The following is a 495624-nucleotide window of genomic DNA, read 5'->3' on the forward strand; positions in this document are numbered from 1 at the left end:
AGATTGTACCTTCCAGATGGAAATGAAAACATAACAACACTTATGTGCAAATATAGGAGAAAAAAAGAAAGAAAAACATATTTTCCAGAGAAAACAAGTTCTTGTTCTCTTGAGGATCCTCCCTCAACTGCCAAAACTATGACAACAAAAACCACTTTGGAGAGAGATTTCAGTGATATTTTAAAAAGACATTTTGGTGGCATTTTTCACATTCTGCCTTTCCTTGTAAAGTCACGCAGCTTAATCAGCACAGGCCAAACACAACCAGGAGTATGACTCCCACTTATATTTCTTTGCTTCCTGATATCCCAGAGCTGCTCAAATTGAAGACACACTGACGGAGCATACTTATGGATTGCCCTGCAAATTTACACGGCATGTTTACTTCTGCCCTGCAAACTACCTAAAGTCCATGGGGCATGTGGAGAGTGCTATGCCTGTTGACATCTTGCTGGACTTGCCAGGTCTTACTGGAAGCTGAAGATCTCTCCTTCTCGCTAGAAAACAGCTTTTCCATCCTAACCTTTGGAAAGAGTCCCCTCAGCATTTCTGCAATTCCATGGCACAATGTTTTACATTGGGTTTCTCCTGAGATCACCAAGACATAGCTTTAAGTCGAGAAACTGGAAATACTCTGACAGTTTGGTTATTTTTTAATATCTGAAGTTCTGCAGCTGGTGAGTGGAAGGTGAAGTTGCTTAGTGCTTCGAACGCCAAAGCCAGATGGAAATACAACGGCGGACTGAGAACAAGTGAGCTTAGTAAAGGTGCTTAACAAATTCAGTTCTCACAGTTTTGTAAGCTGCCACATGAATCCCTCCTTAAATGACCATGATGTTTGTGCAACAGATCTCTCCCACAGTTTTACAATACATTATGCACCTTTAACTGCTTTCTTTGCCTCCCTCCACCCACTATTCGATCTCTGCCTTGACTACTTCTAACATTTCGAACATCTGAAGAGCTGCCAAATTTTTGAAGCAACCTATTTCCAGAAATGTTTCTTTACCTCCAGATACGTAATTTCTCCCAAAACACTCCTCTGGAGCAAAGCCTAGGACGGCAATATGTTACCCAGGATCAGTGAAAGGTTTACGTTTCAGTACCTATTGCACCTGTCATGATAATACCAGGCATTTTCCACCCACGATGTAGGAGAGAATCCAAACTTCCTGTGGGATGTGCAAAACTAGCACTCAGCCTTGGGAGCCATCCAGGCATGGTTATCAGGGAGAGAAAAGCTATTTCTGCTGGCTTGCAGGAATTGATGGCACCATTTAATGTCTTGTCTTTATATGCAACTGTGCATAACCCAGTTTTTCCACAGCTGCTGTGACGTAAATAAATTCCGTATTATCTCCATTTTACATTGTATGCTGTAATATAAATAGCACTGGAACTTACGCTGGGCATAATTCAATATTTAAGACATTTACCCTTTTCAAGTAGAAGGCACCCACAGAGCTGCCAAAAAAAAGACAAAATAGTTGACCTGCTTCAGGTCTGGTAAGGACAAAAATACTACGTATATTCTTAGATATATTTCCCTAAGTAGGATAGTATTTCTGGAAATAATGTCATTGAGTTCATCATTTTTTATCGTTGTAAACTGACAGTTCACTTCAAGGGCTCTTTTTGAACAGTACATCTATATTATACTGATTGATAAATATTAGTATACATGATACGTGAAGAATCCCTAAAATACCGCCACTTGCTTCTCAGTATTAGCTATACTTGCATATCTTGTCCCTATGTATAAAATCCTGAATTTCTGTACATTCTGTTACCTAATCAGACATCATCTGCTTCATTGAAATTTACCAGAGCAAAAATGTATCCCTTGGTACCTGTAATTTTCATTCAGGCTTTCTCTCTTAAGGTAGCAGTACTTCAGCTGCAGACTGCAGCAAAGCCCCATCATTCCCAGAAAAATGGAATCCACCCTTAGAAATAGCTAACACACAAAAGTAGATACAAACAGAGAGTTTTCTTCACAATAAATACAGCTATGGGCAGCAAAATTCCTTCTATTTTGTTTCAGTAATAAATCACTTCCCTGACTTGAGTCAGTAATGAGATTTTTAATCATGTGGATTGAACATCTCCTCAAGTAAATAAAAAAGTATAGCTTCCTCTTTATCTTTAATAAAAGATTTGTACACTGCTGAAAGGATTAGTATTACACTTTGAAGAACCTGAGATTGATGCTTTTCAATTCTCCTTCCTATTTTTCTACGTCTTTATAATTCAACGGTAATACAGGGAATAGTTAATAATTCATAAGGTAATTTTAAGGCTTTTATTCAGAAACCTTTTGCCTATTGACTTAAGGATGTGCCATAAAATATCCAGGTATTACTATCTTAGTAATTTGCAGATTATACAGATGAAATCTCTGAATTTATGCAAGTCAGGATTTGTGCTTAAGAATCAGAGCACATCATTACCACCTTGGAAGGGTACAGGGGGAGGAAAGAGCTTTGCAGGACTATTTAAACCAGTATATTTCATGTCTTCACACAGTTCTGCTTTTTCGCCCTTGTTTGCAGGTTTATTCTTGATGGAGTTATTTTTGCAGTTGCCTAAGAGACAAAGGAGCTAGCTGTATTTTTTAAAAAGGTAAACTCTGCCACACGTGTTCCATGCACCCCACCTGTACGAGGTCCAAGGCAAAACCATCGCTCCGGGAAAGCTCAGCTGGACAAAACCCAGATTCTCCTAGTCTCTTAAAACAAACCAAACCAAACAAACAAACAAACAAAAAACCAAAAAGGACTTGTTTGAGATGAAAACATCAAAACTGGCTACCAGTTCATATGGATTGAGTATATCCGATTTGAGTTGCTGATGGACACAAAGCTGACACCACGCGCTGGCAGGGCGCTTGCTGCCTTTGGGAGGGGACAGCAATAACCTCGCAGCCCCAACAGCATTGCAGCTGCCTCCGAGCACTCACCAGCCTCTTGCACATGGTGCTGCCTCCTCCAAATGGCTGTGAAATGAGCTGGCTGAAGAGTTTCCATCCACATATTGTTTAGAAAAATGATATTTTTGATTGAGCCCATAACTAGTTCACAAGGAACTTAAGTCAAAATTGGACTGGGGGTGTGTGTCAGTATTTGATTCTTGAAAATTATTTCTTTTAGTATTATTTTAACAACCACCCCACTTTAACTTGTTATTTCCCTCAAGTAAGAATTGAATCTTCTTCTCTCAGAGCTGCTCATCAGACTGAATTTTGCTACCTTCACAAAATACTCAATAGCAGTCAAGATTCAATAGATTTGGGTATAGCTTTGTTACCTACTTTAAAGAACCAAAGCATTTTTACCAGTGTGTGTCCTACTTTCACGTATGTGCACAGTAGCTGCTGCAAAGGCATCACCCATCTTGTGCAAGTTTCCAGGTACTGCGAAGGAACAACAGTGGAGGGTAATAAAAATTGATAGTAGTTATTAATTCCACATCTAACAAAGAAAATTGAGTTGAGCTGTGTACATAGCTGTTATTTATTGCTGTGACAAAGTTAATAGCACCACCTTTATTAGCATTTCCCTATATATAAACCTATGAGATCCTGCTGCCTGTTCATCTAAGCTTGCTGAATGTTAAATGCTTTAGATAAGGGATTTTGCTGTTAACTGATGGACGTAAGTTCTACCACCCCAAGGAAAAAGGTGTCTTTATGAAGTAATAGTAACACTAACTAGATTATATTTAATTTCAGGCCAGCTCTGAACACATCCTTTGAGCTCCATTTAATTACCGTGTCTGCTAGAGCAGCTCTGAACTCTTCTTGGTTTGACCTCCGAGTCCCAAAAACTCCTGACTAAAGTTTACTGTCTCTATTCGCCAGCTCCGAAAATGCAAAGTGCTGTCAGGTTCGTCAGTTCCTTCTGCAAGACAGGCAGCATATGTCATGTGCATTATTCAGAGCTTTACATAGATTCTTTTCCATGGAGGTTTAAAAACGAATAGCAAACTGTGTATCAAAATCAAACCCTTCGCAACAATACTGACAATCATGAAAACAAGTCGTCTAAAACTAGACTAGGGTTTTATTTCTAAAACAATGGGATGGTCACACAAGAAATTCACTACTTTTTAGACAGACAGGTGTGAAGGTACACTTTACACAGTCCCATACAACTGAGGTCTTTTGCAGACAAAAAATTTGACTCAGGAAATAGTCCATGAGGAACAACATGGAAAATGTAGTTTGCGTTACCTCGAGGAGCAGGAAAACCGTGGCAGCAAAGCACAATGAAAGGACTTTCCTTTGTACTCAGCTAAAACAATAAATGCATGTACTCTGTAACAAGTGCTCTTCACAACCCTGAGAACACCTCTAGGCTCACGCACTAGAGGGAGAATCAGAGAGTTCAGAGGAATATTGTGGTGGGCAAACAAAATTCGCTAGCTACTAGGCATTATTCCTCTTGGTCACCCATATGCATCTCTACCTTCCTTAAAGAAATACCCCAGGAAGACCCAGAGGTACAGAAACACCCCTAAAAAGATCCATCCTTACAGGGACCCTCACTGGAGTTTGTCTCTCCTGCATTTCCATGACAAAGATAAATATATTACTAAAACGTTATGCAAAGCCATGCTAATGATAATTCAGTGTACAACAGCAGCTAAACGAGCAAGCTGGCTAAGCAGTGTTAAGTATTAATGCTATGATACTTTTTATGTTCTGAGAGATGCAGACTCCATGCAAGTGTCAAACATTATTAGAAGCAGCCCAGCCAACTAAGCAACCCCCAAATCCTCCCCCAGCTAACGTTTGAGGAAAAAAAAAAAAAAAGCCCGAAACTTTGAATGACTCCTAGCACTCAGTCTAGTAGTGCCTGCCAGGAAAAAGGGAATTTTGGAGATGGCATACCATCAATTTTCTTCATTTGTGTCAGAATTTGAGCAGCTGTCTTCTTACCAGACTGAAGTGGAGCCAAAAGCCTTGTCAGGCAGCCGAAGAAAAAGCACTTTGGAGGAACTAATCTCAAAGACCCAAAAGTATGTGTCACATTTTTGAACAGGCATGTGTTAATATTACTACTACATTATCAATTGGCAATGTTTTGCAGAAGTAGTGTAAAAAAGACTGCTTTGTTTGTTTACACTGCTTGCAAAGGGAAAGCAAGATGCCACACATACTTGAACTCTGGTGCTTGTTTATTTATTTACTTATGGCCAGCAAAAGATTTTTAGTATTATCTTCCCCTAAGTTGGTGAGGGAAGTGAAATAAGATTCAATTCCACAGAAAGAAAGAAGATGCACCTGGGCTTTTGGTGGCAAACAGCTCCCAGTCTCAGCAAGCTCTGTTATTCCCCAGGCACTGCAGACACGTCGGCAAGGGATAAATAATCCCAGCGAGAGCCGCCTTTGAAACAGCTCACTGCTCCAGCAGTCACGGATTGTGACAGACTGGGAAAACCCAACTCGGAATTTGTTTCGTCTTTAGTGTGTGCTCCAGTAACTGTGTGCTGGGCTGGAGGATCCTTTAGGACACCCTAAGAGAGACTTCACAGGTACCAGCACCAAGGATGTGACGAAGAAAGCAATCAAATTACAGCAGCTACGGCACGAGGGGCTTTCCTAGGTGGAATCCATGGCCGTAAGGCACAGTTTGGTCAGAGCACTGCACTCACTGCTCTGAATTCAGCCCAGAGGGCAAGCCAGAGCCAGGGATGGCCTCCTCCCAATGGCGTGTCACCATCCAAGGCACTGGGATCCCAAACAACCACCAAGCACGCTCCATACTGCTGTCTGCCCTCTCACAAGGTGCATTTTGTGATCATTTTAACATAGAAAGTCACCAGTTGCCCCCCTGTACGTGAGAAGGCCACTCATGAAGTAGAGGCCCCTGGGCGCGGGGTGGGGGAAGGCTTGCTGCCAGGAGCAGGCCGCACCACCACGGGAGTTGCTGCTGCCTCTCAGGGAGATGGGGGCTTCTGCCGACCACGTTTTACAGCAAGAAGAGTTGGCATTTGCAGCCATAACAGTCTATTGTCTAATTATATCTTGATTCTGGTGAATGAACCTGTCATTTGCTAACCATACACATATCGGTGTCATATACAAGGACAGAATTAAAGCGAATAAACAAATTAATAAATAGACACTCAAGATCCTACTTGGCTAGCCATCTTCTTTGAGCCAGCTTTTCCCCGAAATGTTTATTTACTACACAGCCAGGCTTTTGGCAGCATTCCCACTGTGAAATGTGCTGCCCAGATATTACAAAGTGAACTCCAAATGAAAAAGACTGTTTTTTTCTTAGGTCTCCTTTCCTTCTACACAGATATCCCTTTACTTCAGAACTGTACCTTTAAGGCACAATTTCGCCTGAAATTTCTAGAATACTCAGCTTAAGAGAGACACATTTATAGACCATTGCTAAAAGTGAGATTTCCTATGTGGTGTTCAGCAAACTACTTTAAACAGACATTTTTGCTTCCTCCATTCACCAAAGGAAAGCTTCCTTATTTTTCACAGGTCTTTTTAATTATTTTTTTTAATTTGAAAAGATATTAATGTACATGAAAAATCACTGCTGCTGTATTTTTAACATGTTTATTTTTTTTTTTCAAAAATCATTTTTCTAATCGCCCAACAATTCTGGCATTCGGGGTATCACATGCTGGGGAATGAGGTTTCCATAGAACTAAACACAAAAAAGCAAAGAAAAGAAATTAATGATAATGCAAGTGGATGATGTTCCCCTGTTTCAGAATACATATATATATTCAGCTGCTTTTCACAATGAGGTTCCAGTCATGCTTAATAGCTCTGAAAAATCAAGAAATATAAATGCAAACCAGTAGGAAAATAGTGGGTCTTAGCTACTTTTACTATGGTCCAGCAGAGATCCTCAGATTAGCATTTGCAGACTGTACTAAGCATATCTAATATAAAGGCAATACATACTGCACAGCTCTCAACAAATATTATCAAGATGGAAATGCCTACTGACAAATTCACAAGCTGCAAATGTACAGTCATGAAATTCAATAGCCTCACAGCTGCGCACTTGTAACTTGTGAATGCAGAAAAATGTATGAATTGGCAGCAGGCTTTCTGGCAGATGATATCATTTTACAGATGACACTGTAGAGTCTGCCAGTTTGACGTTGAACTCTCCTCTTGCTTTTTTTTGTTGTTGTTGTTTTGTTTTTTTGTTGTTGTTATCGTCATTTCGTAGCTCTTTCTCCGAGATCTCCTAGGATCACAGTGGCTGCTCTCCTAAGAGCTTGCTAGTCACTTTTCTGATTCTGCAAAGCGCTGTAATTGCTCCGCTCAGTTCCCTCGGCTCTGCTTATGTACAGCTGACACTGAACAGTGTTTATTCTGGAAAAACTTTGCCTTTCTCTACAATACTTCAGATGCACAATGCGCACTATGCCATAGATGTGGCCTAGGTGTTTTCCCCTGTTCAGAATAGCTTGGGTTTCACTGCAAGTGCCTCCCCTTCATAAATAGTTGAAATGATTGTGCCTTGACTCTCGTAATCTGCATATTTTTAGACCACTTAGAGAGAAGGAAGCATTCCTTGGAAAAGAAAAAAGCCTCTGTGCGACCCGTGGTGATGTCCAGCCAGGGCACTAAGTGCCAAGCTGGCCTGGTGCCATCGAAAGCTTGATGACATAGGAGGCCCGTCCAAAAAAGCTTGGAAATAAATTGTAGTTGATTCATTATCATTTTTCCCCCTCTGAGCCCTGCGCGATCGTCACTGCAATGCTTGACTAGGATCTATGACCAGATTCAAGCAAGGCACAAAAGCAGGGCACCACTAAAATGAAGTGGTTCTTTGTACCTTGAGGTCACACCTACACGGCAAAGAAATTCCTAAAGAGCCAGTAAGATGACATCATGGTGACCTGGGCTGTCTGGGTGGATTTTAATGCAGTTCAACCCTGAGTTTTTGCCTGTTTGTGTGTGTGTGTGTGCTTCTCTTGCTGCCTCCATCCCACTGGCAGGGGCCATCTCTGCACCTGCAGGGTCAGCCCTCTGGGAAAGGTCACATCTTGAATTAACACCTTGAATCACCACAAAGTACAAATGTGAGTACTTCAGTGGGACTGCATCAAACTTGCTTTAGAAAGCCAAATTTTACGATGTTTTGCCAAAGGTTTGAACCTGCATGGTTCCATCACTGAACACAGAGGCTCTCCTTTCTGTAAACTTGTGCACTTAAAATAAAGTAGAGGAACCCGGGGGAAAAAACCCAGACCAAACAAGAGAAACATATATGTGTGGTTAATCTCCAAATAAGGTGAGAGAAAACTCAGCTTTATTTCTTATAGCTGTTTTTCTGCTACTGCTCCAAGAAGTATCTGAGATTTCCGACCAGGCTCTGCACCACAGTTATCAGGGCTAGCCATTTTTTTTTATCTGTTTTACTAGGTCCTTTTTCATATATTCTGAACCATAAAAGCCCATGAGCCTTTTTTTTCAACACAACTCTAAGAGCAGTTTTCCTGCTTTACACCTCAGCTATCCTCCTCTGAACTTCGTACAATGGTAGTAACTCTCTAGTAACCTATACACAGATGATCAAGTCATTATCCAGCGCCATACTGCCTGTGCTATTTTGCTTTAGATATTCATAGTCGGGAATCACTGCACAAAAATCTCCAGCCTGTCGTGGTGTATATAGCTAATGTATATATTCTGCCAGAAAAATACATTACTGGCATTTTAGCGAAGGTTGATTGTGATATTATCTGGTCTTCCTGTACAGATTTTTAATGTGAGAAATATCTCATACTTTTAAAGTTTTCTTTAATCACCAGACCTTGGGGCCACACTTCTTCAAGCATTCACAACCCAACAGCTTCCACTGTTCCACCTAGCAAAAAAAGTAGGTTTTTTCCTTGAAAAAATCAGACTCCTTATATGAAAAACAAACTATTATTTATATATTTTTTAATTTATTTATATTATTTATGTGTTCTTTGCAGGACAGACAACATCCCCTCGAAAAAAGTTCAGATTCTGGGAGCTTCTATGACCTCTTCAACAGTTAAAATCATCCACAAAATATTTTCGCGGGAAGCCTTCAGGTTATTGCCAGGGGTAAGAAATGGAGAGGAAGGAAAATTACCTGGACTGCCAAAATAACACTTTCTCTTTTGATGTCTCTGATTTTTGTGGGAGAACGCAAATTGCTCTCCAATACAAGAGCATGAATCACATCACCGAACGCACACTGAGAGCCACAATTAGGGGTGATCTCCTCCGCGCTGCTTGCTTGGCTGTGAGAGGGCAAAGTGACCTGCCTCCGTGAGCCTGCCGAGCGGGAGCTGCCGGGAGGAAACACAAGGAAACGTTCCCCCCTATGCCCTGCTTTCTGTGCCAGAAGGAAAACTAAGCCAGAAACAACATACAAATTGAAAAAGTTAATAACTAGCCTAACGTATTCTCAATTTTCCCTATTATTTTGAAAGGACAAGAATCATACTTCACAGCACCTTCCCCACCCTTCTTTTCTTGGATTTTGATGCTGTTGACGAGGATGGAAAAATTTTCCTTGAAAGTGGGCTGAAAATATACCCGATAAGCATTTGCTTGACAAGAGACTGCGGACAGAACTAGAGAACAGTTCATTCCCAGCCTATTTCTTAAGACAGCAAATACACAGAATCATTACTTATCTCCTTCCCGTTTTATCTTTTTTGAGAACTGTTGCACAATCTGCTCTTTCACAGGATTTCAGCAAGTATTCACCACTTTTAAGTCTTGGGTTTTATTCACCCAAAAAGCTTCAACTTTCCCTTCAAACTTTGTACATCAGCCTCAGCAAATCATACACAGAAATGTGCATTAAGTGTTTTGTTTACTCATAACTTGGCAGAGCCACATCAAAGAACAGAATGTAAAGAATGAACTCCTTTTGCAAAAGTCATTCACATCGAGACAAAAGCCTTTACCTTCCTGAAACAGATTTTCTAAGCAGGCCTCACTTATTTCTGAATTGCCCAGCATTACAGTGAGCTCTCAGACAACCAAGAAATATTTGAAAACCAGTCTGAAAACAGAAGGAATGAGAAAGTTCTCCCGGATCTGGTTTTTCATTAAAAAAGCATTAAGGAAATATGGGCATTTCAACACTGCAATCTGGACAAGCAACCACTTTTCATGTAACATGTAGAAACCTGCTGGATTCAGGCTGCTTCCAACTTCCCCTTGGCTGCAGCAGCTGGATAGATTTGTTTCCACCTGCTTTTACCGTTTGTCATTACTGAGGTATGTTTCAGAAAGCAAATTTAGTTCTAAACTCTCAGTTTGGCTGAAGCCACAACAATTCATTTTTATTATTTGCTCACATCCTTTGGAGTGTCTCATGTTGCTTTAATTCCCTGCTCCCCACACCTCCGCACCCGAAGAGAATATCGCTGGTGTTTGGGTTTTTTTCAACCAAAATGCCCTTTTCAAAAGCACCGGCAGTAAAACCGCAGGTTGTTGATGCTAGCCGCTGGTCCTTCCCCACCGCTTGCTCCAGGAGCTGCAAACTTCTGTGGTCACCAGAGACCAGAGCATCCAAATGTGGCTGCAGCAGAGAGCAAAAGGCTTCTGAAGAACATTAAAATCTCATTTTACAATGTTCAAAACCTCTCCCCCAAAATCCTTTCGAGGGCTGGCTGCCTCCATCGCCTCTGCCAGTGCTGGGAATGAGGCTGCCAGGTACATCTTCCACCATTCCTCCAGAATTTCAGGGTGATAGGAGAGAGTGGGTGTGGGGAGGGAAGGTATCTCAAGTACAAGAAAAGATGATTATCGAGTCTAAAGAGAGCACGTCATAAAATGAAGAAATATAAGGCTATTTTTAAAGCAATTATTTTGTTTTCGAGATTCAAACACGCTGCAGTATTCCCCTCTGCTTGGCATTCCAGAGGAGGTGTTGCATTTAGCTAGCAAAATTAATTCACTTGAATAAAAGAAAATTGAAACACTGGAAGCAAAATAGAAAAGCATAAGATGAGAATTTTGTTTGCTGTATTTCGAACAGGAAAGAAATTATGTTTTCACAACTTGATTAACTCCAAGGCCCCGTTCTGCAATAACCACCACAATGATTCACTGAGGCTGCTCATGTGCATAAACTCCCCCTGGTACGACTGCAGGAGCAGGACATAAATGTGTGAGCTGGGATGAATATCTTCACCATGCTATCTGCATAATTTATCTGTAGATATTTTGAAAATTCAGAAAACTCTCCAATTAGTTAGAAAGATTTAGGAACTTTTGAAAAATGTGACCGGTTACGTAAACCTGTATTTTAAGAAGTGAACTAGAGACAGGAGGAAGGATCACAGGGGTTGGACACATAACCAGCTGTCCCAATTTGGCTGAGCTGTTTTAGCTGTCAGTGTGTGAATTCTTAATGTGTGATGATTATAAAGTATGGAGAGATCGTTCAGCTCCCTCATTTGAATTATTTTGCTTTTGCCTCAGAGTAACAGCACATACATGGGTTGCTATCCCCCAAAGCGAATGTTGGTGGCTTCCACCCCTGAGACCCACATGTCTAAGCCACTTGCAAAGCTTAGACCTCAGAACACTTATTTATTAAGATCTAAAGTGATAAAATCGTGGTTATCCTAGGCTCAAATTTCCCTGACACCTTCACTAATTACACAATATAATGAAAACCCAGAAGCACTGGAACGATTGTTCCAGCAGGAACTCAGCCAGCGAAACACCTATGGAAGCTTCTTTCTATTCATCCATTGCTATGGGAAGTAATCTCACGGTTCTCTCCAAAACTCCCTTCAAACAGATGTCTTGCAGCATATAAAGACATTATCAAATTCAGACTTAGAGTGAGCATGTTCCAAAATCCAAAAGCCCTCTGAGGGAGTGTTTTGTCAGACACACCTTGTCATCCATAGAAGAGGGAGCGGGATCCAGGGTGGGTACCTTCAGCAAGATACGGCTGCATGGGGAAGAGCAGCTATTTCGCCTGTCCAAGGCCAGGCATGACCAAATAACACTTTAAACCTAAGTATTACCACCACCTCTCCCTGGAGGTGAAATACCAGGCAAGGTACAGCTCAGAAAGAGCTGCAGGGTGGCTTCTGTATGATCTCCACGCTGACATTATGGATGCTCCATGTTGCTACTCTCATTTGGCAGCCTGAGTTGGTCACTCAAAGGGCCCGTGCTGAGAGCATCCAGGACAGACCATCCCAGTCCTGGAGCAGGCATCTGGAGATGCGCATCATGAAAGTTCAGCACCGTCACCCACCGGGCACCCGTGTCCCCAGCAGCTCTGCTTGAGCACACGGCATGGGAGCCAGCAGCAGCGATATCCTTGCAAGGGCAATGCAGCGTGCTCCTACTGAATGGGTGCCCAGATCTATTACCAGGCAATACTAAGATAGGTTCTCAGCTTTCCCAAGAAAATATTTTCAACCGGGATTGATTTTTACTGTTTTAAAACTAACATTAGCAAATGTGATTGCACAGTGCATAGATCTGTCAAATTTGTTCTCAGCTGCAATCCTGAAACATATCATTATCGTGTACTGTGTGAGCAAAGCTGGGCTTGGCTTTCATGTGACTGAGCTCTAAATTAGTTTATGGATAATATTCCTTAACAATGTGTTCCATCTTTTGCTTCATCTTATCTTAATGAGTACATAACTTCTTAAAAATAGGTTACTGCCGTAAAGACTAAATACAGAGTACTAAAGTCTCTGAGAAAACCACAGGAATGAATGTCCCAGCTCAGGTAGCTCTGTCCTGCTTGAACACAACTTCTTTAGGGTGAAGTCTGCAGTTTTCAACTGCACTGGAAGAAATAATTTCCACTGCATTAATTCTAAAACTCATTTGTAATTACCAGGTAGTGCTATTTCTTACAAATACACGTGGAAAATGATAACCTGAAAAATGTACTTTTCTTCTGGAAAACTCCATGGTTCCTGCACTTGCAACCTCAGCATTTTAGGTTTGGATAGCTTTTAAAAATGTGCATGCTTAGAACCTTTTATAAATGAAAATGTTACTTTTTATAAAGTAGATAACTACTAAACCCTACATTGGCAGTTTTCTGGCTTTTGGTTAGTTTGCATGGACTGCATCCCACAGAATGGTTTTAGCACCTGACCGTGACTTTGGCACGGGATCGCTGCCTGAATCCTAGCTGTAACCCAGACTCACCCCTCTCTACCAACCACTTCTGAAAGGATATAAATCTCACAAAACATCATCCTGTTTGGCCTGAAAGTCCCCTCCAGGCACCGAGCAGAGCACACCCGAGCACGTCCAGAGGTGCTGCAGGTATTTCCCCAGCAGGCAGGGAGAGGGCCCTGGTACCTGCTGGGGTCCAGTGCAGTCGATGCCACAACTAACACAGGGCAATGAAAGCGGCTGCTCTCCAAACTGGAATGGAAGCAGCCTCCATTTTAAAATTCAGCCAGAGCCGCAGCACACATTATATAAAACAATTATATCATTTAATCCCCTCATATCCCTGGATAAGGCTCCTGTTTGAGAAGCCAAGGAGCAGGCTATGGACCAGACAGTTTATTGGATTTGTGCCACTCCAGCAACAACTTATAAAACTTTTGAGCAGAAGACAGCAAAACAAAACAAAACAAAACAAAACAGGTGCGTAATTCTGGCCTTCCCTTGTGAGGATACCCAGACAGGTGCTACGCCCAGACTGTGTGCATGTAATGTGAGTGTGTTGCTGGATTAGGGGATAAAAAAAAAAAAAGACATTCAAATTGCCTTTTAAAATCCCCTCTTTTTTCTGCTTCTCAGATGGCCTATAACTCATGTTGGGAATCGCAGCAAATGGGAGGTGGACATACTCTCCCCCACACCCTACCTCTTCAGGAAACTTACTGTCATGTGGAATTAATTACTTAGGGGGTTTTGGTGTGTTTTTTTTAAATACATAGAATTTCAAGTTCATAGTCCAGCATCTCTGATTCATAGCAATAAAGGTTGCACAACAGCAGCATTGTGTAGAACAAAGGTTAATTTGAGACTAAAATATCCTTCCTAATGAAACTCAACTGGAAACATATGCTGGTTTCAGAGACGGCACATACCTGCAGCACTATTGATCCTTAATTTCTGATTTCAAGAGTTAGAAATTTGATGTGTTTAGACATGAGCAAGAGGAGGCAGAGAGAGAAAGCAAAGAGCTCTTCCAGCCCTGCTGTTTCTGGCCTGTGATTCTCTTGAGATGTTCCAGGCTAGTTCTTCTGTGTCACATAACAGCTTTGTGACACCTACACCTTCTTCACTTCAACGTTAAAGAGTTTTTAGGTAATATCAAAAAACCCAAAGATCAGAACACAGGTCTCCATGCCAGCCCCAGATATTTAGAAAGCAGAGCTAGCTCTTCCTCTAATGCCAAAATTAGGAGGCAGCTTTAAAAGAACACTTCTTTATTGCTAAGTTTTTATATTCTCAGATTCTCTTTCAAACTGGCGAGGACTGGAAGTGTTGTTTCTCACTTCGGTTCAGATGGAGAGCCTGATGCACTCCCAGGGCTGCGGCTTTGGGAAGAACACCATCCATGACAAGGCTCCGAACAACATTATGAGACCTGGCAGCTGCCACAGCATGCTCAAAAACATACATGAAACAAGAAAAAGGTAACAGAGGGGGAGAGGAAAGGACGGAAAAGTGACAGGAGAGTAAAGAAATGGCATTTTCTAACCGTGAAGAATGATTACTGAGGTCAACACTAAAGCTGTTCCAGGAGTTTCTGATTAAATTCTGCTTTGTTCAAAAATGCTGACGTGCTAAAATCACAATTGTTTGGGGAACATATCAATCTGATAGGACTTGTTCCTGTCGGGTCATTTGCCTACTTGTTTTACTAGAAACCTTGGCTCCTAGACAGCTGCTCAGATGGGCTATTGGGAAAGCCAGATTCCCAGGCTCCCCAGAATGTCAGTATTAAAAGAAATTAATTATTGATACAAGTCTATGTTATGCATGTTTGCCTTATCAAATTATCTGTAGCTGTGCCTGTAGCATGGGAGTAGCACATCTGATATGCTTTAATGATGTAAAAATCTCATTCAAGTGGCAGGGAAGCCAAGCTGAGCAAGGCTTCTGCTTTGTGCTCTCTCGCTAAATACGTTAAAATAAGGAGAGAATTAAGAAGCACAGTGCTCCCCTCGAAACGTTATATAGAAGTTTTAAACAGTAAAGCTTCCCCGTTTCTATTAGGCAAATCATAACGAGCCAAGCACTATGTCTGCCGCTATGAATGGTTACTTTGTAGTATAATGCATTTACACGGTGAAATCATAATATCCTGGGCATTTGGGGCTGTATTATGCTATAAAAACGAAAGCCAACTCCCTCTAGCTATTACATTTTTGGACTGGTATTTGATCTATTAAGTTCTGCAGCTTTCTTCTGCTCGGAGCGATCCGCAGCCGAACAACTGGCAGCTGCTGCGTGGCGATGCGCGCTCTGCATTTTGCACCGAAGCCATTAGGTGGTGCTTGAAACAGAAGATTGCAAGAAAGAAAAGCAAGACCTTGTGTGTTGCCCAGGCAGTCTGCTTAATAAATATTTTGTTCGAGCCATTTGGGGGTGGGCAGTGGGGGGATAGAGAGGAGGGGGGAAGAGAGAGGCGGGGAGTAGGGGGAAAGTTTGCTTTAGGATTCAGTTTAACAATCTGATTCCTAGGCCTTGGCAAAGCTGAGTAATTAAATAAATAAATAGTCGACTCTTCCTCCTGCCTCAAGCATCTCTGCTGACACACACACATACTCCTTTAAAAAAGCCTCAGATACTTCAGTGCTCAGCCAAACTTCTGCTCATGATGTCCTAGATTTCTATCTCGCTCCTAGGTTGATAACTGGATTTCCAGTAAATTTTGAGACAGAGATTGAAATACTCGTTAATGCACCAGCTCCAACAGGGGTTTCCAGGAAAAACTGTCCAAGTGCAGAGCAGCATGAATACTTTTTACATAAAGGAGATCTCACTAGCAATTAGGAAAAAGCCCTGCTTCTGCATGGGGAAGCAACAGCTTTCTGCCTTTCCCCGTCTTAAGCAAACACCTACAGGCAGTCCTGGTTCATAAGATGCTCTCTTCAGATACATTTACAAAATTTCCTGGCTTCCCTTTAACATTACATTCATGGAAAATGCCCTGTGACAAGCACTGAGTAGAGGCCATCAATTAAATACTGGCATGCTACTAGAGACCTACGCAACCCACCTGTCTAACCTTGGGCTCCCACTGTCATTCTTCTTTTCTGCCTTAACCAACCCTTCCATCACTGGCATTCCCTTCTCTTGCAATGGCCTGTAAATATTTCACAGCACTCCACCCCCATCTTCCCAAGTTCAGAAAAAAAGATCGGCAAAAAATCCTCCCACACTTTTGGTGCAAAGCTTGGAAGACCCCACAATGGCTGTACTGGATATGATCACAGGTTTGGTCCAACCCTACGCCGTACCCCTCACGGTAAGAGATAAGGATGCTCAGGGAAGGTGCGGGGCACAGCGACTCCCTGCCCCTGTGCCCTTCCAGCGACTGCCAACAGGCAGTGCAGGGACCCCTGAGCAATCCGCTATACCCAGATCATCGTGTTTAGAAGCCACAGCTCCATCACTCCGATTTTGCCTAATCCTTTAGACAACTCCTGACTTCCAAAGCCACACTGTCACACCGAGATCCACAGTTCAATTATACCTTGTGAGAATAAGCACTCCTTTTAGTTCTTTTTAACCAGCTACCTTATAATTTCAATTCTTGCATTTTTGAATTATCATGAAATAATGAATAATCATTCTTTATTCACGTTCTCTGTGCCACTTTTGGGTTTATAGCAACTATATTTTAACAGCTCTCACAGCAAAAGACAAAATGGCTGAAGGTAAAAGAAAAAGAATTCTCTGGTAACTGTTTATGAAGCTATTTAGAAACCTACAATTTGCTTACGTACTGCATGGAATGATTAAAAATTAAACAGAAAGAAATCCAAAGTTGAATGTTGTGCTTAACAAAGGAAGAGCTGCTTGTTGCATTTGTAGGAGGACTCGGAGTTCATAAATCCCTGGAAGTGGACTAAGCAGCTTTCTCACCTCTTCAGAAGTTATCTTAAATACCAGGAGGTGGGCGGTAGTTGGACAAAAGATATAAAGGGAGGCAGCTGATGCATTAAAGCCTCTCTGATTCCTTTTAGGCTTTAGATTTCACATAAATATTTCTTTAAAGGCATACATCTATGTACCAAAACTAACATTTGAGAAGCTTCCAAAACTTGGCTTTTAATTAAACCCATGAAAGTATAATGCTCACACTGAATAAGTATCAAAAATAGAGACAAAACTGAGAAAATATGCAGGCATTTTTCTTGGGTTTTGCAAAGGCACTGCAAAGACAATTAAGTTTCTTTTCTTCACTATACATATAATACTCAGAAGTGAAAGCTTAATTAACTTGTCAGAAACTATGGCATCTCTTTTCTTCAGCTGCTGAACCCACCTTCCCAAAAGACTTGAAGGGAAAATAAAAAAAAACTAAAAGCTCTAGCTGAAATACCTGATCATGCATGACATTCCTGTCCTGTAACACAGTTTGTCTGTCATTACCAGAGGCTTTTTTATCCGTCTGGGTGAGCATACTCTTTTTTTTTCTATTTGTCTGGGAACGTCTCAGCACAGACTCACCGTTGCACCGAGACGACGGACATTGCATGATGTGCTGAAGGAGTAAGACACAGCGGCACTAATTACATCATACAGCACGTGCGTTTATCAGGCAAAACCCGAATGTTTCAGTAAAATATTGTTGATCACACAGCTTTTCATGGCAAGTAAAGGCCCCGAGCTCTCCTGTGAGGGGCAGATACAGCAGTTATGAAAGCAAAACTTTTTTTTTTTTTTTTTTTACCCTTAAACAATATGATATCCCCACTTTGCTGGGGAGAGCAAGCAGGTTTCGGGTCCACAAAGGCAGAGCCCAAGAAGCAAGGAGACATGCTGCAGTGGCCAGTGCAACAGGCCTGGGACTGCACAGTTCTCTGCTGGCTGGCCTATCTGTTTTTTGTAGATATTTTGCATTTCTTCTTGCTGAGTCCAGCGGCAGCTGTGGCCAATAAGTCCCTGTCAGCCAGCGCTGCCTGGAATTGTGCTCACAGCAGCTGGAGGAGCCACTGCAGCCCCAGGGTGACTCCTGACCCTGCCTCCAAGAACCCCGAGGGTTCTGAATGCAGGTTTTCACCAGGACCGTGGGCTCAGCCCGGGGAGCCTACAAGGCATCCAACACCTCGCAGCGAACACCTTTCCCCTGACCAACCGCCCCGCTCTAACAACTGAAAGAGAGACCTTAGTTTAACCAAGGTTCAGTTAACAAATCTAACATTAACACTTCAATTTGGCAAGCCAAAGAAGTGGCTTTCACATTTTTGGTTTTTTAATACAGCCTTTCAACCTGAGCTCACTTAAGTCTGAAAAATATTGTACTTTATCCTCCTGTAATCTCCCCTCCAAGATATGCATGTTTAAACAAAGTGCAAAGGTCCAGGTGCTTTACTGCATTAGTGATGACCCAACATCTCCTCGTTAATAATGCAACACAGAAGAGAGCATAGCAGTTTTTTCTTTCTCATTTTAAGAATGTATTAAAACTCTTCTCTGCGGATCCAGGTGACAGTACAAGGGAGGAGAAATTGTTGTTTTTTTCAAGGCAGAAAATGTTGCTGAGGCATTTTCCCCTCCCATTTAAATCACTATCCTTACAACTCTATCTTTTCTACTCTCCTTCCAGCGCTATGTCAGGTTTTAGTGAGCTCTGGGATTCAGCCCATGTAACTGCTCAACAGACCTGAAGCCTGTGCGAGTGATTCCGAGCCCATGCAATCCCACCTAACGCGTGATACCCAGAATCCCTCTTCTCTTCTGATAGATATTAAAAACAAACACACAATTCCTAACCACTCAACACGAATTCATGCTTCAGGTCTTCCTTGTTTCTTAAAAATATAAATTAAGGTTTCGCATTTTCTTGCTGACAGAGCACTCCGGAGACTCACACAGACCCAACCTGTGAGCTTTCCGAGCAATCTTCGTTATGATATTTCTCTTGGTACAAAAGGAAGCTTTTCTGTAAAACATCATTACATTACCAGGCCTCTTTGGGCACTCCAGGTGACAAAAGATATGATAGCCTAGCGGAGAATACACATTACAAGTCCCTGTCTCTGATTTCATCTCTACAATGCGCTTTGGTTAGATGCGCAGTAGCTCACCACCCTGGCTTTGAAGGTGCCCGATTCAGGTCTCCACACACCAGCCAGGGCAGAAGCACAAGCAGCTGATGAACGCCGGCAACACGTCTGCATTTATCAGCTTAAACCAAAACCAGTCAATGGGATGAACTTATCACTGGGAGAATCAGCAGCAATAAAACATACGGGGCAGACCCCCTGCAACTGGAGCTGCCATGTGAGCTGGGTTGAAGACGGGAGGTGTGCCTGGAGGTGGAAGGTCCTCCAGGGCAAGGGCAGCTCCTTCAACCCCCCTGCACGGGCTTCAGATGTAAAACCTGTAGTCATACCTTCGCTACGTATGCAGCAGGCCACACCTTCCCAAACCATCATTTTATCTGTTATCCACAAAATCCAAACAGAAAAATGAGCCGGTTTCCCAGATGAGCATAAACACTAAGCCCTGGATTTAGTAGGGAATCTTCCCCCGCACTTGTACATGCTAGCATAGGGCAATAATCCTTCTCCCCATAACAGATTTAGATTAGCAATGCCAGCAGTATTAAAAGGGGCCTTTTGAGCAGGGAAACATGTGCTGGTAGTCTGGGAAGGGTGTTTACAACATGTGTTTTGCAGGTATTAATGCTCACGAGGCACAGCGGTTTGTAAAGGCATAATATGTCCTGCCAGTTCCCTGGGGCCACCACTCGCCTCCCCACCTCTCTGTCCCTTCTCTCCCTCCAGAGGCACAGCTGAATTCATAATTGTTTTGCTACAGGTATAGGCAAAGCCATAAAATGCACCAGTTGGGACACAATTAGTGCTCTAAAAGACGGGAAAACCACATCTGGCAAACAAGTGTGAGAGCCCAGGGAGCGCTTTATTCAAAACTGAACTCTCCAAGGGGGGAGAAATAAGTTCTTAAGCATGTCTAAGCTTTCCCAGTTGTGCTTTGGGCTCTCACCCTCCCTTCCAGGCTGCTCTTGGTTTCTGATAAAATAAATGAACCTCTCCCTACCAAGATGCTGCATAAATCCTGGTCACATTAAGGTTGGCTCTCATCCCACGCAGACAAATGCCAATACCAGCAAGGCCGCTGTGGTCACCGCTGAGGCTTTTCCAAACAAGCCTAAAGGTGTTTGCTCATCAAAGCCGAAACCTCCAGCGAGGCCCTGCTGTAGCACTGGAAACACATGTTTCCTCATATTTAGCACACCCAAAACGTTGAAACTTAACCAAAGTAAACTTGGAAATGGAAAGGGAAAACGTTCAAGGTTTGATGCTGAAATGAACTGTCCTGAAGTTACTGCTTCATATTTTATGAAGACATAGATTGTCCTGTCTGTTGACAGTGCAATTATGCCACCGGTAGGTATATATATCTCATAAAACTCACCGGTTTCTATCTAGACCTTCCAGTACTTGCTCTAACCTCAAAGACAATGTATCTGACCTGAAAAAAAACCCCCATACATTAAGAAAAGAGGGTAGAATCAAATAGCTGAATATTGAAGTGGACTGACAGAAATGTATCAAAAAGAACTGCTATTCACCTGGCCCTGCTTCGGGCACCAAACTCCAGCCAATCAACCCCCAAGCACTAGAACTGAGGATTACTGCACTTGAGATCCATCATTTACTAACAATAAGAATATACGTACACCTTAAACAGCAGCTCGTTTGGCTGCATCCTTACACAGCGCAGAAAAAGATCTGTTGATGGAAATAATTGATAGCTATGTGCCCAGATCCAGCCGGGAATGGATTTTTTGCTTAGTGATTCAAAGGAGGAACAGGAAGGTATTCATGAGAATGATGCAAAACACCAAGGCAAAAAGAGCTTCACCAAGTTGTCTTTCAAGTTTCTGTGCTGTTACTTTTGAACCTTACATTTGCCGGTATCTACGCACCACCTGCAAGCAGAGTCAGCACCTCCTCGCCCAGCTGTAGCTCAGTGCCCCTCTCACATCGATATCGTGTAGAAAATACAATGCAAAGGGGATGGGTCTCACCTACAGTCTTCCACGGGTACTGTCACTAGCAGGCAGAATGCCTGTCGGGTGCCGTATAAAGAACAGAATCTCCCTCCATCTCACCAAGGGAAAAAAAAAAAAAAAAAAAAGTTTACGTTACACTCACACACGAACCTTGCCTGTCAGAATATTAAAACTATAGAGCCTATAGGACCCATGTTATACTGCAGGGGAAAAAACCAAAACCAACCAACCTTTAAACCTCACCGGTATTTTAAAGAATGTGTTTTTCATAAATAAATCATAATTTTAAATTAAATCATCCATTTTAATTACTCAGAACTACGGTTATTTATTGAGGGGAGCGGCACACTGGCCACATGAATGTGGTTGAGGATCACACAAAAAGCTGTAATGCAATTTACAGTTTTTGCTGTTGGTATTGACATCAGCGGAAAAGACCAAGGAGAGCCAAAAGTCTAGAAATTTCTTTTTTTCTACCATTCTTTAACAGATATGTCACTAAGATTCTCTCCTATGGCTCAGGCAGTTCCACTTTGGTTTTCTGTGGTTAATTACAGCGGCAGAAATCTTGCAAAATACACTGGCAAGTATCTAAAAATCTTGGTGACTCACAATGAACGTAAAAGTTTGACCAGTTCCCTTCACTTACTGATTCATTAAAAATAACAGTAAAGAATGGACATGGATCGTTCTGGGCAGCAAAAATAGTTTAAATATGACTTTGATTAAATGGTTAGAAGTGATGACTGCACCTAAGTACTCTGAAATACTGGTGATAAGATGTTTGACATTGCCTCCCACAGAACTGGTTACAAAACACGTACCAGCGAGATATACACAGAGTTAGTGCCAGCGGAGATTTATGATAAACAATTTATCTGCAGAGTTAAGGTTATAAAAGGACTCTCTGCATCGTTCCTTTCACTGGTAACAGGCAAGTCTTCAGCGTTCAGCAGTTCCACACTCCTTACTGCCATTATATACCCTTATAACCTGATAAATATTTGTTTATGTATATATAGATATATACACACCGTTTGTCTCTTACAATCAGTCTTGTCCAGCAGCTGTACAATGGTACTCAGTAGCATCAAGGTCCACCAGCCACAGTATTTACATCCAGCTTTTCAGTTATTTTTCTATCTTATAAATAAAGATATCTGAATAGGATGGCGCAAGACAATAAACCCACCTCTTTTGTAGAAAATTTATCTATTTTGCTTCAGCAGCTATTGTTGATAAAGCGCACTGGTTTTCCAGGGATTTTTTTTTAGCAGAGGAAAGCTATTTTTTGATGACAAGGGTTGATGCCTGTTTCTTTCCCCAGGTTATTAGCAGGCATGCAGAGTGGTCCTGGATGAGCTGTGTCGTGCAAGAGGGAAGGGCGATAAACTTGCAGAAATACCTTGTAGCAAAGAAATACTTGTGTAAACAGCGTATTTTCTCCACAGTTTTCTCTTGACCAAGTTGGTAGAAATAAGAATTTCAAACAGCGTACACTAGATAAATAAATAAGAGCATTGTTCACATTTGTCTGCAAAACGTGTTGCAAAATGCATTTAAAATGCAATTTCTCTGTTGAAGGAACACCAGCAGTTTATGTTTGTTATTTCAGAAAATTCTCAATGAAACTGTCAGTTCCAAGAGGGGGCTGAAGAAATCTGTTTCAGACTCACAAAAATGACTGAACCAACAGTTTTTAATTAAATCTCAAATGACTGTAACTGTGTTTCGCTCAGTAGTCAGCACCCCATTCCATGCAGATACAGTTGGTTATAGGTAATAAGATTACTTCTGGGTTACCGCCTGTAGCCTCTAAAATACTGCCAAGAGTGAATACGCAACATGTTCTAGGGTTAAGGAAGCCTAACACGGTGCCAACATCATACTGTGACATTGCCTGCAGAGTGTGAAAGGATTATATCCTGTCTTAACATACCATTTCACCCATGCCAGAAAATGGAAAAGACTCTAATCACCGAGTAAGTATGCAAGTCACTAAATATAAATCTAAACCGGTTTCTACTGCTATAATATCAAGTTTCCCTCAAGAGCAGCTCTCCTCTGAACAGTGGCTCTGAAAAGTTTGCGCTGTAGGTTTGCATATTTATGGCAGCTTGGTAATTTCCAGATGAAATCAAATCACACTAGAAGTAAAGAAGTAGAAGGCTGGTGTTGGTTCGTTCTTGGTTGTGGTTTTTTTTTAATAGAAGCCGTGCAAACTTACTCCAGTTCTGGATTCTTTCCAAGTCACGCATTACTAAACAACAAAGATTTGGCAGCCAGATTTTACCGCTAATTTTTTTCTTCTGGCTGAGTTCTGAGTCAGAACTGAATCCTACCTCGGCTCTCCTGGTAGAATCCTCAGCTCTCTGTAGAATTTACAGAGGGAAAAGTAGGTCATGAAAGATAAAAACAACCAAAACCAGGGCAAAACTGTGGCCCTACCAAAGTAAATGGCAAAGAGCTAATGTTACTGGGGCAAAGGATTCACTGGTCACATGCAAGGACTACATGGCCCAAGAGCAGCTCGAGTGACTCACAATGAGGCCATTTTTGTACATTACAGCACAGTCTTGTACTTACTATTAAAATTTTAAAATTCAGTATCTGAAGTCATGCAGGGCTGCCTTTTCCCTCTCCCTTCTCAAAGGGATGACTTGTAGCACTACAAAGACCTCATGACAAACCGTGCTTAATTGCGCTGCGGCCCAGGATGACTCCGGCAGATCCCGAAAGCTGTCCTAAGGAGCCAGGCAGCCGCGTACCCCCAGGCTAAAGAGATAAAGCCAGATCATTTAGGATCTTCTCACGAATGTGCAGGGTACGGGATAGTGGGTTCACCGCGGCAAAGGACAGAGCAATGGCAGTGCATCACACGGGCAACTGCAACGCCAGGGAAATACCGCAGCAACCAGCTTAGGGCTGCAGTCGCGCCTCGCGCAGAGCGATTCAGCAGAAGGGAACAACAGCTCTCTGGAGGACTGCTGAGGTTTACCGACCTCAGATCGTGTTAAAAAAAAAATAAATTATTATTACTAAAATAAGACAGAAAAGAGTAGATTTTGTATGCCTTTTTGTACTGGCAAAAATATTTGGATAGGGTACGTCACTCTCTGCATCTTGATTTACTTAAAGTGTAAATGTGGTGACCTTTAAAAACTTGAAAAAAATGTGCTAGAGAAGTTTTATTGTTAAATCATAAAATGATCAAAAATATGATTGGGAAGAAGAAAAGAGACATCTTTTTCTCTAAGTAACCATTAATGCTCATGCCCTTTAATTCTAGTTATAATTCTTAAAGTCTTTTAATTTTCTGCTTAAACCCATCTAATCAATGTTACAATGTTCTTCTGCATTTTTTTGATTTCAAGAATTAATCAAGTTAATGTTCCTCAAAAAGGTGCAAATTTGTACTCAGTTATACTGTAGCTGTTTCTGACAAAATCATTTCATTTTCTTCTGACCTCTGATCAGAAAAACAATTTTAAACAATGCCAAAGAATATATATTATAGCACACAAAAAAGCAATCATAATTAGAAACTAGAGATTTAAGACCTCCAAAATAAATCAGACATTTTTCCATTTAACAGTGAATCAAAATAGTGTTTCCCAATCAAACTTTAAAGTCGAGTTGAAATACCCGCAATAGTTTGTGCTTCTTCCCAGGAATATTTAAGATACCCACAAAAGAAACTAAAAAACCCAACAGCTGCAGCAGAACACAATGGCTGAAAAAGAAACCACAAGATCATGTCTGAATGGAAGAGGGAAAGGCAAACTAATGAATAGGCAGAATAAAGACAGAATAGATAGAATAAAGATTACTGGTAACCTGAAAAGATGAATATGCTAGAATATCTATTGACAGATGAAGCTTGCTAGTAAATTAAGATTGACAGTAAATGAAGATTGATAGTAAAGAAAGAAACCTCAATAAAGGTGTTTTCAGTCTTTGTGAAGTTTTCAAGGAGGCTATAGATTTTTCTCATGTGCAAATTCCACGTTTTCCCTACCCAACACTTAGAATCCAAATTCTGTTCTGATAATTAGCGAGGTACTTACAAGTATGAAGAAAAATTTACAATTGTTAATTTCAGAAAGATTAACCGAGATAGTGTTCCATGGGTTAGGTCCAAAATGGATTTTGGATCTTTCAGCACTAATCCAAAATGCTACTATTTTCTCACTTCAGAAGAGGTTTTCTGGGTGTGTCTCAGCTGATCTTTGAGTCCAGGTCAACCATAAAGGGACAGTCCTGCTCCCAGCCTCTTACTCCAGCTGCGTCTCCCCACTACTTTCCTCCAGCAGCTGTAACATTTCTCCAACCCCTTCCAAGAGCCAGTTAAGTTCACTAAACCAGCAGGAAACTAACACAGGGGAAAAAAAAAAAAAAAAAAAGAACCATTTGCTACCAGTTTCTGACCTCAAGTAGAATCAACTCATGAAGAGGAAAAGACGAGTTTTCACACCAGCTGGAGAAGAAGACGCTGTAGGGACAGGTCTCTGGTGGCCCCTCTGGCATAGAGTAGGGCAGAGGAGGGAGGCCGTCACCATGGCAATGCCCACCACACTGCTCGCCTCGGCCAGGCGAATATTGGATGTATGGGGAAGAACCTCTGCAGCAGGACACCACCGCCCTGACCCTGTACGTGAGTCTATCTCCATATCCTGCTCTCCATCTGGCTGTAGTGCAGGCTGGCACTCAGACACAAAAGAACTATAATTTAAGGACAATTTCACATGACACGTTCTTGGCGATACGTATTTCATCCTTGCGTTGTAGCAAATCTGCTTGATGTTTGGCAATTTTTTCCTTCTGTTTGCTTTTTTAACACAATGTAAAAACACAGTTGTTGGGCCAGCTCTTGCCACCCAAGGGAAACCTCCTCTCTGAAGCCATCCCTGAAACAGACTGTTTCTCACTTCAGAGATACAGGCAGCTGTTCTTTGACCTCAGTGAACCAAGAACTCAGGCACCAAAATACAGACAGGCCAAACGTAAACAATACATTTGGTATTAATTAAAATATCAATAGTCATAACCGTAACTTACAGTAACATTTATCATTTTCATGGTCTTTTTTTCATCTAAAGTTTTACAGCTCTTTATAGAAACTCTTAAAGACCATGAAGAACAGCCAGATCCTTGTGCAAACTATGGGAGCTCACAAACACACAGAATGCCACAAAATTCAAAATCTAATTTCAGATATGAGCTGTTAAGTGACTCCGGAACAAGTAAGAGACATGAGAAACGACACGGCTTGCAACCCAACACTCAGGCAAGTTATGCCAGTAAGAGGAGGAAGAACTGCATATTACTTGAGACTTTTCCCCTGTATGTCCACTATCACCACTGACAGGCGGTGCTCATATTTGGATTTTCTTTCTAGGTGAGGGTGACAGAGGAAGGAGTATGGCAGTGTGGCAGTAGTCAGGGATCCAGGAAATAGCAGGTGTTTGATCAGGGACAGCTTTGAGGTGGAAAAGGCAGACGTACCGAGTGGGGGGATGAGGGAAAGAAGTCATGCCTACGAGCAGGTGGTCCCCAGGGCCTGTCAAGTGACTGGATGGATGTGGACGTGATTGACAGCTTCTGTGCTGGCTGTCAGGGGGGCTTGCTTCAGCTTAAGGAAGTTGCCAGGGACATATGGCAGGAAAGGGATAGCCAAATTTTAGGAGCACGTTGACAATGTAGTCTATAAAAATACCTTCCCTGGAGCTTCTGGTGCCTGGAGGAGCCACAGGAGGGGAGCGGAGAGGGCAGAATACCTCCCACCTCAGCACCCTGAGCACAGCACGAGACCTAGGTGAGCTCCCAAGGGAGGGAAAACAAGCTGCTTGTTCCCAGCATCACAGCAGTGACTGTCCTGCTCGCAGGGCAGCCCACACACACCCACACCCCATGGCCACTGCAGTTGAGGTCTGCAAAAGATCCTCACCCTGTGATTAAAAGGCACCCGAGATAAGCCTGTTGCTAGCAGGAAGGCAGCCGGAGCAGAGGTTTCCTGCTCTCAGGGAGCCTTGAGAAACCAGCATCAGGGCTGAAAATCTCCATCTCAATGGGCAGGCAACTCTGGTAACGCTGCAGAAAATCTGGTGGGGCAGAGCACCTGTGTGGGGCACAGCCTTTGCATGAGATGCAACACTTGCATGGGACACAGTGCTTGCATTGGACGCAGTGCTTGCATGGGACGCAGCCCTTGCATGGGATGCAGCCCTTGCATGGGATGCAGCCCTTGCACGGCACACAGCGCTTGCACTGGATGCAGCCCTTGCATGGGACACAACCCTTGCATGAGACGCAGCCCCACACTCCCTCCAACCCGCATGGACATTAACAGTTGGACTGGATGATCTCAAAGGTCTTTTCCAACCTAAAGGATTTGATGATTCTATGATTGCATGACACAAAGCAGGCCCTGAGCTGGTGCCTTGCCACGGCTGCAAGCCGGCCTGGGGAAATGAAAGGCGTCCTGGCCTGCAGCCAACCTCAGAGCAGTCCTGCAAACAGCACAGCATCCACGCACGCTGCACTGAAACTCCCATGGAAGTAGAGACCCACAGAGTTTCCTATTTCTTTTAATTAATAGAATTTGCCTACAGGCATTTTGGAAGTATTGAGACAACCATTGTTGCTCGTGTTCCCACACTTTCCCTTCTGCTAATTCTCTGCTGTTGCAAAACTCAGAGGCAATGACACAAAACAATGTAAGTTTAAAAAACTTAAAGAATGTCATCGTTTGTCCCAGAAGCTGGCTCAGGCCTCTCTCAGCCTCTGTGCAGATAGCACCTCAAAGCTTGCAAATGTCTCCACAGAGGCCAGCACTGAACTGGCTGCTGACAGACAAAAATGCATGTTATTTCAATATATATTCTGCATAGATTTTGAATGTGTTATCAATCACACGGAAGATAACACCCAAACAAACAAGAAACAGGTTTAGTGATAAACCCTCTCAGAAGATATTATCTTCCAGATGTTAAATAAACATCTCAATGTTTGGCCAAACTTAATGAAGACATAGCTAAGACGTATATTTTGAAATGAAAAGAAATACTTACATTAGCTTGATTACTGTGATCTCAGTGGATGACTTCCATATGACTGTGACAATCCTGTGAATACAGAGATTATCTTGCAGGGATGGATTATATTACTACGGTCCATTAGGTTCATCTTCTAAGTCTCACCGTTTTAACGGCACATTTAACATCAAGCAAATATGGGGGGGAAATACCAGTTTTCTCACTCCTTTTTCAGCATTTTGGATCCCCAGCCTAAATTTATCCAAGACCAGTCTCAGAAAATTCATATTTAAGTTAAACGAGACTCAAGGATTAATTTCACTAGTGCAAAGAAAGCTATCGCATGGCCCTACCAATAAAACCTCTTAACACACATACTGGGATATTTCACCACCAAAGCACAGAAGCTGATGGAGGAGCAGTGGCTCAGACTGATAGATTTATTGTGATTCTGCTGTTGAAGAACTGAAGGGTCTTTCCACCCATAAATGCTGGTTAAAATATTAACTACAAATAAATGGAGAGAAGAGCCTCTGTAGAGCTGAGCACCACAGCAAAGAACCCCGCTGCCCTCCAAAGCTGCTGGCAGACAACGGGGGAGCAATCTACCAAGTTTCTCCCCTACAGGGTGTTGTAAAAATATTTTCTCCAGTTTCACTCCATGAGAAAGTCAGTTGAAGTCCCCAAGTCTCTCCTGGTTTCTTGCCAAAGCCATGTGAAAATACAATTGTTGCCTGATTTCAACATATAATATGGCACAGACTTGATAAATACCGGGCTCAAGTTCACAGGCTTTAGAAAACCGTTGCGTTGCATGTTTAAAGGGCTTGATCCTGTTCCAGCAAAAGTCAATGGACGTTCGCTCATCTACCACAGGATGAGGTCGCATAGCCTTGAAGGAATCCAGCCTTGCCATTATAAAACACTGTCTCTGTCTCTCACAGACAGAAATGTTACAGGCTTATGGAAAAGCCTGCCTGCTGGACAAAATGCAAATCAGTTACTCGGTGCAAGACCATTTTATAGCACAGTGAAAAATATCTAATTCCATTTTGATTTGGTTTGGGTTTGTCTGGTTTACCACTGCTTGGATTAAACATTCCCACCGTTTTCACTGTACTGGTTCTTAATGTCCTGCAGCTGGTTCTGCTGGGAAGGGCTGGCCAGCCCATGCACCCAAACATAAGGTAACAAAAGCAACTTCTGGAGACAGGCTCAGGTGCTAGCAACGTGGCCTCTGCCATTTGTGTTGGGCTGTACTTGCGAGGTTAGTTTTAAAAGTTTTAAAAAACAGATGCCATCTTGAACTGAAGCTAGTCTGAGCTCATGACAGGTTTTATTCTGTAATATAAACCCATCACACACAAAAAAATTAATGTTAGGCTAATATGTGTTGTGGAATTCCTTTATGAAGTTTCTCCTAATGGAATAGACAAAACTTCTCTTGGTCCTGAACATTTATGGCATCTATGTCAAGTTAGTCTGAATTCAAAGGTTACTGTGCTGTGTTCTCATAATTAAGAAATTAAGGCCAGGTCAGATGGGGCTTTGAGCCTGGTCTAGGGGAAGGTACGTTGCTTCCTAAAGGTGACGATATAAAAAATATGAAGATGGTTTTCCAGAGTCCAGAATACCCGAGTCGTGCATTACAAATGCAGTTCTCCAGGTGCCATGAAAGCAAGGGCAGCCTTTGCAAATACAGCAAGAGGGGCAAACAGCTTTATGTAACTAGGGGTGTGTGATGTGAATCTACTGAAAATAAACTTAAGTTCCAAACTCTGACATCTTACTTCTACATTATCTTGTAAGTCACAGCACAGAACCAAAGAACTGCTATCCAGTGAGTAACAGAGGTGTAATCTGGTCCTCAAAGAGAAAAAGAGAAGCGTGCAGATGCTGATAGGTCAGCATATTGCCACTTGGAAGTTACTCAGCAGATATCCCAATTCCTGTTCCTTCTTTAAACAGAAGTCCAACAAACCCCAAGTTTCCAATAACAAATGTCATCCTCTGGGAGAAATCTCTTCCTCCTACCACTGTACAATCCATAAATTTGACAGGAAATCAAACACTACCATGGCAAGAGCATTTTAAAGAAAATCCCTATTGAATTCTCTGAAAAACTAAAGAGAATACCACAAGAATCAAAAATCCCTAGCCTGAATTTCTTTTTAAAATGTGCAATCTTCTAATGGTTTCTTTCCAAAATCAGAAACATCTTTATTAATTAATCAGCTATTTCTCATCCATTAGCACTCCCCTCCCCCAGTAACAATGAGGACACCTAGCATTATGAGGATAAATTTTGCTTTCCAAAGTGCCCTGACTCTCCCACTGTGCAAGTCTGTCCAAACATCTCAGCCTGGGAGGTATCCTACAGGAACCACAGCTTTACAGATCTGACCATCCTGAGATTTTCTCCTCCTCTGAGAGTTGACACTTGACTCCTTGACACTTCAGACAAGAAGCAGTTGCAGAGATCTCAGCAGGACTATCCAACAGGTCACAACTGTAGCAGGCAGGTGCACAGCCCCGTCCTCAGGAAGAGCCAAGGGCTTTTTTACAATCCTGCAGATTCTCAGAGACCCAAAGGATGATACCAAGGACACAACTTCTGGCCACACCATTTAGGGAAGTAGCAAGAATCAACACTTTTTAAATAAAACCCAAGTCACCAGATCCTCTACACATGACGTAGGTGCCAATATCCCTCAAAGTCAGGGGGATCTCAGAGTCCCCTTCACAGCAAAGTGCCCAAGTCACTGTACCACCGACCTGGTGGTGAAAGGACTTTCTGTGTTTTTCCTTGTCTGTTGTGCTGCCATACAACAAGATCAGAAGAGTCATGGGACCAAAAAGAGAAAGGTTACAAAGAAAACTGACCCTGCAACAGCCTGTCTTCCACAGCAAGTCCTGGAGTCTGACCTTGCTGCCAAGACTTGATGCATTTAATATCAATTAACATCAAAAAGTTTTTAAACCTGAAGTTTGAAGTCCAGTCTGGACTCTCCTGTTGTGCCCACACATGGTACAGATTAAGCCACAGTCACTTTTTTCTTTTTTTTTTTTTTTTTAAGATCTCTGGTGCAATACATCTTGCATTAATTCCCACACAGTGGTAAACTTCCAACTAAAGCTCTATGGGATGAACCTACCCCATCTGGTCTACATCCCACTGCTCTGACCACTCATTCTGAAGATGCGCAACGTGGTGGTGACCTCCACAAAGACAAGAACAACCTGGGTTACCTGCTTCTTGGCCAAATTTCTCTAAAAGCCTGGCTATAGGGTATAGAGAAGGCAGCACCACAACCATCTCTTCTATCAGTAACATTTAAAAAAAAAAAAAAAAAAAAAAAAAGGAGAGTTACGGCAAGCAAATTCTGCAGGGACCAAGGCCTGCCAGCATGTGGGAGGATGTGCTCTGCGGATCTACGTGCCGTTCCTCTTCCTTTCTGGCTTCCAGCGAGAGCCAGACATCTCGCAGTCAGGCTGAGGCAGCTGGGCACACAGGGAAGCTGAAAAACAGTGCAATTTCTGAGCAAAGGGGGGATGGCCAGTACATTTTCATTACTTCCACAGTTGAGCTGGTATTTTGGTAGTGCAGGTTTGCATTTAGGCGCTGAAGTCTGCCTCACTGCTAAATCCCTTTTTGGATTTGGCCTTAAAACCTTATGTTCAGCAGCATTTATTTTATCTTCGAGACTTAGAACACAAGGAGAATTTGGCTTGACTATTTTCTTTCTTCATTCACACTAGGAATCCTGTGAATTCATGTGGATGGATATATGATAATAATCTCTCCTTTAGATTTACCATTATAGGACACTGAAGCTGCACAACCACACAGAGCACAAAGTAAGCGATTAGCAGTTAAGGATGTAAAATGTATCTCCAGATTTCTTGGTTTTCACTGTAATATTTAACTAGACTTTTGGTAGCAGAATGTAAGCTCTTTTAAAAATAGTTTAGACAAGCCATTTTGCAGAAAATTGTAAAGCATATTAGCTAGTGAATAAAAACTAACAGAAAAATGTCTTTTCTAAGCTATGTGCTTACTGAAGTCATGGCTGTGAGACCTGTAACTCGGTCTCAAAAGACTTAAGCAAATTATACGTGGGCCAGCAAATTCTGTCTAATAGGCATGTCTCTGTTCTGTTTCATACTTTTCTTTTTAATTCATTGCATAAGTGTAACAGAGCAGAAGTTAATGCTATATGCTTCCTTCATTTAAGTGCTCATTAAAGAGCAAGAAAAATTCAGACTAAAAATACATTTCTAAAACTAACTGGATAGTAAATATTTACTGGCAGAGCTTTATGCCATGGCTGTGGAAAAAACAGACATGAAATTAGGACCACCTTGTTGATTAGAATACCTTTTCTAAAAGCTTTTGAGTGAAATAAGTAATTATAAATCTGTAAGTATTTGCATTTAGTCACTGTATAAAAAACCATACCATTTTCTACAGCATGGAGCTGCAACTGGAGCATGCATCCAATTGTGGCTGTTATTCTGCAGGAATCTTTACATATTACAAGGACAGGCAAGAATATACATTTTTAGTGAATTTAAATGACTTTTGTTTTTAGAAAAACTGTCATAGATTTTCACCAAAGCGTAGTATGACAAAATAAATATAGTATGTTCAGCACTTTCAGAAAATACTGCAATTTAGTGTCCTCAAGACAGATAAAGAGTAAAGTAAAAGGTAATTAAGAGATGAGTGGACAAATACTGTAAGAGATGGGTAAAGATAAAACAAGTTTCTGAAGAGAGATGGAAAGTCTCTTCAGTGAAGTGATGTCGTTCAAGAAGAGAGTACCAGATGGCAAACTGGCAGAGTGTGCTCCTCTGCCAAAACGAGTGTGTCAGTAGAAGGAGAAAAGTAGAATTAGATGAACGGAAGGAGATAAGAAGTGATTTGATTTGGAACCACTAGAGCTGTCAGAAGATGAGGAGGAGTTTGGCTGAACTTTGTGAAAGTGAGAAGCATCCTGCAAAGCAGGGCAACGAGTTTACGCTCCTTCAGTAAAATCTAGTGCTGTGTGTGCTCCCAAGGTAATCAGAACGTGCTTAGCTGCCAGAGCTACGTCTAGTTGGAGGGGCATAGGAGAGTATGTCCTGCTTCGTAACGTGGCTGCTTAACTCGCATGTGCTCTGAATGAGCGTGGTGTAATTGCAGCTGCCGGTGCAGGTACCGTTCCCCATCCTTTCCTGTGCTATGTAAGCTAGGAAAGCCACAACAGGACGAAATGCTTCCCTACATGTGGCAGGAGATAGTGATGTGAAGAAAACAGCACTGAGGTCAGGGCAACACAGTGACAGACAGTTCTGCAAAAAGCCATCCGTATTCTTCAATTACAAACCGAGACCCTCGCACCAACGAATCAAAAATAACTGCAGCTATAAACTAGATCTTTCTTTGCCCTCATTGCTGATCTAAATACATAGGCTAAATCTGGTATAGAGAACATAGTCATTGAGCTCAACACAGAGGAGAACCGCATCAATGCAATTCAACCAACGTGATGCCACCCGTGCCAGTTAGTACAGGAGCCACTCAAGTCATACTCCAACACACACTGTCTTCCCTGTTCCTGAGCATCAACAGCCTATGAAACGTGTGGGTATGTGCCCTCCCACTTCATCTCACTTACTAATCTCTTGCCAATATTAGATAGCATTGGGCATTTAATAGGCATATTAATAGATGCAATGGACATTAATAGATATTAATAGACTGTGTATACATGAAGTTTATGAACTGGAACAAACAAAATCTTAATAAGGTTTCCTGGAAGAAAGTACAGACTAAGAATATTAAATATTAAAAAATAATTAAGTGATGGTCCAGTGCTACATTCTCAACTGCTTGAAATAAATATATATGCAACCTTTAGAAAACTGTATCATGTTTATATTTAGAAACATAGAATCACTTTGGTTGGAAAAGACCTTTATGATCACTGAGTCAAACAATTAACACAGCTCTGCTATAAGTCCACCACTAAGCCATGTCCCTGAGTGACACAAAATTTGAATTTTCTTATTCTTCTAAATGGTGATTGCTTATTCTAAATAAAAGGTAGTTCAAAGAATTTTTTAAAAGAAAAAAATTCCCTTTTGAGATGTCATAAGATTAATAAACTGCCTCATAAGAGTAATTTGATGAAAAAGATCTAGTTAGAAAGGGAGTAAGATCAATGGTGAAAGTGTAATATATAAATCTTAAAACAAATTTTAGTAGATGTTGATAGAAATTATGTTTGAAATATTACAAAATCTCCTTTCTGCTATACGTTGCTAGATATGCCTGACCTTACCCAAACTGCAGCCCTTACCAAAAGATCCCAATTTACATTTGTCTGATGATGCTGTTTATTTTAGCTTGGTTTACATTCTGTATTTTCTCCAGTCAGTCTTTACTTTGGCCTTCTGGCCTTTGCTAATGGGCTTTATTTTTGCTGCAGCCCTTTGCTAGGGTAACGCATCTCTCAGGAACCTCTTCATAGCTGTTCCTGTAAGTGGCTGATTGCTGCCTTCCCCCGCTGCAAAACGGCACATGGCTTGAAGGAAAGCTGTGTGCCTGGCTACTCTGCAGGCTTCAAGGAGGCCCTTTTCAACGTGAATAAAGTGAGAGAAATGGCAACGAGAAGAATGAAGGCAAATATTACTCAACAAAGGCTCGCACCAGAGCTCAGACAGCAAGGCCAGTCTCCTTCTGCCTCTAGAAATGCAAGAAAACCTCTACTCACCACTTGTACCTATGGCTAACACTCGGCATAGAGGCATGCAGTGTTTCAAACCTGCTTTTCTAAGGTTTATTGCTACAATCCCATTTACATAATGCTGCGCTGAAACTGATAATTACAGCTAGTTTAGAACAGCAGGATCAAATCCTCACTTGAAACCATCCCAGTTTTCATGTTGAAAGAAATAATGAACTCTCTAAAACATAAATTATTTTAATAAAAAAACCCACTCCACCTTACTTTTAGTTAGTATGAAACTCATGTATGTGTGTGCCATATTACAACTGATTTATAACCCAACAGTCTTTGGTTCATTTACTAATTCATTACTAATGTCAGAATGTTCCAAATTTCATTTCACCTGGAAAACAACACTGTGAGGCAACAAGCAATAAGCAGTTCAGCTCTTTGGGATAAATACCAGTATGTGCATGCTGTGGCTCCTGCTTCGCTGGTTATTACTGTCGCCAAGTTTGAATGTGGATCTTACTCAGAGCATTTTTTCAAAAAGTGAAAAACATACCTTCTCTCCCCTCAGGAAAACCTCAAGTCTTTTTCTTAGCTCTGTTTCAGACCATGCAAGTTCATACATAGTATGCATCTGAAAGATCTAGAAACAAAAGCCTTTAATCAGTATTATTGTAGATGACAGAGTAAAGATTTCTTTAATTAATAGTCCTTTCTGGCAACCTATGCCACTGTAAAATTAGCTCCAAATTTGATCTGCCATGTCTATGGGCTCCAGTTCAAAAATCTATGAAGTGTGGAGTATTTTACAAGCTCCTGCAGCAACACAGAAAAGCAGGTGGTTGGACACAGTATGAGAAGAAAATAAAGGCACCCATTTATCTAGAACAATTTGCAGCCCACCAGGAGAGCTCAGATACCAAAGGAGTGACAACTCCAGGATATCCATCTAGCAGCACAGCTATAGACTGATGTGATTTCCACAAGAAATCTGCAAAACAATTAGACCGCCAAGGAGAGAGAGATGTGCATGGCGTGCACACTCTACTGCATCCATTACTTCCAGGTCTGTATCCAATTCTGTATGAATTTTCGTTATCACATAACCTTCATTTTCTTGCCAGGTTTTCATCAAGCTCTCTGCTTTTGACATTGTTACTAAGTCTGTCAGCAACTCTGCAATAGTTAAGTTACTAATTAATTGCCTTACATGCCTGAGTAGCAAGGAAAGCATCACCCAGGCTGGCTTTGTTTATATTGTGGAAAATACAGCCGCGGTCTGAAAGAAGCGTTAGTGCTCAGCAGAAGCTGCTGTCCACATACGGACCAGGCACTGCTCTGGGAGGGAAAGCCTTCAGGAGGGCAAGCTGCTCCCTGTCTTCCCCAAATAATTTCCTATCCACAGAAGCCTGTTCAAAAAGTCCAGAGCCGCTGAAATCATTGAACTACTGGGTTGCTCCTTTGCGAGGCACAGTAAGGACAGAGATCTCTGGGGATGCCAAGGCTGTGGGGCAAGATGGGGTGTATTTGCCTGTTCCTGTTCCCCATCTCCTAGGCTGAGGACCAGATGCTGCCAGGCCATCCATCCCATTCTGGAGGTTTGTGGGTTTAGGTTTTTCTGTTTCAAACAACACAGCTGCCTGGGGTTTGTTCTGATGCTTTTCTCCAATATTACGTTTTCCCCCATGAAATAAAGCATTTTTCCTGCCTCAAATAGCACTTTGAAAAGCTAAATTTAGGCTGTCCCCAATACAGATTCACACATCACTATTACTCTTTTGCATGCTGTGCAGGTGTCTTCACAGGGATATTAGTCAACAAGATGGGACCTCAAAGCGGCTGTTTGAAATCTGTGACATCGTTCTCCAGAAATCACTAGGTACAGATGCAGGTGCAGATGCAAGTCCATCAGGCACAACTGAAAAGTCCTTCAAGGCTTATAAAACATGCAGTACATCTGTTCCTAACATGGCTTCGTGGCTTTGTTTCTGCATCTGTGTAAAACCACACAACAACAAGGCACAGATCTATTTTATTTTTCTAGGCACACTTTTTTGTTGTTGTTGTTGGCTTGGAATCTGTTGTAGGGCTGGGTTTTTTTGTCCTTTTCTTTTTCCTTTGCTTTTTTTTTTTTTTTTTTAAGTAGTTCTGAACACAAAATCAATCTACACTGATCTATCGTTTGGTCTTCTGAGCAACTTGGCTTGACAGTTCACCATTCGCCCGGTATAACTTATAACTTCGTAAGGGCAGATTGTTCTCAGACTACTTAAAATTCATTACATGAGACAGGGGGTCTACTCCACGCTTTGCTCCAATGCGAAACATCACATGGAAGTTGTGCTTTTGGGCTTCTGTATTTTCTTCTAATAACGGAACCTTGCAGGTGGAGTTGGGGCAGAAGAGTTACGTTATTTCTAGCCCCTCCATGAGATTGGCCATCCCTGCTTTGCTCTACTTCTGTGTCTCACTAGGTTCCTACTATTACAAGCTGCCACCTCTCTGCTGTACTATTTTTCCGTTTTAATGCAAGCAGTTTGTTTCAAGGCAGATAATGGGAGTAGGAAGTCAAAACACCACGTTTTGGCCTCACCACTTGTAAGATCTTGGATGTGTCTTTCACCTCTCTATCACTTATTTTACGTATCTGTAATAATGCAAGTAATGATGCTTTCATTGCTCTGCAAACGCAGCCAAGAAGCAGTGCAGAGGAAATAAAGGTTACTTCTAGGAGTTTCTGCCCGACGTGGAGAGCAATACTTCCCTGTCACTCCCAAGTCCCTCCCCAAGCTGCCTCTCAGCAGGAGGGACAGCAAATATCTTGTGTTATGGGACACGTTCCCTGAAGGATATGATCAAAAGTTCAGTGAACATAAACTTCAGCAGGTTCATTAATGATTAGTTAGTTTAATGTCCTTAATATGCTAAATGAACAAGTAGGTCATTGATACAGCCTCAAGTGACTGACTTGGCATAAGCAAACAACATTCATTTCAGCACAATGAAATTTAGGGGGTACTTCTACGAACAAAGAATGCAGTCCATATTTATAGGGTGGGGGATTCCTAGGAAACAGCGCCTCTGAGAACAGTCTGCCAGATACTGTGGGCGTAAAGCTGAATAGGAGCTCCCAGTTCAGTGCTCTCTCTGAAAAGACCATCCCTCTGGTTTTGAATGCATAAGAAGAGAACATCCTTTGTAAACCAGGACTCTTTCCCACCATCAGGTCTGACCTGGCCATGTCTCCTGAAGAAATTATACAGTGAAACAATTAGCAGAATAAATGCATCAAGAGCATGACTTGTGTTTGTTGTTTTTCTTTTTAAAAAACCCACCTTCTAGAGGCTATTCTTATCACAGTTTAAAAAAAATTGCTTTCTTAATATAAAAACCACTTATAAGACGAGAGTAGCACACAAAAGAAAAAATCATGGAAATGAAGCAATGATACAATTTATCTATAATTAGAAATACTTATGCTAACATTTTTTCATATATCTTGAAGAATAACAGAGATTGTAATCAACAATCTGGTTCAAATGAAGATAGCTTTATGCTATCTAGTAATTTTTCATACTCCATGAGATTAGCTTTATTTCTCCCTGTTCAAAACCTTGCTATAGGCTTAAGATAATTTCTTCACTTCAATAAACTCAGTTCATTTTTTTAATGAGGATTCCCATATAACTCTCTGCTTTTCCTACTACATATCAGAGGATGAAAAAAAGCATCTAGATCATACCTTGTGATTACTAATGTTTAGAAAGCTGAATATACATCCTTTGAGTTGATGAAAACCAGTTTTTTCTGCATTGCTAAATAGACCAAGACCTCAGTCATTAAAGTATAAGAAACCAAGGATTAAATACGTTCCTATATACAGATCCATCTATCAAACCTACCTGCCTACATACGTACACACACATACAATGGATTTCAGACTCGCATGCTAGTGCTAACAAGTTTTGTAGCCAAGCCACATTCCATCTAAAAGAGTTAGTTTTATAGATCACCATCCAGTGTCCCCTCTTAGGAATTTAGTTTTCAATTAAATCTAAGTACTTTGAAATTCCTTGGTTCTTTTAAAAAAGAGCAAACTTTCCTCAAAGACGGCTACCAGACTGGTTTACATTACTTATATGAAATGGCACATTTGGGACTTTTGTCATGGTGCTCTGAAACACAATATGCTGTTCTGTAAGGCCTTGGGTGCGGAAATAAGGGGTTGAGAGCCAAGATAATGTACTCGGGGAATTTGGCAGGATACAAAGATGTAGGAAAAACAAAGCAGATGTAGGGGATGCAGGATAATACTGGACGCAGGGTCTTGTCGTTTAAACTCGATATGATTTTCAAACAAAATTTGCCATCAGCTCTAAAGGGCCCAGGATGTGAGCAGACTTATTTTGAGCGTAACATGCCAGTGAAAAAGAAGACAAAAAAATAAAAGCACATATTCAGTACCCATTGATAACAAAGGCTTATATACTACTTTAGTTATTAATCACGTTTGGTACTTAAACAGAAGTTTGGATCACTTCCTTAATTGTGTTAATACCCAAGTTTTTGTAGTCTTATGTATTTATGTTTCATTTTGAGAGTAAAATATTGTAATAATAATAATAAAGAAATCACTTCAAAGGTTAGCAGGCATTGCTATCTTGGACTCACATGAGAGCACATCATTTTTCCAGTCCCTTATTAAAAATATTTTTAAAACAAAAAAAATCCCTTAAGAAAATGCATTGTTCAACATTCAGAAAATGAAAAATCTCTCTGGCATTAAAAAGCCAACATCTTTACTTGATGAAACTCCACTGTTTTCTCTGTTCCTCGGAACAAACTGATGCAATAAACTGCGCTGGATTGAGAGCATAAATATTACACAGACTTTCATTCACTTTCAACTTCTTGAGCTTCTCTTTTCCCCCGGGTCTAACGGAAAATTCTCCTTTCTTATGTGAGGAATTGCACAGGTAGCATCTCCCCCCTCTCCCTGGAAATGGTCCCTGCTCTTAGAAAGTTCTCGAATTAAATATTTGTCACAGCTGTTCAGCAGACACAGTATGTCTGCTGTCTACCCTGGAGTGAAAACAAATCGCAGCCAGTTTGCTGGTCACACGTTCCAACTGGGATTTTGCCATCTGTCATTGTGTTTGCAGAGCTATTTAGATTTCCAGTTCATACCAAACAAATTCCACCTCCAGTACCAGGAGGACTTCAAAAGGCGGCCGGAGAGATCATGTAGATGGGGAAACGTGCCCGAGAGTCGGGGGACCTGCATCTGTTCGCAGCTTTAAATATTGTTCGGCATAATTGCATTAAAGGCTCCTAGAGCGGGGTGGGATCATCATTACCAGATACAACAGTGCAATAAAAGTAAAAACACCCTCGCCCGATCGTTTCCTGGGCTATTAGCAGTCTATTCTCTGTTTAGGTATGTTAAATTGTGTTAGGCAAGATCACAGTTTTATGTGCAGTGTAAAATTCTAATAAAAACATACTGATCTTAAATGCTATTAGTTAAAGGTATTTTTAGTTAATTACGCTTGAATGTGGAGAAGCTCAAAACATTTTACAGACATCTAAAGTCTCTAAGGGTTTGAGTGTGAAAGAGATTAAAAACTGGGGTTTTTTCCTCATTCCTAGAGCTCTCTCAACGACACTTTGTGCTCTAGACAGCGCCTGTGGACCTGGGCAGAGGAGAATTTAGGGTTTTTTGACAAAAAGAAAAGAGTTTGATTTGATACCTATTTAATGTTACCAGCCCTCGCTGAAGAGGGAAATTCAGCCCTTGGTTGTTCCTCCTCCTCCCCCAAAAGCAAAGCCTGCACGGAGCTGCCAACTCTCATTCTTTCAGAATGAGGCACTCTCATTTATTGTCTCAATTTCAATCTGCCCGAGGCCGAAAATAAAGACAGAGACCATTGATTTCAAGCGGATATTTAGAAACACATTCGGATTCTTTCTAAGTCTATTAGATGATCATAAATTGGCAACTCAATAAATTTCCTGCTGGGGATTAGGTTGTTGCACCAAAACCTCACACTTCCTTCACCCAAACTTTCAAAATCTTTGACCAAACAGTATGTCAAAGGGGGTGGCAATGAGTGGCAAGTGGAATGAGGAAAGCTCCCTGCCCTTACAGCAAACTCCAAAACGTCCCATCAAGTAAAGGGAATGACCTCAAAAATGTAAAATGTTCCTAATTATATTTTGAAGCCACTTCCCCTGCAAAAAGCTTGGCCTTGAAACTCGTCAGGAAGCAAAAAGCAGAACAAAATAATAAATTTGGATACACCAGAGACAGAGCTTCTGACCATTTAAATACTTTGATGTGTACACAAACAAGTGGCATGCAGATGCTTGGCTTTTTCACTTGCCAGCTAGCTTGGAGCAGATGGGTTTGAAGGAGGATTCCAAAACTGCTGCACATAAGGACAGAGATCCCTAGAGGTGCTAATAATACTAATTTTCCTCCATAAGGTGCTGTGCTTCAGCCACAACAACTGCTCCCAAGGCTGTTTGATCAATAACTTTACATCTAAGAAACATTTAAAATCTAGGATGCAAAGCAGCTTCTGCGCGGGCAACTGGCCCATATTTAAAATGCACCCCAAAAAAATGCACCAGTACAACAGGCCTGGAGAAGGGAACTGCATTGTAAGACAAAGTATACTTTGAGATAGCATCATCTTAACAAACACAGAGTCAAAAAAAGCCACGAAAATGAAGAAACAAACAACAAAAACAACCAACAGAAAAAATACAAGCATTTTGAGTAGCAGCACCAAACCACCACACTCCATATTTTGTCAATCTATTAAGACTGCAAATATATATAATATATATTTTATTTATATATACAAATAGAATATATATTTTACATATAAACATGTATAATATATATCATATATTGATATATATAATATATTGATATATATTTATATAGTATATGATATATATATTGTATAAAATATATATAAAGTTTCTCTTTATATAGTGTGGCTGCTAAGAGAGAAGCACCAGCAAACGATTACGGAGCACCTTCAGCGACTACAGCCAATGGCACACTTGTGTTGTAAGAGAAGAAAGATAAGCAGTTTAACAACCAGTCATACTTACCTTTCTCTTGGCAACTCAATTCTAACAGTGTTTTCAAATCTGCAGCTGGGTGAGCGTCAAGTTGGAGGAGACCCCAGCATTATCACATCTATCCCCCCGGTGCAAGCAGAAGGCTCTTTGCAAGGCAGCACCTCCCCAGCTCCTCGCCTAAACCCATGAGGAGGCTGTGGGGAAAGATGCTACAGCCAGAGCAGGGTTTATAGCCAGCTGATACCCTGCTGCTTTGTAGGACACACGGTGACATCAGGTACCCAAACCGATCCAGCCCTGCTCTCGGTCCCAAGTACCAGCTGGGCATGTAAACCTGGACACAAACCACAAACCCGCATGTGGATACTTCATACATATCACACACAAAAGCAAGGAAATAAGAGGTATTTTACATGTTATTCAAGTACTACAAGCGTTTTTCTTTGCTATATTAATCATGTTTACTATAGCAATGCCAAAACAGCCGGCCACGTACAGACTCATTTGATTACATTGAGGCACAGATAGTCCCCTGCTTATTTGCTAAGCAGATGCAGCTCATGCTCTTCCTGTTCATATTTGATCATTTCTTCAAATAACAGTTATAACTGAGAAAAGAATGGAGAAAACATTGTGACACATTTTCGTGTTCTGGATTAACTGAAAAACATAATCTGATATTCAAGTTGTGCTGTCGAGGAGTGATTTGACACATAACTTGCATCTAAGTGTTTTACTTCCTGCCTGGATGAGTGAGCAAACATTTCTAAGTGGACATAATCACATACAAATGCAATCCACTGCTGTGCAAAGGCTATCAGGCACAAATCACATTGTACTGCCTTGTGGCACTGATGATTCCCACCCAAGGACGTACTTGAAATGCAGTATGTTTAAATAAATGCAAGTTAATTTTCCACCAAAATTTATGACTGTACATTTTGAAAGTATTAGTATGCACAGAAAGTGGTCAACAGAGTGCTCAGAGCCCACCACGAGAGCACCAGATAGGTTACGCATCAGATACATATCATCTGTATCTTTTTGGTATTTATTCAAACAAAACTACACTGATGACAGCAAGAGGGAAGATCTGATTTCAACAGATGACAAACCCATTCCAAAAGAGTTGATACCGTGATTAAAATAGCATTTAAAATAATATTAAAAAAAAAAAACCAAACCAAAAATCAGCTTAAGATTTATGTTACAGCTTACTCTGAGCTTTTTCCTTTCACACATTAATCAAGCTAAAAGCAGGGCAAGAATCATTGTTTGCATAAGCAGAGTCAAACAAATTTTAGTAGTTTCTGTTGAAAGCAAAAAAACATTTTGCAGGAACTGAAGCGAAAACATAATACATGCAAAAAAACCCCCCAGAACCAAACACCAAAAACCCCAACCAAAAAAACCCAATTAGATTCCTTTGTCCCTAGCATATGGTATAGGGGTATATGCTATGTACTAATGTCTTTTCAGTGCTATTTTAAGATCCTATGAGGCTGCAATCTGAGCAGAGTGGTGACAGATACACAGGCACAACTGGGTTACATTCATCATGTATGCGACTTGATAACTCCCAGCAGAAAGGAACTTCACAGACAGGATAATAAACTTCCCTCTCCAGCCCTAATGTCCGTGCTCCTAACATCTTCTGGAAAACAAGAGGGCAGAAGAAATGTTTAGTGGACACAAAAGTTCACAGTGAAAAACTGACCAGTTCATTGGCACTTCATAAACTGGGATGTGACAAAAGGACAAATGACGTTATGAGATGCCTCTTTACCTTTTTGCAGACTTTTTTCCTGTAATCAGTTTATGTATTCAGGTTTAAATATTCAGCTTTTTCAGGCATTAATATATATGCTTTAGTCTAAACTTAGTTTAAACTTTAATTGGCGGAGAAAATGTATCGAAGCCTCTTAGCACCAGCATTACTTCTAACTGTTCATAGCTCGCACCGGTTTGACAGTACAGCAATATAAATATCTGAGGTATGCCACTGCCACAAAAGAACACAGGACATTTTAAAGAAGCAACTTCAAAGCCTCGTAAAAACCTGCAAAGAAACCTGAGTTCCTCTGAAAACCACGGCAAAATTCCCAGGGATTTCAACAGGGATGGGATTTCATCGTGATTTTAGCAGATGAGCTCAGAGGCTGAGCTATATATTCTGTTGGCTAATAACCTGCTGGACAGACCTAATTTTGTTGTGGCAAATTTATCTTTGATAGAGAGAAGGAGAGGTCAGGTTCTCAGCAATGGCAAGAGGACTGCAAGTAGCAATGGGCTTGCTGGTCTTTTCTTTATGAGGGGTACACCACAGTGGGTTTTACCTCTTTCTACATTATTCCTTCTCCTGATTACCTTGGCAAAGACAAAACTTTCCCCTGCTCCCTTGTCACTTGCACAACCCATCGCAGGTCTCCATCTCTTTGGTAAGGAACACATTAGAAAGCAAAATAAATAGATCTTATTTCATCCTTAAACGTTTGGGTTTAAATACGTTTAGACCTCAGAGCACTGGAATGTCATCCAGCTTACAGGAGCTTACAGCAGAGGAGAGGGAGAGTATCTGCAGCTTGGGGATGATCAAGTAACAGAGGGAGCGGCAGAAGGGAGCCTCATTCTTCCATGCCCCTCGCAGGCTACCGACACGCTATCAGCTACCTGACTGCGCTGATGCATGGGGAACAAAATTCCAACCTTACTTCCCAAGGTCTGGCAGCATGTACCGTGTACGGAACAGGTTCTGTCCCTCCCAGAGCAGCAGCTGGGCTCTGACACATCGCGATGGGATTTCATGGTCCACAGACAAGGTTGTGGAGACGAACATAAGGAAGGATTGCACCCCGCCAGGTACTGAGCACTGCTGCTCCCATTGGGTTCAACACAGGATAAGAACATCAGCAGGACTGCGTGTAAAAGTTTAATAACATTCACAGATAAATTTGCATAATATTTCATATACAGTAAGAATGCATAAATCCCATTTGCTTCTATTAAACAACTTGATAATTATTCTGTCTGATACAAGCTTGAGAACATACTCCCCAGGGAACAGCTACTATCAGCCAGGATGCCCCTGTGCTGTGTACATGAGCCTTTTTTAGATTTGTAAGCAAATCTAAAAAAAAAGTCAAAATGTGAACTGATACTCAGTATACGAGTTCAGAGGAACAGAACTGCTCTTTTATTTGTAAATGCGAAACCCTGCTTTATCTGTTATTGATGCCAGCGAGTCGCTATCTGCGCATCCGTTTTATAAAAACATCACAACTTTAATTGCAAAATAATCTTTTAAAAGGCAGGGTTATTATGACTGCTGAGTTATCTCTCTCACTTCAGCTCCTTAGAGGGTACTTTCTGGAACAATTTGCATGGCAGTCAAAGCATGCAAAAATTTATAAATACCAACACAGATGCCAACATGTCGGGAGAAATGTAGTTACAACATTTGAAAGCTAGGAAGAAATTAATGTTGATCCTGATTGAAACAGTCACTGTATTTGCAGTGTCTAGTAATTAAAAAAAAACCCAACAACAATATAAATTTGGTTTGTAGACAATATTCCATCTCCCCAATTCTGTTTCTTGGCCCCAGCATGCCAGTGTTACAGGAAGAAAAGAACAGTTTATTTAAAACAGTTCCAGGATTTAAGGCTGAGCTGACATAACTAATTTTTCCATCCAAACATTGCAGGCTCCGTTGGAGGCATCAGCTCCAAATAAGACATCCTGGATGTTAGGCCCACGCTGTCTAGGAGCAGACAGCACTCCTGCTAGTACTGGTGATTGCACAAATAACCACACGCTGAAGGAAAGCAGATCCTCTCCCTAGGACGGAATGGTGCGGCTGCCTTGGTTGTTTTAGACTTTAAATAAGACACGCGGTACCTGAGGCTGTGGGAGCTCGCTGGTACATAAACAGACGTCTGTCAGGGTATGCAGGTGGAAGGCAAGGAAAATTTTCTGTGCAGCAATTCAGCCAAAATAATTCAAATACTTCATAGCTATTAATTAATTTCTGAAAAGAACACCAAGTGGTGGGAAAAGTGATGAATTGATGAAGTGACGAAGCTATGGGATTTACTTACAGAGCCCAAGGCAAACTTTGGTTAAGAGTCCCTTACAAGGCAGAGAAAAATCCAGCATCATGCAGAATCAAGCTGCTGTCCCAAAATAAGTGCAGCCCTGCCTGCCTAGCGCTCTCCTCCGTTTAACCAAGTTCTAGTTCTAAACCCTCCCACGTGAACTTAGAGAACTCTTTACCTTGCTTATGCGTCAAAGCCAAAGCAAGGACACTTAAGAGTCACACAGTCGCGCACCTGGGAAACGAATCGTGAGTCCTGACCCCTGTTTTCTTCCCAGACGGGTAAAGCACTCCCGCTGGCCATGGTCCGATATTCCTCCTCCTAGCTGAGCCAGTGGGAGCTTCGACGCTGGTCCCGCAGCCCCAAAGACCTATCACAATGATGGCAATGCTGTTCTGCCATAATGCAACACCACATGCTGGGTAAAGTTGGCCAGACCCTGCCTCCCACTACATCAAACACCAAAGCAGAACCAATAGTTTGCCTTTTTTCATTAATTCAGTCCTCATTGTCTGCAATGAGTGGTGGGCGTGGATAACAGCTGAGCCAGAGGAGTGTCAGGACACATTAAGACTACTTAGAATCCAAGCCTCCAGGACTTTGTTTTGCTGAGTGGATAGCAAAGGTTAAAACTTAGACTTGCTTCTAATTACGTATTATCCATCCAATAGAAGTCACCTGGGTTAAACAGAAAAAAAGAGTTGCCAAACACAGAAATTCAAACACAGAGTTCTTTTCCTCTATCCATTTCATTTTTGCTGTCCACACAGTCCCTCTCCAATCTTCAATGCAGCTTTCATGGCACGTGTTAAGAGGTGGTTCTGATTTATTGGATTAAAGCAAAAAAGCATCAAACCCTCTCTGCTTTGACAAATGGTTTTGTGTCTTTTGGAAAACCTGTAAGTTTAGGTGCAAATACTTTGAAAACATTCTGATGAACAGATTTAGATAACATACCATTCTGCATAGCAGGCTGAGATATAGTATCTATTTTCTCTCTTGCCTGTGAGAACTGTTAAGAAAGTTAAATTAAAAAAAACCAGCTGATAAACAGCTTAAATTAGATTTGCAATCTTAGCCACACTTGGAGCTCAGACCTTTGAAAACCTCACAAATGTAAATTGCTTTGATATTTTGCCCTGGCTGAGGGCAGGCAGGGACATCAGCTGGTGGCACCCTACAGCCTTGCTGGGACCCACAGCCCCAGACTGGGCTGAAAGGGGGTCCTGGGCCTTGGGCAGCAGCTGGAAGGAGGCTGCTCAGGGCCCTTAGGACCTATTAGCGTTAGTGATAGCATTATTTCCCTTTAAGAGATAAGGCCTTGAGCTGGCATACTTGTCAACTGGTTATCACACTGGCAGGAGAAGACAGATCAGAGGACAGTTCCACATGCCTAATGCCATGGTCCCTCTCACAATATTTCTTAATAGATTGCTTTGTAAAAAATAAAATGGAATGTCCATAGCTACTGCCAGACCACATGCACAAGTAGCTCTGTGCAGTTTTAGTCCCTCGTCACAGAGCCGTGCTACCAAGGAGTTTGTGCAGCAATTCAGTTTGTCCGGCAGCATGAAAATCTACAGACTACTTGGTAAATCAAACAAGCAACTAGAACACTGCACACAAAATAAAACCAGAGATTTCTGATAAATGGGGTCCAAAAGCCATTTGTAAAGATGATGACCTACACATTTTCATCGATACGTAAATTGCTGTGTTTAAATTTAAAAAGCACGCAAAGTAACAGACTCTGTATCTTACTTTGAAGATGCATGAAACAGAAATGAACTTCGGTATGTAATATCAAGGGTTTGCTATATTGATTTTGGAAGCCAATCTATATATACTTTGCTACAAACGTCACATATTTCACAAAGCAACTGCTTTATGCTATTTACACTGCATTAGAGACAGACAAATTGGTTTGGACAAAATGTGTCAAAGCTAAAACAAATCTAAGGTCTGAAAAAAGTTCAGTTAATTTTTACCTCACACATTTCTTGCCTGTCTCTGGTTCCAGGTACTATTCCGGAACACCAACATACCACGCAGGTCTGCATCTCCCTCCTGTTCAATGACCACAAGCAAGAAGCAGCAAGTCACAGAGTTCAGGTTTGGTACCGAGGCTGAGCTTCACAAAGTATTTGGGTCTAGGTCCATTTGGGGGTGAAAGCTCTGAAAATGTCATGAGAAAACACAACACACAAAATTCTCAGCCTCTTCTGGCTGCCCTGGGAAGTTTAGTAGCTTTGAAAAGGCAGCCAAATGTTTGGGGTCTTGTCCATGGCACAGGAGTCAGCAGAAACGACCGGTGGGATGGAGCCCATCTTTACGGTCACACGGTATTTCCCTTTAAAGAGCATCATCACATCACTAAGCCACTGAACATTTTCTAGCTGCCAAACAGTCAAAGCGATAAACTCAGACCCTAAAAAGGAATCGGAAAATCTCATACACGCACACCCCCCGGCTTCAGTTTTCCAAATTGGCATTTTTTGATAAAATCCTTTTAAGTTCAGCTTTTCCTCAGAAACTTCTCTGGTGCTTAGAGGACCAAGGCATGTCAAAACAGCACGTCCACGCATCTGATTGTCAGCCTTCTGCATCCTTGACTGCTCTGAACTCAGAACAGGTTTAAATGCCTCTGCACCTGCACGTGCCCCTGCCCAGCATGCCAGGGGCGATCCGGGCCACGGCGATGTCCCCCGCAGCGAGCCCAGCCGACACAGTACCCTGCTGTAAGGTTATTAACGAGCATCTACTGACTATGAGGAGACATGGCAGGGAAACTAAGATTTGTAGATCAGGTCAACCCAGCCAGTAAAGTTTATTTTTTAGCTAAGACCACGAAAACCCTGCTGTCCTCTAAATAGAAAGTTTTAAACTCAATAGTTTAAAACCATAGTGCCATATGCTAAACGACACAAATAGTGTGTTCGTCTTTATAATTAACAACCGCTCTCTTGGGTTGTCTGCTTGGTTGCGTTTGGCTGCTACACTTCAGCCTTGCGTGGTTAGTGCTGCGCAAACCTATTTTGAAATTTCACCTTCACCAAGGTCACCCACATCCACGATTAATCAGAAAAAAGGCCCATGGGACTGACCCCACTTGTTTCCCCTCCTCATTCTGAATTTTCTCACTCAGCAAAACCCTCGGTTTCACCTCCATCAGCTGGTTCATAATCCATTTCAATGGTTCATCTCCTCAGCTATTTTTAATCTTAAAAAGCCCCATCAGTCTGTTGTGTCACAGGGTGTCTAGCACTCCTTTGAAATAAGGACTGAAACAAGGCAGCACTTTCCCTCTTATCTAGATAGTTGTTGGTATTTTCAAAGACATTGGGGCAGGGGGGTGTTTAATTAATTATTTATGCTTTTTTTTATTATTATTCCTCCCTTTCACTCCAGTGAAGCCACACACAGATACTTAATTTATGCCTTTTCCTCTCTTTCATCTTCATGGTTTCTCTAAGCTGGTGGGAAAGCCCTAGTTCTCCCCAAGGCTCTGCCTTCAGCTCCTTCCTGGACCAGCACCAATCCTCTCAAAATTCATTGATACGGTTCCTAGTTTTAGCTGCTAAGCAACAGGGAGGTCCTCAGGACCAGGCAGTACCGTGCCCACTGCAAGCATCCCTCGCATTCCCCAAAACCACGGTCTGGACAAAGCAAGCACAGAAAACATGTTGGACTTCTTAGTATTTCCTCCCTGCCCTTCAGTCCCCTTAAAGATTTTGCAAAGCTTTTTCACTGAAAACGTTCATCTTCAAGACACAATCTTTCATTTTATTATTTACTTTGAAATACTGCATTTCAGGTTTTCTTCTTCTCTCTCCCCCTACTTTCCCTGAACTTTCTCCTCTTTGCAGTGACAAATAGGAGAAGAAGGAGGAAAAGAGGTGAAGTAGTGGCAAAACCAAACTTTTGTAATATATCCTCTTAAATTATATAAAAAAAGTGTTCTCCCCATTCAGCAAGAACAAAAGAAGGAAAAGCAATTGAAAATGTTCAAGAATTGTCACAATTTCCTCATTTTTAACCATCCCTAGAAAATAAACGAGAGCTATTCAACCATGAGTACATTTCACTGAAGTGACACTTAACAATCCAAAAATATGGCATTTAGTTTTGCATTTCCCTGAGTAGTAGATAATTTTATGGGTGGCTGCTGCAGCAGCTGCACTGGTCCACAAAAATTCATTGTTTGAGAGGAAAAAGGGGGTTAATCGTGCTGGATTCATCAGGTTTTATTTTTTTTTAAAGCCAGCCTTCCACATTTAAAAAATTAGGAAAATTAATTTTCATAGAGAAATGCTATCAAAATACAAATGCTATTTTCTTTTTACCTCTGTCACTGAAGAGGGATTATATTGACACAAAACTGGAATCTGTCACCTAACATGACTCTAAAATTGCTCGGTAAGTGCTGGACACTGATAATTTCTGCTGAGTATGCTTTTAGAGATTAAGATCCAAGTTCAATCAGCCTACTGAAAACAATGACTGGATCCAAGTTCAACTGCTGTTCTGCCAGGAGCATGAATAATTTTGCCTGTTCCACAGTCGATTTTACACAATATTAAATCCTCCTCTTTTGTTTCAGAGATTTTTGTGGGCAAAGAGGGGAAGGACGGGCAAAATCTCAAAGCAGGCATGGCATCCTGCTGGCACAGCAAAGGACTGATTTGCGGGCTGATGATACAGCACAGCAGCTAACTGGTGCTCTGCAGGGGAAACCCAAATTTTCCCCCAAACCAGCACGCAACATACCCCAGTTGGCCAACGGACCTAAAAAACTCTCACCACACAGTCACTGGCATCGGGGCTAAGCAGTGCTGGCAAACACAGGAGCCCCAATTCCTTTCACCTTCCCAGGATGGGACTGGAATCCAAGTGTTCCTGTGAAGATTTTTAGCTACATATTCAAAAAGTACATAAATATTGATATGGGGTGGGAGGGTGGAGGAAAGAATGGGGTCACGGTGACTGACGGCATGCAAGAATTACCCAGCCGTTCATATGAGCTGCCGCAGCTCTAACAAGGGAAATGAGAAAATCCCGGGCTAGAATAACCAGCACACTAGCTCTTTAGGTGGTTACCAACTCCATGGAGGACTGAACTTCTACTGTCTATTCTAAATAAAGTACGTTGGGAAACAAGGTTTCCTACGCCTCCTACGAATGCAGCCAGGTACACCATTCTGGATTTCTGATCCCATCCTAAAGTGTATTTTGTGTTTTTTCTGGCATCATTTCCTCCTGCAAAGGTCTCACACCAGCAATTTGAAAGCAAAAAGTACAAGGCAAAATTAAAATGGTTATTATTTTAACCCTATGGTGTTTTAATCTGAGGCCTGATTTATGGTGTTTGTATGGCTAAAATTTAAAAATGGGTCATGCTTTCTTATGGTTCTTGAATATAGAAGTGAGACGGAGAAGGGCAGCAGTGTTGAGCTAGTTTGCAGTCATCTGCAGAAAGACAACTCCACACCTCTGTCAGCCTGAATAACATGGTTCATCTCAAGGTCTTTTACAGGAAAAAAAAGTTGCATATTCAAGTAAAAACAAAAAACCAAAACCTAAGCAAAGCAGTAAATATTTTCTTTACCAATTTATTAAATTGTATGTAGCATAAATAACGTTCTTTGTGGCACGGAGCAGCAAGGTTAAACGGAATCTGTAGCCTGTAACTTTCTTGTGTGCTAAAAAATAACCCCCTTTAACTTTGGAAAATGTACTATCGATTAATAGCATGAAAGATCAGCCACAACGTTTTATTTTAACCTTGATCCCTTACCTATGAATTTTTATTTGCTTAGATAATATTAAATATTTGATGTCATAAAATGTATTCTTGATCTAATAGATCTTTAAAGCATCTCCCTTTCCTGACTGATATATGCATCCCAGTATATCGGACAAGTTCAAAGACAGTCTAAACAACTTCCTGGCTTTACCGCGCACTAAAACAGTTGCCAACCCTGTCCTTTTTTGCTCTATTTCACAGTTCCAACTGCTTCAAAAGCATTAAATTTCCAGTCATGTATGGTAGCTAGGATGTACATAGTAAAATGTTCCATAGTACAGAGATATATATATATTTTTTTTTGCCTTATTGTCTAAAATACTTTGCTAAACGGCACAACACATACAATTTCCAGCAGGGAGGCACATTATTTTTTAGTAAGAGTATATCTTTATGCGATATTTAAGCAAAGATGGCTGTGTGATTATTTCCTGGAAATCAATATTCCACCGGGGAGAGCTGATGGTCTCAGATACATCGGAGAATCATTGACTCCAGCTGTATATGACACAGAAAATAGTCTACATGGAGGCTGCCGGGTCTAAAAATAAAAGTATAGGCATATGGATTTTTATATGCATTATGCAGTTCACAATTGCAATACGTTGCATGAGAGAATACCAGAAAATTAATGTTCTATATATTACTCAAATTACTCAAAATCTATTCCATATCTACTATTTCCCAATCAGTTGTATTTCCATAAAATACTGATAATGTTTGCTGATATTATTTACACAAGATGAGAGCCTAAATTAGAGCAGGAGGTGTGAAGCAAACTATCGGGTCACTCTCCTCTGCACCGCTTGCATCACACACACAAAGAGAGCTGAGACAGTGACCAGGTCCCAGAGTCAGGAATAAGATGGAACGGCCCAAGGCCAACTCTAAATTACACGTTATTTTTTTTCTTTTTTTTTTTTTTTTTAATTACAAATGTTTCTGTATTGGGAAAGTGGGACACAGCATGTGTAATTAACTCGTTTGGGCAAGTTACAGGCCTTTGCTAAAAAACTCCACCTACTTTATCTGATGCGTACACACCCTTGTGTGCCTTCAACACGGCATGGGATGCGTGGGTTTTCTCTGATGGCAGGTTCCCAATTTTACATAATGTAAACAAAACAGCCGCATTCAGCAACTCTTTGGCTCCCCTTTAAAATTGGTTTAAAACCCAGAAGCGCAAGAAAAACCAAGCCATGGCCTATAAGCCAGAGAAAGAGAAATTAAATCACTTTTAAAAGAGAACATCTCTGGGGTTGAGGGCAACACCTAAGCAGAGTAAATTCCAAGAAAGAGATGTTGTGCCGTTTAAAAAGAACAACAACTTCATCCAGCTGAACGCAAAATTCCTCATCATCACGCGTGGTGCCTGGGAAGCCAGCCTGAAGCCACAGCTTGTTTAGTACGAGTGGAATAACGCTTGCTCGCCATCCCAGCAGGAAATCACACTTGGGCAATCACTCGGGAATTTGAAAATTTTTGAGATAGTTTCAAACTGCAGTTGGGTATTCTGAATACCCACCGCCAGCAAGGACCCTCCATCGCTTTTTTGCGATGTTTTTTTTTCTCTGTTTGCACAGGAGGCCACAGAAATCGGGATTTGCGAAGGCAGAAGTCCAGAAATGCTAAGCATGAAGCTAATTTCATCTCTGCGCCGCCACTCAGCAGCTCCGAGCAGAAGTAGAGGCAGGACAGCAAAAGCAATAAGGCAATTCCAGTGAGGATCGGTGCTGCTGAAGGGCTGAAAATTAGGCCCTTTGCAGGGATACTCCCTATGCAAAGCCAGGCTCGTTTTAATTAGTTAGGTGTTTAGGCACTCAAGTAGGAAATTCAGCCACATTTCTGGACTATTCTCAAAAGCAAAGCTGGGGGGTCTGCTCTCCTTCCCCCCTCCCCGTCTAACGAGTGAAAACCAGGTGAAGCAGCTCCTTCCTTATTAAACCAGCTAACAGCAGATGGCTTGACACCTGGCTGGAGTTGGCTTTGGTGACCTTCTGAGTGACAGCAGGTTGACATATTTAAAAGAGAGAGTCCTCAGGGGGCTGCAGTGGGACACAAAGGGGTTTGTGCAGCAGTTGGAGGTGGTTTGGTGGGGAAGACACGTTGTTTCTTGCAAACGGAAGCTGACTTGCTCTGCTAAATCTCTCCAAGCCAGCGTGTGCATGCTCATGCTGTTTAATCTTTACAGAACCACTAATAGGAGCTATGTGAAATCTATAAATGAGAAATGGATTAGGAAATGTCCGCAGCCGATTACTATTCTTATCGCACAGAATTGATCCCCCTAGTACTACTTCCATGTTTTTGTGCCACCGCTTTGGCACCCTTAACATTTGTCTTTGGCACTTCAGATATTTCTGACTGCTTTCTCAGCCTCTAGTGCTGGAAGAATTTTACCTAAAGAGTGGATAGAAATTCATTTTTTCTTTCCTTTTTTAACTTTCCATAGTCTTGGCAGCAAACTGTGTCATGATGATGTTGGCAACAACATATTTGTGGCAGAAGGAAGAAAGAGAATCATAAAATATATGAAAGAAAAAGTTGACATTTTAATGAAATACCTTGTAACTTCTTGGGAAAAAGTTATTAAAATGCATTCAGTTTATAGTTGTTTGCACAGATACGAGGAGTAGAACACTTTCTCCTGAAATCTTTAATAAAAATTGCTTGTTAACAAAAAGTAGTAGCAGCTAGAAATAGTTTTCAAAATTTGGTGCTGGAGTGAATTTTAGGTTTGGGACATTCTGGGCTTTTCTGAGCATACACGAAGATTGCTGGCACACGCCTGAGTTTCTGGGAGTGCAGCATGACTTGTTCACAAGAAGAGTGAGCAGAATGATGGAGCATCTAATCTTCCTTTCAACCAGCTACCAAAGCTGGCACTTCTCTACAGAGCTACAAATAAACGAATTGGTTTATCTTAAATGCTACTCTGTGAGATTATAGTGGCCAGTACTCCCAGCCCCTACAAAGGTTTTGTCTGCCTTTGGACAAGGAACAGTGGTTGTAGCTCTGTAAACACCCCCAGCCCAGGCCAGCAAGCCAGGATCCCAACAGCATCAGCAAAGCTGCAGCAAAGGTCCCTCCCAGCGCTGCGCAGCAGCGAGGGACCCACCCTTCAGCTAATTAGTGCCAAAGAAGTAAGAAATTAAAGGCACTCTTCCTGTTGCACACCGCCATCGCATCTAACCTCTGTAATTACATGTTCCGCTTTAATAGGACATAAATCTGAGGAAAAGCTTTTTACTCCAAAGCGCAGTAAAGCCAGTACCACTGGCATCAGCTGCACAACAGTGAGGGCAGCAGAGCAGCCACACCTGGGTGTTCCTCACAGGAGAGGAAAGCAGAGGGGGAAAACATCCGTAGCCAGCCCTAGGTTTATCAGGGTGTAAGAAGAAAGAGCTGAGGGCTGTGGAAGCTTTGCTGCCCTGTCTTCCAGCCCCCACCCCCCACCCCAAACTGGGCTGTTTTTTCCCCAACAATAAGGGCATAAGAAAAAACAAAGGGAAAATACCGATCGGCCAACTGTCAAATATGTTGGACAGTCACCAATTAACATTTCGCCACAAACAAACATGTTCAAAGCAGGAACTTAGGACAGGAATCTCAGACCTCTCTGTGTGATAAAGTGATATCTGGACCCAAATAAACCTGCCTGGTTCTGCACCTCCTGACTCACCTTTTCAAAATGTAAACTTGAATGACAGGTAAACCTTAGGAAAATCATACTTCCAGTTGGTTTCAGCTACAGCTGTAGGAAGGGTAGGTAGTGCATTTCTGGAAGGGTTCTGGCATTTTGGCTTAGTTCCAAACCCAATAAACCCTCCACCATTTAACCAGACTCCACGATGAAAAAAGAACCTTCTTTTTAGGAAGAGCTGAGGCATCTCTTACAGTTTAATATCATAAAGCAAAGAAGAATTTCAGACGGAAGAGTCATTTCAGGAGCAGGCCAGCAGGCACTACTGCAAAAAATTCTGTAGCAATACAGTGCTTTAACAGAGCTGAAATTTCCCTTCTCCAGAATCAGCCTTCAGTCTTGCAAGCGAAACAGCCTTCCCTTGCACTAGCACTCACATTTGCATAACATAGCTTGGAGAGTTGACCTACGTTAAACGCAAACCCTGCCAAAAATTAAGAGAGAAAAGTCAAGTAAAAGATGAGTCTGTGGCACGATCAGCTGCCTGGGCCATCCCACCGCAGACACCCAAGCAGCTCCTGGGCAGGCACGTGAGCCCGAGCCACAGCAGCTCTCACCGCCGCGTAACACCACTCTCATTATTTTTAATTAGCTTTAGTTTCAGTTCTGACAGAGGAATCATAACCTTGGCTGTGTCAGACAATAACTGGGTTCGTTGGGTCTCCCCAGCACTTTAGCACACGTGAAAGCCCGGGGGGGTTCCTCAGCCGTGAGTCACTGGGACGAGTGCTGCTGGTGAGGCTCCACCCGTGCTCTGGTGAGAGCGGGGCACAAGGCTCTGCTCGCTGCTGGGTGGTCAGAGGAGGAAGAAAAAGCTTCTGTCCTTTAGGGTATTATTTTTAAAACTCACTTTTTCTTGTTAACTAAAGAAGGGGCTCTGCAAGAGGTGATGCTGTAGAAAGTAACCTGCCCGCCCCCCTACAAAGCCCAGATGCAAAATTGTGGATTCAGTGGTTGTCCCTCATTGTCTGTTCACTCAGCAGGGAGGGGAAGAGGTCCCCACCCTCACCAGGGGTACCGCAACACCCCTGACGACACACGTACCCTGTCAGCTTCTGCCAACAAGCCTCTGAGGTAAAACTGTTTGTTCCTAATGGTCGTACGAGACAGTCATTCCAAAAATTATCATTCAAGATTTCAGGGATAATAATTCTTCTACGATTGGTGCAACTGAGAATATCAGACATACATCTACTATACACTAGAATAATATACGCTACACACTAGAATACCAAAGTGTTGACCAAGCACAGCTATACTTATGGGATTCTGTTGATAGTGTTCCCGATTCAAGTCATAAAACCAAAACAGAAATAGAGCGTAAAAAGTAGAAGACAACTCCGATCAGTTATTGGCCATGAAGAATACAGACTGTTTTGGCAGATCGTTTGAAAATTTCACAGCTTGGAAAAAAGCCTCGGTAACAAAATAAATTTTCTTTTATTGGCAACTGCTTATAAACATTTCTAACAGTGGACTGGATAGCAGTGAATTTAAATGCATATTGACAATCAAAACTGGGTCACAACCGCTGGGTAATAATGCCAATTGGGGAACATTTCAGTTATTTTCTTGTTATTTATGTTCTGTTTAAGTACTCTGTTATTAATTGTCATAAAACTTCAGTTAATAATCAAGTCATGCCATAATTATCATATCAGTTATATTGTCTAATTAAGAACTGGTGAGTGACTGGAATTCCAACGCAGTAATAGAGGCACAGGCTGCATTCCTAAACAAATACAACTGTGAAGTTACTGAACAAAAGACTAGCTAAGCTTTAATATCTACTGGCAAAACTCTTTCAATCTGGATCATTGGCTTCCAGTCCTATTATTACATACAAATGACCAATTTCTGCTAATTCCTAATGCTAATTCCTTTAAATCATTATTTTGTATACATTGTGTTAAGGCTTTTCACTTGTTCAAATTTGCATAATTATAGCAATTGTCTTCTGATCTTACTCTACTGAAATCGTTCTAAACTGGGATTTGGCATATTTTTAAAGATTAGCCAACTTCTATAGAGTTTCTGGCATTGGTTTTGCCTAGATGTCCTGTAATTCAGCCCAAGTACAAGGAGGCAGTTTGGAAGGGCCAGAGTGGAAGATCAACACATACAGTGCTCAGCAAAAGATACGTGGGTACAACATGAGGAACAAAGCATCTATAGAAGATCTTTCTTCTATGGATGTACTATCCCTGTGTCTATCATTAATGAAATACTGGACCAGAAGCTGCTTCCCAGCTATGAGCTCTGATGGAAAGGTAGCACACCTGCTCCTCTTTGGAGATCATTTGTTGTTTTGCCTCTCTCCTAAGAGTACGGGGAGAGGCTGGGTCACAACAAAGGTGGTAGTTCTTGCTTCCAGAGCTCTGGAGTGACCAGACCCAGGATCACAGGCTCTGGCTGCAGCTCAGGTGGGAAGAGGTCCCCAGAGTCTCTGCCCTGACCTCCTGCCCCGGCAGCTCCGAGCTCTTCAATCTGAGCCCGTTCCTGAAATGTGTCCCTCCTAAGGAGCAGCCTTAGCACGGAGCCGTCCCCAGCCTCCACCACAGAGAACAGCAGCACAAACTCATCTCGCTTCCCTCTGATGGCCTTATCTTCCTTTAATGCTCCTGTTATGCCTTGATCATCTATCAGTCTGACTGCTGCTCTGGCAAGCTTCCTGCTTCTGATGTGTTAAAAAAGTTTTGCTTATTAGCTTTTCCACATTCAGTAAGTGCTCAAAATCTGTTTGCCTTGCCTGTTACATTTAAATTGAGAGTTGACTGTTTTTCCTTTAAAAAAAAAAAACAACACCAAACCAAACCTAATAGTTCCTTTGTATGTTGGTTTATATTTTAATTTTGGCAGATCTTCTTTTAAAATTATGTGGCACATATTTGTGTTGAGTAGTAAAACGAGTTGTTGCCTTTAAAGAATCTAAGCCACCTACAAACAAATTCCTCTCTTAGCTGCTCGTTTAATTTCCTTTTAATTATCTTCCTCACTATTAGGCAGTTCCTCTGTAGGTGCATTGATTTTTTTCCCCTTCCTCCTCCTCCTACAAGGATGTTCAATGTTGTTATGACTATTCCGGATTGGCTTTTTCACACATACTGATTAAAGCAGATGAAGAACTGCAGTGCTCAGAAGTAACTGAAGAATTACTCTTCCTCATGCCAACTGTTTTATTGTCAAAAAGCATTTCTGGAAGGGGTCACTTCGCTGTAGCACCGTCAGTCTGAACAGGGATAAACCAACTGACTCTTACTGTGCGTTTTTATTAATCCTGTGGCTGTTTTATCACTGGGGCCATGTATTCTCCCACTGCTGGGGAACTTATGCCTTGTATCGTGGCAATTACCACCTTTCTGCGACACCTGCAGCAACATTTCCTGAGCTTTCAGACTTCGGCTGTTCATATAAAAGCACTCACACGGCTGGTTGTGATCTCATTGTCTACATCCCCAAGTTCGTCACAAACATTCCATGTGCTTTAGGATTTCCTACTGGAGGTTCATCTGACTTTCTTCCAGAATAAAATTTCCACGGCTTCATCTTTCCAGGGTGGTTTCTCCTGAACTTTGTCCACATCTCCTGGCTTCCTTTCACTTTACCCTCTTATCTGTCTAATGACTAGTGCCAGGAGAACAGAGCTCATCTCTGCTGTAGGTTATCTGTATTTCAAAAGCTTCTCATCCCAATACCTAACAGACCCTTTTCTCTGCCTTCTGCCTGCCTGGCTGGCCTTTGAAGCATCTCATCTCACTTTCATCTGCTGCCAATACAACTCACTCCTTCCATACCTATGTTCTGAAATATGCTGCTGTACACCTACAGATGAGATAACGTGCTACTTATTAAAACTCGAGCTATCCAAAGACAATCAGCGGCACTCCATAACACAAGGCAGAGTCCCCAAAATTTTATGCAAATGAGATATTAAGAAGTTCTTCCTTTGAGAAAAAGGATGAAGTACTGTTTGGGTTATGATCTGTTCTGTGTAGGATGCACTTAAAAAAACCAAACAAACAAACAAACAAAACCAACCAAAAAGCCCATAGAGTTATATATTAAGTATGAAAACCCATCTTCTTTTCTAATAATTCAGTCATGTAAAGAACCATTTTCTTCATAAACACCAGCAACAAGAAGTGTCATTTTCCCTTCACATACTGTAACAAATTGGAGCATGAAACTATGTTGTATTAGTCTCCTGACTCCGTTTTCTTTGCCGATTCCTTCTTTTTCAAAAGAAATGAAAAATTATTATTGCCTGTTTCTGTTACCTGTTTCTCACCAAAGCATCTGTCACATGCTAAAACAAACAGGCTATATCCACACATAGTTTATTTTAGCTTATTTCAGGCAGAGAAGGAAAAACGGAGATTTAACTCTTTGCTACCCATCTCTACAGTGAATAAAATCAAAAGAATGACTTTTCACAGCACAGATCAACCCACTCATGCACTGGGACATGTTCTCTCCATCTATTGTACCATCTTTTTAAGGAACTTTACAAGATTTAAACGTGGTACCTCCAATTACCACAATTTCAGTTATCTAGGACTGAGAGGCAAAAAACCTCTAGAGCTCTTCTTGCATACAAAAAGAGTCCTCAATATTTTTTTTCAAAACAAAACATCAAATAACTCGGATCCCTCAGATGTTGCAAATGAATGCAGCTTGTCACACTGCCAGCGTGGGAGTATCGCCTCCCCAAGCCTCTGTGCGAGCAGAGCACAGGAATTAGCCCTCTTCAGCCATTTTAAAACAACTTGGCTCTGTTGATGTCATACCAAGTTGATCAGAGGACCTGTCCCCTTCTGTCTGTCCCTGCAGGGCCATAGGATATCAGACTTTCAAAGCCACGATATTTGTCATTCATCCAGGACTTTTGCTTCTCTTCAGCTTCAGGCAGTGGCAATTTGTGTAGGTGAGGGAGGAAAAAAAACTCTAATGGGTTTCTGCAGTGGGTTAATTTTTTTAAATTAGTATCTTTTGAAAGTAAGTGGCTGGGAGAGATCGATAACGGGCAGAGGACAAGGAAATGCTCCAAGGTACGTGACAGGCACATGTCCTACACAGCCCTACAGCCTGTCATCATCTCCATATGAAAGAAGAAGTAAGCCAAATAATTTGTTCTTTTTGAGGTTTTCCACACGAATGAATAAAAGCAAAATTTTCTACCAAATACTGTCTTCGTCAAAAATTCCCACTTCAGCAGAGGTACATCATTTTAAAAATGAGACCTAATTTGGGGGTGGGGGAATTAGTATCACATTTTGTTTCTTTTTTACTTTCCTTGGCTATAAAGATGAGTTCTAGGAATTAGCTTTCTGATTCCACCAGAAATCTATTCTTCATGATCAGTAAATGATTTCTGAAAGAGCATATAATGATGCAAATGAATCAATTTGCAAAAGGTCTGCTCCGATATAGCATGTGCATGGCAGTAAAATATACATGAGGTACTCTGAATAGTAACTATGCAGTTAGCAAAGCAATAAGTGTAATTTCCATCCTGAATTACTTAAAATATAAATTGCAGTAAAATTCCAGTAGCCAATACAAGTATAATGACAATTTTGTTTAGACACAATACTTTTTTGCCTTTGAATGGAAGAGAACAAATAAATGCAAAATTCAAACTGTCCTAGTATCAACTAACTTCTAATTTAAATATCATATGTGGGAGTCCAGCTGATGTTGCTGTTAGACTTGGGAGTACCATTTACTTTCCTATTGCTTTTGTGGGAGAAGAGGAAGGCAAATGAATTCAGAATTAATTTGTATTGATTTTGTTAGAACTCTACTTTGACATTTATTTCTATAAAATATCTTAGAACAGCTAAAATAATTTCCAGGACAAGCAATTAAATAGAAAACCTAAAAGTATCATGATCCCCCACCCTTGCATTTGCCTAATATCCACAACTACCAGATTTTCAACAGAGAAAATAAGTAAAGCTGAGTGATACAACTTTTAAATTCAGTCTTAAACTGATGGTGTCATAGAATGTGCATATTAAAGAACAACTTAAGGATTTCTTTAATTAATCTCACTATTTTTAACAAGCAATGTCCTCTGCTTTAGCAAGTGTTGGCGAAGACAAGAGTAACCATGAAGTACTGAGCCCTGTCATTACCTTGTGAGGACTTAAGCTTTTCAGAAGGAGCTTCTGGACATCCAAACCAAAATACCTAGTGAGACTGAAGGATTCGCCTCCTTGCAAAAGGTGCATCTTAAGGTATTGACAAGGAAATGCTTGTTATGAAGAATCTTCTTGAAGATTCTTCATAATCTTGAATTTCAATTTCTTTTACCATCACATGCTCTTCTGTTGCAAAGATTGCTCTTCAGTTTTGGGGTTCAAGGGCCTCAACAGTCTCAGGGAAAGAGTTAATTTTGTTTCCCCAGGAAAACACAATGCCACAATTTCTGGTTAGATATCAAACATAGGAACGATGAAATGGATCAAAGGTGCTATAGAAAAACTGATCTGACATTAAAGTTGAATGGACCAGTACCACTCTACCAGGCAAAACTCTTAACTTTCTAGATCCCAGATATCTGCTGCTCACAGACCCTCATGTTTTCAATAGAAAACTCTACAGAGTTTACTTTAAAAAACCTTTTTTTTCTTTTTTTTTTTTTTTTTTACTTTATATCTAGTATATGCAACATGAAATTACTAGCTGCTTGGATTTAACAAAGCCACTTGAAACACATGCCAGAATTGCATTTGATCATTAATGACCTTTTGATTATGACGAGGTGGTTTAAGAGATTTCTCTTTTTCTCATGTATTTGGCTGATTTGGCATGAAAAGCCCTTGCAAAGATTACAAAGACATGCTTTAAATGTACTTCTATGGTTTATAATCTGAGACATTCCTAAACAATTTTTTTTCCTACTGATGGTTTAGTGTCACATAACAGCATATACTCTATGCTGTATTTCGTGTTTGGGAAAACAGAACTATTGTCAGTACAAATATTTATTTTGTTGTCTACATAAAAATGCAAAATCATTAACACACATTTTCATTTTTTAAAGTTAGTGGCCAAAATTTCCCCCAAAATGAGACAATTTAGCAATACATGTAATCTTTTTTTTCAATTGAAAAAAAAAAAAAAAAGGTTGATCACTGTCTTTAGTTATTAAAAAGTTAGCAGCTATTCAATATGCATCTGCAGGCTATACAGCCCCTTAAAAATATGTAATAAAAGGAGAAAAAATTAGAACAACAGAGTAATTCAGGTGAGAAGGGGTCATCAGGAGGTCTCTGGTCAGACCTCCTGCCCCAGCAGGGACAGCTCCAAGGTCCAACCCAGCTGATCTGGGCTTGGTCCTCTCAGGTCCTGCAAATCCCCAGGGATGGAGATGGCACAACTCCAGTACGGGCTGGACCTCTCTGCTCCCAGTGCAGGTCTGTTGTCATTTTTCCTTCCACCCCATGCTAAGCGCTGAGTAAAGCGGGATAACTGTGCCCCTCGACCTCCTGGCCCTGGCCATGCTCCGGCAGCCCAGGAGCTGCTAGCTCCAGCACCTGCCCCTTTTCCCCAAGGCTGCTCACCAGCCAGTTCTACAGACCCCAGCTACATTTCTGAAGCAGCCAAGCCCCATGTGCCGCCCTTGGCAATATGAAGCTTTCAGGGATGAGCCGGCTGCTAGGGCTCATGGCAGGGGCAGCGATGCTCCGTGACCACTCTTGATGTTCCTCATCAAGCCACTCATCCGCTTGCCACTGCAGTACAGTTTTAGCTATCATTAAATGAAGCTGTATTTTTAATTTACATACAGATTCAGAAGTCCTGCTAGTGTTTTTAGAATGATAAACAATAGCACTATATAATGATATGAGCATGAGTAGCGTTACTGCAACTGTGTGATTAAAGGCAATGCTGACGAGAGCAATTGCTGACTTGTAGCTGACATCTTCAAAACAGCCATCCACAGAAAGTAATGACCTGGCTAACATCAATAATTAACAGATAATAGAAAAGTATTAAAATGGCATGATAAAGCAGGTTTTGATCTGCAACATTCACATTTCAGATTCCAAAGGGAAGAAAGAGAAACAGCAGTAAGCTGTATCCTCCGAACGGCTATTGCCGTAGATAAATATTAAGATCCGTAATTATTATTTGTTGTACACAGCTACAGTTATAACATCTACCTAGCTTGCACTTCCATGTGATTTCACTGAGCTGAGGAGGAAATATTACTGCAACATTAATTACTTGCAAATCGTGCTATACAAATTGTACTGAGATAACACTTTACCTTCTAAACAGAATTCATATGTAACGCCACTGCTGGCTGCACCAAGATCCGGGTAGGATTTGTAATAGGAACCATGCACAGGTGCATAAAACAAAGCTGGAGAGTGTGATTTCTTGCCAATCCTTTTGCCAACTAACGAAACAACAAAGTCTATCTGACTGGAGGACTTCAGACCGAGTTACAATTTACAGGATCAGCCTTTATACAACATACTAAGGCTGGAACAGTTGCACAGATTTTTCAATCATCAGGCTGATCTCAATTTAGGAAAGTTCTGCCCCTCCCACTCAAAGTAAAATATGAGGAATCGCAGAATCTCAAAATGGGAAGGAGTTGAGATAGGTAATAGCAAGTCTAAAATTTCTAAAATGCATCAACACAAGCTTGTATTAACTGAGCCTTTTTTGAGACATGACAAAATTACCCCTATTTCACATAGTTGCAATTTCCTAGATATCAGCCTTAGGAATGACTGGCAAACTGGGCTGACACATCCCTGATGTGAACACTGGGTTATTAGTTTTAACCATAGACCTGCTCATAGGTCGCTCGGTAATCCCACGCACAGCACATCCATGTTGGGAATGTGCATGGAGCCCTTTCCAGCTGCACCGCGAAAAACCCCAGGTACCTCCAACCAGACCCACGTATGTAACTAAACTTCACAATGATCTATACAAAGATTACATTCCAGGTCCACAACAGCTCCAATCAAAATACAGAGTTTTGAGAGGATTAAATTTGGCACCAACTGACACCGCAGCACCAGGGTGGGAGGTGGCAGTCAGCTCTGCAGCTGAGCATCCCTCCAAGGGACGTTTTTGCCCTAGAAAGTAAATCCCTTCTTGGCACCACGGGCCACATGCGCTAGCTGTTTTAATTAGCTCTGCTCAGTTTAGGTTTTGAACAGTAAAGCAGTAGTTTGCTCCTTAGGTACACAAACAGAACCACCCCAGAATGCAAGATGATCATTTCTTAGGGATTTCTGCTGTTGTTCCTTCTGCTTGTGCCCATGTCTCAGCAATATTGAAAATCCAATGGGAAATGGAGAAATTCATTAAATGTCTTTTATAAACCATGTATTGTTTCGCTCCTTGGATGACTGAGTATGCCAAAGAAGTTAAAAAATAAATGAGTGTACTTTGACAAGACTGCATATGAGTATCACCTAGTTCTGAATAATATTTACATGATTTAAGAATAGGCCCTTCCATTGAACTGAAAATGTGAGCTTATTGTTGAATTAAAGAGGACTGAAAATAATTAACGCAGATATACTGAAATAACAGGATGAAGGCTAATCCTGTCATATTTGGAATTCTAAAAAAACGAAATAATTTCATGTAGCTGCCAAACTAGCTTACTCGGGAGACTGCAAAACATGCTGATTTTGTTGCAGTTCTATGCTTTTAATTTGAATATAGATCAGAGGTTTGAGTGCGTAATACCAGATGATTAGAAAACTGGTTGTTTAATACCAGATGATTAGAAAACTGGTTGTTTTTTTCTAAGTCAAAATTCAGGCAGTAGGAAAGATTACAAAACTATCCCTCATTGCTTATTCTGGACTTCAACATCTGGAATATGATAGCACAGAATAGCACAGAATTTGGATAATGGTTTTTTCAGTGTATGTTGTTCCTCTTCTCAATGTTAGCTCAAATATTATTTGGGTTTCTACTCCTTTCCAGGGCCTCCCAAGTGACTAGGAGAATGCATGGAGCATATTTCTTGCTCTTCTGACGCCAGCTCCCAAGTTCCCACCGATCTCTGGACCCTTGGGCAGTCCCTGTTGGCACTGATATTGCAAGTTCAGGCACGGAGATGATTCTTGCCATTAGAAGAGATATTTTCTACCAGCTACACAATGGCTTGGGTCATGATGATGTTATAATTGGCCTGAATGAGAATGACCTGTTAAATATATTTTTATTTAAAGAAAATAGAAAAAATAATCTTAGAAAACTAAAAGAAAACCTTTCATTTTGCATGAAATAGGGATTTTTCTGATTGGGCAGATAGTTCTAATTGCCAACTTGTTTATCTTGGGGGAAAAAAAAAAGTTTCAGCCACCACAAAGATACAAGGTTTTGTTCTCAGTCAAATAAGTCCTCTGCAGACTGCTGTCCTGCCGAGTCAGCTCTCAAACCTGTGCTCTACAGCCAAATGCTTTTGCAATCTGATAAAATTGTGCAAGGTAGAGACCTAAATGACCCACCGAATACGAAGCCAAAACTGAAGTCTTGCTTTGCAAAGGACAACGAAACATTTTGGATGAAGTATCAAATACTACAATCAAGTGGGATATTACTCATCCAGAAACATAAAATGCAATCTTATTATCCGTGTGTGGTGTGCCATCTGGCACCAAAGACAACACGCACTACAGCTGGGTAACATGGGGAGTGAGCCAATTGTCATCACCTGAGTTGCCAAATTTCAGCAAAAACTAGTCTTACTATTTCCTGCCAGCAGACATATTTGTACACTATAAGGAAGGAAAAACATAACAAGCAATCTCTGAGAAAAGTCTAAAACAGAAAAGCCCTTTAACTACGCACATGTATTGAAAAGAACGCAAGACCTGGCACATAAAAATCTTTCATGAAAACTAATACGTGCACATGACATAAAGAATAAATAAATACATTCCTCGTGTTGGTAATGGGAAAATGTAATAGGGAGCTATAACCCACGGAAAGTCTCGCCATGCAATAATTCAGGTGTTGCAGCTGCAGCTTGCGTCAAAAAAAAAAAAAAAAAAAAAAAAGTTAAGTAGTCACTAAAGGGGAGAAAGGTTTCATATTCGTACGGTAGCTGTTAGATATGTGAGCTGCTTTCTCAGTTTTATATTGTAACCTAAAAGATAAGCACCTGTTGCCTGAGGAAATACAACCCGTTTCTTAATGCAAGGACATTCCACACTTACTGAAATGAGAAGCAAAGAAGAAACAGGTAAATGAAAAATGAACGTGCTAGCTAGGGGCTTGTTGACTGGATGGTAAAAGACCTGGAAGATACCAGATTGTCTTTTGTGTAAATGAGGAAACTAAGACAAACACAGAAAATGATCCTACTTTTATATCATAAAAATAACCTACAGAAAGATGAAAAGAGATTGCTATAGAAGATATATTTTTTAAATGCTGTTTATGCTTCTGCCCATCTAAAATGATCACTCTTGATTTATTGGTGCAGAATATATTGCTGAAGCAACTGAAGTGATGATAATAGCCCAGGAAAAATGTTGATGCTGTTAGTTTGATGATTGATTGAAGCACTACTGAACCAGCAAGGGAATTTATCAATGTGCCTCCGAACTTTGTAAATGATGCTTCTGGAAGCCTGTAAACAAACTAAACTGGAAGACAACTGCCAGCACCTCCCACTCCAGAGATGCACAAGGACTCATTTAGAGTATTGTTTCAATTAGGGATGATTAACTGTAATAACGAACCATGCATCGCTACAAGGAGGCAGATGGGGCTGGTCGAACATGGGGGGAGAGCTAAAGCAAAAAAATGTCCACATGGGTTGGCGTGGCCAGTCTGTCTATGGCAGTCAGCAATGCTGGATGGACACAAACCTGAGGGGTTTGAAGAAGTTGATCTATCTGCCACCACAACCAGCCTGGCCATAAACACCACGCAACCTCATCATCACAATCCCCCCAGTTCCCAGCCTTTTATTTACCAATGCATTGCCATTATAGTGTGAGTTTTCTAGTCACTTTTTCTCCCAGTTTGCTGGATCTTATAAAACCATTTTGGGCCTTTGCATCTCCCAAAGCAAAGTTTCCCCGATCAGCACGACTACTTATTTTTTGTGCGCTAAATGTTGTGTGAAAGGAACCAAAAAGTTTCACCAAAATTAGTAAAGACAGACCACTGTCTTGCCACCCATTCATCCACTACACAGAACAGGACCTACATTTTTACCCCAGTATCCATAAAAAACTTCACACAATAGTAAAGCCCTTTAGTAGAGGTATAGAAATTAAAAAACAGAGACAAACCAGTGGGTTTACCAAGAGAAAGGTAAAAAATTGCAGCCAGGTGACGATCCTTGAGGACTTAGATGCCAAGGCACTTGTCAATCTGTATTTCTGAAACTTTCCCCCTTTCTTCTCAATTATAAACCAAGACTTTAAAATATACAGCCTTTTTATAAAAAAATTAAAATTTAATTTAATTTTTTAAAAAACTAAACAACCAGCCTTTGCTGCTGTTAATGGCAGACTACTCCCCTGAACACCATCACAGAGGAAGGGCTAACTCCCAGCATCTAGATTCATTTCAGAATGTATGAATCTCAGGATTTGGTTTTATTGATTCTGGCAGATAAAAGAATAAAAATAATCATCAGAAGTGCTAGAGCAAGACAATAAATAAAAGAATCCCAGAAATTTTATAATTGTGGGTAGACCTGTCAGATGATTGTTTGAGCTGACAGCAGGTGAAGGTTGCATCTCAGTACGCAGAGATCCTTTGCATGTTGTCAAACTTCATAACAATGCAGATTAAAACAAAGTAATGAGGCAACAGATCGGTGTTCCTAACTGCTCTTGTGGTGCTTTGCTTTAGATTTCTGTGTTCAAGCCAAAGGAAGACAAGATGGAGCACTGGGGTACCTGCTGGGTGTCAAGAGAGCTCCACCACTGACTCCTGCAAATGACCCTGCACCACACAAGGCAGCAAAATGGTTCACACAAGCTCAGGTCCCAGAAGTAACAAGCTGTAATTGCTCCTTCCTCAGCTAATGAGTCCTGCCATGATGTAAGAGCAAAGCTGATCTAGCAGATTCATGTGGCTGAAGCACAGAGCTCCCCAGTCCTCCTCCTCCTCCTCCTCCTCCTCCTCCTCCTTCCCTTACCTGCAGCCTCCTGGACATCTCCCATGAACCAGGTTAGTGCACAAGCTAGTGGAGAACTACAGAGGAAACAGTTCTTTGCCAGGTTAAAACCACACTGAAGGATCTGACAAGTGCTGGAGCAAGGAAGGTGGAGAAGAGAGAAGGGGAAGAAAACGGGACCTTTTCTTCCTGAGGGGACAAGCTGTAGGACTCACATCTCCTGAGCCCAGGCAGACCACGGGGCTGACCTGACCTGCTCCAACACATCTCAGCCAAAACTTGCTTGTTTGTTGCAGCTCAGGTATGTCTAAATAGCATCCAGTGCACAGTAAAGACACATCATCTGGTGGGGAAAAATTCAACTGACAGATCTTTATCTCAGCTTATGAGAAAGACAAATATATTTCACCTTCTTAAAAGGAGCAATCTTTATATTACCAGTAATTTTTAAGCAATGGTTGTGGTAGCCCCAAGTTGGATGAGCCAAACAGGTAGGAGAAAGCCCCATGATGAGTTGTTTGGAGTGAAGAGGAGTACTGGAGGATCAGCACTAAATATTTTATACACAAAAAAAACCCAAAAAAACACATTCAGATAACTGAAACAGAGCAATAAAGTTACGCTGTAAAAACCTGGAAGGAAATGCAGAGGCACGCTCTTTCAGATGAAAGTAGCATGGGAAACAACCTGTTCTGTGATTTTTGTTCCCCAAATGTATGTTCTTCCATTAGCAAAGGGAAAAGCATTCCAGCTTGTTGTAAAGTGTTCTGTCGGGTCACACTGCGCTGCACTCGGACACGTTCCATGAGACATGACAGGACAAATGCCATGACATAACACAAGTGAACAAAGCGCAGCACTTCAGCAACCAGACGCCTGCTCTCCTTCCCTGGCCACCACCGACTGTCACTCTGCATAGGAAATTTTAAAGTAGCATTGACTAGAAAGTGCTGGGAGGTTGTTTGGTGGAGCCACTGCCCCCAGAACGTCAGAAACCCCCTGGTGACTTCTGGTACCTAAAGGTACCAGCAAGAAGAAGAAGGACAAACTCTCAGGCGCTTGATCCAAAAAACCTATTTGCAGGCCTAAACTGCTATGGAGTTACTCTGAGATTTTCATAGTCACCGATAGCAATCTTTTGCTTCTATTTTAGAAAAATAAAATTAAAATAATGATGAATTAATTTGAAAGGAAAAGCAGCCACCATTTACATATTACCTGACATTCAGGAAATGGCTGTTTTTACTGCAGGGAGCTGAGAGCCTGAGGATAAATAAACAAATAGGCACTAGCAAAGAGACAAGATTAAACGCAGAGGGTTTTATATATATACATACAAATTATTTAAAGGAGGCGCCATGAGAGAAGTATGCTTTTGAGTTTGAGTCCACAGTGTGCAATTAACCCAGATGACTGGCACCTCAATTACACCACCAGGCTTACCCAAGGCGGGCACGAGGATCCTCACGGCTCCCGTCTCACTGCATCCGCCCGGCAGCATCTCGGAGGCATCTGCACTCTCTTTCTGTGCCAAACTGCCTTGGCATTCCTCTGCAAATCAATGGCAAGAAAAGGCTCGAAGAACAGAGCAGAGGGGGTGGAAGGAACCTGGGGTGAAGATGAAAGAAAAATGAGACTGAAGCACGGCTCAGATCAGAAAAAGTCTGGGAAAAACTTAAGAGGCTTCTCCAGGTGTCTTATGCAGCTTCTTCCACTGGCAGAAATCTCTGCTGGCTTGTCCCTAAAGATTTTTGTGTTAGTTTATGTAGGGTTTGGGATTTTTGAGGGTTTTTGGTTTTTATTTTTGGCCCAAGCTCATGGGCTAGAAGGTAGCAGAAAGGAAGACAACACTTTTTAAGATGCCCTTAAAGTAGGGGGCATCTATGGACTCAGTCTCAAGGGTGATGGAAATAGGTGTGGCCCAAGACGCTCCCCATATCTGTCACTTGACACAGCTTGGCTCCTTCACCCCTACCAAATCCCAGGCTTTTTGCCTTTAGGCCAGGGCCTGGCTCCTTAATGCTATTTAGGTTCCTTACAGACCACTTCATCTGCAAAGCAACAAAGGTATTTAGTTCTTTAAATGGGTTGTATCATTAAAAAATGTTGCATTTCTTAATGCACTGAACTCTAACTTTTAGACTTCTTCCTTCTAAGTAGAAAGCTCTTCACCACCTGGAGGTCAAGCTTTAACATACATGTTGGTACTTTGCAATCGATTTGCTTGAGAGCAATTAAAACTTTAAGCCTTGATATACATGAGAGTCAAGTCAGGCATCTAAGATTTTTTTAAGGATCTTCCCTGATTTCTTTGGGATGTGGGATTTCTATGTGTTCTTTCAGAGCCTATCCAGGCAGAACTTTAATCAACATTAAGACCTCCATATATTACATACAACAAGATATTATTGACAGAAACAGCAATTTCACTGGAAAAAAAATACTGTTGAATAAAGTGATACATTAAACTCAGATCTCCAGATTTTTGTATCATTTCAATTCAGAAATGTTAAAAGACTCCAGTAAATTCAAAATAACTGTCAGTAATCTACCATACTTCCCCTCCCTGACAACTTATAAGTTGAGTTGAAAAGTAGTGCGATTTTGCTATGCTGAACAAATTTCCCAACTTCAGAAGTTACAGAGCATATGTTTCAAAACTGGCACCTAGCGAGGCACACCAGGTTCTGCTATCTTTACCCTGCTGCACTGCGGCAAAGCCCACAAACACACACCGTGCGAAGGTGCTCAAGGGGTTAAAGTTAAAGGGTTGAACTTGTCAAGATATTTTTGCATTGTCTAGCGAAGTTGTTTGTTCTGTGGTAGATGCTGCAGGGTATCAGTCACTTTGAAGGAGAGGATGTCCAAGCAGTCCCACGGTTAGACAGTGACTGGCACTGTTAGTAAAGCATTTTGTCAAGGTTTCGTTTTGCAGCAACGCAAAGGAAGTTGTGTGATTGTTTGAAATGAACTGAAGCTGTTTGTATTTATCGGCATGCTGAGTCCACAATAAAATTAACAATTACCGCTTGTTGATAGCACTCAATAATAGTTTGGAAGTGAGCTTTCAGACTTGCTTTACTGCGGGTAGTTTCAGAGTACAGCAGGTCCTCCCTCATTTTTAAGTGGAACAGTGGTACCCTTTCTGCTCTGTGATATTTTCGGCACAAGGCAGCGAATTAAAATGGTTTTCCACATGCTTGTCTTCACTCAGCCCAAGCTAGCATCTTCTGTCACATAGCTCTACACACACAGGATAAGCAATTAATAAAAACAGCAGAGAGAAGAGTTGCAGTGGTTGTGGTTTTGTGATGCTGGCCAGGTCCAGTATCCAAAATAACCACAGGTAACAGGTGATTGATTTTAAAGCTTTTCAAGAGTATTGGGATCTTTGAATGTCAGTCTGCAAAGAAAGCGATTTTTTGGTGAAATAGAAAGATACCACATGTTTTGCTGGCCAGAGGTTGCACTTCTAAACTGTCACAGACATCCATTTACAACCAAATGTATCTGCCATCAGACACCAAAGTGTAAGTATAATCCAGATTAATCTGCAGAGCATTCACTCCTTAACTGTTGTTTCCCAATCAGTGTTGGTAAAAATTTTCCATACCACCTATAGCACTTATTTCTAATGTGCTGACTGACAAGACCCCTGGGACTTGAGGTATGCTAGAACCATGTGAGAAGCTGTGCTGAGTCCTACAATGAGTTGAATTCAGCTCTCCAGCTTCCCTCTGGTAAGGATGGGTAAAGCCCATGGAAAATAAGGAGTGGCTGAACAATGACAAAGAAATAATCAAGTTTTCTAATTGGATTTAGATAGGAGTAGGGTAACCTTTCTAGATCTCCCTGTAGGCAAAAAGGAGAAAGACAACTATTAGATCAAAAATCAGCTTAACAAGTAGAAGCTGGTGCTGCAGCTAATGCTGTACAATGGCAGTGAGTCAAAGTGTATTACAAGAGAGATTTCCACCTACTTTGAAATCTTACAGTGAAAGCCTTTACTCTTAGCCCATAAACGCTCCAAATGACAATCCACAGACAAGCCAGAAGATTATGAAAACAGAAGCGAGGATAATTATTTCAGATATACACCAAAGCTCTGCAAGAATTTAGAAAATTACGGTTATCAGTTCATGTTGATAACAAACGTGGCCTCCTTCCCTTGCTCTGGCTTTTCCAAAACTTAGGCATCAAACACACTTTCAGAAATAATTTTAACCAGCAAGCTACTGGCAAAGGAGGCATCACAAAAGAAAAGTAAAAGAAAAACATAGCAGGGGTTATAGAGGTGGATATGGGAGGAATAATTAGAAGCATTTCAATTAAATACATATAGTCAAGCCAAGCAATATCTATGGGCAATATATCTGTCAACACACACATGAAGGATGTAAACAGAAAGAATGGAAAGGAAAGATTTAGTGCAATTCACTGGGCATAGCTAGGAGTGATGTGATTAAATTAAGAAAGATAATTCAGGTTGAATCTGAAGAGCAACTTCCTGACAGTGAAATGTTTCAGCTTCAAACAATCTTCCAAGTAAGCAGTTAATCTCCATTCTTTAAAACATGACTGGGCAAGAGCCCTCGTACATGCAGAATGGGGAACACTGCTGCTTTTGCCAAAAGATGGATTGGAAAATGAAGTAAGCTTTTAATTTCTTTAATATCTGTGAATCTACCATCCCAGTGGGGATAGCATAATGGTGAGACTGAGGGAAAAAAAAAAAAAAAAAAAAAAAAAGATGGATGGGAGGCAGACCTGCCCTAAACTCATATTTTACTGGATTTCTTGGAGCAAATATTTTAAAATTAATAAATAAGAAAGAAAAAGTGATGCAAGGGTGAGGAGATGAAAATCATGGGTAGCAGCTCAGCACATCCTTAGTAATTTATTGTAGCAGCTTCCTCAAAGTTTCCAAATAGCTGTGCTTCAGTCTATGGCCTCACATCTCTACCTGGATCACACTCTCCTGGTCGCTGGTGTTTCACACCTTTTCTTCTTCCAGCTGCCCTTAAACACAGGGTCAAGCACCACAACTTAACAAAGACTAAGTCTGCATAACTCACTTTGCTAGAGTCGGCTCCTGCAGCAAAATGTGGAGCCCTTTTCCTGCCCTGCGCCCCTGTGGCGCACACTCCCATCTCCATCCTCCAGCCAGCCACCCCGCCAGCTTCTCCTGACCCCCTCTCCACCCTCTCTCCACAAACATCCCAGGAAAAAAAAAAAAAAAGAAAGAAAAGAAAAAAAGGATGAGACTAGCTAAGTTTCATTATCCTGCTACACAAATTAAATCAACTAAGGAGAGGCAAACTTAAGAGCTTTGCCCAAGGTTACAATCATATTCAGAGGCAAAGCCAAGACTAGATCTGGAATCCTGCTTTCTCCTGTAATGTTTAGACTACAGCTCCTGCAGCAAATGCTTTCACACTTTATAGTGTTTACTAACTTCATAATGTCTGCTAACATACTGCTCTGCCTGAGGAAGCTGCACAAGAAAGAATTTAATCAATGGAAAATAAATGTAGTTATTAGGAATGACACCAGACAGCACTTAACGCAACAGCTTAGGTAGTCCAACAATTTCTATTGTTTCGGGAGAAGGCCAACAGTTTCAGTATTGCTGTAAGGAAGAAAATCACAGGGATTATTCAAGCTTCACTTGGAAGGTACTAGAAGCGCAGAGCACCATCCATCATTTTTATGGTACATCGCATCACCTGAGGCATGAAGTAATCATCTAAAAATGCACTGCCTGACGTGACCATCGTGTATAATCAATAGCTTCTACGATCAGAGAATATTAAGAAAAATCTTTCATTCTATTGATGCCTTGTTTTCATACAAAGATGTCCATTATCAGAATGGCACAACCGGAGAAGTTACCTGACGTAGATGGAAAAGTACTCACTTTAGAACTAAAAGTGCATGGCTCAGTAAAGCTGTAAATCATCACTGAGAAACTCTGGTTGGTCCGTACATCAGAATTACCTCTCGGGGTAGAAAAGAGCCAGCTTCAAAAATCAGCCCTCTGTGTGTCTGTGTATAACATCTGCCAATTTTGTATTTATAGATATGCATTCAAAAATATATAGAAAAAGAAGAAACGCCGCATTCCTGCCCTGCAAGAACAGTGACCTCCAGCACCAGCGACCACACACTCGCAGATGATGCCAGCCAGACAACGCAGCCCAGAACGGACAGTCAGCTGCACTGGCTGAAACTGGGACTAATGCTGAAACTTGAGCATATTTTTCTGTCTCTGTAATTCAGTTCACACAAACCAGAAACTGCTTCTCAAACAGTCGCAGAAAGTGATAGTGTTGAAGGACCCGGAACACCACTTTAAGGACCCATTCAGGACAGGTTCTTGGGAGCATCACATGCAAATGTCCAGAGTTCCCCAGGTCCATGACTGCATTGACACCGACTGTAACTTACAGAGAAAAATGAAGTTTTTTGGAATCTAAAGAAAACTATTCTCCACATAGGCCTAACACACGTGCAATTGGACCCTATATTTAAGTTAAATACACTAAAAGCCTAATGTCTTTTCTAGCTGAAGTATATGCTGTGTATATATGGGTGTGTATGTGTGAGTGCTGAGTTTTTAACTGTCATTCTTAGACAAATGAGGCAGGGAGCAGAGGAGACGAGATGGCCTGGGGATGTGCTAAGGAACTGTACAGACAGACTGTGAAAATATACATTGGGTCTGGGGTGGGAGGCTGCGGGTCTCCTCTCATCTATTCCTCTTTCTGGTTTTTAAACTCAGAGTTGCTTCATAGTCGAGCTAATGAGCAATGCAGGATGACAAGCAAAGTTTCCTGGGTGGGACCGTTCAGCAGTTCATCTGCTGCTACAAAGATGCTAGCAGTCATTCAAAGTCCCACCCAATCTGGAAAACTCTTTTGCCCCTCTGAACTTCTTTACATACTGCTACAGCTCGCCAGAGAGCGTCCAAAAGCAGGTGACCTGGATTCAGGCTGCATATAAGCCCATCAGTCCAGAAATCTTATGTCAGCCAGCAGCCAGCATCACAGAATGGTGTCTCCCTGCTGTAACTTTTTTACACGTGATCAGACTCTCTCACTCTCCTTCTTTTTTCACTCTTGCAAAATACTCCCAGCTTAAATTGCAGTCTTTGGAGCCAACACGTCTGGCTGTAGCTGCTCTGTCATTCATAGGCTTATTATGCAAATAAAACATAGACAAGCTGTAAGTTCCAATTGAATCCAAACACCCTGGAGCATCCAATAAATGGAGACATCTAAAAAACATAACTCCATGGATGACACACATTTGTCATCCAGCTGAGAAATCTTAGATCGAAAGATGAATAAAAGTGAATTCACAAATGTCAAGAAGCTTCAGGATCCTCTTCCCCATTTCTATTGCTCCAGGGAAGAGTTGAGACCCGGGGTGGGGGGAAAAAAACACCCTCTCACGAAATGGCAAGCTGTGTTTGCACTTCTTACATTCCCTGAAAGTTGATCTAGGGAACAACAGGCTTAACTTGGGATTTATTATTTTTGCAAATATTTCATAGATTCCTAAATCAGAGACAAAGAACTTCAACAGACCTAATTCAAACTACACTTCATCTGCTTTTCAAAAGAAAACAAAAAAGATAACAAAAAAAAAGTTGACAAAAGTTGAATAAATAAGCATTTTCTTAATGTTTTGAAAGCATAACTATCATTATATCATGGACTGAGACCTGCACGTATGGAATACCTACGCAAGAATAACTAACATTTTAGTCAATGGATTTTGCTGATCACAAGCAAAATGGGAAAGACTGTGAGCCACAAAATATCAATTAATATTACTGGCCAGTGGAGGAGATTCTAATCGATATTCTTAATTTAGCAATAAATTATTGGCAATATTGGCAACATTAACAAGGAAACCACCATTTTCTAATCAGCAATATCAACAAGGTCACAAGGCCTTCAAAACCATAAAAGACCCTGATTAAGCATGTCGACATTCCTCCCAGCTTCTGGAAAGGTCATGCCAAACATCTGGATCTATTTGCCCTTTGTCCGGCATTTCAATTACGACAGCAGGGGTGAAATGAGTATTTAGAAGCCCAGTGAAACAACTGAAGGTTTGATATGCAACCTGTTCATATTGCAACATGTTTGGAAATTGCTGGGATGTCTTACTAGTACAGACTGGTCCATAAATACCATTGATTACAATCACTTAGACGTGATTTTCAGTGCTGCTTTAGATAACCAGAAGGTTTTAGAGTAGGTAAGGATGTAGTGCTGAGAAGTGATAGCGATGATGGCTGCCATGAAACGAGTGTTTATAGAGGTCTGCAATTGCTTTTGGATCAACGTCAATGGATCTATCAGTCACTTTCAAATGCAGCGGATGGAACATTTGTGTCTCGTAAGGAGGAAGAGTAGCAGCGGAGATGAGCACGCCAGGACTAACCCAAGAGTACTGAAAGATTTCATGCTAATTCAGGGATTCTTTTATTACACAAGTACTGGGACATATTCCCTGCAGTGTTGCTGTTGGGGTTAGCCCAACTGGAGGGTGAGTAGCCACCTCTGCCCAGCTGCTCCCATCCCAGGGGTGCGGAGCTGGCAGGGGCCCCCAGGATCCCGGGGCTCCTCACCTTCCTGGGCCCTCCCTTTCCCTGCCCCACAGATGAAAGCATCTTACTAAAAAACTCCTATATACTTGTTGCTGCCAGTCAGAGTAACATTATAAATGATTAAAAACATCAAGAATTACAATTTCCAGATCCTCAGCTGCTACCATAAATCAGCACAGCTCCAAATGCTTTAGTACCATCAGCTCAGCTTACACCCAGCGATAGCCTGGCTTTGTCTACATTTCGGTTAGTGCCTGTAAGGCTACTTACACTGGAAAAGTCACAGGTCAGCAATTAGCTGAAGGAATTTTTTACACATTTGTCGTTAGGCATACACTGTCACGCTTACACAAGTCGCTGTTAGCACTGCTTCCTATAAATACAAAATGAGGGCTATCATGTAAACACGGAGGTGAGATAAAATCAGATTATAAAGATTATTTACTGTCTCCAGTGGTTTACAGTGGGTTTACCACTGAAACAAGTCTGTTGATATCTACTGACCAGGGCTGGTGTACATTTCATTGGCAGGAGCGGTATCAGAAACAGGTGCACTCAGTAGCATTACTTAGAATAAGTATACGTAATAATCATTACAAAACGAGATTATTTTTTTTTTCCCCCAAGCATATTCCACCCTGTAAAGATGCAGGAAGGGCAGTTTCTCATATTTACTTTGACTGGAAAAGCATGATGGACTGGTCCTGACATCACTTTGTTTTGCAAAGGCTAATATAGATATAACCACAGTGACAAAGCTAGCCTCCCCTGGACAGGCTCCCGAGCACTGCCGGGGAACTTAGGGGTGCCCACCTCAGCCAACAGATTTTTGCAGCTGACAAGGTAGTCTGAGCCTGCACCCAGTGCAGCAGGGCTAACGCTGCCACCCACCTACCTATAAGAGCTAATGATGCCCGTAAGGTGTGAGCGCTGGTAAGTCCTTCAGATCATTGCTTGGAAAAGAGACCTAGAGATTTGTATTCCACAATACACCCCGAGAACAGGATGTCTGATCGCAGTCACTTATTTTCTGAAAGATAATTTAAACAATTGGTGATGGAGTAATTCTGTAGCAAAACTACAGTGCTTATAGCAGCAAGCCGCATCGCACTTAGTATAAATAGTTGGTTTAAATAATAGAATTTATAAGTAAATTTAATCAATTTCATAAAAGAAGGGACAGATTGAAGAAAGGGACTGAAGTGGGCACCTCTTGGAGCATCTCAGAGAAGACCACCCCTACCCCCCTCGAGAGAGGAGTGTACCTTCTCTTTCTCTCTTACATAGCATTAGCTTAGCAGCGCAAGAACCCCAGATGATATGTCCTGTGGCAGCACCAGAAAAGAAGGGTCCATTTTCTCCTCCTTCCCTTCATCTACTGCTCTTTTCCTTCTACTTAACCGATATTTTCGGTAATGATTTAGGACACAAAAACCATCTCGCTGTTGCTATCCCATTCTTCACTCCGCCTTTCTGCTGCCTCATCCCCATAAGCCATGTGTTTTTGCATGACAAGGATCATTTATTACTCCATGTTTGCACAGTCCCCAGCAAACAGGGACCTCCTTCTGGATAACCTGTAGGTTATCATAATAAAATGAACATTAAGAAATTACGACAGCATTAGGACTCAGCTGAGTGCTCACTGAGGTATGACTTCATGCTGTTACCATTATGTTTAGTATTAGATTATCTCATTATCTTCGCAGACTACCAAATAAGTTCCTTGCCAAAAAAATATACCAAAAGGCTGAAGAATAATGTGTAAAATACCAGATGAAAATAATTAAAAATGTGTTTTATTAAAAAAAAAAAATATCTTTTCTTTGATTTCATTACCATCTCACCTCATGAACTCGGAGCATCTCCTAATGCACTTGGTGAATCTTAGCTTCCTGAAATCCTTCAGCCTCAAAAAAACCCTACCTGTGATCGATGAAAAACTGAACTTCATTGTATCACAAATGGGGTCTATGAAGGTTTATTCTACTGTGTAGAGGAGTCTTGAGTTTTTAGGCTTTCTCTTTTTTTGTTGGTTTTTTTTTTTTATTTCTTTTGCCAAGAATGCTGACTTTCACTAATATTAAATCACATGTTCCAAAAGCAGCTATTTATTGAGTCTGTTTGCCCTTTATTACACGAAAAATAGAAAGCTTGTATTTTCCTTTGCTGGGTAAAGATGCTTCATAAGTAATCTAAGAAGCCACTTTCATGTTTGTTCAATAAGTATTTCAAGATGCTGCTATTTTGATAATGTGCTGACTGATACATAATTCACAGCAATGCAAAGTTTAATAATATCTTCAAACTGAAATATAAAATGAGCTCTCAATTCTGACATGCTAAATCTAGTTCTAAAGCATGCTATTTCTCATTTGTTTTGTAAAATGATACAGAACCGCTATTACTCAACATAATGCATGTGTTTCTTACACCAACACATTAAAAAAATAAATCACTTAATTCCTGAACCCATATATAAACATACCTCCTAGGAAGTGAAGCAGATGAAACGGTAATTACTCACGGAGAAGACCTCTGCCCATTTCACGGTGAACACTCACTGACGAATGACTCACACAAGGCACCATTCCTTCCCACGAATGCACTCACCGATTAATTCTCCCATCAGTAAGAATTTCGACAAGGAAGCCTGACCTGACCTCCACAAGGAAGTATGTTACAGGGCAGGAATCACAAATGACAACCTAATTGCCTGGGCTTCGTGGAGACCGTGCGCTCACTAGATATTTGCCTTTGGCCACCAGTTATGGTTCTTAAACCTGCTGGAAATTTTGTTTGCTTGTGAAAGATGGAAGTGATTTATCTACCTTTAAACAGCCACCATTAGATATAGCCTACTCAAAATACCTGAGGCACTGCACTGCTCCCCCTGCACACCCCCAACCCCCCCCCCCCCCCCCCCTTACTTCAGTTTCTGAGGTTCTCAGGGATTTTTGTGCATTTGTTCTCCCGGTACACTGTGCGGTAGGAAGCTATCCCTCTCCACATTTAATAGACAAAAAGCTGCAAGTTGGGAAATTTGCCACTTCCACAAAATCAGAACATTTTGCAGGCAAGGTTCAATTTTTGCCAAGTACAACCAGAACCCAGGAGGGTTTCTGAAGGAAACCTGCCTCCTTTCCAACCATCTTCTCCTCCTGGAGACTTGATAACTACCAGGGCAGGATGACAGAGGCTCCTTTACTCCGTACGTGAATAAAACACATTTCAGCATCTGACATTCTTCTGCAAGAGCAGAAAAATCCTAGCACAAAAAGGGTAAAAACTCGTCTAATGTTGACGATGCCTTGCCAGCCCCTTAGCCCCCGCTGCCCTCCTCCCCGCAACAGCCCTGCTGAAGTTGCACACTCGCTAGCGGAAATCACACAGGGGCACTGAGGATCAGCAACAGCCACAGGCATTACTTCATCATCTTCCTGACTTAGCCTTGCCCGAACACGTGTAACTGCGGCGTCGTTTCAGGGCTGGGAAGGATCTGGGAAAGACGAGATGTCCTAGGTTCGGCAATGTTGCTGCGCGTGGCTTTTGCCTCTCTGCTCAAGTCATGAAACCCCATCTGTGCCTCAGAGTCCCCATCTGTCAAGTGGAGACGATCCTTCCCTGCCTCACGCAGTGACGATTGCTTTATAAGCACTCTCAGATCCACGGGAAAGGCAGCATGGAGAAGCGAAAGGCATTACTAAGGCATTAAAAACATACCATGATCTTTCCACTTGGGAGATTTCTTTTGCAACTTGTGTTTGTAGAAAATATATTCACTTAGAAGGTGAGGGTGGGGGAAGCAACAAAAAAGCAGAACTAGAGTCCCACTGCTTTGCCTTGCTCTTACCCATAACTCATCTCATGGTGCTTTCAAGGGACTTTGATATCCTGTCATCTGCCCTCAGATCAAATATATTCATTTGTGGACAAAGGAGTAAATCTGAGTGGGGTTTACCTGAACACTGCAGCACTTTTCTCCTTATTCCACTTGCCTCCTCTCCAATCCCCGTATCCCGCCCCCCCCACCCCCACCCCACCCCCGCCTTTTATCAATCCCATTATAACATAGCTTAAATAAAACCAGAAGTTAGACAACCTCACAGCAGGGATTGCTTCCCTTACCTGACGAAGTACTATGGCATTTGTAGAGCTACAAAACTAAGTTCAACATACTGCATGAGTTTCCAGCCAGTACAAAATGCTGTAGCCAAGGGAAGTGTGGCAATTTACACAAGCAAAAAGGCCGCCCCATCAAATACAAAATTTTTCACATTTTAAACTCGTGGCATGTAATGGACCTTCCCATACATTCCTGATCACTCTATCACAACCTAAACACTACAGTCTCTAATACTCCACAAGTACTCCTCACCCGTGCGCCTTCAGAAAATATTTATATGGTATCAATCTCTCTCTCTAGCTTTACATTATGAATGAGCAAGATGTAAAAAATTATAGAATGTTTTAAGAAAATTAAAATGCCAAACATATTTTTCTTCTTTGAAAAATGCTAAACAAAAAATCTGGGTCTTCCGCCTCTCTGCATGCATCACTGCCAACAGCTACAACCTGATCTGTAACACCAGAAAATTACAAACAGTAGAACGGAAAAAAACCCAACAACCTGCCTTGAATGAGACCCACTCTCACTCTGCTCCTGCACAAATAAGCACATTAAAAATGTAAATAGGACTAGCATAAGGCCAGGGTTATGAGGAAAACAAATGATGACAGACTTCAATCATTCATATAACAAATAATTCAGTGTCACAACTACATGAAAGCTAGTTTTCCAGACATTTTGGTAATCATCTGCACCAAACTTTCATATTTTATACCTAAAAACCTGTAAAATTACCTAATTATCCTATTACAGGCAGGAGAACCTGTGTGTAGCAGGGCAGGCACAGGCGAGCCCTGCGTACCCTTACCAGACTGCACTTCGTTGGCAGTGTTGTGTGGGATAAATCTCTCCCCTTCGGATATCTCTCTCTGCTTCCTGTGCTTATCTTACGCAATAAACACTAAAATAAGCCTGCTTGCCCTTTCCCAGCTGTCTTTTGACAGAGACACTGAACTAGTGGGTAATATCTGCTTTCTCGTAAGCCTCATTAAAAGCCAAGAAATAAAAACAGGAAAGGTTTTTACCCCACTGTCAGGATCTGCTTGTACCGAGGGTTGTGTGCCCGGTGTGTGGCTCACAGCGGTGCGGCTCACCTGGCTCCGTGTGCTCCATCTGTTGGTGCAGATGGATGGTACTGGACAATGGCAAAGGTGTACCTGCTTCTGTACAACAAACAGAAATTCATAACCTGGTCCATAGGGGTTTCAGGCATGGGAAGCCCCCAGAGTCTTTATTGGACATGCGAGGTCAAAAACCGACAGTGGTTTGCCTGAAGCCGGAGAGGGAATCTGTGGCAAGAGCAGAAACAGAGCCAAACCGACCAGCATCCATCTGACCACTTTGTACCTTACTCAAAATGCAATGTAGATGTTTTTTACCTATTTCCATTAAAGTGCCACGTATATACAGGGCCGTTGTGCCTCCTCGACACGTTCCCAGGAGCAAGTAGAGACCCCCACAGAACAAGGAGGGCTTCTGCAGCTGTTGGGCATGGCCGCGGCCGTGGCAGCTGAAGCACAGTGCAGGCAGCTGCCTGCTCAGCAGTCAGTTCGATTACCAGACACAAAAAGGTCTAGACATCTTAGCTGAGCCAGCCATTCTTAATATTCCTGCATGGGTCTTTCAGACCGATTCCTGCCTCCAAGCGATTTCTCTCCTTACCTTTATCAAATATATAAAGCCAACCTGGAAATTAATGGCAAGGAAAATAGAGAAAACAAATTGGTTAGTCGACTCTTGAAAAATGCCAAAATAGCATTGTTATTTAAAATAACAAATGTTTGTTTATATTTAGGCTTGTTTCCCCTCTCTTTCAGGCTCTGTAGCTTCTGCTGCCAAAATAAAGCCCAGATGCTTCTTCCCTTTGTTACCACTGATGAATTTGCATTTGGAAATGCAAATTCCTGTACAACAAGAAGCATTTGCTGTTCCATTTATTGAAACAAAATGAACTTTTCCTGAGGGAGCAAGAAAACCAGTCACCTTGGGTAACATCTAGCGATGCTGAATTTCACAAATGAAAGGCGATCCCAGGAAGCCTGCCCTCCATCAGGTGTGCTGATGCTCCCCATCACTAGCCCTACCCAGAGCTTTCCCTGCCTTTCTCAGCCTATTCCAGAAGATCCCTGAGAGCCCATCCTGCTCCATCATAGTATGTATTTCTAAACCCCTGAAAGGATCTTAGAGGCAGTACGTTGATATAGCCACACTCTTCCCAAGCCAGGTGTATGGGGAACCTCCAGCTCGCCACGCAGCACTCCATCAGCTTATGTCCCCTTTGCCTTCCATAAAACAAAACACTGTTTCAGACCACGCAGCACCACGTACTTATGATTATCCGAACAAAGATACTGTAAGCGTATACCTTTCAGCATTTATTAACAGCAGGGTGAACAATTTTTGGCTAAATGAGGAAGAAAGCACTTTCAGTGCTGAGCAGCATCAAGCATGCCCACGACAGACTCCTATCACCGCTCGCTTCCAGGATTAACAAACAGCAACTTTCAGTAGAAAGCTGAGCGCTGTTGTTGCAAACTAATAATGATGTACTTTCAGGAGGGCAGCTGCTGCACATTTAAGTGCCTCATTCATAAACCCTCTTTTTATTTTGAAGACAGAACAACATACTTTGCAATACTACTGTACAGGCTAATGATAAACAGGACTTATTGCACATTTTGGTTCTCTGGAGCAATTGCTCTGTGTTAATGCTGCATCATGGTGCTCAGCACTTGCCTCTACAATTAGGTACCCTAGAGCCCCTGATAAATCTCATCCGCACAACTGAATGCTTTGAAATAGCATATTATACAAAGATCAGACCTGGATCTAAATCTTGAGGGCGCCTAGTGAATTGTGATAAAAATATGCTCCCTAGAGACCTGTGAATGCTTCAAGTAGGATGAGGGGGAGGATTTAGAAAAAAAAATCACTTTGTGTAGTGAATTTTCTGTCCTGTTTTCCTTTCCCATTTTTATTACTTAGTAAGCATTCAGGAAAAATGGATCTTTGCTTTTGAGATATTCTGCACCTGCTGTCTAGCCTATAAAAATGCTGTTTTCAATTCAAAGCAATAAAACACTGCAATTAATCTAAATCACATCATTACTGTTGGAGCTTAGACTCACAAAATTGGCTCCTTCTACCTCAGTTTATACCACTTATCTTATTTTCAAAAATATTTTCAAAATGTACTTTGTTATTCTTACCTCTTTTAACTTGATGTTATTGCTTTTTATTTTATTGTTTGTATTAGGGCTCACGGGCTCCATTTATGATTAGATGGCCCAAAGTGCTTAGCAAGCATGAAGGACAGGTCCCTACCACACAGGTTCAGATGGAGACTCACTCCTGCGCATAGCCAAGTATCAGCCAGCAGGAAAATTAAAAGCTGGAAGAAACACCATGTGCACCCAATTCCAACAAGGCTTGGCAAGAAAAAGGTTGTAACGGGGGTCTCCAGGCGCTCCTGGGCTCCCCACGCTGCTGAATGTCATGTGCCAAGCAGTGTGGAGCCGAGTGCTGTGCGGTGCTGTAAGAAATCCCTGCAGCAGTGAAGTGCAACAACTGCCACAAGCACTGAGAGGGGACAGCGCAGGAGCAGGGGGGATGTACTGGCAAAACAGGCTACAGTATTTCCAGCGCCACGCCTGAGCAGCCATGTATTCGCTCGACGTGTGAGTTACATGCAAAAAACCCAAAATGTAAGCAGCTGCGTCCAAATAGTAGATCCCATGGTGGTATTCTGCAAGAACATTACATCACATTTCATTTAAAAGCACACATGCCAAATAAAATGACCTTTTTTCAGCCACTCTCACTTGGTAATTACACACAAAAATCAAACCAGAGGTAGCTTTCACTTACATGTACTAACTCTGCAATTTCCTTCATAATAATTTTGATTTTTTTTTCAATAAATCAATTTATTAACTTCCACATTCCCCATTCTGCCAGCCATGCAACAACATTTACAAACTCTGGTTCCTGCTGTTATTGAGATACAAAAGTGTGGACAACCATCAACGCGTGGCTCCACAATGTGCGGGGCAGGAAAAGAAAAAATGAAAAGATTTATCACAGGAACTTCCATTTACCTTCATAAACAGGACTTCTCTCCAAGCATTTACGGTGCCAGAGCGCAGGACAATACACACAAAGTTATACAAATGAAAAGGTAACAAAGATGCCACTCGCGGTCACAGTGGAGGATGAATCACTCCTTTGATCAGATTTCCTATTCTTACTTCTAACAAAGCTTGCCAGATCATCTGGACTCAAATACACATACAAATTCTTATTCTGCACTTCCTGACATTAGCAGGAATGAAGAAGTTGGAAATTTGTATTAATAAGCTTAAAAGCAGAAGCAAGAGATAGACTATTCAGTGGAAGGTCAATCAAGTAACGTCCACAGAAAATAATTCAATCCCTCTTCTTTCCAGTACGTGGAGGACTAGGACATGGCTCTGCCCCAAAAGATGACTTTTATCAGTGGCTTAGCAGGTTGAACATTGAACTGTCCCTAACACCTAGACCACCCTACGCACACAAATAAGCAATGCCTTTCAGACTTCAATTTTAAAATATTGTTAAAAGCTTCTGAATTCTGCCTGTATTTCAGGTGGTACCTTCCACAAGCCGCAGGTGGTAGAACTCCATCTCCCAAGGCAATTTTACCGTGGTTTTGGACAGCCAGCCTAGGCCTTTGCTAAGTGATTTTAGAAGCTTGCTACACATCTTTCATCACTGTGACAAATCTGACACTTGCTTTTGCAAGTAACTTCTCAGGTCTCTTTTCTAGGTGTAGTACCTTTTTGCATTGTTTCTCCTGTAATGAGTAGAGGTATCAGGATGATTTCCAGTTTGGATATAAAATCCTCTCACTGATAAGGAAATTGCTTTATTTACATCGCCAAAATGGGGATAGAAATAAAGTGCTGAAGTGTATGAGGTGAGACGCCTCGCAGCGACGTAGAGAAAGTTGTTTCAGTTGCCCGTATCTTGCCTGATGGTCTACGTTGTCACCTTGTCATGAGACCACCACACTGTTCATAAGCATATTAAGTGATTATTCTCTCATTTTTCTCCCTGCTTTCTTATTTTAATGACAATAAGACTTCTACTTCCTGTGGTTTCCAAATTGACCTCTTTCCCCGTCTCTGAGATATGAATCCCGTTCACAGGAGAGCCATTGAAAATGTGAATCCCATTCACAGGAGAGCCCGTGACAGCCCAGAGGCAGCTGCCCAGACACCGGCACCACCACCATGGCATCTGCAAGATACTGGGGGAGAGCTTCTCATGGCACTTACAAGAGGAAGGCTGGAGTGCTGCCTAAAAGTCGGCTCTCCTGCTGGACAAAATCTGACGTGTAGTAGGATGTGTTTTGAACTATCAAGATGAAGCCAAAGCCCTTCGATGTCAAAAATCGGGACTTCAGCAAGCTGAGGTGAGCCAGTAGCAGTGTGGTTCCTCAAGGCAGTCACAAAAGAACAGAGCATTTAAACTGTAATTTTCCATGTTCAAGACAAGTCCTTTATTGGTCTACTGGCTGCACTAACAAACAGTATGCTGTATTATTTGGGGGGGAAATATGTTGTAGAAGCCAAAACTTGGGGAAAAAAAAAAAAAAAAAAAAAAAGCAAGCAAAAGCCTTTAACAGCATTCTTTATGGAGCTTGAAGATTTTCTAGAGTGAGATGCTGTGGAAGTGTAATCTGGGGATTTTCTTTGAAGAAATATCCTAGTCCTGTTTAATTTTTCTCTGGATCTTTACATCACCAAGAACAAAGAATGCTGGGGAGACACTTTTATTTACAAAATAATCAAGTTTCTTTTTACCATGGACTAAGAAGTTAGGAGAACTTATTACAAAAATTAAATCCATCTGAAGCACAAAGCCTAATGCATTTCTTTCCCATCATATCTGTACACTGCAGCTTAACTCAAAAGAATCCCAAACAGAATTTATACACATACTTCCTTCTGGTTGCTGAGATTTTTTTCTGGCTGAACTCTCCTTGGCATAAGATCAGAGGATGGGAGATTCAGATTAGGTGGCTTTAAGCTACCCATTTCTCTGCAGTCTCAGGAACACTAATGCACACTCGGTCCAGAGCGTGATGGACATCTGTACAGCTGCTGGCTACTGTGAGACAACAGAAAACACGACACAGCCTCCATGTTCTGGGGAATTGAGGACAAAATAGATTAAACTGCTATGCTGCATGTCAGTGACAATATAATAAACAAATGATAAGTTCTGTCCCACGTCTGAGCTCAACTCAGAACAAGCCAGAAGACAGTGAGAGAAGCAAGAACCGGCATCAAGTATTTTGTCATCAATGGTCCTTTTTTTTTTTTTTTTGTTAAAATGTAGACCAGAACAGGAGCAGAAATAGGAGCTGTGAGAAACTGAAATATTTTAGAAATTAAAAAAGAAGGAAAAAAAAGCCACAACAAGACATCATTCCCATATTCAATTTATAAAATCAGGACTGAGACTCTCATATAAGACAGGTAGGATTTTTTTTTTCTTTTCTGTTAAATCACAGCGCTGCAAAAGGGCTTTCCAGAAAGCCAAACTCTCATAAATAAAACTATGCCAGCTTGAGTTTCTTGGCATTTAGCAACACTAATTGTCCCTTTTTTCCTTGCTGCTCTTTGCCATATTTCTTGGAAAACAACAGCTGTGTTTATTCAAATAGCAGTATCCTGATGACTTGATGATAGGCTAATCTGCAGGAATTTCAAGTGTGACTGTCCTGTAGGAATCTTTGCAGAGCTCCACACAATTGCCTTTGGATGACACAAATCCTTCGAAAGACATTCATATTTGTGGCCGGTCTGGAAGGTTACCCTTATCCTGGTTCATTCACTGAATTTCTTGCAGCATGCACCATCTTTTTCAGGTTTTGTGGAATTATTTCCTCATGCATCAACGTCAGAAAGTAATTCCACAACATAAACAGTTTCCCTGCCATACACTTAAACCGGAGGGACGTAGGCAGTAGGTTGAATTAGAATTGAAACAAGCCTCAGCATTCGTCTGGAAACCAGGGCTATAAATCCAGCGGGACTGTCAGTGTTCTCCACGCAACAACTCAAGCTTCAGACTACATGATCTCTTAGTAAGCAGTTTACATAATATATCAAACAATCCAGAAGACAAGCAACCGTATGAGAGCAGCTGAATTAATCACATGTGTTCAAAGAAGCGGCTTTCAGACAAGCGTGCAGCCAGCCAGGCACGTGTCTGCTCTTTGGATCGGGAGGGGATGCCCCGCTGATAGCTGATCATAAAGTGTTGTTTACTCAGCGCTTTTACTAAGGAGGGAAAACTATGATAAAAGAAAATTTACTCCCTACCTAAGTCCTGTGTTAAAGGACTTCTATTTAAAAAATAAACTCTTAATACATACATTAATCTAACGGGAACGAGGAGCGAGGTGAATAAAGAACAGGGGTAGCAGGGCGAGGGGGCAGGATGGTCCCATCAGGCGCCGCAGCCGATGGGCACAGCAACGTGCAGAAGGACAGTAAGGGACATGGGATGTACACACAGTGGTCCTGATAGCCCCAGCTTCTCAGAAAAGCAGACAGTATTACATGCTCCAAAAACCTAATACAGCCTTTTGAAAAGACAGAACGCATTCAGACCCACTCCCAGACAGAAGGAATCTTAGCTTCATTAGCTGCGTTTCAGGAAATTTGGGAAAATGTTCATTTATTTATAATTTATTGTAGAGTTGTTCCCTGATATTTCCATCTGGATTACTGTTTTCTACAAAATTGCACCTGTCCAGCTGATACACTAAAAACCCTTTGGGGAACTCCAAGGGCTCCCTGAGCGCAGTGAGAAGGTAACTGCAAAAGCCTTTTGCAAACACAGTGAAGAAGGGAGGTTCACAGCCGTGCAACAGAGACCACGGTACCCCTTTAGCTTAACTTCCAGTATAACTTAGAGCAAAGCTGCACATTATATTTAATTCCATATAACCATCCTCAGTCACCAAGAGGTCACGCAGGCAGATCTACTGCTTTAAAACCAGACAGCAGTTAGATAAAAATCAGAAGTAATGTGGCATTACACCCAGAGACCACCAGAATAATGATTAATCACATCCATCTGTAAAAAGTGCCCCTTACATACAGTCAAGCTTGCCTAGTTTCATCTCCTGGTCCTGGATTGCACTATACCTTTGCCTGCTACTTAACAATTATACAACACATAGTTTATTATGGATGAGGTCACCGCACAATTTTTAGTTTGATAAGACCGATACATCAAATTCCCTGCATCAAAAGAATATATACTTTCTCTATAAATCCATTCACCAGCATTTCAGTGATGCTTTTAGTTCTTCTGAATTCTGATGAATAAGGAACACTAAGACCTAACAAAAGGAATACTAAGACCGAACTCACACAGAGAGTTGGTGTTAGGGCCAAAGACGAATCACGGAAGAACTGGGGTTGGAGTGGGCTTCTGGAGCCCCCTCTCCCACCTCCTGTCCCAGGCAGTGCTTGGTAGCTCAAGCTGCGCAGCCCCCTCCACACCCGCTGCTCCAGCCCCCCCAGCTCAGGGGTCTCCACTGGACCCACTCCAGCACAGCGGTGCCCGTCCTAAGCAGGGAACCAAACGGGATGCACCCAAGTCCAGTGTGGCCTCTTCACCATGTGTTCTGCCCCCAGTCTCCTTATTACACCCGTGTGAGACTGTAATACACACTTTGACACAGAATATCCCCGTGTCTATCACTCTATATGTATCAATACGTGTCTATCTCTCCATATGTATCAATACATACAATCAGTAATGATTTCTTGCCTCCTTCTAGGTCACCAATAGAAGCAGGCAACAGCAGTGAATCTGGAACAAACCTGGAAGCCTCTCTACTAGCAACTTCTCAGTTATTATCTCTTCAAGCTACCCTTTGAAGCCAGATAGCCAGCTCAGCTTATTTAACATGTGCCAGATAATGATTTATATTTCTTAATCAACATTTCAAATAAGACTTACTTCAAATGTTTTATTTCAGTTTAGGTTTATTACATTATCTTTTTCAGCCTAACCTTCAGTCTCAGAAAAACTAAAAACAGAATAAAAGATCAGGTTAGCTTGACCTTCTCTAATTCCAAAACACCCTATTGACTGGCCATTTATTGCTCCCATTTATTTCTTTATTCATACTATTTTATATTCTTTCCTATTATTTTTCTCTGAACCGAGGAAGCAATTTCATTTCTGCTTTTGTCTCTGAGTATGTATTTAATTACATAGCCCCAATCTGCACAGAAATAGTCACTTAATCATTTCCTTGCCCATCTTCAAGACATGATAATTCAGATTGGTTTCACAGGTACACTGAATCCCCAAACAACTGAGGTTTTTAAAACAAAGCTGGTGTTTTCCTTCTTGCTTTCCAGTATTATAGACCAGTCCTTATCTTACCTCTCCTAGAACAACACCACAAAATAAATCACAGATACCCTTAAAAAGCACAAATCTCCCCAAGTGGTGATTCAGGGGGAAAAAGGCTTGATTTACATGTAGTTGTACATAAATACTATCTCATCAATGCAGATGGCTCTCTACAAGTATATTATCAGTGCTGATGGACTGCATAAAATTGGTGTCATTTTCCTTCACATGACTGAGTTTCTTTTTGCTGGAAAATTAAGTACAATTTGAGCTTTCCAAATAGAAAAATAGGCAAGAGATTTCTTCCGCATTTAGAATATGCAGCCAAAAGAGTTCAAAAGCCTACAGAACCAGAGTATAAAACACCTTAGCTCTTAAAAATAAATAAGATGCCCTTAAATCAACTAGTAAATTTCTGTGCTCATGGTCCAGCCTTCCAGCATGTGTCTATCTTAAATACTCATTTCAAGAAAGTTATTAGTTTAATAGTTTTACCATTGATTGCCTTATATAAGATATAACCAGTATTGGTTATGTTAAGCTAAAAAAAATTACAAAGCACTTTTTTGGGTTTTTTGCCTTTTTTTTTTTTCCTCTCAGGTATTGTCTGCGCTGTCATCACGTAAGAAGCAACTGTCAGCAAAATAAATTGCTTTTAAGGGCAGGATAAGTACTTTTAATTATTATTAATGCACTGAATGTAGCTGAAGTTCTCAGAATCGTAAAAAAATGAAGATACATACTATGCATGTATTCATTCCTTACTTCTCTTCCCTTAGCAAGCTTGCTTACACAGTTCAAACAGCAATGGGCACTGAGCCTTCACCAGCGAAAGCACCAAGTGTCGCTGTATTGTAAGAACACAACAGCAGTGTATTCCCTTTCCCGGAGAATCTATTTCATGCAAATGGTTTTAAGTTGAGCCGCTGCCTGGCTTTGAATTATCTTGTGAGAGTATCAGCTTTAGTTCAGAGAGCAAATGCTCTAGACTGTCCTCTCAGCTTTTAAGCCAGGGTTCCCATGCCAGCCGCAGGATTTGGCTCACACCTCACAAAGGCGCAGAGGGCAAAATACACTTTGGAGCCCTCTAGGTACATCAATCAGCTGAAAAGTTTCAACTCAAAAGGGTTTAAAAACAGTTACAAATGTACAGTGCAACCAAGGCCACAGGAATGTGCACAAAGAAAAGCAGCGATCCCACGGTACCGTACCCTACAGCCCCCCGCAGCAAACCCTGTCCCGCTCTCCAGACCTGCTCCATGCATCCATCTCCAGGGGATGCCACAGCCCTGGGACTCCAGTGCCACTCCTGCACTGTGCTCACAAAGCTGATTGTGTCTGCATCTACCTTGTTTATTTCTGACCCAAAATCCACCAAGCATGGATTTCCAGGGGAGTAAGGGGGCTTTAGCAGCCCCATCGACACCCACCTCCCACGCCAGCCCCACGCCGAGGCCAGTGCCTCCACCAGCAGAAGGCTTCTCACTCGCTCTCTGAAAGAGTGAATGCAGATAATTAGATAATTTACAATCCACACTATAATTAAAATATGGAATGCCCTTAATGCCGCAGTTCATGTTCACAGTTCATTATTCATCAGGCATCACAGACAACGTCAGTAATCATTTTTTTGTATTTCCAGTCTATTCAGGAGCTCACACCAGGCACTCTGCAGGGTCTAAGGCTTCCAGCTGAACTGCTGCTTCTTCTGAATTAGGATCTTTCCCTATTCTCCAGATACCTTCCTAAGCAGGAAACCCTACAACTAGTCCAGCTGGATTTTTTTCCAAGGGAATTAATTGTTGCACAATTCTCAGGTGCTTGCCAACCATTTAAATAAACCAAGGCTCAGTGCTGCAGGAACTGCCTCAGTAGTTTTGCCTGTGGCAGAGTTTGCAACACCTTAATATGCTGAAGTGGTTACCTGAGAAGCCACACCAATACCGCAGCATCCAGCATCTCTCCTAACAAGGAGAGATGTGAGCAAGACTTCCAGTGCAGAGCTCCAGCATCTCTGCAGCCCAGTGACTGGACACAGTGCCAGCCTTTTGGGTCAAATAGCTAAGCTTGGAGGACATCACATGCATGTCAGAAATGTCACCAGACAGTATCTGGAAGGCAAGGAGGGTATATCCTTAAATAACTTTTGTATCTATTTTAAAATCGATCCACAACATCAATTGTGTATGATTAATTTTTGCTGCTGGGGTATTAATTTTTTCTTGCAGGTTTAACATTAATGACTCCTGAATTATTTTTTTCCTCCACCTTGGTATTAAATAACAACATAAAGTCATACCAAGTCAGAAGCAGACCAGCATGTAGTAAGATAGGATTCAAAAAGTACATATAAAACTCTTTCAGCATCAGATTCTAGAAGACAGTTAATGTTTCTTAATGTCATTGAGGTCTGGGTTTCTTACTGCTCCTGTATAAAGCCTCAGTTGTTACAGCCAAGATCTATGAAGGTTCCTCAGCAGTATTGTAATACAAATGAGAATAACAAGTAATACAATGTATATTTATGCTATAATCTGAATCATTAAATAAAACGTCACTGTATACACACAGCTGCTTTTTGGAGAGCAACAGTAATTTCCTGCTTTTCAATGTCTTTGAACAAATGTGGTAAGTTTTATTTAAAAGCCTTTTTGCTTGTTTCTTAATTGGTGAATTCTTGTGTCAAAGAACCCAAACAATTCACAGAATTGAAAAAAAAAAAAAGGGGAAAGAAAAAAAAAAAGCTTTGAAATCATTACTGGCAGAATACATCTATGAAAGTTGGAAAACACAAATACATGCAGTAATCTCCTGGTTTACTTATTGCTAGTAATCCTAGGCTGGGTTGAAAGGCATTGTTAGACTTTTGGCGTACCAGTTAACTAGAGCCAAGTTATCTGTGCGCTCTCTTTAAGATGATGTTACCAGACTGACAACACCAGAACAGAGTTTCCCACTGATATATTTTTATAATCCTAAAATACCTGTTTTCTTTGTAAAGAGAAAAAAATTATCCTTTATGGAAAAAAGACAACACTGAAAAGAACAAACATTTCCTAGCGATACTGCATTCATGAAATACGCAGGTGCAACATGGACTGGTTTCCATGAGAATGAGTTTCACATTTTCACTATTTAAACACTGTTCAGATTTTCTGTGAAAATATAAGAAAATAATTCCCAAATTGTAGTTTAAAGAGATCACAATCTGACCCCACAGCCATGAACAGACACATGGATACCTAGATGTTACCTGACAGATGGAACAGTTCTGTAATTCATGACCAAATGTTTTGAAGTACCTCAGTCATTTGCCCTTCTCCTCCTCAGATGAAATGGGGGTCATAAGACACATAAAGTCACCAAATTTTTGGAGCCAGAAGAGACCTCAAAGCCCACCCAGTTCCCACCCCTGCCCCGGGCAGGGACCCCCCCCAGCCCAGGCTGCTCGCAGCCCCATCCAGCCTGGCCTGGAGCACTGCCAGGGATGGGGCACCCACAGCTGCTCTGGGCAGCCTGGCCCACCGCCTCGCCGCCCTCACGGGGAGAGGTTCTTCCTGATCTCTGACCTGCATCTGCCCTCTCTGCGCTCAAAGCCACCCCCGTGCCCTGTCACACGTGCCCCTGTAAGAAGCCCCCCCCCCAGCTTTCCTGCCGGCCCCTTCAGGCGCTGGGAGCTGCTCTAAGGCCCCCCCGGAGCCTGCTCTTCTCCAGGCTGAACAGCCCCAGCTCTCCCAGCCCGGCTTCCCAGGAGAGGGGCTCCAGCCCCTGCCCATCTCCGTGGCCCCCACTGGGCTTCTGGAGGAACCAGCTGAACATCCACTCCAGGTCATTTAGACATGGTAACTTAAACCATCACCAACTGGTATGTAGAGCAGCAGCCTGGGCTGCTGAATACGCAGCTCTCTGTGGAACACAGTCCATGGTCCTCACCATCAGCAAGACAGCACATTTTAGCTGAGAGAAATGGGACAGAAAGGTGGGACCTTGCAGCCCTGCACCAGTATAGAATCCCCAGGGCTTATGGATGAAGCAGACATCAAAACTGTAGTGACTATACACTGTCTCTGGCCTCCACAGTCACTTGAAATTTATAAAAATCCTTGATGCAAGTTTACAAATCAGTCTGAATAAGACATGGGTATCTATTAATGTTCAAAAAAGGAACATTCATAATTAAATTATTATCCTTCGTTTGCTTGCCTTCTCCCTGTTTCATACTGAAGGCTTAGCTTCTACTTAATATCCATAGTAGGTAACTTTCATTCTCTACAGAGATTTACATTTGATCTCCAGAACAGTAGAAAGGATTTCACACAAATCTTCCTAATTTACTGTGCATACATCACTGCCACCACTCTTCAAAACTACTATTTTGTCTGCTACTTGCAGTACTCTTTAGATAACACGTACACACATATATATATATATATATGTATGTTAAATATGTGGAGTTCCTCACCAGCTTCCTAAAAATAAAGCTCCATCAAATAAAGCTGATCCTACAGAAAATATACAGATATTTGGAACAGGCAGAAAGAAGGGAAGATTTAATGACATTTTTTCTTTATGTAAGTAAAATTTGGACATGTGAGTTTTGTCCAATGCAGGTCAAAACTGGCAATGCATATGTTCATGGAAATTTCTTGGGTTTGTTCATTGATTTTGAAATTTCAAAATGCAGCATTTCAAATTCTGAAAGATTTCATATCCTTTGAGAATTAATTAATTTATTAGCCCAGCCAATGAAATGAGGTTTTAAGTCAAAAAGTAATCTTAGTGAATACTGACAAGAATGTTATGGATTTGTCCTGGCAAGGAGACCAGGGACTTGGAAAGAAAAATGCAGCTTTGAGAAAACCTGCACTACTTATTTCCTACGATATTTTGTTAGTGAGATCATTGGCAACAAAAAGGTTCAAATTAATTAAAGTCTGGTGCGTGCATTGAAACTTTAGTTTGAGGTTATCACAAAATACATCTGAGCAGGAAAATGAGCACCAAATGAAGAAAGAACTTGAGCCCTTTCCTCGGTGACAGACCAAATTCCTGCTGTCATTACCTCTGCCCATTGTGCTTCCTTATTCTGATTCCACAGTCAGCCAGTAAGACTCTGCATAAAATAAATTAACTTTATTAATTATGTACAGACAGTTTTTGTTGTTTCATTAATACGTATTGAACTCTGTGTCTCCACATAAAGTGAAAATGGAAAAGAGATTATTATCATTTCAGTTCTAGGAATTTGTCACAGTGATGTATGGAGCAGGAGATACGTATGAACATGCATATATATCCTCATACCCACACGTATTGGCATGCAACCACATGATGTTTTCAGCACCTGGCTAACAAAGCTCCCAAGTGTCAACAGGGAGCTCACGAATAACAAATGCCTTGTGGATAGGGATAGCAGTGCAGTTCCTGTCTGAGAAAAGGATGGTACTTAGCAGTAAACCCAAACAACGTGCTAATAAAACATTATTTTTTTATATGTGCCGGCAAACATTCTGTCCATAAATGAACAGATCAATATAAGCAACGGGATTTAATTTATCTACCTTTAATTGATGTTTTCAGTCATTCATAACAGAGGTGAAATCCTATCCCTGAAAAGCCGACAAAGTCCATGACTCTACCAAGGCCAGAATTTTACTCAAAGATGTCTCGTGACAGAGTCTACAACAAGTATACAGGTGGTGGTGACCGGCTGGGGCCTCTGCCAAAAAAACAGACATACTTTTGTTCTAGTTGGAATTTGCTTCTTTTCAGCCAACCTCAGCTTTAATTTCTGGGGGTTACAACTCACACCAGGTAAAGGTTGGACACGAGCCAGCGCGCCACACCTTGGCTACAATGGACAATGTGCCAATGGCGTGATGAGGATGCGAGGGCCCTGCCCTGCTGCGCACCGTCTACCTGTTGCTCAGGGGGAAAGATGCAACTGACAGGGATTAATTCATTAATTTGTGCCGATACATTCAGCATGGAATAAACACAATGAGTTTCTTTTCAGGTAGCAACGTGTGGTGAATTTCTTCTGTCTCAAGTACTTTTACGCAGAGAAGGGCAACCATGCCTGGCTGGAGAGCAGCTTCCCTGCTGCGCTTGGCCGTGCTGAGAGCAACGGCTCTTTGTACTGAAAGGCACTACTGCAACACACTCACAGCAACCATGTTTCTGACTGCTAGCCCGCTAAAATATGCGCTCCTTTCCATCGTTGTGGTTTGGGGAGGGGAGAGGAAGGCTAAGGGACAACCCACCCCTCTGAATTTTCTTTCTGTTTATTGACTTCAGACAGCTGTAATTTATTAAGTAAACTAGCTGGCACCAGTAGACAAACTCGAAGTCTATCCTTCCATTACCACTCAGAGGAGAAAGTATCTAAGATATATGCCAAGTGCACATAGGTAAAGTAATCAATACGGGGAGGAGGAGAGCAGATTAATCACAAGTTATGTAATGCTGTACTCCGAAAGCCATCTGATTTCATCTGCACCACTTGTAGCTATTTCTAATCTAGTACAGTACAGGTGTTCACAGTTTCGTGCTAGCCTCGTATGACCCGAGTCTGGTTTTAATTGCTTAACAAACGTAATTTTATTAGAGAGATAAAGATATAGCTAACACTAATAAGCTGACTTCAAAATATAAAGAGCCTTTCAAGATTGGATTTTTAGTTAGCTTGCTGCTCTTTCTTTAGTATCTAATTGATTTTCTTGACATCTCTTTAGCCTGGCATACTGCCTGCCTAAGTACTTTATCTGACCTTCAGGCTCTTTGCCAGGTATTGATCCAATCCCTACAATGGCTGTGTTGTAGCTGCTCTTCCAACTTTGATAAGGGCTAATGTACCAGCACCAGCAAGACGGGAAGTCAACGGTCACCAAATTTCTTTCATCCTGCTCTCCCTGTCTACTTATGCGAGTATTCTGAGCAACGCTGAAATAAGATCCTAAGCAGGCCATATGTGCTTGTATTCCAAATTTCTCTTCCAGGAAATATTAAAAAAAAAAACCAAACCAAAACACCAAAACCTTAAATAAAAGTGTTTAGATAGAATTTTTATCATGGAACTAAAATAAAGCTTTCCTGATTTGATGAGCAGAAATAGAAGAAAACTCAAGCTGTTAAATAAAATATCAAAACAATACAAAAAGAAGGGAAAAAAGGAAGTCAGATTTTTTAGTAGCATCTCATACACCCAAGCCAATGAAAATAGTTTGGACATTACAAGCCCTTAAACAAAAGTGAAAGTTCATTGTATCTTTAATAACCTTTCCAAGGCAGCAATTTATTATAAATTACTCACAATAAAAAAAAAAAAATAAAATGGGAAAGAAAAAAGAACATCAAATTTGCTAACATTTTGTAGTAGCAACAGTCAAGGCTAAGCTTTCCCAAATCCTGCTTCACTCATGCAAGGCTTTGTAGCCACATCATTAGAGCCATTAATCAATCTGAAGATAAGACTAATATAAGCTGTTTCCACCTGATGTTACACTGTATAAGGGGCTACAACATAAGGCAGAGGAAGCTAACGGATCATCTCCTCAGTGCAGACTCCTTAAACCACTGCATCTGATTAAAATGGCAGCATGCTATACAAGATTTTGCTTTGTTCAAAAAGCTTTACAGGGCAAATAAACACTTACACCATGTGAGAAAGAGCAATATTCCACAAGAGCAAGTAGCAAAGCCTCGAGATGGACAACAGAGTTTTCAGACACACTCCAAAGAACTGTTTAAGTTTTTCCAGTGCAGTCTTTTAAATGTTTTTTGGTTGGTTTGCTCATTTTATACACCCACAAAGATGCTGTGAGGAGCCATGGTTTCTCGATGAGAAACTGGGGAAGCATTGGTTGAATCCTAAAGCTGTTCAAACCACTCTTCACAACTATTGAATCTTTCAGTCTCCATAAAACATTGACAATGGATACACAAAGAATGCTGTCTGATAAATACATTAAAAATTGTATTCAAGGACGACTGTTATAAAGCAAGACAAATACCACAGACAGACAAGAGACCAAAACATGTTTAAAAGATACTGCTGCCCTGAGGCTCCTGCTGCTCCACCATGAAGTACAGCTTAGATATAATTGCCAGTTACTCTGGATTCAAAAAATGCACTTACATGTGGTCAAAACAGTTAAAATAGACCACATTTCAAAAGTTAGGCTTACCAGCCCCCACCCCACACACACACGGAAAGGTAGGGATTAGCAGGAGAGTAAATATAAGTACTTCAATCGCTATTCTTTCTTTCTCTTTAAAAGAATTTAAATCAGCTGAGGGAAAACTGCAGTAGGGAAAATGATGGATTTTTCATGTGACAAAGAAAACGTTACAAACAGAACATCATGTCAAGTGTCTTTTTCAGTATACAGGAAAATTCCCTGCGTAATACCTTGCCCTGAACTGTTCACTAAACATAACATCCCTCACCTGCTCTGCAAACTGTTGTGCCTCCCTACCTCATTGTTACCAGCCTGAAAAAAGTCCTATCGTTTTTGCAAGGACTCATCTGTTCCCCTTCCCGAGAAATAATTGAAGTTACAAATTAAGATTTTGTAGATTGATCCACTATTTAAATTTATTTGGCCTCCCATAAGTGCTGTGATGCTTCATATATAAGTAGAACAGGAAGACGCCTCCCAGACGGTCTGGCACAGCACCAGCAGACCATCAGCAGAGGCAGCTGAAAGATCTGCTCTTGCAAAGTGTATGTGGAAGGGCAGAGGAGCTCTGCTTTGACTGAGACTGGCTGAAGTCCTGGATCGTAAAATAAATGCATCTGACAGTGAAGTCAGCAACGACGCTAACAGAATCAGCATAACTGAAACACTGATGTATAGGGCTGTTCGTATAGGGCTGCTCATCTGCTTTCTGGTGCTAAAACAAAATGACCCAACAAAAGGCTCACCTCCCTGCTCCTGTTTCCCTATTGCTTGTGCTGCAGAAATTTCTTACCACAGGTTCTCAATTTCTGCTCAGATGAACAAGTTGAAAATAAGGAAGGTGAGGGAGGCTCCTCCTGCACCTAGAAAGGGCTGGTGAAGCGCCCGCTGCTCCAGCTGGAAGGGGAAAATGCTGCAGGAGTTGCGGTGGGGAAGGTCCCCAGGCGGGCGCCTCCAAGGGCTCCAGCCCCCCAGCCTCCCCCCGGAGTGGCCAAGGCGTGGGGAGGGGAGCCCTGGAGAGGGCTGCAGGAAAACTTACAGAAAGTTCTGAAAAGAGGGCAAACAGGGAATGGAACTCAGAATTAGGGAACATGATTAAGTGGGACATGGGGCCAGGGATGAGAGATACACACAGGATCTGGTTTCCTTATCTTTAGGGGAAGGACTAATTTGCTTTAGTTGCAATTAGCCTTTTTACCTTGTAAGTGCTGACATTTAGTCCAGATTTATATGTTTCTGCGCGTATATCTGGGAACAGTCTGTGTATTTGGAGCCAGTGATTTTTCATTATTATTATCACTAACGACACAAGCTGAACAAATGTGGCATGGGAATTACTAAATTCTACAGAAACTTTGCGAGGTCTGGAAAATTTTGTTATCATCAATGACCGTGATATTTAGTGGCAAACTTTCAGCTACAGAGATGTGGGCGGCACAAGGTCCTGGGTTGTGGGTTTTTTCTTTCAGGCAAGGAGCAGTCATGTTCAGGACAATGCAAATTGACTGATCATCAGAAAATGATGTAAGGCATACCTTTTTTCAAGCTTTTGCTAAATTGTTTCATTGAGAGGTTTGAGAACTTAGATATAGGAGGTTATTTTTTAAGCATATTTATATTTCTTAGTCACATTCTAGAGGGTTTTTTTTTTCCTCTCATAATTTTTACCTTTGGTTTAGTGAATTTTTTTAGGCTGAACATACTTTTAAACAGAAATATTACTTAAAAGAAGTTAATTTAAAATGGAAAATTTGGTCATTAACTCCACATCACACAAATGCAGAGTGAATATTCAAATGGAGAGATCAGTGACATTCTGTTCCCTAGACAATCTGCTCCTACTTCCAACTATTTATCTTCTCTTAGCAATTCCTGACTTTGCAGGTTTCTTTTATATTGAGATCCCATCCTTTCTCAATTCCATACTATCACCAGCCCCCTTAGAGTAACACTATTTCCTGACCTGATACATGAATACTTGCTTTTCTGTATCTACCATTCTTTGATTTCTCATCTCCTTTATTTCTCCTCTTTATTAACTTCTTTTACATAACCTGCTCTACTGATATTACCCATACCTTGGAATTTTTAACATATTTTATTTTCCATAAAGCTCACATCCTACACAGAAACTCTGTAACAGATGACTCGAAATACAATTGTCTAGCAATCACGGTCAAATGTAGCACAAGATTTTACATGAGCCTAATCCAGCTGAGTCTGTAATGATACCGTTCCTCTTGTATATACGGTAGGATAATGTGGTCCAGACAGCTTCAAAAGGAACAAAAATCATGGTTCGTTCTAACATAGACACTGTTTAAGGGAATTGGAAAGAATGAGACACAGAACACTTCTGGTACTATTCCTTTCTTTTCCTACTTCAGGAACTACCATATATTTGAGTACTATAATTTTTAGTAAAACAAAAAATATCTGTTGGATCAATACGGGGAGGGTTCTTATTACAAAGTATGAAAAAATATAGAGATCTGCAACAAGTGCCTCAGGTATGCAGGGTTTTGAAACCTAACAACACAAAACCATGCAAAACTTCATTACTTTTAATGAGTGCAGAAGTTTACTATACAGAAAATTGAGCAGCTTAATATCAACATGAGAATACACTTAATAACCTGATTACATCCTCACTTCCTTAGAATCTGGTTCAAATTGGGCTGAAGCCACATGGGTGAAATAAGTCTCTTCTCATGCAAGTGTCACGTTGTAAAGGCGCCACAGAATTTTTCCATGCTATCAGGTGTTGCCTGGAGGTGCTTTGGCCGCAGAGTCTCTAGAAGGGGGTCCCAGTTTAGATGCAATGGCAGAGATTTATTGAAAAGCCTACTCGGTCACTGCTTCTATTGCAGCATCCTCAAAAAATATATCTATATCTCTTTCACGATGACTAAATTTCTCCCAAAAGAGGGTTTGATCCATAAAAGTGTTGGTTTAATCATCATTGACTTAATGAGTCTTTTGCAATGTCAATTAAATGGTATGAAAAATTAAACCATTTACAGAACACGAGGACCTTTTAAATTGCACATTTCAAAAATATTATTTAAAATTCTACTTATATAATCCTTTTAGAACTGTCAAAGAATAATGCTGCTTTAACATTTGACTCATTACTCATGCCAATGCTTGTTGGAATTCACAGAGCTGGCAGATATTTAAATACCAAAGTCAGTAAAAATGAAGAAATTAGCAAAGTGTAACAGCAAAATTAGCTGGTGTGATGCAGAAGAGGGGCATACACACCATGCAGGTGATAAAGCCTGTTAAACGTTAAGTTTTACACTGCTAATGTCATGGTGCAGCTGCAATTATATAACCATGTGAAATTTCTATAAATTAAGTCATATAGCCAACGTGGGTTTCTACTTTTGTTCTTTGCAAACACATTGAGCCATTTTGCTGGGAACATTTATCTTCCTTTCAGCTGTTTTTACCCTTTCCATCTGTCCCTCCCCACACCCACGCCACAGCGCAGCCCTGAATGGCTGGTTTTACTCCTGGCTCGTTCATTTAATTCTCTCAGAAAGTTGCCTTGATGCCGCTAACTACCTCAAGCAGCTTTCTCAGGCTGTGTATTCAACTTCAACACACCGCGGAGCATTTATTTTAGCACCTGGCATTAGCACTGGCAGTCAGCAAGCGGGAAGCTGCTACAGCTCGCTCTTCAGGGACTAACTGCTGCTGCCTTCCCTGCCTCTGACGGGAGAGGGAATGAGAGGTTTTATCTGGGACCTGTATGAATGTGGGATTTCCCCTCAAGGGAAACACATTCAAATAAGCCCAAACACATACAAGAAAGACTTATTTTGCTGCTCCTAACCCAGCAGATACGCACTGCAGGTCACAGTGTTTGTCATGTGAGTATCAGGGGTAAGCATTATAATTAAGGAAACTAAATAAATGCTGACACTTACATTTGTAATAAAAGACACCATTCATGAAGCTGTCTGTTTTCCGAACAACCGTCATGCAATACCATACATAAATTAGCAAAAGACAGTAAAAGAATGGCAGGCAGCCAAATTACCATGATAATTTCTGACTTCAGTGTCCATCGCAGTCTCCAGTGATTTTTATCAGCATGTGAAGTCTCATGGTTGTTGTTGAGCATGCACTACCAAAACTCACTTCTCTTTCAGTCCTGCTAAATCATAAATACATTCTGGAAATGAGTCCGCCCCTTCTCTCACTCCACCTTTTATACATATATTGGTTTTACAAAAAAAAAAAAAAAAAAAAAAAGAAGAAGAAGAAGAACCAGAGAGGCTCAAGAAACATTAACAAAACCAAAACCACCTAGTCAAAAAACACTTTCAGGGGACGAACTTCCCTTTTAATATAGATTCCTTCAATGACCCCCACTAATAGGATTCTTGTAGCCAGTCTGTCACCACAGGCTCACTAGTTGTCGTGACTTTAGGACATTTCAGTATTTTAACAGCAGTTTGGACAGACATCCAGGAGATATTCAGGCCAATTAGGTTAAAAACCTTTGCTCAAATTACAAATCCCAAGTCAACCCACTTGTACACTTATTAATCACTGCTGACACAAGCAAACAGACTTCTGGCTTTTCTTCACACCGGTTCCCACACTGTGCAAATATGGTTAACCTTGCCCATACTGACACTGCTGTATTCACTATTCTTTACGCACAGGGACTTCAAACCATCCTGCCTCCTCCATGGAGGAGAAATAAGATTTGTGTGACAAGTCATACAGCACAGAGAGTCCGAGATTACAATCCTCAAACTGAAATGTTATTCTCTAAAATAAAATCAGCCAACCTCACACTGCAGACCACAACACTCCCTCTCCCTGATGACTAATTTCCTAATAGCCATTTGTACCAGTCTTCATTACACAATTGTAAATGTGGTCAAATGATACCACTGATAATGGTAAGAATATTCTGGAAACAACATTTTTTTAAAGGTCTATCCCTAACACAGATGAATTTTAATTGAAATTTCAAAGGTATGGGACATTTTTGTTTCCATGGGGTAATGAGTTATTTTGTAGCTGCCTGTGTTTCATATACTTCTGATAACCTGAAGCTAAGGCTGTGTAAATGGAGCATATCTGTCCTGTCCAGACCTCAGCAGTCATTAACATTTTACATTTGAAAGGTTACTCTCCAAATGACCCTATTCTGATTTCTGAAAAAGAATCTAATGGAAACTTCTATCATGTTAGAAACTTCCGTTATGCTTTCTCTTGGCAATGTCAATTGAAGGAAGAAAGTAGAAGCTGGGAAGCTTGGAGGTCTACACCAATTTTAATGTCATTTTGTGATCCTTCACCTCAATTTCCACACTTTCCACACCAGCATACCATTCAGTTAGATTAAGTAAACCACATCACTGAAATGTTGCAAAGCACAGAAGGATATAGAGATAATTTCTCTTTCATAGTTACAACCTAATACTCTGTGGATGCCTCCTAATAAAAACAAAAGGAAGCTGTCCGCTCTGATAAGTAATTATCATTTCTCCACTTGCAGCTCAAGATCACAACGGGAAGACAGTTGCTTGTGTCTTCATGATATCAAAAATACTGGCTACCAGGTTGCTTGTGGGGTGTCCCTGGAGTTTGTCTTCAGGCTTCTAATAATTTAGGACTTGATTACCTGAGATACCATCTCCTAATGATGTAGGCAGGTGCAACAGAAATACTTTGGAATTTGTTTCCGGCTTTATCTTCCCCGAACGAGACTTTCTTACCTTCAGAACTTACTGCAAAATTCCAGCAATGAGGACAGTGTTTCAAAGTTCTCAAGCTGGAGAAAAATTTTTGGTGCTGCTAGATGAACACTCAATATTTTGGGGCTGTTGGGACCAGAGGAGAGGTACCTCCCCCGTAGGATTTATTTTCATATGAAATTCCACCAAAGCAGAGTGTCTCTTCTTTACTCAGACACAAGGTTAACAAAACATTTTTGTTGATCAACTCAAAATACTGTAGTTTGATAATCCAACATTCAATAGCAACAACTAGAGTATACACTCTGACCATGACAGAGGAAAGAAGAAAGGGATGATCTGCATTAAACACAGATGATTTTTTGTTAGTCATTAAAACCTTTTTTTCCCTGCAATCACATTTTACAAGACAAGGTACTGGATTTTTATAATATCCTAAAAAGAGAAAAAAAATATATCTGCTCGATATTGCACACGTCTGCAAAACACTGGGAAGATGTACAAGAAGCAATTTAGCACAGGTAAGATATAACCTAGAATTTCCCACACATACGCACAAGCTGTTTTATTTGGGCTTTTTTCAGTAGACCCTGGAAGGTTAAATAAGGGGAAGCCTCCAAATAGTCCTGTAAATAATTTCAGAACTATCACAGGCGTATTTAAACAAAAGAATGGTAACAAGCGATTTCTCAGCAAAGAATGATAGCAATTTGTGATGTTATCACAATTATCATGCCATTATTATGAGATAAACAACCTAATATATTAGGCTAGGTTGCAGCTCAGCTCTGCACACGATCCTGCTGTGTAACACAGCTAGTTACTTATGGATTCTACACAAACAGTATTGGTAATTAGAAGCTCATTTTTTTTAAAATGCTCTGAAATCCTCTTACGTGCTGAGATCCCATCTGAGTAGCAACAGCCTAGGACCATTTTCTCAGGAAAATTCAGCGACTTATTCTGGAACTTTGGGACAGTATTCTCAACTATAATTACCATGTTTTAAGGAGAGAAAGAATAGAAAGAAAGATCATAACAATTATTTACTAGCCTAACTGTAGATTTTGCAGATGGTGGTTACTTGAAAGAAGGTATCTGGGAAACTTTGCAGTAGTGGTTACTGTTAGGACTTCCAGTCAGCCACCCTGCTGTCCTCTGTGAGGCACAACACCTCCAAAAGAGGCAAAAAAACCCAGAAGGTGCGTGATGTCTCAGCTAACCCTGTTCAGAGAGTGGCACCTCAGTTCTAATTGCTGACAAGAGTGGGTTTGAGCCGACTCCAGTTACAACAGAGCATGTTTTCCTTCCTACCAGCCCTGGCACGGGCTGATGAGCTCTGGCAGAAATACAGAGGAGGCTTCTGGAGCTCGGAGATCTAACCTCCTCAAAGCAAGATCAGTTGAAACTGGTTTGTCAAAGCTCTTGTGCACCACCAAATTGAAAGCCTTTACTCTAATGCCCTACTGTATGAAACAAAGCCAATTTAGAGGAACACCACCAAAATTTAACTCTTATCAGCATGGCATCAGAAATACATCACAACATTCACACCACGGGAGCTCCATCCTCCATCTAGGTAGATTTCTGGGCAGGTTTCCATAGCAGTTTGGGGGGTTATCATCCTTCTCCAACAGCTAAGGAAACCTGCTGAGGTACACTTGTAGTAAGGGATTTCTACAGTGTACTTCATGCTTTGGAGGAGGCAGGGAAGGAAGAGTGTGTTACAAGAAATAATTTCTTTTAGGAGCTTGGAGCAACCTGGTCTAGTGGGAGGTGTCCCTACCCATGACCGGGGGGTGGGAACGAGATGGTCTTTAGGGTCCCTTCCAACACAAACCATTCTGGAATTCGAATCACAGAATCCCACAATGGTTTGGGTTGGAAGGGACCCTAAAGAGGATGCACTGCCATCCAGCAAAGAACAAAGGAACCCAGTACAACATGTTTCAAGCTGCCTTACACCAGCTCTCAGATGGGTAACCCCGAAGACAGTCAGCCTGAAGATGCTTCCGCAGCGACGTCTCCTGAGAGAAGGGCTGGAGGGGAACTGGGTGCCCACAGGGATGTCCAGGTGAGGACACCAGGGCGACCGCAGCAAGAGAAGGAGGCGGCATGGGAAGCTTCGGACAGGCTGGGCAACAGAGCACACCGAGCAGCATCTGGGAGTTACTGAGTGAGATCGACTTTGCACTGCTAATCACTTCCTCCGTGTGCAGTTTATGCTCTGTAACACTAACCCAGATAGCCTGGATAATGAGACTAGAGAACTGCTTTCCAGGTCATTGATGATTAGAAGGGTAGAGTTAGCACTGATAACAAGCTGTTTCTCTATTTCATAAATGATTATCAGCGCTCGGGTATGACTAAATGGAACCCATCCTTTTCTCTGTGTATGAAACACTGGAATTTTTTTTCCCCATCTGTTTTAATTAATCTCATGATATATGAATTAACAGAATATTGCTTAAGGAAATTATATCTTCTTTTGGCAAATGGATGTTTTAGTTGTATTAAAACCTTTCTATTGTCTAGCATAATCTAATGCATTAAATGTTTCCAAACCAAATAACTGGTAGGTCAGGGTCTGTAATCCACCCCCTTCACATTGTCAATATATACACTACATTTGACCACAGTTAACAGAATTAATGTCACTTGTTTCAGTCAAGTTATATTGCAAAGCCCATGTCTGATCTGTGACGTATATAAACAGATTTACAAAGCAATAGCTTATATGACACCTTGTCTTTCAAGGTCACAGGTTACACTGCAAAGAAGCCAACTGCAAGATGCCCTTACATATATATGTACTTACCCTGAGCGTAACAGTATATACTAATCTATATATTCGTATAGCCTGTAGACAGGCTCAAAATATCAGGAAGGATAGCAATTTATTAAATTGCATTTGCTATAGATCTTCTCTATTTTAGCACACCTTTGCCTGTTATGGAGCACATCAAACAATCCCAACAGATACTAAAAAAAAAAAAAAAAGTTGTGCCTAAAGTTATCACCACTTCTTTTTCAAGAATTCCTAACAGAAGAAAACCAAATCAAATAGTCATTCTGTTAAGTAAATTAGGCTGCATCTAAAACATGTTTTATGGGAAACCACTGCTTCATATATCCGATTTCTTCCTGCATTGAACAAAAGAAGTTATTTCTTGCAGGTAACATGAACCTATATACTGAAATATACCACATGGACATATCATAACTACTGTCAGACGATACGCTGCTTCAGAATACATCAGCCGTCAATCAGTGAGCTGCTTACAAGGCACAAAAAATGTGATTAACAAATAACTATGAGATAATGTGAGTACCGCATCTTGGAAGACTCCTCCATCATTTGTATGCTAATGAACACCTGCCTGTAGAGCTGTATTTTTCCTGGACATTTGCAGCAACTTAAATTAACAGAAGAGAAACTAATTTTGTGACTATCTTCATATAGTGTCTTAGACCAAGGAGATACAACTCAATTTTCTAAACCAGTTTAAAAACTCTATTACAACAAATTTCCTTGTTAAAAATAAATAAATAAACCAGTATGTATAAGCTGAAGCCATTTTACAAGCTCTTGAAAACTGTGCTATGGGCTAGATCTTAGATTAATGTTTGTGATGCTCACTGAAAACCTGTACAGCATTTATGTAATTGCTAAGCAGTATTATTTTTATTACTGTAACAGATGGAACCAATCCATCTTCGTAGATAATATCTCATAAATGATTCATTACTATTCCTTTAACCTGAAGTCTTTTGTATTTTGCAGATCCATGAGAAATAACTATCAGGACTCTCCGTGCATAAAATAGGACACAAACTACCTAACGTCTTCCAAACGCAGTAGCCTTGCTAACATCTGAAACTTGCAATTTTTGCATTGTTCCTATTCCTCTCAGAATCTGTTACTTCTGCAAAATGCTCCACCTCATTTTCCATCACTGTTTTCCAGGTGTTGTAAAACACCACCGCAAACTACTGGTAATGTTTCTAGATTATATGCTTGGCATTAATTGCAAATACAGACCAGACAAATGCTTTACAAGAGATAGAAGTATCTCCCACAAACGCACGACTTAGTTTTATAATGCAGCAACCTTGGCTTCAATTGCTAATGAAAAAGGGTTATGTGATCACACTGTCCATCTTCCCTTTGTCCAGTAACTTTTTGACCCATTTTAATCAAATCAGAAAGCCAGGTAGACATCTCACAGATATGAGTTTCCATCAGGTTAATGAAAACTGATTGCTGGAAGAGAAAAGTAGTACACAAATTGGTTGTGTCATTGGTAAAAAGGCTTAAATGGGAGCTCATCAGTCATCCCCCATGCCCAGGCTGCCTCTGGCCATTCAGACACTGTGAGTCCAGAACCAGACAGAGCAGATGCCATCTCCTACGCACCTCACAGCTGACAGACAGACCACTGACGATACTGGGAATGAAAAAAGTTTGCCTAAAAGTGTATTGAAGGCTGACACAAGCAAAGTAATCGTAATGATATCAATGAACGATGAATACCCCATCATTCAAAGTGTGCAAAAATGCTCATTTACACACTAAAAATAAACCATTTATTTGATTGCTAGAAGCAAACACAGAGACAGAAGCTAAATCCACCACACCTAGGTTATTATTTGGATACTGACCTTGGGAGCATCACTAGCACAAAACAGTTCCCAGATCCCAGTCTGTTACCCACTGGGCTTGCTGGACCATGGGGAACACACAGGTCACCACTGTTTCTATGGCATTATTTAGGTTGTTCAATCTGCTCTCTACACACAGATCAGTCATTTTCAGTAGATTTCTATGTAATGGTAAAAGCTAATTGAAAGTGATGAGCCCTAATATGGTATCTAAAATCTTTGCGAGTTTTATGAATGAAAAAATAAATTTTGTTCTCCATGTAACCCTACAGACATTGTGATTTGAATATGAACAAATGGATCCACATTATTCCCCTTACATTGTGCACAATGTGATAAATTAAGGCTTCTCTTTTTTTTTTTTTTTCTTTTTTTTTTTTGGCTGAGTGGTTTTAGATTCAATTCTAACATCACTTCCTTATCTAGTCACATTATTTAAGGATTTGGAGCATTTGAGTAGGGATGCTATATACAGATTGATTTTCAAAATGTAGTCACTACCCATACACAGAAGATAAGCTTGTTAGAGGCGTGCTGGAAATCTCCTTAAACTTCATGAACAGCAAATACCAAGGGACCAGAAGTAAAAACTACTGTGAGCCTTGATGTCAGTTTATTTGAACTACAACAAACTACAACAATGAAAATTAACAAGTCTCTCCGAGACAAACAATACTCAATAGGTGAGATAAAGGTTCTTGCAGCGCGCAGCATCGGTGTGTGCAGAGAACAAGACACTAACAGTTTTTTATTTACCTCTGTAACTCCAGACCTTGAGGGCCTGGGGCAACTGGGGAAGTATTGGAGCAGCTGGGGAAGGCAGCGGCATGGTGAGGAGTCCTGAGTGCTCTCCAACCCAGCCTTTCCCTCCTTGACTCAGTTCGGCACTATATACTACAGCACGAGAAGTTTCCACAGGCAACATGCCACTTCTCCCTGCTAATGCTTCCCACCTCGCTAAGCTGCAGCCAGAGGAGGTTCTGGATGGGGAAAGAATTTGTAGATTACATTAAACTGCCAACCTTTCAAACCTCCTGCTCAACCTACTTCTTACAAAGGTGTTTTATTTATCACCAACACATATTTACTTTTGCTGGAGAATGTGCTTGGAGGTGGAAATAATGGAACTTTTCCACCAACCACTTTGACACTGGGTCTCTTCTAAATATTTCATAAGAAGCTACTATTTCCCTTGAGAAACCACATGAAAGCAGGTCTTGAACAAACGGAGCTATCTTTGACTTGAAAAGTCCCATGTGATCTCAGCCATTCTACTTGCAACTAGTTTCAAACTAATTTTGACTTACAAAACAGTAAGTTGCCTTGAAAGCTCTCCCTTAAGAATCTAAATTCATCTAAAATTTTCATGAAAATTCATGTAAAAACACAGTTTGCAATACCCAAAAAAGGAAAGTCAAAAGTAGAATAACATGTTTTCTAAGCAGCTTCAAACTCCACATCAAAATGAGAGAGTGTGGAGCCAGATTCTCCGTTGGTCGAGGATGACGAGCAGAACGGGCAGGCGGAGCGGCCACCCTCGCTGCCCAGGGTGGTGATGCCCTCCTAAAAGTTCTTCACGAAGGGGAACACTACAAAGTACAGGGCTGAGGCACCACAGTGAAAAGAAAAGACCTAAATCCTTCATCTCTTCTTGAGCTTTTCAACATTCGACTAGAAGGACTGGCATTTATAAACTGCCCTTTTGAAAATAATTTGTTTTCCATTCCTCTTATCACATAAAAGATACATTCCTTATAAAACCAGCTGCAGAATTGTTCCTTTAGCTAATACCTCAGTTGAATACAACGCACTATGTTTTACTCCACTGTGAAGTGGGTTCACTTAAATGAAATGACATTGCTGTAAGCAGAACAAAACGTGCTCTAATTCAAGCAAATACCGCTAATGCACGTAATTTTTTTTAAATCCCTTACAAGTGGTACCATATGACTTTTAACAACGTAGGTTTGGCAAGTTATTAAAATAAGTCATGCTTATGAGAACAACGTGCAAGCAAAACTCAATTTTTTTCCTAGACATATTTTCACTTGTACTCAGCTGTTCTGGCTAAGACACAAGTCGCTCTGTTACCACTCTGGCCCCTCAGTATACAGATTTTAACTTTGTTACTCATTTGCTTTTACATAAGGTGTTTAAATACAACTACCAGCTGTTCAACATAACGAGGTTTCATTTACAACTTTCTAATGACCACGAGGGTAGACAGAAGAAAAATCTCAGCTTTAAAATACACATTATTTTATACCAAGGGAGAGAACAGCAAGCATTCATCTGAAGTGACTGGTTCGGATGACAGTTTTGCAGTGAAATATATTTTCATTTCAAGATCCCCACAGCTACTTTGAATTTAATTGCATGAAGGATCACCAGGATTTCTTTCTCAAACACAAACGAAAAGCGTATCACCAGCGAAACAACTATGACGCGCAGGAAAACAATCTTTAGTTTCAAATATGTTGAAACGTTTTAAAAGGAACCAAAAGTCAAAAAATTACAGGAAGCGTGACTTTCAAGTGTGCGCCAAACTGGGGTTAGGTGCCCTAATGAAAGGAAAAGTTTGCAAATGAAGCTATTAGCAGGGCACAGGATTGTACGTGAATAATGTGCCCGAACCCAAATGGTAAGGGACAAATGAGCACAACAGGAAAACAGATCTGGGCTGCTCTTTTTGTATAGGTGGGGAGCAGAACCGAGATTTGAAAGCCTACGACACACAACTGAGTTGTGAAAGACCAGCATTGCCTTACCTTCTGGGAGCTGGGCGTGTGGAGACGGGGGTCCCTGGGCTTGAAGATGTGTTGCAACTGCCAACAGAGAAAGATGGTAATTCCATTCTGCAGGCAAATGAGGGTATGTTTTGAAACCAGAAAATACTCTCTATGTATAAAAGATCTGAGAGTGTAAATGAATCCTGCCACATTTAATACAGAATATTTTCCCCCTACTTGGTCACATTATGGGAAGCTGAATATTTTATAACCAGGTAGCAGAGAATGGTTGAAGAAATGGCAAAGCATCGGATACACACAGGTAATAATGGCTTTGTTCTGTAGTTAACCTGCTCCAGAGAAAACATGTCAAATTAGAGATGCTGAAGTAGGGGGAAGTAAACAAAAGTTACTAAATTGTGCTACTCTAATGCTTCCCATTCTGAAAGAGCCCATGAATCATAGATAAGGCTGAATATTTGTCACAGCTGTGATTTCAGCATCAAAAAGAAATAAATTTAGCCCAGATTTTAGGGGAGTTTCCAGAAAATGAGTTTCCAGAAAATTTGTCAGTTCAGCCAACCGGATACTAAACTTCTCCGTGATCTTCTGCAAGATTAGCTTTCTTTGGGCTTGAACCCGCAAAGCAACAAGCACTCACTTTTGAAACCGCTGGGATGACTAACATGGTTGAGTCCTGGTGTCGTCCTGGATGAGGCCAAAGCTCTCCGCACACTGAGAGACCCAGCTCTATGTTGATGGCTTTCGGTGCTTTTAAACTGATGTGTGCACTGAATATTTTTAATCTGAAAGATGAAGAAATGTCAGCAATACAAAAAAATGAAAATGCTGAACCACTGTTTTTCACTTTTTATGATAAAAAAATGATGCCCTGAAGTTTTCTGCTTTAGTAAAGCAGGGTGTTTTTATTCTTGGCAATGACAAAACTCAAGTTCCACCCGCAGCCCTGACTCACTGAGAGCGTATGGTAGGGGAAGTGGCCTAGCTTCACAAGAAGCTACGGCTGGCAGCAAAAATGCATAGTTTATATTAAAAAAATTATTCTGGAGTAAACAAAGTATTTGCAAGTTCAGATTGAATTTTATAGCAGAGCAGAGGAGATCTGAAACGGAAAGTATTTACAAGCTCAAACCAAAATATTTGATGTGAAACAAAATATTGCATTCAATTCTAAGTTAATTGTTTCTACGTTTTCAGTTTAAGCACTGAGCTGAAGAAAAAAAAAAACCCAACAGTTCTGATTTTATTTTTAAAAAAGAATGCCTGTATGTTGATGTTCTCACAAATCCTGCCAAAACACAGGTGCATGCATAAGTATATCCAAACTTTAACCCCCTCTAAGTTCAGCTAGACTTTCCATACTTATTGGAACAATTACCTGGTGAAGATATTTGTATTTTCACAGATTCATGCTATCCCCATTTTTTTTTTTTTTAATGGCTTTAACTCACTCTAAAAATTCTAAGAAGGAGATTTTGGATTAGAGTTAATTCAAACTAAAAGCTAGCCGCAGCTGAAAGGTGGTGTCCGCTGGCTCCCCTCCTGTGCTGTTCTGCCCACACTGCTGCTGCTCTCCTGGCTTTGCAGTTTGTCTCACTTGGTCATGAATCAGTGCAGAAAATGAGACAGCAAAGAACTAACTATACAAAAAACAGCAAGTAGTTTTCTGCCAATTTTGCTCCCTGAATCAGCTCACCACAGGGCAAACGAGACACAGAGCCCGCACGAGGATCACACAGTTGGGGGAAAGGAGAAAAAAAGATTACTCTACATGTATATGTAATTTTTTTTAACATCAGCTAATTTATGGATTGTCTTAGCTCTAATGTACGACCTCACAGCAAGTTCTAGCAGCCCTCTGTTTCATACCTTCTGGGCTGAGCTCTCTCCTTTCAGGTACAAATAATCTATTCTTAAGCCCCCTGACAGAAGGGGGAAAAAAAACCTATTTACGGTTTTAAAATTTCTCAGAAGAATAAAAAGCAATTACAAGGCAATTTATGCAGTTGTTAGATGAGAAATATAAAGGAGGCTAATACTATTCTCAAATCATTTTTTTCAGCAGCTCATAGTTCTTTCCCTGTCAGCCTCTTGTTATTGCACCTGTACTTATCGGGACCTGTGCATTCAGAGAAAAAAGCAGCATTTTGTTGACGAAGACATCTGCTGCCTCAGATACATGCCACGGGTTCCTCCTGGCCGGAGCAACTCGGTGGAGGCAGGGGCGAGCCTGCTTTGTGCTCCAGTCACACTGGGATCTCAACCGGCACCTCAGAAAGACACCCCCAGCTTTTGTCGTCAGGGCAAACTGCTCAGGGAACATGATACGCTTGGACCATCCAATATCCCGCAGGATGATGTTCAGGTATATTGTTGGGGATTGATCTGTCAGCTGCCTCACAGTTTGCATTTAGCAAATACATTTTTTTTCCTGCAGAAATCCTGCCTAACAGGTTTAAAGGGAGTTTTCCATTTTTCTGTATCAGCCCTACAAGTCAGCAGGAAAAGCCAAAGTACAATCACAGAGCCAGCTAAAGCTGACCTGAGACCCCCCAGCCCCATTGCCTCTAGTCCTTTCCATCTCCAGCTCCACATCCTCACCACCCTCCCTATGGCAGAGGGGGTTCCGCAGAAGACCTGAGAGCTCCGCGCTGGCAAGCTCAGCCTGAGGGTCAGAGAGAGACAAAATGACCCTTCCCTACCCTCCCGAGCTGATCCACCGTACGGCTGGGGACCCCGCGCCCCCTCCCCGGGGTGGTGCAGGAGGGGTGCTGAGCACAGGTGGGAGGGCAGGACTGGCCCTTGCCACAGTTTCCGACTGCAGCTCCAGGGTAGAGCTGGTCCGAGACAAGTACGTTCACAGGAAATCTTCCGCCTAAAATAAGCGTTGTTCTTCTACACCTCCTACTGAACAGTGGGTACAATTCATGAATATAGACTTTTGAAACTGATTCAGAAGAGATCTCAGGAATGTATCAAAAAGTCCATATGGTTTTGCCAAATCAAGTATGCAGAACTGGGTAAATTTAGCCATGCGCTTAAGATCTAAAATTTGTCTTGTTTGACCCAACTGGAAGGAACATAGTCATGAGGCACTTATACACACATCAATCTGACTAACTCTTCGTCTCAGTAAGGTCAAAAATTGATGAGTAACACATTATTTAATATGTGGAAACAATAAGACACCTCAGTTACCAAAAAATGCAGTGGAACATGAAAGCACGACCCAGACAGGTCTAAATAATGCCATTTTCTCTAACATATTTAGGTAGAGAAATTACAAATGACAAGCGGTTGGTGCTCTGACAGCTGGGCCTATGTTTCCAAGTTTTTCCCCTGTAACTCAGAAAAGTAAAAGCTTTGTTTTAAATTGAGGCTGAAATCCTTACAATAAGACAGGAGGTGGAAGCTCTAAGAAGTATTGCACGTTCTCCATTCTAATAATCACAGGTGTTCCTAAGGGTGAGGTGTCGGGCATATCAGGAAAGGCTTCCCCAGCCTCTCTGCACTGTCATATTTCCATTTGCATTGGAATCGCTCAGCCTAGCACCTTCAATGCCCTGCACCTGGAGCACTGTGGAGCTAGCTTCCAAACTGCCCTTCCACCACCAAAGGCTGCCTCTCTGAAGCCTTCAGAAGCCTCGCTCAAGGTCATACTCCAAGACCCCAAAGTCCAACTGGCTGAGCTTCTGCGTACACTTATAGGGGTAAATCTTGAACATAAGCCAGTTCTCCCCACTCCTCCCCCTCTGTTATCAAAGGCTTTAGCAATAGTTCCTTGGACCCCGCTAAAAAACTGGGGAATTAGGATGCCTACCAAACCCCCCTGTTCCCTGGCACACTTGCCACATCAAAAGAGCAGAGAGCAATCAAGCAGCACACGCAACGAGATACCCCAAATTTACACAGCAACACAAGGTGCAACTAGAAAAGGAAGGGTTCTTTAAGCACCAGTACTAATTTCAAGATAAGCACACAAAAGGTAATTATTTATAAATCTGAATATGAAATATTGAAATGCAATGCTTTTGTAATGGGAAATACATGTAATAATATATCTACATGCAAAGGAAACAAATGGAAGTCTTTTGGTGATTGAACTCGCAGATTTATCTAGAAAAATTTTAAAAGATTTATAGCTCATTTTTTAGTCACATTAACCCAGCCCTTTTAATATACACAGCCTGTATGATCCTTGTGGCTGAAATGTTCAGGATGTTATTCTGATAACAGTGAAATCCCAGAACCCAGGAACCTGCAGGTGAATCCTTGGCAGTGAACAAGAAGGTATTCTCACCTTCCAAACCTAAAATGTAACAAGTCCTCTACATATTAAAAAACATGATAATGCTTTTCAAAACTATCTGCCTGTGGTTATAAAACTCTCACCATCCTCTTTTCACCCTTGAACCTTTAATTAAGCCTCCACAATGCTTCAAAGCAGCAGCAGTCTAATGGGTTCAGAATATTTTCTTACAAATAAACTGTTCAAAACAGACTCGCTGTGAGTTGTAGTCTTTGAACACAAGCTTCTTAAATACTCCCCTTCGTTTCTAATTGTTTTTGAAAATAGCAGATTATATTCCTCTCTAACCAATGTACACTACCAGTAATAAAAAACCCCAAATGCGTAGCACACGGGAATTTTTTTCCTTTTTTGCCATTTTTGTGAAGAATACTCTGCAGGATTTCCCACATGAAAAGTGTTCACAGCCGCCAAAGAAAGCATGGAAATGGTTTTCATCAGCAGATCTTAAAATACTTTTACAAAGCACTATTCTTTAACAGATGGGGAACATGAGGCTCAGGCAGATACTGTAACTTGCCTGAAGTCACCCAACAAGGTATTACAAGTTGAGTGTCTGCTGTGCTAGTAGTTCAGTCTTGTGACTCTTTAGGACTACCTGGAGTAAATCCACTCTGTGTTATACTTTCAAGAATGGCTTTACGGCATCAGATTACAAGTTTTCTTTGACAGCAGCAATACACAGCCTCAAAAATTACACCTTGGGAAACTAAGAGGGATGGAGAGAGACCAGCATTGCGCTAAGGTGGAAGGGGTAAGACCACAGAAGCCTGGGTCCACCTGTCCTGGTGGCTACAGCACTCTCCCTACCAACGTGGTGTAAAAATAAAGTGCTGGTGAAGGAAGTGGACTACGGGTCTTTGCTTCACCAGCCTGATACTACGGTGTGAAAACTATAAATCTGCCACTACGGGTTTTAAATTGCATGTCTTGCACAATAAAACATCACCTCTTTCATTGGGGGTGCATGGAGTTTCTGCCTATTGGCCTGGAAAACCTATGTGAGATTTCTGGACAAAGCAGCTATTTCATCTAAAACCGGTATTAGACTGTTCATCCCAGCAGACCTTCACTGTGAGCTACGGTGTCACCCTGCAAAGAGGCCTCTACAGCGCAGTTCAGAGTGTTTAGCAACCAGAACAGCCATAATAGAACTATTTCTAGAATTTAGCGTCATATAGTTGTGCTAGCAATAAAATACCCGGACTGTGTATCTAGATGTTTTTATCACATCCCATGCAAAATACTAATTTCTACACCTGTATGAATCATCCTGTATTTTGCTGCTAAACAAACTGCAGAATGATCATTCTGCAGAAGAAATACATTTGGATGAGTATCTTTCACACCTTCCTAAGCAGACCTTATCTTCCCCTGTAGAGGTAAACTGTGGGTTTGAGAAGCTGAAGATTAATACACAAAGGTTGTATTTTTATTTACTGCTAGTGGAGTGATGCCTCTGGTAGTTTTCTATAAAGCTACACTTACTCTGCCTGTAGTGCCATGCTTACTTAAGATCCCCACGATACATTAATACAGCAGAGCACGCAGAGCCTGCTGTGAATGTTTTCCCACATAACTGTTTTAAATATAAATTCAGTGCTTAGTTGGCTAAACACTTGTTTTCTTCATATTTCGGTATTTGGAAAGAAAATAGATAGTTCATAATTAAGCAAACATTCATTGTGGAACAAAATCACCAACAGCCCCCTTAAACTGTTGTTCAGAAGTCTGCAGTAACTGTAACTCTGTAAATAAATTTCTGCTCGCTATTTCATATTTGTACTAGTGGCAAGAAATTCTCTACTCTAACAAAGACTTTAGCACTATATTCTTGTCTGAAGCAACACTAAAAGCCATTATTTTTTATTACTTTCCTGTTTAAACAAAAGAAGACAAAGTCCAAGATATTCAGATTTGCAATGTGAAAGTAAACTCTGCTACTTGACAGATATTTAATAAAGTATCACAAGTCATGCATGGAAAACATGAAGCCTACACTGCTGTAAACATTAGCTGGCATGCCTAATATTTCTTGGTGGTCTGAGTTCACAGTTTTATATTTCAAAGGCTATGAATGAAGACAGCTTTACAGTTGCACGTCTTCTTGCCTGAAAGAGCTCTTTAACAGTTCTGAAAGTAGTAACTTTAACGTTCTACCCACCTCATCTTACCAGAGACTAACGAGGAACATTTATAGTGGTACTTCGAATGGGAATAACCCAACGTTTTCCAGTCTGAACATACGCATCGCTCAGAGCTGCACAATTCTTTTTATATATCTTAGTGGGTTTTGTTCAGCTAGAAGTGTGGGGAGCATATATTCTAAATTACATGTCAGCTTGCAGCAATTATTAATTTGCAGCAGTGTAATAGCCTGTGAAAATGAAAGGTTTGAAATAATTGTCCACTTGCCTTTGACACAAAGAAATTCCACCGTTCAGGCATTTTCAAACGAAGTCCCAGTGACAGGCTGGAGCACAATACTTAAAAATTGCTATTTCAGCACATGGAAACCTATTTTAACTAGAAGTTAGGGAATGATCGTGGAAAACACAAAACCTTCAGCTTTGTGAGTTCAACAGAATAATCTGCTACTCAAGACCTGCTTGAACACCTCAGCAGAAGAACAAATATCAAATCAACAGATTTGGGAACTGACTTGCTAGTACTTTGTTGTTCAGAGGATGGGAAAACTTGACACTATTCACATATAAGTTCTGCATATGATTCAAAATAATTGGAGGAAAATTCTTAAAGCTTAATGAAGTAGATTGCTTTTTTTCAGCCTCTATAAAGCTTTTAACGTATCGGTGCCAAAACAAGGTAATAGAGTTGTGAAGGCCACATCATGTATGCATCACATATACATTGCGGTGTAGAAGAGAGGAATAAGGTTACACTGAGCATTTTACTCACACATAGCAAAGCCACAGGTCAGTCATGCACGTCCCCTCTAACTACTCCCCAAAAAACCCTGTACATCACAGCAGAGCATTACATGTGGAACAATTCAACTGGGTACTGCAGAAACTAAATAGGAAATTTTCAGCCATTTTTACAGGGACCCTGGTACTCTAGCAGTAGCAGCAGATGCTATATGCACTCATTTTGAGAAGTGTTGAACACCCAGAATATGAAGGGAAGTCAACAGCAGCTGTATGCACTCAGCACCTCTGAAAATAGCAGCCACAGAGCCTTGAGGTCTTAGGTGTTAGGGGTCCAATTAGAGGAAAACTAAAACAGTTCCATTATGAAGCTACTTTAAAAGCCATTTAGACAAAAGATATTTAACTTCGAATACTCACATTCTTAAATTCCTACAGACTTAGAAGTCAGAACTAGGGAGCACATTTTGATGTTACGTATTTCTACAATGTCAGTAATACAAACAATCAGTATGTCGCCTTGGCATTTAGGCACAAGGCATGTGTTTTCTTTTAAAAGGGTGGATTTAGGGGTCTGTGAACTCACACCACTACTAACCACCCAAGCGACTAATTGAGAGATAATTTCTGGGCTGTAGTAAACAGTACACGTTAATCCCACACATAACTCTGCATAAAGAATGCATGCCAATCTATATTATTTATATAAAATTACAACTCTAAAGGTGTAAAAAATCTTCAGACCTGAGATTTGGCTGTTGCCTAAGTAATTTGCTTTTTGGACTAATGACGTGCTAATATTTCGATCAAGCATTAGAGGTGATTCCCCATGGCCTGCCAAAGAGGTTTTAGTGGCTCCAGAAACCAAGGGCAGCCAAAAGCCCAGCAAAAGAAGTATCCAAACTACATTCTCCTCGATGCAAAGAGCTACATATGCTCGGAGCGCAGAGATGCTCACACTAAACCTCACACCAGTGAGGAGGGTATGGCATCCAGCATGCTTCTCCTGCCTAAGAACTGCAACACCAGACAGGTGCTAGGACTCAATTACCGTTCAGGCAATAAATAACCACAGGCAGCTAGTGAACCAGATTTACAAGGGATGACTTTTGGGATTTGACAGGTTTGAAAACACAGAGGAAACACAGAGGTTTCTTTTCTGTCTTCTCTGTCATGACAAACCTCCACAACTGCATTCATTTCTCTGAGATTTTGCAAAAAGTCTGATTCTCTTTTGTTTGTCAGATCAGGGTAAGGTAAAGGCACTTCAGTCCTTCAAAACAGCTATTCCTGACACAGGATGACGGAGCGCTGCAGCAATGCCGAGCGCCATAAGCTCACTGAGGTGCACAGCTCCTGCGCGGCTCAGCCGTCTGTGGAGCAAGCGGGAGGACTGTCTTGCAGAGAGTTTCATCAGCCAACTGATAAGATTTCTAGAAACTTTATTCATGTAGGACAAACACCTTCTGAATCCCCAGCAGTTTTGTAATATGTCACCTAAAAGAAAGTATCACACATCATAGATTTCAGAGCAATAATTTCAAGTTTTGGATTTTGTGAAAGACCGGAGAAAAAGGGAAGATCTCTCTTTCTTGCATTTTGATTTACATGATGACTATTTGAAGCTGAGAGGGCCAACACATTGGAACTAACACCATGACGCCTACCAAGGAGAGCAAGACTAAATGTCCATACCCAACCGTGCATTCAGTATCTCCACTTGTACACAAAATATGTTTCCAGAGCACCCTGAAAGATGATGCCATTTCCTATCAGTGTAATGCAGAGAAATAAACTGGAAAAAAAGGACACTGCCACACCTCCACCCCCTCTTCTGCATCCTGATCTCAGGCCACAGGGTGCGCATCGCTGTGACACACAGGTATCCTGAGCCGTGCCTACTCTGTGGCTCAGGGCAGACTTCCAAAGCCCCCTGCCAGGACTAAAGCATCATGAAGAAGGTTTCTTTCCAAAGCCTGAGATGAACCGACCTTTATCAACCTTAAGGATATCTACCTGAAAAAGCACTGGGTCTACCCCCCCATAACACTTTGGGCAGATTGGGATACAGCAAGAATATTCAGTGTAGTAGCAGAAGGGCACTTTGCAAACCAGCTCTGTGGCATTCGCCTGCAACACTAGGCAAGGAGGTGAAAGCAAACATCACAATCTGTGATGGAAAGCAGAACAAATTGCTTCAACGCAAAGCACAGCGAGGGTGGCTCAGCCTCGCACCGTTCAATCCCGCCGTCGGCAGGAGGCCATCCTCTGATCCCAGAAAGTGGCAACTCACAGTGGAAAAGCCGCATCTATCGGTACATGAATTTGTACAGTGCTTTAACTCAGCTTTCTGAGGAAAGCTCAAGTGGGAGTAGCAGTAGTTTCACACATATAAAAGAAGCCCTATTTTTAAAAAAGAAAAAAACAAGGGGGGGTGGGGGTGGGGAAGAAAAGGCTAAAGAACGAGGAAGTGGAGGAGTAAATAACAGTGGTGGAGAGAGGAGATGTCTCCTTCCATTTAGACAAGCAGACATGCTCTTGCAATTTAATGTATTATAAGGACTCAAAGATATTTACTGTCTAGCCATGTAAGTACATTCCAGCTCTTGATTTGCTTTTAGCATTGAAATCGGTCATATATTACATCAATGTGATTCTTGTTTGTTGAAATAAGTAAATAATTTGGGGAGTACATTCAATTCGCTGTTTTTACATTCCCTTGTTTCATCTGTTCTCAATTTCCACAGTATGCTGTTTGGAAAACTACAGCTGGAAGCACGTGGCCAGTTGGACAGATTGGTCAAGAACTCTGACTTCTTATTTGCTCCACTACATGTTAAATTAATAACACAGAAGCTAAGCTGTTTCAGACATGATATGACCACTTTTTGGTTTTTGGTATGCAGAGTTCAAGCAATTCGAGGATATAATTCAGTTAAGCCAATTTAATGGCTCACTTCTGCCAAACGGTACCACTGCATCCCCCCACAGCCACGTGCCTCCATTCCTTGCCTCACACTGCCAGTACTGGTTGACCTTCCAGATGAGCCAATTGGGGGAACTAAACTGGCAGAAATCATCTGCTTTTTTGGTAGTGTTGATTTTCTGCTGGTTTAGGGCTCTCAGCTGGCTCCCTGAAAGGTTAATAAGTCAGTACAGAAAAAAAAAAAAAAAAAGCAGAGGCATGCAGCCAGGGAAAAGAAGAAGGAACAGACATAAACTCAACCATCAAAGAGTACCTGGTGATGGTTTCATTCTTGTTCTTCCCATGTGGAAAAAAAAAAAGTTCCAAAGTAGGTAGACATCTTGTTTCTATTGCTAAAGCCTGTAACTGCTGAAGTTACCAGCTTCTGATGTTCTGCGGAATAACTGCTAAGGCAATTTCCCACAAAATCTCTTAAAACATAGTTTTTTTCTATTACAGGGCTTAAAATTCAGCCAGTCAGAGATAGCCAGTGAAAACAGAAACATCAGCCATTTAAATTCCCATAATATTGACTTGAAACAAAATACAACAATGTTTACTCTATTGCTTTGGCGTGGGTTGGTTTGTTTGCAGTCAAACCGTAATTTATACTGGCTCCTCACATATTGATATGTTGAGGAAATAAACAGTAAATACTATTTCCAATCCATCTGTTTAACTTGTTAGAAAAACAAGTCAGAGGCTTTTCAGAATTGTATTTTTCTGTACAAAACCAAATAGGGAACTAGGGGTTTGTTACACTTAAAGTACTTTGTGTGTGCGTTTGGATGAAGTATCATTCCAGCCTGACTTCCCAACTCTCACTCCAGCCCTGGTCCTGGCAGAGGGTTGCAGCAAGTCAGTGACCATTATCTGGAGGAGACTCACCACACCTGCGAGCGTGGCGAGAGCTGCCCTAAGCTGCAGCAGACTCTCATCCATCTCTCTGTCTGACACATGACTATGCATTTTAAAGAAGAAGTCCCCCCCTAACCAGGAGCTCTCTACGCACGGCGATGCGAGGAGGATCAGCTCAGCTCCTGCCTTGGTCACCTGCTGGCTGTGCCATGGAAGACCCTCAGCTGGTGCATACCAAAGAAGATTTTTGCCTTGTGACCTTCAATTCCTTACAAAGAGATGAAAGTAGTTATCTAACATTTATTCTCAATAACTCGCCAGGCACCCACAGCCGATGCAGGCTGCCTAACTGATGTCCTGCTGCAGGGGCTCAGCCCAGCCAGCCACACTGCTGCAGAACACAGCCTGGTCAACTCCAGTCAGCTCCAGCAGTGTCACTGGGTTGAAACAAGCGTGAAACTGAAGGGAAAACAGCCTCACAGGGTCTTACCTAGCTATCTTTCTGGCACTCAGCAGTATTGTCTTATAGTATGGACTACACGAAGGCCTATAACAAAAAGTTATGTTTAAATGCAGTTGAAAAGTTTTAGCAAGTTGTCTAGCAGGTCATAGACACTAAAGAGGGTGATGGGGCTTCTTTGGCCTGTTAAGAGCTAATCCAGTCACTAAGCCCAAAGAAAGTCTTACTTTAAAAACGGGAGAGAGAAAGGGAGAGAGAAAGGGAGAGAGAAAGGGAGAGAGAAAGGGAGAGAGAAAGGGAGAGAGAAAGGGAGAGAGAAAGGGAGAGAGAAAGGGAGAGAGAAAGGGAGAGAGAAAGGGAGAGAGAAAGGGAGAGAGAAAGGGAGAGAGAAAGGGAGAGAGAAAGGGAGAGAGAAAGGGAGAGAGAAAGGGAGAGAGAAAGGGAGAGAGAAAGGGAGAGAGAAAGGGAGAGAGAAAGGGAGAGAGAAAGGGAGAGAGAAAGGGAGAGAGAAAGGGAGAGAGAAAGGGAGAGAGAAAGGGAGAGAGAAAGGGAGAGAGAAAGGGAGAGAGAAAGGGAGAGAGAAAGGGAGAGAGAAAGGGAGAGAGAAAGGGAGAGAGAAAGGGAGAGAGAAAGGGAGAGAGAAAGGGAGAGAGAAAGGGAGAGAGAAAGGGAGAGAGAAAGGGAGAGAGAAAGGGAGAGAGAAAGGGAGAGAGAAAGGGAGAGAGAAAGGGAGAGAGAAAGGGAGAGAGAAAGGGAGAGAGAAAGGGAGAGAGAAAGGGAGAGAGAAAGGGAGAGAGAAAGGGAGAGAGAAAGGGAGAGAGAAAGGGAGAGAGAAAGGGAGAGAGAAAGGGAGAGAGAAAGGGAGAGAGAAAGGGAGAGAGAAAGGGAGAGAGAAAGGGAGAGAGAAAGGGAGAGAGAAAGGGAGAGAGAAAGGGAGAGAGAAAGGGAGAGAGAAAGGGAGAGAGAAAGGGAGAGAGAAAGACCTGGCTTACGATGGCTCAGGTGAATGCCAGAGCTGGTAGGAAGGAGCACCTGGTTACCACTGAGCAAACTGCAATTTTTCATTGGCCTCAGCCACCAAGCAGAGATGCCAGTGGAGTCCAACTGCATCTGTTAAGACTCACGTTCTGCTGAAAGATGGAATAATCAGGGTGGGGGGACGACACACCACATTCCTTCTTTTCAGACTGTCATTTTCTGAGTCTAAGTCATTTACTGCCAATGAACTAGACAGGGGAAAAAAAGTATTTGTTGACTCCTGTAAAATGAGATAGAACTAACAGCTTTTAAGGGTTCAGTTATGCTGCTTTCAAGATCTAGGCCAGCAAGTTAGTACATTTTTTTAAATATTAAAAATGTTGAAATGGATCCGAGTCTTACACTCAAACCCTGAGGTAGGTAATTTAAACCATCTAAACTGCAGAGCTGTTGCCGAAGCCACTAAAAATATTTCATAATTACTTTTCACTTCCTTTTTCAGCAGTGTCAAATACCATCATTGTTAAAGTTCAGAAACATGCCACTTTTCAACACTTTAGGAAAATGTGCTTACCTAACTAGCCAGATCAGTACTGAAACAGCTGTCAATAGCAGGAATATTCTCAGGTGCAAGTTCTGAGCTTTTGTTTCAGACTGTCACCAGATTTCTGATACCACGAGATATCTGAATGATTTTATTTTCATTCTGTGATTTTGAGTGTTTTCCTACAACACCCACTCAGAAGCATTTTTCAATGTATTTTAGGTGCATTCCATGTAAACCTAAAACTCTTGACAAATTTTGCATTTCTTTTTGTAGCCTGTCTTGGTCAACTGCAGATCTTTTTTACAAGGGATTTTTTTCAAAAAAAGGATTAAATATGCTCTTGGTAGGTTTTTTTGTTTAATTTCCAGTCCTCTAACAATGGATTAAAATACATAAACAGGCTGCAGCTGTTTAGCCTTCTAAATTCTGACACCTCCTTCCTCCATTTGGGACCGTAAGTCTCTTTCTTTTTGTCTTTGACTTTTTGTCGACTGAAATCCAATACTATTGTCTGCATCTGCTGCTAAAAGCCATTTCTCCCCAGTCACAGAGCATTCCCCTTGTGTCTCATTAAGCACATTTACATTTGGCTCTTAAAATCTTAAACAGAGCATTTCATGCCCAGCAATAGCGCACTGATGAAAGCAGCACTCTGCTCATGGCTTCTGTAATGACACATGGTAATGCCCCATTATTTGGGGTGACTCAAACAGAATCTTATTTTAAAAAGTGACTACCTTATTACAAGCTTTTTTTTAAAAAAAAAAAAAAAAAAACACTAGTAGTTTTCTATAGTATGCAACCATTAAATTTAATTAAAAGGCATATAGAAATTAAAATTTTGCACTGTGGATAAATTCAGTGGGGCAGCTATTTTGTGAAGCTCCTCCTAAAGTCAGTCAAGAAGAGTTGCCTCCTCACAAAGATTTTAGCGGCACTGAGTCCCAAGGTATGCGAGCCATGTGGTGCCATCAGCCTTCTCAAACTCACCTGATCCAACCGGGAATAGCAGGCCTACTAGATCACAACAATGTAATTCAATACAATTAATCAACTCCAAACCAATTCCTTCCAGAAGTGCCCACTGAACCCTTTCAAGTGGCAGGAATGTTAGGAATTTGTAATTCTGGCACACGCAGTAGGAAGTAATTCCAGGCTGGCTCCTACAAGTCATATTGGCTTCAGTTCAAGGCCTCTATTGATCACTCCTCTGGTAGCATAAAATAAACAAAACAAAAGGAAAAACCAAACAAAAAAAAAAAAGAAAAACAAACAAGAAGGAAGCAAGCATCAGGAACCCAGCCCTGAATCGCTTGGGACTTAGATGAACAGCATCTTGGATCATACTGCAGGCCAACAAGTAGAACCACCTGTAGGCCACAGGTGCAGTATGCTCACCACGAGAACCTACCTTTAACCACCTGCCTGTGCTGCATGAACTAACTGTACATTCTAAGCAGCTCCTACGTGTAGCTCCAAGAAAAATGAGGAGCATTAGACTAATCCAAAGCTAATGAAGGAAGGCAGGTCTGCCCCCAGAGTGAATTGTCACGTTTACCTTCGCAAGAGCAGATGGGAAAAGCAGGCTTTTGGATGCTTCTGTAGGAGTTTCCAGCCAACAGCTCAAGGTCTACTAGACCTTGAGCTTTCAAAACACGGCTTTCAAAGAATGGACAGCTATCATCGTCTCCAGCTGTCATAACTAAACAATGTTTTGATTTCTTCTTTAAACTTGCCAGCATTGTCAGTTTTAGCTGGATTACGCCTCAAGGCATGCCACCACCAGAAGACATTGTGTCAGCCACTCTAGTCGTCACAAAAGCACAATGGAGACCTCACCATTATAACATGGACAGTATCAGAACGGGCTCAAAGTCTTCTTCCATACTTCCGAGAACATCTCTAATCCAACAGCATTAGCACTGATTCAGCTTCAAAAGCATAATAAAATCAAGGAAGTATTAAGCACATTAAGGTTCCTTAGACAAAACCAACAATCTAACAATTAGCAGGTATGATCTATCATATCAAAAATGTGAGATCATTAAAAACCAGAGACCTTAAATTAATATGATCTCAAGAAAATCTGGCAAGTGAGTACCAACCAGCTCTCTGATGGCTGGTCCTTACAAGCCAACAGATGCAGGGAGGCTGTTATACAAGTAGTAGCTTGAAGTGCCCTCCTTCCTTTCAGTTGCAAGCCAGAAAAAGGCTCAGTTTAGCCCTTTGAAACATTCTTCTCCACCCACAGAAGCAGCAACTTTTATCTGAGAAATTCTGCCAATGGTACAACCAGCAAATTCCTCAGCTGGAAACAAAGGAGCATTGCTGTCATCCCGCAGTCGTGGGCTGAGGAACTTCCTGCCCCCAGCCAACAGAAGAACTCCCCTGTTAGTGCTGCAATCAGCATTTACCAACCTACTTCCCATTCTCTATTCTGTGGCCAAACTTGCCTCTAGCCAGCAGGAAAAACAGGCAGCCTTCTGCCTGCATTCCCCCTTTGCTGCCCTTACACAGCAGAAAGAACTCCAGAAGAATACACAAGCCATGTCAAATGTAAGAGCCAGCTGACCTCTTTTTCTTTCCAATCCTTACTCTGCTTTCATTTGTTTCTGTTGTCCCCATTCGCTATCACCTCTTCAGAATTCCTAGCATGAAGTCATTACCTATCACAGAAATCACCTTCAAAACCTCTGGCACCTATTATCCAGCTTTTTTCTTTTTTTCTGTAAGACAAGAGTTGGAAGCATCAACACCTCTCTCTGGAGGTTTCAAGAATGTCCTGTTCTAAAATACTCTGTAACCTTCATCACATGCACCCATATAGCTCTCGGTTAAAAGAAACTAGTCTATCCCTGCTACTTAAAGTAATAAAGATACTGCAATCTAGTATTTTCGGCTGGCTGTGCACATACAAGCAGAAGGGAAGCTTTTCCTTCCCTCTCTGACCCAGACATTCCTCCGACTGGAACAGGCATCTGAGCCTGTGTTACGCTTCCTGAGCACTGTCTCCCACCTGGGCCTAACCGATGTGAATAACAGTGTCTGGTAGACTGTTTTGAGTCATTTTTTTCCCTTCAAATGGCTTTACTTCTGAACTGCAAAATAGGAAGAAGCAAAAAAAGTGCTCTGAGGTATCATTCTAATAGAGTACTGAACAGAGCCAACCTCAGAACTCGGTCTGAGCTTCACTCAAGTTCCTCCTCACAATTTATTTCTTCTGTTGATGCATACAGAATTTGGGAAAAAAATTATGATCAGTAAAAGACTCAAAGATCTTGTAAGTATTCAGTTGTGTTTTCCCCTGATTGGTCCAAACATGACTCATCAGTTCCAATATAGCACTGGAGAGATCCAGATTCAAGTAAATTCACTGCTGCAGTGTCTTTAAAGTCCTTTTGGATAAACAGGAATATCAAAAGAATTTATAAACTTCCTCAGTTATTCCAGATTTTCCAGTGTTCACAGAAGTGCCACTGGCAAGGGTTCCACAGAAATGGATATAATTTAATTGTTTCAATTTAATATCCAGTTATCCTCTGTATATATAGGCTCTTCATTTGAGAAAGAGAATTCTTCCAAAAAGTTCAGAGGAATCAAAACTAGAGCTACACGTCTAAGGTAGGACTAAGTGTTGTAATCACTTTTCATGCATTTTTAAATGTTAATTTGTTTGAAATATTCAGGTGATTTCCTTACACCTATGAATAAATAATCCCATGCCTGTGTGTATATTATTTGTATGCACAGGAAAAAAATACAGTAATGAATCTTAATGCTTTTCTGCAACAACCAGCAGGCTACAGCCCCCCAAAAGATAGGAGAAAAAGAATGTGAAATGGGATAGACTTTAATTCTGAGAAACGACAATGTTTTGAAAAATCCAGATGACAGATATCTGATGCCACCACACAGTGTTTTATAGGCTGCTACTAAGTGGAATTTTACTCTCCTAGGGGGGCGTGATTCGACTTGTAAGAAAGTTACTTAAATTTTCACTTCAGAGACATATCAGAACCACAAGAAGCAGAAAAGCTTCTTATAGCAAGCAGGCAATGTGAATCATGGAAAAAGCCACTACTTGGACAGTGCAAGAAAAAGTAGGAACCATGTCATCTCAATACTCTAGAGCAATGAGCAAAAGGGCCAGGAAAAGCCTCTCATACAGCCCATGTTGATCAAAAAATTAGACATATTGAGCTATTTAAAAAAACATTACGTACTGTATAGAACAACGTTGCTTTTGACCAAAGCCAAGCATTGAAAATTAGAAGTTCCGTTTTCATGGTCATTCAAGATAAAAGACTGAGGAAGAAATTGGTAGACTGGATGCAGACTTGCTTATTCAAAAAAATTTACAACTGCCATTTCTCCTAAATATAGGAGGTGCCAAACAAGCATCATGTTCTTGCAATGCCTAAAAGGTATGTGACTGCAAGTTCTACTGCTATTGCCTTTCTCTGTCTCCTTTACTCAAGTCCATGCTCAGCAGCGCTTCAAGGTCTCTGGAGCCTCTCTGACAACTGCCTTGTCTGGGTAAGAGGTTAAATGACCAGAGAACACCTCCTCTTGCATGCACATCCTCACTTCTTTTTAAAAACTGCACTTAGCAATAGCATATACATAAAGTTTTGTGTGCTTTCACATGAGATGCAATCAGTGGCCCTGTAGTCTGCTGCACATGCGTATTAGGTGAGATTAATCTTTTTGTCCCTCAAATGACGTATTTCAGAAATAGACCACTGTGTCCAACCAGTTAGGAAGCCAGTCTTCTGTTAACAGCCTGTGCTTTGCTCATACACCCTCAAGCTTCTGCTCTTCCAAATAATAAAATTACTTAGCAACTCATAGCAATTCTTCATCTGATGAAATTCTACTGAAATCAGTGGGGACCCTTATACCAATTTTAATGGGCATCAAGTATATCAACTCATGTCTCATAATTTTGTTCTTGTAGCAATACAAGCTAGGCGTAGGTAAAAAACCACTCACAGTACAGCCTGCATAAAAACAGAACAGGAAAAAGAAGGGGGAAAAAAAAAAAAGATTCTGAGCTGTCTAGAGCCAAGCAAATGAGAAAAACAGTAACAGTTAGACTGCTGATGTCTCTGCTTAATCTCTCTCGTGCTAACCATTACTGCCTTACTCTTCCTGAAGGCATTGTTGGGAAAAGAACAAGTGACAATATTTATATAAGGCTCTTCTCAAGGGTGAGGGGGAGTATGAGAGAAGCACCGAATGTTGATTTACTGGGGGTGGAAGAGGCAGCCCTAACATCATCACTGATTTTATTAATATCACCTGGAGCTTCATGTGTCACAACATGTAGTCCCAGGTCCCACCACCTTTCAGATTGCAATGTGGGCTATGGCATGTGTTAAAAAAAATGTCATAGATATGTAGCACAGACCAGCTTAAAAAGCAAAAGTAAGACTATCATTAAGGATATGTTACTACTGTTTTCGGTCCAGGAAGCCAGGTCATTTTGGGTTCCCATAAATAGAAAGTGGCAAGCCAGTAAAAAAAGACTTAGAATCTTGTTGCACAATTTTTCTTCTCCTGTTCTTGATTTAATGCCAATGTAACCAAACAATTGACCTACGAGAGCTCAGATTTCCTTCCTGTTTCTTCCCTCCCATCTCCAAGTTTCAAACTAATAGTTGCATGTTATCTGTAAACCCTGCTACAGTTCTCTTCAACAAAGTTAAACACACTGTCAAATGAATCAGCAGTTGAAGTATGAGCTAACGCCATCCAAACACCATGAAAGGTTATATCAACATAGTGATGGCTTTTTAGCATGGTTTCCTAAGAAAACAAGGTTTATGTAAATACATTAGTTACCAGTCTGCCTATGACCCTGTTCTCCCACTCCACCAATGATTTTTGAACCACTGGCTCATTTCAACCCTATTTAATGAAATCTCAATGCCATTAAGGGGGACTGGAAGGGATACCAGAGATACTTGAAACTGTGCTCCTGCTGTGGGCATCAGACCCAGTGGGGGGTGCTAAGATTCCTAAATCTCATTTGAAATCAGTTCTAACTGAATTTGTTTCAGAGAAACTAGCAAGTTTGACCTTAGCTTGAAAAAGACCAAAAGCACTCAGACACTTGTCTAGTTTCATGACAAAGAGATGAGAGGCCACAGGGAACAACTTCTGCTCTAGTCTCAGAACTAAAATCTGTGCTTATTCCCCTTGCTGTCACAAGGAGAGTCACATGTAACTCTTCAGCTCTGGAGGGTTTTATTTAGCAGGGTGCTTCATTCACCTCAGGCTCCACAATATCTTGCAAGGGAGCATTTGCCATTAGTAAGACGCTGATCCTCAAGCAAAGAGTCGGCGCAATACCAATGCTCTCATACAGACGTGTCTGCAGCAAGGACAGTCCTGTCAGTCCGCATGAAGTTTCTTGACCAAGTCTGAGTTCCTGGACAAAATCATGACAAGCAGCCACCTACACTGGTACTAGCGCATCCCATAGTGCTCTCAGCCTAGCAGAGATAGTTTTACCCCGACACCCTAAAGATTACTTCTCGTTTAGCTCTTGACAAAACAGGGTTCCCTCTTTGCAGCCTTTACGGTCAGTATGATCTCTCTCCCTGCGCAGTAATCACACCCAGCTCGCTGACAGTAAAAGAGCCCATCTTGTCAGCCTCTCAGTGTGGCAATAGTGCTGCCTTTCGACTTCTTTCTGCAGAGTGGAAAGATACTGTGTTCTTAACTGCTAATGGCAAGCCCTCGCTGCATATTAATAAGCCAGCCAATGAACAGCATCTACTTTATTATTTGTATTACAGCTAGCACAACAAGCTGAGGTGACAGACAAGTACTGAAAAAAACCCATAAAAGGTATCAAAAAATGTACATATGCTCCAAATTGCTGAAAAACATGTTATATCCAGGGAGATATTTTTAGGTTTCCATAAACCAACAGGTGCCTACATTATGCTAGAAGTCTTTAATCTATAAAATTGGATTTACAGCCAGTGCTTCAAGAAGAATGAATGCACCGAACAGCCACAAAGACCTACATTCTCTGTACGTTTTAACTGGCAGAAATTTGTAGGGCTCACTTAGAACTGTAAAGAAGCGTACACGTGCTCTTTCTAAATTTTCAAGTTTTAATGGCCACAAAGTAGAAGGGGGGTTGTTTTGATTTTTTTTATTATTGTTTTGGGTGAGCTTTCACTTAATCAAAGCTTTAACAATATGTAACTTTTTCCTTGGAAAGCTGGCCTGCATTCAGCATATTTAAATAGCAAACAAACAGTTTATTATTAACTTCACAGAATTTAACAGCTATTGGCTCAAGCATGGGTTAAAGAAAACCATTACCAATGGCTTCCATAGTCAGTACATCTGTTTTGAGTGTAAAAACAAAAACTCACCAGCTGTACAGAAAGGATTTTTCCTCCAGTCTCCAAACAGAGCAGATTATTTCACCACAAATGCCGTCAAGACTTTGTCTGGCAGGCAGAATTCCTTTCCTGGTCAGATCTCTTCACCACTGCCCTGTTAACAGAAAGCATTTGAAAGGTTTTACTTCTTACAGATAGTACATATGCAAATCACTGGGAATAATTATTAAGTTTGTAAAACCCTGAACATTCAGTTACTGCATCAGGATGGCCATCAAAACCAACTCTGGAATTTAAGACTAGGTGTTTTGCTACCAGCTGCCTGTGTAATCCCAGCTACCAGGTATCCTTTATCATGTGGGCTTCTGCACATCCTCCTTCAGACCCCAAAACACACCGAGCAAAACAACTTTTCAACAGTGTGATAACCTTGTGTACTGTCTAGTTATGCATTTGTGAATCTTGTAAAGCCTAAAGAACAAATTCCTAGTACTTACGGTAAAACAAGAGTTACTGGAGTTGCAACACAGAATGAGTATTTTGAACATCATTGTACCGGTTATAAACCTAAGTAATCCTCAAATGACAAAATGCTTCTATTCACATGGTTCCACTGTTTCAAGCAATATTTATTTATTTAACCGCTACGAAAAGTTCCTTCCATTTAAAAGGAGTTAATGACCTTTCGACTCTGATGCTTCTACATGCGAAACTTGTAAATGTTACAAGCAAACGCTTAACTGCCTTCCCTCTGTTGGTGATCCAGTAGAGACACCGAGGCAGATACTGAAACAGCAGTCAGATCTCTAGCTGCCCATGACATGGGAAAAGGTGGTCACTGGTGATACTGTGCTTCTGAGAGCATCCTGAATTGACTAGTTTTACTGTTTTCCTTGATCAGCACATTCTGTCATTCTTATTTGCTCTGAGCACTACTGTCTTAGACCTTCAGCAATTTCATTTAAGTCAATTACATCCTTATGGACTTAGAAGTTATTTGAAGCAGGAAAATAACTATATTTAAAGCAGGATATGAGTAATATTTTTCTTTATATACCTTCAACAATGTAACTTGATTTCACATTAATAACATCTCGTTTTAATGTCTGTTAACTCCTCTTCAAAACAGGGAAGCTGAGTCACTGAAAAGTTGAATAGCTTGCCTAGATAAATTCAGCAGATTAGATTCCCTGCCTAGATACCAACCACTAGATTAGCCTGGACTCCAGTCGCTTCTCTAGGAAGATTCTCTCGCTATTATTGACTCTTCTTAATTTCTACATGTTTGTACTATACAAATGCCAATGGTGAACAAAGCAGAAATCACAAGTTCTGTAATAAACACTTGGCAATCTTCTCAATGGAAGATGTTGTCTCTGAACTAGAATGACAGCAGGATTTAGCAATCACAACAAAATTTTTAAATAATCTATGCTTTAAAGTTATTCTACCAAAAGCATTAATCCTTTCTGCCCTTTTGGGAACTGGTTACTTATTTTCCCTGAGCAACTGAGCAATAAATTGTGCAACTTTAAGCAATGGAAAGAAAATGTTACTCTGGTTTTAGTACGATATAGGCTATAGGAGTTACCATAAAAGCAAATCACTAAGACAGATCAGTTCCTTATTCCACAAATATGCAAAGAAAGGGATGCATCCTTCACCAGATTCATTTAAACACTAAAAAGGGGAAAAAAACCCCAGAGACAAAAAAAACAAACAAACCACACAGCCAAACAGCTCAAAAATCTCTGGGACAGAAATAGAGATTCCAGATACAGCAGAATCTGCAAGTGAGAATCAATACACAAATAACGTGCATCCAGCACACTCAAAATGTTTTTCTTAAAATTCTGAAGGACCACAAATGGAAACAACTAAGGAATCTCTGAAATCAAGGAAGTCTTCTGCTTCCACGCATCCTTCCAGAAACACAAGACAGTGTTCTTAAAAGCGAGAAGACAGCACTCAATCTGGTGTCAGAGGTCAGCCTCTGAGGAGGAGTAATTCACTGAAGAAGATGGTGATGTCAGCTCCAAACATGAGATGGAAAGGATCCAGGAAACTTGTTAGTTCTGCAACCATTCAGAAACAAATATTTAACTTGGGGATTAGCAAGGAGACCAACTTGGAACTGGCAAGGGATCTCTGTAGAGAAGCAAAGCAGGAATTATATAAGAAATGCAGGTCAGAGTCTGCAAAGAACAGGTCCTGTTCTGCTTGTTCCTCCAGCTGTTCCACCCAGACCGAAGCATTTGCATCAGTCAGGCATCTGTATTTTGCATCAGCTTTACTGAGACTGGAAGCATCCACGCTGCCTTACATCAGTGGCTGGAATGCCTTGAAAATGGAGAACCCCTGCCAGGTGGGGAAAAAGTAACTTCAACGAAATTTCTGTTCCTTGGAATAAAGCAGTCACCCTTTTTTGAACCTGCCCTGGTCTGATACTCTTTTCACACCAGTCTAAGGCTGGAAGAACCGGTTCTATATGTCCACTGATTTTCAGCTTCTGCTTTTGGAACATTTTATGCCCATACAAGCAAGGCTGAAAAGCCCTCCTGTAAGCAGGTAACGGCTGATACACGAGGTCGTAAACCACAGCTCAAGCTTGTTTCAGACAAGGAAACCTTCATCTATCCGAGCCTCATTTCTCTCTCATGCAACCTTCTCATAGCCGTCTTATTAATAGTTCTCTGGAATTTCTGCATCAACAATTATACAACCCTTTTTTTTTTTTTTCTTCAAATACCTAGGTATTTATTAAATATTTCTCCCTTCTCTGCAGTGCAAAGTGAAATAACCCCCTCCCTGCAGCAAGAGCCATTCTAGGCTCTGCTCTTGTCTCAGAGCCCACAAGCACGGGTACAAGGCTGGTCCCAGGCGCAGAGCAGGAACCGAGCCGGTGGTTTGGAGAGAATTAGCTTAAGTAAATGCGGTGTAATTCAAAGGATGGAGAGGGAGATTTGAGCCTTGATTTGAAGAGCTGAAAAGCAGAACAGGAAGGAACCACACCGGTGTGGGAAGCTGGAGCGCACGGTCTGGGAAGTCCAGAACTGCTGCTGCTGCCACCGCAGCCATAAAACCTGGGAACTCAAACATGCCACTGATCCCTCTGACTTTCCCTACAAATGTTCTCATCTGGTATTCACTGCCGTTTACTTCCTCTTTTCTATTCTTTATTCAGTGCACTGTTGTTTGTTCTACTGCCAATTATTTTCATGTTTTTCTTAAGCAGGTTATTATTTCTTGACCAAATTTTTTGATGTCTATGGAGCCACAAGTTTTTGATATCCCAGATGATACTTTTAGATAATTCCCAGTTTCCAATAGTATTCCCCACACTAAGTTACATTCCCAAATGCATTCTGTAACTGTAGGCATCAGTCTAACTTTGGAAGATTATTCTCATTGATGTGGCGTATATATGGGTGTGCAAGCACAGGGGTGCATCTGCACATACACTTGCGCACACAGGCCACAGATAAATAACTGGAGCCATGTCCTATTTACAGGAGAAAAGTGCAACCAGATTGTGATTAGTACACAAGGATACATCAGGAAGCACTCTGTTTTAGAGTGACAAAGAAGCATTCTGTTTGTCCCTCAGAATTACATTAGTCTATGCAGTAACACAAGCTTTCTGTGTTAAGAAAAAAACATTTATATTTTTAGATGACCGGCCTTCAATAGTTCATTACCTACATGCAACAATTTTCTAACCAGCAAATCTTTTCAAAGTTATGAAAAAGCATATTCGTGTAGGACTCCAAGAAGACTGGCCCAGAATTCACTCAACAGTGAACACCAATCTTAAATTTGAGGAGATAAGAGGACCTGGTAACAAGTTCTATTATGCTCAAGAGAAAACTGAATATAAAACTCATGTCTTAGCAATTTAAGTGAAAGTGTTGCCCTTCTGCATGGCTGAAAGCTTCACACTGTGCTGAGAATAAACTTGCAGACAGCAATGACAGCTGTGGGAATGATGCCACATATTAAAATGTTTAAACTTTCCTCACAGATGACAACAGGAGTAGTCACCCAACAGAGCATCGTTCTGCTCAGGTACAGGTCAGCTGAGACAAGGAGCAACACTCTGGGGAAGACTATAACTTGAAGAGAAAAATAAAGCCCAAATAATTTTTTTTAAAGATAACACTAAGGAAAAATGCTTAAAAACATAGATTAAAACTAAGAAACCATTAAATTCTACATCAAGCAAATTCATGCATTCCATAAGCAGACATACATCTTGCCAGAGAAAAATGGAAAGCTTCAAACTGACCTCTAGAAATTATGAAAAAAATGCATGAGAAGGTAAATAAATGTACGTTAGGCATCTCCTGCCCCCATCATCAATAAAAGGCAAATATCTACACTGAGCCAAGTCCATTTGCACCGAAAAAAAAAAAGTTGACATATAGCATACGTAACAATCTTTTCCTTAATTCACTTAAAATCATGTGGAAGATACTGCATTGTGACAGCCACTGGGATTCCTCCTCACCGTCAAATCTGGAAACTATAGGGTTTTAATAAGATTTGAGACAGACGAAGGGAAGGAGCCATAGTTTGGGATTCCTGATTTGCACATGGCTGCTTGTACCTATGTACTGGGAGTCAACCAGACACGAAATCGGGAATCGCACCTAGGATGTGCGTCAGGAAGCAGTGGCCTGCTGTAGTAGCAGGTTGCTTGTGAAAGGCCGAGGCTTTGCAGGATCACCAGGAGGAGGGTGCAAAGCCAAACCGCCAGCCGTTAGAACTGCGGTTCTCTGCGGCAGCGGTAGGAAGCCCTGCGGTGGCTTTCAGTAGCCAGCAAGCCCACCTGTCGTATGAACAGCACTGGGTGAAATGGCGTGACTTGGGAAACGCCTTTCCCGCTCTCCTGGGCCTGTGATACAGCCAGCTGGGAGATTTCTGCAGCATCCCAACCTTCTCTATCAAAAGCGACCCAGGGACAAAAGGTGCTGTCTTATCCCAGACTGCATTTTAGCCCCCTCTGCCTACACTGCCCAGCCAAGAGCAGAAAGAGGTTTGCATATGAAGCCAGGAATTCATTTTCTCCACCTGGTATGGAGCCAGCACTCGCAGCCCTCCTAGGCCTGAAGGCTGCTCCAGAGGCTAATTTGCAAAATGAGGATAAACATCCCCAGCTTCACAGAACAACACAAAGTGCACATTTGACAGCACGGTGTGTGCATTTGTTTACTTTTCGCTGCAAAAGCTGCCATGATGTAAGCTGCCCTGGCACTGGCTCTTCCCAGGTCTCCCCTTAACTCCAGGCAGGAGAACAGTGGGTGAAGGAATGGCTGGAATGTGTTTGGTGTCGCCCAGTTTTCTGCTCTGCAATCACTTGCCGTTTCCCCATCAGACTGCAGGGAAAAAAAACCAGGCTGCTTTTAATATCCCTCGTTCAAAATGTAGCTAATGCTCCATTTTCTTGGGATAAAAGAATGCTTTATTAATGGAAATCATGCAAATAAAAATATTCTTAATTAATTTTTTTCCATTAATTTGCTCCTTTTCATACCGAGACTCAAGCATGTAGGTCTCTGTATCTTATCCATTATCTATTCTTATGTACATATTTTGCAGAACAAAGACATTAAAATTGTGAATCCAGTTCTCCAATCTAGGCACTTCATACTGTCACAGCCACATGAAGAGGCGCTGAAGCTAGCAGAACAAGATTCACAAGGAATAACCTCAGGATGAGGGAGTTTCCCAGCTGTCATAGAGCCAATGGAGGAACTCGGCAAAGTTTCTCCCTGTGCCCTTGTAACAAGGGAAAAAAGTGCTCAAAGATACTTCTGCTATAACCAGCTGCAAGAATAAACCCTCCTGGGCTTTGCAGTGCAGCATCAACCTCCCTACACGAGATCCAAAAGCTCGTTTGTCCCCACAGCCTCACCAATGAGGTTGCAACAAGCAGAACAAACCCAGCTGGGGCTCTTTTGGTACCGCCAAAATCCTCACCAAATATACAAAATACTCACCCAAAACCTATATATGTTTCAAAATTGGGATTGTTGTTCTTTAAAAAGAAGGAGCATATTAACAAAATAAAAATAGAATGTTTTGTGTCTGCTACAATACGAGATTTTTCATGGCAGTAGTAAAATCTTTATATTTAGTATAATATCAGAGCAGCTGCCCTCAGCTGTTTAGATTTAAAAACTAGTTTCTTATTGCAAACTTTACAGTTGCTTCATATACAGCACTTTCATCTGTTAGACGACATCTGAAATTTGTTACTGGTTTACAAGACTCCAGTATGCATTTTTAGATATATTCCTTAAATGTCATTTACAGAGGTTAGTGCCTTTGAATATCTAAAAGCAACTGCAGCTGTATCTACCTAAAAAAAGAAAACTAGTTCCATTTATATTGTATTCATGATGCTAGAACCAAAAGCATCTATGGATTCCAAATTATTGAAGTATGTGTCTATTTTTGCTTCCACTATAATTGTGAGGAAAATAACCACCAAAAAATAGCAACATATTTCATAACAAGCAGTACGGTTTTAAAAACCCATCCTATTTCTTGTTGATATTTCATCTGGATTTTTCAAAACACAAAGATATGAATCTGTAGCTTTTTATTCTGGTGTGTTTGTACCATAAATTAAAAATCACAAGACTTACAAAGCACTACCCTCAAATATTCATACCCCAAATTGCTCTTTTCTGGGAAGTACTCAAAGGGGAGCAGGCATGAGGTTTAGCACATGCCTCTATCCCTGCTGGAATCTTCCCTTCAGAGTATTTTCATGAGATCACAAGAGAGAAAGGGAGAGATCCATGACTACATTATTCTGCTCATTTCCATACCGGCTTTTTCCTACAGCACAGTCCCCAGTTTTTGGTATGGTTTCATTTTAAAAAAATGAATGGCCACCAGTTCTCAAATGCTGCCACCCCTCACAGTGGTTTTCCACGTGCTCTCTGTGCACCTCCATGCCATTACTGCCAGCTAAGATCTCCTCTGCTGTTCACAAGCTTGAAATATTTGCAATGAGAAGGCAAATCTACACAAATTATAAAGAGAAAAATCAGCCAGAGGAAAGTGTTAAATAATGGCACTTTTAAGCTACAACAGCAACACAAGACACTTTCTCTTTCACAAGTACATTTTTGAAAGCAATAATATAGAGTGTTAGTTAAACAAAGATGTTGGCACCAAAGGGACTGCAAAATTATTCAAAAGGAGTGTTTGTAAAGCTAATGTATGGAGCGCACTTAGTAGTAAGCTTTGTTTTATTTAGAAGTTCAGTATCTTTAAACTAGAAGTTGATAAGAAGCGGAGTTTGTGCAGATAGCAGAGCGCTGGACCCAAATGCTTCCCAAATGCGTGCCCCCGAACTCCCACTGGTGCCAGCACGTTCCGCAAGGCATCAGGCCTGGGACTGCTGGCAGTTAAGGCTTCATGATGGAAGTGGAGAGCGAAAACCAAATATCCCACCACTGCAGATTGCATCAGGCCATCGCTCAACTAATGGAAACATGTTTCCTCCTCATAGTGACTGAATTCATGAAATCACACCATCAGAGCAGCTACAGTAACATTTTGCCTCTATAATTTGAAACTATTTTGCAAAATTTTGTATCAAAAATAGCTGAGTTTTAAACATTTATTTTGCAGAATAATTCAGTTTTGCATAATGAATTTTCTTTTAGCGGCCAATATTTTCATCTCTGGAAGCTCCCCTGTGTAAGCATGCTTAACTGCTCCCTGTGCAAAATAAACCTCCCCTTTTCCTTCTGGGGGTTTCTACCTTACCCACTTATCTTCAAGGCACGTAACATAATTAGACCCAGTACCGGTCCTGACACCATACTTCCATTTGCAGCAATGCTAAGCAGAGCACACCCTACTTATTTGCAGAAGGCTTCTCGATATGGACCAAGCTGATACTAGCGGGGAGCGCTCCGCAGAAGTACCCTCAGCTCTCAGGACGGAGGAGCACTACAGGGGACCGTCAGCTAGAAAGACTGGCTTTTCAGCAACAGCTTTTCTTTAAAACAGTAACAACATTCAACACTCCACCAGTGAAAACTGGGTTTCCTCCTCTACTGCGAGAGCAATCCAAACCCAAGGACAGTAGCCCCAGCACCTGGCACCCAGCTGTGTGCTTTCTGCATCAGTCACTTCTGGAGTTATAAAGATGTCAGCCCTTTATGAAAATGCTGGAGGACAGTAAGAGCACAACACTAAAGATGTGACAAGGTAAATAATATACCTTTATAGCTCCCCTATATGTATAAGGATATAAATCTTAGAACAATTTATATGAATAAAGGAAAAATATCTTAGCTGACTGGAAAGGATGCCTGGGGAGCAGTCCTGCCAGGCAAGGACGTGCAGGAGAGGGCATGCTGGTGAGCAAAAGTCACATTTCACACTCCTTCCACAAGATCACTGCGAGCAGCAGCAGACTTTTCCTTCTAAGATCCTCAGTGACAAAACTATTCTCATGTGAGTTGGTACCAACGTTGTCGTGAAGGCATCAAGGAAGAGAGATGTCCAGCACTGAACCACTGGCTGTTCCTCCCATCCCCATCCAGTGGTACTGTCTCTCCTAGAAGGAGGGTGAAGCAGATGAGTTCCCATTGCAGTTGTGTGCCTCTGTATCTCAGATTTAACATTAGCTGGGAACCTCCCAAAAAAAAGCAAGAAAGACTTCAGGGTTGTTGGTGGGCATTGTCCCACCACGTACTAACAATTTCCAACACCAAACAATTATATGAAATGAAGTAAAAGGGGATTAAATTGCAGAAAGTATGTGAGCCACTAATGCTACATGAAAAATGCATGGTACACTGAAGTGATGCTTTCCTTAAAATGTGCTAGTAATATGTTTTTCTTAAACAATACATCACTAATGCAATTCTATGAAAGCCTTGGGATAAATTCTTTACAATGTGGAATTAATGTAGGAAAAATATTTTGAGTTTAAAAAACCCTATAGATTCTCATATGAAACATGAACAGCAATTAGTTTAAGTAGGAAGCATTTGTTTATTCAAGAAACAAAAAAAATAATGTGTTAAACACTAATAATTGTATGACAACCAAAATAATTTCATGGTGGCCATCCCTGCTAGAGTACAACCATTAAATGCAGAGCCCTCTGATATGAGCTTTCTCCTATCGTCAGTTCACACCCTGCTCCAGTACTGCCTGGATCAGGCCAGCTGTCAGCTACAGCAGGTTTACTCGTCCTCTGCACTCCAGCAGACAAAAATTAAAGTAATCTCAAAGACAAAACTCTAATTAAAATGTTACCCTGATGGGCAGATAGAGGTTGCATCTAATTCAGAGTAAAGACAAAATAACTCAAATGACTCTAGGGCCACCACTTGAAATTTATGTCAGTATTCACCTCATTTCCCTTTGACAGAATCTCATCAGTTCAAAAAAAAGTTGTTCCAGAATATCACATTTCCTATTTTTTTGACATTCTGTAACAACCTGAGGGTTTTGTTTGGATTTTAAGGTTAAATTCAGTAATATTTAATACTTTTTATTCATTTTTGCCATTACTTATATCATAGAATCACAGAATGATTTGTGTTGGAAGGGACCTTAAAGGTATTTCAAAAGAGGCCATTCATAGCTAGAGGAAAAAAAAATAAAGCCTCTGTGTTCATAAAATATGTAAGCAAACATCTTTTAAAGCACCTATGTATTTCCAATTTATTTCAATGCAATTGAAAAAACACTGTGCAGGTAACTCTAGATTGGAATCCCACGGTAAGGGTTAGAAAAAAAATCAAATTTATCTACCAGATTACAAAAGTGCTTGAATGTCTCCAGAAAATTAGATATTCACATAGATCAGTGAACTGCTGTTGCAAATAATCATACCCATACACAGAATAAAAGAAAAAAGCTCTGCCTACGGTTTTAGGGCAAGTAAAGCTTCCAGTGTTCTTAGCATGCATATTTCCAAATTTTGCGTTTTCCTAAGTTGCACAGTAACTGTGGGGACTTAATGCTTTTATAGGTGTCCTACTGCTGCATCAGCATTCAACTGGTTAAGTTTTGACCTTCAGACTTCTCACCATCCGTAAAACAAAACAAATACTGCTTGCAAAACAGCGGGCTTTTCACATTTACAGGTGAGTAAATAACCAATACTGAACCAATAAGCAGAAGAGCTCATAAACAATTTAGATCCTTCACTTTGTCTTCCAGAGTCATTTTCTAGAGGATTTGAAGGAACTAAGACAACATCTGTGTGTTTAGGTGTGCTTCCTAGTATGCAATAACATTTTTGCTATTCGGGAAGTACATCCCAAAGATTCATTTTTACTCTTCAGCACTGGCAGTGGCACCGTCAGCACTGGCATCACTCCGAGAAAGCTTCACTGCATCTATCCAGCAGTTTATACACCACATTTATAGCCAGAAAATAACTTTTTCCCAAGATCATATCTGATGTCGACATTCAAGGATCTTTCTCATGCTAGTACCTGTCCAGTAAAGTGTTGAAATGTAATTTTAACCACAGTACAATACCCAGCTCCCATGTGCACGTTATTTGTAACAGCCATCCTTCCGTTTGGCCCAGGAAAGAAGCACAAACAGAAAAGTCACTATCTCAAAATTTAGGTGTTGAGGGAAAGTTCCTGGGAGAAGACTGAAATATAAGCATTTAAAATGGGCTTTATGCATCACTAACCCAACAATCTTTAAGATTCTGTAAGCACCCAGCAAAAGTACACAGTGATACACAGAAAATTAATCAGAATATTAACAGCTTGGGTGCTATGAGGGTAATGATTTTAGCATGTTTACAACAGCCACGGTCTCCAAATCCACAAATGCAGAACCTATATGTTAATTATATTGCCTTGACGTCAGATGTGGCTCTGACTATGGGACGTAGGGTGTATATTTCTGTTATAAGGACATTTGTGGGTTCCATTGGCCACTCTTGTTAGCTACTGAATGAAAAATAAGCTTCCTATGGTTAACTTTCTGGAGGTTAATTCTGAGATGAGACAGAGGGTAAAGTTCTACGCTCTTTGTGAATTTTACTGCAGATAGGGATGGGAAAGAAGGAAAGGAGTAAAAGAATAGGAGAATAAGGAATTCACAGACTACCTAACATTTCTAACACCTTGCGTTTGAACGCAAGAAACAGAGCTGCTCTGTTTCTTTGTGAGTGATACAGAAATCACTGTATCAGAGCAAAATATGCTGAGAAAGAAAGAACCAGGTTTGGCCTGAGCTTTTGTAAATAAACAGAAGAACTAAATTGTTTTGTGTTAAATTAGTTAATAGACAGATCCCTGGATATACAAGAACACCACCTACGGATGCATAGAGCATATGTAACTTGCTGTAGAAAGGAGATGCATTACCATCCTCCACAATGACAAAGTAGATAAGGGCTATAAATACTTACATTTTTGTAACATATTTGGGTTTTTGCTTTTTGTAATTCAGAAGGTGGTAGAATCTAAACAAGTATGGTACAACTTGGAAAGCCGATGTACATGCGACGTGTCTGAATTTTACTGCAAAATTATGCAGACGTGTTCACATATCTCCACGCTCGCGAGCCTGCACAGATTTTTGCGTATACCTACTGTCGTCCATGAACCCAGAATTGATACTATATATATTAGTACTATAAACCAAATGGCAAAGCATTCTCTTGCTGACTCTGCTGAAAATCCAGCTTCCCGGCTGGTCACAAACACCTTTTAATTGATGTTAAGTCCACATGCAAATACATAAGCTAATCCCTGCCATAAAGATAACAACCAAGAAAGTTGGTATTCTACAAAAAGCAAATTTCTGCCTTTGACATTTAAAGAGTATACTAATGATGTTAATAAGCTACCAGGAACTGTAGGCAGAGAAATATATAGGCTTTTATTTTTCTCTTGCAACTTCAACTCCTATCCAAAACAGGTGGCAGCTTTCCACTCCGCAGCTGATCAGCTCTTATTCACAGCTAAGTGCACATGTAAGCAGTTACTCAAAGATTCAGCTTTCCATGTAATTCTCTTTACACCACCCTTTTACGACAGCTAATGTTCTTTATGTACCTGCACTTGCTGGCACTGCACACTCCCTAAAACCTTATTCCTTCTTTTTTTTTTTTTTTTAAATCTATTTTGATGTAGTTTCTTACACAGATAAAAGGCTAAGATAGACCAGGCCCCATGCTTCATTTAGAAGAAGACTGCTTTACAAAACATTATTTTTACTATATATATATTTAATAAATTATGAGGAAAACAGAAAAATATAGTTTTTAGTGGGACTACTATTGACAATGCCAGACATAGTGATCATATTCCATAATACATGGCTCCTATAGCATCATTACACCAACATAGCATGAAAGTACTAAAGGGTATTTTCTTCCATAAATCCAATTAGTATTAATTGGAGCTACATCCACATTTTGAAAGAGAAACACACACTAAGAAGTGACTTATCATAGTAGGATTACTCACCTATATCAACAACCAAAATGTAAGGATGGTGATAAATACAAGTCAATCACAGTGAGATCATTATTCAAGCAAAACCACTACTGAACTCATGTGCACTCAAAGTTTCATGATTAGAGCCATCAGAAGTTGCTCTTGCCTTTGAAAGAATCTCTTTATATAAAATTTTTTTCCAGTCATCATCAGATTTTCTTATTTCTCTAATCAGCACATGCTGCTGGAAAACTAATTTGGGGAAAAATACATATATATACACACACTTAAATACACCTGCTCACTAAATACAGCTATACTTAACATTTCAAAGCAAACGATACAGAAACATAAAAGAATCTCCTCATGTATTTCATATCCTGTTTGCTATTATATCACTTATTCAGAAACTTTATTCATGAAAAGAAGAAGGGGAAAGAAAATTAATCTGGTTTATAGGAAATTTAAAGAAAAGTATGTAATAATTACTCTGGAACGCCTCCCTATCTTTCAAGAAGGATGCATTTCCATCTTTTTTGAAAATCAGACCAATAGTCTTAAAACAGTCAACTTTGCTTTGTGGTAGAGTGTCTGGTATGAACTAACATTATTTTTTTATATTTTAAGTTGATAGTTATTGCAAAACCATTCATAGGGCAGATAAATGTTCAACCAGGCTATCAGAACATTGGCTACTTTACATTTAAATACTGATAGGACAACACAGAATGAAAAAACCCAACAAAAATTCCTATATTGATATTCCTTCTTAAAACTGAGATTCAAGAACCAGTCCACAGACCTTGAGCAATGTTAAAAGCAAAGGAAGGCCACAGCCCAGTGGATCATAATGTCAGTTCATAGTGATAAGCTCATTGTAGGGTGTTGCATCCACACGAGTCACTGAATGATGGAGGTCATGATACTATCAATTCAAATAAACTATTCATCCTGAAAAAAAAATATTTCTGTTTAGTATATATATGTGTGTATATACATGCACATATGTGTACAGTTATATAATACAGATATATAAAGACAATACAAAGATGGAGAACAGAAAAACTGCACAAACCACAGAGTAAGAACAGAAAGCCTACGAAGACAACCTTGAGCAATCAATTCAAACTACAACCTACTCGTGGGTAATTCCTGAGCAGAGCAGAAAGCTAAAGTTGGCAGATGCCGATGCTTTGTGAATTACTCACTCACCCCTCACAGAGGTAACCTGAAAAGACTGTAAATGTAAGCGCTAAGTGAAATGTGTCAACCTCAGGTTACCAGGTAGTGGAACCGTAAGCACAGGAACTAGATTTTCACACCTGTTTTGAACCCCACATCCAAAGGTTACATGACAATGATGAAGCTCTGTAAAATTCCCCTTCCCTCTGTGTGGTGCCACAAACAAAAGTGATACAAAGAATATGGAAGAAATGGAAAGAAGCATAGCAGCATTTTTATTTCTCAAGAGAAAGTGTGTAACACTAACTACAAACTGATTGCATAAGCCTTGAGTTTTTTCAAGGCACAGGACTCTTTCCAAAGCTATTTGTCCAGTAGTAGAATCAGTAACTATTTCTAGTGGAGAAATAACTATTCACCCAGAGATACTGTTGAAGGAGGGCTAGGAAGAGAGAAAGAGAGGCATTTATTCTTTGAACTAAAACGTGATCCTACACACAGAGCATGTAGAGTATGTTTCAAATCCAGAACAGATTTTATAGCAGACTTAAATTAAAAATTATTGAAGTTTTATAATGGAAATGCTGACAGACCCTAAAATATAGCGACACTAGTGGGCGTCACTATAATAAAGTGGCATTTAAGATATTTTTTTTTTGCTAGACACTGATTTCTGCAAAGGTCACATTTGAATAAAACTCTATATCAGTAAACCTCATTAAAAGTATTATCTTTGCCAGAAAAGCCCCCCCCCCTTTTTTTTTTAACCTAACTTGCTAGTTTTAAAGAACAAATTACTGCTTATAACAAACCTTTGCTCATGGATCATTACTGATGGAAGTCCTCTAAAAGGTAAAAGGAGGAAGGACTCCACTCTGGAGCTGAATTCCTGCTGACAGAGCACTGGGACTGTGACACAGCAGCAAGGCAAACACTCTTGGCTCTTTCCCAAGCTTCTTTTCTCTTTGATTATATCCCCGTGGGGTGCTTAGGAAGCTTAAGTACTATACAGGATTTTAAAGCAAAAGAAGGGAGTGCAAGAGGTTCAGCAACAAAAATTCACAATTAGCTTTGCAGAAAAAGAAGCTGGACTTCAGGTCAAGCCTACATTTCATGGTATTTTAACTTGCTAGTGCTGGCTAGACCAGGCAAACCTTAGCTGTGGCAAAAATCCACTCATCCATTGCTTAAGGAATTCTTACTGTTTTGCTTCCTTTATACCAGTATTTGTTAATATCTAGCTTCATGGAAAAGTTATTAAAAGGTTGGTTTAATCATATAAACAACTGACTGTACTACCTACAGTTCGGTGTGATTAGCATTCGCAGCTGGAAAATTCAGCAAATTACTGAAGGCACACCCAGGTGCTAGGACCTCAGGCTCCATTTCCTAAGAGGGTTTCAACATTTTGCTGAACCACAGAGATTTAACTGTGGTGGTACGGGACTGCTAAAATGAACATCTATTTTAGGGTGAAATCCACAGCCCGGCATTACAGTCCTTAGCTCCCTTGCCATCCTAAGGACGAGAGAAACATTAGGGAATGGATGCCTAGGAAATGGTTTGCTGAACCTAGAGCCTCACAGGGCTCATACAGGGCTGCACTGGACTTCAAAAAACCCAAACAAAACCAGAAAAAAACCCACAAAACTGCACCATATAAAACTACTACAGAAATTCTGGTTTCCTTTTCTAAAGGAATTTAGTATCTAATACCAGTTTAGCAAAAAATTAACAGCGGCCATTACTGCTGATGAACTATAGAGCATTTTATTTTTTTTTTAAAAAAGTATAAGGAATAGAAGAAAGAACATATTTTTAATCCTGGTCTCATCTGCATGGAAGATGCATTTTACCTTCTAAACATTCTGCGCTGTTCATTTAGCCGGCCTATGGCATAGATATCCAACCGAATTAGTATAGCCAATGAATGAAAAATACCTTAGTTTCACACTGGGAACTATAGGCTACCTGATACACTGCAACGAGGAAATGCTCAAAAAGTGTTTCCTCCCATCGCTTCCACATGTGCTACTTCCACCATACATTCTCAAAAGTAGCAACGCCACAGCTATATGAGAGAAGGATTTACAAATGCAAAACCAGAGGATTTACAAGTCAGGTGTGAAAAAGACATCATATTTATGTATGTTGAATTCAAATTCACTGCATATAAAATTATTAGAAAGTGGAGTAGCGTAATTTGCCATCGTATAAATTACTTGAATCTGAACCCCTATGTCTGTCCTTAAGCAGTTCACAGCATTGCAGTTATCCCAGTCAGAGAAGTGCAATAAAAGACCATTTCACAATTTATCTTTGCACATGGAAGCTTCAGCTCAGCCACACTCCCATGTACAAATCCTGTTTTGCAAAGTGTGATGGGCTTACTGAAGCCTTACAAAAAGAGAAATAAGAAATCACAAGACTCCAAGATAAGTCAGAGGTCATGGGATTATCTGTTTGATTAATAAAGGCATACATAGAAGCTATCTTCTTCCCACATTAGTAAATCCTGATTGTTTTTCAGATTTTGTACAGTATGTATCCTTTCATGCTGTCCTAAAGCAGTAATTATATTGCTGTATGTTCTGCTGGTTTACTTGCTGTAAACAGCATTGCTCGGGTTTGATCCACTTCCTTTGCAAAAAGCTGTTTTTTTCACATGCCTCAGGGCAATTCTGCTGACCATATCAAAGCTACTTCATTAACTGTAAAGGGTCAACTTCCTTGTTACTTTCATTGGCCCTCGCCCACAGAGAGATGGAAGTTTGTAGCACTAATGGTTCTTGATGGTATCAAGAACAGCCGCAGATATCTCAATGGCCTCAGTGCCAGCAGACTTCAGTGATCCCAGACATAAGCATCCCACTGGATCATACTCAGAGTCTTCCAAAATACTTAGATATCACTAAGTCTAGAAATCCCATATAGAAAATTCTTCTCTGCTATGGATATAACTGCAAAAGGAGACTCTGCTATCTTACCCCTACCTCATCCTCTCCAATAGCAGGAGGCTAAAGATCTCCTACATCCCATTTATTATTGCTTTTTTTATTATTATTTAAACACGCACATTTATGTTTAAGTTCAACACCATTTCCATATTTCATCTGCATGATATATAAGTAATCTCAAAATAAAAATAATTAAGTGCTTCCAGAACATATATCCTTTGCTTCACATATAAAATTTTTGTGTATATTTTTTCTTTAACATTTTCACTTGAAACGTTCTCTTTTACAGCTAGATTTCATCTGTATTGGGCTGTTTTTTCTCTTTTTCTCCCCTTAATTAATAAACATTTGTCTACAATAGCTGAGTGACTTCATTTTGTTATTCTTGCTTTTCTTTTAATTTGTACAGTTTGCTACTTTATTTACATTATCTTCTCAATGTTATTAATTGCATAGAATATCTACTGAAAATAATTTCTCAGGGACAGTTACCGAAAGCCTGTTCCTGTCACATATTTGCTCCAACTTCCAGTACCTATTTGTGCAAAAGACAACGTGAGAGAAGTCCTTCTTTTTCCTTTCTACTCACCTTTATTCCTAAATAATACCGCACATTATTGCATAAAAGTCCAATGACTGAGTGCTGCAGTCACAAAAATCTCATTATTCACTTGGACCCCTTGCTAGAAGAAGGAATTGCAAATTGCTTCAATTAAGCAGCAACCAAACTAAAAGCCACAGGCCTGTTTCTCATGCAGTGCTACTTCGCCGTGTTGACACAGGCCGAGTTACAGCTAAGCTGGTGCAGCCTGAAGATGTCACTTAAAGCTCTGAGCATCCGTCCAGCGAACAGCCTAATGCAGAGCGATGCTCCGCTTGAGTGCATGCTAAGTAGCGCGCTGGCGGAAGCCTGCCAGCCCTCCAGCCCCCGCCGCTCTGCCACGTGGATGCTTTTAGCTGACAACTCAGATAAAGAGAAGATGAACAGCTAAAAAAGTAGTTTAGGAAATGGTTTGCCTCTCCTGCGCTAATTACCGGCTTATGAACGAGACCTGGTAACCAACTTTATAAGCAGCTCCAGGTCAGGACAAAGGAGGACGAGTCAGCTCACAGCGGTCCCAGGACTGGAGCCAGCCATGACTACCTGAGAGGAGGGGGTAGGATAAGATGTTCAGCCTTGCTCTGGGACCACAAAGAGAGAGAAATCCTACGACAAGTTGCCAGGCTTCTCTCACACATGCCAACCGAACTGCAGCGTGAAGGCCCAGCTGATGGAACGAGCTGCCAAGCTGCTGGGTGCAGAGCCAGGGCTACGGCTTACAGTGTAGCCTGGGAAGAGCTTCAGGGATGAGATCTACAGAAGCGAAGGTTTTTGTAACGAGACCACAAGAATCGCTTGAATAGCGTATAACAGAGTTACAGGGCACACAGGTGCCATGCCAGGAGAGAGCGTTCCTCACAGCAACACGCTTCAGCACTAACCGGCCCGTGAGCAGCACATCTGGACCATTTTCTGTACCAAAATACCACATTTCAGCTGGGCCAATATATATCCTTTCCCTTCCCCCCTCAAAATTTCTGCCAAAAAGAGCCCAGGACCGGCTCTTTTCAATAGCAAATATACTTTGGATTTCCTTGGTTTCTGGAAGACCGAACAACTGCAGATAATCAATGACATTCAATAATCCCTACCACTCACCCCGAGTGAAATTCAGCTATTCCATTAAAAGTGCACATCCTTGTAAATGTTTCCGGATTGCTACTGCAATGGAGCTTTTAATAAATCGACTCCCAATAGCTGTGAATGCTAATAAAAATAATCAATTCAGCACTTAACACTTCAATCACAAGACATATTTTTAGCTTATTACTGATAGTCATGTTATAAAAACAGTAGTCCGTTATGTTCGATGCTTTTCTTGTGAAACTCATGTAACAGCGCCAGAAACAAGCAAATAGGCTAAGCATTTTCCTTTAAATACTTGTTTTGTCTCAGACTGAAATAATATCACAGAATCTCAGCTAACTTTCGCTGGGTGACTATTCAGTACTTCAGGCAGGCGACAAAGATATATATTTAGTCATTACCGAGACTCATCTTCAGCAGTGATATCCTCTGAGTTTAATTTTTTAGGGGACATTTGACTGAAACTGTTGATGTATCTTCAAATGCAGCTTGAAGTTTTACTCTATCATGTCTCACCTTTGCTATTGCTTTTTTCCAGTTTTCCTTCTTGAAAAAAAAATCAAACTGACATGAGAAAGCCCCAAGAGACCAAAGCTTCTATTGTTTTCTGGAGGTTTTTAAACTTCTTTTTCTACACAGAAATACATACATGAATATGTCATTTTAATTAGGAGAGCTTAATATTCAGGAAAGCTAAATTGCCTTGTGCAAGAAAATCACTATTGCAGCAACCATTTATACTCTCTGCAAGCCCCAGATGCATCTACATCTTGATTCCAACCATCAGCTTAATTACAAGCACGTGTCTTCTTCCCCTGAAGTCGGGGAGATATGGACAATCCACAGTTTGTCGAACTAGAGACTTCAATGCAATGTAGGGTGTTCAAGTTTCATGTAAGAATTGAAAACATACTCTGCAATACCAGCAGTGCCTAGAATCAATTCCCATTGATTTTAAATGCCTTTATACATACGTGTTTACTAATGGTCCCCATCTGACCAGCTCCACAAGGCACGCTCAGGCCACAAAGCAGAGCAAGCCATCACCTTCATTCATGAAAACCCACTCAGCGGTTCAAGAAGGAATATTTCCTCACGAAGAAGTGCCATCATCAGACCTATAATTCTGATGAAGTCCAGTTCTCCTTGCAAAGAACCTTTTGAAGAAAGGCATTTTTCAATGTTTAGCTTACACTTTCGGTTTGAACTTTCTCACTAGAAGAATGCCAAACCATGCCACTGGATTCCAACTGCACAGAAGTTCCAGGCATTATATTTCTGTCACTGACTTAATACGTTCACTTTAAACTACGAACCTGAGCCCTAACTGAAGAGTCAGCCTAAGGAACAAAAACATTACAGCGACCAAATGGCAGAGGCAGCCCTGCCTCCTGACAAAGCCTCTCAAAGCCAGTACTAATGTGCGGTGTCAGGACCTAGTGCCAACGCCGTGGGGGCCAGAACAGCCACAGCCCTCCCACTTTGTGCCTGAGGAGCACCATGGGCTCTGCGGTGCCCTGAGAAACTCATCTGCTGGCCACTTCTCACTGCTAAAGCAGCAGAGAGATGCCTTTGCAGACACCAGGGTCGAGGCCAAAAGCCAGAGATTCTTTTGAGAAAGAAGCAAGATTAATTATTACAGGGATACTGCCTTCCTCATCTCTGATATATTTTTATTGATTACTGTAACTGAACAGCTAAACACAGTTGATACCGATATTTTAAACACTAATGAATAAAACCGCAAGGGAAATAAATTTCAAGAATCTTAAACGAGAAAATATCTATCTTTTTTGATCTTAAGTTTGTTATTGAATGTGCTGAAGCAATGCTGAAGTAACTCTTAGTGCACCAGAAGGCCCAAAGATCCTGAGCGATGAAAACCTTTCCCAATTATATACATACACACATCCACATGTATAAATGTATTCCTACTCTTGCTCTGCCTTGTGGCGTCAGAAGTCTGACTCACAGCCTTTAAGTGCAGTAAGGTCAATGTTCCCACTCACTAGTATGTTTAGCCACTATCCCAGACGTTTTAATGTATCTGTTAAATTTCCATTTTATTAACCTTAGCTAAAATGCATAGTAATAACACTACATCAATTAAAGCCTCCTGGTTCCATGATTCCTAGACAAAATTTAAAAAGAAAGAAAAGAAAAGAAAAAGCAATGCATTTGCTTGTTTCCTAAGCATTATAAGATGTAACATAGAGATATATATATTAAAAAAAAGTGTTACCTAAAATGAAGGAACAAGCCATTTGAGATCATGGCAATGCTATGAAGACAATGAGAAACTCACAGAGCTGTCTGGTGCAAAGATGTCTGAGACACAAGCCCAAAGGTACAAGCCAGAGAACAACACACACCAGAAAAGCATGCCATGAATTGAAATGGCATTAATATTTCAGCTTTACCACAGTTTTATTTCAAAACAAGTTCTGAAACCTCGTTATCAGCGAGAACAATTCATTAGCATATTTAGTCAAGTTTTTGCATTTGTTGGAATATGCTGTTTTCTACAGCATTACTTTTTTCAACTATTCCTGCAAAAATCTGTTCTGCACAAGGAATGACACCTACTAAGGAGTCTGGCACTGACATATCTCACACAGCACCAAAGCTCCTGTTGCTTGAGGAATGCAGGAATTCAGGATTCAGTCTGCAGCTTGATATTTGCCGTATCTTCAACATAGCGAATGTCACATTAGGAAACAGTACATCAGATAATATCATTTATTTGTATTACAGTTGGTTACACTTGATTGTCATAATAAACTCCTGCAGCCCACACGCACAAAGCAAATGTTCATTACATTATGATCAAATCATGGAGTGATGGACATTTTCTAGGCATTAAGCTTCTGTAAAAGTCTCACTGGCCTACAGTTTATCTAATCTTCACTCCCTGCTGACTCTGAGAAAGACAGGCTGCTATACAGCAGGGTGATTTGCACAAGCCTGTTATTGATCAGCAGAAATGATCTGTGTAGTTTATCTCTGCTGATTTGATTTTTACTGTTCCCCATCCTCGCATAATGAGGACCTCCAGGCTAAATCTGGTAGATTTTTATCCACTGAAGTCATCACCATGTCCTAATTCCAAATACTTTTTTTGTTAGTGGGAGTTTAAAGGCACAGCCCAGCACGGGGATGCTCTGCCCCACCATCGCCCCCAGCACAACGGCTGGGTCAGGCAGATGGCCCCGCTCCCATCCCTCCGTTTGCAGAAAGACGACGCTGCTAGAGGATCTACCCCTGCTAAAACCCCTTTTATGTGCACTAAAGAAAACCTTTCACAGAGGGTGAAAAGTCAGGAAAATGCTGCACATTTCCTTTGCCATCTGCCTTGCCTTGGGCTGACTGCAGTCTTGGCCTCAGATTTAAAAATACCAATAGAGGAGAGTCTCAGCTGGTGATGGGGGGAAACACCCCACTTGACAAGAAAGTCTGGGGATTTATTTCTTCTCTGCTTCATTTTTTTCTCTATCACCTTTTGCAATTGCTTGTCTGGCTAAAATAGAATTTGGACCTGGAAACTGTTTATCAGAAGGTACTAGGATTTCACTAAATTTGTACTGTCAAATTACAATGATTATCCTTTGGGCATAAAATTTACCACACAGAATAGTGAAAAATCACTCTCCTCCCGAGTCTTTTATTTCCAGAAGAGCATATATGAAAGAAAAAAAGGGAAAAAGTCGAGAAAAGAAGGCAAAAGTTTGTTATGGACAAAATTCTGTCTTGCATATAGGCCTTGAAATGTTGCCCTTTTCAATATAACTAGCAGTGTAATATCTGTAACATCTGGAATTATTTATTTATGCATAATAATTTTTACTGTTGCTATTTAAAGAACCTCTCTGTAAAATCAGGAAATGGTATACATATGCACAGGTCCCCTAAAACAATAAGAAAATAACTTTTTAAGTTCAAAGGGAACCTTTACCGCTGATTTTCCAATCCTAGAAGTAGGCTACATTTCTGTTTCACCCAGTTCCTTTGCCAACAGTCAATATTCTATTTTCTGTAAACTGTCCAGTAATTCTAGTGTAGTGTCATAACTGATTTCTAAACCGCAAAAGACACTGCAGGGAAAAATTTATTTTACTCAGAATTATCGTGTAAGCAAGTATAAAAAAAATCAACAATTATGTATTACTTTCATATAAAGAAGCTACTTCAAGAATAATCATGAAAAATCAGAAACTCTATGGGTAATGTTAACTCTAGGTACCTCTTTCAGCTCTGAAAGAAACTATATGAACCATTTAAATGCATATGGCTTGCTGGCTAAGTACTAAAGGAAGAATATAAAAGACTGAAAAAGAAATTTCCTCAAGTAAATACAAAAATAAATTCTCTCACTACGATGAGAAAACTTGGCTGATTTTTAAACTTGGTTTAATCAAAGGAGGCCCTAATCCACCCTGTTCGAGTCACATCTCTAACCAAGGGTGCACCTTCAAGGAGTTTCAAACCTCTCTGTTAAACAAGGTCTCTGCCAAAGTGTTGGCAAAACTAGAAACCCTTTAAAAAACCCCTTTGTCGTGCTCAGGGTCCAGCCCTCCACCACCACCACCACCACCCGGGAATAAACAGTCCATCAGATATGCTCACAAGTATGGTGGAGATTACAAGACCATCCAAATATCAAGTGTTTGCTCAAACTGCAAAATACAACTTTCAAATTACAGTGAAAGCTGAGAGGGACACTTCTTCATACTCTTAAGGTCAAACTACCTCTCCCTCTCACACGCTGAATTTAATCATGATTTCAAAACAATATATGGAGACTCTCAAGCTACAAGTATTTCTTTTCTTGAAATCATTGGGAAAAAACATTCTAATTTAACAGGCAACACAGTCTCTCTGTTCCACTTCAAGATCAGCAGCAACAATAACTCACACCCTGTGTAACACAAAACAATTCACGACCTTCAGAGAGATGCAATAAAACCAGAGTCAATAAAAAAACCTGTACCCCCCCTCCTTTCCTCACACAGGCTAACATATGTTATCACAAACCCACTAATTCTGAGTGTCAGTAAGCCCTTTGCTTTTAAATAGATGCCTCATGACTTCCACAAAGAGGGAGCCAGGGAAGTGAAGCACCAAGAGCCAGCAAACACGCTCTTGTGTGGACACTGGAGCTCCTGTTGCTGCCTCAGGACATGCCACAGATTTGTGTTTCTGGATCCTGCAGGCTGCTGCTCCAGATGATGCACAGCCAAACACCAAAACCCTAACTTGAAGGGTTATTAAAAAAAATAAAGTAAAATTTAAAAAATTCTACATCTGATACCATTATACACCTGAACCAAAGTACAAATTAAAAAAAAATACAAAACTTTTTTTTGTAATTTAACAAGTGAATCAGAAACAGTCAGACTCAGCACTCTAATTTCCTCATTTCCTATAATTAACTGAGCTTTCAACACCTCTTCTAATTTACTGATGATTATCTTTTTATTCACCAATCTAGATTAGAACATAACTGACATTCTTTGCTACCCACTGGTTGTGATGTTCTCATCTTTCTGCCTCTAAAGATAAGAAGTAGTTGTTCTCTGGTGGATTTATTTTCTTTCCTTTCTGCAGACTGCCCTAACATTGCAGACATGTTACGGAGAACCAGAAACCCTTCGAAACCGTTCAGGGTTGCCTTTCTCTTATCACCGCACACTACTTTTTTCAAGAATCAGCTCCTTGTGTGTTTTAATCTAAATTATATTTCATCTTGCAAAGGGGTGTCTATTTATCAACCTGTTTGCTCCTCTCTCCTGCACAGTACATGGAGCAAATTTTTCATGCTTTGATACAGCAACATACACATGCTCAAAAAAAAAAAAAAAAAAAAAATGGTACCAGAAACAGGGATTTTCCAGATAATTTCTACAGCTCTTGATGATGAAAATGTATCTTAAGAATGCAAGAAGGAATAAGAGCATAAAAAATTTGCATTAGAAATAGAAAACCAAATATTTCTTAGTATTATTCATAGGTTTTGCCTTGTTTTTAAAATGTAACAGATACCTGATTTTCTTTTCTCTGCTTTCTAATAATGCACAAACACTTCTTTATTACGATTTTTTAAAGTGACAGTATCTGGGTGACTACTACACAGCAACCCACCAAACTGCGCGCTGGTTTTCTCTAACCACCTAGTCAGTATTTCTGCAGACATGATCTAACATGCAAGTATCAACTCTTTGAATCGTTTTTAATCTAACAGTATAATCAATTGTAAACCAAGAAAATCTTGTCTCACAAGATCCTCTCCCAGCCTACTCCAACACTGATCGGTCCCACCTCTGCTTTTCTAGCTTTCCTTTGCTATTTTCATGCTGCTGTTCTTTCAGGATGGCTTACAAGTGTTGTTCCTCCAAACATTTTTTAGGCAAGAGAAACCATCTGAGAATACTGGATGATATCCACAGTCTTCTGTATTACAGAAGATCTTCACATGGAACAAATTCTGAAGAACTACAAACTGCTTCAATAAGAAATTCCTGAGAAGCAATAAGCAGAGAGTTTTCCAGGTTTCTGAAATAATCTTCCAAGCAACCATAATCCACTTTGTCAAAAACATAGGATGAACGTAAGAACACATTCTCAGAGGACAAATACACAAGGCTTTCGACAAGTATTAGATTTATACTCTGTGCCTACAGAACAAGTATCATATGGACTTTTGCAGCATGAACCTCCCCAAACTCCTTGTTTCACCCAGGAAATATGTATCTGCAAATGTGATCACAGCTCTATCTCTAATCTGATCTCCATGCACTTACCTCACCTCTTATGAATCAGATCACTTACTGTTATTTCTCACCTAATTTAACCTATTCTGGTCTATACTCTCTAATTACTGTGTTATTGTAACACACGTTCCCAGAAAAAATTATCATGCTTTGTAAGAATTACTGATAATCAGGGTAAGTGGGTCCATGGACCCCTTCTCTTCCCTTTCTACAGCACTGGTCTAGTTGATCTGCCCGCACACAGAAATTGATCTACAGTTGCTATATTAATGACTCATAGATCTATTTATTTCATAGCTCACTGATCTCAGAATTCAGTTCAGCCTGTCTGTCCTCAGTCTCCCAGTGAGCGGCTGGGAACCAAACCTCAGGTGCTTCACATAAGCAACTAACATTCCACATTGCTCTGCACTCCCCAGCCTTCACCGCCACAGACAATACCAACAGTTTTAGTGAGTGTCATCATTAACATTCATCTTTTTTAAAGTCTTCACACCCAAGCAGTGTCTGAGCAGCTATTTCTGCATAAAATGCCCACACTGCAGCCACCACAGCTGTCATTACCTGGGGCTTGGCTCACCAACCTTCCCTATGCCATCCTTACCCACCACCTTCACTGCGATGTCCTGCCCACGCTTCCTCCTAAAGTGCCTTTTTCTCAAAGTTGCTCAACTTCAAATCTGCCTCTTATTCAATATTCAGAAGTGAATAATAATCTGGCTTTCACATCTTCCAAATATGTATTTTATACTTTCTCTGTTGCTATTCCTCATGCGTGGAAATTATTTCCCATAAACACACAAAAGTTACCCAATTGCGCTCTTTCAAATCCCAGTTGAAGACTGTCCTCTGAATGTTACCCATTAAAAAAATCTGACGTTTTGTTTAGACCACTGCCTGTCAAATGGATCTGTTTCATCACAGTGTTGCCAGGGGCTTCCCTGTTTACTGACTTCATACTTAAATTGTCTCTTAAAGCTGAATTGTATATCTAGGGGACACTTTTAATCCAAAAAAATCTGAACAAAATGCTGCAGAGCAGATCATGTTCCAGAACTTCACTCCCTAGGCACTGGAGTTACACAAACACCAGGGAACAATGAAAAGCATGTGTGTGTTTGTGTTTTTTTTAATCAGTTTCCTAAGCAGAAATACAAATATAACAAGAAGTTAAATGATTTTCAGTACCAGATACAGATTAACAGTATGGCCACATAATGTGCCAGAGACTTCCACTTACAGTTCTTGATATTGCTTTGCTTGTGTTTCTCTTGCTTTTAATAGATTTATTCCTAGGATAGCTATAGCATCCCCCTTTAAAGCACCTAACTTAAGGGTCTAAAACAGGAGCTGGTGGGCAGCCTACTTCTCCAATAACCCATGGGGAGCCCCGGCTACTCACCCAGGTATGCAAATCCCATGCATAAAGGTAGACGGTGTGAAAACCCAATCTTCCATTGCACAACTGTGCAAATGCAGAAATTAATAATGCCCTGATGTGGAAACCAGAAGGCCATTCAAGCAATACACTTAACTGTGTTCACTGAGAATATTTTCAGATTTAGGGGGGTGGTATTTGACACTTTCAGTTCCGGGCTGCAGGTTTTCTCTGCTTTTGGTAATTAGCAATACTGGTCCCTCAGATGTGTGTAAACTCAAGTAACAATAACAAAACAATGTATCTCAATTTATGACTAAAGGAAATTCTTGGCACTGTGAGCACACTGCTGTATTTACTGATTTTACAGTGTAAACACATATGTTGCAAGACAGATGGACCTTTCCCCCCCAGCTTTCAGCAATGGGTGTCTCATCAGGGAAGGGATTAAGATGATCTTAAAATCTTTAAACAAGGTTTCACAGCCCTTGTCTTGGACAGCCATCTACAAAGGCTAGGATTATTAGACACAAAGGGGTGTGCTTTCAGGGAGCAGCCAGGCCTCAGTAAACAGATAATTCAGCAGTGTTTTAATTATATTACAGAAAAGGGGTTAACAATAGATTTTACTATCAACTGCAGCCAGGTGGCTTTACAAGACAAAATTATGGCTTTTTAGTCCATGGAATGCAGTTCCTGAACTAACCATATTCTGAAAAACAGTGGGGCCTGTGATTTTAAACAGATTAGCTCTCATCTGAAAATACTTCTGCAAGACAGTAACAATATCAAATTATTTTTGACACATTTTCTATGAAAATATAGTGGATTTTACATAAACATAAGCCATAGGTTTGGGTGTAAACCAAAATTCACGTCAAGGCACTTACAGATTTGCCAGAGCAGAAACTTTTTACCCTAAGTCTTTGTTTGATCAAAGGTCTATTATATTTGTAGAATGAAAGTCCATGTTATAGTAACTAACCTTCTTTTTTAACTGAGGAAAACTCAGGAGTAGCAGAATGCACTGTTACACACACAAGAGCCAGATGGGCCCATGCAAACCTGTCCATGTTCAGCAGCTCCAGCAAAGGATCCCCACTTACAGCCATATCTACCTCTGCCACCTCCATCATTCTTTACAATATAACTACAAGTTTTCCTTTCAAAGAACTGCAGGAGTCATCATAGTTCACGTTTCTTCTCAAAATTCTTCAACCAGCAAGCATGTGTTTCTCCATGTTTACCTAAGGAAGGCTTGACACAAACCTCACCACCAGCTATCGGGAACCTTCGATCATTTATCACCAGTCCCGGCTTGCTGGGAGGTCCCAGCTGACTGGAAGTTAGCAAACACTCACCTACAAGAAGGGCCAGAAGGAGGATCTGGGGACCTACAGCCCTGTCAGCCTGACCTTGGTGCCGGGGAAGGTCACAGAGCAGATCATCCTGAGTGCCATCACACGGCATGTGCAGGACAACCGGGGGATCAGGCCCAGCCAGGATGGGTTTCTGAAAGGCAGGTCCTGCTTGACAGACCTGGTCTCCATCCACAACAAGATGGCCTACTTAGTGGATGAGGGAAAAGCTGTGGAGAGTGTCCACCTAGACCTTAGCAAAACCTCTGAAACTTCCCCACAGCATTCTCCTGGAGAAACTGGCTGCTCATGGCTGGGACAGGTGCAGCTTTACCTGGGCAAAAGCTGGTGGATGGAGTTACACCCAGTTGGTGCCCGGTCACACGGGTGTTCCCCCGGGCTCAGGACTGGAGCCAGGTCTGTTCAGCATCTTTATCAACGAGCTGGGCAAGGGGATCGAGGGCACCCTCGGCCAGTTTGCAGACAGCACCGGGCTGGGGGGTGTTGATGTGCCGGAGGGCAGGGGGCTGCAGAGGGGGCTGGGCAGGCTGGGCCGATGGCTGAGGCCAACTGCAGGAGGTTCAACAGGGCTCAGTGCCGGGTCCTGCACGGGGGGCACACCAGCCCCAGGCAGCGCTGCGGGCGGGGGCAGGGGGCTGGGAACTGCCCGGCGGGGAAGGGCCTGGGGGGGCTGGTGGGCAGGGTCTGAGCATGAGCCAACAGTGTGCCCAGGTGGCCAAGAAGGCCAGCAGCATCCTGGCCTGTATCAGAGTGTGGCCAGCAGGACCAGGGCAGCGATGGCCCCCCCATACTCGGAACTGGTGCGGCCGCCCCTCGAACCCTGGGGTCAGTTTTGGCCCCTCGCTGCAGGGGGGTGTTGAGGGGCCAGAGCCAGGCAGGGGCTGGGGCACGAGCCTGATGGGGGGCGGCTGGGGGAGCTGGGGGGTTCAGCCTGGAGAGGAGGGGGCTCAGGGGGGCCCTGATCGCTCCCTACAGCTCCCTGGAAGGGGGCTGCAGCCAGGGGGGTCGGGCTCTGCTCCCAGGTAACAAGCGACAGGACCAGAGGGAACAGCCCCAAGCTGCACCAGGGGAGGTTTACATCGGGTATTGGGGAACATTTCTCCACCAAAAGGGTTGTCCAGCACCAGAACAGGCTGCTCAGGGAGGTGGTAGAGTCACAAACCCTGGAGGGATTTAAAAACACATAGATGTGATGCTTAGGGACATGGTTTACTGGTGGGCTTAGCACTGCTGGGTTAATTGTTGGACTTGATGGTCTTAAGGATATTTTCCAACCTAAACGATTCTATGATTCTATGGTTCTGTAGCAGCACCACTAGGCCTGCTGTCTTTATCACTGGTTCCGCAACAGACTTACAGAATCTTTTCATTGCTGTTTTTTGTTTTGGTTTGGGGTGGGTTTTTGCTACTAGCAGACTATATAGCTAGTTTCAGAGACAGAAGTTTTAGAATTACATATGGTAGAACAAAAAAACCTCTGTCTTTTTATTAAGTTATGAAATTTGCCTTAAATAGACTTCAATCTTTCAAAGGCAAAACACACACAAATAGCAAATTAAAGCTGTGCAATGACTGGAAAGACAATAGGCATAAGACTTTTGTCTCCTGTTTCAGAAGTTATTAATAAATTTTCTTCTGCAAGACTGAAGTAAGGGAAGGTAGTAAGAATGAGTGTGTAAATAGGTTTGAAAGAAAAGGAAACAAGGAGGCAAGGAGGAAGAGATAAGCACAAAGGGCAATACAAGAAACCTTTTTTTTTTTACAAGTAGTAAAAACTGAAAAGTCTAAGAAATTAGTTACTTCCTGAAGGAAAACAAGCTGCTATATTCAATTTAGGTTATGGGTTCAGACGAAAGCTCTTAACAAAATAAGATGCTGTACAAACAATGCCTTATAGCTTTCTCTTGTACAGTCTCCATCCTATGACTTTGCATATAATAAAAACATGTACAAAGATCGTGTTAGTTGCATCATGATAGTCTTGTATACAAGACTTCAAACTCGTTTTGAAGCACTCTTTATAAAGGTTGGTAAACTAAAAGTGTGAAACGGCTTCTTCCCCCCATGTGCATCTTATCTTCCTCTCTAATTTATATGTCAGTCTGGTTTTGAATACTGAATTTTTCAAGTCACAACAACCTTTGCCAGCAAAGTCTTCAAAGAATCAAATTTAATTTTTAGCACAGTAACTTGCAAAACAGCAAACATTTTTTTAAAAGGTAGGTGATAAGAACTGACTGGCATTCTCATATGTTATGGATGAACACACACTCTAATGCTACTTAAAAGATTTAACGTCTGATATTCTCCTTATGAGATTAAGGGGGCAAAGAATTAAAAACAAGGGATGTTTACAATTACTGGCACCTGAAGAGCAGTGATGTCACATGGAAAAATAAACTTTCCACCATAGATGAATTTCCTTGTCAATGTAAACATATTTATCTCTAATTTGTCTCCTTGTACCTAAGACTGTTACCAAGAATAGAAATGAATGCAACAAAGTGTAATGGTCAATCATCAGCAATTAAAAGATGACTACATTTATGTTAGGGTAAAACTCCACGTGTAACTGAATAATTGAAAAATGAAACTATCATTAGAAACATCCCACAGCACGTGGGCAGAAATCTTACAACTCAAACATGTTACAGTTTACGAAATGCTGTTTTCTTTGCCTTGGGACAAAACTACTTTTACCTGGACAACATCTTTAAAGTTAGCTTTTGTAATTATTATTACCTTGCTATAATTTCTTAACAGTCATAATGTTAAAGAATGTAAGTTGGAACAATGCTTGGATCATCTTTTTGAAATGTTGGTCTTACTAAAATCAAAATTGAATTTCCATCTTCCTTCAGGAAAACAGTATTTCATTCCCCATCTTTACCACTAAAACACCAGAACTCTGCCCCTTCTAACATCTTTTTTGTTGTCTCTTTTTGCTTTCCCTTCCATGCTACACAGCCTCCTAGTTCTTCTTGACCTGTTGCTATTTTAGGGTCTGAACCAAAGGCTTCTGAAAAATAAAATATAAATCCTATTCGTCTCTGTGCTGAGTAACATTATTTTATCTTTATGACACCCTAAAATCTGTTCCCACTGTAGCCAATAAACTTGCCAGTTCATGGTGTCTGCATCTCTAATCTTCCTCCTTCAAGTTGCCACTCTGACTCTGCTGCATTATTTTCAAAAGGCAAATTTTGAAAAGAGATGAATTTTCAAATTCCTTAAGTGACAGAAGAAGGGGCAAAAAAGTTTGGGTTTCTTTTTTTTTAAAAAAAGCCACTTGCCCGAATAAACTTTACAAGACTCAACTGAAAAATTGGATAAAATTGTTTCACTTATTTCTCTTTACTCAGCTGTGTTCTACAAATACGTATCTGAGTTTTACTCAAAGGTACAGTCCCACCAACTTTCCAAGAGCATAAAAATGGGCCCTTCATTTGCAAGCTGTAAATTTATTTATTTGGTTTCTTTTTATACTACAGTAGCTGGATATGCATAACTCGGTAATTAAAGCTCGGGCCCCCAGCCTGTTCCCAGTGAGCACCCTGCTTCTGAGGCTGCAAAACCCAGTGCCTTCCTGCACCCTGTGCTTTGGGATGGCAGCTTCCCGGCCAGGCAGCACCTGGGCCCCAGCAGATCAGCACATGCAGTCCTCACAGTTCTGCCCCAGTAGCACTGCCCAGGGACTGGTATTTGAAATTTTCAGATCTTTAAAAGGAGGGACGAACACTTCAACATATCCCTTCACAGGCGAGTGCTCTGTTAGACTCTCATTTAAAAAAAAATAAACAACAAACAACTATTTCCACTGTTCTAAAAAGGAGAACTTCCACAGCCTTTACTTATGAGTATTCTAATGATCCCAAGTGAATGGGGCCTGAGACAGGCACCAAGTTCAAGAGGAACTTGGAACAAAGTTTTGTCTTGTCTATCTCCAGAAATTTCTCTAAACCTCCTACGTGACACCTGACAACACCTAATTCTCTGCAATGACTGCACTTGAAGCCAAAGCACCCATGTGGGACACATCAAGTGACCTGCCCAAACCATACATCTATACTTCAGACCCTGCTATGCCTACATAGGAGGTACCTAAGCCAGCACTCTTAACATCGCGGATATTTTAGAGATCTGTATCAGTTCAGCATAGAGTTTTGTTTCTGTTATGGGCATTGGAGGCTCAGACCTCACACTACTGAGTTAATAAAAGAAAAAACAAACACAAACCCTGCTTATTTCTGGAGGCTTGCTCCACGCAGTACTTGCTCTTGAAAACCTCTCATCAGATCTAGAAGGTAAAATAGTATGATAAGTTATGCAGATCTCATTAAGCTGATTTTTATCTAATGCTACCTCTGCTTTTATAAGAGAATCTAGTAAAAATACTGAAGACAAGGAATCTCTCTTACTTTCTTGTAGATTTTTTTAAGTTGGAGAGTTTTGAAGTCATATTTGGAGGCTTCTCCAGGGTTTTGTTTGCACAGCAAACACCAGTGTTTTATTCTACAGAGGTAAGTTAGACTGCCAAAGTAAAATTTATTTTTGAACCTAGTTTTTAATAAAAATACAAATATAGTGTTTGGCAAGAATGAAAACCAAAAACAAGCACACAAGAAAATGACACCATTCCCAAAGGGACAAACTAGAATGTAATCTCCTGAAAATACAAAAACTGCTTTCAAAAAAAGACAGTCTTTCAACTTTTTAACACTCATTTTGGCTTCTGTGTTTAAATATCTGCTTCACTGATTATATGGAAATGAAACAGCTCAAACCTTTAAATTAGTCATACTAAGCTTCTACTCATTAGTGATGCGTCATATCACTGATATATGCCACAGTCTCCTCAAGTAAATATCACAGAATGGTTTGGGCTGGAAGGGACCTTAAAGCCCACCCAGTTCCCAGCCCTGCCCCGGGCAGGGACCCCCCCACAGCCCAGGCTGCTCCCAGCCCCATCCAGCCTGGCCTGGAGCACTGCCAGGGATGGGGCACCCACAGCTGCTCTGGGCAGCCTGGCCCACCGCCTCGCCGCCCTCATGGGGAGAGGTACTTCCTGATACCCAATATATTCTTCAGGCTGCTCCTGGCTGTATCGGTGCCCATGTAAAACAGCAGGAGCAGACAGCAGCCAACAGACTGCAGAAGGCTTGGTAGTCCCTCAGAGACGTGGCTTACATGGCCCTGCAGTGAGCAGCACAGCTCTCTGGAGAGCGCGTCCGTCGGTAAATGGGTGCCTCTGTGTCTCTCAGAGGGGAGTAGTTTACTACTACCACCCATGGCCTTTTCTTAGTTGTGCTGGTTGTTACACAGGGAGCAGCTCAGGCTGCCTTACTCAGCTCCCGCATCTCTCCCGCTGTGCCACATCTTTCCACTTCAGTCTGTGGAGCAGCACAGCGGTTCTGCAAGGGGACCTCAGCCTTCGGGGCAAGTCGCTTCCTCCTGCAGGCCCTGGCCAATGCAAGCTTCCATTCTTCTGCATCACTGTCCCACTCCCACCTGTGTGCATCAGTGGGGGAGTTTTGGGCTGTTTGGCCATGGGTCTACAGCAGACTGAGTTTGAAACCAACAATCTAACTCCTTCCTGGCCTCCCTGACCTTATGCAGCCTTCCCACTGTCTCCCACAGCCCGGCCACCGGCTGCAGGACACGCTGCACCCAGACACACCTTTTGCAGGCAGGTATGCTGCCTGCCCCAGCCCCAGGAGAAAGGTCACAGCATGAAAATGTCCTCTCAAAAAGGCAGAAAGTTCTCAAATGCAAATATAAAATGGGAAAAGATTTTAAAGTAAGTGTAACATTTTTAGATCACATGAACATAACATGTTTATTTTCTACTCCTGTACTTTTTCCTCCAGCTAAGGGAGGTTGAAAATCTTGAAGAGCTGTTCTTCAAAATTCAGAATTGTCGTTTTGCCACTTACCCTACCCTTTCCCTAATGCAATGCATTCAGGACCTCTTACTGTGTTAATGTTTTCTTTCCATAATCATTATAATGAACAACCTTTATAAATAATGCATTTCCTTTGTTCTGTGGGGACAATTCAGTCTCATAAAATATCATGTATGACAGGAAAGAATCATAATTTTAAAAGATATAGAAATATTAAAGTGTCAGATTTTTTCCATATTATATTTTTTGTATTTAATTTAAATACTTAGTATAACGCAATTTTGTTATAAAATACTCATGTTGTATATAATAAAAGGAAGAGCTCGAGATCAGTAATTTTTTATGTTCTTTCTGTCAACAACTAGACACATTTTGTCTCTTTTTTTTATACAGCCATTTCAAGAAATGTCATTATTCTCTAGTCATAGCCCATAACTTCATTATAGTTGTCAGCCTTCTCCTTGAATATTTATCTCTAGGATTTTCTTTCACTTCAGTAGCACAGTGGGACTTGGAGGTATGAAGATGAAATACAGATGTATTTTTTTTCCCCACCTTGTGTTTTATATCATGAGGGCTTCATTCAGGAACATATGCCTAATTTAAACAGTATTCTTAATTCTAAATACACAAATAGTCCTACCGACTTGAAAGATGTTTAAAATTACGTAAGCACATATTTACTTAAGTTTATGAATCATTGTTTATTTCTGCCCCAGTTACTTGAAAAGATATTGTCCATGTTTACATCTTGTTCCAAACATACTGATCTATATTCAAGATTTTTTCTCAAAACAAATAACTAGGACTGCCTATAAATTTCAGCAGCATAGATGTCCAAAGCTACAGAATAAATACACAGACACACGGGGCTATATTCATAGCAAGTAGGATCAGACATTAACTTTCACCATCACAAACAAGGACAGTAGCCAGAACCTGAGACAGGAAGCATTTACATATGCTAGTACCAGTAGGCAATAAAAAAAAAATAAATATATATATATATAAAAAGTAGATTCTTATTCAGAAGACTAGAAGTGTGATCTGTTACAAAATACTAGTGAATATTTAATTTAAACAATACCACATTTCTACTTTCAGTTGTCTGTTGGTCTTGTCTGATATCTCTAAAACATACCTGTGTTCCCACTCAGATTTTCACAGAATTAAAGAAGCTAAAATCACATCTAAAAGCAAAATATAATTAAAGATGGAACTGCAGTAAATACGGATGTTCTCACGCAGGCTTCACCCTACCACACTCAGGTTAACAATTGAAAACCTGGTTTCGACAAAGTGACTTAATGATATATTTAGTAATTGGTAACAAACAAAAATCATTTCTAAATAAACGTATGTGTACATTTCTAGAGCCATCTGCTATATATAAAAAGCTGGGTGTTAGAAGCATTTTCCCAGAGCAATCTCATCTGTCTTGTTGTCTGTGGAGTTAAAGAGTTTGATGACTAAAATCAAAACCTATAAATAAAGATTTTGTATAGTTTTTAAATTTATACTGTGGATCTTTTCATATAATACAGCTTTTCTGTATTCTGTAGCTTTCTACATTCTGCTTTCATACTCCATACAAATTCTTTCTATTCATATAGATTTTCTATAATCTGGAGCCTTTTAGTCTGAATGCCTTTCAGACAGAAATGAGAAGGGGAGAAGACAACTACCTACAGACATTCATTTACAAACTCTCTTCTCCCCCTCTTTAAGGTGTTAAGGATGTATCATCATACAGGGGCTCTAAGCAACCTGGTCCAGTGGGAGGTGTCCCTGCCTATGGCAATGGGGGTGGAACTAGATGATCTTTAAGGTCCCTTCCAACCCAAACCATTCTATGATTTCATGATGCAGCAGGAAGATGATCTCCCATGTCATCACGTGTGGACTCCACACTGGAGCCACCCCCGTGAACAGCTGCTGAGCACACACAAGTCCAGTGGTTTTAATTTTCTGTCCAAATCACCATGTCATCGTTTGGATCCCCCTGCAGCTGCTGAATACATAAAGCCAGCAGTTTGCAGGGAACATTGATTTAGAGTAAGTTTCAGGTGTGGAGAGGAAAGAGGAGTACCCACCTTTCCTCATTACCAGAACAAATTCTAAAAGCAAGCACCTGCATCAACAAGACTCCCCACAAGATACAAAAAGCTGGATCTTTTACCACAAACAAGCCTGTACTGAATCAAGCTAGCTGATAACCTAGTCCACAGCACTGGAAATTATTTCAGTAAATAGCCAGAGTAAAAATGAAATACATTTCTTGGAAAATGTGTTTGTTTTCAAAAGCACAAGTGTGCTTCCATCCAAAATACATTGCTGCAGTCTGTGAGAGTGTTTACCTCAGCAAGCTACACAGAATGTGGCTTTGGTACTCCTGAAGCACTGGTTGTGCTTCATAAGCTCAGCCAGCAGAGCAAATAACCAAAGGGACGCTGTGGAGTGCTCTACCTTCCCTGGCTGAACAGATGAGCAGGCCAGTCCTACCCTCCTCAGCCAGACAAGTCAGCACCGGTGACTTGCACACTGGTGACAAGAGCCCAGTCCTGCTCATCACCAGCTTTGTCCTGGTCTCCGTGAATCCCACAAGAGCACATGTGCTTTAACTGCATCCCTGTTGTACTCTGAGGGTGGAGATCATGCAAGTAACTCCACTGAAATGCCCGAAGAGCACAGAAATTATTGCTTTTGCAAACACCCAGGACAAGCATTACCCCAAAACAACCAGAAGAGATCACAAGTACCAGGAGAAGCAGGCAGCAGTCTCCCAGGTGCAGCTCTTAAATAACACAGCTTTCTAACTGCTCTTGAGACATAAGCCACAGCTGGGAAAAGACCCTCCTTGCAACTTTTTTTTTTTTTTTCTTGATAGATACAGTTCCACAGCAAACATCAAAACATTCGCAAAGGATAAATATCCAAAATCAGGTGAACACACATGAAAGTCACTCTTACCCTTTTAGTTGTAATGGCAAAGCTATGAATTACAAACCTTGAGGCTTTTTTCCTGATCCTGAGAAAGCTGCCGATGGAGGCAGCTATTTCTTTGATGCAGCCCAGCTTGTTTACAAGAACACAGGAACACCTTTTTCCCCGAGCACAGAAGGAATTAAATATCAGAACCAGTTTCTTTGTTCATAGTTCCCTTCACAGGCCACTCATGCTACCAAAGTGTCCGAGGCTACAGCTGCTTTCTCCCTCCTCCCTCTCCTCCTTAAGTAACCCTCCAAAACATGCTGCTCTATCTAGCAACACCTGATGAACTCCTTCGCTCACACAATTCTAATTAGCCCTGCCTAGACTTGAGCAGTGACTATGTTTTAAACTCTCTCTCTAATATAAAAATTAGGATTTTTTTTTAATAAAAGAAAGAAGCAGGACCCACTAATTAACTTTTACTCAAACACTGGCATCAGAGATGATTTCAGAAAACCTAATCAAAGTTATTAATCAACAGTATATTGATACTATTAAGTACACACATTGATTGTATAGAAGCAAAGTATGGAACCAGTACAGAAATGTGCCCAAAGACAGAGATGTATCATCCTCAACCAAACTGTAATGGTTACACTTGAAGGCTTCTGGTTTCACCACAGACACTCTCTAGGTGAGAACACACACTGGAATAAAAATTTTTAAAGGTATCTTACACCATGCCTTGGTGTAAGATATTGCCATGCTTTTTGGAATAAAATTGGAATTACATGTTAGCATCCCTCAAGAGAGACAACAGTCTTCACTTTCACTTTTCACATGATTATGTTATTTTAAATGTAAACAATTATTTTATATTGGTTCTTTTTGTATATACTTTTTAAATTCAGATTACTGCATCAGTAACTTTAAAGATATTCTCTCTCAAATCAAGAACTTTGCAGTCAGGTTAGTAATACCTACTGAAAAGATACAATCCAACTAAAGAGCAGAGGGAATTTTATCTATTTATTTATTTATTATTTGAATACTATGTATTTTGAGAACACCTCCAGAGTTAATCTATTATGTTATAAAATACAGGCGTTTTTCTCCCAGATTTCTCACACAGATTCAACCTACCTCCATAATATCTACAAGAGCTTTTCTACGGACTTCTTGTTAGATCGAAGCACAAAGCATGGGGCTTTGTTTCCTTTTTTCATGAGCTTCTATGGAAATTGCTGAAGAAATGATGATTTGGATCACAAAACGCCCCTTTTTTTTTCAAGATCTGAAATGAATTCATAAATAAAGAAATATGTCACAATAAACACACAGTACTTTTCTTTTTACTTAACAAGCTGTTCTAACACAGTGTGTTTCCTTTCTGTCCCTTCTGACTTCTACTGCAATGGAACCTCATGTAGAGGTCTGTTTTATTTTTGGAATAGCGTGGAAACTTTGTTCCTGTCTACAAGGTGGTTGTTTTGTTTATTATAAAGCACTCATATAACATCATATTAGTATAGTGCTCCTATAGCACAATCTGTAAAGAATACAACTTGTTCATGCAGAATAATCGAGATATAACATTAGCTTTTAAAGAAGCCAACTCCTGAGAGAAACAAGAACATCCTTCCACTGTTTACAAAGGTCATATGTGAAAATACTAACATTGCCAGAAGTAATACTGATGCTTGGAAGTAGCATATTTATCATACTTTCTTTGCATATGATTAATAATGTTTTTTTCTCCTTACATAAAATACAAGATTAAAAATACCACTATCTCTTGAAAGCTGTTCTTGAATTCTACAGCAATTCTCATCAGTGTACAGCAATAGCAGTTTTACTGAACTTGAAACCAATGTATAATCTTCTGTATTTCAATATAATGCGACATAAATGTGGGCTGGCTGTTCAAAACAAGCTTTTCGTATAATGGTACAGACCTACTGTAGAAAGCTATATATCATTCAAAACTATCTAAAAACTAACTGCTGCAAATAAAGGTAGTAAAAAGACAACCAGCAAAACTGAAGGCTGAATTGCACTCTCTACTTCACCAATGTGAGTCTGTACCAGTAGTTCATTTAAAAAAAACCATAAAATAACCAGTTAAACATTGCAGATGTTTCTGCTAACAGCAAAATTCAACAAATACTGACACCCACCTGAAACAGTAGGTCTCCTTGACCCACCACTATTTAGTAAGGGCTATCCAAGACACAGAAGTAGAAAAGCAACAACTGAAACGTGTGCATAGGTACTCTAAGAGGAATTGCAAGAGTGAATTTTTCAGCAGAACAGTCTGAAGTTTATACAGTTTATCTCTCACAGAAATGTCAAAAAAATTATAAATTACTTTGCTAAAAATCAATCTCTGATGTTTTGAAAACTTTCCCAGGGATTATAGATTTAAATGATGCTCTTCCTTCCCCTGGCAGGGGAACTTTGCTACAGAAATATTAAACATTCTGTTCTGCAGAAATGGGAGTGCACAGATGCCAGCAAAAAAATTTAGTTTGAACAAACATCTTGTCTCCTAGAAGAAAATATAACTTAATCTTAATCTGGGCCACCTGTCCAGTAAAGTATTCAACATTTGAATTTGGATCTGATTTTAATGTGACACTGTATCTAGCATCAATACAATATTCCAAAAAGATTATTAAAGACAGCATTATTTTTAAAAACCCAACAAATTCTTAATTTCCAACTGTAAACCAAACAACACAACTTCATCACAGGTTTCTGAAACAGCCTTTAAAAATAAATGTCAAAATCATGACTGAGACTTTTTAATCAATAAATGTTCATGTCAGGGATGACAATTTATAACTTGCAATCTACTACCAAAGAATGGGAAATTTAGTAGCAATGTGGGTTTAGGCAACAAAAGAAAATATTCCACATGCTGATGGGATACTTATGAGCAACATTTCCTGAAAGCAGCTTTAAATGACTGTGTTTCATTTTGTTGGGTTTTTTTAATTATTATTATTATTATTATGTGTTGCATGTGCCAGCTTGATGGGTTGTGATCAATGTATTAGTTGTATTCAAAAATATCAGAAAGCTCTTGTAGCAAAATGCTTCATATGTTCAACTCTGGTTGCTCGATAAGCAATTTCTAGTGAAACTGATGATCTGCTTGGGCCCTGAGCAACCCTGAATTTCTTGTTGCTTCTAAAATACATTGTGATTACTCAACTGTGATAAATACGATATTAAAGCCACATGAATGTCCCGAGACCCACTCTGTTATTTTTAACTTTAGCTACAAAATGAACGTAGTTTTAGGGCATGATTCTCATTAACAGGACATATAGTGAACTCTGAAATGTCACTGAGAGCTTGTGTTGTTTTTATTCCCCCCCCCCCCCCCCCCCCCCCAGGGAATCCACCAGGCTGAAATAATACTAAAAAAAATATACATTCAACCCTACTAAGCTAACCTAAACAAATGTCCCTGTAAGCAAAAAAAATTTTATTGCAAACATTCAATGAGATACACAGCTTTTTCTATTCGGCTTGCTGAAATAGAAAAGAGCTATTTGTAAAATCAGAATCAATGGTTATAGTAATTAAATGCTATCGTAGCTCTCACCATCATTTTGCTTCTCATATATGGTAACAAATGTTGCATCTAGTCTAGCTCACAAAACACCAAGTCAATACGTGACACTATCACAGGACTCAGTTTCCAGAACAAAATCACAAAGACTGAAGATCTGAATTCACAAGGGTACTTTTTTCAAAGGTTATCTGTGAACTGTGTAATGTCAACTAAGTGCATTACAAGAAATCATGCAATTTGTTAGCAGATTTTAGAATGAAGCAGTAAGAGAACTTGTTAGCTCCAAAGATCTGACAAAAATTTCTTTGGAAGACCAAGAGAGATTTTCACACAGAAAGCTCATGTCAAACAGTGTAGGCAGCTTACAGATCTGATAAAGTTTCAGTGCTCAAATCTGATCAAACTGGTACCTAATGCAACTGAAACATTTCTAAAGTTCAGAACTAAACTGGCATTTATTTATTAAACACCACTCAGCCACACAAATCTACTTTTCAGGATGCCAATAAACACTAGAATTGTCTAATAATAATGAGAAGAAATAATCACTTACTGAGTCTGAACTACCTGAAAATCAGTAGGGATTTAATAATCGTTAGCTTATGAGGAATTGATTATTAGCTGTGAACGTCACTGTACAAGTTACCAGTTCAGACTGATAAAATAAAGAGCATACACAGCTGCTGACTAACTTTCTGCCAAACCTGAATAAGGGAAAATGGTCTCAAATTGATGAGGTTTGTAACAGTTTGCTTAAAAATGGAAAACTGGACTATGCAACCAAAGGGTAGGAGCAAAGAAGTTCAGACCCCAGCCACGCGGAGCAGCAGCCGTGTGAGCACACCGGGCAGCCAGCTGGCACACATGTACCACGGCCAAGACAAGGAACTTGGCCACGTCACCCAAAGTGACAAGTACACAGAGAGTTACAAGGGAAAAGACGCAGGAAACAAGCTCCATCCTTCCTCCAGTCACTATACAACTGATTTGCTTTTGGAACACAGACTGAAACTACAGAAAACACTCAATTTTCAAACCAAAACCAGTAACAATGTACTCCATTTTGATGTTTTAAACGTTGTAGAAGTGTTTTATTCACCAAGGTTGGTGAATAACATTCACTCAAATTTCAAGCAGTTTTAATTAGACAAATTCTTTTTTTTTACCATTTCAATACACATGCACATTTGTATCTTTTTAATGAGTTTATAGGATTTTACTGTCTTTGAGCCTACTTCTACTTAGGTCAGCATCAAAACTTTGGCTGAATTGAGTGAAAGGAAATCAGTCCACTGGCAATAATAATCATAATTCTTATTATTCTACTTATTCTCTGATTATTGAAAGAAAACATAGAAACAAGGCTAAGAAAAACTGTTCCCCTCATTGTCACTTACTTAGTACTTTATTTGCAACTATTCATAAGCACTTTTCAATTATTGTTTTTCTTCTTAATTGGACACTTTATCATCCCATCCTGGTGGCTGCCCATGTACTGGATCCCAATTAAGGCCACAGCCATACCGGTGGAAAGCTGCGTTTGCTCTTCAATCACAGTTACACATGCTTTAGGCTAAAACCCTTTGTAAAACTGCTATGCCCGATTTACAGTCCAGACAAACTGTTTGAACGGGACCTAAGAGGATTCTGCTTTAATACCCAGAAGGAATAAGGCTCTTTAACGCAGAAAAACCCTCCTAATGGAGTCTGCATATAAGTCTTCACTACCACGCAAGCATGACAGAGGTACCTGGCAAGCTTTTACACCAGCACTCCTAACCTACAAATGCTAATGGCTGCGACTTTTAAATGGCTAATGCTTATGGAAGTGCTGAAGTTAAACACTTTTTTTTTTTTTTTCTTAGTGAGTAATGCTTTCTCACCGCTCAAAGTGCTAGACGGCAACATTAAAATTGGAACTGTTCCTTTCAAACTTCCCAGTTTCCACAATAAGTGTTGTCTCAAAGTTTGTGTATCAAGGGAAAGGTTCAGAGACTGAGTATTTGATCACACAAAGAAGTCTTCTGTACTGCAAGTTCACAAAATCATCCATTTTATTTAATACCTAACTATTTGGTAATTGCTCATATTCAGTCCCACACCAGCTTGAATGATTTCAGCTTTTAATGTGCCTCATCTCATTCTGAGGCACATCAATCCATGAGTAGATCACAGCACCTTGAAATACTAATGCTTGTCACATACTTTAATCTCTAAAAGGTCTTGTTCGTTGTGTGCTTAAATCTCTTAATAGCTTTTTCTTCTCCTTAGGTTTTTACTTTTGTGGCAACTGATTCTAGTTAGGATGAAGTTTGTTTAATTTTCATCTTAGTGAAGTGCAGGAGCAATAATCTAAAAGCTTGAATTATTACTGTATTAATAGAAAGGTAAAATTGCTTTTTCTAAAAAATTACTTTTTTCCCCAAGCATGAAACTCTCTCAAAAATGTATCTATAGCAATAAAATAAACTTTTCAGAATGTAAAAAGACACGCAAGAACTTACACTTCATCATGTATGAGGATCACTCAGATATGCAAAATTGGATATCACAGCTAAATTTCTAACATTATTGTATAGCACAAAGTCTGGGAATGACTGACACTGTGCTGCCAAACACCTCTTACAGTAATGAGATTATTGTTTTATTCCAGACTCATTTTTATTCTATTGTCTATGTAACCAGAAATGGGTACTTGCTATTGTTTTATCTCCTGGCACACATTTCAGCTCTGGATACCCTGCTAATTTCCCTCCCACACCAGCCCCTATAGGGGACTGGGCTTCGCAGCCGTGGTGAGGTCAGATGCACGCTGGAGGCTGATGCTGCAGCACTGTGAGAGCTCAGATGTTGTAGGGGCTCAGCTGAGAGCTGCTGTGTTCACACACAGGCCGCACAAAGCACCACGCACTGTGTGCACCGCTCCTGCATGCAATCGTTTGCTTCCATGTTGTGCCAGCTCCATGCTCAGACTGCTGCAGGAGTGAGTCACGACCTCACATCGTACCAGCCGTTTTGACAACTTTTCCTTACAAATCAAACTACAGCATAACTGATTTCTGTTATTTTCTTTCCAATAACAACAGAAATGTAATGAAAAAAGAATAGCCTAACTGAGCAAACTTGTTGGACTTTCCCCAAACCCTCTAGAGAACAGTCACACCTGTTGGGAGAGCATTTTAAGGCTAAATTAATACCACCTGGACAACAGCAACAGTTCTGAAAAGCTGCTGCTGTCACACACACATTTTTTTAATCCTTTACTCATCGCTTATTTCAAACCATGTGAAGATGTGGCAAATAGTTACCTAGTCTCATTATTCACTCCACAGTTTCAAGACTCATCAATGTTCATCCAGCCCTTCAGCTATCTCCAGTATATACGTAAAGCACTGTGCTAGTCAGTATGATCAGGGACCTGCTCTGCGATAAATAAAAAACAAAAGCTAAAAAACCCATAGTAATTCTATCGATCTCCTCTGTGGAAATATTAAGCAATCTTCACTGTTCAGGGCTTTTTTTTTTTTGCTCACTGTTACCCAGTACGCTTTATAATAATTGTCAAAAATCTTAAAGATGGCTATATTTCAGTCTGCTTTATTTTTAAATGAATGATGCTTGATGATTTGAAGTGCTTTTACATTGCAGTTCCTACTTAAGACAGTACTTCAGCAGTAATAATACCAGAGACGGGACAGGGTTAAAATATTTTCTTGTTTTAGTCTGTCAAAATACTCATTGAAACTAACATATCTGATACATTAAAATATTTATGTGAAATCTGTCTGTTCAGCACTCAAGCACAGAACTGATAAGTATAGTCAAATTCCTACTGGATGTCAATCAACTGACGAATGAATGGAACCATTCAATTAAAAAGCAATGATACAGAAGCAGGCACGCACGTACCCCTTGCAATCCAGTAAATAACTGCTCATTTTCAGCATGCAGGACAAGGCTGTCCTCAAGCTTCTCCACAGTTCTTCATATTTTCTTTCCAAACTATGAGGCAAAGAAGATTAAAATCAATACATGAGCTGTTATGAAATGTCACTTGGGCAGCCTAAGGATCTCACTCTTTTCATCAAAGATGATACTTCATTTCTCTGTCAAAATGTTTACTCAAAAAGGGGTCATCTGCAAACGTGTTAGCATAGTTCAAACTTTACTCCCACACTGTTAGAACTTCCAAACAGTTTTGCAGATGGGATGGTGGGGTTTTATTGTTTGTTTGACCTCTATAATTGAGGAAGAGATCACCAAACAATAGAGTGCAGGTCAACAGCCACCTTGACCAGACTGAGTTCAGGTAGCACCTGAACTTCCACATTCTTCTTCCAAACCAAAAGATACTCAGTTCTGGAGCAAAACCTCTATTTTCTCTCAACACCTTTTCCTATTTTGTGGGAGGGGAAGGAAGTTCAGCATTTCCTGGTGGGTACATTTCCCATACCCTAACATGCCTAGTGTTTCTTTTCTCCCCTCTCTCTCTCTGTTCAAAGAGCAAACAGGAGCAGGGGCAATCCCACAGCCCTGGGAAGTAGCTGTCAATGTCTACCCCGCCGGCAGGGGATGAAACACGCTGCTTATTCGCTGCTCTATGTGCGAGATGGCAGCAGAGCTGTCATGGAGCCACACACTGGGGACCAAATGAGTGTCAAGTGTGACTCTTGGCAGGGCTGTCTGCCAGGACTTGAACCTGTGGTTCCAGAGAGTCTAGATGTTAGTCTAGGAAATCCAACCTGCTGCTTAGATGATGAAACCATCCCCAATTTAAAACTTGCAGCCTTATTCCTCTGGAATGTCCCTTCAGATGAATGGAATATCCAACCATGCTGGATAAGCACATTAACTGAATGCTTCTACTAAAACAACCAGAAGTAAAATAACTCTGTTGACATTTAAATCGCCATAATCTGTCTGCAAAGCTAACACTCCATTGAGATGAAGAGGAACATTTATTACTTCGCTTTGTACCCTTATACGGTATGATTGCACAATATCCACAATATTCAAGAGGTTACCTTTGCAGTCAGAGGGCAGTTAAATTAAAAAGTTGAAGGAGATGCCTGTTGCATGTACATATGGGCATACAGTCAAGATAAACACAAATATGATTCCACATTCTTTAACAATTAATGAGAAATATTGCATCCAGAATGAAAAGAACTGCAGCAGCTGTCTCATCAGACAATGAACAATCCCAAAGATTTCTAAAAAATAGTCAAGTGTTGTGTTAATTTTTATGAAGACCATTGAACACTGCAATGACGAATTGTCAACAAAAAGATTTCGCTCATTTTCCCAAATATTAAATGCCTATCTTTAAATTACAGGTGCTTAGCAGGTGCAATAACTATATTTGGGTCTCTACAGCTTTAATCCCCACTTTCCCACTTGTATCTTGAATCTAAACAGCTGAAAATAAAATCAGAAACGAAGCAGCAAAACACACCTTAAATTTCTGAAGCAGTAGCACTATTCTAACACTCAAGAGGTAATTATTATCCTTAATAACACCAGATATGATTGAGGCTTTTAACAAAAGGAATGCAGCTTTGAAACCATCTGCTACTACTCAGAATTTGACTGCTAAAAAAAATTGTGAGCTGAGGAATAAATGTGCATTTTTAATGATAGGTACATGATGGGATGTGCAAACTGTGCCCAGAAAGGGTTGGGAAAGGTTAAATTCCTTTACTGTTACAAGGAGAAAGTTGCACAATATACCTTAGCCAAAGCTAAAAGGAAGATTTTCTAACCATGGTATCAAACCCAACAGGTTTGAAAGTAGAGGGTTTGGATCAGGATGTATTTGTTGGTAGGAATGGATTTCCTGAATCTTGAGCATCATTGCTTCTAAACAGTTACTGTTTTAATAATGCCTCTTTCCACATACAGTGTTGTTGGATGCTGCAATCAATGATCATAGTACTTCTTAATACAAAGTTTTGTTATTGAAGTTAGTCAAATCAGGCACAATTTATCAGGTAAGATAATCGCATTTTTCATACACTATCAATTCTAACATTTTTTATTGAATACCTCATGAAACTATGTGTATATTTATTTCAGCACTGTGTGAAGAGTACTGCTGGTATTTGGTTTGAAGAAATCAGGATGTTAATACATGCTTGAAATAACTTTCCCCAAAGGATTTTGAGTAACTCAGAACCAGATTGGTCTTCTGTTGTTAAGATACGGAGCAAACCAGAATCACATGTTGCCTCCTGAACCACCTCCTGCAGCTCGGATTCAAAATAGTCTTTCAACAATTACTCCAAATTGTGTCACCTACAGACAGCAGTACATGCAAGCACAGTACATCTATAAGTATGTGATTAATACATTGACATCTCTCTCAAAACTAGGAACATCAACGTATTCAGGTAATAGCCCCAAAAAAGAAAACACACCTGATCCTGAGACATGCTATGTAGATTACTTTTTATTCTGAACCTTTGATGCAAAGACCAAACCAGTGATTATGATCCTGCTATTGACTTTACCGTGCATTCTTTTAAAATCTTCAAAAGGGTAGAGGGAAAAGTTCAAATAGATCTTTGAGAAACATTAGTTTGACTGGGGTACATCCACTTGAATTTTTAAAGACACATTTTTAGAAAAAAGATATTAGTGAATAATAAAGACTCTGAAAATTAACGTTTCAAAACATTCTGATTAAATTATGCCCATTAGGATAAGGCTGTGCCAAGACCAACACTGGAGAGTGCTCTCAGGGGAGCAATCAGTTGCAAGGGCTGGAACAGTACAAGCTGCCCTTTCATTGCAATGGTGTTCAGATGTGTAGAACATACATGAAAAATACAGATGGATTTATGGAGGTTGAAGGAATATTATGCTATGCTATTATTTATTATGCTACAATACTTTCCCTTTTCTTGTAATACTCCTGACCAGTGCTGTTCACTGGAATGAAAGATGAAGCCATGGCTTCTAACCATTCTTGCCCTCCTTATATTTACATATTTAAAATAATTATTCCTAACTACTATAAAATAGTATTAAATATGAAAAATATTTTCTATTAATACTATGAAAAATACCTTTATATTTCTCCCTGTTATATACTGAAACATAGAGAGCCTTTTCTTAAATTACAAAGGAAGTCTGTGACAAACCGGGAAGAGAATAGGTATTTTCTGAATCTGTCAAGCACCAACAGGATTCAGAATTTGTCCCAAATTCACCTTTTCTATCTGAAAAAAGCACTAAGAAGAAAGGAAAGATGTTTGACACACAAGGTAGCTGGATCAATATCAGAAAGCATGATTCATGAGAAAAAGTGACAATAAGAATGTGAGGCCAGAAGAAAATTCAAGAGCATGGGCCAGAACATGCAGAAGAAATACAGGCAAAGTTGTATGAGAAGTGAAAGAGGACCAAGAGCCTAAATAAAGTACAGATGAAGAGAAGTCCTTTGGCAAGCAGTGATCATCACACTTCTAAGGAAAGGCAAAACTGACAGCTCCACTGTCTCAATTCACATTCCACCTCTGTTAACTCACTCACAGTTAGGCAATACTATTGTATATACACCAAGTATATACCAAGTGTAACAGTACAGGTCACAATGGCTGGTGTTGTTCACCAATGCAATAGGGTAAAATTCTGTTAAATAAAAATTAAATTTCTACACTGAAATCAACAAACCCCAGTAATTGTGCCTGACAGATGTCAACTGTCACTATGAATTCTTAGTAATTGTCCTATTCAGCTTTTTCAGTGCTCTCAGGCTCTGTATTTGTGTGACTATAAAATATGGTTTCAGAAGTTTTCAGCTGAGGGCTTTTTTACAACAGGAAAACACCAGCAATCACCATGCTTTTACACAAAGAATTCAGCTCAAGTCAAGATAGATTTCAACTTTGACACAAAAAGTAGAGAAGCTGGCAGCTTTTTAAGCAGCTGGCAGGGAATAACTATAAATTCACTTCTCCCACTGGCTTAAAAAGAAATTTGCTATACTTATTACTGGAAAAAGACCCATCCAGGAGATTGTTCCAATCAGAACATTATATGGTACAGAAGCATCTAAGTTCAGAGTTTCAGAAAGATTTGCACTGAGATTTTGAAGTCATGTGAACAATACTTTATTTCCTAATTATTCCTTTTATACTTAAGATTGAGTTGTTTCAAAAGATATAAACTTAGTTCCCCACATGTACTCAGTCTCTTCTGAAATCTCACCTTTCTTACAAAATTTTTTTTCACCAAAGACAAAACATTGTCTGGTACACAGACACAGAAGTGTGATTTTCAGTTTCTCACTGTAAGACATGATGGCAAATTGTTTAATTTTAACTTCACAGATTGTAAGGTGTGTGAATACAACATCTATACCTCCAATAAAATAAACATGAACAGAAAGAGGCAATGAACTACTAATCTGCCTTATACTGCCAAGGTCACAGAGGGCACACCAGGTCAATGCATTAAGTCTTGAGTGCTAGTAATAGCTGCTCTTCCTTTAAGATGTCACTTTGCATTTGTCTAGAGAAATCAAGAAAGGAGCTAAATACGCTGTAATGGAGGTGACAGGCAGAGTATGCAATTTTTAATCAGTAAATTGGTTTACAGAAGCAAACTTTCTGTTAAATTGGCTTTCAACATTAGAGCAATACACAATAAACATACTTTTAACACAGAATGATTCTATTCATAATGAACTTAACACATGCGGGATCATCTTTTTTTTTTTTTCCTGAATTCAGATAAGTACGCGATCCATGTTCTGGGCTTCATCTCAGATACAAAGTTCTAAGAGAACACTACAACTAACGCTACACTACAACTGCAGTTAAACAGTGAAGGTGAGAGACAGACTAACATATACTGTCACATTAAAATTAATGTTCAATATGATTTGGACATCAAAATCTCTCTTGGGCTCCTTAAATCACAAAATTATCAGAAGGCTTCAAAATATATTTTAATAAGGTAAAGTTATTGGGTTGGGGTTTTTGGTTTGTTTTTTTTTATTTTTGTGGTGGGGTTTTCTTTGTGGTTTTTATGTGGATTTTTTTAATTGTCATTGTGCAATGTGCCAAAATGTCAGAATTCTCAGCATTTCTTTCAGAGTATTTTCTTCATGGGAATGTACATAAGAGGTGAAAGAATGGAAAGAACTGTAGTATCTCTGGTCATTGTATAATCTAAAGGCCTCAGTAGTGGACATTTTGACTATAACCAGATGGCTGCAGGCTGCCAAACTATTCACTTCTTCAGCATGAACAGTATTTTAGTAACTCTTGTTTTTCTCCACAGCATTACACAGATTAGGCTGTGCCCCCTACTTTTGTCAAGTGTCTAAAACAAGGCTGCAAGTGACTTCCAGCCTTTTATAGGTAAACCTTACAGTCATTACCTTCTGCCCCTCACACCTCATTCCCCACTTCCAGACCACTGCCTCTTCACTATTTCAAGCCTTTTGCCCACTTGATTACAAACTTTAGCATGGGCACAACTCTACTAGTAGAAAAGTACTTAATTAAGCCATCACCTTAGTCCACTTGTATGGAAATACAGCACAGCAACGTAAGGCCTCAAAAAAAAAGAGCTGTAGCTTTAAAACCACAGAATCTTTTTTGTTAACTCAGACCGCAGTATGGTCATTTTATGACAGTTATAACAGCCTATTAAATAATACTGTAAGATAGGAAAAGTTTGTGGTGTCCAACATGCACAGGCAGCTCTACAAAGAAGTTAATGCTCGCATGTCCTAATGCCCTGTCCCTTCTGGTGTGCTCTGCAGCCCCGGGTTATGTGCTATCAACAGTTCTTCAGTGTTTCATAACTACCCAGCGCTCTGCCCGAGCTGCTGCCTAACCAGAGCTGTGACTCCTCTACTAGCTGCTGTCGCCTCCCACACTCCAAGCCAGGCAGAAACATCGACTGCTGTTCCTGTCCAAAAAAACTCACAGCGTTTGGGTTTGGGCACAACTAGTCAGTGCTGCACTGCAGTTTGATCACTGCTGCCTTCTTGTCATGCCTGCACTCCAGACCCCTCCACTGCACCCAAATTCCTGCTTCCCACACCCCACACTTCCCCATGAACCCCTTCCATCCAGCCCCACGCCTCTCCACCACCTCTTCTATAAGCCCCATGGCTCCTCGAGTCCTTTCGGGTCTCATCCTCTATTTTCTTTGGTTCTCTAGCTCCCAGATCCCTCTCCCACTATTTTCCATAGTTTTCAAATTCTTTCCATGTTTTCAGAATCTACATTGGCCAGTCCTTGCCTGTGAGTTTGGTGACTTTTTGTGTAAATTACATTCATAAAAACAATTCTTGGCGAGGTCACCTCACCTTGGTTCGTAACATCCTGGCTAGAAGAACTGTTCATTGTAGAAGACAAATTCTGTATGAGAGCTCTGATTATCAAATACTACTTCCACGTTGTAGAAGCCAGCACAAGTCAACGCCTTCTGCAGAAGGCTGTAAATCACCCCACTCCAACAGCTAGTTGAGAGGAACTAAATAATTCTTCTGATTGCCCACATGTCTCCCACAGAAAATACTGGGGAGAAAAGGTGATTAGCATACCGGTTAATAGAGCCCAAAGCTATTAATAATAAATCCATTAGAACTTTTAATTAAACCTCTGAAACTAGTCAGACAAAATCCACCCCATATAATATAATAAATCTATACTATCAGTAATAATTAGCAATGCATCCTGTAGGATTAAAAATAATTAAAATAATTACATTTTGAAGTATTTTTAAATAGGTAATAGACTGCTTCAAAGAGGTTAATAAAATTATATTCAGAACCTGTAGGCTACTGTCCTGGCAGGATGTACTTTGAGTATAGTCTCAAATAATGAATTTACAAGTAATTAAGAAGTATCAGGCACCGGATAATTATTTTTACTGATCTTGCCTTCCTTCTTGAAGAAAACAAAGATTTGGGGGCCCATTTAGCAAAATATTGTAACATTCAAACTTAAGTGTTAGCCACTGTTCACAACATCCAAGAAGAAAACAGGTATCAAAGTATTCTAAGACAGCTAACAACTGTGATTACAGTGGTATACAACGGCATATACAAGTATGAAGCCCAAAATTCCTACACAGTTGTCAGGGGTGATAAGAACTGGCTTTACTAGCAAGTGGCAAAATAATTGCCAATAATTTGAAGATTTTTTTCTGGGGCAGCTTATATGAAAAAGGCCAGTGAGTAAAGAATAGCAAAGCAGTTAACAAGCCAGCACAGACCAAACAGGAAAAACTATGCGTGACACTATAAAGCTAAGGGAAATTTAGAGGGGACATAAGTAGAGGGGGGAAATAAAACAAAACAAAAAAAACCCACAAAAAAAATGGTATTTGCCTTGCATTATATAAAGACCCAATGGATTTGGTAAAAATTTGACCAAAGAAGGCATCCTCCAGAGCACTGCAGGGAAAATTACTCTGCTGTAATTCATTAGTAATTTGGAAGTCTAAGTGATCTTACTTGTCAAAGGTTTTCTGCTTACAGGCACTAGAGAATTTTTGCAGAGAATATGCAAAAGCATGAAGAACATGGGAGAAAGGGAAAGAAAATTATACAGTTTCCATGAGGCCTGACAAGTTTAGGCATACAGCTTAGGATTTAAAAAAGCAGTTCTACTATACATAATTGGCTCTTACCCAACAATTTAGCTAAGTAAGATTTATGTAAACTCCTGTTTCTCAAGACAGATATCTAAACTGCACTCCACCCATACTGAATCTGCCAAACTTTTTTGTTCATAAACAACCCCATTTAGAGATGTATGGAGCTTAGGGAAAGAGAAAAGGAAAGCTCCATGCTAAAAATCTCCCAGTAGGAAATATCTTCCTGGAAAAATTATCAGATGCAGAGGAGTTTAAGTAGCTTACCAAAATTAAAAATGTGTATGAAGAACAGACCAGCCTTACATGGACAAGCTGAGTCCCCATACTATAAGCCTAGATTAAATTATCACACTTAAAAAAGCAACCTCTTCCTATAGCACAAAAACTCAGAACCGAGAAGCAATGCACTTTTTTTGCCTAAAATAAAGATTTGTTTAAAAATTAAATTTGTTATTAAAAGAGGTCTAGAACTATTAATTTCTAAACTTCAATTAAAAATGACAGAATAACATAATACCACGGACAAAGCAAGCCAAAGAAAAGCTATGGTAGATTAAATTCCATGCAGCTATACACTGAAGACTTAACTGATGGAATACTTCTGGTTATTCCTCTTGAAACGGTAAAATGAATTTTCAGCCTTTGTTGCTACATCCCTCAGATAACTGTATCAATACCTCCATCAGAGAAGAGAAAAATAATGCATGGTTTTGGGGTTGGGTTTTTTTAAAGTTATTAGCTTAGCTCTTAAGCCATGACATAAACAATAAATATCTTGAAAAGGATATGAATGAAAATATGGGAGAATTAATTATAAACAGAAAGTGTTTTATAAGACAAGGCAATTCAGAAGGCAAGAGCAGAAAAAGCAAATATCTAAGGCATCAAATTTAGTATGATTTCTTGTTATTGTGCATAATAAGAGAAATTTCCATGTTGGACAGTAAAGTATTTAATCATGTAGCCAAGAAGTTTTCCTTTAAACATTCCACAGTTATTAAGTCCAAACTATGGTTCAGGGGTTTACAGTTCCCTCCCTCTCATGTAATAATGACAGTGGTGGTTCAAGAGAAAAGATGCACAGGAACTCTGATGTCTACAGCTCAATAAAAAATCCACTGAGTTACAGTTTTCCAAACAGAGTACTGTATCTTCTTCTTGTTCCCTTCCCAGAGTATGATATACACTGGCAGAGTCCTCCATCACATGTACATGCTAGAGAGGCCACACATGATGTTAAAATAACTTAATGCTGCACAATCAATTTTTAAATAAAAATTTGGTTGGGTGCTAAGGGTTCCACACAAACCAGGATGATCTATTACTTGATGTTCAACCAAGGTCTTGTGCAAAAAGCTATCCATGGGATTGCAGAAAGAGGGTCTAAAGAAAAGTCAGCCTTTGCAATGCAGCATCTTCTGTCTTTTTAAATACATACTAATGACATAAAGCACAGTTTAAAGGATTTGCATGCACAGCCATATTAGAGACTGTAAGCAAAAGCACTGTACCTTGTTTATCCACATCACTGAACTGTCCTCTAGATCTGCTTTTGAAGCAATCCAACCCAGCAGATTTCTCCCAGAGAAACCTCGGCCACAACTCTGGGCAGAACTCTCTTCAGTAACTGTTGTTAAGTCAGTGAGGAGCTGGCTACGTCAGCACTGCCTCCCTGCAACCAAACCAGCCTGTCTGCACAGTCCTATAAGATTTTGTGTCCTTGGACTCCCCTAATCTCATGCCAGTTGGTGGCCAGTCACAAGTGGTGTTCCCCCGGGCTCAGGACTGGAGCCAGGTCTGTTCAGCATCTTTATCAACGAGCTGGGCAAGGGGATCGAGGGCACCCTCGGCCAGTTTGCAGACAGCACCGGGCTGGGGGGTGTTGATGTGCCGGAGGGCAGGGGGCTGCAGAGGGGGCTGGGCAGGCTGGGCCGATGGCTGAGGCCAACTGCAGGAGGTTCAACAGGGCTCAGTGCCGGGTCCTGCACGGGGGGCACACCAGCCCCAGGCAGCGCTGCGGGCGGGGGCAGGGGGCTGGGAACTGCCCGGCGGGGAAGGGCCTGGGGGGGCTGGTGGGCAGGGTCTGAGCATGAGCCAACAGTGTGCCCAGGTGGCCAAGAAGGCCAGCAGCATCCTGGCCTGTATCAGAACTGTTGTGGCCAGCAGGACCAGGGCAGCGATGGCCCCCCCATACCCAGCACTGGTGCAGCTGCACCTCAAACCCTGGGGTCAGTTTTGGCCCCTCACTGCAAGGGGGGTGTTGAGGGGCCGGAGCATGTTCAGAGAAGTGCTCCAGACCCTTTCCCAGCTCTGTTGCCCAAGTCCTATAAGGAGTAGCTGAGGGAACCAGAGTTGTTTAGTCTGGAGAAAAGGAAGCTGAGGGAAGACCTTATCGCTCCCTACAGCTCCCTGGAAGGGGGCTGCAGCCAGGGGGGTCGGGCTCTGCTCCCAGGTAACAAGTGACAGGACCAGAGGGAACGGCCTCAAGTGCACCGGGGCAGGGTCAGACTGGGTATTAGGGAAAACTTCTTGACCTAAAGGGTTGTCCAGCACCAGAACAGGCTGCCCAGGGAAGTGGTGTAGTCACCAACCCTGGAGGCATTTAAAAGGTGTGAACATGTGGCACTTGGTGGGCTTGGCAGCGCTGCGTTAACAGTTGGACTCTATGATCTTAAAGGTCTTTTCCAACCTGAACAATTCTATGGTTCTATGATTCTAAATGTCTTCATACCACAAACAGAAAATATAACTTTGGTGGCATGTAATTAAAGCCCTATTCTGGTGTACTGCAGCAAAGATCTCACATTTTCAGACTGTGACCTGAAACCTGTGCCCCCCTCAGAACTGTACCTTAGGTGTACAGAGCTGTCACATGCTGCCCAGAGGAGACAAATGTGATGAGATGGATCCGATCAACCTGTTTTAGAAGTAGCCATTCGAAGCCTTCACACTATTTGGATTTGAAGGCAGGGACTACTGTCAAACTTTCTCTAATTCAGCAGTAGAAGTATGCCCAATCAGTTCACTCTCAAGTCAAGCTCGTTATTCCCTTTGAAACCCTTTCTATTCACTGAAGCTTGCTCTAAAGACCTGAACAGGAAAAAAGACCAAGGGAAGAACCAGTTTTCTGTGGCAGCTGTATACAGAGGTGTGAATTCCGAGATACTTTTATCTAACAGAGTGCTACATTGCTGAGTGTGGTTAAGCATTTCCATGTTTATCAAAATAGCTACGCTCCCTTTCTCATTTAGATTACATGTAACCAGAATATTAGGTGAGAATTGTCAGATGTATGGAGTAATGTGCAGACAACATGTCAGAAATGCACAGCCATAATTCTTGTCACCAGAAGTACATAAAGCTGTCTCTTAGCTAACCAGGCGTCACAAAGACATAAGCAGGGGGCTCCTACTTACCTGTTTAAGACACTAGTAGAGAACAGAAAGCAAGCTGATAAACGGGCACTTGACTGTTCTTGTTACTGCAGACATTTGTTTCCAAGCAGCAAGAAGACTTGGAAACTTCCTTGATATCATCTTTGCTTGATATCAAATCAACAAATACACCAAGAATTAAAATTTTCTTTTGATGAATAGAAAGTCTTACAGACATATATCATCTTTACTAACTTTGTAACTAAAATGAAACAATCCTTCTATACCCTGCGATAGAAATTAATGCCATGTAAGAGCTCTCCCATGCCACACAGGTAAACACCTCCAATCCCACCTGCATTAGAGAAATCCCATCCTACTGGTGTTTTCTGGATGTCCATCCAACATCAAGTTCATAGTCTGCACATCCTTACAAAGTCCACAGGTACACATAGAGACTGAAAATAAATACACAGTGCTAATAAATAGAACGCAAAGATGCAGTCATTAAAAGCAAATGTAATGAACTGTTACGTCTAGACTATTCCACAAAGACGGGCAATAGGCTAGATTTTTAGCTTTTTTGTTATGTGTCCTAGAATAAAAAGTAACCAACATGAAAATTAACACTAAGAAAAAAAATCCCTCAGAAGATGTTGCAGTTTTAAGGAAGAATGATAAAAATATTTTAAAAAGGAATCAGAGAGAAGGCAAACTGACAGAAGAGGATGAAAAAAACCTTCAGCTTAGAAAATATGCAAAAAGTTGAAAGCAGGGAAAAATATCTGATATGCTTTTGCAGTAGAAAAAAAAGAAGAAATAAAAACCATTTAGCAAGGTAACAGTGAACAGCAGCTCTATGAGTTAGCAACTGAGCTTGGCAGTAAAAATAAAAATTGAAGTGATACACACTTGTCTATGTTGAGAATCCAGCTGAGGTTTTTCATTACCAGAATGATTTAAATTAATGACAGAAGATCCATGGAAGAATAATAAAAATTATAAGTGAACAGAGACAAATGAAAAATCATTAGAACTTTGAAAAAACCCTCAGATATAGACAGAATAGTTTAACACAATTATGAAAAAAATGGAGGGAAATGAGTACTGCCTACACATTTTTAAATGGTATAAATATTAGTGCTGAAATTGATGTATTTAACTCAATGAGAGTTTTGCCATTGTCTTTATGGGGACAATGAGTTGACTTAGAAGTAGGAAGGGAGAAATGTAAGGTACAATTAGAAACTAGTTTCAAGTTAGACTTGTTGAATTTGTTGAAAATAGGGTATTTTGATTTGAGAAAGCTACGTAAAAGAAATGATGGAAGCTTCAGCACAGGTGGTACTTAAAATAGCCTGAAAAACAGCCTCAAAAACACATAGCAAGTATAGTCCTATACTGTCAACTGAATTAAATGTTCTCAGCACAGTTCTGCAGCTTGCAAATTCACAAATACTGCTGCAATAATTTAAAAAGTCAATACAGAGACTGTCCAGAGACAAAGAAAGTTCATATCCACCAGCACTAATTCTAATAATAATCATAGTTCCATAACAGGCTCTGTGCTTGTGTCAGTCCCTATGCTATATTCCTCTGACTCTGAGTCACCATCAGATTCTGTTTCTATGTTCTCCTGATTAATTTGGATGTAGATTGAGCTGGTATTAGACAGCAACACATGGTACAACCTGCTGGAAACTCTTAAATGCTTGTTAGTTCTGCAACAGACTTCTGTAAATCTCAGTCTTTTATTAGGACACGTCTACACATTACAACAAAGCATGGTGTATTGGCCTTCAAGCTAATATTGACCAAACTACTGCCACAGCTTGAGTCTGGGCCACACAACCGCATCCTCAGAGGGCTGTGTTCGAACTAATATGGTCTACAAGAAGCTCTTGCTACAAAGGCCTGAAGGCATAGCTACCTTGCTTCCAACACTGGAGCTTACTCAGGTAGGACTCAAGTCCTCATCGTACCCTACTCTTCAGAACAGATGTGCTTCAGTTACTCTCTTTCAACAGAGAAACAAAATTAGAATCTGAGATGTCTACGATGATGTTTGGTATCACTGTGCTTTCACCCTAAAATCAGCAACCAAAACCTTCATACAATAGCAGTCCATAAGCTCTATGCAAGTAATTTACATGTCTCCCCCTCCCACCCAAGAGGATGTGTCAGTGTGAGTGGAAGGGAAACGAGCTATCTGCAGAGGCAAACTTGATAGAAGTGGGAGGTTTTAAGAAGTCTCATGCACTTCACAGAACACAGAACAAAAGCTGTAACAACTGCACTTACAAACACAGAGCTACATTCACAAGAAGCTAAACCTTGCAGAGCTATGTTAATAATAACATATTATTTCACAGGTATAGGATGCCAATGTCCTTCCTAAGATGCGCAATTTATGTCTCATGTCATTACTGTCATTGGATCAAGTCTGAACATTTCAGGGACCACAGAAAAACAGACAGTAATTGAGCTCAATGTGGGATTTTTATACTTAAAGTAGAATTATATGTACTTACATCACCTCTTCACCTGAACCAGGCTCATATTTACAATCATGGTGTGAAAGACACCCTGCCATCTGTGATTTTTATTGAAAGAAAATACCAAGCCATAAGAAGCAGCTAATACTAACTGCAGCAGCTGTGCACTGTCTCCAAAGAGAATTATGGGACATGCATTGAATGCATGGCATTGCTTTGTAAGGATTTGATTAGATACAGTTTGGTAAGAAAAAAATGTTATCCATCAAATAAACAGTCTGCTATTTTAGAAGTTAACTTCTGCATGTACAGCCTAACACATTTTCCTTCCTGTATTCCAAATGTAGGGTAATTCCAAAAACTACTTTACTAGTTATCATAGAAGTAATTAATTCTGTTTATAGAATAGAGAGTGAAGCTAATTACAGATAAAAAGTATCTATAAAATGAATTAAAACTCATAAGAAATCATTACTAAAGGCAGTTGACCATTTGTTTTTAATGTTTTTAGGACCATCTACTCTTGAAATGAAGAGCATAAATGCATCTGGCAAAAATTTATCTTTTGAAGAATATATTTTTTAAAAGCAGAATACACAGTGTGACCACATTTAAGATGTTATACTACAACTTCTCAGGCTACTACTGACACATATGGCACAAATTCTGCTGTCTTTGAAGTCATAAGCTGTCTATAATAGTGAAGTATACAGAGGATTTAGTTAAATTTTAGCTCTACCTGCATAAAATACTAAAAAATATTGGTTCCTTCTGAATTTTGTTAATTATTTCTACCTATTTAAGGTGTTTCAACAGAAAATAAATACATAACTGTGTCACTGGAATAAAATTTTCAAGTACTGTAAGCACCACACTTAACTCCTCCACAACTATTGCAACTATATATTAGGGAAAATTTTGTTACACTCCCTATGATGTAGTTGAAAACTCATCCCCATTAATTTAAAAGCTGTCTGTGACACAATCTACACATTCTGACTTTCTATAATCTGCAAAACCTTTTTTTATGTAACATGCACCTGTAAAAATGAATGAACACAAAATAATGTGCATACATTTCCACTGAGTTCCACCATCCTCATTTCTTTCTGTTAATAAAGTGAAAAGGTTATTCTATGTAATTGATTCTGCAAGTTTTTGAGAACTGTCTTGTTCTGTGACAGATCACAACTTGTAAGAATCAAGGATGCAGAGCTCTGTTGTTTTGTTTAATCACAATATAGAAAGGAAGAATAATAGTCATTCTCATTTACAGACACAACCATAATTTTTTGGTACATGAGAATGCAGATACTTACATGAACAAAAACTACCATTCAAGATAATTTTTCTGAAATTTAAGAATAAGCAAATGTAAGAAAACAACATGCAATAAACAAGTGGCTGTTCTTACAAAGATTTTATATATCAGTGACTTGAAATAATATGGATGCTATTTCCATCCACTTAAAAATAACTCATAGTGCAGTATTTTCTTGTTACTATTGGGGGTGGGAGCAAAAATAGCTTTCCAAAAGAATATTTGGCATAGGAACAGCGTGCTATATTTTTTTAAATAAAAGATCTCATGACACTCAGGCATTTGCAACTCAAGGACATGAAAAATCAGCTGGAACTTTCACACCAGTGAACTTAAAAATGCAACTTATATTCCCCAAAATTCTTGATATGCAAAGAAGCGCATTATCATCATGTGAGATTATAAATATTAAAAATACTGCAACAAGTTGATTTTTAGTAGCAAACAAAAACATACTATCAGGCAATTAACATACTATGAAGTGTAGCATTTACTAGCATGAGACATCCATCAGCATAAATAAACTTCCATTAGCTCTTTATTGGGGCCTGCCAGTATACTTGTACTTCTGGGTCTCTTAACTGCAGGATATTGTTTAGATCCTCACCTGGTGCAAAGTAAAAGAACTCACCCACAGTGTTTCTTTACAGAAACCTTACAACACTAGAAGGAAAACAAACTGTACTGGCATTAGTTTATTAGTTGATAATCAATCCTGACTGAAGTGCTTTCTGTCACACTTCATTCTTATCCCAGTGCTGGATTCTTCTCAAGTATGTGATTAAATCACTGTTGAGCCCTCTGATACACCATAAAGCTAAAAATGTTGTCTTTGTTATCAAAATGACTCAAACTAGCACAGTGAAGCACAGTAAACAGCTGGTCACATGGTTACACACAGCAGCCCAGGAGGTCGTTCTGTAAGGACAGTGTGAGCTTAAAAAAGATCTAGAAAGAAATAGGAAACTGAACCAATAACCAAAATGCTACTATGATCTCATCCTTCATTTTAAGAGTTACTGTAGTAGCAGTAAAGAGAATATTAGGACTATTTTGGCTTCAGCTATGCATGGATGATTGGTTAGCTGTCTACAGGGAAATACTGTCCTTTAAAAATGGCCACATGGCTTTTGAAGTGAAACTGTATCATGGTAAGCAAGTAACAGCACTCATTCAGGACCCCAGTTTCAGACAGTTGACATGATCATCTACCAGTAATCTTACCTGAAACTCATTGCAATGAAACCACAGAACCATTAAAAAAAATGTAAACCAGCAGCTATGTTCATAGTAACTCAGTCTCCCCCATACACACACACACACACTCTGTAATTTTAGAATATAATTAGCTAAATTTTTTCACCAAAGCAGTGCATTTGCCAGCTACGTCTTATTACCAAAACTGATACGCATTTTTTTTGTACCTATGCTGTGAACTGTATCTTAACATGGGCTTGGTGTACCAGCAGTATGGGGTTAGGAAAGGGAACTTAGACCTCCGTAACTGCATCTCCCTCGGTCTGGTGGAGGTGATCCCATCTGATTCAGGTAACTGACTGACTCAGGTATACTGTAATGTATGTGAGTTATACAAAGTATTTATTACACTTATATGCAGGGATCTGTAGGATACCGACCCTCTGTCCTTCTTTCATGTTGTATACATCCAGGATGGATGGAGGTACAGAATTTGGGTCTGTCTCCCTCACTCATGAACTCCTTTCATACTTTGACAAGTCGTCCCTCAAAGACAAATTGAATAGCAAAGCACCACTAAAGTATTATTTTTATTGTCATATTATCTATTCCCAAGTTGTAGCTACAACCCCAGAAAGGACTGGCCAATTCTAACATGAAATGAAACAAACTATCCACAATATCAAATGCTTGATGCAAAGCCTAGACTCGGGAATTGCTGCAAAATTGTTCACTTGTTTTCCTGTGTTTACATCAATACTCAGGAATGCAAGGGAAAAACACCTGCATTTTAATTATTTCATATTCCTCCTCCCATGCTATATTTCTGTAAGGCAACAGTTTCCACTTCTCAATTATTTATATAAATGCCTTCTCATTTTGTTCCATACCTCCATCACTACAGATAAAATACTTTACTTGTAACCTGAAAGCCCTTTTTTCTTTAAATTCCTCATAAAAAAACACTTCTATCTATGGTGCCCACAAGGAACTGCCAGCTGACAATACTTAGATAGCTTGGAGGATGGGGGCTTTTTTGGCTCTACTGAGTTAATGGGATTTTTGTACTACACACAGGAAAACTGCCAGTATTGTGATCTAGGTTTGTATGAGGAAGTGTAGAAAAATTAAATGTCCCAGTGGATCACAGAGAATCCTGCTTCCAGCAACCCATCGCTTTTTTTGTTATTGTTTACCATACTGCCAACAGATTATAGATACTACCAACTATAGAACAGGGTCTATATGGCAAAACTTTGCCCTATTTTGTAATTGCCACCTCAGGAAAATATTCATAGCTGCATGTCCATGACTAGAGTTTCTGTTGACTGTAACAGGATTTCCAGACTCCACACATCTAGGAAATCTGAATGTGGGTACATGCCATACTGCTACTAATTCAACACATTATAAGTAATGTCACAACAATAAGCACATTTTCCTTAAAACTGCAAATCCTACAGTCATGGAATTATGAGAGAATGTGAAGTGAAAAGAGAGTTTGTGTTTCCAAAGAGAGTTTTTCCAAAGTAAATAGCTCAGAAAAAGAGGGGGGGGGGGGGGGGGAAGGAGGAAGAAAAAAATTAAAATACTTGGTCACTAATACAAGGTACATTGCCTTGAGCCCAACACACGGCAGATTGGCATGAACCACACATAATGAGTGCTGCTCCTCTCCACCAACCTCTCCCGTGCCAACAGCGACAATGTCCCACAGTGCAAAAGGTACAGGACAGACTGGTTGGCTGTGAGACCCTGAGATATCCTTGTTGGGGGGGTGGGGGGGTGGGTTGTCCCCTTGTTTAAACCGTGGACTCTTTCTACAACTCTTTCTACAGACATAGTCTTTCAAATGTCTCTGATACCTAACACAAAATGAAACCCAAGATCAAATGGCACTTTTGTGAAGTACTCAACAGGCAGCAGCTTCTGTACAAGTACTTCAGTTTCCCCTTTGCAGATCTTTCTTTCCCAGTGAAGGTGGAATACTGCTTAATTTCTACACGAACTACAACAGTGCATAGTGAACTCATGAAAAATGTTCTTCTGGGAGGTTAACTCTACAAAAACAGAAAAAGCCATGATAAGGATAAAAGCTTTGTTAAATGGGTAGAGCAGAATTTATCTGCCATTTTCTAAGGGTTACTGACGGATACAGAGTTGTACAGCACTCTTATTTAAATCTAATGGAACAATCTGTGGCCTTAATTTTTTTTCCTGTAAGATAGCTCTGACTTCATATTCTATTCTTAACACTTACTTAATAATTTAAAACAATTATATTATTAAATAATAATTCATAATAATTATCCTAACTCTCAATGATTCAAAGAGATTTTCTTACTTAACTATTTGCATCCTGTATCTAGTATCAATTTTAGCGACCCTAAATTTCTCATTTTAAAAAGCTAGACAGAATTTGCAGGGAAGAGAAATATGTGTTACATCAACTGATATAATTCAGACAAAACAGACAGATTTTTGGGCACAAAGCCTTTCCTCAGGTCAGGAGAAAAGCTGCTATAAAATTTTTTATATAGCTAAAAGAGTGATTTATGGCATTTAAAATAAGATATTTAAGTTCAGCAATTTGAAAATTGACAAATTTAACAAATTACTAATCAGGTATGACACTATATGTTGTAATACCATAAAAGTGGAGGACTAAACTAGTATCTCACCTGGGTTAGTGAAGTACTGCATGTATGCAAACCACTAACAAGTATGCACTACAGGCAGCCCTAACAGTTCCTGTGCTAAGATGTTTGCAAGTAAAGAAAAACATGGACAGCTAGTAAAAGTGAAATTCAGGTCTCCCACCTCTTAATTCAAAACTATATCCATGGAACCATATTAATTAGGTAGACACAGCAGCCAAAAAATACTTAGTGGGGAACAGCAGAATCTACTGCAGTTCTGTTTATAGCCATGTTCCTGGACCAACTCTTGGAATTTGTTCTCCACGGACCAACAAAACTTTCTGCTTCAAGACCTCACAAGAAAGACAGTGGACCACTATTTCAACTATAGGATCAGGAATTTTCTTTATAGTTTTAGAACAATGAAACTTAATTTCTTGCCTAGAAGCAAAGAAAGAGCATTTTTAGTCTGGCTAATTATTTGATGCAACTCTGTCTGAAAAAAAACCAGTAGGCTATTCAATTAATTAGGATTGGCACCAAAAGCTGTAGTATAAGCCTAAAGATATATCAAAAACTCAGCTCAAAAGCAGGTTTTTAAATCCTGATTTGTAGGATTTCTTGAGGCACAAAGCTTTGATCATTTTTTTAATATCACAAAACAATCAAGAGGTCTTGTGAAATATATGTGATAGATTACGTGGGCTGTATATCAACACAGCAAACTAGTTCAGCCACGACCTGTCACCTACAAGGCTGCTTGCTGTCACACTCAAACACAAGGGAGAAAATCAGTGCATATACAAACACTATGCAAATGTTTCCATCAACCCATCGTTAGCCTGAAAGATGTCAATCTCAGCAACAGAGGCACTATCAAAATGAGCATAAAAATACTAAATTTTCCCAATTTTTGAAGCACATACCAACAAACTTTATATAATATTTAGGCATAATACTTATTTGAATAGCAATCAGGCTCTCTAAAGAACTTATGAATTACTAAATTCTCACCAACTAAGCAACAGCAGACTTCAGAAATAATACACGTATCAAGAAAGTACCCCAATAATTTCAAGTACAGCAAAACGTCAGTTTGAGCTGTCATGGACCATTACACAACTGCTGTACTCAAAGCCAAAGATGGCTGCATTTCATCTATGAGAGACTGAGTCATAGTTTGCACACTCAGAAAAACTCTTGGGATGAAAAGTACTGTACAAGTCATTCATAGTATCACTAGTGTTCCAGTACTGAAATTGGCTACATGTATGAAAACACTCCCACTTACTGAAAAAACAAAGCATGACTGTCAAGTGTTTGGTTATACATCCTATATCTACTTACACCTGTTATCTTTGTTATTTTTGGCAACAGTCATGAGGGAGTCCAGTTTAAGTGTAGATTTCACTGCAGCTACAGCATACTATTCAACCTGTTGGCAAATTCAATCAAGTGGGGTTCTCCAGGCTTGGTGTCGCAGACAGTGATGTGTAATACAAAAGACAACATGAAAATCAGAGGTGTGAGCCCCTGTTATGACGTTTCCTTCCCAGATGATTTGCAACTGTAAAGGAAGTAAACATCAGGATGAATTCTGCAGCGTACCCACGCTATTTGTATTCTCTGATCTCTCCCAGTTCTGCTGCTACTTTGGAGTCATTTCCCTTTGGCTGTGTTTAAATAGGCAAAGAACAGCTTAAACAGAGAATAAAAACACTGAGCTGAAAACCAAGGACTTTGGGTAGATTTTTACTATATGGACTGATATCAACAAAATTTAGGGGTTTTTATGGGTTTAGTGATGCAAACAAAGATAAACCATACAGCGATTATGTCCCTGATGGAAAACCATTTGGATCTGAATAATGTTCATCTAATGCATTATCCTGGCTCTGGATGTTACTACCACCTCTGCCTCCTGTAATTAGCAATATAGGATCCTTCTGAACAGGAGTTTACACCCTGAACAGTTGTTTTCCATGTGGTTTTAGGTCTTTTGTTTCACTTCAATAGCCATTGATGGTGATTTAAAAATCTGTTCATGGTTTTGGCCTCCACAATCTCCTGTAGTAGTGCATTCCAAACCTTAATTCTGTGCTATTTAAGAACACTTCACATTTGTATATTGCCTATTTTTTGTATTACAAAAAATGATGCAAAATTATCTTCTGTGCACCTTTCCCACACTATTCATTAATTCTTAGGCCCCCTCCGTATCTCTCCATTTAGTGTTCTCTTTGCAAAGTGGAAAAATCCTAAACAATTCCATCTCTCTTTACAGAGCAGTTGCTTCCTAATTTTGACCACTGTATCTCCTCACTGTACCTTCTCAAGTTATCGCCTAATCTTTGTAAGATCACAGTGCTGTGCTAAATAAACCATTGTTTTGCCAGTTACAGTTACCATTAAAAAACCAAATCATAATCACAGTCAGAAAACACAGTTAAAAGTTCTCTCATTAATAAACACAGGGAAAAATGAGCACTCACAAGTGACTACCAGCACTGTATCATTTACAAGTGATATGTTGGTCCAAATGGGGCTGCCTTAAAATGAAAACTCATAATTAATATTGAGCAGAAAATATATTTGCAACTTTAAATTTACAACAGCAACTTCCCCATTAGCTCCAAGGCAGCATTGGAGCATTGTGACTGGAAGCTGATGATTTCTCTGTAGCTACCAAGTAGATTTCCTATTGCATGACAGAGTGAAAGCAAAACCACCGTTCTGGCTGCCTCATAGTTGTCAAGTCCTCGCAGAGTACCCAAGTGAAGCAAAATGACAACTCTTACTACCACCATCACCAAGGAGCAGAGAATCTAACAGTTATAAAAGGACAGATTCTATCTATCACATAAAGACTGCCTGAGAACTATGCTGACCATATCTGTAATTAGAGAAAAGCAGCAGTTATATACAGGTAAACCCTCAGCAGTACAAGGTTGTCACTCTGGGTAGATATACACTGTGGAGAAATACCAAAGAGAGCATATGGGGCAGTAAATCAGCCATTGGGCCTAAGAAGATCTCAGACAGGCAAAAAACTGCAGCAAGCTGAAACAGCTGTGCCCCAGCCAACAGCAGAACAAATGGATTTACTACCTCCCGACTACAGTGATACCAATACCTCTGTAGAGAACAGCAGGGCAAACAAGGGAAGCTGAAACCTGCAAGTTAAAGTATTTGATAAACAAGTTATAAATATCCAGTACGCTGCCTCATTTCAGTATTTAACATCAGTATTTAACATCAGAAGGGAAAATACAGATGACTAACGTTAACAGGCTACCTCCGATACCAGACATTGAAAATTGGGTGCTATGTTTCACACAAGCTTATGTTACACAGTATTGACCAGCTACAGCAAAAGGCAAAAGTATCTGCATTTCCGTAGTTCTATTTACACTACACAATGCAGTGCAACTCCAAGCTACATGACAAACTCTGAACGAGGTCGTATTTTTACGTGGCAAAGAGCATTGCTGTGCACAGATACCAGGGCAGGTCTTTAACGTAGTACAGCTGCTTCAGTGTAACTGAAGCTAGTTTGTGAGAAACATGATAATCCTAATGCTGCTATGCTGCTTTCAGTTCTGGAGAGGACTTCAACATCGACATGGGTAGCTCAACTGGGCACTGCATTGCATGCTATGAGCGCACCATGGCAGATTCTCTGTTCTTAGTAATTTCTGTACCATAAAATAGATAGGATGGTCCTTTATCATGGAATTTGAAGGTGAGAGGTGCTGCGGTAGAACGACTTTCCACCAGAATGATGAACTGAACATGTCCAGTTCACATCCCATAGCACTCTCAGCAAATTCAGTGTGGAACTGTGCAATAAGCAGAACTGGGGTCTTAGTTCAGACCGACTGTACAAACCCATGGCCTATAACAAGATACATGTTGGATTCAGCTGACTGGTTTAACAGATCACCGCCTCTGGCTGCAGGCATCTACATTTCCATCTTTATTCTCCCTAAAGGAGGTTACTGTCCTCTTCGATCCCTTACGGAGCTGCACAGGCAATTGTTTTCTGATCCACCTGTATCAGATTCAACCTACCATACATGCAATAAGTACACAGTATGTTAATAGTTTACTAAAATTTAACCTCGGCCATTTTGACATAACTAGATTAAGTAAATACTACATGTGCAGTTTTGTCAGCAGCTTTGCCAGCTTCTGGCATAAATGGAGGGATGAAGAAGTGTGGAAGTACCTTTCAATAAGTCTCAGTTGCAGCTTGAATGGTACATCTGGCCACAGCAGTATATTTTTGCTGCTTTTGCAAAAGAAAAACAAAATTAAGTAGAGCTTGATTTACAATTTATCTACATGCTTTCATTACTGTACTCTGGTTTTCTGTACACTGTAGGATAGGTATTTCATTCTAGGCATCGGTTGTTACTCTGAACATTTGGTGAAGACATCTGATCAGGTTTGAATTAATTCTAGACTTTTTGACAAAGGCATGGCCTACACAATAACTGTAACACTGAGACTTGTCAGTATGCGGTGAGAATATTCATGCTATTTTATTTCTGTAGGAGGAAATAAAATAACAAAATCTTTTTAGCTTTATAGAAACATACAGGAAAGTCCTAGAAATGGAGGAGAGGTAAATATCAAAACCCGTAATGATCTAAAGCTGCTTACTACAAAAACAGCCAAGATACCACACAGTATATTTCAAAAACCTGTAATTAACTGTGCAATATTCAGTTATTAATGACATTGGGTTACTGTGTCCCTACATATAACTCAAGGCCCCAGATGTAATTTTTTTTTCTAAGTTAGAGCATCTTTTCATTCCAAAGAAGATTTTTCCTGAAAAATTACCGAGAAGGAAAAGCTTTCTTACCATTGGAAAAATATAAAATGGTATTTTTAAATCACAACAGGAAAGACTCAAAAGACCCTGAACAAACAGTTCAAATTAATAAACTGAAGTAAATTTTGAGAATACACATATGGATTTATTCCAGATTGGCACGTGCATAACAGGAAAATAAGATTTATGTATAATAACAAAATTGATATGACAAGCATTTTTTCTGAGAAAATAAGCTAGAGAAGAAAAAAAAAATAACCAACAGAAAATTAGCACTAAGTTTACTAACATATGAGAGTTCCATGTCACATAAAAAGAAAATTGCATCTCCCATGCATTTTGTTCCCAGAATTGTTTATTAACAACAAACAAAGAAACTCAAGTTAGAAAAGAATGCTATCTTCTCTGCCACCATCTGCAGTGGGAAACCATCCACCAAAAATATTCCCCTGAAAAATATCTAACTAGTATTGGATATCATTCTCAGAAAATTCCAAATACTGCTGAACACCATCAAATGCTCTCTTTTTCATTAGCTGAATTAGTAACGCTACACAAATCCTTCGACTGGTCCATGACAAGCCAAAACCAAATCAGACCTACAGTCTTCCAGAGCCATTACCATCCAGTTAAATGCCTTATGGCCTGTGTGAAAGAAAAGGCAGGTGTCCTAACAAAAACCAGTAATGCAACTGGCTTATGACCATGCTCAAAAAGGCAGAAACTGAACTGAGGTGAATTGTCTCACCTCTACAACTCAAGGCAGAAACACACTCACCACATTTTCTTCTTGAAAGATGTTTCCCGTTAAAAGGCATAGCTACACAGTGAAGTACTGACATTCAACAGAACATCTATACTTGATAAGGCTTGGGATGTGGTCAAACAGGGTTTGATGAGCAGCATGAATAAAGTTCCGTGGAACTAGGGAAGAACAAGAACAGACAGTAATAGGGATGGCATTAATATTAAGGTGGTTTTAGAATAAAAGTGTTTAGTTTTACCCTCAAAAGAATAAACTGCTACCTGTTTTGCTAATCCACATCTAGAATGGATATACTTTTCCATTATTAAGCATTATCCTAATATTTGAGGTAAAAATTATTTCATCTGTTTAACCTACTCTAACATCTCTGTTTCATCATCTAACATCAAGTTTCAACCAGTTACACTGGAACTGATTTCACAAAGGATATTTGATGAGTGTAACTATGTTTAGACACAAAAAAAATTATTTATTTCCATATTTTTCAAAAACAATATTAAGGATTTAACGAGTCTCCAAGATAGTGTGTAGAGTCAGTTAAACATTAAAACTGATCATAAAATGATTAAAAAAGTTTATTCATCTGTAGTTGTAATTGGGAAAAGGGATCCAAATGAATCAGTTCAAATAAATTTCAATTTCTTCTCTAGTCCAGCCATTGAAAGAATATTTTAATGTATCTAGGAGACTGTAAGTATTAAGATGGGGGGGGAGGAGTTCAAACTGAGTATTTCTGTATACCAGTACTACATATTTCAGAACTGAAATTTTGCTCTACTGTTCTATTAACCGATTTTAAGCAGAAACCACAGCTGAAAATAACTAAGTCCAATATAAGAAATGATCCTCCATGTATATTTTTAGTCTGTAATGAGTGTTTTTGAATGCTTAACTAAATGTTTATAATAAAGTACTATGTAATCAGACTTCTGAATTTCAAGTTGATTTTTCAATATTTATGTGAATCACATGGCATTATCTTTTATATCAGGTGCTAACTAACAAAAATGACTGAGACAGGTTAGCAACACAGGTTTCTTGTTGCTGTGCCTTTTGAATTCAGGTGAGGTTCAGTCCTTAAATGTTATCAAAGCACTCCCTGTTTACTTTGAAATCTAAGCAACCTAAAAATCAGTTAAAAGAATTTCTGTAAGAAGAAAAGTGTAAACTTATTTCAAAACAGAAACTTCCTAGCAGAACAAATAATCTCTTAAGCAAGGAGATGATGGACATGAAAAAGGATGACCTGCCATTAGAAAAGCTCTATTTTATAATAAACTATGTATCTTGTAAAAATATATTTTTTTCTTGTTTAAAAGAAACGGGAAATTAAAATAATCTGTTCTGCCAATGATAACCTATTTTTAAACTAAATTCTGTTTACTTCCTGCATATGCTATCATTGTTTACTTGAAGTGGCTTATAAAGATGCATAACCAAAAAAAATAGCATTATCATATTAAATTAGTAATAGTTCAGTAGATGCACCACACTTCCTCAAATTACTGTGACTGTTAACAAGATACTGTTGTACTACTTGATTTATTACAGGAAAGACTGTGGGAACTCTGAGGTCCCAAGAGCCTTCCAAAATGATGAGAGAGGAGGAACAAGCGAAGTTCTGTGTCCCCGTGTGCCAGAACCAGTTGGGAGCAGAACAGGAAGCACTTTGTGTTCCTAGAGGATGGATTCTCCTCCAGGCTTGTTAATTCAATGGGAGACTGAGATGACTATATCTGTGGCACCATCCTATTATTTTCACTAGCTGTTTTCTCATTTCTTGGGGTGAGGATTATTGCTGTGCTTTCCCAGTAAGTGATAATAGTCCCTTCCTAAATAATACCACAGAGACAGGCAAAGAAAAGGGAAGCAGCATTAATAAATGCTTGAGATGAAGTGAGTAGAATTAGTACAAAATAGTTCAAAATAGAAAAGCAGTAGACCACAAGATGAGACTTGTTTCATTACCTACATGTAGCACAATGTGTAGGAGCATATAAAGTGTGGCTACATTTCAAATATAAAAATATTACCATGAGGCTTCTCCCTCCCACTCTATTATACTCTCCAAGAAAAAAAGAGAGTAGGTAGACAATGAAATTCTTAGTTCACTGCCAAGAATTCCAGTGCAAACAAATTATCAAGAGAATCAGATAAGAATAATGATGTGATATTGATAGAGAAAGCAGAAGCTTGGTATAAATTAAAGTTTAAAATAAACTGTAGGAGTGACAGAAGGAAAAGGTAAAAAGGCAGGCAGAGAAAAAGATCTGTATTTTGACAGAGGAAAGTGTACGTACATCCTGTAGACACTACTGGTAACAGCACGAACAAACAGATCTCGCTTTGTAGGCAGTCTGGTCCTCAGATAATGTGGGCATCAGCAATGCAAGACACTGCTTTGGTAAAAAAGCAGTGACTTCAGAAGAAAATAGTTCTTAATTGCCAAAGTTAGTACTTGGAAAATAACCTGCACTAGACAATACTAGTACCTGTACTAAATAATGAAGAGCAAATAGGTTTATTCTACTGTTTCAAAGTAAGTTTAAGATTTTAGCAGCTCAGTCCATTTTGATTAGCTCGTGGGAATACTACCTTAGTCTCCTGAACTGCAACATGCAAGTACAAGTATTTTTACCCTGCCTGGCTTACTTTCCAAGGTTATCTAGTCTGAAGTGATCAGGTATGAAAGCAGAATTCTCCTTCACAGGCCTTCTTGAACAGTCTCAGTTATCATTAAATTGACCTAGTTTTCCTCCTTCTAGATACTCATGCTTCACGGTATCTTACTCTGATGTATTTGATACAATTCTGCAGGGAATTCCCAGAAAGATATATCCCCACTCAAGGACAAAGATTTACTTAGTCTGTTGTAAATGTATGTACCAAGGAATGTTGATCATTCCAACAAAGACAAAAAAGGTAAAAAAAAAAAAAATAGTACATGGAAAATTATAAATTATGATAAAATTATTTTGTTTGGTCGGAAGTTAAATTTAATCAGTACAATGAATTGGCAACACTATTGTACAGAATCAAAGAATCAGCATTAAATGAAAATTGTATTAGAAGACCCAAGAGAATTCAATTGAATGACTGTTGAAAAATGGAGTAACTTTAAGAAAATGAAAAAAAAATTAAGGGAGGACACTTTACCACTATATGGGTAAAAAGCAAAAGGTAGACAGCCATGCAGCCATCACCAAGGCAATTCAAATGCTGATTCAGCTGACTATGGACTAGAGAATTGGCCATACAGACGCTCGGTTTCAGGAACGAACAAATCACGCCTAGTAACGAACATCTATATTGAACTTGCTCCCACTTCAAGTAAAGACACTCTAAGATGAAAAATCAAGGATTTAAAAAATATTACCCAAACTCCTGAGGATATGAACAGAATGGATTAAAACATTTTGTATTTTTTTCTACACAAAAGAAAATTCTGTCTATAGAAATGATGTGCTTTACAGCTCTACAACTGGTTTATTATATGGAGAAAGGTAAAACTGCAGTATAGCACTATCCTTCATTCCTAAGAAGATAAATGACTGGAACTGAAATTAGGCCATTAACATGGATACTTTTGAATGTTGTCTTAAATCAAAAACGGGCAAATAAAAAAAAAAAAATATTGCTTTGTATGTAGTAAAGAATCACATTTAACCTAAAGGAAAAAAAAAAAAAAACATAATGGGGGGGAAATACTTTAAAATGCTGATGACTTTCATATTTTACACTAACATAAAAAAGCATGTTCTGTAGAAATTAGTAACTCACAAAACAAAAATTCTTGTTACTCAAAGACGACATGAACTAGATTTCACAAAGCTAGGGAGGTCTTCACTACTTTTTATTTCCCTATTTTTTTTATATATACTATTTTATTGTACTTGAGGGGCAGTATATGCTTTGAGATACAATAAGGCGCATGCATGCATACAGGCTGAAGTGTACTACAGAGTTATGTATTTCAACAAAAAGAAACCTTAAAAAGTGAGTTGTCTAGCTCAGCAGCCATTCTAAAGGCTGAGAATATATTACACCACCTCTCATGCTGCTTGCAACTCCTCATTAATATGAAATACTGTAAGATATGCTCACATAAATCCCAAAGAAAGCATTTATTGATACCTTCATCAAAAGCGTATTGATTTTCCCTGTCTACACCAAATACTACAAAATGAGTGAGCATAGTCACCATTTGCCACCCACTGCATAACAAGTTAATTGTAGAGTGGTTGAATCTTTAATACGTTCACAGCTATAAATAAACCCTTACATTAAATAAATATGCTCTAACTTTCAGTGCACGTGCTTGTGTTTCATATACAACAGACAAAATAGGACAAAAAGAATGGTGTTGAAGCTTTTGACAGGTTTTCGTTCTCCTATGCTAATTTGTCCTGACTTGAAATCTAATGATTTAATAGATATCATGGTGAAGTACTACACAGGAAAACATTGACTCTCTTACTTATTTTGATAACCAGGCGTATTGCGGTCTTTCTGGGAAACACCTGAATAAAGAATGTGTGCACTGGGGAGGTCACAGTTTGGCTTCTGATTACAGAGGAATCCCATTTTACAAAACCTTCTTACTTCTTAACGTAGCTACAGATACTCAACAAAACTTGAAATTAAGAGAATAGTACATTGACGAATCAGTCACATTATTTTCTTTAAAAAAGTAGTAACTGTGAGATTAGAAAACATTATTCTTAGCATTAAGGTAAGAGCTAAAGCAAAGGTCTTTGAAGTAAAGCCTCATGTCCACAGAGCCAGTGGGTGAAGAACATGGCTAACAGTCAGAAGCCCTCAGATGTGCTGATAATGAAAAAGTTACAATGGTTTTCTATGAACCACTTCATAGAAAGAACATACTGAAAAGCATCTTATTTATATAAAGTATTTGTTATTATTATATACATAGAATTTCCTGAAGCTATAGGAGTTGGGTGGCAAGTCCCATTCTATTGCAACAGGCTTGCACTACACGTACTACAGGACAGGGAACTACATGACAGGTGATGGAATTTCACATGTCTATCTTGGCCCATGCTTGTGCCTAGTTTTATCTGAAGTACTCAGCAATTGCCTTTACCCACATAATGCAATTAAATCTGAATAACCTGGATGCAGTCAAATGGCCACAGATGGGAAAGATTTTGTTAGCTGTTTCTCAAAAAAAGAAAAAGAAAAAAACCCCAACCACCTAAAAGGTCTGAATCTCCTGTGTCAGTAGTCAACCATATCAATAAAGTTTCACATAAATGTCTTGGAACTCATGGAAACTAATGCTATAAACTGTCTTACTAAGAAGGACAACAGAGTCCACATAATATGAACATTACATGTATTTGTAAAATTAAAGTGATCCTTTACTACTTAAAGTACTATTACACTTTTAAAAATAATGTAACATACTACTGTTTCACACGTATATACTACTTAAAGGCAGAAGTTATTATACAATTAGAGAATAGTACTGTAAGTAGTACAGTAGTACAAGATTTTGATACTTTCTATTTAATGATGCCAGAAATTTGAATTGTTTTTCAGAAGTGTTCATATTACATTAAAGGATGTTTAGGCAAAGTTTTTAAGCATTGTGTTTATTACATAATTTGTTTTGAAGGAGTTATACTTTTCTGATTCTTTAAGCTCTTTATAACTCCCTCATCCCATTTGCACTGCTGGAGATCTTTAAACCCACTCTCTTCATAGTTAAAAACAACGTAACAAGATTAGGCTGAGAGCCAACAAAATCAACTGTGTGCCAACCAGTCTTCTGAATTCTAATTAGAACATCATTTGTATTAACCTCCATCTTCTAACATAAGGACAATACTATTATTTCTATGATTATATCAGTGAAGTAATTATCTATTCCAGGAATATATTGCAAGATAGAAACAAGAAAATGTAATACTAATACGACAACTTGTAGGAAGCTATTAATAGGCAATTATTCCAGAAAACTATGTATTAATCAAAAAATGTTTAATAGAAATGCAAAAAAGAGATAGCAATTTGCAGTCAAGAAAAATTTGATAAAACAACAGTATGTACGAGAGTATTTATGTCCTAATCTAGTGAAAAAACCTTCTAGATGGGCAAGGAATTACTATGCTTTCACATTTCCTGACTAGCTTCACCATCTATATTGTAACTTACTCTAAAGAGAGAATGGCTTTTTCAGTCAGCCTTGAAAAATATTTTTTTTCAGCCTCTGAGGTAAGAATGACAAGCATTGCTCTTTTTTCTATTCAATTGTTAGTACGAATCAGATTACTTAGTTTACATGTGCTTACTATATGTGCATACTGCTAAAATAAAAGATCATGAATATTCTAAATATGAAATAAATGTGTAGTCTCCTATTATTTTTGTTTAAATAAGCCATTAAATACCATTCATTAACAAAAGAAAATTTAACTAAATTTCATTAGAAACACACGTACATAGATTGGAAATGCAGTCTAGAAATGAAAATAAGAGCTTGTTAGATATATGTTGTATATAAATCCTCTAAAACCCACAAAACTAACTAGCCACCAACTAAACACATTTAATGCTTAAAAATGTTTTCCTTTCATTAGATCAAGTATGCAATCTCTATTCCAAAAGCTGGTAATGCTGCTCTCTCCTGTCACTTTGCATGTCATTCCATGAAGTATTCTAATATTTCACAATCAATCTAGGTGTCAGTTGTCTTCTGCTCTGCCCTAACCTCTGTCTCGCCTTCACGGCGAAGATCTCCAGAGGCCCCTTCCAACCTCATCCATTCTGCACAATTCCTATTCCTCACATGCACCTCTCAAAATTTCTCTTATGTTTTTGCTATTGTACTTCTTAGGTTAATCATATAAGCTATATTGAGATCGCTTACCCAATAAGTTCATGATTAATTTGGCTCAGAACAGACTAATTTTACATTTGGTCAAATTTTAGGCTATTTCGTATTACTATGTGATCCATAACACTGAGACGTTAAGTAAAGCATTTTTAGTAAAACACAAATTTTGTAGAAGGATATTATTTAATCAGTGAGGCCTTCAAAATCCAACAAAGGCCTTTAGCGTACCAGCCAGAACACTTTTTCATATAAAAGAATAAATTTTAAAACCAAACTCAAAGCTTACATTTTAATGTCAAAATTACAATACCTTAATGAACTTGCAGGAAAATTCTGTGACTTAAATCACAGATAGTATTATCACTCCCTTGCACTGAAGACAGCTTGAAAAGCATGCATTGAAATAAATATTAAAAATATACTTACAGCAATTTACCTAACTACGACTGCTGAAATTAAAATAACATCCATATTTTAAACCGAACATAACCTACATATGCATATTATTGATGGGTATACATAGTCACTGAATACCTATGGCACTCTGTGCAAAATAAACCTAACACAAACCAAACAAAAACTGGGGATGCATGAAATGCAAGTGTGTATCATATATACATTTACCACAGTGGAATCATGTATTAACATGAATCTCAGAGTGTGAAAACACTTATGGTGCATGTTTCAGCAGTTGTTTTTCAGTGAAGATGCTAATTTTGCACACATAAAAAAAAAAAAAAAAAAGAAATTATGAAAGTCTTTTTAGATCCTCTGCCTTAGAACAAATCAGCTAAACTTCTAACAAGACGGCTCAACACTTTCAAGAGATTATTAGTTGTGCCTCAGGTTACGAGTGTGCAGTTTGCATCGTATTTCCATGTGGCAGTGACCAATACTGCCTGGAAAAAAATAATTAAGTTATTCATAGGACATCTCAAGCTGAGCACCAAAATTATTTATCATCTATGAGAATGTAAGTACTTAACCTCCTTTGCAGACAGAGCAGATAAAAGTATTTTGTGCAAGGAAAGACACTTCCTATAATAACAGTCATGAAAATATCTTTTAGTATTATATAAACTCATTTCTCTACCATATAATTTATTATATAACATGAACTCTTTTATATAACAATTGCACAATGCAATTGTTTATACAAAAGTATAAGAATATAATACCTGAAAAACTAAAATACAAAAGTTGGTTTCAAAATCTCAGTGCTTGATCTGACAATATAACTATTACATATTCAATGATTTTGATCTAGGATATTGAAAATATTCTTTATTTACTTTCAAGGTAACATCTCTTCATAGAATAAGCATAGAGTATCAGCTCTATCCAGAAGCAGGATGAACAGAAGCAACAAGAGCAAAAGAATGACACATTTTTACTTAAAAAAACAAATGGGAATTTACAGTTAGCAGAGTAAGACTGTAATACGGTTCCTTTATTCTGATACCACGAAAGACATGGTTACCAAATATCATTACAGAATCAGCTCTTTATGTTTAACACTTGGTAGGGGTTCTATTACCTTATACTCAGCGTTATAGTGCTATACTCTACAAAGTGACTGCTGTCTTTGGAAAGAGTCCCACAAGACAAGGCGTTCTGTAACAGATACGCAGGCACAGGTACAGAGATCCCTCTCTCGGTGCTAGTCCTCACACACTGCAGTGAGCCATAAGCAGTCAGAGGAAGGAGCAGTAGTGGTACCTGCGGTAGTACGAGCAAATCAAAGCAACTTCAGTATTTCCAATAAGTCTCTTGGTGATTTTGCCAGTTCTTGCTAAAGGCTTGTCTCTTACATTTATATACAGCGTGAGAGGTCAAGAAGCAACAACTATCTCTGATATCAGTCTAAGTTTCTCAGAGACTGGTCTGGAAATCAGTCTAGTAGAAAATTCACAGTTCTTTATCTTGCTCCTACTTTTTGCGCAAGATTTTATTTCCTCTGGAATTTTTCACAGGAGTTAAGAGAACAAAGACACTGGAAAGACGTGATCAGGAGGGAAAGAAGGTTAGGGAAAAGGAACGTTAGGAAAATGAAGAGTGCAAGTGGCAGGTTTGATAAGACTGAGAGAAGAGGCTGCAAAGAAAAGAAGTGGGAGGATGCCACAGCAGACAAACCAACGTTGTTCTACAGATTGCTGTGGAGAATATCATGGATTCCATCAGCCAAGTGGTAAATACATAAGGGAACTTGTTGCTTAAGGCTTAATCAAGCTCAGCTGTAATAAAAATTTTTCAATTATTTTGAAAGCCTTACAGAATTTATAATGTTTTGGTTGGTGTTTTACAAGTCATTGGGCTCAATTTCATTTAAGAAGTTAATTTCTATTTTTGAACACTCTTAAAGACAACCATATGACTGGAACTTCCACCTGATTCTCCCCAAAAGTATACTGCCTCTGCAGCTCATTTTAACACTAAGCAGAGCAGTCTTACATTTTAATGCATTCAGAACTAGGTAAAGTTCCTTCCAAAAGAAAATATGATTGATTGTTACAATGACAGTAATTGCATTTTAGTAAAAGTAACCATTATGGTAATTTTCCTCTAGAAAAAGACATTTAACTAACTTAAGTAACTTGTTACTTTTCAACACATTAACTTTGGCAAATTTAACATTACAAACGTACAGAGTTCACAGACACAACAACATGCATCACTGAGGGAGTGTGCACTTCTTTCATTCTATATATCAAGTAGTGTTTCCAAATCATATGCTAAAAAAAGTGCCTAAGTAACATAGCATTAATTAAACAGTTAAGAGCAGTTATAGCACATCTATTGCCAAGTCTCCGGTTTAAAAATTTTGACTTCAAAGTAGCAAACTTCAGATCATTATGAGATATTAATTCCTAAGCATCTACAAAGATAAAATGCCAACTTGAAGAAAACCATGATAAAAGATCCTGGGAAAGCAGAGCAGATCAACAGTAACTCATGACATACCACTAAGAGAGGTAGGCAGGTGAACGACAGACACAAAAAAGCATTCATAATGCAAAAAACCTGTACAGAACCTTATAGCTATAGATCACAACACGGAAGAGAGAAATTTCTTTGATAGGCTACCTGTTACATCACAGTAATACCTATAAGTTACTAAACCCCAATATTAGCATTTAATTTTGTGTATTGGTTCCAAGCACCACTTGAATACTAGCTAGAATCTAACCACTAAGGCCATAGCACTGCACATATGAGAGATGTGAAATAGGTGCATTATTTTTTCCAACCTGCTATTTATAAACTTTCAATGCAACTTAGGTTGTAGTAACTTCTTATTAAAAGTGTAGCTTCTGATAATTAAGAATTACATCATAAAATAATATAAGCATTCAGGTTTTGTTTCATACTACTTTATATGAAACTAAAAAAATATCCACCTCTACTTTAAAGTTCTTTAAAATAATCATTCCTTCTGCTTTAAAGGGATTCTAAACTGAAGCTCATTGAATTTCCATACTACTGAACATTTTTATACTAGAAAAAGAACTGAAATTAGTCTGGATTGAAATTTTGCCTTTAAAACATTTCTTCTAAATGGAAATATTAAAAATCTGAACTTCAATAACAGATTTAAAATTTTCACTTCAACATTCCTAGCTTTTCTTCAGAAACAGATTTTTTACCTCTGGCTCCTTCCACCTCCTGTACCCTCTTTGAATTGCATATAAAGTTTACAGTGCAGAAATATGTATTTGCAACTTGAGTTTTCACATATGATGTTGCAAGGAGCAGTAAATCCTTAGTCTTTCCAATATTTTTTCCTCAGCCCAGTACCCTGTTCGAAAACTAACCTGCTCCTCTAGATTTTCACACACTGTTGCAAATGAAACAACAGTACATAACTCAACATAAGAAAGCTTTTTATAATTTTTTTTTTGTTTTTAACTCCCCATAGTCAAAGGAGTACTGTTACAGAGGCAGCTATGCTTCCACGCTCATGGTATCTTGGCTGGCAGGTGCAGACTAACAGGTTCTGCCCCCCCATATCATCACAGTGGGACACAACCCTCCCTTCTGAAAATCACTGACCTTTCAGGTATGTTAATTCAACTATTTTATAATGTGAAAATCCTCTATTCTATATTTTAAGAGGATTTTTCAAAATTGATTTTGATTAAGGAGCTTCAGTCCAAACTGTGATTTAGGTATTTAGCTGGAAGGGTCAATGGTTTTACTGCTCTCCCATTTAAAGATTCCAGTTATACTTTTAAGATAAAATAACATGGATGCTAAAAGGTGGAGAGGCTAGAGAAAATTACAGAGAAGAGGGGTAAGAATTAAAAAAGTTGTAATATTAATCTGTATTATCTCAGAGTCTGCTGAAGTGCTTTTTCAGCAGCAGCCTTCCAGATAAATCTAGATAAACCCTTTATTATTATTATTATTATTATTGTTATTATTATTTTTAAGAATTTACACCTGTAAATTGGTCTATTAATTTTTTTGGCTTTTGTAACCGAAAGCAACTATTAGGTTGCAAACTTAGTGAAAGAAAAGCCAGAACACTTGAATAATTAGAATGAATCAGAAATTCACACAGTTCAACAAGTTTTCCTTTCAAATATTTCCAGGATTAAAATCTTTCCACTACTGTGTCATCTTCTTTTACATTATAATGAAAGAACATTTAAGAAAATTTCAAAAATTGTTTGGTTGTTCAAAGATGCAGTGAAATTAGAAATAAATCAATGACTGACACAAACAGCAATAACCTAGGGCACATGTTAAGAGCTTACTAACACCCATTCCACCATGGAATTTTGTAAGACTATTTTTATAATGCAGTGTCCTAGTTACTTTTACAAGGAGGAAACTTACAGTTTAAATGGAATTGCCAGTCGACCTCTATAATTAGTCCTTTATCTCTTCTGTATCTTCTAAATTTCACGTGGCAAACTACATTCCTGAATTTTGCTTTGCTGGGTGTAGGAGTTAATTCTTCAATACTAGCTGAAGAAATTAATGATTTTGTAGTGTCTTTGCAGTTCCACAGGTGATGTGCTTTACTTGATGCAACTCAGAATAATGTCCTGATCTTTGACCAGATGTTTAGGTTAACTGTTAAACACACACAAAAACAAAAAAAAAAACAACACAAAAAAACCCACCACCAAACAAAAACAAAAAAACCAAACCACAAGTCAGCAGTGCAGTGCAACTTTTCCCTGCCCATGCGCTGCCTGTGACAGAACCACTGCCTGTTTCCTGTAAAGAAAGGTCTATGCTGGTCAGGTCACCTTACAATACCTTCAAAGAGAAAATGCAATGGGGAAGAGAAACTTTCCACCTTCCAGTGGAGCTCTGTTGAGCAAAGGGACACTTTTACAACCCCAGCAGACTGCCATGCAGCATCACAGCCTCTCTCCATCCTTTGCTTCAAGCATCTGAGGTCAGAAAGAAGCAGCAGCTGTGATGCAAGCTCGCAGTGTATTAGATAAAAGTGCCAAGCAAACAAATACAAATTGGGACTCATATGAAAAACTGTTGCACATAATGCATTAAATTTGGGAGGTTTATAGTGGAAAGATGGAGGAAAAATAGCATAACTAGTATTTGCATTGTACTAAAAGATTACTTAAATTAAGGAGAATTTCTCTCGAAAAAAGGCATTCCATTTTTATTGAACGAGCTGTAACTGTCTCAGAAATTCCAAGCAATACAGATGTATGCATAAGTACTATGCAAGACCTGTAAGACTAACGAAAGGAGTTGATGCAACTAACCATGATACATAATTCTGTTCTGATGTCCAACAATGTAATAAATGAGACATGAATGCGTTTTCTAGTATGTAATTTGGGATGAGTGAAACTCTGTAATTCTTTGTAATCCAAAGATAAAACACTTATGAAATGCATAAATTATCTTAGCACAGTTTTAGACAAAAAGAATGAGCTACTTAAACTGTCAGATTGTAATACTGACAAGCATAATTCATCTAAGTCCCGTATTTTTCTCCAATTGTTTTGTTGCATAAATAGTAAATGTAACTACCTAATGTAGAAAATATCTGTTGTGAGAGGTTGTTATAGAGTAGACAAATACCTTAGTGGGTGTAGAAATGTGTTCTTGTTAGACACAGTTTGGATCACAGAAGATAAATTTTGAAGTTCTTCAGAGAAAACTGTTTAAAGGCAGGCAGGTGATACAGACAGCATTTGTCCAAGGCCACACCCTGGGTTCTATCCAAGGTGTGTCTTGGGAGTCAGGATGTAAAAAGATGACCATTAACCTCCTTTAGAATGCCTGGCTGCTTAGCAAGGAGCTACAACTTAAACTGCAATTCCACAAGTCCATTAAACCAGCCCTTGCGTCAAGAAAGCAGCTCTTGGTTTTCTTCACACACTTCTTGCGGTCTTAACACCAGGAAAGTGAAGACCTTCAAGCCAGCATAAATATTTGTGAGGCCAGGAATCAGGTGAGTTCAGAAACCAGTTTAAAGCAAATGTTTTGTTTTGATTTGTTTGCTGGGATAGTTCTAACGCAAATCAGTTCCCCAATCAATTAAGTGTGCAGCTGCAAGAACATTTGTGCAGGGCAGGGCAGCATCTCTTGGCTCATGGCTGGTTTAAAGTGTTTGTGGAAGTACAGCATGAGTGTAACTAAAGATCTGCTATAGTATAACACTGCTAATAATCCACAAATGCCATTCCAGAACACAGGAATAGTTAAAGCATATAAATGGCCGTGCCATGTGCCTTGCATAGGGGCCTAACAGAGGAGAGCTTAGAAATTGATATAACAGCTTGAAAAATAGGTAAGTTTTGAGGTAACTCTATGTTCCAATAGCAAGGACAAAAATTTGACTGCCAAGCCACTTGCATCATGGTGTGATTGATGATAACACGGTCAATGTACTCACCAGACCTCTCACAATGCAGCTTGTGAGAAAGCTGATGCCACAGTGCATTCTTCCCACCTCTCTAACCCTAACCTGTCCTGCCATTTGATCCTCTTTGAACTTGTCTGTAGACTGCAACTTTCCTTCCCTATAATAAGGCCACTTTTAAGCCTTTCAGTCTCTGCTTAACATTTTCAGGAGTGCTCCAAAGGTCACAGAGAATCAAACTGAAATAATAGCAAAAGTACCAGAAGAATCAAGATGGAAATGACACTCCCAATTTTCCCATTACTACTTCATGGTAATATAAACACCAGCCACAGACAAGCTGACTGCTCTTACTCTATGATTTCACAAAAAGCTGGACTGGACATGCGCATAAGGGTTGTCTTTACTTGGAACCACAAGCTTACTGAATCAGTATGTTCTACAGTGTCTAGTCTGTTTAAACACTTTATCTGCATTGCTCTACTGGCACAGTGATTCTACCAAACGTATTAGCTATTCCAAGTATTAGGAGCTATCTATTAGAACTTGTATAAAAATTTTTGTCATGCTGATTTGCTACCTGTTTTACATAATAATTTCATTTTTTCTACCTGTTTGTAAGAAACTTTTGATCAAAAGGTTGTAATTACATTCTAGTTAACTAAAAAAAATAATTCTTCATCAAAAAAGCACATCTTATCTGATACATATCTTAAGCAGAATTTAAGCAAAGCAATAATGTAGAAGAAGAATCACCTGCTAACATATGTACACAGACATACATCATATATTGTGCGTATCCCACTAAGTTTTTCTCAGGTTCATTATCAGCTAACGGGGCTTAAACACAATGGCATGCTATTTTTAAAAATTAATAGTTAAAAAAGAGGTTCTTTCATAATTTTGAGGCTTGTTTGCTAAATAATTGACAACGTCTTCACAACAGTCAGTACTCTATAGAAAGCAAATCTTACGCGCCACTGATACTAGGCTGCTAGAAGATGTAGTGTAATGCTGACGATCCTAAGAAGATCCACAAGTAAAGCAGTTATTTATACAATTCCTAAATATACCTGGATAATTTCCATTATGAAATTATGAAGAAGCATAGCAAATGATCAATTGACAGCATACTATATACTACACAGAGCTGAAAAAGGCTCCACAGTTGCACGAAGTTACTGCAGTTCAGTTATAACAGCTTCATTAAACCTGCTTCAGAAACTATGATTAACTGAACGCTTCCATATTATTTAGTTGGAAAATGAGAGGGAGAGAGTCTGTCCTTACATTCTAATTTGGTTTCTCCCATCACTACTACAAGAGACAACATGGTTCTATAAAATTCTTCTGTGCTAGCTAATACAGATGAAACACCCAACCACATCTTAGTCCTTCCCTCCAATAACACAGCTGTTGACATGACTCAGTGAATGACAATAAAACCTGTAAACCAACATAAATTGGGGCTATTAGTTGTAAAAGATCATTAAAAGAAAAACATGAACCAAGCAAGAAAAAAAATCTCCCTCTTTCACTGGCCTTAGCTAGTGCCTGAAAACTTCCATGGTAATGTCCATTAAACTTGCCAAGAAGTGTTGTCTGACCTTTCTCAAAGGTGAAGCACTCAGCATGATCTGAACTTTCAAACTTGGAGTATACTTAATAAAAAAAGCAGAACTAGGTAGTGCTATGGACAATTCCAGGAGAAAAAAACCAGATCTTTCAACCCAAATACCAGCCAAGCAACAGTTCCAGTTAAATATGCCTTCAAAACCATGGGAACCTCTCTCCTGAGAGCTGTTTAAGCTTCCTTAATGCTCTTAATCCACCTCGATATTGCAATGCTAGACACACTGGCACCCACTTTCTGACTTCCAAATAGCTGGTCAAGTGTCTGAAAGTTTCTTTTCTCTCAGTGTAGAACCTGACAGGCTTTAAGACACAGGCTAACTGAAATTTTCTACAACTGTGGTTGTGGCCTTCAAGAAACACCTTACTGGAAAGTGAAAGCCTCTCATGAACTTCTGAAAAAAAACAGACTATGATAATGGTGAAAAAAAGTAAGTAAACCTCTCTGGAAAAGAAAGACACTATTCAGGAAATGCCACAAAAAGAGGTACCTCTAAACTACACTGGCAGCTCTACTGGCCATTAGCTAGTTCACCGGTACTCATGGTAAAAAGAGGAATATAAGATGGTCTTCTTGCTGAGGCAACCCCTGTTTGCATATGAATCCTAAGCCAAAAAGGCCCCATTTGCATTTCACACCTTTAGAAACTTCATTGTCGTGCCAACAAATGTATAATAACTACTAAACCACCACTACACTCATTATCAGAAGTGACTAATAGCTTCAAAATGGTGGTGTTCCAATGGAATCATGCAAATTCATGTTTTGAATCATCCATGTTTCGGAGCAAGTATCAAAAAAAAAATAATCTAGTATCCATGTGCATGTACTTCAGCTTCCCTACGTCTCTGTATAAAACAAAAATACTTTCTTCTCTGCAGTGTTATGAAAGTTAATTATCTGATGTTCCTTAAACAGGGTGCATGCACTATGTATAACTAAAAAACAACCTTAGAAGTATGCTTTCATTGCCTGAACAATTTGAAGGAAAAAATGAGCCTTTATTAGAAAGGTTGACCACTGTGTTCAAAACTTTCTAGTTAAATAGAAAAAAGGTTAGCTTGTATTCATTTTAAAATAGGCTGAACTGAAAGAATTTCTCACTATAGGGAGTAAATGGAATTTTGTCATCTCAGACATTAAAATATTATTTGTCCAATGTCCAAATAGTAATTATTATACAATAACTTGTAGATTAATCTACCCAAAACTATTCAGCAGTAGAAGCTGGAAAGGAAGGATTTAGCTACCTGGTGAGCTGGACAACGACTAAGCCTATGTAACAGCAGTAGGCTGGGATCTTCTGCTGGTTGCAGAAGCAAGTTTACAGGTTTTAACGTATAGAACTTTATATCGCCTTGGATTGGCACACCCCATCCACCTTGCCAAAGGCACAATTGTCAGAAAGAAATGTTACAGCTGGACTCTCCTCTTTATAAAGAAGTGGACAGCTATAAAGAGGTGTTCCTTGAGAGACTTCTAAGGCTATAAACTTGTTCCATCCTCCTTTACACCGGAAATAGGTCAAATTTGGGAATCAACCATACTTTTTACAAGGAAACCTGTAATATGCCAGATTTTCAGGAATTACAGCACTTGGGGAGAGGCATTATTTTTGTAACAGTGAACAGGAACAAAGGGGTGTCTGCAGGCTGAGCTGCTGTTGGCAGGATTATTGTAATGCTACTTAAATTCTGTGCAGAAATTATGAAATCCCTAAATCACCAATTATGGGCTGAAACCAAAACACATTAACTTAGACCAATTCGTATCTATTAGGCAACACCATCGCAGCGTCACACCTCTGACTTCCTCAGGGCTCCTACATTTCTACATCACTGCCTTTAATAAAAAGCAGTGCTGTTTATTTGGTAGATCAGAGAAGTGAAACACTATCATGAACCTGAGGAAGATGCAGTTTAAGATGAAGCACTGAGAAGCAATAGCAGCTCTCACCTTTAATGTTGTCAGATCTCATTGCTCAGGCAGTGATGTAATAGATTTTTCTGCTACTCATAATTTAGTAATATTTCACTGTGCTACAAAAATTACAACCCACAACAAATATAACAGAAGCTCTGGAAGCTCCCCTTCCCTTTGCAATTTTACTCTATATCAGTATTTAGTAGATGCAGCCATCCCTCTTTCACAATGGGAATTCTAACAGTCACTATTCACTACTTGGAGTCAAGTATTCAGATAACAGCAGGAGCATCAGTAGCTCAGTTTCTTTCAGGGAACCGGGTGTCATATCTTATTCCAATTCTTTTCCTTTGCAGGAAGGCTTTATTAACCTATAACTGCTGCCTCTAGAAGCAGGACAACTTCTTCTGCCACATAATGTACTTGTAAGGGTTAATTCTACATTCTTCAGTTATTAGCCATGATAAACCACAAAATTATTAGTATCTTGTTCATTACCATGGATCTTCATATTTCTTTTACAAAATTCCAAATGACTGATTTTCAAATGCAACATCCACAGGTTTTCTGATAGATACCTGACTCCCAGTGTCCATCTCTTTCTGAAACAGATTAGTTACATTTTGAAACCTCAATTTCTTAGTATTTTAGCAAAAAATGTAATTAATGTTTGAGCCCCAGTATCCTCCAATCCATTTGAATCATCAAAAAGTCCAGCTCCGATTATTGTTCTTTAACAATACTATCAGGAACTTTATTATCTGTTAAACCAAAACCTGGGACTCATTTGTCTTCCCCAGCATGCATCTTGTCTACGATATCAAACTGAATGAAATAATATTCCAAGGAATGTTACACTTGACTGAGGTTTTAAATTACTAAAGCGGGACAACAGGACCTCCCTGACAGACAGACTCAGAAGCAACTGTAGTCTTACTCAAGGCCCCTCACTCCTCCTCTTGCTCCAGGCAGCTAATTTCCATTCAGACCTGCAAACCTTTGATTCACTTCTCAAAAGGTTTCTTCAGCAAACTATCACTGCTCATCTCTGCTAGCAAACTCTAAAATCCACACATACCTATTTCAAGTTTCCTCTATTTCTTGAAAACCTGCCCTGTGACAATTTGGCTACTTGTAACCTGGCTGGCTCCTCTGATCTAACTGCAATCATCACAATGTACTTTACTAACCCATGGAGACCTTTTAATTTGGTGTTCCAAGACAGACCTCCAGAAACTGTATTTTTAAGGTTTGCAGCTCAATCTTTGTAACTTTTCTTCTTCTTTTTGAGTTGGACAGCTATTAACATCCTGTAAACTTTACTGCTACAAAGGAACTCAACATTTCAACATTCAGGGCTGACATGAAAACTCAGAGGACAAGCTCTGTTGTCAGTTATTTTAAAAAATATTATGCATGTATGCAATTTGTTGCTGAACTTTGAATCCAAACTGCACATCACAGCTCTGATATCTAGCCCACTCTCTTAAAGTTCTCGATCCGCACCCCTGGGGGCACTTCTCTATGTGTTTCATTTTAATTCAATGAGCAAAACTGAGCTAATTTTCTCTAGAACCTAAGTTGTATACGTGACACTAGTACTATGCTTTTCATCAAGCTCCCATAATTTTTTTCTGCTACTAAGAAATACATGAAGACTTCAGGTATGCTTTTGCTAAAATGTCTTTGGCTTCTGAAAAACATACATGCATCACCTGTGACAGTGTATTTGACTTTCTTGTGTTCCTTTAATACTGTTTAAAAAAATTATATATATATATACACACACACAATTTGTAAATAAACTCTGAATTTAAACCAGACATTACAGCTTAGAAAATTAGCCAACTCTCCTGATCCCACTTTTTAGCCATTAGAGAAAGTTTCTACTATGTTTTGACTGACATAATAATTCCATCTATTCAAGTATTTTCCTTTTTTTAAAGGAATGAAAAGTCATATTAACAAAATAATTCTAAAGAGCACACAATTTAATACTATAAATATCTGACAATTTCTCCCCACTTGGCTACTTTGCCCTCCTATTTCTTTTAACTATTTAATTATAAGTTTTTACTCTAAAACATGTAATTCTTTATCAATGAATAGATATACATATAAGGACTTTGTAAGTAAGTGAGAAATATACAATCTTTAAAATCTAGTATTGTCAGGACACTGTAGTAAAAGAAAACACATAATGGATGTTAAGAATTCATCAAAAACAATGGTGAAAACATTACAATGTTGTAGCACGTTTGCTTTCTGTGATGAACACAGAGTTTGTTCATAAAGGGGTATGTAAATTACCATACTGTATTCTGAGAAGGAAAATCTCTACACTGATCGGAAGAACCTTGTTTTCATAATACAGACTAGGGTTTTTAAGAATTCACTAGGGTTTTAAGAATTCATCTTGGACTCTTTGTGGCACTTAAAAAAAAAGGATTGTATAGTATAAATGAGGACTACAGTGCAATATCTAGAAATTTCAATTTTACTATCAAATATGTATGAAATCATACATGATAAGTGCCACAGTAATAAAAACTGTGACATAACAACCTGCCTCTAAGAGACAGTGTAGTGTCTGAAAGCAACAGGAAGCTCTAGTCAGATGATCTTTTCTGACAAGACAGGGCAAATCCTAGAAAGAAACAGCACTCTGTCCTCCAAGAAAATAGGTTAGTTATTTTTGAATCTCTGCACAAGTATTTTAAGAAAACAAAAGTCTGGATAGCAGATCAAACAAGAAAAATAATCATTGGTATAAATGTAGGCTTTAATGAAAATGACTTAATGGAGATTGTACATAAGTGTTAATTTCTGTAAAATTTTGTATCTATGTGTTTGTTTTCAAACTTGAAGCAGGGAGACATTCATCTTAGTGTGGGTTTACAGGCCCCATCTGATTACATTAAAAAGGACTCTGTCACACGCACAAACTCGCTATAGAAGCAGCCTAATATAACACAATACCAGTCAAATCCTATCCAGTTGTGGTTATTAGTACAGCTCACATGAATAAAATGAGCACAATTTAGCCAAACCCCAACATACCTGAATCCAAAATAGAGCTATGTTTTCAGCACACGTTTTAATTTGTGTTTTGTGGATAGCAGCTGAATTCGACAGCCACACCTAAAATTTGTGTTTGATTACAAGTTTGTAACCAGAAAAATTTGATGGATGGATATACTGACCTAATCCAAAAGTGTAGCAGAGGCAAGCTTTTGATTTCAGTTCATCAGCATTTAAAAGATTGATTAATTCTACATTTTCTCATGATTTAAAGCTATGTTATGCATATAACTGTAAAGTATCTGAACAGTTTTGGAACAGAGTAAAAAATACAAAATACTGAACAATTTGTAGTAATTACTGTCCGCTGCACTAACTGAAAATTTGTTTTAAAACTCTTCTAAAATATTATGAGTTTCACATAAGTGATGCATACTCATATGGAATTAAAAATAGCTTTAAGGCAGTTATTTACCCATGAAATATATATATATATATATATATATATATATATAAGTAGGCTGTCCTCCAGTATCTGCACTTTTTCCCACAGCACAGAAAGTTAAGCTGGCTGGTTAGGAGGAGATCCCTTAGAGAGACCAATTTCTTGATGTTTTTGTAATTTCTGGTTTGGATATGTAAGGATTGTCTGAATGTGGTCCTCCCTTCCTTCAGAGTTTCAAAGGGAAAATTACTTGGACCATGAGAGAAAATTAACAAGGTAATGACATGGGTTATATTTGTTGATATTACAAAGTCCATGTTTCCCACTCTACATTTAAAAAATGCTTGTATGGATCCTATGAATGAGTCTTGCACAATAGTTTCTTACCTATAATGCTGTTTTTGCTTAAACAGTATTGATTCAGTGGTAAGTGTGGAAATAGCAAAGGCACAGCTGAAATCCTCTATTTCTAGCAGTACTCCAAAGAGAAAAATGAGACATTGCTGGATTTTAATTCTTCTCATTATTCCCTGGAAGGAAAGTTATATTTGTGCTGCCTCTAGGCAAAGTACCATCCCACATGAACAAAAGAATGAAACTAACATCATATCCATTTAATCTTGCTGCTGCTGCTTCTGCACAGAAGCTTTCCGCAGATGCTTAAGTCCCTGACACTGTATCTTCAGTGCTCATATGTCGCAGTAAATGATTCATTAAAAATGCATAGACAGATTGATCATAGAAGAGGGAAAAAAGATCTGGAGTTTAAGGCAAAAGGAAAATAGAAATTAAAAACCAAAAGGTAGAAAAGGGAAACACCCCCAAAATTCACATGAGAAAGGCAAGCAAAAAGACATTTAAAAATAAAGAGGAGATGGCAACTGTGTTGACATTTAATATATCTACTTGGGATAAAACTCATCCTTTTACTAGCAATAAAAGCAAGAGCCTAGAGAAAGCCCAAAGCCCTTAAAACATTTTGCATCAAGTAACTCACAAAAATGGTAGGCAATTTCTGCTAACTTCTGTACAATATTGCACCAAACTGCCTGATTTTTTTTTTTTAAATGTAATTAAATGGGAACAAATCCCTAATGCAGATACAGATAGCTCTATTGACATTGTGCCTATAATGACATAACTGAAACAAGATTATGGTGCTGCATCCACACAACAGAACTGTTTTTTATTGTTTGCATACCAAAAGTAAGCATATTTGTACCTTTTCTTATTTGTTTCTTTTCGTATGCTACATTAGGTAGGTCTGCAAAGGATGCGAGGCTTATATGCAGCACCAGTGAGGCTGAAAACAGACCAATGCTTCTGAAGCGGTATGAAAGTCTGAGCGGGCTCTGTGATCCTAGTTACCTAGTCACCCTAATTCCATACCACTTGCCATGCTCCCATTTGGCCTCAAAATGGGGAAGGAAAAGCTACAATAATATGTTTTATTTGTTGATTCCTGTGGTCCTGATAAACAGGGGGTTGACAAGAGTAGCCCTATACTATTACTGGCTTTGTAGTATTGCCTGGATGGCCAGAAGGCTTTACTCTGCTAAAGGAATCCTGCAAGCAAAAAAACCACCCATGCTTAATAATAAGCGCCTTGAGTAAAAGACACCTCCTTCCTATGACATTCATTCAAATAGTGTTATAGAGATGACATATTTATTCTACTTTTATTAAAAATAATTGGTAAAATACAAATGTGTACCATAATTTACATTGTCATTAAAAAAAAAAAAACAAAAACCCCAAATACCTACAATGGGAAGTATATATATATATATATTCACACACACACATATACAATAGCAATATTTTTAGCTATAATTTCCTACTCATGTGGCAACATGACGAGCATTTTGAAGAAGCTGAGCCAAGTGAAAATACAACCTGCAGAACAGGTCACATTTAAATATTCTGCTATTGAAGAATATTAAAAACTACAGATTAAGTAGGAGTGTTGTAATACTTACATTAATTAATGCTTGTAAATCACTCTGAAATACTTGGATAAAAGATGGCATAAAAAGTGTTGCCACATGCCTCGATGCTTCTCGATGCGCGCAATCCCTTACATCTTGTTTTGCTTTTTGGATGTTTCAAATCATAAAAAAATATTGTCACTGGATGAATTTAGTGTTGGTAAGTGTTTGAACACAGCAGAGAAACACAAAGGATGCCTGAATCCTGATTAAGAACTCAAGCAGACACCTCAGTATAAATTGGCTGAAATACCTAAATTTCTTCATGTCTGAATCCAAGTGCTATGGTGGCTCACCAGGTTTAGTTACTGAACACCTCTGTAGATCAGTGAATTAGCACAGCTCAGAGAGCTTGGCAGTGCTACTCAGCCTTGACTCGGCTGTATATTCACATATGTGGAAAATCTTATATGCAATATTCCTTCCAATCTAGTACCACCTAGTATTTGCATCCCCAAAAAACATTAAGTAGGCTGAAAAGGAAGGTATCTGGAATTGCTCAATACCCACTTCGGGTTCGTGAACAACATAACCCCTTTTCAGAGAACGTAGTACTTCTTGCTTATGCAAGCACAGGCCTTTATAAAATACAGAAATTAAAGGCCAGCATTAAGGCCCTTATGCTTTCCCTCATTGATCTCCAGATCCAAGACACACATCTTCCTTTTTATTCAGAGACAAGTAACATAGCTTATGGCATCCATTTAAAAAACCAAAAAGCATAGGGAGTGTGTCATCAAGCTCAGGAAGGAGGACCACTGTCCTCAACAGCAATAATCTAGTGCAAAAGTGTTTTATCTAGAGGGACACAAAGTACCACTGCCTTCCCCAAAAAGTGAGAACACTGGAAATTATTAATCCTTCCTGCTTTCTCCCTCCTCTGTTCCAAACCCAGCACATGTGCTGCTTTATACTCACGTTCTGGAGCACAGACCCTTTGTTCTGCTCTTGCACAGCACGTAAACTAACGTAGTGTTGTACCCGTCTCGGGAACTTCTAAAGGCTATCTCCCTACGAGAGAAACCGTGAGCCGCCGGTCTGCGGCAGCCAAAGGACAAACAATGATAGGAAACAGAAGTTTGTTGTGATTCGGAGGGAGGCTCAGCACGCTGCCAGAGGGAGGAAGGGCAGCCACCATGCGAGCAGAGCACCCTGCTCCTCAGGCCGACCAGCACAAACCTAATTGCCCGCACGTGATACGCCGTGTAGGTACAAACACCTATTAACGCAGCACCTTGGCGTGGCAGCGTCTGGGAGCAAGGCCACAGAGCACGACCTCGGGTGCTGGGGCAGCAGGGGATACTCCGAGGGACGTGGCCGCCGTGCGGAGCCCCCAGGGCCCGGGCTCCGCAGGGCGCAGTAGGGCCGGGAAGGCAGGTGACACGGGGTGGCAGTGCACAGCCGGGCACCGGCCCTCACCGCGGGTCTCGCTGTGGTTCTGGGTTGGGGTTCCCTCCCCTACAGCGCTCCGGCACCCGAAAAGGGCCGCGCTCTGGGGGAAAGACGCCCCGGCACCACGAACAAGCCCCGCGAAGGTGAATTAATAACACCGGGGGGTGGGACCGGGAGGCGCCAGCTCTCCTCCTCCGGCGCCGGCAGGCCCGGGCGCAGTGAGCAGGTGCCGCGGCCCGGCCCTTTCCTCACACCTGCCCGCCGGCCGGCACGGCGGCCTCCTCCGGGCAGGGCGGGCGCCGGGCCCCCGCCTCACCGAGGCGAGAAGCGACCGAAACTCGGCCCCCCACCGACCTTCGCTCTGCAGCCGGCGGCGGGGCGGAGCAGGGCGGGGGCAAGGGGCGAGCGCGGAGCCGCGAGGGAGGCGGGCGGGCGGCTCCGAGCTGAGGACGCCCGAGGGCCGCGCCCAGAGGGGCGGGCGGGGGCGCGCTTGCCCGGCGGCGCGCGGGCAGGTAGGGTGGGGGGACGGCGGACGGGAACGCGCACCACCCGCCCCTCGCCGCGGCGGCCCGCTCCGCCCCGCCGGAGGGTGGGGGTGGGCGGGGCCTGGCGGCGGGCGGCGCGCCGTGAGTGGGTAGGGCGGCTGTCAATCCGGGGCGGCGCGCGAGGGGCTGCCGTGCTTGTGGGAAAGGAGGGGAGGGTGGGGGAGGCGGCGAGGAAACAAAAACAATCGTCCGGGCGCCGCCATCTTGGGTCCGTTCTCCACGCCACACAAGTGAATGGGTAGATATGAAATTACCACAGGGGAGCAGCAACAGCAGCAGGGTACGGAGGGCTGTTCCGAGCTGCCAGCGGGACTCGGGAGACTCTAGAGACGGCTCCTGCCGCCACCGCCCAGAGAAAATCCCCGGGCTCGGCCTTTTCTCCTCGCCAACCCCTAAACTGCACTCCTGGAGGGACAAAGTTGGTCTCAGCCGCGCTGCCTTCGCCGCCCGGGAGACGAGAGAGTTGCGTTCGGCAGCGGCTTCCCTGGAGCCGGGAGTGAGCCGGGGTCAGAGTTAGGGGAGAGGGTGACGAGGGGATTCCACCCCCCTCCGCCCTCTGGCCGGGGCTCGCCGGGTGCGCTGTGTGGGAGGCACGAGAAGACAGCAGGAGCACAGCCGGCTTTTCCCTTCCACCCCTGCTCGCTCTTATTCCTTTCTCCTAGAAGAAAAAAAAAAAAAAAAAAAAGGCAAGAACTGGATCGAGTTGGGGGAGGAGGACCGTCTCGGGTCTCTGTCTGAGCGGCAGCGGGGCGGGCGCGGAGATGTGTCCGTGAGGAGTTGGAGAGCAGCGTGCCTCGGGCGGGGGAGCCGCTAGCCTGCTCGGCGGGAGGAGGGGACCCGTCGCCCGGCCGGCCAGCCCGGAGGGGGCCCGCAGCCCCCGCCGCCTCGCTCGCCTCCTCGCCGCCAAAGAAGCCGAATTCTAGAAGCACGGCAGGCAAGGAAAGGATTTGCCACAAAGAATATATCACCCTCCTCCCCAGCGGCTGGATACTGCATTTTTTTTTCCTCCCAGTCGCTCTTCTGTGTTTAAATACCAAATATAGCCTCTTGGGGGGGAGGGGATGGAAATCTCTTAGAAGAATTTGAGATCTTGCTGGGATTCGGGAGTGCCGGTGTTGCACGGCCCGGGAGAAGGACCGCGGAGACGGGGGAGAAGAGGGGTTGATGCGCGGCTCTCGCTGACTGGCCGAAGGACTAGAGATTTGCCACTTTTCGGGAAGCCCGAAGGTCGGTTTGTTATCAAACTGTCGTTTCTCCCCTTTCCCTCTTCTGGGCTACGCTAAATCCCTGAGCATTAATAAAGAAAACCGAAGCGTCGCCCACGTGTAGCTGGTGGCTTTCCATTATTTTTTTTAATTATTATTTTTTTAAGGTAGTTTTCCTCAAGAAACTGACAAAACTTCCTCCCTTCACCCGGAGGCTTTTGAGGTTTGAAGCTGAGATGGAGCTACTTTTCTCCCAAACACTACATGCTGTATGAGGGGAGCCAGGACGAAAACATCGTGTTTACTGATTTCGATACGACTCCCCGACACTGGGCACCCACGAGGGATGCTTCACGGAGCTTGATGTGGAAAAGGGTTGGTGTGCTCAGAGCCTTCGTCGTGTCCAGCAGCTTAATTGTTGACTTTTTTTAAAAAAAGTGGATTCGTAGCGTACTTTTATGAATTAAATTTTGCCACCGTTTGTACAGACGCCAAATGACACGTGTGTTTTGAAGCAGTTCCAAATAGATTCATCCCTTAACCCGGATTCTCGCTAGAAAGAGCCGGTGGGAGATCGTCAGTGGCTAAGCAAATCTGATTTTACTGTTTTATGAACATTATCTGCTGCAGAAATGTTGCTATAGATTGCTTTATAACGGTTCAGCAAGAAAGGAGCTCTTCCAGCTTGCAGGAGCCAGGAAACTGGATACTTAAAGTCACTTAAATGTTTTAACAACGTTGGAAAATGGGAGCTGCTACTAAGTTGGCGTTCGCTGTTTTTCTTATCTCTTGTTCTTCAGGTAAGTGAATGTTGTTGGTTTTGTCCTCTAAAATGTAAGGCTTTGGGGCTGGCACTTAAAACCTGAGGTAACTTTGTCGATCAGTGTGAATGGGGAGAAATCGTTCTTTTTTCCGGATGACAGATGTTTGGGGATGACGCTGACTGTAAAGGCAGAAGCTGTTTTCATCGCGATTCTTAAATATGTATAGCGTGAGCACTTCAAACGCGTGCAGCGCTTAGATTTCAGATCAGTTGTGGGGAACAAATGTGGAGACGTAACCACCTAGTGTCACATACAGTAATCTGGCAGTGCAGTTATTAGTGTTTCATCGTGTTTGGTGTGTTTGTGTTGTTTTTTTTTTGTTTGTTTGGCTTATTTTGTTTTAAATAAGAATAACCCAGCTGAAATGCTCCTAACTTCAATGAGATCTCTTCTTCTGTTCCATTCACTGATGAATGGCGAACTTCATTAATGCTTCATTAGTTTAGAATAGGTACAGATCTGAAAGCATTGGCTCGTCCTTTAGTGATAGTGAGGGGTGTGTGCATGTATAGATGTACGCACAGAATGTAAAGGGAGACTTTCCAAACAACGATTGGTAACGCTTTGTATTTTGCTGCTCAGTTTGTCACTGACTTGTAGTGGAAAAAAAGCTACTACTTTTCTCTTTAAAACAACCAAAGTCGAGTTTCAAACGCCAGCTCTGTGAGTCCCAAGAAGCGAGCGGGGTGTGAGGACTTCCCCACGTTTCTTTAGGAGGAAAATTGTTATGGTAGCAACCAGTGGTTGGGAGGATTGTTCGTGCGTTTCTGCTTGAACCTCCATCAATTTCATAAGAAAAACCCTACTGTGACCGTGTAACGGATCTAATATTAGCTTTCATGGCAAGCCTGGCACTTTCTGCTTACACTTGAAATGTGTACACAGTTCTTTGTGTAGGTTTAGATGCACTTTTTAACATTCTTGCACGGTGTGCACAGGTATACTTGTTTATCAGTGTGAAAGCTAGCAGAGAAGCGCTCACTTTTTCAGTGTAGCCGGTGTAAGGGAGCAATGAGATCCGTACAACAATGCCTTTTAAAATTTCATTGTTATAATGTACAGGATTTTGCTGAACAGGACATTTTCTTGTGGTTAGTAAATGGATAGTCTAGTCTCATGTCTGTAGCAGTATTGATCAATTCCGTGTGTGCTAAGTGTGCTGTGAAATGGCGAGCGCTGCCAGAAATAAACCAAAAAAATCCTTTTTTTTTTAACCAGAAAAATAACAGAGCAGGTTAAGGACAGGCAGAAGGTTGTTTTGGGTTTTTGGTTTGGGTTTGTTTGTTTGTTTTGTTTTTATTAGGGTGGACTATTTATTCCTGTCTTGAAACAAAACACTTTTTCTTCTGACAGATTTGTCTTGCATCTTTTCCTCATACCTTATTTTTAAGTTACTGGAGCAACATTCCTCTTAATTCAGGGATATGTTTTATAGGGAAACTTCTTTTCCCCTCTCACTGACAGTTTCTGAAAGACTTGGTGCTATCAGCTCTTCATGTATGTCTCTCCCTTCCATGTCCTCCTATTAAGAGCCTTTTGCCTAGAGCACAGAGTAGTGATCTTGTTGACATTGCCTATCCTACTTACTAAAAAGAACAGTTAAGAAACAAAAACTGTCTTTTCTGTAGCATTTCTTGCTCTGTTTTTGGTAAGAAGACGAATCTTTCTCTTTCCTGTGAAGATGCCTGCGAAGAATCTTAGCTAAAGGAGCAGGAAACTGTCTGCAATTTGGACTGCTTCTTATGTTAATGACATTGTTTTGGTGGTTATTCCAGTATTGCACATTAAGTGTTCCAGTATTCAATTACTTAAATATTTTCTACCTGCCTAAAATTTTAGAATATCTGCAGTCCTGGTAGGTCTATAAATAAATAAATTCAACAGTAAAATTTGGGGATTTCTGTGATTGAAATCATAATCTTACGTAAGCTTCTAGCACAAAGTACAGGCATTTTGGTAAGTAGTGTTTTTTCTCTTAACTGTGACTTGCTTTGGTTTGAAATCATACGGGATCGATTGATTCTAACATCATCGTCGGAAGCAGTTGCTTCTTTTCCAGTCTTTAGTCTGAAAGGAAGTCTGCCCAGGCTATATATTTAAGGATATTGGCAATGGTTGAAGAAATCCCCGGAGTTCAGGTGTGAAGGTGTCTGGTTTGTCTTTCTCCGGTATGCAGTCTCCAGCTGTGTGTGTGTGTTGGGGAGTGAGGGTATTTGGTTTTCTGTATTTGTGAAATATTTTTATATGCAGCTATTTTCTGCAGCTGTTTACATAGCCAATTAATACTGGTGTTATTTAAGTAGGTGAAAATATTGTGGGTTTCTTTCTACGTGGTGGGTGTGGAAGTGGTCTTTAGGTTGAAGGCATTTTATTTTACTATCTATAAACTGCTGTGTGAAATCCTGTAAATGTGCTTCAAATGGGTAGGGATTTCCAGTGAATCTAATAATCTTTGTGAAGGGAATGAAAATATTTCCCCATTCTGACTAAGATATTTGAAAAAGAGCATCTGTGTTGTGTTATTAGGCTTTACAATATTTGTAGATGCTTGGATAAAAGTGGGTGTAGATTTGCACCCATGTGTACTAATTGAAGAGAATGAGATGAATGTTTATTAACTAAACATGAAAACAAAGTGCCCAGGTCAAGGTTCTCCATGTGCCCTCTAATATACTTGTTATATAAACCTGTGTGTATTAACAAAGAACAGAAGATCCTGAAGTAATGATAAAAAGCTTAGGAGCAATTCACTGTTCTTCCTGTGCCTCTCCTATAGGTGAGGCAAGATTGTGGGTGAGCTTAAAAAGAAAAATAGTAAAGAAAATAGCTTGTTCATCAGAGAATGCTTCTCTTTAGGTATTATCTATGTTCACCCCTCCCCAAAGGAAGTGTGTTTCTGTGTCCTCTAGTTTTCATGATTGCTGAGTTATACTTAATGAACTTTCAGGAATAGAGAGTGTGTACTTCCTTAATTTTCTGTGATGTTTCAGAATACATACCCTGTGCAGCTGGAAATGTGGGAGATGTTGAAATAGTGGATAGTCCTCAGCCAGAATCTTCTGTTGTAGGTGCAGTAGTTTTTAACATCTGGTGGTTCCTTTTGTTACTCTTAAACTCCATTATTTCCCAAACCATCATTTCTTTTCTGAGCTGCCTGCTCTGCCTTTGGTACCTGGGTGAGGCTGTCATCACAGTAGTTCTGCAGCCCTAAGTCTCTTACAGGGGAGAAGACCTATATTTGTTAAAATTCACTTAAGCTAAATTAATGCTAAAAATCACCCAGGCAAAAGTAAGCACATCAGAAAAATCTTGCCTCCACCCCCATGCTAGATCATTCTCAAGCCACTCAGAAAGGTCTTCAGTAATTTTGCTAAAGGAAATGGCAAAGATACCTTCGTAGTTGAAGTAGTATTTTTGCTGCATGGGGAATGTTTTAATCTTTGATTTTAAGTTTATTCTTCTCCTGTCTTGTATCAATTATTATCAGGGGAAGTGATTTGAAATTTACTTTTTTTCCCCACCAAAACCCCCTGCCTAGAACTGTAAAGCCCAAGATAACTGCTATGGCTTCAGAGCTGAATGGTTAGGTGTTCTGAAGGAACTGAGAGGTGGGACATGGGATTTTTTTTTCTTTAATTTTATTATTGTAAAGGGTTTTTTTGACTGTCCACTCACTATTAATTTGGTAGCACTTTAAAATCCTGCACAAGTTTTAGGGGTATTGTCTGTGAAATTGTATGTGCTGGTATATTCTCTGCAGGCTGCCTGTGATTGTGGTTGAACTCTAATCACTTTATTGCACAGGCAGCGCAATAAACCACTTCAGACTTAAGTACTGCTTTTAAAGTAAAATCCTGCCCGAGATTCTTTTTTCCTAAGAGTGTACACTTTGTTGTTGTTGTTGTATTAAGCGTGTTGCATTGGGCAATACCCCAGCACTCCTGATGTTGCTGTTGAGAGCAGGACTTGTAAACCTACTTAATACATTGTTTTCAAGCATAGATACATTTGCATACCTGTAAATGTTATGTAGTTTACAAAGTTTCCAGCTTGACGTTATAACTTTGATTACAGATCAAAATTCTGTCACTATTTCTGTGGAATCTGTTAATACTTAACAACAGTTACAAACCCTGTGTTCCGGGTTATGAGAAATAGCTGTACTTGCAAGTGTAGTTCTAGTAGAACTCTTGCTTGACAAATGTTTCTGGAAAGATGCTGCTGACAGGGGTTTATTTGTGTATCTACCCTTCATACACAAGTTTTTCTCATAGGAAAAGCTTTAGTAAGTTTGTCTTCAAATGCTGGATGTTATGTGAGTTGGTGGGGGGAGGTGTTCTGTGTGAGGGAAAGGCTGTTCTCTGCTATATGAGGATGCAAGAGGTAATTACTGTTACCATAAATAATGCTTTTTGGGTGGTTTTAGTGGAATAGTATTTGAATGTCATTTCTTTTTTCTTTCACTTTTCTGGAATTTGGTGACAGAATTCCTTAGGTGATGATTTGCAAATAAGGATAGACAACTACTTCTGGTATTTTCCTTCTCTCTTTAACTATAGAGGTTCTTCTTTGTCATATCATTACTTTCAGGTAGTGGGGAAAAACAATAATTCCAGTGGTTTTCATTCTTACTGATTCCACCTTCTCTTCCAACATTTTATACTTCCAATTTTGACAATGCCTGGCTTTCAATTCCCATAGCTTATTTCTCTTTGAAATTGGAATTCAGTTCTATTTTAAATCATCATTATGAAGTTTATATGTACAGTTGTCTGGATCTCTTCTCTATTCAGACAAATGTGGTGAACACAGTATGCAAAGGTAGTCTTTTGGGGACCTATATGATTCAGAGCCAAGATGTAGCAAGTCCTGGGTGCTTATCCTTGGGAAATCATCTGGAGAATAATCATTATAACATGGGCTGTAAAAAGATAGAGGTTGACGAGGAATCTGATTGCGGAAGAGATTTCTTGGTAAAGGGGAGATGCGTTTCCACCACTTAATTAACAGACAGCAGATTAATGCAAATGTCTGCTTTAGTTGGTTGGTAGAATACATGGTCTGTTAGCTATCTGATGTTCTTGAAAATGAGAACTCTTTAAAAAGATCAAGAAAATTACGAATTTTACAGCCAAGTTCTTATGTGATGAAATCTTAATGTGTTTTTGTTGCCTTGGTGCTTAAAACTCAGCGCATCTTATTTCTTGTTATTTCCATATGGAAATTGAAGTGTTATTGGATGCCAGTGACTGTATGCAGCATCTCTCCTCTTCTCTCCCCTACGCTGTCTGTGTGGTGGTGGAGGTTTTTTTTTTTCTTTTTTTCTTAGAAACAGTTTGTGACTATGGTGCCAAACAGCAGAGCATATTTAGGATTAATCCCACAGAAAATGAATATTTACTGCCATATTGTTTATATTGTGTATCTTTGTGGCTAAGAATTCCAAATGTACATTAGATACATCAAGTACTTCAATTGTTGGTGGAAAGAGAGCAGAGAAGTGTTTATCCACTGCAGCAAATACGATGATGGTTTCATGGTAAAGTAAACCTTGATGAGAGAGGCCAACATTCATGGGTTTCTTCTAAATTTCCTAGTTGAAGCTGCAACTAGAAGTAAGCAGTCTGGCTAGAAAAAAAAAAATAGACAATTCGCTTGCTAACTGGAGGCATAAATCTTTGGTTATGTGGTTAGAGGTATTTGAAAAAAAACACTTGGAAATGAGGGAAGCGTTTGTGGGAAGCCTACCTGTTCCTGCCACTAGAAGCAGCTGGAGGAAGCACTAGTATTGTTAAGACAGGATCTGCTGAAGCTCGGTATTGGAGGAGTGAAGTACTTCTTTGTACCTGGCTGGGTGCTGTCATAAAAAACTGAATTACTTCAGATAGTTCAGTGAAAGAATGTACCCTTTATTTTTTTCTTTTCTTTCTTAACCGCTGTTCCACAGTTCTGCCAAATTAATCCCATTTTCAGGCAGAGCAGGATGGTAGCCTTTACCTCTGTGTCTTTGGAACTTTCTTTGTGATGGCCCTCCTAATGATCTGTGCTACTATTGCTTTTCGGCAGAAACTTCGTTACAGAGAAAATGAGCAAGTGACATACTGAAAATTGTACTGATGCCAGCAAAGGTCTGAGTGACGGCTGTGTAACCTAAAATCTTGGTGATGTTACAGTCAGTAAAGCCGTACAGGGGTAGAAGGACAGGAATGCTTGTGTGTATTCCCACCTCAGTGTTTCATTGCTTTTTGAGGGCAAATTAAGTATTGCTGAATTCTAAAAACTTGCCTTGTAAAAACAGTGGTATTCTTGTATTCTGCTGGTATTTCAGGTTTAAATTGGTGAAAGATAATCCGTTTTGATCAGGATGCGGAATCAGTCCAAAATTGTAATTATCAGTGTTACTCTTGAGTTATTCACTGAGAAGGCTTGTTAGTAACTATTAAACTGCATTGACTTGGCCTTCATATGGTGTTGAGTACCTTCAGTTGGCAAGAAGGCTATATGCTGTAATTTGAATGGCTAGATACCACCTTCTGAAATTCCTTATTTTGTTAAGGTATAATTTCTGTTTTTAAGGGTTTATATGAAGGTGTAATTAGGTGGTAATTCAATTAAAAATGCTGAAACCAGAATGTAATTAAGAGCAAACCCCTGTATACTCTTAACTGTGTTGGGCATGTAAGAAATGCCAAAATATGTTATTTTTTTTTCTCAACTGTCATTATATGAGGGAAGCATTGCCCATGATTAATGAATTGAACTGACTGAAAGGCAATAAATGCTAGATCTTCGCTAAAATGAAAAACAAGGATATTTCTTAAGTTCTTTTGTTTTCTAAACTTTGAAGTAGTCATCAACTAAGCTAAAATTAAGAATTAATGTTGTATTTTGCATTTACAAACGGTAGGTATTGCTGTCTAATCTAGTTTTGTTGTGCGCGTGAATGAGGCCGTTCTCACAGTTGGGAAGATTCCACTGTCTATAATGATGACAGCAAATGAGTTGTTTTCCTGTTTTAATTCTTAACATTGACATAGTTTAAAGCTGATACCTGAAAGGTTATTTAAGACATGTAATTTAATCTAAAGGTTTTGTTTTCAGAAAGCGTCTGTATAATTATTTTATAACTGGGAATAAGAATCTGTATTGCTCAGAACTTTGTTGCTTTTTTTATAGCTTTAATTCTTTGTCTTCCATTCCTAAATGGAATGCATTCGATGTATTGTCACTTCACCAGAAGAGAGTTAGTTTTTATAACTGAAGTTGCAAAGTTTCTTGTGACAGGTGGACTTTTAAAGTTGGATGGTACATTCATCTTTTTTTAGAAATGGAGAGGGGAGAAGGTGGTCAAAAACATTTAGGATATTGTTCCTGTATGTTCTGAGAGATAGCAAACTTTTTATGAGAGGAAGCTGACATCCGGCTTTTATTCTGGAAAAAAGTGGAAAGGGGGAAGGAAACGGAACAATATTTCTTTAATTGTTATTTTTTTATATATATATATATAATTGACTGTGGATCTGAAGAATATTTTAGAGGTGATCTGTGGCTTGTCTCTTTTGAGTGTTTCTAAACTTTTTAGTGAAATGAGGCTGCAGAGTTAACACAAATACTGCTTAACTACTAGTGCAGTCATGATACTGTTTTAGCTTGTGCCAAATGGTGTCTAATGAGATGACACGCAAACACAGTCTGAAGGATAGTGCAGGCAGGAGGCCAGTGCCAGGAGGCAGCACAGTCAAGACTGTACCAGAATTCCTGCAGTTTCAGCATTTCAGTATGCCCTCATCTTGTATCTGAGAACATGGAGTATGTATTGTCAGCGTGCTGTGAAAACGGTGATTTACACTTCACACTGAGTTTCAGCTTAGCTTTTGCATTATTTTGGACATTCAAACTGAAAAACTTTCACTTACCAAAAAAACACCAAACCAAACCCAAACAACAAAACCAAACAAACCAAAAGAACAAACTAACCCATAACCTGCTTTGGGGCCAGAATCGCATCCTGCGGAGCCATGAGTAGGAGGTCCATGGTCAAGTGCTACATGGAACGGACGTGCTGAGTCTATAGCATGTAACCTAAGGGCCAGTGAACAGCCCCTGGGCCTGTTGTGATCTGCAGTATAGATAGAGGATTTGAAGAAAAAATGGCCTACTTTATGTCTAAAGGTTATTTCTATTTTAAATGAGTATCAAAAGTTTTTATGCAGGAACAGTGCAGTTAGTGGTTACTGTAATCTTGCAGTCTGCCTGGTTTTTGTTGTCATTTCATAATAATGTCTCTGAATAGAAATGGTAGTTTCCTATTTGAAATTACTTTTTTAAATCATAGCAGCATGGGCCCATTTGGGTCTTCTCCAGCCTTATGCTCAAAGCAGCGTATTGTCCACCAGACCTCCAGGTTCATGTCAGCAGAGCTGCAGCCTGGTCTGACAGTCACCACTTGTACTGATGCAGAGAGTGCTCTGTCCCAAGGCTCAGGACACCACGTTTATCCTCACTGAATTTCATGAAGTTCCTCTTGGATCACCCCTCTGGTCTAGGTCCATCTGAGTGACATCCCTGCCATTGGGCATCACACCCTATTGCATTGTCTGGAAACTCACCGAGGTGTGTGCCACCACCTCCTCCAGCCATTGATAAAGGTGTGAAGTAAGAGGGTCTTGGGGGGGGTGTGTGTCTGCTGTCATGCTTCTCATCCTGCTGAGGACATGTTCCTTATGAGTGGTTCTATTCGAGTCACATGCTGGCAGTATCTTGAGCTTTATTTGCTAAGTTGTGTAGCTGATTTTAACTTCGTTTCAGCAGCTTCCTTCCTTTTGGTGGCTTACAAACTTATGATTCAGAGGGTTTTTTTGCAGCTGAAGCTGTAATAGCATGACCTTATTTTTTCAGGTTCAGAGTTCTTATCTCATCTAGATAACGCTAATCTCTAGTCTTTAAATACTGCCTAAACGATCATAGTGATCTTTATTCTCTCAGCTGTATTTTGAATACTTTCATTTTGATATCAACATGTAAACTGGTAGTCTAATCTGGTTTTAAGAGCTATTTTAAAATATAACCAATCATTTTATCAAGCCTTCTAGCATGAAAAACTTTAATTCTAGGAACTTTGGGGAAGATCCATGTGAACAGGGAAGGGGTTTAATTTTGTTGTTCAGTTAGTTAAATGTATGAGGCAAAATTAAACTTTGCAGTAAGTAACTGTTAATTTTAGAAATTTTTGGTAGTGTTTGTCAGTAGAGGGTACAGATAGTTCTCTTTAGCTCATAGCAATTACATGATGGAAGAATTTTCTTTAAATATTTCCATGTTTCAGGGTTGAAAAACATTTAGGCCTTGCAAGTTGCAAGATTTTTAAATTGCACACAGTTGATTGAATTACTGTACTCTTTATAATAAATTAAATCTATTTTTCATCATTTGTTTGTAAAGCTACTTTGGTGGTCTTCTCTACGCTACTTTTAGTTAAATATTTTCATTTTAATTCTCTGATCTTTGATTTTGGAAAGGGTCTGTGTTGCACATTGTCCCTAGGGATAATTGTATTTCATTAAATTTAAAACACAAAGCCTGTCAAAAAGATTGTCATAAATGGCTTTTAAAAATACTATGGTTTCGCTACATTTTGTTTAATTTCAGGTTGTGGCACACACTGGGAAGGGACAGACCCCAACAAATTAGGCCTCATCTAACCTTGCCCATTTAGAATAATGCAAATCATTAGCGAGATCTTAATTATTTGTATGTGCCGTATGTGTACCAAGAGCAAGACATGGAACCATGAATAATTTGAGACAGTTAATTGAAACCACAAGATGATTTTGCTTCCATTTCTGCCTCCAAATAAATTCCCCGCACTCCATAAATAAGACAGCAGCCCCAAACTGAGCAGTGAGGAATAACTAAAGAACACTCTGGAAAAACCCCTGTGGAAAAAAATACTTGACAGTTTGGTGAAAGTCTTCTGTTTCTGTCCACTTAAAATAGTGAATCACATCCTGATTAGGTCAGGTGCTTTCAAAGAAGCCAGGAGTGCTCAGGTCCCACTTTTTATTTCATGGGAAATGGAGTGGATCCCTCATGAAAAATCTTGATGCCTCAGTGTGTGTGCAGCAGTACTTTTTCCAGTGGCTTGAAAACATTCTAAAGGATGGCAAATAAAGAAAAAATCATTGCCGTAGGCTTTTGTCCCCTCTAAATGAGGAGACTGTACTTTTGACAAGTGGAACATAAATCACCATTTTTCTCCCTCAAATGATGTGTAGTAATTTCTGTAAAGTATTGCTTTTTAAAAATAAATTACAATTTTTTTTAATAAGATTGTTGAAATTATTCAGAAAATAATTTGAATGCTGTTTGGACCTGTGGTGGCAAGTGCTCTGGAGGTTTTGTTTGAGGAAGGGAGAAATTTTCTTCTACCCCTTACCCTGTTGTGTCCTGCCACAGACTGCATGAGGGCAGAAACTCTTGTTCTTCTCTAGTATCCGTTAATACACTGACTGTGTACTTTTGAGAACACCTACACAGAAGCTGTAGATTTTTTTTTTTTTAAAAAAAACAGTAATCCAGTTTTTCAAATTAGGAAGATGTATGATTGAAAGGAGAGTCATCTATGGCATATCCTATAGAGAACCATCTCCTAATGACCTGTCATGAGGATTCAAGCATAAAACAAATTGCTTTTGTTGTTTAGGTGTTGGTGTGGTTTTTTCTTTTTAAACCTTGAGTCTGTAAACAGTGATGAAAGTATGCATCAGGAGTGATGGTATTGATACTATTCTAATGGTGTGTAAGAAAAGAAATGTAATAATCTTTGGATTTTATGTAATGAATGATGAATAAATTTTTAGAATTCGGTGAAACATCTTACCTTACAGCTTTGGAAGGTGAATGATACCTGATAGAGTGGGATGAGCTTTTTAGTTAGTGATTGATGAAGATTTTCTAGAACGTTGTTTTCCAAAATATTTATTCTGAAATTTAGTAATCCCAGAAGTTTTTCTCTCCCCGTTATTACAAATATTTTAGTGTTGGAAGCTCTTTTATTCAGAGTGAAGATGAGGAATGGTATCTGTGTAGGAAACCTATTAACATTTTTCTTACTTCAGCATAATCACCTTGGCCAAATTATGAAGTTTCTTTAAACAAATAATGTATATAGCACATCAACTCAGGCAGTTAAACTCTCAGCGGCTGAGTGCTAGCAGACTTTGGTATGTGAGAGAAGAGGCAAATGACCAGTTTTGAATTTAATTTTGATAGACTTTTGGGAAATTTGCATGCTGACAAAGTATGTTCTGGGGGAGCTTCAGCTGACCATCTGAACTCTTCTCCCCACTGTCTTCCTTCTAGCAAAAGTCAGTCCAACATTTTTCTAAGAGAAGCTTGTTTGCAGCCTCAGTGCTTGTTTGAGAAATCTGTTATTCAAGCATCGGCTGACACATTCACCATGCAGTAGGTCATAGACTTTGGTAGGAACTTTGGAACATTATTAATAAACTTCAAAATCCTTGTGGCAGACAGCAAACAAGTTGAGTGTCTAGCATGTGTCAGGTTTTGCTTGCAGAAAAAGTAATTTTGAAACAGAGGTTCAGTAATGAAATAAGATTTTAGAAGTAAGCCAACAAGTGCATGCTTTTTAATTGTTCCTTCAGTAGTTTTGCCAGCCTCAAAAACCACCTAATTAGCTTCTACTTGTCCAAAAGGGTTATTCCAGTTGCACCCATTGTTAAAGGTGGCAGCCGGTATCTCTTAATGTAGCCGTTGAGGGCATCTTGTCCTTCTGTAATTAAAACCAGAGGGGTTTCCCTCTCTTGAGAAGTCCCTGGTTCTCTGTGTTGCAGAAAGCTGTGTATGGTAAGAAATTAAGTCCTTCCTTTCCCCAGTCATCCTTGAAGTGTTGTTACTTAAAATTTGTATTGTTTGGCACTTTTATATTTCTTGCTTTAAGCTAGCTTCTTTATTTGACATAGTGTGACGAAGACTTCACAAATTATACATAATGAAAAATAGTACATTGTAGAGTCCTTTCAGTGTTGGTATCTTGTAGTACTGTCGGCTTTGATTTATGCAGGGTATTTAAGAAAAACTGATTGGAGAACTGGGAGACTGACAGTTCTTCTCTGTAGCCTCTTCCTCATCCACATACCCACTTCATGGTGAAGTTACACTTTACTGTTGGTTCAGCCCTCTCATATACCAACCCTTGTGGCTGTCTGACATTGTACTGGACTGATGCAATTTGCTACATTAGCAAAGGTGAATTGAAAAAACAGCAAGTAGCCCTTTGCAAGCAGTATCAAATGAGGACAAGAGTTGGGCTAAAAGATGCTAGGAGCAAAGAAAGAGTTAGGTGGAATAATGGCTGGCAGTGAGTTTGCACGATTTGACCAAGGAAATGAATTACCAGGGGAAAAGAACATATCAGAGTTGGTGAATAGAGCTGTTCTGTATACATACTGGGTAAGAAAGCAAAAATGACAAAATTAGTTGTCAGTTTTAATAACCTCTGTCTTTAAAAAGAACTTGCTTCTCTTTTTCAGAGTTGTTCTTAAGATCTCAGCGCATGCCGGTTGTCACAGGATTTTTTTTCTCTTCCCTTGCTTTTTAAGCATTTTCATGTCATGTTATTTTTTAGGGGCCATGGAGTAATTATTTCCAGGCAGAATGGCGGGCCACTGCCTGTTGCAGCATTGCTCTAGACAGCACTTTTGCTCATCTTGCATTTCACTGGTACAGAACTACTGGGTTTTTGTATGAATGTATAAGGCTTGCATACGAGGAAAAAGCAGGAATCTAGCAGTGAAAACTTTTCATTATCATCATTCACTTAACTGGCACCTTCCCCATTGCACTTCTGGATGTTTCACAAGTAACAGAATGCAAAGTTCCCGTATTTATTGAAAGCATGTCACAAATTGATAGAGCTGGCACACACATCTGGGGGACCAAATTCAAAGGAGAAGGTGATAAAATCCACTTCTGTCTCCAGGTTTGCTGGTAACAGCAAGGTGGGAACTAAATAGGAGGTGCAGACTGATACAATGGGCTGTAAAAAACAATTGCATCCCAAGTTTAAGAACAAAATTTGGAAAGACTTATTTGCAACACGATCTTGGTAGTGTCTTGTGGTACTCAAATTTTAACCACAAGTTGTCCTAGAAACTTCTTCTGAGCAGGTAGGCATAAAACTTTGTGCAAAAACTCTGGAAAAATTCTGGTCCAAGCAGAGAATAGACAGCACTCAAGGATCTAGAAACGATGGGGAAAGAACATAGGCAGGGTCCTTGAAACAATGACCCTCATCTGATAATGCCTGAATGTACTGAATTCAAAACACTGAACATGGCATCAGTAGTCACACTTGGAGAAAATGGCCCATCTAGTGATTTTTACATATCAGCTAAACAGCCACGTAGCATTATGTCCAGGATCCCCATCTCCCCAGTCTGAGAGGACTCAATCTCCCGAGCATCTTCCAGTTGCCAGGGGAGCATGTAAGAACCAGGCTACTTGTCAGGAACTTGTCAGGTTGTTGTCATTGCAAATCCAAGTGTCTCTAAGCCAGATGAGCAAGCCTGAGGAACCAGGGCAGTCAGGAGTGCAGAGCAGTTACAGTCATTGAACTGACAAAAGCCATAAACCAGGGAAGTCTTCCGGACAGCAGGGCATGCTTCTGAAAAGAAAAGGTGTGGCTCTGACAAGTCAGGATGAGATTGTGGCATTTACAGTTTAGCTGCTAACCAAGTCTTTTGGGCAGCTACCTAAACTCATCAGCCTTTTGTCACGCTCCAGTGTGAAGTAGGCCTCAGGCTTTTCTTGGCCTCTGTTCAGGCATCATGTTTCTTTTAACTTTCCCTGAAACTCTACGTGAGTACTTCTGTGTTAAAATCCAAGTATGGCCAGCAAAAGTGGGACATATATTAGTCTCCAGTAGCAGTATTCTGAAATTTTGAATAAAACATGACTAGAACTTGAGGTCAGTTTCAGAAGCATGGGGGCATCTCACCTCAGGTGTTACGTGAAACCTGTTGTCTTTCTCTTTCTTCCCAGCCATGGTCTTCTCCAACTCAGCCTAGAACCCACCTCCCTTTTAAAGAAGAACGAAGCTAATGTTCTGAGGCCCAGGTTGTTATTCCCAGCATCCTCTTCCTTTGGCTGCTTCCAATTAATTGGTGCATTTAAGTTGCCTTCTGCTTAAAGCAGAATTTTTTAAACCCCTTCCTCCCTGAGGTGATGGCTTCTGCTGAGGACATCTAGGTTAATGTGATGACTTACTGCCACCAGAAAGCAAAGGCCTAAATGTACACTGGTTTTCTTTTCTGTCCAGTTTCCTTCTATTGAGGCTGTTCATTCTTCTCCCGAGGGTATAAATGTTCCTTTCTTATTTACCTTTTCCAGCACATCTTTCTGTTCACCTCAATAGAATCTCCATCCCACCCACCCCAGTCCTCAAAATGAGTTTATTTGTTGCTGCAGTAGTTTTCTGGAATCTTAGGAACTGAACAAGTCTGGTAAGTTCTGGAGGAAGAACAAGATAAAGGCAGTGGAAGCAGAGACAAATAAGGTACCAGTGAGACCTCTGACTTTCACAGCTTTCATATCCTTTTCCAAGCAGATTCAGGACATTACACGCAGAAAGTGTCTAACAAGAAGAGGTAACACTAGTCTGCAGCCAGCTTGGCACCTTGGAACAGCTTGTTTGTACAAGAAGGGAGGAAGAGCCCTGGTGGGATTGATGTGGGCTGCTGTAGAATTGCAGCCACAGAGAGGCTGAGGCAAATGGAAATGCATGACTGTAAAGTTCCCTGGTCAGATGATCTTCAGCCCATTGCGGAATCCAGCTGCTCTGAGGCTGACAAGGTAATTGAAGCCTGGGCCCCCTCTTCTGAACTGCTGAGCTTTTACACAAAAAGCTTTTATGTGGAATTACAGTTAGCTGCCTTCTACTGGAGAGAGAGCTTTCTCTAGCATGTGGATTTTATTTTTTTTTTTAAATGGTGATCGAAGTGGATGGCCTCAAGCCTGGGAAGGATGGACTAGATGGAGGCATGAAATTTAACTTCTGTGGGCAGAAACTTCTGTTCGTGCTCTGGGTTCCCTACTGATTTGCTTAGGGCAGCGCTCTGCTTTATGGTTAGGAGTCCCATGGTTCTCCCCTGACTGTACAGGCAACTTGGGTACCTAAGTTCATGGTGTTACCAATCTTGGTATCTCTGTAGAAATAACACTATAGTCAAATAAACAAGAGAAGAAAGAAAAAGCAGTTGGAATGTTACATCCACCTTAAATGTACATTACTGTTAAGTATATTCAAGATGAAGATGGGTGTTCATTTGTTTTCCAAGGGAACTTTTGATATAAGGGAGGTAGCTCATGAAAGCCTGGGATTCCCTGTATTGTCTCAAAATCATCAGTGTTGCTGCTCCTTGTAGGACAGAATAAACCACTACTCCTAAGAGTGCTACACAGAAGAGCTGAGTCACTGTTAACTGTTTGTCCACTGATTTACCAAGTATCTGTTGGCTGTGTTGACTACCTGTAGGTAGTCCCCAAAATAAGAAGCAAACAATTTTTCTTCTCATTTTCAACCCTCGCATGAGTCTTAGTGATACAGTTTTTCATGTACTTATTTAAGTATTCATTAACCACTGCAGAAAAGAAATACCTTGAACAGGCAAGACATGAGAATTCTCCCATCACTTTTTTTTGCAATTGTGAAGCTTCGGTGTTCTTCTGGACTACCAGGAGAATTTATTGCTGAATGAATTCCTCAGTTGTGACAAGAGAAACACCTGTCTCTGCCTGAGCAGAAGCACTCCACTATCAAAGACAACATCTGGCAGTAGCAGCCCTTAAACTTCTGTTTGTGACTTCCCTTTCTGTGTAAGGTACTCCAAACACAACTTTGGAAGTTCTCTTGAGAAAGTAAGCATCAGTGGAATGGAGATTGTGGGCTCTCTTAAACAAAAGGCAGCACTGGAAATATATCGTCATTCTGTCCATTCCCTTAAGAGGCTTCTTTTTTACTATTAAAGAAATGTATTTTTGATGTTGAGGTGTGGGGTTTTTTTCCAGTAAGTAGGAGCAGAAAGTTACATATGAGCACATATATAACTTAATCTCAACACTTTAAGATCTGCTTAATTCTTTTATGTTCTCCCAGAAGTGTCCTAAGAATGAAAAGTATTAGACTGGAGGATTCAGAAATGCATTTAGGGATGCTTTTGAGGCTGAGTACCTTTAACTTGTCTTGTCTTCTGTTGAGCCTGCTGGCCAGCTGCTTCACATCAAATCCAGCAAAGTGATTGGTAAAGGTACTTGAAACAGAAGAAGTACATTTACTAATGATAGGTAATGAAATTGTAGAACTCACTGTTTTAGAACATGTGAAAATTAAAAAATGGTCTCACAGATGGACAAATTCAGGGAACATAGTTTGTTGAGAGGTACTTAAACTTGATCTGAGTGGACCTTCCAGATCAAATAATTCCTGATTGCTGAATATTCCTGCCAGAAGCCTTTAGTTAAGCCTACAGTTACTGTTGTCTGATGCTTTTGAAGCATTCTCCTCAAAATTATATTTCTGATAGAAATTAGGCAAACCTGCTGGTTTTTTTTCCTGTGTTGTTCTTGTAGTAAGCTGGCACCTTAATACCAAAATGCTTTACCACAATTCATGAAAGGTAACTACTGTTTGAACGCATTAGTTTTCAGATCTTTTCCAAACAGGGTAAAAGTTCTAGCCTCACTGTTTGCACTTAGGAATTTTGGTACATATATGTCTTTGAGAGGGCAATGATAAAGAAGTATTCTTGCACTTAGGGTTCCCTTTCACTTCACACCTGGTCTTGTGTAACTACTGACTCCCGCTGGAAAGGGAGTGGTCCTTCCCCTCCCTAAGACAAGTTTCCACAGCCTGCCTTGTGCTGGACCCAGCAATTGTGTGGCAGGAGGGAGGGAGTTGAATCAGCAGTTATAATCTTGTGCAAAGTTCACTATGATTTCATTTACCATACCGTTTCAAAAAGTTAAATTGTAGCTCGTGTTGTAGTTATGATTCTGTAGTTACTTCTTTTGCATAGTCCTGAAAGAGTGTTCTTTAGGGCATGAAGTGAATCAGAGTGCAGGTAAGGCAGGTGCTGAACAGTCAAGTCTGTGGTGGTACATTTATAGGAAGTGCTGGGTAGTTAATCTTCTGTGTGAGTTTGTCTTATCGATCCTAGGCAGGGTTAATGTCTGAATTCTCTTCGCAGTCTGCATGTTTGAAGCATATATTGTCAGCATATTCAATATAATATACTGCTTGCTTGCTTTAAACTGGCTTATTCTGAGTGACTTTAGTCATAGTGGCAATGAAGGCATTGCAAATGATATGGGCTAGTCCAAAGTAAGTATCCTGGGTTCTTTTTAAGTTGCTTTGATGTGTTGAATCATCTACTTCTGCTCTATCATCAATGTTGCTTGAGCAAAATAGATCAAAACTAGTTTATGTCTAATAGTACAGCCTGTGACTTGTACTCAAGTATAGATTTCTTTTCCTGGTTCTAAGAATCAGGCATTTATAGCTGTTGGTTAAAAATCCTGGATTTCTTGTTAGCTCACCTAGATCATTGATGGTTTGAAAAGCTACTTCATCCTCTGTACTGCATGCAGCTATTGAGGTGGATATTCAAGGAGTTCTGTTGCCAGCTTTCTCAAAACCTTGGTTGACACAGAGTAGTCTAGGCTAGTCTTATTTTCCAAAATGCTGTGAAACCAGAAACTCAGGATAATTACTTGGTGTTAGCCCATGGTGCAGTCCAAGAGATATTTCTTTGCCTCTTACCTTAGCTGCCTCTATGTACGGTGAGTAGAATGCTATTTCTAAGGAATCCTGTGAGAAACTGGCATTATTGTAAGCAACCATGTAACTTCTGCCATCACTGAAGGTATAGATTTGGAAGTTCCGGTGAATTTGTGCTTATTAGAGAATGACATTAATAGGCAGAATTGTCGCTTCACCATCTGTTTTCTAATCTTTTCTGCAGCGTAACTGAAAAAATGTCTTTCTCCTCTCCTACTGAAAGCATCTGATATTCTGATAATTTCTTAGGAGTGTTGTTGAAGACAGCAGATGACTTGTCTGGCAGGTGCTTTCAGAGATAAACCAGTAGAGTATACCTACCACTGTCTTTGTCCTCTTACCTTTGATAGGCAGAGAGATTGATACCATTGCCTCTGGGCAGGGGAGTATGTATGGAAGACATGTTTAGGGAGCCCTGCTTGAGGTTTTCATTAACATGGAACTTGGAGTTTTAATTATCAAGTTTAAGACTGTTATTTTGTTAAGGTGTGGAGAAGCTTTTTGGTGTATACCAACATTCATGTTCTGGCTTTCACTGTGTTCTTGAATAAGAAGAATAAGGTCAAAATCGTATCTTAAGGTGCCTTCAGGATTTCAGGTCAATAGATGTCGTTTTCTTAATTGTTATCTATATTTAGAAGAGAAATTTAACTTCTATTAGCAAGTGCAGTACTTTCACCTGGAAGCTTTTGTTTTTGTTTTTTTTCTGTCACATACATCCCTGATTCATCCACAGAATTCTGGATTTCTTTTTTCCACTCGCAGCTTGGTAAGTACTGTCAAAACCTGAGTTGTCTTTATGTAGGCACAGTGTTATTTCTTCTAGGCTATGTGGTTAATGGTTATTCCACAGAACAAGCAGAACAGTGATTCTTACCTGTGAGTGAGACTGGCTTTTACCTGTGAGTGAGACTGGCTTTGCTAGGTGAATTTGGAATACCAAATGTGCATCCATGAGGTATGTGGTGAACTGCAGTTCTTTCATGCTAGGCTCCTTAGATGGAAGAGGTAGGTATTCCACGTTAGATGTCTGTAGTCTGTTGGAGTTTCCAAACAGCAAATCTTGTCTTCTGAAGGGAGCAGCAGTTCCCATAGTGGAGAGGTCACACAGGTCTGGGGGAAGAAGCCAGAATGACAGCCTTGAGCGTGATATGGCCAAGGGAGCAGGTACCTCTAAGCTATGTAGGCTGGCTGGTCTGTAGCAGTGATGGGCAGTTGGGTAGGATTACTTTAAAATATGCTTGAGTTTAGATAAATACTTTACATTAATACATCACAGTGCAGTTGCACTCTAAAAGAGTGAGTTTTTCATTCTTTTCAGAAATGTCCAAAGGTAAAATGTTCTTGAGATTTCTGGGGATATGTATTAATGGCGTACCCAGGTATTGATTCTGACATGAACAAAAAAACCCCCCACAACAAAAAATAAACAAAACAAAAAAAACCACACACACACCCCCAAAAAAACCCCAGATAATAAAAATTGACGTTTGTACAGCTGCAGTACAATAGCAACTGAATTTCGTTTGCTAGGTACAAACCAAAAGTAGCCTGTCTAGTTTTAGTTACTCTATAAAATTAAACACAGTAAAAACTTTTGCAGCAAAAACCAATCCCATGTTTTTGAAGATAAATAGCCAAGCTCTGAGAAAGCCTCTGTATGATCTTTCAGCACTTTAAAATTTCCTGTCTTATCTAAATACTTTTTTTAAAAAAACTTACAATATTGTGATGGAATAAATCAGATAAGCAAATTGAACAATTGGCCAGAAAATAGATTGCCTTGGTGTGGCACTACGAGGTGACTCAGTGAAATAAGAAAATAATGCTGTGGTTTATATTATTGTGTGCTCATTGCATGTGCCAGTCTAATCTGTTTTGTTTGGTGTGCTTTGCCACCAGCCTCCTGCCCCAGCAGCTTTGCCGAGCTCACCTGTTAATTCTCGTCCTCTCTTCCTGAGGAAGCAAGGAACTTAAATCATAGTATAGTAGGATATTTCTTAGAGCACCCTGTTTTCCACAGGTGTAGGAGTCTCAAAAGATGTTCAGAATATCCTTTCATATAACTGCATTCTTTAGGAGGTTAAAGTTAGAATTAAAAAAAAATAAATCTGTTGTCAGTAGGACTAAAGATAGGTAATTCTTTAAATAGATCATAGGCAAATGAACTATAGCAATACTGCAGAGCTTTAGGATGCTAGTGCTGCATGTGCAAGAAGAATAAAACACGGGTGCTTGCCATATTCACTTCAATGAAGTGTTGATGGCTTGGGTGCGAGATAATAATATTATGGCACTTGGTGAGATAGTTGAAGTTGGCAAATGGTGAAAGATTCAGAAAAATGACCTTAAAGAATAATCTTTTTGTCAACGAATCTTGTGTTATTGAGGGGCTAAGAAATCTCAATTTAGTTTAAGAAACAGCATGATGACTGGCAGTTATCTACAATGAAAGGTGTTAGAAAGTGTAAATATTGAAAATCAGTATTTTCAGTGAATCCTGATGGTGAGATTACATACAGTGTCCATTTTTAACAAAGAAATTTAACACTGAAATTTTGAATTTGCTGTTGCATTTATCAGATTTCCTGTGGGATGTGGGGTTTTTTAAAAAGTTGTAAGCTTGATGCCAAAGTTACCAGCTGTAGTTCCTTTCTCCTAGTGGTTTAAAATGTTGTGAATTTTCAGAGCTGTTGCCTCAGGTTTGTAAGATGATGGATTTTTTTTCTGTGGGTATGTCTCTCCCAGGCTCTTGTTGAATAGTAGATCATATGAAAACTTTGGCAGAAGAGGAAACTTTAATGCAAGACGCTTTTAATAAAAAAACATTAAATCATTGCTAGTGAGTGTACAAAATCTTAAGCGAGAATTAACCAGAACTTAAGCAGAATAAACAAAGGCACACAAGGAATAGATTATTTTTATATTAAAGTATATGTATCAAAACATGTAAATATTTTATATGTCTATGTGCACCACCCCTCCAATTTATAAATTAAAAGATTAAGAGCAAGGTATTTTTTTTATAGAAAGAAAATTAAAAGGAAGTTGATTATTTATATTCTGAAGTTGTTTCTTTAAGCTAGTTTAAGAAAACTGTACAGAAAATCTTTATTGCTGCCTGCTGAGTTATAGTCGTAAATGCAGAAGAGCAAACCAGAACTTAATTCAATATTCAGAATTGCCATTTTATACCAGCAGTGCAAAAATAATTCTGTTGCTGTTTAGTAGGTTTCCTTACCAATACTTTCTTCTGTCCTGTACATCCCCAAATCCTTTATCCAGGGAACTAAGCAAATGACATTAGCTTTTTTCAAACTCAATATAGTAGGTTTGCAATCAATGATAAATATCTAATTTAAAGATAATTTAAAATGCTTTGTCATATATAAGCATATGATTTTCAAGTAAAAGTTGTTTCTGCTTGCTTAGGAGGTGATAAGATTGTAGACTAAATGTGATTAGTGTTCTTTGCAGATGTTGCTTTATATGCTTAGTCTTTCAGAAGTAAAGCAGTCTAGACTGTCTGTCTGCATTCTCCTACAGCTTTGATCTTGATTAAAACTGGTTGTATTGCATTTATCATCTTCCTTTCTTGAATGCCAGAAATATCTTAACTGGCTTTTTGTATATGTTTATACAGAAAGATGCTAAGTATCTTCTTTGAATACCGTAAAAAGTACATATTTGTATATATTCAGCAAATAGCAAAAATCGTTGGCTTGTATCTTGAAAGCTTTAAAACTATGATTTGCCTTATTTCAGATACAGCAAATGTTACTCAGAATGTTAGTTAAGTTAATAAAGTTAACATTAAGTGGATTTTTTACTCCCTTCTGTTTGATATACATCTAAAGATAGGTGGTGGCTTCTTTGATCTTCTTGCTGTAGTCATCTATCTGTATTTTTTTCAGATCTGATATTAGTGATCTGTTAATGCCTGTTTTATTCTGCTAACGCAAGATTTTTCTTCCTGACCACCACCCTTGCAGCTCAGGGTGACTGAACCAAACTGCTTCAAACTGTAAAGACACACAGAGTACCTGAATACAATAAAATTTATTAGGGACTGGTGTGTGCCCACTGTATGGCACAGCGAAAGATCTGAAAGCATCTGTGTCAAATTTTTGTTTTGGTGTTAAATCTTTCACTGCTCTGGGAGGTCATCAGTTCCTCACTTGTGCACACCAAGTACAACTAGAATTATTTTTAAGGATTTTAAAGGGTTTTTTTTAAGATAATCGGATTTTCTGTTTATTTGCTTGTTTATCAATTAGAGATTGTATAGGACAGATTTGAGAACTTGATATATTTTTGGGGGAAGTTTTAAGTGAAGGTAATCCTTATAAATGCTAATAAACTACTTGATGGTCAGACAGTAAAACATTTTGGGTAGTTCCATTAAATATTAAAATAAATGGTATTTATTTTCTATTACAACTTTTGTTGTTGCCGCCACTGAGCACTTTGTGTAAGTGTTGGTTAGAGTTGTTTATGAAATGTTTGTAGCTTCGAGACCACAGTGGTGACTTAAATCTAAGTTTGGGAACATGGCTCCATATACTCATTAAGTACACAAAACGGATGGAGAAGTAACTAGACAATAAGTTAAACTATACTTAGCTGTCATAAACCACTTGTAAACACATTACAGGAGTTGTATGTTGCTCTGTACTTTGGCATTACTTAGTATTTTTTTTTCTGATCCTTAACTATACCATCCTAAAACTTTTTTAGTTTTGTGTCGTGGCAATGATGTCTGATTTTTATTTCTTTTTGTTTGATGAGTGTTTTTTATTTAGTGTCTAGTTTTAGTTCTTTAGCAGCCTTTATTATTTTTATGTTAGAACATGGTTGTCATTATGGAGATCTGTAATCTTGCCTGAATAGTGACATAGTGATCAGGGGAAAATTAATTAAAATAAGGTATTTTAATACGAGCCTCACACAGCAAATCTGGATTCCTCCTGTTTTAAAAGCATTAACCAGTACATAATTAATGTACTGGCTGAACCAGAGTTGCTGTTCCAAATGTAGGTACTTCTGTAGTTAAAAGCTGTGCAGGGCTTTCATACACATCTGGGCTTCCTGAGAGTAATTTCTTAATAAAATTCTGATAAATTATCTTAATACTTTGAATTAGCATATTGAAAAGTTAACACCAAAGACTTTTACAACATTTTGTAACAAATGGATTTTTAAGGCTTTCTTGCAAAATTAAATGATGCAAAACTGGCTTAATTGAACACTCAAAGGCATTTTTTTTTCCCCAGTGAATTGCATGCTATAAATGTCTTTAAATAGTTTAGGATTATTCTATGATGTCAGATGTGGGCTATACAATCAGGGTGTGTAGTACCAAAATTCAGCTTGATCGTATGCTATCAAACATGTGATTTGCTAAAACCAGAAAATCCTATAGCGGTAAGTTTTTAATGTCGTTTTGAATACTTTTCATAGCAAACATACAGTGAAGCATGGTCCTGTTGACTTCAGTTTTACTACGCGTATGTGCATGGTTCTTAAGTGAGAATTTAATTTGATACTGTATTAAATGTCTAGATGTTTAAAGCCTTCAGTATCTTCATACTTGGAGTTCTTGTGTTTCTAAAAGGTATTTTTTCCTTTTAAGTGAGACATTGTAGAAGGACACCAAATTTCTGTTACTCATACATAACCACAAATAAGAATGCTGTTGTGTTTTTTCCTTAGTTGGATTTTTCTAAATTACTTTATGTTGGTGGATTATATGTATAATCTTCCAGATATTTTTATTTGTGTATTTTAAGGAATAGGAAGATAATTTACAGATTACTAAACTGAAGTGGTGTTCACTCTGAGGGGGGAAAAAAAGAGGGGTGATTCTATAACATTCCTCTAACTTTTCCAGTGTATAGGTTAAGATACAGCAATTCAGAAGCATTTTTTTTTCCTGGTGCAAGAATAACAGCAATTTTCATCCACTTTGGAATTTCTTTTGAGAAGGCTTTCTGTAGAGATTAATATTTCTTTTGCTACTTTATCAAGGCCAAACTTTAGAAGCATATGCATAGTTACCTTTTTGTACACAAGAAAGTGTATTTGTTTGGGGTTAGCTCATGTATTGTTGAGCTCAGTTTCAAATATGTTGGCTTTACTTCATACCGAACATCAAAGAGCCTTAGAAGAGGCTTTTTAAATTATTTTTTTTTTCTTAAACAGTGAACATGAAAACTTATTTGTAAGTGCTTGTAGGCAGGTAAGGGAAATAAAAACCTGTATCTTGGATTACTCTTGCATTGATTTGATTCTCATGTTAGATCAGTGCTGATTTAAGGCAGCTGTTGCAGCACTCACTGCATTTAACTGTTCTAATGACAATAAATGTGCAGGTTGTCAGATACGTAGCATATTCTTAAAGCCACTACTACAGAGTTATGCTCTAGAACACGGGTAAGAGTTTTTACAAACATACTTCTAAATTGCTCCCTTTTTTAGGCAGTTATTCTTAAAGCTCTGACAACAAATACACAATGAGTTATGGTTTAGTATCATGACTCTAATAACCTCCTTCCAGCTTTGAAATACTTTGGTTTTGAATTTGTTCTAGTTGGTGAACTTACTTTTCTGGATACAACTAGTAATAATATTAAAAGAAGTGACCAGTGGATAGCAAAATCTTCTTCATGAGAATCTTTTAATGAAGGAATTTAAAAGAATTCTGTTAATGACAATTTAAAAAAATAGAGCAGAAGAATAGTATAGTACTGAGATACGTTAAGCAATTGCTTTGTTGTTGCTTTTTCATCTTGCTGTGAATTTTAATACTTGAAACTTGTGACAGTTTACTTACATAGAAATTTGTTCTGCATAAAACCTGGCATAATAATGATTTCTAGTGAAATTCTTTAAGTTCTTGCTTTCTTGAGGGAAAGCTCACTTTTGATGTAGTATCTTTAGAGCATGGGAAGGTGATGATGGGGGTCAAAAATAATAAGAGTATTTAAATTCTAAGCATTACATACGGTGAAAATGTTTACTTCATGAAGACTCCATAAATAGTTGGACTGTGGATTTCCATGATCTTCTCTAGGAAATAAGTTCAGAACGAAGTACTTCAAACAACAATATCTTTGCACTCTTCCACCCATCAGTTGGTAGTGCCCAGGTCAGCTCTGCTGAGGAAGGGGATTGTGGTTGATGAGAGCTGAGCTGCAGCTGAGGTGCTGCATAGCTGGAACTGCCTGTGCTGTTACATTTGGAGGTTCAGACTTAAAGAGTTGACTTGGGAGCTTGAGAGCAAGGGGAGTATGTGCTTTCCCTATCAACAGTTTTCTTGTCTATAAAAATGTGGGTTGTTTCAAGCTCCGTGAATGGGATTTTTAACATAATCTTCAGATTACAGCCTGATACAGTGAACAAAATAAGGCAGCTTGAGAGGGGACAAAGGGAAAATCCATTTGAAATGACAGCCAGTTTAGCTAGAGGTAGAGAGGCAGTTTTGCTGGATTTTTTTGAATATAGTGAATACTGATTTCAGAACATAAAGACACAAATTTTAAAATTCTTTCAATCTGGAATGGGTTTGGAATTTTATATAAAGAGAACTGGGCAGTGGAAATGGAATTAAACAGGTACAGCAAAGTTTAAGCTTATGCAGTTTGTTTTAGATAGAAGGGTTCAGCAGTCAAAAACATATTAGCATTTTTATGATGATACGTATTTACTCAGATGTGTAATGCTAGTCTGACATTTATTTAAGTTTAGTGGCTGAAGGAAGGAATTACTTCCACTCATTTGTGCCAGTTCAGCTGTTTGTGAGGCTGTACAGCAGAGTCTGCTTTTTTGATTGCACTACAACTTAAAAATGTATTTCAAACTGCAGTCTTGCATTATGCTACTAATGTGATTTGGCAGTGATGTATCCAAACCTAAAATGCTTCTGGAGGAGTATTTCTGAACAAAACCAATATTGATTCCAGACATGTCTTTGGAAGTGTCTTAAGTATTGAATGTAGTTCTGGCCAACCTGTATAAGAAAGATGAACTTGGAAAGGCCTGCTGTTGTGCTGAGGTAGTGAAACAAAAAGGGGGACGACAATGAAAATACAGAAAGGCCCCTATATCATTGACTGTCTGGAATCAAGACTGAAGCTAAATTTGATGATTCTCCTTAAATATGTTGGAGAGTTAAAATAAGGGAGGGATAAAGAAGGGTTTCCAGCTCAGCTGAATGAGTGAACCTTGAAAGGCTTGAATCTTTTCAATACTGGTTCTTCCTTTTTGCCCACTATGTTATTCTGTTTGCCTGCATGTCCAAGGTAATCCCTCTCCCTGTTTACACAAATCTGGAACCTGTCTTTCATACTGTTTTAGCTGCCATCTGGACAAGGGCAGCTGTAGCTTGTCTGGATCTGCTGGTCAGTGTATGTGTAGCCATCAGTCAGCCAGCTAGCTACTGCCAGTCAGCTGCTGGCTGAGCCAGGCCAGACAAATAGCTTAGCAGTTTATAAGTTTTCTGGGCCAGTTTTAAGCAAAACAATACAGCTGGTGCTTTAAAAAAAAATGCACAAAAAACTGAACAAGCAAGCAAGCAAACAAACAAAAAAAAAAATCCCACAAAAAAAAAAAATCACTGTGGAAGCTGGTTGTAAGTATGTTTAGGCTGGGATCTTGGTTGTAACCACAGAAAAAGTGAAGTATAGCGGTGGCAAAAGAGCTTTAATTTAAATAGGAAGCTTGATCAGCATATGAAGGATAGCTGTGTAGTGTTTTTGCTTGCAATAGCACGGAGTGGGCCACTACACCCACAGAGGGACTTGTTTGAGATCGGAGCTTAAGACAGAATCGTACTGGTCCTGTTGTCTTTTAAATAGTTATGTAAGGTCCTGAAAGACAGAAAAAGAAGTGGGGGTAGGATGCATCGCATGGAGGAAACATCAAATGCGGAGTTGGATGCTTGCCTCATAGATGTCATGACTGTGTTTTTGTTTGACTTGGTGTGTGGTTCTGTTTACTTTCCAGTCAAACTGTTAAAAAATTTGCATTGAACTTAACTGATATGGAAGGTGAAAGGTATAATAATTTTTTGTAATTATTCTGACTTAACTCTTCTGTGTAGATTTTTTGAGGAATCAGAAGGGTTTCTCCTCACAGGGAAGAGGAAGAGACTCCTTATTTCTCATTATATATACTGGTGAAATGATGATGCTGATTGTATTCAACAGGATTCTGGAAGATGCATGAAATAAGTCGTACAGGAAAAGAACTGGAGAAAATTTTATTTATTGATCTTGTCTGTCTTAAAGTCTAATCAGATAAGGAAGTTTAAACACAAGTAAAATTCGTGTGGAGCTTTTTTGTGCTTTTTCATTAAGTGATTAATATCTTAGAATTTCCCTATGAGGTTGCAGGGGTTTCAAACTTTCATTTTAGGGAGTTCTTAAAAATGTTTCCTAATTCACAGTTGGCAAGTTCTTACAAAGTTTCATAGCTGGGAGAAGAACTTCTACAAATACCAACCCTGAGAAAGGATCACTTTGATCAGAAATACCATAGAGGTTCACAGCCAGGTGTTATTGAGGCATTGCTCAGAGCAAGGTGAGGACTAAAAGCACTGGGCACTGGCAGTAGAGGCAGGATGGCAGCTGTGAAAAGACCACACTTTTTTAACCACTGTCTGTAGACTGATTCCCTCTTGCTGTATGGAGAATTCAGATTGTTCAGTGCAGTCTGTAGAGAGGGGGAAGTTTACTTCTACCTGTAAGCTGTCAAGATAGCATTTCTTTGACAGTAAGACTTTTTTTTTTTTTTTTTTTTTCCCAGTTAACAATTCTTTGTGGCCCTTATTGTATCTCTGGAAAATCTATCCTGGAGAGGGTTGTGAAGAAAAGCCAAATGTTACCTCCTGAGCTGCCCTACACATTAGATGAATGTTTGTGTAGAGGCTTGGAATGGATATTCTGGCCCTTAAGATGCAAGCAGCCTGCACTGAGACTTCTCCTGTCTGGTATGCTGCAGTGCATGTGCTGGCAGTGAAGCACTGCAGAATTCCACTTGCTTTGGAACTCTCAAATCAGATGAACAGCTATGACAGGTATCTGAGATCATTTCTGGGAAACTCACTGTCAGGCCTCAAAATAGAAATTCTGCTAGTTGCCACCACCAGCATGATAGTCATCCTTCAAAACGATTCATATCTTCCTAATCTAGTTTTGATATCCTTAGGTAGTTTATTTAGGCTTTAGTCTGGGAGTATGCTTACCGGTGAAGTGCCTTATGTTTTTAGTTTAATAACTAAGTATCACTGTGGAAATGGTGTTACTCATGTGTGTAGTGGGAAATCATTCCTAGCTACTTCTTGAGCTTACCTGAGCTTCATCCAGAGACAGTTGTAGAAGATGCCACCTTAGATAGTTGGGGTACAGCAGCACCCCAATTCTCAAGTTTTCAATCTCAAAAACTGAATTGAGTTTAAATTTGGGGGTTGTTTATATAATCAAACCTGCATACAGTATTGAGGGCCAGTATTCTTGGGGGCAGTGGTGGGAAGGGACCTGTAAAGTCCCCTTCAGCTGTGCCACAGCTCTTTTTTCCTCGCTTCCTTTTAAATGTTGATTGACTCGAAATGCCTTTTCCTTTGAGGTTAGCTACTGTGATCATTTTCTGTAGTGAGTGATTTTTTGTTTGTTTGTTTGTTTGTGTTTGGGGTTTTGTGCTGGGGAGAAGAGGCTAATCTGAACTGGAAACTGAGTGTGTTTCTAGCATTAGTGCCTGTTCGGCCCTGATCTATTTTTTTCAACCTCTGAATCTTGCAGAAGTTAAACTTTCCTGGTTGAGTATTAAGCCCTTTTTGTTGTGGTAGATTTTTGCCATCTTGTAATACCTTCTCTGTTGTGTTGGGGAGGGGACAATTTGACCAGTGACATTTATAAAAGCTACCAGCATGTATGAGGCGAGTGTAGTCCCAAGGCTGTGCTTCAAAAAAACAAACAATTTAAAGAATCTTTCAAGCTTTTTCCCCCTCTCTACAAAATCATTAGACAGTAGATGAGAAAGTTTTTCTATTTTGTGCTGCTCACACCTTACAGTGACAGGAATGGCATGTTTGAACTTGAAAACATCAGCCTGTGTTTTACTGTGTTCCCTTGAAGTCAAGAAGTGTGAAAAATAGCACTTACTTTAACTTGAAATTTCTAGAGATTCCCACAGGATGACATTTTTTATTTTCAGAGGTAGGCAACTGATGCTATAGGTACCAGTTGTGCTGTTACTGACACCTTAATTTCTCTAAAGAACATAGATGTCACCTGACCCTTTTTCACCATCTTCTGGCACATGCTTTGCTCCAAAATGATTTTGGAAAATTTGGACACCAGAGGTCTGGGGGTTTTCCCACTTCCTTAAAACCACTCTTAAATAAGATACTCAGAAGTACAAGGCAGAAAATGGAAGTTCTCTACAAAATCGTATTAATGACATTATTAATTTCTTCGAACAATAGGAAAACTGCTTGGAGGGACTGTGGAGAGTAACACATACTGCAAAAGTAATTTCAGCCTTTTTCCCTTGAGCAAGAGTTTAGCAAGATTTAGATGCCATGTTACACCTTCTTCAGTGGCCTTCTCCTGAATACTCCACATGTCACAATTGCTCCCTTAATCCCATCTTCTTGAATCACTCAGATGGAGATGCTACTTTGGGTGGTACCATGGAGTCTCAAAGTAACAACTGAACCGAGAAGTTCCTCATGTTTACTTGCATCTTTTTTCCTTGAATTGTGACCTTACCCTTTAGAGATGCTTTCCATTTGTTCTGCCACCGCCATTTCTAAAATCTCAGGTCTCTGAATAGTGTAGCTCTTGGTTTAAATTAATAAGTTTAATAGTCTGTCTTAAAGATTGCTCTGGAGAAGTCATCAGAATGAATTAACAGTTTTATAGATGCACAGGTTTCTTCAGCGTGGCTAATTACTGAAGCTTGCACTTAGAAGGGTCAAGTAGCCACTTTTGCATGGTAGGGATTCACAGGTAGAGAATTTCTTCTAGCTTGAGTGTTCAGCGTGTTTTAAGGGCACCTCTCTTTTACAGGTACCAAAATCCTAGTTCTTTCATTTGATTGTATCTAGTTTTGTGTTGTAGGTCATGTGTGGATAGTATTTGTAATCCGAAGTGGTGTTTCTGTTCAAGAAATTGTGTAAGTTGCATGATACCGAAGTCTGCCAAATCTCTTTTACTAGAACTACAGTATTTCCATGCCTTTAAATATTAAGTGGAACTTAACTGTAAAAATTGGGTGTTCATGAGATTAAGAAGTCAAATCATTTTGGCCCATTGCTTGCACCCTGAAGAGAAAGAGTCATCTACTTAAGCCACATACAGAGTTCTTCAAGTGTGTATTAATTCTGTAGGTCACCTCAGAAAGACTGATGAATTGTGCACTGGCTGTTTAATGTCAGAAAAAAATAATGAATGGTCCAACTCCACCTTCCATCACCAGAGCACCAGCCTTTGTATCTGTGAGAAAAAGAGTGGTTGAATACCATGCATGCTCTCTGATCGCTTGTTTCCAAAATGTAATTGAAATACATGGATTACCTGATGCTGTTTCAGAAAGTTTCTTGGAACCAGGAGTGATACCTAACAGTTTTTGAGTTGCCTAACTTCAGAAGCAGATGAATGGTTTGATATATTTGGTACACGGAATAGAATCTGTATTCACACTCACTGTAATTTTTTTTTATTTTTTATATATATATATATATATATAAAAAATATCATCACATGGTTATAGCAGCTGACTCTTTAAGTATTATTTTCCATACTGTAAATCCAGAAGACACTTTTTCTAGCAGAAAAATCTTTGGATCTTGTTGCCGTCTAGCGAACAAGGAGTTACAAGGAGTTTTTAATGCTATAGAAAGTGGAGTGGTGGTATTCTTCTCCCTTCTCTTTCCCCCTCCTTTCTCAGGTATGTTTCTTATTTATAGATGACATCATCCTCCATAGTTTCCACTATATTTAGGAACCTATGCTTTTAAGACTTAGTAAAGTGCCATTAGGTAGATAATTCTTCAGTTTTTTCAGCCCTGGATCCTTCCTCTGGCAAGCTCTTTTTCAGAAGTGTTCATCTTAGCTACAGAATTTAATACTTCCATGACAGGCTCATCCATACAAGTTTTCCATTTTGGCAAAGCATAAACTGCAGAACAGTTGCATTATTTTTGGAGCATATGATGAAATACCTAAGCAAATACAGGTTTCCTCATACTCTGCCCGCTCCCCGCCTCAATCATACTGTAATCCTAAAGATTTGAAGTTTAATGTTGAGTTGCAAAGTGATTTATTTATTTTTTATTTATTTTAAAATACCCTTTTAGGAAAAGAAACAAGCCTTTCAGAATGTCAGGTCAATCTTTAAATTTTCAAGATTACCCTTTTAGCCTCTTGAAAGATAGTAAGTCTCGAAGACTTCTGCGCAGAGGTGCAGCACTTTGGTGGCATTTCTCCATTCTTTGCCAATGACTTTTTGATTAAGTACAATGCAGGCTTGGTGAAACATGCTGAAAAGCAGAATGATAATGAGAAACTCTAGCCTGAAAAGATATACATCTTCTATATAAGGCAGTGTGACAACAGTTCAGGTGATTTGTTACTTTACTCTTTTTATTTATCTTCTTCCTGATTGTTGCATTGCTTAAGGTAATGGATGTTGTGTTTGGATTTAATGAATTTTTTTTTGGCCCAGTTTGTATGAAGTACAGTCCTTGCTTGACCTGCAAGCATTGAGAACAATGATAATAGGAGTAATAATTGCTTAAAGAGTAATAAAATGTGGTTTGGGACATATTGGTATGTTTAAGGAGGATCGAATAGGTCCTTTCTGTTGTCACTCGGTTTCATTTATTAGGTTGAAAATAACCTCTTTATTTTTCCTTTGAAAAATGTTCCCCTGGGTGTTATAGAAAAAAAACCACAGAGTGATAAAAAGCCTGCTTCCTGCTTGCAGAAGTATCAAAGCTGGGTCTTTTTAGTATATATTTGTAGTGTGTTCTTAAATATATTTGTGGGTTAGAAAGTGTGTGAACACCGTGGAAACAAATAGAATAATATATATGGACAAGCACTTGAAAAAGATACCTGTACAGTAACTAGAGTTTTTTCCAAGGCGCTATTTCTATTTATGCCACATTTTCTGTTATTTTTTGTTCCTCTAAAACAGTGTATTACAGTTCAGATTCTTTCACTGAATGGGCCGTCCTGTCTGCTGAGTAACTCACGGTGTCCAGTCCCTGTGGTGCTTCAGGCCATTCTGCCTAACTAGTTTATTCTAATAAACTACTCCATTCCTTTTCTGTTTGTGGACCTCGGTGCTCAGAATGAGTTCAAATTAATCTCAGACATGGTACAATTTGAGTATCCTTTCTACTGTAAGTATAGGTAGCAGCCAGACTGAACTTTACCCTTTCATTCTTGTAATACACTAAGTTTTCTAGGGAACAGCAAAAAAGAAGTGCCATTCTATCACATGAATATTATTGCATATAAATCCTTACCAATACTGTCATTAGTGCATCTAATAAAATCAGGTTCAAGTGCAGCGTAATGACTGGATGGGTTGTGCAGACGTGAAATAGAGATGTGAGCACTCCTTCCAGACTTCATTGTTCCCGTTTGCATCTCAGAAATGTTCAATGGAGAAGTCTGTAGTTCTTCTAGTGCTGGAAGACATGCAGAAATAAGTTTGAAATTTTATTTGTAGTTCCCTTCTAGTTAAGGATGTGGTAGGCACGTGTTGGGAGTGCCCATCAGAGCAATCTACGTACATAGACTGGCTTTCAGAAGACTTGGTGGGTTTTTTTCCATGCTGATGTTCTAGATCTCAGTGCCATCAAACTAATCTTTGTAGCCTTTTCACCAGTTTTCACGCTTTCAGCTTAAAAATTTTGCTATATTTCACAAACCAGCAAGGAATCACAGGTTCATCTTCCCTTTGACTGATAGCCTTTGTATCTCTGCATGGTGTCACTAACCGAGTATGTTCCAAAAGCATTTTTGGGAAGGGGGGGGGGGGGGGGGGGGGGAGGATTTGTCTGTTTTGAAGACTTCTCAGGAAATGGGGGATATGATCATGTTTCAGCTTCTTTATTGAAAACGTCAGGAAGCCATTCCTGACCGTTACAGGCCAATATGGTTGTGTTGCTCAGCTTCAGGTTTGCTAAATAAACATAGATGATAAACTCCCAGAAGTTTCTCTCTTTTGTTTTCCTCTCTGGGTGTAATGTAGTGTTGTCTGTAATAAAGAATTCCTATTTCATCCAGTATTTCTTTCCAATAATCCCTTTCAAAATTAAGGCTATGTTAGTATAGTCCTTCTTATTAGTTATGCAGAGTTCATTGCCTGTTTGGTTGGTTGGGTTTTTTTTAATAAAAATAAATAATTAAAAAAAGAGAGAAAAGGCAAAAAAAACCCCAACAACAGACTGGCTAGATTTTTTTCAGGCATTGACATAGTCTTTCTTCTTGAAAACGCAGCAGCCAGTCCTTCAAATTCTTACTAAGGTGAGGTTTTCCAGACTGCACATGTGCACTCTTAATAAAATTGCTTTCTGTACTGCTAACAATTACATGGTATCCTGTATTATCAGCAGTTCAGAAGTTCACTAGCAAATGTTACTTTTCTTACTGCAGCTGTTGTGGGTGAACACAAGCGTATAGTGATACAGCAGCACACTAACTGCAACATGATAATGGCATATATAAAATGTGATCTGTCTTAGCATGCCAAAACTAATATTTTATACTTGAACGTTCTTTGCTTTTTTCAATGTGTTTTCCTCTTGGAAGCTTTTAGACTTTAAGTTCTGTCCATGGGATACTGCTTCTGGTTTGCTCGTGGCTTCTTTCAACAGCAGCATTTTGCCTTTTGAGATTCATTAGGAAATTTCCTGAGGACCTGACAATTTCATATGAAAACAGTTTGTCAGCACTCGGAGTGGGTATAGAGGTTTCATTAAGGACATGCTATGCCTGAACTGGGACCCAAATAAATTTGCTTTTCCTGTAAACGCCAGCTGCCCTTCTCCTCCAAGAGTCTGATTCCCGTGGAGGGGGTGGCAGAGCTGGTTATAAGCAGATGCTTCCTTTGTGCAGCAGGCTCAGGGCTGCTGCCTTTGTGTGGTTCCTCTTCTCTTCTTCCTTTGCTTCTACCATATTCCTGTTTTTCTGCTTCGAAAGGTTAATCTAAGGTTGTCCTGGTATGTCCATACATCAGTTTAGTCTGGCCAGACCTATTGCAAATATCCCCTCAGCCCCTCAAGAAGGTATTAAGGTTAGATGCTCTAGTCAGATCCAAAGTCACTAAACCAATGCTGTGATTGCTGGCCAGTTGGATAGGTTGAACTGGTTCAGAGCTTTAATGGATAAGAAAACCTGACCATAGAGAAGACATGTAAGAACAATATTTGTGCAAAGTTAATTTTCCTGTAGTTTCTGAATTTTATCAAATTCAGCTTGTCTGTGGTCCTTCAAAGCTAGGCTTGGCAGCAGAAGAAAAGGAATGGCACGTATGAGAGAAATCCAGGACTTCTGCTTTATTGCACTGACAGAACCAAATTGTTCAATCTGTTGCCTCATCTGTTTCTTGCCATAGCTGGGAGTTGTAAAGGTCAGGCCATCGCAGCACAAAGAATATAATAGTTAACATGCTGCATCTCGCAGTGTTACCAGCTGGCTAGTGTATTTCTCCCATTGAACATCCAGGCTCTTTCCCAAAACGCATAAGCAGCATCCTCTGCCTATTTTGGGAATGCGTCAAAGTCAAAAGTTTCTGAAGGTGGTAATGTGGGATGGCCAGTATGATCAGCGCTGTGCTTGACCCTGCTGTCCTGTGCTGCACTTCAAGAAGGCTGAAGTGACTTTTTTCTGTTTGAATAATTCTGATCACCCTGAGAGGCGCAGCTTTTTTGGTCCATGTACAGTGGGGTCTGTTTGCTGAGGAAACTTTAACTTACTGTCAGTGGTGTGTGTTGGAGGAGGTGTTAGTGATGGAAGCCTCTACCAGTCACCCCAACCCCCACCTCCTACCACTGTTGGGTAGAGTGCCTGCATGACAAATATTTCATCCCACAAAAGAAGTCAGGGTTATAGCTACTCTGCTTGTTACACCCTCGTGTAGGAGAATAAGTGTGGGTATGGCTACAAGGCAATAGCTGGTGTACCAAAATTATTTTGAATATATGTGAATAAAGGAGGTAATGAGTGGTACAAATAAATATGTATGAAACTGCTGTGGAAGACCTTTTCTGTTTAAATCTATCTTCAGCATGATGTGTAATGTAGCTCTCTTTCTTGAAAATATTAGATGGGTGCACAGACAAAGTGAATGTGCTTTGTCATCCTCCTGACCCTTCCTCAATTTTGAAGTGAGTCATCTGACTCTGTAGCTCTTCAATCTCCCTCTCTGGTTTTCTGTGGTTTTAATACATGTTAAATAATGAAACTTTCATGAAGATTAACGACACGCTTTTGACAGTATTTGACAAGATAACAACAGAAATAAAAGCCAGTTACTACTCCCTTCCAGTATTTTGTTAACAGTTTTGCATCCTAACAAACCTTTACCTTTGTGGAGACCAGATTGGTGCTTCTTATCACTTTTAAAACTGTGAAGATAGCTCCACTTTGAGGTGCCTCAGCCTGTTAATTTTTGCTGGGTTTTGCTGTAGGTTGTCAGGAGGCATTGATGAATCAATTACACTTGTAATTTAGAAGACTAAATTAAATTCTAAAGTTCAGAAACTTTTATTTTTAATACTGCTGGGATGACTGAAAAATAGAAATCGCATGATATCAGGATAGGTTAGCTAGTCTGGTGGTCTGTCCTGCTTTACCAGTGTGTTTAATAGAGGCTGCACCAGTGTTTTGGCTTCCAAACACCGCTTGGCTTTGGCCTGAAATATGCACATTAGCCATTGTGGTTGGTCCCACTGTGTGTGCTGGGCACAAGCTGTGGGAAGGGGAGACACGGCCCTGGGCCTTCCAAGAGCGGCAGCACTTGGTTATTGAGTTACGGCAAAGATCTAATGTCTTTTATGTTGCAGCTGATTGCCTGGGTGGGACGACACAGCAAAAAAACAGCGCTGACCTTGGAGATTGGGGCCCGTGCCCTCACACCTATTGGTCTCAATTCCAGTTGCTCACTTGGCAAATCAGGGTGACACAAAAGATACTGTTTCAGCACAGTGTGCCTTCTGCTGCAGTGCTTTGTGTTAAGGAAGCTACATTGTGGATGAAAGCTAAGGGGAAAGATGTTGATGGTTTAAAACTGAATTTATGAGTTGGATTTAGGTTTCTAAGATGCACTAGCTGCTTTTTTGGCACCTGTAACAAGGTAAGAGACAAAAATGCCTTTTGGTAAACTCTACTAGCTAAAACTTCTTGTTTGGGTAATATTGTAACTAAATCTTTACTGTTCATTATTTTACATTTTCTCTGCTATTGCTCTTCAGAGAGGAGTATTGCCGTAACTTGTTTTTTATTTCTTCAAATCTTGATAAGTTATCCAAGTCACTGTCTGACTGAACAGAAGATCTTTGTTTTGTGTTTCAACACTTACTTGGAATGCTTGTGAACATTAAATGTTTTCTTTCTTTATTAAGAAAAGGGAAGGGAGAGGGCATATTGATGCAAGTGGTGTATGATATTTTAGTACATCCTGGTTTTGTTCATATACCTCATCCTTCAGAGTGCCATTTAATTGTGATTTACTTTTCATTCCTGAAAGGTGCCATACTTGGCAGATCAGAAACACAAGAGTGTATCTACTACAATGCTAACTGGGAAAAAGATAAAACAAATCGCAGTGGTATTGAACCTTGTTATGGTGATAAAGATAAAAGACGACACTGTTTTGCTACATGGAAGAATATTTCTGGATCAATTGAAATTGTGAAGCAAGGTTGCTGGCTAGATGACATCAATTGTTATGACAGGTAAGTGAGTTTTCCTATAAATTTTAAATTTATTTGTAATTTTAAACTGTTTTGCCTGTCTGTGACTTATACATCCTCACATCTGCAAACAGTACTTGAGCCAAATGATAATTCAGTAGTCTATGAATAGTTATCTTGGTTTTAGATGCACACATAATCATAGTCTTTTTTTTTCTCATTTACCTGTGTTTAGGGACCGGACTTCATCGAAGTACGTTGTCTTTTTTGCAGAATAACATGGTTTACGTTCTTTTGTTTACTTACTGTATATCAAAAACCAGGTGTTTAATTTATTCTTTTTTAGGCCATTAATAATACATTTTCTAATGACTTGTTATTGTCAAACAATGTAAATATAGTTATTGAAACCAGAATGCAAAATTCTGTAGTTCACTATTGCAAAGTCTTTGGAGTAGGAAAGTCAGCACTTCACATCTGCTCCTTACTTAAACATGTAAGTATTTTGCTGATTTATTATAAAGCTCACCTCAGTGGCAGCTCTAAGAGACATCAAGTATTCTAAAATTCCAGTCATTTTTTTTTTATAACAGATGGTGTAGCAAGCACCCATGAGCAGTAACAGCAGGACTTGGGGTTTGTTAGATACTGGCTGAATAAAGGTCATGACTCTCTTAAGAAATGGTATTATAGTTCTTTGAAGTATTATACTAAGTTTTATTTGACCAAAGTGGTTCTTGTTTTGAAAGGGAGAGAATTAAGAAAATAAATGCATAATAGATCTTCATTTAAAATGTATTTAGAGATTATTTTTAAAATTTTCCTTTTATGTTTCTTAAATGGTGAGTGAGTAGAAGAAATCATTTCTACCAAATAGTTTCCCCACACAATAGGATTTTTTTTTTCCTTTAATGAAAGGTTAAAGCTAAGTTAAACAGTAGTTCTGGTTTATCTCTTCCTCAGAGAAGTAGTGAAGCATCTACAAGCTTGCTTGCACAGCATGACTGAGATTCGGCTATGCTGGAAGTCGAAGGACAATTTCAAAGAAATCTTATTTGTTGCTACTAGTAATTATTAACTTTATGTCACTCAGGATGGGGGAAAATACTTTTTGTTTGTTTAGGGTTTTTTTAATCCGTTCCTAGTTGTAGGTTTGCAGTAGTGGGGGCATTTACAATTTCCAAACCAAGCTCATTTCCACTAAATGTTTAACTTCTAGGACAGAAGTAAAATTTTTCAGTGTTGAAGGAGAAATAGGTTCTGTAGCATTGTAATACTACTAGTTCCACACATATCTTTGAATAGTCTAAAAAACCCTGATATTAAAATCTCCCTTGAGTGGGGAGAAAAGAAAAAAAGAAAAGAAGTTGGAAGAAGAAATAAATGTAGGAAAGGATGGTAAGGAAATGGTTGAAAATGGAGTAAAAAATCTTCTGGCTCTAAGACTTCATTAATTGTAACTTGTCATAAGAATGCATGCTGCCACGTTTTTCTAAAATACCCATTAAACAAAATCTTATCTCTGGGAGTGAAGAGTGGTTTACTAAACAAGGAGTTACAGTATGATGAATTCCACACAGCAGCAAAATAAGAACATCAAAGAGTAAATGTTTTGTGGAAATTACAGTACAGTGTAATTTTAATAGCTGGTTATATAAAATAACCCAAATTTTTGAAGGTGAACCTAAAACTTTTTTGACAGTTTTTAGCTGTATTTAGAATCACCAATTATTTTTGCAGGATTTTCAAATTCTTCTCTTTGTGCTGTCAAGTTGTCTCCTGCGTGATGCCAGTTTTTCTTTGCTGACTGGAATAGTTTCAGCTTATTTGTTAATAGAACTTCTTTCCTGCGGTTAATTCATTGAGTGAAATAAGCCCTGTCCCAGAGCATAATGTAAGCAGGGGAAATTGTAGAAATCGTATCTTTTTTTCCAAAAGTAAAATAAATAATTTAGAAATTCTCCTTCCCACTTACCTCCAACCCATGCAACCCTGTACTGAGAGTTTATGGTTAAACACAAGCTGTTTGATCATTTGTTTGTCCTGTTTAAATCTAGATCATGAGCTGCTCTTCAGTATCCTGTTGGTGGTTTTCTTTTGACTTTGTCTTAAAAACAGCAAAAAAGTGCGGTTTTGATTGTACTATGCTTCATTGCAGTACAAGATAACAAAATTTTAATTTGTTTCTTTACATTTAATTCTTATTTGGGTAGTATTTTGTCCTGAATGATTTAATGAAGGTCACTTTAAATTTTAAATATGTGTGTTTTCTCTTGAACAAAAAAAACCCCAAATAGACAACAAAAACCCCCAACAACTTGGGATTAATGAGTTTTTTTTATCATTATCTTTTATAGGAATGATTGCATCGAGAAGAAGGACAGCCCTGAAGTGTTTTTCTGCTGTTGTGAAGGCAACATGTGTAATGAACGCTTTTTCTATTTTCCAGAAATGGAAGTCACGCAACGTAAGTCAGCCTAACGCATTTATCAAGGAGCTGCTTAGCAGAATTCAAAAATATTTAATATTGTGCACGTTCAGGACATAAGACTTTTCAAAATGTTGTGGTCAGTTTTTCCTGCCGGAAGGTTTCCAATTCCCAGATGATAGAGCGCTGTGTGCGTTCACATAAAGAGCCTAGAAAATTGCCAGTTCATTTCTTCAGTTTTGAAAGGTCTACTAGAAGTAATTTTAAATTGATAAAAGATATTTCAGCTCTTTTCTAAGGGTGAGAAGGAGGGATAATCTGCAATAATTGGCTGTTTTAATATACAGAGGTTACTGTCAAATCTTACCTTAATTGTATAGTTAAACTTCTGTAAGTGTCTATAAATTATTGGGCTAAAAGCCGTATCATCCGTGTATACATGTACCAGCCCGTGAACACTCCTCCTCTTGAAACAATGCTCTCACTATTTCCTTAAACTAATTAGATCTTTGAATTTCTCTTGACACACTAACCTTTAAAAAGGGGGGAAGAATTTCCTCTCAGGTTACAAAGAAAGTCAGATAGCCAGACTTAACAAATAATTGTTTTAAAAAACAATAACTAAAAGATTATTTGATTGTTCTTGCGTATCTTCTTCCAGTCAAGAGCCTAATTGTTGTTGGAAAACTGATGTTAATAACCGAACTGAAAACAGCAAAAGTCTTCTACCAAATAGCCAGAGGAAATTGTTTATGAAATTAAATAACATTTTCTATGAGATTAAAATAGCCTTTGACCCAAGAGATATTCTTGTCATTTTAGCAGTATCACTGACAAAGGCAGTAATCAACATTCTTCACTCAGGAAATTTTTTTGCCCCAGGGGCCTGTCACTGTCCCTGCGTGTGCCAGCTGCCCCAGAAACAGGGTTTCTCTGGAGTCTTTCTTGAGGTCGTGTGGGAGTGTCTTCAAGCTAGACAACCTTTACTTTCAGCAAATCAACCGTGCATAGAAACATTGACAGATCTTTTTTCTGGCCTGTTCTTCTTATTAATGACACCTTATTATACACATTCCAAAGACTAAATCTCTGTATTTTTTTTTCATTCATTAGGTACTGCGTTATTGCCATCTTTTAAAAATGCAAACACCTCTTACACACTGTAGATAGACAGAGCTTAGAAGCACAAAAAAATTAGCTGTGCTGATGTGTGAATCCGGGGATCTAAGTTATTTCTGTGCTTTTCAAAGTACTGCCCTTTTAAATATGTGCCTGTATTTTTACAGTATGCTATTTAATTAAGTATTTTTAGCCCATTGTGCTGATGGCAAGAATTTTTAAAAAATCAGGGTGCCTAGACATTTCAAATGCTGGGATGATTTTTGTTTCTTAAAAGCTGTGTCTTCTTTTATTTTCTTCAGCAACTTCCAATCCTGTTACACCTAAGCCACCTCTGTTCAATACCTTGCTTTATTCATTGGTGCCTATAATGGGAATTGCAGTGATTGTGCTCTTTTCATTTTGGATGTACAGACATCACAAGCTAGCGTATCCTCCAGTACTCGTTCCGACCCAAGTAAGTCACTGAATTATGATTTTGGGGTTTTTTTGAATGGTAAAACCATTTTCTATAGAGGAGAGGAGAGAAAGGGGATGTGCATCTGTCTCATGGCTGAAGTTGTCTATTACTTTCCTGGTTTAGAGGTGCTAATGCTTGCTATCCGCAAAAGCAGAAAATTAAGCTTTACTTAATTACAGGAGACATGGCTATTTAATTGGTCTCTGCATGTATGAGCAACTACTTAATGTTTTTACACATCAGGGCAGGGGGGAAGAGAAAAACTAAACACAAAACTGTAGATGGCAAAGGTGCAGTGTTGCTGGACAGCTGTGGGAAGTTTGTACTCCCACGTAGTTAAAATAACTACTTTGTCTGAAAGTTGTGTACAGCTGTGCTCAGGTGCTTACAGTTGAACTTTATGTAGTCCTTAGCTTAAAAGTGAAAGAGAGGTGATAATTCGTAATGGCAATTCACAGTGAATAGAAAATAGTAACTAGCAGAAGCTTAGCTATTTTTAAAAAAGGCATGGAACTGGGATACAGGTATCAGTTAAAGGAATATAAAGAAAATTTTCAGCTGAAGCACAGTTCCAGGGCTTAGCTCAGCTCATGGCCTTGCTGTGATTCCTGTCACCTTTTTCTTCTTACTTGTTTATGTATTTTGTGTCTTGTTTTGAAATGTTTCAGTTTTTAGCAGTGTGTGCGTGTTACTTAGAAAATGTTATGAGATTGTGGTCTCCAAATTTGAAATGAAAACTGGCTGTGTTGCATCAAAACAAACCTATTTTGGCAGCATGTACATAGTTCCTGCTGTTAAGCTCCAGCTGATTATGTAGGTGTAATTAGTGTTAATACTAGAAACCCTCTTCCTTCAGTTATGTCTAGAGATTCAATTGAGATCAGAAGGCTTTTATGAAAAGAGTTAAGACAGAAATTCTTCAGGCTGAAGTAACAAAGATGAACAAAATGTGGTAGTGGAAATGGAGAGATAAATGACTTGCCCAGGGTCCCACAACACTTGGGGTTTTGCAGTAGGAATTGAATTTAAGCTTCCTAACTCACTGTAGTGACCACTCGGAATACATTGCCTCTCGTGCAGTGGTGATACGGTGATGCTATTTATGATTGAATAAAATTAAAACACTTGTTATTTATGGCAGGATTGCATTTAAAAAGGATTGATTCCGTACTGCCAGCTTCTGTGATACTTGCAGTGTTACTGCTTGACTTCAGGGTTTTCCAGGAAAGAGTATTGCCTATGGTTGATAAATAAAATTGTTTTATTTTCAGCTTTGTAGTAATAGATGAGAAGAATTTGGGGGGAGACAGTGGGCATATGCTCTTGCTAAACAAAAAGAACATAATTTAGAGGAAAAAAGTATGTTTTCTGTCCTTGCAGAAAGTATTGCAGATCCTCAAACTTCATGCAATCTGTTAGCATAATTATTTCATCCATCTCAATTTGTGTGGATTTGGGACTTTATGTCAACCTGGTAGCCTTCACTGTAAGATGAAATTCATAACTGCTGGTTGTGTGAATAATTTCAGCATGTGATTTCCTTTCAGCGTGTGATTTCCTTTCTAGACTTAAAAAAATCAAGTAATGGCTAAAGCGATAGAAAAGCAAGCAAATGTTAAATATGTGCAAGATACCAAGAATTTGAATTTTTATATTCTTCAGTCTTTTTATTGCGGTTCAGTTCTTGCATGGTTTGTTTGGTACAGGAGTGGACACGTCATAAATTTTTAATAAATAGGATAATAACCTGTTTTGTTAATGCTCAGATTGTATCTGTTGGGATAAGTATATGTTGGTGCTTGAGCTAATTATGGTGTAATAACACTTTCTTATCTTCTGGTGAATAGGCATTAAGGTTTGTTGTGGAAAGTCAGGAAAAGCTACTTCTTCCTGAAAAACTAAATGGGATTATTATGGAAATAGAATGTATAAATATTCTCCCATATGCAGCAGAGCAGTATTTCCCACTTTAAATTTGATTACAGCTGATTTGAACAGGAGACAGAGGAAGCAGGAAGCGAGGGAAAAGTATTAGTAATTTTATAACCACTAAACAAACATTTAAATATTTATGCATTAATATATTAAATATTAATATTATATTTAATAATTAGCGCATGAGTCGAGTTTGTAGGCAAATGGATTCTCTTCTAAATCTTTCTGTAGCAAACAGTAGAATGGATAGCTCAGATGTATAGCAGATACTCACCAGAAAACAGGGACTTCTCTGTGTGAGATAGAGATAAAGGTTGTCTCATTTTACCTGGTTTATTCCCAGAAGGCGATGGGAATACTTAGTACCAGGGTGAACTGCACCTAAACTTTCATCAAAAATTAAAGGATAGTTGAGGAATAAGTAGAAAATAAAAATGAGGAAATAATGAAGAATGAGAAATTTTGGAAGGATTAAGAGAAGGGATAAGTAAATGGAGAGCAAAAGGGAAGGAAATTGTTTGGAATATTTCAAAAAAAAGGAAGAAATACGCTAGAAGGAATTTTTGAACCTGTAGTGAAATATAAAGGACAAACATCTGAGAAAATGCAAACAACTTCATTTTCTTTTGAAAGTCAAATTGTTTCACAGTGTGCGCAGGCAGTTCCTGCACAAACTGAACTCAGTTCATAGCTCTGTAGATTAACTTAACTTTATATTCCCTTGGAACGTACAGATCATTATTTTAAAATTTCATGTAGTAGAATTAGTTAATATGTTTGGTTTAAGATAGGAAAGCAGTAGATATTTTTGTTTGCTCCTTCCGTGTTTCATTCTGGCTTGCTTTCAGGTATTGGGTAGAGGGTTCAAGGGGGTTAGTAGACTAAGGTGTAACTGCTGAGATGCTCCTTGTTGGTATCTGAGTGAGAAGTGTTTAGTGGGTCCTGAAGGTGTCCGGGACAGCCATGGCAGAGCTGGGTGCTCCGAGGTGCTGCTGCCAGCGCAGGGACCTGTGGTTGCTCCTGCCACTCCCTTTAGTCTTGGCTTATGCACTTCCTTGTCTCTTGGTGCTGTTAACTGCATGCCTCATTTATTTGTGTGGGGAGCTATCTAGTTAAAGCTGTCAGATCTTATAAAATCAGACACTTTTTAAATTCTTAGATGAGTTATTAACAAATGTAAGTTTGCTAAACAGGTATATGTATGTGTAAAATGGTTTGAAAGAACTGTCATTTTCTTATTTGTATTTGATTTAGTCATGCAGCAAACATATTCCTGTTTGTTCAAATTTACCAAAAAATGGATTAGTATTTGAATTGGTGTGTATAGAGATATATATGTAGAAAGAGTTACTTTCACCTGGTTAATTTTCACTCATAAGCACCAGGTATACTGAAAATGAAAAAATGCTGTCGTTGTGGACAGAGGCGTTCACTCTCAAATTCAGTGTAGTTCAGATTGCTCCGCAGCGTCCTACTAATATCTCTGGTAGAAGTACGAATGCGGATGGCAAGGAGTTGATATGTTATGCTCATTTATTTTTTACATCTCTTGAGCTTGGGCCAGAGTTGTCAGTCAATGCTAATTGCAACTGTGGTGTTACCACTCTGTCATCCGATAGATAGGACCGTAACCTATTTTATAGCGGAACTGACACAAGTAACGCTTTTGTTTTTTATCAGTTCACAGAACTGTGGCTCCCAACATTCTACATCCATTCTGTGCAAAGAGAGATTAACCTCTTGTACTTCTTTTGTTGAGTGCCCAAGTTTATGAATATCTTACTGAATCACAGAGTTGCTTTTTTTGTTGTGTTGTTTTTAAAATAAGAGTCATATGTTGAGAGGGTTGAAAAAAAGCTTTACAGATTCACATAATGTCTTCGTAACCTATTTTTGTACTTTCTTCTGAAATGTTTGAAATTACTCGGGTCAAAGATTCTTGTGTTTTTAATCACTAAGCACAAGAAAGCCCTGATCTACGCCTGTTGGGTGTTACCAAAAATTAAAAAACTTGAAACGGACAGATCCAATCTATTAATTAATGTGTCCATAAAAGCAAGATTAGTTGCTAGGAATTGCCATTTCTTTCTCCTCTCAGAGAGGAGGATTACACGGTTGAAAAATATGACTGCATCTTCTGCTTTTAACCTCCTGTATATCACTTCCTTTGAGCTCTTCAGCCAGTATTCCCTGTATTGAGCACAATAATCTTTTATATATATAGCCTTCATTTTCATTTTGGGTTTTGGTTTTTTGGGGGTTTTTTGGTTTGGTTTTTTTTATCCCATGTGGATGAACCTCACTGGTCCTATTATATATATGGAAAATATCCCTTGTTTTCAAAGTCACATGCTATTTGAACCAAAAATGTAAGAATAATTAGAGCACATATATCAGATATAAAGAGACAGTGATCTTAACCTTCTGGTCTCAAAAGTTTTTCTTGAGTAAAAAAAAAATAGTCTTGTGATTTTGGTATGGCTCCCTTTGCTACCACATCATGATAGCCTTTTTTCAGTGTATCTTTTCCTGAAGACACCCAAGTATGAATAGATCTTTGTAGCTATGTCACAGTTTTGATATTTCAGTTTCAGCTGTAAGAAATTAGAATTGAAAACAGTATCATGTAATGTGAGGAGAACAATGATGAAGGAGGAAAATCTCTAGCAGTGGCTGATGCAAGACCTATTCTGAACTACTGACTGCAGGTCTGACTGCATGTGTAGCAGTCTGTGATGGAAAACTGATAGGAAAAGAACATAAAACAAGCACTGTTTTTGATGCAGTTTTTAACCTCAGACATCTGGTCCAGGCCACCAGACCTGTGCCAAGGAGTTTGGTGAGTGCGTGTGTGTAACTTGAATGGTTTGTTTTCGAAAAAACGTAAAGGTAATTAGTAATGGGAATTTTTTTATGGTTGAAATTGGAGAAGATTTTGATTTATTGTTTTTATTTTCTAAATTTTTAGCACATCAAATAATCTACCTGGTGCACTTAAAATTTCTGGGGTAATCTTTATCCCTTTGCCACACTAGGAAAATCATGGTTGGCTACTGAAGAGGAATGAAGAAATCAAATCAAGAGTTCAGGCTTTTTCTGGTTTTGTTTTCCAACCACTTTTTTTTTTTTCTAGTTGTAGTTACATGTGTTTTAATAGAGACATTATAACACTTGAAAAACGAAGCATAGGAAAGGGAGAGGTGTTCTTACAAGCACTTACTCTAGATCTAGGAAGACTAGTAGCTGCTTGAAAATTATATGGAGAAGAAGCTAGGCGCTTTTATGAAATGGGAAAAGAGATTCATTAACAAAGAAAATCTGGAGCTCAGAAAGAGGAAGACGTTAAAAAAAAACCATTTTGTGGCTGCTTAGGAAGGAGTTAAGGTTGCGTACATATCAGTAGTTAATAAATGATTAACATATAATGAATGGCAATGTTGGTATTAAAAAGGAATAGCTGAATGATCTCAAGATTGGACTGCTAAATGTGTGCATGATCTCACATTCTTTAATACTGCATCTCATATCTTCAGGACTAATAATTTCTTCTATAATTTATGCCAATCATTAGCTAAATGAGGCAAGAGAAAGATATGGTACTATATGTCCTTTGATTGTGGTACTGTGAGGCACAACCATGATGTGGTTGATTAAAGGTAAAAACCCCACAAATACAGGGACACTGTGAGAATGAAGTAGGAAAGTTTTTACAGATAAGGAGTCCTTAATGTGTAGTAAGTAAATAGCTTGTAACTGTCTTTTTTTATTCTTCCCCCCCCAAGAATTTATGGGCTATTACAAGTAGTTTCTGAAAATCTTTTAACAGAGAGAAGAATTTGTATGATAAATGAAAGCTAAGCACGTAGTGGTACATGCTTTTTCAATGCTCAGTATACAGCCAGGTGTCCAGAAACTAAAACTGGTAGCTTGTAAAAAAAAAAAAAAAAAAAACAACTTGGTTCTAAAACTTGGTAGCTTGTAAAAAAAATTTTTTTACACTACTTTCCAGAATTCTCACTTTGTTTTTGGAATGAGCTATCTCCATTTAAAAAAACAAAACATAAATGCAGCTCTTCTGGTGGTTTGGGGGTTTTTGTTTTGTTTTGTTGTTGGTTTTGGGTTTTGTTTGTTTGTGTTTGGTTTTTTGGGGGGTGGTGGTGGGTTTTTTTTAATCTTCAAGAGGTAAGAAAATGCAAATACAGATTTTTGATATCTTATCCTGAATGGCAGCCTAAAGGCAACTTTATAATTAAAGTACAATTGAAATGAAAAAATAGATTCAATAGTGAAATTCAAGTTTGTACTTATGCATTCTTTCAAAGAAAGAATACTCTTATAAACAGTATGGGTTCAATGCTGTACCTTATTCCTGGCTTATTAAAAAGTTGGTTTAGTTTTAGGATTGGACCTGTCGAATGTGGGTCTGAGGGGCCAGTGCAAGATGAGTATCCATCTGATAAGGCTGGATGTTGGCAGTACTTTGTGTCTTATTCTCATAAACATTGACTTGGCAGATACGCATTTAACAACTGACAAGTCACTGAAGGCTTTTACAGCACTGCATTTAATTTTCCTTGGAAGATTTTTTCTCTGTGCATTCATTGTAAACAGTAATATTCAAAATAATCTAAATTATCAAGATCACATTTAGATTATAGTCTTAGACAGTGCTTTGGAACAATTATAGGAAGGCTGAAATACTCATCTCTGAAGTCTGCAATCGGGTACTCTACCTTCAGGAGCTTTTCAATAGTTTTCCATAATAAAGTTCAGCTTGCATATCCTCAGATATGCTCTCCTGAATGTTTTACATTGACATCTTCCAGGTAATCCTTTATATCACTAAATGCGTGAGAATTACACAGTTCACAAGGTATAAAAAAAGTAATTCATTTTATGTTCCACTCTGAAGAAATGAGGGACTGCATGAATAAGCAGGCATCTTATTTGGAGTACTAGTTAGGAACGAATGAAGGAACTGGGACAATAAATTTGTAATACAATGATTTGCACTTATTTTGAACACCTGTTTATAAAGATTTTAGTGACATGTTTGAAGTTCGGAATACGGTTGTGGATAACCCAAATTTTCAAAGAGACCACACTGCTTGGTTTCTGTGGTCTAACTAGTTACAAATGTTACAATTATTTTAGTAATCCCTGATAAAACCTATAGAAGTAGTTTTCAGACAGTATAAATAGGAAGTTAATGTGTTTATATAGATTTGTATATCTGATAGCTAATTTGGGGAGGGGAGTTAATTACTCCCAGTTTTTATTTATAAGAGTTCTATCAATTCCTGATGGAAGAAAGTACATATTTGCATTTCTGTAATAGCCTGATACTGCTTAAACTGGTGATACTGCATTCTTATTGAAGAGACTGAGGTGGTGGTCTGTAGTCTTGAAGGAAAGACAATGATTTTTAAAACGGAAGGTCCATGATGTGCGTAAATCTCTTGGAAAATTTTCATGCATGTCTCATTTATTAGTGTATGGGGGAAGTTGGTCCCCTCAAGAGCAGTGGGAGTCTTGGGAGAGGACTCTTGCTTCTCAGTTTCATGTTTGCAGTTTCTCGTTATAGGAAGAGCAAAAAAGGTTGGATTCGTGTATCTTTTTCCTTAACTCTGAGAAATTTACGTAATTCTCAGGAGCTGGAGAATTTTAATAACAAATAGCCCTGAAAGAACTAATACATTTTTTCTACATCCACAGGAAAGATATTTGTTGAACCACTATTTCATAGGAGTGATGCTTCTTAATTTTTTTAAGTTATTGTCTGTTTCTTGACTACTTGAGTTAGTAGAAGTAGGAGTACACAGAGATAGTTCTATTATTCTGTTCAGTAGCCACCCCCTATCTGATTCACAGATTGAGTATTATTTCTGTTTTGCTTGGCTGCCGTTTCTGGCAGAGGAATATGGGGGGCTTGGAGGAGGAACTTCTTCCATTAACTGTGCTTGTGGTTTGTGAACGTTGTCTGCAGAATCTTACTTGGAGTTTTTCTAAGTATACGTGGAAGAGCTGTCATTCTGCTGGAACCACCAGCTCTCAAGAGATTTGAAGGTGAAGATCAGCTATTCTGAAAACCAGTGTAAGGGGTTGGTTTTTTTTGTTTAGTGGGGGGGGCGGGTTTTCCCCCCCTTATGAAGTGCCCCAACATATTTGTGGGCTGTACAGGTCCTGCAAGAATCTGCTTCAGACTTGGTGTGGGTGTTATCCTCATCTCCAGGGTCTACTGACCAACAGTGAGAGGAGTGATCCTGTCGGGCTTCGGTGTGTTCTTTAGTGTTCTGTCAGTGGCAGCAAGCTCTATTACAGTATTTATAAATCTGACTCCCATCTAATCTGGCCTTCAAGAAATACTTCAGCACTTCTATTATTAATTATTTAGATAATACTAAGTGTGTGCTAGACAGTTTTCAAGCACAGAGAAATGCCTCTTGTTGGCCCTGAGCTCTGTAGCATCCTGAGTATGTTGAGACAAAGGGTGAAGGAAAGGATGATGCAGTTACATTGCAGCTGAATACTTAAAGTGTTTGAATTTCATGCTCTTGCAACATCAACCTGATCAAATTATAAAGGACAAAGAAAATGGCTGAGGCAAAAGTACAGGAGGAGGAGGAACAAAGGTGTCTTCAGTGCTTTTCTGCTTGAATGGCAATGAGATTGTTCAATAAAAGAAGAGGTGAAAGTAGCATAAACAAGCGTGTGTCATTAAAATGTGTTTTAAGTTTCAGTAACAGTGCTCTGGGACTTAGGTTTTTATAATGGGTTTGATTCCACAGTCTGTAAACTCATGTGACTTGTTTGAAAGAATCTTTAATGTTGTAGTCTCCCTTTATATATGCTGGGTATAGTGTTTTCAAGTTCACTTGTTCTAGTTATGTGTCTAACATGCCATATTTATTGATTAAATTTAGTAAAATAGACCTAATGTATGATGACCTATTTGTTTATAAGGTTTAGTTACAACTTAGATATTAAAAAGTTTTCATTTTCCACAGCTAGTGACTAATTACAGTGAATTTTTAAAAATACAACGCTGCCCTCTCCTGAACAGTTGGAAGCATAACAAGAAATAAGTTCGTGTAACTTGTTTGGATGAATGTTTAAATTTCTGCATGTGTTTATATACTGTTTTGTAGTAACAAGATTTTTATGCACCTATAGTGGACAACTCAGGTTTTAATTATAAGATCAGTTTAGCTAATGGTCTGTATAATAATCTTTTTTTACCCATTTTTCATTGCTAACATACCAATGATGGATTTTTTTTATTTTAAATGATCTGTTATTAGTACAAGAAAGTATTGCTGTCCCCGTGAATATTTTTGTTGTTAATTCATAAACAATTGATTTTGTCTCTTTTCTTATAAGCTGTTTTTTCATCCCATTCTTGGTATAAATAGTAATTTCTTTTGCCTGTGTTTTTTCCCCCCTCTACAAGCACGCCTTTCATATAATGATTGAGGTAAGATGCATTGATGTTTGTTCATGGTTATGGAACTTTCTGTGGACATGTAAGAAGTTGTTTTGGTATAATTTACATATTTTTTTTCCCCAGTATTTGGGGCAAGAAATTTGTAAGCATGCGTGGTTTAAAAATACAGAATTAGTCTGCTGTTCATAGCTTCCTTCAAATGTACTGTAGTTTCTCTGGCTCTTGAGTGAAATGTCTGCAGGTGTTCATGGTGAAATACAGCAGGCATAGTCAGTTTGGGGTTCCTCAACTACAGACGAGCTCGGTGGTGTCACTGCCCCCCTAGCACAGTGTCGCAGGAGTAGTGGTAAGGGCTCTGCTGGCCATGCCCGCCCCGGCTGTGGGAGCGGGCCAGGCAGCAGGGACTGCGAGTATTGCTCTGGTCGGTGGCCCTGGAAGCACACGGCGTGTCCTGCCCGTTTCTGTCCTGTCTTGGGGCATCCGTTGTCATCTCCCACCTGTGAAATGCCTGTAACTGTCTGAGGTGTGTGGTCTTTGTGCTGTGATTGAGTGGTGTGGTGGGTTTTGTGTCATTGAGGAGCACAGAGAAACAGATGACCTGGAGAAAAATGTTCTTTCGCTATTAAGTCTCTACTTTGACTTTCTCACCGGCCAGAAGTTATTTTTACTTGTATTAAACTGCTGATGTTTCATGTGAAACTACTAGTGACTGAAAACTGTGAATTGAGAAACCTGGTCATTATAGCTAGGCATTTAAAACTGAATATTGAAAAAGTCAGGATTTGAGTTGTAACGTGAATGCTTAATTTCAGTTGTCTCCATAGGACTCTAATTAATAGCTGAAATGCCTTTTAAATGTAACTTAGAAGGAAATAGAATGGTGCCATTTACTTTCCTGAATATCTTGCATCTGTAGAGAGTTATCAGAGTTCCTTCTATTTGTATGACTGTTTTGCTGAAGCTGAAGTGTCCTGCCTACAAGTCGCTAAGTTTACTTTACTTTAGGGAGTATGTTTGCAACGTATGATAAAATAGAGGATTTTGTGGGGTGAAAAAGAAAAATTGTTGCCATTTAAAAGAAATGTAGCTGATACGTACTACATGAAATGTAGTTTGTAGTCCGTTTTAGAGTAATTACAAAATTAAAGAATTCAGACTCCTTTATACTGTATTTAGATCTTAACTTTACAGATCATCTGGTTAAAAATGTACCGGTCCCAAACTAGAAAGGGAGGAAACAACCAAGATAGTCATCAGGCTCTTCCAGCGAGAACTTGTCAGCCATATTCACAACAGAACTTGTTGAATAAATGTAACCAAGGGGAAATCCTGCACCATTTCACAAAACTCACATGTGCTCTGGAAGTTTGAGAACTTATGTTTTGGAGTCAGGAGAGAGAAATGCATCTGTGTACAACCCCATTTGGATAACTGGTCTTTTTTCTACCCCCTTTGTTGTACGTGATGAATCACCTGTTTCAGTTGCCATATGAGAGACAAAACTGGAGATAAACGCAAGTGGCTGACAGACTGTGTTGGGGCAGGTCTTGAAACAATCTGTTCAGTTGGCCATATTTTTAATGGAGTTGTAGTCTCATGTTTAAGCTTCTCTCTGATCTTGAGAACCATTCTTGAAGACACTTAAGGAAACTTATTTCTGGGAGTTACCATTCTTTAATGAGTATTTTCCCCTCTGTTCTTTTTCCGGTATGACTAGTATGCAGTACCTGACAGCTGACTGCAAACCCCAGCTGTAAAAATCAGAACCAGAAAGCCCTGTTTGAGATTTTAAAACCTTATAGCGTACAACATAACTTGATGTCCCTGATTTTGAGATCGCTTAATGGGTTTAACGATCAATGGCTTTGAGCTGCAGGAAGAGTAAAGCTTAGTTGCCTGAGTATGATGCATTGTATGACACAGTCAGTTCGAGTGCTTTTGGCCAATGTAGCTGCTTCTGTTTTTTATCTGGCAGTAGACAGTTGTGCAGCAGGAGTGTTCCTGCTGTGCTGCCTTGTGAACTGCCCGGATTTAGGACAGAACATGTCTTTGAGCAGGTGGAGTACTTGGGATGAAGTTACATGGGCCAGCAGCTCACCACTGCCTCTGCCTTGCAGTGCTTCTTGTGTTAATCTGCACCTTGTTGCAAACTGATGCAATTTGCTAAACTAACCTGATAAATATGGGGGTTTTTTGGTTTTGGGTTGTTTTTTTTTTTTTTTTTTTTTCCAAAAAAAAGGCTTTCTGGCAATGTAGTGTATTGCCTTGATTTGCTGTGTGGTCACAATCAGCCCAAGGGAAGGGACAGGGAATGCTCAGGAAAGGGAAAGTGGGCCCTTATTTTTTCGACAGCTGTGGCAAACTGTTAGACTAATATATCCACATTATATCTTTACTCACATTATATCAGCATCCTTGGCACCACAGAGGTGATTTTTAAAAGCCATACAAAAATAATTATGCCTGTGGCACGTTAAAAATTTTTGCTTAGAAGCAGAACAAGTTGAAAATACTGTCAAGGAATGTTTCTGTATAAAAATAGTCCCTGTAGTTTTAGAGTAAATGCCTGTTGATTTTAACAAAGTTGTTTGGGGTTGGGGGAAAGAAAAAAAACCAGGAAAACTATTCTTTTTCATTATGTTAACAGAAGGCAATTATACTTTGCATTTTAAATCAGGATTTGTTTTGATTTGTATGTGTGGGTGTGTGTTGCTGCTTCATAAGCATGCCGGAAGTTTTGACTTCATAGAAATGTTTCAACACGAAAGGCAAATGTGCAGGGAACCACAGGAGGTTGATGTATAAGGTAGTGGGGAAATATTTTGAAATGCCAGGTTTTTCTAAGAAATACGAAATTCAGGTATAGGAAAAGTATCGTAATCTAATGTGAAAATAAGAAGCACCAGTTTTCACTGGCCACTTTTTACTGAGTAGTTACTGCCTTCTCTCATGTGATAGATGCTTTAGTTTTTTCATTAAATCTTTGAGAAGTATTAAGTGGTCGTTTGCTTTGTGGTCAAGAAAAAATTCACATAGTGTGCTTCAAAATACTGGCAGGTTTTTTGGGTGGAGGGTATGGAAAGGAAGGGATGTTCTTCTAGCCTCTAAAGCAAAGTGAGATTTGGTTTTACCTCCCACAAATCATTCTCTTTTATTTATATTTTGGCAAGTCACTAGGTTCAAAACTTTAAGAAGTTTTCTAATTAACTGATGTTAAATCCCCAGATGCTACACAGTGCTCAGGATTCTTAAAAAAAAAACAAAACCAAACAAACAAAACAAACAAACAAACAAAAAAACCCAACCAAACAAAACAAAACATGTTTTTTACAAGCTTAACTAGACTTCTGTGAGTAAATTTGGGCATCTTGTTTCTAGTTTCACCTGTAACTATTACAAATTGATGATAGTGATTTCCTTGATGCCTGAAATATTCATAAAGCGCTTTGACATTGAATGAAAGGCAGCAGGGGAGGGAAAACTTAACTCTTAAACTTAATTTTCAGTGTTGTTGTTTGTCTAGTTTAAAGCCAGTGATTTTGATATAACTGCTTTAAGCACGTGTCACTGCAATATTTGTGAAAGGATTTCATACTTTTTTGAGGAGAGTATCGTAATGTGCCTCTAATTTGAATTTCAAGCATTATATTTTCCTTTACAGTTAATGATTTGTGGAATTAGGTTACAGTTTCTTTAAATAGATATAAATCCATCTCTCAGTGAAATTTGTTCTTTTTGAAGAATGGATTTGTTGCTTAATAAGAAACAAGATAATAGTTTTTTATTCCTGCATTTAAACTACTCAAAACTTAAGTTGGATACAGAAGCACTTGCCTCCATCCTCACAGTAGTAAAGCATACTTAAAACCACAGCTGTTCAGAAAATGTCTTTAACATGCACAAGATTTTTATGTTGCTAACTGAAGTGCTCAAATACTTAACTATCGAGTACTGTCATTTGTTTCGTGGAAGCAACTACTCCGGTGTTTTTCATTCTTTTTAAAACAGCGTTATGGCTGTTACTGGGAAAAAATAGAGAAGCCAAGCATATGTTTCGGAGGTTTTTTTGAACAGTAGACTTCAGGGGTTTTTTCTGTTGTGTTCTGCGGTGTGGATGTCATTTAAAAGCAATGCCTAACTTTCATTTGGATGTTTGTTTCTTTCATATGTAATATTGAGACTCGTGGTTTAGTTTTGTGATCTCCATAGACCTGCACTGCCACTAAAAGCAGCTGTTCACCCTCTTCCCATCCGTGATGTATCTGTCTGCCCCCACGTTATCACCGCTGGCATTGACATTTGCAGTTCTCTGTAGTAATTTGGACCGAGGAACAAATCGTGGTTTAAACTAATTTGGGAAGGGGGTGGAAGGAGGGTGGAGGTGTATTGGTAATTCTACTTGGTGAACACGGCACACTAGAGCTTCTTTTCCTGCGGAAAACAGGGATCAGACAGAAGAGATCATGTTTCTCTGGTTCTGTGCATAGGGTAATACCCTTTGATGCAGAGGCATATGGAAATGGTCTGATGCATTTGTTTATGGTAGGGAAGAAGCTTACATAGGTACAGGCTAATGTAACGTGGTAGATAGGAGAGGACAGGACAGCCCAGACAGCAGCATATCTTTGGTGGTACAGTAGAAAATCTACTTGTTATATTCAAGATGATATGTATGATACAGACTATGTAAGAGATGTATAGAATATAAAATACAAGATATTCCACAAGCTGTTGCATTTTCTTTCCCAGAAAGGGAAATTGTTCAAATCTGCACTAAGATTGCTGGCTATATGGATAGCTGCATAGAAGCTCTGTCTCACTTGCAATTGTACTTCCCAGCTTGTGTTGTCGTATTTGAAAAGGAATTATTGGGCTAGCCCCTCAGTAAAGTACGACTGCTGTAAGATGGGAAAAGATAATATCTTAAATTTTAATTCTGGTTCTGTTTCTGGGACCCAGCCAAGCATGCGTGTTTCAGTAACATACTGGCTATCTACGTTAGTAGAAGCTGGGAGCACTGGAAGTGGATCAGTAGGTTGAAGCATTGGTGCTGTGGTTCCTCGCACCACCATCGGCACGGCTTGGAGGGCTGGTACTTGGCTTCCCGTGCTGAACGTGTGCGCTGGGCGTGTGGTTCAATGGTTTCTGAATGAAAAGAAAATGTTATGTATTGGGAGACCTTGTAATGGCACAGCCTGCCTACATACTGGTTTGCAACCTTATGTCCCCAGTAAGCAGTGGAGTTTTTGAAGTAGAGATGAGCTGGTATCAACTCAATGGCTTGTGGGAACTGCCGGTAGTGAGGGGCTTCACTTCAGCTTGGCACTGCTGCCCCCAGCCCATTGCTGATGTAGACATCTTCTGTTGCCAGCTGAGAGCTGAGGGATGCAGTGTTAGTCACCTGGAAATGCACTTTTTAGAGTCAAGGCACTAGGCCGTCGAAGGAAAGGATTGAATAGGTCACACATGTCAAACAAACCAGCCACCCTCTTAAATGTATCAAAGGTGCTCATTTGAATTCTGTCTTTTAAAAAAGTAACAAGTAAAGCTTGATTATCTTTTTTCCTTCATTTCTGCTCTGCTTTTACACCTGGTTAGATAGATTCATACTGTAACTGTTGTTATGCTGTTGCTTGCACGTTAATTTTGAGCATGTTCTACAATCTCATTTCTCTTTCCTGCAGAGGAGGCTTGCTGTTTTGTTTCTGGTTTGTTTGGGAGAATTTGTTATAAGGAGGGTTGGGTACATGGTGCAAGTCTCTTCCAGTTTATGAGCCTTTATTTCCAGTGCTGTCATCATAGATAGCACGTATAATAGAAAAGTCAATTAACGGTTTTAACCTCATTTCAGGATCCTGGACCACCACCACCTTCACCGCTGATGGGTTTGAAGCCATTGCAGTTACTAGAGATTAAAGCTAGGGGAAGATTTGGTTGTGTGTGGAAAGCTCAACTACTAAATGAGTATGTTGCGGTCAAAATATTCCCTATTCAGGTAAGCACAAGCTCTTAGTGTCCTGTGTGGCTTGTAATATGTTAAACCAGCTTTTCTAGTCACAATATGAGGCTTCTTTGTTTAGAGAATTTTCAGTATATACTGTAAATCTAGATAGAAACGTCTTGAGCTTAAAAATATGCAGAAAGAGTTCTGTTGGATGTAAAATAAGTATTTTAATGTAGCAAACATATCATTAAAACATAAACTCTGTGAAACTTACCTATACTTCTAGTCATCAAAATACATATTTGGCATGAATAGTTTTAAGGAGCTCTCACACATCTCTTGATCAGTTGAGAAGAAAGAATTTGTTAATATTTTTTAATTAAATTGTACTTAGAAGGGATGTCCTGAAATGCAAACTTGTAAAGTGATTGTTCCAATTACATGCGTCTCAATTAAGTGAAATAATATTTACTTCCCAGCAAGCAACCTGTGAAAGCCATCTTTTACAATAGATTGTGCTCATAATTACAAGATCCAGTCTAGTTAAAGAGTACGAAGTGATCATACACGATGATACTAGGATAGATTTTGCATGAATTAAAAACACCCACTGCTACTTGAGGTGAAGAAATGTGCTTGTGTTTTCTGATGATTAACCACTTGTTGACTTGCTGAATAAATACATCTGCAGGTGGTTCTAGGAGAAACGGCATGTATTTATGCTGGTCTTAGCCATCAGCACAACATAAATTAAATCTGAGACTTTGTTCATTATTTTTAATCAAGGAAAACTAATTTTAAGTCTTTATGGGCTTCTTGTGGATTAATAAAATACAAAAATTGAACCATGCTCTTAAGACTAAAGCAATTGTAATGAATTGCATTACACAGACTCCGGCTCTAATCTTCAGCTTTCTGTGTTTCTGTGGTTCGTGTCTGTGGGAGTTGAGGTTGTGTTCAACAGTTGATATTTGTTTACCACAAATTTAAGTTTCCCAGACTATTTTCCACTATACGTGAATTTAATAGACATAAAGAAAGACAGTTTTTCATATTTTTGTATGTTAGGTCAGTAGCTTGTAGCACAAATACTGTTAGTAGTTTAAACATTTGTAATTTTTAAGTAATCAGCCTCATAATGTTAATAGCATACACTGTGCTTCCTTTCCTTTAGGTAGTAAATCCTGTCTTGCCAGAAAAACCCACGTTTTAGTCATTTTGACAGATCATTTACAAGTGCACAGTAAATTGTAGGAGGAAACTTCTGTTGGGGAAAGTACCTTTTATTCTCATTATTATGGTATGGACTTGGTTTGTTGTGTTCTTTTGTTTAAAGGACAAGCAGTCATGGCAGAACGAATATGAAATTTACAGTTTACCTGGAATGAAGCATGACAATATCTTGCAGTTCATTGGTGCAGAGAAAAGAGGCACCAGCATTGATGTCGATCTCTGGTTAATTACAGCATTTCATGAAAAGGTATGTTTAGTTCTCAGTGTCGGGTTTTTTTTATGATTATGGCAGAGGAAGACCAGCCTTAGAAATTTGTCACAAACGTGAACTTGCATCAGTTAAGAAATAAAGCAAAAACTATTTTAAATTTTACTTGCAGTTTGTCTCTTTGCATTGGATATGGGTTTATTTAAATCTGTTTGCAGCCAGCTGAGAAAGCTGTCATCAGTCTCTACTTAATAGAGGAGTTGTAGAACACAAACAAAAATTCATTCTACTTTGTTGCTTTTTAGAATGCATATTTTTGAATATCCTCCATCTAAACCTGCCTAAATCAAATACACTCCATCTTGTAGAGATGGTGGTGTTTTATTTGAACTTGTGTTAGTTGATTTAAGTCTATAAGACTCTATGTATCAATTCTATTGTGATAACCACAGTAAGAAACATAAATACATGTAATTAAGAATGTTCACTGTTTTATTTTCTCCTTGGATTATTTTTTAATGCATGTAAATGTTACAGAGAATGTAAGTACAAAGAGGAAAAAAACCTAACCAACCAAACCACCCCAAACTTAAATTTAATGCTGAAACAGGCAGGGAGGCATTAGGAAGATGTTACCTGTAGCAGATTTCATAAAATATAAGTCTGTCTAGTATGAACAGGCTAATGCGTGAAGGCTAGGTTGTAGATCATGCTTCTAGTATTGAATGTTACCTTCTTCATTCTGGCATTTTTGTCCCAGTTACACCTCAGTTTTAATAATTTAGACTAAAACTATTCAACTATTTAAAATTTTTGACAGATCTTCACAATTGAGAGATAATATCAAATTAATTTACCTTTCTGAAAGGTCATTGCCATTTTTTAATTTGGTTTTTGTCTTAAGAGTTTTAAAAATCTTGTTACTCTTGGAAAGATGGCATCCGAGATGACTCTTAATTAATGAAAAATACATTTTTTTAATTTTATTTCCAAAGTGTAGCCACTACACTTCGAGAGCTGTGTTCGTTTTTTCCCTTTTGTATCATTTTTCATACAGCAACATGTGACACAGTGACATCTCACAAACTGGGTAATGTGTAAAGCCATGAAAATGGGTTTATAGAGTGGGCTATGGAAGTGAGTTTAAAGAGAAGAGCTTTATGTTGAATAACTTTTACTTCACGTTACCTTTTTGTATTTATTTGGCGTGTATATTTCGCTCTGAAACTGTGTTGTGGAACTGGAGTTCACTGTAGTTGGTCCGTAAGAAAAGAAAACCTGGCCATGAAAGGTCCTACAGAATGGCTGTACGCAGTTCAGCGAGGTTCTTGAAGGTGAATCTAACCTGTAATTTTCTGTCCCTGGAAGATGGTAAATCATGCTAGTAAAAGCAGGGTTGTCTGAATAAAGAATTGGCATATCTCAGGTCTAGCTCCCATTTCTGGTACTGACAGTTAAGAGCAGTTCCTCGTCAAGTGTGCCACTGAAGTGGAGTCGGTTGTGCTTTTTGCTTGTTGAGGTGGTGTGTGGGTGCCTCTTGATTCTCGTTATGGACTAGAGATGATGCAAAGGTTAACGTGTTGTGTGAAGTAGCGGCTGTACGGTCTGTCAGAAAACAAAGGCAGACAGGCATATCGTGTTCTTTAATGATGGAGGCCATCTAGAAGTTTTCTTTATGAGTAGAAGAGCATGAAATTGATCTTGTAACTGTTTTTCTTTTTGCTGTGCAGGGTTCATTAACAGACTTTCTCAAGGCTAATGTGGTTTCTTGGAATGAGCTATGTCACATCGCTCAAACTATGGCTAGAGGTTTGGCTTATCTTCACGAGGATATACCAGGGCTAAAAGATGGACATAAACCTGCCATCTCACATAGGTATAGTATATGTAACATACTTTCAGGTGATTTTTAGTATATTAACTTTGAGGTAAAGGATATGAAACGTGGATAGATAGGAAGTACTCAGATAATTAATCTGTGATATCTTCCTTCCAGAATTCTAGAGCGCCTCGTAAGACAGATCTGCTCAGCCAAAGCAAAAATCTGACTAGCTGATTTTTTTAGAGAACTTGGTGATTGTGGCAAATGTCATAAATTCTTTTTTTCTACAATTAATTATTTTAGTACCCTCTGCAGTATATGAAATAATTGTCATTATAACTATTTGAAACAACTTTACCACGCTACGTATCTAACTTTTAAGTAATACTGAATGCCTTTAGACAGACATTTACTCTAAGTGGTGTTAGGCCTGTTGAGTGTAATTGCTGGGGTTTGAATTAGGTAAATATAGAAAACTATTAATAGAAGCAGGGACCTGAAATTATAGTGGTAACCAAAATGAAAGATAGGCATATAGAGAAAGAGAAATAGAGATACTGCATAATTAGGAATTTCATGAGCAAAACTGTTTGACTGTTTTGGGGGAGCAAATGGGGGAGGGGGAGAGATACATACAGGACAGATGGGAATCCCTGGATCAAAGCCGTTATCTTTTTGTTTCTGCAAGAAACCATGTATCTCCTTGTTAGAAACAATCAAGATTCATTTTCTAGAGTGTTTTGTTTCCTTCTATTTAAAACAAAAAGTAGTTGTAATTAAAGCATGCAGTAACTACACTTTTATTCTATTTCTGTATTGTATGTGCTCAGAAATCTGTATATATTTCAAAACTTAGCATAAAATGATAGTTCCAGTTGCTGTCTTATATATTTCCATAAAAGTAAAAGTGTGCAAGTGTGCTCCTAGATCTTACTCTTATTCTTTTGTTGTTTAAATGGAATGCTTCCTGATAATTTTCTTGCCTTTCATATTATAATGTTCTTTGGTTTATTATATTATTTTTCCTTAGAATTTTATATGGTATTTCATGTTCTACATCTCTAATTTTTTTCCTTAAATTGAAAGGGACATCAAAAGCAAGAATGTGCTGCTGAAAAATAACCTTACAGCTTGTATCGCTGATTTTGGTCTAGCTTTAAAGTTTGAGGCTGGAAAGTCTGCAGGGGATACACATGGACAGGTAAACAATTTATTTACGTAAGCGATATAACTGTTAACTACGTGTGGATGGAAATCGATAGGTTAGGCATTCCTCATGGACAAGATGCTATATCATCAACCAGATTTTCTGTGACCTTTAAGGAATGTGGTAATTTGTGCTTGCTTCTCACAGGCTAAAAATTAAATAATTCTTCAGACAATTACAGATCACAGCCTTCCTCTCTATCTCATTACATGGCCCCTCTCCCCCCTTATTTTCATTCACTAGAGGATTTGGACAAGAAAGCATGGTCTTGCCCTATTTTATTAATTGTTCTGAGGTGTTCAGAAATTGAGGCATGATACTGGCAGCCAGTCTCTAACTTTCTGACCTAGCAATGGTTGCTTTCCTGAAATGGCAGCGGCACTAATCAAGCACTTGTCGTACGACAGAAGCTGTATTAGTACCGTGTACTTTTACAATAACAAGCTTGAGCTTAGAGCATTACCTTTTCTGGAAAACTAGGTTTATTTAATTTGAGGTAGAACCTCACAGTTCATGGTTGAGCAACATAAGTAAAATCCATACGATAAAATGATAAAACCTTAGTAACACTGCTTAAGAGAAACATAGCTATTACCATGAAGGTTTAAACAGTGGAGCAGATATTGTTCAGACTTCACGTCTTATGAGTAAATCAGAACATACATAATTTCATCATTGACTGTGGCCAGAAAGAATGGATATCCCCAAAGATTTCATTTAACAGCCAATTTTGTGCAAGTGGTTTCTTGCAACTTTCTCAGTATAAATTGCACTTCAGTAGCTACTTTTGCTTTGGTATTTTTGTTACTGCTTTTGTCATGGGGAGAAGCATAAGCACATTTCATGTCTTACGACATGCAAAAATAAGAATAGTGGCCTTCCTATAATCTAGAAAACAATCATAGAATAGTTTGGATTGGAAAGGACCTTTAGAGGTCATGTAGTCCAATCCCCCTGCAACAAGCAGGGGCATCTTCAGCTAGGTCAGCTAGATAACTTAAGGAACGGCAGCGAACAAATACATTGAATTGTTACGCAAATGTGTTGCTTTAAAATGTATTCAGATTTTCCTGCTTCATAAATATCCTTTATAGGGCCTAGTCTGTACAATTTTTTCGAATTCCTCTTACCTACTGTGGGATATAAGAATACTAGAAACTTCCAAGATTTAGCCTTAAGCAGGGATAACTATGGCTATTTTAATCCTAAAATGGCTTTTTTAAAAAAACAGTACTGCTCTACAGTGTTATTATAATTGGCACCAACTAGAGCAGTGATTGTGGTCATGTTGGTTCTTAGTGTACAAATGTTTTCCTGTCTTTCAAGGTCGGTACACGAAGGTATATGGCTCCCGAGGTACTAGAAGGTGCTATAAACTTCCAAAGGGATGCGTTTTTGAGGATAGATATGTATGCCATGGGGTTAGTCCTCTGGGAATTGGCATCACGCTGTACTGCCTCAGATGGTAAGCAACATATTTGATCTGTGGAAATATTTAATGTAATTTGTGAGAGGTGCATTTAAAGCAAGAAATTGGGAGGTAGATTATATGTATGTAATAAAATTTGATAGGGGTAGTAGTCCTATGGGGAAGTGAATGGAACACCGGCATCGTGTAGTCACTTTATAATTCAGTCTACAGTATTCGGCATCCCAGGTCAAAGTTTTCTGATACGTGGGATACCTGTTGTATTTCTTCTCCTGGTCGTGGTAAAGAAGAGAGAGAATTACTGTGGACCTCCTATCCTAACCTAATATATTTGATTTTTTCTGAGTTCAGCCTGACGGTTTCCATGCCAGTCAGTTTATCTTAAAGGTATTGCTGCTTTTCATAAACAAAAGCTCTGATGAGGTTAACAAGGATACCCACCAGCACCTGCTGGAAGGCGACATCTCCCGCTGTACCCCTTGGCATCTGGAAAGCGACCTGCCTCTTAGTGCCGCCTGTGGAAGATGTGCATAAACGCTTACTGATGTCAGGGATCGGTTCCCAATACAGCAAGGCAACACAAGGCTCAAAACATGAAGAATTTTCATAGGTCAGCATATGTGTTATTGCAGAGAGCATCGACGCTGTTAATGATTTTCTAGCTGCTCATTAGCATATGCAGGATGCCACCGTGGCCCTTCCTGAGTCATGGTGAACTGCTCCTCAGTGCATCGGGAAGTCAGTTGTCTGCAGTGAGACACAGAAAAAGTTCTGCTTCTGGTTTAACTGCAGGTGCCAGGCTCGGACTGTGCCGCCTGAGTTCAGTCCCTCCCTGCCCTCCTTCTCTCTCTTTGTTGCCACTAGTGTTACATTAGTTCACCTCCTACAGATGTCGGAACTTCTAATTAATTGTTCATAGCTTAGAGTCTGAAAGTACAGTAACATCTGAGAAGTCTGCAGCTGGAACTTTGTTAGCTGTGGGTCCATCGCAGTTGTTTTTTCATAAAGCAAACTGTTGGATCCAGTTTTTAAGCTATCAAGAAAAGATACGATACCCTGTTTGAAGTATGAATAGTGTTCTTTATCTTTTGTAAATAGAGACTTTTTTTGGGTGCCCAGAATAAGTCAGGATTAATCAAGAACAAGACAAATGACAAGGCTTAAAAATGTTTGGGAGAAAGTTGCATTTTCAGTACAGTCTTTAAAGCTGCTAAATTCAACTAAGTAAATACGGCTGTTTCACTTGGGCTAGTGATGTCATTTGTCATAAATCTCTCCTGCGAGAGCCCCGCATGTCTGACAGGTACCCACATAAAAAGCCAAGATGTACTGGAGAGCTTGGCAGAGCAGCACGCGGCCACACCGCGCCGTTCTGCTCCAAGCCCTGCTTTTCTGCCACAGGCGTTCCTCGCAGAGCAGAAGCCCCTAGGGAGATTTTACCCTTCTAAAAATGTTAAGCTGTTTACTAACAGGATCGACACAATCTTGCAGGAGTCTGAGGCTGTCCCGTGGTCTGTATTGATTGTTCGTGCCTTGGCCTCCTGTAAAGCATACATTCCTACATTTTGCTAGCCGTGTCTCATAGGCTCGCTGGCAGGTGTGGTTACTGTTCCAGAAAGTGGAGGAGGCATCGCTGAAGGAAAGCAGCCTCCCTGAGTCACAGCGCGGTGTCGCTCGGCAGGCACAGCTGCCGTTTGCCTCTCTGCAAATACGCTCAGGCTTCTCATTGTCTTTTTTGAGAAAGTATCTGACGTGTTTGACTGAGTCTCACCAGCCTCATCTGTGCTATCCCGTTATTTCTTCTATCTTCCTACTCTTCTTTTTTCAGACTTTGATCTGAGAGCACAAAACCTCTTTATTACATTAAAAAAACTCTTTATTATATAAAAATATAAAACCTCTTTATTACAATTTATTACAATACCACGTTACTGTAGAACCTACAGCTGTGTAATCTATAGTTTATAGTAATCTATAAAGCTTGTCCCTCTGTTCAGTGAAGAGTGAATATTAATGTTTAGCTTCCAACATACCTTTGTCCTGGGCTGTGTGGGTTGGAGGAGGAAGCACGTTACATTCACGCAGGGATGCAGCAGCTGCTGTCGCCAGCTTGTCTTCTCTAGTGTCCGCGGTACTGGAAACACCAGTGGCTATCGGGGTGGCTGGGGACCAGGCGTGCCAGCAGGTGTTAGAGGGGTGCAGCTTTCTCTGACCAGAGGGGTGAGTTGTTGGAGGAGGCAGGGGAGAAGCGGTGGACTCGAGCCTCCCTTCCCCTGCGCGTTTTGAAGGTTTCACCTGGGAGGGAGCTGTGCTTGGCTGCCATGCGCAGGACAGCAAAGGCTTGCAGATCCCAAAAACGCCGCTGCTGCTTCCTTAAGACCTTTGTCCCTGCTTGCTGACGACCTGTCAGAGGGTCAGGTTTTGATGGCAGCAGGAGGTAAACGGCTCCAGAAGATTCTGATTATGGACTACATTTCCAAGAGACCAGTCTGGTTTTCTTATATATTTTCTCCCTTTTATAAAGCAAAAAATTGGTGGTTTAACTTTTTTTTTCCTTTTTATCTATAGGCCCAGTAGATGAGTACATGTTGCCATTTGAAGAAGAAATTGGACAGCATCCCTCCCTTGAAGACATGCAGGAAGTTGTAGTTCATAAAAAGAAGAGACCTGTGTTAAGAGAGTGCTGGCAAAAACATTCTGTAAGTAGCAACTGAGTTCTTCACAGCTGTGTCATGACTTGAATTCCAAATTTTTGTTAATCCTATGTTGTGTTTGTAATGCTGTCTTTTAGGAAGAATTTAATAATTCTAGGAAGAATTAAATGGACTTTAAATGAATGTGTTCTTAACCTTAAAATATTATCTCTTGGGTGATTTGAAAGTGATATTTTTTCACTCTTTTAGTGAAAGAAGAGATGCTTGAGAGTAAACTTTCAAATGTATATGTTAAAAATATATTTAACAAATACTAGTCTTGATTTACTACAGGAACGCTACAAACTAAACGCAGTAACATAGGGTAAGCAGTGTCATAGGAGCAATTTCTGGGGTCGGTTAGGGAGGAATCGCACGCGTTCCTGATCTGGTTTATGGCTAGAGAGACTTGCCGTAACGTCACTGCTTATTCCTGGTGCTGTCCTTTCTCCAAAGAAAACTGGTTGTTAGAAACCATAGGTGACGCTGTTTGTCTGCAAGAAAAACGAGTGTGTGTTACCACCCGCTCCTGGCGATCAGCGTGTTGCTGCTCTGGAGAAAAGTTAACTGCTCAACCAATACAAAGCTCCTTCTGTGCCGCTTTGGGGGCGGGGGTGGGGGGGTTCATTGAAGTTTCTTTCACTTGATCACTGAAGAACTTAACCTCTTTTATTGCGGGATCTTTTCAAATACCATGGTGACTTTACCAGCACACTACCACAGTGTCTGGTGACAAGGTTTTTGCTCACTGTTGTTTATATTGTTTAAATAGTGTAAAATAAGTAAGACGTAAGGCCCCGTATGACATGCCGGGTTTCGAAACAAATAGGGGGCAGCTTCCCGTTGAACAGGAGGGTGGCGGTTTGGCGCACGTGCCTTAACGTGCAGTTGTTGGTTAGAATCACCAGGCGACCCCGCCTTCATAAAACTTGCCGCTAACACCGTATCCCGTCATTTTGACTTGGCTCTGTGTGCTCGCAGGGGATGGCGATGCTTTGTGAGACAATAGAGGAATGCTGGGATCACGATGCCGAAGCCAGGTTGTCAGCGGGTTGCGTAGAAGAACGGATTATTCAGATGCAAAAATTAACTAACATTATAACGACAGAGGACATTGTGACTGTGGTCACAATGGTGACAAACGTTGACTTTCCTCCCAAAGAATCCAGTCTATGATAGTTGCACTGGTCATGTCACTGACCACCGGGACTCTTCACTGGAGCTGCTACAGCTAACAGGACTGCTCACGTCATCACTGTTTCTGTGTGAAAAGAATGGTAAGTCTCTCTGGAACATCATCAAGAGGTGTTTTTCCTTTATTTTCCCCCTTCCTCCTCCCGAACCTGGATCCGTGAGACTTTTTGCATTCCCTGCTTACACCTGAAGGACACGTGACGGAGAAACAATAACACGCTGTTAAGGAACTTAAATGAAGAATATGGACCTGTACTGGCTAATCAAGCATTTTAAAAACTGACATCAGATTTCTTAATACCTGTCAGAAGAGACTAATTCCTTAAATGAACTACTGTTATTTTTTTTAAATCAAACATTTCATTTCAGATTTAAAAAAAGGGTAACTTGTTTTTATTGCATTTGCTGTTGTTTATAAAAATGACTATTGTAATGCGAATATGACACAGCTTGTGAATGTTTAGTGTGCTGCTGTTCAGTGTACATAAACAAAAGTAATCAAGTGGGATATAGCAAAGAGGCTTCCAAGTATTACTTAACCTCCCTCAACAAGGTATACCTCAGTTCCACCTCTGCTAAATTATGAGATTGATGACACTAACAAAATTTGAATAATAAATTGATCCATGTTTTGTAAATGATGTATTTCAAATTCACTGTGTTATTTAAAAAGGGTAAGCTATGCTTCATGCCAACAGTAAATGGCCATTCCTAAAGCAGTGTTTTTAGCCTTTTCTTGTACTAGCTTGTTGTGTATAAAAAAAAAAAAAAGTGCTGTTTATTGAAACAATTTTCCTTCTTCTTTTAGTTTAAAGCTTTTCTCTTACCTCCATTTCCCAGAGTATCTCTCATACATTTATTTAACTGAATACTATTTAGGTTTGCTGTGTCTGAGGAATATTTGAAAACTTAAGCATGACTTTTTTTTAATTTTCTGTGAGCTATGACACTGGAAAGCTCTGAATTCTTGTTGTTTTTTTTTAAAAAAAAAAAATAAGTCTTTTCCCTATTTATGTTTGTGAAAAGGTCTGCCTAGTGTGTTTTCTGTTTCACTAAACAGTATGCAGTGGGTTCTGTATCACTGTTCCAGGATCACCTCAGGAAGCTCAGTTACCCCGAATTCCTTCCTCTCCGCTTTGAGATTTGCAAATGCCCTCTACTTAAAGCTTGGTGCCATCTTATCGGAGTACTACTTCATGTGTGTGACACGTAGGTTTGTCCTAGAACCCTATGAAAAAATTCTAGCCACAGATTTCAGATTATAAATGCTTGCAAATTTCAGGGATAATTCAGTTAACACTTACAGCGTAAAATATGCAATGACTATTTAGAGGTAACGAATACCAACGTCCATAGCACAGACTCACAAAAAATGACGAAAAACATTGAAATTGCTTTCACAGCTCCAACATTCTTTCTGAGTTTGGGAAGTCATGCCTTATATTTAAATGACAAAGTGACTGGTAGACAGGTGCCAAACATTTCATCCTTTACACAAACTTCCCAGTAAAACTAAATTTTGTAAACTCTAGAGTACAGAACCGACTATAGCTAGTAGCATGCCGTGTATTTGAGCATTGTTTTGTTTTTACACCAATGTCTTTCGAAAGAAGCTTTTTAAATGTTGCAGTTAGGAGCTCACTGTGAATGTTATCTCAAAAATTGATCCGTACAAATACCCTGTTTTACACGTACATGAACTTAATCTCTGGGAACAATAGGAGACGTTACAGATAACCAAGACCTAGGTCAGCATGCTCTGGCAGGGAGGGGAAGGAAGGTGTAGCCGTGCCACCTGTGTCCCTGCGCTGCCCGGCCGGCTGTCACACACGTGCCTGAGGCTCCAGGGAGCCGGGAGTGCCCTGCTCCAAAGGGGTGGCTGATGCTGTAGGGTGCAACTCCGTGGTGTTCAGCTTGGCGATAAAAAGAAAAAAAAGCAAGCAATCTCGTTTGTGGCCGTTTCTTTGATTGACACTTTCCTTTTGCTTCCATTTTTAATCCAGGGATGTTACTTTATGCACACAGCAGGGCGTGAATGTAGCTGCTGAGTTCTGAACAAATAAACATCCATTCATACTTCACCGCAGACCCCTGTCCTCCCAGTAAGTTTTAACCCCTTTAATGAAATAAATAGAGATGGTTTAATAACGCATTAGTCAAGGTCTAATGCAAAAATGGGTCATGTATAGCGCAGCATCTGCGCGTAACCCCTTACGCTGGTGCCGCCAGCCGGAGCGGCAAGGGCTGAGGGCTGGGGTCTCGCTCGCACTTCGCCTCACAGCCCCCGCACTCAGCCCGGCCCCAGGGGGAGCGCGACAGCGTCCCTTCCTCCCTCCCTCTCCTGAAGCTGCTGCTGGGTATCCCAGGTTGGTTCAGTGGCGCACTGCTCTGAGTTTCCTCATTTTTAACAGTGTAATTTAGTGTCACTGTGGAAAGGATGTTGATAGTACAAGTGTTTCTCTTTGGTGATGGTGACATCCCCGGAGCTGTTCTGGTCCAAGTGTTCTTGCAGGCATTTTGATTGGGATTTTTGTTTCATGCCTAGAGCATTAAGCGAGCGAACCGGGAAGTTGGCAGCAGCACCTTGAGAGTGTAGATGAGGGCAGGACTCTGTGAGATCCATGCTAGCGGAAGCCTTCAGCATTATTTACTAGCAGGCAGTGACCATTCTCCCTTCGTGTCCCGTGGTCCTGTGGCATGAGCTCCACTGGTCACCCTGTCCTCTGGCTCGTGAGGCACGGCCAGGCCCCTGCCCTGTGGGCTCAGCCCGCTGTAGCGGCGGCTCAGACCTGCCCCGCGACCCCCAGTCTGCCCCCGGCCTCGCCAGGAGCTGAAGCCTGGTGTTACTTTTTACACTGTCTTAGAGGGGAAGAAGCTTCTGTATCGCGTCCTGTGTGACTCTGTACTTACAACTACACGTAGCATTTCAGAGCAGAGACTCTGCCTGGGAGTTGTTGAGCTAGCACTGTTACTTGTGGTTGTGTTCTGGAACTACGCTGCGGGGACTGAAATGCACCGTTTCCTACCTTCCATCTGAGATTTCCAAAAGTGGGTGTAGTTTTCAAATACCAACTTCAGGTGTGCCAACTGAATTGTAACCAGACAGTAATAAGACTTTTTCCCATTCATTTTAGCATTTGACAGAATAAATAGGGTTACCGGTTTGCTCTTTTTCCAGCTTCTTTTTTAACCTTTTTTACTACATTTACTTTTAGTAGGAACACTTGGTACAACATGCAGAAAGCTGCAATATACCTTCATGGGCAAAACGATTCAAGTAGTATCCTTGACGGAACATCATTTACCTCAGATACTCAACCAGCAGTACTTTTCCCCCCCCCCCCCCCCCCCCTTTTTGTTTTTTAATGCTGTTTTCAGTCCATATACAATTCGTTACCTCTCAAGATTTTGGTAAGCAATTATTTTAACTTTACTCTTTGTATTTGTCAGTGTTTTGGGCACAGGTTGTTGTACTACTGTCAAAAGGTACTTGCTGTTTTTCTGCAAGTGCTAAAAACAAACCAACCCCCCCCTGCCCTCAATAAAGTGATTGTTAAATATTGTACAAATGAAAATGTATACTCTTTCTCCCCTATTCCCCCAAAAAGTTAAAATAAAAAATGTGACTACTATGACTTGCATATGCCTTTTTTCAAACTGTGGGAGGAGACACGTGGCTGTTACTATACATGCAGCCACCAACAAGCTGGTTTTTTGGCAAAAAAAAAAATAATAAAAAACAATAATTCCCAGGTGGGGAAGCAGAGGCAGAGGCCACATCAGCTGCAGCCCTCGCAGAGGAGAGCTCTCCTCAGGTCCCGGGGCCGTAGTCCTCGCCCAGCAGCTCCTTGAGGAGCCAGGCGTGCCCCCAGCCGCTGGCAGAGGAAGGCTCCACGGGGGCTACGTAACTCCGCTGCTGCTGTCCCCTGTGCTGGAGTCACAGCTCCAGCCTGCGTTATTGCTGCCTGACAGGATGCGATATTCCAGTGCCAGGGCCTGCAAGGTGAGTGTCCGATGAGCAGCCTCTCGCTCCGCCGGCCCCAGCCCGTTACTGAGCCACTGGGCAGGGGCACGGGGAGCGGCTGCTGCAGCAGGATTGATCCCCAGCAATAGCCCTGAACGGGCAGCTCCCTCGGGCAGGCGCAGCAGTGAGCTCACCCAAAGTAACTATGGAATGAAACAGGCATCCCCGCCCCTGCTCATGAGTACTGCGTAACGCCTGCACTCCCTGCTCCCCGAGTACAGCGTAACGCCTGCATTCCCCTTTAGGAAGACTATGGCGAGTTACATGACCTACACAGCGACAGGAAGAGATTAGCCGTGGCTGAGTACTTTCCTTTCTGGGTAAGTACTTCTGCAGAAAAACCTTGCAACAGCCTTTTTATTTATAGTTTGCCATGGCGTTCCATTCTGATAGCATCACGGAGGCTGCCCCAGCCATCACTTCAGGACCTAGACCATAACGTCACCCCACTCCCATCACTTGTTCTCCTGCTTTACCAAGCACTGCTCGGCCCTTCAAGATGCGTAGATGCTGTGAACAGTATCTACCCAGCAGCAAACGCAGTAACCACTGGGCTGAAAAGAAGGGAGTGGCGTGAAACCAGGGAACGAAGCCACTAAAATGTCTTCATCTTTTTGACAGACTGAAACCACCGGGCTACTCGCAGTGCATGTGACATCGCACAGGCTTTAGGAGCCAACTTGCTCTGCTCAGGGAAGAGAACGGCACCGCTCTCCTGCACCCTCCTTGGGAAATGCAGCAGGAGGGTCCCAGCACAGCACCTCCACCCCCTCAGCCGCCCCTGTCAGCGGGGTCACTGTGAGCTATTCCGGGGACCAGGCTGTGCCCAACGCTGCAAGGACGGCACTCACCCAGAAATGAACGTACTTCTGACACTCCGTCGTGGATCCTTCATAAGAACAGCTGCAAACCCAGTTCCTCGCCTCACAAAGCCCGTAGCAGCTCCGACGGCAGCAGCAGTGTTCAGGAGTGCGTGCCCCGCACCCTGCCAGGCAGCACAGTCACACCTCTAGTGCCGTGCTGTCACAGGGTGACCGGCAGAGGTGGGACATGCTTTGCACAAAACCAGCGCTTGCTGCTGAAGCCAGTTATGATTAAAGCTTTACTTAAGTAACTTTTCTACATCAAGTCAAATTTGAGAAGTACACCAAGGACGAGCTTTGAACTGCAATAGAGACGGGTCTGCGCTTCACACTTGGAGCAAGAGACCTGCAGCTGTTGGTGGCCACCTGCCCCCGTGCCAGCAGCTAAAGCAGCCTTGATGGGAGACCAGGAAACCCAGTGAGCTCCGATGCCTACAGAGTGGAAATTGCGCACAAGAGGAAACCTTAACGCTGGGCTGCACTTCAGTTAGCGAAATCTACGTCAGTGTAGTTCTTGAAAACCAAAATGCGCAGAGCAATCAGCAAAGCAAGCTTCTTCCAAAGATTTATTAACCTGAACACCCTGCTACGGGTAGACATTACATCTTCTAAAGTTAACTGTAAACTCCAAAAGTTTTGAAAGTAAGTAGTATTTCAAGTTCTAGAACATTCACAACCAGCTGAGTGAGGACACTGCCCACTGTTTCACATCTGTTGGGCAGTTTGGATACACTTGCAAGGCATCCATGATTTGGTTACTGTCCAAAAACAGTTTCACTAAGATGTACTCTCTCTGAGCACGTACAGATGTTCTTTCTATTGGTTTTACTAATTCCAGTCGTAGTAAGTGTTCAAATGCCTGAAAACAAAAGAAAGAAAAAAAATAATGAGGAAATGGAAGGTAACATCATTCAGGCTGTGCTGCTCATGATGCCCATGACGTGCGATCCCAGACAGGCATTCAGGGCCAGCTCTATTTTACCTCACATCCTTTTGCACAGACAGCCAAGTGCAGCAGCTGTGCGACCTGAAGCAGAATTCACTTTTCCTCCTAAAGAAAAGGTATTTGAACCTGGTGTACGTGTCACTGACCAGGAACAGCTCCAGTATTCGGGGAAACTAAGTGGAATAGTCTACTGCAAGTGTGCAGGCAGCACTGCAGAATTCCTAGTTTAATTGTAACCGAATAATGTCAGATGAAAAACAACCACTGCAAGCTTAAAAGCTGCAAGACTGGAAGCAAGCTTTGACCCGGCTGCTGGTCCCTGGGTTACATTCATGAGCAGAAGCTGCAGCACCTGCACGACCAGGTGCCCGACAGCTACGCTGCAGCAGGATCATGCCCCAGGACCCCATCCCCAAACAGAGCCTGGCAGTGACACTCGCTGAGCAACAGCCCAACAGCCCAGAAGCATCAGGTTTGTAACCAAAATCTTATTTTCAATTTGCACTCCAGACTGTAGTTGGGAGAGGCAAAACCAGACGTATTAGGCTACAAATTCATTCCACATACCGGTCGGATCTACTGGGACTGGATCGAGAAAAGCAATTTTTGATGCGGTAAGATTAAATTTTGGAGGCATCACTTCTAAACATCAGGAGTGAACGAGCAAGCTCTAAGATACCTACACACATACACAAATTCCTCCTCTGGAAGCTTTTCTGATACGTTCTTGCTGAACCCCAGTCCTGAATCAGTTAAGCTCACACTTGCTGGTCTTCACGCTGGTACTAAACTCTCAAGTGTAACTATTTACCAGAACAGCACAGCCTGGAGCTCCTCAACCCAGGAACAGTAGCAGGGCGTGGGAGGCCAGCAGCAGTGCCAGGGGCCAGGCACTACCCAAACACACCGCCCTGAAGCCCCTTGTCTCAGTTCTAGGGCTACATTTGACTACTCAAATCCGTGTGCTGAAAACAACCCAACATCTAAACCCTTACAATTAAAAGAAATGACGTTTCAGGCTTACCTTCATGACAACTGGCTTTTCGAAGTTGTACATACCATGTGCCTTCCTTTGTATGAACTTCTGGAATTCTGCATCAGTAATAGAAAAAAAAAAGTTAGTTAGGGAAAAGTAAATGATTTAGTATTTGTAAAGCCATGCATTTTTCTTACCGTTGTAAACCATCTGGAAGTTAAATGGCTCTCCTTCATAAATATCATTTAAGTGTTTCATAGCTATAATTAGGCAGACTTCCAGGACAGACAAACCTAGAGGGAAAGACAAGAGCTCTAAATATTTCTCTTAAGCATATCAGAAACACAAGCAGTTCCCATACTATTTTTATAACTCTATTTTTATATGCTGTAGACCTCACCTATTTGTGTTATGCATCGTCATAAAGTAAAAAAATTCCAGAATTTGAGAGGCTAGGTAAGAGAATACTTGTTTTTCAGACCATTGAAGCAAGAACGCTAAGAAACAGTCTGCTTCCATCAAAAAGACAGTTATTTAATAAAAGCCATCATTGCAGATTGTATGGCATGACAGAATTTTTAGCAGCACCAAGACGACCTCCCTGCTACTGCACAGCATGGCATCAAATGAGATTTTGAAGAGGTTATTTGCTATTCAAAGCTAAAGAAGTGACATAGCAGATTAGCTCCCCAGTACTAAGCAGACTTTGAGAATCACAGGGCTGAAGGTAAACCCAAGCCTGTAAAATCTGGGAGCCATAAAGAAGTAATGGGATAGGTTAACTTTTCCTGATCAGGGAAGCAATTCCCTCCGCAGCTATACTTAACCTTAGTCTCATCACCAGGAGATGTTTGTTTCTTCTGGCTGTTTGCACAGGTTCCAAAACGCTCATCGGAGAAAACTTGAGCGTAGTGCTCAGCACGCCCCACCTGCCTAGGCTCAGAAAGGGAGGGTGCCCAGCCCGCACGAGGGCGGCAGCAGCACACAGTGACACAGCAGAGGAGCTGCTATCGCGTTCACAGCAGCTCAGTTAAATGCAGGTGTCTGCGGGCTGCTGGAGTTCACTTAAGTTTTTGTACAAAACCAAACACAGACTGCTGCAACAGCTCCCATCCAAAGCACCTTAGGAATCCTTCAGCTCCCAGCACTGGCAGGATCAGGCCCGCGCCTTCCTTTCCTCCACCACAGCACAGAAACGCCGCCTAGACTGGCTCCTTCGCCCAGGCTGCCGCTGCTTTCTCTGGCTGGCACTGAAGCACTAGGCAGGCCGTCTGGTGCCGACAGCTGTGAGCCTGCGCCATAGCAGCGCACTGCCCAAGCTCCCTGCGTAGCAGGATTTACATCAGCTATTCTGTAACTCGGTTTCTGGCTTACTCGGCAATGTTATCTCCTCGTGTGTGTATGAACACAAATTAGGCAAGAGCAGACTCCACGGGCAGAGACAGTCCACGTGCAGCTCATACCAACGGGGGACACTGCCCTACACAGCAGCTCTTACACCAGGGGAATTGCAGGGAGGGACTCGACGCGTTCCTTACTCCTAACATACATCTGTGGAGGAAAAGTTGAGCTTTACCATGTATGATATTTGCTTTTGAGTCCATTCTATACTGCCTGCTTGCTTCGTGAAGATCTGATGCAGTGATAAGTGGGTGATGCACAGTAATGTTACTCACAGCAAGCATCTAAAAATAAAGCAGAAGACATTTTTCATTTAATTCCTAATTAGCAGACATACTTTCCACTTGGAGATGGAACTCAGAAGAACAGATTTCCCCTCAAGTCACCTGCTGGAAACATTAATGAATAAACCCTACACACAGAAGCAGGCTCACTGAAAACCTTGTAAATAGCTGGTAGCTAAAACTACATTTTGCCAGGAAGGTTTGCCAGGCTTAAAACTTTAAAGCTCCTCACTACAGGAGCTAAACACTCATTAACTTGTTTATATTAATTTCAATGGATTAGCATACTCCAGTGATTGCTGTAAGGATGACTTACAACTATTTTAAACGTACCTTTGTCCACAAAGCTACAGCACACTCATGTCACTGACAGTGCTAAGGAAGTGTCGGAAGGCACCCCCAGCTGACAAGACACTAGTTACCCCTGCAGAACGTTTGCTAAACTCACAGAGCTGCAATTTGAATCTTTAACAGTCTTCCATTACCTGTCACAGAAAGTGTGTTTTGAACAAATGCAAGTTCCTGAATATATAGTTAACTGACCTCTTCCGCCACTGCTCCTCCAAAGCTACTGCTTATCCACAAGCCTTTGCAGAGCAGCAGGCACACCGCAACGACCTTCACTAGCTCTTTAGGGCTTTAACTATCTGCATCGTAAATACTGTGTAGTTTAATATTTGTCAACAGAAAAAATGGCTTTTAGCAGCTACCTCCTCACTTTGCAGGTCTGCGTGATGAAAAACTGTTCATTTCATACATTTAGTTGAGGTATTTCACCAAGAACACCCAATGCTATCTACCACCAGTCTTTTCCAGCCACATTTCCGTCCTTATAGGTGTAACAGCCCCCAAAACCTGCACAATCATCCAGACTTCCAAAGGTATGGAATGGGGTTTTATACTATAAAGCTTAAAGGGAAATCAGACAGGGAAGAAGGGGAGGGTAAAGAAATGACAGCCCCAAGTCCTAACAGACCTGTCAAATGAAATGCAGGAAACACAGCAGAATCTCTTGTACGTCACTGCCCCCTCTGCTTCAGGGCTAGTGAAATTTGTAACAGGTAACTACACCAAACAGCCTGGAGCACTGAGTATCTTCTGGTTTATCAGGTTCACAGACAGACAAGCAGCAGACCACATGAAGTCACCCACAGGAGAGAAACCACAGGGAAACAGCATTTACCAAAAGCAAAACTATTTTACCAGCTGAGTTATGAGCTACCTATTTCTACTCGGGTAAAAAATTACTTTGCTAAAACTCAACTTGTTCAATTCTTCCAAGCTTTCCAAGGATCAAGGTTTTGCCTAATACCATGTAGGGTACCACAAGATGAAACAGGTAGTAGGTTTCCATGGAAAATTGTGTTCATCCAACAAGGCAAAGCAACAGGGAGCACTACATGTAATTTAAAATAGTTGGTCATTGCAAACAAGTCCTTGCTATCAAAAAGCAGGTAATTAGCAAGAGTAGCACCAATTACCACCACCACACTGCCCATCATGAAGCTTTTCTCACCAGCTCAAATGGCAGACACTTCCACATTTTCAAAACTAAAGAAAAATTCATCCTGCGGGGTGGTTAAGCCACACTTTAGCTAACACAAAAGACTTAGAGAAGCACTAGAATCTGCATTACATACTTTCATGAGCAAGATGACTTCAGGGTGAAACTGCCCCTTTGTAAAGGAAAAAAAAAATCAGAACATGCTGAAGAAAGCAATCGGGAACTTCAGCCTCAGTTCTGACACACCTTGGAGCTTATAGGGAGGCTATTCAGATAGCCATGGGCTCCTTCTCCGGCATTCACTCCAGCCAGCCAGAATTGGGTGCCCCTAAACTAGAAATATCTGCAATCTCATAACTCAAGCAAACAGAGAACTACCAAAAGAAAGAAAGAAAGAAAAAAAAAAAAAAGGACTGATCACGCTCTGTGTTTCAGAACTAGAGCAGGAAGTTTATGATCTAGTTTTTAGAGCGGCTATAAACCCAGTGCTCGGAAAAGCTGTCAGCAGCAGGGAGTCCAACAACAGCCCACCACAGAGCTGAAGGTTAAAATCTGAATACTGGCACAACACAAGATAAGCAGGTCCATTTAGTGGGCTTTTCGCACTGACAGAAGCACATAGATATTTTAAGATGTTTAAATAAGTGTTACTTCTGGAATGAATGTTATTGAATTCGTATTAACTAGTTTTTTTAACAGATTTAACAAAAAAAAAAAAAAAAGACACCCTCCAAGAAAGCCTGACCACGCATGAAGTTTCAGCTCATTTATCATGATAGCAGGAAGTTCACTGTCAGCATTACCACCTACTTAGGAACACCGAAGTCTTCCCTCAAAGTTAACAGGAAGACAGAAGTCTAATTTTTCTCCACACAGCGAGGAGGCCCTCCTCCTCTCCCCTAAGATAAACAAGAAAGGTTGAAGCTACAGAGTAAAATTCTGAAGGCCTCCCCGGGCCCTTGATGCCAGATAACGTGGTCACTCTGCAGAGATTAGTAGCTCAAGCTTCCAGCACCTCAAGATTTAAGAGATTACGATCACATTTCCTGGCCTAGCAATACGGTAACGGACGAATTCAGGGCAGCATCTGGGCTACCCGAATTGCTCCGTATTTGAAACCGGCTCTGGAAAACAAAGTGGCGCCCAACCATACAGCTCAAAGTGATTTTATCTGATACTCTGCAGAAGAAGAAATTGGAAGTGATAAAAAAAACCAAAAGCATTTCCTCTTTGTGAAGAACAAGACTGTAGATCTGTGGGAACGCTCTTACTGAAGAGGTATCCTGGAGCGACTGCTCCATAAATACGAGCAATCTGTGCTCAGGAGCATCATAGCAAGAGCAACGTTTTAGGAAGAAGGAGATGTGGAAAGAAGGATGACAACAACAAATATTTTAGCTCTTGCAGCACGATATGCTTTTAATACCTACCCAGAGAGTTATTCAAGAGTAGCTCAAGAAGCCCAAGAGGAACACAGACAAACCCTAAGGGTGTCAGGAGGAGGGCAACATGGGACCTAAGGTGATGCAAGAATACAGTAAAAGACCATAGTAAAAAAACAGCACCAACATCTACTGAGCTTTGAAGCAGACAGACATTGATGAAGAGATGCAGGTGTAGTACAGTAACGTGTTTAGTGAAAGAGGAAAAACAGAGGAACATTTGGCTGTAACAACAGACAAAGGTAGAAAAAGTAGGTTTCAGAACAAGGAGTTTTCAGGATTCACCAGCAACGAAAAAGAATCTCAGAAAAGTAAAAAAATATTGTGAAAGTATTTCACTTACAGTTTTGCTTTATAATGGAAAGACTTGGCAAAAGTTATTTTAAATACAAAAACCCCACCACAATTTTAATAAAACTGTACACCCTCACAATGTAACTACTGCAGAAATTAGAACTACTTAAATTCATAAATAAAGCATGGACTGATAAAGCGTGCAAGAAACCAGTACTGTCAAAAGCCTGCTAAATAAAAAGATGTTTCAAATAAAGCTCAGATAACTGGCTTGGAAAACACAAGTGGTGTTTACTGATTGTTGTAAATCAAGAAGATATTATATATACCTGTTCAAATACATACCAACAGCAAATGAAGGGAGCGCAGATCTTTAGTGTGGTGAAAAAGGTTCTGCAGCGTGTCCTGCACAGTTCTATCCCCCGAGAGGTGCTAAAAAAAAAATAATAAAAAATATTTTCATCATCTCAGCAAATCCATTTCACTCTCACCTGAAAAGCGACCAGTTAGCTAACTTCCAGAAAGAGCTCAGCTTACGCTTGACAATACCATTCTTTTCAACTTACCCTAACTTTCTGGACTGTCTTGTGACACTTCACCTCCAGTCTTCTGTAAGCAAAGATTCTCTATCACAATTTGATTTATCCCCTACCAAATTTAAATAGTGAAAGGAAATACTAATCTTAGGTAAAGCCTTTACACTTATGAACTGGTCTTACTTTAGAAGTTTTACTAAAACCAAGTATAAAGAGCTTTAAATACCTGAACATTTTGATTCCATTTTTGTGCAAAAGACTCATCAGGGAATTGAGCAGGAAGAGAAAGCTGTTCCTTGAATATCCTAATGTATTGTTTAAAATCAAAGGAATTCATCAAATATATCTGTCGGTGAGAGAACCTTGATTTTACTCTCTTCTCCAAGAGCTCCAGGATATCCTTGTTAAAAAAAAGTAAAAGTAATAATTAAAAAAAGCAAATTTATTTAGTGCATTCTTTGCTACATTAAAAACTACAAGAGAAAATAACAAAGTAAATTGTGTTTAAAAAAAGAATTATTAAATTCTCAGGCTTAAAATGTTCTAACAAGACCTTTGCTAATTATTATAATTGACATGCCTTGAAACGCCTAACAACTAGCCATTTACCCAAATCACGTGATGCACTACATCATACAGGATAATTAGTTGCTAGGATACCCAGCAAATTTTCTCCATAGATTATGTAAATATTTCGGTTACTTAAGTCTGCAATCAAGATGTTTCAGCCGATCCTGGCTCTAGACTAGTTGTCTATTCAGTAGATACGTAGGTTGGCAGCTGTCAGTTCACATGCCTTTTGTCAGACTGAAAGAATCGAGCTGAAAAAACCCCCACAACTTAAGAGCCAATATTTACCTTCTAAGATTGTTACACAGAACTAAGCAAGTCTGCCATCAAGTTGTTGGTTGAAGATAATGGAGTAAAAGCTTACTTTTCTCGGAACACATAGCAATAGACTGGCATCACAAACAAGCTGTGGGATTCATCCATTTAGAGAAACACAATACTATCCCCCTACCTCCTACCGGGACAGAATGATTATTCCTCCTATTTTCTAGGAGTTTGGGGGGGGGGGGGGCGGCTTTTTTGGTTTTAAGCATTTGTTGCGTGTTGGTTTTGGTGGTTTTACTTGCACTAAAAGAAGGCATGAAGAATACTGAAATTCCTCACCAAAAAGAGAGCCAACGGTGAAAAAAACGAAGACTGCTTTCGATTTACAAGTCACGTGCAACATGAACCAGCAATTTAAAAAAAAAAAAACCAACACAATTACCAGCCAACCAACTTGGAAGCAACAGCTACCACCACAGCCATGGTACAGCCTCTGAAGACTATACCTTAATTACATTCAAAAGCAGAATATGGGGTTCTAAAAAACAGGTGATGAGGATACCAGACTCAGGACAGTAATGGAGCAAAAGAAAAGACTGTATTTTACTAAATGAACTATTAACTATTCTATTAACTACCAGAAATTTGCTCAGCTAAATATCACCTAAACCAAACCAAATCAACCCCAGATCCAGGCTGCCATTAAAGATTTTAATACTACTTCTTGTCATAACCTGGCAATCTTCACAACTAATCCAGTTTATTGAGAAAAAGTGTAATTTTTATGAAGTATCAGGTTCCATAGCATTACTAAGTAATTATTTCACAGTATATGCATAATCTGTCCACAGTTCCCTATAATGTCATTGTAAAACTCACAGCAAGTGTAACACTGATCCTAAACCCATTCTGAACACACTAATACTACAGTAAAGGCACCCTACTGAAGCGTTTGCTTAAAAAACACATCGCTCACCTACAGAACACTGTAGGTTAATACAAGTCTGCTCTTGCCAACTGCTGACCGAGGAACTGAAATGCACAGCAGCCTCTCCAAGGAGAGAAGGACAGTATAATATACACCAGCCACATGGATAAATATGGCTTTTCTGCAGTCATACAGGACAACAACCTTGTGTTTCCTTAGAAATGCAAACCTGCTCTCCTCTAGCAGTAAAACTGAAAGCTTTGAAGGTTTTTTGTCATCCAAGTTTGCTCTCAGCACAAATACTTGCGGGATTTTTTTAATCTCCCCCCTATCCCCCCCCCAACTCTTCCTAATTCAAAAGTCAGAAAAATGGATAATTGAGAAAAGTGTCTTAGAAAATTAAGTTCCAAGAGAGGAGAAAACATTCCAACTAAGACAAAAAAAGTCTCTTTAAAACAGCTAAAAATGTTGCATGAGCAAGTGTAATTTCTTACCTGTCTACATGTCAGTCCAATAACTGTTAATGGAGTCTGTGCTGACTGGGATACATCAAAGAGGTTATAGAGCAGCGTCTGACCCTTGTGATGAACAAACAAGTCAAATTCATCCAGTATAAACAGGACTGGACAACTGCTAGTTCGGTCTCCTGAGACAGCAATTTTAGAAGTTAGCATGGTCATTTCATCAGACTTCCACCTGTACAGCTTTCACAAATTCTAGTTTAACAATTCACATGTTTTCTTTCAGCTTTTCACTAAGCCCTCCTTTCCCATATGTACTGCTACAACAGTAAAAAGAAAAATACACTGAACAATTGGTAAGGTTTTGTAGTATTCTGCCGAGCGTCATTTCTGGTTGCAAGGGAAGACAGACTTTATGGTGTTTTTTTTAAGGAAAAACTACTATTTTTAATAGCTTCCATCTGGATAAAAGAATCCATCCTTCATAGCTGACCAACACAGCAAGCCTTTACGGCATCAACTATGTTAGGTATATGTTTGTTCAGAATTACCTGTTTTTTTACATTATTTTGTAACCATGACACATTCTTGGACTAGATTTCTTCATACCACTTGTAGGAGTAGATGGAAAAACATGTATATGCTAACTTCTCTAGCCAAGTGACAAACGCACACACAGTTTCAGAACAGGGGCTACTAATGTTTACCTTTCCTTAAAGCTTCAAGAAGGAATGCAAGATTTTCAGCAAAACTGCCCTATACAGAGGGGAAAAAAAGAAAAAGTTTCACAATAGATTTTCAATGTCATTCTCACAATTGTGTAACTACATCAAGGTCAGACATGTAATGAAGTCCATCTCCTTCTAAAACCTTTTCAAAAGCAGCACAATTTGAAAATTCATAATGTTACTTTACATTGTATAATCCTAACCTCTTCAGGACAAGACGACTGATAGTCATCTCCACATTGATCCACAGTCCAAAAACCCCCAACTAATTGCCTCAGACCTGCATTTAGTGATCAGAAGAATGTCTACAATAAGGTAAATTTACAAGTAGCTTTATCCTTCCATAAATAGCTATTGCATACTCATTTTCCATCTACACACATGCAAAAAGTGCCACCTAACGTGTTCCACTGAGAATGATCACTTCGCAGGGATTTTTTTAATTTGCAACCTTATTAGATCAATGAAAGCATCAAACATTCTTGACAGAGAACACCGAGTTGCTATGACTATCCTACTTCAGTTACACACACATTTACACACTCTCAAGCATACAAGTTGCGAGAGGAGAAGTAACTAATTGAAGACCACAAGCCCTATGAGAAGGCAGAAAAGCCAATTTACTCCCTAAATGTAAGTTGCAGAAGCTAAGAAAGGAAAAGTTTCTACAGAGAGAAGTAAGGACAGTCCTGAAAATCACTGTATCCATGCCCCTGTGCAACCAAAGGGATTAGATGGCTCAGAGTTTATAGTAGTACTATATATTCCACAATAACTTACTGGGGAAAATTATAGGGGAGTTAAGCATATTTTAGTCCAGCTATGCCTCCAGCATTTTTGGTAGTGGAACTGTGGGCTTTGAAAGGTTGTTCTAGTACTCTGTTGAAGAGACAACTCATTCATATGGCTATGCTGAAGTTGAGTACTTGCAATTTCCTCTTATTACTGCAGCTGTATTTGGGAAAAATTTAGCTCACCACCAGAAAGGGCTTTCCATTCTCTGTCTCTAAAATAATTTGGACTAAGTAAGAAACCAAATCACAGCCTAAGAAGCAAGCATTTCCAGAAAATAATAAAGCCTAATAACTATAATCTATGCTTCATCTTGTATTCTACACTGCCTCTAGCCTAGTTCTCTGGTTTCTCATAACTGAAGTAGTAACATCTCATCTCTTCAGCTTTCCAAATGCAACTGATGAAAATAAACTTCACCTATTGCGATTTCACCTTCCTGCATCCCCTCTCATAATTCTGCTTTAGCCACCTGGATTGGTGTTACACCTGACTCATTACTATGTAAACTCTGCCAATCTCAAAGGCCCTACCTGGGAGCAAAGGAGGAGATGCTGCTCAGAAGGACCTTCTGCCATACCAGAACGTGGTCTCTCAACAACACTCATGGAGTAACAGGCAACAACCAGGATAGCTCAGATCGCTGGTCCACGTTATTTCATACTCAGATGAGTGAAATTTAATCTGAGGCACTTCAGTTATTCTCTTTATTACTGACTTCAGTACTAATGTAAATGAGTTTTTTTATCTTTGGGAAAAGGTAATAGAAGCAAATTTTTTAACAGAAATGCTATGCAAAATGAGAGCTCTAGGAAGCCTGGACAGATTTCCCTATGAACTAGAAGAGGTTGCAAATATACTGAAGATACTGCTTTTTGGCTGGTTAACTTGCTTACTCTTTGTCTTGAAATGTTAAAGCCGATGCTTCCAAAATACTCTACCCCTCTGCAAACACTTGAAGTGTTTGTAAACTAGGATCTTCACAAGTAAATGCTGCCACGGTTCACGACTGCCATCAATCATTAAATATTTTCAAAGAGAAAGCTTTGAAAAGACTGCGCCAGCCCATCACAACGTTGCTAATAAACTCTCAAAGTCCATTCAGTCTCAACAAGCTCCTTTCCATAAAGCTAGTTTTCTAGGCAAGGATTTGTGAGGGAGATAAGCAAAGAGTGTAATAAAGTTGATACTTACAAAAACTTTATCCCCAACCACATTTTCCAGGTGCAACTGTCTGGTGATCTCCTTCAGGGCCACTTTATCATTAGTCTGCAGAAGCCCTGAAAGAACATGATTTTTCATGAAGAACTGGCAGTTCTCCTTTGCTCCAGGAGGCCACGTCTACAGCCACTAGAAACTTATCAAGAAGCTTCTCCCCATTTCCAGCCTTACAAAGTTATGCCTTTTCAGAAAGTAAGACTAGTAATTTTCCATAAGTAATAAGTTACTTCAATCAATTCAGTCACAACTGATTTTTAACATTTCGAAAAGTCATTAAAAGCACAAAAGTTTTCTTTGTATAGAGAGATACAAAGAAAGGTGTTTTGGAGCTCACAGACAAACGCGTCCATAACTGATGCTAGATTACAATTACTGAAACTGAATTGTTTTGTTCAGTACATGCAATACAGAGCAACAGAACACAACATTTGAATAATGCTGTATTACTTGCCATTCAGATGAACTTCCAAGAGGTTCATTTGAACTTGTTTAATTCCCATGAGCTCTTTTAAGGCATGGTTTAATAACTAGGAAAAAAAAATTACGTTATTTCTTTATAAAAAGATGGATGTATTAACAGTAAAATGTACAAGTGGCTATTATCTGATAGGAAGCAGTATGTGCAGATTCATTAGGTAACAGCATTTGAGTATTTTCAAGACTAAAATGACAACTTTGCATTCACTACCATGACTGTAGCCATTATATTTGCTCATTCTGCTGAATTAGGAGAGAAAGAAATATAAGAACTACAGTATTTTAAGCACTCATTTTGGGGGTCTCAGGCTTTTGGCTTGATCGAAAAGTGCTTTCAGAGTCGGAGATGTGAGAGAATTTGTCTTGAGTTAGTATAGTATTCAGCTTTATTAGATGCTGTAGAACAAAAAAACCTTTACTTAATTTTTAAAGACACTATTACTTATTCTTTTCCTCTTTAAGTTAGGAAGTGTGAGACAAAATTAAACTGCACATAATTACATCAACTACTCTTATAAAACTTAGGGCTCCCAAATTTACAGTCCATCAAGAACTTGTTCTTGGTAAAAGTCTTAAGAAACTTGTATTAAAATACACCTAAGCAGATGAAGTGTTATTCACTTGCTACAACTTTGCTTTTGCTTCCTCAGCTGAGCATTTGCAGCTCCCATCCATGTGTATGTATACATACATATACACACACATACAATTTTCTTGTCTCCAGCAGTACTTTTGGAAAACTAACATCTTTTACTTGATACAAAGTAAGAAAATCAATCATTTTGCATACATTATTTACTTACTTATATTCTGGCAGGAAGGATGACAAATTCGCTATCCTTATTAAAAAGGTTTGGAAGAAAATTTAAGTAATAAAAATAAGGTTGAGTTTGGTGATTGGAGCGGGGGCACGTACTATTTCAGGGATCATTCTGTTGTGGGTTTTTTAAACTTTCACATTTGTTCCAATTTGCTCACAGCATAGAGCTCATCTATACTTTGCCATCGATATTGTATTTATAAGCAGATACAGTTAAGACTCCTACTATAGGTGCCAACATTTACTGTATGGATAGTTGGAACAAAAAAAGCTTATTCCCTTGGTTTCTCAGGTTTATGCCCAATAAGTAGATGCCACCCATTCTGGCTAGCCCCTTATCCAACAGTCTCAACTGTATCTTTAAAGTCTACATTGCAAATACAAGAAAATCTAAAAAAACTTTTTTTCTGCAGTATGAGAGTGCTTGTTGCTTACTTACAAATCTGTAAACCTAATGAAGGAAAAAATAAATTCCAGTTCAAGACTAGCATGAAGTAGACAGGTGGAGAAATCCTCATCTGCCATTGGTTTATCAACTCCTTCCCCACCACCACTCGCACAGGATTTTGGCAGTGACCCTTCTTCTGAAGTGTCACAGTTAACAAAAGAAGGTAACAAAACTGACTGGTTTTGAAGTGCAAAACAAGAAAGCTGTCAACAAATTGGCAGAATGATCAGTGTCAGCTGTATCACGGATGTGTTTCCCATCTATTAATTTATTTCTATTGAACTGCATTTAAAAGCTTGAAGGCCACTTGCTTTAGCATTTGGGAAGACTTGCGAATTTTCTTTTAATTTATCAATCTTGAATACATTTTGCATTAACAGCCAACCTATTTAACACTCTATATACTCACATAAACATAAAAGACTTAAGTGTTTGCATAATATTAAGGTATTATTATTGCATAATATAAGGTATTAACACTTAAGTTAGATGTCATTCCTTCACATGACTCAGCTAAAAAAGCTCCTTTAAAATAAAAAACCTACACTTCTAAGCTAGAACTACCACACAATAGTCTACCTCCTAGGAATTTAGGTAACAATATTCTCCAACATGTTTAAAACAGGATTAAGATAGCTTACATTCTCTACCTGTAAACAGCTATGTAGAAATCCACCCCTTAGCCTACTCCTTTTAAGTTTTGGATGCTTTTTCAGTCATTTTTACAGCAGAAGCCCAAAAGCAGTAGCAGGTTAACTTTTCAAGAGTAAGGAAAACATGGGTTTAACTGCAAAGATGAGCTCCTCTGTGGCAAGAGTAATTTCAGAACTCTAATAGGAGAAATGCCAAAAGAAACCAGAACCTACGATGTAGTCAGATCACTGAATGAAAAAAGCAACTTGTTCTGATAAAATTATTTCCATTTCACATGTTCTGGGTACCTGTAACATGTCATGAAACCTGGTGAAGACACACAAAAGAATTCCAAAACCATGCATAATTCTGCAAGTCATTGTGAGGATGGACAGGTACATGTTTTTGTCAGCCGCACGTGAAGCTATTCTATTTTAGAAAACCACTAGGAACTCAGCACTGGACAAATTTTAGAAGAGTGTTAGGAGATCAATTTCTCCATATTGTCATTCAACAGAATTAGCTCACAAGAAGTCCTAGAATGTTTTGAAATTATTTATAAAACAGGCAGAGATGATAATTAACCTCACTGAAGTCCTGGGAGCTAATCTACCTCACGCTTCATGTGACCCTGTATAAACTTTAATGCATGTATATACCACAGTCTTTCCTGATCCTCGGGGTCCAATAATGAGGGCAGAATTACTTTCTCCATGAATCACAGTTCGTTTCAGCAGTTCCAGCAGATGTCTGTGTTAACAACAGCAATAGGTTACAAGCTTTAAACCAGACAAAATTCACTGAAACTATGGAAAATGCAAAGAATCTTTAGAACATAAGAGAAAACTTGATACATTTCAACTTACTCTCAGAGCCAACACTCAAGGCATGCAAAATGTAATACAATAAAGTACAAAAGGCTGCGTGATCAGATCTTTGAAAATATTTTAAAATATTAAAACATGCAGAAATCGAGACTATCACTAATTCATAAAGTTCTGCAGTCCTCCACCATGAAAGGACAGACTTCAATAATTATTCCTTTCTTGAGGGGGTAAAAAAAAAAAAAAAAAAAAAAAAAAAAAGATTGCTTTCTGTGATACCACTATAGTTTAAAAAAAAGGGAAGTCTGGCAAATGCATTGAAGAAAAACCTTGATGACAGTAAAAATTAATAATCTAGTGAAATATATACAGTTTCACAATCTTCATAAAACTGATTATATGGTAAATTTAGGCATTCAAAGCTTACGAATGATAGCAGCAATACTGCACATCAAGTTCATATTCTATTCCCACCCAGAAGAATGAACGAACAACTCTAAATTATCTTCAGATAGAGTTATCACCTCTTACCACATTTAAAGTACTTACAAAAGCTACTGACACTTCCAATTCTCAAATGCTTACAAATGTATATATTTAAATAAGCTTTTTTTTTTACTTAGAATATTGGACATTATGCAGTTGGTTCTAAAGGACTAATAAGAGTCACCATGGAACAGCTTTAGCAAATGTACATGCTTTTGTTCACTACCTGAGAGCTAACTATAGCCAAGAGCCCTGATACATCTTGGGAAAGAAAGAGTCAGGAAGCAAATTGTGTTTTCTCACCAGTATAATTCACCAACAGGGGCATATCAGGTAGAAGACAGTTTGTAAACTGTTTTTTTCAGAATTCTAATAGAAAAAGGGGAGGCTTCTTTTGTAGAATACTAATATGACAGAAAATTTCTCACAACAACAAACATGCCTATGTGAGCTCTGCACGTACATTTCGCTACACTTTTTTAATAACAGAAATATTGTTTTCCTTCTAGTAATGAAAAGGAAACTAATGCTCACATCAGGCAATTCAACTTGCAAAAAGTTACCCTTGGAAAAATTGACTGTTTAGAACAAGTTTTTTAGACACAATTGTTATTTTAGAATTTGACCTGCACCTGTAAAAGGATTAGTATGAGGATAGCATTATCATCACAATAGGTCCCTTCTTCATAACTTCAACCTCAGCATCTGGATCACCCCAAGGAAGCAGTTTTATTTTGAATATGGGTCTCTACTTCCAAGAAACATGATGCTGGCAACCAAGGTTCAAGATCTACTTTTAACACAGCTTACTAAAACAGAAGAAAACCTGAAGCAAAAACCTAAGATTCACAACAAGAGAATTTAACTTTTTGCTTGGTCAGGTCATTTAACATAGCATTAGAATATGCCCTAAAAGTTATCTTTCAGGCTCAAAAATAAAGTGTTTCAGGAATTACAGATTTGAAACAAGGACAAGACATCCAAAACTCAGAGCCTGACAGACAGCAAGCAGCAGTTGTATAAAAAGTCTTAAAATCAGAGGCAATTTTTGGAAGTGTTGTGCAAGTTATTTAAACCTGTATAACTTAGAAAAACAGAGGTAGCAGAAAATTCTGACTTCACCTGATAGATTTTCTACCGCGGTTTAAAGTAGAAATTACTTTGTATTTGAGTCTGCTCACTTACCTGTACTGGTGTTCAACTCCAAACAGTTTCCCAGTACTGTAATTGTGACAGAATCTTTCACGCAGAATTTTTTGCACCTATGGATATAACACAAGACAGAAAGAATGCTTGGTGTTCCAAACACCAGAATGTACCAATTATGTAATTATGGCAATAAGCTAACAGTAAAATATGCATGTTTCTGTGTTCTGTAGCATATATATTTTAATTGTTATCAGTGATAAAGAGGTCTTGAAAGTAAGGATAAAGTTGCAGTAGGGTGAATGTTTACCAGACAATTTTGTAGCAGAAAAGAGAAAATTCAATTAAGTTATAGTAGTGTGTGTCTTTAGTCCTAAACCTGCTGTGTAATACAGGTAAGAAAACATTTACCAGCTGACTTAAACAGGACATAACCCACATAGTTATTCCCCAAAACCCCCAGTGAATACACTTTTTGCACCACTCACAACATTACAGCCTACCTACAACAGTCAAACATTAGAAAGTATAAAATTTACAGTTTCCTCCAAGACTCAGTTAAGATACCCTGGTCCTAAAAGTTTGGAAGGGGGACAGGAAGTAGTATGAAACAGAAGCTTGTTTACAAAGGATGGAATGAAGTCTGTCCAGCTTAATTTTTAGATCAAGTTCTGAACTCCTGCACATTGCACAGTGAATACAGTTATTTTTAACTATTAATTTGGATTTATTGCTTGGGATATATTTAGATATACACCTGCACTAACTGCTGTTAAGAACTGTCACTTAAAATTCTATCTTCAATTCCCCAACACCAACCTTCAGCATCGTAGCAGGTTTCTTCCCACTACTTGACTAGCAGCACGCAAACTGGACAATCTCTATTTTTACTAATTGGCAGAACTCTCTATATTACTAGTGCTCCTGATGGGCCATTTAAGCTATCCTAAAATAACCTCCATATTCCACCCTTTTATAATGCTAAATTTCCAATTTAAGTGCTCATGGTCAAAGAATTTCAGTGTGTCATGGTTTAACCCCAGCCAGCAACTAAGTACCACACAGCTGCTCACTCACATACCCCATACCCTGGTGGGATGGGGAGGAGAACAGAAAAAAACCGGTAAAACCTGTGCTTTGAGATAAGGACAGTTTAATAATTGAAATAAAGTAAAATACAATATTGATACCGGTAGTTAGAATGGAAAAGGAGGTAACAAAAAGACAAACAAATAAAACTCGAAGAGAAAAAAAAGACAACAAACCACAGGATGCACAATACAATTGCTTGCCACCTGCTGACCGATGTCTAGCCAGTCTCTGAACAGCAATTCCCCACTCCCCTCTGCCAACTCCCCCCAACTTTATATACTGTGATACATTATGGTCTATGGTATGGAATATCGCCTTGGCCAGTTCGGGTCAGCTGTCCTGGGTGTGACCCCTCCAAATTTCTTGTGCCCCTCCAGCCCTCTCCCTGGCAGGGCCTGAGAAACTGCAAAGTCCTTGACAGAGTATAAACATTCTTAGTAACAACTACAAACATCAGTGTGCTTTCAACATTACTCTCACACCAAACCCAAAACACAGCTCTATGCCAGCTATTAAGAAGAAAATTAACTCTGCAGTTTAATCTGTGTCCTGATTTCAGCTGAGACAAACTATAAATGAAATTATTTCACTTTAAAATCACATTTAAGCACCTTGTCTTTCAGTCTAAGTGAATGTCCATTTGACCTGAAAACTAGCTATATTATTATCATGCGCATCTATACGTCCTTTTCCATTCTCTTAACCAGAGTTACCTCATCTTCCCCTCCATGTGTTTTTTTCTCTAGATTCTTCAGCTGCACCCCTTAACTGAGGTGTTTTTTCATTTCTGCTGAATCCAAAGAAAATCATGAAAGAGTGCAGTGTTTTATCCCAGGGAAACCTATACCAAGGCAATACTGCATGGCAAATGTTTTGCCTTTCTCTCAGTTAGCAGTTACTCGCTGATGCCCGTTTTAGCCAACCAGTCACTGTCCTGGGGTACATTACCAACACGCTTACAGTATCTTGAAGATACATCTTCTTCTAACACTTGTCTAATTTATAATGGAATTATCACCATCAGCTCTTGGCGGTTTTGGTTTAAAAATAAACACATGTGGATGCATCTTTGTGAACTACTCCTCACCAACAGAAATCTATTTCACTAATAATTCCGCTTTATGAAAAGAATTCTTTTTTAATATGAGCTGTACTTGCCTAGCTGATTTTTCAGTTACTTTTTCTTCTACTAAAGTCTTGCTGATTTAATTTCCAGATTTATTCTGGTTTAATGAATAATCTACCTGAACAATCAGCATTGTCCACTTACAAGTGAAAAGGTTGTCTTCCAATATTAAAATATAAGAAATCGCTGAACCAGAGATAATTCACTACAAGATGCACCACAGTTTTGAAGTGGCCACTGTGAGAAAACAGACAAATAAAGATTTAAAAAAAAAAAAGAAACTGATTTGGCAGCTGCTGTCCTGTCTAACCTAGGCCATTAAAAAGAAGTTGCCTAGATTCCAATTCACCCTACAAACTGGAAGATAAGGAATTTGAATAGTAAAAATAGTTTTATGCAAATCTGTTGCCACAAATGGCTCTAAAAGCACAAGACAACCTTTAATCATTTTCACTAAGACTCCAAAAAGTAGATCATTACTGTAACGCTTGAAGAAAGCAAACATCAGGTAAGAAGCTGAAATACAGAACATAAATACCAAAACCATTTACGAACCTAGAAACTACATGTATCTGTATATGCCTTTTTAACTGGTCTAGTAAAAAAACTACAAAACATGGATGTCAGTTTAATAACTCAAAAAGTCTGTTAATGGAGATGTTACTAACCTGTGAAATGCATTCTCTGTTTGCTTCACTGTTCTCCTTAAACCTACGTTTACTCATTGCAGTTTTCATCTTAAATAAAAAGAGAATACAAAGATTATAACAAGTAACATTGCTTTCCAAATAACACTAGTCAGAAACTGTACTCAGATGTTAGTGAACTAAATTTAGCATAGCAAACAAGATAGCTACTCATGTGTAAGAACTTGTAAAGAAAATTATTTCTTAACTGATAGCTGTACTAGTTCACCTCACCCAAAACATTAAAAGCATTTTTGATTTCTTGTTAGATTAAATCCATGTTTACATAAAACTTCTGAACAGCATTTGCTTTTCGATGTTTTTCCATGTAATGCAAACAGTACCTAATGCAACTGATACAACAGACTTCCAAGTTTTTCTAGCAAGTTAACAGCAACAATGACATTTGTAACTCATGCCCAGTTCCACTAAGACAGCACAGCCACACAAAGGCCGACCTCGCACAGAACCAGGAATTGTACAACGCGTGCACTTACCAGTTGAGATAAGTTATTGTGAAGAACAAAATTGCTACTCCAAGAAAGCTGAACTATCTAGTGACATTTGTACGTGCCTGCCTCTGCCCAGCCACCAAGTGTAGTTTATCCCTTTTAACTGCGTTTAAGATAGTTTGAAACAATGTATTCATGTTTCAGCAGCTGGAACAAGCTACCAGAATGCTCAAAATCACTACAATTAACTTTTTATAAGAAGAACGAGCTATCCATGTTTATACTGGTGCAGCTTGTAACAGTAACTACAGTGCCTCTCCCAATAAGCAGCATCAGTAAAAAACAATTCTCCTTCTTTGTGCTAACATAAAGCTTCCAAGACTTGCTCTGCAACAATTTATGCTTATTTTAGCACAGCTTTTTTCCCTTTTCTCCCAGTTTTTCTCCTTCCGTTGTAAAGCCAGTGTCATTCAGTTCCCGGAACGGTAGCTTAGTATGCAAAGGACGAGACCGACTGCTAAAAACATACATAAACAACGTGGTCGCTACGGAAGCGGATACAAAGGAGTACAAGGCACGAAACCACGAAGCTGGAGCAGCTGAACCGAAGCGGTTAATTAATGCAAGCGGAATACAACAGCAGCCAGGCGGCCGGAGGAGGAGCACGCCCCTTCCTCTCGTTTATCCGCGGCTGCGAAGCTCAGCCCGAAGCGCCGCCGGCAGCCGCCACTCCGAGCCGTCCCCCCGCGCTTCCCGGGCCGCGCCGAGGGCCCTGAGCGCCGCCAGGGGCAGGCACTGAGGCGCCGCTCCCCCCGCCCCGCCACACCGGAGAGACGCGCGGCAGCGGCGATGCGGCCTCCAGGCATCTCCCGGTGCGGGGGACGGCCCTGAGCCGGCGGCCTACGGCAGCGCGCCGGTAGCCCGCCCGCCGGCCGAGCCCCCCGGACCCGCGAAGCTGGGGGGAAGGGAGACGGCGCATATCCCGGTCCCCTGTCACCGGGGGCGCCCGGCGGAGGCGGCGGGCTGACGAGCGGCCGCCCGGCCCAGCGCCCGCCACTCCCTCACCTCAGGCGGCGGCCGCGGCAACGGCCACCCTCGCGCCGCCCCCACCCAGCTGCCGCGCTCCCGGCAGCCCCCGCGCCGCCCCCTCACGTGACGGCGGCCTTCCCCCTCCCTCCCTTCTTCCTCCTCCTCCTCCTCGCCCAGCCGCCCCCTCACTTCCGCCCCGGCCTTACCCCGCCACTTCCTTCCGCCCCGCAGCCGGATCTCCTTCCGGGTGCGCGCGGCGCGCGCGGCCCTGTGGGAAGGCACGTCCCTCCCTCTGCCCCCCCCCGCGGCCTCCCGAGCTCCCCCGGGGCGCATGCGCAGTGGCTGCCTCCCCTCTTCCTCCCCGGCAGCGCCGGAGCCCCAGCAGCCGGAGCAGCAGCAGCAGCTGATGATGAGGAGCGCGGGGGGGGGCGGGGGGGCCCGTTATTTATACCGTTAAAGGGACAGGGCGCTAATTCCGCTCGGCATCGGCGCGGGGGCGGGGGGCCGGTGCCAGGCGCCCCGAGTTTCTCCCCCCCACCCCCCAGCCCCGCCGGAGGAGCCCGGGGAGTTTCTTGCCCCCTTCCCCCCTCCCCCCCCTCCGCCACCCCTCCGCGGCCGTCGGCGGAGGGAGAGCGAACCCGAGAGGCGGCCACGGCGGGAGGCACCTCGGTGGGGGAGCGGCAGGCAGTTGGGCAGCCCCCACCCCCCGCGCTCCCCTCCTCCCCCTTTATTACCCTTTGTGTGCGTCTCCGCCTGCGCCGCTCCGGGGCCGGCCGGGCGCCGGGGGGCCGCTGAGGTGAGTGCGGGGCGGCGGCGGGGCGGGGGGAGCGGCGGCGGCGGGGCCGCCCGCTTGTTTACCTCAGGGAGGGAGCGGGAGGGGGGGCCCGGCGCTCGGCCGCGCTGGGCCGCGGGCGGCGGGGAGGGGGCGCCGGGCGCCCGCCTGTCACTTTCTGCCCCCTCTCGGTGCCGGGGGCTCCCCCCGCTCGGTCCTGCCGGAGCTTTGTTGTCGCCGGGGCGCGGGTGATGCTCCGGCCCCGGCCGCGCTCCCCTCCCCGCCGCCCCGGGGGTTGCCGCTTCAGCGCCCCGCCGCCGCGGGCCGGGGAGGGGGGATGCCGGCGGGGGCGGCTCGTCGCGGGAGGCGCGGGGTGCTGAGCAAAGTTCGGGGTGGGTGCGGAGCCCCGGCTCGTCCCGAAAGTGGTGTTTTCCTCGCCGCAGCGGGGATTTTGGTGGCTGGAATAACGGCAGGGTGTTGGGGTGCCCTCGGGGTCCGCTCCCCCCCGGTTGGGCTGTCTGAAGAACGGCGGTTCCAGGCCGTTATATGACTTAGCGACCACCCCCCCACCCCACCCCTCCTCCCGCGGTCCTTAAGGCCCTGGTGGTACAAAGACCTGCTCACCAGCCTAACTTCCAGGGCTAGTCCAAGAACTGGACTCTTGGCGAATGTCAGATATTTGCAGGATTGGAATCGGTGTTGCACGGTGGATAGCACTCCGTGGCCATCGTTGGTGGCTGGCTATATTTGGTCAATGGTTTGCTCAAATACATATGTCGTGATCTGTTTTTCCATGGCCTTCTGGTCGCAAGGCCAAATGTCTCCATCCACACCGAACGATGTTGGTGGTTTGTTAGGTCAGGTACCGCTGGTAGGCTGGTCTGACCGGGTGGGTTTTTTTCTACTGATTAAAAGGAAAGTTACGTGTCAAAATGTCCGAAATAGATTAAAATGTAAGGGGGCAAACTAAATGCCTAACTCAAGGAAATATTGGAAGAAGCCTTGTAGAGAATTGCAAGAATCCAGAAGTAAGAGTTTGGGCATTAATGCCGAGTTGAAATAAGTGTCCTCTACAGAAGTAGGATGTTTACATTAAAATTGCTTTTCTCTGCTTATTTCTGGAGCTTAATTACGTCCTCCATAATTTTAAAAAGACAGTTTAACTGCTCAGTTTATTAAGTACCATGGTGCATGCTGAACCATGAAGTAGGCCATGAGTACGTATTTCAGTGGGGCATCACGGTTAAATGGTGGTCAGCAGAGAGTGTGTGTCATCTCTGCTTCACGCTGGAAGGATACCCACAAGAAAGAGCTCTCCTGAAAGCTTTGCTGTCTCCCATTTCTAATTTGTACATACATGTCTTATGCGAAGCAGTAATTTTGTGATCAAGCTGGAAAGAGTTTGAGAAAGCCGTAATTTGATGGGTTGGAAAGAATGAGAGAAAAATAGAGTTGGACTGATACTTAACAATACTGTGAAGAAGAATTTAAGGTAGCAGCCATAACTATAGATCTTTCTAATAGTTTGCCATTAGTTTTGTGTTAGCTTGTAAAAACAGGATTAATTTGGTTTTAAATGTGAAAAAATTCAACAGCGATAATCATTGTCAAAAGCGGCAGATACGTGTTGTTAGGAAACACATTCTTCAAATGTGCGACTCTCCTTTTAGTTAGTTTACTACAGGCAAGATTTGGACAGCAAAAGACTGTCCAGCAGTAAACGACATAGTTTTTGTTGGGGTTTTTTTTCCATGACAGTGCTTCCTTTCTGAACCTGAGATATCATTGATCTACTTTCATCTGTACATGAGAACCTATAGCAACTTCAGGATTATGCTCCTGATGTATGTAGAGCTGCAGATCTGCCTGCAACTTTCATGGCCTACAGCTGATGAGATCTATTATTTGTTAGGGGGGATTGAACACTTTAATTTCTTTGTGTTTTAGTGTTAAAAATAGGTATGATTTGATTTAATATGATTGCTCAGTAAAGTACCCTAACAATTTTAAAGCTGGTCAGAATAATTCAGGGTCTTCTCTTACTTTAAATCTTAGAGATAAACTTACTAATAAAACCTTCATTTCCCCTCCAGCTCTGGCAGCCAGGTCTGTGCTGGAAAGACAACTGCTGCTTTGGGGAAATAGGGTAGGGAAGGTTCCCTCCTCAGGAGCCACTGGTGGGGCTGGGGATTCCAAGTTGTCAGACGCAATCCCTGCATTTCTGCAGCACCTAGCGCAAAGGGGTCTAAGGCTGATTTGGGGATTCTGGCTGCTGTCACAGCAACCTTCTAACAACTAAAAGAACTGAATCTCTTCAACCTGTGTTAAGGCAACCTCTGTTAAGGAAGACTGTGCATTATCAACACCTATAACTAAGGGGCAATACAGATTTCTTTGGTTTTTTTAAGCTGTCTTTGCTGCTATTATGAATAGGTATTTATATTTTCTAATTGCTTTTAGGAAAACTTTGTGTGTATTTTTCAGTTCTTTATCTTTTGAGACAAAATTAGTGATTGCTTTCCTCTGTATTCCAGGTTAGTGGCTTCCTAGGCTCTTGGGCAGAGAGTTTGTTTTGAATTAGCAAGGAACCTACCATAGCAAAATGTAGCCTGTGCTAGACATAAAGATGCTGTTCATGCCAGACTTATATTTGTCTTTAACAGTCTTTCCTTGGAGTTTGCTGTCTTACCTTTCTTTGTAGGTGAATGTGTTAGTTTCTATTTAGACTAGGTAGGCGGATGTTTGAAGAGAATCTTTATGATGCAATACTTTCAATAAATGAACTTTTCTTTGCTTGGAGTCCTTTCATTCTTCTGTGGCTGTGGAGGGATAGGTCTTTGTAAAAAAAAAAAAAAAAAAAAAAAAAAAAAGCACTGAAGATCTTGGCATAAGTAACAGTCCACTCAAAAATGGAATGCCTTGGTTTTCAGCTGGGTAGTTTAATTCGGTTTGTCAGTAATTTTTCTTTTTTCTCTCTTTTTTTTTCCCCCTGCTGTTACTCATGGTCGTTCCTTGTATGTGGAAGATCAGTAACTTTAATACAGTCCATAACTACAAAGTTAGTTTCTGAATCAGCAGCGGGTGCTTATCGTGGATGTTCCTTCTGGAAAGCAGCAAACCAGGTGGGTGGCCCCTTGTGCCCATCTGGAGCCCCACTAATGTCAGCGTGTCTTTCTATGGGCTTAAGAGACCACACGCACAAAGCAGTTTCCAAGAGAAGAATCTCATCTATTAATGGCTAGGGACACAAATGTTGAAAGTGGCTGAGCTTCCTTTAAAAAAATATTGTTAAAACTTTTGAAGAGTGGGAAGTTCTGCTTCTTCTTTTAGGCTTGTTTGGTTTTTCAGGGGCTTGGTTTTGTTTGATTGGGTTTTTGTAAGGACCCTGTATTGATTTCTGCTTTGTCCCACTGGAAATGGGTATCGAAGTTACCATTGATTTCAACAATAAAAAGATACAGGATACATTTTTTTAAATGTTTTTATGTCATTAAGGACCTGCTTATTCTTTTTTAAGAGTTATTTGAATATTTGAAACCACAGGCTTTCATTGGCATTTCTTTGTTTTTATTTTAGGAAGTATTGGGTGGAATAATATTGCTTAATTAGTTTCAAATAGGCCTGCACAGGAACCAAGGCTTGTATTAGTAACAACATTTTGGAAGAGCATTTGAGACAGTTTTCAGAATGCTTTAGTTTTTATCTATGTAACTAGAGTTAAAACAAGTGGGATGCTAATAAAAAACAGCAGTTAAAAAATTTAAGAAGTATGGACTCCTTTTCTCTCTTCAAATTCCAAGTTCTTTATTATAGTGATACCTATTTTTTTTGTGAATCATCTAGAAAGGAGTTCAGACTTCACACTGTTTCTGAATAGAGGTAAAATTTGTCAAAACCACTCAGGCTACAGTGTTATAAAGTATATTAGTACATAGCATACATGTATGTACACAAATGCACATGTGTAAATACAAATGAGTGTGTAAAACATCGATACTTTAAAACAGTACTTAAAATTAAAGCTCCAAAGCTTTGTGTGGCTCCAAAGATCTGTATTTTGAGGCTCTTACCTCTAAGTTGTTTTGTTTTTTTTATCTGGCACATGGCAGCAGGAATCAGTCATTACCATGAGATGGCTATTCATAGACCTTTGTGAAATGAGTTGATCATCTCAGTTTATCTGCAGCTTGACAGGTGTTCCCATCACAAAAATCTCCATTACCTCCTGTCCTCCCCATGGGAATGACTAAGGAACGCATTGCAGAGAGTGGCTTTGAGGGTTGGTTCATTGGGCTGGAGCTGGGGAACATTGTGGTGGGCAATACAGAGAGCTGGAGATGCCCAGGCTACATTTGTTACTTTGTTGTTTGTTTGTTCTTGGGTGGTTTTTTTTTCTGAAATCTTCTGTTTAAGGAGCTTTAAATTTACTTAAAAAATGAAATGGTAAAATGTCTGGAAATTCTTTGTAAGGTTTCTAATAACTTTCTTTATTAAAGAAGGAATAAAGGGTTTCATTTATTCCTCCGGTTAAATTCTTCGATGTGCTGTTTTCATTATTTTTTTTTTTTATTTCTTCTACAGGAAGTATTTTAAAATAAAAAGCAAGCAGTATTTTGAAAATTCTTATCTCGTCACGATATCTGGTAGCTAAGACTTACAGAAGCAATATGTTAATTACATTATTCCTATATGAGGTAAAATTGAAGCCCAGATTTAAAAAGAATATATATTCTCATAATTTTTGCTTAGTCTACATTTTCAGTGACATTAAATCCAAATTTATTTTGGTGACTTGCTGAAGGAGGAGTAATCTGAAATGTAAATAGCATCTTAATATTAGGGCCCTTGGTTTGCAGCATCAGTAGCATGGCATCGCTAAGAAGAATTCCCAAGTGAGGGAACCAGAACAGTTGTCAATTGTTTGCACAACAAATCCTGTTGGATCAAATGGTGATATTCTCAACGTTTAGATAAAAAGAGGCTTGCAATAATGTTGCCTTGTACCCCACTGCCAAAGGAAACAAATGCAGTCTAAGTTAGGAGAAACATAAAAGTTGGCCAAATAGAAGCTAGGTCTACATATCATAAATATAGATAGGCTAATTTTTCCATTCATACTGCCTGATGTTACAAAACCACATAAATTTAATTTCAGTTTGCCAATTTTAGAGTTTATTTTTAAGCTCTGGTAGACCATTGTCAACACATTGTTTAGGATTATCTGTTGTGACAAACTGAAGTCTATAAAAACGTGTAAAACATTTGGGTTTTGTCTTCATCCTTTAAGCTTTTACCTGTATACATTCATATATGTATACTCATGCATGCCTATTTATACACATGTGCGCTTGTGTATATATATATGCATATATATGATTAGACCTGCTAGAATGAGTACAAATTTCATGAGTTTTGGTAGGACTCAAGCTGTAACATTGACAATAGCAAAAAGTTGGCACTGGCTTTATATTTTGACTGTTTGCACCTAATCTACTTCTAAATTATGCATATTTTAAAGGTATATAATTTTTGACTTTTAAGATTCTGATGCAATTAAGATTTTTTCATCTGTTTAATTTTTGTACGTAAGCATGCCGTTGACTTAAGGAGGTAAATTTTATTTATAAGTATGTAAAAACAAGCACACAAAAAAATTTTTGCTGGATCCTCTCATCTAAACCCTAGATGAGAGGAAGAATTTTTTGGTGTCTGCTGTTTTTGTAAGAAAACACTGTGAAAGTGGACAAATGAGATCATTGATTAAAGAAACAAAGTGGTCAGAAATCTGTAGCGAGCAATTTTTTTTTTTTAGAACAGAACTTTCTTTTGTTTTTACAGGCTTGGGGGCAGAAGGGGGGATTTGTTGACCCCTCGTAATCTTTATGGGGAAGAAGCTTGGTTACAGCAAATAATAAGAAGGATCAGATTTAAGAGGTAGACATGTTGGTATAAATTGGTGATGCAATGGGGTTTTGTTATGCTGTTCTTCATCGCTACTGGATATGTGAAATGATATTGTAAGGTCTGCTGGTATTTCAGAGTTCAATAACTTTTCTTGATGCATTTTGAAGTGTTAAGAGAAAAAGCGTCTGGAAAATATTTTTCTTTTTTGCAACCATTTGTTTTAAAGTTTTCTGCCTGCCTTTTTTTTTTTTTTTTTTTTTTAAGAATCAGACTGTGTTTCTCAAGGATAGCCCCCTTTGAGCTTAAAATATTTTTCCTCAGAAGATTCCCATTCATACTATCTTAGGAAAGGTTAGGATTTTTAAGATAATGTTTAAAAATATTTTTCCTCCTTTAACATTTTGTCACATAGGAGTTCTTGCCGAAGGGATTCTTGACTGTTTTAGAAACTGTAATCTAGTTAAAAGGTTTGTTTATGCTTCCCATCTCTGTTCTGCTGATGGTATTAAGAGTGCGGGCCAGAGCCAGGCAGCTAACTGTTTATAGCAGTCAAACTTCAATTAAAGCTGCAGCCTTCAGTTTACTAAATATCAATATGTTCGTGGCAGCTGCAAATAATTGCAGAAAACATGAAAGTAGAGTGGTGGCCTGTGATTTTTCTCTTTCTCAATAAATTCTTTTTCACTTGTTCTTTTCATATTTAGAATCCTGAATACACTTTCAGATTCAGAAGTGATTTGCACTTTGAAAGAAGCTGTCTATGAAAGGCTGAGATCTATATTTGGGACTGTATCTTTTAGAGGCAAAACATTCATTGATTTCAGTAGAAGTTCTGTCCTAAAGGCTGTAGAGTATGTTCCTCTGTATCAGAGCAGATACCAAAATTATTCTACCACAACCATTGCATAGGCTGTCGTCCAAATGTGAAGTGCCATTGACTTTTGTCTACAAAGATAATTTAAATGTTGAGGGCTGTGAAGTCCCATATTCTCAGGGTAGCAAGAATGCGCTATATTTAGTGGACAATAACTCAAGAATTTGTGTGTTAAAAAAAAAAGCAAACTAATAACGTAGATTTCATTTAATACTTTCAACTTCGGGCTGATGTTTGGGTTTAAGGATTATGTATTTAAAAATATGTGGATTGTTGGAGCCTTTTAAAACACGCGTGGTTTTCCTTAAAGTCTGCCTTGGTGCTATTAAGTAATGTAGCACGTATGCGTCTGTAGGCCATCTGAACTGAAGAAGCAAACCATATCTGGCCTGTAGGCTATTGGTTCCTCACCTCTGTTTTAAAATTAGTAAAATCATTTGCAGCGTGATTCATTTCTAAAAATTACTTGTCCATCTGTGCAGAGCGTACTAGCTATAAAGTTGCACTGCTCACTGTGGTAGTGTTGGTGTTTTCTCTGAAAGTTGCATTACTCTTGTAATGGCTTTGTTGTAGCTGTTGTATCACACTTTGGCCAAGTTGGTTTTGTTTGATAAATACGTTTGTATTAGGCATGTAGTAGGGGGTGTTATAATAATGCTGTGTAAAGTGATGTTAATTTTTTGAAATACCAGTAAAATTTTTATACTCTTAATATTTTGTTATTAAAAATCTAGATATGAAATCTTTAAGGAAAAAAATAAAACGGTCTATCTGTTTTCACTGATGTCAGTGCTAAAATATTTATTAACTTCCTTGGGTGCTGGATCAAGCCCTAGATCTGAATTTTTCATGAGTTCTAACTTCACAAAGGTATTGGGGAATGAGCAGTTCTAACCATGTAATGATCCCAAAAGCTGGTCGTTAGGCAGCTTCTTAATCAGCTGGTATGTGGATTCCTAGTGGATCACCTTACAGATTTAGCTTTCTTCCTGTGCTTGTGGTTTTTGCTGGTCTCTTTCCCATGCTGCTTTTCTTAAAAACTTCACCGTTATGAATCAGTCTTAATCATTTTTTGTAACTCAAGTCAGTAGCTCATGCAAGAGTTCTGCTAAGAATCTGCAGACACATGGTGAGGTAGAACTTGACCAAAAGTCCTTTTTTATGTAAAAGGAGCTTAGAAATACTTCATGCTGGTAAAGGTATTCCTGTGTGTAGGAACTACATCGTTTTTCTTAAATAATAAGTATCAGAGCAATAACTGTTTTTCTGTCAGAGAACTGAGTATGTAAATTTTGTAGAACCTGTTGTTTCACATTTTTTCTTTTATTTGAAAACAGTCAATCAGCTTTCTCTAAGTACTGATCTGTGCTGATTAAAAATAAGTTTTAACTTTATTCAGGTTTTTTTGAAGTTACGGGTTTGCGACAACAACCTGAAACACTGTTATCCCATACTGGAACTGCTGGAAGTTCCAATTTTTAATGCTACTGCGTTTAACAGTAAAAACACCTGTTAATATTCAGCTTTTGCTAATTATTGCAAATAATTATAATACTTTGTGTGCACTGGAATTTATTTATAGTATCTGTATGTCTGGAATGTTTCTGAGCTGCTCTTAGGAAAAATGAAATGCCTTTTTGTTTCTCTTTTGGTGGTAGGTAGTCAAAATTCTTATGTAATGTATGAAAATGTTCATTATAATGGTGGTGAATGTAAACTTACTCATTGCTGATGACTGGTGAACCTTACATTGAAGATATGTTAAAGCATCTCCAGTTACCAGGTTTTTGATAGACAAAGTTCTTTTTAGAGATTTCTATTTGATGTCCTAATGTAGGGTCTGAAAAAAGTCAGTTAGCATGTGTACTAGAGGTCTCCAGACATTTTTTTTTTATTAGGTTATATGAATCAGTATGTTCATCAAAAACCTTCAAATAATTGCCACTTTTTTTTGATCTCAGCATTAATCCCATTGAGTATAATCCATAATTGTTCTGTCCTCGGTTTGCATTGCCTCTCCTGTTTAAGTTTGCTTTACTCAAATGCTATATTTTGCCCTAATAGAAATACCTGAGGACTTACTAACTGTTAGTTGGTCTTAGTAGTGTCTGATTCAACTTGGTGATGTTCTCCTCCTGCATGTCAGTAGCACAGAGAGTTTGGAATGCCATAAATAAATGTGAAACTTCAGAGAATGCATTACTAGGTAGAAATATTTTTATTTTTCTGCAAGCAAAGGATGGTGAAGCCTGCTTCACCAGAGAGGCAAGTTCCCTGAAGCTGCAAGGTGCTGCCTGTGGATAAGTCTTACTGCTGTTTGCTGTGGTATTCAACTTTAGGTATACTTATTTTAAGGGAAGATGGTGTTTTGCTCACTATAAGAGAAAGGAGGATTGTAACTGAAAGCTGCTGGAGAGGTCTCGTGGTGTGGGAGTAGGAAGGAAACAATGTCAAGACGTTAGGAAGTAGCAGACTCTGGGGAGAGGGGTTGGTGGTCAGGAGTGAAGCAGCGTAGCGAATGGCAACGGAGAGAGAAGGGGGGTGCAACAGGGAGGGAGGTGGATGGAGGCAAAGCGTTTGGAGAAGAGCTGAAGGCTGGGGGGGTGGTGTGGACATAGTCGGGGCTGGAATGAAAACTGGGAGGTGTTTAGGCAACAGGGGCTGTGTGGCTGCGTGTAAGGTCTTTGACATGGTGGAGGGGAGGAGATCTGGTAACGGATGTGATCGGAAAGGGAGATGGTGACTATTTATGGAAAAAAACCCTGGTAGCCTTACCGAAAACACAGTTACGAAGCCCCGTGGCTTGTGTTTTCACATACAGTATCAACTAAAAGTGCTGCTTATCACAGTCTTTGCATACAGCAGTCTTAGGATGATTGGAAAAGGGAAATAAATAGGCATCCCACTACTATCAGGCATATCTATAATCCATAATATTGTCACTGTGGCTGCCTAGAGTTGAGAGCGCTGTAAGTTGTTAATGGCTGGATCATTGGGTGTATCCAGACACCAGGCCCCAATGTTTTCAAATGATAAGTGGTATCAATAGAAAAGAGGTGCTTAAGTATCTTTGAGGACTTCGGCCTACATGTTTAGGTTTCTAGGAGTTAAGTCTCTAGGCAACTAAATACATGAGTTCAGCTTTTTCTTCTTTGTCCTATTTCAGTTCTGTCTTGTGGCTGCAAACTCCATGTCTTTGTTGGAGTAAAGTATCAGAGAATTCTGCCCTCCTGTAGCATAAACAGTTCTCTTTGACAAAGACCTACTCAGTTTTCATTAGGAAAAGTATCCCAGCGTTATATTCTGAAAAGGGTGGCTGGAATGCTCAGCATGCCTTCTCTGGCTTGCCATTATTTTGTTTCCTTTGACTATATTCTTTCTTACTCCTCTCTTGAGTAAACAATTCTAATCCACTACTGTACATGGAAGTCTTTTTTTTTGTTGTTGTTGTTATTTATTTATGAACCTCCCTATTTTTTATGCATCCTTTTGACATCAGATGACCAGAAGTAAACACAGTATTCCTAGTGAGGGGAAACCACTGATTTATATGGATTATTCTAATCCAACATCATGCAAGCAAAATCAAAAAATAGTTTGACTACCTAATGATTCAGAAATGCAGAAGTGTTGCCAAAAATTTTAGCATTTGTTAGCTTTACACTTGAGCAAATGCATTCTGGTAGAGGATTTAACTTCTTTGTTTTAACTCTTATCTTCAGAGTTTTAAGGCTATGAATTTATTCCACAAAAAGACAGAAGCACATGTTTTACAATTAATAGAAATATTAACATTAGTTTTTAATTTGCTTGCATTTTCTTTTTCAGATAAATATTTCTAGGCTTACATATACAGGGACAAACATTCTTCCATTGCATATAGCCGCAAAAGTTGGTTTTTTTATTGAACAGAAGCTGTAAAATGATGTAGCATTTTCTAGTTTGAGATAATGGTCTGAAGCTTATGCCATAGGAAACAAATTCAGTATACCTTAGTGAGGAAAGGAGTATCTCTTGAATAGCATCAGTTTCTGTGTATTTTGAGTGCTTAAGTATTTCAACAGAAATGGGAACAACATCTTTTGAGGAACCTGAGCAGAAGCAGGAACCAGATGTGTTGATACTGTAAGCATTAAACAGTCTGCAGTTTAAGAATTATTCTCTGGTCCCTTTGAATTCAAGGACTGAATTATTTTATGTGCCTCTTCTGGACAGTGTTTTCCTGTGTATTTGTCAATCATACTGGAGCCCTGGTATTACTGTAATACAGAATAATAGAAATACTGAGGGAATTTTTTTTTTTACTTCTGTGAAAATTATTTTGGGGGATGATTTTACATGGTTCAATAAAGAATGGAAGTTCAATAAAGAATGGAAAAAGAAACATGGTAATTTAGGATGAACAGTAGAAGAGACTTCTTATAATGAGAGAAACTTGATTTTTAAATTTAATTTCTATTGGATAGCTTAGATTTGAATTGCTGATACTATTCTATATTAGCCTCTTAGCTTGGCTACAAGGGAATATTTTTGCTCTTTGAAAAAATTATCTTATTTTTTTCATTTTTTTTCTGTTCAAGACAAAAAAACCCACAAAACAAAAAAAACCTGTCCCAAAATACTTAAATGTGTGTTTTTCTCTAAACTACAACAGCTGTACAACATTGTTTTAAATAAATATTCTGATACAGTTTCACCAAAAAAACAAGAAAAAGGGAGTTGTTCAGGCGCTGAAATAAAATTATCTGCAAACTAGTGAAGTTACATATGCGTTTTTCCCATGATTCAGCATTTGATGAAAAATATGTTAGTAAGTATTTATTTTAAGTTAGAAAACCAAATTTGAGAAAATTATTATTTTTTTTAGATTTTTATGAGTAATATATAGGTCAGTTGACTATTTGACTTCAGAACAGTTCAGGGAGGAATCTAGCAAAGTGAAGATGCCTGTTGTGCATGAAATAGAAATACATGCTCAGCAACTGGATTGATCTTTGATAATCTTTCTTGTTAGATGTTTTTCTCGCTATTATAAAATACAGAATTTTAAAATCAAACTTAATTGTTCTTTATAAAAGTGAAGAAAATAAATTTCTACAACATTCAAATATGAAGTATTAAATGGGATATGCATGAAGATATTAGAAGTTTAAGAGTGGTGGCCTCAGTTTAATTTATAACCAGGGAGCTTTACATTACTTTTACCATGACTTTTATTTTAAAGTCAAGTGACTTTTTTTACATAGAAAAGTAACAGTCATACATGTCTAGTAGTTTTTTAATTTTTTTTTTGTTTAGTGTTATGTATTGTGATTCGATGTTACCATTATAATATTAAATATTAATAACATGGTTTTGGTAAGAAAACTTCAAAATAATGTCTGGGCAGAATAATGTGTGTTTCTGTAAAGAAGGGAATTGCTTTCCTAAATTCAAATAGCATATGTTTGTGGGTTTTTTGAGGCTACTTCATTTGATGGTATTATCTCATAGGCATTGCTTCCCTTTGAGATGGATGGGGCTTGTACCCCTCTGAAAGGTGAGCTTATGTCTAGTAGTGGAGTGTAGCATATTTTTCTCTGTGCAGTGGAAAATAAAAAGTTTATGACTTGGGCAAAATGCTTTGCCCGTTTTTGTAGAGTCTTGTGTGTTTAGCGTCCAAAAACCTTTTCATAAATAGAGCTATAGAATACCTAAGGCTATTCAATTCATCTTTTCAAGGGCAAAGGATTTTTCTTTTTCTTTCTTTTTTGAGAAAGGGAGCTGTCAGAACGAACTTTATAGTTTTTCCTTTGTTGAATTGACACTCTATAAAATTTTATTTTAGCAGATTCGATACAAGAAGGAAGAAAATGATAGACTACAAGTAGGGCACAGAAGAAAGTTGTAGGTTATTAAATCTTTTCAAGGAGAAAAGGAAGTAGTTCAGTGTGCTTGCAGAGGTTCCTGTGTCAGCATTTGAGAAGCCTGGAAGAGATTATCTTCAGCCAACAGCAGGTAACGAAGGACAGGATGTGAAGGGAACACTGAACTACCAGCATGAAGGAAATTTGAGATATTAGCCTGTTTCAAAACTGGTTTTGCTTTAGATGTCTTCTTGCTTTGCAGTTCTTGAGCTGCAGTGTGAGAGTTTTGAGCATGCAGATTAAAAAGTGAATGCTGATGTCTTGAAATAGACATTTTAATAGGCTTTTTGGCTTTTTTTTTTGAGTGAATTTATCATTAAGGAGAAATAATAGCAACTCAACAGATAAATCGGAGCAAATTAACCCTTCATAGAACTGTTTGGTTTTGGGGGGTGTTTTTCCTCCCCATATTGCTATCCACATGCATGTACATTTTACTGAGAATTGGCCCCTCTCTTGAGGGCATGGGCAGCATTAATAGAATTAGTTAAGGGTCATTTGGCCACAGGGTTCATGTCATAATCTGTCAGCTCAGTTCTCTCTGGCAGGTGAGCTGGGTATTTTGGCATGTGTATTGCTCCACCTGTGGCACTGGTGTTCTGCTCTGCACCCCACTGAGATTTCTCAGCTGGATTTTACTTTGTCTCCAGCAGTGAATTTGTCAAAGGGACATCAACATTTTTAAAAAATAATATATTAGTTGTCCTTCCAGCCCTGTGAATTGGTAATGCTTCTGGAACGTACGCTAGAGAAAGTGGGGTGTGTACGTATTGAAGAGTGGAGCAGGTGGAGCCAGGTAAGCTGTGCTGAAGCTATCAAGTCTGTAAGATCAGTCATGCCCTTGCCAGTTGAGACTTGTGTTAGACTTGCATGTATCATGAGCATAATCCTTTACTCAGATGCTATTCTCACAGAAAATTGCTTGTTATTTTACTTGCATGGGATTGGCCTGGCTAGGTGCTTGACTGACACTGACCCTCTCTGATAATGAGGGTCGGGAGCAGGGTATAATAGTGTTGCAGAATATGCCTATGCAAAGGCTTACACAAGTACGAGCACGTCTGGAGCCTGCTTGCAGAGCTCAGTACCTTGACAGTGCTGTCTGTAGCCCAGATGTGTATAGCTTGGAGTTGTGCTTTCTTGTTGCTAACTTTCTGAAGTCCTAACTGCTGTAGCCAGCCTGTGAATTATTACACTGTAAAAGACTGCCTTACTGAAGCCCTCTTGCATGAGTATTTGCCATCACCTTTTTTAAGCGAAGGTACAGCTGATTCGATTATGTTCTTGTTTCTGCCTTCCTCTAGCCAGTGGCAAACCCTGGTTCTGCCACCGTGAGATGGGCTGCGCCTGCTTGGGGCTGAACTGTTGGTTCATCGGGTTACAACCAGAGATCTTGAGAGAATTATGGACAGCGTTCCATCAACCCCTTCTGACTTCTAGGAGCCACTGGCTCCTCTCAGAGGGGAGTTGTTACGGCAGGCTGGAGAACCCTGTAGTTTCTGTGGCTGGCTTCTGATGCAATGCATTTGAAAAGAGATGAAATCATACAGGTATGAATACTTGAGAACTTTTATAAAGCAAGTCAGTCATACATGGAACTTTTCTGAGAGTATGCCACTTATCCTTTGTCTAGCTAGGGAAATGAGAAATACTGTGAAAGCAGGTGAACATTATCAAGACTGCAGCAGTTTCAGGATCAGACCTTACATTTGGGGAACTTGTCATTTCTGCAGTCACGGAGACACTCATTAAATATGTCACATTCAATATGCAGTTTATTGAGCAGTTTACTGACAAATGACCACAAATGCATCTTGAGTGATAGCTCGTTTTGGAGAGGATGGCCTTCCCTGCGTTAATCGTGTTCATGAAATTTCACTTCTGAAGATTACTGTCTGGTGGTAACACAGGTCTTGGTTAGCCATCTTCACTCTCTTCTTGGAACAAATACAACAGGGTTGCACTGGCAAGTGTGCAACTTCACACAGCTGGGAAGACCTACCATTGATTTATTTAGGCAATGGTAGGCCTATACTTTCTGAACATGATTTTTAAGAGGAATATTCCAGTGTTATTTCAGAAGATTTTGCCCACTTTACACTTCTGTGACTACCGTAGAGTTCCTGGCCATGCTTTAATTACAAACCTAGCAGTTACAGGATGATGTGCATTTCATACTTCAAGACAAAAACCCGACATGAGAATGCTGTTAAGCCAGTGTGATCTGTGTTGCTGTGTCGTGCTGTGCTCTGCAGCACAGGAAGTGTATGTGTAGTTGTTTTAATCTGAAGTGGATAGAAGATGCTGCTGTATTCAGGCACTTTTCAAACGGGTGCAGGTGCCCAAGTGTGGGATAGGTCCAGGTGAGCACAGAACAGTGCTTTGGGTTTGTATCTTCCTTATGTGGAGCTCTAGGAGAAAGCCAAGTGTGGTGATAAGGAGAATGTGCTGCTTGTTTGCGTAACCTTTGGGGCTTTGTTTTATGTGCTGGTATTACAAACCCTTAGACCCTTCAATAATGATATGAGATGGGTGCAGTTTCCTGATTCTTCTTCCAAATCTTAAAATGCTGTTGTAGTTTAAAAAAACCTAAATTAAAAATAGCAAAGCTTTAAACTAACCAAAAGTACGTGGGAAAGATTTTGGTTTCTTGTCCACTGATAAGTTTGTAGTTAGAACAGTGTAGTAAAACAAAAACTGATGTAAAATTGTGCCCTTGGAGAAATTCTACAAGGAGTCCAGAATAGTGTTTATTCTGCACTGAGACTTCCACTAGATTTATATATTCTACAGCTTTTCTAGCACAGATAAAAGGGCCCAGATCAATGATATAATTACCAATTTAGACCTTAGTTTCTATTTTTAAGTAAGTGATACCTTAAATTTTTGCCGTAGGGGTTTGGGAGCATCTTGTGAAGGAACATTTGTCCTTTGACTGTTTTGGATTATAAAGCCAGAATAAATACAGAAGGGAGAGCATACCAAATTTATAAAATATCAATCTGTGCAGAACAAAAGGATTCTTTTTATCTCCTAACTGAAAAATACTCCAATTCTTCCCCACCCCCAACAGAAGGAATAAATGAACAAAGAATTCAACTGAACTAAGACACCAACAGAAGCAGCAGCAAAGGTGAAAAGCCACAACCAGTGAGGGAAGACGAAAAGAAGGGTCATAAATGATTTGTTGTGTGGTACACATGTTGTTAATGCTCTTAATGATTGAACTGTTTATTGGGGATTACAAAGGGTTAGTAGACTACTCTGCTCAGGAATTTCACTGAATCTGACAGAAATGAGCAAAAGGGAGGTTAGCAGGATGCTGAACTAGGACTCGTGGAGGTTTGCCAGCAGAAGTCATTGTCCTTGATGAAGCTCCCCGAGCCTGGCAAGGCTGCCCAGAGTGAGGAGCCCAAACGCAGACGGCTTCAGGGTCCTTCTTTGCTTAATTCAGCGGCTGGACGTATTCAGACTGAGACACTCCTCTGATGCTAATAACTGTATAGCACTATTAAGTTACCAGTGTGATAGAGTTACAAGGAGTGTGGAAATTTACAGAAATATGCAGTAATACTTGCTAGACCTGTAAATCTAGTTTGGGGGTTGGGTATTTTTGGTTTTTGTTTTCTAGGGTTCTTTAATAAATGTAAACTTCCTAAAATCAACTGGTAGTTACATACTTGTTATTTGCCCTTGCTTTGAGTCCATCTTATATGCTACAGAGATCAGGAAAATCATGTTACCTAATACCTTTGCAATTAAGGACATCCAACTTGTTACCCAGAAGATCCCTCAAAACTGTAATGTTACAATTTAAAAAGTGGAAGTCACTTGCCCTATTTTACCCCATTGTAATAAATATTACAGCTGCCCCCCTTACTCCAGTTGCAGCTCTGGCCTGCTTCTCTTCTCGTTCTTTAGGTTCACTGACTCAGATTCTTGGGTTGTGTCCCCATGGGTGGTGACCTTAAAGAGGACTCGGAGGAATACTGTGACTTGTTCTGTGTTTTGTTTTGCTATTCCTGTCTGAAATCATACTGTTCCTGTTCATAAACCTATCATGCAGAATCTGATCATGAGGTCTATATTTAGAAATCAAGGAGGAACCTTTCAAACTCCCAGTAGTAGACATGGGAAGGGGAGGAATACCCAGACTTGTCATTTACCCACAGAAGCAGCTGTCAATTTCTAGAAACATTTCCGGCATTGTACAGCAGTGTGATCAGCTTGTACCTATGTTTGTGTTTTAAGTAGACAAATATATATTTCTGATGTTTTTCCCAAAGTCATAGACCTATCATTACTCTTAATAGTTCTTGGGCATGTTATTCTCAGTGGTTGGCTGTAGAATAGGCAATTGGAGTTCAGCTGATTCATGCAGATCATGCAAAATGGTGAAAAGGTGCATTTAATCAGTGTTAGTTTTCAGCATTAGAAGATTAGGGAAGTAATGAGCAGATCTTGGCCATTGTAGGAATTTAGGAATACTTAAATGTATCAGATGACGCGCGCATACCCCATTTATGCAAAAAATCATTAATCCAAACCATGTGTTTGTACGTGATTTTATTTTACCTATTGATGATGAGTCTGGAGCAAAACACGTCTGTGAGTAAAACTGTTGGTATATTCTAAATGGGAATTCAACCACAAGTGATATATCCAGTTAGCACAATTTACATTAATTAGCAAAATTCATCAGCTGCCAATCAAACTACTCTTGAGCTCCAGTTTTGGCTGTAAATTCATGCTTACTGGGGCTAACCTGAGTATACTAACTCAAGTGGAGTAACTGTTAGCTCTTCACTGTTGCAGTAATTTGGGCTGACTCTTGCTGTGAAGGTAAGCGATGGCTTGCAAGGAAGCTCCTGATGCTTGGAAGTTGTTCCTGCAGCAAACTGTGACAGTATTTGGTATGCACGCTCTCTGCTCTTGGCACGTTAGCTTCTGGGGCTGCTTTTCTCCTTCATAGTGTAGTGTGCAGTATAGTAAATGGAGAGTATAATGACACAGTGATGAATCCATCAGTTTAGGATAAGTGTCACTTTTTTTGTTTTTTCTCATAAATTGTTCAAAAATTGATGCAAAATGTTGCATTAAACCTTAGTGTGCAAAAGCAGAGATCGATACACCACTTTACTGTGGAAGTTTAAGTTCATCCTGTGAACAGGATTTTAGAGAAATAATGCTTATCTTCTCCCTTCCCCCAGAAAAAACAGAAATCTGCTTCTGAGAACTTCTGAATTTTTGCAGCTGTTTTTGGACACTGGGAAGAAGGGAAAGTGGATGTGGCTGAATTTATCTCTAGCATTTCAAGGTATCATTTAGGACTATTTCGTGGTATGGTTGTGTTCTGCAAAAGTCATGGTATCCATACTCATAAATAATTTGTGCTTTGTCTGGACAGTCCTCCTTTAGAGCCTGCTTTGTTAGCAGCGAGTTCAGAATGAAACCTCACTTGATAAGCTTAGGTTTAGCAGTTGATGAGCGGCTAAGTTAAGAGCTGTGTCCTCTGTGAAGCAGCCTTTCTGCATCCATTGGCTCTTACAGAAAGAGGTCTTTGCGTTGTTACCCATGCATCTCAAACCAGGCACTGCAGGTACCTCCTTGGTATCTGCCCTGTATTCCTGGACTTCCTTAACCTGTTCCAGAAAACTTTTGACATGTCTCACCACTCAGCAGGGTGCAAGGAAGGTGCTCTGTACTGCCTCTGAACCAAGCTGCTCTGGACCTAGAAGAACGTGCTATGTTAGCATGTATTCAGGGCAACAGACCTGTCCAGGGTCACCCAAACGCAACCTGGACTTCGGTGATCAAGCTGGAGAGAGTCTGTATTTTCCCAGTCATGGAGGAGATGAGTGATAGTGTCACATTTTACATTTTATTTCCATTTACAGGCAGTAGATTACTTGCCTTTTTCTGTACAGTGCAGGAAGTTTTTCTGGCATTAAAGTAGGTTGTCTCAATTTGGAATTTTTTCTTCTAAACCTGAAGCTTTTTACTGCAATAGAAACTTTTGGGACAAGTTTTCTTAAACTAGGATGCGTGTACATGTACAAAATGATGGCTCGGTACCCACCCATGGTTTAAAAAATTGCTACTAAAGGTCGTACTGTTCAGATACAGTAAAAGTGTAGAGATCGTAAGTGGTACAAAGTTGCTGTTGCCTGTTCTAAGAGAATGCAGAGGAGAGCAAATGTCCGACTAGATTGCAACTTGAATTACAAAATACTGAGAAAGCAGGATGGAAGTTCTCTAGCCTACGCTAGTATATGTTGCCCAGGATACATATTTGTGTTCCTCTCTTTAAGAGACTCTGCAAGACTTTGTCTGAAGTTTCACCTACCTATTAGAAGTTTTTTGATGTCTCCAACAGAGGGTGAAGGAGGTTCTTCTGACTCGTGATGGCTGTAAATTCATAGGTAAAGAAGGCTTAGCTTTCTGTGTCACTCTGTGTGTCAGTCAGGCTTGCCTAAGGTGTTTGAAAAGACCTCTTCATGTGCATCTCGGGGAACACCAACATTGCGTACAACATGCCAGTGGGCTGTGCTCTGGCTTAATGAGGAGCACAGATACGTGATGGGTGCTGCACAGTATCCTGTGTGCACTGCCTTTTCTGCTTGCTGTTATGTGTATGAGTGGCATAGGAATGTGATACAGCCACCTGAGCCCCCTCATTCCCTTTCCCCAGCAAAGCCCAGGCGCAAACATGGCACGGTGGTGTGGTTGGTAAATAACTTCACCTGTGAACACCTCAAGTCATAAAGCAATGTAATTGCCTGACAAGATACATCTAGATGCCGAGAAGAATTTTCAGTTACCAGTCATGTGTTCAGTACTCTTTAGCGCACTAATATGAATTTGTCATAAAGACCCAACAATTTGGAAAGGAAACAGATATTGCAACCGTTCGGGAGAATGAGTTTCTAAACCTGCAGGAGTTTTGTGCCAGAACCTTTCTGAGACTGAAGGTGTGGCAGCTGCTTTTTATTACCTGGTGCGTCTGATTCTTAACCATAGCCGTACTTTTAATTAAAAAGACTAAGAAGTAGTTACTTGGTATCATGCTGTGGCCTGGTCCCTTATTAAGATGGAAACATGCCACTGGATGATCGACTGAATGCAGACTTTCTGTAAATGCAGCTGACATTGAGATGAAGTGTACCCGAGCAGGTTTCTCCTATCTCTATAAGGAGTGAAGCTGGAGGGGTTTTACTGTTTGGTAGTGTGTTTATTTTCCTTTTGGAGGAAAAGTTCAGACATGTTAATGAAGTAATCTCATTGATCCCCCTTCTGGGTTTTATTAAATACCTTAGGAAAATTCCTCTGGATCACTTAATTACCTAGAGCTGTCTTTTTAGAATGCTCAAATGAATACTGCTGTCATTACAGGAATCGGGTGTCCTTACTCTTGGGTACTGCTACTGCAAGTACTTCTTCAGTCCATGTGGGCAAGAAGAGCGCTGTTTTTATTGCAAAGCATTTACTTGAAAACAGGCTAATTCCTCTAGTCAGCAAGTTGCTGGCTTTGTTAACATGGCAGTTCCCTGTCAGTGTATCGCACAACTGTAATCCCAGATGTGGTCCATGTGAAATTTCTTCTGGCTGTTGTAACCTGTGAGAGAGATGCCCCAGACAGACAGAGTTCTTAAGGCCATGATATAACAGCACATCAGCCCATTTTTGGGTTTTCCATGGTAATGTTAAGATGACAGACAAGTAAACTGGGAGAGCTTTGTCCCAAACAGCTGGTAATGTCTTCAGGTACAGTGAAGTTTGCACTGCACTAATTTTAAGTCTCCCTACATAAACTTACCAAACTTTAAAGGGAGAAGAGGGCTTATTTCTTCCCAGTTATCTTCTCCTAGTTGCTTGACTTCCCTGGCCAAGAAACTTTAATGTTGTGCTAATACTTTAAGGAAAGGGCTTAAGCAGCTTGGCATTCACTAGTGTTTGTCAGTACGCAATTCATCAGTAGGAGATAGCAATTACATGTTTCATGCATGGGATCATTGCTGGGGATAGGAGAGAAGAAGAAAATAAAAAAGCTGCCAGTTACTTTCTGTTTTTGTCAGTGCTCTTGCTAGTTCATGGAGAGTAAAGCCACATCTCAAAAGGAAATAGGAAGAGAAGAGCTCTGACACAAGCCTTTAGGAGACAGATCTGTTTTCAGCCGAGTGCTCAAGTGACTTTGTAAGGAGCGTGCTAGCTTGGAAATGTGTAGCTTGCCTTGTGCATCTGCCAGAAGTCCGCCTCTGCTATGCTTCTGTGGGGTCTTTATTTCTTTAATGGTCATTGGGTTATTGCAAGAAGAGACAGCAACAGGCATTCGGTTGTAGGCCTAGGAGGTGTGACTGCAGCATATTCAGGCATCCTCGATCTAGCTTGGGTACAAAAAGCAGTAAACCTGCAGCAGAACAGGCTTCAGCATGCTCTAGCCACTCACGGGGTACCTTTGCTGCTGCCTTTCTCATTGCTATTTGTACCCAAGCTAGTGAGATTAAAACTAGGTCATGTCTGTCTGTCTGTCTGTCTGCAGTTACACCCTTGTGTTAGCAGTGTAGGCATATCTGAAGTTTGATTTCCTCTACCCAACGAGTCCTCCCTCTTCGCCTTCCCAACCCCAAAGAAGGGAGAGTAAATGTGACTCCAGAGTGTTAGATCAGAGGAAGAGGCTTTTTGTTGCTTTATCTAATAACACTAGGAATTTATTGCTGTGATTCTTCCTGAGTTTACCAAGTAGAAGAAACAGTGCTTTCCTGGTTTTAGGAAACTGGAAAATTAGCGTGAATGCATATGTTCATAAAATACTTAATTACAAGATGTCAATTAATGCCATAAGTATACTTGTCTGAAAGCCTGAGCTTTCCTGTTTTATATGGCCAGGATCGTTATGTCCCTGCATGGTCTTCTCTGAAGACTCTGGGTGCAAGTCGTGAGCCTAAGAATGCATTTCTCGTGCCCATGTAGTATCCACAGCAATTCTAGGCTATGGTAATGATGTCCTAAAAGGAAAAAACATTTCTAGGCAAAAATAATTTTTAAGTTTTGCTGAAGTCAATTCGTATTCACAGTGGCAAATATCCAGACGTGCTTCTTTTTGCTTACTTCCTTTCCCATCCTCCAGTCTGCATGTTTTTTTCCCTTAAAGAAAATAAACTTTCACTTCCAGATTCAAATGCCTTTCTATTGCTGTGAATCTCAAAACAAGCAAATAGGAAGGGAAGATCTTCAGGTAAAAGTCATAACCTAAAGCTGAACTCTGTTCTCTTGGGGGTATTCATTCCTTATTTGTAGCTTCGTTTAAAAAACACACTTTTGTTTGTTTGTTTTTTCTTTTTTTCTGCTACAGCTACTTCACAGAGGAAATGTCTGAGCAGAGGTGTTTTATACCTGTATAGGGGTTTTTCACGTGTAATTCAGTAAAGCTATTTTGAAAATATGTGGGGTTTTCAGGAATGTGTAGTTCATGTTGTCATAATTTTTCAGCTTGTCACAATCCAAATTTTGATTTAGGTAATGCAAGCCAGATGGGTTATTCTTAGTTTTGTACACTAATAGTTGTATTTAGGATTTTTTAATCATTTATACTAATACTGCTGAGGCAGTATGCATTATATAATAATGATTAAGGATTATTTTTTTTACCTCAGCTGTTTTTATTTGGTTTTCAATATTAGTTATGAAGATGTTGGGTGCTATGAAGATTTGATTATCTTGTATTTGACTAGGAAAAAGGTTCTTTAGAAGGTTTTCTGGTATGCTTTGGAAGAAAGAAAAAGAGTAGTTTATACAAATGCAGTAAATAAATAAATAAATAAATCTAGAAAAATGTATGCAAGTACAATACTGCAGGAATCATGAGACAGCATAAAAACAGCCTTCTTTGCAGAAATACTTGATCAAGTATTCATCCCTGAGAAGTAAAATTCAGATTAATAATTATGACAGTTGTCAACTTCTAAATATGATGAATTTTATAAGCTCCATTACAATTTATTTTCTTTGTAGATCATAATTTCAGATAAATATCACTAAAAAGCAGTTCTGAGCTGAAGAGACAAAGGCAATTAAATTCTACATTAATTTGTTTACCACTGTCACATGGAATAAATCGACTGTAAGTTTTCATAAATTATCTAGATGTGCCAGTAGAGGAATAATTTCATAAATATTGGAATGGGGGAATCGGAATTCTTTTCTGTGGTCACGTGTTTAATTAAATATTATGTAAATGATACTTTATATGACAAAAATCATATTGGCCAAATTATATTGGGATGGCAGGACTGTCTTTTACATTCAAAAGCAAAAAGGGGGTGTGGGGGGGGGGCAGGTAAGGGAAGCAGGGGCAAATGAGCAGAAGCTCAAAACCAGTACTTGCTTATTCCTGTTTTCAAGCAGTGGAACTTCTCACGAGCATAAGCCCCATCCATGAAGGAGTACATATTACCCTGAAAATATTAATTTTGAACTGGTTTTGGTTTTAAAGATAACCTTTAGAATGTGAGCCAATGCAATGCAGTGATTCCAGGAATACAAACAGAATCATTGCTTCTGCTTCAAACCTCAGCGACTGGAAAAGCAACAGCACGAAAAAAGAATTTAGCAGTTTGGGGTTGTTGTGTTTTTTCTTCTTCAGAGCACTGCAGGCAACATGAACATTAATACAAACATCTCTCTTTTATACTGCTTGGAAAATCTGTGAGTAGGAATAGCACCTTCATTCCTCAGCAACTAATGCCTATACTTTTCTAGATTTTATGATTTTTGCTAGTGCTTTTGAGATAGATGATAGAATTGTAGAACACCTTGAGTTGGAAGGGACTCATGACGATCAAGTCCAAGTCCTCACTCCGCACAAGGCAACCTAGAAGTTAAACCGTGTACATAACAGCATTACCAAAACATTTCTTGAACACCGACAGGCTTGGAGCCATGACCATTTCCCTGGGGAGTTTGCTCCAGTGCTTGACTGGAACAGGTATTAGTTGCTGGTGTTGACCATAACACCTCACTTGTAAGTATTTATTACATATAACTCTTCAGATCTTTTGTGTTCTCTACCGTATCTTTGGCCGAAATTAGAAGCAACTTCCATGTTTTTCATCATTTACAATGGACCTGAAAATACATAGATAAAGGTTTGTCCCTGGTGTTAGCTGTGAGAACCAAACATGCTCACTTTAGTGGGTTTTTTTATTATTATTATTATTATTTTTAAACACAAATACAAGATAGCAACAGTGATTAGTCCGTTTTATGGATTTTCTTCCAGTTCCATCCTGATATGCTTAGGTTGTTATCCTTGGCTGTAATTATTTTATTTTATGATACCTTCAGAGCACCCAATTTGTTTTTCATCGTTTATGGTTTGGTTGGTTGGTTTGTTGGGGTGGTTTGTATGTTTGGTTTTTTACAATTTCAGAGTCACATCTATTGCTACATCCTCATAGTGACTTAAGAGTCAAAGAAAAAAATGTCATTTGACAAGTGGCAGCTGAGAGAGATTAAGTCACTTGCTGAAGTCAGTGTCAGAGTCGGAATTAGAAGTCTGTTCCTGCTGTAGTCTCTGAACACTAGATTATGTTGTTATTTCTGTCCTGAATTATAGTCTAATAAAAGAGATTTTAGAAGGTACTATTGTGTGTCCTCTTGTCATTATATTTAATTTAATCTTTAAAGAGCAGGATTTATCAACCATGTCTAGCCACCGTACACTCATCCTTCATTGTTCAGCAATTAAACTTTTATTTTTGTGTACATGTATAACAACTGTTTATAAAGATACCAGTTTTAAAATATATTTGAGTAATTGTTATATGCTTATTTTCACTTTGGGATTAGTTACCTGACTGAAGGAAAGAATATTGTCTGCATGCAGTGAGAAATAAAATACTAAAGAGAGAAGGGGCAAACGTTCTGAGGTCTCTTAAAACTTTCCATTGATATTCTAATACTGATACGGGCAGGGAGTATAACCAGCCCACTATCTTTGTAAACTATTAGTTAGCATTGCATAGGCCAGGACTAGAAGACAAAGGAGCAAGAATCCGAGCGTGTGGCTTGGATAAGCATTTCCAACTTTATTAGCAGTAGCAAGCCTCTATCTATGCCACAGTCACGTAGGAGATTCATACTCTTTTGTTAGTGATTTGTGTGTACTGGGAAGAGGATGTCAACGGGAACTTGTAGGTTAATTTAGTGGGAATTTTGAAATGGATTTAGGAAGTAGCGGGATTATACCCTATGTTGTTTTGTGGATTTATCGTATGTTCCAGTCACAGGTGAAATGGTGAAGTTAGCATGTGAAAACTACCTTGTCAGATCTAAAAGGACAAACACAAATTGGTTTAATAAAGGTGAGGGTGAATTTTTGTTGCCGTTCTTTAAGTAGAACCATGAACCTGGACTCAACACCATTTTGAATAAATATGTTAGCCAAGTATGTATACCACAATTATGTACATCACTGTATTCATGGGAGGAATTAACAGCAAAAAATCGTAAGGCTAACTTTTGCTGCTCTTTATCATTTTTTTTCTACAAACAGAGTAAGAAAGGACAATTTGGGAGACTTCTTTTTTCTTTCATGAATAGGATCTAAATCTAAGGAAATGACTTTCAAAGCAGAATACATTTTGCGTGGTTGTCACTGTGCTGTCTAAAGAATATCAAATATCAACATAGTTTGAAAAAAGTACTCAAAGTAAGATTACTTAACATCTCTGGAAATCAATGCTTTAATGAATACTACTTTTTTGGTGCTTAGGATACTGAGTTAGACTGCTGGGGTTTATTCTAAGATATTTTAAATACTGGTCTTCATTGAGTGAAAGTAAGCTTGTACACAAACAGTACAACTCAGTTAAAAAGATGAAAATATGACAACAGTCTCAAAATATAGATTTGTTGATGTAGATTTAAAAAAAAAAAGCTAAAACCAACTCAAATGTCTGTTGTTTTACTTTTTTGATGGATAGAGAATTGGTAGATTTTTTTAATGGACTTTGTCAGAGGAGTGAGTGGTTGTCAGATGAAGAACTTTAATCTCCACAGGTTTGTCTGCCTGCCTTTGAGAGCAGTGCTAATTGTTACCTTACGGTAGATAATAAAACACATCTGTTCTTTATAAAGAAAAAAAAAATTGTTCTGCCCTTTCTTAAGTCTTCAGAGTCAACTCATCCTTTACAAATACCTTTTATTATTTGGGTTTCCTCTTCTGTACACGTATTATGCATGCTTATCCTAGCATGAGAATAACTTTTTTGAAAAATAAAAGGAAAAATTTATCATCTGAATGTATGGTATCTGCACCTCACCTAGAGGGCCGTGGATCCTGGTTACATCTCCACAGCTTCCCCAGGAGAAGCAGAGCCTTCAGTCACCCTTTGGAGTGGGACAGAAATTCTTTCTCTGATTTTTCTTGAAAGCCAGCGCTGTGTGATCTGCAGTGATGGGAGTGTTTGTGAGGCTGCAGACAGCATCTTTTCGTGGTCATTTCTCACCTTTCAGTGGCCAAGTGTTTGCCAGCGGGCATGAGCAGAGGGCAATGTGCAAGAGGAACTGGTACTTCATGATGTTGCAGGTTCAGAGGAGTTAATGTGAGAGAGAGCAATGCAGATTCCTTCTGAACATTTTCCTCCATGTTAGAATCACAGAATCAGAATCTTTTAGGTTGGAAGAGACCTTAAAGATCATCGAGTCCAACCGTCAGCCTATCACTGCTAAACCCACCACTAAGGCACGTCCCTAAGTGCCACATCTACATGTTTTTTAAATACCTTCAGGGATGGTAACTCCACCACTTCCCTGGGCAGCCTGTTCCAATGCTTGATAACCTTTCCGTGAAGAAATTTTCCCTAATACCAGATCCAAACCTCCCCCTGGCATTGCTTGAACACACAGGCTTGACTGGATCTTCCAGAAGGAAAAGCTCGGTTTTGAGCTTTCAGCCCTTTTCTTCAGTGCATCATTAACAGGCATCAGGGATCTGTGACCACTTTCTCATGTTTGTGTGGCTAATTGAAAAAAGAAGGTGTGTTTGGAGCAGTCTGGCTAAACAAAATTAGTGTGGGAAAAGGTTGTCTGGTTGTTAAAGACGTGTTGGGATGCCAGGGGAGCATATGGTCTGTGGTGAAAGGTCTAGGGCTCAAATGGCTGAGCTGTATTCTCAGCGCTGTCACTTACTTCCTATGTGTCGTTGTATTGATCACACTCTTCTGCATCTGTGCGTTAAAAAGTGACTGATGGTAGCCTTGCGTCACTCTTAATATGTTAAATTTATTCATGTTGGTAGAGGGCTCAGGATTACAGTAACTGAATACATGAAGAAGCTCAAAACAAGTATTCCTGACAAGGTTTATGGTGATAAAATTTCAAAGTTATTTAGTGAAATTTCAGCCATGTAAATTACGTCTGACTCATGCACACAGTATTCAACGTCAGCTTTTAAAATACACTTTTTAAAGTTTTCGGTGTTGCATATGCACTGTTGAGGCGAAGAGGAGAATTTCAGCGTAATAAACAGAAAATCAGCAGGCTCTGAGCGTTCTTGGCAGTTGTGTAACTCCAATATAGATTTGCATTCCTTTATTTTGTTTTGCTTTTAAGTGGCCTTTTCGTGATATCTTTGCTTTTCCCATTTATAATGAGGGGAAAATTGACTGCTATCAAAGCTAAAATGTGCTAAAAAGAGTAGAAGCTTATCACTTCTGAACTTGTATAATGATTTTCTGTCATATTCTGTATGTGTTGCAGAAGTTCATCATTGCAAATACCTGAAATGTCACAGCAAAAATTTTGTGTTTGATTAGGTAACTGGAGAACTCCCAGCATGATTTGTGTGGAGTTGGTTGGGGTTTTTGTTTGGTTTTGGTTTGGTGTTTGGGTTTTTTGGGGGGTTTTTTGGGGGTGGGGGGGGTGTTTTAGATTAAAGGAAGACAAGGTTCAGTGATAAGTGCAGTACCTTGCTTTGAGAAGAACAGTTCAGATTTGTCCTCCAGCTCTGGATAACTTCAGAAATAATAAATTGCCTAAATGTTAGCCTGCAGCAGTCCCCCATCATGTATGTTAAGAGGACCAGTAACTGGTAGCAGAGACATGTGTAATGGCTATGCTGGGAAGAACTGAGAGAGGGAAGGGGATATTTCACTACTGTCAGCGGAGGAAACAAGGCATGCCTCACATTTACTGAAAACTCTGCTTGCTTCCCCCAGCCTGTCCCCTGGAGTTGTGTGCTGCTCTGCCCCGTGACAGGTGGCCTCTGAATCTGCTAATTGCAGCCTAGCACAGCATGTGCAAAATGCTTCCTGCCTTATGTCCTGCTTATGTGGGAGCCCTTTTGGTGCTATCCTGTCAGAAGCCACAGCAACAGATGTGTTCAGAAAAGGCAAGAGCTTGCATTTCATTCAGTTCGATTCCACGTTTTCACAGGACCATATGGTTTATATAGATGTTTTGTATACATCTTATCTAGCAGATGATTAGAAGTTAAGGATTAGATGCAGTATTGAGCCTCCACTGAAGTGACATTATCAAAAACATGATCAAGCCCTAAAAGTGACTGACCTGCCCAGACATCTTTGTCTTTGAGAACAGAGGTAAATGTCCATACCATGTTTAAGAAGATACAGCTCTTGCAAACCACTCTGAATTTCTAACATTGAGATACAAAATGCTAGTGTGGTTTTTTTGTTTGTTTTGTTTTTTTTTAATTATTGTCCTGTACAAATTAAAAAGACATTTTGTTTTGGTGATGTGAGTTGAAAGGTGGATGCAGGTGCCTGGCTGTAAGCAGGTAGTGCTTTTTAACGTCTGTTTCCTGCCTGGCTTCCAGTCGCTGCTTTGTGTGGTCTTTGGTTGGTCTTTGTGCACCAGGCATAGCAGAGATGGTGTTGGATGCTTACATTTAAGCTGAAACCCACCCTGGGAAGTAATAATATGCTTAAAAGATGAGAAGGCATTGTTATCACAGCTGGGATACCAAACTTGGGCTTTTCCAGTGCCCAAACTTGTTTCTTGAATGCAACATTCAGGTCTTTGTCTGAGAAAAAAAAAAAAAGGAAAATACGAATATACTGAACTTCTATGAGTTTATATTCAGTCTAGTTGAATTGAGGAAAAGAAGCCTTTTAATTTAAGGTTTGATTTTTAATTTACTTTTTTAATTTAAGGTCTTTGATTTTAGAAACCAAACTATTACAGGTGCAAATATATAATAAAAGATTTTACTCAATTGACTGCACAGCCCAAACATTTAGTTATTTTTGTAGTTTCACTTATCGCAAATGATAAAGCATCATTAAAAATAGCTTTTTTTTTTTTCCCCTCTTCCATTTTGAGAACATCCAGCTTTCTATGCAGTTTTAATTGGGCAGGTATAAAAGGGATGTGGGAACTTAGTATGAGAAATTGAAATAAGATTCTATTTAGATTGAGTAGCCTCAGAATTGAACAGCCCTCAGAATTTAGAAAGTGTATTTGTTTCTTGAATTAAATGATGTATGTGTAAGTCAACTTTCCTTAAAAAAAACCCATCACTGTCTTTATTCGGGCAGCAACTGTGGGACCAGTGCCATGGAATACTGACTGGGAGCATCGCTGTTTCAGGTGTCTGAAATACCTCCTTAAGTCTGAAATGGTGGCCTGGAGGGGACAAAATAGAAAACATTGTCTGAGTGTTTTCTTTTAACTAAATATCCAACCAATAGGATAGAAAGAAAAAAAAAAAAAAAAAAGAAAGAAAAATTAAAGGGAAATAGAAATAAAATAGAACCCGATGGCATTCAGATTGCTTTTCATCATCGGGTTTATCCATGGTAAATGTAGAAGTACCGCTAATACGTGTGATGATGTGGTCATCAGTTGCAGAACACAAGTTGTGATGATGTGTGTTGAGTTTTTCCTTCTGTTGGTCAGATGTGCAGTACAGGATCCTTATTCGGGAAGGGAATGCTACACAGCTACGGCAACCAAGCTGCCCACAGGCAGCTGCAGAGGCAGCAGCAAAAAATAAGTGTGCAGTCAATGGCCTTTTCTTATCCTGCCTTATCTGAAGCTCGCGTTTTCCTTCCAGCTTCTCCTCAGTATGCTTGGACAAATTAAAATGGGGCGTTTTCCAGAACTCATTGATGATTTAATCAAACCTGTTAAATATACCTTTATATAATGAGTATCCATCCCAGCTCAGGGCAGAAAGCCCAGTCAGCACTCAGCAGGCCAAAAGAGATTTAGCCTAGAGATATCACCTCGGTTCGCCTGCTTAACTTTCCGTTAAAAGTAATTAAAACATTCAATGATAAAAGAAAAATCTGTAATTAAAATCATAGGGCCATATACAAGACAGAACCGCTCGTGTCCTTCCATTGCCTCGTGCAGAAACACATTAATTTGGGAGGAGTCTTGGGCAGTGGTTGAGTTTTGACCTGTAGTATTATGATGGGATATTTTTAGTTCTGTAGGAGCTTCGTCCTTTTCTGAATTAAATAAAATTTGAGCCTTCAGATTTTTATGTGAATACTGTTCTGCTTCACAGAATTGAATTATTTTAATTGTGGTTTAATATCAAAATAAATGGTAAGTGATGCATCTGTGTAAACGTCATTCTCATTCTTACAGATATGAATCAGTGTCTCTTTCATGTTTTAATAACTATGCCCTTAATTTATCACATATGATGACATTTGAAAAGTGGCAACGTTAAAGAATATTGGAGCAATCTAAGAAAAGATACTTGAGGTGTCTAAATATCGTCAGATTACTTCATTCAGACATTAAAAAACCCACCCAAACCAAACAGAACAAAACCGAAACCCCCAAAACCAACCCTTCAACTGCTTTTTTTTTTTTTTTGTATTTAAGACTGAACATTTGAAAGTTAATACGGTGTTTACAGAGTTGAAGGTGTATTGATGCAGAGGGGAGAGTATGTCTGGGATAGCATCCTGAAAACTTTCACAGTTTGTAAGTAACTTTTGAAATCAAATTCTTTTTTCTTGTAGAATGGAAATACTGTTTTGCCAATCACAAATTGATTACTAAATTTCAAATATTTACTTAGAAGAAATCTATTTGTTGATTCATTGAATTTTTAAATTACTAAAGTTGAGAATTCTTGTACAACCAAAGGATTTTGAGATTAGTTTTTTTAAATTCTGTAATTTAATAAGCATTAGAAACAAGATAATTCCCTATATTATGATATTTCTGGTATTAGGTTATGAATATGCTAATATAAATTAGTATGTTCTGGCATTTGCAAGTGTGAGAGATTGCATTTAAATAAAGTACAAGGAGTCACTCCATCTGCATTCTCTATAAACTTGCCTCAGAGTGATGAGCTCTCTCTTTATACTTCCCTACACGTGTAAATGATGCTGAGTGTGAGATTGCTGATAGGAAATCCTTCAGACCTTCTTAGAAAATCTTCTGCAAATAAGGAATAGTTGCTGATTGCTGCTACTAGTAGTCTTGGTTTTTGTGAAAAGTTTTCAGTTTTTCAGAACAACTATGGACTCTCTGTGTAGTTCAGAAGTTCTCAGATCGCTCTCTTTTGCACAAAACTCTTACGGTACTGAATAGGAAACATTGATGAATGAAAATTCTCCAGTCTCCTTGCTATAGGTGCATACTCTGTTGCCCAGATATATCTGTTTTCCCTGCACGCAGAAAGGCTTCAGATGTGCTGTTGTGAAGCTTCCAGCCTTCTTAGCCTAGTTGAAGCTATAATTTATTTAAATACTATGAAAGTAATGTTCTGCTCCTCTTGACAGTTTGCAGTGACTGATCTCTCTGTGTGATCTCGAAGTAGCAGAAACTGTAGTTCAAGGTGGAATTACAGTTACCAGTATTCATTTGGTGTCACCAGAGGGTTTCTGAGTGAAAGGATCTCCAAGTTGCACAGAAGGGGTTACTGCCAGTCTAAATCCGTGCCTGTCAGACAGCAGTTCTGCCATCCCGGGAGCCGTTCTAGGGTCAGCAGCAGATGGTAGAAGGGTTTACTGCCTATTTTTTGGGTTCTTCTGATGTAATTTTCAAGGACTATTACTTCAAGGATTTAACCGCTTTTGAAAAGCAACGGCAGTGGAAATGCAACAGAAGTTGCACTTTGTCATCTCTTGAACTTAGGATTCTTCATGTGTGATTTCCCATAGGGCTTTGTCCCTGGAGCTCAAGTTTTGAAATTTTCTTAGGAGTCTCTTCAGCAGAACAATGCTCTTTCTAAGGTTTCAGCAGGTTTTTAGCAGTTGATGAATGACTGCTCTGTGATTTTTGGTTTGTGGAATGTTTGCCTTTTTCCTGATGTCGTCTTTCCTGCCATGCGTGTTCTTGCAGCCTTTTATGAAACTTTCTTTGTTCATTTTGGTACTACAGCATCTTGTCATTGAAAAGCCCATTTTTAAGATATCTGATGCCTCTATAGCATCTGCCTGTAGTCTCTGAAGCTTGTATAAATATAATAAATAGTTACTCTATCTAGACTTGTAAGTCATTCATACTCCTATGCTCTCAATTCAGTATCACTACTAGATAATCTTTATTGTTGCCTATTTGTAATTTTTTCCCTCATTTAGCCAATGTGCTACACTCCCTTTATGTTCAAAGCCTTGACACTGAACATACTCACTTTCCAATTTTTTTCAACACCTCGGTTACTTTTTTTACCTGTTCTTTGATATACCAGATAATACTAATAAATATATTTTGTCTTTATATTAATCTGCTTTCTTATATACAAGTTCAAGTACAGATTTACAATGTATATATTTACATACTTTAAACAACTCTTAAGATGTGTTACTACTCAAAATACTAATTAATGCAATCATTAGATCACGTAATTACCACGTAACAACCCAAAAGTTGTAACAAATTCTTTCTTTGCCATTTTTATATTTTGTGGACTGTTAATTTTCATTTATACCGGAGCTTACCTTAGTATTTACTATTTACATTGATTTTAAACAGCCATGAAAATGAAGGTTCTTTTCCCAAATGCAGCAGTTGTTTGTGACTTCTTAACCAAATTGTCAGATATCCCTAAAAGAAGGATCCTAGAAATATTAATCAATTTTAAAATACTACCTGTGAGATCTAAACTTTGTGTCAGCTTTTTCTCTCTGGTGGTTTTTGTTTGGGTTTTGGTTTTTTGGTTTTTCTTGCTTCCCTAAAGACTATTATAGTTTAACTGGGTAAATAGTTCAGATCTTAAAATTTAGGAGTATAACTGCTTAGACTGAGGTTGAAGTTTGTGACTACATCTCAAGATGAATGAAACTTGGTTTAAGTGATGAATTAGTAACTATTGTTCTTTACAGAAGAATGATTTTGACATGTGAACGTTTTACTTGTGTTGAATATTCTTACATTTTGCACACAATATATGTTTGTAAAATTTTAATTTAAAATTTTATTCTTGTATGCCGTGTTTGTTTCTCTGGGATTTAGTCAGCCTTATAGGAAGACTGGTATTGAACTACAGCTGTGAAATCTTAGGGTGGGCTAGAACGGTCAAAGTACTGTGACATTCTTGGGCTTATTGTCTCAAAATTTGTTCTGTTTTATCAAGAAGTAGGAGGTACTTCATGAACTAAGCTTCTGCCTACTAGGACTTAAAAAATAACCCACTGTTTCTTGAATGTTATATTAGAGAATTTTCTGTTCTTTGCTTATAGCTGGGGTCAAGGCTTTCTTTCATCATCTATCAATCTCAGCTTTGCAAAACTTCTGCCAGCTAGTGTGCAGACCTTTCACTAAATAATGCTGGAGTTACCAATAAAAGAGTTTTATTCTTCTGAGCAATATTTCCCAATCACTTTGCCTGGGAGATTAAAATAAACATTTGAAGGAAAATTTGGCTGCCAGTTTTGACGGCTGGCAGGTAATCATACTGACTTGAACTATCTGTACCGGCCATTCAAGCTTTATCCCTGCAGTGGACTGAGTGTGTCACGTTCTTCTGTTTGTTCTTTTGCAGTTACTTCTTTGTACTTCTTGTGAGAACCCAGTGCCTGCGTGATGCAAGCTTACCCACAGTTTTGTGGAAGAAAATAAATTATGTATGTACTACATTGGCAGGCAGGTAGAGCATACTTCGGCAGTTGCACCACAGGTGGAAAAGGTGAAGAGTAGAGAGGATGAAGCCCAATATGATGGTATCTGCTGACATGAGAACTGGAAGTGCATTAGGCCAAGAAGTTTCCTAATCGGAGGAACTACTACCAGACTAAAACAAAGTAGTCATATTTTTTTTGTATGAGATTGTTACTGATATAAAATAAGGGATGATGAGGAGAACTGATGTGAATAGAGAGAATACACAGGTGGATATGAATGTGATTTGATTTTGGGGATTAGTGGATGAAGAAATTTCAGGAGACCAAACAGCTGTGGTCAGAGATGAGTTTGATTTGGGGCTGCGGTGGCAGAAAAGCAAAGCTTGAGGAAGAGGGAGGAGACTAGGGAGACAAGTCATAAAAAAATAATTAAATTAAGAAGGCTTCTAATTTTTCATATAAACAAAAATCTCGGTCTCAGGTTGTCGGCCTTTGTGTCCGAGGGGATTGTGTGGAGGGGAAGAGGCAGCAGCCTACATTTCTCCTTGTTCTCCTGTGGTTGTCCTGTGGTCTGAAGGGGTCTGTTACCCTCTTCAGGAGAGCCATGCAGGGTCAGTTCTGTGGCCTGTATGTAGCCCTTTCTGTATCCCGTCTGTGACAACCGATGGTGCAGGGGATTAGCAAAAGTGGATGTATAGAGATATACTTCATTGATTATCAGAACCTCAGAGACCATCAGGCATATAGAAATGAAGCTTGGACTCGTACCATGTGTTTTTAGTAGTTACTAATGGATCTGTAGTCCATAACTACTGTGTCTTTTTGAAGGCATTTATATTTCCGTCCTCCACAACCTCCTATGGCAGCATTAGGGATGCTCTCATCACTCGCTATATCCTTTTTAAGAGTATAAGAACATCTTCCTCTTTGTATTGCTTAGATCACACAGGAGGTTTTCAGTATACAGACAAGCGTGTCAGAAATCTCTTTGTACAGGAGGCAGGGTCTGGGAGGCTCTGTGCTTGTGGCTGTTCCTGGCTTCTCTTGCCTCCCCCCACCCCGTCATGTGCACCTCTGCATGAGATCCTGCTAGAGCAACACGTGCTCTGGGAAAATAAGGTGATATCCTTGAGACATTCGGGAAATACCTGACAGGAAGTGCTGGGGAAGAAGCTGGGGAGGGGCATTCAGGGAACCTAGAGTGGGTTCCGTATGTGCTAGTGATGTAACAAGGCAGATGAGAGCACCCAGGGAGACAAATGAGAAATGTAAATCTTGCAGCTATTTTAGAGTATGTTATTCTCCATGGGGAATTCCCATTCAGCTAAGAATGGTGCCATTCTTGTAAAGTGTTTCAGTGAAGCTTTGTGATACAATTTTGTATTAGAAACTATAGTTAAACTGTAGAACGTAGAAAATACTATGAGAATTATCCATCTCATCAAGGCTTTTAAACATAAATGACTGTTAATATTGCAGAAAGGGGAACTTTCAGGGTAGCGTGAAGTTAACACAGGAGTTTAAGGACAGCCTTTACACTGATTGTAAGCGTTTGTATTACTGACTTTGAAAAGGCAGTCCTGATGAACAAAGTTGGGAGGCATCACTACAGGGGAAGAACAAACAGAACATGACAGCCAGCTGCCTGTGTCCCTACTGCTTGCTTTTGCATTAGTACAAACGTTTGTATAACTAGAAAATGAGTAGAAGCTCATATCTTACCTTCCTCCCTACTCCCCCCAAGTAGGTTTTGGTCAGAATGCCAGTGCTAGCAGGGGGAGGTAATGGGAATGAATGAGTGGGTTTGTGAAAGAACAAACCTGCCCTTTTCAGAAGTAGCATAGCCTTACATCAAATGAAGTAAGGGACCCTGGAAACATTGCCTACACTTCAACATAAAACGAGCTGGATTTTGAATGCCAGTTCATGCAAAAGTGTTTGAATGAGACTGTGTTGGGCCAGATGCCCTTTAGAAGGGAGAGAGGTGCCCAAACCAGGTCTGGTGCCCAGCTGGATCGTGGTGACTACAGGCCTGCTAAGTACAATACCTTGCAAGAGCCTCATAAAATGGAGGAAGTTGGGGTGGTGGTGACTGGATCATGTGCTTGTGGTGATTTGTGATTACAAGGTGAGTGGAGATGGAGAGAAGTCTGCTGTAAAGCAGCTGAGAACTGGGAATGCATATACTTCTGTAGGGTATTTTTTCCCCCTCCCTCCTTAATAAGAAAGCAACTTCCCTTTCTAAGCATATTAAAAGCAAAGGTTACTATGATGATTAAATTGTAGCATTATTTACAGTAAGTGGTAGAAGACCTAAGAAATCTATAGCATCTGTAGCTTTTGCTAACGACAACAGTAACTTGACAGCAGACTGACATTTTAACCTCCACTGCCTAAAAGGGCCCAACTTACTTTCAAAAATATTAACTTATGTTTCAAAAGAAAAAAGAAAAACTTGCTGAGGTATTGAGATTTGTTGGCAGTATCTCTTGCTCTTACAGTACACAGAATTCAGAGTATCTCAGACCTTGACAACCAAGAAATGAAAAGTTATGGTACAAGAAAATCCAGATCTAAATCTTCCCCCACTGAGCTGGCAGTAGCAGCTGAAGATTATTTGCATGCTAAGGTGTAGTTGCACTGAATAGTGGAAGGAGCAGCTGAAATATCTAAATGGTGCTGTTGATTGGATTTAAGGAGATTTATTAAACTTTCCCTGTTCACCTCATGTACAGTCTTTCTGCGTGTTTATGCTTCATTTCTACAGTAAATGGGGCCCATTTTCTATCTGTGAGATGAATAGGAGATAGACTTGTGGGTTTACTGATACTCAGTGAAAGTACGAGTTGGTTGTCATCCAGGGAGGGGGAATTATAAAAGTGCATTTCTACCTAGCTGGAGGGTATGGGGAAGGCAGGGACACACTTCTCCTGGAGGTGCACAGTGAGAGGCAATGGAGACAAGTTGGAAAAAAAGAGATTCCAGTTAGATGTAAGGAAAACTAAATCACCGTGAAGGTGGTTATTACTGGAGAGGCTGTAAAATCTATGTATTCAGAGGAATGTGGAACTTGATTGATCAGTGCCATGATCTAGTTGGACCTCTTGAGCACCAGGTTGGGCTGGAGACCTCCAGAGGTCCTTTCCAACTGGTGAGTTCTGTGATTCCAACCTATAGGAGCTGTAGGTTTTCTGTGGAATAAGTGAAGCATGAGGTTATAGGCCAGGTGTACTGCCCTAGTTCAACATACATTTTATATGGGTAACTGCCTTGTGGCCATGACGACTCCAATATTTACAGGCCTCCACCGCTGTGCTGCAGTGCTCCATATGGCCTTATCTCTCTGTAGTTACCTTCTTGTGCTCTGCTGCTGATAAACTACAAAAAGAAGCTCGTTCCGTGTTGTCACAAATTGTCTTTTGCCACCACAAGTGTTTGTATGATAAGTTACATCAAGAAGTTAATTCAGATTATAAGTAGTAAACCAAGAAAACAGGTTACTTTTAAGGGTCAGCTCCCGGTTTAGGGTTAAGGATTGGCAGTTAATTGCTTGGGTTAGTGTTAGGGGAAGGATGAGGTGTCAGGCAGAAACAGCTCAAGTGCAGAAAAAGTAGGTGAGGTGTAAGGCAGAATCAGATAAAGGCCAGAAGTAAAACCGCTTCCTTCAGCAGTTGAATGTGAAAATGCAGAAATCTGGTATCAATTTCTGATAGATCATAAAGTTACATTTCCTCTGTGCCGATTATTTTTTTTCTTGATCCGAAATCTTGGGTTTATTGCTGTAACACTGTTTTCAAATGGCCAGGATTATCTATGAACGTACAGACATTTATCTAGGTTGATTTCCTATAAAACCATATCACTGTATATTTACTTTGCACAGGGAAAATGTTTAGAAGTTTTGTGAGTAGAGTTTTTGGGTTGGGGTTTTTTTTTTTGTTTGATTATATTATTGAGTATATTTTCATGTTTGCATGTATTTGTTGTTCATAGGTTACCAAAATGGGAGGATTTCAGGGAATACCTTGTTTCTTGGAATTTCAGTACCAAAGGCTCATACATCACGGCATGTGAGAGCTAGACACGAATATCAAATTTTAGGACCTCAGTGCAATCCACTGAAAAGAATTTAACTGGTTGCATGACTTATAGCCGTGTCTGTGTGGACACTCACTCCAAGGGATTCCAGCCAGATGATTTAGTGTAACTACTTCTGGGCTAAGATGGTGGTTTGTCTTATTTATCAAAGACACCTGAATGTGCCTTTGTCTGGTCTCTTAAGGAAGTTATGTTATGGAAAGACTAAGAAAAGAGAACAGGCAAGACAAGACTTAACAGCCTACGTATATCTGAAATTGTAAACAACTGAAGATAAAAAGGAAATATTTGGGCTAGCATAGGGGCTTATAGCTAGAAATAAAGCAGTGAAATGAAGAAAGAGAAGATTAAGGCTAAATGTCATGAAAGAGTGTTCTGCAACAGTAGTGGTTTTTTAGATGGCTCTTCCAAAGAAAGCAAAGAAAAAACTGTTTCAGGACAAAGGCCCTTTTTTTGCTGTTTCTTTTTTTCCTGTTTCTTTCCTTCAGCTTAACCACTCAATGTAAAATAATCTCATATGGGTATATAAAAGAATGTATTAAATTTTTGAGGCATGAATGTGAATCTCTGCATCCTTGGGAGTTGCTGTGATAATGCCTGAATGCTGGGCAGCTTTACAGAACTGGAGGCACGGTCTTTGCCATTGGGATCACACAGTGCAGGTTCTGATCTTGTAAATAAGTCGATGGTGGTAGCCCTGCGCACTGTGTGTGCTTCACAGACTTCAGTGGGACTTTGTAGGAATGGAGAAATCTGGGTAGTTCAGGATTTACTTTTAGCTAAGTTGAAAAAAGTGAGAGTAAAAGCTGTTCAGGCTGAAATGGGTAGAGACAAATACAAGAAAGAAATTAATAAGCTTTTATAGGAGTGTTTTGCTTTCTTTTTTGAATGCATATAAATGCTGCTGCTTTATTTACCGTCAGTAGGACCTAGGTGGCAATTCTACTAGTAATTCGTACTATTTAATTTGAGATTAGAATCATTCTAAAAGAACAAGGAGGCGGCGTATATTTGTGGTCTGTTAACCACCAATGGTAGGTAGAGAAATAACAAACAAAAATCCTGAATTTAAACTTTTAAATGGGTTAAATAGATGACAGTTTTTAACAGTATCATTATTTTGACATGGATGCACTTAGCTAAGCTTTTGAAAGCTTTTGATGTCTTTCCTTAAACTTCTAGTATTATCTCCAGTAGCCTAAAATTCTTGCAGATCAAAATTGCTTTGGTGGTTTAAACTGGTGATTTAAACTGGCATTAGCACCGCTGCCCATGAAAAGGATACTTTACAGTTTTCTCTAGCAGCCAAGCTGGTTGGAGACATTTCTGCCCACTTCCTCTCGGCCATTCATTCCTTCTCCACATGAAGGTTTTCTCCCCTTTCTTACTTGCACAAGTGAAAGCGCTTGTGCTGGTGTATGTGTAGGATAATGAAATGGTGCAGATAAAATATTTTTTTTTGTGGTTTTATTGGGACGAGAGGAAGGTGGTTAGCTGGATTCTGCAAGTTCTCCTTCAATAGGTTCCATTCTCGTTTCTTTGGGAGTTTTTTAAGTCGTTACTTGTTTGCTGTAAGCCCAAATACTTTCAGTGCTGTGCTTTTCAGTGTGGCTTTGCCAGTATTTGTTTCGGCACATTGGGGTGGTTGAAGCGTTGTAAGGGCCAGGTGAGAAATGAGCAGCTGAGGACCGAGCAGTGATTCTGTAACAGGCTTGGTACGAGAGAAGCGATACATGCAAAAGCACCCTTGGTTTTTTCTTTTTCCACATAGATGTTTCCAGTCTTCTACATATCCCTGATAACCATTGGAAACCAATTAAAAAATCTGTTAAAATATGCGCTGCTTCTGTGAAACTTTTAAGTACTGTAGCTGAAGATGAAAGTTGTTTATAAATTTGTTTGACTTTACTAGAGCTATCAACATCACCTTAATTCTCATTTTCAATAACGTGACAGTAAACTTGGGCAGTTTTCCGTTACTTTCTGCTTTTCTCTGAATTAGAGCAGTGTTCCAGCTGAAGTCTGAAATCTGACAGTCGTCACTTCCAACCTGGTAATGAAGTGTCATCTGGGTGAAACTGGAGACTTGCCTGGCTCCAGACCTCTTAGGTATTTGCTCCATAATTAAAGAAGAGATGTTATGTGATATTTTGCCTGATGTAACAAAAATAGTTAAATCTCTCCTTAAGATTTAAAACACAACTTTTCTTTGTATTCACATGACTCCTTGCTGCCCCGAGAGGGTCTTATTGAAAAGCAGACACTCCATCTTTCCCTTTCTTAGAGAGCAACCTGTCTTATCAATTACTTCCATAAAATAGCATTTACTACGAATACCATTTCTGCTATTACACTGTGAAGAGACAAACTGCATAGCTGATATGTCTGGATACTAAGGAAATTAAGCAACACAATCCTTGTAATTTCTCCTGACGACTGTGAAACAGAGATGTGACAATTAGGGTTCTCCTGGGAGATGTCTTAAAAAATTAACAAGGTCATTTTCTTAACAAAAATTGCCAAACCTTGTTTTAACCAAGTAGGAAGGGAATACTGCTTTTATCTGCTTCTAACTTAATTGTCCATGTGCCTGTTGTGGAGATGTCATCATGTGATAGCGGTGCCACTAACTCAGAGAGGTGCCTCTATAACCCCTGGGAGGAATAAGGCAGTTTCCCTGAAAGATTTTCTTTTTAGTGAAGATAAGATGGAAAGAATAATGATGGAGACAAAAGTGATAAAGGCAGTAGTATCGGAATGTCAGGCTGAAGCTAGAATTTTTAAAGATGCATTAGATGCATCTTCAGAGCTGGAAAGACCATTCAGAACTTCTCTGCATCACCAAGTCCTTTAATAGCAGATGATTTTTCTCTGCAGAAGAATAAAAAGTGCCGAGTTCTTTGCTAACATGTCTTAAACGGGGATGTCTGGCAGGGTGAGTCAGGTTGGCCTGAGTGCTGGAAAGCACGGGTAGCCTGGAGAAGCTTGCTGTCATCGAATGTCTGAAGGTTGGATACAGGACTTGAGCACCATACAGAAGCAAGTACTCCCCTCCGTGATGCCTAAGTCCACTTTGTTAATAGTGCAGAATTACAATTGAACTAAGCTGATTAAATGGCACAGTAGATTTGTCACACAGAAACAGTGTTAATCTGGCAGCCAAATATATTGGAGAGGAAATGAGGTAGAAAAAGATGACAAAGTCCATCCAGAATTATGATTTTTCTTATTTTAAAAAGTTTTTAAAAAAGGGCAAAAACCTGTGAAGGCTTTTCCTTTTATAATGTGCTAGAAAGTCTGTTTTTCAAGAAGGCAACACAGTGAACTTGGAGGAAATAGGATTTTATCTTTTATTTAACCAAGGAAGGAATACAGGCATAACTTCAAATAAATTTGCTATTAAAAGAAACACACAACATTACATTTGAGGAGTGTTCTGAAGTTTCTTAGTGTGATTTGCAGGTTCTGTGGGACTGATCTGTATGTGCTGTGCACATAGTTGAAAAGGGAGATAAACTCCTTTCTGTTAGTAATACAATCATCTCATAAGGTATTTTTATTAAATTAGACTTGCGTAACTAAATTGCTCCTGATGCCTTTTGTAGATGCTCCTAAATCATCAGCTAAATAGCAGCTGATCTAAGTTTGGCAAACGGTAGAAATGAAGTTTCAGAAGATTATAGTCATTGTTCCTGATAGTCATCAATCAGAATTGTATACAGACTTGTTTTAAAGTCATTATGGGAGTGCTAAAAGTCTTATTTTAATGGAGGAGGAAAAAAAATAGTAAATATGACCCATACATTGAGCTTAAACATTCTGTGGATATTACTTGTAGAGTGAGTACTGTTTCCCTTAATTAAGGTGAACAGCAAGATGAAAAAGATCACTTTCCCAACTTTTTTCTGGTATAATTAGAAGCAAAAGCAAAGCATATACTGGCTTACCTGCCCAATTAGCAAATGGTTTCCTTTTGTTATTTCCCGTTTAATTCATGCTTTTGATAACTATTTTTTGTCTTTAGAAAAATCTTTCCTGTGTTCTAGGGGTCTTTTTCAAAGCAACACTCAGACAATGAGCCTTGTTGGTATTTAGGGCATGTCCCCAGCTTTCATCTGCTTTTCCTTACCTTTCATGTTTGTTTTTTCCCATTGTCAGAACCTGCAGTGCCTCCTCTTTGGTATCCCTAGCTGCAACTGGTTGTGTATTTGTTCCAGGAGGTGGGTGGCCCTTCTGTCCTGCTCTGTTCCAGGCATGAGGGCAAAGTGGAAGGAGGTAGGGTAGTAGGTATATGTGAATGTAAAGCCTGAAAAAGTGGGTGTCAGGCATATGTATTCAGATATATGCATTAAAAACATTTTAATCCTAGATAAAAAGTTTTGGAGGATTCCAGTTTGGGGGTGAACATGCACTGCTAATGTAAAGAACTATTCCTCTGTTAAATCTTGTGGGATTTGCAGGCACTTGTGAATTAGTTTGTTTCTAGGAGTTCCGTCAAAAGAGAAGTCCTTTGTAAAACTACAGATGTTAAAATACAGACAAAAGATGCTTCTCGTTTTGGAAATGATCTGCAGTTATTAGCAGTTGAATATTTGTATTAAAATGCAGAAAAGACTCCTGAAGCCTACTATATTTCTAAGATTTCAGAGAAATACTTTCCCTAGACCTTCTTTCTAGTTCCTTTCCTTAAAAATAAATAAGATACTTACAGATTCATGGAAATATCCATACAGTTTTACTTGCAGTTCACCAAGATTTACTGCTTAAATCTGAAAAGAAATTAAGTAAATTACAATAACCAGGAGAACACGGACCTATGCGGACACAGGGGAAGCCCCCAGCCATGGTGGTACCTTGTAACCAGCCAGAACAGCTCGCCCTTTCATACTGCTATGAATGCATCTATTACACTTGGAAATCCAACAATTTCATAGGAGTTTTCATTTTAAGTCTTGTACCTAACGTGATTTTTGAGGATTTAGCACTGCCCTGTTCCGAATCGCTGCCACGCGTCAGGAGCTCTGTACACACAGAGCACAGACACCCACACACTGCTCCAGCAGCATTTGCCATCCTGTTTCTTGTAGTGCCATGACCTCATATGCCTCTTCCTCTCATGTTTGTGGGGGTTTGTTAGTGTTTTGTTTGTGGTTTGGGGTTTTTTTTTTCCTGTCAGGTGGGAAAGTCATCTGGCACAACAGGATATTGAACTCTTTTGAGAGTCTGGCCAGGGGTAGAAAAGGACTATCACTCTGCTGAATGCCATGTATAATTGGTGCTGATGGACATCTGCCTAACCTGGTACCTGATATTAAGGTGTGACTGCTGAACAGACAACAGGGACTCCAGTAACGTCCCCATGTCTTTCCTCTTTTGGTACCAGTTTTCTCCAAAGCAGTAGCAGTCTGCCTATTGGTATTTGAAACATGGTTTAAAACTATGCAGTTTATGCTGAATAGTTATGCTTCAGCTGAATGAATGGAAAAATACTGTTGAATGGAAACTGTCACAAGATCAGCCAATTAATACAATTTTTCTGTTGCATTTGATTGCCTTTTCTGTTCTTTAAAGAAGACAGAAAAAACCCCAAGAGACATATCTGAAGAGATGCATTTTTTGTTTTATCTGCTGTGTAGTGTCCTCTTTTCAGTTTTTGATTCAGTGTCATGATTTCTGGTATTCAGTGTTTGAAAGCACAAGAACGGTAATTATTTTATAATGGTAAATGTCAGCATGCAGTTTTCTCAGAATTAACCAAAAATAGAACTTTAGTCCAACTTGTAACATTTTTGCAGGTTTTAAGTGCAAATATTGATAGGAAATAGCCATTCAGAAACTAAAGCTTTGTATCTACAGTTCTATAATGTAGTTCCTTCAGTCTTTAGTTCTATGTTTAGAAAAATTATTACTATGACATCAGTGCTGTGCAGATTTGTTATAGACATAGACTGCCCTGGAGCTATAAAATGCTGTTAGGGTGATAGCAACTGCCACAAATCGGAGGTGGGTATTTTTGGAACCATCTAAACAGCAGAGGAAGATCATCGTGTTATAAAGCATGGTGATGCTTGCACAGTTATAAAAATACTTTTCTGTTTTCTTTCTTCGGTCCAAAAATAAACAATAGGTAGTCTTCCTAATCCTTTCATTCATTTTTCCCGATGTACACATTTCCACATTTTCAAAAGAATTTCAACTAACTTTGCAGCCTGGTAACAACAAGACTACAGTTGACGGAAATTTTGTATTTTGTTTCCCACTGTCACCAACATACCGAGGATTTGAGGAGGTCACTAAAAATGACTCTGCCACAGTTTTTTTGCTCGTAAAGTAAGAACTTTGTCATCTTGACGTAACTTAGGACATGAGTTACATTTAAGAGTGTATTTTCAGTGTGTTAGGTGTTTGGATGAGTGATGGTATGGATGCAAAGTGTTTTGTATATGGAAATTTTAAAAAGTTCAGAACCATCTTTTTTTGGAGAGAGATTGTTCAAATTCGCTGATGTGTCATCTTCACTGAAAGGTGAGGTGTGTGTGACTGGTCATTTAGCGTTTCTTAATTAGTCAGAATTCAAAAGAGTACTTGGGTGAAATGTGAGTAAATCTCATTACTGTGACAGTGGTTGCTTAACTACAAAGAAAGCATGTGTTTAATAAACCCTACTCACTTTTATGACCTAGTTTGCTGTGGATAGTCACTTTCTTAGGGCAACACAGGGCTTACTTTTCCCCACTTTAATTCTCTTAAACTTAAATAAATGAGGGGTTATTCCCATCTCTCATCTTAATTTCTGGGCTACTTATAGCAAGGGAAGGCTCTTCCTGTTGGTGTCTGTAGTAACTCCTGGTTCCCACTGGGGCTTCTCTTTGGTCTGTTCCCGGTCCTCCTCTGGTTCCCATGGAAGCACTTGGAGTTTCCTGGTTTGTCATTCCTCTCTGATAAACTAAGAGTTTAAACACTATGTTCTATTCATCTTCCTATGGCTGCGGATGGAGTAGATACTGGTTGGGCAGCCTGACACAAAGACCAGCCTGAGATATGAAATAAATTGTTGCAAAAGCTTCTGCATACTCATTTGAACCACCTGTAACTTCTGTACTCACATAAAGCACTTAGCTTTAAGAGCATGCTCTAGTGCTAAGGTAGTAAGTAGAAATAAATGAGAATAGCGAAGAAAAGTCTGGATGCCATGTTCATGTGTTAGTGGATGATGTGGCAGAATATGGTGCATGGCGGGGACTGAAGTGAGGGGAGCTCACTTCCTCAGTGGGTGGGCTGGTAAGGGGGTTTGGGGAGAGGTTCTTCGAGTTTGTTCTACTCCTGCTGTAGGCTCAAGTCTAGTGTTGGTTTCCCAAGATGTACAGCCTGAAGTCCTGTAATGCTGCAGGAGACTGTTACATGTTAGACAGTCTCCATGGAGAATTGTGCTTTTGGTAATTGCAGAAGAAGTTCCACTGTTCAGCTTTAAGAGAGAGATAAGCTGCTAAAAAATATTTAAAGTAACCTAGAAAGGAAGGAAATGTAAATATTCATGTTTCAAAGAGAAGTGGGATTTCTTTCTAATGTAGCTTTTGTCTCATTGAGGACTGGGTTTTTTCTTCCAGAAATATTGTTTTATTTCTCCAAACTTTTAATAGTGCTAGGATTTTGACTGTATTAAAAAATAAAGTATCAGTTCTTTGCATAGAGAAAACAAATTTTTGCATTTTAGATATGTTATATTACATTATAATGTTGGTTTAGGCTTAAATATGGGGGGGGGGGGGGGGGGCGGGGAGAGAAGAAAAAAAAAGGCAAGTATGTTACAGAAGCAATGCCCAAATCACAGCACCCTCACCCACGGCGTTCGCCCTGAGGGCTGGGGAGGGCTGCAGCACCACTTCCCGCTTTGCTCAGCACAGTGACCAGGGAAGTTTGGTGAGTGACACTGGCCCGAGTGCAACTGAGGAATGCTTGGGAACTGCGAAGACTGGTTTTCACCGGCGTGCTCATGATAAAATTAGTGAGGCTTTCATATTTTTAGTTAAAATGTCGTCTTTTTTTCTAATGCTAATTAGAAAGTTCAGTTATTTACTGTTTTACTGACACCAAAATAACAGTTAAAAGCCAGATGAAATTCTTTCTTAGAACAGTATTGGAGCAGAGTCATCTGTCATGTGATTGTATTAGTTCTTGGTTGCTCATCTCTGACCAAAAAAAAAGACAGACCTGGTTTATTTATTTCTCACTTAAAACTATTAATTTAAAGCAATATTGAGGCTGCCTTTTCTGCATTATTGTGGAATAAAAAAAGAAAAACACAGCTTTTTTGCTCTTAATTCTTTCCCAGAGCCTCTGCAACTGAGTTGAATCATCTTGTGGATTCTCAAATCAGAGGAGAATGTAACCCTGTTAAGGATCACGGTGTGCTTTGTGCAGTGCCGATTCCTCTTGCTTTCTTCTTCTTCCACTATGCACATCGGGTGTGCTCCCCAGTACGCAACGTATATGTGTGTTCGTGGGTGTAAAAATAGAAAGCTGGAAAACAAAGATCTCTTCGGTGTTCTTGAAATCTACTAGTCCTTTATATTTGCCACTAAAAAAACATTTAGAAAACACTATGCTACCCTTGTGTAGCTCTGTGCAGATATTCTATTATGTATGCTAAAATTTCTAGTGTTTTCTGTGTACATCTATCTTAGTGTGAAATAATCTTCATGTGACTGTAAGGTGGGTTTTTTTCTCACAGCTAGGAAAACGATACCTCCCAGAGGCAAATGACTGATGGAGATTGCAAAGGCTTTGTAGTATTTCTGTGGTAGTGCCTCTTACATATATTTCCTTATTTAAGAGAAAGTGGTCTGAGATTTTGCACCTGTCTAAGCCAATGGGTTTCTTTTAATACCTAAACATCTGTATGAAGCTCAGGCGTGTTTTTCACCCATGTGATTTAAAGGAACACATGTAACTTCATCTAAGTTATTTTGGATTTATGCCAGTGCAGAAGTTGGCTCTTTCAAGAAGCTAATTTACTGAAACTAATGCAAATATTTAATTCTTGAGGTTAGAGTGTCTTTTGTTTGCATTTGTGATATTCTAATTAAAAGCAAACCCCCAGTGTGGGGTGGGCACAGACAGTTACCACAACTCACAGGGAAGCAAGGTTTTGCCATCAGAGCTCTGGGTGGGACCAGCGACTCATATAAAGAAATCCAGTTATGGGGGCAGCGTGGTCTATGCTGTATCATTTTCTGTGTTCAAGTTATTTTTTGTAAAATGTTTGAACAATGCTTTGGGCCACTGTGTTAATAATAGCAGAAAATCTACCTTACCCCAAATAATTAAAAAAAAAAAAGAGTACAAGAGCTATTTACACTGAGAACAAATGATAAGCTAATGACATTAGAAAAACGTATCGATGCTTATACATAGCTATGCAATGTAAAATTTAGGTTAAAACACTTTTAAGACAGTAGCACCCATGAACATAAAAAATAATGTCTAAAACAAAGTTATTATTTTCCCTCAATGATTTTTGAGCGTTTATTTTGAATTATCATTGTCATGTATTCAGATGGTTTAGCTTCTTCAGAGTCGCTGTTTGGGACTAAATTAATGAAAATGTGTATGGGATTTAGAAGGTTTCATATCTCAGAAGATACTAAATGTTGAGTTGTATCTAAAGAAATGTTTTGTCCCTGGTCCAGGAAGAAATTTAAAAAAAAAAAAAAAAATCAAAACAGATTCTTACATTTGAGCAGAGACATATGTTTTGTGGGTTGGCACCAGACTAGGATGCAGAATCTTGTAGAACCAACTCTTCATACTCTAGGATATTTAGAGGAACAACATTCGAAACAAGGTGCTGGAGACTTTTTTTATTTAAAAAAGAAAGGAATAAAAGGAAAAAATAAAGAGCACCTGAAGAACAGCACAGAGGAATTCCAGCCACTCCGGTCAGCAAGTCAGCTTCATGGGGTCCCACTTTGATGCTCTATGCAAATGCACATAGCGTGGGGAATAACCAAGGGAGTTAGAGATGTACGTACGCATGCAGGGCTGTGGTCTTAATGGCATCACAGAGACCTGGTGGGATGCTCCTCTGACTGGAGGGTTGGAATGGAAGGATGCAGGGCCTTTAGGAAGGACAGGCTGGAGAGATGAGGAGGGGCTGTCAGTGACCAGATGGACTGTGTAGATCTCTGCCTGGGAATGGATGAGGAGCCAGCTGAGGGCTTATGGGTCAGGATTAAAGGGAGGTCAGGGACAGGTGACATTATAGTGGGGGGCTGCCATAGGTTATCTGACTAGGAAGACCGAGCAGATGAGGCCCTCTGCAGGCAAACAGGAGCAGCCTCACATCCTCACAGAGGATTTGAACCACCCCAGTACCTGCTGGAGGGACAGCACAGCAGGGCATAAGCAATCCAGGAGGTTCCTGGAATGCGCTGATGGTAATTTCCTTCTCCAAGTGCCAGAGGAGCCAACGAGGAGAGAGGCTATACTGGACCTTGTTCTCACCAACAAGAAGGGGCTGGTCAGGAATGTGAAGCTCAAGGGCAGCCTTGGCTGCAGGGACCATGAAATGGTGGAGTTAAGATCCTTAGGGCAGTGAGGAAGGCACATGGCAAGCTCACTGCCCTGGGCTTCAGGAGAGCAGAGTTTGGCCTCTTCAGGGATCTACTTGGTAGAGTACCATGGGATAAAGCTCTGGAGGGAAAAGGGGTGCAAAAGGGAAGCGTACAGCGGGTGGAGGCAAGGACAGGTAGCCAGGGAGGAATACAGAGAAATTGTCTGAGCAGCTGGGGATCAGGTTAGGCAAGTTAAATCCCTGATGAAATTCAGTCTGGCCAGGGACATAGAGGGCAACAAGAAAAGCTGCTACAGATACATCAGCGATAAAAGAAGCCTAGGGAAAATGTGGGTCCTCTCTGGAAGGAAATGGGAGACCTGGTTACCCAGGATGTGGAGAAGGCTGAGGTACTTTTCTGTCTTAGTCTTCACTGGCAAGTATTCCAGCCACGCTGCCCAACTCACAGAAGGTGAAGGTGGAGACTGGGAGAATGAAGAGCTGCCCACCCATAGGAGAAGACTGGGTTTGAGATCATCTAAGGAACCTGAAGGTGCACAAGTCCATGGGACCTCATGAGATGCATCCATGGGTTCTGAGGGCACTGGCAGGTGAAGTTGCTAAGCAAATGTCCATCATATTTGAGAAGTTGTGGCAGTTGGATGAAGTTCCCACTGACTGGAAAAGGGGAAACATAACCCCCATTTTTAAAAAGGGAAAAAAGGAAGAACTGAGGACCTACAGGCCAGTTAGTCTCATCTCTGTGCCTGGCCAGATCATGGATCAGATCCTTCTGGAAACTATGCTAAGGTACATGGAAAATGAGGCAGTGATTAATGGCAGCCAGCACAGCTTCACTAAGGGCAAATCATGCCTGACAAACTTGGTGACCTTCTACAGTGGGGTCACAGTGTTGGTGGATAAGGGAAGAGCAACTGATGGCATCTACCTGGACTTGTGCAAAGCATTTGACACTGTCCTGCACAACACCCCAGTCTTTAGACTGGAGAGACAAGTGTTTGAGGGGTGGACCACTTGGTGGATAAGGAATTGGCTGGATTGTCACACGCAAAGAGTTGTGGTCAGTGGCTTGATGTCCAAGTGGAGACCGCTGACGAGTGGTGTTCCTCAGGAGCTGGTACTGGGACCAGCACTGTTGGCATCTTTGTCGGCAACGTGGCCAGTGGGATTGAGAGCACCCTGAGCAAGTTTACCAATGACACCAAGCTGTGTGGTGTGGTTGACACACTAGAGGGAAGAGGTGTCATCCAGAGGGACTGCAACAGGCTTGAGAGGTGGGCCTGTGCGAGCCTCATGAAGGTCAACAACGCCAAGTTTCAGGGTCCTGCATCTGGACCGGGCAATTGCATGCACAAATACAGGCTGGGTGGAGAATGGGTTGAGAGCAGCCCTGAGAAGAAGGACTTGTGAGTGTTGGTGGATGAGAAGCTCAACATGGAGGGGCACTGTGCGCTCGCATCCCAGAAAGCCAGCCGAATCCTGGGCTGCATCACCAGCAGCGTGGCCAGCAGGGTGAGGGAGGTGATTCTTCCCCTCTCCTCTGCTCTTGTGAGACCCCCCCCGCAGCGCTGCCTCCAGCTCTGGGGCCTCCACCATAAGGAGGACATGGACCTGCTGGAACGAGCCCGGAGGAGGCCACGTAGGTGCTGAGGGGCTGGAGCCCCTCTCCTGGGAAGCCGGGCTGGGAGAGCTGGGGCTGTTCAGCCTGGAGAAGAGCAGGCTCCGGGGGGGCCTTAGAGCAGCTCCCAGCGCCTGAAGGGGCCGGCAGGAGAGCTGGGGGGGGGCTTCTTACAGGGGCACGTGTGACAGGGCACGGGGGTGGCTTTGAGCGCAGAGAGGGCAGATGCAGGTCAGAGATCAGGAAGAACCTCTCCCCGTGAGGGCGGCAAGGCGGTGGGCCAGGCTGCCCAGAGCAGCTGTGGGTGCCCCATCCCTGGCAGTGCTCCAGGCCAGGCTGGATGGGGCTGGGAGCAGCCTGGGCTGGGGGGGGGTCCCTGCCCGGGGCAGGGGTGGGAACTGGGTGGGCTTTAAGGTCCCTTCCAGCCCAAACCCTTCTGTGATTTGATGAATATCAATTTTCTTTAAGATGGAAAATAACTGTTTTGAGTTTCGTTGTGACTGTCCCTTTATTTCTAGTGCCATTTTAACTGTGTCTTTGTGTCTGTGCCAAGTGGCGTACCGGAATCAGATACCGTAAACAAGATAATGTGTTATTGAAAAGAAAGTTTTAATTTCATTGGTAAATATACATTAATTGAAGATGAGGTCACAGTGACTCCTTCTGGTTGTTAGGATGATGATCATAAAATTATATGAAGAAGGAATGACAAAGTTCTTGGGTGCCATTCAGCAAAATGAACAGGTCCCTAGAGGTTTAGAAGTTTCCCCTGAAGCATGAGGTTTGACACAGAAGAAACTTTTTCCCTGTGATGCGATGGTCAAACTCCTTCAAGGAGGATTGGAGGTTTTGAGAACAAAATTAATGATGCCATTACAGTTATTGCAGTTGCTATATATGAGGGAAAGATGATTAAATCTGTTCAGAAATAACATCTGTAATGGGAGCAGAGTTCAAATATCTGGATTTTGGTTGTACAGGATGTGTCAACAAAAATAAGAAAATATCATCTATTAATACAAAAGGCAAAGTGAGAATGATTTACTTGTCAGGCAAAAATAAAAGAAATATTTTCAGTGGCACTTAAAAAATCTGGGGACATTTGGATACGATTCAACTTCTTAAGAAATCTGAATGCAAAGTTTGAAGGGCAATTGATAGAAAGCCTCAACACCAAATTATATGTGTGAAGTCACCTTTAGGAAAAGCAAGATTCTGAACCACTTTGAAGAATAATTGTTTAAAATAGCACAATGAAATGGAGCAACTACAGGGAAATGAATGCAACGTGTTATGTGTTCTCCTTTTTTAAAAAAAAAAAAAATCAAACATTTTTTGCATCTTCAATTTTAAGATTTCCTTGTCAGCAGGTGTGCTTTCTGGTTTGTACCTACTGGTAAGTATCTTCCATGCTGAACTTATTAAACAAATCTGTTGATGGATTTTGCTTTGGCTTCCATACCAGTTTATTCCTCTGACTTTATTGGTTTGGCATATAAAACCAGTAAAGCATGGCCAGAGACTAGTACAGCTAGCAAAACAAGCATATGTCACGACTGCACAAGATGTAGGCCTGTTGAAGGGAATTGTTTCGGGTGTAAGGTTTACACGGCGTACAGTAACGCAGCAACGCATTTGGTATCTTAGATTGGGTTTAGTGCCTGAGCAGCCTATCAGCAGAACTTCTTGTTCATCTGTTTATTTCACAGAGTACTACTGCGTGCCTCAAGGTATTTCATTAGCCTTAGCTATTTTAAAAAGCTTTTTTCCGCCCCTCCCCTGCCCCTCAACCCTGGCTTGAACCATATCTGAAAATGCAGTGGCAGTCTGCTGGGGCAGCGTTGCTTTCAGTTTCCTACACAGCAGCTTTTTAATACTTTAATAGGGTCATTTTGTGTCTGGAATTTTTTTCCCCATAGCAATCCATCAACTCTCAGTTTGGCAGGCATCAAGGCACAGCATACGTTCAATTTCTTTTTCAGATTTTTCATTAGAAGAAGAGAGTTAGCATAATCATGGTATAGCCTATGCAATTCTATTTCAGAGACTGATCTGGCAGTTATTTTTTCTACTTTCTAAAATTCTGGAGGCACTAGAAAGAGCAGAGAGTATCCATTTAAGTATTCGATAACTTGCTATTTTGTGGAAGAAGTTGATTTACAAGGTGCTTATTTTTGGATTATGGAAGTTGGGGGGATTTGGATTGACTTCAGAAGAAACAAACATGGACAATTCAGATAGAGTGTTTTCATAAAGCTGAGATGAAATAACTTTGCATAGATGTAGGCAAACTGCAAAAACTTGGTAGTTTTGCTAATAGAGCTGTATTTATATTAATTATATTAACTATAATAATATTTAACTGTTATGGCTTTAAGCAGCAGCAAATTGTCCACAGAGCCTGCCAAGTGATGTAGTGATCCAGTTATCTCTCCACACATACCCTGACAGCTGGCAATCAGATGTCCTAGGCCTGCAAATAAATAAATGGGTGAATAAGCAAATAATGTTTTTTTAAAAAAATATATTCACGATGATTTAGTTGCTTGTGCTAACCCAAGCTGGATTGCTGTTGTGGCTGTACAGTGTCAGGAGGCAGCAAAAGGTTTTTCTTTGCTCGGAGTTGGATATCTCCATAATCTGAGAAAGAGTAAACCAAGTAGAATCAACCGAGTAGGAGGGAAAGTTGTTTACAAGGTGAAAGCCTTTTGACTTGATTAGTTTTCAGTTAATTGCATCTGTGTTGCTAAATGAGGACTGAAAGATTTCAAAATTATTGCGGCATATGTTAGGTTATACGGGTACCAATGGGGCCTAATTTTGTGTATACTGTCGAGTGTGTACCTAAGGGTTGGTGTTACTGACTTCAGCCTGTTCTCAAACTTTCTGTCTCATGTTACACAGCTATGCTTTGAAGTTCCTTCACTAAGGAAATGTTCTCCAGAGCAAAGAATGTCAGGACATTCTGGACATAAGGAAACATCATTTTACTCTGAGGGTGGTTGACCACTGGACCAGGCTGCCCAGAGAGGCTGTGGGCAGTCTCAATCCGTGGAGATGTTCATAGTCCACATGGTTAAGATCCTGGGCCACCAGCTCTAGGTTGCCCTGCTTAAACAGGCATGGTGGTCCAAAAGTTCTCCAGAGGTCTATGGCAACCTCGCTACTCTGTGGAAATTTTATTGTGGCTATAATGGACAAATGGTTTGTCTTTCAGTGAAAGAAGTTGGGACCTGAAAAAAAAAAGTTGTAGCTGTTGAGCATTTTAGCTTAAGTTGATTCCAAAGGAAGTACGTACATAACTAGTTCATTTGATGCTGACCTTACTGTATGCATCGTAATTTTTCTTAATTCATCTTTCCATAGTTACAGGACACAAATATGAAAACAGCACTCATAAATTATACTGTATGGTTATACATATATGAATAATGCGTTTTAACAGTTTTTTAAACTGTAACTGGCATTTTTGGGGACATCGTCTTAAAGTTACTTTTCATTTGGCTTTTCAGAATTTAGGGAGTTGGTTTAACTTTTCATAATCTATTAGTGCGTATAATATAACATACTTCAAGTTGTAATTTTATGTGCCTTTTCTAATCTTTAACTTACGAGATGATTACTGGTGTTATTTTGGTATGAGAACAGTGAATTACCCAAATTTTGTGTATTTAGGCTTAAATAGACTAATGCGGTGTAATTGTTAAATGCCTCAAGTAGATAAATGCCTTCCCATGTAATGGCTCCAGTGCTTGTCTATTTGTTTTTAATGGTAGGTACTAAATTCATCTATTGTATGAAATGCATAATACTTTTTGTGCCTTCTGAATAAATAAAATCTTTAAAAATCCTCATTCTAGTTGCAACTAACCTGGCTTATGTACTGCTTTGTTGTGTTTTTCTTCAGATACTTACTGATGATGGTGGTCATTGGAGGCATAAATATTGAAGAATATATCATTTACAGACAAGATCTTTGAAATCAGTTTCCTTCAGACAGCAAAGGTAAGTAAAATATATTGTGCATTTGTATATAAGTAATGAGTCAGGTGGGTTTTTAACCTCAAAAATAACCAAAATTGAATAGCAGCTGAAGTTCAGAAGCCTTGACTGTACTTCCAAAAGTTCTAACTTTAGTAAGTTTTTTTATCCTACTAATGTGAAAAATAACCTTTATGGAATGAGCTGAGTTTCTTTTCTTCCCGTTAGTTACAACAACATGAGTCCTTAGCTTGTTTTTTTCTGCATTTGATGTTATTCCTTGTTCTTTTTTTCTCACAAGTTTTTCAAAATGCAGGTCTTTTGCAGTATCTCTGTGCAATACTGATGAGAACCTGAAGTACCTTGTACATTAAAATCTGAAGAACAGTTGGGCATGGAGAATACTACTCCAAAAGACAAAATTTATGTGGAAAAGAAATAGCCGGCAACATGCGAAGTAAAATAGCGGTCAATCTCTTGAAGATTTCTATCGAGATTTAGAAATGTTTCTTCTTTTTAATTAAGTATTAGAGACACGAATCAGATGTGCACTCTGCTTCTACTATTTCTTTTGAATGTGGACTTTTGATCAAAATAGTTGTTAGAGATTCAGGAGAGGTTTGTGTATTATTTTTTTCTGTTTTGAAATTAACTATATAGAACACTAGGTAATATGGGAAGAATTTTTTCAGTTATGGAAATAGAGCTAATTTTCCCACTCATTATCTCCTGTTAATTTAATATGTGGCAATATCTGGAATTTAGTGATGATTATATGGCAGTAGATTTTTGGTTAGCTGTACAGCTCATCTATGAGCAAACCAATTAAGACATAATTTCAGAATATAATTGAACTCCTAATGGGGCACTTTAATTCACTGGAAATTTACATATTTGCTTTTCTTTGTTTTAGTAGACAGGTCCAAAATGAGGGTGCAGCTTCATTTTTTAACTTCTCAGTACAGCAACTTCATCTGAGACTTTTCAAAGTGAAGCGTGTAAGATACTATTGAATAATAGGATGGATAAGTTCATGAATAAGCTACTTAGTTCTGAAATCTGAACTTCGAATAGCTTTTATTAGCTGTTTATGTGAAGAACAAAACTTACTGCATTGTTAGGATGCTGTGGCCCTGTTGATACTCTTCACCTACAGCGCAACACCGTACAATACAACACAGTGAAAACTGATTTACTTGGTACAAAGTTTGTTTAGTGTTCATAACTAATTGTCTTCCTTTAAGCATGTCTGGGCAGCTTTGATCTGCTGGAAGGGGCTCACTCTGCAGATCCTTATAACTGACTTTTCAAGCAGTATGAATAGAGAATTCTTGAAACTGCACAGTTAGTCCAGACCCAGCCTGATGGAGCATCAGGGCTGGAACACACAGCATCAGAGTTTTGTCTCACTTCTGTGTTACAAAAACAAAGCACCTCATTTATGTAGTGCTTGTAATGCATCTCTGATTTACTGCCCCTTCAGTATCTTTTTGCATAAGTCAGGGCTTTCCTGTGAAACCCCCTTTTTTCTTTTTTGAGGTTTTTTTCAGCCCAAGTTTAACTGCAAGGGCACTAAAACATTATGTTACTCGTATTTCACCATATGCAGTGGACACTGGCAGATGTATCTGGGCTAACCCAGCCCTGATTGTGTTGGGTTTTGCATCGCTCTAGGTTTTCGCAGCTCCCAAATGATGCTGTAAGGGAACAGCAGATGGGAAGGAGTTAAAAAGTGCGGCACATATAGCTGACTTACATGACCTAAAATAAGGAAACAAACAGTAACTGTTTGTTAGAGGAAAGCTCAAATTAAGAAAGAATTGAAGGCAGTTCTCTTTTTTTTTTTTTTTTTAACTCCCCCCCCCCCCCCCCCCTTTTTTTTTTGACCCTGAAAATGGAAGACCTTTTTCATTTAAAAAATAAACACTACTGAGCTGGGAGAGGTTATTTTTACCTCTGCCATGTTGAGGTTATATTTTTGGGTTTGTTTTGTTGTTCCTGTTTCCTTCAAGGATAGACCTTTGCATATGCTTTTATTTGTTCTAAAGTGGGCATCTACAACATTTGGTAAAGGAAAACCAAATGTTTTGGAGGAATAATTATCAAAGTTTGCATTTGGATTAAGAGGAAACATTTCTTCTACGTGAAAAACTGGGGCAGGGAAAGTATTTCTTTCTATAATGTTAATGTTTTACTAGTTACTTCCTTGAAGTTTTAATATGTACATACGGATAAACCTCAGGATGCTTCTACAAAATCCAAAAAAACATTTAGCTCTCTTTGTCGGTATCTTAGCTTTTATTTTGTACTTTTTGTCTATCGATACTAAAATGTTCACAGCTGTATAGGTATGTGCAGACACTGTTTCTATTCCATTTGATCTATTTTTAAATGCAGGGGCTTTTTCTATTTAATACGCATTACTGTGCTTGCAGTCTAATACTTCAAAACCTTAGTGACCTTGGTTCACCCACTTGTACCTTGTACATTATCATGCAGTCTTTAATTATGTGGTAACATGCTATTTTTCTCCGTAGAAGGAAATTCTTGCATTCAATAGGCGATATTTAATCAGTATGCAGCTATCTAGTATTTTTAATTGTTTCGTGTGTACATATTTTCTGTACTATATAATTTTCAGACCTTGCTCTGCAGATAGAATTAAGAATTTGCCTTTATGTTTCACTGTAGCTTTTAGCAACAGGTTTTCTCTAAGTCTTTCTGGCAAAGACCAATCTCTGAAGCCCAGGTTATTTTTCGGAAACATTTTCTGTGCTAGGAGCTTCCTTTGCCAGTTCTTTTGATGGGCTGCTGAGGTTTGTGTACCTTTTACAGTAGTTGCAGAACTGGGTTACTCACTCCATGAAGATTCTTTCAAGCCAGAAAAGCGAGAACGGTGATCCTACATGAAGATCTTGGGAATTGAAAGAATTGTTGGCCTAGGCATCTTTTTTTGAAGTCATGAGTTCATTCTTCTTGGTTCTCAGTTTCACACTCAGCCATTCTTACCTGTAACCTGCTTCCTTGTACGTCTCATGTCCTGCATCTCTGTTTTCAGTCTCCCTCATCCAAGTAATTTCCAGTGTCAGCTGGTTTCTATTCCAGGTTCATTATCCGTTCTCACACAGTACCAGTCTTCCCTCATTTCAGTTACTCTCTAGAATTACAGTTCTATTCTGGCTCCAGATTTGCACCCCTTTTTCTCAGGGTGAGTCTGCACAGATGGGTATTGAAGGTAGCACATCTTTCTACCCATGCTCTGAGTCAGCTGATGCAAGTCAACTTCTGTGCAACAGCCTTGTAGCTACTTTGGCGTGACTGAAGTGCTACGGAGGAGCTAATTCTGCCTCTCTGCTATGCTAGGAAGGTTACACACAACCATAATGCAAAGATAGCTGTCTGCCAAATGCTGTCCTTGCTATAGTGCATGTGTACGTAGAAATTCTGCATTTCCAAAACTGAACGTTTCAAAAAACTTTTAAATTCTGTATTGGAAAATGGGTATTTTTAATACGCGTGTAGCAATTTTAGGATGATCACTGTGGATTTTACATATCCATAAACTGAGATGGTGCTTATTGATTTGTATTATTTATTTCAGCATGTGAAAGAAACCAGAACGATACAAGTCCTCATAATATTTTTTCTTGTTAATCACTTAAAAGCATGCAAAGATATATCAGAGAAATATAGCATGAATAAAATAGAAAACTGTTTATGCAGACTTGAGGAGGATGTGTGAGGTTTACATCTGTTTCATGTGTTTTATCTTTTCAAACAGTACATGGAAAATTCTAGTAGTTAGATAGAATTTTATACTATGTGATAAAACGATAAACATGTTTAGTCCCCTGTGCCATCTCCAGCTGCAAGCCATGTAGTCTTTGAGAACTTTCTGAACTGCCTAATTCTGGGATTCATGATGTATCACTGCACAAAATCAGGCCTCTTGCTATCCAAACTTCAGAATTTATAGGGCTGTTTAATTATACTGAAGTATATAACATATGACTTGGCGCTGCATCCACAATGCTTCTCTAAATAGTTTGTCTTAGAACTGTGTCATTACTAATGTTTTGATTGCAGTTATTGTAAGACAGAGGAGGAGCAGTGTCGTGTTGCATCATTTTTCTCCCTAAAGCAGTCTGCAGTCCGGATTGACAGACAATTTTTCCTGGGTTGTCATTAAAACCAAGGAGCCCAATTGTCTTTTCTGAAGCCCTAATGTTTTTCTGAGAACAGTCAATTTTCTGTCTCTCTCTCATCTTTTCATATGAAAGGGTTGGGGTTTCTGTGAAATCCCAGGTTACTTTCTCTAATGCAGGATATAAACTAATTCTACCTTCTTAAATTGAATAAGGGGAAACCTACTTAATTTGGAAGGTTTCTTCTACAGAATTTTTTTAAAGGCTTTTGGAAAAAAAAAAAAAGGTATAACATTACAATATCAGTACTTTTAGGTACATTTTAGAGTACCTTTTGAATATAATAGATTCGATAGGTCGTTCTTTGCCTTTAGCAGAAAATTTTTACCTCTTCTGCCAAGTTTTCCACATTTCACTAGAGCAAGAAGTTTGTTTTCAGTGGTCCCCATTTTTTTTCGAGCTGGTCCTTCTGAAACAATTTTCAAATAAAACACAGGCTGACGTTTTGAATTTTTCTGGAAGCATATACTGTAAATAAATCTTGCAAACTACAATGACTTTACATTTTGAAGAATTGGAACAGTGGGCACCCTGAACAAAAGCAAATATGCCCAACACTTTCTATTGTTACCAAATTAATCAAGCTCAGAGGTTTTAATTGTAATTTCAAAGTTAAATATTTAAGTAATGTGAATGTTTGTGATACTGCAGTGCATCTCTTTCTTTAAAATTAATAACATCATAGCAAAACTGTTAAAATTAACATTTTTTAATACATAATTATTCTTAGCAAAGCTAGGCATACGTGCACACAGCTTCTGAATTAGTTGCCTCAGGGTTGGCTTCATACAGTCACAGCACTCTGGATATCTCCAGAAAGCTTTGGGTTTTTTTTTATTATTTGAGTCTGCGATGTTAGTTTTAAAATACCCATCCTTTTCCTGTAGTACATCAAGATACTTCTGTGAAGTAAAAGCCACGTCGTCTTTGTTTTTCTTTGAAGAGCTATGGATTTAAAATCACAGATAAGAGCTACTGCCATTATTTTTTAATTACACAAAATATTTACAGGATGAATCTTAAGATAAACTGAACAAAAAGTTATAACACCAAACCAAACTCTGATCTTTGATTTTTGTTTTCATAATTCCTTCTGAAAAAAACAGTGTTCTAAAAAGAAGCTCAGGGGTAGCAAATTTAAAATCTGGCTACTAATGAAAACCAAAGAAACCATTGTTTTTCTTTACATGAAGGTGGCCTGAAAGGCTGTGAATGTTGTTTTTTTCCATTTTGCTCTTTAATTTTGTTTTATTTTCCCCTTACTATAAATTCCCATCCTTGGAGGCCCACTGTCTTGATGAAAAATCTGTTGAAATGCTTAAGGAAGGTGAAAATATTAAAAAAAAAAAAAACAAAAAACAAAAACCAAAAAACAACCTGGGGAGATGTCTGTGCTGTGATTCATCAGCCAGTGGTTGGTTTGGGTAACTGGTGCTGGTGATTTTGACCAGTGGGTGCTTGTCCCAGATACAAGTGTCCCCACTGCAAAGGCCTGGCCAAGTTGGCCTTTCTCCTTCTTTCTGTCCTCGTTACAATGTGCAGGGAGAGGGTGCAGGAGCTTTCCTTGGCTCTGTGTTGAGCTCCTCTCCAGTTGAGCAAGAATTTGGTTCTCTAAAGGGACTGGTGGGAAGGCATGAACTCTTGTCATTCCCCTGGCTTCACGTACAGCCCCGGTTTGAAGTTGGCACGTTCAGCTTGGAGATTGCCAGCACTGATCCACTTCTGATCTGGCCTTGTACCACCAGGAGCTGCAATTTATATATTCTAAGTATAGCCACGACAGCTTTCCTACAGTGAGAAATAAGAGTTTTCAAATTGAATTCTTGCTTTTGTTCATTTATCTTTAAACAAGGCATCGGCATTTTTCAGATTCTTAACTGGCCTCTATCAGCACATTGCTGCTGAAGGGAGATCCCTACTCCAGTTAGTTTCTACGGTCCAGCTCAGTGAATCTCAAACATCTTTGTCTCCTCCCCTAGAAGGATCCCATTCAGTGAAATGCTTTTAAATTAAAACCGGCAATGCTTTTAAATTCAAGCTCACACAAAGCTTCTGAAGAAAAGAACCACTCTTCCTCTGAAAACCTGTGTTGGTATGCCAGAGCTGTCACTGAAAACAGAATAATTTTTATTTGTTACTACATTCATGAAAAATATTTATGAGGCAAGATGATCACTAAGATGATTCCATAATTGCCATAGTTGGCTTTAACTTGGTCTCCCAAACTATGGTTGCATCACTTCAAAGGATTCATTACATTTCTTTTGGTTTTTATCCTCAGTGTATGAAAGCTTATAGGTACCGTTCTGAGAGTGGGGACAAAAATACTAGAGCTTAGGAACAGGATAGGTGAACTAAACTTTCCATTGAAAGCTCTTGTGAAAACTTTAAATGTCACATCGTTATTGATCAGCTCTGTCCATCTGTTGAGTTCTTAATACAGAAACTAAAATTATTTAGGACATAGATCCCAGCCTGAATTTTCCAAAGTAGCTGTAATGTATTTGAGGTGCATGTTGTTTAGATGTTAAAGAACAAAATGCTGGTTTTTTATACTATTGATACATAAATGGAAACGGTCATTGTTGAATCATGTGTAAATTGGTAATAGTTTGAGAAGGTAGCTACATGACAGAATTCTCATTTAGTTGCTGTCCTGACAAAGGGAACGGGAAATGGAGAAGGAAGCCTGGTCACAGGTATACCTTCAATAAAAGACAGAAGAGGAAAAACTGTATAATATATACGGTATGCATTATAATATATGTAATGTAACCTCACCTAGATAATTCTAACACAGCATTTTTGTTTACACTACTAATGCTTGTTTGGAAGTTTTATACCTTTTCCAGTGTGGATATTTATATTGGTTCAGGTGTATATCTTTTTTCCTTTAATTTTCTTTTTATCTCAAGTATAATTTAAGCATTTGAGTGACAGCAAGTGATATTTTCACAGGATAGATTATGTAGGGAAATGAACAGTTGACAGTAGGCATAATGGCAGCCTGGAACAGCCTGACATGTAGGTGTTCTGACTGGAAGATACTTACTGTGTTGAATGAAGTTCTCATGTAGAGTGGCTTTCAGTTTATATTGTATTCTCATAGTATAGTATTAAATATATACCCATTACACGTATGCATCAGGTGGGTTTTTTTACACAATATAATCTCTTGAAGAAGAAATAGCATTACATATTCTGAAAGGAAATTCAACAGGTAGGTCCTGGCATTAGTCAAAGTCCTTGGCCTTTGCATTCTGTAGGTGTGAAAGAGCAAGATGTCTTCCAAAGTGGGTAAATACACTTGTTGTTCCCATATAACTTCTCTGTAATTAGCTAAGAGCAACACAGAATAAATGTCTTTATTTTTTTTTTAGAAAGGAGAAGGGAGCTCTTGGTTATTAGTTGCATGCCAACTTTTGGCCTTTTTACAGACTTACAAATCCCAAATATTCATATTCAAAAGACCTTGGTAAAGTTATCCAGTACCTTGTGTGTAGTATGAAATTTCACAGGTGGAGAAAGTAAGAGAACTTTACCTGATTAAAGTTTAATGTCAATATTTCTGTTAACTTTCAGAAGATTAGATAACTACTTCTAGCTGAAAAACATGACAAATTGAACATTAACTTAAATGATACTTGCATAATATTCTGCCTATACAGAAGATTGATCAGTAGGTCATTTTACTTCAATATCATTCTGTTATACCATTTAAAGTGTAAAAATCGTAGTAACCTCTCTTTAACTGTTATATCAGCAGAAATTTATGCACATGCCTTGATCAAGTTAATATTTATTAGAATTATTTGTGATCCTTGGAAAACAGTTCCTTGAACCCCAGTGACGCTAGAGAAGAGCACTATTGTTCCTGCAAAGGGGCAGATTAAAACATGGTGCACATTCATTCATATTGTGAAACTGCAAAATGTGTATCTTCCAGTGCAGCAAGTTAGCAAATAGCTGATTTAGATGATGATGCTTTTAAAAATTGCCACATTACCAATATTTAAATGATTATGCCATCTGTCACGAATAATATTAAGACTGTGGATATCCCTGGTACCTTATCTGCATACTGCAAGCCAGTAAAAATCAGCTATTTTGCAGTAGTCTTCTCGAAAGAATTGAGAAGGGTAAAAACTGAGCCAGGCACCTTCCTCAGCAGGATGGTATAAAATTTGGTGGTTACCACCAAATGTGTTTCCGTAATTCACTTGGTTTTGTCTGTTTGCTTCATACTTAAGACTTCTTTCTGATATCTTTTCAGTGGAAATTATTATGAAGTAGTAGCACATACATAAAAATGATGATTGTCATGGTTTTTCTTAAATTACATTTTTTGGATGAGCTAAAATTTGAAATGCATTTCAGATCTTTAAAAACAGGTATGCTGTTTCAAATGACAGAAAAAAAACCCTTTTTGCCTACTTGTTCAAGACAGTGGGAGTACCATCCTAAACGCACCTGATATTATGTAGTCCCTTTTCTTAAAAAAAGACAAACAAAAGCAATGAAAAAACCCAGCCTAGTTATCACAGTGTGAGCCAAAGTAGTGACACTTGATTTTGGTGGCATAAAAGATCTTGGAAAATGGTGGCTTTTTTTCCCTCCTAGGGCATGAGAAGAATCTTTCTAGGTTATTGTTAGCAAAATGGGTCACCACTTTAGGATGGTCTACTGGTACATTTTACCAAAAAGCTTGTCATTCCCAGTTTAACTCAAGAAAAACGAAGTTAAACGTCCACTGTAACAATGTGTAGGACTCTGTCACTCAGCTGAAAGATACAGTATTTTGAAATCCTCTGCCTCATGTGTGTACAAGTCACTGGTTTGACACAGATGTTTCCGAATGAGGTTTGATGCCCCCAGATTAGATTATCATGACTGGCCTATCTAAACATGTATAATTATGCATTTTTTATGAATAGTTTTGATTTGGGCTACAGGAATGCAAAGCTAAAATTCCATCGGAGACAGTAAAAGATAGTTTATAATTACAAATGAACGAGCCTGGCTGCAGCTGCAGGAACAGGTGGGTAGGGACCAAGCTGATGAGGCTGAAGCAGCAGGGTCCGGAGATGCAGCCCACACACCACATCAGACCCCCTTTGGGAAGTGGGGTGAAGAGGGATGAGCTGCGTTTCCCATAGCTGCTGCCTCTTTCCCCGGTGAAGCAGACTCTATTATAAATGTACGCTTAATGCACAGTTATATTTAAGTACTTTTGCAAAAGAGTGAAGTGAAGCTGATCAATGATAAAATGCTTTCAAACCAGAAATACCTGTAAAAGCATATCTTCAAATGAGGATGGGAGTGGTGCCTTCAGCTGGGCATAGGTTCTTTAGTTGTATCTTCTGCCTGTGTATCTACTCTGCTCATTTTATTTCCTGCCCAGGACAGGTCCCGTTTCGGGGGGGGGGGGGTGGGGGGTGGGGGGTGGTGGTGTTTGGGTTTGGGTTTTTTTTGTGATTTTGGTGGGTTTTTTTCCCCTAGGCATCTAAGGGAGAATAAGGGAGATTAAAAACCCAAAGGCCAGAGGCCACAGTGACTATTTTCTGGCTTCTTTCAGCATGCAGACTATCACTTTTCGTAGAACCTGGATGAAAGCTCAGCTATTTGAAAGCTACCTGATCTTGTTTCGAAGTCTGGAAGTGATAGTGAGCTTACCGTTTCACCTAGAAAACTGTTTCCGTATTTAATTACCTATAATAGTAAGAAATTGCATTTTATGTGAAATTAACACTGCTCTACCTTTCATCAGGAAAGACTTAAATATTTTTCTCTTTGTTTATGTGTACTAAAGCTTTCATAACTGTATTCTTGCTTGTTGTCATAGTGTGGGTATACTTTCCTCATCCCCCTTAGCTGTACCTGTGCTTTAGCATTTGCTTGCACTATTTGCAAAAAGAAAAAATGGTGCCAATTGGGAAGAGTTTGTGAAAACCATTTATGTGAAAGTGATCTGCCAAACAGTGTGCTGAGAAACACAGCCTAGCATACTTTTGCTGTGGCTCTCTAGCATAAAATTGATACATTGCATACTAAGTTTGCAGCTATACTACTGACATGCCTTATTGCTTTATCCCCTGAATTGCTGATAGAAACAATGTGGTAGATGTTAAATAGAATTTAGAGGGTTTTTAGAGGCCAAAGCATTCGTTAAGGCTAGTACTGCCCCAAGTATATAGTAAAACACAAAATTCTGTGATAGGGAAGAATTGCATTGCTGTATATTTAGAGCCTGCGCTCCGTGCTGCGTTAGGCAGCTCCCTCGGTGCACTGCAGCCGCCACGCGCTGTCCTTGCCCGTTACGGAGCATTTCTGGGGGAGCAGCTAACACAGTAAGTGACTTTGGGGTTCAGGTCAGGGGGATTACGTTTTTGGCTGGAAGGAAAGAAGGCTCTGACTTGCTCCTCCGTGATCAATTCCGAAATCCAGAACTAAGTATATAAGAAGCTAAAAGCTGTTTAGCCCCTCAGCCTGGGAAGTGAACTCACTGGCAAGTGGGCTGAAGGGAAGGGAGGAGGGAGACGTTGCAGGGGCTCTATGTTCTTCCTTATGTGTTGGAACGTAGCAGGGATGTGCTCCTTAGAGTAAGTTTTAGCTTAGATTCAGTTCATGTAATATTTATGTTAATGGGATATATTCACTGAAAAAGGGGATGGAAAAACCAAACCGCAATGTACAAAATATCTACTGGACTGACACAACAGTAAATTATTTGTTTAGGTAGAAATAGAAACTTAGAGAACATGAATCTGGGATTGAACTGTATGTTTTAGCTTTGAACCAAATGTGGTCATTTAGTGATGATTACAAGGTGATTTTAACGCAGCCAGATTTGAGGATCATTGTTGGTATGCAGTTACTGAAGTCTGAGGTTCTGGCTCTGTGGAAGCTGATGGCAGACCTGAAAAAGCCTTTCGGTTATATTTGCACAGTACAGTGCTCTACTGATCGAAGTGTGTTTCATTGCTACGTTCTGAGTACACATCTCATTCAAAATACTTGGTCCTTCTGGATTTGACACATGTAGGTATTTTTGCAGCACGTTTTGTAATAGAAGCTCTAGGCTAGAGATTCCGTATCAGTTAAATGTTTTTCTTGCCTGTCCCTGAAGTCACCTAGTATTTTGTCCCGTCTAAAAACTGTTCATTGGCAACATTAAGGAACACTGAATGCTGAAGCCATCTCTGTTGTTTATTTGGTCTAGTAAAAGGTAAAAAGAGAGTTTGGAAAATTGTTGGAGACATTTCTAATGAAGTCTCTCTTGAAGATTTTCTAGAGAAAATAAACACTGGGGGTTTTTTTGTTGTTGTTGTTGGGTTGGTTTTGGTTTTTTGTTTGTTAAGTAGATTTTTCCATACCTTCTGCAACTTGGTGATTCAAGTTCAATGAATTGCTAAATTCGGGGTTTGGCCAACAAATGTAAACGGTGGGGTAACCTGACACAGCCAGATTTGTCCAAATTGATGTTGAATGCATTTGTCATGTACTCCTCATGTACTTCCCTTCGCTGTGGCTGCTGAAGAAGAGCTCTCCAGATATCAGTGTCTGACCATGCAGTTGCCACATGATGTCTTTAAAGACTGCACAGACAGTCCTTTGCCCCGGGTACTTAAAGCACCAATTCTCAGGTAGGTTCCACTTGCCTGTCTTCATGCCTGCTCCCTCCTGAGCAGCCCCTATGGAGGCAGCGTACCCTGAGCTTGTCCTTGTCCACTGCAGTTCCAAGGCTTGACAGTAAAACAAAATGCAGAAGTATTTCTGAAAGCTGAAAGTAGAGAATGCTGAGTTAATACTTTCAAGACTTAGAAGCAAAACAGTATAATAAAACCCCAAACCTAATCTGTGCTTCTAAAGAAAATATGCTAAAATAGCTAAAAACATGCTACACCTTCAAGGCAGTCTTTGAACATTAGAAGAACTTGCATTTTATCAAATTTTCACTCACCTCACCCTCAAATATGTGATCTTGGTGTAGTTTCAAATGCAAATGTTGGTGATCTCTAGAGCCTGTATGCTTTTTACCTTTGACATTTCATAACTACATAATAGAGAATGGTAGGGCTAGCTGCCTACTTAATTGGGTTGATTTAATTTTTTAACAGTCAGCTTTCAATAGATTTCACATACAATATCTTTGGATGTATTTTGACAGGAGTACAAGTTTTAAGGCCTTTGGCCAGTCCTTTTCAGGAGTCAAACTGTCTCTTCATCTGTTGCTGTGGTTCATGCATACAAGTGCAAAAATGGCTTTAGAGATTTGGGATGCAGGAGAACTTCCCTGTGTGTCTGTTAATTCACTCTGATCTGTGTTGGTGCCAGAAAAAAAATAAAATCCTGATGACTCACCAGGAGAAGATTTCCATTCTGTGTGAAGTACTGTTCGGGTGTTTCACTAACCTAGTGGTGAGCGTAGCATTTGATAGTAGGGCATCAACGGCTAGTTCTTTTATGATGGACACTTGCAGTGTGTGGACAGTGGTGTGGGCAGTGGTTCTCAATGCTTCAAGTCTCAGATTGTGCTGAGGCTTTTGACAGAAACTGTGTGTTCCTATTGTATGATATATCAGTGTGTATCCAGGAGGAGATTAAAAACTGAGTAAATCAGTTTGGGGAAACTTGTACTCATTACGTGCTTAAAAAATACCAGTTTTTGCAGCGTTCCAAAGAATGCTACCAGAAGAAACCTGATAATTTCACCCTGTTAGAGGTGGGGTACCTCGACAGTTGCTATCCATAGGTCATGCACGGGATGATTTTGAGAGGCAGGAGGAAGTGTCACACCTGGGCTGCTGGACTCTGGGCGATACCTGCCCACTAGTAACAGGACACAGTGAGTTTTGCATAATATATGCGACACTAAAGCAAGGTAATTACTGATGACTAAGTTGGAAGTCATAGACTTTCAGGTCATTTTCCACAGTTTGAAAAATTGTTTCCTGTACTAAGGGAAATGGGACTGGCAGCAGGGAAAGCAGGAGGAGATGGAATGAGCCCTTACGAGCAAGCATAGAGAAATCTGATGTATTACATAGGCACCTACAAAATATTTTACCTTAGCATCATATACTCTCTGTTCTGATTGCTTTCATAATTTCATCCTGCTTCCTCATTTTGTGAACTATTTATGCTTAACATGTTTCTGTTGAAATAAAATTAACATTCCAGAACGCTATCTGGTAACTGTGAGTGTGTACCTGAACAGCAGTATCATCTTTTGTGCAAAAAATTGAATATGTTCAGCATTGCTGTTTAAACCAAAAGATACCAATAATAAATTGGAAGCCTGTTGCTTTTTCTCCCTTCTGAAAAAAAAAAACCAAAATGGAAGCCCAGGGTTCTGTTACATCCCTGGCACTTTATTTAAATCCAAAAAATATAATAACTATTCAATAAAACAAAAAAAAAGGAAATTCAGAGACTGTATAAGTTGATAATTGGAAAAGAAAAAAAGCCCCTGCTGGACAGCATCAAGCATCTGAGGTTGCAAAGAGCAGATAGTTTGTCCTCAATGCAGTCCCTTGGCTTTCTGGGTGCTCTGGGGTGTATGAAACTGCTGGGAAATGCTGTCCATCCTCAGGGAGAGCAGTGAAGGAGAGCCGTCGTAGGGGCTGGGAGAGTGGAGTGAGTCATTGTATCCTGTGTTTACAGTTCAACCTCAAGATCAGGATTTGTTTGCAAAGATGATCTTGGGTGCAGCAGGCGTCTGTGGTTTAACAGGACAGAAAGCTGGTCCCTCATATCCAAAATCTGTTCTTATCTTTGTACACTACTCCCAGGCCTTTCTCATAGGTTCACATACTTTCTTTCCTTCCTTTTTTCCCCCTCCTTCCTTTCTTTTTTCCCCCTCCTTCTGGTCTGAGCCACCTTTTCTGGTGGCTGTAAAAGCTCCGACTAGAGCAGGGGGCTGAGAGCTCTGAGCGTTGAGGTGTTGAAATCTTGGGTACGTTGCAGTGCAGGAAGCAGAAAGGCAGCTCTCCAGCCAGCCTCCAGAAGGAAATGCTGTGCTTTGCCATGGAGAAATCCTGGGGTGTCCATGCTAATGGTGCATATGTTGGGTAGAGAGGAGAGGAAACACACCACCTCTAGGAAGTCCTGTTACACCACCTCTAGGAAGTCCTGTTAACATTTTTCCGTGATTGGAGAGAGAGAAAGAGAAAGTCACTGCTGTATGTTGTGGAGAGAGTGAGCCTTGCTCTAGGGTGCTGGAAATCAAATAGTTAATGCTACAAGAAATCTTTATGGCCTTCTTGTAAATCATGCTCAGTTAAAGGGAACGTGGCAATTTTAAATCGGCTGTCCCAGGAAGTCAACACTGGTTTTAAATGCGTGCAAACTGAAAATAATCTGTGCCAGAACTTCTTGTGCTAGTGCCAGCTAAAAAGAAGAAAGAAAGAAAAAGTCAAATTGATAGGTTTCAAAGCTGATCATTGTGCTTAAGTGCTATGGCTGGAAATTGCTGAATAACTTTTCCATTGAAATAACAGTTACTGTATGTGTGTGAAGGTACATATGGTGCCTTTGCAATAATACAAAATACCTGAAATCCTGAATTCCTTGCTAAGCTTGCAGCATTGCACAAAAATACGACCTGATGCAATGTATTGCCATTTGGCTTAACCTGAGATGATTCCATGAATGTCAAACAACATAATGCTAAGGATATTCAAAATTCATGCAAAACATGATGTCAGTATGTGTGACCTCAACTCCATAGTAGCATAATGTGTTAAATTATCTTGCTGTAGTTCCAAAAAGCTTCATGGATTAAGTTTTTTTGAAGTGCTACTCTTTAACAGAGGAATTTTTTTAAAAAATGAAAAATTCTACCTCTCCAGCTCTTCTGTTTACCTTAGCTTCTCAAACCTCCTGTATTCCGAATCGTCTTTATAGTGTGACAATTCCTGCCCGTCTCTGTGGTCATTCTGGGCAGGGAAAATCTTCATGCTGAAGGTGTGTTGCATCTAATTCTTCATATGACTTTTCACACCTAGTGGCATACATGGCAGTTTTCAAGTTTTCTTCTAATGCTGGTCACACAAAAACTTGAAAGCAGAGATTAAAATAAGCTTCTCTTCCTTTTTATTGGTTTTATGTGTTAGTCTTCTCTCCTCCTAAGGGGAATCTGGAAAGTATGCTACAAAACCACATTTCTAACAAATCTATTGGCAAAATTTATAGAGAGATGCTAAACAGTCTGCAGTTAGTAAAGTTCAGGGCTGTGGGATTTGGCTGAAAAGAATTTAGAAGACCAGTGTGAAACCCAACCGCTTTGACAGACTTGAGTTCTTTAATACTTCTACATAAATTGGTTATTTTCAGCTCTGAGACCTGTGTTGCAAGGGCCCAGGCTACCATCCAGCGTACAATTGCAACATATTTAAGTTTGCTGTGGGATTTGTATTTGACTAAGACAATGAATAAAATTGACAAATGAGAAAAAATAGTTTGCCACAAAATTACTTGGTTACATCAAGTGGGAAGAAATACTGATAAAAAATATTTTGGTGCAGAAGTACAAACTTTTTTTACCCCACTGTATTTACCATCATGCACTTATTGGGCTGACCTACAGCAGTTACAAACAAATGCCTTGACTGTTTCCATTTACTACCATTTTGTGTATGTTCTAGGATAAATTCTTACCTTGCGTAAATTTATACTGCTTTGTAGCAAAGCCCTGGTATGCAAGATGAGGATCTAGCTGCATGAGTAGGTTCTTAATTTGGGTAGTTTAGCAGAGGATATGTTTATAGTTCAAAAAATAAATAATTCAGAAGACTGTATCTGGGTTGTGTTGACTATTTGGAACCCTACTTGAAAATTACTCATTCAGTCATTTCACTTAGTTAACAGCTAACTATTAACTATGTGAACTTTTACAGTATTACAACTTTTTAAGTAACGTTCATGTACTGTATCATGGCTTGGTTAGGTGCTTCGCATTACAGCAACACGTTTGGAGGCTAATTTTAGTAGTGCTGGTGCTGGCTTTTTGAAAGTACATCAGCCTTGCTTTCTAAATTGCCTCTGAAACTCTTGTTTTGGGTGTAAGGTGCTTTTTTCTAGCATCAAAACTTCTCATGAAGTACATTGTACCTCATCAAAATGATGTACATCGTTGTAGTTACTGGAACTGAAGAAAGACTTGAACACTCTTACTTGTTCCTGTCCACTCGGAATGTCAAGATGGCTGTGCTGACATATTCCCCGTTTAACATATCAAGAGGCTACTAGAAACTTTGGATGATGCCATAGACTGGGAAACTCTTTCACCTTTTAAAATCTTACCACTAATGTTTGCGATGTTAGACTAGCCACATTACATTGCACGGATCTCAGTTCACTGAGAATTAAAGGCATTCTTACCTGGTTTTCATGCTACCTTGATATTATTTAAAAAATTATTGAGTTACTGAGAAATAATTCACATTGCCCAAACTTTAAACGTTTTCGTCTGCTCTCTGAAGTTGAGCAGTAGTTAAAATAGGCGTTTCCTAATGCACTGGTGCATGTCACCATTTTACATATTAGCTTAATTTTGTGCCTGTGTGTATGACCATGTTTTGTCCTCTTACACTAAGTTGAGAGTCAAGTCTTTAGTTCCTCACATGAAGGTCCTGTTCATCACACTGGTTGATCATCTTGTTAATCCGATTTGAGGATGAAAGCAGAATTTTTACAGAGTTATTTTAGGTCCCGACTTCTTTTTAGGTGTGTTTGCCACATGTTTCCATGCTCACGTGTTCAAAAAGGCTGACCAAAATTTCCACTGACATAGCTACGTCCTGCCATCCCCTGAAAGATATTTTCAAAATTAATCAAATTCTTTCTGTATGCAATTTCAGCCACGAGTGCTTTCTGAAGGTGGCAGAACCATTCAGTTACTTGAAGTCAGGCATGCACCTGCTGGGTTTGGATCGGGTTTTGGTAGTTAGAACTCCAGAATACCGAAATACAGGGGAGGCTTTCTCAAGGAGCACCACCAACTTACGTGTGCTTTAACGTCAGGAAGAAGTTTCTAAATGAAGTACGTGAGGAGACATCTATAATTTCTGTTTTCCTGACGGGGGACACAGCCTATAGGTCCCAGTAGGTGGGTTGGGTCCCATCTGCCCTACTCTGCTGTTCCCCCACACTGCTCCCTGCGAGGCTGGAGGTGCGGGCGGTTGGCTGCTCAGGCACTCCAAATAGCTGGACCTGCTGTGCTGCCTTATTTCCAAGTGAGACCAAGGCCACCAAGCCCTGCTTCCAAAAATCTGGGAAGTGTGCTCTTAAGCTGTCAAATTTAAAGCAAGTTTGCATTAAGATGAAGATGTGCTTTCGTCCTGAGGCTGCAGCTCACCGTTAGTATCTCGGCGCTTGGTTTGAATAGAAATCTTTTTATCTACCAGATTAGTAGTTGCCAGGAGATCTGATTGTCCCATCAATTTCAATCTAGCGTAATTCAGTAGGAATTCAAAGTTTTTCTCCTTGAATGGATGTCTTGTACTCTCTTTGGGAAATGAATTCTGTCATCTGGAAGCTCCCATTAACTCCTTCCTACCAGCCGCCACACCTTTGAATTAGAGAAGTTTGCAAGTACAAAAGAGGAAACAAAAGCTTCAGGGGTCGGAAACTTTCTTTTATATTAAGCCTAAATCCAGATAGTGTAAAAACAGGCGAAGAATGAAGTGGGACACTTAGCTTGTGGTTTCTGTAAAGAAGGAAAAAATCCAGTCAATCAATTAGACCAGTTGACACTGTGTAGTTCACTGCTCTCAGAGCCATACAAAATTGTAAGGCAGTACTGCTGCTACACTTACATTTTTTAATCATTAAATTAAGATTACTTGCAAAGCAATTCAGAGTGTTTAATTCCTTGTTAATGACTGGAGGCCTTAATTGAAGTCTTTTGCATCATATGTTAGAAGTTTCTTTGGCTTGAAAGAAGGTTTTTTGGTGGTAGAGAAAATGTTACATGAAATCTTGCAATGAAAAACCAAACCTCTGTGTAACCAAGTTGTCTGTTGACTATTACTAAAAGTCTTATCTCAGATCCTTTTTCTCTGTGTGCTCTGGTGATGTGAAAAGCTGGCTAAGATGTAGCTAGCAAAATTCATTCATTAGCTGCTCTAATGCAGAAACACTTTCTTGATCTCTGTACAACAGCAGTAATGCAGCCGTTCGTTGAATTGCTTCCCAAAAACATTTTAGAAGCAAGAAACCTAACATGCTTCATATTTTGAATTTATGTTGTAGATTTTGGGATATAACCAACTTTGAGAAAAGAGTTAATTCTGTGATTATTTTTTTTACAGATTTGTTGTTGTTTCAATGTCTGTCTTTAATCCTTCAACATTTATCTGTGTGTTTAACTCAAAAAAATCTTGGTGTTACCAACTCCAGTTGTTGATTCACTGTCAAACACCTTGGCAACTTTAAATGCTAGTTTTCACTGTCCCCTCTTTTTCTTGTCTAATAATGCTTATAGAGCAGGCATAGGATAAAAAATTGCATCTAGGTTGGTGGAAGTGTTGAGGCTGGGAGCATATTTTCATGGCGGGGGTTGCTAAGGCAATGCTTTCTAGTTTTGTTTTCATCTTCTTTCCCCAGAAGCTATTTGTTTATCTCAGTAAACCAAGGGACAGTGAATTTATGATGTTGTGTAACAAGTTTTTTCTGAAAAATTATTCTAAGTTTTTAAAGACATAATGTTTCCTCTGGTTTTTCATTTGCAATTTGACTAGCTGACATTTTGTCAGATGTTGGCAGCTTTGACTTTTAGCTTGGGTCTTGTTGGTGAATTGCTCAGAGTAAAAACAACGTGAAAGTTTATCAATGAAAAATTATCGCTTCTGTTACGCATAATAAAGTGTGCAAACCAGACCAATAAACCAGTTACATGCCTCTGTCCACTCATTGTTCTTGAGCCTGCATAGTTCTATACTGCGTTAAAACAGGAACTGGATGATGAAAAACGTTTTATTTGCAGTGATTTTCAAATTGAAAATGAAAGTTTAAAACCAATCAAACAGCCAGGTTTGAGTACAGAGGTATCAGAAGCCATTTATGTAATGGTCTGAGAATTACTCTTTTCTTGATGATTAACAACTGTGTAGTAAAGGTTCTTACTGCCTCACTGGTAGCTTTACACCAAATCTTTCAGTATTGCAGCTGCTGAGGACATGCTTTGAGTATCTTTGTTAGGATATCAAGCTAAGTATCGGAATCTAATTAACTCACCGCTGTCAGATGATTCTTATGATCAACTTGCTGTAGGAGATGTTTAATGTAATGCTTTGTCTATGTCAGCTGTAGCTAATACCAATCATTGCCACCCAATTTAATTTATATTTTTTTACCAATTACAAACCACTGCAGTGAGACAGGCTGCCAGAGCTGAGGAGGGCCTGGTGGGGCAGAGAACACCGCAGCCCAGGTCCCAAGGCAGCCCTGCCTGCTGCCTCCCAAAAACTCTTGGCATGAGTACTTACAGCCTTGCAACTTGCTGAATGCAGTGGGATGGCATCTAGCTTTAGAAAACAGGCTTGGGCGTAGGTTATCCTGATTTTTGTGATGTTGGGAGACCCAACCAGTGGCCCAAGCTAAGCCTGCCAGCAAGACCACTGTGTGTTGCTTAGTCATTTGCTTGGCAATAATCTCTCGGTGGCCGAAATCTTACCTCTGGGGAGGTGGTTCTTCACGCTGGTGGGGAGATGGGTCTGCATCTGGCTGCGGAAGGTGGTGGGACTGCAGAGGGCCAGCCGGCTTCTGAGGAGAACAGTTCCTTAGTGTCAGCCTGGAAAGAAGCAGGGAACAGATGTGGATTAGGAGAGTTGTTTTCATTCCTGCTTCACATGAACAAACTACCAGCTTAGGTATTTGTATATCTTTAGGTTTTTAACTGAAAAAGTCTTCTATGACTAGAAATGCTTCCATATCCGTCACTTGCTTAAACTAACCTATGGCCGTGTCCATCAGTAATGTTCTCCACCATCTGCAGCTCCCTCGGATTAGCTCTAACACCAGCAACAATGTCCTTGGAGGAAGGTGTGTGCTTTCCTTATTATGCTTCTTTAAACTGGGTGATACACTGGGACACGTTTTCCCCTGATGAGACTCCACAGAGATAATAAAGAAATGGAGAATCCTGTATTTATAATCAACATACCATATGAAACATATGATGCTTTCAAGCATTGAAAGAGGCTGCCCAGGGAGGTGGTGGAGTCCCCTTCCCTAGAGGTATTTAGAAGATGTATAGATGCGGTGCTTAGCGATGTGGGTTAGTGGTGGGCTTGGCGGCGCTGGGTTACTGGTTGGACTCGGTGATCTTAAAGGTCTTTTCCAACCTAAACAGTTCTATGATTCTGTATCCAGAGGATGAGTAGCAAATGAGTGAATTCAGCTGGTGTTGGAGTGAGATGTGTTACCATGTTTAGGAGAGGACTGCAGTAGAAGATGAGGAAGTTTCAGGACTGTACTAAGTGTGGGTTGTCTACCTGATGTGTGTGGGCAATTAGATCCAAGAGCAAAAGTGTGGTTGGAAGAGGAAAAGATGAAGGAGCAAGAGGAGTTGTTGGTGAGAGTGCAGGAACCAGCTTTCCAGCAAAGCCCTGAAGGCATCACAGCTGGTTCTGCCAGAGGTAGCAGGGGAGACATGCAGGATTTGCACTTTGCTCGTACGTCAGTAACAAACTAGAGGAACTGAGGTATACCCACCAAGCTCGATCCCAACCGTCATCCTGCGCTGGAGAGCATGGTTTTCATGGCCTGAGCAGCACGACACTCTCAGGGTCGGAAGCTGCAGGGATCGTGGCAGGTGTGCCCTGCTCTGCAGGATCCTTGCTGAGGGCAGCCCAGAGTGCGCACTTCAGTGCGCGGCTTTCTCATTGACCCTAGGATGTTTCTGTGCTATGTTAGGCGTAGGCTATTGTCAAATCACTTTTCGCTGGATAAAAAAATGCAAAATCTTTGCTTTTTTAGTAATCAGATTAAAATTATGTCTTCCTCTGCTGCCAGCTTTCTGTGCCTTTTTATTTGATTCTTGGATTAGGGCTTTTTGTATTTTCATAGGTTATATAATGTACATGTTATGTGTTTATATAAAACATTATATAGATGTTAATATTTTTGCATTTCATTGTGAGTCAGTGTTCAAAGTGGAGTTCAGGAAAAAATTCAGCCCTGTCAGATTCTGCAGCAGGAACAGTTATTTTTACGATCACAGCGGTGGCCAGAACAATACATGATATATGTATCAATACTTGCCAAAGGTCACCATAAAGCTTCTAAATTAGTAAATTCATTAAGACATCAAGAGCTCTTAGATATGTTTATATATTAACTATTGTTTCAGGCATTTTTTTCTCGTCTCTGGCCTTTTCACAAACTCATAAGGCTTCAGAAAACCTTGCAGCAAACAAGTGAGTGTTATTAGCCTTTTAAGAGGATGTGTGCATTTTTCCCCAATGACATTCAGTACATTTGTCATTAATGCAGTTTAATAATTTTTCACATGTCTGTTTGGCCTTACTACTGCTTGCAGCAGGTGATATATATTTCTAAAAATCAGAGGAATGTTTGATGATTTAATACCATGGTGCTTATAAATACCTTAAAAACAGACTTCATAAAACCTATCAAAGCTTTCTGAAAAATTTTTCAATCCTAGGCTAAAATTTTAGAGAATTTTGATCTCTTATCTATGAACAAGATGGATATTTTTAAAATTATCAAACAGATTCAAATAGTAGGGCATTTATATAAATATAGACTTAGTAGTGATCCAATGTGAATTATATTAAACTCAGTGGGAAACCATCTATTAACCTTGGCAAGAATAGAATTACAATTCCAGAAACTGAATTCTGCTTTAGGAGTCCTGTGTCAGGGGATTATTAAAATACCGTCCTGATACTTTATGAATGAATTGGACAATTAGTAGTACTAATTAGTAGCAACGTCACTTTGAAAGAGCTGCTTAGAGGAAACACAATGATAAATATTCCTCAGTGGTGAAGGAGACTGTCTTCAGCAGGCAGCGTGGTACGTGTTAGGTAGTGAAATGAAATTCCTTTGCTATGTAAATTTATTTGAACTTTCTCAGCCTTTCCAGTTTCAGACGGGATACTTGCTGTAGTATGCACTGTCGAGGCTTTTCTGTAGCTTGACAAAATTTAACACCTTGTAAAGCGCTGCTGAGATATTCAGTAATGAAATCTGTGTGTAAGGTAACGGTGGGTATCATTTTACTGGAAGATTAACACCCTCTAGCCACGGAGAGACGTAGAAGTAGAGAATGTGGAAAGTGTGAGTGCTACGGTGATGGAGTTGCTTACGTCACTAAATAAGCAAAGAGTGAAGCTCAGCGCATTAAAGCCATTGGCACTGCAGTCAGTAGTGTTTAAGTCCCTGACCTCCCTTAAGGTACTTCCTCTTCAAAAAATTTAGTTAAGAGAGGATTGTGAAGCAACAACCTCTTTTGGTTTTTTTTCCGGTTTTGTTTTTTTTTTTTCTTCTTAAGAATTCTCCAGAATTTCTTAGCTTCTTCAGAATTTCCAGTTATCTCATACCAGAGCACTAACAATGGAAAAAATATCTGTGATGGTGTTCATGTGCCTGGGTGGGATGATACCTTTCTATGTGAACTCTAGATGGACAACGTATTACTTCAGGTACAGGAGAAAACAGATTTCTCTGCCACCAGCATTGGTTGTAGCCTGAGTCCAGACCAGAATTAAATTGATGGAAGAAGTCTGTGCTGGATGCCAGTTGTTGAGTCGTCCCCCTGTCAACTGCCATGGCAGCATTTGGCCTGCATGAGAGTTGAAAATAATCGAGATGTGCCAGTTATGGAAAATTGTGCCAAGAATTTTTAAATAAGGAATAACACTGTTTAGAAAAGTTTATGTTATTTTCTTTTTGGAAGATTTAATTTTAAACAATGGTATAATGTCATGTCTAAAAGAAGACACTTTATTATGTGATGATAAAGTATCATGAGGCAAAATTATAAACTGTTAGTGTGCTTGCTGCATTAAATTTCTTCTTTCCTAATGAGTTGGAGGCTTGGCATAAGCGATTCATCTTAAAGCCCAGGTATGCTTTTCTTCTGCTCCTTATGCTGTTGGTATATTTATTCAAGCATTTGTGCAGTGCTTTGGCTGCTTATACCATGTTCTTAAAGGAATGGAAAAGCATAAAATCTTGGTGTCAACATAAATATATTTCTATAAAATAATCTGAATCCAATTATAGAAATTGGTGGGTTGAGTTACCTCTTGCCTGTGAAGGAAGTGTTCCAACACAGTGTGGAAACACAGGAGCAGCTGGAGGGGCAGGAGGAAAGTGTGGTTGAGCTGTCTTCAGGATAAAAGTTGTGCCTCGCCTGTGTCTGTTTACATGGATGCTAATAGAATGCACATAACACTTGTTACTGACCTTGAAGCAATTTGTAAATATGCTTTTGAGATTCTGTTTCTTCAAGTAGTATATATTACAAAGTACAGGAGCAGTTAAAAGTCATAATTCAGGATGACTGACCCCACTGTCAAAGTCTCTGTTAGTTTCCAATGTCAAGATACAATGCAACAGACAAATGAAGCTGTGTACAATATTTTCATATGGGGGGAAATGGGGGGACTGTGTGCACTTGGTGATGGTGGAAACAACAGCATTCCTATCAAAAGGAAAATACTTTAAAAAAATAAATTAAATGTTTGACTATTACCAAGTTCTGTCATGGATCTTTCTTCAGTGGGTGGTAGCTGAGTTTGCATTTGGTTGGTGGAAAGATTGTTTCTGTCTCCTCTTGGGGTTATTTGATCAAATGTGTTCACTTCAGGGTATTTATATTTTGTATGTTAAGGCTTTATGTTAGCCATAGAAATCAAGAAGAAAAGGGATTACCATTGTCCTCTCCCTTTTAGGTTGGCTTTTGTCCCGATAGCGGGCTTTTACGCACCTTCTGAAATACCACTGTGTTTCAGGGCAAGACAACTACAGAAAGAAATTCAGTTCTTTCTTAGTTTACAGTAGTAATGACTAAATAAGGGGGGTTTTATTAATTCATTCTTTCATACCTCTAACAACATTTGTTTAGGAAAAATAAGGAGGGGAAAAGACAAATTCATATTATACAGAACCAAAATTATTTGTTTATCATCTCAGTTCTCATCAGCTTCACTGTTATCTCTATATTAAATTAAAGATCAGTGAAGGAGAAAAGTAGATTACATTTCCATTGTGAGCTAGAAAATAGAAATGCATGTACAACAGGTATGCAAAGTAGCTAATGGAAATAAATCACAAGTTTTTAAAACGCTGTTACAGATGAATGAAAATGATTTTTAAATTATTCATTAATTTTTAATTCTAAGATGTTTTCACAAAACCAAAATAAATTGGAATGCATGATTATTTGAGAGAACCTTTCGTTTCCATAACTCACGGGTCCAAATCTTGAGTATTAACTTCATCAAAATATCAAGAACAAGGAAGCAGAAAACATATTACTGTTTAATGTACAAAATACAGGCAAATGCTTGCCATAGCAACCAGCACTTAGGTGAGACGAGTGCTGTGGTACATGGGCCTGCACTGTGCTTACCTCTTTATTACCCAGGTTTGTACATGGGAGTGATTTTCTTCATAGTTGGAAACTGATCTATTTGTCAATTTGATTGTTTTCCTTGGGTTTTTAAATTGCCAGGTGAAGATTGCATGTATGCTGTTTCTGAATAGTAGCATGCACCTTTCCTGTCAAAACCAAGGCTTTTTATAAAATAAAAGTCTTTTCATGGTTGTGAGATATATTATTAGTACTTGCCACTTTCTTTATGAAAGTATCAGATATGCAGGATTTATAGCATTGAGACTATTGACTAAACTGACGTCTCTGATCTTCTCCTCTTGCAAATTAAAACTCCATTTCTTTTTTTCCCACTTGTAACTGGAGACAAAAAAAAATATTATTCTTTCTTACATCTTCTCTGTTCAAAGCTACATCGACTGAAATGACACCGTTGCCAAATCTGTGAAAAATGTTAGTATGTTAGCCTTATAGCTATATATCACATACGTAAAACAAATATGTTAGTATGTTAGCCTTATAGCTATATATCACACACGTAAAACAAATGTGTTAGTATGTTAGCCTTACAGCTATAGCTAATTTTTGAATTAGCTTCTCTGAAAGACCTGCCTGTTATTACTCTATTTCTCCTAGCTTTCATATTTTTCACTTGGTATATTGTGTTGTTAGGCAGTTAAAATGCATTTTTGAAGTTATATTAATATGGCCAACTTGTTGTCATACAAAAAGAACAGTACCCTTGGAAAAGGCCATATGTTCATGCAAAGGTAGTCTTGGAAGGTAGGATATGTGCTTCTTTTTTTCTTATGCCATCTGTTAGGTTCTAACTTCATTTTCTCTAGATACCCTGTCTAGCAAATAATCAGCTAATAGATGTGAATTCTAATCAGTAAGGAAGCAAGATTATTATTTCCAACAGTTTCATGACGACTTTAGTCAGGTCCTCAGAACAGATTTTTTGAGACAGGCCTACCTGGTCTTTGGTACTATAGCAGTTGATTTAGAATTAGGATCGTACATTTTGAATATGTAGGCAGCTAAATACTACTTTTATTTAAACAATGAAGTATGCTGAGGGCCTCCTATGAAAACAGGAGGTGAGAAGGTATTTTCAATACTGCAGTACTCTAAAATAAAATAAATGAACAAACATACTGAATTTCTCCAAGCACTTTGGACTGGCATAAGCCAAATTCACTGCTGCTCTTTCCACTTCAAGTTACTCGTTCCTGTACACATGCCACTCCTTCCTAAGCATCTAGTCCGGCACAAGCATTCCTCCAGGCACAGAGATTAGGGAACTGATCTAGGTTAAGACTAATCCAGCAGAAATAACACAAATCGGCTCCCTTATCTGATTCACTGGACCAGTGTTAGCTTGTGCAGAGGAGAGGGAGCAGCATCCATTTGCACCACCTGGCCTGGAGCAGGAGGAGCCCTTTAGCTGAGGGTTGAGTTCTGCACTCTGTCATGAGTAAGGGGCTACACCTTGGGGATTTCCTCCTGAAGAACAGTCCCAAGTTCCGGGAAAATGAAGAAGCAAGGAAAACCTCTGGTGTCCCCATAGTTTTCAAGCTTTCTGCTGAGGAGCTAGCAGGGCCCTCATTTCAGCCAGGTCTTCTGGATTGATCGAGCTTCCAGGTCTACGCTGGAGAAACCTGAAAACCCTGTGATCCCTAGTGTAATCATGCAAAGATATTTTCACCAACTGTTTTGTGCAGGTTATACAAATAAAATGAAATAACAGGTTCTGTTTAGGCTGAGCTCATGATTCTCCATCACATGTTCAAGTCACAGAATTAGTTCTAGCTGTGCCTCTTTTAGGGGGAAAATCTGCAAGGCATTTTAGGGAAAGATGCCTGCAAGTCTAAAATCTACTTTTAATGCTATCTAAGCTGCTTTGGTTTTTTATGTTAATGTATATGTGTATGTGTGCGAGTGTATATATAGAGGGAGGTTTGTATATAAATTAGTTATATATTTAAGCAGAACTGGGCATCTTTCTGACTATTTTAGATCTCTGAAGTTTTATTGTGAGATCTTCTCAAGAATATCTCATTAAGAAAATGTTTTTAGCCATTTTCCAGCTGAGTGGGCTCTATTTCTGTAGCCTTAAATTCTGTAAAAGTGTAAAGCAGTGGAGGGTATGGCCGGAGCTGGAGCCTGCCCTTGTCAGTACGGTGTCCCTCTGATTTTGCGTTTACAGTCAACAAAGAAGGAGAGATCCTTCTAGAGGGCAGTTCCGAATATAGCTGTGGTTAGGATCAGCTTAGATTATTTTAAATTACACTTTGGACTCTACCTTTTTTCGCTGACTACTGAGAGCGCCTGGGTAAACTCCCCGGTTTTGTTCACTGTTTGCTTTTCTGAACGCGCCTGCCGTTTCAGTGCAGCGCAGCAGTCTGTTAAAGAACCCGTGTGGTCTGCGTGAAGCGCGGGTATTGGTACCCTGTCCTTCTGCAGATCTTGTTTTAGTGCAACATGTGTTTTATTGCAGGGAGAAGAGGCTTTATCACAAGAAAACGGGCAAAGAAACAGAAAGACTTGAAGAAACAGCACTTAATTCTTCCCAAAAATTCAGAGACCCACCAATACCTGGTGGATTACCTCCACCAGCCTTCCTGATTTGAGGTAGGTGAGTTCTCACTTCGCCACTCTTCCTGTCGCATATATATGGATTGTAAACACAGTGATTTCAAATTTTAAGATTGTTTCTTCTGTTTTATTTGATGCGTCAGAAAATAATGGTGGGCTTTTAGTAGGCTGGTGTTATAGGCAGTGTTGTTTAATCTGGTGGTAATGTAGTGCCACCACTAGAAATTAATGATACCGCATTTATTTTCAGTATTATGCAAGATGATGCAATTACTAAATATGATTTTGTGTGACTTTTCCACTTAACAAAATAAAAATAGCAATTCTTGAAAATAAAATAAGGCAAAGTCAGACCGCATGCTTATAAACAGGTCTCTTAAGTTTTTTCCAATATTTTCCAGGACGGTGCCCATGGCTCTGTTTTGGAATTAACTCTTCTGGAGTGTTTTTCAGTTATGCTACAGGGTAAATGAGAAGAATAACCTAAGAAACAGCCAATAACCAAGTTGATTTGTTTAGAAGAAATATATTTAAAACCTACCTGAAGAAAAAGGAAAGCTGGCTGACTGCCATTCTCTTTCTCTACTTACTTGTAGACTTACTTTTCAACACGGTTGAAAAGTTACCGAGTTTTTTTCCTGTTACTGGAAGGTCATTTTTTGGTATTTTTCATTTTTTCTTACGAAAAGTAGAGTATCTTTAATTTTAGATACATCAGATACTATAGTTGTAAGAATATTGTATGTATCTTAAGAGATTAGATGGGGACAGGATTTTTTAATCCGTTAGCACAGACTTGTTATGTAAATAGAAAGCTCACAAAGCAAATGAGGCAGTACATGCACTGGAAAAACAGATGTCTCTTCCCCAGCATCGCATTCACCAGTAGATTCCTGCAACTTGGTGAGAACTCATTGGGAAGTTGATCGTTACGGATGTGTACGTGATCGACAAATAAACACGCTGTAGTAACTGTGTTAAGTCCTGTACTTACCTCTGAATGATAAACTGGTCATTTCCCACACAGCGCAGTGCTGTTTAATAACAGGGCAGTCCGTGACAATCACCTTCTTAGATTAAATAGCCAACTTCAGAAATTTAAGTGCTTTTTTTTCAATGTCAAGTGTCGGGTTTTTAGTTGAAAAAAAAAATATGTTGCAGGTTTTTTTACAGACACTTATTTTTAATTCCTTTTCACAAAACCTGGTAGTTTCTAATGGGCAAAGAAAGATAGGAAGGCTGGTTAAAAAGAGAATGAGAACAAGAGTTTCAGGAGGGGAAAAGCAGTGCAGAGCCTATTGAATTAGCCACAAAAATTCTCTTGGCTCACCATATAGGAGCTTTTTGATTATTACCGGTAGTCTATGCTTAGTGTTTGTAAAACTCTGTTCTGTAGCTGGTCATCGATCTCTGTGGTACTAGTATTTTGATGCTAGTAAGTTTGTAAGTGGCATATGCATCATTAAGGCAGTATCTGTTTTTTCAGCAGAGACTTTAATTACAGCTTTGCTTACATGTTTCCATTTCCGTATGCTCAGTATGGACAATTTTTATCATTAACTTATTATTGCTATTTTATTTAGATAAGTTCAAAAAAATCAGGTTCTTTGTTTGAATTCATTTTAATAATGCTTTCTTATAGATTTCTCGAGGCCTTTATTAGGAGCTTCTTTTACTGATGCTACTTCAGTCCTTGGTACTGTCCACATGACCTAGTTATTTTAAGCCTTAGTATGACTTAGGTTTCATTCTTGGGCTATTTCATCCATCTATTGAAATGGTTTCCAGTAAATTAGTTTTACAGTGTTAGCTGTGTTTAGCATTATATGCACAAGGGAAGTTCTTCATAAAAATGTCTCTTACCAATACCTTTCAATGTGCTTAAACATTAATAAATAATTTTATATGAAGAATATAATATCCATAGTTAAATTACTATCTGAAATATATTTGTATGCAGATTCTTTAGTGGCACGTTATACCATCTATTTGTTTTGTTACTGTAAAAATAAGCTGTGTTGTGAAACCATGGATACTTCTTTATCTCTAATTTTATGAATAACCTGCGTAAAAATGTTCATTCCTTGAATCATTTCATGCAGCTTATATACAGTGGAAAGAATTTAAGAATTTCTGTCATTCCTACAATGGAAGAAGAAATTCTTGTATTTAAATTACACCATTTATATGTTGGATTTTAAGATTTGGAATTTCTGGAGTAATTTAGAGAACATTGGCATTCAGTTGCTCAATAAGCTGAAGCTAGTAGCTAAAGCTCATTGGTAAGAGCCTAACCTTGTGGGCCCTGTGGACACTTCACAGGAGAAAGTTCAGTGTGTCTCAAACTCTTACGAGATTTTTATTGTTTTCCTTTCACAGTCTGTCTGACTTTGTCAGGACATAACCTTTCCTGCAGCTCTGTCCACTGAATGCTCCATTTCTCCACTTGCTAAAATGCAAGTGTTTTTTTTCTAGTCATATAAATTCAGTATTTAGAGCCCTATGGCTCCTTGTATTTATAAACTTAGGATTTGGGCTGTTCAACAAAGTTGTTTAACCCTTTCAACTACTGGGAAGAGGTTTTATTTTACCAATAGTAATAATATTGATTTTGTTGCTACATGTGTTCTATTTTGGTTTTATTTTAATCATCTTAATAATATCTATGAGCTGGATGTACCTTGTTATTAATCTAGGTACATAAAAACATGCAGTATTAAGAACAGGTAAGTCCTGTAACATTCAGAAGCATTAAATGTATGGTGTTTAAACATGGAAGCTTTCCGGTGCTCCAGTCTTTAAGAAAATCTGAACATGTATTCCTAATTTTATGGGGGCATGATTTTCAGAGTGGTATTGGTTGGAGAAGAATTTAGGCAAGTTAATTTTTCTTCTAAGTAGTTTGCATATGAAAAAACCGGTAACGAAAAGCTCTATGGGGTTGGTAAATGCAGTCCCAAACAACCAGGACTCTTTCGTACACATTTTTACAAAATGCTGTGCCCAGATTTTGCCCTTAAATTGGGAAGATGCTGATCAACTCAGTTAATTAGTGTTACTAATAAAGTTAATGAAAGCCAAATGGCAGGTCATCACTAAGAGAGCAAAAAGGTTTTGCTTACAAACTTAAGTAAGATATTTTAATAATCATAGTAAATGCTGTATTTGGTGTTTGTAGCTAATGTACTTTACGTGGCTGATGTGCTTATACCCTATTTGTGTGGCCTATCTGCAATTTTTTTGTTTTAAAGTCTTACAGTTAACTCTTTTGGATATGCCTTTAACGTAATGGGATCCAATCCATTTTACCTGTAAAAGAACTGATTAACTGACTTAAAGTCGTGCAAAGACTGCTAACTCCTTTCAGTGTCAGAGAAATTGAAATGGGCGTAATCAAAGCTTAACTAACTCAGCCAGTGGAGGGCTGCAGGAACATTTAGCTGATGATTCGGAAAGAAATGGCTCAGTAACAGGCAGATGTTATGGAATAACCCAGGTTCTGTTTCAGCTGGGGGTTCACCGGTTCCGTGTACCTGTGCAAAAGACACATTTAATAGCTCATCAGCAGTGCTGGTGGAAACTTTTACATAACCAAGGCCATTTGCAGTAGTGTAACTGCAAAGCCTAGAATTTTGCCTCTGTAGTCAAAGGTTTTTAGCATGCATCAGTACAACTCAAGTTGTCTGAAGAAGTGACCTTTTATGTATGCATACTAGTTCTATCATAAAAACTCATCTACTCATTTTTACAGAAATTACTCTCTCTTCTGGACAGTGAACTACCATAATGTAGTAAAAGGTACATTTCTTATCAGTTCCAGTCAGAGCCATCCTACCCTTCTTTAAAAGCAAATATTATTACGGTTTATAAGTTTATACTACAAAGTAATTGAATAAGGGCTTACGAAGCAATCAAGTGAAATAAAAACGTGGTTCATTCTTTAATTGAAATAATGCAACTGTCTCAACAGATGTAACGTGGGGTGCAAGAGTTCCTCAGATGAGGGGTGTAGTAAGACAAGGAGCCAGCCTCAATGGACATAGCCCATTACCGAGATCCAAACAGGAGACTGTCTAAAGCAAAGCTGAAAGCGCATCAAGAATTTTAAGAAGCCTAAAGATCCCCAAGGTAACTAGAAGCAAGACCATGAGAAGTAATGTAGGTAAGTATTCAAAATAAATCGGTGCATTTATTAAGCGGAGAAACTTTATATTTTTTGATAGTTTTATGCTGTGGTAGTAAAGTTTGTTAGAAGATGTATTTCAAGTAGCATAATACAAAAGATTTGAGCCAATACTGAAAAAAATTAAACAGAAGAACCGCAGACATCTTCCAACATTTAATGGTGCTGAAGTAGAAAAGTAAACAATTTAGCAATTCATATCTTTGTACACGATAGACAGTGCACCCATACGTGGACCTTTTTGATAACAGAACAAAGAAGAAAAAAACACTCTTGACCTAGATTTAACAGATTGTATTGAAACAGCATATGAAGCACAGTATTTTAACGGTAAGAAAATTACCGGTTTGTGACAGTGTGATTCATATGGAGTATTAGTCATAGTTGGTAGTAATATATTTTGACATAATTAAACAATAGAACTCCAGTTATCTGTTTCAGAAAATATGCAGCACCATTCTTGACCTAGATTATATTGTAGTAGGAAAGTATAGCTGCCTTGTCCTGAGATGAAGCCAGAACTTTACAGTAAAATATAAAATGAAATGCTTTTATTCTTACATGTTTTCATAAGGTTATACCATGTCAACAACCAGCAGATAGAGAAAAAGAATGTCCTAGGAAGCTCAAACAACATGCTAGGAAACTGAGCTATAAATACCAGGCTAATTCCATAGCTTTAAGATTTCTCCAAAGCTTTTTTAAATCCCTCCAGAAAAGACTGAAGAGATCCCTAATCTGAAGTGCCCCAGTTGAAGAAATGTGTGTGGGTTTATTTTTAAATAAAATTATGTTGATCTGCAGTCGATTGTTTGGACATCTTAATGAGTCAATGTAGTATCTCTACTATATTTGTTGCATCAAAATAAGGGGTTTAAACATTTTTATTCTTATCAGCACTTCTTCAGAGAAAATACAGAATTCTGTCTGATAACCTCTGAACCAATAGATACGGTATTCCCACAGAATACTTGATGTTTGCAACTCCTTTTGAATCTCTGTTTTTTGGAGAGCTGTCCCTTTCAGTAGAGAGAGCTAACAGAAGAGTAGTCTTCTTTGGTAGGATTTTATGCAAATTTGGGAAATATTTGGGGGGGGTTTCTTTTGCATTTGTAAATTGTTCCTATGGAACCTAACATAGCTATATTTAAAATCATTTGCTTTTCTGGCTTCCATACTTAATATTCTAAATTCTAAAAAGCAGGCTTTCAGATTTGATGGCATTCGAAGGAGGATGTATGTTATTCTCATGTTGTAATTTAATTTGGTGAACCTGCAACGTGAACAGGTTCTAAGACAAGTGTCTGTAAGAAAAACTGGATTGTGAGATAAGTGAATTGCTGAGTGTGTAAGAGAAGGGATTCTTTTATCCATAATGTTGGGTGAAAAGATGTATACGCTTGTATTTCTGAAGCACTGTGTAATGTTTCACGTTGAAGTTATCAAAACCAGTAGCTGGGGATGTCATGAGACAGAATTATCGTGTAACCATAGAAAGATACTGGTTGCAAGGGGCATCTAGAGATCACACGGAACAGCTGAGGTTGGAAGGAGCCTCTGGAGGTCAACTTGTTCAACCCCTCTGGTCAAGCGAGGTCACCTAGAGCAGGTTGTCCAGGATCACGTCCAGACAGTGTTTGAATACATCTGCAGATGGAGACTCCACCACCTCTCTGGGCAACCCATGCCAGTGCTCTGTCACCCTCACAGTAAAAAAAGTATTTCCTGATGCTCTGATGAAACCTCCTGTTTCCATCTGTGCCTGCTACCTGCTGTCGCAGAATCCCAGAATGGCCGGGGTGGGGAGGCACCTCTGGAGATCGCCTAGTGCAGCCCCCAGCTAAAGCAGGCTCTCCTAGAGCAGGGTGCAGAGCCACATCCAGGTGGGTTTTGAACGTCTCCAGAGAAGGAGACTCCATAACCTCTCTGGGCAGCCTTTTCCTATTACTGGATCCACTGAAAAGAGCCCGGCCCCATCTTCTTGCACCCTTCTTTCAGGTATTCATACACATTGAGAAGATGTCCCCCAGAGCCTTAATTTTCCTAATATGTATTCAAAAGTTTCCACATTGCACATGTTTCTGCTGCTCGTTCTTCTAACTGTGGACAACAGAGCAGATTCTGGCTCAATCTTCTCCTTCACCACATGTTAGCTGGTTCAAAACAGCAGTAAGATCTCCCCTAAACCTTCTCTTCTTGAGCTTCTTCTTCCATAAGTATCTCTTTGCTCCTGAAAAACATCTCTTACTTTCTGTACTCATGTTTTGCTTGAGGAAATGCATTAAAAATGAGAACGTTTTCAGAAACTTCTGAGTTTCCTTTGCATGTTCCCTCTGTAAGAGGAAGACAATTGGAGAGCTTGGCGGGGGGGGGGGGGGGGGGGGGGGGGGCGGGGGGGGGGAATCACAAATGTTCATTCCTAGAGCACTGGAGATTTTTGCAGTGTCTGACACGAGACTCAGTATATGTTCACTGTCAGTGAGACCTTTAGGTAGAATGTTTTGTGTTTTGTGGTACTGGCCACTGCCCTTTAAAAAAATTTGTATTAGCCAGAAGGCGGCAAAGCAGAGCAACAAGCTAGTGACAGATTTAGAAAGCAGGACTGTTAAAGAACAGCTGAAAGGATTGGGTTTGTTTATTCTAGGAAAAAAGAGAACACTGTAGGATGGGCATAAGGCTTTAAAAAGATAAGAGGTTTTTATAAAAGCAATGGTGGCAGTTGCTCTGTAGATTTAAAAAAAAAATAATAAATTCAATTTGCACAAAGGATAATCTAGGATAGATGTAAAGGGAAACAGTCCAAGCTTTTTTGTTTTACCTCATAACTGACTGCAAATATGGATGAAAAACTGGGATATTTTACCTATAACTGTCATGAAATCTGTGATAGGAAATGTGAAAAAAAAAATGCATCAAGCAGCTTTCAGAGACGGATCTTGGTAATTTTGACCTTCCACCACTGGCAGTGGGCTGAGCAGATTGCTCTCCTGTGATCCCTCTTCAGCGCCTCGGTTTCTGTAATTCTGTCAACTTAATTGTGGGATTAGCTTTGTTTTGTTTCCCTGCAAACTTTTTCTATTACTGATAATATACTTCAGGTTAAGGTATGTGGTATTTTTATAAAAGAGTTTTTATGTGTGGCAGTTTTCATTACAAAAAAAAATGAACGAAAAGACATTTTTTCTTAAATAAAATGCTTTGAAAAGCTCTTATTTAAAATGGAGTGATATTCAGGTTCAGCAGCTTTGGAAGTTTGCCACTAAATTCCTTGAATTCAGATTTCCATCGAGATGGTAGGCTGAAAGGTAACATAAGAAATAAATATATGCAAAACAAATGTGGGGAGCTATCGTACCTGTCTGTAAGCTTGAATTCATAGTTCTTAGATTTTTCTGCCAAGAGTTTATGGCATTTGTTCATTACACTAATGGCTTTGTTTAGGGGGGGTGGGGGGGGTGGTATGTGGCAGAATATATTTGTGTTGCTAAATGAATTTCTTTTGATTAAGCTTTAAATAAGTTGGGATGAAGAGCTGACTAAATGGTTCTTTGCCTGCATTTTTTCCAATAGCTCACTTTTTGGAGTGTAGTGCCAGAACATGCTAAAAATCTGTTGTGTCCCTACTGTCTGCATTTCCAGAGACATTTTTCAAGCCTATTCAGAGAATAAAGAACTGGTTTACGTTTTAAGTTAGTATCTGGCACAACACATAGTCCTTCGATTGGGATGAAGTAGTGTGGGTTTTAGGTTCTTATCTTTTTTTGGAGCTTTGTTATTGAACTCTTGGATGTACTGCATCCTTAAAGAGACACATGGTTTTAATTTCTGGGTGCCTGTGGTCCTTTAACTCTCATTTTTCTTTTCTCTGCTTTGATGAGCTGGTGGAATTATCTTATACTTGTCAAGCTTGACTGTGACTCACCCTTTTGTTTAGTTTCTTCCGAAAAGAATCAAACTTTTTTTGTCCGGCTTAGCATATGTGCAGTCTATTGCATATGCAGTAATATCACATTTTATAGTGCATCAAGTGAGCAAAGCCATGGATACCTGGCAGGATAGAGTTGAGCATCGTTACCAGGTACCATCTTGCTCTACATTAAACCTAATGATGTTGTGTTTGGATGGCAAAACACCTCCAAGGAGAGTTTCACAACCCTTGTACTGAAGTAGAGAACAGAATGCTTTTTTATTATCAAAAAACCCCAAATGTTTCATTTTCTAGGGGCCAGACTGCAGTTTTCACAGTTTACTGGACAAAGAAATTTGTCCTTATTAAGGTGTCAGTGTGAATACATCTGATAATTGTTACATAAAAATTCAACCCAAAAATACACAGATACTAATGTTTAGATACTTTGCTCATTTTAATAGGCTAAAAATACCTTGGCTTTCTTAAATCTCCGAGTGAAGGAGGTGGAACAGCCAGCCAGGAAAGGTTTTCACTCATGAAGCACAAAATCTTATTTGAAACTAGTGGTGTGTGTACAGTTGAAAACTTTTAACATCTTTGTTGCCAGAATACAGATCAAAATTTAGTAGAGTAGATTTTTTTAAAAAGAAGTTGTACATTATTTTTTTCTTAAATATTAGAAATTTTTTCCTGTGCTCATGATGTTTTATGGAAATGAAGTGTGTACAAAATATGGTGTGGAAACAGTTATTTCAGAATTTCAAAGGAGCAATAATATTCTAGGAAACCTCTCTGATTAAGTGTTTATAAATATGAAGAAATAATTAAGAATCATTTCATATTGAAATCTTAACATCCTGTCTGGACTGCATCGCTTACTATTGCTTATCTTCTCTTTCAACTGATTATTTATTTTTCAGCTTGGAATGAACAAGATGAACATATCCACCTTCAATCTAATGCTTAATGTGGAAAAAGGTCAGACTTTTTTTTTATATATATATATATATATCTCCTGTGCCCTACCGTTAATTAGTATATTTAAAAGTACTTTGTGTGTGCATTACTTACTTAATCGATCTTAAATAACAAACCAAATGTGTTGTTTTAATATGAGGGGGAGAAAGACTATTTTTCAATCAGATGGTATATTCACAAAACAGCTGACTCAGACCAGTGTAAGTGGAATAAAAAGCTGTAGATGGAAAGGTCATGTATACAAATCTTCATAGAGATTCATTTAAAAATTATTAAACTTACAATTCATGGACTTCTTGTGTATCAAGAAAGAAATATTTGTCATAATTTTCATGGAGTGGAAGCATTTAAAAGGATTAAAATCACCCACGTTTTATTTTTTTAAAATATCCTCGAACTTTTTGAGTCCTTTTTTAGAAAACAGAATTGTCTGTCTCTTAAATAAAACCGCAGGGCCAAATTCTCCAAATACTTACACACTCAATTAGTGTATCACTGAAAGACAGTAAGTAATAATCTACTAATGCCAGCAATTCATCTATCATATTGTACAGGTTTGTAGCATACCGGATTTCAGAGAGGCAGCCCGAGCTCTCAAACACTGTTATATATATGCCAGATAAGGCTGTAGAGTTTGCATTAAGGTGTCTGAATAGCTGATTTTTATGTTACCATATATTTTTAATATCTTAAGAGTATTTTCATTAGGGAAATTGCTGAGTAGGGATACATAATTCAGTAAACAATTTAAAAAATAGCACTTGGAGAAAAAAAAAAATCTATGTATCTAAAAATAGCATAGTCATGTGACTTATTCCTTTGGCATAAAAGCATAATTTACAGGTTTAATTTGCAGTCCTACTATGTTTCTGACATTCTCTTGCACAGAAACTCGGTCTGAATTATTCAAATTATTTAAATATTGCCATGTCCTGAACTTAAGGTGCCTAATACAAAGGAGGTTTATATAGTTTATGAAGACCTCTGCATTTTAGATACGGGAGGGTGATTTTCATTTTTACCATTTATTGCTTGATTTTTGATATCGCAGTGCACAGTTAATGGAGATCTGGGGCTCATCCAGTAATTGCAATGCCAGCAGCTTGGAGCCTTTCACCATATTTTTTGCAGTCTGACTTTTTCCTTTTTAAACTGCTTATCTAAAATCTAATTGAGTTTTTACATTCAGGTTGTGAAATAGTTAAATTTAAATACTCTTTTCTTGTAAAATTAACATTTCTGTTTCCACAAATTTGTATTTCCTTAGTAACCGGTAAGTCAATAACATAGAGCAAAGCTGTCAAGAGAACTGAACACTTACAAATAGTTACTACCTATTTATTTTCTGCATTTGTTTGTTAGATACCTTAAGAACATTCTGTATCAATTTTTTCCTGAAATTCATATGATCTTCATTATAAAACCATTATGAAACTATATTTAATAATTTCAGAATTTTGGAAGCTCTAAATCATGAGAATGGAAAGTAGTTTGTTACTGGTTAATTCATGTGCTCTGATCTCCTTTTGAAGTAGTTTTAACTTTGGTCTGAAACTTTAAAATATTTATAGCTACATCATTCTATAATAATCATTGTGCTGCTATTAGAATTTTAAGTTTATGTTAGTTTTAAGTTCCTTATCACTTTTTTGGACAAATGTAAATGTCTGCAGTGGTCATTTCCTAATGAATCTGTGTGTTATGTTAGGGAAAGCAATCCCACTGTGACAAAGTGGATTTTTCTATATTAATGTCTTCTTCTGTTGTGGCAGTTGGTCTTGGAAGGTCTGAATTCTCTCCTGTAGGCACGGATTGCTTTTTTTTCTTCCACATTTTGCAGTCATTTTTTTTCTTGACTAGCAGTCATGCTAACTTTCCCTGATAGACTCCTCTAGAGTTTGATAGGCTCTTAGAGAGCTAACAGAATGATGATACAGAAAAATTTCAGTGTTAAAACCATGAAAGAGACCTCAGGCCGCAGAGAATTAAGATTTGCTCATGTTTGTTCCAGAATACTAAATTATGGAAAAGCATTACATCAACGAAATCAGAATAGTTTAAGAATTGTGCCTTTCTTATGGCAACATGGGGTTTGGAGGAGGCAGAAATTCCTATTCAAACAAAACTTAAAGGGGACCCAGAAGAAGTAGCCTTCCCAGTTGCAGAACTGATACATAGTGACGATGCATCATCACTGTGTGGTGGAGAAAGAAGAAAAAGAACCGAAGAAAAGTTTTTCAGGCAAAAGAGTTCAACTGTAATTTCTCTTTATATTATAGGAAACATGGTCCTTCAAAATCCTTAGCTAGGAACCTTGCTTTGTAGTTCTCTGCTGTGAAATGCTTTACTTGCTGTCTTGTTTCAGAGAATAACAAAATAAGCATTTTGGGTAAGATTGTTAAAGCTTTATGCCTGCAGATTGAGACAAGACCACTGAAAAGTAAATGTATGAATGGCTTTTAGCCATTGGAAAAAAACAAAAGAGAGAGACAGAAAACATCTGAGTCCAGGTTTGCTTTTCTTAGATTGGTAGGTTGCTGAAGATGGACGTTGTATATTATACAAGTTCCTCTTTTCATTATATAAGTTCCCCTAAAGTGACAAAGTGGATGTAATAACATTTCTTCACTTATTAACATATAGGTTAGTAATACTCTCTTTCATAATATTCCCTACCAAAGGTTTTGATAATGGTGACATGATTCTTATCTACAGAGTAACTGTTGATTTAAATTGCATACCAAATATTAGTCTTAATTTTTTTAAAATCTTGAGTGCCTGCATTATTTTGACAGTAGAGTAGGCCTGTGTCACATGCACACAGTTCTGACCTATTTCCCTTGTAAAGAAAAAAATTGATGTGGTGAAAGGCCTGAAAGAGCATTGTGGTGCTCTTGTATTCTTCTATGGGCTATATCGGGTGGCTGTTGTATTTATTAAATTCTTAGAGTAGACAGAGCTGAGGCTTAAAAAGAAAATCCTTTTGTTTCCTGCCATCTTTTTGGACTGTCATGTAGCTGAATTTTGCTATTTGTCAAAAGCCTTTCATGGATGCTCTGTGTTTATACACATGCACATGTGTACACAGAGGAGTTCTTGAAGGAATGTACTTGCTCTGTTCTTTCACTGGAAGTGAAAACCCCAGTTGCTCCCAACTCTGGGAGTTGCACAGATAGACATGTTAAAAGGCAGGCATACTTTGAGAAAGTTTCAGGGTTTTGGTACTGTACATGCACTAAGAAGGAATGCTAAAGAATCGTGCTCCTTTCCAGGTCAGCCATTGCTTGGATAACTGTAATGGCACGGTTAGATCTCCTAAATAGGGGATGCAGTGCAGCTCAATGAACTCTTAATTTTTACCTGCACCGTGGACATTGGTAGGAAGGATATCAAAAGTAAAGTTACAATTTCTGATCAGCCCAGTGGTCCACAATACTCCCAAGAGATTCATATTTTGTGCTCTTTAATAATCAGCTAAAATCTCCGAACTAAAATCAGGCTTTTTCTCAGTGACTATCTTTTCCTTATTGTTTTATTAGTTTAGATTCCTAAATAGTAGGTCTGAAGTGACTGCTTTGCTCATCTAGTCTGGCAGCAGAGGAAAGCAAATACTAATAGGGTTCTGTTTGCCCACGTGCAGGTAAGCAAGGCTGGCTGAACTGGGGCATATCCAGTGGGCTACTGGTAAGGGTCATTGAGTGTGGGTGTAGAAACAGGTACAGTGGCCTGAGCTCTTGAAGGTTTTTTGCTATTTATGAGTGAAATAATCCAAATAGCTATCATCTTATAGGGTTGTTACGTTGGGATTTTCCAATCCTGAAAAGTTCTACAGCGTCAAAAGTAGTATAAATTAGGAATACATAATGCTGGTTGCAGTATACTGTAGAACTGTCCTTTACACAGTTCACAATAACTCAATACCAAAGGTAGTTGGACTGGTATAAACTGATGCAGCACCAGGACAATTTAAAATGTATCATTTTAATTAAGTCATTCAGTGCAGATCAATTTTCTGGTTGTTGCAATGTATTCTTAATACTCTGTATTTACAAGTAAGATGAAGATGTCTTTCTCAAACGAAAGGCCAGAGTATATCATGTATACAGCTGTATTATAGTCCTGGATACCAGTACAATGAGATAAGATTGAAGGAAGAAAGGTTTCCTTTATACTTCAGGCACATTTGTTTGTTGAATCACTCGCCTAAAAATAGGGCTTCATAAAGTATTCAATACCAATCTAATTAGGCAAGAGAATACTTCTTTTCAGAATGGAAAAGCATTCCCAAAAACTGATGCAACATTTGTATCTAATTGGATGATACAGGAGAATCCTAACTAATTGCTTTGATAGACTTAAACAGATTAATAATGTGGAAGCGATAACTAAATAAGAACTCATTTTAAGTCTGCTGGTTTGAAAATAATGCTTTTTAAGAAGCTAAAGCTTCCTGTTAGTTCTAAAACCCCAAGACTGTGATTTAAGGGCATTTCAATTTCTGAATGTATTTTTAAGTGTTTCTGTGATAGAAAGGAAAGCCTGGGAAATGAGATTGCAATTTGTATCTATAAGCAGAGTTTTGTATACATTCTAAGTGTTTGCAAAACTTTTTACCCTAGATCTGGTCAGTCCATAAGTAAGCACTGGGTTTTGCACATCAGAGAGGCAATCGTTGATTGTAGACCTCAAAGTAGCCTTTGTGATACGTGAAATTGTTAGGCACACTTAAAAGTTTTCATGTAAGAAAAAAGAAATGAAGCATCTCTACAACATTAGGCTGTCAAAATTTGTCTTGACGGGCTTTATCTCCCTTATTAATAAAATAAATGTTATATTGGTATTCATATCATATGTGATAGATCTGAATCCAGACTATTAGTATCTAATTTAAGTTTCTTTTTACTTTGTACCAAGTTTTCAATTACACCGCTTGACTAGAAAATTGTTAAAGTAAACATTAACAGCTGAGTGTGCAAAAAGGCTTCCTAAAGTGCAACTTTTTTTGAAAAGTGAGACAGTTGCATTAAAAATTGAAACCATACTTTCAGCATGTGAAAATGAAGGAGAAATTTTCCAAGGGGGGGAGGGGTTTGAGGGGTCTAAAGGGGGGCAAACAATTCAGTGTCGTTTTGCATAGTTCTCCAATGAAATATTTTTAAGCATATTGTAATGAAACTGGACTGCAAAACAAATCTAAATGGCATGTCTTGGCGCACAGAAAAAAGAAGTAATTGATTTAGATGTGGAAAGTTGTGTTACTTGTGGTGAGATAACATGAGTTGTCTGGAGTTGTTATGAGATTACAGAGAAGAGGTATTTATTACATGGGTTGATGAAAATCAGACCTTTGGATAGAATCCAGTGTCCAAAATACTTTGGATTTAGTCCAGAATCCAAATATTTTCTATCCCAATCCAAAGTACTTCAGATAGAATACTTTGATGGAGAAGGGGAAAATGGTACATCAAGAGACGGGATTTTTCTGCAGTCAAGTTGGAAGATTCGGACTGGTACGAAGTGTAGAGGTTTGAGTAGTCTACTGGATGCTCCGTACGTCAGAGCATTCACGGTCAGGCTGATCCCTACTGGCATTTCAATGCCTTTTTTCAATCACGGAACAGTTTGCCAAACCTAATAGAGCAGTGCCACTGTCTCCTCAGCTGTCCCTTTCAACTTGCAGCTTCGTGTCTCGGCTGCCTTGTCCTATAAAATGTATTATAAACCCAGCCTCCGCCAACGATAGGGTGGGCAAGCCAGACCTAGCCCGGTTTAAGTGACTCTCATCCTCTTTTTTTTTTTTCACTGCTGTCTTCCTTAGCTCCATTTTCTTTCTTTGGCTGATAACTGGTTATTGGGAAAACACAACAGCTGTCCTTTGTTGAATCAGATTTGGGGAGCTTAACTCTTCCTGGAGAGACCTGTACTATGCTTAACTTTTCTATGGTGTTATGCAGTTAAATAAAATAACGCATAGCAACTCTGCACGTGCAGTTTAATGAAGGATTTCTGGACCAAAACGTCAATGGCACCCTCTTAATTTTGCCATTCATGCCTAATAGAAAAGTGCAAGGGTTGCAAGATGTGCTGGGTGTTTTATTGCCTGCTGTTTGTGGAAAACTGCACAGGACTGTGCTGGGGTTTAGTGAGAAAAAATCTCACTTCCATGAGCGTTTTCCTATAAAACATGGCTAGTTACACACCGATTAGCTATGTACTTCTACATGGCTAGTTACTTATAAGCTGCGTACTAAGAAGCTTCCAGGGAGCCTTAGCCCTCTTCTGTAATTCATTGCACACAGGCACATCGGTGAGTCTCACAGACCCCAACTTGCATATGAGCACAGTAAATTACGAGATAAAGGTCATACTCCTGGATGCTGGGAGTAGCATTGTTCTGTTCTCTGCTTAGGGCGAGTGTGGTGCCTGAAGTATTTCTGTACCTGGGGAAGAATGGGAACTGGATTGTTTTACCGGTGCTCTGATTCATCTTTATTTTTTACATCACTCGAATCTTTGTGTTAGTTTACAGTTATTTAGTCTCTAGTATTCCTCAAGAAAACGTCATACAAATAATAAACTTTGACTGAAGGTATGTGATTGAAGCAGCCATTTTATTTCAGTTCATTGTACTGAGTAAAAATATTCAGATGTTTTCCACAGAAGAAGCAGTTAGGTGAATTCTTTTGCTTCTTTTAGTACTATTTCAAGCTATGTGCAGTACAGAAAAATGGTTTAACTGATTAGATGATGATAAGTATTATGGTGGTGATGGAATGGGATGTTAGCTGAGGCAGGGCATTGCAGAAGCAGTAGAAATAGAAGGTTACTTCAAAGCATCGTTTGCTCCTTGTGCAAAAAAGAAATTGATGGCTGTTGCTTTCTTGTAATGTATCCAGTGTGATTGCCCTAAATAGCAACATGAGCCACAGCAAGACTGGGCTCAGGGGTGAGTAACCTCCTCTGCACTAAGTGCTTCCAGTATTTTAAATACGTATTTTCTGATTCTGATTCTGCTGACAGACAATTTTCATGAAAAATAATACGAAAATAATTTACCTATTTTAGCCTTACATGGGACCTGCAATTAAAATACCAATGCAGCATTCAGCAGTAATGCTGAAACGAAGGTAAATTCTGCCTTGGTTTTGATGAAACATCACCTGCTGTCTTCTTAATCAGGATAAAACCAATCAAACACCAAAACTTGTAACTGAAAACCTGAGAGAGTCCTGAACTGTTGCCTAGTGCTCTCCAAATCCTTTTTCTGTGTACCAGATTTAGAGATTAAAGGGTAGATTGCTTTCATATGAGAGGTGGCAAGGTGTTTCATGTGACATTCACTCTAACCTTCACTAGCTGGTACTCCGTCACCTCTCCGCTGTCAGTGAGCGGGATCTCAACGTAGTCTCCTCATCCCTTCCCTGGTTTTAGCTGGCCAAGGATTACATCCTATTGGAGTGCGCCAGAGTACAGGAAAGTTGAAAGAGGTCCCTGCAAAACAGCGCCAGGCTGTTCTAGAAGGCTTTGTCCTGCAGAAAATCGCTCTCTTTATTCTGAAAATCACATGCTATCTTTTAGATTCCATTCACCTTAGTCAAGGTTGTATGTCCAGCCAGCTCCTTTCTTCCATTGTTCTTGTAAATAGCATGGCTATTTTTTTCATTTATGTAGCCTTTTGAACTTCAAATTTATTAGTAGCACATCTAAAGAGAATGTACTGCATAACTGTACTTAAGGGAATATTTTCGAGGACTATATTTATGCTTCTCTAGTCTTCCTTGAGTGGTCTTGAAGGAAGAAGCTGTTGTTGACGTTAAATATACATGTAATGTGTTGTTGGTACTATTGTTGGAACTGTTGTAGGATTCTAAGTCTTTATGTTCCATTTCTATCTCAAAAAACCTTTTCTTAGTAAAATTGGTCAGGTCTACAGTAACATTTACTATGTTTTAAAGTGTTAGCATAACATTAGCATTAGGAATAAAGCAGAATTGACATGCAATTCCGAATGAAACCTTTTAGCATTGTTACTACAACCGTCACCAATGCCATCTTATGTTTGAGTTCTAGGATTGTTGTTTTTTCTGACACATTTTCTATTTGAATCCCATATTCCAATTTGTCTCACCGTAAGAAAATGTCCAATCTCTAGAGTTAAGTCTCACCTGGTCAACTTGAAAAACTGTTTGGGGGGAATAGCACAGTTCACATCATTCTGAACTTCTGTCATGAAGATTTGCTCATACAGTGTAATCGTACAGAGGGGGTTTGTCACTTATGATATTCAGATTGTTTCATAGGTGTTCTGAGATCAGTGTATTGATGCTGGCTTTTCCCTTTTTATTATACAATTCTTTGTAAGGTGATTGTTTTAATTTAGTCTAACTGCAGGGTTTTTTCATTTTTATGGATATTATCAACCCTAGAAGCAGCTTCCTTCACATTACATTCATTCAGTTTTATAAACAATTTTTAAAGGGCATTAATTGAGCTAGTCATCTGTTGATAATTCTGAACAGAAGCATATGTGAAACTACTCAGTTAAAAGATACATTCCTTCATTTACCCACACTGTGCATTAACTGTTTAGTAACTGTTGCAGTCTCGTAGCTTTTAAGATGTAGCTCCCTTGCATCCACACAGAAATAGAATGTGCTAGCAGGATTATATTTACTCTAAACCTTATTTTGATGGTTCCATTAAAATTTTAAATTTTGATTCTAAGCTCTTTAAATGGATGCAGCTGTACAGATCTTCATGAGTTACTGAACTGGGCTGGAAGACTTCAGAAAATGGTTCATGTGTTTTCTATATCTGTATTTTTCAGACTGTTTTATTGGAGCCAGGGAGTCATGAAAGAAACTCAAGAAGACAACTTGGATAATGAACGGAAGATAAAAAGAAAACAAAAAGAATGTGGCATATAAAGGGTATAATACCTGGAGGTATTAGATCTGACTCATATTTATAAAAATGAGACGAGCTTTCACAAAATACAAGTTATCTTAGACAGTCATCAAGCTTGGAGCCATGCTGTTGAACTAGAAATTCTCCTTTTCCCCATTCTCCTTTTTGACAGGTAACAAAGGATTGGTGAATTATGATTTTCCCAAGTTGGAAGCACTAATTTTTATCTATATAGTTCATCCTTATGAATATATAAGGAGTTAAACATTGCATATTTAATGTGGATTATAATGGGAAACTGACTCATTAACAAAAATGGCCACTTTTAAGGACTTGGTTTCAAACTGAGCTGGAGCCTCCCAATGCACTTTGTACAGTTTGGGGAAAGGTGTACTGAATGGCTGCCTTCGGGAGGCCATGATGACATGTAGTAAAAGGATATCATCTTACTGTTGATATCTTTGAAGACTCATAAACAGAAACAGAAAAATGAATGGTGGAAAGGAGTGTGACGGAGGGGACACGGATGGAGGGCCACCAGCAGTGCAAGTTCCCGTTGGTTGGCAGCGACGGGTGGACCAAAGTGGAGTGCTCTATATCAGGTAAGGTTATCTGAGGTGGTTGCTGGGTTTGGTTTTGTTGTAGCTTTGCCAGAAGGTGTGGATTAGTAAATGAGTGACTCAGCTCATCTTTTGTACTCAGAAACTTCAAGGGCTTGCTCCTTTGAAGTACGTGATCATTTTTTCTGCTATTAGTGGAGTCCGCTTGTGTCAGTTGTGCCATTTGCATGCCCTTAACGTACTCTCAAATCTGATATTGCTTGTTCTTGAAAATTTGATAATCCTCGCTATACATTTTGCTTTAGGCGTCAATAGTTCTTTATTACTTATTATTGTCATATGGGTTTTAAAGCTAAGCAGTAGCAGATTTAACCTTCGTTATTATCTTTATTATTCAAACTTTTTACAATTAAACTAACCAGAGGTTTAGTGATATGTCACATCTGAGATGGTGAGAAACCTCTGCTGTCTTTTGCCTGCTCCCAGATGCATAGGCACTGCCTTCTCCTTGGACCAGTACAGGCTTTTTGTCAGAGCCCTTGCTGGTCGAATCCCAAGTGGTGAGCAGGCGTGCAGACAGCTCGTGGCGGGTGAGGTGGAGTGGGGCTTTCTTTTTCCATCAGCAACAAGCCTTCAGCTCGGTTCATGCCATGCAACTTTATCCTGACATTCTGTAGCTCTTTTTGCCTAAGTCTTTTCTGGGTTTGTGGTCCAGGTCTCCATAACACTTTTGTGTTTTACTTACCCTCTTTTGAAAGGAAATGTAAATACTGTGACTTCTTAGTTGCTGCAGAAAACATCAGGTTTTATATGCCCTGTGAAGGTTCTGTGTTTAGTATCGCTGACATTCTCCAGCAAGATTTACTTCTATGGATTCGCCATGTTTCTTATGTAGAAAAAATAGGAACACAAGCCTAAATCCAAAGTTTTAGGCATTTTATTTCTTTATTTTGTTAGCTTATTGGATATTTTTTTTTTGCTTTACCCTGGAACAGTCACGAAGAAATACACTGAAATTACTATTAAATAAATCTGTTCAGACAAACAGACTATAAATTAAGTGTTATTGGAAAAAAGATCAAAGTTATCTTTAACAAAATATGGGTACATCAGTTTCACATCACAGAAGTTTAAGTGATTATTAGTCTGTTATTTGCTTAATCTTATTCCACTGTTCTGTGATTAAAATAACCACATCTTCACAACATTTTATGTATTACCAATACAGAATTCTTTAATGAGTCAAAGCATACTCCAATTTTACACTAAACTACCATAAAAGATCAAATGCATTCCAGGATTTCTTGTTTATATTCTCAATTAGCAGAATCAAACAAAATCCATGTCAGTGATATGCATGTCAAAGATAAATCGCCTTCCCCTTGTATTTCTCATTACAGCTGTAATTTACTGGGCCTCTGCCTTAGTTAAAAATCAATGAGAAAGAAAAAGTTGTGGGTTGTGTTGTTTCCTGTCATCTCTATAGACAGGCATCAGGACATACAATGCTTTGGTATTTTTATATACCTGATGATCCTACCTGCTTTTGAACTTCATTTTATCCCGCTATAAGAAGCAGGTCAGAAAGCTGGTGCTGCTTCTTCAAACCTGTGACTAACATTTTTTAACTAGTAAATTTGGTATAATTCTGACAGTTACTTGCTTTTCTGTCTTCTTTTTAGATACGTTCTCATTGTTCAGGACGACTCACTTAATATTTCTGTTCTGAATTGCCCACACAAAACAGTATTTATTCTATTAATCAAGCTTACCAGTTGCCTTTTTCATCTGGGGGAAGCTTGTATTATTTCTGCCCTCCTCCCAAGCTTTGCCCATACATTTTTTTTCCCCAAGGGTTACTTTTCTAGTTGCCTTCTCTAAGCCATTCTGATTAAGGAGGGGCGCTTAGTATGGTCCACAGCTCTTACATTCTTGCTCGGTGAAAAGCGCAGGGTAGGACACGTTGGTTGGAAAGGACAGAAGTCAAATAGTCGAACCTCCTGCTTGACGGGGAGCATCCGTAGCACTCGATCAGGTCAGCCCTCGCTTTCGCCAGCTGCATCTTCAAGGACTGAGTTTCCACAACCTCTCTGGGTAACCTGCTCTGGTGCTGCACTGCCCTTCTGGAGGAACAACCACCCTGAAAATACGCACGGCATTTATCGAGAGAATGAAAGGTCAAACAATATTGACTCAAAAGCTATCCGAGGGAAAATTAGTGTATATATTAAGATCTGACGTGATTTAACTAGAATAGATGATCCCAGCTGAGTAAGGACTCATTCTATTTGTGCCTCCTTATAAAGCACGCATCTTCTGTCAGCTGGCAACAGTTTATTTGGATTAAAAGCATTAACTAACCAGTGTTTATCACCTGGTAAAAGCAGTGAGTTGAGTCTCTCCTTTTCATAGTAAAACACTGCCTTAAAGTAAGACCTAAATCTCCTCTTCAGTTTACTGTTCGTCAGTAGTCATCAGGGGAATGAACTGGGAAAAGCTCTTTAATAATAGGAACAGATTTCACAACTGGCAGTAACAGATCCTAATATATTTTATAATCTGCTCTTTCTTGCTTCTTTGGGAGGCCTAAAACTTCTGGATGACCTTATGTTCTGAAAAGAACCTGGTAGTTTCTTAGATAGGAAGCTGTGGATTATCCTTTGCAGTATGAGGAAATTTGTGCACACACAAGATACTTCGCAATTACATAGGTCTGCCCAGGAACAAGGCAGAAACAGGAAAAAATGGGCCTTTTAAAATTTTTATTGTTTCTTATGGAGAAATAACCATGCGTATATGTGCAGTAGGGATGCTGAATCCCACATGCCACAGATCTGGTGGACTGGTCTGTGCAGTCCTGATAAGCGTGAGTATCCAGACCGTCCTTTACACCACTGATCGTCGGTGCACTACAGATGTGCCTTGCAGGTCTGTCGTTTCTGGGCTCTGGTATATCTCCTTGGGCCTGAACTGGAGATGGGTGTGCAGGCAAACCAAATGCCAAGGAAGGTTATTTAAAATTGCTTTATTCTAAAAATAGGGGGGGAAATGAACTCTGATGGTATAGCTTTACTTTTGCTGCTCAGTGAGCCCTTTTTACTGAATAAAATGGCATCCTGATTCCAGAGCATTTTCCCAGGGACACCTTTAAACGCAAGTTTTTAAGCATCACAGAAAGTGTCTGTAGAGGTTCTGTGTGTAGATGAGACAGCGTAGAGCAAACGCCATGAGTTCCTTGCACGAGTAGCTGTTACATCTTCAGGTGTGGACCTTGCCTGGGGTGAGCAGTCATTCCTGTGTGCATAGTCAGAACAGGTTGGGAAAACCCAAAGCGATCAGCCAGCACTGGAGATGTGGATCCAAAGTAGAGGACAAGTGATACTCACAGAGTTAAAATGTGATCATGGTAGCACCGTGGTTTAATCAGTCTATAGCTGAATTTAAAATAAATAAAAATAAAGGGTAATTTCCCCCTGCTCCCTCAGTATTTCAATTTAAGACAGACTTTCTGACCCATCTATCACTTCATACCTGTAATGTTATTTTTAGATTGCTCTTTTATCTTGCTTACCCTCAGAACTGTCACTGTTACACATATTCAACCTGGGCAGTTGTCTCTGAAATAACTAGTTCAGGGCAAGTCTGGCAAATAAATTACTTACTTAAACTGTCAGCATAACTTATTAATGTCAGTTGCATATGTTGCTTTATATGTGACTTAGTTCTGGTGCGGAATTAGGTGTTTATACATCGGGTTTTAACTACGAAAGTTCGTCATAGTTTGGAATTCTGACTCTTGACTGTTTTCATGATCCAAACTATTCCACTTAAGTTGGTTGGGTTTTTTTTAAATAAGGGCTGTTTAAAGCTACCATTAAGAACCAGTGTTTTAGCCAGTCCTCATAAATTATCGTATTCTTTCCCTGATAAACAGTTTAGATGGCTAAGCAATAAAGAGCAATCTGGAAGTTAGAAGCTTGTGACATGAGAACTTTTTTCATCTTATGAATTAGTGATTTTGCCGTAACAGAATTTCCAGTGTCCTATTTTTGGATATGAAGATAATGATTTTCTGGTGGGAGTTAGAGAAATCCAAGTGCAGTTTATCACAAACTCACTGGACCGGCTTCTTGGTGTAAAACTTCTCACTTTGAGTGAGAATGAATGAAACCAAACTGTTTATGAAACTAAGAGACCCAGCCCCAAACAGTTTTCTTACTGTGCCCCCTTTTCTTGTTGTCTCGTACTTCTCCAAAGACACTTCTGTGTTTTTTTTTCTTTTTAAATTAGGTCCCAGTCCTGAAAAGTACAGATGACTGTCATGCCTGCATGGAACTGCAGTGATGTGATGGAGGGGGGGGAGGTCCATGGGGACTGCATTCTGCCTGTGTGTTATACTTTAGAGGAGGGAGAAAAATAATCTTAGTATAGCTAGGCAGTAGTTAAGGCTTTCAAGCAGGACTATGATGTGAATATCAGTAGTCTCAGTTTCTTTTCTTTCTGCACTTGATGTGTTTATCTTTCTATAATAAAATCATACTTAAAATTTGTGGGGGTTTTGGCTGTTTTTTAGAAGTATCATCTGCGTTCTGGACTAAAAGCAAGAAGTACTATGAAACAAAAATGTGAAATCTTAGCTGTGTTAATTTAAACACACTCTATGCGAGCTGTTAGGCTGGGAGATAGAAGTCACAACCTATCAGATAACTTGTATTCATCATTTCTGTTCCTTTACAGTCCCAGTGGGTCTTTATTATCCTGCTTGGAGCAGGTGAAGACTTACTTGCTGACTGATGGAACATGCAAGTGTGGCCTAGAATGTCCTCTTGTTCTTCCCAAGGTAAAAAAAAAAAGCATTATTTTTGATCTCTGTGCTATGATCTTTATGAGCTAACTATGTCAGCTGATGTGCTATGCCATGACTTAATCTCTGTTCAGATCATATATATAAAATGAGGTAAGTGGTATACACCCAAAGATATACCATAAAATACAAAATGAATCTCCCCTCTGCCTTCTCCCCTCATGGAAAAGATCTGACTTGGGGTTTATGGTGTTTGAACATTTTCCTATTTGGAAACCTACTGTCGACAGAGTCATGTTAACATGTGAGAATCAGAGTGAGACGCTGACTTAGGTGATAGCTTCAGTGTCAGCTTCACAATTTCATGGTCTATACACAAATGGTAAACTTTTCTTCTTAAACACACATGGGTCCTTTCTCCTTTTTCTCCCTACGCTGTATACTGAGGAGTGTTAAAGTTCTGTTGCTAGATGACAACTTCCATGACTCTGTTTACTTATTATAAATACATTCACTTTTTATTCATAATTTTGAAACAACTGCAAAGGTATCTCTTGGGCAAGTAGGAGCAGTCAGCTAGCTCTAAGGAACAGAGGCAAATCTAATTCTATGTAAAATTTCTGATTTAGGTATATTGCATGAGTTTGCTGCCTATAATCATTATTTTAAATGTTGGAATTTTTACTCTCAGGTCTTTAACTTTGATCCTGGAGCTGCTGTGAAGCAAAGAACTGCTGAAGATGTTAAAGCGGACGAAGATGTCACCAAACTATGCATACATAAAAGGAAAATTATTGCTGTGGCTACACTTCATAAAAGCATGGAAGCACCGCATCCTTCACTAGTTCTAACTAGTCCTGGTGGTGGAACAAGTGAGTAAAATCCTGCAGAATCATTCAATTACCTAATTTTAGATATATGTAATTAATATGCAGAAGCACCCCCAAAAGTTTTATGTATCTATGAGTGCAACAGTAAACAGATTCAAGGAAAAAATAGAGGTAGTAATTAGAGAGATGTAGGTAGATAGAAGATGAGTCTAAAAAGCAGGTCATCCCAGACTAAGAGCATGATTTTCTTGGAAAAGATATCAGATTTTTCTAGACAAAGAAAATACATTAGCTCTCATCTTTTGGAACTGTAGTAATATGTCTGATATTCGGTCACATGGGAAATTAGAGAAGCAGAATAAAGTGATTATAAAGGGATTAGAATGTGGCTAAGGACTTGGCTAAATGGGAAATTGTATTGCAAGGCAGAATATACAGAAAGAGAAGATCTCCACTGTAATTTCTCAAGGATTATTTTTGGGGACCAACCCGGATTAGCGTTTTCATTATCCATATCAACAAAAAATGAGGTAATTTGTTGATGGATGAAGTTGACAGGTATTATCAAATCAAGAGAGGATCAAAACATGTTGAAAAACCAGGGGATCATTGAGACCTGGAGTGAAAGAAAAGGTATAGCAACAAATCCTGTTAATTGTAAGGTTATTCACCTGGGGACTAGTGAAAAAAGCTATTAGCTGTAAATTATTGAGCTGATCAAAGATGCCTGTGAGCAGTACCAGATGGCAGTATGGTGCAGATCAATGTGACTCTGAGAGAAGGAAGTACGAACGCCGTTGTATGCTTACTGCCTTCCTCCGCCGCTGTTCTCGCTGGCGGCACTCAAGCTGAAATAGAGCAGAGGCTTTTCTCTTAGTGAACTGCAAAACCTGTTTTATGAAAGTCATCTAAAAGCGTTTAGCTTGTTCAACCTAGCAAAATGGTGGCTTGAAGGAGATACGATTGCCGTCAATAAAGGCATCAGGAGAATCAGCACCAGAAAATAAAGCTACTTCAGCTAAAGGACAAAGTTAGCACTGAAAGAAACAGCTACAAAACCAGAGTGGCATAGAAACTGAAACTGTCAGTTAGGTGCTTTGTAAGGATTACAAGGAAAGGTTCCAAAGCAGTCTTACAAGTCCAAATGGTTAGGACAAAGGAGTGAAGGTTACTTTTAAGACAGCGCTCGGTTAAGTTTATAGTGATGTTATAGTGATATACTCTGATGCATGCAACTTCTGAGAAATGGCCCTTGATAATCTGAGAGATATTTTGCACCCCTATATTGCTGTAATAATAGCTGGCTAATTGCTGGCTGCTCTGTAGCTTGACTTCATAGTGGAAAGTTTTTAAGAGTATAAAAATAAATAATAAATTTCAGATACATAGCCAATGCTACGATACCAGTGCTGTTCATAGTACTGATGTGCTCTTGCATTTTCAAATTGCTATTTACGATTTTAAAGCTTTTAAAAATTGGGGTTTTCAATGTCGTGGTTTGGGTTTTTTAAACAGTGCAGTTTCCCAAATGACTATGCGTTTTCCTTATTATTTTTTTTTTATTCTTTATGGGTAGTACTCAAACTACATTTCTGTTTTCAAAAAATTAGCAAAATGAAGGAGGTAAAACCAGCTGAATATCAAAGACACAAGTCATGTTTATGTGGCCTTGCCTTCTCTGTTGATCAGAATTTTGTGCATTAAGCAAAGAAGAAAATATCCCTAAATTGCCTTTGTAAACAAAATGTCTTTTCATTTATGCACAGTTACATTTCACTATTTCTTTGGTCCAATATTCAAGGTGAGGGTTCTCGTACACACTTGTTTTGCAGTTCATTCTGGAGATTTGTCCCCTAAATGAGACACTGGTTGTATTTTGGGAAAGGTAATATGTTTGTTTCTGTCATGATGTAGCCGGTTGAGCAAATAGGATGAAGGCAGGATTGTCAGTGCCATCTGTCTCCTATGGCCAGGCTGGAGGAAAGAAGGGAATTGGGTTCTTGTGAGTTGAGGAATTTAAAGGCACCTCTGAATTCATTTGAACATGAAATCTCTAGCTCATTATCCAAGTTTAAGTTTGCATATTCAGAGGCTGCATGCCAAGCACTCCAAGCTGAATTACAATTTCCCAGAGCAGTAGAACTGGCAGAAAGTCCACCAGACTTGAGCTGCTTGTGATGGTGTTCTTAAAGTAAAACACTGAAAAAAATCTTTTTAAATAAAACTGGTATTAGTGGACAGAAAAGGAAAGTGGTCTTGTGCTTCTAGGAATGTCTAGTGTCAAAGCCAGGATTTACTGGGGGGGTTCTGTTGCGGGGAGGCTCGCATGTCTGCATATCCAAATATCCCCAAGGCTTTTATCCTGAAAACAAACGGTAGAGCCCCTTCTTAAATTAAGCATCTTCACCCCAAGCAAAGCTCGTTGCAGAAGCTGCAGGGAAAGTAATACAGGACATGATATAATGTATGTCTTTGCGTGTTCAGCAAGGCAGTTCCCAGGACCAGATGAACTCAGAGGACTGGAACTCGGTGCCAGCGAGTGATGTGGAGTAGCTGCGTCCTGCCTTGCACAGCCTCGGTCTCTGCAGTGGCCTGCTTGGCTGAACAGACATCTGGGCCGGAGCTGTATGGCATGGCTCCCCCGGCATCCTCACCGGGGACCGCAGCTGGGGCAGGACCCTGCTCGCGGTGGGGTGTGGGGAAGCTGGGCTGAGCCCTTGCTGGGCTTTGTTCCTCCTGGACTCGATAGGTGGCGCCAGAGGCTCCTTTTCCCTGCACAGGGATCCCCTGCTTGCTCCTCCCGCCAGCTCTTCCAGCGGTACCCAAAGCGGTGATGCTGGAGGTTCAGGAGTAGGACACGAGTTGATGGTTAGAAAGAAAAGACGGAGGGGAAGGACAAAGATTTAAAGTTGTCCGTATTTATGCACTCTTTATCTGGGATATGGAGATCTGTACTGCTGCGCTATGTAATAGGGTAGCATGCACTGTTCCAGCAACTACTTGATGGTTTAGGTATTATTTCTGTTGAGGCAAAAATTTAGCCAAGAGGCTTTCTAGCTTTTATAAATATTTTCACACGCAGTAGTTTTGCGCTGAAATGTGTGACAACAGATTTCAAACCAGTAACTGTTGTGTTTTTAATATCAGGTGCAACTCCAGTAGTTCCTACTCGAGCAGCAACTCCAAGATCAATGAGGAATAAATCACATGAAGGAATTACAAATTCTGTGATGCCAGAATGTAAGACTCCTTTCAAGTTGATGATAGGGGCATCTAATGCCATGGGTAGGCTTTACGTGCAAGAAATGGCTGGAAGCCAGCAACAAGAACTTCATTCTGTCTATCCTAGGCAGAGATTGGGTAGTAATGAACTTGGACAGAAGTCTCCGTATCGTGGCAGTCATGGTGGGATGCCCAGTCCAGCTTCATCAGGATCACAGATATACGGAGATGGCTCAATCTCTCCTAGGACTGACCCACTTGGAAGCCCTGATGTTTTCACAAGGAACAATCCCAATTTTCACGGAGCACCCAACTCTAGTCCTATTCACATGAACAGGACACCTCTGTCTCCACCATCAGTAATGCTACATGGTTCTCCCATACAGTCATCCTGTGCAATGGCTGGAAGGACTAATATACCTCTTTCCCCAACCTTGACCACAAAAAGCCCAGTAATGAAAAAACCCATGTGTAATTTTTCAACTGGTATGGAAATACCACGAGCAATGTTTCACCATAAACCGCCCCAAGGTCCACCCCCACCTCCTCCACCGCCTTCTTGTGCTCTTCAGAAAAAGCCATTAACATCAGAAAAGGATCCACTTGGCATACTTGACCCTATTCCTAGCAAACCAGTGAATCAGAATCCTGTTATCATTAACCCAACTACTTTCCATTCAAATGTCCACTCTCAGGTACCTGTGATGAATGTAAGCATGCCTCCTGCTGTCGTCCCTTTGCCAAGTAATCTTCCTTTGCCAACGGTAAAACCTGGTCACATGAACCATGGAAGTCATGTTCAAAGAGTTCAGCATTCTGCTTCAACTTCCCTTTCTCCTTCACCAGTGACGTCCCCAGTTCATATGATGGGATCCGGGATTGGAAGGATCGAGGCTTCTCCCCAAAGATCACGTTCTTCTTCCACATCATCAGATCATGGAAACTTCCTGCTGCCTCCAGTAGCTCCACAGTCATCGTGTAGTGGTATTAAAGTTCCTCCCAGGTCTCCAAGGTCAACAATAGGGTCACCGAGACCATCAATGCCATCTAGCCCTTCCACCAAACATGATGGACTTAATCAATACAAGGACATCCCTAACCCATTAATTGCTGGAATGAGTAATGTATTAAATCCTCCAAACAATGCAGTTTTTTCTACTGCATCGGCTGGAAGCGGTTCCTTGAAGAGTCAGCCTGGTTTGCTGGGAATGCCTTTAAATCAGATCTTGAACCAGCACAATGCTGCCTCTTTTCCAGCAAGCAGTTTACTCTCAGCAGCAGCCAAAGCACAGCTAGCAAATCAAAATAAACTTGCTGGTAACAACAGTAACAGCAGTAGCAATTCTGGACCTGTTGCCAGTGGTGGCAACAACGAAGGACATAGCACTTTAAATACCATGTTCCCTCCTGCTGCCAATGTGCTTCTACCAACGACTGAAGGGCAAAGCGGCCGAGCAGCACTGAGAGATAAATTGATGTCTCAGCAAAAAGATCCTCTGAGAAAACGAAAGCAGCCGACCACTACGGTGTTGAGTTTGCTGAGACAGTCTCAGTTGGACAGTTCCGGAGTTTCCAAAGCTGGATCTGATTTGATAAGAAAGCAAAGTCAAAGCTCCTTTCCCATCAGTTCTATGTCCCAGCTACTTCAGTCCATGAGTTGTCAAAGCTCTCACATGAGCAGCAATAGTACCACCAGTTGTGGGAGCTCAAATACTGCTTTACCTTGCTCTGGTAACCAGATGCATTTTGCAGACACCAGTATGAACTCTGGCAGTCTCCAGAACTCGCTGGCACAGAGTTTACCCTTGCGAGGGGAAGGTGTGCACTGCCAGAACACAAACACTAACTTTGTCCACGGTACTAGCCCGGGCACAACCAACCATCTTGCAGGTTTAATAAATCAGATGCAGGCTAGCGGGAACTGTGGGATGCTCAGTCAGTCAGGAATGGCTTTAGGAAATTCCTTACATCCAAACCCACCTCAGTCAAGAATCCAGGCATCCTCCACGCCAGTGATACCAAACAGCATTGTTAGCAGCTGTAATCAAACAAGTCCTGAAGCAGGTATGTTTCCTTTTAAAAGGATACCCCTGTGTTTGACTGCTTGGAAATACATGATGACTGTTTTTAAATGGGTTCCTTTTACACATCTGCTTTTTAAACTTGAGTTTACCAATATGAAGAGTATGCCTATTTCATGCTGATATCCACATACTCAACAACAACGCAAGTAAGAAAAATACAATTGTAAGCTAAAATAGATCTCCCTTTATCTGAGCAAAATCATCCTGGCCTCCTTACTGTGACAACTCTTGCTTCTTTTAACTGCCACGCATTCTACATGAAGTCCATCCATGCACTTTTGTATATGCCCAAGCATACACTTTTATCACTTGCCCAAATAAATTAGGGTTTTTTTCGCAGCAAACCCTGCTACTTCCACCCTAGAATGCTGTGGCTAACCTAGCAGTGTATGTCCGGGCTATGCATGTGTTCTTTACTGCTTGCATTAAAGTGTTGGTGTTACCAGATACTAGGAGTACAGAAGTTTACAAAATAACCCGTTTCAGGGACAGCGTGGGAGAATGCCGAGTCTGTGTTTGCCTTTATCATGATAATTTTACTAAGCTGGTAATTAAATGGGTGAATTAACTGTATATTCAGTTGGAAGAGTATAGAGATTTCCTGGTTTATTCGTCAGTGAAGACTTGGAGAGGAAACAGGTACGCTGCTGTTACTGTCTCCTTGCTGTTTAAACATTAAAAGGGAGATAGCTCAAAAAATTGTATTTCATTTAACTACTACTGGTTGAACAAAGTATACGGTTTTGGAAGATGGTACCGTGATATTTCTTAAGCAGAAAGAAAACCTTCCATTTGATGTTTAAGTCTTTCAGCTTGGTTAACTTTCAAAATGTGTGTTTGATACAATCATAGCTAAACTTCATCAGGTCAAATGAAAGTGACTGTAAGCATGCAAGCAGCCTCCCTCATTAACCCAAGAAAGAACCTGATATGTATTCCTGAGCTTCCTCCAAGGGAGCTGTTTATTCCTTAAAATATGGAATGGAATCATATAAAAACTGAATTACATAAAAATAATTTTCTAATATTATGCTGGTCACAGCTTCTGATGACTTTTAAGGGTTTCTCTTTCCATTCCTGGGGAAAAAAGGCTTGCTTTTTTTTTTTCCTTAGCTATATTGGTGGTTTGTGTTGCAAGCCAGCCGCTATTAATCCTTGCATGGCTGTTTTGCCTTGTCATGCTGACAAAGAGGGGAGTGTTTCCTGATGTACTCTGTCTCTTCTGAGACTTTGTACTCTCTTCTGAACAGAACAAAGGTCTGGGTTTGCCTTAGGAGCTTGTTTCCGTGTCCCTCTAAGCATACTAGAAAATGCCTTTAGCAAGGATTTTTTGGGTTTCCACCTCTGTGGAGCTCGGTGGGGAGCACTGGTAGGTATGGGTTCTTCTGAATTGTCACTGTCCACCCAGCTGAAGAAAGCTGTGACGTTATTGCAGCAGTGGACCACGTTAACTCGCCCTCCAGAGAGCAGAAAAAACTGAATGTGATGTGAGATAAGAGTCTGCGCAGCAGCAGTTACCATCAAGAAGCTGAGCTGTAGCAATTCACCCCATGTGGAGTAAGGTTGAAAAGGCTCGAGATTAACAGTTGTTTTACATTACATAAAAGTTATCAATGAAGTGTTGCTTAAAGACTATTAAAGTAGTCTTCAAAGACCAAGAATCCAAGCTCATCCCGGTGCGGGATCTTCTCACCTCTGCTCCATCAGTTTGCCCCAGCCTTATGCCGTAGCTTCAGCAGGGTGGTGACTGGGAGCACTGGTGAAAGCTGCCTTCGGGCCAACGGCACAGCTTGGCAGCATTCCCCTGTTAGTTAATCAGAGCCTTTGCTTGTATTGCCAGTCCTTGTCCTCAGGCAAGCTGAATTTCTTCCTGAGAAGACAAATCTGACAGAACAAATCTGTGCATGTGTCAAAGCCCCATGAAGAAAAGTTTTGACATAAACAGCCAATTCCGTTCTCCTCAGTGTAGGAGAAGCAGTACGTGTAGAACCCCACTCAGGACTTCTCTTCCACTGTGGTATTTCCACAGAATGGTACTTTTAATACCCTGGAGATAGCTGATAGAATTCTAGCGCTATAATTATAGGGCCTTAAAGTGACACTTTTTTCCTTATGTAAATGGTAAATGATAGTTCTGCGCAAGCAAAGACTAGAAAGATTTTAATATGTTCTGTTCCTCACTACCGAAGGGCTTCGTGCCTGTAGTTCTGATGCTTGCAAAATACACACAACCTGCAGTTAATTATTTTATTAAATATCCGTGATGGCTAGAAGCCTAGAAACCTGTTTTCTTCTTTGAGATGAAATTTCAGATTCTGATATCTTTGTGTTATTCCCAGGGGCAAGGCCCTAAAACGGCGCATAAACCTTCATCCCGCCTCCTGCCTGAGTCATCGCCACCGTGCAGGCCTCAGGCGTAAGATTTAAATCTAATCCGTAGCCTGTGAAAATCCAGACTGGGGCTTTTTGTGTTGGCAGGAGGGTGGAAGCATTCTTTCCGTGAAACAAGTGTGAAATGTTGAATATATTGCATGAATAATAACTTTTAAAAAGAAAAGTTAGTTACCAGTCGTCATTCGGTGTCAGGTAAGAGGAATTATTGGGAATTGTTGTGTGCCAAGGCACAGAGAGTTGCTCGTTCTGGGGGCTGGAGCCGAGCAGTGTCAGCCATGCCCTGAGAACCACGCTTGCCAGAGCAGTTTAGCTGAGTAAGATGTCTTCAGGAAACTCTTGTGTTCGTATTGGAGTTTGTGGCTTTTCTTTTTTTTTCCTTTTTTTTTTTTTTGTGCTTTGTTTTGAAGTATTTTAATTGCTAAATCTGTTTTCTGCTTCTGTGCCAGCATTCAAAGTAGCTACTAATCAGAAAATAGTTCCTGAGAGAAAAAAATGTGGAGAATCACCACAATTAGATAGCTGGTTATTACCTAAGCTTTTAATTATATTTTAACCGCATGGACCAAGTTTTATTATTCTAGCTTTTGTTTTCTTCTTCCGCAGATAGTATCTTTAGTTTCCAGGTAACTTTCAGTATGAGTGTGATGGAATTAAAAATTAATAAATGCAGAAATAAAAATCTCTGCTTATGCAGTAGAAAGCTGTTGCAGTTTTTCAGGTTTGAGCCCTTGAAAACCAGTTATGCTCAAATTAATTTTTATTAACAATTTCAGTCTCTCAGTTATATAGTATTTGGGTTACAAACAGTGTTTAATAACAGGTGCCTTATAGGAGAGCTAGCAACAGAGCTGTATAGATTATGTAGGGCTGTCCCTTTGAAAAGAGTCCATTTTCTGCCAGGAGACTGGGTTCTAAACTCTTTTTTTTCCAATGAGTGGTGTTAATATTTCTGGTCACCTTTGACACTGTATTCCTCATTAATCAAGCCCTCGGACTTCTGAAACAAGCTGAAGGTAGAATCCAGTTTGCAGTTTTAAGATTTATTCAGTAAGCCACTTTGCCTCTCTTTGGATTTGTCTTTTCTTTTTGAAAATTTGTTCTTTTTGACTGCATCACTGTGTGATGTATTTTATTGCAGAGTTTGGTTCGTTTATTTTTTTTCTTGCTCTTACCATGTGCCTTTAGTCCAGAAGTTCTCCTTGTAGAAAATCTCTCTGTGTGTTGAACATGGAACACACAAATCCTGCTAAGAATGCAACATGCATAAATGATGGGCTAGATGAAAATGAGTGAATAATGTTTGGGAGTAAAAGCTATATATGGCTGATAAGGGAAATCAAGGGAACTAATATAATAACCATAGCAAACAGAAATAAAGATGATAAGTTGTCTCAAATATCTGAACGTCAGAAATATGAGAAACTCTAGGTCTAGAAGTTCAGTAGTGACAAATAAAGAGCAGATTTAGCAAACAAAAGCAATATCCCTCCCATAGACTCAAAAGAGTAATTTTTACTGCTGAAATTTACAGAATAGAAAATACTAAAATATAATTAAGTAAGGAGGAGCGCGCAGGACCAATAACAGTCAGTGAGGAGCTTCTATCCCACTCAAACAGAATTTATTTTAATACAGCCAAGTACAGTGTGATATAATTGGGAATGGAACATTGCCTTGGAAAACAGTGACTGAAGGACGGGGTTTAGGAGGCTTTGATTTAATAGACTTAATGCAAACTGTCAGAGCAGTGATGTAAAAAAAAAAAAAAAAAAACAACTGAGTGGATCCTTGCTTGGAAACATAAAAATTGGAATATGCAGTGGAACTGGGGATGCTCCTGTCTCTGGATATAGTTCAGAAAACCAGAATTAGGATGTGACATTCCGGCAAGTGGTCACTCCTCGTGAAAGGTACAGAACTTTCAAAGGAGGACAGCAAAATTGATAAGGGGGGTTATTGATCAGACCTTGGGGTGTAAGTCCGAGGCAACATCTCCTCTGTTTTACAGAAGATCCTGAAGTCAGGCTCACCTCCCACACTGCGAGCTTGTCAGGAGACCACATGCCAGGGAGTCGGGCTGGATGCGAGGTATTCCAGCACTTGGGAATGCCCTGGAATCTGCTCTTTCAAAGAAGTAGCCAAGGAATAGTATCTGTTCCTACAAGTATTTATTCTTGGGCACTATCCGAAAAGGTGGAGGGCTGAATAATTTTTGGCTGGTGGGCAGACATTTGCTAACATCTTCCAGTGGCGGAAAGCTGGTGCATTCAGCATCGAAGGAACGAGTGGTTTCGTTCTGACGAGAATACTAGGTGATCTACTCTAGCAGAGGGTGTGTTGAGTATACGAACAGAATGTCACAACCCAAGTGTCCATAGGGCCCTTCTGAATGATGATAGTGGTTGCCTCTGACCTTAGCATCCGCTCAGCTCAGTTCCCCTCTTGCTGCCCTCCCATACCGCCCTTCAGGTGGCACAGAGAACAGCCCTGCTTTCACGCTCACAGCCCAGAGTACTTCTGCATCTGTATAAAACATTATCATATAACCTCATTATCAGGATTTAATCCTGGTGTAACCTAAAGAAGTCAGGAAAGATTTTTTTTTTTTTCCTGCCAAACTGACCGTTGGCTAGAGCTTGGCAGAGTGGAGTGGTCAGAGGTTGTCCTTCTGCAGAATCAGAAACTTGTTGATAATCAGATCGCAGCTCAGAGAAAAATCATTTCTGAGTCAGACCTGCCTGGGTTTTTTCTCTTCTACAGCAGCATGGGTGGATGGGAGACAGGTCCCAGTTCTCTGCTGTTCATAATGTTTTGGTTCCTCTTGCTTTTTGCCTGTGTAGCTTTTTGCCTGTGTAGCACAAAGCTCTGTCCCCTGAGGAGTGAACTGCTTTAGCCTAACAAAAGGATTTGTCCTTAATCTAGATGGAAAATACTGATGAAAAGTATTGTTTCAGATTTTAGTTTGTGAACCTGTGTTTCTCCGTAGTTTGGGGTACGTATTCTCCCTTACCTTCTGGGAGAACTGTGAATGTCAGTGCTTTAGATGGAAGGGAATGATGCTGCAGTCACGTCCGTATTTTGATGATGTGAGGAACCTACAGCATAAAGTTTTACAGGAATAAAAGGTTAAATTACTATTGGATGTAGTGGTAGTTATCAATACACTATAGGATCTTCTTTCTCTGAAAATGGTCTTTCCTGTGCATCAAAGAAGATGGAGTATTTCATAATATATCACATTAAATATGTATAAAGTGGCATATTCTAGCATGTTTCTGGACTTGCTCCCCAAAATTACTTTTATATTTCATAGAATTACAGAATCAGTAGAACTTTATTACTTAAAAGCAGACTATCTGGCTGGCGTCCTTTATGGGGCTTGTTATGTCTTAGAAAAATTTTTTATTAAACTGCTACAACCCCTAGACAGGATGCCAACCAGCTACTCTTCTAATTATAAAGACAATTAAAATGTTCTATTGATTTTAGGTTTTAGCATTTATATAAACATACAGAGGGACTTTTCTCTGGTGGTGGGGGTGGGGGAATCACTGTTATTTAAATCTGGAACTACTTTTCAGCATTCTACTTTATTTTCCCTTGTAACTCTTTTGGGGAGGAAAAAGTGATTATTTTTCTATTCAGGTGAGAACTGTAAAGAATGGGGAGAATGTTCTCCATGAAGAATAAGGTTTCCAGGCATGGGACGTGTATGGTAGGTCGAGTCTGCTCCCTTCCCTGCCTTTGAAATGAAGATTCTCATTTATTTTCTCTTTTAAACTTTTATTAGAAGATTTATGAACAAAACCACTCTCATTCTCTGAACATAAAGGAATTACTTAGTAGGTATCAGCAATCTTGTTAGGTAAAACTTAATTGTTCACACGATAGGTTTTTGTGCAGCCGGTGTAAACATACCTGCTACCATGAGGGTTACAATAGAGGAAAAATTTGGAAGTGGAATAGACTTTTCTTTTCAAATTACCTCTATTTATGATTGTTTATTGTTAGCAAGTGCTAGCAAATTAGAAAAACTTGGGAATCAGCTCAATCTCTACTTAATTAACTCAGTTGTTTGGTACAGGGAGCTGAAATGAGTAAGCTTCTAATTTTAGTAGAAGTGGAAAAAGGAAATATAGGAATGATTTATTTATAGCTGCATCAGGCACATTATGCTGGTTGAGTTTTGGTGAGTGACGACCAGAAGAGGTAACACGCGAGGGTTGTGGTGGGGTCACGCACTGCCGCTTCTGCATCCTGGGGCACCTGCTCTGAGCGTGAGGCTCTTTCATGAAAGGGGTGCAGTTACATAGACCTCAACATTGCTACTACATCATTCATCCTTGTCTTTGAACTTGATCCCATTGATGTATATTAGCTATATTCTGAGTTCATCTACTGTTTGGGCCCCTTCAGGCACTGCCAGGCCTAGTTTGTGGATCACAATGGCATTACCTCTGAGGTAAATACCAAGATTAAAAGTTCAGCTCTGTTTAGCTCCACTTACCGAGCACATTGCCTGCTTAGACACACAGCTTGGGGTTTTCTTGGGTTGCTTTGTTTCATACCATTTGAATTTGCCTGTAACTCACAGTCTTTTACTTAACTGGACTTACCTGGTTAGTGTTTTAACTGCCATACGTTGTTCTAGGAGCTTGTATTAATAACAGAGGATTTGTAAAAGAATAAGAATGATAAAATAATGCAGAAATATGAGTCTTACTTTACTAAAGATATTATTGTGAAGAGGAAATTAATTTATTAGATCAGATTTCCCATACATATTTAGCTCTCACCGTGTTCTGAAAATATTCTGAAGCAGAACCACTGGGCAACACCAAGACTTGCTACAAGGTGGAATGGGAACTATTGGAAAGAAATAATGCTTTGTATCCCATTTTTAGTTTCCCAAATTTGCAGTAAAATGTTTTACCTCATCTACAGCGCATCTCCCACAACTGTGACTGGGGGAGCGATACAGGATGAGATCAGGCTAAGTGCCAACGCTGAGAGAATGCTGAAAGACTATCCCTTCATTCGCATGCTGTTGCCTTGACAGTTTTTTACTAGAAGACTGCTTCTGCTTTCTGTGAACAGCTCAGCACATCGGAATAGTTTTCCCAAAGTCATTTTAAAAGCAGCAGTGATGCTAAAACACAATAGTCGGAAAAGACGAGGGCAAGGAGAAGAGCCAAGGCTGAAATTCGGTCAGGTAGCTTTAAAAAAAGCGTAATTTTAAGGCTTTCTGTTGTCCTAGAAACTGCTTTGGGCTTTTTGCCCTTCCCCCAAAATTTTGACAGACTCCTTCTTGGCTAAGTCACTTTTCAGAAGATGCAGAGACTGCATGCTGGAGTCCTCAGTGATTTTCATCCTTAAAATAATCTGTAAACCCAAGAATTTGAAAAACACTGTTAAGAACAGGGCCAACATTACAGCTGTTTTGTTGTAAGTAAAAAAAAAATAAAAAATAAAAAAACACTATCATGCAGCATTATGCCACTGGTAGTCATAGTAATACACTCAGCTGCTACAGTGGTAAGCATGATACTATGGATAGGCAGTTAAATCTGTTTCACAGAAGAGCACCTTCTGTGCGGATGGGGTATTGTATATGAGAGGAGTTCACATTTTTAACTGGTTCTGCTGGGCCGAGAAGGATGTTTTATTTATTGGTCCATTGTTTGTGGTTTCGCTGGTGTCTCAAGGGAGCGCGCGATCTCGATAAGGAGACCAACTGACAGTAGTTTGCGGTTAACAGCTGAATTATGGTTTCTTCGGAAGTGAAAGCACCGTAATAAATGCGATTCCAGATAAATATCTTAAATGTTTTCCATTCCAAAAAGAAAATGGAGAATATAATTATAAAAATGTACAGCTCTTGGTGCTAAGTTTATAGGTAATTGATGGAATATGTAGTTAAAGCAAGAACGTGGTGTCTCAGATTTTTAAGGAATATGAGGTCATATCATTTCCATCAGCGATTATACTTCTGGGAATGTTAAGCCTCTTAAAGTCGTTAATTTGATAATATTGCCACTGATGTAAACTGTGTGGTCATATGTCCGAGTCATTAGTATCGCAGTAGCTTCTGGAGGCCTCGCACGTGGATTGGGGACCCTGTGCGGTAGAAATTGCACAAACCATTTGAGATATAGTGGTAATTACAATGCCTAATTGATCTTCAGTACTTTCACACCTTCATGATCTCAGGGTAAGGCGTGCAGTGAAACTTTCCTCTCTCCACTCTCACTGGATCTTTTTGAAAGGATTGTGCAGTTTTCTTCTGCAAGAGCTACTGCATTTTACCGGGGGAGAAGATGGAAACGGTGGAGAGTTTAGCAAGAAGCTCAATACATGGCCAAGGAGTTAAATGTGAGTTTCTGGCAAGGGTTTCAGAAACACCGAATTTTCTAAATAAAAAAAAAACAAACAGTAAAGAAAATACAAATATAAAATAAAGCTAGCTGCGCTTTTATTGAAGATGCAGAAAAGTAAGAATTGAGAAAGTGGTATCTATAACATTGATTTGTTCTCAATTCTTAACATTTTATAGGTGTTAATGAGTAAGTCCTGCACTTTTAGCTTCCTAAGTACTTAATACAACTGTTTTATTGGTTATTTTTATGCTGCAAATCCCAGCAATGTGCTGTTGGCACCACTGAAATATTAGAATACATAATGGATAGTTTCTTATAGGGAAATTATTCTTATGCGTTGTATAATAGCATTTGTATCATCATTTTTTAATTGGTATTCTTTTAAGTGCAGTTTTTTAGGAAAAGACGTATGTAGTTAATGTTCTTTGATTTGGTAGAAATACTTTTAGCATCTATGAAGGCTACAATAGTTTGCTTTCACTTGGAATTGTCTTGCTTATAAGGAGGCTGAGCATTATTCACAGTATAAGAAGTTGTTAAATTTCCTACATATTTTTATGCAGACACAATGCTGCTGCTGCTGCTGCAGAAATGATACATGGCTTCTAACTCTTTGTTTAGTTGGAAATCAATAGCCCACAGCCAACTTCTTTTCCTGAGGACAGCCACTGAAGCTTGCTGTACAAGTCTTCATATTGTTCAAATCTTAATATTGTTTAAAAACCAGGACTCAAAACAAGATAGTCCTCCAACTATATCCTACCGCCCCAGTAACTTTTGTGTACATACGTGTTCCTGTCTTTTCATGATAGGACAATGCTCAGATATTAATGATAAATACCTTCCACTCTAATTTCTTTATTTTAAGTGAGCAGGGAGAGTGAATCTTCTCGAACACAGACTGATTTCATAATACCCTTTATTTTATTGTATCTGGTGAAGAATACCTGTCAAGCAATACTTCAAAAAAAAGGAATACAGATAAAATCCACACAGAAAAACAAACCTGCTTTCAAAAGAAAACAAAATAAAAATGCTCATAAATAAAATACTATAGCCCACAAAGTACTAATTTTAAAAATGCATATCCTGTTCAATTTCGATTTATTTACTCCCAAAACATTCATTTGACACTCTAAGAGAACAATAGATCTACTTTTTCAGCATTCTGGATATTTCTTCTCACTGCATTAAAAAGACGGCTCCTTTTTCTCAACAACTGGCAAAATACCTTTTGGCAAACGTCTGTCTCTGCGAGAGCTGGAAGCTAGCATTTGTCTTGGGCTTTTATGGCTTTTAGTCTCACTCCTGGGTTTTTTCATTCTACTCTTACTCTTAAGAGCTGATTATTAAGGACTATTGTTTACTGAGCTAACGCGTACGATGCCTTGGGTTTCCAGGTTTCAAAATACCATGTTTTTATGAAACCTGGAAGCAAACTTGTGATTTCCTTTTAGCTTTCAGCTCCCATTCGCATTTCTCATCGAAAGTCTCCTGTCACCTCGGAGCCTGGACACTGTAATAACAAACCATTTCATATTGGAGGTCTGGGTGAACTAGCGCACTCTCGAAACTCTTTGGTGCTGCGGTGCATCTTCTTTTTTTCTGGCTGTCAGCCTTCTGCAGGCCTGAAGGAAATGCAAGCGGTCAGAATCACAGTCCTGTTCTCCTTACAGCACTGCTGGCCAAGACAGCTTGTTTGCGTAGGGATCTTTTTTCAGCTGTCATCCACCATCTGGTTTCCACTGTCATCCTGGCCTCTTTGAAAATTCCGGTAAATACAATGTATATGTCAAGCTATCACTCTGAGTAAAAGACAGACCTCAGAGGACATTGAGTCAGCTCCAAATTGCCACTGCTACGTGTTGGTGCCACTGCCTGATTTGGAAGGACAGGCTTCTTATCAGGACTTTCTTTCGCTTGGACTCGCAGTGTAGCTTAAACCGTTGCTTTGGTGAGGCATGTTACATTTTTCCATGCTGTTTGCAGAGAATCCCACATCTTCATGCTGCTGGTGCCGCGCATCGCTTTCTTCTCATTGTGCGTGATCTCCTTGTGAGTCAAAAAGACAGGACTGCTCACGTTCATGCTGGATCTTGCATTTTGAAACTGGGGAAGGGCAGCTCAGACGGCTCCCCGAGGGCTCTTGTGGTCCTTCCAGAGGAAGATGGCCTTCTGCGCCTTGTCAGTGCAGCACTATCAATCACAATCACAGAAATCGTCTGTGTTTTATAAAGGGGAAAAAATAAGTCAAGATTTTGTCTTTGGATTGGGGCCAAATATTCAGGAGATGTCTAGCAGCACTATATTTTAATGAGAATGGGTGTGCATGCATTTCTTCATCTGGAATATTGACTTGTTGGAGATGGTATTTTGGAAGAGATCCAGAAAATCATATTCTGGCAATTCAGGCTGCTGCTAGAGATAGATTTGTCCCAGAATGCTGTTGTAAATATTGTATTAGCTTCTACCCAGCTACTACTACTTCCCTTCAGAAAGTCCTATGGTGTCATTCCATGAGCTAGGTTTGACAAAAGCTAGGGGGTATTTGTCTTCTTTTCCTGCTGAAGTCTGGCTGCTCATCGCCTCTTCAACCCCCAAGCTTCTCAAGTCTGCATTGAAATAAGGACACATTTTCTTCCTCCTACTCAGGATCCATCAAGGTGTTTCCCCCGCACCCCTAGTAGCAATTAATTGATTGCCTAATTAACCCAGCGAAAGGCCAAGTGTTGAATGCCCTCTGGACACCTCAGGTTAGAGCTCCAGATGTGGTGTTTGATTGGGGTTAGAAAACAGAGCAGGGTTTGACAAAACCCTAGCAACAGTTTCACAAGTTTGAGATTTGCTTCACACCAAATACTCTTCCATGTGGTCATTTACCCAAGCGGAATGGAAAATAAGATCATCAATAAATGAGAAACAGAGATTAGGTCCACTGGAAAATACCAAAATTAGATTTTTATATTCATGAGAGCTCTATATATACAGTAGTTTTCTCATGCCTGAATTAAAAATGTATTCCTGTGCAGCTTAACACATTGAATGTGATTTCTACTAGTGAGGGAAGCTTTTCTTAGCCACTGAGGAAAAAGCTTGTATATCCATCTTTCCTCTGTTGCAGGAGTAAAGGGTTTCCAGAACAATACTTCCTGAAATAAACTATGCCTTAGAAAGTCCAGTGTATCAAACCATTGCTGCTGAGCTGACGGTAGCCTGGTTTTATCTGTATGACAGTGAGATGTTACGTGGAAGGCCATTTACAAATGGGAGGAATAGTCATCTGAAGGTATTGAGGTGTTACCTGATTCATCTTAAACTAGATTACAACTAGGAGGACTAACCTTAAGTGTGTCTCCAAAAGTGCAGTGACAGAGTTTTGGTTTAGTGAGCAATTTTCTTGCCAATTTCTTCCTCGTTGAAGAGGCCCTAAGTATTTTTAAGTATGGTAGGCATCCATCTCGTGTCATGTGAGTGATACAGCTGATTCTGCTTAAACCCTACAGGAATGACTTTGTAATGGTCATTCTTAAATCTGTAGTTTGGTCTTTGAGGTTTTCCTGATTTTTAAATCCTTGGAGTGTCAATTCTGAATACTGATTTTATTTTTAAAAAAAAGGAAATTTCCTTTTTTTGTGTGCAGAAAGGTTTTCAACCCACTGCCTTGCCCTCTTCTAAGAACAATGCCCAACCGTTACGGTCACCATGGGTGCTGTAACACACTGATCCATTACAAGCCTGGCATGATCATGTACACCTTGATGTGTAAACATGTGCTTGAGAGAATCTTTCTTTTTTCTCTTACGTTCCATGTTGGAGATATTGCCAGGGGCTTCTCGTCTCCAGAATTAGGTGACCAGCAGGATGGCTACGTTGGCAGAAAACAAACTCCCTTGCGTTGCTGTGGGTTTCATTCATCTGCACCAATAGGTTTGCCGTTGCTGTCCTCATCTCGGTCTTGAGTAATTTCTGGGCAAGCCATCTGATTAGCAGCTTTCCATTGATGTTTATCAGGAAGGTGTCTATAATTGGGAAGGCTCTATTTCTGAGCGAGGAAGCTGGGCAGGGTGCGGATGCCACTTTCTGTATAAATGAGGCACTTGCCAGGCCTGGGGGTGTCAAGACAGAGCGTTTGCTGTTCCTGCCTAATCTGAAATGTTAAACACAAAACCATCACTGGAAATCCAGTGTAACATATATTTTCAGTGCATGGTTGGGTTTTTCTTCCTCAAGTGCTTATCTGTTTTTTTGTTCCAAACTGCAGCCTAGAGAAATGCACTTGTCATGAAACCACTTCTATTGCTTTGTTAACCTATTTCTCATCACACCAGAATAGGATATCCTCTGCTTTACGATTACAATTTGTTCTTACTTTTTTTTTGTTAATAATTAAATTAAATAATTAATTAAAAAGTTTTCATTTCTGTACTGAAATGCAATAATGATACCTGGGAGAGAGGGTGTGATCTTTCATGTGTTCAATGCAGTGCCTCATGTGCTGTGTTAATTTTGTACCTTTTCGAGTTGTCATAACATTACAGTACTTGAAAAATGGTCTTTTAAGTTACAAATGATGTAAAGATTTGATTCAGTTCTTACCAGTTAGGAGTGTAGTTGCATATCCCTTTTCAAACAGTATTTGTTTAGAAAAATGATAATTGATGCTTATGGATACTCAATACCTTCTGATGCCTTATCATGTGAACCATATTTGCAGGGCAGTTGAGAATGGAAAATTATTTTATTGTGTCAAAACCATAGTTAAATACATTTATAATTATACCATTCTCTATATATAGAGTATATAATTTTAATACTTGAGTGTTCTCCAGTGAATTGCAGTGAATAAAGTAGAAAGGTGTAGTTCAAGGCAAATTCCCTTGCTTTAATTCTCTTAGTTTCCTCTCCTAGATTTTGTGTATGTGACCACTGTCAGTTCAAGACTCTGCCTGAAGTAAAAGACAATGAATAATTTATTTTATACTTCAGCTTTGGTAAAGGGTTATAAAGATACCCAAATAAACTTCATTATTCTCTCGCTCTTTCTGCATAACCCCCTCATCGTAAATTTACCCAGTTGGTCTTTCTTTTCACGCCAAGTGATAGGTATGACTAGACCACACCAATGTACATTTTTTTCGTTATAAATCGTTGGGGGTGTTTGAATGTTAACCTACCTTGACCATAATGTATTTTGCTCATTGGATTTTATCATAGGTATCATCATGACATGTAATCGTCATCACTGTATACTTTTTTCTTCAGGAGTTCAAAATAATGCTTGAAATAATAACTCTCCAAAACCCCATTAATGGAATAGAGCTGAAAACAGAAGAGCATAAGGTTCACGTCCACGTGTAGATCATGTGCTCACACTCTTTCTCTCAGCATCATTCATGTCTCCCATTGATCCTTCTTCCTAGTAGTTAATTTCTTACTGGTCCACGACTATGTTAAATTGTGGTTGTTTTTCGGTTTATACTAATCAAAATATGTGATGGATGAAATCCTATTATATCCCCACTTAAAGAAATTTAAGGGAAATACAAGGGTATGGTTAAATAATTTCCAAAGAGATGTGGCTCAGCACGTAGCGTCTGAAGCTGCCGATGGCAGGTTCATTCATATTTAAAAAGTTCTCAAGCCTGGATGCTCCAGACATTTGGGTATCAATCATTACTGGTTTGTATTAACATGGTTACTTTATAACTTTGATGATAGCCTCCCAGCCGGCAGTATACTACTAATAGTTTTGTTCTTTGGCGTTGCAGGGGGTTCAGGACCATCATCATCAATAGCCATAGCTGGCACCAGCCAACCTGCCATCACAAAGACAACATCTGTGCTCCAAGACGGTGTTATAGTCACTACTGCAGCTGGAAACCCACTTCAGAGCCAGCTGCCCATAGGGAGTGATTTCCCTTTCGCTGGCCACGAACACTCGCTTCATTTTCCGCAGAACAGCTCTTCAAACAACAATCTTCCACATTCTTTGAATCAAAACCTCCTCAATTCTCTACCTATCTCTTTGCCAGTGAATCAGCAACATCTCCTAAACCAGAATCTATTAAATATACTGCAGCCTTCAGCAGGAGAAGGCAAGTCTGAGGTCAACCTCAACCCTTTAGGTTTTCTCAACCCGAATGTAAATGCTGCTTTAGCTTTTCTCTCCAGTGACGTGGATGGGCAGGTATTACAACCTGTTCATTTTCAGCTTCTAGCAACCCTCCTTCAGAACCAAGCCCAAGCAGCTGCCATGCTTCCCCTACCATCTTTCAATCTGACCATCTCAGATTTGTTGCAACAGCAAAATAACCCTTTACCCTCAGTAACACAGCTGACAGCCCCACCTGAGCATTTGCCGAGCAATCAGTCAGAAAGCAACAGGGTGGAGACCCTTTTAACCAACCCCCTGGGCAACCCTATACCAAGCTTTTCAGGCACTGACACTACTTCTAACCCCCTGCTCCTCCCAGCTGTCTCTGGGGCCTCAGCATTAATGGCCTTGAACCCCCAGCTGGTGGGAGGTGTCCTGAACTCTGCATCGGGCAACACCGCTAATCATCCAGAGGTTTCCATAGCCACCTCCTCCCAAGCAACCACTACCACAACCACTACATCATCAGCAGTGGCAGCACTGTCTGTCTCAACCCTGGGTGGTGGGACAGCAGTGGTGTCAATGGCAGAAACATTGCTGAACATATCTAATAATGCTGGGAATACATCTGGTCCAGCTAAACTCAACAGTAACTCTGTGGTGCCACAGCTACTTAACCCTCTACTGGGGACAGGTCTGCTTGGTAAGTTCAATTTCTTCACAGATATAAAAGGAAAAAAAAAAAAAGGAAAGAGGGTTGGGGAGGGGGAATTTCGGATTCTAGTTTCTATTTTGAAAGACCACTGTATCTTACTTTTTTTTTTTTTTTTTGGTAAGGCTTTTGTATATTACAGCTTGTTTATTGAGAAAAACACAACTGTTATTGTAAGAAATTTAAAATACTTCTAATTGAATTCAGGAACATTTAATACTGGTTTTGGAAATTATTTTACATTCCATTCTTAATTCTGATGCCACTAGACCTACTATATACACCTGAAAATTCTGTAACCAATTGGACTTGGTTTACTTTTCAAGTAGTAAAAGCACAGGTGCGTCTCTGGGATGCGGTGTTTCATTTCAAGTGCATGTGGCATCACAGGGTTAGTATGAGTAGCTGTGCGGTAGATGAAAAATGGCCAAGTGCATTTTTTCAAATGAATCAAAAGTGCCAAAACCGTGAGCACACTCCTCGAGTAAAGTAATCCATAAAGCACTTGAAGCAGGTCCTTGCAGAAATCCAAAGAGAAAGGTTGCCCTTCGAGCCCTCTATTGTGTATTTATATTTTCTCATTTCTCTGGGTGCTTTTTTTTTTCCTTTTTCACTTTAGTTTGTAGTTTAGAAACCCAGGGTATCTCACTTAACACCTACAGCCCAAAATAAGCAATTAAAAAGCCCTTAAATGTCATTTTTTTTTTCCCCGGGGTCTTTTGATGATTTTTACCAAGAATACATAATATAGTAAGTATTCCTCTGTTGTTTGGTCTGTGTAATCTAATAGAAAGACTAGGAGGAGGAATTAAATAGTGGCAAAAAGCTGATAAGTATTTTAATTTATTACCTCATACTTACCTACTAAATAGCTATCATGAACTCAACACTACTTTATATTTTCCATGTAAAATATGAATAACCAATGATTCTGCAAATGGAAGTTTTAAGAAAAATGTGAACTCTTAACTAAAACAAACACCTTCCCCCAGGAAATGGATGTATTTTTAAGCTTTTTATTATTTCATAGAGTCAGGCTCAGCAACGTAGTTATTTTACTAGAAGTAGAATTTTCCTGTAAAGTAAGATTTTCAGTAATACAGAATGTTAATACAGTTGTTTCTCTAGAATATTAAAAATAAAAATTTAGTGTTGGCTGACATGTCCGTGAGCCAAAAAGCCTTTGCTCATCTGCAGTTAGCTCATGTTATTTTATCATAGTTAACGAAAAACAAGTTTTGTTGGGTTTTTTAAATTATTTTCTCTTTCTCTGTTCCTCCTCCTCCCCCTCACCACCCCAGTACTGTTTGAAGCAGTCATTTTTTGGAAACTAAGAGTAAGATTCCGAGACACTGAATATCACAGAAGCTCGTTCTGCCATGCTTGGCTGTGTACCCTTCCAAAAGCAGAGACAGTCGTGTCAGAAACCTTTAGAAAGAGTCCAGATAGAGGTGACATGCAAAAGAAGCAATACTGAAGCAATAAAGGAATAAAGAGTAGGGGACACGTGCCTTGAGGACCGTTCCTTAGAAGATTGAAGGGGAAAAGTGTTGTTTTACAGAGGCGTTTGCTTAGTAGTCAGTTAAAATTTGAGTCGAGGAAATTCCTCCTGACTGTTGAAAACTGTACTGACTTATGTTTCCCTGTGTTTGAATTACAGGTGACATGTCATCTATAAACACTACTTTGAATAACCATCAGCTGAGTCATCTCCAGTCGCTATTAAACAACAATCAGATGTTTCCTTCAAATCAGCAGCAACAGCACCTTCTCCAGGGGTATCAGAACATGCAGGGCTTTCAAGGCCAGCCCCCAATTCCTGGCCCAGCTAACAACCCAAACCCCATGGCATGTCTGTTCCAAAACTTCCAGGTAGAAAGCAAAATAAAATCAATATTCAAACAAATGTGCAACTCTTGCTAGGTAAAATTATACCCTCTGCGGTTTGATGGGGTTTTGCTGAGTGATCAAGACAATATGATACATACAATTGCTTACCTCTTTCAAATCAGTAATGTTTTTTACTGAAATTTTACACCTTCTTCCTTAGAAATAGGGAGTAGTTTCTTTGGAAAGAGTTATGCTGCATGTATTGAAAAAAATATGCTTTGTATGTTCTAACAATTGCTATATGCTTTTAGCAAAACTGTTTTCCATTCCGCACAAACAATCATACATTCCCCTTTAGAGCACTCTAACAACTCAGTGGTGAGAAATAAATACTGATAGTACTTTACAGTAATTAGAAGCTTAATAAATGATTATAGGTGACTGTGTGTACCTGTCCTCTTATATTCCTGCTGAAATTGAGTGGAAGAGCTAGCTGGGATGTGGATTGGATAGACTGAAAAAAAAGAGCGTTAGGATGAATATGCAATGACAAACTGTGCAGAAATGATACCTCCCTGCTACCCACCGAAATAGACAATTCTTCATAATGCAAGTGGAACTATCAAGCTAACATACCGATGGGAAGCATAGCAACCAAAATAGATAATAAAACCAGAGTTAAAATTTGTATTTATTATTACTCAGAGTTAAAATACATATTTATTATTATTTGGCATTGCTGTGCTTGCTGCAGAACTCGAGACATGAAGACAGAAGCATGCAGGTAGTGCCAGAAAGTGCTTTTACCCTTTAAGAAAGGGGAAAAAAAAAAAAAAAAAAAAGACACGTCATTTTCTCAGTGTAGATGTTTCGCTGCTATTGCAGAATCACAGTCCTCTGCCTATTACCTCGCTTTGTTTTCGTATGCATTTTGGTAGCTTTATCTCAGTAGGTTTTGCTTCAGATATATTAGATAGTATATAAGTATTTAAGGAGCTTTTGGAAGTATTTTACCTTGGATTTTACAATTTTTTGCTATAGCGCTATTACTGACATCATCTTTGCTGCCTACATATGTGACAAGAAATATAAAAGCACAGTTACTTTAATCTGAAGGTTGCAGTTTACTGTGGCAGTGCCTGACATTACAGCTGCAATGCAAAGGGATGCAGGCACGGTCGGCGAGGGACTGACATAAAAAAGACATCCCACGAGAGAAGCATAACTGAAAGGGGAAACATAGAAATGTTAGCCAATTCCAAAAGGGCAGTGATGGCCTGCATTGCAGAAACTGAATGAGGAGCATACAAGGAGCCCAGAAGAACGGTTGGTAGGGAGGAAAGAAGCAAAGCTCGGGTCTGGGAAGGAAGGAACAAGAGAGGATAGTTGAGAACACAAGTATTGACCTTGGTGGAGTTGTTTAGGACTTGAGAGAAAAAAGGGAGAGTAGAATAGTAGAATACTAGAATCAGAAGAGGGAATCCCTGAAAAGACTCTTTTGGAAAGAGATGATAATGTAGTCTCACCAGGGCATGGTTGGTTGTATCATTTCATGGAAGACGTCTGGTTTGATCCATGCGGCAAAGTCTAAGAGCCAGTGATTTTGATTTCCTCTGAATTACGCTTTTTTGTTTGTTTTCTATCTAGCTTGTTCAGCATAAAATGTCATAACTGAGGTATAGCCAAAATAAAATTACCTAACAAATAGCCACCCTGGCCACCATCCTGATTTTTTTACTAAGATGAAACAAAGTTTGTCTGTTGAAATGGAACTTTAGGCAGAATAGCAATTTCCATCTTTTTCTCTACTTTTTCCAGGTGAGAATGCAGGAGGATGCTGCTGTCCTAAACAAAAGAATGATCACTCAAATGGGAATGGCACCAGTTCCTGAGAGCTCCAACACTATGCTTCCTCCTTTCCAAGAAACATCTTGTGATTTGCAGCAAAGAACTGAACCATCTCTTGGACAACAGGCAAAGGATAACCTCAATGTTGCTGCTCAGGGTGATACATCGGTGGACGCTATCTACAAAGCAGTTGTAGATGCTGCAAGCAAAGGAATGCAAGTAGTAATCACCACTGCCGTAAGCAGTACAACACAAATGAGTCCCATTCCAGCTTTGAGTGCCATGAGTGCCTTCACAGCCTCAATTGGTGACCCATTAAATCTTTCTAGTGCTGTCAGTGCAGTAATCCATGGAAGAAACATTGCCGTTTCTGATCATGAAGGTAGGATAAGGAACACTAGAGGAACACGAATACTGAAGAATTCAGAGCACGGTAAAAATTCAAGTGAAGGGGATGGGTATGAATATTACAAATCGGCAAGTTGTAACACACCCAAAAAACAGTGGGAAGGGGAGCAAAGTCCTGTCAGTGAGATAAATAGATGGAAATGTGAGGAGTTTCTAGACCATTCTACCCATATCCATAGTAGTCCTTGTCACGAAAGGCCCAATAACATCTCCACACTGCCACTGTTACAAGGCGAGCAGCATCAGATACTGTTATCACAGCGAAACTGTCAAAGTGATAAAATGTTGGAGGAGAATTTCAGGTATAACAATTACAAAAGAACTATGATGAGTTTTAAGGAAAGACTGGAGAACACTGTGGAACGATGTGCACACATAAACGGGAATAGGCCTCAGCAGAACCGAGGATTTGGGGAGTTGCTGAACACTTCTAAGCAAGACCTGATTCTGGAAGAGCAATCTCCAAGTTCCTCAAATAGCTTGGAAAGTTCGTTAGTTAAAGACTATATCCATTACAATGGAGATTTTAATGCCAAAAGCATTAATGGGTGTGTGCCTAGCCCTTCAGATGCTAAAAGCATCAGTAGTGAAGATGACCTAAGGAACCCAGATTCCCCTTCTTCAAATGAGCTGATACATTACAGGCCGAGGACGTTTAACGTTGGCGACTTGGTCTGGGGCCAAATCAAAGGACTGACTTCATGGCCTGGGAAACTAGTAAGAGAAGAAGAAGTTCACAATTCATGTCAACAAAACGCTGAGGAGGGGAAGGTATATTTATATATATATGCACATATCTATCTATATATATATATACACATGTACCTATGCCCATCAAATGTTTATCAAAACTATCTTGGTCCATTCCTTCTTTTATTCTTTGTCTCTTATTTTAGTAGTACAAATCAGGTTTTTTCCTAACTATAGCTTGCAGAACTGAATTCTTCCCGTAGTTATCGAATGAGAAACTTCTAACGGTGCCATGAGACAAATTATATTTTGGGCTGATAATGCGTTACTAATTTGTGCATGAAAGACTTGCTACACAAAAAATGTTGTTAAAAAAAATTGTTTAACTTACATTGTGTGTATAGTCAAACTTCTGGCTCTGTCCAAAGAAAATGGACACAGCCATCTAAAGTGTTGAAAACTGCAAAAAGGAAAAGTGGTCTAATCAGACTGAGGAGTCTGTAATAAGTAAAAGCTTGCTGATCAACACATACGCTCTTTAAGAGGAAATGCATGCGCATTTTCACCCTGAAAGGAGGTTTAATAGCGAGGAAGGCATTTCAGTTTGCGCTTCATACTAAAATCCATTATTTTTTGTCAACAAATCATACACTTATTCGGGAATATACAGAAAATACAGTTATCAAAGTTACTGATTATTTTATTATGAAAAATACTTCAAATTCTGGTCTCTACTATGTGTATAACATTATTTTTTGTAGTTCTTACATGTCACATCTTCCATATATAAATATTTTAAAGTGCTGTTTTATAAAATGCAAATTTAAAAAATATGTAAGCAGAAAGGCAAGTTCTAATGAAATAATCTTTTATCTGTGACACACAGAAATCAAAGGACTTAAAAATTACATCTTTTTCCCCCGTATACCTGCCTAGTACATTGCACAACAACAGTCATAAGAACATAGTGGAATACTAAAGTATTGCTTTCCCCAAAATTTGGCTGAAGCAGATGCCCAGAGGAGGGAGGACAAGAACATGTTGAGGAGTGCTTCTTCACCAGCAACCTCTGACTCCCACTGGTGTGTAGCTCAGGATTTCTTCAGCTGGAACTGGTATATCTGTTGTGTAACCACTGCTGGTCTTACTGCAGTTCGTAATAGTTACCAGAGGTTGACGTGCAAATGTAATTTCCCCAAGGAATCCAACAGGTCCTTGATGCCACAGACGACTGGGGTGATGTTTGGCCAGAATGGTTTCAACCCTAGTCCAAGAGAACGTTAGTCTCTCTTCACGGGTGGCTTCTCTGTTGACCTCTTAGCCACAAAGGTTGCAGAGAGCTCCCGTCTGAGCACACCGAACAGAAGTATTTAATTTACAGAGAAATCAACATGCTAGAGTAACAATATTTGAATGCTTGTTACGGTTTAACTCTATCCCAGCTGAAGCCAGGACAGCGCTGAAGAGCTTATGCCTTATAAAGGTTAGATCCCCGAGAGAAGTCAGTTTATAAAGTGTAGACAAATGGGACAGACCACAAGCTATAAAAGATTAAACAAAACTGGAAAAATTAGGAGATGTACAATATCCTTGTCCCATCTGGATTACAGCTACAGTAATTACACTGTATACATGTATGTATTCACAAAATTGTATATCTATGTGACTGTTACGATGTATTTGAAGAGCTTATATTTTATAACTTTTGTAAAGAGGTGACATTTCTTTTTTCATTTGCATTCCTTAGCAATTCTTTACATTTACTCCCCAGCTTGTGGGTACCAGGATGTCCAGTTGCTTTTGTGCAAACTCGCCTTCTTTGATTTTATGCCTCTTATGTACGTTATATAAGCATTGTGTAATGTTATATTCAGTGGCACAGATTTTACTGTATACTGAAGCACAAACAACAGGGAAGCAAACGGGAAATGCGTACGTAGCTGCTCGTGCAGGTACTTGTGGAGGCAGCAAGAGAGACTTTCAAGTTCTTCATCAGGAAGTCCCACGTAATGGATCACCTGTCACATCAGAAGGCCTTTAATAATAATAATTTAAAATTAAAAAAAAAAAAAAAAAAAGTGTAATTTTCTCCCAGAAGTACAGAGTGAACGACCATTCCAAAGGTCAGGAGTTGAGGTTGAAAGCTGGGATACAGGGCAATACGAGAGAGGTGAAAATGTGCATGTGCTGTGTAATAGTTCCATTTCCAGTTGGAGATAGGCAGGAACGCCCATGCACTCTGGCAATTTATACACGTGTTCAGACACTCCTACAACATGTTGTACGGCTACATTCTTCAGATGTTTGAGCAGCCTGGTCTGAAGAAAAGAAAAAAGGAAAAAAAACCACATAAAAAAACCCCAAACAAACCCACAAACCACCACCACACACAAAAAAACCCCACAAACATGGGGAAAACCACCTTGAAAACCAAAAAGAAAAAAACTGGAAAACCAAATGGTCTTCAGAAATCCTGTGCTTCACAAAAACCCTGGAAGGTTACAATTGATGGTGGGAGTCACTAGCAGCAGTTCCAAAAATTCAGTTTTCTGTGGAGCTTCCTTAAAACATCTTTTAAAAGTATTTGTATAATCAAATGTTAACTTCCTATATTGTAACACTAGCTTTGCTATGCTGTTGGGATTTCATAGTACTTTGTATATTTTCTCTTCTTTATATCATACATAATTTGATTTTTGTTTCCATTTAAAAGACTATGGGTATTAAATGTAATAATGCTTCTGTTTGAGGAGCAGCTAGAGTGGTGTTTCCCTAACAGGAGAAGGGAGGAATATTGCACCTTTGTTTCCCAGTGTACACTTGCTTTTTGGCTCTTGGAAGATTAAAGAGGAACCCCAGGGAAGTGCAGCAACAGCAGTAGATATTGCTGAAAAAGGAGCAAGCCTGAAACTACATGCATCCTAAAACAGAGGATGTGTATTTCATCAAGTAATTAATCTGATTATTATCCAAATTAAATCACCTACACAGGAACAAGGTTGTGAGAACAACAATGTGAAAGTCGAAGGGTTTGTGTGAGCAGCAGTTGCCTGTTGCTAGTGCATTTTATAGCAATTCTTACTGGGCAAGTACTGTTCCCAGTATGACTTTCCATCAGTTAAACTAGGTTTTTTAAAGTGAGCTTTTATAATTCTGCAGGTAGTAACAGGTGTGATTTATCAGTGTCCTGAAAATCCTATTTGTATGTATTATTTAGTGTTGTAATGGCTTATTGTAAATGAAGGCGTATGATGTTATTAATTCAGATATATCTGTTATAGTTGCTTCCAATACCATGTTATGTTAGCAATTTGATACTACTTCAAAAAAGCACTAGCGGGTTTTTTACTCTTCTGCCGCCACAGAATTCCAATAATGAAGATATTGATTCCTTTTTGTTACTTAATATAAGTCCCTGCTTAGCCAAACATGATATTAGCTCTTGATAAAAGTATTTCCTATTGAACTTTCTTATATATCTAATGGCAGGCATATGCAACTCTTTGCAAAGTTTGTTCCTTATACACAGACACACACATAAATATATATATATGGATGTGGATAATGTCCAATTTAGCATCTGTGGCAACTCTGTCACGTAGTAAAGCATTGGAGGCAAAGGCTCAAGATGGTTATGTTATTGCCCTTTAATTCTGTTCAGTTTGAAAAATAGACATTTCTTCTGTAGCTGTTTTTCAGACACGCTGTAAAGTCGAGGCTTGAGGGGCGGTGTACGGCAGGCAGAGTGACGATGCCGCCCTTAATACCATTTTAATGTAGATGTAATGTATAAGCCACTGAAGCCGGTTTGCTCATTCTGTGACTGTTGTGTGCCTTTTCTGCTCATGTTTATCCTTAGTAAAGCTCCACAGGTTTTAAACAGATACTATTTCTTCTGTATGCATTTGTATTTTTCCAAAATCTGATTAGGAGAGGAGTTATTTGAACTATTTGTAGTCTTGCATTAAAAGTAAACACCATTGTAAGGGAAAAGCACTACAATCTGTGGCCGTAATTGAATCTATTTCATGAAAACAGAAATCTTGCCTCCCCATGCGCAGATTGCACCATTAATGACTCTTGTCTTTAAGTCCCCACAACGGCAGTATTCCCCAATTTCATTATCAGATGCGCAAGTTCAAGACATGTGAAATTTGGACTAAGCATGTATTGTATTGGGCCTTATTTCTACAGATTTTGACAGCTTGCTCACTCATTAACTTCACGTTGTCACGTCTAAAAATCAATTTCTTTGTGAATATAAATTATTTAGTAATTGACAGGCTGGGTTTAGAGGGAATTTGCATTTAAATTTCTTTTTCAGATTGTATATAGGCATGCTTAATAAATTTGTATTTATAGAATTAATTTTCCTTGTGTCAGAATACAAGCTGTACTTTTTAACGAAACAAATGGTATATAAGGTTCTTGTTAAGTTATGGAAAGATTAAAAAATAAGTCAAGCAAAATGTAGCAATACTGAAAAAGGAATTCATCCATTTGTTTTCTTTTAATTGATGTGTTTTAAATACTTTTTCTTTTGTTTTTACAAGCAGAAATGACTCAGCCAAATCAAAATAACATGCAGAGTTAAGTGGACTAATGTTTTGAGAATGCAAATGATAAAATCATGTAGATGATTGTATTGGTTATACTAGTACTAACTGGTGCCAGTGTTTGTATGCGGAGTTTTATATACAGATTGCTTAAAAGTTCATCATTCTGGTGGGTTTCAAGAGAACTTTATTTTCCAGTGAAAGCACTTTAGGTACCAGCTCAGCAGCCCTGTTGAGCACGTGCTCAAATTCATTCCTGACTCAGCAGATCGCTAAGTATGTGCTTAAGTACAAAAAAAATTTAAAAGCCCTTTCTCAGGACCAATAAATCAGCTGGCTGAAGCCAGCTCTAGTGAAGGCTCATGGATTCATAATGCATAAATAAAGCTTGTCACCCTGCCCAACCCCCTTTTAAGGCCTTAAGCCTTTTAACTTAAGCACAGACCCTGGATCTTCGGAAGTAGGAATAAATTTGGCCGTGCCATTAGCATTGTCAAACTGAGCCCTTAAATAGTTTATCCGGAAATTTGAGGTGGTGTGAAACAGTTTTGTGTTGATAGCATCTGTAAAAATTGTACCATAGGCAACTTGCTATTTTAATGCTTCCCAGGTGGTCTCAAAGGTGTGAACTACATTTGTAAAATACATTTGAGTACAGACTATGAGACATTAAAACCGTGTTCATATTAATAATATAAAGACAAACGAGGGGGTTAAAATACTGTTCTCCTTCCTAGTTTTGTTTTCATGAGTGTCACGGTTTTGCTTTTTGTATTTCTATTGCTGGTGGTGTGGGCATCTAGAGAAATCAGAATATGTACGTATATGTATGAGGGGGTGTATATAGCCAGACATCCATTTTTTCTTTGCTGGGAAGGTTAGTGTCTTATGGATGCGGTGAAAATTAGGCTCCGTAATAGTGCATGTCTAGCAGTAAAGTAAAAGCAATGTTTAATAATTGCAGGTCTGGGTAATGTGGTTTGGTGTTCATACCTTCACTCAGGTGGAGCCAGAGAAGTTGAAGACACTAACAGAAGGTCTAGAAGCTTACAACCGAGCCAGAAAAAGGAACAGAAAGTAAGTAAATGCTCATTTATTTGCTAGTGGAATGCAATAATTAAATGATTTTGCTTCCTAAGTCTCTTGTTTTGGGTAGCTTAGTAGAGCAGCCAAACTGAAGAGTTAATTTTCTGAATTCCTTTGTCGGTTATGATAATCATCCGAGATCTTTGATATCTGCATTTTTATTGCATCTTCTGATATTTACAGTAGCCTTTATAAAATGTCAGCCTACTTGTCTGAGCTTTCATGTGTAGGATTTCTAATTTACAGCAAAAAAAGTTATTACATCAAAACTATTCTGACCAAATATGCTCTTTAACAAGATCTGCCCTTCTTATCTCTCCCCTCTCCCTCTGGCAGCTGCTGCTGCAGGCAGAGCACAGGTTTATTCAGATAAATTCAGTTTATTTCCCATTGCTGAGAGGCGCTTCAGAATTTGTGAATTCTGGCTGTATTTAACTAGACAAGGGGCTCAGTGCAGAGCTTTCCTTATGCTCCGCGTCAGACATCTATGAACTGTTTGGTGTATCTTGCCTTTTAGCTCTTATTTAAAAATATACAAGGATAGGAAGGCTGTGAAACAGTAGGCATTTAGGGCATGAAGCAGCAGCATAGACAAAAAGAGGAAAGTGGTCGACTTTAGGAGGAAAAAAAATCTGGACAGCTATAAAAGGATCAAAAAGTACAAATTGTACTGGGATTGGATTTGTTCTAGGGTGCTGTTGCAGTGAAAATATATTACTTTGTGTCAGAATCCAAAGTCAGCTTGCAATACTTGTCTTTAGCACAATAAACATGGCCTTAAAGGAATTAAATAATTATTTGTCTTCAGCTCCTTTTAAGGTGTAAGCCCTTCTTTTATTTATATGTCACGCAGCCCTGAAGAGAAGTATTTTTTAAGCCAATGAGACGATGTTTGATGGTTGTTTTTTCCAAGATCATCCTCAAAATATCTTACTGGAGTTTAAGGGTGTATGGTGAGAACACAGAAGGGCTTTTGGCAACCCCCCAGTTATTTGCTCATGTCCCTGAGGCGAGATACGTGACTCAAATAAGGTGACACCGGGGGCAAATTTAAAGAGGTGTTAAAGTTGAAATAAACAGTACAATCTAAGAAAAACGCCCATCTTCTGATTTGCATTTGTGTATTTAGGAGGCTGCAGGGTTTGTCTGCAATTCCCCTGAATCCAGTGGCCTTTTTTTTGGCGGCAGGTCTGGTCCTGCCCCGTTGCTTGCCCGTAAGGAAACTGGGGGTAGCGGATACCCCAGCCAGGCCAGGGCACATGGTTATCCCTCCTGTAGGGTTGCTTTACAGCCTTCCAGGTTTTTTCTCCTTATTTCCACTTGCACTTATTTCATAGTTCAAATATTTTGGCCCTCCTTCATGGACCCTTCCTCTTTTTCCTTTGTCTGAAAAAGTTATTAATCTCCTTACGGTCTGCTTTTTGGTATATGTCTGTGTAGTATCTTGTTACATGCAGGTCCAGATATTTTCAAACATTTAGCATTAAATATAATTGCTACATGTAGAATACTTCTATTTGTTATCTACCTGCATAAGTACTCAGCGCTTACGCATATCATGTACTGGCATCAGGTTGAACACTTCTATAGTAACCAAGACATAGGTAAAGAAACCCAGGACAAACTGATGTTGGGAGAGCGTGGACTAGCATCACATAGGTCCGCTTTGTTTAGCAGGGTGGGGTTAACATCCAGGTCCTCAAAGTGACATTCAGATACCTTAACTCCATAAACTATTCTCCATGTTCCTACAGTTCTTGTCTCAGCCCTAGTATATTTCCTGTTCTTCCCCTCCACTGCACAGTCTTGACTCAATCTCTAACAACATACTTTGAAATTATATATTAAATACAAAATTATTAAAACTAAACTAAAGATTAAAAAGTCTGCAAAGCTGAAAGCTATATTGTAATAGGGATGTAATAAAATGTAATTCAAGTTGCACCTTAAATCCAGTATTTTTGAATTGTAAATCTTCCTGACTTTAAGTACTGGTTTTTAAATGGAAAATTTTGTGTATTCTGTTTCCTTGGTATCTAAACAAGACACCAGAAAATAATGTCATTGTAGCACATTTCATCAGCATAGTCAGAAGTGTTAGCTCCGCTGCACAGAGCTCTGTACCTTCAACTAATAGTATGATCTAAAGCATTCTTTGTAGCAAAAAGGTGGTTTGCTTGGGAGTGTCTCAGAGGCGTGGTGTGAGTGCTGAATGTCATATGAGTTCTGGGGGTTGTAGGAAGATGCACTCACACAGACCGCTGAGCCGTCCTGACCTTCCTCAGTTCCATCTCATGTCAGTCGGTCCGTTCGTACCTGAACTGTGTCCCTTCTTGCTTCCAGCAGGTCATGGCGTAGCTTCCTCACCTGTCCAGTTGTAGCCTCCAGAAGACTGGTGGAGGCCCAGTCTTCCCTTACCAAAGCCTCGTCTGATCCAATCTTCGTTCTTCCTAAGCTTTGTAGTTACCTGTACTCCTCTGTTCACTGGCATCCTGCTGCCCCACTTCACAAAACATCTTCCAAGGGTCACCACCCAACACCAGTGTCTCCTCCTCCTGTGGTTCCCTGTTCCTCTGGGTGTTATTTCCCACACCAGGCTTCTCTCTTGTCAGGAGCGTGCCATTTACCATCCCTACCATTACCATCTCAGCCATCCATACTAAGTTATTGCAAAATGAAGTTGGAGCAGTGGCTTCTCAGAGTTGAAGTTACATCTCTGATGTCCCTCCTGTTGGGCATGTGCCATGTTCAAGTTGAACAGGACTCTGGTAAGGGAAGAACTAACGCATCTCTTCCACCACCTTTCCAACTTCCCGTCAGTCACCGTCCTGACACAGTCTTAAGTCTCTGTCTTTGGTAGGTGTGAGTTGGGCACGGCGGGCGCACTCAGGCGTCCGTGTTAACGCTGCCAGAGCTGCCCAGAGGCAGCACCTGCAGGCAGAGTCTGGGATGTGTCTGCTGTGGGAGGGAACTGCAACTCAAAACATGCTCAGATTTCATTTTGATGATACAGTTTGGTAAAATGTTAATGGGCCCTAGTAGGGAGGAGGAGGATTAAAGGAACACTTCTGATGAAAAGGTTGTCCTCCCTTCCTGAGGGAAGGAATTTCAGTCCTTCTCCAAGCTGTTGGCCAGGAGAGGTCTGGTAAGAGATGATGTGCTGCATTTTGATGAGAGGAACAAACTGTTGCTAGGATCTTTTAAATGTAATTTGACCAAACCCTGTGATGTTTACAGGTTGGTTTGCATCACTAGAGGGCTGGTGCATGTGTTGTATCTGATGTCAAGTCCTCAGGTTTGTAGCTGCGGTAAAGGGACATTTCAGTGACGGGCACTTCTGACCCTTCGATTTGCTCAGGGGCAGATCATCATCTTCACAGCAAAGTGAACATAACAGCAGCCTCTTAAGACAATTCAAACCATCTTTTATATTTTCAATACTTTCAAATGGCTGTTATGATTAATAGCAATAATTTCATAGATAGTGCAATAGGGGTGTGTTGCTGATAGAGCATGTAATGTTGAATAAATAACCGCATCACATACAGGTAACTTGACATCTGCAATCTGCTTCTAGGTGATATGCAAGTCAGCAGTGTTATCAGTTATTAAGATAGCTGCATTATAAATAGTCATCTTGCCTTTATAGGAAGTTATGTTGCCGCTGAACAATATTGTGCTCGGCATTTGTAATATCTAAGGGTGCCTTCACTTGCCCAGGTTGCAAAACTGAAACTGGTTTTTGCAAGCAGTCTAGCCCAAGCAGTGCAAAAACCCAGATGGACATGTCAGGCTTTGGGCGGGAATAGTTATTTCAGTTTATCTTATTTCTTTAGTCGATTTAAACTATATCAGGATACCTAATTTTAAAGTTGCACGTGACTACCACTGTTTAAACTAATTCATTCAAAGCCTTAGTTCAACTTGTGCAACGTCGTGTGTGGATGAAATCCAGTTATACTTCACTTCTGTGCAGTCGGGTCAGTAAGGTTTCTGGCTTTTTTAAATTTTTTGTGCAATTTGTGCCCTGGCATAGCTCAGATGACCAATGCAAAATGGTATTAGGGAATATCTTCTTTGAATAATGAATAACAGTCCCTCTGATCTCCTATCTTTGATCTCCCAGCTGTGCTGATGGGTATGGAAACAATTTTGCTGAGCTCGGGGGGTGGAATTACTGTACAGCAATGCTGCCCCGGTAGTTCCTCTGTGCCAGTTCCTTGGCAATCTTTTGCCAATGCTTTTAGTCACTATAAATCCTTAAGTGCCAGGGAAGAGTGGCCCAGCTGACATGAGAAGCTTTCTTTAAGAGGAAAGTTTTGTTTCGAAAGTGTCTCCGGTGTGGGACGGTCCTAGTGACCCAACCATCCTTTCCAGCATGGGTCAAGGTGTTCTGTTACCTATCTCTGCCATAGTCTTCCCTCGTGATGCAGATGGCTCTCATCCTCCTCCCCTCACTTCTTACCTCTCCGAAGCGGGGATAACGGCACTTCTTACTTCCTGAGGATATTGTGATGGATGCTTATAATAATGGCTCTCATCTCACATTCAGCCATTTGTCTTCAAGTCCATTACTTGAAGTAAACGTACCTGTTCAGCTGAAGTCATGAATGAATCAACCTATCTAAATACAGATATATACATACACGCACATGCGTGCGCGCCATTAAGCGCAGATCCTCAACGAGCCATCGACAGACGGTAGTAACTTGTGTGCAAGTACAATTTGCTGGCTTGAAACTCTTGAGGTGTGAACACAGAGTCAGAGAAGTATGACCTGTCATGCAAAGCGTGGTGTTCAAGTGGGAAACTTCTTTAAAGAAGAAATGTACATAAATGTCTCTGTAAAATTAGATCTATACGGAGCTGCCCAGTGACTTGGCATAACTTTTGGTTTGGAAGAAGAAGGTTTTCAACCTACCTTTACCATTGCCCTTGGTGTGCTGTCATTCCAGGGTAAAATAGCAACATTTTAGAGGATTAACATGACTTATTTTCCTCTGGCTATTGAAAGTTAGAAGGGATATTGAACTTTGAGCTGTGTGCTTTGGGTAAGGGGGAAACTTTGCCAATCACGCTCGTCTTTTAAAGGAGATAGCGATGTACATGTTTAGTCCTTCGCAAAAGTATCACTGAAGTGTAACCCCATGTACAGGGTCAATGCGGCATATAATGTGGAGCAGGAAGGAGGCAGAGGCGAGCTGGCACTAGAGGTTTAGTAACGCTTGAAGTCTTTAAGAAAGCCCAGAGTAGCTGGAGTGCTCCTCTTCTGCTCCTGATCAAAACCCATGGTAGCCTGGCCCTTTGCTGGCAGGTCAAAAAAAAAAAAAAAAAAAAAAAAAGACAAGACTGCACAAAACGCTGTGTTAACATGAAGTACTTTTGCTTTTTATTCATGGGCTTAGTCTGTCTTGTGGATATTGTAACCAACCATACAACTCATTGAAGTGGTGGCTTTCATTTTTCTTCTGTCATTCCAACACAAGCCTCTGTTTTGCGTGATATTTTGTGCTGCAACAACCTGGGAGGCTCTACAGTTAGTACAGTATGTCCAAGGAGTTTGTGTGTTTATTATGACATTCTTTAGAGTTTTTTAGCTTTTTTTCTGTTACTGAGAATTACTAATGGCATTAATTTTTTTCTTCCTAGAAGTGGAAAGCTAAATAACCATTTAGAAGCTGCTATACACGAGGCCATGAGTGAACTAGACAAAATGTCTGGGAATGTAAGTTTCTTTTCACATTAGCAATAATCTCCTTTTTCTGTGTTTCTGCATGTGTGTCAGTTGAAGATGGGGAGTGTTGGTTTGGCTTGCTATCTAACATAAATTTTGTTTCTATTTTCTTAAGTAACGTAGAATTTTTCAATATTTCTCCTGCATTAAAAACTGTTTGCAAATGTCTAATCATTCTGAAAAATGGGAAAAGTTGAAGAATTTTAGTTGCGTTGCCAATTATTTTTTACAAAGATTGATTCCTGGACTTAGTTTTACACATGCAGCCTGATAATATTTGGATCAGTTCCAGTCCCACTCATATTCCATGGGTTTTCTCTGATTAGTTACACAAATTCAGGCTCGTTTGTTTCTCCATTTAAGCAGCAAGATATTGAAACCACATTCTTTGAAAGCATCATTCTTTTGAATGTAAAACTCTTTGAGTAAAGTTTTCCTCATGTGAAATGAAGGATATTGTCATGAAAGGTAAGTTTAAAAAAAAAAAGAGGAGAATTCCTAATATCAAATCTGATGGCGTTCTTTCTACAGTAATTACACTGTTCGTAGGCAAGCCCAGGATCCTTCTAATATAAAAAATCGGTTTATACAATGTACTCATCATCGTATTTAAAACATGGCTATAATTTCTTTGAAGCAGACTTAGAAATGCAACAAAGTCTATCACAGCACATGTAACCTCCCCTATCTTATCGTTTGTAATTATTCAAATTATTAACTATAAAACATTGGAATATAGAAAAAAGTCTTTTTCCTGATCTTTGGTGCTCGGTACTGAAGATGCGTGTACATGTGCATATTTAGAAGTAGCAGTAAAACTGCAGGGAAGCTTCTGGAGTGTACGAAGGGAGGCGCCTGCAGAATGCCAGGCTTACAGCCCGGTACAGAACAACCGGGAAATGCGGGATAAGTTGTTCAGTAGCTTTTAGCGGCTGCCGTAAATAAGAACAAAATCAAATCTTTTGTTTAGACTTGTGAATTTTAGGAAATGGGATTGAGTTTTGACGCAAAACGATGCGTTTTCCTCTTGTCTTTGGGAGGAAAAGGAAAGGTTGTAGGTCTGTCACAAATAAATATGGGGTACTCGTTTGGCACACACGCCTCCTGTGTCGGTTACACTGCCACTTACACACTGGGGCCGGACCAGTCCGCTGATACCTTTTTTTGCATTTATAATCCAGTAACACGCCAAACTGCCTGCTATATGCATTTTAACTATGATATAAACCGGCGCAGAGGAAACTGCTGTAATTGGATTTGCTGATCTAGTTGTTTCATAACACAGACAAGCTGATGTACCAGCCTGTGTGTCATTACATAGTCGTGATTTATATTTGAATTATCTGGTCACAAAAATTGCGATTGAAATCTATTCCCGTAAAGATTATGATTCCTAGAAACACTCATAGGGAATCAACGGTTCTCTTTTTAGTGACTGGCGTTTTTTTCAGCTGTTCAGACATCAGTTACGTTTTAAATGAAAAGCATGTGCAAACAAGATCGTTAGCTCAAAGAATTTGTTTCTGCTGGTAAGAGCCAATACATACGTAGGAAATGTTAGCGGTCTGAAGGAATTCAGGAAGGACCCAAGGAAATAATTTGGCACGTTGCTGAAGGATTTGTCACTGTTGCCTGACTGCTGTTTGGAAGCTGCAAACTGCTCTACCCAGGACAGAGCTCGCTCCGGCCGACAGATGGTAGTGCTATTCCGTGCTAGGCACCAGCCTTCCTCCACCTCCTTCTGCCAGTTAGGCTGCGTTTTTTACTGAGCAGTCAGAGATGAAAAACATTTTCACGCTCAAATTAATCTCGCATGCAGCTCGAAATGGAGTATTTCCTTTCAAAATTTAAAACAAAGACCGAGCTTGCTAGCTGTAGCTTGTCCCTTAATAATGCTACCGCAGACCCGGATTTGACTTCTCTTATTTTTCCCTGTGAGCAGTACTTTCTCACCACCCACTTCCTACTTTATTGCCCTTGCCACGGTGTTGCACATGGGTTTGCCTCTGAGGGTGTGACCCGGTCGCAGTTTGGGACTCGGTGCCCGATTCCGTGGTTTCACGATGACTGTCACCGGCTGAGATGCGCAGGTTGTGGCACCAGCCTCTTTCTCCCTGGTGCCTTAAAGTTCTTGAAGTTCTTTTAATTCAGGCTTCCACGTAGACATGAAGTAGTTAAGAACCGTTTCATAACAGCACCTCAAGCAATCCTGTAGTTGGTTTGTTACTGGCTGGTTACTTTGACCAGTCTCCTTTGCTAACTTGTAACTGTCCTTGTTTTTAGGTCCACCAAATCCCCCAGGGAGACAGACAAGTGAAGCCTCCAAAGCCCAAGAGGAGGAAGATCTCTAGATAACATTGAATGTCGTTGTTACTGGTCCAGTGCTTATCAAAATGAACGTGCACATAAGTCTATATGTAGGTATTGATATAGACGTGTTTATATCAATATTTATATGAAGACAGATAGATACCATCACAGGGTGCTACGCGGATTAGTGGTACAATATTTTTGATGATTAGGAGGGATAGCAGTTGCTGGGTAAGCCAATCAGAAATCTTGAAAGGTTGCAGTAACAATGTCAGATGATTACTGAATTTTTTTTCTATAATACTAAAATTGTGATTATAAGAAATAGTCCAAATGTTTCTGAGAAATTTTCATTGTGTATATAGATAATACAGAATTTCATGGTGATATCTGAAATGTAAATATTGTACAATATTGTCATGTACAAGCGTACCTAATGCACACTTTATCTTTTATTGTACAAAAAATAGTGTACAAAATTCTTTGGTTTCTATTGAGTACACATACAAGAGACTACCAGTGTAAAGTGATAAATAAAAATACAGCCTAAATGCTTTTATATGATAATGTAAAAGATGCTGTTTTTGTATTTAACAGCAGAGAGAAGGCATGATTATGTAATACCTTAATTATGACATACACTTCACGCCACTGAGTGTTCATTGATACTGTCTGTTTGGAATGAACCTTGCCTGGAAGTACTGTACTCCATTTCAGGTCTCTGTAGGAGAGTGCAACCTTGCAGATTCCTAACGGGATGTGGGATCACAGCTCTAATTAATAATTCAAAGGCTGCAACTATCGGTTGCGTTTTTATTTACTTAGCTTTTAAAGTAGAATGCTGTAGATTTTATTAAAAAGAAAAAAAAAGTAGATGGACTATTTTAGTCAACCATTTCTGTAGTTAAAGTTTCATAGCCACCTGATAAACTAAACAGTTAATATCCCCCGTAACGTTGACCCCTCAAAACCCCTAGATTTATTAGCTTAAATTATCTAACGTCATTAACCATCGTGTTTACTTTTAAGGGGGCAGAGGCCCTGCTTTAATAATGTGATCAGTATTGATTACGGTTTGGTTTCGCAGTAGAATGAAAGGGCATGCTCCGCAGCGTTCGTAAAAGTAATTCCAGTATCCATCTCGCAGTATTAAAACAAAAAATTAAGGGTGGCTTACAAAACTATTAGCAACAGTAATTTTTATCAGTATTATGTAACATATCAGATTTATTTTATTTAAAAAGAATTATTTATACCATTAACAGATTCTTATATATATTAATGTGGCTGAAATGTGCAGGTTAAATCTATTAACCAAATTATTTATGTTATATTAAGTGAGAAATGTGAAAAATATGTAGAAAAAAATTAATACACTACAGATTTAAAAGTCTAAAGCTATGAGCCATTATAAAATTAACGAACGGAGGTGTAGCACAACATTATTTCCATTTGATTTCATTTCTATTTTTGACACGGATGGTGGTGATGGTGATGGAAGCAATGACATCCTCTGTCTTCAAGGCTTCCCGAAATAACTCTCAGTTCACCATTCCCGGTCCCGGGCTGGAGTCCGTAACCCCTACCTCTTCGTCCGGGACCACCACTTACCTCAGATTTCCTTTTCCCCCCTCCCTGAATTCCCAAATCTCACTCTCTAGCTAAGGACTGGCAGTGATCAGCATCCTGGGAAGCTGGCGGTATCGCCACTCTCCAGGTACCCGGCACTCGGCGCCAGGATCACAAGTCATTGCTCCTCTTCCCATCCGCCTTGCCCAAGTCCCACACTCCACTCTCTGAAGGACATGACCGAGACCGGCCGTCCCCGAGGACGACAGGACCCGGCGGCTTTCCCAGCCTCGGCTCTGGCGTGCCAGAGCGGGCAGCACTACCTCCGGGCTGGCCCCTGGCCTTTCTCATGGCTGGCGAAACGGCTCCCACTGCTCCTTCCCCCGCCCGAGGGATCGCAATAGCTACACTGGCTGCAGGGGCCTGGAGGGAGGCAGGAGCCCTTCCTTCCGCGGGGTAGGTTCATTTGTCTTTTTGTAACGCCACCGTCCTCCATGCAAGCTCATGTGAAGTGATTGATTTTATTAATTTAAAAAAAAAAAAAAAAAAAAACCACCACAAACTTTTTTTTTTTGGGGGGGGGGGGTGTAGTTTAGCTCCCATTTTTCTGTTCCGAGTTGCTGTGTTGGTTTCAAGAGTCGATGTTGTCCGTTTGCCACGCCAGCCCGCTTCCCTGCTGTCTGCCCACACCCGCGTGGGTTCTGACGCCACCGCGTGCGTGCGTGCGTGTGCGTGTGCGAGCGCCTGCCTCAGTTCAGTTTCTTTCGCCCTTTGCTTTCTGTCCTAGAACTGAGTTTGTATTGACCGACCCTTCTTTTGGCATTTTAACTGATTAGGTTTGTACTTTCTCACCGATGTATACTTTACATCAATAGGCCATGTAAAGTATTTTTGTGCACTTGATTTCATTGGTTAATAATGGCGTTGATGTGGGTGCTAGGAGTAGTTTGTTTCAGTCCATACCAATTTTTTTCTCTTTTAGAGTTTTTATGGTTTCATGTAAGCAGTTAATGTAAATATTGTGAGCATTACAGGTCATGCAGTGTTGTAACATTTTAAAAAATGTTGCACCTACTTTACGATTAAAAAACTGGTCACTCATACTTGAATTTTGCCCATAGAGCCATTTCTTTCTCTTTGCATTAAAGCATAATATACTTTTTTGATGGAGGCCCAACCCTTCTTTCTACCTTATTATTTTTTGTTTAAAAAATCTATATTTTTTCTAATAGAAGACTTAAAAATGAAAATTTAAAAAATACTTTTTGCCTACTTTCTAATTTAAGAGAGAATTCCTATATTTAAAAGGTGGAAAAAGAAAAAAAAAAAAAAAAACAACCGACTCCATTGTGGAAAGTGGAACAACACTTTATTTGTCATTAATATGGCACAATCACACAAAACTGAACTGGCTGAGTAAAGCGAGCCCACGACGTCAATCAGTATCTCGGTAGATTAGGGAACTACGTGATTCTTTGCGGATGTAAAGTGTTACATATTCTTGTTTATTTATTTATTTATTTATTATGCTTTCTTTTGCTAAGTGGGTGACAATGTGGTTGAGTCATTCAGATGACGTTCAAATTAAAGGAAATATTCCTCTTTCTATTATGGTGCATTTTGTGAACACCATAAAAAATATTTTCATTTATTTCAGTGGATTTTCTTCATATTTTTACTTCTGGCAGAAAACATTTGGCTGGTATCAGCTGTAAAATTAACATCCACGTAGTTAAAAAAAAAAAAAAAATCAAAAAAACCCACCCCACTTCTGATGTCCCAGGTCTATTATCCTCACAGTCTAAGGTTTTAGGGGTTAAAAAGAACTTAAAATTTAAAGGTATTTCCTAAATCAGCTTTGCAGGAGGTTTATAAGTGATGTAATATCTTTTTGGAGTCCCTGAGTTTGATGGTATAGAGATATTAGAGGGCTCGTGGTGGACTGAATTACCTTAGGACTGCTACCTTTCTTAGCTACGGTTTGTATTTTGCTATGTAGGGTTGTAATGTGAGAATTCCAGAAGAGCAGTAGCATAAAAGTGCTTTTCTATTTTTAAAAAAAAACCCATTCTAGTCTTACTAAGAATTAGAGATTTTTTTAATATCAGTTTTGTAATTTTTGATAAAGTTGTCAATATTATGATTAAATCACCAGAAAAAAAAGTTACTGTGATGTTCTCTTCGGGGCAGGGACTGTCTTCCTATGTATTTATAAGATGCCACGATGGGATGCCCAGGCCTAAAAGGGGCCACGGGCACCGCTGTCAAATTAAATAGCAACCTACAACATGGAGGTTGATTTAAATGCATAAAAGCCAAGAGAATTCACAGTTAAGACTGCAGATCCAATTACCGGTCCTTAGTTTGCCTGCGGTGCCCTCGGGGAAGGTAACGGCATCAGCTGCGACATCCAGCGGGTAAGTTGAGGAAGCCGATGGCTGTTGGAGCTTGTGCTCACGCAATCCAGGACCTTCTCATCCAAGTCCAAACAGATCCACTCCGTTAACACAGCCCTGGGTCCCCTCCCTCTCTCTGCTGTTTTTACCAGTACTAACTGAGCAACTCAACCTTCCCGTTTCACGATTCCCCCAAAAATGCTATTAACCCCGTGCTTTGAGCACGTTCCTGATCTACAAAGCCCCAAGCACATCAACGGATCATTTAGTTCAAAATCCACTGTTCACACTGGTGGTGAATCAACACTGCTAGACCTCAAAAAAAAAAAAAAAAAAAGGAAAAAATCCTACCAAAAATAAATTTGTCTATCCCAGGACATGAGCCTGGGGGCTTCCTGGGGACCCCCCAAGCCCAGGGAGCCCACAGTCCACCACCCCGAGGGTTTCTGCCCTGCTGCTGGTTACTGTGGACTTGCACTATCAAGGATGAGAGGCTAACTAAAAGAGCGAGCCTTTGAAAGTGAAAGTGCTCACCTATTTCCTGCAATATTGTCCAAATGCAGCGGCGTGTATGGCTGTGATAAATGCTGCCTGGGCACATGTACCCCCAAAAGTCTCGCCAGCCTCTTGCTGCCCTGCACCGCCAGCTGTTGCTGAAGCTGAACTAGTCACGTATTTGCTTTGCGTTTGAAAGCTGAGCAGCGGGACGTCAGGCCTTCGTCGTTCATTTCTCTCTGCCAGTTTTTACAATGTATTTATTGGCTGTGAACACTTAAAAGCAATTTTTGTTGTTGCTTAAAAGAAAAAAAAAAAAAAAGATTTGATTGAAATCACCCCCACAAAAGCACATTCTGGAGAGATTTCATCTCTCGCGTTTTTACCTGCTGCGAGATAAGTGTGTGTCTGTAATTGAGTGCCAGCCCAACAGAAGATGAGGGGTTAGGATTTAGAACAGAAAAAGAAAAAAAATAAATATATGTGGAGAGAGAGAGAATAGTTCTTTCTGGGAATTTCTATTTTGGAAAAGATATGGGAAATGGGAAGGGTGTTGTCGTACTTACCCTGGACAAAGCGGTGTGGAGAAGGCGGAGCAAGAACATCCCCAGGCATTCCTGCATATAGACCCCAAGGAAGCGTGAGCACAGGTGCGGCACAACAAAGGGAACAACGGCACACGCGCGGCATCAGCTGCGTCTTAAAATTGCCGGTGGAACTGGGTCCCAGTGAAGGAGCGAACTGGGTCTGAGCCACCATTTGAGCCTGGCTTTGAATGGTGCTAAACCAGTTCCAGTGTGGGATGGGGACGGAGCCTCTTACGGCCACATCCGCGTCCGGGCCCAGCAGCGCGGGACACCGCCAGGTAAGTCCTCTTGTGGCATCAGTGGTTTCACTTAACTAACAACATTAATACCCATCACTTCAAACCAGCGATGGTGTGAGAGGGGGAGAAGGGAAAAAAAAAAGCAGTCTCGCCCTGAGGAAGGTCAAGGCACCAAAATCAAGGCTGCAATGCAAAAGAAACCCAAAACCCTAAAAAGAAGTATCCTAAAAATGAATAAATACTTTCAATTTTTTATATATATATTTTTATACTACTCAGTGGATTTCTGCTTTGTATGTTGCAGAGTCTGTGCTATGAGGAACCACCAACTTTTCAGACAGGAAACGAGTTTGCAGAATAGACTTTTTTTTTTTTTTTTTTTTAATCTGACTTCAGAAGTTTCCATCTCATCAAATCACAATCATTTTAGGCCTTTTTGAAAAAGAAGCAATTCTTAACTCTTGGTAGAAAGACTGCTTGTTCTGAGTTCCAGGAAAATAATTTGTTCTTCTCACTGATTTTTCTTCAGGAAGAGAAACACTCATAAAAATAACCAAAAGTATTGGGGTCTGCCATTAGCTGTTCTCCATCATGGGAGCCGCTCTGCTTCTGAGGAGAAAAGTGAAGATTTACCCCTGAAAAAAAGGGAAAACTTCTTTCTCCTATTCTGTTCTATTCTGTTCTATATTCTACATTCTATGTGCCATGTTCTATATTCTGGTCTATGTTCCATGTTCTATAGTCTATGCTCTATAATTCTATATTGTATTCTATATTGTGGTCTATGTTCCACGTTCTATATTCTATTCTATTCTATGTTCTATATTCTATTCCATATTCTGTTCTATTCTTCACTTGTTTAGTTGTGACCGAAAAGAGAATCTGTAGTTCCCTGACTTGGTCTCATACATCTTGAGAGTCTCATCAACCAAAATGACAAAACAGGAGAACCTGTGTTTCTTCCTCCCAGTATCGCTGCAGAAAAGCATCCAAAAAGCCAACTCAATAGAGCAAAATTATTTGTCTGGCCACAAAGGTGTCATCACAGTATTCCAAAATAGCTACCCCAGCAGCACGCCTACTCCCTTGCCCAGTTAACTTACTGTGTGCCAGCCATCTCAAGCCTGCTCTTCATTTTTCAGATATCCAAACATGTATTTTACAAAAAAATGAAGTTACTATAAATTATGAAATGTGAGGCTTTTGGCATTTCAGATAATGTCACAACAGCCTTTCTGTTAATTTGCTTTCTAAGTTATGAGGGAAGTTGTTGTACCTTATGAGCAAGGTATCGACATCCTTACCATATGTGCTTTTGATTGGCAGGAACCTCCAAATTATTGATACAGCAGCAAGGAGCGTCACTGACATTCTTCTCTCCTCCCGTTATTAAACATATAATTTTTATGTTCCCGTCCCACACTCCTAAGGCTGCACTGGCATGCTCTGCAAGAACTTTTTTTGCATGATAAAGCCTGATCATATATGTGATATTTCAAGTGGAAGTGGAAATGGAAGCAGTGTAAACTATGTAGAATAGAAAAGAGAATTTCAAATGTAAAGCAAACCCAAAGCAAACAAACAAACAAAAAAACTAAAACCCAAAACGTTGAAATATTGATTAGATACCTGTGCTTTGAGTTTGAGGATATTGGCTCATCAAGTGAAGTCTTCAGGGTATGATGCAGACCAGTGCTCTGTCTCCAGGTGAGGAAAGCAAGCTTGTCCGCTGCTGAGGAAAAAAATGAATTAAAAAATAAAAGGGTTTAGGCCCTTCAGTGTGTGCTGTAGTTGTGAAATGAATTTGTGTCATGCTCCTTGAGCCATTAGTCTGAATGAATAAATGAAGCAAGCTCTCCCTGAGAAGGCGGCAGGCTGATGGGGCAAAAGCACCGGCAGCTTCTCTCAACTGCAGAGTGTCAGGACAAACCTGGTTCTACCTGAACCTTTGTAACTAATAACTTGGTTGCGACCAAATGGTTAAAATAGACAATAGAGTGTTCGAATTAAAATAAAAATCAATAGTATAAAATACACACATTTTTAAAATAAGTACAAACTTCAGGAGATTTATGGAAGTACAAGCATGGTATTTACAACCCCAAAACCTGATTCAGGGCAGTAACTTTTATAGAAATTGCATCTGAATTCCTGCTTTAGCAACCAACTTGACAAGTTTCTGCACAGATGCTGAATGCAGGTGTGTCTTCAAGCACCTCTCCTCCCTCCGCGGGTCAGGGAGCGGTGGGAGACGAGTGGCTGTGAAGGGAGAAGGTCTCTGTAGCTTGGTGGCAGAGCCCCAGCAGCCACCTCATTGCATCCGTACAAAGAGTGAGGTGGAATGAGTTTGTCGTAAAATGAGACACATGTAGGCATGGAAACACATGTCCAAACTACGTGTGATTCTTGTTAAAATACTTGGAATAGTTGTGGGAGAATTAGGCTGAAGCCCAGTAATGGTGGGAATTAAATCTGTAGAGAGCGTTTCTATTACAGGCAAAGAGCTCTTGCTGGGAAAGTTTTAACATGGCTTTAGCTAAATACATATTCACGTTTTACAGAGTAACAGCAACATATCTGCATTTGTTAGAATTGATCTACTTCACTAACAGCAGAGCTAATATTACTTAGGAATAGAAAAAAGGCAGCAAAGCACAGCAAGCAACAAATTATGAATTATTCAATGCAAATGTCAAGTTTTAGTAGTGAATGTGGATGTAAATCTTTTTTTGAAAGGCTAAGCGTTGTCATTAAGCAAGTCCATATGACGCTGCATCTGTTGGATTTCTTTTATATTTATATCATTTTCTTTTTATGTATGCTGGGGAAAAGTATTGGGAATTTCCACATTAGAATTTTAATAACATCATTTCCCCAACTTCTGTTGTCTGCTGACTTAATGTTTGGTGAAGGGATGATTTTTCCGGCAGAGGTTAAACCCGTAACCGCTTCATTAGCTACCCAAGCCATAAGTCTTCAAATGAAAATTTGTTTTTGTGGAGAAATTTTAGTTTTCCACATATCGAGCCCAAGAAGTCAGATAAATTTAACTATCTGCCATTTCCAGAGCATCGCCTCCTGATCTGGCGCTTTTATGTGATCTTAGACCGGGTATCTTTTTGAGTCACTCCATAAAGAATTCTTCCACATGTGTGTGAAGAATGCAGTCTGGATTGAAATCTGTTAAATTCAAATTCTCAAATCAGAGATAATATCTCCATAATGTCTCCAAGTTGTTACTTTGAATTGCATCTTGCCCATGTAAGCCACGGGCAATTCAGTCCAATTTTTCTGCTCTCTTCTGTCTGTCTTTATTTCAATACTGTCACATTTGTTCCCAGTAGCTGCAGTCAGACAAAGCCAGTTTAATTTCTGGCGGGGAGTGGGGACGTACAGCAGAAGAGCGCGGAGGTATCCATTACTCCGCAAATGTATGAGAAGCCTGTGCCGGGGGACTCCTATCTGCTCTATATAATCAATCTGTCCAAGTATTTCTATAGCTCTCATTATCCTGCATGCCTCCAGGATAAGAAGCTGAGAACAATGGCCCATTGTCAGTTTATGAAGCAACTTTTTCATCTTCCTTCCCCAAAGACTAAATACTTAATTAAGTAAATTAAAATTAATTATGGAATCTGTACAACAAGATCTTATCACATCTATCCCCCAAACTGAGCGCTCTCTGCTCTTCCTGCACACTCGCTCTCCTAATCATAAAATCACAAGCTGGTTGGGGTTGGATGGGACCTTTAAAGGTCATCTCGTCCCACCCCCTGCCCCGGGCAGGGACCCCCCCAGCCCAGGCTGCTCCCAGCCCCATCCAGCCTGGCCTGGAGCACTGCCAGGGATGAGGCATCCACCACCTTGCCGGGCAACCTGTGCCAGTGTTTCACTGCTCTCATCGTAGAAAATTTCTTCCTTATCTCTAATGTCAATCTCCCCTAAGACAGGAGGTGCCCAGAGGAGCAGCCCAGGTGCACGGGTGGCTTTCTTCAGCAGATCCCACCTGGAGATGGGATCCCACCTGGAGATGGGAGCGTTCCCATCACCCAGCCAGGGACTCGGCCTTGTACAAAAATCTCTGCGTGTTTAAGGTCAAGCGCGGTGAACCAGTGCTGATGATCAAAAATACACATTCATCTTCTAAAGCTGAGGCTGAAAGGCTTTCACTTTTGAAAAAATCATTTCATATTAGGCTATACTTAAATATACAATGAGCAAAGTAGGTTTCTAACAAACCTCAGAGCATCTCTGCATATTTTTAAGTGATTTCTTCTGCTTCATTAGCAAGAGGTTTAAACTGAGACAAATTCCAAAGGACTTGAATGTTGCATTTCTATTAATTAGTTTTCAGAGGAAGATGTTGCCATTAACTATCTACAGTGATCCTCTTATTAACTGTCTGATAAGGGTGACTTAAGCATCTAATAAAATAATGGATTAGACGGCAAGAACGAATGAAGTGTATCATGAGGATAGTTGAACCTGCAGGAAAATGAATGCAATTATTTACCAAATGAAAGGACTGTGTTATAGGTTTATTGATTTTGTCCTTAAAACTTTTAGGAGATGAACACCTCGAAGATGTCAAGTATTTTTAGAACAACAAATGTACCCATTCCGCATGTTGGGCAGAACCAGGATGCAGTTTCTCAGCAGCGTGTGCAAGTACCAGCTGGATGAGGCCAAGGAGGCACTGTCCCCACCCTGGGGCAGGGGGTGAAGAGCAAGCAGACACCCAGAGGGAGCAGTGGGGGTGGCTGGGACCAGCGCCTCTCCCCAAAGTAGCTATCGACCCATGGCGGCGGCAGCAGCAAGCCCAGCAAAGCAGCAGGCACAGAGGCTGTTCTGCTGTTGCCCACCATCCTGCTGTCCTGAGCTGCTGCTTATGTTTAGATCTGATTTTGCAATAAAGAAGGATTAATGAATATTAATTTAAGGAGCTGTAAACAGAGCCTCGTGATTCAGGCACTCACACCTCGGGGGTGTGTTTGGTAGGAGCAGTCGCAGGGAACTATAAACATGGACGGCTCTTGCAGGATGTGAGTGTGTGATGGCGTGGGTCTACCTGCTGGGTCTTGCAGGCTTGGGGTATAGAGCGTGGAGCAGAGAAGCTCTGCTGGGGTACTCATTACAGTGCTGGGATCATAGAATAGATAATACGTGATGCTCCCAAAGCAGCAGGCTCCAGGAGAAGAGGCAGCGAAGCAATGTGTCCTACAGCACACGCAGTCACCTGTCCCTGCAGTAACTCCAAGTTACCTCTCAGCTGTTCTGCTGTAGTGGAGAGTGGTCCAGCAGCCAGGCTGCTTCACCGCTTTTCTCACTCACTGAAAAATTACCACCAGTGGAAGAAAAGATGCTTTTTGTGCTCCCTTCCTTCAGCCCCACACTGTTCCTGACTACAGGAAAAGCAGATTTTATCACTGCGTTTCAGATGCTGGTGTGCAGCCCCCTGAGCCCAGCTGTTGAGGCATCATTCAGGTAATCTGGATGGGCAGTACTGGGGGTCTTCCTGAAATGGGACTAATAATGTGTTACAGAGCTGTAACTAATTATATGGCCTTTAACTATCAGGCTCGCAGAGTTGTTCATGGGGTTTTTTTAACGATCCTTAAAATAATGAATGAGATTCCTTCCTGATAGTTTCCATGAGTTAGGGGCCTCCTAAATCAGGTTTATAATGTGCTAAGCCTAAAAGAGGTTTATTTCAACTTTGTTCTTCAACAAAACCAAACGCAGGTAGAGCATGGCTTCTGATCAATGTTTGCATTCTCTTCTACTTGTCTCTGAAATGAAAGAATAAGGAAAACATCTTAAAGTTTACATTTCTCAGAAAAAAGAAAGTTTTCTTTTAAAACCTCTGACATTGCTGGTGCAGAAAGGCATCGGGGCCCACTGCTTTCAGGTAAACAGCCATGAATCTAAAGTTTGCTTGTCTGTCATGCTCCAAAATAGCTGTTCTTAACTGAAGTTGCACATTATCTTTTTTGTTTGACATTTGAATTAACTCTTACTTAAGCCCTGTAGACAATTGTATCTATTCAGTTTTTCAGAGAATTCAGAAACGTGGGCAGGGTTTGAATATTTTTTAGAGCATCTCCTAAGAAGTGTGTTCTAAGCACAGTCTGATCTCCAGAGTAGACTCAGCTGAATGTATTCCTGCTCCAAACCACCTTAGCTAGGACTCTTGCCATGGTTACCTGCTCATACACCTGGGTCAGAGCTTAATGGATTTGAATGGCCCGTGAAAACTGGATCACCGTTCCACAAAGGCTGCTGCATTTGGAAATGTCTTCTCCCTTCAGTCACACTGACCTGCTTCGCCCAGTTGCTACGCAGCTCTGGCTCCCAGTGCCAGGAGGAGACTTGGCACGTTTGCTGCATCACTGAAGGAAAATAATTTCTTGACCTGCACACATGACTTTCTTAAGGAGAAATCCGCCAAGCAGCACGGTGTGTGTGACTTTCTCTCTGTTTAATGCTAAAACAGAGAACCTAGTTTGAGGCTAAAAAACTATGCTTAAAAACAACCCCCTAGCCCCAAAATAGTGGTGCAAGGGCTCTGCCTGTGGGAAAGCCTCGGCCAGTGCTACTAAGCAGAGCACTGCATAATCCTTAACAGTTTTTAAGCTCCATCATGCTGTGCGACTTCTTCCTCCCGTTGTTCTGATTGGGTTATCATCCCGCAGTAGTAATCATCTTCTGATTTCCAGCCTGCGTTTGCTCAAAGTTCGTTTTCATCCATTTCTTCTTGTTCTGACAGTTCTTCAGCTTCCCTCTCTGGCTATGTAATCGCTGATCCCTCTACAGCCAGCGATCATACCCCTCCTCGGCTTTCCTTCTGTCAGAACAAGCAAGCAGCACACCTCTCAGCTCTTTCCGTATAATAGTTTCTCCAATCACTTGGTTATTTTGGCAGCCGTTTGTTGCCGAATTAGGTAATCAGTTATACCTCGTACTTGAGAAGCAGTCTCAGCAGTGCGCTGGAGGATAACACCAGTACATTGCTGTTTCTCTCCTAAATACCTTTAAATCGTCCAAGCTTGGATGGAAGGGTACTTGGAGCCTGCGCTCACGTTGGAATCAACTAATGTAGCTGGTGGTTGGTTTTTTTTCCGGTTAACATGGTATCATTTTTTTGGCCCAACGTGTGTTGGGGTTTTTTTGAACTAGGATTAATATATGGCACTAGATATCAGACTGCAAAGCATTAATACAAAAAAAGCATTAAGATAAAATTTAACATTGCTATACAAGAGGGCATGTAATGTAGAGCCCGTGCCGCACGGTTTGTGCCATAATGCCCATAATTAAGGAAATCGCTGGACTGGTGATTGACTTGCTTGTGCCATTTGTATTCCCAGTCCTAGTACAGCAGCAGAAACCTGACATCTCCACGCAGGAATGTGCCCCTCGCTGAGCATGTGAACTTGCCCACGGTAATGAGAGAAATGTATTTGTAGGCATGTAGGCACACATCTTGCAGACAGCAGCTCCAGCTGGCTCTTAAACAAGCTGCGTCGTATGGTCCATTCTGCCCCTGAATAACATGGCACGGGTACTTCCCTCATCCACATTTTCCATCTTTCAAGGGCTTTGACTGTCTTTTTGTTCTGAACAGTATCTTTTAGACAGCACAGAGTCCTGATCTGTAACTAGATCTGCCATACACCAGCAGTAATTGGCAGTGGTATTTCTCAACCAGAGCCAAATGGACCTGTTTTATTTTCTTGGCCATTTGCTTTACTGTGTGATCTTCTTCAAATAAATGCATGATCAGAAAATGGAAAGATGCCAATGAGCTCAATTTTGGTATTGCTTATGTTACGGGAGGTATTGACTCTGCCACATCACCGCCTCTTCTCGCTCTGTCATCCAGCATTTACTTTACCAGCAGGAGCTTTTCTGCATCGCTTTCTCTAAAGTACCAATTTCTTGTTGGGTTTGATTGTTTTCCTAACTGCCCATTCTGGTTAGTCTGGCACTGAAGAAAACTTGCTCCCTGGTGAGGAGGCTCCTGGAAAAAGCCTAAAAATGAACTCATTGCTTTGAAGCAGACACTTGCAAGAAAAAATGAGACAACCCAGTGTCTTCCTCCATTTCTCCTCTTCTTTTGCTTGCTTATTCTGGCTAAATCCTCTTTATAGCAGGGAGATCCCAATCATCTTCAGTTATAGGGTTTTATAAACTATAGGAGAAAAGTAGGATGTCCTAAGATGGTAGGGTTTACAAATCCACAGGGGGGGATGTTGGTCAATGAAAGAAATGAGAGTACAGAACAATGCATTTTTTTCATCTTCCAGTGTGTAAACGTTGCAATTCTGAATATAGCATTAAAAATATTTCCTAAATCTTTCTTTTAATCTCCAGAGGACTTTACATCTGGCAGCAACTTGCAATACATTGCAGAATATTCTGGAAAAAATGAAAGACTGTAAAAGCTTCATCTTCTACTAGGATGTGATTTAGCAGAAATACTCTGTAACAGATTGAATTATGTTTCCTTCTAGCACAGTAATTGGCTTCATGTTTCAAAATACGAACCACTACAAATGATGTTTCTCTCATGTATCCAGAGGTATCTCATATTTATATCTCAATAAGCTTATAATATTGAAGAAATATGTTGGGTTTCAGGCCTTGCATGACAGCTGTAGCTCTTTTAATCATAATTATTAAAGAATATTTGCACAAGTTTCCATCTCTGTCATTTTAGAAAAAAAATTTTGCAATTTTGCAAAACAATTTGCCTGCCTTGATCTCTGCACACATTGTAAAGGCTCCACTTATTGAGCTCAGCAAATGTCACTTGTTGACTGCGTATTTCTTCTCGGTTTCAGCTGTAAATTAGCCTAGGCAGAAGTCTCACAGAAAATTAGAGCTTTTGTTTTAAGGAAGTTAATTGTTGATGTAGCTCTGATCCCTTCTGCTTTTATGTCAGACAAATACACATTCACTTGGTTTGCTGGAATCGATGAGTGAGGGTATATATTGGGAAGTGGTGTGGGTTTGAAGTGGGATTTGCTTTGATATTTCTGTGCAAATCCATGTGATAGCTCACTGACTCATATAGCTGAAAATAGGTAGTGATATCAACCACAGAATTCTTTACAGATTTTAATTTTTTTCCTTTTCTTGCTTAGCTAGCTGGTCTTCAAAAAAAAAAACAGGTCATTATTCAAATCTGCACTTAGATTAAAACTCCAGATAGCATCACTCTTACTCATGGATGAATCACACTGGAACAAATTTTGGTCCTACTGAACAAACTATGTGTTGCCTTAGTCATGTTTGTTTAGCAAATCACATGTCAGGCTTAAACTAAGCACTTGCTTAAAGCAGAAACTTCTTGAATATATTCTGGTAAGCTTGCATGTTAGATTTATACTGAGTATATAGGTAAGATTTATACTGAAAACTTCTCAAAGCAAAACTAGAGACTGAAAAATTCTGTCCAAGGTATAGGCTCAGTCTTTATCCCCAAAACACACCAGTTCAGCTTGTATAATTTGGACAGAAATAAAATGAGTTATAAGTGTTAAGCATAAGAATATTAACCTGTTCTTTTAGAACACACTAACTGCTGAAGAACATGAGTTGCAAGTTAAATGACCTATTCTAGGCTGTTTAACAGTAAGCAAATTCAAATCCTTCTCTTTACTGTTCTTTGTCAGTTATATTAATCTGCACATAAATATATTATTTAGCAGCACAGTGAGGCTAGGGGCCATCACACCGAGCTGCAGCAGAAGAGCAAAGGCATCCAAGTGGTAGCGAGACTGCACAGCCCCGTGCTAGAGGAAGGAGAGAGCAGTTCTCAGGCAAGTCCTTCCATATCCAACAAAAGCCAACTTCAGGAGCAAAATGGAGATGTAATGTCGTGGGTTAAAATATGTACAGGTGTTGTTAGCAACATACCTAAACATACCCGTCTGCTGGACAGACCTGAAATGAAACTTGTTTTGTCAAGTCTATTTCCAAACTAATTTTAAACATTGCCCTTTGGAAGCGATTGGTAAGTAGCAAAAACCCACCCTGGGTGCGGTGGTGCCAGCCTGGCTGCCCACCACCACCCACAGCTAGGGGACAGGGGCATGCTCAGCATCCCCGCGGCCTCTGCTCTCTTACTGCTAACAGCAACTTGACCTTTCTCAAAGACCTTTTTAATATTGCTTGATCCTATCCTTATGCCAGCATCAAATTTGCACTGAATCTTTTAAACTACCACTAAATGGCTTTTTACACTAACAGGGCCATTCTACCCAGCCATGAATGAGGATTACTGGAATTTACCCAAAATTACAATTTAAAACCAAAACACAAAATAGGTAATGTAAATATAACCATTTTCAAAAATATGTATCTCAGAACGGAGCACTTGAGAAATTTTGTTGAAAGGAAAGGCAGAAATGGAGGTGGTGAGATTCAGATTATAAATCACGTGGCAGATGGAGATGGGGTATGGTTGGATCCATCCATAGCTCCAGCTCCTACATGCCTCGTGCAGAAACATTAAAGTGGAAATGAACTCTTCTAACAGACTAAAGGTATGGTTAAAAGAGGAAAAAAAGAATCATAGAATTTAATGATTCAATTCATATTTTGAAAATATTCAAAACATATCCTGAATGATGACATGCCCATAGGAATAGGACAAATGCAGAAATGAGACTGGCAGTTTACAGCTAAACCACAATTCATTTTTTTCCAATCCATTGGAAAAAATATCATCAACTCTTCTGGTGCTGTAGCAGACAACAGCTCCACTCTCACTCTCAACTAGAGAAAAGCCAAAACTTTCATGGTGCTGGTTAAACATGACCAAGTCTCTGCCTGCAATGGAATGAAGACCTGAGGAGCTGTTCATCAGGAAATAAATAACCTCAACGATGTGCCAAGATGTACAGTCCCTTGTTGTGGTTGTCTTGTCATACGGAGAATCTGTCCCCTTTCCAACCGGTAGCAGAGCAGAACAAAATGCATTATTAAAGAAGTGCCAGCAGGAAGGGACAGCCACGTATATGGAACCATATCTTCCCAATTTAGAATATGTTAATATATCCCAGGTGATGTGGAGTCACTGTTTTCTTAACCTTTTGAGTTGGTCATCTAGATACCTGAAGTTAGAGTGAATCTCATGAGTCTGAAACTCACCATCACATAAAAACTTTAGGGTAAACAAGTCGACTGGTATGAATCTCGCTGCAGGACTGGGAGAGCCCCATTCTCCCTTGGGAAAAGGGGGTGTTCATCGACCCCCTGATGGCCAGCAGTCCGGTGAGATAAGCATGTAACGCTGCAGATTTCAGCGCTGCTTCAGCCTGGGTTCTTTCCGCACATTAACCACAGATACCACTGAACCAAAGACAGAAAATAAAAAGGAAAACTTAAAACAATAGAAAAAACTCCCTCAGTGGCTGTTCCTTTGAGGAGAAGGAACATTGCTTCAGCAGCACTGCACATATTGTACTTATGCGCAACTAGTGTGTAACCAAAGGGTAAGACTGATGTCCTACTTTGGGTCCAATTCAGCTCCATTTTTACCCCCCTTTAGGACAGCTAAAACAAACGTGCAGGTACAGACACCGTCGGTTCTCCTGATCATTCATGCAGTTGGTACGTAGTACTCCTGGGTGGGCAGGTCAGAGCTCTACATCAGCTGCAACTCCACAAAAAGGTAATCATCTTGAATTAAACAAAGCACATGCTGTTGGCACCTGTGTCTCAGATACTGAGTGGCAAGAATATGTATTTTGATAGCACTACATTTTCTCAGCCACACCTGGCAGCGTGAAAATGCTGAGTGGCTGAAAGAAAGAGAATTAGCTAAAAATTAGAGGAAGGTTTAGAATCCTTCAAAAAACCAAAAAAAAATAATTGATGTTTTTCTCTTCTTCCTTCAAATTTGTCATATGAAAAAATGAGAAAAATTTTCAATATTACTTGTTTGTCTGGGGTTTAATGTATATTTTGCATTTCTATTTCAATAGATACACTGTTATGCATATCTACTCTAAAGTGATACTGTCTATTAAAAATCTAAGGCCTAGGAAAGCCTTCTGTTAAATGCAGATCATAAGAAAAATCTCTTCAAGCTTAGCTAAGATCCATATTATCCATACTCGGGCAGTAAAACTCAAGCGAAATATCACAAAGTTTGATACCAAATCTCTATGAAAAGATTTTCTAATGTATTTTTCATTTTCCCCAAGAAATTCAGGAAACTCAGGCTCTAAGCCATTAACTAATGTGATGTTTCCAATTGATTTCCTGTTAATAAATTTCTGCTTTGAGGGCCTCTGAAAAACACATTGCTAAGGTAAGGTCCTGGGCCACCTTTTGCCAATTTGACATTAGTGTGCCCATGCTAAAAAGACAAAAGAAAAAAGGCACCTAAATTATCACAGACAAAGCTGTTGAAAACAGATTTTAAAATTGTAGAAGCTGTTTGACACATCAGGAGCCTCAGTTCCCAGTCCCTGGAGACAGGCGTGACTGAGAATTCAACCCTAGTCCCTTCTGAAAATAATGTAATTTCTTGCTACAGGGTGATCAAAGTTGTGAGATGGCTGGGTTTGATTGTGAAGGAATTGGGAAGCTGAAGAAAGACGGGAAGCTTCAGCCTTCAATAGAAAGCTAATCGTGTCATGCCTTTACAACAAGGCTTTTACCCCCATTCTTTCAGGCTTGGTGGTCAGGATTTTTTCATAGAAATATTCTTTCTGTTCCCACTTGTCAGCCTAAAATACAGGTAACCTCTGAGAGCCTGGGCAGCTAATGTTTCTCCTGCATGGCAACGTATTTTAGGATCACAGACTAACTGAGGTTATGTCTTCTGGAGACCATAGGCTCTGACCCCTGCCCAAGGCAGGGCCACACTGGAAGTTGCTCCAAGCTTTGTTCAGTGGGGTTTTAAGTATCTCCAGTGAAAAAGATTACCCAGCTTCTCCGGGATGCTGCATCAGTGTTTAACCAAACACACAGGGACTATTTTTTTCCTTGGGCTTAATCAGTTTTCCTTGTCACTGCTTGTAACTCTTCCCCCATCCTTTCATGGTGGACCTCCAAGAAGAGCCTGGTTCTGCTCAGCAAACAATCCCCCCTTAGCCTTCCCTCCCTGTGTGGAGCAAACCCAGCTTTCTCAGATGTTCCTCATATATTAGGTGCTCCAGCTCCCAACTGTCTTGGAAGCCCTCCAGACTTGGCTCCTCTATGGCAAAATTCTCCAGATGGAGTATCACAGTGCAGAGGGGAGGAACAACTTTCATGCTTAGCTTGCACTCAAATACGTACACTCAGTCTTTCAAAGTAACTTCAATTTGTTATTACCAATCTCCACTTGTACCCACATGATGTCTGCATGACGATTTTGACCCAGAAATAGGATTTTCCACACCCTGTTTTTCTAAAAGAGGAACTGTGAAGGAGCTGGCATGGCTATCGGTGAGTCCATGCAGAAGCTCAGCAGCTATTCCTGGAAGGGCACCAGGCAACCCAGCACAGCGGAAGGATTATGGCTTAAATAGCATTGCAGCTACTCGAGCTCCTCTAGGCACCAGCTGCATTTCGTCCTGCCCCACTAAGCCAGTGTCGCTGGCAGCAGCGCTTTCACTTGGAGCTTAGCTGTGACTTAGACTACCTTACTGCATTTCAATATTTAGCTTTGTGGCTAATGGGAAAAGGGGATTTACAACAGGCAGTTGGTGGCTCAGCCTTGCAGGTGATGAGTTAATGCTGCTGGGCTGACTGGAATCTTCCTGGAAACACACTGCTCCTGCCTCTTCATTGAAGAATTTTTCCTAGGACCTAGCTCAACTTGAAGAGTTGAGCCGTCTGACCCCTTCAGCCATCCAATATTCTCTCTTATAAGGTTCATAAGTACCTTGTTTATGAGATAGTATGAATGAAATAATGATCTAAAAGTAAATTAAATGGAAAAGAAAAAAAATTTCCTGCCACAGTTAATTTCTCCAGAGAAAGAGAGCCACCAGAAAGCCCATCTTGGAGCAAGAAGAAAGGGCTTGTAGAGTTACTGTGAAGTGCTTCGATAAAGAGCAACTTTCCTGATGGCATCCCAGAACTGCTGCTTCTTGAGGTCTTCAGGGTGAGTGTCAAGAGGCCGGGGCCGGGCTCTGCCCAGTGGTGCCCAGCACCAGGGCTGGGGCCAGTGGGCACCCGCTGTGGCACAGGCGGCTCCTGCTGCCCGTGAGGGAGAGCTGCTGTGCCAGGGGTCAGGCTGGGGGGGCTCCGCGTGCCCTCCAACCCCAACCTGTCTGGGATTCTGTGACCATGGGGCCAACGCAGCGCAGATCAAATATGTAGACAGATAGATTAATTTCAGTAATTGCCACCACAATCTGACATTAAATCTCCTCACACCATGGTGATCTTCATGATCCTCAGTATCAAGCTGTTGTTTCTGCATTGTTCTTCCCCTTACACAGAACTCGCTCCCCACTTTATTTAACAGCAATTTAGAATAAGCCTTTTTTTCCGTTTTTCCAAATAATTTTTTCCTGATTTTGCCATGTGGTATTATGTTTCTCTGCAAAGTGGCAAAACAGTACAGGAAAAGCTTGGTAATGTTCTCATAACCTTAGGAGGCTACGCATTGCAATAAGCCTGAAGCTTCCATCAAATAATTTGCTATTGGGCTAAATCATCAATGCATATTTTTTTTCTGCTTTGACAGTGATAAAGTTTTTCCTGCTAGAACAACCATATAAAAGTTCTATTGGCTCATTGTTGAATATCTTATTGAATATAACAAGAAATCGATTAGAAAGTGCTTTCTTTTGCGTTACAGGTTGCTGTGGGTCAGTGGTAGACAATAATTGGTGTGCATTTATTATCATTTAAATTTTGAGTACGAGCTGTTCATCAAGTTCCCCGAGTGGGTAACATCTCAGAAGAATGGGCACATGAACTACAAAGAAATCGGTCTTTATATCTCCTATTGCTGTTACTGTAATAGAATATTGTCTGATAGTTACGGCGAGAGGAGCAGGTATCTTTCATTTGCTTCATTATGTTTTGCTTTTAAGGAAAACTTAAATCTGTCACTCTTTTTGATCAGAAGAAGCATAGCCCATGTTGCACTATAATTTCCCTGAGAGGAAAAAGCTTGTATTTTGGATAATCCAGACAGGTTGGGATTACAACTCCTTGCAACTCTTAGGCTTTATGGATCACTTTCCTCTAAAGGATTAACCTGTGACTTCAGGAGAAGCTCACACAAAAATATCTGTATGTTTAAAATCAAGAAAGGTATGCAAAGAAATTCATTAATAAAGACCCACCGAATACTTGGTGGAAAATAGGAATGGATTAATTTGGGCTCCTTGAAAATACAACTATTGCACTGAGATTTTTTTTCAGTTGAAGATTTATACTAAAACTCTGATGTAATTTTCTTTTTATATAATGGCAGTATTCTCCACTCCTTTATTTCTCCTTTCTTTCAGAGAATGATTAATTAGCGACACTATTCAGGTACTTGCAGAAACATCACCAAACCCAGTCATTCTTTTGTCTTATAAGATTTTTGCTACAGCTGGAGTAGCCAAAGCACTGGTGGCCTGATTTTTAATCTCATAGGCATTATTCAGGATTTCAGGGTTAGAAATTCCCATCACGCCTGTGGCATTCCCTGATTCTCCTATGAACAAGCATGGGGCGTATTGCACAAATGTTACTAGAGTTTTCAAGCCTCAGCAGCAAGGAGTAAAGCTTGCCAGAAGTTTGTTTTGCATTGACTCACCATGCCTCACCATGGGGTAACCTAGATAGAAAGTGAAACGGTTGCAGCTGGTTTTCTGTTATGGTTTAACAATGCCTGTGCGGGCTCTTCAGAATTGTCCCACATGGTTTGTTTACCTCTTCTGTTCTCTTCTTACTTAAAGCTGTTTTCAGCTGCTTCTGCTCCTCTGTGCACTGGCTCTCTGGTAAATCCTGCCTCCTCCTGATGACCTGGGTTTGCTGGAAGTGAGGTGTTTGCAGTGGCCTGAGGAGTGGTCTGCCCAGAAGTCACCCTAGGAGACCCTGGGTGGCTACATGGGCGTTTCTGAGCATCCTTGGTTATTTGATTCACTGAGGAGAAGGCAGCCTTACTGCAACAGAGTGAAATATTTATTTAAAATATTTATGAAAAAATAATCTTTTCTTAGGCTTTCCCATTCTTATTTGGCTGCATATCTTCATTGTAGTTCCACAAATATTACCTTGACTTATCCACAATTTGCTTTGCAGGCTTCCAAGGCTTACATGTGACAACTCAGACTTGAAGGCGTCACGCTTCCCTCACTTTCACCAGTGTCTTCTTGCCTGGTCTGCTCCACCTCATGCACACAATTTGGTTCCTGCTTTTAACTCTTTTCTTCCTTTTTTTTTTTAGTGAAGTTCAGAGAAATGTTGTGAACAGGTACTGCTCTGTCTGTACTCCAGGCCTGAGTCCAGGACATAAGGAGGCTCTACACATCCAGGTTCAAGTTCACTCTTAGAGGAATATATAGTTAGACTCAGCTGTGTGAAAATATCCTCTCAAGATCAATTCAAAGTGAAACAAAAGCTCTCAGAGGCGTGAATGGCATTATTCACACAGTGAGAGTGCCTGTGGATCTGCATATGCACCAAACTTCCCTCTTTTTGATTACTCAGCTTTCTCCCAGCATTAAGTTGGTGCGTACTCCAAACCGCCCTTTGCTCAGCTCTGCATTGCACCCAAACCACGCTGTTGCCTGCACCATGCCCTGGGTGCACAGCCCACCCCTTGCCATCATGCACCCTGGGCACCCAAGCGCTCCAGCCCAGCACTCGACAACTGGTGCATGTGTGGCCCAGCTGCAGCTCCTCACCCAAGCCCCGCAGGTTCAGACTGGCTAAACACACCATGTGGAGGTGACAGCAAGGGAAGGGCTCCCTGAATCCACGTGAACATCTACAACTGGTAGCAAAGTGGCCTTTTTTAATACAACGAGTTCCTCCTCTCTTCTTCCCTGTTTGCTCCCACCTCTCCCATCATTTGGGCTCAAATCCCTGAAGTGGGGCTCGCCAGGACAGGACCTGGTGATGGGCATGGGGCATTGAGGTGCACGCTGCTCCTCCTTCCAAGAAGAGTTTAACTGTGAACCGAAAGCACAAGACTGAAGAAGCTGAATGTGCTAATAGGCAACCTTCTCCCATCTCTTCAGGCAGCAGTGCCGAATCATTAGTCACTTAAATAAGAATAAATTGCTCAGCTGAGCATAGCTCGCAACATTTTTCCTGAGGAAGCAATAGCTGGTATAAATGTGTGACTTTCCTGGAAGCAGGTCTTCTAAAACATTTGTGTATTTATGAAGATACAGTTCTATCTGTAGTAAGATATTTCAATGAACAGTGATCAACGGCAATTTGGAAGACAAAATGCTACATCAGATTTGCTATGACTGATGTCTGCATAATGAAAATTTCTTTTTTTATACTATTTTCTTAAAAAAAACCTCTTTGGCAAGGAAGTACAGAAATTTGAAGCTTGAATGCATTTTTAAATCTGCATGTTGATTGCATAACTTATAACAGAGGACTAAAAACTTTCTTTTGTTATGATGAATTTATGCGCTGGGAGTATACTACAAACATTATCACCACTATTTGTTGCTAATGTAACGCTTTCATTTTCCTTTTGACTTTTCCTGCAGTCAGGTTAATATTTTTGTTTCTCGATGCACAGCAACGTTGTTGAGTTTTCTGTCATTGCTTTTAGTCCCATTTTCCAGAAAAATAGGGGAAGTACAGAACACAGGACAACACTACTCCAACACCAGCGATAATAAACTTCACTCTGATTAGCATCACCGTCAAATAAAAGTACAATCTTTCCTCCTAAGGAAACGCCTCTGGACCACAATTAACAACAGCGATTTGGGGCAGGGGAATTGCTGCAAGGAGCGAGACCTGAGTAATTTCTGCATGGCAGCTATCATTGTCCAGAGCTGGATGAGCAGGAAATCATTCTCGCAACGTGGCCCTTCACAAGCACGAGTTAAAGAGTGCCCTGCCACCCTTTTGTTGCCCAAGCCTGGCAAGCCTTGACAGAGCACGAGTGGCCCGCACTGCTGGGATGCCAATGAGACCCAGATTGGTGGTGACCTCCAAGGCGATGCCATTCCGAGGAACGGCGTGACACAGGAAGAGGTGACCGGAGCAAGAGGAGGAGCAGCAGCCACAGGCACCTTACTGCTCTAGAGGTGGGGCACCTGCCAGCTGTAGACAAGCACTGTAAAGATTTTCTTTTTTAAGGGGTTGTGGAAGGACTTAAGAATTTGAGAAGGGAAAATAGACTGAGATCAGATGGTGTGCATGCTAAAGGTCTGGTAATTATGCAGATACAGGAAAACACTAAAGAAGGCAGAGTTTTGCTGGTATGAGAGCATTTATAGCAGAGGCTTTCTGCCCAGACACCTTGAGAAGCTTCAGCCTGTGCCCACGCCTGAATTCACAAAATCCAAAGGGTCACCCCACCACCCAGGGTCACCTTAGTTCAGCCAGGCATGTTGACATCAGGTAAGCATGTGGCTTTTGGAGTATTTACAAAAAGTTACACCTTGTGCAATTCCTGATTTCTTATTTTCACAGTTGCCTGCAAATTTGTTTTTAAAAAACAAACCCACTTTGACCTTTGTGCTAAAATTCAGCAGAATTATGAAGCTCTGAACTTCTGAGCTGCTGAGGCCGAGTTTTTCACAGAGACCACTTTAGGAAAATTCCTTTGCTCTGGCTTCTGAGCTCTGAATAAAAACTGTAACAGCTTTAATGCTCTGTGATTCTTACTTTATTGGTACTTTAAGTGGCAGGATGGGGTTTACTTTTTAATTTTTTGACACAAGGTGGGGAGCTCCCAGCTCCTCAAAACACATTGATTTAAAAAAAAAAAAATTAAAAAAAATATCTTGTATTTGCCTCCTGAGGTGTGAGACTTTGGGATAAATTTGTATACATTTGTAAACTTGGTTTTCATTATTTTTTCTGCTAGATTTTTTCAGCAGAGTTGAGTAAATCTCTTTTTAAGGCCTACCGTTATTTTCCAAAACTCAATGGTATAAATACAATCCTTACTGTGTACCAATTTTAAAAGTAGTTTTCTAGTTCCAGTCATAACCATTCTTTTCCTCTTTACTGGTCGCTGCACTGTAAAGTTACCTTTTTCCTGGCAGTAAAACAAACAAGTGTGCAACATTTACACAAGTCTTGTGTCAGCAGTGGAAGCTACAGCGCTCTTCAGAATGACCAAGAGGGGACAAGCCCGTGCCATGCTGAGAATCATCTGGTTTTGTTTAGTGCAAAGGGCTTTTTTTTTGGTTGAGGGGGAAGGGGAGAGAGTAGGAAGTATTTGTTTGTTTTAACAGAAATACCCTGAGATTTCCTCACATAGAGGAGTTTGGTATTTGTACTATTTGGCATCACCCCCTCCTGTTCACTTGCATATATTCTAGATAATGCCATAGAAGAAGCTGTTGCTCTGAAGCCCCTGGCCAGTCTGCCAAACCCACACATGAGTAACCGAACCAGCTGCCTTAACGTGATCTCACTTTCACCGCAATGTCTCGCAAGATCACACCGTGTGATGTCAACACTGCTGCGCTGGATCTCCTGTCAAGTCTTGCCTGTGAAATACTAAAAGAACCACCAATTCCCTCCATGCTGACCATTTTCAGCAATAAGTGATGTCAAATAGGTTTGAAATGCTTTTGGTAGACTTTTTGATGTTTCTGATTGCCAGTGGGTTTATCTCTTAAGACGCAGTGATTTCTTTAATATGGATTCATGTATCATATTTAAGCTATAAATAGCTTTATTATTATTAAAATAGCTTTTGGTGAAAAAGGATTTCTGTTTTAGAACACCAGTTTGTTTTCAAATGCATCATCTTTGCTTCATATTCTATTCTGCCAGTTTCAAAAATCAGGCCCAGATTTCTGTGTCTCTGAGCTGCACTCGTACAGGTGGCTAATGGCTTGACTTGATGTTCTATATATGCTCAGTTTAAATACTAACTGTGACAGAGATGAATATAGACATGTATGCATGTCTACGTTGATGAGGAACAAATTTCAGCCTACAAAGGTAAAACAATGTCACCTACAAATGACCTCTTTTAAAGTGAAAGCTTTTGCAGCCTCTGTGATTGGTATCTGTCAGGCAAACTAGTTGTTCTATAAGGAAGTAGTATGTCATACAAACGTGCAGATTTGTGGAATATAACTCTAAACCAAATTCATCTGGTTTCATAATTGCATTGTTGTTATCTTACTTGTTGAGTTGTGTCATAAAAGAGTGCAGTCACAGTCAAGAGTAAATTCATCTTTTCACTAAGAATCTGAGACTTTACACAATAGGGAACAGCTGCACCAGGTTCCTTTAAAGAGCTGCTGACCCCTCCCGACGCCTGTGTTAACCTTCAGGCATAAAGCATGCTTTCATTTTAAACATATTTCTTGACATGGACATCTTTGGTATAAAATTCTTAAATCAGGAACTTCCTGCTGCTTCCTAGCTCAAGCATTTTTCATCATTTTACCTTCCTGCTATAATGTGGGGAATCAGCTATTTTCATAGCTGCCTTTTTATTTAGTTTTATATGGTGTCTGTTGCTGTTGGGCTCAAGATTTTAACTCGAATTCCAACTTTTATAATTGTCATTCACAGCTTTAAATCTCCCAAGAAGCTGTTCCATACTAGGTTTCAGGTTTTGGCTGATAGGTTTTGGTGACCTTAAAGAGGAAAATGTGCAGGCTGCCAGTCCCCTAAACCCTTTGAATAATTTGAAATAGAAATGGTTTGGAACAGCTGATATATTTAACTCTGAACATTAGCCACTAAGCATGCTTACTAGCTACTTTGATCAAGCTCTTTTTCCTGACAAAACCCCCTTTGAAATGAAAAGGACAGAGGTTCCTTTCACTTCAATAGGAGTTCTCAGACATAGGGAGAAAGAAGGACTTCATAACCTTTAAAAAGACTCCCCTAGTCCATTCATATATCTCCTGGAAAGCTCAGCACTTTCCGTTGTGCTGAAGTTACTAAGCCAGCCTCCTGGCTACTTTTAGGCTCCCTTCTAGTGAAGCTTTGCTTAAACAGGAGATCAAAACACTCTATAATGAGGCTGCTGCTGCTGCTGCTACTGAGGCAAGAATCCTGAATGTACAATGGCTGTATCAGTGACACTGGAAATATTCGTTAGCATAGATCTGTCAGCATCGCTTTCCTAATCGCGTCTTCTAACCTCCATGCGGTGTGTATATGGGATGTTGCAGGAAACAAAGACAACTCTTCCATGCGCTTTGTAGCTTGATGATTATTTACAGTCAAGTCATTAGCATTCTAAAATTCTAGTTGCCTTTTAACACCATACAATTAATTAAGGTTTCAAACACAAGGCTGAACACCACCATGCCTTTTCAGAGGCCATTAACTACTTCTGAAATCTCCATTTCTATACTGTCCATGTGCTTCTTTTTTAATACTTCTTGACTTATAAGGTAATGACACGCAAAAAGAACTGTGACAATATTGCAATATGACATTATTGCAATATGACGTATCATATTGCAGTAATGTACACTGAGATTTCTTGACATAATCTTCCATAAGTAATGCTTCTGCTTGGTGTAAGACCAATGCAGTGAGATGTATACTGTTAGCAAAAAAACCCAAAACAACCAAACAAACAGAAGAAACCTGCAAAAAGACCACCAGCAATGACCCAGGCTTTAGGCAGCTACAGTGGGAACAAGCATTCCTTGTGTTACATATCACTATGGAGAAGCAGAACCAAAAGCAAAGACATGACAAAGCACCCGAGCCTACATGACTCTAATATTTCCATGGATATATGGGTTCAAATGAAATTTGGATATTTTTTGTCTATCCAGTACACAAGCATGCATAGTCAGTTCCATTATCTTATCAAGAAAATATGAAGACAAGTCAGAACTCAACTGCTGAACAAATAATTTAGTTTGAGACACTATTTCCTTGATTTGTGCATCAAAAGTAAGTTATTTTATCTATAGGCCAGGTACAGCTCCTCATTTTTTTACAGCTGAAATTCCTCAAAAAACCTGTAATATTTTACAAGATTAAGAAATCAGATTATGCAATGAAAAGATGTATGGTTCTGGCTTAAAGCTAAGCGAATGTAAGCTGAAACTTTAGTTCTACCCATGTTTGGCTCTGTGCAATGGCTTTTTTGACTACATAAAAACCCCTCAGTATCCTACAGGGCATCATTTAAAAAAAAGTGCATTGCTTGTAGAAATAAAATAATGGGATGAGTTTAGGACTAAGAGCCACCTTGAGGGTAAATATGTTGCTTTTTTTGGTTTGTTTTTTGTTTAAGCAGTGAAAAAGAACAGAACATGCACACAAAAGGAAACGGTTATTATTTTCTATTGTTCAGTTGTGCTAACTGGAAAAGCAAAAAAATCTTACAGCAGTGCATAAAATGCCTCTTTCTTGCTAGAAGGGAAGCAGAAAGAGGAAAGCCCTTCTTGTATTTTAACTACTTGAGGAAGTACTTCAGGAGGAACTGCCTGTTCCATGCAGCTAACCTAACCTTTTCAAATGCAGGCTATCTGTACAGCACAGGCCATAACAGAACCTATGTAATGGCATTTATATGGAAAATTCATTAAACAAGAGCTGAAAATGCATTTTAGTTACTGAAACTGGAGTTCATGCCCCTCATATGCTATTTGTCAACAGCTGCAGGGGAAGCTCACATGGGTACAATTTTAAGTGTCTGTGCTAAGATGCGAAGGTAGGTCTCAGCAGGTGAGCCTGAATTCAGTTCAGCATCCACTTTAGGCACACATTTAAGTGGCTGATAAACAAGACAACTTCAGGCAGTTGCCTTGTGAGTGAACATTCACAGATCTCCTCTCCTCCTCTCACTAAATCAAGTCATCAAAATGCAAACCTGACTCCTGAGCTGCTGAGAGCTCTGGTAACTATCCTTGCTCCCACCTTTATCTAGCTGAAACAGCATAACTACTGTTATTTCAGCTTAGTTTCTCTGAGTTGTTGGCACTAGCTTATTCTAGAGAGCTGTGAGGATGCACAAGAGGCAGTCTCTAGCTCAGGTTGAGCCTGTGGCTTTGTTTGCCTTACGATCTCCATATTGGTGCTGCACAGCAAGATGGAGACGCCAAAGTTCATGCAGAAGTGTGTTGCAATTACTCTTTCAAAAAAGGCAACTGTCTGCTGCTACCAATCAGTTGTGAATCACTTTGGGGGTATCAAACTTTGGGTGTTGGAAGTTTGGCCACTTCTAAAATGGTGCTGAACGATAAATTCTAAACAAGACACTATACAACTCTTAAATATCTCTGTGTTAATTCTAATCCAAGTCAAGAATTGTCCATTTTTATGACTAAAAACATTTTAAGAGAATTATAAATAAGTGCAAGCCATCACAGTTTTGTTCTCTGTTCCTTTTCTCATAATTTTAAAAGCCTCATTTGTTCGTATGACTATTACTGAAAACTGACCTGATGCTTTCATAGGAGTAGCTAATACAATTTCCAGATTTCTTTGTCAAGCTAATTCGGGTCCATGGTTTGTGAATGTAACGTTATTGCTGCTTCTTTTTTCCTCTTGTGTATTGCTGCACTTGTTTCATCTTCCTTCTCTCTCTCTCTCTAGCTGACACAATTCTTCATTCTTCATTTTGTAAATCATGTGTTTATCATGACCAGTAACTGTTATATGCTATATAAAACCATATAGATAACAAATGCAGCAGGTAACTAAAAATGAACAGCACTTCAGAGACTGAACCAATTTGGTCAAGTTTTGGGTTTTTTTTTCTTCTTCATAAAAAAAAAGTAATATTAGATACAGTTGGCACTGTAGCCAAATGGTAACGTGGTCAAGTTTTGTCTGCCTAAACAGTTCCAGTTTATTGCACAGACAGAAGATTGCACTGATGACAACTGTAAGAGCTCTAAGGTGGAGGTGAGAAAAAGCAGCTGGCCTGTTCTTAGGGTGTCCAAATACTATGGAAATGGTGAGGTATTTGAAGTACTAAAGGTCTTTGATGAAGAGCTTTTCAGACTAAAGTCAATACGCTGAACCAGTGTGGGAAACTCTGGATCAGTAGAGGACTGTGGCTTTGTCCACATGGAGAGCTTGGGGTTATTATTCTTTTCAAGTTGGACGTCTTGTTCATGTTTAGCGTTGTATTCTTTGAAAGCTGGCTGAACCAAAGAGGAGCAAGGCACTTCTGCAGCAGAAGAGCATAAATGAGCTGAAACACCACACAGGCAACCCTGAGCCACTCGGCACCGACAGGCAGGTCTGTAACACAAACTCCTGTGCATGAGCAGCACCTGGTTTTGCAGCACAGAGAACTGCAACTCCGCTGCAGGCTCAGCCCATGCAGAGCAGGATACAGGACATCGATATACAAAAAAAATAATGAAAAAAAAGAAAAATTGAGCGGTTATGAGTTTGTTT

At 39.7% G+C, this 495624-nt stretch overlaps 3 protein-coding genes across 17 annotated transcripts; 2 read left to right on the forward strand and 1 right to left on the reverse strand.

Moving 5' to 3' along the window:
* Positions 1-225926: 225926 nt before the first annotated feature.
* On the forward strand, positions 225927-297330 carry ACVR2A (activin A receptor type 2A). 4 transcript variants are annotated; one of them, XM_055718101.1, is made up of 13 exons: positions 225927-227776; positions 263734-264023; positions 264417-264624; positions 266940-267049; positions 268432-268586; positions 277975-277998; positions 283820-283963; positions 285249-285392; positions 287084-287229; positions 288262-288376; positions 289709-289847; positions 292380-292510; positions 293486-297330. In XM_055718101.1, exons 4-13 carry the CDS (start codon positions 267001-267003, stop codon positions 293678-293680), a joined length of 1242 nt encoding a protein of 413 aa, XP_055574076.1. In that variant the 5' UTR covers positions 225927-227776; positions 263734-264023; positions 264417-264624; positions 266940-267000; the 3' UTR covers positions 293681-297330. The 4 variants fall into 4 exon arrangements, with proteins under 4 accessions (XP_055574076.1, XP_027670528.1, XP_027670534.1 ...); XM_027814727.2 differs by lacking the exon at positions 263734-264023 and having other exon boundaries at positions 225927-226998; positions 227144-227776; XM_027814733.2 differs by lacking the exon at positions 263734-264023 and having other exon boundaries at positions 225927-226998; positions 227148-227776.
* A 1808-nt stretch (positions 297331-299138) lies between these two features.
* ORC4 (origin recognition complex subunit 4) lies at positions 299139-320909 on the reverse strand. Of its 4 annotated transcripts, none has more exons than XM_055718897.1 (14): positions 320886-320909; positions 318653-318721; positions 315806-315882; positions 313970-314060; positions 311384-311459; positions 310906-310991; positions 308899-308947; positions 308225-308376; positions 306195-306368; positions 305778-305864; positions 302084-302192; positions 300705-300800; positions 300556-300623; positions 299139-299444 (listed from the first exon to the last, which is right to left on the reverse strand). In XM_055718897.1, the coding sequence occupies exons 2-14, from the start codon at positions 318719-318721 to the stop codon at positions 299256-299258; spliced, it is 1323 nt and encodes a 440-aa protein (XP_055574872.1). In that variant the 5' UTR covers positions 320886-320909; the 3' UTR covers positions 299139-299255. The 4 variants fall into 4 exon arrangements, with proteins under 4 accessions (XP_055574872.1, XP_055574871.1, XP_014141177.1 ...); XM_055718896.1 differs by lacking the exon at positions 320886-320909 and adding an exon at positions 320188-320315; XM_014285702.3 differs by lacking the exon at positions 320886-320909 and adding an exon at positions 319652-319831.
* Positions 320825-468518, forward strand: MBD5 (methyl-CpG binding domain protein 5). Of its 9 annotated transcripts, none has more exons than XM_055718887.1 (16): positions 320825-320947; positions 374860-374957; positions 402226-402359; positions 406294-406485; positions 411337-411394; positions 420222-420473; positions 420769-420903; positions 425599-425701; positions 426357-426537; positions 429643-431781; positions 446341-447369; positions 449039-449250; positions 451027-452235; positions 457675-457787; positions 463446-463521; positions 465814-468518. In XM_055718887.1, the coding sequence occupies exons 7-16, from the start codon at positions 420791-420793 to the stop codon at positions 465883-465885; spliced, it is 5247 nt and encodes a 1748-aa protein (XP_055574862.1). In that variant the 5' UTR covers positions 320825-320947; positions 374860-374957; positions 402226-402359; positions 406294-406485; positions 411337-411394; positions 420222-420473; positions 420769-420790; the 3' UTR covers positions 465886-468518. The 9 variants fall into 9 exon arrangements, with proteins under 9 accessions (XP_055574862.1, XP_055574867.1, XP_055574869.1 ...); XM_055718892.1 differs by having other exon boundaries at positions 457714-457787; XM_055718894.1 differs by having other exon boundaries at positions 446341-446667; positions 457714-457787.
* The last annotated feature ends 27106 nt before the right edge of the window (positions 468519-495624 follow it).

This window comes from Falco cherrug, chromosome 8 (genome assembly GCF_023634085.1).
Source record: "Falco cherrug isolate bFalChe1 chromosome 8, bFalChe1.pri, whole genome shotgun sequence".
Taxonomy (NCBI): Eukaryota; Metazoa; Chordata; class Aves; order Falconiformes; family Falconidae; genus Falco; species Falco cherrug.

Bases quoted from the DNA above. Each gene is read 5' to 3' on its own strand.
- ACVR2A (XM_027814727.2), top strand. From the start codon at position 227,722: ATGGGAGCTGCTACTAAGTTGGCGTTCGCTGTTTTTCTTATCTCTTGT. The intron at 268,587-277,974 runs GTAAGTCACTGA...CCCCTCTACAAG, and splicing joins CAGTACTCGTTCCGACCCAA to CACGCCTTTCATATAATGAT. The intron at 289,848-292,379 runs GTAAGCAACATA...TTTTATCTATAG, and splicing joins ACGCTGTACTGCCTCAGATG to GCCCAGTAGATGAGTACATG.
- ORC4 (XM_055718897.1), bottom strand. From the start codon at position 318,721: ATGAAAACTGCAATGAGTAAACGTAGGTTTAAGGAGAACAGTGAAGCA. The intron at 310,992-311,383 runs GCAAGTAATACA...ATGTTCTTTCAG, and splicing joins CTTGGAAGTTCATCTGAATG to GGCTTCTGCAGACTAATGAT. The intron at 302,193-305,777 runs GTATGTATTTGA...CTTTATTTTTAG, and splicing joins GCTCCCTTCATTTGCTGTTG to ATGCTTGCTGTGAGTAACAT.
- MBD5 (XM_055718888.1), top strand. From the start codon at position 420,791: ATGAATGGTGGAAAGGAGTGTGACGGAGGGGACACGGATGGAGGGCCA. The intron at 425,702-426,356 runs GTAAAAAAAAAA...TTTTACTCTCAG, and splicing joins GTCCTCTTGTTCTTCCCAAG to GTCTTTAACTTTGATCCTGG. The intron at 447,370-449,038 runs GTAAGTTCAATT...TTTGAATTACAG, and splicing joins ACTGGGGACAGGTCTGCTTG to GTGACATGTCATCTATAAAC.